At 43.5% G+C, this 576,716-nt stretch overlaps 1 protein-coding gene across 1 annotated transcript; it reads left to right on the top strand.

The window, feature by feature from the left end:
* The first annotated feature begins 302,953 nt into the window (after nt 1–302,953).
* LOC127568523 (uncharacterized) lies at nt 302,954–554,772 on the top strand. The gene is made up of 7 exons (XM_052012382.1): nt 302,954–302,996; nt 304,013–304,105; nt 304,500–305,294; nt 339,164–339,288; nt 355,941–355,988; nt 503,985–504,190; nt 554,463–554,772. Exons 3-7 carry the CDS (start codon nt 305,231–305,233, stop codon nt 554,650–554,652), a joined length of 633 nt encoding a protein of 210 aa, XP_051868342.1. The 5' UTR covers nt 302,954–302,996; nt 304,013–304,105; nt 304,500–305,230; the 3' UTR covers nt 554,653–554,772.
* The last annotated feature ends 21,944 nt before the right edge of the window (nt 554,773–576,716 follow it).

Genomic DNA, 576,716 nt, shown 5'->3' with positions numbered 1-576,716 from the left:
ACCATTTGATTTAATTTTTATAACTACTGTCACTTTATTACAGAACTTACAGGTGCTCGGCAACAACAAAAAAAATAAAAGGAGAAGCCGCTTTTACTTTCAAAGGATTGTTACCAAAACTGGGACCAATAAGAGAAAACATCTGCATGGAGGAACCATAAAGGCAGAAGATCATGACTGACAGATGCCAATCATTGCAGTCCATAGCTTTGGTACTTCAGGAAGGATATTCAGTCAAGTCAACACACCCATCACAGCAGTGACCTTAACTCCGTCAGAGCTCCCAAGTGAAGCTGTATGTTAACTATCCCACCATAGTTTGTTCCAATAGCGACTCCTTTGATAATGAAGCTCTTCATGCCAGCCTACACAGGGTTTAGGCAACAATATAAATGTGGACTGATAAGGGATACTTATGTCACGTAGGTGCCATGCAATGACGTTCCCTTGTGTGAAAAGATCAGTCGCATCATCCAGACACTCAACTGCATCCCCATTGTTGTCCACACTAACAACAACTGGTTGGGAGTCTCCACTGATCTGCTGTGAGCATTGCAAAGATTGGGTGCTTATTGTTGAGTGGCTGATTAACCGATCCAATAAATCACCTGGCCACTTATTAGGTTGGAGTCAGAAGTGCTCAGTGGTCAACACTCATTGGATACTGCACAATCAACAACATCAAGAAGGTTGCCAGAATCCAGGTCTGAGGAGTTCACTAGATCGAGCCTCTGGGATGGCTTCTTCACTTTGGCTGAATTATTTAAGATAAGATATCTTCATTAGTCACATGTACATTGAAACACCCAGTGAAATGCATCTTTTGCGTAGAGTGTTGGGGGCAACCCTTAAGTGTTGCCACGCTTCCGGCACCAACATAGCATGCCCACAACTTCCTAACCCGTATTTCTTTGGAATGTGGGAGGAAACTGGAGCACCCAGAGGAAACCCACGTAGTCACGGGGAGTACGTACAAAATCCTGCCTTCTATTGGTGAAAAACAGAAGAGAAACAATGGAAGACCATTTTACCCAAGTTCCTCTTTAAGTCCATTCTAAATGGGTCAGATATTGGTTCCCACAGTGTTACTGGCTGGCTTGGAATCTGTGGTGCTACTCATTCTTTAGTGCTTTAATATCAAAGACCTCTTGATTCTCCTCTCTTTATTGGTTGAGAAAAATTTGCAAGGCTCCAGAGAAAGGACGGAACTCACGGGTTGCTCTATAGAGAACTGGCAAGGGGATTCAGCACTTAATGGCTTCTTTCTATGTTGTGATCACTCTATAATCGCTTCAGTGGCTGTAAAACACTTAAAGGCAAGCTGACGGCATTGAGGTTGCTATATAAATGCAAGTCTTTCTTTCGTCAGAACTCACACAGACAATATATTCCTTTTATAACTTCAATTGTATTTGTTGAAGAAAAACAAAGGAGCTGCAAAGCTGCTCCATGTCAGCCTAGTGAGTCATAAGCACTAGATGTCTCAGCAGAGGTATAACCTCAACTACTTTTGATTAGGTGCAGTCCAGTAATACTGACACAGGAAGGCATCCAATTTCAATCTTTCCCATCACTTTCTTCTGTTTGTACCTCAACTTGACAGCATAGTTGCTACTCAAATGAAGAAGTTTAATGTATCCATGCAAATCCATTGATGGGAACTCATGGTACTTCACAGATGGGAACAGTGGAACAAAGGAATTACTAGATGATAAATGATTAAGAACTATCTAGTTAGCCTTCCTGTGGGATGAGGACTATTGTGAGGAATGCTCAAATTTAATTTATACTCCTCCACCACCAATCTGCTAATGATGATGCTCTAAAGGTGCATTTTTAAATGGATGTGAAAGTTTTCTATTTGGAACGTTAATTATGTAATATTGTGTAGGCAGAGACCAATCCACTTGGACCCAATAGTTCCACTTTACAGTATTTATTTCACTAGTTACATGTGATGAAGGAAGCTGGGACACAATGGTTTGTCAGCCCTGTTAGTACAGTTAATTTCCTTTAAATAAAAGAATAAGAGGTTTGGAATTGATTTATTTTTTTTTACAATCAAAGGGATAATTTTTTCACAAGTGAAAAAAGAATATTGAACACTACCCATTGCATTCAGGGGCACAATGTCATGGACAATTGTTTTATATTTCAGTGGTAGTTAATTATTCCTGAATAAATTTTTAATCTTGCAATTATGTCAGAGCCTGAAATGGTATAAAATGATGGGAAGCTAAAAAGGATATTGAATGAAATCTCTAATCAATGTAGCGCTACGTCTTACTGATGTGGAGAAGACAATTCAAAAATCTTTTGTTATTTTAGACGGAAAGTTAATTTCAATTTTGCCATTTAAATAAGTTCACTCGCAAGCTTTTATCATTATAGAAGTCATATTTATTTCTTTCGGAGTTAAAGCAGCTCCCGCAGGAAGTGCACATAGCTAATGGAGTGGAAATTATTTTACTAATTATTCTGTGGGATGTGATAAATTTGAATCCTTTTTGCAATGGCCATTCAAGAGTTTAAAAGGGAGATGCTGTATTGGTAAGTTATCATTTCCGTTAAGCACAAGTGACCCTCAGCACATTACAGTTTTTCAGCACCCATTTACACAGTACAGTTGAGAGTTATATCCCCGATTATTATACTTTGGGTGGGAGGCAGTCTATTCCTCTTACATATGTTCAGGCCAAGTCTCCGTGCCAGCACTGTTGCACTGAAAATGACCTTGACTTGCAATAAAATTGATCCAAATATCCACAGAGCAAGTCCAGTGGCCAATGAAGGTCTTGACTTCCATCAGTTGGTTTGTCCAAGTTTTTCTTCCACTTGTCTTCTGTTTCTATGGTTAATGATACAGCTGAGTTCCAAGTACAAATGAACTCTGGATTGTAATGTATTTTACCCTGATTCTAATGGATGGGCAATACATCTATATTAATACACTTACAGACCGGCAACTGTAATATTAACAAAGTGTCAGTTTGAGAAATGGATAAGAAAGATAAGATAAGATATCTTTATTAGTCACATGTACATCGAAACACACAGTGAAATACATCTTTTACGTAGAGTGTCCTGGGGGCAGCCCGCAAGTGTCGCCACGCTTCCGGCACCAACATAGCGTGCCCACAACTTCTTAACCTGTACGTCCTTGGAGTGTGGGAGGAAACTGGATCACCCAGAGGAAACCCACGCAGATACGATGAGAACGTACAAACTCCGTACAGACAGTGGCCGGAATTGAACCCGGGTCGCTGGCGCTGTAATAGCATTATGCTAACCGCTACACTACTGTGCCTGCCAAGAAATTTCTCGAACGTCCCTGGGTGGGCTCGAACCATCAACCTTTCAGTTAACAGCCTTATAAACTTCCATCAGATGCCCCATCAGCCTCTAACGCTCCAGACCAAACAGTCCAAGTTTGTCCAACTTTTCATTATAGCCAATACCCTCTAATCCACAGCATCCTGGTAAACCTATACTGCACTCTCTCCAAAGTCTCCACATCCTTCCTGTAAAGGGGTGACCAGAACTGCACACAATATTCTAACCAAAATTTTAAACAACTGCAACATGACTTCCTGACTCTATATCCCTCGCGATGAAGGCAAGCAGGCATTACCTAAGGGATCCAACCCTCCTCAGCTTCTGTAACCAATTTACCTCCTGAGGGATCCCAGCCTCTACACATTAACCATTAAAACTGAATTTGGATAGATGCATGCACCCTTCTTAAAATAATCCCTCCTGAGAGCTGATTGGTTGACTTCATGTAATAATAGTTCTGTGATGAGGCTTGGAGTTTTTAACTTGGGTGGATTAGTGGAAGCACAAGCTCCCATCACATTAAAAACACAGCCAGACTAACATGAGGAACTGTGGCCCACAAGACCTATGGACTGCAGTCAGGTAGGAAGGGGTAACCTAAATAATTCATTGTTGTCTGGCATGGTAACTGTGTGCAAGAGTCCCAAATTGGGGAAACACAGAGATATCAGAGGATTGTAAGGTGCCAGGCGACAGGTGCTATATAAATGCAAGTTGTTGTTGCTGATTTCCCAAATGTGATCTTACTGGTGAGTTTACAAGGGTTAAGTTGGCCTGGTTCATCTTCAGACAGCCTCCAGACAGGTCCAACTGTTCAACGAGCCCACTGCTAACACCCAACTATCTACCTGACAGTTTCAGAGACTGATTATTAATCACCACTGCCCCCATCACTTCCACTCCCCCAACACTGTGCAACTTTTGCAATGAAATGAAACTTGCCAGAGATAAGCAAGGATAAGATATTTCCCGACAGTTTACAAGATGATTTCACTCAATGTGGAGGTTAATTTAGCAGGTATTTCACCATCCATTTCTAAATTGTTTTGAAAAAGGTCAATCCCGATATATTTAGGCATATATATTTCTTATACTTAATTTCCTCCATTTGTGGGAGCCATTTCAATGCAAACTCTAATATTTCATATTTCAAGTAAATTACATTCAAAAATATCATTCTTGTACAGAAGCAAAAGCAATTTTAAATCTCATCAAAACAACATTTTGCTCTTTATTTCATTTAAAATTTTACCAAATTCATTTTAGGAGAACACATTTTCATCTTTCAATATTGTCTTCTTCTCTGTCTGTTCTTTGCTTGTGTTCCCTCCACTCCCAGCAGGCAGCCTGTTAAACTGGGAGAATGGGTTATTACCGCCCACACCAAGGCACCCTTCTCCCTGCCGTACGCATGGCTGACTTAGTAACCAAGGAGTTTGCTAAGGTGGGGGGAGTGTGGGGAGAAGGCTGCCTCTGCCAGATTTTGTAGCCCATGGAGCCACTTAACGGAACATGGATACTCCACACCCTCTTGCTTTCCTGGAGAGAGAACCAGAATTCCAAAGTCGTCCTTGAACATTTGTCAGTTTACCAGGACGTCCCATGTCATGTCTTTTCCAAGCCCATATGTTCAAGAACATTCACGTTTGACACATGAGTTAGGACTTACAGATGACACAGTGTGGCTGGTAGAGCTGCTGCAAAGCTCCAGTGAGCTGGTTCAATCCTGACTTCGGGTGCTGTTTGTGTGGAGTTTGCTCATCCTCCCTGTGACGGCATTGCACCTCCTAGGTGCTCCAGTTTCCTCCCACATCCCAAAGTCATGTGGACTGGTAGGTTAATTGATTGCTTGGAAAATTACTCCAAGTGTAATTAACAGTCCAAGTACAGTGGGTGGAGTTGATGGGCATGGGAAAGAGAATGGGTTGTAACAGGTGGGGAAATGGGATTGATGGGATTGCTCTGTGAACCAGCATATACTCACGGGCTGAATAGCCCACTTCTATTTTGTGAGGAAATCTGAGAAAATAAGAAGTTGAGAAAAAATGAATATTATGTTCTCATTTGAGACAGAAGTTCATGGGTTCAAATACCACTCCAGAAACTCAAACACAAAATAATTTAATGGGAACCCGAGGGGCAACTTTTTCACCCAGAGAGTGAAATGAATATGGAATGAACAGCTGAAAAAAATGGTTGAGATGGGCACATTAATGACATTTAGGAGGTATTTGGACAGGTATGTAAATAGGAAAGGTTTAAGGAATATTGGCCAAACATGGGCAGATGGGACTAGCTTAGATTTGAATCTTGGTCGGTATGGACCAGTTGGGCCGAAGGGCCTGTTTCCATGCTGTAGGACTACATGACTCTACGATTCTAAATCCAGGCTGCCTATCCCTTGCTGTACAGAAGGGTTCCCATATCATTAGTGCTGCCACACTTCAGATCAGATGCTAAACATGGCCCCACCGGACCACACTTCAAAGGAACTTTATCGTCAGTACTGTACTTTGGGACATCATGAAGTTTTGTGGAAGACATTATATCAATACATGTTTTTCTATTGCTTTCATAGTCTTTCCCTGGACAATTCATCATTCCCCAGCTCCTGACTGTTCAGTGCAGGCATACTTCAGGATAGCCAAGCAATTCACGTGTGTTTATTGTTGGCTGTGTTGGTATTGGTATTGGTATTGGTTTATTGTCATTTGTACCGAGGTACAGTGAAAAGCTTGTCTTGCATACTGATCGTATAGGTCAATTCATTACAAAGTGCAGTTACATTGAGTTAGTACAGAGTGCGTTGATGTAGTACAGGTAAAAACAATAACAGTATAGAATAAAGTGTCACAGCTACAGAGGAAGTGCAGTGCAGATAGACAATAAGTTGCAAGGTTACAAGGTAGATCATGAGGTCAGAGACTTAATTGTGAGTCCCTTGGCCTAATATCAAGGAGACAATTATGCCATATGCTGGCTCACAACCAGCCAGCTCCTTCTAAACAATTTTTACAATGGGATTCTTGGTGGCCCACTCCATTCAGATGGGAGGGAGACAAGAAGGGTGCAACAAGCCCATTTTAAAGTCAAATTTGGTACACTGTGATATACTGCATGCAATCTGAACAGCACCATATCGGGAACTAGCTGACTGTGTGTTACAGGCTGAAAGTGAAGTGGGCTTGAGAGCAATTGGTGAAATGTGCCTTGGATCATTGTTGGAAATGTCCACTTCTTGTGGCAACAGCTGGAATGAATCGATGATAGAAGGTTACCGACCAAGAGGAAGCTGTTCGGCCAGTTCTGTTGGTGCTAGCCAAATCTAAGGTCATTGGGCTAATCCCCTGACCCAGCTCTCCATCTGTAACCTTGGAGTTGATGGTACTTCAAGAACTCCTTTAGGTCGTTGCTACTTCCATTGCCCTTTCAGGGAATTAAGTTCAGACCCCACCACTCTAATGTTCCCCAACTCCTCTCTATTCCTTCCACCACAGACCCAACCCCAACCCCAACACTGGTTATTGTCCACTAAGGGAAGTAATTCCTTCCCGTTCACCCCTCTTGGCCTCTTGTAAGTTTAAATACTTAACTAAATCTCCCCATAGTCTCCTTTGTTCCAAACAAAACCAACTCCTGCCAATTGTAATGAAACTTCTTCATTCCTGGCAAGATCCTCGTAAATCTCCTCCACACACTCTCGAGTGTTATCACATCCTTCTTGTAGCATGGAGACACAGCACATGAGGACACATAAATAGAAGCAGGAGTAGACCATTCAGCCCTGTAGCTGTGACACTTTACTCTGTATTCTGTTATTGTTTTACCCTGTACTACCTCAATGCACTGTTGTAATGAATTGATCTGTACGAACAGGATGCCAGACAAGTTTTTCACTGTACCTCGGTACAAGTGACAATAATAAACCAATACCAACACCCTTTGTACCTGCTCCACCATTGAATAAAATCATGGCTGATCTGTTACTTCAGTGTCACTCATCTTTACTAACTGCATATCACTTGATTCCCTCAAAATATATCAATGTCTGTCTTGAGTATACTCAGTGACTAACCCCTCCACATCGCTCTTGGGTAGAGAATTACAAAGATTTTCTGGATGAAAAAAACTTCTTCTCATCTCAGTCCTGAATGGCCGACATGTTATTTTGAGATTTTGACCCCAGGTTCAAGACAGCCCAGCCAAGGCAAATGTCCTGCATCTACCCGTCAAGCCCTGTAAGACTTTTGTGCTCTAGCTGTGGCCTAACTGGTGCTTTGGAGTATTGTGTTCAGTTCTGGTCACCGGTCATTCTCTCTTCTCTCCTCTTCCATCGGGTAGAAGATACAGGAGCCTGAAGGCACGTACCTCCAGACTTAAGGACAGCTTCTACCCCACTGTGATAAGACTATTGAACAGTTCCCTTATACGATAAGGAGGACTCTGACCTCATGACCTACCTTGTTGTGACCTTGCACCTTATTGTACTGCACTTTCTCTGTAGCTGTGACACTTTACTCTGTGCTGTTATTGTTTTTACCAGTACTACATCAATGGACTCTGTACTAACCCAATGTAACTGCACTGTGTAATGAATTGATCTGTACGATCGGTATGCAAGACAAGTTTTTCACTGCACCTTGGTACAAGTGACAATAATAAACCAATACCGATACCAACGTGGAAGCTTTAGAGAGGGTGCAGAGGAGATTTACCAGGATGTTGCCTGGATTAGAGAGCATGACTTACGAGGATAGGTTGAGCAAGCTAGGGATTTTCCCTTTGCAGAGGAGGATAAGAAGTGACTTGATAGAGGTGTACAAGATGAGAAGAGGCATAGATTGAGTGGACAGTTAGAGACTTTTTCCCAGGGCGACAATGGCTAACATGAGGGGACATAATTTTAAGATGATTGGAGGAAGGTATAAGGGGGATGTCAGGGGTAAGTTTTTTACACAGAGAGTGGTGGGTGCGTGGAACGCACTGCTGGTAGAGGTTGTGGGGAAGATACATTAGGGACATTTAAGAGACTCTTAGACAGGCACATGAATGATAGAAAAATAGGGGGCTATGTGGGAGGGAAGGGTTAGATAGATCTTAGAGCAGGATAAAATGTCGGTACAACATTGTGGGCCGAAGGGCCTGTACTGTGCTGTAGTGTTCTATGTTCTATGTTCTATGTTTAGACAGCATTAACATGGCCTGTCTCTCTTATGTCTTGGTTGATAAAGGAAAATGTCCCAGGTGTCTTATAGGTGTTCTGTTGCAACACCAACTCTTCATGGAATGGAGAGCACTGAATCTGGCCCAGCTACTGAGACTGTAACAGGGCCAGGGAGGTTGGTGATGACCAATTTCCAACATCCTTAAAAAGACTCTTAGCACAATTTCACATAGGAGCAATGAAAAGCGTAAAAACAAAATTATGAGAGCTTTCCATTAACAAACGCTTTTAAAAACAAATCACCTTTGCCTTTTAAATACATTGCTCATGAGCTATCAGTGTCTGGTCTTCATATTTTACCAGCCCCCTTCTCTAATATGTTTATCAATTATCACCTTGTCAGCAGTCAACCAAGACAACTTTCCTTTAACCTTGAACTATCGATTGCCAGAGAATGAATAAAGATAGAAAACAATTGAATTCATTTCTTATTGAGGTGAAGTATGAAGAGAGGGGCCTTCCTCCCCAACAGTGCGAATGAAAGAAGAAAATGAAGACTTTTGTTGTTACTTACAAGATATGGAAGTTGTGGCAGGGTCAGCATTTATTGCCCATCCCTACTTGCCCTAAAGAAGGTGGTGGTCAAGTTGTTGACTCATCACGCGTTGCCCAACCCAAGGCACTGAGGTAGCTTTGGAAAAGTTTCCTCTGTCCAGGATGATTACAGCTCCAAGAATGAGGAATGAGTCAGCACTGTGTCTGCTTGAATCACGCCCTGATCATTTGCTCCCTCCACCGTAAACATGCCCATTCTGTGCAGAAAACAGATTGTTACAGTTCACCTAGGATTCCTCAACAGCATTGCCCAAACCCACAAACTCTACTGCCTAGAGGAAGAAGGGCAGCAGGTGGATAGGAACACTAGTGGGTTCCCCACTGATCTGACATACACATATTCTTTTACTGTAACTGGGTCGAACTCCCGGAATATCCTACCTCACAACACTGTGGGAGCACCTTCATCATACAGACTGCCATGGGTCAAGAAGGCGGGCATGCACCTCCTTCTGGGATGAGCATCAAATGCTAGCCTTGCCAACACCTACTCCCCATGAATGAATAATAAAGCTATAGCCTTCGAGCCTTTACCTGGAGAGTTGCCAACTCTATGTCCAGGACTGCAAACCAGTAGGACACTAGTTGAAGAGTCACCCTTGGCCCTCTGTGAATCCCTGCCAGCTGTGGCCATTGGGAGCCTGTGTGTCTTATCCTGACTTTCACCCTTCACCACTTAACCAAATCCTTTCTAGATAATGTTGTCTGCTTGCTTTTGTACAATTGGAATTGGAATTGGTTACACTGTCTGTAAGGAGTTTGTACGTTCTCCCCGTGTCTGCGTGGGTTTCCTCCGGGTGCTCTGGTTTCCTCTCACATTCCAATGTAGATGTGACTAATAAAGATATTTTATTACTGTCACATAGACCAAGATACATGAATGATCCATATAGATGGCATGAAAAACATAGTTTTGCATGCCATCCATATAGATCATTTCAAAACATAAGTACATTGAGGTAGTACAAGGGAAAACAATAACAGAATGCAGAATATAGTGTTATAGTTACAGAGAAAGTGCGGTGCAGTTTACAGACAATAAGGTGCAAGGATCAAGATGAGGTAAATTGTGAGGGCAAGAGCTCACCTTTAATGAACCAGAGGTCCATTCAAGAGTCTTATAAAAGTGGGATAGAAGCTGTCCTTGAACCTGGTGGTGTGTGTTTTCAAGCTTTTGTATCTTCTGCTCGATGGGAGGGAGGAGAAGAGGGAATTCTGGGGGTGGGAGGGGTCTTTGATTATGTTGGCTGCTTTCTTGAGGCAGCAAGAAGTGTAGACTGGGTCCATAAACCCCTCTCAACATTTCAGACTTATAATCAGTGGAGAAGTTGAACCATCCATAATTTGTAGGTAACCCAAGTCTCTTCCCTATCTGTTGAAAAATCCATCACAGTTTGATCATTCAGGAAAAAAATAACCCATGAATGATTCAAGGTTTCAGGCTCATTAGTACACGCGCCAATATATTTTTATAATCCACTTTTATTTTGTGGCTGGTATTAATGTAATAAATACAGCCCATAATCTTTCTCAATAAACACTTCAAAGTATTTTAATAAAGGCTTGTCGGCAAAATGAAATGATACCATTTTCTTCCCATTATCTCCGAGAGACGGTTGATTAGAAGGTGTGTCTGGCTGCTATTTGACTATTAGTGCCCCTCTCTGATTGCACTAATTGACGCTTGATTTTTTTTTCGTGGATTCTGCTCCTTGCTTGCATCAGCTGTCACTTTCACAGCTTGATGACTCAATTATGTTGGTAAGCAACTTATTCGGAACATGAGCGTGACTCCTACACTTGGGCGGCTGAGGAAACAGTTCAGCAGAACAAATGCTCTCAGAACTCTGGAGTGCTTGGCTTCTCGGACATTTAGAATGATGAGTATTTGCAAATCGGGAGCCATCCAGTCCATACACATGAAAATGCATCTTACATACAATTTTAGATCTAATAAGCATGAGTCCAGATGAATAGGTTTTTGACAGTTATGAATGAAGCCCTGGCTACGTTTAGGCAACAAGGGAACAAACAGGAGGCCTAAAGCTTGTCTTGAATAAATCATCGGCAAACATATTGTGGCTTCACAACTGGTTCAGGCATGAACCCTGCAAACATGTGACCCCAGTTGCTGAGCAACCACATCTTGGCCATTCTAAAGAATATTAAAACAATTCTTGCTGCTGCAAGTTTATTGGAGTTCAATGAGCTGCAACTTTCCTGAGGTGGCTTTCTCGATGAGGACAGCTTGCTTTGTCCGTCATATCTATATGCTGTGGAAAGGAGGCCCTTGAAGGTGGAAGGGAAACGGAATCGGTACCACAAATGATGCCCAGTAACTGGCAGTGGCCAGCAGGGACTTGGTCTATGCACTAGAGACTTGAATTCTGTTGCATACCTTAATTAAAATGAGAAGTTCCTTTTCATTCCTACAATCTACTTTTAATGGCGTTACAGGTCAGAAGTAACATGTGCAAAGGAAGGGTCTAAATTACTGCACTTAATCCCTGTAGAAGTGACCCCACTAAAAGCATTGCTGGAACCTCAACCCCTTCTAATGAAGGGAACTGCATTCTGCACAAAAGTTCCTTTGTTTTGATTTAACAAACACGACTAGCAGATGGATGGTGCAAATGATTAGAAGGAAGAAGTCTGAGATTTCTAGTGAGACTTTTAAATCAAATCTTCTAAAAGTCATTAATGGCTCAGCAAAGTAATATTAGCTTTTACTCAACTGCTGCTGCTTTATGGGGTACAATAAGATATTTAATTGACAGCTGAAGCTTAATAAAGTCGACGGACCTTTGTTTTAACTCTTCTGTCGAACGAGGTGAGGATTATCCAAGATTTCCTTTTCCTGCTGTCCTCGGGAACAGAAGTCTTTCTCAACCATGCACAACCTTCTCTTATTAAACAAAAACAACTCAGAAAGTGCAAAATTAAACGAGAGCACAGAGATTTTCCATGAAGCAAGGAGTTTGCTGAGAAGGCAGTTTAACAAGAGTCAAGCAGGAGGTCACGCCCACCAATCTTAGACCGCCATCTTGTCATGGACTTCTGTGCTTGTCCATGCGTGGACTAGATTCCAAGATGTGCCATGCCTTAAACTGGAGAGGGCTGGCAATTCTTTGCACGAAAAGTTTTGAGAGAGAGAGAGAGAGAAATGGGCCAAATGGGGGCAAATGGGACTAGTTTAGAAAGGAATCTTGGTGAGCATGGACCAGTTGGGCTGAAGGGCCTGTTTCCATGCTGTATGACCCTATGACCCTAACTACCCGCTAATGCTGGGGTCAATTCAGTTGTTTCAAGGTTTGCTACATCACATCATCTATCAAACCACCATCAGATAGGTTTAAGCAGTGGGGGGGGGGTGGTGTGGGGGGGATTGGGGAGGCGAGGGGGATGGTGTGGATTGGTTGGGGCAGTGGGAGAGGCTAAAGCAGACAGGGATGTCCTGGGCTTCTGCCTCACAACATTTAGAGTGTCTGGGTGAGTACTTGAATTGTCGATGCTTAGAAGGATATGGACCAAGGGCTGGGAAGTTGTGTCAGTATAGATGGGTACTTATAGCCAAAGGGTCATATAGCATGAAAACAGGCCCTTCAGCCCAACTTGTCCATGCCATCCATGGCAAGCTAGTCCCACTTGCCCACATTTGGCCCATATCCCTCTAAACCCCTCCTATCTATGTACTTATCCAAATGTCTTTTAAATGTTGTTATTGTACTTGCCTCAACCACTTTCTCTGGCAGCTCATTATGTATACGCACCACCCTCTGCGTGAAGAAGTTGCCCCTTTTAAATCTTTCACTTCTCACCTTAAATCTATGCCCTCTGGTTTTCAGTTCCCCTTCCCTGGGAAAAAGAGTTAATGGTCGGCGTGGAGATGGTGGCTTGTTTCCATGTTGTATGACTCTAAGTTTTACAGAGTCTTTAGGAGAATTCCTGTTTCTCCTGATCCTAAGGTTTTGAAGAAATTTTAAAAAAAATGTCTTTTAAGGAGCTGCCGGCCAACAGCTGGGTATATGTGCAATGTTTATATGTTGCTTCAACCACAAGGTCTTTACAATTGCAAATCACCTTCCAGATTTCCCTGCGTTAGAACAGTGATTACCCTTCAAAGCTTCTTCATTGGCTGGAAAAGTGAGGTCAAGAAAGGCACTATATAAATGGAAGTGCTTCCTTATTGTTGTAGATTGAAATCAACTCTTCTGACATCTCCAGTACGTCAGTATTTCATGATTTACACACCCTGTGGTAAAAAACATCCTACTCCTGACTGCAATCTCATAGTCACCAAAAGGAACCTTTCATTTTAATTGAGGAGTATAGTGGAACACAAATCACCAGGTCAAAACTCTGGTGACCATTGCCATTTACTGAACACCATTTTTTGGTACAGTTCCTGCATTAATTGGTACTTTCCATTTTACAGGATATACATGTTGCACACACAAAGCAGCCTGTCCTCATTGCTAAAGTAGGTTTGAAACAAGACCGAGTGTAACATCAAGGTACTTTATATAACCTTTAGGGTGGGGAACTGAACAGACTCACAAAGCGGATGAACAGCACATCACATCTCTTTATTCCAAATCCTCTCCTGACAGGCGAGACAAGACTCTGCAGACAATTGTTACTAGCCTGAAAGCAGTCAATCACATGACCCTGTGCTTAATGAGGTAACCTTAAAGCAACACCAAATACAACACACTTAGGTTTAAGTACCATTTCTCATGAAAAAAAGAAGGCAAAAGACATCTAATTGTTAGGATTTTGGAGGTCCTGTTATTTCCCTATTACAGGCCTGTAATTACTTGGCTTACCCCTGCTGCCCTTCTTAAATAATTGGTAATCGGTCATTGGTTTATTATTGTGACATGCACTGAGGTACAGTGAAAACCTTTGCTTTGCACACCACCCATACAGATCATTTCAAAACATAAGTATATCGAGGTAGTACTAAGGAAAAGCAATAACAGAATGCAGAATATAGTGTTACAGGTACAGTTACAGAGAAGGTGCCGTGCAGGTAGACAATAAGGTGCAAGGGCCATGATGAGTTCAAAGGAGATGTGCGAGGTGGGTTCTTCACACAGAGCGTGATGGGTGCCTGAAATGCACTGCTAGGGATGGTGGTGGAAGTAGATACAACAGTGACACTTAAGAGGCATTTAGACAGGCACATGAACACACAGGGAATGGAGAAACATGGACTGTGTGCAGACAGATGGGATGAGTTTAATTTGGCCTCATGGTCGGCACAGTTATCGTGGGCTGAAGATCCTGTTCCTTTGCTGGACTGTTCCATGTTTTAGGTTTTATAAGAAGACTTACTGTAGTTACCTTAGGCCCCAATAAAACCACACCTGGAGTACTGTGTGCTTATCCAACTCCACTAACAAATGAAGAGTGTACTCCTTCTGCATCGAGCGACACAAAGGTTGATTGAAGTGATGTTTGGGAAGAGCAGATTGTCCAATGAGGGGAGATAGAGTAGACCAGGCCAATATCTCCTAATATTTTAAAGTATTAGAGATGATCTCACTATAAAATCCACAAGGAAATTGACAAGGCTTCAGGTATCTATCTCCTGACTTAAGAGTCTAGAATTAGAGTCATAGGTGTTATGTACAGAGCTGGCCATCAGGACAGGAATTAGGAGCAATTTCTTCTCTCAGAGTTACGTGATTTCTTGGACTCAACCACTGCATTCCCTGTGATGGAGATAATCTCAGCCTCTTGGGAAGGGAGTTCTATGATTTCGATCCAGTGGTGATGGAAATGAGGATACATTTCCAAGTCAGGATGGTGTACAACTTGGAGAGAAATCTAAAAGGTTTATAGCGGCCTCAATAAGTAACTGCTGTAAAATTTGTAGATGATACGCACTGCAACCTCAATACCTAGTCCTGAGGGAATGAATGGTGGATGGGGTACGACTGTAGCCATTGCTTTGTTCTGGATGATGTCAAGCTGTTTGAAGCTACACTCAGGCAATTGGGGTGAAATCTATCACAGTTCTGACTTGTGTCTTGTAGATGGTAGAAAGCTTATGGAGGTCAAGGATTGAGTCATTTACTGCAGGATATACTATTGCAATCCAGATATTTATGTGGTTGCTACAGCTGAGTTTTTGGTCAATTCCCCCACCCCCAGGATATTGATAGTGGGGGAACTTGGCCTTAGAAAGTTGGCCTGTAAAAGGCAGGTGGGATTGGAATTGGAACTGGTCTATTATTGTCACTTGTACCAAGGTACAGTGAAAAGCTTGTCTTACATACCATTCATACAGATCAATTCATTACACATTGCATTGAGGTAGTATAGGGTAAAACAATATAGAATGCAAAGTAAAGTGTAACAGCTACAGAGAAAGTGCAGTGCAAGTAGACAACAAGACGAGGTAGATTGTGAGGTCAAGAGTCATCTCATTGTACTAAGGAACCATTCAATAGTCTTATAACAGTGGTATAGAAGCTGTCCTTGAGCCTGGTGGTACGTGCTTTCAGGCTTTTGTATCTTGTGCCTGATGGGAGGGGTAGAAGAGAGAATGTCTGGGGTGGGTGGGGTCTTTGATTATGCTGGCTGCTTTACCAAAGCAGCAAGAAGTGTGGAGCATCCATGAAGGGGAGGCTGGTTTCCGTGATGCGCTGGGCTGTGTCCGCAACTCTGTGCAGTTTCTTGCAGTCCCAGGCAGAGCAGTTGCCGTACCAAGCCATGATGCATCCAGATACGATGCTGTCTGTGGTGCATCAATAAAAGATGGTGAGTATCAAATGGGACATGCCAAATGTTTTTAGCCTCCTGAGGAAGTAGAGGCGCTGGTGAGCTTTCTTGACCATGACATCTACGTGGTTGGACCAGGACAGGATATTGGTCATGTTCACTTCTAGGAACTTGAAGGTCTCAACCCTCTCGACCTCAGTAACATTGATGTAGACAGGTGCATGTGCACCACCCCCCTTCCTGAAGTCAACGACCATCTCTTTTGTTTTGCTGACATTGAGGTAAAGGTTGATGTCATGACACCATGTCACTAAGCTCTCTATCTCCTTCCTGTACTCCAAATCATTGTTATTTGAGATATTGCTCACTATGGTGGTATCATCTGCAAACCTCTAGATGGATTTAGAGCAAAATCTGGCCACACAGTCATGAGTGTATGGGGAGTAGAGTAGGGGGCTGAGGACGCAGCCTTGTGGGGCACCAGTGTTGAGAATAATCATGCTGGAGGTGTTGCTGCCTATCCTCACTGATTGTGGTCTGTTGGTCAAGAAATCAAGGATCCAGTTGCAGAGGGAGGTGTTGAATCCCAGGTCTCGGAGTTTGGTGATGAGTTTGCTTGGAATTATTGTATTGAAGGCTGAGATGTAGATAATAAACAATAGTCTAACGTAGATGCATAGGTGTCTTTAATGTCCAGATGCTCCAGAGATGAGTGTAGGGCGAGGGAGATGGTAGACCTGTAGACCTGTTTCAGCAAAAGGCCAATTGCAGTGGGTCAAGGTTTTAAGGGAAGCTGGAGTTAATGTGTGTCATGACCAGCCTCTCAAAGCACTTCATGATGGTGGATATCAGAGCCACCGGGTGGTAGTCATTAAGGCACGTTACATTGTTTTTCTCAGGTACCGGGATGATAGTGGTCTTCTTAAAACAGGTGGGAACCTTAGATTGAAGCAGGGAGAGGTTAAACATGTCTGCAAATATCCCCGCAAGCTGATCTGCACAGGATCTGAGGACACGGACAGGGACACCATTATGGCCAGGTGCTTTCTGCGGATTCACTCTCCAATGGACTGATCTTACATCCTCAATGGTGCCCATGGGTCAGTAGTTACATTCTCTTTTGTTGGACATGCTCATTGTCTGGCACTTTTATGGCATGAATATTCCCTGACACTTATCAGCCCAGGAAAGAATTTTGCTCAGGTCTTGCAGCATGAAGACATGAGCTGCTTCATCTGCTGGATGCCTGAACATTGTGCAGTCATTAGAGAAAATCCCTGTTTTTAACATGATGGGAGGAAGGTCTTTGTTGAAAGTTCTGCTTTGATGTCAAGGACCTTCACATCCTCTGGAATTCAGTTCTTTGGTTCACAAGGCTGTGGTGAGGTCTGGACTCCTGCTGAAATCCATTCCGGGTTTGGTAAGGAGGTTATGGGTGATTAAATGTGGCTTGATAACTCTGTTGACAACAAATTACATCACTTTGCTGATGACTATGTGAAGACTGATTGGACGCTAATTAGCTAGGTTACATTTGTCCTGCTTTTTACGAAGAGGACATGCCTGTTGGGAGTTTTCCATATTGATGGGTAGATGCTAGTTTTGTAGCTGACTGGAAAAGCTTGGCTGGAGTCATGGCAATGTAGGAGCAATACACATCTTCAGCATTATAGCCATGGTGTTGTCTGGTCTTTTACCCTCTAGTGTATCCAGTTCTCTCAGATATTTCTTTACGTCAGGGGGAGTAAAATTGGCTGAAGACTGCCTTTTGCGATGGGGCAAATATCAGGAGGGAGTTGAGGAGACTGAACATGGTGACAAATGCTTCAGCCTTCTCAATCTGGGCCCTGCCATCATGCCTTGGAACCTTCTCATCAGGTTAGCTGTTCAATTGTCTATCTGTGACTGGTTGTGACAGGATTACAGAGCTCTGGTATGATCTAGTCGAACCGCTGCCTCACAGGGCCAGAGACCCCTGTTCGATTCTGACCTCGGGTGCTGCCTGCGTGGAGTTTGCACGTTCTCCCTGTGACTGTGTGGGTTTCCTCTGGGTGATTCAGTTTCCTCCCCCATCCCAAAGACCGTGCAGGTTAATTAGCCACTGTAAGAATTCCTCCCCCCCCCCCCCCAGTGTGTAGGCGAGTGGTAGAATCTGGGGGGGGGGATTGATGAGAATGTGGGGAGAATAAAAACTGGGATTACTGTTGGATTAGTGTAAATGGTTGGTTAATGGTCGATGTGGCTAAAGATCTGTTCTCTACCTCTCTAAAACTTAATGACTGATCCATTGGCTTCAGGTTCACTTGGAGCTCTGCCCATTGCTGTTTCAGCTGTTTGGGTCACACGTTTCATGTGTAACACATTTCCAGGTTGGCATCTCACTTTATGGTATGTCTGGTATTGCCCTTGACATGCTTTCCTGTTCTCCTCAGTGAAACAGGGACTGGACCCCCTGCCTTGATTGTAATGACAGAGTGAAAGATATGCCCGGCCGTGAGGCTACAGATTGAGGCTGAGGCAGGAGGTTGACACACTAGCATAAACAAGTCAGACCAAATGGCCTGCTACTGCACAGTAAGTTCTCTATCTGTGCCAAATAAAGTCAGTTCGACATACCCGATTCTTTGCAGATTTAGTGCACCATACTCTTTCATTAAAATATAATTAGAAATATTAAAACTCCCTCACAGAATAATCTATTTGACTGATTGCCATCAATGGGATATGGTTTTGACCGTGATGGCTGGCCCAGGGATCTATCACATTGTATGAGCTCAAGGAGTGAAGGGCATTTACTGGTGTCCTGCAGCAAGTACAAGCAGAGAGAGGCCTTGTCAGATCGTGTATCAGCATCGTTAAAAGGCCAGGCTCCTGTGTAGTTGCTTTGGGGTAACTGTGGTCATAGAAAGTTTGACTTGGCTTAGAGCAGAGGACAAGTTTACAATGGGGGAAAGCACATGTGGGTGCTCACTCAGCCTTGGATATAACTATTTTTGCAAAATTTGCGATTTATTGCATATGAAGTTTTTCTTGTCAATGTGGATGAATGTGCTAACTGCAGGAGCTTTACAGCCACTGGGCCACAGCTGTCAGTCCATGGGAACTTACTGTCACTCCAACTCAACTCTGTCATCCTTCAACCCAGTTTAAATTAGCAGGTAATTTGTAAATGTCACTTCAACTTAGGTCAGTCATTTTGTTTTTATCCCACCAATGCAAAGCTATAGACTAATTTTTCTTGTCCAGTTTTAATAAGATTTTCATTATAAATAGAATTATGTTCTGAAAATAAATTAAGCCAAGTTAGGCACTGAACTAGCTGTAGCGTTGCACATTCTTGGAATTTAAAGAACCCACATATCAGAGAAGATTAATAAAAATACTTCAAAGGCCAAAGTCTATTTTATTGGAAGACAGCCTACAGTGAATATTTAATTTGAGTGCTCACATTTATTTTGTGAAACTAATAACTGAGGTTTGCATTGAAATTTAATTTTAATATCTAAATTAATTCATAAAACAAAGCCGTTTAATTCGGCAAGAGAGGGTGTTGCAAGCCAAGCAATTTACTCATTAACTCTTAGGTTTTTTTAAATCAAATGTATTACTAAATTATTTTTATGTGCAGCTGAGCAGAGCTAATGAATCTGGCAATTTTGAGCTATGTGTGTTTTGAACTTCAGCAGAGCTTTAAAGTATCAGAGAGAGAGAGAGAGAGAGAGAAAGAAAGAGAGAGAGAGAGAGAGAGAGAGAGAGAGAGAGAGTTAGAAATAGAGAGAGAGAGAGTGTGTTTGTGTGCCTGTATGTCTGTGTGTGGTGGAAGAGGTGGAGAATTATTATTGTTTACTGCAGACAATACATACTACTTCGATAGGTTTGCACTCCATGACGTGTACGGCCTGTAGAGTGAGGGAAATTGGGGGTAAGGGGAAGGTGTGTGTATTGAACAGATGGAACTGCACTGACTCTGGTTGTTGGCCCTTCTTCTACAATGTTGCCCATGGATGTGCGGCCCAGGTGGAGTCCATCAGCACACTGAGGTCTTGCTGCAACCGTTGGGGGAATTATTTGCGTTACCGCTCAATCTGGAAATCAGTTTGATTATATTTGACTGGATTACCTCTAGCTGTGCCTTCATAGAAGGGGATGCATATAGTACTGATTCATTGCCTGATAACTCTATGGGAAGACTGCATCACCTTTTAACCAGTCTGAATGTGCAAGGGAAAGGAAAGATGGGTCAGTGCTACGGCTGTCTGGAGCTGGTGAGAGTTCTGATGAATAAGCAGAGGTGAAGTTCATCAAATAATCTATTCTGTTTATGGTTCTGACTTACCTGCAATGGTTTATTATTGATTTTGTTTTATACAATGACACCTCCTTTATCTTTACCTTTTGTACTATTTCCTTCCCTCCTTGGACTGCATTTGGTCACTCACGGAATTCAAGGAAGGGCTGGATAGGTGAAAATCCACAAAAAACTGCAGATGCTGGAAATCTGAAACAAAAACACAAAACGATGGAAACATTCAGCGTGTCTGTGGTAAGAGAAACAGCGTTAACATTTCAGGTCGGAGACCCTTCAATAGAACTGAACAGAACTTTGTCAGAAGATGAGCAAGGGGTATGTTGATAGGCTGGGAAATTGGCCTTGATATTGGGAGGCAGAGCAGGCTCGAGGGGCCAAATGGCCTACTTCTCCTTCTGAGTCTTATGTAATTCAAGTCCACTTCTTCAGCCTGGAGAGTATAGATAGCTTGGGCTGCTGTATTCTCGAACATTTCTGTCACTAAGCCAACTGCATTATATTGCTTAGAACTATTGCAAATATTTATTGAAAGGAATTAAGAGAAGGAGAGAGCTATTGAAAAAAGTGCCAGCTCAGCTATACACGGCGAGGCTTCACAATGACCTGCAAAGAGAGAAAGCCCAGATAATCTGTTTATGGGTGATGTTTGGTGAGGGATCATATCTAGAACATAGAACATAGAACACAACAGCACAGGAACAGGCTCTTTGGTTCATGATGTTGTGCTGAACTAATTAGGTTAGGATATAAGGAAATCTTCCTTTCTTCACAATGATTCTCTGGAAAACTTTATCCGAGGGGGGCAGGTGGGCCCAAGTTTATGATCTCCTTCAAAAGGTAGCACAACTGACAACGCAAAATCACTTTTGCCTCAGCTCATCAGCTGCTGAAGCCCTCATCCAGGGTTTTCCAAATTCTGGACCTGTCTATTCCAGCATACCCTCATCTGGTGTTCCTCGGTCCGACCCCGTAAACAGGTGGTCATTAAAAAATACTCGGCCTGCCTGTGTCCTAATGTGCACCGTCCCATTCACTGATCCTCCACATGCTCGCTGACCCGCAGTGACTCTGAGTTGAGCAAAGCCTTGATTTTAAGCTACCCACCCTTGTTTTTGTGTCCCTTTGTGGTCTTGCCTCTCCTTATCTCTGTAACATTCTCCAGTCAAGTCGAGTTTATTGTCATATGCACAAGTACGCAAGGTACAGCTTGAAAAACTAGCTCGCAGCAACATCACAAGCACATAGACTCAGACAACAACACACAGAACATAAATTACACATAAATTGTACATAAATTAGACGAGACAGCAAAGAAAAAGACTGTGTAATGGTTAGTGTGATGCTATTACAGCGCCAGTGACCCTGGTTCAATTCTGGCCTCTGTCTGTAAGAAGTTTGTATGTTCTCCCTGTGTCTGCGTGGGTTTCCTCCGGGTGCTCCGGTTTCCTCCCACATTCCAAAGACGTACGGATTAGGAAGTTGTGGGCATGCTATGTTGGCACCGGAAGTGTGGCGACACTTGCGGGCTGCCCCCAGAAAACTCTACGCAAAAGATGCATTTCACTGTGTGTTTCGATGTACATGTGACTAATAAAGATATCTTATCTTATCTTTAAAAACAAGCCAATGGTAGTGCAAGAGGTGGCTTGTAGTGTTCTGTTGCTGAGCTAAGATTAGGGTTGTGCAGGTCAGTTCAAGAACCTGATAGTTGTAGGAAAGTAGCTGTTCCTGAACCTGGTGGTGTGGGACTTTAGGCTTCTGTACCTCCTGCTTGATGGTAGCAGCGAGAAGAGGGCATGGCCCGGATGGTGGGGATCCTCAACAATAGATTTTGTCTTCTTGAGGCAGTGCCTCATGTAGCCATACAACCCTCTGATATCTCTGTGTTCCCTGCCCCTTGCCACCCCCAAATTTAATCCATCCACCTTCTACACTGGTGCCTTCAATTGGCTTTCTTTCATTATTTGAGATTCTCCTTAAAAAAACACTTTGACCAAGTTTTGCTTGTCTGTCCTGATATTTAGCCGGGTATCAATTTTTATTCGATAGTGCTCATCAGCTTTGAACATTTCTGCCACGATTAAGGCAAGGGTGAAATTAACTTAAATTTCTTATGGGTACAGTCATATCGCCAACATTGCTGATTCACCCCAATGATATTATTTGTGTCGGTCACTTTTTTACTGCTAGATTGCACCAGCTGTCCTGTTTTACGATCTACTGTAGTTAAATGAGCTACATAAATGCAAGTTGTTATTGTCCCCTTCCTGGTCTGAAGTATCAGCCGAGGTTATGTGTCTTGAAGAAGGGTCCTGACCCGAAACGTTGACCGCCTACTTTTCTCCATGGATGCAGCTGGCCTGCTGAGTTCCTCCAGCATCATTGTATTTTTCATTGAGGTTATGTGGAGTTTGGGCCTTATGTTAAAGTTCATTCACAAGATGTGGACGTTACTGTCAATACCGTCATTTATTTAAGGTAGCTAGTGGAGCCACTGCCTCCATACGACAGAGGTCTGGGTTCAATCCTGACCTCGGGTGCTGTCTGTGTGGAGTTTGCATGTTTTTCTGTGACCATGCAATTTTCCTCTGGGTGCACCGGTTTCCTCTCACGTTCCAAATATGTGCAGGTTGGTTGGTTAATCGGTCATTGTTAATTGCCCCTAATTTGCAGGAGAGTGGTAGAATCTAAGGGGAGTTGATGAGAATGTGAGGAGAATGCTTGGGCGGCACGATAGTGTAGGGCTTAGCTTGATGCTATTACAGCGCCAGCGATTGGGGTTCAATTCCTGCCACTGACTGTAAGGAGTTTGTATGTTCTCCCCATGTCTGCGTGGGTTTCATCTGGGTGCTCCGGTTTCCTCCCACATTCTAAAGATGTACGGGTAGGTTTACATGGGTTTAGAATGGATGGTTTGGACTCATTGGGCTGGAAGGGCCTATTACCATGCTGTACAAATAATCTTTAAAAAAAAATTAAAAAATATTGCTGTTGGATTAAAGTGTATAGTTAATGGCTGGTACAGATATGATGGGATGTTTCCATGCCATATCTTGTTATGATTTATGACTCTTATTGTCTATCTCTGATCACCCTAAACATTTCAGAGTCAACCACATTGGGAGGTCTGGAGTCACATAGATGCCAGACCAGATAAGATTGGCAGATTTCCTACTCTTAGTACCAAAGAGTACTTCCTCTTAAAGTACTCCTACTTTAGAAGGACCCCCACCATCCGGGCAATGCCCTCTTCTCGATGCTGCCATCAGGCAGGGGGTTCAGGAGCCTGAAGACCCACACCTCAAGGTTCAACAACAGCTTCTTCCCCACTGCCATCAGGTTTCTGAACTGTCCTGAAAAACCCTAACACTACCTCAGACTACATTTCTTTTCTCTCTCTCTCAACTTGCACTAATATTGTTATATTTATTTTGTGGTGTAAGTTATGATAATTTATGTTAATTTAAGTTTATGTTATGTTTGTCATGCTTGTAATGTACTGTGCTGCTGCTGTAAAATGCTAATTTTCATGGCATTTTTACCTGGGTATGTAGGCTTGTGACAATAAACCTGAACTTAAACTTGAACTCTGAAGGGCATTAATGAACCAGATGGATTTTTAGTGACAACCCAAAGATTTCAGGCTTACTCTTACTGAGCCTCGGATTTTTTTTGTTGAAATCCAGATTTATTTAGTTATTTGAATTTAAACTCCCCAGCTGCACGGTGGGATTTGAACTCTTGACTCTGGAGCAGTGGTCTTGAACTCTGGCTACTTTGCAGCAACTCTCCACGCAACCTCGTACCAAAGTCTGTCTGACTCAAAGGTAAAAAAGTTGGTGAAGAGTGCTTTTGGCACGCTGGCCTTCATCAGTCAGGACATTGAGTATAGAAGTCGGGATGTTATGTTGCAGTTGTACAAGATGTTGGTGCGACTGCACTTGGAATATTGTGTTCAGTTTAGGTCGCCCTGTTATAGAAAAGATGCCATTAAGTTGGAAAGGGTGCAGAGGAGATTTACGAGAATGGTGCTGGGACTTGAGAAAGTGAGTTATAGAGAAAGGCTGAACAGCCTCATTGGAGTGTAGGGGATGAGGAGTGATCTTCCAGTGGTGCATAAAATCATTGGTATTGGTATTGGTTTATTATTGTCACTTGTACCGAAGTACAGTGAAAAACTTGTCTTGCATACCATTCGTACAGGTCAATTCATTGCACAGTGCAGATACATTGAGTTAGTACAGAGTGCATTGAGGTAGTACAGGTAAAAAAAACAATAGAGTACAGACCTACAGGGAAGTGCATTGCAGGTAGACAATAAGGTGCAAGGTCACCACAAGGTAGATTGTGAACTCAAGAGTCCATCTCAGCGTAATAAGGGAGCCGTTCAATAGTCTTATCACAGTGGGATAGAAGCTGTCCTTGAGCCTGGTGGTATGTGCCCTTGGGCTCCTGTCTCTTTTGCCTTATGGGAGAGGAGAGAAGAGAGAATGTCCCGGGTGGGTGGGGTCTTTGATTATGCTGGCTGCTTCACCAAGGCAGCGAGAGGTATAGACAGAGTCCATGGAGGGCAGGCTGGAGGCATATTTGCACAGTCTTTATCCCACGGTTGGGGAAATCAAGAACTAGAGGGCCTAGGGTTAAGCTGAGAGGGGAAAGATTTAATAGGACCTGAGGGACAACTTTTACATCGAGAGCGTGGTCCATATATGGAATGAGCTGTCAGAGAAAGTGGCTGAGAAAGGTACATTAACATTTAATAGGCACTTGGACAAGTATATGGATGGGAAACGTTTAGAGGGATATGGGCCAAAGGCAGGCAAATGGGATTAGTTTAGGTGGGTGTCTTGGTTGACATGGACCATTTGGGCTGAAGGGCCTGTTTCCGTGCTCTATAACTCTATGCTGACTTATCAAATATCTTAATCCTGTTTTTCCTCAAATAAAATAATAAATAGAACTTAAAAAAAACTTAAAGCCATGTTCCATGTTGAGGCTGAGAATGGGGCAATGGATATTTGTTGGGAGCAGAAGTATTTTGCTCATTGATGGGTTTCTTGGCAATCAGCAGAGAACCACTTTTGAGATAATGAAATTATTTAGAGCTCCTGTACTGCGATTGCGGACACACAGTAAAATTTATGGCATTAGCACTTTAAATAACATAAACAGCATTAAGAAAATGCGACGTGATGATTGGGTATTGATGTTAACTGCATTTCTCTCTCAGCCGATGTTGGCTAAAGATAGTTACCAGCACTTCCCACCTTGTGTTAAAACTTGGAACTAAAAAAAAATACAGTGATGTGGGGAAATGTAAAATTGTCCATTTTGGCATGAGACTGCAAACTCTGGAATCTGGAGCAAACAAACAACACGCTGGAGGAACTCAGCGAGTCAAGCAGCATCTGTGGAGGGTCAAGGATAGTTGATGCTTCGAGTCGAGACCCTGCATCAGGACCAATAATAAGCTTATTGTCTGAACAATGAGGAGCTGCAGAGCTCGGAGACAGAGGGGGATCTGGGTGTCCTTGTGCAACGTTTGCAGGAGGTCAGTGTGCAGGTACACTAAATAATTAAGGTAGTCAATAGAATGCTACCATATACCGGGGAATTGAATACAAAAACGGGGAGGTTATCCTTCATTTGTATGGGACACTGGTGAGACCACATCTGCAGTCCTGTGGACAGGAATAGCCTCCTTGGAAGCAGTTCAGAGAAGATTTACTAGACTGATACCTTTAATAATAACAGGTTGTCTTATGACGAAAAGTTGGATGGGTGAGAATTGTATCTGCTGGAGTTCAGAAGAGTGAAATGGTACTTAAAACATATAAGATCCTGCGAGGTATTGACAGGGTTAGTTTGAAGAGGATGTTTCCTCTTAGAATATAGAATGAGTGGCCATTGTTTTTTAAATAAGAAGTTGCTTGGTTAAGACAAATATGAGGCAATTTTTTTTTCTCAGAGGGCAATGAGTCTTTGGAACTATTTCCTCCTAAGATGGTGGAGGTAGATTCTTTGAATTTTTTAAGGCAGAGCTAGATAGATTCTTGAGAAGCAAGGGGATCAAAGGTTACTGGGGATTGGTGGGAAAGTACCACTGAGGTTACAATTGATCAGCCATAATCTTATTAAGTGGTGGGACATGCTTCAGAGGATGGGTACATTTGCTGCAATTCATATGTTTATATGTTATTTTATTACAAAATGTTTTTACAGTTTTGGCGGGATTTTCATGTTCAAAGCGAACATGCTTGAACTAGCAATAAGCATCAGAGCCACCAAGTGTGTAGAGCTGGAACACTTGCTGAGAAATTAGCCTTCACACTTTTAAGGTGCACTTTTCAGGCACTACAATGTAGCGCGAGCCCCCTTTGACTCACCAGCTGTGTAATTGGTGAAAGGTCAGGTGCAAAAAATCATTAGGGCAGATTTCACCCTGGATCATGTGGTAAAACCCTACCATTTCCATTTCAACACCGAGCTCACAGCTGCCCCATCATTGCCGTGCTGACTGCTGGGGAGGTGAGGCTGCTTTTAAAGAACTCTCCATGTTAGAGCAGTATAAAAGGCTGCAGTGGATATGAGGGTGAGTGGGTGGTGAGGGCAGGCACGGTAGTGTAGCAGTTAGCATAACGCTGTTACAGCGCCATCGACCCAGCTCAATTCCAGCCGCTCTCTGTAAGGAGTTTTGTACGTTCTCCCTGTGTCTGTGTGGATTTCTTCTGGGTGCTCCAGTTTCCCACATTCCAAAGACGTACGAATTAGGAAGTTGTGGACATGCTATGTTGGCGCTGGAAGCGTGGCGACACTTGTGGGCTGCCCCCAGAACACCCTACGCAAGGATTCATTTCACTGTGTGTTTCGATGTACATGTGACTAATAAAGATATCTTATCTCATCTTATCACTGTTTAGAATAGCATATCATTATCATTCCTTTGCCTCTTTAAACTGGTGGAGTTAAAGGCAAAGGCCATCCTTTAGAGTTGAGGTCAATGTGAAATCAGAGGTTACTAGTTACTTTTAAAAGAGCTCTTGTTCTGATGTGCTGAACTGTGTTCAGGTCCCATAATGTTTCATAGAATTGTTCCAATCAAGAGCTAATTCATTGAGTCAGGCAGCATCTATGGAGGGAAATGGACAGTCGACATTTCAGGTTGAGACCTTTTGTCTGGACTGGACAGATGAACCTGCCTGACTTGCTGAGTTGTTCCAGCAGTTTGTTTTTTGCTCCAGATTCCAGCATCTACAGTCTCTTGTGTCTCCAAGAGCTGAATCATATTGAATCAGAACACAGGGATATGCATTGGACTCAATTATAAGATAAGATAAGATTTCTTTATTAGTCACATGTACATCGAAACACACAGTGAAATGCATCTTTTGCGTAGAGTGTTCTGGGGGCAGCCCACAAGTGTCGCCACACTTCCGGCGCCAACATAGCGTGCCCACAACTTCCTAACCCATACATCTTTGGAATGTGGGAGGAAACTGGATCACCCGGAGGAAACCCACACAGACACAGGGAGAACATACAAACTCCTTACAGACAGTGGCCGGAATTGAACCCAGGTCGCTGGCGCTGTAAAGTGTTACGCTAACCACTACACTACCGTGCCTGCCCACCATGTTCAATTATGTCCATGTTAAGGCCCACTGCAAATGATCTTGGAGTTAAAGTCAGACAGGCCACACTTCTGATTGGCATCTAGCTCTCCTTGCAGGAGATGTATGTGTGCAAACGTTAAATGAATGCCCTGTTGGGCACATCTCTTCTAATTTTGTGCCTGATGTGTTTTCTAAAGCTCATGTTGAAACTCCACTCATTATAGATAGGGGAGCAGAGTTTCTTGAGCTGCTACAGTGCAAAAGTAATAACACTTAATTGACTGTAAAGCATTATGGGGATGTCCTGAGGTCAAGTTCAAGTTTATTATCATGGGCATGCTCACCCAGGGTGTAAATGCCATGAAAATTAGCTTTTTGCAGCAGCATGATAAATATAAATTACATAAACTTAAATTAACATAAATTATACAAGGTACTCTGTGAAACTCCAGTCATCTGGCATGGCCAATTTACTAGTGCTGGATTAGCAGATTTTCCAGATTGGATGTATTCCTATGAATACGCTAACACACTTATAAGTCACTTTTTTAGAAGTTATGCAAAGATTAATAATATTTCCAGTAAAACCGATAAGTTTGAAGTGATCGTGGGGAAACAAGGTCCCTGAGAAGTTTAAAGGGACTTTGGAAACAGAACCAGGTGAGTTTTGAGGGGTGCAGCAAACACAATCAGGTTCTGAACCAACTAGAAACCAGCTCTTCAGCACATTCACATTTTCATGCTCGTTAACACGGTGTGAACAAGTATATTAGTGCAGCTGCTTTTGCCTGAAGTAAACAGACCACTTATAACATTATAACAGGCAGCTATGAAATGTGCCATTACATATGGTTAATGGTTACCATTTTCTGGCTGAAACTAGTAACTGTTCATTTTAAATAGGACTTTTTGTACTCTGTGTTCTGTCACTCCTGCCCACACCAATCATCTCCCCATCCTACCAGGTGACTTGCTCAAGGATGACTCAGTAGCACAGAGAGTAGGGCCAGAGACACGGGTTCAATCCTGAACTCAGGTGCTGTCTGTGTGGAGTTTGCACATTCTTCCTGTGTCTGTGTGGATTTCCTCCAGGTGACCTGGCTTCGGCGTGAAGGGGCAAGGAGGGTAAGTAGCTGGTAAGTAGGTAAAGGCAAGGTTTAGCTTTTGGTCATTATAGATTTGTAGGTGGGACTAACTAGGGAAAAAAAAGGTAGTCAGATGGAGGACATGGTGGTGTGCTGCAGCTGTTTGATGTGGGAACTTGTGGACCTTGCTGCGGTCCAAGATGGCCACATCTGCAGTAAGTGCTTGAGGCTGGACGGACTTCGGCTCAGAGTTGATGAGCTGGAGTTGCAGTTACAAACACTGCGCAGCATAAGGGAGGGAGAGAGTTATGTAGACACGGTGCATCAGGTGACAGTCACCCCCCTTAGGGTAGGTACATCTGAGGCTCAGGAGGCAGATAGAATGGTGACAGTCAGGGGAGGGAAGAGGAAGAAGAAGTCAGGCAGGCAGACAGGACAGAGAGCCCCGGAGGCTGTTCCCCTCAGTAACAAGTTTTCTGCCTTGGAAGCCATTGAGGGGGATGACCTGCAGTGCCCTAGCTGCAGTTACCAGGTCTCTGGCACTGGGACTGGTACTGCTGCTCAGAAGGGAAGGGTGGGAAAGAGACATGCGGTAGTGATAGGGGACTCGATAGTCAGGGAAACAAACAGGAGGTTCTGTGGCAGTGAGCATGAATCCCGGATGGTATGTTGCCTCCCAGGTGCCAGGGTCCAGGATGTCACTGATCGGGTCCACAGAATTCTTGAGTGGGAGGGAGAGCAGCCAGAAGTTGTGGTCCATATTGGCACCAATGACATAGGTAGGAAGGGAGATGAGGTCCTGAAGAGTGAGTTCAGGGAGCTAGGCAGAAAATTGAGGAACAGGACCTCAAGGGTAGCAATCTCGGGATTGCTGCCAGTGCCACGTGATAGTGAAGGTAGGAATAGGAGGAGGTGGCAGATAAATGTATGGCTGAGAAGTTGGTGCAGGAGGGAGGGTTTTAGATTTCTGGATCATTGGGATCTCTTCTCGGGAAGGTGGGACCTGTACAGAGAGGACGGGTTACACCCGAACCAGAAGGGGGCCAATATCCTTGCGGCGAGATTTGCTAGGGTGGTACAGGAGGGTTTAAACTAGTTTGTGAGGGGGAAGGGAACCGGAGGAGTAGGTCAGAGGAAGAAGGGAATGGGGAAAAGTTAGATCAAACAGGTAGAGAGGCTTTGGGGAAGGAGAAGCAGAATACAGGCTGTAAAAGTAGTAAGGTAGATGGACTGAAGTGTGTTTACTTAAATGCAAGAAGTGTCAGGAATAAGGGGGATGAATTGAGGGCTTGGATAAGTATGGGGGACTATGATATCGTGGCTATTACTGAGACGTGGCTGACGTCAGGAGAGGAGTGGATATTGAATATTCCTGGTTTTCGGTGTTTTAAGAGGGATAGGGAAGGGGGGAGAAGAGGTGGAGGGGTGGCGATACTCGTCAGGGACACTGTTACGGCTGTGGAAAAGATGGATGTTGTAGAAGGATCATCTCTAGAGTCCGTATGGGTGGAGTTAAGGAACAAGAAAGGAGCAGTTACTCTACTAGGAGTATTCTATAGGCCCCCCGGTAGCAGTAGAGATATTGGCAGGCAGTGTTTGGAGAGAAGCAAATATAACAGGGTTGTTATAATGGGAGACTTCAACTTCCCAAATATAGACTGGAACCTGCTTAGTGCCAAAGGTTTAGATGGGACAGAATTTGTTAAGTGTGTCCAGGAGGGATTCCTGACGCAGTATGTCGACAGGCCGACTAGAGGGAATGCCATGTTAGATCTAGTTTTAGGAAATGAACCAGGACAGGTGAAGGATCTATTGGTGGCTGAGCATTTGGGGGACAGTGAGCCATTGCTCCATAACCTTTAAAATTGTCATGGACAGGGACAGGTGCAGAGAGGACAAGCGGTTTTTTCAATTGGGGAAGGGCTAACTACGAGGCTATAAGGAGAGAACTTGGGAGTGTAAATTGGGACGTCCTTTTGAAGGAAAATGTACTATGGGGATGTGGTCGATATTCAGGGATATTATGCAGGATGTTAGGGATAAATATGTCCCGGTGAGGCTGAGAATGAATGGCAGGGTGAAGAACCGTGGGTGACGAGAGAGGTGGAAATGATTTGGTTAGGGAGAAGGACGGTAGCGTACGTGAGGTATAAGCAGCAAGGTTCAGACAGGGCCCGTGAGGAATATAGGGTAGCAGGAAGGAACTTAAGAAAGGGCTGAGGAGAGCTAGAAGGGGACATGAAAAGGCTTTGGCTAGTAGGGTTAAGGAAAATCCCAAGGCCTTTTTCAAGTACGTGAAGGGTAGGAGGATGGCTAGGGTGAAGGTAAGTCCGATTAAGGACAAAGGTGGGAGAATTTGCCTGGAGGCGGCAGAAGTGGGAGAAGTTCTGAATGAGTACTTCTCTTCGGTATTCACCAGGGAGAGGGGTCTTGATAATGCGGAAGGGTAGGTGCTGGTAGGGGTAATGTTCTCGAGGTTGTTGATATCAGAGAGAGGATGTGTTGAAGTTGGTTAAATAATATTAAGACAGATAAATCTCCGGGGCCTGACGGGATTTTCCCCAGGCTGCTTCGAGAGGCTAGGGAGGAGATTGCTGAACCGCTGGTAAGGATCTTTGAGTCCTTGTTGCCTACGGGGGTGGTGCCGGAGGATTGGAGGGTTGCGAATGTGTCCCCTTGTTCAAAAAGGTAATAGGGATAGGCCAGGGAATTATAGACCGATGAGTCTCATGTCTGTGGTGGGTAAGCTGTTAGAAAGGATTCTAAGGGATAGGATTTATGAACACCTTGAGAATCATGGACTGATTAGGGACAGCCAGCATGGCTTTGTGAAGGGAAGATCTTGCCTCACAAGCCTGATAGAGTTCTTTGAGGAGGTGACCAGGAAGATTGATGAGGGCAGTGTGGTGGATGTGGTTTACATGGATTTTAGTAAGGCGTTTGATAAGGTTCCTCATGGTAGGCTTCTTCAGAAGGTCAGAGGCCAAGGGATCCAAGGAAGCTTGGCTGTGTGGATTAGGAATTGGCTTGCATGTAGAAGCAGAGGGTTGTGGTGGAAGGAGTGCCCTCGGATTGGAAGGCAGTGACTAGTGGTGTCCCGCAGGGATCGGTTCTGGGACCTCTACTTTTTGTGATATTTATAGATGACTTAGATGAGGGGGTGGAGGGCTGGGTTAGTAAGTTTGCAGACGACACTAAGATAGGCTGTGTTGTGGATAGTGTGGAGGGCTGTCGGAGCTTACAGAGGGATATTGATAGGATGCAGAGCTGGGCTGACAAGTGGCAGATGGAGTTTCAATCCGGAGAAATGTGAGGTGGTACCTTTGGAAGGACAAACTCCAGGGCAGAGTACAGGGTAAACGGCAAGGTACTTGGCAGTGTGGAGGAGCAGAGTGATCTGGGGGTTCATATTCACAGTTCATTGAAAGTTGCCTCACAGGTGGAAAGAGCAGTTAAGAAGGCCAATGGGATGTTGGCTTTCATAAATCGCGGGATTGAGTTTAAGAGCCGCGAGGTTATGATGCAGTTCTACAAAACTCTAGTTAGGCCACACTTAGAGTACTGTGTTCAGTTCTGGTTGCCTCATTATAGGAAGGATGTGGAGGCATTGGAGAGGGTGCAGAGGAGATTTACCAGGATGCTGCCTGGATTGGAGAGTATTGAATATGAGGAGAGGCTTAAGGTGCTAGGGCTTTATTCACTGGAAAGGAGGAGGATGAGAGGAGACATGATAGAGGTATATAAAATATTGAGAGGAATAGATGGAGTAGACAGTCAGCGCCTCCTTCCCAGGGCACCGATGCTCAAGACGAGAGGTCATGGCTTTAAGGTTATGGGTGGGAGGTTCAGGGGAGATGTCAGAGGGAGGTTTTTCACCCAAAGAGTGGTTGGTGCATGGAATGCACTGCCTGGGGTGGTGGTGGAGGCAGATACATTGAACAGGTTCAAGAACTTGTTGGATAGGTATATGGAGGAATGTGAGATAGCGGGATATGCGGGAGGAAGGGGTTAGGTAGTGTGAGGGTGGTCTGATGGACGGCACAACACGGTGGGCCGAAGGGCCTGTTTTGTGCTGTATGGTTCTATGGCTCTATGGTTCTATGGTTCCTCCCCATGCCTCAAAAATGCATGGGTTGGTGGGTTAATTGGCCATTGAAAAATTACCTATAGCATGTAGATAGACGGTAGATGAAAAACACGATGATGCTGGAGGAACTCAGCAGGCAGGCAGCATCTGTGGAGAAAAGCAGGTGGTCAACGTTTCAGGTCTGGACCCTTCTTCAGGAATGAAGATAGGAAAAGGGGAAGCCCAATATATAAGAGGGAAAAGCAGAGCAGTGACAGGTGGACAAAAGACGGGAGGTGGGGTGGGCACAGGGTGGTGATAGGTAGATGCAGGTAAGAGATAGTGATTGTCAGGTGTGGGGGAGGAGGGGAGAGCAGATCCACCAAGGGATGCGTCAAAGGTAAGAAGAGAGAGAAAATGTGGTAGAATCTCAGTGGAGTTGATGAGAAAATGGGAGAATAAATATGGGATCAATGAGTGAATGTCTTGGAGTTCCCTGTCTGTTACCCTTGTGGAATACCAACACCTTGAGGGAGCCCCTGTTTCAAACGTTTGGTCTGGAAGGCAGATTTGATGTCAACTAAGGATAGGCAATAAATATGGCTGTGCAAGTGTCACCATATCTCAAGGGCAGATAGAAAGATTCTACTCTGTAAAAAACCTAATCCCGGTCCATCCTGCACAATATTGAATGTGGCACCACAATGTGCTTCATATTTCAGTCCTTTGAGGTAACACACTCTAATGCTCTACAGCAGCTAAAGTGAAATGAAACATTTTACTCTGCATTTATTGCTGGATAAGTCAATGAGAACTCAAGTCAAGCTTGAGTTAAGTGTCTGCCTATTAAAAATATATGAGGCAGAATGTAAAACTTGAGAGGTGGTGCGGAGTAGGTGCAAAAGTGACATACAGTGACACACTTTGGCTGGCCACTCTGCCGTGGGTGTCCAAATTCAGTCTTAAACCTTTGCTTTCAAAATGCCAGTTAAGTATAGCAGAGAACAGATGGGTAGGAATCACCCATCAATTGGTGCTACGGAACAGCTATTGCCATTATGTCTAAGTGGTAGAACTATGATAATGTCTTACAAGGTTGTGAGCAGTTAGTTCTTTCACAAGGTTTTGAATTAGCAGGAAAGGTGCTGAGGCAAAGATGCCAGCATGCTTCTGACAGGAAGATGCTTTTATTGTATCTTCAAAGCCTAGAAGGCTGCAGATCAAATGCAGGTTAATAGAAGTATTATAGATAAGTACAATGGTTAGTATGGACATGATGGCCCGAACAGCCTGTGTCTGTGCAGTATGAGTCTGTGCTCATAATCAAAGACCCCACCCATCCGGTCATTCTCTCCTCTTCCATGAGGTAGAAGATACAGGAGCCTGAGGGCACATACCACCAGGCTCAAGGACAGCTTCTATTCCATGGATAAGACTACTGAACGGTTCCCTTATACGATGAGATGGACTATGACCTCACGATCTAACTTGTTGTGACCTTGCACCTTATTGACTGCACTTTCTCTGTAGCTGTGACATTTTACTCTGTAGTTATTATTTTCAACTGTACTACATCAATGCACTCTGTACTAACCCAATTTAACTGCACTGTGTAATGAATTGACCTTTATGATCGGTATGCAAGACAAGCTTTTCACTGTACCTCGGTACAAGTGACAATAATAAACCAATACCAATACCAATGACTCTATGAAAATGACTCAGATGATGCCTTCTGTTAGTATGATTAACAAATGGTGATATGGTTCCAAAGAAAGATAATGTCTGACCTGGAGAAGAATCTGGAAATGGTAGGTGTCTGGTGGTAGTTGTGTCATCATTGCCTTTGCTCTTCCAAGCTATAGACGTTGCTGTGTGGGAGGCTCTGTTGAAGAAGCAGTGAGTGGTTGTTGTAATATATCTTGTATGTGATGGAGGAAGTGGATGTTTACAGTGGTGGGTAAGGGGCCAACTGAGCAGGTTGCTTTGCTCTGGACGGTGTCAGTTACTGGAGTGGCACTTGTTCACTCAAGTGGAGAGTATTCTATCACACTCCTGACTTGAATATTGAACATAGTAGAAAGGTCTGAGGAGGAAATCGGGGTTCTGACCTGCTCTTGTGGTATCCATGGGGCTGATCTAGTTAAGTTTCTGATGAAGTGTCATCCCTCGGATGTTGATGTTAGGGATTTCACAAATGTAACACCGTTGCATGGAAGGGGGATAATATTACACTCGTTTTGGAGATGGTTTTTGTCTGGAAAATGTATAAACTTATGAACCCAAACCTGTATGTTTAATAGGTTTGGGCTGGATCAAAGTGCAGGTTGCTTTATTATCTGATAAAATCAGAATGAAACTGTGCAACTTGCAACCAGGATCAAATGCCCCAACTTCTGACCTTCTGTTGGAAGGAAGGTCATTGATGAAGCAGTTGAAGATGGTTGGGCTTGGGACACTGCCCTGAGGAACTCCAGCGATGATGTCCTTGGGTTGTGATGATTGACGTCTAACAGTCATCCAGCTGCTGGAGATCGTTCACTTTGTTTCCTATTGATTGCTTGATATTAAGAGTAGTTGCTTGCACAGAATCCCTGGAATTTAGCTCTTTTGTCCATGTTCGCATTCTTCTTCCCTTCTACTTCAGCAGTTCCTTGCCTCCACTCCAGTTCTGTGGATTTTAAAGTGGCCAATGGGGTCGACAGATTCAGAGGTATTGTATGTAGTGGGGGAGTAGTTTAGGAGGTAGTGTGCTCCATCCGCCACTTTACAATGGTTTTCAATTCGGCACATTGACCCTATATACAAGATTTTTGATTGGATGGAATAAAATATACTAACATGTATGTTCCAACTCCATGATTAAGTTGACATCAATTCTCCTTGGCCATCTTTTCATCCAACATTTTTACTTTACTTGTCCTGGTACAATTGATTAGTCACTCTGCCCACCTTTAAAATGGAAAAGGAAGCAAGTCCAACAAGCAGGGGTTTTCTGTGGATAATCACAAACAGAGGATGACGGAGGATGACAATGATATTTAGCCATTAACATCTGTGTTAGAACTTCAGCTTCTGAGTTAATGGAGACTGGAATTAACTTACTTTGCATCTGAAGTGAGGATGAAGTCCCAAGAATTGAGTCAATTTGGCCCTCATGTAAGTTATCACAGCAATCTTAAGTTATCACGAGGATGTTACCGGGACTGGAGGGCTTGAGCTGTAAGGAGAGACTGGATAGGCGAGGCCTATTTTTCCCTGGAGCGAAGGAGGCTGAGGGGTGACCTTACAGAGGTTTATAAAGTCATGAGAGGCACAGATAAGGTGAATAGTCACAGTCTCCCAAGATAGGGGAGTCTAAAACTTAGAAGGCATAGGTTTAAGGTGAGAAGGGAAAGATTTAAAGTGCAGACTGGAGGAACAGCACCTCATTTTCCGTCTTGGAAATTTGCAGCCTAATGGCATGAACGTTGAATTCTCCCACTTTAGGTAATTCCCACCCCCACCCAACAGCCCCCATCATGCTTCTTCGCTCCTTCCCTTTCCTAGCCTCTTTTTTCCCTTTATCTCCTTACCTTTGACCCATCCCCCCGGTGGATCTGCTCTCCCCTCCTCCCCTGCACCTGCCTATCACTATCTCTTACCTGCATCTACCTATCACCACCTTGTGCCCACCCCGCCTCCCCTCTTTTGTCCACCTATCCCTGCTCTGCTTTTCCCTCCTATATATTGGGCTTCCCCTTTTCCTATCTTCAGTCCTGAGGAAGGGTCCCGACCTGAAACGTTGACTGTCTGCTTTTCTCCATGGATGCTGCCTGGCCTGCTGAGTTCCTCCAGTACCATTGTGTTTTTCATCTAGATTCCAGCATCTACAGTCCCTTGTTTCTCCAAGATTTAAAGAGGACCTGGGTGACAACTTTTTCACACAGAGGGTGGTGGGTATATGGAACGAGCTGCCAGAGGAAGTGGTGGAAGCGTTTAAAAGATGTTTAGACATGTACAGTGATGGGAAAGTTTTAGAAAGATATAGGCCAAATGCGGGGAAATGGGACTAGCTCAAGTAGACAACTGGGTCGGAAGGGATGAGTTGGGCCAAAAGGCCTGTTTATGTCTTTTTCACAGGGAGGGGTTGCTAAAAACAAGAGGCCATAGGTTTAAGACCAGAGGCAAGACATTTAAGTGGGACATCACGGGCAGTGTCTTCATGGAAAGGGAGATGCGTATTTGGAATGAGCTGCCAGAAATAGTGGTTGAGGCAGGCACATTAGCTACATTTAAAAGCCATCTAGATAAGTACATGGATAAGAGGGGTTTAGAGAGCTATGGGCCAATCACGGGCAGATGGACTAGCTTGCTGGGCAACACAGTCGGCATGGATGAGTTGGGCCAAAGGGCCTGTTTCCATGCTGTGTGGCTCTATGACTCTGACTCTATCTGAAGTGGCCCTGTGCCTGAGGATGAAGTCTCAGGAACTGAGTCAATTTGGTCCTCAATTTCAAGTTGTCGTGGCAATCTATCAGTGATTCTGCAGGCATTATGCTTGACTGAAGTTCCACAGGAAGCAACTCCCAAGCCAGCCCAGGAAGTGACTGTGGGCCTGAAGACAGCAAGGGGGCACCAAATATGCTCTTCAGCAAGAATCCCTAAAAGATTTCCAATTTCTTACCCTTTGCCCAGACTCAACATACAATGTAATTGAACAAAATTCCTCATACTACCTCTGTCAGTGTGCTGGGATGAGGAAAACTGTCAAAATGGCAGCCAGAAGGTCAATAAATTGTAAACCCATCAAGATTCATTTAATAATTGTTCAGAAGAATGATCCCAAGGATGTGTGAGGAGCATTTGGTGTCTCAGTTCAGAAGGATGAGGGGGGAATCTCATTGAAACCTACCGGATACTGAAAAGTCTGGATAGAGTGGATGTGGAGAGGATGCTACCATGAGTGGGAGAGTCTAGGATCCGAGGGCACAGCCTCAGAATAAAGGAATGTCCCTTTAAAATTGAGATGAGGAGGAATTTCTTCAGCCAGAGGGTGGTGAATCTGTGGAATTCGTTGCCACAGAGGGCTGTGGAGGCCAAGTCATTGGGTATATTTAAGGCAGAGGTTGATAGGTTCTTGATTGGTAAGGGGGTTAAGGGTTGTGGGGAGATGGCGGGAGAATGGGGTTGAAAAAAATATCAGTCATGATTGAATGGCAGAGAAACTTGATGGGCTGAATGGCCTAATTCTATACCTTATGGTCTAATAAAAAAGTGAAAATCTCTTACTGAAACAAACTATCTAATTTAATCTATTCTATACTCAGTTATACAGAAGTGTAATAATTATGTTACTAGGCTACTAATCTTGGAGTATTAGTTCATAGAAATATGAGCTGGATTGGATATCTTTATTAGTCACATGTACATCGAAACACACAGTGAAATGCACCTTTTGCATAGAGTATTCTGGAGGCAGCCCGCAAGTGTTGCCACGCTTCTGGCGCCAACATAGCATGCACACAACTTCCTAACCCATACGTCTTTGGAACGTGGGTGGAAACCAGAGCACCCAGAGAAAACCCATGCAGACACAGGGAGAACGTACAAGCTCCTTACAGACAGCAGCCAGAATTGAAGCCGGGTCGCTGGCACTGTAATAGCGTTACGCTAACTGCTACACTACTGTGCCTGCCCACCAAGAGTTCAAGAGCCACCAAAGCAGTTTGAGAATTTGAATGCAGTATTTAAAATATCTATAAATGAGTGTCATTAAGTGTTCATGATGCTGCCTGACTGTTGTTAAAAGCCAACCTGTTTGCTCTTAATTGGTTTAGCAAGGCATTCAGTTGTATCGAACTGCTATTTGGAGCAACTTGGGCTAAACATCAAGTGCCCAGCTTTGCCAGCGATGCCCACATATTGTATGCCACTCATAACACAGCCTTCCATATTCATTCTGAAATTAGTTCAAAATAAATGGTGAGAAATGTGGAGAGAAACCTTAAAATTTCCAAAGGTGATCAGCAAAAAGTGCGAATGAGATGGCTTCTTTTTACAGAGAAGAACACAGGACCTTCTCTTCACTCAGTGATGTCGTTCTAAATCAGAACACTCACAGAAGGGCAGCTTTTGAAGCATTGGATTGTCGGAGGAGTTTCAACATCTGCCTTTAAGATTTTCTGTGGCCAACACTTAGAATTGGTGAAAGGTCGCAGGTAAGCACCAGCAATTTTTTGAGTGTGTTATTCCACTAGACGCCCTGCGAAACCATCAATAATTTTGTCTCTGTGTTTATTTTAGTGAGACAGATGCCCAGAAAGTGGTCTGTCAGCACTAACAGTGCCTAAGGATAGAGTGGGATTGAGCTCCAGAATCCATGAATCATAACAAAACCATATGGCATTCTTGGGAGAGCAAATGATGTGCTGGCGACTCTCAATCTCCACCACATGGCCAGGGATCACTGATGCAGGAACAAAAAAAGGCCATGGTGGGACTTTATAACATTAAACAGCTACTCTTGGAATATTTGGTCGGAAAAAAATATTAAAACCTTGCCATTGCAGGAGGTTGGCAAAATTTCTAACAAATGGAAATATTGATGAATATTAACTGCCATCTGTCACCATGAGTACTGGCAGGGGATAATTCTTATATTGATATTGCGCAATGAACTTTTTGCTGCAAGCTAAACTATTGTGTAGAAGAGTGGAACTATCAAATGTAGGTTTGAATGTCCCCTTATGCAAGTGGTGTGGAGCTACTATGAAGAACACAGCAGTCTAATGCAATACTGCAGCACTTCTTCTTCTTGCATTTGTCAAGAAATGCCATGAAGTGAATTGGAGTTTAATTCGGATAAGTGTGAGGTATTGCATTTTGGGAAGACAAATCAGGGTAGGATTTTCACAGTGAACGGTAGGGTCCTGGGGAGTGTTGTAGAACAGAGAGACCAAGGAGTACAAGTACGTGGCTCCCTGAAAGTGGCGTTGCATGGAGACAGGATGGTGAACAAGGCTTTTGGCATGCTGGACATCAGTCAGGGCATTGAGTATAGAAGTTGAGATGTTATGTTGCAGTTGTACAAGATGTTGGTGAGGTTGCATTTGGAATATTGTGTTCAGTTATAGGAAAGGTGACATCAAGCTTGAAAGAGTGCAGAGGAGATTTATGAGGATGTGGCCGGGACTTGAGGGACTGAGTTATGGAGAGAGGTCGAGCAGGCTGGGACCTTATTCATTGGAGCATAGGAGAATGAAGGGTGATCTTATAAAGGTGTATAATATCAGGAAGGGTGTAGATAGGGTGAATGCACACATCATTTTCCTAGGGTTGGGGAATTAAGAGCTAGAGGACATAGGTTTAGGGTGAGAGGGGAGAGGTTTAATAAGGACCTGAGGGGCAACTTTTCACCCAGAGAGAGGTCAGAATGAGCTGCCAGGGAAAGTGGTTGAGGCAGGTTTATTAACAACATTTAAGAAGCACTTGGACAGGTACATGGATAGCAAAGGTTTAGAGGGATATGGGCCAAACACAGGCAAATGGTACTAGCTTAGATGGGAATCTTGGTCGGCATGGACCAGTTGGGACGAAGGGCCTGGTTCCGTGCTGCATGACACTATGACTCATCAAGTGGTGGAGCAGGCATGAGGGGCCGAATGGCTTTGCTTTTATTTCTTCGTTCTGATATTCCATGATGTAGCTTCTAGCAATTAATCCTGCAGAGTACAGTGAGTACAGAAAACCGACAAAAAGGCTTTGATGTCCAGTTCATTTGACAGTAGGTACTCATTGCTAGAATAATTCATAAGAACATATAAAAGAGAAGCATGAGTAGACAATAAGGTCCCTCAAGCCTACTCCACCATTCAATAAAATTATGGCTTATCCTAAGCTTCAAGTCCTGTCAAGGACCCATTTATTACTCCAGCAAAAGCAAAATGCTGTAGATGCTTGAAAGAGGAAATAGAAAGTGATCTGATGAATGGTCTTTGATCTGAAATGTTAACACTATTTCTTTCTCCACATTTATTCCTACTCTTTTTGGTTTTCCTTTAACCAGTCTTCTATCTGATCACCCAACCTGTATATTTTCTTTTAAAGAGACAACCATTTCCATGATACGTCACCAAACGCCCTTTGAAAATCATGATATACCACATCCAGTGATTCCCACCTTTGTAATGTGCTGGCTAAGACCTCACTCTGTTAGATTCGTCAAACATAATTTTCCTTTCATAAAACTGCCATAACACTGCTTTGTCAGATTATGATTTCCTAAGCATATAGTTATCATACCCCTCTTAATATACTAGAGCATTTTCCTAACAGGTGTATATTTCCCTAATTTCGAGTCATAGAGCCATACAGCATAGAAACAGGCCCTTTGGCCCAATTCACCCCTGCCAATCGAGATGCCCATCTAAGTTAGTCCCATTTGCCCACATTTGACCCATATCCCTCTGAACCTTTTCTTTCCATGTACCTGTCAAAGTGTCTTCAAAATATTGTTGTTAATTCTTCTCACAATGTTTTATTTGTTACCTTACAATCTGCTCCAGAACTCAGAGAAATTTGAAAAATTAGCACTTATCATCCTCCTCTTTATAAAAATCTAGTAGTTTATCATCACTATTATCAAAAGAATTTTATTCCAAATTGCTTGAATTTAAGTTCCCCAGCCACCCAGGGTGGGACTTGAATTCATCCTCCAAGTCAATGGTCTTGGTGCTGGGTACTAATCCAGTACTAATACTAATCCACCGGGCTACAAGCCAGCTAGTCAATTTGCTAACCAATTCCTTCTTAAAGGTTGGTATTTAATCTCTGCCACCAATTTTTCATGAGGTGTATTTTAGCTCATGACAACTCTCTAGATTAAATTATTCCCATCCTCTTAGTCAATTATCTTTGATGTATTATAGTCCCAACTGCCAGCGGAAAGAGTTTCACCTTATTTAGGTTCTCCATTTTCACTCTTGCAAAGTCCTTTATGATTTTGTATCCATCTATTAAATCTCTCCTGAGTCATCTCTGTTTGAGATGAATAATTTCAGTTTCGTATCATCCGTGGTACCAGTCCAATGAATCTCCTCGATGTCTTCTCCAATGCTTTGATATTCTTTGTCTACGCTGATGGGGATCAGACAGGTACTGACATACATAATGCTCAGGTAGTAAACTGTAGGACTTATAAATCAATTCAACATATTCACATCAGAATAAAACTGCCTCTCTACAGAACCATAGAAAGCATCCTATCCAGATGCATCACAGCTATGGCAACTGCTCTGCCCAAGACCGCAAGAAATTGCAGAGAGTGGTGGACACAGCTCAGTCCATCATGAAAACCAGCCTCCCCTCCATGGACTCTGTCTACACTTTCTGCTGCCTCAGGAAAGCAGTCAACATAATCTAAGACCCCTCCTACCGTGGTCATCCTCTCTTCTTACCCCCTTTCATCGGGCAGAAGATACAAAAGCTTGAAAACACGCACCACCAGGCTAAAGGTCAGCTTCTATCCCACTGTTATAAGACTCTTGATCAGACCTATTGTACAATAAAGATGATCTCTTGATCTCACAATCTACCTTGTCATGGCCCTTGCACCTTATTGTCTACCTGCACTGCACTTTGTAACTGCAGCTGTGATACTATATTCTGCTTTTCTCTTGTATTACCTCAATGTACTTATGTTGTGAAATGATCTGTGCGGATGGCATGCAATACTAAGTTTTTCACTGTATCTCAGTATGTGTGGTAATAATAAACCAATTACCAATTACCAAACACACACCCTTGGAAGGATATTTCAAAAGGAACAAAGCAGATCAAAATTTATACTGTCCAATTTAGTGCATTTTTCAAAGTCCTGAATGGGGCCATTTTAACATACTTCAATTCAGGGTCTACATTGGGTAATCGGCGGAGGAGAGAGTCAGTAGCTTTCAATTCCTGGCCCAGCACATAGATACAATCATAAGGAAAGCGCTCCAGCATCTTTACTTTTTTTAGCAGTTTAAGGAGGTTCGTTTTATCTCTGAACACTCTAACAAACTTCTACAGATGTACTGTTGAAAGTATCTTGACTGGTTGCATCATGGTCTGGTATGATAATTTGAATGTGCAGGAACGTAAGAAGCTGCAGAGAGTAGTGGACTCAGCCCAATACATCATGGGCACATCCTTCCCCACTGTTGATAGTGTTTAAAGGAGGCGCTGCCTCAAGAAGGCAACATCTATCATCAAAATACACACCATCCGGGCCATGCCATCTTCTTGCAGCTACCATCCTACCATCAGGCAGGAGGTACAGAAACCTGAAGTCCCACACCATCAGGTTCAGGAACAGATACTTCCCTTCAACCATTTGGTTCTTGAACCAACCTGCACAACGCTAATTACTATAGTTTAGCAACACTATGAACACTTTGACCACTTGGCATTAAGATAGACTTTGTTTTTGTTTGTTTTAATTGTGTTTTCTTCTAAAAGTTGTGTACAATTTATGTTTAATTTATGGTTTTCTTGTGAATGCTGCTTACATGATGCTATGTGCTGAAAGTAAGTTTTTCATTGCACCTGTGTACTTGTGCTTATGGCAATAAACTCAACTTTGAATTTAGTTTTGTGCCCATCTCCACTGTAAAAAAGAGACCTAGGGATACAACTATGGATAGGAAAGATTTAGAGGGATATGGGCCAAATGCGGGCACATGGGACTAGCATAGTTGGGCATCTTGGTTGGCGTGGATAAATTGGGCTGAAGGGCCTGTTTGCACACTGTATAACACTAATACATATTTCCCTGATAGTGGTGACACAGGTAGACAGAGTGAAGAAGGTGTATGGCATGCTTACCTTCATGGGTTGGCATATTTAGTACAAGAGTTGGGATGTCATGTTACAGCTGTACAAGATGTTGGTGAGATTGCACCTGTAGTATTGTGTGCAATTCTGGTCACCATACTATAGGAAGGATGCGTTTAAACTGGAGAAAAGATTCATGACGATGTCGCCAGGACGGAAGGGCTTTTGAGTTATAAGAAGAGACTGGATAGGCTGGGACTGTTTTCCATGGGTGAAGGAGGCTCAGCAGTAACCTTACAGAGATTTATAAAATCATGAGGGGCATAGATAAGGTGGATGGTCATTGTCTTTTTCCCAGGGTAGGGGAGTCTAAAACTAGAGGGCATAGGTTTAAGGTGAGAGGGGAAAGATTTAAAAGGGATATGAGGAGAAAAGTTTTTAACACAGAGGGTGGTGGGTATATGGAACAAGCTGCCAGAGGAAGTGGTAGAGGCGGGTACAATTGCAATGTTTAAAAGACATTTGGACAGGTTCATGGATAGGGAAGGTTTAGAGGGATGTGGGCCAAATGGGACTAGCTTGGGTTGGCTTGGACTAGTTGGGCTGAAGGACCTGTTTCCATGCTGTATCTCTATGACTCTATAAATGCCTCCAAATTCACCCTATACAAATAGAAAGAGTAAACGCAGTAGTTCTCTTTGTTTCAGTGAGGTCATTCAATCCCTGCTAGAAACAATGAGCAAACAGCCCTTCTGTTTGGAAGTACCGAGGAACATTGGAAGGATGACACACTCTGCTAACCCATACTTTGTGCGATCAATACAATAATAACTTATATGTGTACAACATTTTTCCAATAAAAGAATGACTCAAAGCACTTGGCAAGAGGTGATGAGGTTGAGAATTATAGCAGCAGAAGGCTAAAGTTGAGATATAAGCAGGCAATGGAAATGAGAAAATGACTATCTTGATGATAGCCATCTGGTTAATGGGCAATATATAGATTAGGAATTGGGTGACTTATTGTGCTCAAAACCCACCTCATGTCATAGACAGGACATGCCAGCCCATTTATTTCTGGCAAGTAAAAGACAGAACATTTTCAAAATGGTTGCCTTACACTTTGCCATCAATGAGGAAGAGAATCAGGTTGATTGTGGATGTACACCAATGCGCTTTGTTATAAAGCACAACTGAACTAGAAAAATAGGAACAGGTGAAGATCTGCCATTCAATAAGATCTGAATTTGGTCTCACTTTATTTTCCCCAAAAGCCCCGCAGATCAGCTGAGGAAGTTATTGAGGTCAAAAAACAGAAAATGCTGGAAAAACTCAGCTAGTGGAAAGAGAAACGAGTAAATGTTTCAAGTTAGGGACTCTTCCTCAGAACTGGCTGGGTAGGGGGAGTGGAGGGGTTACAGTTTTCAAAGCAGAGCTGAGGTGAGGAGTGAGGTGTTAAACAAAAGACATAGGTATGTCTTTTGATATATTTCACATAGACTTTTGCTTTACAGATTCTCCCCAGTTCTGAGGAGTCCTGATGCAGGTTTTCGACCCGAAACATCGACAATTCCTTTCCTCTCCACAGATGCTGCTCGACCCGTTGAGTTCCTCCAGCAGATTGTCTGTTGCTCCAGATTCCAGCATCTGCGGTCTCCTCTGACAAAGGGTCTCTGACTTGAAATGTTAACTAGTTTCTCTTTCCTCAGATGCTGCTTGACTGGCTGAGTCCTTCCACCATTTCTGTTTTTGTTTCAGATCCCAGCATTTGCAGTTTTATTTGATGTCCAAGCAGCTGAGGTGAGTTGGATACCAACAGTCCTGATACCAGTGACAGGGTAGTAGTGCCAGTCCAACTTGGCTGTGGAAGATCTGCCCATTTTCAGAACCAGGCCTTGTTAACATTCTCCAATGAGCTGTGGGAGCCAAGCAAACCCTTCTGTAGCTCATTTGTTTCCTGCATCTAAAGCTTAGGTATAACGTATGTGGACTTATGTAAGTATGTTTAATGAACTGCCAGAGGAAGTTAGGCAGGTACAATAACAACTTGTAAAAGACACTTGGACAGGTACATGGATTTAGGAGGTTATGGGCCAAGCGCTGGCAAGTGGGAAGCTTGGATGGGCATCTTGATCGGCATGGACCATTTGGACCAAAGGGCCTGTTTCTGTGCTGTATGTCTCCATGACTCTGTATGTCAGACAGGCCCCATCTGGGGCTGGAGAGGGTAGGGTGGGGCTTTGTTGTGGGGACAGGTGCTGTGGTTGGTGAAAATGGTGGAAGAGATATTGATTGAGTTGGTTGGATGGAAGGGGTAATTAGGATGGCAGAGGACAGAAAGAACTCCCTGGTGTTTGAATTCAGAGTCATAGAGTTACAGAGAGATATACAGCATGGAGAGTGGCCCTTCCACCCACTGAGTCCACACCAAAAATCAACCTGTCATTTACACTAATCCCACACTAATCCCATTATTTTATTCTCCTCACATTCCCATCAACTCCCCACAGATTCTAACACTTGCCTACACACTAGAGGCAATTTACAACATATAATTAATCTACCAGCCTGCAGATCTCTGCGATGTGGAAGGAAATGTGAGCACCCAGTTTCAGGGAGAATGCAGTCACAGGGAGGATGTTCAAACTCTAGACAGACAGCAGCTGAGTTCAGGATTGAACACTGGTCCCAGGCATTGAGAAGCAGCAGCTGCTCTTCAATAGGATCTCAAACTAGTTGTATAAGTAAAAGTCAACATAAAGAGAGACACAAGAGACTGCAGATGCTGGAATCTGCAGCAAAAAACTACCTGCTGGAGGTATGGCAGGCATGGTAGTGTAGTGTAACGCTTTACAGTGCCAGCAACCCGGGTTCAAATCTGGCCGCTGTCAGTAAGGAGTTTGTACGTTCTCCCCGTGTCTGCGTGGGTTTCCTCCGGGTGCTCCGGTTTCCTTCCACATTCCAAAGACGTACAGGTTAGGAAGTTGTGGGCATGCTATGTTGGCGCTGGAAACGAAGCAACACTTGCAGGAGGCCCCCAGAACACTCTACGCAAAAAGACGTTCTTCACTGCGTGTTTCGATGTACATGTGACTAGTAAAGATATTTTATCTTATCTTATTCAGCAGGTCGAGCAGCATCTGTGGAGGGAAAGAGATTGTTGATATTTTAGGTTGAGACCCTGCATCAGAACAGAGAGTGGAGAAAGGAGATAGCCAATATAAAGAGGAGAGGGGAAGGGGTGAGATAGGGGTCGGTAGGTGATAGGTGGACAGAGGAGGGGTGAAATATGATGGGCAGAAGGAGCTGGGTGGCGGAGAGGGAGGGTGAAGTTTGGAGACTGAGGCAGGTGGATGATAGATGGAGGCAGAAATGAAAAGCGACAGGGAGGTGAGGGTGAAGGCAGGAACACAAAGGCTACAAATGCTGGAATCTGATAAGTAAGGAAGGTGATAATAGGAACCATTAGGGGAACATATAGAGCGCTGACGGACATAAGTTACAATGAGAACAAAGAAATAGGGAGGCAGAAAATACTAATTGAGTGAGGAAGGACAGAGTGATTGGAATAGGAGTAATTAAAACATTTTCATTTTAAAGAGTTAAACATTTCCAAGTGTTATGCATTCCAATTGCGTGCACCATTCAGTAGCCCCTACTTGTGGTTATACATTGCTCTTGCCTCTAAATAACAAACTATACAATGACTTAATGAAAGAGAAATACAGGACTGCAGATGCTGGAAACTAGATGAAAAACACAATAATGCTGGAAGAACTCAGCAGGCCAGGCAGCGTCCGTGGAGAAAAGCAGCCAGTCAACGTCTGCAAGCGCAAGCTAGAGGAACAGCACCTCATTTTCCGTCTTGGAAGCTTGCAGTTTAACAGCATGAACTTTGAATTCTCCCACTTTAGGTAATTTCCCCCCCTCCCCCACCACGCTTCTTCTCTTCTTCCCTTTTTTAGCCTCTTTTTTTCCTCTCTCTCCTTACCTTTGACCCATCCCCCCGGTGGATCTGCTCTCCCCTCCTCCCCCACACCTGCCTATCACTATCTCTTTCCTGCATTTACCTATCACCACTTTGTGCCCACCCCACCTCCCCTCTTTTGACCACTTATCACTGCTCTGCTTTTCCCTCCTATATATTGGGCTTCCCCTTTTCCTAACTTCAATCCTGAAGAAGGGTCCTGATCCGAAACATTGACCACCTGCTTTTCTCCACAGATGCTGCCTGGCCTGCTGAGCCTCCAGCATCGTGTTTTTCATCATTGACTTAATGAAATTTAAGACACTTTATTTTAATTGCATGAGGTTAATTTAAAGTAGTGAAGACCCTTCTGATGTGGACAGTGAAACATATATAAGCATCCTTGCCTGGAAGTACTAATGCACCCTATTGGGTCACGTTGGCATAGAAGCCAGCCTTGGGTTCAACCGACTGGGTGTGGTACATTTTTGGAACCAAGGAGTGAGTAATCGTAGATCTAAATGGTCCAGAGTTGGAGGAAGGGTTCTGAAGCCAAGCAGTTTTAATGGTGAGCTAGGGGATAGTGGCAGGAGTTAGCCAGTGAATGGCAGTTTATTTGGCTGAGACCCAACAGGAAAGGGTGGGGAATGGTGTTTGGCAAATCAGGGACTTTGGTCTGGGAGCAGGGTGATGGTGGAGAAAGGGAGTAGATATGAGCTTGGGTTTTGGGGATGTGGGGTGTGGGTGAGTGTTATAGTTTAGTGGAATAGAGAATCATAGAATGATACAGCATGGAAAATGGCCCTCCAGCCCAACTGGTCCCTGCCGACCAAGATGCCCCATCCAAGCTAGTCCCATTTGCCAGTGTTTGGCCTATAACCTTCTGAACCTTTCCAATCCATGTACCTGTCCAACTGTCTTTTAAAAGTTGCTATTGTACCTGCCTCAACCACTTCCTCTGGCAGGTTGTTCCACATACATACCACCCTTTGTGCAAAAAAGTTGCCCCTCAAGTTACTGTTAAATCTTTCCCCTCTCACCTTAAACCTATGTTCTTGATTCCCCAACTGTGGGAAAAAGACTGAATGCATTCACCCTATCTATGCCCCTCATGACTTTATACACCTCTGTAATATCATCTTTCATTCTCCTATGCTCCAATAATAAAGTCATAGCCTGTCCAACCTCTCCCTGTAACTCAGTCCCTCAACATCCTTGTAAATCTTTTCTGCACTCTTTCAAGTTTAGTAGCATCCTTCCTTTAGCAGGGTGATCAAAACTGAACACAATACTCCAGGTGCGGCCTCACTAGCGTCCTGTACAACCGCACCATGACCTCTCAACTTTTGTACTCACTGCCCCGACTGATGAAGTCCAGCTTGCTAAAAGCCTTCTTCACCACCCTGTCTGCCAGTGACTCCACTTTCACGGAATTATGTACTTGTACTCCAAGGTCCCTCTGTTCTACCACAGTCTCCAGAGCCTAATTGTTCACTGTGAAAGTCCTACCATGATTTGACTTTCCAAAGTGCAATACCTCGCACTTATCTGAGGTTGATTACACTGCAGACAGGCCCCCAATCTGGGACGGCAGGTGTGAAACCCAAGGAGACTCAAGAAACTGCAGATGCTGGAATATGGAGCAATAAACAACTGCTGGAGGAACTCAGCAGATCAGGTAGCACCTGTGGAGGGAAATAGATGGTCAATGTTTCAAGTCGAGACCCTTCATCTGGACTACCAGCAGTCCAGATGAAGGGGCTTGACCCAAAATGCCAACTGCCCATTTCCCACCACAGAAGTGAAGTCCAACTGTCTGGAAGTATCCAACAAAAGTATCTCCTGGGATGATGTGGCCAAACCTCCTGTGTAACATTTGCATGGGGAATGACATTATCCTGGCCATAGTCTTAGGCTAAGTGTGACTCACAGCTGGAAGGACCCAGCTGAATTTTGAATTACATGAAACTACCCAGAAACTGACAAGAAGAGTGATTCAGGGGAGACACAAGACACTGCAGATGCTGGAATCTGGAGCAACACACAATCTGCTGGAGGAACTCAGCGGGTTGAGCAGCATCTGTGGGAGGAAAAAAATTGTTGATGTTTTGCATCGTAACCCTACATCAGGACTGAAGTGTGACTCAGTTGAATTTCCAGGAACCTGATCTGTAAGGTGAAGGTGTTGGGAAAAGCATGGAATGTGATTTGACCAGCTGACAACGAAAGAGTTAAGTTGCAACTTCTGGACATGTAGATTTCCAAAGCAATGCAACCTGGTGTAAAATTCTCAAAGTACAGTAGGAGATAAACACATTTTCAAAGTGTTGCATCAAAAGATCAAGTGAAACAATAAAACAGTGTCCTCTATTATTTGGGGTTAAATTATGATGATAAAGAATTCACAAGAGTTCATTTTTTTACAATGGAAAACGTTGTAAAAGTTTATAAATAGAACTTATCACGGGCAGTAGTACAGTATGATAAATGTCTCCACTCATGAGGCCAGTCATCTCATTATCTGGTCAGCCACACTGGAGATATTTATCAAATCTCAGTGTTGGTCATGAAATATTGTCTATTAATCATCAAATGATGTGTTTTATTAGTACATATTCTTCTGTAACCTTAAGATATAAGTACCCAGATTAGAGCAGAGGGATAATTTATTTTGCTGATTCAAAACAAATCAGAATGCAGAAAACAAGGGGAAAAAATCTGGCATATAAATTACTAGTTGCTCCAGTTAATCACACATGCTTCAACTCCTTACTACAGTTATCAGTGTAACAAGTTGGCATCTACTATGCATGACCACATGGATATCACAGCAGCTGAGTAATGCAAATGACTTTTCACAGAATTCACCATTTTTTTGATCACGTGTTGACCTTGTGCTGATTCACAGGTAACTAAAGAACTCTTGTATCCGCATAGTGCCTCTCAACCATTCTACAGAAGGCCACTCAACAAAATAAGTGCTGAGCTTAAGATGGAGATGTTCGTAGTGATGGGGGGGGGGGGTGTCTAAAGTTTGCTTCATGAGCTTGTTAATAATGATTTTAAGGAAGGAGAATGATATGGAAGGAGTTCAATCATGTGTGACTTAAGCTGCCAAAGGCATAGAATATGATGGTGGGGCATTGGTGCCAACAGTTCTATATGACCTCACTTGTGTACTGGAAGGTCAAGAATTGCTAAACACTGCCAAAACGCCAATATATGGCCCCTTTGCAAATTAATGCCGTCAGTAACAATATCAACATCAGGCGGGATGTTAAGAAAATTGCCCCTTAATAAATTGTTGGCAGCCCTGGAGACCAGGAACAGAGGAACAAAGGAGTCCTGATGCAGGGTTTTGACCCGAAACATCGACAAATCCTTTCCTCCCACAGATGCTGCTCGACCCGCTGAGTTCCTCCAGCAGGTTGTTTGTTGCTCCAGGTTCCAGCACCTGCAGTCTCTTGTGTTTCCTGAGGAACAAAAGTGCCTGGGGATAGGGACTTGGTTGTTGTAGAGCTAAATGAGGCAATAGAGAGAGGGAATGGAGGGGCCATAAAGGGAATTAAGCCAAAAACCAATCATGTTAAATTTGAGGTGTTGAATTAGGTGCAACTTTAATTCAGGAAGGTCAGGGTTAGAACCATAGAACCATAGAAAACTACAGCACAGAAAAACAGGCCATTTGGCCCTTCTAGTCTGTGCCAAAACATTATTCTGCTAGTCCCATCTACCTGCCCCCAGCCCATACCCCTCCAGACCTCTCTCATCCATGTATCTGTCCAATTTACTCTTAAAAGTTAAAAGTGAGCCCGCATTTACCACATCAGATGGCAGCCCATTCCACACTCCCACCACTCTTTGAGTGAAGAAGTTCCCTCTAATGTTCCCTCTAAACTTTTCCCCTTTCACCCTAAAGCCATGTCCTCTTGTACTTATCTCTCCTAATCTAGGTGGAAAGAGCCTACTTGCATTAACTCTGTCTAATCCCCTCATCATTTTGTAAACCTCTATCATATCTCCCCTCATTCTTCTCCGCTCCAAGGAATAAAGTCCTAACATGCTCAATCTTTCCCTGTAACTCAACTCCTGAAGACCTGGCAACATTCTTGTAAATCTCCTCTGCACTCTTTCAATCTTACTGACATCCTTCCTGTAGTTCGGCGACCAGAACTGCACACAATATTCTAAATTTGGTCTCACCAATGACCTATACAACCTCACCAAAACATTCCAACTCCTATACTCAATACTTTGATTTATAAATGCCAGGATGCCAAAAGCCTTTTTTACAACCCTGTCTACCTGTGACTCTACTTTCAAGGAATTATGTATCTGAACTCCCAGATCCCTTTGTTCCTCCGCACTCCTCAGTGCCCTACCATTTACTGTGTATGTCCTCCCTTGATTTGTCCTTCCAAAATGCAACACCTCACACTTGTCTGCATTAAATTCCATCTGCCATTTTCTGGACCATTTTTCCATTTGGTCCAGATCCCTCTGCAAGCTTTGAAAGCCTTCCTCACTGTCCACCACACCTCCAATCTTAGTGTCATCCGCAAACCTACTAATCCAATTTACCACATTATCTTCTAGATCATTGATATATACAACAAACGACAATGGCCCCAACACAGATCCCTGAGGCACACCACTAGTCACAGGCCTCCAATCTGAGAAACAACCATCCACAACCACTCTGTCTTCGCCCACTCAGCCAATTTCGAATCCAGTTTACAACCTTTCCATGGATACCCATTGACTGAATCTTCTGAACTAATCTCCCATGTGGGACCTTGTCAAAGGCCTTACTAAAGTCCATGTAGACAACATCCACAGCCTTACCTTCATCTACTTTCTCAGTGACCTCCTCAAAAAACTCCACAAGATTTGTTAAACACGATCTACCATGCACAAAGCCATGCTAGCTATCCTTAATCAACCCTTGGCTGTCCAAATACTTATATGTCCTATCTCTCAGAACACCTTCCAATAATTTACCCACTAGTGACGTCAGGCTCACTGGCCTGTAATTACCTGGTTTACTCTTCGAGCTTTTCTTAAACAATGGAACAACATGAGCTATCCTCATGTTTGTTGATGGGTGAGTAATAGATGGAGTGGGATACAATATTGGTAGTACAGTCAGATCATTATTATCCAGATCATTGTTACCCAGCTTTTTAACCAAACTTTAGACACCCCCACCCCACCCCCACCCCCCCCCCCACCACTACTAACATCTCCGTCTTTTGTTCAACACTTATTTTGTTGATTGGCCTTCTTTGTTGGATAGGATATTGGTAGCAGAGTCTGGTTGGGCTGAACACCTGGGAGTGTGAATGTCTATAAATGGGTAGACAATGGAAGGGTTGAGACTGGAGGCATCAAAGCTGCATGTGGGAGTGTCAGCATATTGGGTAGAGTTAAGTGTGGAGTAGAAAATGGGTCAGGACCTCGGAGCAAGGTTCAATGGGTCTGGTTCAGCCTAAGGCAGTAGCTGGGAGGAGGAGGGAATCAGCAGCAAGAGTGGAGAGTCTGTAGTGAGGAACGAAGACAAAGACCGAAGCTTTCCTCAACAAACAGCTGCAGTGTGTAGATGAAGAAAAGGAGATAGAGAAGGAGCTGTGCAGATGTTGGACTGAACTGCAATTGGATAGACAGGAGTGGAAGGAAGTAAGATCAGATATCTTTACTAGTCACATGTATATCGAAGCACACAGTGAAATGCACCTTTTGTGTGGAGTGTTCTGGGGGGCAGCCCTTAAGTGTCGCCACGCTTCCTGCGGCAACATAGCATGCCCACAACTTCCTAACCTGTATGTCCTTTTGGAACGTGGGAGGAAACCGGAGCACCCAGAGGAAACCCACGCAAACACGGGGAGAACGTACAAACTCCTTACAGACAGCGGCCAGAACTGAACCTGGGTTGCTGGCACTGTAATAGCATTACGCTAACTACTACACTATTGTGCCTGTCCACATTTTCACCAAGAGCATTTTCACCAAGCTGGATAAGAAGAGGAAAGCACTGAGGGTTGTCAATGTCCAGCAACAGGGCTCTTCCACTCTGTTGCAATGAAGGCTCCTTGTAACTTTGACTAATGTGTTTTGTCATTGTGTAAGTTGGTATCCTGATCAAAGAGAATTGCAGAAAAAAGTGGGCACATATTTGGGAGGTAGCGACATGTTGGAGGGCTGGAGATAAGAGGATGAGAGCAGGAATCTTTTAGTGAGGCTGGGGTTGTGATAATGGGGCATTTGAAAGGGAGAGTGAGTGTGATTTGGTTTTGTTTGCTTTAGGCATTTCTGTGGGCAGCCAAGATTCACGTCCATCTTACGTACGCTTCGTGATGACATGCAAGCTGTGATCTTAACTAGCAGGTCCACAACAGAAACAAACTCTGTGCAGACCAGTGTTAAGTTAGGTTGCATCTTCACCCAATGTTTTTCACCACAATACTAAACCTCATCTCCAACAAGCTCCCTGCTAGTATGGAACACATGTACAGGATAAATGGGAAACTGTTCAAACTACAGTGCCTACAGTCCAGAACCAAGGTTGCCCCAACATTAGTCATTAAGCTGCAGTATGCACATAAGGCTTGGATATGCAAACTTTTGGAGACTGCAATCGAAGTCATTATCGACTTGTTCATTGAAGCTTACTCAACATCCACACACAAAGCCTCCTTACCAACCTGCTTCCACTGTATGACCTTGCTTACTAACAATAAAGGTTCATGGTGAAATCCTGGAATACATAGATCACTTCCCACTTCTCGGGAGCCACAGCTCAGTGAGACCAAATACAACGACAAAATTCATTGTCACCTCCAAAGTGCCAGCACAGCCTCTGGCCATCTGAGGGAAAGAGTATTTGAAGATCAAGACCTCAAAGCTGACAGGAAGCTCATGGAGACACAAGAAATTCTGCAGATGCTGGAATCTGGAGCAATGCACAAAAAGTGCCAGAGGAACTCAGCAGGTCAGGCAGCATCCAGGGAGGGAAATAAACAGTCGACGTTTTGGGCCAAGACCCTTCATCAGGACTGGAAAGGAAGAGGGCAGAAGCCAGAATAAGAAGGTGGGGGGAGGGGGAGGAGCACACGCAGGCAGGGGATAGGTGAGTTCAGGTGATTGGTGAGTTCAGGTGACAGGGGGAAGGTAAATGGGTGGGGGAGGAGGAGAAGATGTAATAAGCTGAGAGGTAGAAGAGGCAAAGGGCTGAAGAAGAAGGAATCCGGTAGGAGAGGGCAGTGGACCATGGAATAAAGGATGGGGGAGGGGAAGGGAGGAGATGGGCAGGTCATTAAGGCAGGGGAATGGAGCCACAGGAATAAGGGAAGACAAAGGAGTGGGGGGGGGGAAGAAGGGGTGAAGCTCATGGACAACAGGCAGTAGGGATCCCTCCTCTTCTGTACGTCTGAGTCCTGTGATATCTACAACAGGCACTGAAAATATACCACCAGTAGTATCTTTGCAAAATTCTCCAAATCCACTGGGAGGGTGTGAATCATTATCAGCATGTTGTCCCAGGGCAACATCCCCAGAAATGAGGATCCAGTTACACTCAGCTGGCCCTGTTGGGCAGACCACATTGCTCTTATGCTCTACATTAAAGTTACAGGCAGGCCCTGGCTTACGTGAAGGTTCAGTTCCTGAGAACTGCCCGTAAACTGACTTTTCCGTAAGTCAGAAACATCCGTTTTTTATAGCTAACCATATCATGTCGCTCTACATACAATCCTTATAATTCTTTCATTTCATCGAATATTCACCCTAACACTACCCAGAATTAAACTAATGGAATATGTACTGCATCCAGTTGTTAATGAGTAACACAAAAAATTATTATTATTATTATTATTATTATTATTATTATTATCATTGGCAGGAAAAATACTTGAAAAATTTATGGGGGAATTTGTGTAAAGTCAGATTCAGGTCTTCCATAACCCTTGGAGCACATGTACTTGACTCTAAGCTTTACAAAAGATTACCAGATGGACAAAGAAAATGTCTGAGAAGGACTCAGATCCTCCTTTAGAAAGTGCGACACCCCCACTGACCCTTGAGGATCTCTGGCCCCTGTGTACACAAAGTGAAGAGACAGTTGTGATCATACTGAGAACCTCGAGTCCATGTGCTGGGAGAACAAGGAAACCCAACGTAAATGGGCGAAGGAGAGCAGCACCTCACAAACTACCCGCCTGCCCATCCTGTCAGGTAGCTCGGCCCCATCTGAGGAAGAATCTGTGGTTCCCACATTGGCCCCATCAATGGAGCATCGGGAGCTGAAGGGAGACCTGACAGAGGCATGGACAGGGTAGATACATCAAGTGCTATGTAAAAGTTTAAAGGAGATGTGCAGGATAAGTTTTTTTTACACAGAGGGTGGTAGGAGCCTGGAACACGCTGGCCGAGGTGGTCGTGAAAATAAACACAATTGTGATGTTAAGGGGCATTTACACAGGCAGATGAACATGCAGGGAATGGGGGGATATGGATCATGAGCACGGAGACAGGTTTAGTTTAATCTGGTACGGACATAATGGGCCGAAGGGCCTTTTCCTGTGCTGTACTGTTCTATATTCTATGTAACCGCCTCAAAAACCACAGAAGTGGAGTGGAAGTAATCCTTCCTTGGTCCTAAGGGACTGCTTGAGAAGGAGAAAAATGTGATCATTCTGGACGTTGATGGAACAATTTGGTGGAGCAGCTTGGGGATCCAGTGTTGTGCAGCAGAGTGGGTTAAGGGACACTATGGTCAGGCATTAATGTAGGGACAGAAAGTAATTTGGTGGACTGGAGTCTGGACCTGAGGTTAGGCTTCCTAATGGGTTCCTGGTGTCTGTCAACATTGAGAGGAGGCTGGAGAACAGTTGTTGGGGATGGGAGTGTGGCGTCGATGGGCATTCATTTACATCAATGCTAGTTTACGACTTCCGAAGGGTGTTGTGTAAACGTGTAATCTATCTTCTGTGATTCATTGCTAGACTTAGATTTTTGTGCCTGTGTCTTTCAGACTCTGTGTCACTGCTTCCATGTCCCTGTTAACTCTCTCACTCTCTCATATACACACAGAAAAAAATGTAAACAACTTCAGCACCAGGACTAAACAATAGGTGGTAATCTCAGCTTTCAAAATTCAATATGTTAGTCTTTAACCTGTAAAAACAAATTAAATTGAGTTGAGACATTAGGTATGTTTCTCTGTCAGCTTTCAGTGTGTTTACATTAACTGACTGTAAATATAACAGTTATAATAATTATAAGCTGTTTGCTTCAGTCTTGAACTCAGATACTTTGAAAGAATGAATTCAGCTACAATAAAGAGGTCTTGTCTCCCTGAGCTTGGATGCTCAGACTTCTGAAACACAAAGGAGGAAAAAGAGCTGAGGAGAGGAGGGGATGAATAGACTGGGTTTATTTCCCATGGAGCAGAGGAGAATGAGGGGGGATCTGCTGGAGGGATACAAAATTATGACGGGCATATATAAATAGAAGTAGGCAGTTAGTAGGTAGATAGTAGGAAACTTTTCCTTATAGCAGAGGTGTCTAAAACTAGAGGGCACAGGTTTAAGCTGAGGGATAAAAGATTTAAACAGAACGCGAGGAGAAAACTTTTCAGCCAGAGAGTGGTTGGAATCTGGAACGCACTGCCTGAGGGGGTGGTGGAGGCAGCTGTTCTCGCTTATTTAAGAAGTACCCAGATATGCACTTGAATCACCAACACATCGAAGACTGTGGGATGAGTGCTGGTAAATGGGGTTGGTGTAGATAGGATCTTGATGGCTGGGATGGACTTGGTAGGTCAAAGGTCTTGTTACCATTAAAGACTGAGATTAAGGTATCTTTATTAGTCACATGTACATCGAAACACACAGTGAAATACATCTTTTGCGTAGAGTGTTCTGGGGGCAGCCTGCAAGTGTCGCCACGCTTCCGGCGCCAACATAGCATGCCCACAACTTCCTAACCCGTACGTCTTTGGAATGTGGGAGGAAACCGGAGCACCAGGAGGAAACCCGCGCAGACACATGGGGAGAACGTACAAACTCTTTACAGACAGTGGCGGGAATCGAACCCGGCTGGCTGGCACTGTAATAGCATTATGCTAACTGCTACACTACCGTATAACCATGAGTTTCAACAGGTATGGCTCAAGTCCTACTGACTTCAGAAGATGGCCTCTTGGGTCCCAGCATATCATGGGATCCTGCATACCTGCAGTGCAAAGCAGGAGTCCAGTGTTGGAAGCTTTGGCTGTTGGCAATTCAAGTGCTCATCCAGATTCCTCTCAAAATTTGTAAGCCTCTGTCTCCACTTTCCTCTCAGGCACCACATTCCAGACTCTGGGTGAAAAAACTCTTCCTTATGTTGCCTCTAAACCTGTTATTCTTTACCTTAAACCCATGCCTTCTGGTTACAGACATCTCCGTGGGGATATGTTTACTATTGCTTACCCTATGGCCCTATATTACCCTATATTACCCCTCATAACTTTTCACACCTCTATCAGCAACCCCTCCCCCCCTCACCCCACTTCTCAGTGTCTTCTGCTCAAAGGATAACAAACCAAGCCTATCTAGTCTCTGCTTATAACTGAGACTCTCCAACCCAGGCAACACCTTATAGCTTCTCTTGATAAATATCACAATGAAACAAAGGAACCAGGAGATGTTTGATCAACTTTGGGACTTAAAGAAGAATTTCCTCAGGTTTCATTGTCATAATTGAGCCAAGGATTTTTCTGTTTTTTTCCCCCAGGTGTCTGTTTAGGGTGTGAGAGGGATGGACTACATTAGAAAGGGGGTCATGATGTGTACAGTGCGGCAGGGGTGGGTGGGTATGTGGTGGGCTGAGTTCATTGATAAATCAGCAGGAGTGGGCCTTGGGATGTTTGGAGGGTGGTCATAGAAGGGAGAAAAGTGCCTATGGGTAGGTGGGACACATGTGGTTGGTGTGGATCATGGTATTTTTGGATTAGTGCGTGTGAGTAGGTGGGATGGTGTTGGGGAATGCATAGATAGGAGGCGAGAGATTTATATTGTACTGTAATGCCACATTAGGAATGAAGGGGAATTGCTCCCAAACAGACATGAATGGAAAAGTTTGAATCTTCCTTCTCCCTTGAGAGGAAATTGGATTCATTCTGGATGTGAGTCTAGCAATTCCATGTAACATCTTCCCCAGTGCTTTCAGATACAGAGTACAATGTGTCCATGCATATTGAAGTGTTACAATATGCTGACATAGAATTACCTCAGATTGTCTGTGCCTGCTTATACTCCACACAAGCCTCCTCCATTCATACTTCATGTAATTCCTGACGGCGTTTTCCTTTATTCACTTGTTTGTCCATCTTCCCTTAAACTTGTCTACACCAAGCGCCTCAGTGGAGCCTTGTGGTAGTGTGCTCTGTATTCTGAACTTCCTTTGGTAAAGACATCTCCCTGAATTATTATTATTTGAATTAATAAGGACTGTTTCGTATTTAAGACCCCAAATTTCAGACTCCCCAACAAATGGAAGCATCTACCCCATGTCCACCTATCAAAACCCTTTCATAATTTTAGGGACCTCTGTGATGTCTCTGACTAGCATTTCTTTTTGGAGAGAGAAAAGCCCTGGCCTAATCAATCTTTCCCAACAGGCATCACCCTTCAGTTCTGGTATCCTTAACTATGGCACCAGCTTTCTTTTGATTGGAAAGTTAAAATTGTTTATATTGTAAATCAACACAACTTTAAATCTCAAGCCAAGAATGGCAATCCAGTCCTCAAGGGCCTTTTCCCTTGTGTTCATCTCCATTAAGCCCACATTTGAATATCACTTAATTAATTTTGTAAATTTGGTATAAATAGAAGACGTTGTGAAGTCCCACAGGATATGTTGTAAATCCCCTGAGTAGATTGAACTTGGGAAACCACAAGCAACTGCTTACAAGCAAGTTGCAGCCAACTTTGAGACTGTGTTACAAATCAAATCATGTGGGTATTCAGAATGTATGTATCTATAAAAATATTATTTAGACTCTGTACACAAAAATTTTGATCCTTTTGCATGACCTCAGCAATGAGGATGTTTTTGTAAATGTACACTGCAGGCTTATCTACAAATATCATATTATAAATTGAATGTATTTGATTCAGATCAGCATACAAGTCTGTGCACATGCAGTAGGATGTTCTTTGGGCAGTTTTGGTTCAACCAGTGCAGCTGTGCCACATTCAGATCCAAACCCCTGGGATAGGAACCAGTGACATTGTCTGCCTTGCCCAATAACAACACATCTGTTGGCTGATTAAAGGCTGCATTATGGATAAGTTAGTGGCTCACACCATACTGTGCTCTTGGCTAAAAACAAACCTGACAGAAGGAACGCTTGTTAAAATATTGTGGAGCAATGGACGCAATTTAGTTAATAGTTAATAGAGTGGAGGAAGTAAAATTGTGAATGGCCATGCAAGTCATAAGGTTGTAACAATTTTGATTTTGGATGTAAATTGTAGGAATTTAGGACAAGTTTCCTCGTATGATTGAGGTAAGTTTTAGTCATAGAATCACTTTATACCAGGGGTGTCCATCTCCTGGTTGCCACGTTACAGGGAGGATAAGTTCTGGTCTCCACACGATCAGAAGGATGTGATTGTACTGGAGAGAGTGCAGTGGAGATTAACCAGTTTGCTGCCTGGATTGGAGGACTTTGGTCATGTGGGGAGATTGGATAGGCAAGTCTTCTTTTCTGGAGCTAAGGAGACTCTATGACCCTGTGTGAATCAGCTGCTGGTAATGTGTCCCTATTCCTGCTTATATTTCACTCTTTGGCCTTTGCTGCATTAATTTTGTGGGACAAGAAGTTTGGAAATGGCTGACACCTTCTTCAGTCATAGAAGATATTTTTGCAAAAAACAGCATATTTCCTTTGACCCTCCCCAATAGATCCAGATCCTGCCATGGATTTGGCCTCATTTTCCATCAGCTACTCTGGGCTGGTACAACACACAGAGGGAAACCCTAAAGATAAAATAAGATCTTTACTAGTCACGTGTACATCGAAACACACAGTGAAGTACATCTTTGTGTAGAATGTTCTGGGGGCAGCCCTCAAGTGTCGTCACGCTTCCAGCGCCAACATAGCATGCCCACAACTTTCTAACCCGTATGTCTTTGGAATGTGGGAGGAAACCGGAGCACCCAGAGGAAACCTACGCAGACACGGGGAGAATGTACAAACTCCTTACAGACAGTGGCAGGAATTGAACCCTGGTCGCTGGCACTGTAATAGCGTTATGCTAACCGCTACACTACCTGTGCCTCAGAGGACGTATTGCCTCGAGTCTCAGGTACTATTGAGCTTTCATGCGCGGGCCCACAACCCCAATGGTTGTTGGCCTATTGTATAGTGACAGATTGACGTGCCTGAATGGGAAATGATGAATTACTTGGCCACGATAAAAGCAACGTCGTGCGCATATTTTCAAATGAATGGAACTGAAATGCTGGATGTAATCATTGTAACTCTGCCTTGAGTAGCTCTGCAGTGTAGGTACATCAGCTCTCCTTTGCACATTAGTTGTAGTACATGCAACAAGTCAGACAAGTAATGTGTAAGTCTTTACTGAAGAGCTGAGTCACAAAGAAGCATTTGTTCTCTCTGGGTCAGCTCGACCCTCCACCCTCATTGTTTAGATGGAATGGCATTTTTGAAGAGAAGAGAGTTTGTTGTTCTGCTATTTGGGAGATAAAAATTTTGGCTTTTGAGCAATGTTTTGTCGGTTCCTCAACTGGCTGGAGAGAAGACGGGATTTGGAATTGGAATTTGGAATTGGAATTGGTTTATTATTTTCACAAGCACCGAAGTACAGTGAAAAACTTGTCTTGCGTACCGATCATACAGATCTATTCAATACACAGTGCATTGAGGTAGGACAGGGTAAAGCAATAATAGAATGCAGAATAAAGCGTAACAGCTACAGAGGAAGTGCAGTGCAGGTAGACAATAAGGGATATCAGGTAGAGATATAATTGATTGGTAAGAGTCATGGGGTATGGAGATGATTGTGAGATCATGAGTGGAAGGGTAGGGTGGCTTTTGAGAAGATGAACAGGGTAGGCCTGAGGACCAGCTATGAGGTTGAGAGACTGGAGAAAGCTATGGGAGTGATGACCGACAAAGAATATTGAAAGGTGTCACCTATCAGTCGATAGGTTGATCCTTGTGGAATAACACTGGTCAGAGACCTTCAGTCAGGAAAACACCCCTCTATCACTGCCTTTGTTTTCTGTGACCAAGCCAAGTTTGTATCCAGCTTCCCAACTTGCCTAGACACCTATGTGACTTAATCTTATGGACCAGCTTACCATGAGGGACCACTCCTTTACTAAAGTCCATGTAGATAGCCCTACACTCATCAATCGTCTTCGTCACCTCCTCAAAAAACTCAGTCAAATTTGAGAGATGACATCCTCTGCACAAAGCCATGCTGACTATCCCTTAATAAAACCATACTTTTCCAAATGCAAGTAAATTCTAAGATTCTTCTCCAATAAGATTCTCACTGGCCTATAATTTCTTGGATTATCCCTGTTGCCATTCTTAAACAAAGGAACAACATTGGCTATTCTCCAGTATTCTGGGATCTTGCCAGTGGCTAAGGAGGACACAATGACCTCTGTCAAGGCCTCAGCAATCTCCTCCCTTACCACCCTCAGTATCCTGGGATAGATTCCATCAGGCCCTGGGTACTTATCCTTTTTAATGTTTTTCAAGTCACCCAACCCCTCCCCTTAATATCGACATGCCCTAGAATATCAACACCATCACTGACGTCCTTCTCCTGGGTGAATACCGATGCAAAGTATTCATTTAGGACCTTCACTCACTTCCTCTGACTCCAGGCATAATTTCCCTCCTTTGTCCTTGAGTGGTCCTACCCTTTCCCTAGCTACCCTCTTGCTTTGAATATATGTATTAAATGCCTTGAGATACTCCTTAGTCTTACTTGCCAAGAGCATTTTATGGTCCCCTTTTAGTCCTCCTAATTCCTTGTTTAAATTCTTTCCTGCTTGCTTTATACTCCTCAAGGACTTTGTCTGATTTCAGCTTCCTAAATATTACAGAGAGACAAAGGGACTGAAGATGCTGGAATCTAGATGAAAAACATGATGATGCTAGAGGAACTCAGCAGGCCAGGCAGCATCCGTGGAGAAAAGCAGGCGGTCAACTTTTCAGGTCAGGAACCTTCTTCAGGACTGAAGGTAGGAAAAGGGGAAGCCCAATATATAGGAGGGAAAAGCAGAACAGTGATAGGTGGACAAAAGAGGGGGAGGCGGGGTGGGCACAGGGAGGTGATAGGTAGATGCAGGGTAGTGATAGGCAGGTGCGGGGGAGGAGGGGAGAGCAGATCCACCGGGGGATGGGTCAAAGGTAAGGAGAGAAAGGAAAAAAAGAGGCTAGGAAAGGGAAGAAGAGAAGAAGCATGGTTTAGGGGGGTGCGTGGATTGGGGAAGGGGGGTGGGGATTACTTAAAGTGGGAGAATTCAATGTTCACGCCGTTAGGCTGCAAGGTTCCAAGATGGAAAATGAGGTCCTGTTCCTCCAGTTTGTGCTTGGATTTTCCCTCCTTACCTTTGACCCATCCCCCGGTGGATCTGCTCTCCCCTCCTCCCCCGCACCTGCCTATCACTATCTCTTACCTGCATCTACCTATCACCAACTTGTGCCCACCCCGCCTCCCCTCTTTTGTCCACCTATCACTGCTCTGCTTTCCCCCACTATATATTGGGCTTCCCCTTTTCCTACCTTCAGTCCAGAAGAAGGGTCCTGACCCGAAATGTTGACTGCCTGCTTTTCTCTACGGATGCTGCCTGGCCTGCTGAGTTCCTCCAGCATCATCGTATTTTTCATCCTAAATATTACATACGCTTCCTTTTTATTCTTGACTAAATTTACAATATCCCTTGCCTTCCGAAGTTCCCGAATCTTGCCATCCTTATCTTTCACGCTGCTCCTGAACTCTAAGCAGCTGGCCTTTAAAATATTCCGATGCGGATTACTCTGAAAGCAGCCGCTTGCGATCTGTTTGTATTTGTTCCGATGGATAAATATTCATCAGGGCACTAAAGAATATCTCAGCAGATTACGGGTGGTGTCTTGTTTAAAATCTCTTCTCAAAGGCAGCCCTGCCAACAGAGCAGCTCTTCTTCATTTCCGCACAGGAGTACCACCTTGGGTAACATAAGAACTAGGGCACACAGTCCCTCAAGCCACCTCTGTCATTCAATAAGAACGTGGCAGATCTGATTAACCTCATCTTCATTTCCTTGCCTGATCCCGATAACCCTTGATTTCATCATAGACAAAAATATCTGCTGCAGCCCTAATTCATGACCCTTTGAGAGAAGAAATTCCTCCTCATCTCCGTCTAAGGTGACCAATTTTTTAATTGCCCCCTTGTTCCACACTCTCCCACCAGTGGAAACATCGTCCCAGCATCCACCTTGTCAAACCCTCTCAGAATCTTATATTCTTCATAGAGTCACAGAGTCATATAGCATAGAAATAGGCTCTTCAGTCCACCCTTTCAATGATGACCATCAAGTACCCAAGCAGACTAAAGTTGGTAAACTGGTAAATTGGTTTATTATTGTCACATGTACTGAGGTACAGTGAAAAACGTTGTTTTGCATGCCATCCATACAGATCACTTCATCACATCAGTGCATTGAGGTAGTACAAGGGAAAACAATAACAGAGTGCAGAATAAGGTGTTACAGTTACAGAGAAATGAGGCAGATAATAAGGTGCAAGGCCATAACTATGTAGATTGTCAGGTCAAGAGTCCATCTTGTCATACAAAAGGTCCATTCAATAGTCTCACAACAGCGGAATAGAAGCTGTCCTTGAGCGTGGTGGTACGTGCTTACAGTCTTCTGAATCTTCTGCCCGATGGGAGGGGGGGCGGGGAGAAGAGGGTATGTACAGGGTGGGTGGGGTCTTTGATTATTTTGGCTGCTTTACCAAGGCAGCAAGAAGTGTAGACAGAGTCCATGAAGTGGAGGCTGGTTTTTGTGATGTGCTGAGCTGTGTCCTCAACTCTCTGCAGTGTCTTGCGGTCCCGGGCAGAGCAATTGCCATACCAAGCTGTGATGCATCTGGATAAGATGCTTTCTACTGTGTGTCTATAAAAATTGTCGAGTGTCAACTGGGACATGCAGAATTTCTTTAGCCTCCTGAGGAAGTAGAGGTGCTGGTGAGCTTCCTTTGTAAGTTCCATTTATCAGCACTTGGTCCAGAGTTCTATGCCTTTTTCAAGTGCGCATCTAGGTACTTATCAAATATTGCGAGAGCTTTTGCCTGCGCCACTCACTCAGGCAGTGCGTTCCAGATTCCAATCACCTACTGGATGAAAAAAATTTTTTCCTCATATCCTCTCTAAATCTCCTACTCCTTACCTTAGGCCTATGCCTTCTGGTTATTGATACCTCTGCTATGGGGAAAAGTTTACTACTGATAACCCTATCTATGTCCTTATAATTTTGTACACCTCTATTAGATCCTCCCTCAGCCTTCTCTACTCCAAGGGAAACAAACCCAGCTTATACGGTCTCTCCTCATAACTGAGACACTCTAACGAGGCACCATCCTGGTGAATCTCCTCTGCACCCTCTCCAGAGCAATCATGTCCTTTCTATACTCTGGGGACCAAAACTGCACACAATATTCGGGATGTGGTTTAACCAATGTTTTATAAAGCCAAACCATAACCTCCCTGATCTTATAATCTATGCCTTGGCTAATGAAGGTGAGTATCCCCTATATCTTTTTTACTACCTTCTCCAATGCCGCTGCCACCTTTAGAGATCTTTGGACCTGTTCGCCAAGGTCCCTCTGTTTCTCAATGCTCTCCAGGACTTTACTATTCATTGTGCATGGCCCCTTATTTGACCTCACAAAATGCATATTTCGATGCAGTCAATTCTCATTCTTCTAAATATTCAGGAGCATGGGCACAATCTTTCCTTGCAAGGCAACATTCTCACCTCAGGAATCAACCTAGTGAATCTCCACACCACTGCCTCCAAGGTGTTGTTATCCTTTTTTTTAAAAAAAATGCACTCCTGGTACAGTCTCAACAAAAAGCCAGAACAGGACTTGAACCCACAAACTTCTGCCTCAAGAGGCAAAAATGTTACCAACTGAGCCACACCTGACAATGGCAGCAATGCTCAATTTACAGGTGTAATGATCAGGCCCAAAAGCTTTTGAACTACAATATTCAAGTTCAACCTTGGCACATGCTATGAAGGTTGTCAATAGTCTGCCTCATGATATAGGTGAGGCCACAGGGAAATAATGTGATTTGCCTCTGTTTATATCAGCAAGTTGGCCTGAATCAACACCAGATGGGTAAAGTCTACTTCCAGGAGCCTACTGTAGTGATAATTGTGAAGAGTGAGGCAACAGAATGTTCTTGTGGAGCTTTTGTTAAGACATTGCCTTGGAAGTGACCTGCATAGTATCACACCTGTACTCCTGGATGCTGTTATTACTGTCGACTGGAAATAAATAAATCGTTCGTGTAGCTGACATTGTCATCCCACCCCTTGACAGGAACAGCTATTAAAATTAATAATAAGAAAGTCCAACATGATTCACTTTGTCAAACCAAAGTCTTCTGTCCTAGTTAGGTGTGGTTCTGTGGCATTTTCAATAAGAGAGTTGCAATGCCAGTAAACTTATTGCCTTTCTCTCTTTCCCCAGATACTGTATGAGGATGCAAAATTGATTCTCAGGGGAGAACAGGAGCTACAATCCAGCTGCACATCCTCCTGATTAAGGGTAGGGTCATATTTTTTCAACACATTGAACTTTTATCTGGTCAGACTGCATTATTAGCCACATAAATTAAATCCCTGTGGTCTAATTTGATTGCAAAGGTTACCAAAACGGGCCTCTGGCTGAAGATGGTAGTTATTCAGATTTCTGCGATAGATTCCTTTCTTTAAACTTCACTTCTTGAAAAATATTCAGTTTGGTTTTAAGTGTCTTAAAAGCAGTTAAATCATGCTTCATTGAAAGCCAGCCAGAGTTAATGAAAGCACTCCATTATTGTTGTCAAGTTGGGTTCTTGGGTTCAGGAGGTTTTTCCCTTTTCTTTAACCAACATTTGTAGTTTAATGTCTTTACGCGTTTCTTGCAGAAACCATGTTTGAGACTCTGGATCCTATTATGGAACTGAGCCTAAAGAAGCTTGGCCACATCTTTCCATTGTATGATTTGGATCTTTGCTAATGGACTTACCAAATGGAACTTCCTTTAACCAACCAGCAATTCAACAACTTGACCCTAACCAAGTGAATGAAGAAAACAAATTATCATGCTGTAATTTAATATAATAGAGGAGATAAGAAGTAACAACTTTACCTACTGCTGGGAATTTAGAAAAAATGGGCCAACCTTAATATTAGGGTTAGGTAGTTCAGGGGTGACTTGTGAAAGAACTTCTTTTAGGAAAGGAACATGGAATGTTTTGTACATGGGATATAGATATTGCTAGATATACCTGCATATATTGTCCATTTCTAATTGCCTCTGCATTGATGAGACAGTCAAGAGTAACCGATGATAACTTTTTATTCCAGATTTATTTGAATTTACATTTACCAGCTGTTGTGGTGGGATTTGGATTCATGTTTCCACAGCGATAGTCCAGGCCTCTGGAGCTTAATCATTGTTTCACCATCAATAAATAATTGAAGCTGAGAGTCAGTAGATCATCATTGAAGGATATGAAATGGAGGTGAGCAAATGGAGTTAAAATGTAGATCAGCCATGTCCTAACTGAACAGTAGAGCTGCTAGAAGGGCTGAATGGCCTGCTCCTCGCTCTGTGCCTGAAATAGTATAATTATTTGCATTAGACCAGCAATTCTTGAGTACTGTTCCTAGGCTTGAGGTTTACTCAGGGAAGGATGAAGGAGTCACAAATAAACTCAGGCAGGTGTGCAGAAAAATAGTGAGATTTAACCAATATTATTGTGCCTGGTATTGAGTTGGAAGGGAAGGGGGAGTTGTGGGATCAGTTTGCTGTTGGCAAGGCCAGCAGGAAGGGTCTTCTGCAGATCCTAATGGACTTACCAATAGGTCCTGATTAGTTTTCTCAGAATGGGGTTGTAGCCAAACCGATTGGCAGTTGGATAGTTAGCCATTGGCATGAGGCTGTAACAAGGAAGGCATAAGGAGGGAGGGACAGATCGGGGGAAGGGGGGTTGGGTTGTACAAGCGGCCAGGAGGGCTTGGTGAAGGGAATACATCAATGGAAGTGTGGTGGGCTGGAGGGATCAGTGGTTGGAGGAGAATATTATTGGGAAGGAGGAGAGATGGACAGAATCTGGGAGATAATCGGGCTGGGGTGGGGGTGACATTGATGAGGAAGGATCCAATTTTGGGGATGTAGATGAGCTTGGCCCAGTAAGGAGAAGATGCTGGTTGAGAATTAATTGGAAAGGGGAGGGAATTGAGGTGGGAAGATTGTGGGAAGCACAGTCTAGTAAAATCACTGATTGCCATTCTCATTAGTGATACTCTCCTGACATAATCAGGACAAGCCAATTAAGAAAATGTATACCTGACAATAATAGTGCCTTAACACCCACTGATGTCATTGTTCTTGAGTTTCCTGGGGGTTGGTAACATGGGCAGTCCTTCACTGTTCCCCCTGCTATTCTAGTTAGTGCAAGACCTGTGCAGAATGCTTACGGGCTTACAGCTGTGTAGAATGGTGTACCACCGCAGTTCAGTGATTTCATTAATAATGGACTGATGTAAAAGGAAAAGATGAAATAAAAGAATATCAAGGATGTTGGATATAAACATGGAGAATATGACTCAATAGATAGTTCTTCCAAGAGCTCATACAAATCCTCCAATGGTGATTTTAGGATATTGATTTTACACTTTTTTTTAACATAGATGGTTGAGCAGGGTTAGAGAGTGCTCCCGGGGATTGTAAAGTAGAGGTAGAAGACTTATGTGTCACTCTCCTTTTCTATTACAACACCAACACTAACTTGCACCTACATGATAAAACAAATCAAGGCACTGCAAGAGAATGTTGCCAAACAAAATTTGCACCAAGTCACTCAAGGAGAACTTTTCAGGTAGTTTGTTGATGCTGAGATGAAATTTGAACTCCATATTTGAGGTAAAACAAAAAAAAGATTAAAATTGGGAAGTATACTTGATTAAAAATATAAACTTGATCAGTGATTCTGAAATAGCATAGATCACCAGTCTTGAGAAAAAATTATTTTGCCTTTAAACAACCCAGGAACTGTTTGTGTTGAGTTAATATCCTCAGTGCCTGTGTTTCGAGTAACTATGGAATTTATTGGAGAAGTGATGATTGAATTCTAAAATAAATTGTTCAGGAAAATGGGCATTCTGATTATTTTTTAACTTCAAAGAAATTGTTTAAGTTTTGGTTGATCATAAAATTCCTCAGTAGCAAATCCAGAACATCTCCCAGTTTGTCTCAATAAAAATAACTTTAGATTATTCCATCTTTAGTCTGTGGTCCTTAAATTACATTCAGTGCCAGCACACACTTAATTCCATATTTCATAAGAACATAAGTAACAGAAGCAGGAGTGGGCTATCCTGCTCCTCAAGGCTGCTCCATCACTCACCAAGGTCATGACTGATCTTTTACCGCAGTGCCATTTTCCTGCATGATCCCCATTTTCCTTGATTCCTTTAATATCCAGAAATCTCTGTTTTGAGTGAACACAATGACTAAGCCTCCACTGCTCTCCAGGGTAGGGAATTCCAACAATTCTTTGGGTGAAGTAATTTTTCATCATCTTGGTTATAAATGGCCTAGCCTTATTCTCAAACTGTGTCCCCTGGTTCTTGGCTCTCTTCAGTTAGGGGAAACATCCTTTCTGCATCTAATCTGCCACGTCCTTTAAGAAATTTGAAATTTTTGGTGTGCTCTCCTCTCATTCTTCTGAAGTCGAGAGAATATAGGCTTTGTCTACTGGACCTCGTACAACCAACCTGTCGTTCCTGGAACAAGTTTAGTGAATCTTTGCTGCACTCCCTCTATGGCAAGTAGGTAAAAAGACTACAACTGTGTACAGTGCTCCAGGTGTGGTGTCACCAAAGGCCCTACACAATTGCAATAAGATTTCCCTACCACTGTAATCCAATTTTCTCATTATAAAGGCTAACATACCATCTGCCCTCCTAATCACCCGCTGCTCCTGGATTTCAGAATGGCTCCTTTAAGGGAACACCACCCTTGAAAGCTGATGTGTATCCTTCAGCTGAATAGTTACACCAAAGCCATGTCGATATCAAGGAAGTACCTGGATTAGCAATCCAGAGGCCTGAACCAGTGAATCCCATCATGGCAGCTGGGGAACATACACTTATGTAACTAAATAAAACTGGTATCAGTAATGGTAAACATGAAATTCAGGAGATTACTAGATAAACATATGGAGGAATTTAAAATAGAGGGATATGTGGGAGGAAGGGGTTAGATAGTCTTAGGTGAGGTTTAAAGGTCGGCACAACATAGTGGGCTGAAGGGCCTGTGTTGTGCTGCACTGTTCTATGTTCTATGCTCTGTGAAACTGCTGGATTGTTGTAAAATTCCATTGTTCACTACTGTCCTTCAAAGAAGGAAGTCTGCCATCCTCACGTGGTAGTGTAATGGTTAGTGTAACGCTTTACAGCGCCAGCGACCCAGGTTCAATTCCGGCCATTGTCTGTAAGGAGTTTGTGCGTTCTCCCTCTGTCTGCGTGGGTTTCCTCGGGGTGCTCCAGTTGCCTCCCACATTCCAAAGGCATACAGGTTAGGAAGTTGTTGGCATGCTATGTTGGTGCCGGAAGCGTGGCGACACTTGCGGGCTGCCCCCAGAATGCTCTACGTAAAAAGATGCATTTCAATGTACATTGTTTCAATGTTTCAATGTACATGTGACTAATATCTTATCTTATACTCAGTCCAGAGTAAACAAGGAGCCTTGTTATTAAGGCTAATAAACAAATTAGCCTTAGTAAAAAAAAGTGCTGAAGGAAATTAATGGGACTGAAAAGTGATAAATCACCCGAACCTAATGATTTTCATTCCAGGATTTTTAACGGAGGTGGCAATGGAGATAGTGGATATACTGGTTGACATCTTCCAAAATTCCAGATTCTAGAATGGTTCCCAGAAACTGGAAAGTAGCAAATGAAATCACACTATTTAAAAAAGGAGGGAGAGTGAAAATAAGGAATCACAGACCAGTTCGCTGATGTTAGTAGTAGAGAAAATGTTGGAATCTATTATTAAAGTAGTGGTAACAAAGTACTCAGTAATAATCAGACTGGGCAGAGTTACTGTGGATTTATGAAAGGGAAATCATGTTGGACAGATGTTGGGATTTTTGTGAGGCTGTAGGTGGCATAAAAGAGAAAGGCTGGAATGGTTGATTCAAGTGCCAGGTTTTAGATGTTTCAGGAAGGACAGGGAGGGAGGCAAGAGAGTTGGGGGAGTGGCACTGTTGATCAGAGATAGTGTCACGGCTGTGGAAAAGGTGGATGTTGTGGAGGGATTGTCTACGGAGTCTCTGTGGGTGGAGGTTAGGAACAGGAAGGGGTCGATAACGGTGCTGGGTGTTTTTTATAGGCCACCCAGTGGTGACAGGGATATTGAGGAGCAGATAGGGAAGCAGATCCTAGAAAGGTGTGAGAATAACAGAGTTGTTGTGATGGGGGATTTTAATTTCCCAAACATCGATTGGCATCTCCAGACAGTTAGGGGTTTAGATGGGGTGGAGTTTGTTAGGTGTGTTCAGGAAGAGTTCTTGACACAGTATGTAGATAGACCTACAAGAGGAGAGGCTGTGCTTGATTTGATGTTGGGTAGTGAACCTGGTCAGGTGTCAGATCTCTCAGTGGGTGAACATTTTGGTGATAGTGATCATAATTCTATCTCCTTTACGTTGGCACCGGAGAGGGATAGGAACAGACAGACTAGAAAGGCATTCACTTGGAGTAAAGGGAATTATGAGACTCTCAGGCAGGAAATTGGAAGATTAAATTGGGAACAGATGTTCTCTGGGAAAAGTACGGAAGATATGTGGCAAATATTCAGGGGATATTTGTGTGGAGCTCTGCACGGACATGTTCCAATGAGACAGGGGAGTCATGATAGGATACAGGAACCGTGGTGTAGGAAGGCTATAATAAATCTAGTCAAAAGGAAAAGAAAAGCTTACAAAAGGTACAGAGAGCTAGGTAATGTTAGAGATCTGGAGGAGTACAAGGCTAAAAGGAAGGAACTTAAGAAAGAGATTAGGAGAGCCAGAAGGGGATATGAGAAGGCCTTGGCGGGCAGGATTAAGGAAAACACCAAGGCATTCTACAAGTATGTGAAGAGTAAGAGGATGAAATGCAAAAGGATAGGGCCTATCAAGTGCAGCAGTGGGAAAGTGTGTATGGATCCGGAAGAAATAGCAGAGGTACTTAATGAATACCTTACGTCAGTATTCACCACGGAAAAAGATCTGGGGGATTGTAGTGGGGACTTGCAGTGGCCTGAAAAGCTCGAGCATGTAGATATTAGAAAAGAGGTGGTGCTGAAACTTTTGGAAAGCATCAAGTTAGATAAGTCACCAGGACCGGATGAGATGTACCCCAGGCTGCTGTGGGAGGTGAGGGAGGAGATTGCAGAACCTCTGACGATGATCTTTGTGTCGTCCATGGAGACGGGAGAGGTTCCGGAAGACTGGAGGGTTGCGGATGTTGTTCCCTTATTGAAGAAGGGGAGTAGGGATAGCCCAGGAAATTATAGACCGGTGAGTCTTACCTCAGTGGTTGGTAAGCTGATGGAGAAGATCCTGAGAGGCAGGATTTATGAACATTTGGAGAGGTATAATATGATTAGGAATAGTCAGCATGGCTTTGTTAAGGGCAGGTCCTGCCTTATGAGCCTGATTGAATGTTTTGAGGATGTGACTAAACACATCGATGAAGGGAGAGCAGTAGATGTAGTGTACATGGATTTCAGCAAGGCGTTTGATAAGGTACCCCATGCGAGGCTTATGGAGAAAGTGAGGAGACATGGGATCCAAGGGGATATTGCAGTGTGGATCCAGAACTGGCTGGCCCACAGAAGGAAAAGAGTAGTTGTTGAAGGGTCATATTCTGAGTGGAGGTCGGTGACCAGTGGTGTACCTCAGTGACCTGTACTGGGACCCTTACTATTTGTGATTTTTATAAATGACCTGGATGAGGGAGTGGAGGGGTGGGTTAGTAAGTTTGCGGATGACACGAAGGTTGGGGGTGTTGTGGATAGTTTGGAGGGCTGTCAGAGGTTACAGAGGGATATAGATAGGATGCAGAGTTGGGCTGAGAAGTGGCAGATGCAGTTCAACCCAGATAAGTGTGAAGTGGTTCATTTCGGTAGGTCAAATATGTTGGCGGAATATAGTCTTAATGATAGGACTCTTGGCAGTGTGGAGGATCAGAGGGATCTTGGGGTCCGAGTCCATAGGATGCTCAAAGCGGCTGCTCAGGTTGACTCTGTGGTTGAGAAGGCATATAGTGTATTGTCCTTCATCAATCGTGGAATTGAATTTAGGAGCCGAGAGGTATTGTTGCAGCTATATAGGTCCCTGGTCAGACCCCACTTGGAGTATTATGCTCAGTTCTGGTCGCCTCACTACAGGAAAGATGTGGAAGCCATAAAGAGGGTGCAGAGGAGATTTCCAAGGATGCTGCCTGGAATGCGGAGCATGCCTTATGAAAGCAGGTTGAGGGAACTCGGCCTTTTCTCTTTGGAGAGACGGAGGATGAGGGGGGACCTGATAAGAGGTGTATAAGATGATGAGAGGTATTGATAGGGTAGATAGTCAGAGGGTTTTTCCCAGGGATGAATTAGTGGCCACAAGAGGACATAGGGTTAAGGTGCTGGGGAGTAGGTATAGAGGAGATGTCAGGGGTAAGTTTTTTACTCAGAGAGTGGTGAGTGCGTGGAATGGGCTGCCGGAAACAGTGGTGGAGGCTGATACAATAAGGTCTTTCAAGAGACTGTTAGATAGGTACATAGAGCTGAATAAAATAGAGGGCTATGGGTAAGCCTAGTAATTTCTAGGGTAGGGACATGTTCGGCACGGCTTTGTGGGCTGAAGGGCCTGAATTGTGCTGTAATTGTACTATGTTATGTTCTAAAACAGTTGGTGTGGTGTATTTTGAATTTCGGAAGGCCCTTGATAAGGTGCCATACAAGAAGTTATTAAATGAAATTATAGCAATTGTTATTAAGGGTTTTACAATGATTGAAGATTGATTAATAAATGGAAAATAGAGAATAGGAATAAAAGGGTCGACAGAATCAAGTTTATTATTACTGTCTAATATGACATGAAATTTGCTGTTTTGCGGCAGCAGTACAGTGCAAAGACATAAAATTACTATAAATTACAAAATAAATAGAGTGCAAAAAAAGAAGGAATAACAAGGTAGTGTTCACGGGTTCATGGACCGTTCATACGGATTGGGAGTTGGGGCCCCAGCTGTTCACAATCTATATTAATGATTTCACCGAGGGGATCAAATACAATATATCTAAATCTGTTAATGATCCTAAGCCGGATGGTAGTATGGACTGTGAGGAGGATGCAGAGAAACTTCCGTTAAGTTAGGTGAAAGGGCAAGAGCATGGCCGATGGAACAGGATGTTGGAAAATGTGGGATCATTCACTTTAGTGGAAAAAAATGGTAAAGCAGAGTATATTTTAAAAGGTGATATTAAAAGGTGTTGGTGTTTAGAGAGACCTTGTATGGGAATCACTGAAGTTTAACATAAAGGTACAGCAAGTGATGAAGAAGGCGAATGGTATGCTAGCTTTATTATCAGACCATTTGGATATAAGAATAGAGATGTCTTCCTCTTGTTACATCTGGCCCAAGTGTGACTGCATCTGGAATATTGTGTGCAGGTCTGGTCACTCAACTTAATGAAGGATATTCTTGCAATAAAGGGAATGAAACAAAGGTTCACCAGGCTGATATCTAAGATGAAGAGTTGTCACCTGAGAAGACACTATGCAGACTGAGCCTATACTCCCCTGAGTACAGAAGAATGAGAAGACATGGTAGTGTAGGGGTTAGCATAACGCTATTACAGCGCCAGTGACCCAGGTTCAATTCCGGCCCCTGTCTGTAAGGAGTTTGTACGTTCTCCCCGTGTCTGCATGGGTTTCCTCCGGGTGCTCCGGTTTCCTCTCACATTCCAAAGACGTACGGGTTAAGAAGTTGTGGGCATGCTATGTTGGTGCCAGAAGCGTGGTGACACTTGTGGGCTGCTTTCAGAACACTCTACGCAAAAAGATGCATTTCACTGTGTGTTTCGATGTACATGTGACTGATAAATATCTTATCTTAACTTATCTTAGATCTCATTGGAATATACTTAATTCTTATGAGGTTTTACAGGGTAGACGTAGGGTTGAACTTTCCCCCGGTTGAATCAGAAGTCACAGTCTCAAAATAAGGGGTTGGCTGTGAGAAAAAAAGTTTCTTCACCTAATGGATGGTGAATCTTTGGAATCCTTTACTGATGAGGGCTATTGAGGCTCCATCACTACATTCAAAATAGAGCTTAAGGTAATTAAGGGATATGGAGTGAGTGCAAGAAAATGGTATTGATACAGTGAAAAACTTGTCTTGCATACTGATCGTACAGGTCAACTCATTACACAGTGCAGTTACATTGAGTCAGTACAGAGTGCATTGATGTAATACAGGTAAAAACAATAACAGTACAGAGTAAAGTGTCACAGCTACAGAATAAGTGCAGTGCAATAAGGTGCAAGGTCACAACAAATGGTGTGGTAATAAAATATCAGCTATTATTTTATAGAATGGCTGACCAGGCATGATGGGCCAAATGGCCTACACCTACTTCAATTTCTTACATTCTTATGTAGTCCATGGTAGTGCAGAAGGTGATCAATAGTGTTCCATTGCTGAGGGAGGGTTAGAGTTGTGCAGGTTGGTTCAAGATGGTTGTAGGAAAGTAACTGTTCCTGAACCCTATGGAGTGGGTCTTCTGGCTTCTGCACCTCCTGTCCAACGGTATCAATGAGAAGAAGGCATGACCCGAATGGAGAAGATCCATGATAATAGATGCCACCTTGGGAGATCAAATGTAAAGGGATAGTACACTGTTAATGGCAAGACTCTTAACAGTGTATTGATGAGCAGAGGGATCTTGGGGTCCAAGTTCATAGCTCCCTGAAAGTGGCTACACAGGTTGATAGGGTGGTAAAGAAGGCATATGGCATTCTTGCCTTCATTAGTCAAGGCACTGAGTTCAAGAGTCAGGGAGTTATGCTGCAGCTTTATAAAACTTTAGTTAGGCCGTATCTGGAGTATTGCATTCAGTTCTGGTCACCCCATTATAGGCAGGATGTCAAGGTTTTGGAGAGGGTGCAGAAGAGGTTTACCAAGATGCTGCTGGATTAGAGGGCATGTGCTATGAGGATAGTTTGGACAAACTTGGGTTGTTCTCTCTGGAGTGCCGGAGGCTGAGGGGATATCTGATAGAGGTCTATAAGATTATGAGAGGCATAGATGGAATAGACAGCCAGTATCTTTTCCTCAGGGTTGAAATGTCTGATACCAAAGGGCATACATTTAAGGTGATGGGGGTATATTCAAAGGAGATGTGTGGGGCAAGCTTTTTACACGGAGAGTGGTGGGTGCCTGGAATGCACTGCCTGGGGGGGTGGTGGAGGCAACTATGATAGGAGTGTTCAAGAAGCTCTTAGATAGGCACATGAATGTGAGGGAAATGGTAGGATATGAACATTGGGTAGGCAGAAGGGACTAGTTTAGTTGGGCATTTTATTACTGATGTAATTGGTTCGGCACAACATTGTGTTACATTGTTCTATGTTCTATGTTCTTGAGACAATGCCTTATATAGATGCTTTCAAGGGAGGGCTATGCCCATGATAGACCGGGCTGTGTCCACTACTCCCTGTGCCTTGGAATTGCCATACCAGGCAATGATGCAACCAGTCAGGATACTTTCAACAGTGAATCTGTAGAGGTTTGCTAGATTATTTGGTGACATGCTAAATCTCCTTGAGCTTCCAAGAAAGTAGAGGATACAGAGTCTCAGGATAAGGGGCTGGGCATTTAGGACTAAGATGAGGATAAAGTTCTTCACTCAGATGATTGCATATCTTTGGAATTCTCAATTGCGGATGGCTTTGGATGCTCAGTTAATGAGTGTATTCAACGCACAGAGTGATAGCTTTTGTACACTGAAGGAATTGAGGGAAATGGAGATCAGTAGCACAGTGGGAAAGCTATTGGACCAGCTGCCAGAGTCTGGATCTTTCATTGAGAGACGCAAGTTTGAATCCCATTGGATTTAAATTCAATTAATTAGATAAATTTGGAATAAAAAGCTGGTATCAGTGATGGTAACAATGAGACTACAGGATTGTTGTAAAGAAAATCCGTTGCAGTAATGTCCTTCAGGGAGGGAGATCTGCTATCTGTACCCGGTCTGGTCTAAATGTGGCTCCAGACCCATTAACATGGTTGACTCTTAACAGCCTCCTCTGTTCAGGGGCAATACAGGATGGACAATAATGCCAATGTTATCAGTAACATCAACATCCTTGGTGCCTGGGAACTGGGATTGCGGCCGCATTTCCAGTACTGGTCGTCCCCAGGTTACAAACAGTTCACAGGAACGGAAAGCTGCCATAACCTGGGGACAATCTGTACTGGAAATGCTGAGTCTGACGTCAGTGCTCTTGTGAACATAATACAATGTAGAGTCCCAAGTGATGATAGGAGATGTCTACAGTGCATATCAAGGAATCAAATTGTTAGCACAGGGAAGTGGTACTGAGGTGAAAGATGATTTTCATTGAATGGTGGAGCATGCATGCTGGGCTAAATTCCCCACTCCACCTTCGTTGTATTAGGATATGTGTTGGCTGCTGTTTGGAGTAGTATAAAGGTGGTATGTCCCTGCAGTTGGATGTCCTGGGTGAAAGCCCGACAAGGGCATCTACTGTACAGCCAAGGGAAAACTATTGATGAATAGATCGTTGTGTAAGATGGGAAACATGGTGAACAATTTGCACACAGTGAGCTCCCACAAACAGCTTTGTGAAATTGATTAGATAACCTGTTTTTTGAGTGCAGAAAGCTTGAAGTTGTTCTTAACTGCATTTTTTACCAGACCATTGTCCTTCTGGAGTTCAACAGGACTACATGAACTTGCAGAGATTCCCACCACTTCTGTGGGATATCTGCCTGAACATGCTATGCCAGTTGGGTCTTCTTCTGCCTTGAGGGGAACAATTACAAGACACCTAGATACCTATTGATAACATAAAGAAATTTGGCATTTCCCCTTTGACCCTCACCAACTTTTTTTGATGCACCATAGAAAGCATCCTATCTGGATGCATCACGGCTTGGTATGGCAACTGCTCTGTCTGTGACCACAAGAAATTTCAGAGAGCTGTGGACACAGCTCAGCATATCAGGGAAACCAGCCTCCCCTCCACGGACTCTGTCTACACTTTTTGCTGTCTCGGTAAAGCAGCCAACATAATCAAAGACCCCACCCACCCTGGACATTCTCTCTTCTCCCCCTCTCATTGGACAGAAGATACAAAAGCATGAAAACATGTACCCCCAGGCTCAAGGACAGCTTCTATCCTGCTGTTATAAGACTATTGAATGAGCCCCTAGTACAATAAAATGGACTCTTGACCTCACAATCTACCTTGTTATGGCCTTGCACCTTATTGTCTGCCTGCACTGCACTTTCTCTGTAACTGTAACACTTTATTCTGCATTTTATCATTGTTTTCCTCGATGCACTATTGTAATGAAATGATCTGTATTGACGGCATGCAAAACAAAGTTTTTCACTGTACTTGGTACAATTGACAATAATAAACCAATTTACCAACTTACATTAGATTTTTTTGTAAGTTTGAGTTTTATTCAAGTGTATCTTTTAAATGTTTTAGTTATTTTACTTTTTAATTTTTTTAAAGTTTCTTAAACCTTCTGCAGTACTGTGCACAATATTGATTTCCTTATTTAAGGAAGGATGTAAATGCATTGGAAGCGGTTCCGAGAAGGTTCACTGGACTGAAACCTGGAATGCATGAGTTGTCTTATGAGGAAAGGTTGGACAAGATAGGTTTGTATCTGTTGGAGTTTAGAAGCACAAGATGGGACTTAATTGAAACATGTACAGTAAGATCCTGAGAGGTCTCGAATAGGTGAGTGTGGAGAGGATGATTCCCTTTGGAGGAGAATCAAGAACAAGGAGTCACTGTTTAAAAAATAAGGGGTTGCCCATTTAAGGCAGAGATGAGGTATCTTTTTCTCTCAGATGGTCATAAGTCTTTGGAAATCTCTTCCTCAAAGAATGATGAGAGCAAAGTCTTTGATTTTCTTTAAAGACAAGGTAGATAGGCCCTTGACAAGCAAGGGAGTGAAAGATTACTCAGGGTAGGCAGGGTTGCAGAGTTGAGGTTACCATCAGATCAGCCATGATGTTATGAAATGGTGGACTATACTCGAGGGGAATATGCTCCTCATTCCTATGTTCATGTGTGTGTTTTTAAGTATTTTGAATATCCATTAACAGTTTTAATAGCTTTTTAATAGGTTTGAGTCTGGGATAGGAGGAACGTATCCAGAGCCTTGTCCGTCAGCAGGCATTTCCCCTAGGAAAATGAAAGAAGCGCGAGTCTACAACCAAACCTTGGTGCACAGTACAACAGACTCTTGACACAGCAGTTCCATGACCCTGCACAGTCTGGGTGTTGAGATGTTGGACAGCCCTGAGAAGTGCTTGGTGCCTGCTCTGCAATGAGTATATTCTACACATGTAGGAATGGGAATGTCTATCTGCACTGCACTTTCTCTGTAACTGTAACACTATCTTCTGCATTATTTTTCCCTTCTATACCACCTCAATGTGCTTATGTATGGAATTATCCATCTGGATGGCACGCAAACAAAAACTTTTCCCTGTAAAGAAACAAAGGACTGCAGATGCTGGAATCTAGATGAAAAACACGATGATGCTGGAGGAACTCAGCAGGCCAGGCAGCATCCGTGGAGAAAAGCAGGCAGTCAACATTTCAGGTCAGGACCCTTCTTCAGGACTAAAGACTGGATAAGGGGAAGCCCAATATATAGGAGGGAAAAGCAGAGCAGTGATAGGTGGACAAAAGAGGGGAGGCAGGATGGGTACAGGTTGGTGATAGGTAAATGCAGGTAAGAGATAGTGATAGGCAGGCGTGGGGGAGGAGGGGAGAGCAGATCCACTGGGGGATGGGTCAAAGGTAAGAAGAGAGAGAAAAAAAAGAGGCAAGGAAAGGGAAGAAGAAGCATGGTGGGGGAGTTGGGGTTTGTGGGGAAGGGGCGAAGGAACAGCACCTCATTTTCTGTCTTGGAACCTTGCAGCCTAACGGCATGAATATTGAATTCTCCCACATTTGGTAATCCCCACCCCCACTCCCCACAAAATGAAAGGCTTAACCCATGAGGAGTGTTCGATGTCTCTGGGCCTGTATTCGACGGAGTTCAGAAGAATGGGGGGAGATCGTTGAAACCTACTGGATACTGAAAGGCCTGGATTGAGTGGACGTGGAGAGGATGCTTCCAATAGTAGAAGAGCCTAGGATCTGAAGGGAACAGCCTCAGAATAAAAGGACGTCCCTTTAGAACAGAGATGAGGAGGAATTTCTTCAGCCAGAGGGTGTTGAATCTGTGGAACTTGTTGCCACAGAGGGCTGTGGAGGCCAAGTCATTGAGTGTATTTAAGGCAGAGATTAATAGGTTTTTGATTGGTAAGGGGGTTAAGGATTATGGGGAGAAGACTGAAGAATAGAGTTGAAAAAAATCGGCCATGATTGAGAGGTGGAGCAGACTTGATGCGCCGAATGGCCTAATTCTGCTCCAGTATCTTATGATCTAATGATCTTATGACTTCGAACTATATCGTCAGTCCTTCACTGATGCTGGGCCTAAATCCTGGAACTCCCTTTCTAATACCACATGATCTGCAGCAGTTCAAGTAGACAGCTTGCCACCATCTCAAAGACAAATAGGGATAGGAAATAAATGTTGACCTTGCCAATTGTGCCCATGTGGCATAAAGGATAAAACTTACTTATTGAACACAAACAATGTTCTTCAAAATTATTCCTTTTGGGGGGGATATCTAGCACAATAGCCGATCTCACACCCAATAAGACTTTGCAGTTTCTCTACTGCCTCATTATCTTGTTGAGGGATAAGCAAGAATTTCAATGGCTAAATTGTGTTGCTTGTTTGCTTCACATTTCATTGACATATTAATCCACATCCTGAAACAATATGGGTGCTTATAAGGAGCTAGGTGGCTGTACTGAGCCTGAAGGTTTCTATGGGAACCATGCAGGGTATTGTCTTTCACCCAGGATAACTTTTCCTGTCAGGGAACTTTGTGCTACATTCTGCCAATCCCAAATACCTGCCATCAACAAGGTTGTTTTCTCACTTTTGTAAATGGACATCAAACTGATCAAAGGATTCCAAGGATGGTGGTGTCATCTGAACATGGCTCTGTATTAGCGAGGTGACAGCTTTTGTAATAAACAACTTTGGAGATGGAGCAGACTCTCAGTGAAACTCTTCATCTAAAGTCCCTGTTGGATCTACTTATCTTTTCTGGCCGTCCCAGGACAACCACAAGACACCTGGTGCACTGGTAGAGAGACCACAGTGCCAGAGGGAATAAGAACGCATTTTTTCTTACAACAATCTAATCCCAGTTTCCACTTGAGTCCTGTGCTGGTTTGCCAAAGTAGAGTCCTGGGTGATGAATTCCTCTTTGCTTTTGTGGCTGGAACCTTCCAGTATCCTTAATTCTACCTCGTTCAGTTATTCCATTGTCACATTTGCATTTCTTTTGGCAATACTTCAGTTTGCACGACAATCTTTGCACCGTTCTGCTGTTTTACATAGAACATAGAACATAGAACAGCACAGCACAGAACAGGCCCTTCGGCCCACAATGTTGTGCCGACATAGCTATTCCCTTCTACCTACAGAATGCCCATATCCCTCTATTTTCCTCTCATTCATGTGCCCCTCCAAGCCCTTCTTGAAAGCCCCCCATGAATTTGCCTCCACACCCTATCAGGCAATGCATTCCAGGCATCCACCACTCTCTCAGTAAAAAACGTACCCCTCACATCTGTTCTGAACCTACCCCCCCTCACCTTAAATGCATGTCCTCTGGTATTGGATCACTCAATAATGGGAAAAAGATATTGCTTGTCCACCCTATCTGTGCCCCTCATAATTTTATATACCTCCAACAGATCACCACTCAGCCTCCGCTGCTCCAGAGAAAAGAGCTCAAATTTGTCCAGCCTCTGTAGTGGCACCTTTGTAGGTACCCTGGCTACTCTGTACCTTTTGTACTGGTTGCTGTATTTATTGTTGTATTTTGTATACACTTGGAGAATTGTGTACAGTTTTAGTCACCCTGTTACAGGAAAGATGTTATTAACTTAGAAGGAATGCAGGAAAGCTTTACCAGGATGTTGCCTTGACTTGGGGGCCTGGAACGTAGGAGATTGAGGGGTGACCTGATAGAGGTATATAAGATCGTGAGGGGCATAGACAGGGTGAAAGCACAGTCTTTTTCCCAGGGAGGGGGTGCTAAAAACAAGAGGGCATAGGTTTAAGGTCAGAGGGAAGAAATTTAATGCAAAGGGTGGTGCGTATTTGGAATGAGATGCCAGAAATAGTGGTTGAGGCGGGCATTTAAAAGTCATCTAGATAAGTCTATGGATAGGAGATGTTTAGAGGGCTGTGGACCAAATGCAGACAGATGGGACTAGCTCACTGGGCAACACAGTCAGCATGGACGAGTTGGGCCGAAGGGCCTGTTTCCATGCTGTAAGACTCTATGAATCTATTTATTAATAGCATGTACACTGTTTACTCTGTGAGTTTCGCACGAGCAGGAATTTCATTGCACCCTGGTGTATATGACAATAAACTAATCAGAAAACCAGGTTTGGGTTTCTGCATCTGCATCTTTGTCACCAGGAAGCTCCAGCCCCTCAATTCTGTGGAACTGACTGGAGTATTGTGTACTGTTTTGGTTCCCCTGTTATCGGAAAGATGTCATTAAACTGGAAAAAGTGCAAAGAAGATTTACGATAAAGTTGCCAGAACTCGAGGGCCTGAGTTATTGGGAAAGGTTGGGCAGGCTAGGACTTTAATCCTTGAAGCGTGGGAGACTGAGGGGTGACCTTATAGAGGTGTATAAAATCATGAGAGACATAGATAGGGTTGATGCACACAGTCTTTTTCCCAGAGAAAGGGAATCAAAATATTTAACCATTAACATAATAAAATCTGTGTTAGAACTTCAGCTTCTGAGTTAATGGAGACTGGAATTAATTTACTTTGCATCTGAAGTGAGGATGAAGTCCCAAGAATTGAGTCAATTTGGCCCTCATGTGTAAATTATCACAGCAATCTTAAGTTATCATGAGGATGTAACCGGGATTGGAGGGCTTGAGCTGTAAGGAGAGACTGGAAAGGCAGGGTTTTTTTTCCCTGGAGTGTAGGAAGCAGAGTGGTGACCTTATAGAGGTGTATAAGATCATGAGGGGCACAGATAGAGTGAATGCACTCCATTTTTTCCTAAGGGCTGGGGAATCAAGACCTGGAGGGCATAGGTTTGTGAGAGGGGAAAGACTTAAAAGGGAGTTGAGGGGCAACTTCTGAATGCAGAAGGTGGTGTCTAAATGGAATGAGCTGTCAGAGGAAGTGGTTGAGGCAGGTAAGATAACAATATTTAAAAGACACTTGTTAGGTACATGGATAGGAAAGGCTTGGAGGAACATGGGCCAAACATGGGAAAATGGGACTAGCTTCGATGGGCACCTTGGTTAGCTTGGATGAGTTGGGCTGAAGAGCCTGTTTCCTCGCTGACTCTCTGACTGTACGCTGACAGAGTATCCCAATTCCAGTTGCAGCCTGCAGGACCATTGAAATGTAACCCAGCTCGGGCACACATCCTTGCCTGCTAGATGCTCAGATGGCACTCCAGAGCAAAGCACCACCCACCCAAACCCACTTCTCCATCCCCATACCTTTCTGGCCTACCTAACCGCTTACCAGCAACATACAAGAGCCTGACCAGCCCAGTAATGGGTTAATTGTGACCTCTTTCCTCTGCTCTGTACCTTGTAGGGCTGAGAAACATTTTTTAAGCTCCGTTGACTGTGCTGAAATATTTAACAGCGCACAATAAGATTTTCCCCTCCTCTCTAATTGCTTGGCATTGTTCAGCCCAAGGATGTGAATGGATCAGAAGCAGAGCCTTCTAATCAGAGAATTCAGAAATTCAGAATGGATATTTATAGTGATGACACATCACTATGCCTTTTTAATGAAAACTGCATGTACTACTTTCAACAAACATGAATACACATAGGCATAGACCTATTCCCCACACAAGAGCACTAATTAGCTCATACAATGCAACATTTGTTCACCTTGTGATTCAAGTGATCCATTGATAACACCAAACTGACCACTCGTCCACTTACATGAGTGTGAATACATTAGAATGGTCTTAAACAAACAGCCTTATATTAAACTGCCAGGTTTCTAATCAACGTGGTTAAGTAGCTTTCATTAATCTTTCATTGGGATGTCATTTGTCTGCAGCTCGTACAGAGTGCTAATGTTAACAAGACCACTTAACAAACATGACCAGTTAATCAATGAGAATTTAACACTACCAACAAGAAAGATTAGTTGTCAAGCCCTGGTTGTCATAATTACAATGGATGTAACTTAGTTAAAAATTAAAAGATATCCATTAGTGCTGTCATTATAGATTATTCTCCGCAGTCCAGTTATTGCTTTTAAATAAAGCACAGTTTCTAAAAGGCTTTCAAGAATTGTAATAAAAAGTACATTATTGCATTTTTGCTAATACATCTTCCAACTAGAGGTCTGTGGATTAATCAGCGTACTGAAAAGTAAATTGTACATGTCAGGAGAACTTATGTTAAACGTAGTCATACATGCACTAAAAATGGAACTGCTCATAGCTGGAGAAAATACTGCTAATAACTAAGTGCAATGCACAATTCCTGCTTTGCAACATGTCAGTTCATATCGAGTCTTTGTTCCAGATTTCCTACATTACTTTGTCAATGGGACTGAGAGTCGTGATGGATGATGCTACAGTTTGTGAAACCAAACTTTCTGCGAGTTACTTAGGCTGAAACTAAGTGCTTTTACGTTCAAGGGCTTATTGATAACAGTGAGTTTATATTTATCACTGTCGCTTCAGTTGACTGTGTCAGCCTCTTCGCTGTTAGAGTATGGACACTAATGGAGGTGTGTCCTTATTCCTCTGAAGGGGGTCATGAATTCATTCAGTCAACACTTCTGTGGAGTAACAGCTAGCACACAAACTTTGTTTACAACACTTGATCAAGAAAGAACTACCAGCAGGTCTTGTTGCTAGGCCGTAAGGATTCAATCTCCGATTGGCTTCCACAATTCTGTGACCTTTGCGACCCCTAGCTCACAGCTCTCAGCAAAAACTAATATACTGCTCCCATCTAGCAGTCTTGCCATTAGTTAGTGTATCAGACTCAGAGAAGTCTGTGTTTTGATTGCAAGCCTTTGGTTATGAGAAATTCTGTCCAAGATCAATACCGGTCTTCCTGCTTTAATAATAGTTTGATATGATTTGTCACAGGCTGGCCCATCGAATCTTCCAGTTTTTATTGTCTGGTTTGCCTGGCTGTACCTCTTCCTTGAGATATGAGCTCAACAAGGGAAAGCTTTTTAAAAGCCATATTTTGTACGGCTTTGTTATTGCACAAACTTGCTGCCTCGATTGTATTTCTCAAAGGGTGTACTCTCATGGTCACACACAGTCATTTAACCCTGCTGTGTAAAAAGGCGAAGTTACACACTGGATGGCTGTTTTTCACAGCGCTAACATTGGTTTATGGCCAGTCCTGAGACTTTAACGTGCTGCTCAGTAGGAGAGATTCCCAAGTCCATTTCATAGAATGGTAGAATGAAACAACACTGAAGCAATGACATTCCCTGGACATGTCCGTCACTGGTAGAGATGCCCATTAATGCCACGTTCCTGTTCTTTCTCCATACCCTGGAAATATTTTCCTTCCAGGCAATTATCCCATTCCCTTTTGGAAAGAAACATTGGGGAATTATTGAATTACTTCTGCATGGAAGCAGGACATTTGGCCTATCAGATCATTGGACATGTACATGGATAGGAGGGATATGGGTCAAACACAGGCAAATGGGACTAGCTTAGATGAGCATCTTCGTCGGCATGGATGAGTTGGGCTGAAGGGCCTGTTTCCATGCTGTATGACTCCATGACTCTATAACTGAAGAGGATTTGGGAGAATTCTAAAAACAACTGAGAGAGAGAATGGGGACACAAATAAAGTGTAAGGTGTGTATTGCTGATGCCAGTTCTGCTACTGTGTAAACAAAGCAGATCGTGAAAAAATGAGGAGAATCTTACTTGAACCCAGTCCCACTACCTAGTTTAAACTAGTTTGGCAGGGGGATGGGAACCAGAGCACCAGGTCAGAAAGTGGAGGGGTTGGGAGGAAGGTAGATGTCAGGGCCAGTGTAAACAGGCAGGAGAAAAGTAATAGACACGATGGGACAGACAGTTTGAAGTGTGGGTACTTGAATGCTGGGAGTATTATGGGTAAGGGCGATGAACTCAGAGCATGGATTAGTACATGGAACTATGATGTTGTGGCCATAACAGACGGTTGAGAGAGGGACAGGAATGGGTGCTTAATGTTCCAGGGTTTCGATGTTTTAGAAAAGATAGAGAGGGAGGTAAAGGGGGGGGGGGGGAGTTGCACTACTAGTTAGGGACAATATCACAGCTGCACTCAGAGGGGACATAATGGGGTTCGTCCACTGAGTCTATATGGGTAGAACTCAAAAATAAGAAAGGTGAAATCACTCTGATGGGATTATATTACAGACCTCCCAATAGCCACCGGGACATTGAGGAACATATATGCAGGCAGATTAGGGAAAGGTGTAAAACTGATAGGGTTGTTATCATGAGGGACTTCAACTTCCCTGATATAAACTGGGACCTCCTTAGTGTAAGAAATTTAGACAGGGCAGAATTTGTTAGGTGCATCCAGGAGGGTTTCTTAAATCAATATTTCGATAGTCCAACAAAAGGAGGGGTCGTACAGGACCTGGTGTTGCGTAATGAACCTGGCCAGATGACCGACCTTTCAGTGGGAGAACAGTCAGGGAACAGTGACCACAACTCCTTAAGTTTTAAGATAGTTATAGATAAGGATATGTATGGACCCTGTGGGAGAGTATTAAATTGGAGCAGGGCAAATTACGAGAGTATTAGGCAGGAACTAGGGAGAGTTAATTGGGAACAGCTGTTTTTGGGCAAGTCCACATCTGACATGTGGAGGATGCTTAAAGCCCAACTGCACAGAGTGCAGGACAGGTCTGTTCCAGTAAGAAGGAAAGGCAAGGATGGCAAGGTAAGAGAACCTTGGATGCCGAGAGAGGTGGTGAATTTAGTCAAGAAGAAAAAGGAAAAGTATGTAAAACTTAGCAAGCTAGAATCAAACAGAACACTTGAGGATTATAAAGAAGCCAGAAAGGAACTCAAGAAGGGAATTAGGAAAGCCAGGAGGGGCCGTGAAAAGTCCTTGGCAAGTAGGATTAAAGAGAATCTCCCAAGGCATTCTATACATACATCAAGAGCAAGAGGATAACTAGGGAGAGGGTAGGACCACTCAAGGATAAAGGAGGGAACAGGAAGGAAGGACTCATTAAGGACCTCACCCACATCCTCCGCTTGGAAGCAGTACTTTGCATCAAGGAGAGGACATGGAGGATGGGGAGATCAGTGTGGAGCTGGCTAATATGCCAGGGCATTTTGAGATAAAGGAGAAGGTGGTGTTGGGTTTCTGAAAAAACGTTAAGGTAGCTAAGTCCTCAGGGCCTGATGGGATATACCCCAGGTTATTGAGAGAGGCAAGAGATGAGATTGCTGGGGCCTTGACCAATATCTTCATGTCCTCTCTAGCCACTGGCGAAGTCCTGGAGGAATGGCGAGTAGCTAATGCTATTCCATTATTCAAGAAGGGGAACAGGGATAATCCTGGTAACTATAGACCAGCGAGTCTCACGTCAGTGATAGGGAAGTTACTGGAGAGGATTCTTAGGGATAGGGTTTATGAGCATTTGGAAAACCATAGCCTAATTAGGGACAGTCAACATAGGTTTGTTTGATTGAGTTTTTTGAGGAGGTGATTGATGAAGGTAGAGCTGTGGATCTTGTCTACATGGATTTTAGTAAGGCATTTGACAAGGTCCCTCATGGGAGGCTCATCCAGAAGATTAAGATGCATGGAATCCACGGTGAATTGTCTGTTTGGATTCAGAAGTGTCTTGCCCGTAGAAGACAGAGGGTAGTGGTCGATGGGACTTATTCTAGCTGGAGGTCTGTGACTAGTGGTGTTTCTCAGGGATCAGTACTGGGACCTCTGCTGTTTGTGATGTATATAAATGACCTGGATGAAAATGTACATGGGTGGGTTAGTAAGTTTGCAGATGATATGAAGGTTGGTGGTGTTGTGGATAGTGTAGAAGACTGGCAAAGGATACAGCGGAATATAGATCAGTTGCAGATACAGGCAGAGAAATGGCAGATGGAGTTCAACCCGGCCAAGTTTGAAGTGTTGTACCTTGGGAGATCAAATGTAAAGAGACAGTACCCTGTTAACAGCAAGACCCTTAACAGTGTTGATGAGCAGAGGGATCATGGGGTCCAAGTTCATAGCTCCCTGAAAGTGCCTACACAGGTTGATAGGGTGGTAAAGAAGGCATATGGCATGCTTGCCTTTATTAGTCGAGGCACTGAGTTCAAGTGTCAGAAAGTTATGCTGCAGCTTTATAAGACTTTAGTTAGGCCACATCTGGAGTATTGCATTCAGTTCTGGTCACCCCATTATAGGAAGGATGTCAAGGCTTTGGAGAGGGTACAGAAGAGGTTTACCAAGATTCTGCCTGGATTAGAGGGCATGTGCTATGAGGATAGGTTGGACAAACTTGGGTTGTTCTCTCTGGAGTGGCGGAGGTCGAGATCTGACAGAGGTTTATAAGATTATGAGAGGCATAGATAGAGTAGACAGCCAGTATCTTTTCCCCAAGGTTGAAATGTCCAATACCAGAGGGCATGCATTTAAGGTGATGGGGGTAAGTTCAAAGGAGATGTGCGGGGCAAGTTTTTTTTTACACAGAGAGTGGTGTGTGCCTGGAATGTGCTGCCTGGGATGGTGATGGAGGTAAATACTATAGGGGTGTTCAAGAAGCTCTTAGACAGGCACATGGATGTGAGGGAAATGGTGGGATACGGACATTGTGTTGGCAGAATGGATCAGTTTAGTTGGACATTTTATTACTAATGTAATTGGTTCAGCACAACATTGTGGGCTGAAGGGCCTGTTCCTGTGCTGTACTGTTCTATGTTCTATGTTCTACCCATCTCTTCTAAGTGAGTGTCAGCTCTTCATGGAGGAATCCATTTAGTTCCATTCTCCCAAAATCACACCTGAGCCCTGGAATTATTTTAACTTCAAATTTTTATCCTATTGCTTTTGAAAATTGCAATTAGATTTGTGTGAACCACAATTCCAGGCCATGCATTCTAGATATAACCACTCGTGGTTTAAATATGGTTTGCTTCACATTCCTATTGGATCTCTTCCCAGTAACTTGGTCTTCGTCCCCTCCATTCATGGGAGCACTCACATTTCTACTCCTAAGTTTGTCCTGATTCAGCATCCAATCTCTCTCAACCTTCTCTGCTCGAAGAAGAATAGCACAGATTCTCCAGATAATCCTTGCAACCAAAACCCCTCAACCTTGGAGCCGTTCCAGTGAACCTTTTCTGCACTGAACTTTGGGCCCATGCATCCCTTCTGGGTGGTGCTGTTGATCATTTTCCACTATCCTTACTGATCGTACATTCCAAATCTCTGCAGCTGACTGTGGAAGAAGAAATCTCCCCAACCACCACCATCAACCATGTTATACTTCTGTGCTCTGCTCACTACTCCTATGACGCTGGGAACAGTTTATCTTTAATTACTCAAATAAAACACCTTGTATACTTGAGCATTCCAATCAAATTCCCTCTTAACCTCCTCTTTTTCAGGGACAGATGCACCGAAGACCCCCATTCCCGGTGTTAATCATGTAAAAAGAGCAGGCACGGTAGTGTAGTGATTAGTGTAACACTATTACAGCACTAGCGACCTGGGTTCCATTCTGGCCACTGTCTGTGAGGAGTTTGTACGTACTCCCCGTGTCTGCGTGGGTTTTCTCCGGGTGCTCCAGTTTCCTCCCACATTCCAAAGACGTACGGGTTAGGAAGTTGTGGGCATGCTATGTTGGCGCCAGAAGCGTGACGACACTTGCGGGCTGCCCCCAGAGCATTCTACGCAAAGATGCATTTCACTGTGTGTTTCGATGCACACGTGACCAATAAAGAAATCTAATCTATTTCTGAGGGCAGACAAATCAACTATCTCATAGCATTTTGTGGGATCTTTTTGTGTGCAATTGGTGGTCTGGTTTTGCTGCTTTGCTACCATGTCTTGACCTTTTTCTGTGTGTCAGCTCATAAACATGAAACTTTGTTTCTTTTAAGAGTAAATTTTAAAGGCAGTAAAGTCATGTTCCATTATAATATTACTTCATTTCAGTTCAGAAGGAAAATGTCTGTGATATTATTAAACTATGTTGAGTTCTCTCATCTTTAACAAGGCTAATCACTGTCACTGTTTTCATAGAGTGTCTTGTAGTTTTCTGCTGTTATCAAATATCGCCTTCAGTGTATTTTGGTTCTGTCTCGATGAAAAAATTCTCAGATGGAGCAGTCAGTTGTTTATACAACTTTATTCAAGACTCAAGCTGAGAGACAGCCTGAATTTACACCAAAGTGGATATAAAGTTGTGATCAGTCAGAGAGGATCCCAGGACGATACCACTAGCGTTTGAAAATTTTGGTTTTATAAACGGTAAGAAAAATTCCCAAATGCCTCCCTGAGAAATTGTCTTTTAAAAATCATTTTTGTTCTGTGTTGCCAATAAATATCAACCATGCAGAGTTTAAAATTTCATTCATTTTGCTTTAAAAATGCTGCACTTGGCTTTCAAACTGCTTGCATAAACTCCTGACCAATCCCATTCATTAGTGGGATGCATTGGTCAGTTTCGTGAGAAAAGCTGGAAGCGTAAAAGCCTGGGCCAAAATGGGGTGCAATGCAAAGGGGTCTTGCAATTACACGAGAAAGAAGGAAGGTCTTTATCAAAAGAGTAACTAAAGGAAAGCCAAAGCCAGTCTGTAATTGTGACCATTACAGTTTTAGATTAGTTGTGCTTTATTGAGATTAGTAATTGTATTTCTTGAATGTTTAGTAACCAAGAATATCCCATCTTGCCAAACATCAATAGAAGAATGAATTAAACATCCTGAAAAGCCAAAACTGAAAAATGCAAGCAGTATTTGTACCACAGAGGGTGGTCAATTGTCCTTTAGTGAAACTCTCTGAAAGAACGACACAACTGGTCACTCCTGCCTTTTCTCATTGCCAGGATTATTTACCGAATTACTTTTAAAAGTTGTGGTCAAATCTTAATAACTCACTGCATAGAACCAACTTACTTTATCCTTGATACGTTCACTGGCCCAAGTGCCCGAAGTACATGTTTATTAGTTACCAACCCTTCTGGAAACAGACTTCCCCCAAATACTCCATCAAGGCCCCTGATTATTTTAAAACAATGGTGCTTCATAAACTGTGAGCGAACTTTATTACTTAGATGCCATGAGGCATCAGGGTTCCACTGAGCAGAAATAATTGCAGAGAATACTCATTAAATCTGTGGGGAGACAAACCAAGTTAATGTTTCAGATCAATGATCTTTCTTCTTATCACCTCTTGTTCTGGGTTTCCAGAATCTGCAGCACTTTGCTTTTCAACTTCTGCTAATAAAGTAAAATGTTGAGCTTCTGATAGTACACGTAATCAATTGCAAGTTGAGATGGGTGAGCCAGCAATCAATTGAAATCAGCAGGAAGGGTAAACGAGGCAGGAAGATATAGAAGAAAAAGAGGACTCTGCCCATTGGAAGCTTCCTTAGAGATTTACAGACTGTTCTCCATCTCCTGAGAGAGGCTAAAAAGAGTGGTTCAGGTCTGGAATGTGCTGCCACAGGAGGTGTTAGAATCAGGTACAGTTACGTCATTTAAGAGGCATTTAGTCAGACACTTAAATAGGCAAGGCATAGTAGGATGTAGTCTTAATGTGGGCGAATGGGATTAGTGTCCTTGCACCTTATTGCACTGCAATTTCTCTGTAGCTGTGACACTTTTCTCTGCACTGTTATTGTTTTTACCTGTACTACCTCAATGCACTCTGTACTAACTCTATGTAACTGCGCTGTGTAATGAATTGACCTGTATGGTCGGTATGCAAGACAAGTTTTTCACTGTGCCTCGGTACAAGTGACAATAATAAACCAATACCGAGAAGGTTAGCATTGATGTGGTGGGTCAAAGGGCCCGCTTCTGTGCTGCACGACTCTATGACCACACTGAAACTCCAGTCCCGGCATTCCTTACTCTCCTTGTGCACAGGAAAACTGAAGGAAAGGAAAGGGGACACAACACATTATGTGAGACAGATAATCAGAGAAGGTTAAAGTGAGGGGAGTGAAGAAGAGAGGACTGAAGGTGGTGAGCTGAAGGGAACTAGGCGGAGGACCAGAGCGAGGTGACTGAAATGATGGAGGGGGAAGCTCGATGATGAGGTGGAGTGGGAAGCTCAACCCTCCAGGAGGAGCTGCGTGTGGGCTGAAGAGACTGCAAGACACCATTGACGGCCAGAAGGGGCCACACCGTGGATCTCCGTCCAAGGATTTTGAAGGAATAGGGGCGGCACAGGGTTGCAGCTGTTAGCACTGCTGCCTCACAGCTGCAGGGACCTTAGGTGCTGTCTGTGTGAAGTTTGCACGTTCTCTCTGTGACTGCCTGGGTTTCTGCTGGGTTCTCCAGTTTGCAAAGGCATACTGGTCGGTTAATTGGCAACTGAAAATTACCCCTCGGTGTACATAGTGGCAAAAAGAATCAAATGGTAGTTGACAGGTGTTTGAGAGAATAACGTGAGAGGACTGTATGAAGAACATAGAACAGTACAACACAGAACAGGCCCTTCAGCCCACAATGTTGTGCTGACATAGCTAATCCCTCCTACCTACAGAATGCCCATATCCCTCCATTTTCCTCTCATTCATGTGCCCATCCAAGCCCCTTTTAAAAGCCCCCAATGAATTTGCCTCCACCACCCTATCAGGCAACGTATGGGAATGGGGATGAGGCTGACGGTGTTGTTCTGCTGGGAGCCAACTTGCTCCCAATGGGCCAAGTGGCTGCCTTCTGTGTCAAAATAAGAATTGAGGGTGTGTTTAACAAAACGTGTGGCTTTGTGCTGGTGGAGACATAGACCATGGTGGAGACATAGACTATGACATTTCAGAATTAACTTAAAGTAACGAAGCTTCAGTTCAGCCAGAAGAGCATTAGGGAAGCCAAGCTTCGAGACACATGGATCCCAGACGGGTTTCAACAATGGGCGAGAGGTGGGGTAACAGTGGACGGCACGGCAGAGGAGGATGAAAGTCTTGGCAACGGGGGATGTGCGAAGGAAGCAGAGACCGATGTGAGGAACTGCACCAAGTCTGCATCCCAGATTCTAAGTGAGCATGCAACTCCATAGCAGAACCCCACAATTAACACTTAGGTTTAGTCAGCACAAACCCAGTGGAAGGAGAAAGAGTGCCCTTCATGATCAAGATGACGAGAGGCGTGGCAACACCCCCATCTTCATACCATTCTGTTCTGGTCCTTCATCACTGGATCTAAATCCTGGAACTCCACGTCCAACAGCATCTTCACAAGAAGGACTGCAGTGGTTCCAGAAAGTGGCTCACCACCACCATCTCAAGGGCAGTTAGCGATGGTGATAAATAGTGGCTTAGCCAGCATGCCCTGATGTGAAGAATAAATAAATGACATCTCAGGTTAGCTTGGTGCAAATACTAATTAAATAATTAGGATTGGAGTTGGTTTATTATTGCCACATGTACCGAGGTACAGGGAAAAACTTGTCTTGCATGCCGTTCATACAGATCAATTCATTACACAGTGCATTGAGGTAGTACAAGATAAAACAATAACAGAATGCAGAATAAAGTGTCATAGCTACAGAGAAAGTGCAGTGCAGGCAGACAATAAAGTGCAAGGTCATAACGAGGTAGATTGTGTGGCCAGAAATCCATTTTATCATACTAAGGAACCGTTCAATAGAGATTAAATTAGAGATTTGGGTGAGAAACAAAGGACTACAGATGCTGGAATCTAGATGAAAAACACTATGATGCCAATTTGGGTGACTTTGTTCTATCACATTTCTGAAGTATACGTGGCTGGACCATATTTCTGATCCATGCTTCCTCTGCTTTCTATTTTCATATCTGTCTTGTCTAGAAAAACTGAAGGACTAGAACACAATGGCATATCATTGACAATGCAATTAGTATTGGTGCTGGCTTGGTGCTAATAGCTGCGTTCACTGTGTCCTTGAGTGGAAAGTTGTTATTTTATAGCCATTGGGCAACGATGGCAATTGCACTGAATTATTGTCTAAATAAACACCTATTGCAATCTCTGATTCAGTGGTGACTCACACTGAAGCTCAGAGATTAGCAGCATGGGGAAGGAAACTCAATGATTTCCTGATTACAAAGTTATTTCAAAACCCACAGAACTGGAGCTACCCAAGTTATCCTTGATCCAAATGATGGCCTGAGAAGGAATAGTTTGCTTTGGATAAACAGAAGGAGCCAGCATTAACCCGATGGACCAAATGGCTTCCTTCAGTGCCATAAGAATCTATCATTCCAATGGTACGTGTCTCATCTTGCCTGCTCTACAAGAAATATCTTGCATTGTACATTGGAGATTTATGACTTGAAAAAATTAGTAATGATTAATGAGCTCTGGAGAACACAATGTGCCCAAACTTTCAATTCATGCACCAGGGTTTTTGGCAGATCCATTCAAATCTCTGATTTCACAAGGTGATTATTTTGACATGAAATATTTCTTGTGGTATTCAGTCTGAGGTCAGTAAAACTTGTAATAAGTGGCTTTGTCAGCTTGCAGTTAAGTTGTAAGAAAAGCCCATGTTTCTTCATAAGTCACCAACACATGTGGAGCTGTATCAGGAAGGGTGGCCAAAAGTGCATTCAAGGACGTTTTAGAACGTCAAACATAGAACAGTACAGCACAGAACAGGCCCTTCAGCCCACAATGTTGTGCCAACATAGCTAATCCCTCCTACCTGCACAATGCCCATATCTCTGTATTTTCCTCTCATTCATGTGCACATCCAAGCCCCTCTTAAACGCCCCCAATGAATTTGCCTCCACCGCCCTATCAGGCAACGCATTCCAGACATAGAGATCTTGGATGGTTGTGGGTCTGTAAGAGGTTAAGCAGATAAGGAGGTGCATGTGGAAGGATTTGCACACAGGATTTTAATATAGTGCCAGGGTCAGACCTTTAGCCAATGTAGGCGGTTCTTGGTATGAGTTAGCATAGAGCCAACAGAGTGGTAGTTGAGGTCAATTTTACAAAGGAAAGAAAGAGGGAGGCAGGTGTGGTGCAAAGACCCTCAAGACTTTCAAGGGAAGATGTTTTCCTTGAAACATTCACTCCTTCCACCATGGGCACACCAACACACCACTGAGGCTGTTCCAAAAGCAGCTCCACCATCTACAAGTTCAAGTTATAGAGAGAGGCTGGGCAGGCTAGGACTTTATTCCTTGGAAGGGTGCAGAGGGATATGGGCCAAATGCAGGCAAATGGCACTAGCTTGGTGGGCACCATGGTTGGCATGGACGAGTTGGGCCGAAGGGCCTGTTTCCATGCTGTAAACTCCATGACGCAGTAGGTTCATGGTTGCCATTACTGATGAGAACTTTTAGTTTAACCACTGTTTCACCATCAATAAATAATTAAAGTTGAGGACCAGTAGATAATAATTAGGCCTCCAGTAGCAGCTGGCACAGGGGAACTTCCATGGGGGAACATCACCCTTGCATGTCCCCGAAATTGTACAGCACCCTGACTTGAAAGCAAATTGGCTGTCCTTCATCATCACTGGGTTTAATTCCTGGAACTACTTCTCCAACAGCACTGTAGGACTACTTTCACCAGGAGGGCTTAGCAGTTCAAGAAGGAACTCACCACCCCCATCCTCAAGGCCTATTAGGGGACAGACAATAAATGCTGGCCTTGTTGGTGAAGCACACATCCTAAAACTAAGACAGAGACAGATCAAGGGACTGGGTAGATTGATCCTGTGGCAAGCAGAACAACTCCAACATGACAATGGTGGTGCTCTGGAAGCAGTAAAAGTGAAACCTCTCAGCAAACATCAATTGAGGTGGATGAGTGAAAGAAATTAAATGTAAATAATAATTTTGTACAAAATAAATAATAGAGCAGAGAATAAACAGGAATAAACAGGAGGTTGATCTTTGTGTTGGAGAGGGATTGTGACAGGGAAGTAAGTACTGGTGATGCTTACTTAGCTGGGCAAAAACACCAAAGTCAGCAGTACTGAACTGTCACTGGGCTTCCCATCAGCTGCAGTGTGGTTCTCTAACTCTCTGTCACAATAATCATGGAAAAAAATTAATAGGCACTTGGAGAAGTTTGAGTTAATAAGGAAGAGTCAGCAAGGATTTGTTAAAGGCAAATCGTGTTTGACTAACCTGATTGAATTTTTTGATGAGGTATCAGGGGTTGATGAAGAGAATGCTGTAGATGTCACTTATGTGGATTTTCGGAAGATATTTGACAATGTCCCACATCAAAGGTTGATTAGCAGCATTGAACCCATGGATTAAGGGGACCAATGAGAGCATGGATAAAACATTGGCCAAAACCATTGGCTGAAAACAACGTGGCTGTTTTCTCATAGAAGAGGATGGTAGTCAATGCTGGGACCTCTTTATTTCTCTCTATATATACGTTAATGATATGGGTGTGCAGGGTAAAACTTCAAAATTTACAGATGACACCAAACTTGAGACATAATAAGTGGTGCAGAGGATATTAAAGAGTGCATGAAGACATTGATAGGCTATTACATGGGCAGACACACGACAGGCAAATATGAACTGATTTATTTTGACAAAAAGAACAAGCTTAAAAAGGCACAGTTCTAAGGGATGTGTGAGAACATAGAGGTCTGGGTATATGTATGTAAATCTTTGAAAGTGGCAGAACACATTGAGACAGTGGTTAGTAAAACATGTGAGACCCTGGGTTTCATTAATAAGAGACACAGAGTACAAAAACAGGGAGGTTATGTTACACTGGATCGGTGATAGGAGTATTGTGTTCAATTCTGATCACCACACTTTGGGAAGGATGTGAAAGTCCTTGAGAGGATGCAGAAAAGATCTACTAGCCTGGATCCAGGGATCAGGAGTAGCATTGTGGGCACAGCTAGTAGAGCTGCTGCCTCATAGCTCCTGTAAGTCTGGTTTGGTCCTGACCTCTGATGCTGTCCATGTGGATTCTTCATGTTCTCCTGCTGATTGTGTGGGTTGTGGGTTTCCTCCTGGTGCTTTGGTTTCCTCCAACAGTGGAATTGAAATTGGTTTATTATTGTCACCTGTACTGAGATACAGTGAAAGACTTAGTTTTGCATGCCATCCAGACAGATCATTTCAAAACACAAGTACATTGAGGTAGCACAAAGGCAAAAGCAATAACAGAACGAAGTTGCAGAGAAAGTGCAGTGCAGGTAGATAATAAGGTGCAAGGCCATGACGAGATAGATTGTGATGTCAAGAGTTCATCATTAACATACAAGAGGTCTGTTCAAAAGTCTTATAACAGAAGTTGTCCTTGAGCCTGCTGGTGTGTGTTTTCAAGCATTTGTATCTTCTGCCCAAAGGAAGGGGGGGGGGGGAAGAGAGAATGACTGGGGTGGGAAGGGTCTTTGATTATGCTGGCTGCTTTCTCAAGGCTGTGAGAAGTGTAAACAGAGTCCATGGAGGGGAAGCTGGTTTCCATGATGAACCTTAGCTTCTCTGCTCTACCTAGAGACCCATCTCCACACACTCTTTGCACCATTGAGCTTCTCTCTGTCTCAGCTTCATTGCCTGCCTCAGCTCCTACCCCAAATCAACTGTCATCTGACTGAAAGGTAGTGCAGGTTTGGAGGGCTGAATGGCCTCCTTCTGGTCAAAAGCCCCTGATGCTCATTGGCTGGATTTCACTGTGAGGCTGATACCAACCTCCTGCCCTCCGACCACCCCCAGCACCATCAACTCAGTGAGATGAAGTCCTTCTCCCACCTTGCCTTCACCTTCTCCAGGTGACTCTTCCCTGCCAACCTCACTTGGGTCCACCCTCATTTGGGGACCTCTCTCAGATTTACCCCCCTGCTCACTTGCTCAATCCCACCATCACTCAACTTGTCCTTGATGCCCACCCCAATTCCCTGACTCCTCGCAGCCCTCTCCTGAAGCCTCTCACTCAGCCTCCAAACTTTTGCCCTCTGAAACACCCTTCTCTTTCACCATACCTTTTATCCTCATCTTTTAGAACATAGAAACATAGAACACTACAGTACAGTACAGGCCCTTCAGCCCACAATGTTGTGCTGACATTTTATCCTGCTCTGAGATCTATCTAACCCTTCCCTCCCACATAGCTCCCCATTTCTCTATCATTGATGTGTCTATCTAAGAGTCTCTTAAATGTCCCTAATGTATCTGCCCCCACAACCTCTGCAGGCAATGTTCCACACACCCACCGCTCCTGACACCCCCCCTTATACCTTCCTCCAATCACCTTAAAATTATGTCCTCTCATGTTAGCCATTGTCACCCTGGGAAAAAGTCTCTGACTGTCCACTTGATCTATGCCTGTTATCATCTTGTACACGTCTATCAAGTCACCTCTCATCCTCCTTTTCTCCAAAGAGAAAAGCCCCAGCTCACTCAACCTATCCTCATAAGACATGCTCTCCAATCCAGGCAGCATCCTGGTAAATCTCCTCTGCACCCTCTCTAAAGCTTCCACATCCTTCCTATAATGAGGCGACCAGAACTGAACACAATTTCCCTCCTCCCGTTCAGAATCCACTATTTCTATCTTTTTATTTTAGCAATTTGGGATGTATCCTTATATCCGAAAGGAACTCCAAGTAGTGGAACATGTTTCCTGTGCCTCTAATATCATTCCAATTTTCCCTTTCCCAAGCCCACCGAGTGCCCTGCCTGCTTCCCTCTTCCTCTCTCCCAACACAGCTTGATGCTCCACCTCACCTGCCATGCTGTGAAGGAGACTGGATGTCTCGCATTGTCACTTCTCTGACATATTCTGATAATTCAGTCGCGTCTTCCTTTCCGAGGGTCTTTACTTCTTTATTGCACAACTCCAGAAAGAGCCTTGCTTCATGCCTGCTAAATGATTAAACAGTTGGATGGAATGCAATTTATGCCGCATTTGTCACTGTGCCTTTAAGTAAACTATGCAATATAATGCAATCATAAAATCAAACATTGCTTAAGTGTTGTAAATCTCCCCTCTGACTGCATTTTAATCAAAGATAATGAATCCCGATGGTTCTATAAATCACTGTGGGTTCAGATGCAGTAAGACATATATTACAGATGTTGAGATGTAGCATTTGTCTCACAGAGAGGACATATTGGTGGTAATGTACTTCTCCAAGGGCTCAGTGCTTCAATGCACCATTCATTGTGGTTCAGCCAATGAAAGATCTAGGTGTGATATCCATGGCCACATACCAGCTGGACGTTTGGGGGAGTAACAGCACTGGCTTCAGATGAGATGTAGACACTGATTAATGTCATTGTCCTCCTACTCTGAATGATTCCAGCGGGGATTCAATTCGTTCAGATTAAGCCCCTCACAATTAGAGTGCCCAGCATGATTCACATTATGTGTGTGCAGATAATCTGAAAATACCATTTGGTCAGCTAAAATGCCCAAACTACAGTTGTCCTACCCACAGTTTTTTCCAAGTATAGACTCTCCGGTTGTGATTCCTTAGATCTCCTCAGTTGTTTGAGCCTTCTTTACCCAAGGACTTCAGTAAGTCAGGTTGTCAAGCCCTGTGAAAACTGAAGCCAACGAGCTTCAGGGGGAAATCACTGCAGTGGTTGGAGTCATACCTTGCACAAAGGCAGGTGATTGCGGTTGTCAGAGGTCAATCATCCCAGCCCCAGGACATTAGTGCTGGAATTCCACAGGGCAGGGAGCCTCTTCAGCTGCTTCATCAGTGACCTTCCTTCCATCATGAGATTGGGGCAGGGCTTGTTTGCTGATGTTTTGCACAATGTTCAATTCCATTCACAAAACCTCAGAAAATGAAGCAGCTCGTTCATGTCACAGAAGTACCAAGCAACGAATATCTCCACCGAAAGAGAGCTGAACCACATTTTCTTAACAATCAATGATATCATTGTCAAGTCCCCCACCATCAACTTCCTGACCAAAAACTCATCAGGACCAGCTATATAAATACTGTGGCTTCAAGAGCAGGTCAGAGACCTTGTCCTGCAGAGATTGGCTCAATTCCTGACATCCCATAGACTTTCCACCATTTTGCAAGGCACAACCCAGGTATGCACTGTAGACAGGTGTAGCTCACCGCCATCCAGGACAAAGTCGTTGATTGGACCACACTAACCATCCTAAACTTACACCCCTTCTGCCAACAGTGGATTGTGGATACATTGTGTACCATCTAGGCTACTCTGACTGCACCTGTGACCAATGACCAGAAAGGACCAAGGCAGCAGGTGGGAGGGTGTACCACCATATGCAGGTTCCCCTCCAAGTCAACGTCATTTCAGCTTAAATCCGGGAACCCCCCACACAATAGCCCTGTGAGAGCACTTTCACCAGAAGGACAAACTCATCAGCATGTTCTCAAGGGTAATTAGGAAAAGGGTAATACAACTTGGCCTTGCCAGTGATGTCAAGGTCCTATGAATGAACACAACACAAAACAGCAAATATGATAGGTCATTGACTTGCTGAAACAAAACTTCACTTCTGGAGAGGTGTAGATGAGGCCTACAGTCTTTGGACAAGAGTACATCCTAATTTAGTTATAGAGTCATAAGGTCAGAGTCACAGAGGAATACAGCACAGATACAGGCCTTTCAGCCCAACCAGTCCATGCCAACCACGGTGCCCACCCAGCTAGTCCCAATTTCCTGCGTTTGGCCCATATCGCTCCGAGTCCCTCCCCTCCATAGAACATAGAACAATTACAGCACAATTCAGGCCCTTGGGCCCACAAAGCAGAGCCAAACATGTCCCTACCCTAGAAATTACTAGGCTAATGTACTTATTATAATGTACTAGGCCATGTACATATCCAAGTGCTTCTTAAATGCTGCTATTGTACCTGCCTCAACCACTTCCTCTGGCAGCTCATTCCGTATATTCACCACCCTCTGTGTGGAAAAAGTTGCCCCTCAGGTCCCTTTTAAAGCTTTCCCCTCTCACCGTAAATCTATGCCCTCTAGTTTTGGACTCCTCTACCCTGGGGAAAAGACTGTTACTATCCACCTTGTCTATGCCTCTCATAATGTTAAACATTTCTATAAGGTCAGCCCTCATTCTTCTCTGTTCTAAAGAATAAAGACCCAGCCTGGCCAACCACCTATAACTCAGGCCTTATAGTCCTGGCAACATCTTCATAAATCTTCTCTGCACTCTTTCCAGTTTAACCACTTCTTTCCTATAACAAGGTGACCAAAACTGTACACAGTATTCCAAGTGAGGCCTCACCAACGACTTATGTACCTGCAACGTAATGTCCCAACTCCTATACTCAGTGTCCTGACTGATGAAGGCCAGCGTGGTAAATGCCTTTTTCACCACCTTGTCTACCTGTGGTGCAATTTTCAACTAAATATACACTTATACTCCTAGGTCCTTCTGTTGCATTACACGCCCCAGTGCCCTACCATTCATAGTACAAGTCCCACGCTGGTTTTACTTTTCAAAATGCATCACCTCACATTTATCTGTATCGAATCCATTTGCCACTGCTCAGCCCACTTCCCTAGCTGATCAAGTTCCCCCTGTAATCTACGATAATTTTCTTCATTATCAACAACACCTTCTAATTTCATATCATCTGCAAACTTGCTGATCAAGCCTTGTGCATTCACATCCAAATCATTTATATAAATAATGAATAACAAGGATCCCAACACTGACCCCTGCGTCACACCACTACTTGCTGGCCACCATTCCGAGAAACAACCTTCAACCACCACCCTCAGCTTCCTACCTCCGAGCCAATTTTGAATCCACCTAACTAGCTCTTCCCTGATTCCATGGGACCTAACCTTCCAGACAAGCCTGCCATGCGGGACCTTGTTGAAGGCCTTGCTAAAGTCCAAACAGAAAACATCCACTGCCCTACCCTTACCTACCCTTTTGGTTACCTCTTCAAAAGAACTCTAAAAGATTCATCAAACACAACTTCCCATGCACAAAGCCATGCTGACTCCTCCTAATCAGACTCTGTCTATCCAAATGCTGGTAGATCTTGTCCCTCAGAATTCCCTCCAGTAACCTCCCCACCACTGATGTCAGGCTGACCAGCCTGAAGTTCCCTGGCTTGTCCTTGCTACCCTTCTTAAACAGCGGAACGACGATAGCCACCTTCCTCTCTTCAGGAACTTCACCAGTGGCTAACGATGAAGCAAATATCTCCACAATTTCTTCTCTAGCCTCCCACAAAGTCCGAGGTTGTACTCGGTCAGGCCCTGGGGATTTATTTGTGAGGATCTGCTGCCTGGTGCGGCAGCCATTGTTACTTGTGACATGCCAAGCAGCTGAGGGACAGGAAGAGGGGCAGGAGGAAGAGGGAAGGACGTACCCTAGACAGCTACATTCTCCCTTCTGTTGCTGACCCTGATTGACCAAATTAAATGAAAATAAAATTCACCCTGACTTATAAATTATATCATTTCATATACCATCCCAGGGTTACCTAATCACCCTGGAGTTTCCCATTAGTGCTGGTCTTCCATACGCATTTGCTTGTTCAGGTGCTCCTGCTATGGGTGTAGCTTAGCTGCAGAAAGACTGCTGACTTACCATGGAGCCATTCTGTGCCCTAGGGCCTGACTTTAGGCTGCAACATTCAGTCAAGTGCAGCAGTAGAGGAGTAACCAGCCAGGACCCTGGAGTGGCTGGTGAGGAGCATTAATGGTATCTTCCTGAGGGACACACACAAGGTTGGTGCTGCATGGAGCCACCCCCCCTCACTGGGATGTCACCTCACTGATCCCAGTGACCTACTGGGAGACTGTGAAAATCCCTTTGTACATTGTGATTACCACAGGCTCAGCTTCTGCTGTGGAAACCGTGACTACAGCCATCAGATGTGGCTCCAGAGTGTGGGAATGGAGTTGCCCTCCCCTCTTAAACTGGCAAGGATGGGCACCAAGCCTCATTATACATGCTGCTGAGTCTTCCACATTCCTCGACGATGGTAGGTATCTCCATCAGAGCCAAGCATGCCAGTGGACTTCAGGAAAGGGAAGTCAGGAGAACACACTCCAGTCCTCATTGAGGGGTCAGCGGTGGAAAGGGTGAGCAGTTCCTGGGCATCAACATCTCAGAGAATCTGTCTTGGGCCCAACACATTAATGCAATTATGAAGAAGGCATGCCAGCAGCTCTACTTCATTAGGAGTTTGAGGAGATTTGGTATGTCACCAAAGATTCTTGCAAATTTCTACAGATGTACAGTAGAGAGCATCCTGACTGGTTGCATCACAGCCTGGTATGGAGGCTCCAATGTGCAGAATTGAAAGAGGCTGCAGAGGGTTATAGACTCAGCCAGCTCCATCATGGGCGCAACCCTCCCCGCTACTGAGGACATCTTCAAGAGGTGGCACCTCAAGAAGGCGGCATCCATCATTAAGGACTGTCACCATCTGGGACGTGCCCTCTTCACGTTACTACCATCGGCGAGTATGTACCGGAGCCTGAAGACCCACACTCAACACTTCAGGAACAGCTTCTTCCCCTCTGCCATCAGATTTCTGAACAGACCATGACACATGATTCTGAGCTTTTGGAAAGGAAATCGTACCAGGGAAATGCAGTGGTGTGGGGGGGGGGGGGGGGGGGGGGTAGTAACCTACACCATATAAATCGGAAGTGTGGGCTGAGGGGGAGCTGGGAAGGGAAGGAGAACAAGTTGCAAGGACTGGAGTGGGGAGGTGGGATATGAAATGTTCTGATGTTCCTATGAAGCATCAGAGATAAAATATCAGACATGCCATTAGGTGCTAGAAGGAACTGAAGTCATGAGGATGCCACTATCTGCAAGCATCAACAGTTGTCTTTAACTAGCATTAAACTTTCACCATATTGGTTCCCTGATGAAGACAAGGAGGGTGGAAAACTGCATTTGTTATAAGTGGGTAACATGATGTTGAACATATGCAGACTAATCAGTATTCGAGACCCTTTCCTTATTTTTAGGCCGGATTGAATTTAGGTCACTGTTTTCTGGGAGAAGGAAAGAGGCCAGTTCAAAAAACCTGTAAGTCCACACTTCTACGATTTAAAATAAAAATTGCACTTAATTACTACTGGCTTCAGTTCGGCTGATCTGTTTTCAATAACTGGTTTAGCAAATACTTTGGTTACCACTTAGTAATAGTATATCTCAGCGATCGATCACGAAATGTGTGGACTGGCAATGCTGCTCAGGGTGGTAGAGAGCCCGTTAAAATCACCCGGCTACAACCGTACATAAGGCACTCACACGCTGCCCGATAATGAGCTGATGAACCTGCCTTTTATTGAGAGGTTGCCCATTCACTTTGTCCTGAGCTGAAAACAATAGAGCTGTAGGAGCAAGCTCCTGGATAATTGAAGAGGAAAGTATTCCAGAGTAAATGAGCACAGACAGCAATTTCAGACCAATGTACTCACGAGTTGTACCTTTACATTCAAGGCTGCTGTAAATCTCCCCATTAGCTAATTCCTTGTGCAATCAGTGTTTTGAGTTTTATGCGTGAATAGATGGCGGAATATCCTGGACTGTTTTCCAGTAGGAACTAATAATTTCCGTATGGGTACTTTGGCTAGAAGTTCACTTGTTGGATTGCTTTCTTTGCACATGCACATTGTACTTCCTCAGATTCCTCTGTGCGCGTGATGTCCATAGACAGAGGCTTCCCTGCATGATGTCAGGCAACGTGCAACACTGTTTTTAATGTCACTTACCCAAAGTTCATTTGTCCGACCAAGCCCCACAAATGATTCAAGCACTCAGGCCGAACGAGGCCTTGAGTGAACAGCTGAGGTTTGCCTCACATTAATTAAAGAGAACTGACTTTTCCCACTCTATCGATTAAGGGCAGATTGTTCCTTTGAGTAGTTCTTTGTTGCAGATTCCCAATTCCCCTCAATTCGTTCCTCAGGACCCCACACTCATGGTGACCCAGCCTTTCCTCGGAACACTTCACCTGATCACATCTAGCCCCTTGCCCCATGATCTTTCTGACAACCCCAACGTTATAGAGTCAGGGTTATACTGGAAATCGGCCCTGCGACCCAACTCCTTCATGTGGACCAAGATGTTTTCTTGCGCTAATCCCATTTGCCCACATTTAGCCATATCCCGCTAAACCTTTCCCATCCATATTCCGGTCCAAATGTCTTTCAAACATTGTAATTGTACACACCTTTCCCACTTCCTCTGGTTCCATATACCCATCACTTTCTGTGCGAAAAATTTGCCTCTCAGGTCAACTTTTAAATCTTTCCCCTTCCACCTTAAACCTAATATTTCATAAGAACATGAGAAAATAGAACAAAGTTTGGGGAAGATACAACATGGTGCACAGAGGCACAACAGGTAGTGCAGCTGCCTCACAGTTCCAGGAAATTCTGTTCGACCTTGACCTTGGGTGCCGTGTGTGGAATTTGCTCATTCTGCCTGTGACCAGCTGTGCTTCCCCTGGGTGACTCAGTTCCTTCTCACATCCCAAAGACATGCTGGTGTGTTAATTGGCCATTGCGATTTGCCCCTTGGTGTAGGGAAGTGGCCAAAGTATCAAAGTGCTCGTAAGAAAGCTTGCCTGGCTATTGGGAAATATGGAGAGGGTGAATGGGACTCATGGGAGCCGCCTCCTGTATCAAGGTAAGTAATATGTGCAGACTGCAGAATTATATATTCAGCTTGAGAACAGAGCCAAGTCCAACCGAGATTGCAGTTGTTTCTAAAGTTTGCCAGACATGGAACAGATAATGTGATTGATAATGAAGCTTAGATTGGTTGCTATTTCAAGAACATGCATTATAAAGTGCAGCAGTTACTGAAGAAAATAGATGAGGGTCAGAACAAAGCTGTGGACAGTGAGAAACAACTGTAAGGATTTACTGAGGCACAAAAGGGTGGAGAAACGAAAGCGGACTTAAAATCCTGCTGGTTTGCAATACCTGGTAAATTGATTTGTGTTCAAATTCTTCCACCTTATCCCTTATCCTCTACCCTTTTCTCCCTGCCAGGTCAGTGCTATAGCGAATAGTCACCCCTTTAATGATGCAAGGTAAGAATGACTTGCAATTATATAGCCACTGAGGGCATTCCAAAGTGTTTTACAACCAACGATGTTTATCCAGGAGGAACAGCTTTGATGGGAAAGACTGTCCACTTTAGACTTTGTTGACTTTCTGGGATGAAGGAAAATATTTCAACTGAAACGTGGCAGGATAACAGCTAAGTTTCTTCATTGTAGAACAACCGTAGAAAGCAAGTTGAATGAGATGGTGGTGAACAGGGGTCTACAGCAAGGAACCATGATGGTAAATGAGCTACTTAAGTATATATTTAACAGGATTTGCCTTCTCTGCTAGTATCTCTAATTTGAAATTCAGAAACCATAATACATTTATATAGGAGCTCACTATTTTATATTGTTCCATTTTGCAATGTTATAGAGAGCAATCTATCATAATTTGTGATGAGGAAGTTATTTTGTGGGAGTATTGATTAAAGGCATAAAAAATGCCTTTTTAAGACAAAACAACACACTAAAGTTGCACTCACACACTAACAGTAACATTTTAAAAGAATAATTCATGCAAAATATGGGTGATGTTCCATGGCAGGACTTGGACCATTGCAGGACCCCCACAACGGGATTGTACAGGGAATTCCATGATGTTGAGCCAGTGGTTGAGGTTGGACAGACTAGCTTAGGAGAGCGAGAGGTGACCCCATTGAAACACAATATCCTGAGGGGTCTCAATAAGGTAGATGCAGGAGAATCTGAAAGTAGGGGGTCACTGATTAAAAATAAGAGGGTGATCATTTAAGATGAGGTGCAATTCTTTTCTTCAGAAGTAGCTTGGGCTAACAACAGTGTCCTGCTCTTGCCGCTGTGATGTTGATGCATTTTCCTGGATCAATGATGAGCCTGCTGTGGGGAAATTTAGCAAATGATCTAATGTTAAAGGTCATGGGGAGATGATTGTCCTGTCTCTCATTCTTAATGGGTCCTGAAGTTCTCCTCTTGCAATATTTCCACACTATCATCCTGCTGTAAAAGCAGCTTTAATCCATAGTTATGGTCCTGCAGTTTACTTCAGAACCAGCTTGCCTCTGAAAAGTGTTGGGAAATGGATTCAACACCAGTCTATCAGCTCCATTTATACAGGCCAAAATTCGCAGAGCTGAGTCACAGAGAGAGAGTTGTACAGTACAGAAACAGGTGCTTTGGCCCACTCTCTCCTGGTCAACCGTCGCTGACTTTCCATACTAATCCCACTTGCCTGCATTCATTCCATATCCTGCTATGCCCTGCTCATTTAAGTACCTGTCCAAGTGCCTCGTGTTGTTGTTCCTGCCCCCACCACCTCACTCCAGATATTAACTACCCTGTGTGAAAAATTTACCCCTCAGATTCCCTTTAAACCTTCTCCCACTCTTAAACATCCCCTCTAGTTTTAGATACCCCTACCATGGTAGCTTATATATGCGTCTCATAATTTTATATACCTCTATCATATCACCTCTCAGCCTCTTTTGCTCCAGGGAAAACAGACCCAGCCATTGCAATCTCTGCTTATAACTCAGGCACTTCAATCCAGGCAATATCTTTGTGAATTTAGCTTAAACACATCGTTCCCGTAGTGTGGCAACCAGAACTGTACCCAATACTCCGAATGCGGCCTAACCAAAGTTTAGTACACCTAACATTACAACCCAACTCTTGTACTCAATACCTTGGCCAATGAAGGCAAGCATGTTGTACGTCTTCTTCACCACCCTCTTAAGAAAAAAAACTCTTTTTTGAGACCTGATTTCCCATGCACAAAGCCATGCTGACTATCCCTAATAAGTCCTTGCCTTTTAAAAATGCAAGTAAATCCTGTCTCTCAAAATCCCCTTCCAATAACTTTCCCACCACTGATACTCACCGATCTGTAGTTCACTGCCTTATCCCTGTTGCCCTTCTTAAATAAAGGTACAAGATTGGCTATCCTTCCGTCTTCTTGGTACCTCACTGGTGGCTAATGAAGACACAAAAATCTTGGCCAGGCTGTCGGCAATCTCCCCCTTTTCTTTCTACAACATGCTCAGATACAGTAGATTAGGACCCAGGGATTTATCCACCTTTATGCATTTCAAAACCTCCAACATCCCCTTCGTGATAGAACATAGAATACTACAGCACAGTACAGGCCATTCGGCCCACAATGTTGTACTGACATTTTATCCTTTTCTAAGATCTATCTAACCCTTCCCTCCCACATAGCCCCCTATTTTTCTATCATTCATGTGTCTAAGAGTCTCCTAAATGTCCCTAATGTATCTGCCCCCACAACTTCTGCAGGCAGTGCATTCCACGCACCCACCACTCTGTTAAAAAAAAACTTACCCCTGACATCCCCCTTATACCTTCCTCCAATCACCTTAAAATTATGTGATGTCAATATGTTTCAGGATATTCCCTCCCCTCTCACAAGTTCCCATGTCTTTCTCTACAGTAAGAACAGACGAGAAGTATTCATTTAAGACCTCGCCCTTTTCCCGTGGCTCCATCCATAGATTACCACATTGATTCTTAAGGGGATGTCTCCCTGGCTACCCTTCTACTCTTAATAGACATAGAATCTCTCAGAATTCTCCTTTATGTTATCTGCCAAGGCTATCTCTTGACCCCTTTTTACCCTCCTAACATTTGCACCACACCACAGCCTCATGCCTGTGACATCCCTCACTTTTCCACTGTCATCAAGAGACCAATTCTGATTTGATGAAGAATACCAACTCAGTGAAGCTATCACACATACACAGTAGGCCTTGGAAGCAGCAAGCTGCAGACAGACCTAGGGGACCCACAGTCAAAACTCTGTACCTCAACCACACGCAATCACTTCAATTAAGCTGTTGACGGGATTTGGGCTAAACCTCTAGACTGCTAATGTTAGCAGAGCTCAGCACCCAAGTTCTTGGTAGGTTAATTGAACATAGAACACTACAGCGCAGTACAGGCCCTTCAGCCCACAATGTTGTGCTGACATTTTATCCTGCTCTAAGATCTATCTGACCCTTCCCTCCCACATAGCCCTATCATTCATATCAATATCATTCATGTGTCTATCTACGAGTCTCTTAAATGTCCCTAATGTATCTACCCCCACCACTTCTGCTGGCAGTGCGTTCCACGCACCCACCACTCTCTGTGTAAAAACTTACCCTTGGCATTCCCCTTATGTCTTCCTCCAATCACCTTAAAATTATGTCCCCTCATGTTAGCCATTGTCACCCTGGGAAAAAGTCTCTGACTGTCCACTCGATCTATGCCTGTTATCATCTTGTACACCTCTATCAAGTCACAAGATCACAAGACAAGGGAGCAGAAGCAGGCCATTCGGCCCATCGAGTCTGCTCCAAGGAAAAGGGAAAAAGAAATGGGGTGGGAAAAAAACTATTCTAATCCCATTTTCCAGCCTTATCCCCATATCCCTTGATACCCTGACTATTTAGATATCTGTCTATCTCCTCCTTGAACACCCCCACTGATCTGGCCTCCACTGCTGTGCGTGGCAAGGAGTTCCACAATTTCACCACCCTCTGGGTAAAGAAATTTCTCCTCATCTCTGTCTTGAAACTGTACCCTCTAATTCTAAGATTGTGCCCTCTAGTCCTGGACTCGCCCACCAAGGGAAACAGCCTAGCCACATCTACTCTATCCTTTCCTGTCAACATTTTAAATGTCGCTACGAGGTCCCCTCTCATCCTTCTGTACTCCAGCGAGTACAGTCCAAGAACCGACAAACGCTCATCATACGTAAGCCCTTTCATTCCCGGAATCATTCTTGTAAGTCTCCTCTGAACCCTCTCCAACGTCAACACATCCTTCCTAAGATGTGGGGCCCAAAACTGTGCACAGTATTCCAAATGAGGCCTCACTAGTGCCCCGTAGAGCCTCATCAACACTTCCTTACTTTTATACACTATACCTCTCAAGACGAATGCCAACATAGCATTCGCTTTCTTAACCACCGATCCAACCTGGTGGTTAACTTTTAAGGTATCTTGTACGAGTACCCCCAAGTCCCTTTGTACTACCGTACTTTCAATCTTCTCTCCTAGATAATAATCTACCCGCTTATTTCTGCTTCCAAAGTGTACAACTGCACATTTCTCAACATTGAATCTCATCTGCTATTTCCTTGCCCATTCTCCTAAACTGTCTAGGTCCCTCTGCATCCTTTCTATTTCCTCTATGCTCCCTACACCTCCACTTATCTTGGTGTCATCCGCAAACTTAGCCACACAACCATTTATTCCATCATCCAAATCATTGATGTACAAGGTAAAAAGGAGCGGCCCCAACGCCGACCTCTGCGGCACACCACTAGTAACCGGTAACCAACCAGAACGAGATCCTTTTATTTCCACCCTTTGCTTCCTGCCAACCAGCCAATGCTCCACCCATTCTGCTACCCTACCCATAATTCCATGACCTCTCATCTTATTAATCAGTCTCTTGTGAGGCACCTTATCCAAGGCCTTTTGAAAGTCTAAATACACAACGTCTACCGCCTCTCCCTTATCCACCCTACCTGTGATTTCTTCAAAAAACTCCAATAGGTTGGTCAGACAGGACCTCCCCTTCACAAAACCATGTTGACTAGGTCCAATCTTGCCTTGCGCCTCTAGGTACTCGGTAACCTCCTCCTTGAGGATAGATTCCAATAATTTTCCCACCACTGACGTCAGACTAATAGGTCTGTAATTTCCTTTGTGCTGCCTCCCACCTTTCTTATACAACGGAACTACATTCGCTACCCTCCAGTCCTCCGGAACCATGCCAGAATCTATCGATTCCTGGAAAATAATCGCCAATGCCTCCGCTATCTCTACAGCCACCTCCTTCAGAACCCGGGGATGCACCTCATCCGGTCCGGGAGACTTATCAGTCTTAAGCCCCTTTAGTTTTCCTAGCACCTTCTCCCTAGTAATCTCAACTCAACTCAGTTCCAATTCGTGAGACTCCTGACTAACCGGCACATTGCTTATGTCCTCCACGGTGAAGACCGATGCAAAATATTCATTCAATTCCCTTGCCATCTCACTATCATCCATTATAATACCTCCTGCACCGTTATCAATTGGTCCTATGTCAACCCGTGTCTCTCTTTTATTCCTTATGTATTTAAAAAAGCTCTTAGAATCCTTCCGAATGTTGTCCGCCAGCTTCCTTTCATAACTCATCTTTGCTTTCCTAATGACCTTCTTAGTTTCTCTCTGCAGATTTTTAAAATCTTTCCAATCTTCTGTTTTCCCACTAATTTTTGCTACTTTGTACGCCGCCCCTTTTGCTTTTATTTTATCCTTCACCTCCCTCGTTATCCACATCTGTGCCTTTTTTCCATTCAAAACCTTCTTTTTTCTTGGAATCTATCTATCCTGAATTTTCCTTATTTCCTGTAGAAATTTCTTCCATTTCTCCTCCGCCGTCCCTCCAGCTAACTTACTCCTCCAATCAATTTGGGCCAACTCTTCTCTCATACCTTTGTAATTTCCCTTATTCCACTGAAATATCGATACACCAGTTATCAGCTTCTCCTTCTCAAACTTGAAACTAAACTCAATCATATTGTGATCACTGGTTCCCAGTGGTTCCTTTACCTTTAGTTCCCTAATCACCTCGGGTTCACTACACAGCACCCAATCCAAAACAGCCGATCCCCTGGTGGGCTCCTCAATAAGTTGCTCCAGAAAAACATCCCTTAGACATTCCACAAACTCACTCTCCTGAGTTCTACCGCCTGGCTGGATTTCCCAGTCCACCTTCATGTTAAAATCCCCCATAATTATCTTCACATTGTCACTCTGGCACGCTTTTTCTATCTCAATCTGCAACTTATGGTCCACTTCCTGACTGCTGTTAGGGGGCCTATATATGACTGCTACTATTGTCCTTTTACCCTTGCTATTTCTTAGCTCCACCCATAAGGATTCCACCTCCTCTGACCCAATGTCCTTCCTTTCTATTGATTTTATACACTACTAACCATCATGGCCACACCTCCCCCTCTGCCTACCCGCCTACCCTTCCTATACACTGTGTACCCCTGGACATTCAGTTCCCAATCACATCCATCATGAAGCCACGACTCAGTGATTGCAACGATGTCATATTTATTAACCTGTAGTTGTGCCACTAGGTCACCTACTTTATTCCTGATGCTACATGCATTTAAATATAGTACGTTTAGACTAGTATCTGCTATTGATTTTATTGTACTTCTATTGTTCAGCAGATTATCCTGACTTTCTAACTGTCCATCCTTCTTACTATCTTCGCTACCTACTATCTTAGACATGTTCCTGTAGACCTCATCCCCTATCCTAACATTCGGTATCCTAACATCCTCATCCCCGATCCTAACATTCTGTATCCTAACATCCTGATTTGTTGTACTTTTATTATTCAGTAAATTATCCTGACCTATCACCTGCCTGTCCTTCTTGCCATCCTCATTGGATTCATTTCTATACACTTCCTCCCTCACTTTAGCATCTTGTAACCTAGCATCCTGGTTACCATCCCCCTGCCAGATCAGTTTAAACCCTCCTCTACAACTAAATTAAACATTCCCGCCAGGATATTGGACCCTTTGGAGTTTAGGTGCAACCCATCCTTAGCAAATAGGTCTTGCCTCCCCCAAAAAAGGTCCCAGGTATCCAAGAATCTGAAGCCCTGCCCCTTGCACCAGTCACTCAGCCACGCATTCAACTGCCAGAGCTTTCTATTCTTCCTGTCATTGACACGTGGCATGGGCAGCAGTCCTGAGATTACTACCCTTGAGGTCCTACTTCTCAACCTTCTCCCTAATGCCTTGTATTCCTCCTTCAGGACCTCTTCTCTTTTTCTACCTACATCATTGGTACCTACATGTACCAAGACTTCTGGCTGCTCACCCTCCCCTCTCAGAATATTCTCGACACGGTCCGTGATATCCCGTACCCTGGCACCAGGGAGGCAACACACCATCCGAGACTCATTGTCGGTATCGCAGAATCTGCTATCCGTACCCCTTACCATCGAATCCCCAATAACCACTGCATTTGGCTTCCTCTGCTGGACCACAGTACCAGACACGGTGCCAAGGTCCTGGCTGCTGAGGTCTTCCTCTATGAAGTCATCCTCTCCAACCGAATCTAAAATGAGATATCGGTTTTTGAGGGGGACCGCCACTGAGGTGTTGTCTACATATTCTTTATAACTCCTGTCTATCTCCTGCTCGCTCTCCCTAACCAACCGAAGGTCATCCAGCTGCTGCTCCAGACTCTCAATCCGTTCCTTAGGAGCCGCATCTCGGTGCACTTTGCGCAGATGTAGTTATCAGGGAGTCTGGTCGTCTCCCAGGGGCCCCACATCTGACACTCCAAACACAACACTAATCCCAGATGCATACTGCTGAATATCACTGAGCTCAACAACTAAACTAAACTAATAACTTACCCCCCCTCTATAATCTCGCTTCTTTCCCGCTCTCGCCGAAGCCCGTGGAGCCAAAGCCTAACCCACTCTGTTCCCTCTCACTCAGCTGCCCGCTCCGACGCTGCCCGCTGGATATGCTCGTCTGCTTTTTAAATTGCCCGCGCGCTTCCGAGTGACGTCACGCACCTGCGCAGTCACTCGCCGCTGTCCCGAACGCTAGAAAGAGAAAAAAAAACTCGCTCGTTATTTTCCGGCACTCTCCGCTCTCTCGTCGCTGGAAAGAAAAGTCACCTCTCATCTTCTCTCCAAAGAGAAAAGCCCTAGCTCGCTCAACCTATCCTCATAAGACATGGTCTCCAATCCAGACAGCATCCTGATAAATCTCCTCTGCACCCTCTCTGAAGGTTACTGTAAATCCCCACTAGTGTAGGTGGGTGGCAGGAGAACAAGGGGACATTGATGGACATATAAGAGTGGAGAGATTACAGGAAAATAAGTGGTGGAATTAGACTGATGGGAATGCTCTTGAAAGCTGACAGACTTGATGGGCCAAATGGCCTCCTTGTATCACACAAGAAAATATGAAATATGAAAGTGCAAAAGACAAGGCTGAACGCAAATACTGGAAATCTGAAATATAAACAGAAAATGTGGAATTGCAGAGAGATGTGTTCCGATAAAAGCCCATTTCTCTCCCCACAGATGCTGCCTGACCTGCTGAGTAGTTACAGGATATTCTGTTTTCATTTCTGATTTCCAATATCTATCATAGTTTGTTTTCACACTAGTCTTCAAGACCAGGCTGCAGCATTTCCAGTCACCTTTGGGCAGAAGTACCAACCAAATGATCCACCTTGGCCTCCTCTCGAGATCGCCACCGTGACAAAAGCTGGGCTTCACTCAATTCAACTCACATCACATCAAGAAGTAATTGAGTGCACGGAACCATCACTGGGTCCTGACAACATTTCGGCTATGGTGCTAAAGACTTATGCTCCAGAACTAACTAGCCTCCAGCCAAGCTGTTCCAGTATGTTTACAACACTGACGCCTACCCATCAATATGGAAAATTGCCCAGTTATGTTGAAATTGGATCTAGAAATCATAAAATCATTCCCATTCAGTGATACAATGGTGTCATTTATTGCCTTTATTCTTACATAAAGAATATTGAGACAATGCATCACAAACTAGCTTCAGAGATATCAAATCAATGGTTTAACATGCACTGGAATTCTAATTAAATGATGAAACTAATGAAACGATCTGTATGGATGACATGCAAAACAAAGTTTTTCACTGTACCTCAGTACATGTGAGGATAATAAACCAATTTACCAATTTAATTAGGAAATCCACATTTGCTTGAAACTCACCTTGAGAAATTCCTGTCATCCAAGTGGAAATGGGAGACTTGAATGTGCATTACCAGAACTCATCAATAGGTTGTTAAAAATCACTTCTACTTGAATAAAGTTACACAAAGGACGGCAGAGGTTTTCACATCTGGAGATCACGGAGCAGACGATGCTTATCCGCAACCCATGGATCAAAAAATCGCAGGAGTAGGTAGTTTTCTCTCAACCCTTCAAGCCAAGTACGCTATCACTAGTCAAAGCTCAGAGCAGCACAACTCAGGACTCTTAAAAGTTTATTAAAAATGAGTAAATGCCAGAAATAGAATAACAAACTTGACAAATAATGCCATCACATTTTAAATGAAGTTACAGATTATATGATGCAAGGTAGTACAAACTGTCAGACACTAATATACAACTTCTGTACTCCACATCATACACAGCTTTAACTGTAACCAACAATGCATTCTCTGTCTTTGTAAATGCAATCCAATCTGCCTGCAAATACCTTACAAGCTATTTGTTTACTTAAATCCCTCCACCTCCACTCCCACCCCATTCTCTAAACTCTAGTCAATTAGCGTTGTCCTCAGCTTTCTGCAAGAAGTTTAATATTACTCATTATCTCTAGATGACTTTGGACATAATTTACCCTCATGTTTGCTCAGAAAATGTACAGTTCTATCCACAGCTCTGTACAAGTTGCCAAAGTCTTCCCTGATCCTTCCTCATCTAATAATACAACAATCACACCCGTAGCAATTTGATTGACACATACCCTTTGATTTTTACAATCTTTGTCCCAATTATATACTGCAAGACAATGAAATGTCTGACATAGGAATGTTTGATGTCAACAAAAATATTTTGACGTTGTAAAAGTTTGAGCTCATCAGTATTCAAGGGTTGGTGAATGGCTCTCACTCTGGTGATGACTCTGATATTCACCAAAGGCAGAACTAGACTTATTTTGACTTTTAGATTTCTGGTGATGATCACAAGTACTTTGAGTTTCCTTGTAAAGACCACTGTCTCTTGCAAGTGTAAATGACTCATTGGGAAGATGCTGGCCAAGCATTATGGATCTTGGAATAGAAGATGCTCCCTGACATTTAAACATCAGGAAATCCAAGATGTAGAATGTCTGGAGTTTAGAAGAGCGAGAGAGGACTCATTTGAAACATGCAAGATCCTGAAGGTGTTGGCGGGGTGGATGTGGAGAGAATGTTTTATCTTGTGAGTGAATCTAGAACTGGGATCACTGTTTAGAAATAAGGGCTCAGCGACTTAAGACAGATGAGACCATTTCTTTCCCCCATCTCAGAGCTTTCTCATAGGGTGATGGAAACAGACTTTTAAACTTTATTTAAAGGTGGAATTAGAGGAGGAGGTGAAAGGTTATTGCAGGTAGGTGGAGTAGAAGTTACAATCAGATTTTATTGAATGGCAGAGTATATTTGAGGAGCTGAATAGCTTTGTCCTGCATCTATTTTGTATGTTCGCATGTAAATTGGTTTATTATTGGCACATATACTGAGGTACAGAGGAAAATCTAGTCTTGCATACCATTCATACAGATCAATCCATTACAACAGTGCATTGAGGTAGTACAAGGTAAAACAATAGCAGAATGAAGTGTTACAGTTATAGAGAAACTGCAGTGCAGGCAGACAATAAGGTGCAAGGTCATAACAAGGTAGATTGTGAGGTCAAGAGTCCATCTTATCGTACAATAGTCCTAATAATAGCAGGACAGGGGCTGTCCTTGAGACTGGTAGTTTGTGCTTTTAGGCTTTTGTATCTTCTGCCTGATGGGAGGGGGGAGAAGAGAAATTGTCCAGGGTGGGGGGGGGGCGTCTTTGATTATGCTAACTACTTTACTGAGACAGCAAGAAGTATAGACAGAGACTATGGAGGGGAGGCTGGTTTCCATGATGTGATGAACTGTGTCCATGTCACATGAACCCTAACAACTGGTAATGCAAATGTTTTCAATGCAAACAAGGAGAAAGAAGAACAGAGCCTGGATTAGATTCAGTCACATGCTAAACCAGCATCATGGCCATGCTATAAGAGCTCACTAGAATATTCCAACCTCCCCCTTGCTCGGGAGACAGAAATAAACAAGAGGCTGCTACAGCGAGTCATAGCTCTGTAATGGCTCGCACTCCACAAGGGTTCCTGATGGCGACTGTAGCTTTGTAATTAAAATACTTGGCTCTCATCCATGCCTGGCAGAGAGATCCAGGACACACTGAGACAGCTGCACCTCCCTCTAATCCCAACTCCAATATTCCATCTCACCAACCACAATAATATCTGGAATACGTCCAGCTTTGACCTTATCAAGGCAGTCACTGAATACCACTTCCCTACTACACAGGATTTTGTCTGTGGGTCCAAGCCAAAAGGAGTAAGAAGATGTAAACTTCACTTTAAAACACAAATGGAAATGTTATTAGCAGGTAGTGATTGGGTTATTCAGTGTGATTGGGTATTATCTGGTTAAAGTCTCTGAGTGAAATCAGTAAATAATGCATCAGAACGAAGAAAATGAACACATTGTAAATGTAAATATTGTCGATCAGAGAACAAAATTAATAAGATCACATTGTCAGGATAGGATGAACTGGTAACGTTATACATAAAGGAACACAACAACCTTACCAGGATGCTGCCTGGATTGGAGAGCATGTCTTATGAAGATAAGTTGAGTGAGCTAGGGCTTTTCTCTTTGCAGAGGAGGAGGATGAGAGGTGACTTGATAGAGGTGTACTAGATGATAAGAGGCATAGACTTAGTGGACAGTCAGAGACTTTTTCCCAGGGCGACAATGGCTAACACGAGGGGGCATCATTTTAAGGTGATTGGAGGAAGATATAAGGGGGACGTCAGGAGTAATTTGTTGTTTTTTTTTTACACACAGAGAGTGGTGGGTGCATGGAACGCACTGCTGGCAGAGGTTGTGGGGGTAGATACATTACGGACATTTAAGAAACTCTTCGATAGCCACATGAATGATAGAGAAATGGAGGGCTATGTGGGAGGGAAGGGTTAGATAGATCTTAGAGCAGGATAAGATGTCGGCACAACATCATGCGCCAAAGGGCCTGTACTATGCTGTAATGTTCTATGTTCTAACCTAAAATTAGTGGTGAACCACTTAAGACTAGAAATAGACTTGCTCAATGCCAAAAAAGAAGTGTTTGATAATAAACAGACGTGGGTTTGGTGAAAGTTTTTGGGTACCTTTGTGCCAATGTTGCATGGTTATTTCTGTAAGGTCCTCCAAATCCACAGGAAGGATGAGCAAACCACTGTCAGCACCTACTACCAAGCCAATGTCCCAAAGCAGGGCTCTAATTACACTCAGTCAGCTCTGATGAGCAGGCCAGCTCTCACACATACCCTTCACTACTTTCCCAAAACACACAGTCTATTTCATGCTCGTCATGGAAAGAGATTACCAGGCAGACAGAGGAAAGGGTTCGAGGATGTTATAAAATTCTCCTCAGAAAAATGCAACATCCCCACTGACTCCAGTAAATCAATGACCTGCAACTCAAAGTGGAGAAGGAGCATCTGGGCTGCAATCAGACCTTTGAATCCATGCTTCAGGAGCACACAGATGTCCTGCACAAGGAAGGAGGCCACCACTTCAGAGGGAAGTGGCCAAACGTGGGCAAATGGGACTAGCTTAGATGGGCATCTTGGTCAGCATGAATGAGTTGGACTGAAGGGCCTGTTTACATGCTGTATGACTATGACACAAGATCTCTGTCATGTCAGATACCTCCTACCCATTCTGTAGCTTCCACATCGGCCTCAGCAATTAATTCAGAATTCACAAAACTGGAGCAAAAACAAGTCATCCTTGATCCCAAAGGACTGCTTAAGAAGATAGTGGATTGAATGGAAAAGCAAATTGCGCAGAGGATACAGAGAGTCTGCAGAGAGATAGAGATAGGTTAGGTGAGTTGGCAAGGGTCTGGCAGATGGAGTACAATGTTGGTAAATGAGAGATCATCACTTTGGAAAGAAAAATACAAGGTCAGATTATTATTTAAATGGTGAAATATTGCAGCATGCTGTTGTGCAGAGGGACTTGGGAGTGCTTGTGCATGATTTGCAAAAGCTTGGTTTGTAGGTGCAACAGGTTATCAAGGAGGCAAATGGAATGTTGGCCTTCATCGCTGGAGGGATTGTATTTAAGAACAGAGAGGTTATACTGCAACTGTACAGGGTACTGGTGAGGCTGCACCTGGAGTACTGCATGCAGTTCTGGTCTCCTTACTTGAGGAAAGATATACTGGCTTTGGAGGTGGTGCAGACGATGTTCACCAGGTTGATTCCGGAGATGAGGGGGTTAACCTCTAAAGAGAGATTGACTTGCCTGGGACTATTCTCACTGGAATTCAGAAGAATGAGAGGGGATCTTATAGAAACACATAAAATTATGAAAGGGATAGATGAGACAGAGGCAGGAAGGTTGTTTCCACTGATAGGTGAGACTAGAATTAGGGGACATAACCTCAAGGTTTGAGGGAATCGATTTAGGACGGAGAAGAGGAGAAACTGCTTTTCTCAGAGAATAGTGAGTCTGTGGAATTCTCTGCCCAGGGAAGCAGTAGAGGCTACCTCATTAAATATATTTAAGAGACCATTGGATAGATTTTTGCATAGTAGGGGAATTAAGGGTTATGGGGAAAAGGCAGGTAGGTGGATCTAAGTCCATGGCCAGATCAGCCACGATCTTATTGAATGGCAGAGCAGGCTCGACGGGTCAGATGGCCAGCTCCTGTTCCTTTTTCCTATGCTGTTATGTAAGATAATGATTTTAGTCAAGATTTATTTTCACTAGTGTTATTTTTCCATTGCCAAGTTTGCTCACAGTCAACAGTGGTGCAACGCTTAATGTTTGTCGCTGCTGAGATTCTTTTCCTCTCCCCCTTTTCCAAAGGAGGTTTATTCAGTGATTACAGCATCACATTATTACAATACTACAGTATTCCACAATTCACACCAGTTACAGTCAATAGTTTCAAATCGTAACACTGTCATCTCTATCCAGAACGCACTCAAGCCCCTGTGGCATCCACCAGTCCCTGAAATCCCCTGTTGTACCTGTGGATACCGTGTGCTCCTTCTCCAGGGACACACGGGCACGGACATAACCCCGGAAAAGGGGCAGGAAATTGGCTCAGCCTTGACTGCCTGCCATCTGGACCCACGAATGGCCGCCTTGGCCAGGTCCAGGAGCAAACCAACCAGGAGGCCCCCTGACCGACCCACCACCCTGCACACCGGGGTGGGGCGGGGTCCAAAGATCAGGAGCATGGGGCTGAAGTGCAGCCAAAACTTGAGGAGCAGCCTCTTAAGATACTGAAATAGAGGCTGCAACCTCTCACACTCCATACATACATGATACACTGACTCCTCCTGGCTGCAGAAGTGTCAGGTGGTTGGGGAGTCCGTAAACCAACTGAAGAATCTGTGGCACGGTACTGCTCTGTTCAACACTGTCCACCCAGGTCCTAAATGTAAAGAGACATTCTCCCACTGCTCCACTGGGGATGTCCCGACTGTTGAGATTCCAAACCACTGGGCAGGCACAGTAGTGTAGCGGTTAGCATAACGCTTTACAGCGCTAGTGACCCGGGTTCAATTCCCGCCGCCGTCTGTAAGGAGTTTGTACATCCTCCCCGTGTCTGCGTGGGTTTCCTCCGGGTGCTCCGGTTTCCTCCCACATTCCAAAGACGTACGGGTTAGGAAGTTGTGGGCATGTTACGTTGGTGCCAGAAGCGTGGCGACACTTGCAGGCTGCCCCCAGAACACTCTACGCAAAAGATGCATTTCACTGTGTGTTTCGGTGTACATGTGACTAATAGATATGTTATCTTACCTTATCTGAATAATGACAATCACTGTTAACTCACAGGGGAACCAGCTTTTACTGATGCTGAAGGCTCACAAGCAACTTTACTTAAAAAGGCAATCACATTAAATGTGTACTCACAGTCAAACAGCAACACATCAATCTGCATGCTCACAGTTCACTCCGTACACTGCTCATACTAAACACTAACCAGCCCTTGCAACCTCAAACACTTTGGTGTGATCAACCAGACTTCTTGTGTCCATTTGTCTCAATCCAACCCTGCTCTCATTAAACAATAAGACTATTGAATGGTTTCCTTATACGATGAGATAGGTTCTGACCTCACAATCTACCTTGTTGTGACCTTGCACCTTATCGTCTACCTGCACTGCACTTTCTCTGTAGCTGTGACACTTTACTCTGTACTGTTATTGTTTTTACCTGTACTACATCAATGCACTCTGTACTAACTCAATGTAACTGCACTGTGTAATGAATTGACCTGTACAATCAGTAGGCAAGACAAGTTTTTCACTGTACCTCGGTACAAGCGACAATAATAAACCAATACCAAAAAAAAACAAGCTTACTGCAACACAGGTGTCCTGTGGACAAATATCTGGGCCTTAACTTCCCATTGCAACATTACTTTGTTGTCTGAATTTAGGCTAAAACACACGTTCAACCTGAAGGAGGATTGTGGAGCTTACGAGTGATTGGGTCATACATTGCCTTACAAATGTTGTCACGTTGGAAAGGCTAATGAAGAGATTCTTGGGGATAATATGAAGATGAAATGGGTTAAGGACAGAAACCGTGGGAGATAATTAACAGATGGGGAGGAACGCAGATTCAGCAACCTTTCATTGAGGAGCCTAAGGATGTTACAGTCCATGCTGTGAATGGTCTAGTTTAAAGATGAGGTGGCATTGATTGTGCTTGCACTGGGCTTAGTTTGAAGAGTGCAAAAGGACAAAGGCAAAGACATGGATGATGAATTGAAGTAACACCAAGGGATGGGTGTAACGGGACCACTGGGAGTGGAGGAGGTGTGGGCTGCTGTGTGGACTAGGGTCCCTCTCACCACACAGCTGACGGGGTCCAGCTGCTTCTTTGAGCTCCATGGCAACCATCTCCATTGCTCCCTTCTCCTCTAATGATTCGCACCTCCCATAGACCCTTCTGTTGTCTCCATACTTGTCCCATTATCTCTGCTTCTTGCCTTGGATCATCATTATCACCTCCCTACATGCCACACCCATCTTTTACATTCCCAAACAGTGCCAACATCTTTTAAAATTCTGCTGGAAGGTCATCTGCTTCTAAACGAACAAGGCCAAGGGTCTGCTGAAAACCTTCCATTTCAGTTGTCCTTTGTGGTCAAAGTCAGCACAAGTGAAAGGCAGGTAATGTCAACAGACCATTAACTTTGCTTTCAGCATACAGAGCAGTGAATGGGCACAATCCACCTCGACAGCCAGCTGACTCCAAACTTCCACCGCAATAAGTCTCTTTTCAGTGAGGAAAACGTGCGGTGTGAATGTCACTGCTTACATCAGCCCGTGACTGAACATTGCCAAAATGGCATGCAGAAGAATTTGACAGGGAGCTTGACATGGTTCATACTGCACCATGGCACAGCAGGAGTCCAAGGCTAGAGGATCAAGAGATTGGTGGAGTTCAGAGTGAACACTAATAAAAAGCTGAAGCGTTCACTACAATGAGGTCCTCTCAGAATTTTGAGATGGACCAGGCTGTGACTGGCAGAGCAGGTGAACCCAAGCCCTGCCCCAGCACTGCCCTGCTTGCCTTTGACAGTGGGATGCCATCAGTTCTCAGTTGTACAAGTTTGATAGTTGGAGACACTTGTATCAGTTTAAATGGATTTACATGTTTTTAAAAATTGGAAAATAGTGAAATACATTAATCTACTATGTGTTAATTAAAAACATAATATAAAGTGGGCAGGCACGGTAGTGTAGCAGTTAGCATAACGTTTTACAGTGCCAGCAACCTGGGTTCAATTCCCACTGCTGTCTGTAAGGAGTTTGCACCTTCTCCCTGTGTCTGCGTGGGTTTCCTCCGGGTGCTCCGGTTTCCTCCCATATTCCAAAGACGTACGGGTTAGGAAGTTGTGGGCATGCTACGGTGGCGCTGGAAGCGTGGCGACACTTGCGGGCTGCCCCCAGAGCACTACGCAAAAAGGTGTATTTCACTGTGTGTTTCGATGTACACGTGACTAATAAAGAAATCTTAAAAATATAAAAAGAAATACAAAAAACTTAACCTCAACTTACCTTTTTAATGCAGACTGATCCTCTTCAAGTGAGTCAGCACTTGTACACTGGACACGGCTGGTGTAAAGCTGAAGGGCTGTACACAAAGTCTATTCAGCCTCTCAGCTCAGTACAATCTGAAACTATCAGTCAACTCAGCACTGAACACAAGGCCTTGACCCTTCCGTGTTGAAGCTGCTAAAGAGCATTTGATTATGAGCAAAGACCATCAAGACTATGAAGGGTTTTGTTGCTTCAACAAACGTCATGTAGCATTCTGAATGTATTGAATGGTCAGGCTTAAGGGGGTGTTCCCTGCACCTGTTATGTATTCACTAGCAGAGGACATGGATTCACTGCTGGAGTCCTGGGAATCAGAGGATGTCCCAGCTCTGGACAGCTTAGGGCAAGAGGATGAAGTTACTCTAGATGTTGCCCAGTTGAGGACATCCACTTACCACAGCTGTGGATTGAATCCGTCCTCCCTCCTCCTCTCCCACACACCCTCCTTCCCTTGTGGGAGGCAGCTTGAGTCTTTTTTCTCCTCCCCTCATGATAGAGAAGCATGAAGACAACTTAGGAGATACTGGTGTTTACTCAACAGGGTAGTGCTGCAGTGGAGTCCCTCATCGATAGTCAAACGTTCACTTCCCCTTTCAGCTCAATTTGCTTTTGCTCTGTAAATGAGTGCAAGCTGCTTTTGGGACCTCTGTGAAGAGTCTCGGTCCATGACCGATATAGATGAAGGACTGAGGAGGAAACTGTGGAATGATAGACAGGTAAATAAGATGGACTAGTGTTTAATGGGATGTAGAAGTTAAAGATTTTGCGTTACTGAGAATGTGCTGGGGGCAGCCCTCAAGTGTTGCCACTCTTCCGGCGCCAACATAGCATACCCACAGCTCCTAACCCGTACGTCTTTCTGGAATGTGGGAGGAAACCGGAGCACCCAGAGGAAACCCACACAGACACAGGGAGAACGTACAAACTTCTTACAGACAGCAGCAGGAATTGAACCCGGGTCGCTGGCGCTGTAATAGCTTTATGCTAACCACTACAGTCATAAAGTCAGAGTCATACAGTACAGAAACAGCCCAGAGTCCATGCCAAGTATCCATTTACACTAATCCTACGCTATTCCCATTATTTTCTCCCCACATTCCCATCAAATCTCTCCAGATTCCGACACTCACCTACATACTGGAAGCAATTTGCAGTGGAGAATTAACCTACCAACCTACATATCCTTGGGATGTGAGAGGAAACCCAGAGTCACAGGAGAATGTGCAAACCCCACACAGACAGCAGAGGTTGGATTCAAACCCTGGTTACTGAAGCCATGAGGCAGCAGCTCCACCAGTTCCTCCTTAAAAAGAATGTGAAGCGATGATTGGATCTAGACCAAAAAAGGCATTATAAAAACATAAAAAGAAATTAAATTTCAGGGTAAAAATTCGTTCCATCGTGTACAATAAATACACATCGTAGCAGTCCTCATGTATTCAAAGGCAAGATCCAACGAAGTTATCACAATAGAGTTGCACAATTCAATGAACTTAAGCTATTACGTTAGATTTTTAACATGTACAGAGGATTAATTTGGACTTTTTTTTTGACATAAATCACCTAGAGTAACTTACCGCTCTCAGGGATAAGAGTCAAAAATTGCTCTCTTCCCGAGATAGGAAGTTGTTTGGCAAATGATCACATGGTTCAGTATAAGGCCTAAGTTTCTGCGATGGATTTAATTTGAAGTCTAGTCCTTAAAAATTGGTAATTGGTTTATTATGTCACATGTACCAAGATACAGTGAAAAAGTGTGCTTTGCAAGCCATCCATACAGATCATTTCATCACATCGGTACGTCGAGGTAGTATAAAAGAAGGCCAATAACAAAATGTAGAATAATGTGTTACAGTTACAGAGAAAGTGCAGTGCAGGTAGACGATAAGGTGCAATAAAATGACAAGGAAGCCAAGAGACAAGTTGCCATCTTTATGAAGCTGACAAAAGCAAGGCACAAATCAACAGAAACCGTGGCAGTTCACAACGTCCAGGGGTAGTTCTTCCTCAACATGTCACTGGATGACTCATGCATCAGTATCAGTGGGTGCCATTAAAACCGCAGTTAGTTTGCCAGCAAATTCTGGGCTATTAATTCATGCAAGCATGGGCCACCATTAAAACAGTGGGACATTGGAGTTCATTAAGAATTAACAGAATTTAAACCTGCAAATTCAGCATGGCTATAATGCATACAATTGCTTTCTCCACCAGAGAAAAAAAAGGTGGATGATATTTATTCAGAAGAAGCACTACTCACTTAAGTGAACCCTGAAAGTAGGAGGATGATAAGCAAACAGTTAAAAGGAACTCGATTGTATTCAGGGCACCAAGGAGGAAAGAAAGGACAACAGAGGCAGAGAAACAGCACACAGCCTACACTTCTTGTTACTGCATGCATAGCAGGTTTCTGCTTCTGAAAATTACCCATTACAATTGTATCAATATTTTTATATTTTGAGAGACAGGATGTGGAGATGCCATCAGAAAATTAGATTTGGTTCTGACATTAGGGGGTCCGGTCAACAATCCAATTCCATGTTTTTCTATTGAGACGCAAAGATTTGATATAATTTTGGTCAGAGAACATATTAAAATTAAACAATTGAATTTCTAGCTGGTCTCGAGGAGCACTTAGCTTAAAAGAATACACTCCCAAATCAAAGCTTTTCAATCATCTTAAATATTATTTTGATGTTATGTGCTTTAAGTATAGAAACTACTTGAAGTGTATTGAACATCTGACTGACTCATAGGTGATGTATAAAGGTATTATATTTATATTTTAGCAATATTTGGATTGTGAGTGGCATCTGGCTGACAGGACTTGGAAAGATTTATGATACGAATTGAATCCCACAGCAGTGGTGAACAAGATTGTTTGTATTTATCAAGATGTATTAGACTGATCTATTTTTCAAAATTATGTATGCTGGACAAAAAGGCAAAGAAGAGTATACTGTCCATAAAAAATAGATGGATAATGGTTTCAGTCTTTAGCTCATGACTCATTGATGGTAAGCAAATTATCTTGTTCTAAAGTCTCCTACTTGAGAGACACAGACCAGTTAAAAGTTTTCCATTTACATCACTTTAAATATTTGCTCCTCTGCAGCTAAATGCTAAGTGACTGTGACCCTGGTACCAGTGTATAAAGTCTAGTCACCTGGCCTTTATGATTATATGTAACTCCCTCCATGTTGCTAATAGGTGGTAATTTTTTTCCTTTTAAGTGCACAGTGTTTATTATCTTTTAGGTCCTCTTACTGTCTCTTCAAGCAATTGTCATTGATGAATCCACTGTTCAGATCCTGAAGTTCAATGCTTTCAGACATTGCCCATACACTAACAACTATAATAGCTCCTTATCTTTTAAAATTATTAGTTTTGTTTCAAATCTCTACAATCCTTTGTCCCTCCCTTTGTAAATTCCTCCAGCCCTCCAAGACCTGTGGACTCCTATGGTTCCAGTCTGCCGTGGATTTTCATTGCTCCAGTATTGGTAAACAACTTATCAAGAACCACCACACAAAGCACTGGAGCACATTTTCTCTTCTCTTTTCCCACTTCCACGACGGTCTGTCACTCCTGTGAAACACCCTGGGACTTAGCCATTTTAACTGCACTGCATAAAATGCACAAGTTTGTTGGTTGGCACTGCTCAACACTGGTTCATTTCCACACCACACTGCAGCAATGTTAAAACACAGCTCAGAATTAGCAGGATAACAACCACTGGTCATCAGAGTCACAAACAATGGCATTCCTCCCCCCCCCCACCCTTCCCCCAAGAGGTTCCCAGTTGACGGTCTGCTCTCCCCATGTTTTAAAATTTTAAACAGATGGCTTGTGACCTAAGCAAGGTTGATACCAAGTATCAAGTAGACAAATCAAATTACTGCTGGAATAAAAACAGAAACAGAATTATTTCCCTGTATAAATTGGTTTATTATTGTCGCAGGTACCGAGGTACAATGAAAAACTTGTCTTGCATACTGTTCATACTGAACAATTCATTACACCAGTGCATTGAGGTAGTACAGGGTAATACAATAACAGAATGCAGAATAAAGTGTTACAGTGCCTACAAACACTATATAATGCTTATCTAGCTCCATTTTGAAAGTTGTATTGAATTTCCCCCTCATACGTAGAGAGAATCTGTTCCCATTGGCAGATAGGACTGACTTATTAATATCACATCACATAGTTCACATTGTTTTAAAGGTGTCCATACACAGATGAAGGGTCTTTGGCATTGGTTTATTATTGCCACATGTACAGAGAATCAGTGGAAGAAAAGCTGTTTTGCATTATATTCAAACAGATCATTCCACAACATAAACATCTCAAGGTAGTACAAAGGGAAAAAACAATAACTGACTTGAAATGCTAACCGTTTCTCTTTCCACAGATACTGCCTAACCTGCTGAGTGATTTAAGCATTTTCTGATTTTATTTCCAGCAACTGCATATTTTTTTGATTTTTCAAAATATTACTGATCTTGCAAATCTGAAATAAAAACAGAAAACACAGGTGTTCCCCAAGGATTGGGACGAGGACTGCTGCTTCCCTTAATGCATATTAATGGATGCACAGGGCAGAAATTTATAGACAACTGCACACTTGGAGGCATGTGAATTGCAATATCCTTCAAGAGCTTATAGAAACGCTGGTGGAATCAATGGACGTAAGAATAGGGAGAGTCAGAGTAAACCAGACAGCATGATTCTAAATGTGATGCAGGATTAGATGGATTTTGGATGTATCTACATAGTTTGTTGACAGTCACAGGTCAAGTTGTGAAGATAGTTAAAAAGCATTCAGGACCCTGGGCTTTATGAATAGAACTGTAGAGTACAAGGGCAAGGAAGTCGTGATGAAACACTGACTTGTTCACAACTGGAGTACTCCTCTATAAGGGTGACCTTTTAGAAGTATATAAAATCATGACAGGCATAGACAGGGTGAATGCACACACAGTCTTTCTCCCTCAGGGAAAGGGAATTAAAAACTTGAGGGCATAGGTTTAAGGTGAGAAGGGAAAGATTTAAAAAGGGACCAGAGGTGCAACTTCTTTATGCAGAGAGTGGTGTGTATATGGAACACGCTGCCAGAGGAAGTGATTGAGAGGCAGGTACAATAACAACATTTAAAAGACATTTGGACAGGTATATGGATAGGAAAGGTTTAGAGGGATATGGGCCAAAGGTAAGCAAATGGGACTGGCTAAGATGGGCATCTTGGTCGGCATGGATGAGTTGGGTCAAAGGGCCTGTTTCTGTGAACTACACTTTAGCAAAGACAAGAGTGCCTTAGAGAGGTTTCAGAAGAGATTTACAGAGTGATTTCAGGGAACTTTATTATATGGATAGACTGGGGTTGTTTACGTGGTATCAGAGCAGGTGGAGAGGGGATGAGAAAGATATGCAGAGCAGGATAAACAGAAGGAAACTGATTCCATTGGTCCAGAACCGGATGACATTTAGAGTGATTGGCAAAAGAATTTTTTAAAAAGTGACATAGGAAAAACATTTTACAGCAATGATTGGTTAACATTCAAGGTTACTGGGGAAAGGAGAGGCTTTCTAAAGGGAGTTGGATGAATATTTAATGGTATCTAGTCAGAGTTATACAGCATAGAAACAGGCCCTTTGGCCCAACTGGTCCATGCTGACCAAGATGCCCCATTTGCCAGTGTTTGTCCCATAACCTTCTGAACCTTTCCAATCCATGCACCTGAATTGCAGTCCCTTTAGTATTATTTTTTTAAGCAAGGCAAATAATTCTCAGTATCACTAGTAGCCATGACAATATATTGAAGTGATATCACATGGCACACCCTGTTCTTCAAGGTGCCAAACACTATAACCTAGGTACCTGAAAAGGTGGGGGGAAAAACCATGTAGGGCTATGGGAAAGGGTGGGGAGTAGGACAAGTTTGATTTCTCTTGCAGAGAGATAGTTTGGAGTTGACAGGCTGAATGGCTGCAAGAACATAAAACAGGAACAGGAGCAGGTCACACAGTCTCTCATACCTGCCCCATATGATCATGGCTGATCTGCCCCAGGTCTCAACTCCTCTTCTGTGCCAGTTTCCCATTGCACTTAGTTCCCTGAAGTTTCAAAAATGTGTCTACTTCCTCTAAGTACCCCCACTGATCCAACCTCCACAATCCTGTGGGACAGGACATTCCAGAGTTTTACCATTTCCTTCAAGAAGTTCCAATATGCCTGAGGTTTCAATGACATTGTTCGCTTTTTCATGCATATATAATTTACAACTCACATAAGCTTAAATTAGCATATTTATCATGGTTGTAATGTACTGTGCTACTGCTGCAAAAAGATAATTTTCATGGCATCTGTACCCTGGGTATGTATGGCTATGACAGTAAACTTGAACTTGAAATGACTACCCCTCATTCAAGATTCTTACACTAGTGAAAACATCTACCCTCTCATGACTCCAAGGATCTTCGACGTTTCAATAAGATCACCGCTCATTCTTCTAAACTCCAAAAAGAGTACAGGTTTAATTTCTTTGGTCGCTTGTGATAGGACAACCCTCTCATCTCAGGTATTAGTTTAATGAATCTCTTTCAGACTGCATCCAATGCTAGTGTATCCTTTCTTAAACAAGGGGATCAGAACGGTGCACAGTACTCCAGGTGTGGCCTCACCAGTACCCTGAACAACACTTCTTTATTTCTAAACTCCAACTCTCCTGCAAACAAAAGCCACTGAGCCACCTGCCTTCCTAACCTCTTGCTGCACCTGCCTGCTAACATTTTGTGATTCATACACAAGATCACCTAGATCCCTCTCTAATCTTTCTGAAATTCTACAAAATATTCAAGAAACATCTGTGCAGAGAGAAGAAGTTAACCTTTCAATGGAACTTCAGCAAGTGGAGCTGTTCCAGGGCACGGATGGAAATGTGAACCCTCTGCAGGACTAACCCTGTATGGTGTGGGAAAGCAGCAACACAATGGAGCAAGTCAAGGTGGTTTAGGTGAGGTGCAACTAAAGCATCGGTTTCTCCAATGAATGGGGAGTTTTGGGAAACAGAGGGACATTGGTGAACAAATCCATAGATCCCTAGAGTGGTAATGCTTGTAGATAAGTTGGTAAAGATGGCATACAAGATGCAAGCTTTCAGTAGCCAGGGCACAGAATACTAGATAAGATTTCTTTACTAGTCACATGTACAACAAAACACAGTGAAATACATCTTTTGTGTAGAGTGTTCTGGGGGCAGCCCACAAACGTCGCCACGTTTCTGGCGCCAACATTGCATGCCCACAACTTCTTAACCTGTACGTCTTTGGAATGTGGGAGGAAGCTGGGGCACCCGGAAGAAACCCACACAATCACAGGGAGAACGTACAAACTCCTTACAGACAGCAGCCAGAATTGAACACAGGTCACTGGCGCTGTAATAGCATTATGCTAACCACTACACTACCGTGCCTGTATACTAAAGAGCAGGTAAGATATGGTACCAGACTGCAAAACACTGATGAGACCAGATCTAGCGTATTGTGTGGAGCTTTTGTCAGAGTATAGAAAAGATGCAATTGCTCTGGAGTGTGAAGAGGAGATTCATCAGGATGGTGCCGGAGTTGAAGCATCTCAGCTATTGAGTTATATAGTGTAGAAACAGGCCCTTCAGCCCAACTTGTCCATGCTGACCAAGATGTCTATCTGGGCTAGTCCTATTTGCCTATGTTTGGCCCATATCCTTCTCAACCTTTTCTATGTATGTACCCATCTAAATGTCTTTTAGACATTGTAATTGTACCTGCTTCTATAGCTTCCTCTAGCAGCTCGTTTCATATACCCACCACCCTGTGTGTGGAAAATGTTTCCCCTCAGGTCCCCTTTAAGTCTCCCCCCCCACCTCACCTCACCTTAAATCTATGCCCTCTAGATTCCCTTACCCTGGGAAAAATACAGTGACCATCCACCTTATCAAAGCCTCATGATTTTATATACCTCTACAAGATCACCCTTCAGCCTCCAACGTTCCAGGGAAAAAGTCCCAGCCTATGCAACCTCTCCTTATAACTCAAGCCCTCCAATCCTGGTAACATCCCTGTGAATCTTTTCTGCGCCCTTTCCAGCTTAATGACATCATTCCTATTGCTGGACATCCAGAACTGCACACAATACTCCAAGTGTGGTTTTACTAACATCTTGTACAGTTGCAACATGGCACCTCAGTTCCTGTACTCAATGCCCCATCCAATGAAGGCAAATGTGCCAAATGCCTCCTTCACCACTGTCTGTGTTGTCACTTTCAAGGAACAATGTACCTGTACCCCTTGCTCTTTCCCTCCAGAGCCCTGCCATTTACTGTGCAAGTCCCACCCTGGTTTAACGTACCAAAATGCAACATTTCACACTTGTCAGAGCTAAATTCCATCTGCCATTAGGAGTGACTGGATAGGCTGGGTTGGACTTCCTTGGAGCAGAGGAGGCTAAGGAGGCTGGGGGTAGAAACCTGAGAGAAGTGTACAAAATTACGAGGGGCACAGGTAAGGCAGAATGTAGTAAACATTTCCTTAAAGGAGAGGTCCGAGAGATGCAGCATGGAAAAAGGCCCTTTGGCTCTTCTAGTCCACACTGAGCATTTACACTGATCCCATTTCTTATTCACTCTGCCTTCTCATCAACTCCTTCCAGATTCTACCACTCACCTACACACTAGGGGCAATCTTAAAAAGCCAATTAACCCATCAACGTGCACATCCTTGGGGTGTGGGAGAAAACCACAACACCGGAGAAAACCCATGCAGTCACAGGGAGAATGTGCAGACTCGACACAGACAGCGTCCTCAGTGAGAAATTACCCTGGATCACTGACGCTGTGAAGCAGCAGGTCCATCAGCTGCACCACTAAGCTGACTATACCTTTGTAAACCCATGCCTCCTGGTTAGTGAGCAAGAGGTTGAGAGGGGACAAGAAAGATTTTCTTCCACCCAGAGGGTGCTTGGAATGCATCACCCAAGATGGTGGTGGAGGCGCAGACCCTCAGAACATTTAACAAGTACCTAAAGAAGCATCTGAATTGCCAAGGCATAGAAGGCTATGGACCAAGTACTAGAAAATGGGATTAGTACAGATGGGTGTTGTTAGTTGGTATGAACAGTATGGGCTGAACACACTGCTTCTGCACTGTATGGCTCCACATTTTAAACACCAGCTGTGGACTCTACACAAAGTATAACAGTCAGCCGGTAAATTGGTTTATTATTGTCATGTGTACTGAGGTACGTAAAACATAACAGCACAGTACAGGCCCTTCGGCCCACAACGTTGAGCCGACATCTCTGAAAACTATCTAACCCTTCCTTCCCTCCATTTGTCTATTATTCATGTGGCTAAACAAAAGTGAAAAATTTGTCCTGCAAACCATTCATACAGATTAATTCATTACAACAATACATTGAGGTTGTACAAGGTAAAAAAACAATAACAGGATGCAGAATAAAGTGTTGCAATTACAAAGGTTGCATTTCCCAAATAATATTAAAGTGTTCATCACTACCTTTTTCCAATCTTTTTACAGCATTGAACGGAATAAAAGCACTATCCCATTGGCACCGATAGTCCTCGTTAGCATTCCAGGCATCTTAAAAGCCTTCCAAAGACTTCCTCAGAATGGATATATTCAACAATCACAAGTTTCCTCTTTCTAGGAATCGGGATTCTGGGATTTCCTGCAAGAATTTATTGGTTCTTAATTTTCCATTAATTGCTGGCTGTTTGAGAATGACTTTCTCCCACAGTACATTTCTGTTGCAAATACCTGATACAGGTGGCAAATGCCTTTCTGTAGTTCCCAATCACCCAACTTTTACGGCCTATGGCTACAACTTGCAAATCCAGTGAAACAATCAATCAAATCTTAACAGACGAAAAATATTTTGAAGTAATCTCATGGCTCGTTCTTGGATGCACCATTTGAAATTCTAAAGATATATCTTTCTATTAGAAGTGCCATAATTGAAGTCAAAGAAATCTCACTGCAAGGTCTTAATAGAGGCAGCATGAAGAACATTGGCCACTTAGCCTTGTCCAATAAGATCATGATCCCCTGCCTCATTCATTTTATCCACCTGATCCCCAAATCTTCTGATCCCCTTCATCTCAAAAACACTAACGATCTCAGTTTTGAATTTACTCAATAACTGTGCAATCATGTTCCTCAGGAGGTATAGAATTTTAAAATTTTTCATTCTGCAAAGAAAGTTCTCCTCAAACAGGCTCTTTGGCCCACTATGTCAATCAACTGCCCACCCACACTAATCCCATTTACTAGGACTTGGTCTACAGCTTTCTATGCTTTAACAAATCCACTGATCATTCAGATACTCTGTAAATGTTATGAGAAAACTTGCTTCCACCTCTACTTCCTCAGGAGGCTAAAGAAATTTGGCATGACCCATTTGACACTCACCAACTTTTATCGATGCACCATAGAAAGCATCCCATCTGGATGCATCACGGCTTGGTACGGCAACTGCTCTGTCCGGGACTGCAAGGAGCTGCAGAGGGTCGTGGACACAGCCCAGCACATCACGGAAACCAGCCTCCCCTCCATGGACTCTGCCTATACCTCTCACTACCTTGGTGAAGCAGCCAGCATAATCAAAGACCCCACCCACACAGGTTGTTTTCTCTTCTCTCCCATCAGGCAGAAGATACAGGAGCCTGAGGGCACATATCACCAGGCTCAAGGACAGCTTCTATCCCACTGTGATAAGACTATCGAACGGTTCCTGGATACGATGACATGGACTCTTGACCTCACAACCTACTTCATTAAGACCTTTCACTTTATTGTCTACATGCAATGCACTTCCCTGTAGCTGTGACACTTTACTCTGTATTCTGTTATTGTTTTACCCTGTACTACCTCAATGCACGGTGTAATGAATTGATCTGTACGAACGGTATGTGAGACAAGTTTTTCACTGTACCTCGGTACATGTGACAATAATAAACCAGTACAATCTTCCCAGGCAGTGTGTTCCAGATTGCATGTTTTTCCTCAGATCCCCTCATCTTCGTAGTCCTCTCCTTGAATTTATGGTCTCCAGTTTTGGATATCTGCCACATTATAAGTGGGGACACATCAAATACATATTGTTAACACAATGGGATATCCCAAGGAACTCTGTAAATACAAGTCTTTCATTTTAATTGCCATTAGAAGAGCCAAGATGTGTGTCACATACCATCTGAAGCCCCAACTAGGTTACTACCCTTGACATTCTTTCAATGTTGGTTAAACAAAGGTCAAATCATCTGCTAAAGCCAAAGTGTTAATATTCTTTTGCAATTCACATCTTGTACCAATGAGCTGCCCAGCTTTATAAACTGGCAAAACATCCCAAATAGAACAGAGAATGCTGAAAACACCCAGCAGCTCAGACGACATCTGCAGAGAGAGAAAGCAAGTTAATGGGCCAGATCATTGCTGAAGCAGCAGTCTAACACATCAAATGATGTGATTGGTCACAGGACAGCTAATTTAAGAACATAGAACAGTACAAAACAGGCCCTTCAGCCCACAGTGTTGTGCTGACATAGCTAATCTCTCCTACCTACAGGATGCCCATCTCCCTCCATTTTCCTCTCATTCATGTGCCCATCCAAGCCCCTCTTAAAAGCCCCCAATGAATTTGCCTCCACTACCCTATCAGGCAACGCATTCCAGGCATCCACCACTCTCTGAATAAAAAAAAAACTTACCCCTCACGTCTGTTCGGAACCTGCCCCCTCTCACCTTAAATTCATGCATTTGAGGTGGTTATTCATACTAGGACCCCATGGCTGTTGTGTGAACATCATTGGTTCAAGAGATATTAGAGATAAAACATGTTTAAGACAGGGAATAAATGGAATTAAAGAGGGAACCCAAAGGTAAAACATTGGTAGATTAAATGATAGTTAACAAGGGTGGTAGAGGTTTCAGTGAACAACTCTGACAGAGGAGTAAATAGAAGATAAATAACATTGGAGATTACCAGATAAAAGGTGATTTACATCCAGAACTGCCACAACTTCAGTGAATGACACAGGATGAGCCCTTTGCAAGTAGAACACATTACCTTTGAGCATCGGCTTGCAAGCAGTAGGATGCAGAAAGCATTCAGTGTGAAGATACAACGTGACACATGTCAGTCAATGAAGCACAATGCAATCTGTATCAAAATACTTCACACAAAGCAAACTGCCTCTACTTATAATAGAATTTGGCATTTTGTACAAACTACATGGTTTAATCAATACCTGGGAGATTGTCAGAGATAATACAGTCTGAGGCTTCAGATTACATTTACAACCTTCTTCAGCCTCCCTTGTGGATGATAACACTGTTTAAAGCTGGATATAGTGACAATGCAACATTTAGGCAGGGTGGAGTCAGTCAGGTAATTCCCCTGTCAATTAAACCTGATGACCACACTGCTGTGATTGATTTAGATTGACTTCATGTGCGTAATTTGCATGTGACTGTCTTCCACTCACTGCCTTTTTCTGGGAAAATTCCCTTGTTTTTATAGGAAAGGATTGGTATAGTTTCTGCTTTCCTTCAAATAGACTTTCTGTGTAAATTGGCTTTTTTTGGTGTGCAGTAGACAGTTTGCTGTTTGACAATAAACCCTACTCCACCTTCCACTCATTGGCTGACTCATCCCAGAGTTATTTAAGTACCCATGTGGCTTTGCAGTCAGCTAGCTCTCTCCCAGTTATCAGTGGTTTGTACCAAGAACTGAGGAGTAAATGGAATGGTATTTTAATGGCCAATTTGTGATGCACATCATATTTTTTTTGAGATAATATGTTATCACCATTAGGCCTAGCAGATAGAGTACTGACTTTTTAGCTTCATCGAATCATAATGATTCATTGAGAGGTACAGCATGGAAACAGACCCATTGGTCTTTTGAGTCCAAGCAGACAAAAAAAAAGCCACACACTTAGATTAATCCCCATTTTTTAAGATTTTCCCCACATTTTCATCAACTTCCCCATATTCTATTTCTCTGTTTACACTTCTTGCTGCCTTGGTGAAGCAGCTAATGTAATCAAAGACCCCACCCACCTTCCCCACCCCCACCCCCCCCCCCCCCCCCCCCACCATTGGGCAGGAGATACAAAAGTATGAACGTGTGTACCACCAGGCTCAAGGGCAGCTTCTATCCTGCTGTTATAAGACTATTGAATGGTTCCCTAGTACAATGAGATGGACTTCTGAGCCCACAATCACCTCATTATGGCCTTGCACCTTATTGTCTGCCTGTACTGCTCTTTCTCTGCAACTGTAACACTCTATTCTGCATTCTGTTATGGTTTTCTCTTATACTACCTGAATGTACTGATGTGATGAAATGGATGGCATGCAAAACAATGTTTTTCACTGTACCTTGATACATGTGACAACAACAAACCAATTTAGTACAAATTTCATCACAGTTACCCTACCAACCTGTATGTCTTTGGGACATGGGAGGGAACAAGAGCACTTGGAAGAATCCCACATGGTCACAGAGTGAGTGTGCAAACTCCACCCAGACAGCAACCAAGGTCAGGATTGAACCTGGGTCTCTGGCACTGTGAGGTGGTGGTTTTACCAGCTGTGCCACCCGAGGCTTGTTGTTAATTCCAATACTCAACTATTTTTGATTAATTCCTGTCCAACTTTGAGATTCAAATCCCTTAGTACATTGAATATTATGCACAGCTATCATGTAACTGAATGGTAACAGCGAACAACCACGTTCCTTACAGTGCCTATTTTTCACTGAGCTCAAGAACAATGCCCCAAACCAATAAAAATGCAGCTTTGTTTAAGTATCCACATTTATTTTTGAAAAATAGCTGCTGATGAATGGGGATTTTATCCAAATTCTTTTCACTTACTCTCAGCGCTCAAATAATGGATGAAGATTAGCATATGACATGACAGATTACATTAAGTCGTGTCATTCCAGTACTTTATGCTGGCAGAGTAACATGAGCTTCTTACCACTGGCACACTATGACATGCAAATCACAGTCTCTGTTATTTTAAATTACCAGCTGACATGGCAGCCTGATATGATTATTTGTCATCCTACAAGCTTCCCAGTTATCAGATAGAATATCCTTCTGAAAGGTTAGTAAGAAATATTGGTGGGCTTCAGCATGACACCTCAAAGGTTGAGAAAATCTTCAAAAGAAGGTTCTCATGACTCATAAAATGATCAGAAACAGGGAACAGATTTAAGCCATTTGTCTCTTTGTACCTGCCTTGACCTTCATCAAGATCCTGGCCAATCTTTTACCTCAGTGCTATTTTCCTGTACTACACCCAAACTCTTGATTCCTTCAATATCTTCACTTCAGAATCCACACAGCCAAGTTACCCTGGATCCCATGCCTCCTGACTTTCTGAATGAGCCTTCCATGAAGAAACTTATCAAACGCCTTACTAAAATCCATGTACACTACAGCCGCTGCTCTACCTTCAATGTGCTTTGTCACATCCTCAAAGAATTTAGTCAGGCTTATCAGGCTCATGAGGCCCCTCACAAAGCCATGTTGACTGTCCCTAATCAGCCTTTCCTTCTCCAAATGCCCAAATGCTTCAAATTCTTGATTCCTTCAACCTCTGCTGGCAGTGTATTCCACGCACCCACCACTCTCTGTATAAGAAGCTTACCTCTGAGATTCCCCTTATATCTTCCACCAATCACCTTAAAATTATGCCTCCTCGTGTTAGCCATTGTCACCCTGGGAAAAAGTCTCTGACTGTCCACTCGATCTATGCCTCTTATCATCTTGTACACCTCTATCAAGTCACCTCTCATCCTCCTCCTGTCCAAAGAGAAAAGCCCTAGCTCATTCAACCTATCCTCATAAGACATCCAATCAAGGCAGCATCCTGATAAATCTCTGCACCTTTTCTAAAGCTTCCACATCCTTCCTATAATGAGGCAACCAGAACTGAATACAATACTCCAAATGTGGTCTAACCAGAGTTCTATAGAGCTGCAACATTACCTTGAACTCAATACCCCGACTAATGAAGGCCAACGCACCATACAATTTCATAACAACCCTATCGACCTGCGTGGCAACCTTGAGGGATCTGTGGACGTGGACCCCAAGATCACAAGACAAGGGAGCAGAAGCAGGCCATTCGGCCCATCGAGTCTGCTCCAAGGAAAGGGAAATAGAAATGAGAAATGGGGAATGGGGGAAGAAGAAGAAGAAAAAAAAACTATTCTAATCCCAATTACCGGCCTTATCCCCATATCTCTTGATATCCTGACTATTTAGATATCTATCTATCTCCTCCTTGAACGCCCCCACTGATCTGGCCTCCACTGCTGTACGTGGCAAGGAGTTCCACAAATTCACCACCCTCTGGCTAAAGAAATTTTTCCTCATCTCTGTTTTGAAACTGTACCCTCTAATTCTAAGATTGTGCCCTCTGGTCCTGGACTCACCCACCAAGGGAAACAGCCTAGCCACATTTACTCTGTCCTTTCCTATCAATATTTTAAATGTCGCTATGAGGTCCCCTCTCATTCTTCCGTACTCCAGCAAGTACAGTCCAAGAGCCGACAAACGCTCCTCATACATAAGCCCTTTCATTCCTGGAATCATCCTCGTAAATCTCCTCTGAACCCTCTCCAACGTCAACACATCCTTCCTAAGATGTGGGGCCCAAAACGACGCACAATATTCCAAATGAGGCCTCACTAGTGCCCCGTAGAGCCTCATCAACACTTCCTTACTTTTATACACTATACCTCTCAAAATGAATGCCAACATAGCATTCGCTTTCTTTACCACCGATCCGACCTGGTGGTTAACCTTTAAGGTATCCTGCACCAGTACCCCCAAGTCCCTTTGTACTTCCGTGCTTTGGATTTTCTCTCCTCCTAGATAATAATCTGCCCACTTATTTCTGCTTCCAAAGTGTACAACTGCACATTTCCCTACATTGAATCTCATCTGCCATTTCCTTGCCCATTCTCCTAAACTGTCTAGGTCCCTCTGCAACCTTCCAATCTCTTCAATACTCCCTACTCCTCCCCCTATCTTGGTGTCATCCGCAAACTTAGCCACGAAACCATTTATTCCATCATCCAAATCGTTAATGTACAATGTAAAAAGGAGTGGTCCCAACACTGACTCCTGCGGCACACCACTAGTAACCGGTAACCAGCCAGAACAAGATCCTTTTATTTCCACTCTTTGCTTCCTGTCAACCAGCCAATGCTCCACCCATTCTGTTGTCCTACCCGTAATTCCATGACCTCTCATCTTATTAATCAGTCTCTTGTGAGGCACCTTATCAAAGGCCTTTTGAAAGTCTAAATACACAACATCTACCGCCTCTCCCTTATCCACCTTACCTGTGATTTCTTCAAAAAACTCCAATAGGTTGGTCAGGCAGGATCTTCCCTTCACAAAACCATGTTGGCTAGGACCTATCCTGCCCTGCGCCTCTAGATATTCAGTAACCCCGTCTTTGAGGATAGATTCCAATAACTTTCCCACCACTGACGTCAGACTAATAGGTCTGTAATTTCCTTTATGCTGCCTCCCACCTTTCTTATACAACGGAATTACATTTGCGACCCTCCAGTCCTCCGGAACCATGCCGGAATCTATCGATTTCTGGAAAATTATCACCAATGCCTCCACTATCTCTAAAGCCACCTCCTTCAGAACCCGGGGATGCACCTCATCCGGTCCGGGAGACTTATCAGTCTTTAGTCCATTTAGTTTTCCTAGCACCTTCTCCCTAGTAATCTTAACTGAACTCAATTCCATTTCGTGAGACTCCTGACTAACCGGCACATTGCTGATGTCCTCCACGGTGAAGACCGATGCAAAATATTCATTCAATTCCTCTGCCATCTCTCTATCATCCATTATAATAGCTCCTGCACCATTATCAATTGGTCCTATATCAATCCGTGTCTCTCTTTTACACCTTATGTATTTAAAAAAACTCTTAGTATCCTTTTGAATGTTATCCGCCAACTTCCTTTCATACAAGATCTCTGTGTTCCTCCACACTGCTAAGAGTCCTGCCATTAACCTTGTATTCCGCCTTCAAATTCGATCTCCCAAAGTGTATCATTTCACACTTTTCCGGGTTGAACTCCATCTGCCACTTCTCAGCCCAGCTCTGCATTCTATCAATATCCTGTTGGAATCTACACTATCCACAACACCACCAACCTTTGTATTATCAGCAAACTTACTAACCCACCGTTCCACATCCTCATCCAAGTCACTTATAAAAATCACAAAGAACAGGGATCCCAGAACAGATCCTTGCAGAACACTACTGGTCACCGACCTCCAGGCAGAATATGCTCCATCTACCACCACCCTCTGTCTTCTATGAGCGAGCCACTTCAGAATCCACACAGCCAAGTTACCCTGAATCCCATGCCTCCTGACTTTCTGAATGAGCCTTCCATGAGGAAACATCAATTGCCTTACTAAAATCCATGTACACTACAGCCACTGCTCTACCTTCAATGTGCTTCATCACATCCTCAAAGAATTCAGTCAGGCTCACCAGGCTCATGAGGCCCCTCACAAAGCCATGCTGACTGTCCCTAATCAGCCTTTGCTTCTCCAAATGCCCATAAATCCTGTCTTTAAGAATCTTCTCCAGTAATTTGCCCACCACTGAAGTAAGACTCGCTGGTCTATAATTCCCAGGGTTATCCCTACTCCCTTTCTTAAACAAAGGAACAACATTTGCCACCCTCCAATCATCTGGTACTACTCCTGTGGCCATTTGATTCAAGGAAGAACAGTTTTTCTGGTTAGTAAGGCACAGTGACATTTTATATGCATTGCTGTATATAATGATCTCACACAATGTGTTGAACTGAGCTCAAGACCTATAAAAATACAGCTAGTGCATCCTCACATGCACACATATGTGCACCCTTATAAGCCATACATATGCGCGCACTCTCACCCACACCCATGCATACAGACACATAGAAAAAATGCATAAACATGCACAGACACACATACACACACATGCAACTGCACATGCACACACACATGCAAATTTGTACATAAAATTTTAATCACGCAGAGATAAGTGACACTGATATGGCTACTGCTGGCTTTGCTGCAGACCCTGCCTTGCTTCGTATACAAAGGTTTCTATTGAAGTGTTGCTGGCAGTGTCAATTGAATAAGTGTCTCAGCAGCTGAATTCAGAATCATCCCTTCCTTGATTAAGCAGATTCCGTGGACTTCAAAAAGTGTTTCAGCAACTTGCGGTGAGCTGTGAAGCAGCTCTTTCATGTCTCCTGATGCTAGCAGAGTGTCCTTTTGGTAGACACAAATGCAACAAAGTAATATGTTGTGCTCCTAGTTATACTGTGAGTGTCAAGGACCATAGGTTACATCCAAAAGCTCTAATTTATACCAAAATGTGAGGAAACGTGTCCTGTACTGGTTGTGAAGTGATTTATGTGCACAACTCAACTCAGAAAATCATTGGTCGCTGTAAAGGGGATTGTGCACAGAAACACCTTGGCCAATTTTCTGATGGATGCAACTTCATCCGTGTATGATTGGTAATGTGGTACTGCTTGGATTAAATTGCTTTTGTGCTTTGAACATCAAAAATGACCATCAATTAATCCAATTTTCCAGGCTATATTTTCGTAGGGGAAAGAATGTGAAACGATAAAGTTTTAAAGGGCGTGCTGGAAGATGAGACTTGAGGGTTTATGGATGCAAACCTTTGAAGAGGGGCAGGACAAGTTAGCAGGGCTGTTTAAAAATTGAATCCTTTATTGGTAAAACTATAGAACAAAACAGCAAGGAAGTTAGGCTAAATCTTTATCAAACACAGGTTATGCTTAAATTGGAGTATTGGATTAAATTTTGCTTGGAAATGCAAGTGGTCCCAGGTGGATCTGTTGGCATTTCCTTGCAAAAGTGCAAACAAGTTAAAGACTCCAGCACAAATGTGGAAGTCTCAAAACTGCTGGCTGCTTTATGTTATGAATTCCCAACTGCATTCCAGTGCTGGGCTCTGATGTTGAGTCCAGTGATGGAGCATAAAGTTAATGCATTTCCCTGGTGTAAGTGCTGGAGGATCTGTCCAATAACCCTCTGCTGGCTTAGACCTAACAAAACAATGGTGTTTTCAATTATGTGAATTGCTTGGGAGTGTTTTTATTTTGGTATATTCTTTGAAATATATAAGAATTCTTATAAAGTTGTTGCATTGTTTAAATTTATTAATTTTTAGGTATTTTCAATGTCAGGGGCATTCAGAAACAATTAAAGTATTGGGAAGTTTGACAGCCAACTAAGCTGGAGATGTGGCTTAGCACTCTCTTCAGAATTTTCTCAGCTGCTCCACGGGCAGGGCTGGTTCTGCATTCTTCTTTCACCCCACGCTCAACAGTCACCCTCCACATGGTATTTACTCAGAGCACCAGCACTGGGAATCGTTGCAGAACCTCATCATTCCTAATTGGGTTGACACTTAACAGCAAGCTGGCACTATAGCGGTTCTGTTGAAGGTAAGTTTGGAGTATTCTTTTTAGTTGTTGGTGACTATGGTGATTATTGTGACTATGGGCAGCTTGTTGTTGACTGAAAATTTCAGCCCAATGTGTTCATTCTTGGGAAAGAATATTAAGAGTTCAGAGTGGGTAAAGATGTCACTTATCCCAGGAATGTTGCCAGGAATAGGAACTTCGGTTAAGTTGAGACACTGGAAAAGCTGAGGTTGTGCCTGGAGCACAAAAGGGGACTGAGAAAGTTTTCAAAGTTGTGAAATGTTCTGACAGAATAAATAAGGAGAAACAGTTCCCAGTGGCAGAAGGATTGCAGAGGACATATGTTTAAGCTGGTAGGCAAAAGAACCAGAAGAACACGTTTTGGAATATGCACATTGAGTGTTGAAAGTAGGTTCAAATGCAACTTTCAAAAAGGAATTGGAGAAATACTCGAAGGGAAAGGAAATTTCAAGGCAATGGTGAAAAAGCACAAGAACTCTTGCTCCAGGCACAATGGGCTGAAGACCCTCCTTCTACATTATGTTATCCTGTGAGTCTAATGTCAAGTAAAGATCTTAGATACTCAATGCAGTCACTAAGCCAACACTCTGAGTTAATGAACCATGTCACTGTGGTTTATTGGTTAAATCAATCAAACATTGTATTTCTGTTATACCACATACATAGCAGAGAGATCAAAATTGTGTTCCGTATGGTTTCAGTGTTTGTCTTGGGCTAAATTAAAGGAAAGTTTTGTCATTGTGATAGAATATCATTGCTGTATCTGTTCTGCAGCTGTCTCTGACTGAGCACAGCATCTTCTGGCTGGCAGTTTACCAGTTGCTGTAAAAACTGAATGTTGAGGGCCACATATATCGGAGTCTAGTAATTATGATGTTCTGTGATTATCTTGGAGTACTGTGAGTAATGGGCAATTAATATTATCAGAAAAACAGATGTCTAGGTGCTTTGTAATAATAACAGCCGGCACAAAAAGACTTGCTAGGCTGCCCCTCCTCCTGATGTAACACTCTCAAACGGTCCCCAAAGATTGCAGTTTCTCGATGTTATTTGCCCTCAGTGTTTGCCATTGTTGAGAATTAATTAGTATTTTTTTGTATTGCCCGCTCCCTCCCTACGCCATTGTGAGCTTTATTAATGCACAGGCGATGTAGCAACATCTTGCAATTCCACAGAACGGTCTGTCGAAATGCCGCCAGTTGCTGTAGCATATGGCTCTGCTCCAGTGGTGGTTATGTAGGATTTACCGCATCAAACTGCCCTGAATGGCACATTCAAAGCCAGCCAGGTATAATAGTCTGACTGTATTGTCAATTAAAGCTGAGTGTTACAGCAATCTGATAAACGTATGAAAATTGTGTATAAAAATTCCTGGTTGATGTGGCAATGGATAAAGAAACCCATGGGAATCTTGTTTTCCTCCGTGTGGAGATATATTTCCCCCCTTTCCCATCAGCACAAGATACAGCAGCTAATGTAATAATAATGTGGACGTTAAAAAACAATGTTGATTAGTCACAGAGCTTAAGCATGGCTTCAATAAAGCCACATGGACCGAATTAGTATGGAAAGTGACATGAAATCAGGCCAAGGATTGGTTGAATAAATGACGTTGAGCCCTTGTCCAACATTAGTTGGCAGTATCTGTCATTTTTATATTACCTGCTCAACAATCAGAAACCAAACCAGAGCTTTTCAATGATTCCAGCTCAAAGTCTAATGAGGATCATAAAACAAATGGTCATAAACCACGCAGGAGTGATCCGTGCGTGTGGTACAAAGATGGAAAGTCCTGACAATGTTCCAGAAAGAAAACATTGTATTGACTCAAATTTTGGCAGTAGATGTTTAGTCTTGTAATCTTTCAGGAATCGTAAAGGCTGATGATATGGCCCTGCTCAATACAGTACATATTTCTAAGGTGATGTATATAGTATACAGTCATTTGTAATCTTCGTCTTAACTGCTTTAGCATTAGGTACAGATAGTGTGATGTGTTCAGGCGTTTGGAACTTTTGTGGAGTTTAACAACCCTTTGATGTTTTTTCAGTGGTATGTTTTCTCTCAGCAGGGTTTCATGGTTCACAAGTTATTTTCAAAGGTCACCACTCCATTGTACTGTTACGGCTCTGTTGCCCTTTACCAAGCCTGGGATATTTTCCACAGAATCCGAATCCCAGCAGCAGATTCCTCCTTCCTTCCTCACTGATCATCGCAGAACTTGTTCCAGTCTGCCTTGCAGTGCCAGTCTCCATCAGCCTTCTGACCACCTTCCCCAGTCACCCACAGAATTTCCAGAGGATGCTAAGTTACATTTCTCAGCATCTTGACAACTGAGCATCTCTATCTGGGCCCTCTGCAAGCTTCAGATTATAGTTCCCTGGGACCCTGTAATTCTGTGTTCACTTGATGTGCCAACTCCGACCAAACCTTGACCTTACAAACCAACCTTCTCCTGAGTGACGGGTCAGCAGGACTTAATGCTTCCACATTTGCTGCTGTGCCTTGCCAACTTATTCCAAGAATTTTATGCGGGCATCTGAAATGAAAGCTGTTTAGTCTTTAAGTATGCTGCTTATGAGTTATCCATGCTTCCAAGCCATGTAAAAGAGTGGATAAAACACATGTCCCATAAATTTGGAATTTTGCTTTAGCCAAGAGTTTGTTATTGTTCCAGGTTCTGTGTTGCAGTGTCTCTTCTAACTCAGCACCTTCCTCCTTCCCATAATTCACTTCATGTTCAGCATTACCGAAAATACAGAACTATCTGGTGGGGGGGATTTGTTTCCCCCCCCCCATCAACACACAAAGTTGTGCACCCCCAAACATACAATGCTCCACTTCTGCCAATTGCTCCACCTAAATATCCAAAGGAGAACTGGCATCACTTCCCCCAAAGTAAAGTTCAATAGAGCAACACACAAAGGAGATGGAGGAACTCAGTGGGTCAGGCAGCATCTGTGGAGGGAAATGGACGGTTGGCGTTCCTGGTCGAGACCCTGCATCTGGACTCCAAGTTCAATGGAAATGGCAGTCAGGCTCAATGTTGGGAATACAGTGCACTGATTAGACAATCTCAAAGCCAAAAAGCTCTGCAACAACAGAAAAATTGAGGGACCATAGAAAGGAAAACCACTGACTCCTTGTAGAGGGAGGATTACTGTAAAAATGTATAGATTGCACCAGAGTATAAGCTGCACCCTCCATTAAGGGACTTAAATTTCAGGAAATGCCTTTCTTGAGTTTAAACTATATTTAACTCTCTCTCTATAAGGTTTTAGCCAATAATGAAAAAGAAATGAAATCAACCTTGAAAATGTTATTTATTCAATTAATAATTTACTGTATAACATTTTAGTTTTGTTCAAGTATGTTTTGGAAAATTCAAACAAATGTGAAAATATTGGTATCAATTAGTAGTGTTTGAATTCTAATTTAATTAGCATAGCGGTTAGCGTAACGCTATTACAGCGCCAGCGACCCAGGTTCAATTCCCGCCGCTGTCTGTAAGGAGTTTGTACGTTCTCCCTGTGTCTAATTGGGTTTCCTCCGGGTGCTCCGGCTTCCTCCCACATTCCAAAGACACTCGGGTTAGGAAGTTGTGGGTATGCTGTGTTGGCGCCGGAAGAGTGGCGACACTTACGGGCTGCCCCCAGCACATTCTTAGCAAGACAAAAAGATGCATTTCACTGTGTGTTTCAATGTACATGTGACCAATAAATAAATATCTTAATATCTTAGATGAACCCACCACTGTACAAGTCGGACCAGTGTACAAATACCTCCCCACCCTTTACGGCCCCTTCCAAAAGTAGCCAGGAAGTAGACTGATACACCAAGTTTTACAGTATAGTGAGAAAGCAATAGCTTTGAGAGGCAATCTGCACTAACTCAGGAGTTAAACATCTCTCCTAATATTGACACAAAGTCTATAGAGCTGAAGTCTTTCATTTAGTTAAATGGCAGTTCAAAGGTTTCTACAGCCATTTTAATATTGAGAAAAAATTCTATGACCATTTACCCTAGATAAATTATGACTAAGTGAATGCCATAGAACCCATTAGATTCTTGCTTTTAAGGTGGATCGGATCCAAATAGACAATAAAAGGCTTTTATTTGGATCATCTTAGATTACTGAAACTGAGACAGAGTTGAAGTGATGACAAGGTCAAAAATATATAAGAGAAAAATTAGAAGTTACATACCACAGTGAGCACTTAAAAAGCTAACCTGGCACATTTAACATCATAAAGCACATTCCGGGTGTATTAACTCCAGCACTCAAAATGAAGGAAGCACTGTATTGAATGAAATCAGTTCAGGCCCAAGGTGTTTGGTTAGCATGTCTTTAACATCACTTTCCCACTTGATCTAAATATAAACAAACACTGTCCTTTTTTCCATTTACATTGAATGATGGCTGTTTAGGGAGACTTATTTGATAAAATCTTCCTGAATCACTTCACACCTCCTCCGAACCTAATGTCTTGCCACAGGATTCAAATTTCAGTCCTGACTGACGTGAGCAAACACCTACACATTCTGAGTTGGAGAGTGTGGGGCGATTTTTCTGAGCGATTTTTTTTTCTCTCTCTTGCTCTGTGCGAGGTTTTTCTGCTAGTTCTACTTCACAGCCCTGTTTGCATCTAACTGAAGACTGGCTTTACTATGCCTCGCACTGTCAGCTTGTGCATGTGCCTGCAATGCTGTTGGCACACTTTGGCTGAGCACTTAAAATGACCTGTGCTGGGTTAACATGCCAGATCCAGGTTCGAGGTGCTTATTAACTTGATCAGGTGGCTATAATAAGTTCATGTTTTTTTTCTCTTGTGTGGTGTTGATGAGGCGAAAAGCTTATAAAATGCAGCTGCACAGGAAACAACAAGCAGCAATGTGGCACGGCACTTAAGCTATAATTGATACTGCAATAATTCGACACTAATCCGCAGCAACTAAGCTGAATTCATTGTAAAAACATTCTCATTAATGCAGGGATTTAGAATTAATATCCATTTGTGAGTCAGTGCTCAAAATGATTGATTTACTCTGCTGGCATTGAAATTGTTTTTAGTAATTATTTTTCATTTAGAAATAAAACACATACATGTATTTTCTGGAGTCCAAATGCTCAGACTTTTGTGGCACTGCGCTCATATGGGCAAGGTTCTTGACGCGTCCATCTCATCCGGGTCTCTAAAGTACAGCTCGTGAATGGTGCTAAAAACCCCAGTGGGATTTATGTGGTCTATTTCTGGAAGTTGCTGGTTGGTAGACCTATTCTGGGAACGGGTGGGACCTCTGTCTTCCTGAGTGGTACCTTGGTCATGTTGGATCCCAAGAAGGGCTTCCTTCCAGGCTGAGTGCGTGCATCCCTTACAACTAGCAGGTGTCCCACAGATGTTTGACCCAACTATTTAATCCCTGCCCCATCACAGAAGGAGACTCTGTCTGACTCTAGCTGGATGCACTGGCCACACAATGCAGGAAGGTCCTCTCACTAGTAGACAGCCTCTGCTCTAATGGAATCTGTGTTGGCCTCAGCACACACTGGAGGATTCCAGGTTACTGCCCAGAATGAATGTCCATGACCGGAACACTTTTAGCAGTGTATACTGGTGGCTATAGACCAAAGACTAGCAAAAATGTTGTACCACCAGGTTCTATCCTGCTGTTATGAGACTATTGAACAGTTCTCTTGTATGATAAAATGGACTCCTGACCTCACAATCTACCTTGTTATGGCCTTGCACCTTATTGTCTGCCTGCACTGCACTTTCTCTGTAACAGTAACACTTTAATCTGCATTCTATATTGTTTTCCCTTGTACGATCTCAATACACTGATGTGATGAAATTAGCTGTATGGATGGCGTGCAAAAAAATGGCTTTTTAACCGCACCTTAGTACATGTGACAACAATAAACCAATTCACCAAAGATTCCTCCCCGTTGAAAACCAGAACTAAGGTGCACTCCCTGTTTGATCTTGGCCTTCCCATTGGCCTTTTATCTGTCAGCTGTGACTCAGTCAGATGGACTTTGACCTCTGAGTTAGAAGATTGTAGGTCCCACCCCAAGCAGAAAGTTCAGGCTGACACTCCAGTACAGTACAGAGGGAGTGCAGCGCTGTTGAAGGAGCTCACTCTGAATGAGATGTTAAACCATGGTGTTGTTTGCTCTCTTGCCTGGAAGGCAAAGATCCCACTGCACTAGTTTGAAGAAATTATTCTCATTCTCCAAGCCAACACAATGACTCTCTCAAATTTACAAAAGGACAGATTTATTTGATCATTACCAGACTGCTGTTTGTGGGATCTTGCTGTGCATAAAATGGCTACAGCATTTTCCAGATCAGTTTAAAAGTAGTCATTTGGCTATAAAACACTTAGTGGAGAGGAATGTGAAAGGTGCCACAGAAATGCAAGTCCTTATTTGGACTGTGCTTGTGAAACTGCTTCCATGTTGTTGTCCATTCCTTTCCTGCTGTTTGGTAGCCTGGTTCTGTACCCAAGTCCTCATAGAGTCATACAGCATGGAATCAGGCCCTTCGGCCCAACCGGTCCATGCTGACCAAAGTGCACATATCCATCTAAACTTTTCCTATCCATGTACCTGTCCAAGTGGCTTTTAAATGTTGTCAATGGACCTGCCTCAACCACTTCCACTCATTCTTCTAAACTCCAGTGAGAGTTGGCCCCTTGTGTTCAGTCCCTATATTCAAGGAATCAACCCAGGGAACCTTCTTTACACTGGCCCCAATGCAATATACCCTTCAATAAACATGGAGACCAAAACAATATGCAACACTTTAGGTGTGGTCTCACCAGCACTCTGTGGAATTGCAGCAAGACTCTCCTAATTTTACACTCCCTACCTCTTGCTATAAAGGCCAACATTCCATCATTCTGAATCACTTGCCATACCTGCATGCTAAGTTTTTTTCTCGTGAGGTAGAACCTCCAGAACTTTGTACTGCAACACTTGAGGGAACTCAAAAGTGGGAGAAGGTGAAGGGGCTGCAAAAGAGGAGAACCCCCTGCTTCATCAAAGGTTGTTTGGATTGCAGAGGCCAGAATTGTCAGATTGTCAGAGTCCAGAAACACTATTCACTACACTTGAACTCTGTCGACAGCAAGTTGAACATTTAATCTTTTTTCTGGCTATAATCTCCATTATATGTCTTAAAGAGGTTCTTCCTTTGCTGGTTGAATCACCCCAGCAGTTTTATTAGTCCTGGAGTAATACAGCATGGAAACAGGCTCTTTGGCCCAACTCGTCCATGGTGACCATCAAGTCAGTCCTATTTGGTCCAATCCCTCTAACCCCCTTCTGTCCATGTACTTATCCAAATGTCTTTTGAATGTTGTTATTTACTTGTGCTCCCTTGATTGTTATGCTCTGTGCAATTGTTGCCATGAATCCAGTCTCTCAACTTACACCTTGTTAAGGCAAAGTTCACTTTAACATTTCTCCATTGTCCTGATCACACTGCCGACTTGAAGCCTCTGTCCGCGCAAACCTGATTCATGATTAGTTGGTTCTGTTTGATTATGAACCGATAACAGTTGTTCATACAATGTCAAATGCCCTTTTGCGTTTAGTTTCTTTGTGAAGCAGTGTTGACCTCAGCCTGCCCCAACACATAACATGGCACCAGTTTTGTTTCCAGAGCTCAGTTAGCTGGATCCCGGAGGTGACGTTTAATTCCAAAACAGGGCAGACAGAGTGAGGCAAAACTTCTTTGCCAGATGTTGGAAGAACATAACCTGGTTTCCGTTGCTGAGCAACCTTCGGCTGCTGACTTCTTTCGGATAGTGGGTTCAAATCTCTCACAGCAATTACAAACAATTTCCTAATTGTGCCTAATTTGGTTTTGGCTGACAGGCCCTGGGTTTTTTTCCAAGAAATCTGGAAATACTTCCAGGTGGCTGGGACCTTTTATTATTACTGAGCAGCTTTGTGCCTTTATTAGACTTCACAGGGTTTTACACTTAATGTAAACTAAACTTTTGCCTATTATTAATATTATTGCAGCAAATCTTATCAGTAAACTTTTATGTAACATATTTCTGAACCTGTAGTTAGATATTGCCAGCTTAAGCCCACATTGTTAAACCTGATTTTCAACAAGACTTAGAAATAAATGACAGGGAGCACATTGAATATCAAGAATACTTTATAGTCTCGGAACTACTGTGTTCTCCTGGGTTCTGAATCTATCTGGGTTGGAAGGCCAGTGGAATTGTCAGGCACATGGGCTGAATGGTCATTCTCAGTTGTTGACACCACCTTCTTGGGATTGGGGTAGGTAATTGCTGAACATCAGTGGGAGTTACAATAGGAGACTAGCCTGGTCGTGCTGTGCAGAGGTGGGGATGATATCTGTCTTCCAAAGTTTATCTCCACTCTGTCTTGGTAAGAAGGCCTGCAGAATGCGTAAGAAATCTTGTAAAGATACCTTGAAATTATACTACCAAGAAGAATAAGAAAGAGCTGGCTGGCAACAAATCAAATAGCTACTTCAAGCTTCAGTCTGTTTCAAGTATAACCTTATTTTGTGTACAGTATTGGTCTCCTTATTGAATGAAGGATGTTACTGTGTTGCAAGCAGTTCAGAGAAGGTTTGCCAGACTGATACCTGGAATGGGCAGGTTGTCTTTTAAGGAAAGGTTTGGCTTGTATCCAGCTGGAGTTCACAAGAGTAAGAGGGGACTTCACTGAAACATATTAGATCCTGAGGGGACTTGACAGGATGAATGTGAAGAGGATGTCTCTTCTTGTGGGAGAATCTAGAACAAGGTAGTCACTGTTTAAAAATAAGGGTCACCTACTAAGAGATAAGGCAATTTTTTTTCTCTTGGAGGGTTGTGAATGTTTCGAAGTCTCTTCCTTAATGTGTGGTGGAAGCAGAATCTTTTTGAATATTTTGAAGCATCCTTGATGAACAAGGTTACGGTGGGTAGATGAGGCATGCAGAGTTGAAGTTACAATTAGATCAGCGTTATCTTATTAAGTGGTGGGGTAAGGTTGATGGGCTGAGTGGCCTACCCTTGCTCCAATTCATGTGTATGTTTTTGTTCACAAAACAAAGGAATGAACAAGGAGGGAGGAGAACTGTGGCTAAACATCGTGCCCTCCCCAGAGAGCACATCTGTGGGACTCAGCAGCCATCTCAAGTCGCATCAATGATCTACATCCTCTGTGCCAACCCACACTGGCAGGCATCATCCGTAGTAGCCGATGGTCGGTGATTGTGTGTGGTGTGATACCACAAGTTCCGGTGCGCTGTACAACTGGAGAATACCAATGCATGGTCCAGCATCTGCAAAGAATGCACAGGGGATAACTGCATGAGCAGACCTTGGCAATTCTCCATTGTCTTTGAAAGTAATGGAGTGGAACAGTATTGTTTTCTGTATGAGAGCATTGACCTGTTAATCTCACCCCCTCTGTAAATTGGGCAAATGTTTGCAACGTTACTAGTTGGTGTCACCCCCTCCTCCACCCCCCAACCCATCTCCTAAAAGGAGGAGCTTTCACTAACTCCATGCCAATGTCCAAACTGCTTCAGAAGGCTTCATTATGTTTGCTGACACGTTTATATAATGTCTTCCATTAGAAAATAACTCTGCTAATAATGTCAACGCTATACTTAATAAGGCCACCATATCACTGTAGTTAACTTTCATGTACAGCCTTGGTATACACATTGAAGACATTATTATACTTATTAAAGAGACATCACCTACTGACATCGATACTTGCGAGGAGTTCCTGGGAATGTATTGATATTTGCGGGGAGTTCCTGGGAATGTATTGACATTTGCAGGGAGTACATCTATAGTTGCAGGGAGTCCCCAGAGGTGTGTTAATATTTGCAGGGAGCCTCTGGGAGACAATTGATAAATGCAGGGAGTCTCCAGGTCCAAATTGATATTTGCAGGAAGTTCTCAGGAGTTTGTCATTATTTAATCCCAGGGAGTCGACTGATATTTGCAGAAAGCTCCTGGGAACATATCAATATATACAGGAAACCCTGAGAGGCTATCAATATTTATGGAGATATTACAGGGAGTATGTAGCTATTTACAGGGATTCCCCAGTAGTATATTGAGGATTGTAAATGTCTTCGATAGGAATAGGAGTAACTAATTAATCTCTGCAAGTTTTTTATATATTTAGTTAAGTGCCTCAACTCTCTTTACTTGCCTTGATCCCAGAAATTTTAATACATTGCCTGATGACATTTTATAAACTGGACTTCTCAAATTCTCCACTGATATCCAGCTTTAACAGCACTTTGAGATCCCACGTTCCAAATTTCATCTGTGAGGAGTAGTGTTTCCTGTCACCACACTTGAACAGTCTCGAGGCCAGGCCCTCTTAATCTGCCTTCCCCAATTTGAGAAACCATTTTCTCCTCACCTACTCTGTAAAATTCCTTAAGCTTCTTAAACACATGAACTGGACCACTCTCTAATTTTCAGCATTATACTGGCATTCACACCCAGGAATGTCATCAAAGTGCTGATCGATAGATAAATGCAGGACAAAAGAGGTGAAGAGGAAATAAAGAGATCAGTAAGATTCAGTTAGTAAACTGTTAAAAGCAATTCCCCAACTGTAGCTTCCTCACATGTCTATCGATCTGTTCAGTAATTTCTCAGATCATTGTCAGTTCACTTATTCTTATTTTTATTGCTTCAAAGTGATTATTTCGTGTTGCCAGATCTATAGTCTCCCCTTGATAAAGCTCAGTTATTCTTGCAACTCTTTTTATTTGCATTGTGATCAGCTTTCTTTTGAGAAACTTTTAAGTCTGTTTAATGAATGTTCAGTGACCACTTTTAAAAGCATCACTTACCTTAGCTCAGTGCTTGTCCTGCTCAATGTTTATGAGCTGGAAAATGGCTTGACTGCTACAGGCAGTCCAGCCCACAAGCTAAAGTGAATACTTTCACTGATGGGTGAGCTAATTCACCTTAAGATCTAGCATAGAAAATGCTCCTGACGATAAAGTGGAGATAAATTGGTATATTGGTTTATTATTGTCATGTGTACCAAGGTACAGTGAAAAGCTTTGTTTTGCATGCCATCCATACAGATCATTTCATTACAACAGTCCATTGAGGGAGTTCAATAACAGAATAAACAGTTACAGAGGAAGTGCAGTGCAGGCAGACAATAAGGGGCAAGGCCATAACGAGGTAGATTGAGGTCAAGAGTCCATTTTATCGTACTAGGGGACCATTCGATAAGATAAGATGTCTTTATTCGTCACATGTACATCGAAACACACAGTGAAATGCACCTTTTGCGTAGAGTGTTCTGGGGGCAGCCCACAGGTGTTGTCACACTTCCGGCGCCAACATAGCATGCCCACAACTTCCTAACCCGTACATCTTTGGAATGTGGGAGGAAACCAGAGCACTAGGAGGAAACCCACGCAGACACGGGGAGAACATACAAACTCCTTACAGACAGCGGTGGGAATTGAACCCGGGTTGCTGTCGCTGTAATAACGTCACACCAACCACTACGCTACCATGCTGCCTTACAATAGTCTTATAACAATGTTATAATAGTCTCATAACAAAGGGGTAGAAGTTGTCCTTGAGCCAGAGGAGCATTCTGTGTAACTTTACTTCAGATTCAGATTAGTTTATTGTCATATACACCAGGGTGCAATGAAATTCCTTGCTTGCATGAAGCTCACAGAATAAACAGCGTACATGGTAATAATGAATACAACAATGAGCACAGAACAGCAGAATGGTGCAAAGATTGTAGTCTGAGGTAGTGCAGAAAGAAATGCTGAATAACAAAATAATCGAGAGAGATAGAGTTAAAAGTCCGAGGACATGGCAGCGCCACCGGAAATGGGATGTGAAAGAGGTGATTGGTTCAGAAGTCTGAAAGTGGTAAGGAAGGAGCTGTTTTTAATTCTGAATGTCCGGGCTTTCAAGGTCCTGTATCTTCTCCCAGAAGGTAGGAGAGGGAAAGGGGAATGGCCAGTGGGGCAGGCATCCTTGATGATACTGTTAGCCTTCCTGAACCAATGCACGGTGAAGGTTGTCTGGATGGAAGGAGGTGACGAGCCTGTGACAGACTGGGCAGTGTTTACAACTCACTATTCTGGACCGACAGGACCTGCAGAGCAGTTGCCACATTCCCATGTTATCTCTCCATATACACCTCCAGCGTTTGCTCTGGTGAATTCAGCAGGGGCCAATGTACTGGCGGAGTGGCTGTAACATGGTGTGGTTCACAGAATACTCACACTAGTCTTGTTTGCTATTTATTATTCACAGGGAACTTACTATTCACAGCTGGCATTTATTGTCCATCCCTAATCGCCCCTGAACTATGGAGGCAGTAAGAGTCAGCCACAGCTTGGAGCATTCAGGACAGCCGCCTGATCCCATTGCATTATTACATTGGCAGCTGGTTGCATTTTGGAACAAGCTGAGGAGAAGTGGTCGTTCTCACTGCCCACATGCGCAATAAATCAAGCAGAACTTTTCAAGTGTGATTTCGTGGGTAGCTTCCTCACTTCTGAGTCTGAAGGTCGTCAGCTCAAGGCACAATCCAGAGGTCTGAGCACAACATCCAGGCTGACTCACCAACACTGGGGATCACAGGCAATGAGCCTGGAATTCATTCACTTGGCACAACCTCTATCCCAGCACTAAATACAACCAAATCCCTTGTACACCAGCTGTGCTGATTCTAGAGTTGCCTCTGGGCTCTACGTGTGTGTGTGTGTGTGTGTGTGTGTGTGTGTGTGTGTGTGTGTGTGCGTGCACACATGTATGCTTGTAGGCTGCCAGACATGTGAAATTAAATCTAATAGCATCTTACTTGTGCAAATTTTACATGTCCACCCAAGGCCCACAAATGGTGTGGGTGCCCCACAGAGGAAGAAGCAGTCTGTAATTAAGGAGAGTTAAAACCTGCTTTCCTAATATTTAAACTGACCATACTGACATAAAATTGTTATGGCCTCATTGAGCTGGCTCCAGTGGAGTAACTCGTTAAGTCCTGCTCATTCCCCATGGCCGTGCGTGTTATTCTCTCTTTCTTGTGCCCGTCTATATCCCTTTAGAAAACCATGCTTTATGTTGTTTCACCATCCATACAGGCAGTGAATTCCAGATCCTAACTACCCTCAGAGTAAAAGCTTTTTTCCTTGAGTCCCCTTTCTATCCTTTTCCCTTCAATTTAGATCTGTTCTCTGGTCCTTGAACAAGCTATGAATGAAGGCAGCTTCCCTCTCTCCCCTAATCCAGACATTGTATCAAGAAGCTGCAGACGCTGGAATTCTGAAATAAATACAGAAAATGGAGGGAACACTCAACAGGTCAGTCAGCACCTGTGGAAGGAGAAACGTTAACTCTGCTTCTCCTTCCACTGATGCTGCCTGACCCACTGGGTGCCCCCAACATTTTCTGTTTTTATTTATGAACTTGTCCACCTCCATCAAATCTTCTTGCAACCCCTTTGCTTCAAGGAAAACAACTTCAGCTTCTCCAATTTAAGCTTAAGGGTGGCTGTGTTCACTACAGCTCCACAGAGACTGCACTTCAAAAGTACATCACTGGATAATAACAGCTTGGGGTGTTCTGAAAGGCACATATAAATGGAAATCTTTCACAATCTTTTAAATGTGTTCACTTCTGGTCGCCTCATTACAGGAAGGATGTGGAAGCTTTAGAGAAGGTGCAGAGGAGATTTACCAGGATGTTTCCTGGATTGGAGAGCATGACTTAGGATAGGTTGAGTGACCTCTGGCTTTTCTCTTTGGAGAGAAGGAAGATGAGAGGTGACTTGATAGAGATCATACAAGATGATAAGATGCATAGATCAAGTGGACAGTCGGAGACTTTTTCCCAGTATGACAATGGCTAACACGGGGAGATAATTTTAAGGTGATTGGAGGAAGGTATAAGGGGGATGTCAAGGGTAAGTTTTTTACACAGAGGGAGGTGGGTATGTGGAATGCACTGCCTGCATAGGTTGTGGGGGCAGATACATTGGGGACATTTAAGAGACTCTTAGATAGCACCCCCCCCCCCATTTCTCTATCTTTCATGTGCCTATGTGGGAGGGAAGAGTTAGATAGATCTTAAAGCAGGATAAAATGTCGGCACAACATTGTGGGCCGAAGGGCCTGTACTGTGCTGTAGTGTTCTATGTTCTATCCTTAACTACGATCATGTTTGGTGCTCTGTATAGGATGGGGGAAGTGACCCTACTTCACAAGAGACTGCTAACATTTGAACCTGCTTCTGACTAAAATGTATAAGCTTAATTTTTCTAAAGTTCCTTTGCAACTTATCCAAGATGTAATAAATTTGAAGTCTCTGTAGGTTTCTTTGTTTTGTTGCGAGAAGAGCAAATAAACAGAAGGGGAGTTATAAACAGAACATCCTTTTTTTGAAGGCGGTGACTCTTATATAAACAGCAGTGCCTGGGCACAACAATATATCTAGAGTTGTACCATGTTCCTCAAAGTAAACTACACATATACAGAAACCAGGGACCTGCACTTTTCCTTCTAGTGGGTCAGTGAAATTATAATTCGATATAGTGAAACAAATTTGTCACATGTCACAGGCATGAAGGTCCCTCTTCAAAATAATTAATTAATAACTGGACAAAAGGGCCAATGACTTATAAACCACACAGGAAGTTCTGTAGCAATAGGAAACAGCTTCTAACTGATCCCATGAGCCAAACTTACAGACAAAAGATTTTTTTTCAGATTTCTAATTAACCATGGAATTTGACCCTGATAAATGAGTTTTAAAAGGAAGTCAGCAGAGATGGCAACTGGCCTATTAGATGTGATTACACACTTGTTTACGTTCTGGAATAATGTGAATGCTGGTAAAACTCGTCATGTGCAGTGGTGTTAAATGGCCAATTGGTATTGGGCAGCTGATTCACTCTCATCCATTTGATTTAAGCTGAAGTTGAGCCCGTGTCCCAATGCAAGAGCCTTGCTTTCCTTAGAGAGTGGGTCCTCTTCTGGCAGAGTTTTTTTCCAGCATTTTCTGTTTTTATTTCAGATTTCCAGCATGTGCAGTTCTTTTTTGATTTTCACTTCCTCTCACTTATTGTGACTAACATCTTTGTTCGGTTAGCTGGCCAAATGTGGGCACTTGCATATTTTACAGTGAATATCACAAAAGCACTCCTGCAGCCCAGATGATAAGATATCTTTATTAGTCACATGTACATTGAAACACAGTGAAATGCATCTTTTGCATAGTGTTCTGGGGGCAGCAAGCAAGTGTCGCCATGCTTCCGGTGCCAACATAGCATGCCCACAACTTCCTAACCCGTACGTCTTTGGAATGTGGGAACAAACCAGAGCACCCGGAGGGAACCTTTGCAGACACAGGGAGAACGTACAAACTCCTTACAGACAGCGGCTGGCATTGAACCCGGGTTGCTGGCGCTGTAATAACGTTACGCTAACCGCTACACTACCGTGCATGCCCTTGATGAGCTTTGATGTGTAGCGAGTATTATACAGGCATAGAAACTGTGGAGCAATCACTTCATGAAAAAATAGGCGACTGCACGTGAGATGGAATGTGGCAGGAGCATGTACAGATTCTACCCAAAGACATGATGTACTGTGGGAATTTCGGTGGTGCGCTAGACTTTCATCTTAGTGAAAGAGTCAAACCTGCCAGTGTCTAATTGTGATGGGTGCCGAACTTGCACCATGACCCCACTCTATGCCTTAAACCAGAGACTCTACTCTAGTTCCTTGGGATAACCTTCCTTATGTCACCATGCCAATTGCATTTCTTTGGTGAAGAAGCCACAGCGGTGTTTAGCCCGATCCATCTGCTGGAAACTGTGGGGCTTAAAAACGTGTCCCTGCCTGGAAGGCTTCTTGGCCTCCTGGTGAATGAAGGAGAAGCAAATTAGAAGTGCCTTGAGCTCAACTCACCCACCAGGGACCAGGGATTATTTCTTGCAGAAACAGAGTTGTACGGCATGGAAACAAGTCCTCCAGCCTGGCTCGTCCATGCTGACTGGGTTGTCTGCCTGAGCTAGTCCCATTTATCTGCATTTGGCCCAGATCTCTCCAAATTTTTCCTATCTATCTACCTGTCTAAATGGCTTTTAAACATTGTAATTGTACCTGCCTCTACCACTTCTTCTGGTAGCTTGTTCCAAATACCTACCACCCTCGTTTTAAAAAAAACATTGCCCCTCAGTTCCCCTTTAAATTTTTCCCTCTCATCTTAAATCTACGCCCTCCAGTTTTGGACCCCCCTCTACCCTGTAAAACAGACTGTGACCATTTACCTTACCTGTGCCCCTCATGATTTTATAAACCTCTGTAAGGTCACCCCTCAGCTTCCTACACTCCAGGGAAAACAGTTCGAACCTATCCAGTGGCTCATTACAACTCAAACTTCTTATCCCTTGTTAACTTCTGGGACTTTTTATAGAATTTATTCATGAATTTCCGGTTGTGATTAAGCTTTCTCATTACAGTTTAGGATTGCCAAAGTTATCAGGCTGATGTGGTCAATCTAGTATTCGACAGCTTTGGTCACCAGGTAGTCAAGGGTGTGAATTAAGAGCTGGCAGAGTGCATTGTGGGAAGGGCTTGTTGTGGGCTGGGCTTGTCTTAGCTTCCCGTGAAGGATTCCACCCTGCAGTCTCTTGGGAGATAAACAGTGCAGCAATGGTACTGACCACCGACCACAGAATCCTAGGCCACTTGTCTGTTGAGTGTCTTTGAGTTATTGAGTCCAGCTGTGGCCCAGGACTCGGTCTTTGTATCTACAGTGCTCAGGTTGGAAAAATCACACAGGAGTTTTCTTGATTTGATATTGAAAGAGGCAGCCAACTTCCCATTGAAATTATAAGATGAGATGAGATATTTATATTTATTAGTCACATGTACGTCAAAATACACAGTGAAATATGTCTTTTTGCATTACCAAGAATGTGCTGGGGGTAGCCTGCAAGTGTCGTCTCTCTTCCAGTGCCAACATAATGTGTCCACAACTCCTAAACTGTATGCCTTTTGGAATGTGGGAGGAAACTGGATTACCTGGAGGACACCCACGCAGACACTCGGGGAGAACGTGCAAACTCCTTACAGACAGCAGCGGGAATTGAACCTCCTGAATTTGGGCTAGAGGAGGCCACAGCAATAGCAAGAAAGGAAATACAACTGGGTAGAACACTCAATATGGTACAAAAGCTTCTTAGGCTGAGGTTTCACCACCATATCTAGGAACAAGGTAGGTTAACTCCATACAGAGGAATAAATTGGGTTAAATCCTTACCCAGGAATAAGGTAGATTCAACTGCAACAACAATAACAACCTCTAATTATCTGGCACCGTTAATGGAACAGGGAAAAAAGAACCAAATGTGATTCACAGGTTTGTTGTCAGACATAAATTTTTCAGGAAAGCAAAGCTAAATAGAGAGGCAACAACACAATGTTTGCAGCTGAAAGTAGCCATCTATTTCCATGGCGTAGGCTCTTTCTTGGGCACCTGGAAGAGACAACGGGCACATTGTTCAAGGCATCATGTCTGTCTGTAGTCAAGATGTGACAGATGCACTGCTCAAATACACTGGCAGGTTCATTCATTTTTTTCCAGAAGTGCTGAGAAATAGCATGCCACATTGGCAACATTTCACGCCACTGATCTTTCCCAGAGCTCTGGCTATGTAGCCAAATGTTATTGCCCATCCCCGATTTTCCCTTGAGAAGGTGGCGGTGACCTATCATCTCGAGCCACTGCTGTCCCTGTGGTAAAGCTTATTCCACAGTGGTGCTGGGAAGGGAGTTCCAGGATTTAGACTCAGTGATGATGAAGGAGCAGTGACATACTTCCCAGTCAGGATGGTGTATGATTTGGAGGAGAACCTGTAGGCAGTGGTGTTCCCATGAGCCTGCTACATTTGCCATAGACACTTACGGCATGGAAACAGGCCCTTTGGCCCAACTGGTCCATGCTGACCAAGACGCCATCAGAGCTAGTCCCATTTGCCAGCATTTGGCCCACATCCATAGAGTCATACAGCATGGAAACAGGCTACTAACTCAATGTAACTGCACTGTGTAGTGAATTGACCTGTACGATCGGTATGCAAGACAAGTTTTTCACTGTACCTCAGTACAATTGACAATAATAAACCAATACCAATATGTCCATGCTGACCAGGTTGCCCAGTGAGCAAGTCCCATCTGCCTGCATTTGGTTATGGCCCTCAAAACCTTTCCTATTCATGTACCTGTCTAACTGTCTTTTAAAAATTATTTTATCTGCCTCAACCACTTCCACTGAAGCTCATTCCACATTCATACCACCCTTTGTGTGTAAAAAAAATGTTGCTCCTTGAGTTCCTATCAAATCTTTCTCTTCAAACCTATGCCCTTTAGTTCTTGATTCCCCAACCTTAGGAAAAAGACTGAGCGCTTTCACCCTATCTTTGCCCTTCATGATTTTATACACCTCTGTGTCCTACGTTCCAAGTAATAAATAAGTTTGTCCAACCTCTTCCTATAACTCAGTCCCTCAAATCCTGGTAACATCCTAGACTTTCTTGAACGTAGAGCTCTCTGGTTTGACAATGACCTAGGCGAGTAACTGCAGTTCATTTTTTAGACAGTACACACTGCAGCCACTGCGTGTTGGTGATGGAAATGAATGCTTAAGGTGGTGGACGGGGTACCAATTAAACAATTGCTTTGTCCTGGATGGTGTTGCTGGAACTGCACTCATCAGGCAAATGGAGAGTTTCCCACCAGGTTCCTGACATGTGCCTTGCAGATGGTGGAAAGTCTGGGAGTCTCCGAAGGTGAGTTGCACTGCCTCTGAGCTGCTCCTGTAGCTACAGCATTTATGTGAATGGTCTAGTTGTGTTTCTGTTCAATGGAACTCCTTCACACCCCTCCAGTCCCTTAATGGGAGATTTGGCAATGGGACTGCCACTGAATGTCAAGAGTAGGTGGTTGCACTCTCTCATGTTGGAGATAGTCATGTGGCAGAAATGTTATTTGCTGTGATCAGCCCATGCCTGAATATTGTTTGGGTCTTGCTGCACACAGGCATGGCTTGCTTCATTTGCTGAAGAGTTACAAATGCAATTCAACATTGAGCAATTATCAGAACACAGGCCCACTTCTGAACTGATGATTAAAGGAAGGTCGCCAATGAAGCATAGAACGTAGAACATTACAGCATAGTACAGTCCCTTTGGCCCACAATGTTGTGCCGACATTTTATCCTGCTCTAAGATCTATCTAACCCTTCCCTCCCACATAGCCCTCCATTTCTCTATCATGTATGTGCCTATCTAAGAGTCTCTTAAATGTCCCTAATGTATCTGCCCCCACAACCTCTGCCGGCAGTGCGTTCCACGCACTCACCACTCCGTAAAAAAAAACATTTATCTCTGACATCCCCCTTACACCTTCCTCCAACCACCTTAAAATTATGCCCCCCAGTGTTAGCCATTGTCGCCCTGGAAAAAAGTCTCTGACTGTCCACTTGATCTATGCCTCTTATCATCTTGTACACCTCTATCAAGTCACCTCTCATCCTCCTTCTCTCCAAAGAGAAAAGCTCTAGCTCACTCAACCTATCCTCATAAGACATGCTCTCCAATCCAGGCAACATCCTTGTAAATCTCCTCTGCACCTTCTCTAAAGCTTCCACATACTTCCTATAATGAGGCGACCAGAACTAAACACAATATTCTAAGTGTGGTCTAACCAGGGTTTTATAGAGCTGCAACATTACCTTGTGGCTCTTGAACACAATCCCCCGACTAATGAAGGCCAACACTCCATATGCCTTCTTAACAACCTTATCGAGCTGCATGGCAATCTTGAGGGATCTATGGACGTGGACCCTAAGATCCCTGTGTTCCTCCACACCGCTAAGAGTCCTGCCATTGACCTTGTACTCTGCCTTCATATTTAATCTCCTGAAGTGTATCACTTCACACTTATCTGGGTTGAAAGTCATCTGCCACTTCTCAGCCCAGGTCTGCATTCTATCAATATCCTATTGTAATCTACAGCAACCTTCTACACTATCCACAACACCACCACCACCTTTCATGTCATCTGCAAATTTAGTAACCCACCCTTCCACATCCTCATCCAAGTCATTTATGAAAATCACAAAGAGCAGGGGTCCCTGCGGAACACCACTGGTCACTGACCTCCAGGCAGAATACGCTCCATCTACCACCACCCTCTGTTTTCTATGAGTGAGCCAATTCTGAATCCACACAGCCAACTTTCCCTGGATCCCATATCTCCTGACCTGAATGAGCCTTCCACGAGGAACCTTAACAAATGCCTTACTAAAGTCCATGTACACCACATCCACTGCTCTACCTTCACCAATGTGCTTTGTCACATCCTCAAAGAATTCAATCAGGCTCATGAGGCATGACCTGCCCCTCACAAAGCCATGCTGACTGTCCCTAATCAGCCCATGCTTCTCCAAATGCCCATAAATCCTGTCTCTAAGAATCTTCTCCAGTAATTTGCCCACCAGTGAAGTAAGACTCACTGGTCTGTAATTCCCAGGGTTATCCCTATTCCCTTTCTTAAACAAAGGATCAACATTTGACACCCTCCAATCATCTGGCACTACTCCTGTGGTCAGTGAGGATGCAAAGATCTTCGCCAAAGGCACAGCAATCTCTTCCCTCGCTTCCTGTAATAACCTTGGATATATCCTGTCCGGCCCTGGTGACTTATCTATCCTAATGTTTTCCAGCACATCCTTTTTTCTCACATTGACATGAACTCACGTATCAGCCTGTCGTATGCCATCCTCACAAATGTCAAGGTCTTTATCTCCGGTGAATACTGAAGCAAAGTATTCATTAGGGACCTCCCCTATCTCTTCCGACTCCAGGTACATGTTTTCCTCTTTTATCCCTGATCGGTCCTACCCTCACCTAGCCATCCTCCTTCATATATGTGTAGAACGCCTTGGGGTTTCCTTGATCCTACTCACCAAGGGCTTCTCATGCCCCCTTCTAGCTCTCCTAAGTCCATTCTTAAGCTGCCTCCTGGCTACCTTGTAACTCTCCAGAGCCCTGCCTGATCCATGCTTTCTAAACCTCAGGTAAATTTCTTTCTTCCTCTTGACAAGATATTCTACATCTCTTGTCAACCACAGTTCCTTCACTCTACCATCCTTACCCTGCCTTAATGGGACAAACCTATCCAGAACCCCATGCAAGTACTCCCTAAACAACCTCCATATCTCCGCTGTGCACTTCCCCAAGAACATCTGTTCCCAATTTCTGCTCCCAAGTTCCTGCCTAATAGCATCATAATTCCCACTCCCCCAGTTAAATACTTTCCAATATCGTCTGCTCCTATCCCGCTCCAAGGCTATGGTAAAGGTCAAGAAGTTATGGTCATCATCTCCAAAATGCTCTCCCACCAAGAGATCTGAAACCTGATCAGGCTCAATGCCTAGTACCAGGTCCAGAATGGCCTATCCTCCAGTCGGCCTGTCCACATACTGTGTCAGGAATCCTTCCTGGACACACCTAACAAACTCCGCCCCATCTATCCCCTTTACACTAAGGAGATGCCAATCAATATTAGAGAAGTTGAAATCACCCATGACAACAACACTGTTATTGTTGCACCTCTCCGATCTGCTCCTCAGTATCTCTGCTGCTATTGGGGGCGGGGGTGTCTGTAGAATACTCCCAATAGAGTGTTTGCTCCCTTCCTGTTTCTGACTTCCACCCACACTGACTCCGTGGATGATCCCTCCAGGACATCCTCACTTTCTACAACTGTGACACTGTCCCTGAGCAGCAAAGCCACTCCCCCACCTCTTTTACCTCCGTCCCTGTCCCTTTTGAAACTTCTAAACCCCAGAATATCCAGCAGCCATTCCTGCCCTTGCCACAGCCAAGTCTCTGTAATGGCCACCACGTCATAGTTCCACGTACTTACCCATGCTCTAAGTTCATCAGCCTTGTTCCTGATATTTCTCGCATTGCATACTTCTCCCACCTATTTTTATATCACTGGTAAATTTGGAAACCTTACATACTGTCTCTTCCTCCAGGTTATTAATGTAAATAATGAGCATTTGTGGGCCAAGAGTTGATCCCTGCTGTACTCAACTACTTTCCAACTTGCAGTCTGAAAAGGACCCATTTTTCTATGAGGCAGCCAGTTTTCAATCCATTCTAACACACTTCCTCCAATATCATGAGCTCTTAATTTATGCACCAGTCTCTTATGTGGCACCTTGTCAAATGCCTTTTGGAAATCTAAATACACTTCATCTTCAGCAGCTGAATATGGTTGGACCTAGGACACTGCCCTGAGGAACTCCTGTCATGATGTCCTGGGCTGGGATGATTAACTTCCAACAATCACAATTATCTCACTTTGTGTGAGGAATGAGTTAAGCTTTCGGAGTGTTTTCCTCTTGATGTCCATTGACTTTACTTTTACCAAGGATTTTTGATGCCAAATTTGGTCAAAGATGGTATGGGTTGCAGCTTTGTCAGGTTGATATTCTCATCATACATGTAGGGCTGTTCACTGCATAACCTTCCATGCTCCTCACTGAACCAGGGTGGACCCTCTAGCTTGATAGTATTGGTAGAGCGAGGGATATGCTGGGCCATGAACACAAGAAAATAGGAGCAAGAGTTAGCTATCAGGCCCCTCAAGCCTGCCCCACCATTCAATATCATCATGACGAATCTATGCTGGCCTCAACTCCTCTTCTGTGCCATTTCTCCATATCCCTTTCTTCCTCGATCCGTCAAATATTTATCCACCTCCACTTTAAATACTTTTCATGATCCTGCTTCAACCTTCCGCAGAGGCAGAGAATTTCACCTCTGCAAGAAGAAATTTTTATGTACCTCAGTACCTCAAGATCATGACCCATGATTTTGTAGTTATGTCCCCTTGTTCAAGACTCTCCCAAGAGTATAAACATGCCAACACCTGCCCTGTCAAGCCCCTTTAGGATTTTGTATGTTTGAATAACGTCACCCCTCATTCTTCTAAACAAGGAATACAGGATTAAACCATTTGGTCTCTCCTGGTAGGACAACTTTCTCATCCCAGGAAGTTGCATGGTGAATCTCCTTTGTACTGCCTCCAACATTACTACATTTTTGTTTAGGTAAGGGGACCAAAACTATATGCGGTATTCCAGGTGAGGTCTCATCAACGCCCTGTACAAGTTCAACAAAATCTCCCTATTTTTAAACTCCAACCTCTTTACAATGAAGGCCAAAGCGCCGGTTTCTGTCTTAACTACTTGTTGGACTTGCCTGCTAACTTTTCGTGACCCATGCACTAGAACACATAGATCCCTCTGTACTTCACTCATTTTGCTGCCTCTTTCCATTTGGATAATAATCCACCTTTTGATTTAGAAACATAGAAAACCTAAGCAAAATACAGGCCCTTCGGCCCACAAAGTTGTGCCGAACATGTCCCTACCTTAGAAATTACTAGGGATACCCATAGCCCTCTATTTTTTTATTTCTCTTACCAAAGTGCATGAACTCACACTTCCATTATATTCCCAAAGCAGAATCACAGTATCCTTATCACAACATCCCCTTCCACCTATTTTTTATATCATTGGTAAATTTGGAAACCTTACATACTGTCTCTTCCTCCAGGTTATTAATGTAAATAGTGAGCATTTGTGAGTCAGGAGCTGATTCCTGCTGTACTCAACTACGTACATTTTTCTATGAGGCAGCCAATTTTCAATCCATTTCTAACACACTTCCTCCAATACCATGAGCTTTTAGTTTATGCACCAGTCTCTTATGTGGCACCTTGTCAAATGCCTTTTGGAAATCTAAATGCACTCCATCTACATTTTGTCTTCTACCAACTCTCCCTGTCACAACCTCAAAGAATTCGTACAAGTTTGTCAAACATGATTTACCTTTCAGAATCAGGTTTATTATCACAGACTTGTATGTCATGACTAGGTATAATTATTTTCAGCTTTCCTAAGGTGATAAGTTATTTTTGATTATTCACTCGAGCATCTTGATAGTAATAGCTGTTAAACTAACTGGTCAGTAGTTCCCCGCCTTTTGCCTTTCTCCTTTTTTGAAAAAGGGAATCACACTGGCTATCTTCCAATCTTCTGGTACCCTTCTAGAGTTCAGCGAGTTATGAAAAATTTCAACCAATGGGTCCACTATCTCTGCAGGCACTTCCTTTAAAATCCAAGTGTGCAGTCCATTGGGTCCTGGTGACTTATCTGCCTTTAGCCACTTGAATATCTCCAATACTTTTTCCCTTGTAATTGGGATTTTTGTGAGGTCTACTGTTTTTTTAAATTAGCCCATCTGATATCTGAGATATCAGCAATGTATTCCATGGTGAAGAATGATGCAAAAAATGTATTCAACATATCTGCCACTTCTTTGCTTACTATTAATTCACTAGCCTCATTTTCCAGAGGCTCCACATTTAACTCTGCCACCCTCTTGGTTATATATTCAAAGAAACATTTACTGGTTGTTTTTGTACTACATTCAAGTTTTATATTACAAAATTCATTTTCTCTCTTCTTATGTTTCTCTCTTCTTACCTTTTTAGTTTTCTGCTGCTGGATTCTAAAGAAAGTTCTCAGTCCTCTGGTCTACCACTATCCCTTGCCACTTTGTACACCTTTGTTTTCAATTTAACATTATTTCTTACCCCCTTTTACAGGTTATGGTGGTGTATTTTTCTGTGGCTGCTGATGGTCATGGGCACTCAGTTTGGAGCTGCCAGACCTGCTCTGAGTCCATCCCACTTAGCACAACTGTAGTACCACACAACACGATGACCTGAAGATAGTGGTGACTCTAATTTTGTCCTTCAGCATCCGATCTCAAGTGGAAAACAGCTTCTTGGTCTTCCAAAATTGTAGGCAGAAGAGCAAGGTCACACAAAGCATTATACTTGCCATCTTGGTAAAACCAAAATAAAAATCGGTGTGTCTTGCCCATGCTTGAAGCAGATGTTAGACCCTTTCCACATATGACTAATGATCCCAATGCCTGCTGAGAACCTCCAGAGACAGGCTAAGCCCACAGGCAAGTTTAAGCCCACAGCCGATCAAATAGGCTGTTCTTAAAGGGATCATTCCAGGTTGCTTTGATCTTAGGATATGATTCTATGCAAGCAAAACCAATGAGGATCAGCTGGCACTTACTTTATTTCTGCAATGAATTGATATAATTTGCACATTATGAGAATACTTAAGGCATCCAATTAACATTCCCTCTGCAATATGTTCCATTGTACAGTTTCCAGACTTTTGTACAATAAGTTTCACATAGAGGACTTCTGCTCAATTCGTTCCGACGCACACTCTGAGATAATATAGAAATGGAAGTATTATTTATTTAAGCACATTTACTTTTTAGCAATGTTTATATTGAGTTACTTCCAACTTTAACTGCGACTGCTTTGTGTCATCATGTCCAATCTGTTTAAACCAGTGACCTGACTGTATTACAACAAAAAGCAGAGATTGAAAGGAAGCAAGGACATGATGTACAAATATGACATTCATTATGGTGAGTGCAATTCTGTCAGCTTAACTAGCACACCCAGGGCAGGAGTTCGGTGTCTATACGGAAAAAATAGCTAAATCCAGAAAAATGCTCAATTAATTTTTGACACAAACTTGACATTTAAGAGTCTTCCATAATAAGAATAACTTTAACTAACGTTGACAGGTTGTTACAAGTTACACTAATTTGATGATATACATTGGTGTAGTTACGTTTATGAGGCAATAAACGATTCCCACTCATTTATATAAATTATGAGTTTCCGGCCCTACTAGTTTTGCCAAGCGATATGACAGATCCATTACACATACCTGGAGAGCTTCACAAGAAGGAAAGTTTTGGGAGCTTTTTTCCTATTTTGGAACTGTGTGGATTTTAAAATCAAGTTGTTTCTCAGCTGGGAGGCTTCAGGGCTTGGTGTGAGACAGGACCTGGGTACCTGAGTCTTGGGAGACATGTTTACAAAGGATAGGACAATAGTGGGGTATTAAGAGTGGGTTAGTATGGTCAAGTCTGGAGGTAGAAAAGGCATGGATGAAGGTTTTAGTAGCAGATCAGCTAAAATTTTACTAAAAAAATTGGAAATGGGAATTAATTGCAGAGAGTTGTGAACGCAGCCCAGTCCATCATGCAAACCAGCCTCCTCTCCCTAGACTCGGTTTACACTTCCCGCTGCCTCAAGAAAGCAGCTAACATTATCGAGGACCCCTCCCACCCCAGTCATTCTCTCTTCTCCCCTCTTCCTTCGGGCAGATGATACAAAAGCCTGAGAGCATGAACCACTAGCCTCAGGGACATTTTCTTTTCTACTGCTATCAGCCTCTTGAATGGACCTCTCATTTGCTAAAAGATGAACTCTTGATTTCCCAGTCTAGTTTGTCTGGCCCTTGCACATGACTTGTCTACCTGAGCTGCACTTTCTCTGCAACTGCAATATGATGCTCTGCATTCTGTTTTCTTTTTACTACCTTGATGTAATTATGTGTGGCATGATCTGTGTGGATGGCACACAAAACAAAAGTTTTTCTCTGTATCTTGGTACATGTGATAATGATAAACCAATATCAAAATTATCTATTGGGCTTGTTGCAAGAGATCTTGTTACAGGATACGTGCCTTTTACCTAGAGAGGGATGGCTTGTAGAGCTCACAATTACATGGAATATACTGTAGGTGTATTCAAAAGCTAGATAAATCCATGAAGCATATGTAGATGCTGATAGGGTTCAAATGAGAGGTGGTAGGAGACGTGTGGAGCATGGATATCAGCTTTGACTATAGAACAGTTGGCTCCGTGATATAAATTCCATGTTCTTCAGTATACTGTTAGTAATAGTGTTCTGTCATTGGCCAGCAGATTGCCTTTTTGTCAGGAGGCTGTGGATTCAAGTTTCACTTTTGAGATTTGAGCTCATTTCTAGGCTGATGCTCTAAGAACATAATAAGAAAGTGCTGCACCATCAGAGGTGCTGACTTTCAGATGAGTCATTAAACCGAGGCACCATCTTGCCAGTTACGAAAGATGCCTTGAAGGACAAGTTCTGTCCATTGTCCTGGCTAAAGCAGAGGATTAGGTAGTTATCTCACTGCCCTCCAAGGGAACTCATGCGCATATACAGTTATAGAGCATGGAAACAGGCCCTTCGGCCCAACCGGTCCATGCTGACCAAGATACCCATCTAATCTAGTACCATTTATAACATAAGATATTTATTTATTAGTCACATGTATATCGAAACACACAGTGAAATGCGTCTTTTGGTGTTACTGAGAATGTTCTGGGGGGGTGTGGTGGATGGGGGCACTCTTCTGGCACCAATATAGCATATCCCTCTAAACTTTAATTACCTGTGTACCTAACCAACTGTCTTTTAAATGTTGTTAATGTACCTGCCTCAATCACTTGCTCCAGCAGCTCATTCCATATGTGAACCATCCTGTGGGTGAAAAAGTTGCCCCTAGGGTTCCTATTAAATCTTTCCCCTCACCTTCAATCTATCACCTCTAGTTCTTGATTGCTCAACCCTGGGAAAAAGGCTGTGCATATTGACTGCTGTGATTCCTACAATAACCAACAGAGTGGGAGAAGTACACCCACCTTACAATGGCTGTAAGGGACATTGGCATGTCCTGTAGTCATGAAAGGCATAATACAAACAGAAGTTTCCTTTTTCTTAATTCTTCTCCTCAGATTCATTTCTCCCCTTTTTTTTAAAAAACTTCTTCAAACAATGGCCATTTGTTGCACCTTAAATCACCTGCTCAGTATTCCAGTTTCCTTTTGTTGATTACTCTGGATGCATGACCCCATCAAAGACACCATACGAGTTAGAAGGTATGATTGCGATAATCTAGTTCACACAGCAAAGGAGGACTTTGCTTTGTGAACTCGGTACCTGCCTTGCATCACTTGGCCTCGCCCGCAACTATGAAAGTAGCCCGGTGTTATGTCAGAACTGAAGAGGTTGTCTCTGGTGTCCTCCAGCAATGTCAACTGGTGCAGGATTGCAACATAAACAAGGTAAAGCAGAGAAGGATTGCTGGCCAGTTTAAAAAGTGAAACCACAGCGACAACATCCTCCAGTGTCCTGGGTTTGATCCTGACCTCTGGTTCTATCCATATGGAGTTTGCACATTCACCCTGTCGCTGCGTGGGGTTTCCTTCAGGTGCTCTGGTTTCCCAGAGATGGGTAGGTTGGGAGATTTAGTGGTCAGTGTGAAGTGAGGGTATGACTACCAGTTTTAGCCACTTCAGCCAGGTGAAACATCATCCATATATCTACCTTGTCAAGCCCCAGAAGAATGTTTTATATTTCATGGAGATCAAGAGTCAAGCCCCAAGGACTGGATGCACTGCAACAAGAAATTCATTGACCCCATGCAAGTAATCAATGTCCGTGAGAAGATCTTTAAATGCCATTTTCCATCAACTGCACCCTAACCCACTGGCGACTCCGCCACACCCTCATCACTCACATACCGACAAACCAGACTCGGTTGTACCAATTATTTGCTTCGTCTCTCTGTTACAAGCAACACCACTGCAAGGCTCCAGGTGTGGTTGCAGGAATTCCTTACTCTTGTAGTCCAATGAAACACAGCATGCAAGTTCACCTTCATTCTGCTTCTGTGGAGAAGCAAGTTCCCGTTTCGTAGAGTCATAGAACAATACGGCACGGATACAGGCCCTTCGGCCCAACCATGGTGCCCACGGCCCATATCCCTCTAAGCCCCGCCCCTCCATGTACCCATCCAAGTGCTTCTTAAATGATACTATTGTACCTGCCTCAACCACTTCCTCTGGCAGCTCGTTCCATATACTCACCACCCTCTGCGTGATAAAGTTGCCCCTCAGGTCCCTTTTAAATCTTTCCCCTCTCACCCTAAATCTATGCCCCCTAGTTTAGGACTCCCCTACCCTGGGGAAAAGACTGTTACCGTCCACCTTATCTATGGCCCTCATAATTTTAAACATTTCTATAAGGTCGCCCCTCATTCTCCTATGTTCTAAGGAATAAAGACCTAGCCTGCCCAATATTTCTCTATAACTCAAGCCCTCTAGTCCTGGCAACATCCTCGTAAATCTTTTCTGCACTCTTTCCAGTTTAACCACGTCTTTCCTATAACAAGGTGACCAAAACTATACACAGTACTCCAAAGTGCGGCCTCACCAACGACTTATACAACAGCAACATAATGTCCCAACTCCTATACTCAGTGTTCTGGCTGATGAAGGCCAGTGTGCTAAATGCCTTTTTCACCACCCTGTGACACTGCTTTCAATGAACTATGCACTTGTACTCCTAGGTTCCTTTGTTCTACTACACTCCCTGGTGCCCTACCATTCATAGTACAAGTCCTATGCTGGTTTGATTATTTCAACAGAACACTTAGAATAATGAAGGTTGGATGTTGGTTTGGAAACACAGTGGAAGAGCACACCTAAAAAGAAACTATTTACCCTCCAATCTCTTCCTGATCTTTAAAATAGTCATCAAAGGGATTTTGCACAAATTATGCCATTTTATAGGTTTCCCTGTTAAGCCAGCAATGTTCACTTTTCTTGGTTATTTATGTTCTTCTGTTAAAATAAAAGCATATTATTTCCCTGTGAATTTGCATAATTATTTATTCACATTCCTTTCTTCCCTGTTAAAATGTATTTAAGTTTTATTGCCATAATCTGTAAGGCAAAGAGTTTGTGCTTCTAAGCATTCCCAAGCAGAGAGAGGCCCCTGGTTGGCTGACTTTGAATTTATGAAATTGACTCGAAATTGACAAGTAGATAATTGGAAAAAGGATATTGCAATTGAAGAGAACGAAAGATTTACAAATAAGAGTTGGTGGTATATTGCAGAAACATGTAGCCTATAAAAGGATCCCTAATAAATGTAGTTCTAATGCAGCAGTAAATGTTATAACACAAAGCACTTTAAAATGGATAAAGTATAACAAAATTATTCATAAAAGGAAATGGGGAGAGATGTCATGCTGAGTGGCTACATGCAGTTATATGGAGCGCTAACAAGGTTATCATTGAAAGCTGAGTGCTGCTGTTCACTTATAGCTCTTTTACTTACTACCTTTATAAGCAGGCTGAAAAATTGATGTTTAAATTGTTGATTTTTCCCAAGAGCAATGTTCCGTCCCCACCCCACCCCCCTCTCCAAGTGCAAAGGGAGCAGGTCAGCGTTCCCATTACCTCGAAAGGCATTCATCAGGAAACATCAGCCTTCCTTGCGATGTAATGTACCCAGGTGCAGTGGCTGTCAGTCCAGGAAGTATCCGTTTTAAACTGTGGAAGTTTTGAGAGATTGCTGTTCACAATAAACAGAACCAAAAATCTATAAGGCTATTAACTATCAGTCTCCTTAATCAGGAATTCATTGACTTGAGCCAGCCTTGCTCCTGCAGTTGGGAATGATCTGCATGGTTGCTTCTCCAATTAATTCAAAAGAATTGGATTTTTTTATATTTCTGTGTTTAAAAAAATTCACTTGCCACGTCGAAACTTAAATAAGCCAACATAACCAATATAGCAAAATTACCTGTCCAAATGATTATTCATCTGAACCTGTCATTACTTTTTAATTTCAATCCACTTCAAGGATGATGTAGATTTTGGGGATTTTCAGGGTTCTTGAGGGACAGGTAGGTAAGTGTAGAGGCCATGAGCAGGTCAATTATAAACAGACATCATGGGCTGAAGGGTCTGTTAATGTACAGTTCTGTTATAGAGTCATACAGCATGGAAACTGGCCCTTCAGCCCAACTCGTTCACTGTTCTATGTTATTGAGTAGCAGAGTCACATGGCCTACTCTTGTCCCTATTTCTTACATCCTTGCGTTCTCAGTACCTGTAACAAAGTGATCGGCCTCTGTCAAGGACAAACTGATGGTGCTACCATGCATTGGAGGCTTAGAAACATAGCGAACAGAAATAGAAATACGACGGTTAGCCCTTTGAGCCTTCTTCGCTCTTCAGTACAATCATGGCTGCTCCTCGATCTCAACACCATGTCCCTGGTCTGCCCACAACTCTAGAAATCTCTCCATCTCCTCCTTAAATAAGTTTAGTTACTCAGCCTCTGCCACCTTCAAGCTTGGAGAATTCCACAAGCTCACCACCCCACGAGTGAAGAATTTTCTCCTTTGATTACCACATGTCTCACCCTTATCCTGAGACTGGTTGTGGGGGATGGGGGTCAGGTATAGGAGGTGGGTGCAGGGGAGGCTCAAGAAATTCCAAGGTGGCTCAAAAATGATCATATGAAAGAATGAGGGCCACTTCCCTGGTGGTGAGTTGTACAAGCTGCACCCCTGGTAACCCCTTTTTGCCCTCTCAGTGTAAAAGATCCACAGCAGATCAAGAACATTTTCCCTGTAAATCCGAGCTAAAGTTTATATCTAATCAATGTACCTAAAAAGTGAATTATTTTGTCTTTTACCTTAGAACATAGAACAGCACAGGACAGGAAAAGGCCCTTCAGCCCACAAATTTTGTGCTGACCATGATGCCAAGTTAAACTAATCCCATCTATCTGCACCTGATCTGTATCCCTCCCTTCCCTGCATGTTCATGTATCTGTCTAAATGCCTCTTAAACTCCACTATTGTGTCTGCTTCCACCACCCAGCTTGCTGTAAACAAATTGGCTGCTGTGTTTCTTCAGAATGATTGACTGTAAAGTGCTTTGGAATATCCTTTCTTTGTGAAAGGCACCAAATAAATGCAAGTTAATTCATAGATGAAGCCCAGAGAACTGCAGCTTGACTTGTGGGACAGATGAAGTTGTAGAGTTCTGAACAGTCCAGCAAGCTTGGCATGCCCAAATATCACAGGTTTACCTTCCAAGATCTCCTAACAGTTCAACAAACCCAAGCTGAACCTCTTACTCTTTGCCCAAACTGCCAGGTGTTAAGTCTGAGAGTACAAGACCTTATATCCCAGTTGTACAAGATGTTGGGGAGGTCGCATTTGGAGTATTGTGTCCAATTTTGGTCACCCTGCTGTAGGAAAGATGCCATTAAGCTGGAAAGAGCAGAGGAGATTTCTGAGGATGTTGTCAGGACTCGAGGGACTGAGTTATGGAGAGAGGTTGAGCAGGTTGGGACTTTATTCATTGGACCGTAGGAGAATGAGTGGTGATCTTATAGAGGTGTATAAAATCATGAGGGGCATAGGTACAGTGAATGCACACAGTTTTTTCCCGGGGTTGGGTATTGGTTTATTATTGTCACTTGTACTGAGGTACAGTGAAAAACTTGTCTTGTCTACCGATCGTACAGGTCAATTCATTACACAGTGCAGTCACATTGGGTTAGTACAGAGTGCATTGAGGTAGTACCGTAAAAACAATAACAGTACAGAGTAAAGTGTCGTAGAAGTGCAGTGCAATAAGGTGCAAGGTCACAACAAGGTAGATCGTGAGGTCAGAGTCCATCTCGTTGTATATCAAGAACTAGAGGGCAAAGGTTTAGGGTGAGAGGAGATAGACTTAATAGAAGCCTGAGATGTAATTTTTTATGTCATGATGTGAAAATGATGTAATTTTTTCACCCAGAGGGTGGTCAGTATATGGAATGAGCTGCTAGAGGAAGTGGTTGAAGCAGGTACATTAACAACATTTAAAAGGCACTTGGACAGGTACATGGATGGGAAAGGTTTAGAGGGATATGGGCTAAACATGGGCAGTTGGGACTAGCTTAGATGGGAATCTTGGTCTGCATGGACCAGTTGCACTAAAGGACCTGTTTCCGTGCTGTATGTCTTTGTTTCTTCACACATTCATTCATGCCATCCGCATTTGTGTGGGGTGGAGTAGGAGTGTATATATTACTATATACAATTGTGTTGAACATGCTGAGTGGACCAGAGATCTTGGTTTCAACGTCACTGTTTGCATGTTTATTACTGAAGTTATAAAGCACATTCTTTAAATATCTGTTTTGAATTGGTATTGAATAATGTTTTACTCTCAAAATGTCATGGAACCTTAAAGCCTCACCTAATTCGAGAATAATTTGATATCCAACATGTATAAAACCCCTGCGTCTTTATTCATCTGCAAACCAGCTAACATCCATTTTGTTGTCTCCTGGGGCCATCACTTGCATACCCATACTTTATCTATGTCACTTTACGGGTCTTTATTCTTTGTGATATTTTTTACCACTCGTGAAAGCAGACAGATTACTCACAGTCTGGATATTAAGAACATCAACAACGTGACATACGATAAGAGTACTTCATGGACTGTAAAACACTTGGGGACCTCCTGAGGTTGTGAAAGGCACAACCTAAGGACAATCACAGCTAAACTACTGGGGCCCTTCATTATCAAGTGACTTTACAAAACAAGACCCTCGTCTCCAGGTGATTCTTGCAGTGATTGTATTGAATCGAAGTGCAGGTGATTCCAACAATGCTCCCTCTCACATTTTACAAAGCGGTTATGCTGCCTGTGTCCCGTGAAGTTGATGCCAATACTTGTTTTGCTGTAACATTGCAATGATGTAATTTGTGCAACTGAGGCTCCAGAAACATTGCAATTTTATAGGCAGGGAAGGGAGGGGAAACGCAACACACATTAGTGAAAATACCAGACTAGTATCCAGACTAGTATTTGGGCTATTGATCTGGAAGAATGGATTTGAATCCCACAGTGTGACAGCTGGGGAATTTAAATCCAAGTAATTAAATAAACCTGGAATAAGTGTAATGGAAAATATGAAAACCCATCTGGCTCATTAAAGTCCTTGGCCAAACATGCAGAGGAAATTTGCTATCCTTACCTGATCTGTCCTTCATGTGACCCCAGACTCAACCATGTGCTTCACTCAACTATCTCCTGATTAAGGCCTGGTCATGAGTAATAGAAGCCTGGCCAATGATGGCCACATTCTGGAAATGAACACGTTTTTAAAAGACATGAACTATTTGTTTGACTTTTCACAGCAGTTTGTTTGCATAGCCATTAACCATTTCTTAACGCAGAAACCAGCCTGGACTGGTTAAACTCCAATCTATAATAAACCACCAAGAAGCCAAAAGGTTAATTTTGGGTTATTGGCATTAATTTGCAATCCAAATTTGGAGTTGATCATGAAGTTGGTTCTGAAGAGAAATGGACTGTCCTTGATAGACTGTCTCACGACTTGAATTTGACGGAGATTCTGTCAAAGAGATATAGACTCTGGCACAGTGAATGCAACTTATAACACAGACATTATGACCTAGAAGTGTAAGCATGGAGTGTTTGTTTCTTAAGTGCTTCCTGATTGATTTCAAGTGTAAAATTGATAGCAAAATGTGAATGCGACCATATAGTGTGCACTGCGAGATGTCCGTAGGGGAACGCTGCCGGCTGGCATATTCCAGGCTGCAGGGGTACGTGCTGAGGGTCGCACTGACGCTGGGCGCAGCCAATGCAAAGGCTCGGTAGGGAAGGACTACAGTTTAGGGTTCTTATGCCACTGGAGAGGGAGGGGTGGGGACAGGAGAGAAAGCCCCTAAATATTGTAAATACGGGACCGGGTAGCTTCCAGGGAGCCACACCTGTGGCATCGGTGCTGTTTTCTATATAAAAAGGTAACACTAATGAATGATCTGTACAAGAATGTAAAGGTTTGCACTGTTTTGTAATTGTATATATTTTGTCATTTATTATGAATAAAGTTTATTTTGTATATAAAAAAAGACCATATAGTGTGCACATTGCTTAGTGCAACTTTAGATTGTGTGCTTCTCTGCATGTGACATGCATGGAGGATGTGGAGGGAATAGGGGTGATGTCAATCCATATGTAATGTTCAACTGATGCTCCCCTGTGAAACTGAATGATGGATATGTAATCAACACCTAATGTAAACCATGTGCAGGAAATCAAGTCTGAAGTCTAACACTGAAGGTTCAAAGCCGGAATCCAATTCCAGTAGGGGGAGTCCAATTCTAGTGCAGAGAGTGTAAGCTCAGGGCAGAGACTGTACCTTGAGCTGAAGGAGTTCCAAAACAGTGAGGATAACTCTGGCAGAGAAAGGTTAACTCCAGTGGAGATAGTGTAACTCCAGCATAAAGAGGTGGTCTCCAGCAAAGGAAGTGTAAATCCATTAGAGTGAGAGTAACTCCAGCTGAGAGAGGTTAACTCCAGTAGGGACACAGGAGACTGCAGATGCCGGAATCTGGAGCAACTGACAATCTGCTGGAGGAGCTCAGCAGGTCGAGTAGCATTTATGGGGGGGGAAGGAATTGTCGATGTTTCAGATCAAAACGTTGACAATTTCTCTCCCCCCCTCCCCCCACCCCCCCACAGATGTTGCTCCACCCGTTGAGTTCCTCCAGAAGATTGTTGCTCCAGTGGAGGGAGTCCAACTCTCGTAGGGAGGATAACTCCAGCAGAGGTGGTCTAAATCCAATAGAGTGAGGGTATCTCCAGCAGAAAAGTCCAACTCTAACACATAGAGAGGATACCTCCAGCACAGGTAGTCTAACTCTAGTAGGATGGGGGGGGGGGTATCTCCAGCAGAGGAAATCTACCTCTAGCACAGAGAGGAGATCCCCAGAAGAGCAAGACAAACCCAAGCAAAAAGAGGGCAACTCCAGTAGAATGAGGGTAAATCCAGCAGAGGGAGTCTAATTCCAGCAGAGGTAGGCCAGCTTCAGCATGAAAAATCTAAATCCAGCAGAGAGAAGCTAAGGTCAACAGAGAGAGTGTAACTGGCTCTGAGCTGCCCTCTGATTGAGGCGTCTAACACCATACAGCAAGTCAGCTTTCAGCCTACAGAGGTAACTCCAACGTAGGGTCTGGTCCCAGCAAACAGAGGGTAACTCCATTACAGGGAGTATAATGTTGGTTTAGAGACTCTAACTATAACACAAAGAATGCAACTCTAGCGAAGTGCAGATCTGAGAGAGAGAGGGTAACTCGTGCAGAGATACTATTGCCAGCACAGGGGCACTAAATCCAGGTTGTCCCATTACAGGAAGGATGTGGATGGAGGCTTTGGAGAGGATGCAGAAGAGCTTCACCAGGATGCTGCCTGGATTAGAGAGTATTAGCAATATGGAGAGGCTAGACAAACTTGGATTATTCACCCTGGAACATCAGAGGCTAAGGGGAGACCATACAGAAGATTATAAAATTATGAGAGGCAGAGTTAGGGCAGATGGTCAGGATCTTTTTTTTCTCAGGATTGAAATGTCAAATAGTAGAGGACGTAGCTTTAAGGTGAGGGGAGGAAAATTTAAATTGGATGTGAGGGGTAAGATTTTTTACACAGAGTGGTGGGTGCCTGGAACGCACTGCCAGGGGTGGTGGTGGAAGCAGACACAATAGTGACAGTTAAGAGGATTTAGACAGGCACATGGACGTGCTGGGAGTGGAGGGATATGGAGGCAGATAGATTTAGTTTAATTTGGCATCACAGCTGGGACAAACATTATGGGCCAAAGGGCCTGTTCCTGTGCTGCACAGTTCTATCTTAAGTGTGAAATTCCAGTATAAAGGGTCTAATAAGCACAATTAGGGTATCTCCAGGCCAGAGAGTCTAAATCCAGTAGTAGGCATTCAAGATGGGCAAAGACAATGTAACCCCAGCACAGGGAGTCAAGACCAGCAGAGGGAATGTGAGGACACAGGAAATCTTAAGATCTTCTTTATCTTTATTAGTCACATGTACATCGAAACACACAGTGAAATGCACCTTTTGTGTAGAGTGTTCTGGGGGCAGCCCACAGGTGTTGTCACACTTCCGGCGCCAACATAGCATGCCCACAACTTCCTAACCCGTACGTCTTTGGAATGTGGGAGGAAACTGGAGCACCCGGAGGAAACCCATGCAGTCACGGGAAGAACGTACAGACTCCTTACAGACAGTGGCGGGAATTGAACCCGGGTTGCTGGCGCAGTAATAGTGTTACGCTAACCACTACACAGCAGGAGTAGGCTACCATGACTGATCTACCTCATCACCATTTTCCAGCACTATTCCCATATCCCCTGTTAGCAACACATTACACAGAAGAAGTGTTTCTAACTGTTACTCTAACTGCTGTATGAACCTATTTGGTCTAACCCCATCAGAATTATTCACGTTGTTATTCACGTTGCAGAATTATTCCTTCCCCACATTCTCTGCAACTGAAAACTAAATTGCCTTCTCTCTTTCCCAGTTCACTGAGGGGTCTCAGATCTGAAATATTAACTGTTTCTCTTTCCACGGATGCTGGAGTTTAACGCTGGGTGAGAGAACGTAATTCCAGCAGGGAAGTCAAACACCAGCAGAAACTGTGTAATTCCAATAGGGGGAGTGATAGACCAGCAGAGAGAGTATAAATCCAGCAGGGAAGTCGCACACCAGCAGAGGGTGTGAAACCCCAGCAGAGAGTATAGCTCCAGTACAGAGAGTGCAAGTCCAGTACAGAGTTTCTAAGTGCAGGGAGGGACTGTAAACCTGTGGAGTGGAAGTCTAATGGCCTAACTCAGTACTATATCAAACTTGACTCGAGATATGCCCAACAGGTTTGCTGTGACTTTTGAATGTAATTTGGAGTTTAACCTGAATGTGTGGACTCCTTCAGTAAGTCTGTTTGAACATTATGACAGTAACCGCTGAATGAAGGATATTTCCTCCCCCAGTAACAGAGCTCTCTCCTGGGCAGACTTGGAGTTTGGCTGAATCACAATAACAACTATACTTCAAGAATAATTAATTGTCTGTAAAGTGCTTTGGGACATTCTGCGTGTGTGTAAAAAGGCACTCACAAGTACACACAAGATGAGTTCATCCAGTAAGTCAGCTCTCCCCAGTGTGCAGAGCCAAGCAGCCAGCGAGACCATCACCTCGGTCTAAAATGGTTATGTTGATTTATTAACCAAAATCACTCTGAGAAAGAATAGTTGCAGATGTTGCTAAAAATCTGAAGCAATAACTGAAAGCACCCAAGACCCTTAATGGGTCGGTCACCAATCAACTGAAGTTTCAGGTATGAAGTCTTTAGAGTGATGCTTGGTGGTTTCTTGCCGACCTTCAATGACTTTTAGTCTGGCATGATCATTTCCATCCAATTTTCAAAGCCTTCCATAGTTTGCCCCTCCCTATCTCTGTAACCTGCAGTTCTGTCACTTTAACATCACTGATCTTACTGCTGGCTCTGCCTCCAGTCACCCAAACTTCTGTTTATAGAGTCATAAAGTTACACGGCATGAAAGCAGGCCTTTCAGCCCAACTGGTCCATGCTGACCAAGATGCCCGATTCAAGCTAGTCCCATTTGCCGGCGTTTGGCCCATAACCTTCTAAACCTTTCCGATCCATGTACCTGTCCAACTGTCTTTTAAAAGTTGTTATTTTACCTGCCTCAACCACTTCCTCTGGCAGCTTATTCCACATAGATACCAACCTTCGTGTAAAAAAAAGTTGCCCACAAGTTCGAATTAAATCTTTCCCCTCTCACCTTAAACCTATGCCCTCTAGTTCTTGATTCCCCAACCCTGGGAAGAAGACTGAGTGCGCTCACCCTATCTCTGTCCCTCATGTTCTGAAACTCCCTCTAGTGCACTCCCCACACCTACCCTTTTCCCTTAAGATTTTCATTAAAAAACCCACATTTTGATCAAGCTATTGATCACCTTCCCTTTTTTCTCTTTATTTGGTTCTGTGTTTAATTTCAATAAATACTCCCATGAAGAACGTTGAGCTGGTTAACAATGTTCAAGTCACTCTATAAATGTGAAAGAGTCATAGATTTATACAGGCCAGAAACAGGCCTTTTGGCCCAGCTCATGCATGCCGACCAAGTTGTCTACCTGAGCTAGTCCCATTTGCCTGCATGTGGCCCATATTCCTCTAAACCTTAGAGTAGTGTAGTGGTTAGCTTAACACTATTACAGCGCCAGTGACCTGGGTTCATTTCATTGTGTGTTTCGATGTACGTGTGACTAATAAATAAATATCTTATATCTATCAATGTACTGTCTAAATGTCTTTTAAACTTTGTAATTGTACCAGCCTCTACAAGTTCCTCTGGCAGCTCATTCCATGTACCAACCACCCTCTGTGTGAAGTTGCCCCTCAGATCCATTCTAAATCTTCCCCCTCTCACCTTAAACCCATGTCCTCTAGTTTTAGACTTTCCTACCCTGGTAAAACAACTGTGACCATTCACCTTATCTATGCCCCTCTTGATTTTATATAACTCTGTAGATCACCCTCAACCTTCTACGCTCCAGGGAAAGAAGTATCGGCCTATCCAACCCCTCCTTATAACACAAGCCCTCCAGTCCCAGTGAAATCCTGGTGAGTCTTTCCTGCACCCTTTCCAGCTTAATGGCATCCTTCTTATAGCTAGGCAACCAGAACTGTGCACACAGTCAACCAGAACTACACTCAATGTTGTTTACATATGAGTGTGGCAATGAAGTTCGATTGGGTTGATCACATTGACATAACCACTCAATCTCTACTTCTTAGAGATAGACTTTTAGTGAAGGTTTCATAAAGTTCTGTTCTCTCAAGTCAGAATAGAGAATAAAGTAAATGGATGTACATATATGAATGAAAATTTTGAAAAAATAGCTTTCAAAACTGTGAACTGTACAGAAATTGTGGATATATTTAGATTGCTTAACTTGGGCAATAAGGTTAGGACTTGAGGTTATTAACATGGAACGTGCCTTGATGCCCCATAATATCATGAATATAGGAGAAAAGGAAACCCTTTTGTTGTCTTGTGACCCTTTTGGAAAGGATCTGAATTAGTATTTGTTGGTGAGATATGTAGAAATTGATTGACTCTCCAGATTATCTTGAGAAATACAGGATAAGGAGATTAGTCTTCCCTGAGATAGGAAATCTGTAATAGTCCAATCATGGACACTGAGTGAATCAGGCTCAGTGGTCTGAATGGCTCTGGACGTTCTTATAATCACTGTTTGACAAAACCCATCTCAGTGGAACTTCCAATTGCACAAGCTCAGTGCAGTTCCTTATATTCACAACCGCAATGAGTAAGTGGTTCTACATCTGGAGATTTTGTCACAAGCAGTGAGCAGCAGATTCACTGGGGATTTCCCTGGTTTTCTGTTGACTTCAGCTGTAGAAACAGTGGTAGAAACCCCAGACAGGCACATAGCCAGGTGTCTGCTGATCTTAAACTGAGGAAGCAGAACAGGAGAACCCATCACATCCTGTGCAAGGTTTGATACTTGCTTTCTCCACAGGATACATGGCTTTGTGAATAGAGGCACAGAGTACAAATGAAAGGAAGCTACAGTAAGCCTTTATTAAATCACTGGCCAGACCTTAGACGTAATACTGGGCACCAAAGCTTAGGTCCTAGAATGTAGCAGGAGGGTCATATGTGGAGAATATAGAACATTACAGCACAGTTCAGGCCCTTAGGCCCATGATATTGTGCCAACATTTTATCCTGCTCTAATATCTATCCAACCTTTCCCTCCCACATAGCCCTCCATTTCTCTATCATTTAGGTGGCTATCTAAGAGTCTCTTAAATGTCCCCACAACTTCTGCTGGAAGTGCATTCCACGCACCCACCACTCTGTGTAAAAAGAACTTACCTCTGACATCCCCCTTATATCTTCCTCCAGTCACTGAAATTATGCCCCCTCGTGTTAGCCATTGTCACCCTGGGAAAAAGTCTCTGACTGTCCACTCGATCTATGCCTCTTATACACCTCTATCAAGACACCTCTCATCCTCCATCTCTCCAAAGAGAAAAGCTCTAGCTCAGTCAACTTATTCAACCTATCCTCATAAGACAAAACCGAGTCCTGATGAAGGGTCTCAACCTAAAATGTCGACTGTTTATTTCCTTCCATAGGTGCTGCCTGACCTGCTGAGTGCCTCCAGCATTTTGTGTGTGTTGTTCCAGATTCCAGCATCTGCAGAATCTCTTGTGTCTTAGAAGTAGGATATCCTCAGGACAAAGCCCTACGCTCAACCATCTTCATCAAAGAACTTAGTGAGTCCGCGTTTGGAGTGTTGTGTTCAGTTTTGGCCACCCTGCTTATAGATAAGATGCCATTAAGCTGGAAAGAGTGCAGAGGAGATTTACAAGGATGTTGCCAGTACTTGAGGGACTGATTATGGAGAGAGGCTGAGCAGGCTGGGAATTTATTTCAATGGAGCATAGGAGAATGAGGGGTTATATTATAGAGGTGTATAAAATCATAAGGAGCATAGATAGGCACACAATCTTTTTTCCCAGGGTAGGGGAATCAAGAACTAGAGGGCATAGGTTTAAGGTTCCCTCCACCACCAATGCACAGTGGCTGCAGTGTAAAACCACCTACAAAATGTCCTGCAGTTACTTACCCAGCACCGCTCAAACCTGTCACCTCTACCTCCACAAAATTCAAAAGCAGCAGGTGCTTAGGAACATGTCCTGCAGGTTCCCCTCCAAGTGGCACACAGTCCTGATGTGGAAATATATCACCTACTATCACTGGTTCTATGTCTTAGGACTCCCTCCCCATTCCACTGCAACAGAGGACTCACCATTGCCTTGGCAAGGGAAATTAGAGATGGACAATAAATGTCAGCCATGTTAGTGATACCCAGAACCCAAAAAGTGAATAAATTAACGACCCCACCCCCCTCAGTTCCTAAAGCGTGCTTCACTGTACAACAAAATGATGTGTGATCCAATTGTTCACCTCAACTCAAGCCTGATTCTCAAGTCTTGATTCTTAAATAGCACAAAAGAATTCTATCTCAGTCTTGAACATATTCGAGGACTTGGCATCCATAGTTCTTCAGGGTAGGGATTTTTAAGCATTTACAACTTTGGAAAATAAGCTTTTCCTCATCACTGTCTTGAGTGTTCTTTTACCTTGAATGAAAAGCTTCTGATTCTAATAGATAGATAGATTTCTTTATTAGTCACATGTACATCGAAGCAAACAGTGAAATGTGTCTTTTGCGTAGAGTGTTCTGGGGGCAGCCCGCAAGTGTCGCCACGCTTCCGGCGCCAACACAGCATGCCCACAACTTCCTAATCTGTACATCATTGGAATGTGGGAGGAAAACTGGAGCACCCGGAGGAAACCCGCGCAGACACGGGGCAAATGTACAAACTCCTTACAGACAGCAGCCAGAATTGAACCCAGGTCGCTGGCGTTGTCATACTGTTATGCTAACAGCTACGCTACCATGCCTGCCACTTCCCCACTAGGATATACGTCTTTTTAGTTTCTGTCCGACTGCCTCAGAATCTTGTACGTCTGAATGAATTCACCTCTCATTCTTCTAAACTTGAGAGACAATAGATACATTCACTGAATGGTTACAGCATGGAAGGAGGGTGATAAAGTCACAGAGTCCTGAGCAACTCTATGTAAGAGCAATCCAACCAGTCCTTCTGCCCTGGTCTCTCCCCAGCTCTCTTTGATCAGCTCCAATTGAATCTGCCTCCACTCCCGCCATAGTATATTCCAGGCCCTCACCACACAGTGCTTAAAAAAAATTGTCCTGTTGGTTTTGGTTTTTTAGCCAATCACCTTCATCCCATGTCTCTGAGTCCTTGATCCCTCCACCAATGGGAACTGTTTCTCTTCATCTACTCTGCCTGGACTCTGATTTTAAGTACCTCTTGCACCCTTCTCTGTCTGAGGAAATAGCTCAGCTTCACCAGTGTATTTGCATCTTTCATCACTAGAATGATTTCATACAATCTTCTGTACCCTGTTTAAAACCTCTATATTTTTCCTAAAGTGTAGTGCCAGAACTGTACACAATACTCCAATTGTGATTGAACTGGTGTCTGAAAAAAATTAATCACAATTTCCTCACTCGTGCATCTGTGCCTCTATTTATAAAGCACAACATCCCATATGCTTTTTATACCAACTTTTGCAATCCACCCAGCCACCTAGATGCCACAGCCAAGAAAGTGCACCAGCACCTCTACTTCCTCAGGAGGCTAAAGAAATTCAGCATGTCGCCGTTGACCCCCACCAATTTTTATAGATGCACCATAGAAAGCATCCTATCCGGATGCATCACAGCTTGGTATGGCAACTGCTCTGCCTGGGACTGCAAGAAACTGCAGAGAGTTGTGGACACAGCCCAGCACATCACAAAATCCAGCCTCCCCTCCTTTGCCTTGGTAAAGCAGCCAACATAATCAAAGACTTCTCCCACCCTGGACATTCTCTCTTCTCCCCCCCTCCCATTGAGTAGAAGATACAAAAGCCTGAAAGCACATATCACCAGGCTCAAGGACTGCTTCTATCCCACTGTTATAAGACTATTGAATGGACTTCTTGTATGTTAAGATGGACTCTTGACCTCACATTTCGCTCGTCATGGCCTTGCACCTTATTGTCTTCCTGCAGTGCACTTCCTCCACAACTGCAACATTTCATTCTGTTGTTGTTTTCCCTTGTACTACCTCGATGTACTGATGTGGGGAAATGATCTGTATGGATGGTATGCAAAACAAAGTTTTTCACTGTACCTTGGTACATGTGACAAGAATAAACCAATGTACAATTTACTCTCAAAAATCTATACACAGTTTCCTCCTGTCCTCTCTGTTCTTGTGCCCATGGGTTTATTCCTGGCTTTCAGCCTTACATGCACCCAACTGCATTTTCCTCATCAACTCTACCTGTTACTTTATCAATAAAACTCCAAGTTAACTGACACAATTTACCTTGAACAAATCTCTGTTGGGTTTTTCTGACCAATCCACACTTGTCGAAGTGACTGCTAATTCTCTCCTTGACTTTGGTTGCTGGAGCTTTATCAAGCACTGAGGTTATTTCAGATTTCAAGCATCTGCAGTCTTTTTGATTTTCACTGACTAGCCTCATTCAACTCAATATTTCCTCATGCAGTAAGAACTATAACTAGTGAACCTTCTATGCACTTTCCAGTTGAAGCATCTCACCAGAGGAAGTAATTTCTCTTTATCAACTCCATGAGATTCTATTATCATTTTAAACACCCAATTATCACACCTCCCAATCATCTCAACTCAAAATGTAATTTCACACAACCTGTTCTGATGAAAAGTCAGATTTGTAATGTACATTAACAACTTAGATGTGAATGTAGGAGGTACGATTAGTAAGTTTGCAGATGACATGAAAATTGGTGGTGTTGTTGATGGTGAGGAGGCTAGTCAGTAAATTAGGCAAAGCATTGACAGATGGAATGTAATCCTGATAATGAGCAGTAATGCATTTTGAGGGAATCTAATAATAGTGGGACATATACCATGAATAGTAGGACCCTAGAGTGTATTGAGAAGCAAAGAGACCTTGGTATAAAATCTAAGTATCTCTGAAAGTGACAGGACAGGTAGATAAGGTGGTGAAGAAGGCAAAAATGCTGCTTGCCTTCATTATCCAGGCCATAGAGTACATGATGCAACTTTAGACATTGGTTAGGCTGCAAATAGAATATCATGTGGTGTTCTGGTTGCCACTCTAAAGGAAAGGTGTGATTGCACTGGAAAGGGAGCAGAGCAGATTCACCAGGATGTTGCCTGGGATGGAACGTTTCAGTAATGCGGAGAGACTGGATGGGCCGGGTTTGTCTTTCTTGGAGTGGGAGATGCTGAGGGGTGACCTGAGAGAATTGGACACAATTATGGGAAGTGTAGATAGAATGGATGTTGAGAAAACCTTCCCCATGGCAGAGGTGTTTAAAACCAGAGGGCATAGGTTTAAGGTGGTCTAGAGGAGATCTGAGGAAGAATTATTTCACCCAGAGGGTGGACAAAGTCCAGAACTCTCAACTTGAGTGGGTGGTCATCTCGGGTACTCTCACAACATTTAAGAAGCGTCTGGGTGAGCACTTGAACTGCCGAGGCATTGTAATCTACAGACCAAGTGGTGGTAAACGGGATTAGTACAGATAGATGCTTGATGGATAGCATGGAAATGATGGGCTTTGAGGCCTGTTTCTCTGCAGTATGTCTATGACACAGAACATTAATTCTGCTTCCCTCTCCATAGACGCTGTCTGATCTGTTTAGCATTTCCAGCACTCCCTAATCTTACTTTGTATTGATCTACCCTCATAATTAAAACCTCTAAGTCCCTGTAAAAATGCCTCTCCAAGACTAATGTAAAACACTGGGAGTGGTGGTTTGTTGAGTAGGTTAGTTTGCCCATGGAAATACTGGAATGTAGTACAGAGAAAAGAAATGTGTTGTAGACAACTGACACAGCTTTTTGGGAGGTTGTAGTTCCATATGACTAACTTAATTTTACTTTAAGGATGAAACTGTGGATGAAAAAGCTCCAGTGAACATTGTAGATTTAGTCTTCAGGAAAAATTTGCAGGCAATTCTGTGAACACAACTATCAGTTAAAGTGAGATGTCTTGGTTTTACTGGACCCTCCTTTGCAGTGCTAAAGTTAAGGAGGTGAATGTCAGAGGCTTTGAAAGTAGATTGGAATTTAGAAGAATGAAGGGTGATTTCAGTGAAGCATATAAAATTCTGAGACGGCTAGGTAGATGCAGCGAAGTTGTTTCCTCAAGTTTGAAGATCCACAACCTGAGGGCACAGACAGCTCCATCGACTAGATGGTAAAAGTTTTTTAAATTATGTAAAGTGGAAAAGGGTGGCTAAAGTGAATGTAAGTCCCTTGGAAGATGAGAAGGGGGAATTAATATTGGGTAATGTGGAAATGGCCGAGGCCTTGAATGACTATTTTGTGTCGGTCTTCACGGTGGAGGACACGTCTAACGTGCCAAAGAGAGATGTTATGGATGCGATGGGAGGTGAGGACCTCATTACAATCACTGTCACTAAAGAGGTAGTGATGAGCAAACTAGTGGGCCTAAAGGTACACAAGTCCCCTGGTCCTGATGGGATGCATCCCAGGGTACTGAAAGAAATGGTGGAAGTTATAGTAGAGGTGTTTGTGATAATTTACCAAAATTCTCTGGATTCTAGGCAGGTCCCAGTGGATTGGAAGACAGCGAATGTCACACCACTGTATAAAAAAGGATGTTGGCAAAAGGCAGGTAACTATAGGCCAGTTAGCTTAACATCTGTAGTTGGCAAACTGCTTGAAGCTATCATAGCAAGACATCTGGTTAGATGTGGTTCCATCAGGCAGATGCAGCATGGATTCAGGAAGGGCAGGTCCTGTTTGACAAACTTACTGGAGTTCTTTGAGGATATAATGAGCACAGTGGATAGAGGGGAACAGGGTAATGTTGTATATTTGGATTGCCAGAAGGCGTTTGATAAGGTGCCTCATAAAAGACATCCATAAGATAAGGATGCATGGAGTCAGGGGTAAGGATAGAGGATTGGTTAACCAATAGAAGGCAGAGAGTTGGGATACATGGGCGTTTCTCTGGTTGGCAATCAGTGGTGAGTGGGGTGCTGCAGGGGTCGGTGCTGGGCCCACAACTGTTCACGATATATATTAACGATTTGGAAGAGGGGACTGAGTGTAGCGTATCTAAGTTTGCTGATGACACTAAATTGGGTGGTAAAGCAAATTATGCAGAGGATGCAGAGAGTCTGCAGTGAGATATAGATAGGTTAAGTGAGTGGGCAAGGGTCTGGCAGATGAATACAATGTTGGTAAATGTGAGGTCATCCACTTGGAAAGAAAAATAGAAGATCAGATTATTATTTAAATGGTAAAAGACTGCAGCATGCTGTTGTGCAGAGGGACTTGGGAGTGCTTGTGCATGAATTGCAAAAGGTTGGTTTGCAGGTGCAACAGGTTATCAAGAAGGTAAATGGAGCGTTGGCCTTCATTGTTAGAGGGATTGAATTTAAGAGAAAGGATGTTATGATGCAATTGTAGAGGCTACTGGTGAGTCCGCACCTGGAGTACTGCGTGCAGTTCTGGTCTCCTTACTTGAGGAAAGATATACTGGCTTTGGAGGTGGTGCAGAGGAAGTTCACCAGGTTGATTCCGGAGATGAGGGGTTAGCCTATGAGGAGAGATTAAGTCACCTGGGACTATACTCACTGGAATTCAGAAGAATGAGAGGGGATCTTATAGAAACATATAAAATTATGAAAGGGATAGATGAGATAGAGGCAGGAAGGTTGTTTCCACTGGTAGGTGAGACTAGAACTAGGGGACATGGCCTCAAGATTCAGGGGAATAGATTTAGGATGGAGATGAGGAGAAACTGCTTTTCCCAGGAAGGAGTGAATCTGTGGAATTCTCTGCCCAGGAAAGCAGTAGAGGCTACCTCATTAAACATATTTAAGACACAATTTGATAGATTTTTGCATAGTAGGGGAATTAAGGGTTATGGGAAAAAGGCAGGTAGGATGGAGCTGAGTCTATGGACAGATCAGCCATGATCTTATAGAATGGTGGAGCTGGCTCGATGGGCCAGATGGCCTACTCCTGCTCCTATTTCTTATGGATTCAGTGCTGACCTCCAGTGCTGTCTCTCTGTGGCAGCATGAGTTTCCTCTGGGCACTCCGGTTTCCTCCTACATCCTAAAGACATGAGGGTCAGTAGGTTAATTGGCTACTAAATTACCCCTAGTGTAGGTGGGTGGCAGGCGAATCAGGGGTAGTTTATGGGTATGTAAAGAATAGGGTTTAGGGAGGTAAGCGGGGGGGTGGGACTCTGAGAACCGCATAGACTCAACTAGGAATGGCCTCCTGTGTTGTGAAGAGATTGGGTGCAACCTCTTTGCCTACAACAGGACATATCTTTGGAATTCTGAACCTTCAGGAGCTGTAGATATTTGGTAAATTGAAAAGCTTTTGGGCACCAAAGTGATCAAGGGACATGGATGACAGTAGAAACAAAAACAATGAATGCTGGAAATATTTAGCAGATCAGGCACTTCCTCTCTCCACAAATGCTGCCTGACCTGCTGAACATCCCCAGCATTTTGGTTTTGATGTTGGATTCCCAGCAACTACAATATTCTGGTTTTGAATCAAGGTCCGGAATAAGCTCTGGGTACTTGAATGAAGGAGTATAGTCAGCGGGCCTATGGCTTCTTGCTGCTTTTAACTACCGGGCCAATTCACGCTGAGCCATGGAAGAACGAGCTATCGGTTGCTAGCCACTGCTCAGAACAGCTCTGTGCACACATGGTCAAATGGGGTAGTCAAAGCTGAGCTGGAAGTCTTATGCCAAGGCCCTAGATTCCAGACTTCCCTCCCTAAACCTCAACCCTGTCCTTCCACCTTCTCCTCTCTCTCCTCATTTAAAACATTCCTTAAAACCACCTCTTTGATCAGGCTTCTGGTCATTCACCCTAATATCTCAATTTGTGTCAGATTTTGTTTGATTACGTGCCATTGAAGCATCTTGAGATGTTATCCTTCATTAAAAGTGCTGTACCAATGGAAGTTGTTGCTGTATACAATGTTATTACTCAGTTTATATATAAGATTTTTTTATTAGTCACATGTACATCGAAACACACAGTGAAATACATCTTTTTGCGTAGAGTGTTCTGGCGGCAGCCCACAAGTGTCGCCACGATCCAGCGCCAACATAGCATGCCCACAACTTCCTAACCTGTACGTCTTTAGAATGTGGGAGGAAACTGGAGCACCCGGAGGAACCCCACGCAGACACGGGGAGAACGTACAAAGTCCTTACAGACAGCGGCCAGAATTGAACCCGGGTCGCTGGCATTGTAGTAGTGTTATGCTAACTGCTACACTACTGTGTAGGATAATGCACCCAACAGTTGGAATTGGGAGATGATCAGGAGGTTGCAACCTGATTTGGATGTTAAGTGAACTGGCATGAATGGAGGGATCTCACTCAAATGTTTTGTTAGACACTTGGAACAAAGCAATTGCAAATGCATCTAACCCTGGTGTGGACACCCTTTAGAGGTAAGTGGACTGGGAAAGATGGTTGGGGCTCACCATTGACCATTAAAGGGAAATCTGTGGCAAGTGTTGGGAAGAGTAAAACTAAGCTCTCACTGACTTCTTGAAGTAGATCATTGACAGCTGTGCCTTCAATTGTCCAGGTTAGAAATTCTGGAGTTCTCACCCGGAACATCATTTTAATCACTCCCTGTCTCCTTCACTGAGACATTCCTAAGCATCTAACACCTGAGTAAAGATTTTTCTTGCCCGGTCCAACACTTCGTTCTTGGGTGCCAATTTGTATCAGATTGCCCAGATTATGCTTTGTGTCTTTTTTCAAGGTAAATTGGTATTGAACATACAAACATATGAATGAGAAACTGCTCCACCTTTCAATGATTATTGCTAACCTGATTGAATATCAACCCTACATTCCTGTAAATCCATGTTAAACTTTCAATACCTTGCTTGTCAAGTGTCTATCTCCCTGTCTTAAGAACATTCCAGGACTTCACTTCCACTGCCCTTGGAGGAAGGGGAAGTGATTGAGGCAGGTACATTAACAACATTTAAAAGGTACTTGGACAGGTACATGGATAGGAAAGGTTTAGAAGGATATGGGCCAAACATGGGCAGATGGGACTAGCCTAGATGAGAATCTTGGTAGGCATGGACCAATTGGGTCAAAGGGCCCATTTCTGTTCTGTGTGACTCTGAGAGAGTTCCTAAGACTCGGGGTCCTCTGAGAGAAAAATCTCACCTCAGTTCTATCCTAAGTTGCTTTACACTTATCATTGTAGTTTTAAATCCTCTCACGAGGAGAAATATTCTGTCCAGATCCACCCCGCCAAGACTCTTCAGGAATTTATTTGTATCAATCGGAACCCCTCTCACTTTTCTAAACTCCAGCAGATACAAGCCTGTACAACCTAGGATAACCAATCTATTTCAGTCTAGTCGATCTTCTTTACTGCTTCTAATGTAATAACATCCCTTGTTAAATAAGTGGGGAGCAATACTGTACACAATACTTCAGATGCGGTCTCACCAATCCCTTATATAACTGATGATAACTTACCTATTTTTGTATTCAGTTGCTCTCACAATAAATGATAACAACATAATAATTAATGCAAAATGCTGGAAGAAACCCCTAAGCCAAGAGTATTACACCTTGTTTCTCTAAGACTTTGGTGCATCTTACTGTGCTGAGCCTGCAGTCCTCATCTGCTGAAGGATAATGATGCTGTCGAGGGAGAACAACGTGGCTTTAACTAAACTGAGGCCACAGAGAGTTAAAGTTAATTAACTGCAAACAATATAGCCCAGCAGGAGAATTGATTATCTCTTGAAAATGATAAATACATTGAATAATTTTAAAGAATATAGTTTAACTTGATTTCAATAAAAAAGCATACCTCTTAAATAAGTAATTACATGATATTTTAGAACATTTTCCTTTTCTTAGATTATTGTCACCTTCTGGAACGTGATGTTACTGAAAGTATCAAACATAATCCCTCTACCTCAGCCCCAGCCCCAATCTCAGCACATCAAGTGAACCTCGCCCGAACCTTTTCCAGAAGACCTTGGGGAAAGTCTTAGCTGCCTACACGATGCTGACGCTCATTGGCAGGTGTCCTGATGTTCTGAAGGCTCATTGCCTGTGTTGGCTCTTGGATGGGACAATTCAATTTGTCCCACGTCTTTGATGTTTTCCAATGGCCCTGTATTTTTTTCCCCTTTCAAGTGATTATCCAATTACCTACTGAAAGCTCCCATTATATCAGCTTCCACCAGTCATCCTGGCAATTCAGTGCAGGTCACAACAACATGACACACAAAAAAATCCTCACCTTACCGCTTGTTCTTTTGCCTCATACAAATAGGGTCTCTTGTTTCTTTTGAATAAGGCATTACTGCCGGCAGACAATAGCTCTCCTGCCTTGTAAAGACAATGGGGAATTAGTAAAGCTTTTCCCAAAATAATGTTTTTTTATTGCTTCTTTCACTCTGAATGTGGTTAACAGTGCTGGGATGAATATGTACAAGTTCAGTATCTCGGTGGCTAAGCTGAGCAATGTCCTTTTTCTCCATGTTCTTTCACAATAATTTCACTTACACTTACACACATCACTTTTTTTTACAGTAGCGAATACTTTATCTCTTAGAATAAATAATACAACAGAAAAATATGTTCATATGAACAACAGCAACATTTTACATCTTCATAGTCAATGTATTCATACATAATATATGTTGGAAAACTATGTCTTGCTTTATTATTGTCACATGTACCGAGGTACAGTGAAAAACTTTGCATGTCATCCATACAGATCATTTCATCACATCAGTAAATCGAGGTAGTACCAGGGAAAACAAGAACAGAATGCAGAATACAGCTACAGAGAAAGTGCAGTGCAGGCAGACAATAAGGTGCAAGGCCATGACGAGTTAGATTGTGAGGTCAAGAGTCCACCTTATCGTACAAAAGGTCCATTCTATAATCTTATTACAGCAGGATAGAAGCTGTTCTTGAGCATAGTGGTATGTGCTTTCAGGTTTATATACCTTCTGCCTGATGGGAGGAGGAAGGAGAGAGAATGTCCGGGGTGGGAGGGGTCTTTGATTATGTAGGCTGCTTTACCGAGGCAGTGAGAAGTGTAGATAGAGTCCCTGGAGGGGAGGCTGGTTTTCATGATGCGCTGAGCTGTTTCCACAACTCTCTGCAGATTCTTTCCTTTTCGGGCAGAACGGTTCCCATACAAGCCGTGATACATCCAAATAGAACTTGGGTTTCCCTCTCCACAGAAGCCCTCTTGAACACTGCACACAAACACTTCTCCTCCTTTTCTACTTCTGTGAGATTAATTGAAATAAAATTCCTGAGGACCACCAGCTCACTCTCACCTGCTTTGTACAGCCTCATCATGTCAAAATGAACCCTTGGTTCAGACCGAGCCCCATCTGTGCCCCTGTATTCAGGGAGGAAGTTTCAATCTCACAGTTGATTGCATCTAACACAAAACTTGGAAAAGAACAGAATAAATTTAAGGTGAGATGTAAGAGATTTAAAAGGAATCTTAGGGGTAATTTTTTCTTCCACAAAATAATGGTTCGTATCTGAAACGCACTGCCAGAGGTAGCGGTGGAAGGGGATACAATCACTTTTAAAGAAGCATTTAGACAGACACTTAAATAGGCAAGGCATAGAAGGATACGGTCCTCGCATGATTCCTTGAATCAGGTTTATTATCGCTGACTTATGATGTGAAATTTTTTTTTGCAACAGCAGTACGGTACAAAGACATAAAATTATTATGAATTACAAAAATAAATTTTGAAAAAAATGAATAATGAGATTGTGTTCATGGACTGTTCAGAAATCTGATGGCAGAGGGGAAGAAGCTGTCCTTGAATCATTGAGTGTGGGTCTTCAGGCTCCTTTACCTCCTCCCCGATGGTATCTGTTTGGGTTTGTGATTAATAAGGAGGTGAAACCACAAATTTGAGGGAGCAGCTAATTAGCAATGGAATGTGGACTTACAGGAACATTTCTGATCTTCATCCTGAGATTGCATAGTGTGGCTGACAGGAAAAAATGAATCTATGTGCTGTCTTTTACTTCCTTAACTTAAGAAAGGAATTAGGAAAGCCAGGAGGAGCCATGAAAAGTCCTTAGCAAGTAGGATTAAAGAGAATCCAAAGGCAATCTATACCTATGTCAGGAATGAGAAGATAACGAGGGAAAAGGTAGGACCACAAGGATAAAGAAGGGAATCTATCTTTGGATGCAGAGGATGTGGGTGCGGTTCTGAATGAGTATTTCTCCGGTATTTACCCAGGAAAGGGATATGCAGGACGCAGAAATTGGAACTGAGGACATAAACGTGTTAGGGCATTTAGAAGTCAAGGAGGAGGTCGTGTTAGGTCTCCTAAACAGTATTAAGGTGGATAAGTCCCCGGGGCCCAATGGGATATACCCCAAGTCACTGAGGGAAGTGAGAAAGGAAATTACTGGGGCCTTGACCAGTATCTTTGTGTCCTCTTTGACCACGGGTGAGGTCCCAGATGACTGGTGATTGGCTAATGTTGTTCCTCTATTTAATAAAGGGAAAATCTGGGGAACTATAGACCAGTGAGTACCACGTCACTTGCAGGGAAATTGCTGTAGAAAATTTTTTGAGATAGGATAGACAAGCATCTGGAATCCAACGGATTGATTAGGGAAACCCAGCATAGTTTTGCGCAGGGCAAGTCGTGTCTTACTAAGCTGGTTGAGTTTTTTGACAGGGTGATGAGAGAGATTGATGAAGGTAGAGCTGTGGATGTCATCTACATGGACTTTAGTAAGGCATTTGACAAGGTCTCACATAATCAGTTAATCAAGAAAGTTCGGATGCATGGGGTCAGTAGAGAATTGGCTGTGTGGATCCAGAACTGGCTTGCCCATAGAAGACAAAGGGTGGTGGTTGAAGGGACTTATTTGGGCTGGAGGCCTGTGAGTAGTGGTGTTCCACAGGGATCTGTGCTGGGACATCTGCTGTTTGTGATGTACACAACTGACCTGGATGAGCATCTTGATGGATGGGTTAGTAAGTTTGCAGACGATACCAAGATTGGTGGAGTTGTGAATAGTGTAGAAGACTGGCGATGGATACAGTGTGATACAGATCAGCTGCAGATGTGGGCAGAGAAATGGCAGATGGAGTTTAACCCAGATAAGTATGAATTGTTGTCCCTTGGTAGGACTAATGTCAAGAGGCAGTACACTCTTAGGGGCAAGACTCTTAACAGTGTTGAAGAGCAGAGAGATCTTGGGGTGCAAGTCCATGACTCATTGAAAGTGGCTACACAGGTAGAGAGGGTGGTTAAGAAGGCTTATGGGATGCTTGTATTTATTAATCGGGGTATTGAGTATAGGAGTCAAGAGGTTATAGAACTCTGGTCAAGCCGCATTTAGAGTATTGCGTGTAATTCTGGTCACCTCACTACAGGAAGGATATCGAGGCTTTAGAGAGGGTGCAGAGGAGATTTACTAGGATGCTGCCTGGATTAGAGAGCATGTGCTATCAGGAGAGGCTGGACAAACTTGGGCTCTTTTCTCTGGAGCAAGCTGAGGAGTGATCTGTTGGAAGTGTATAAAATTATGAGGGGCATAGATAGGGTGGACATGCAATATCTTTTTCCCATTATTGAGTGATCCAATACCAGAGGGCATGCATTTAAGGTGAGAGGGGCTAGGTTCAGAATGTCAGTGGTACATTTTTTACTGAGAGAGTGGTGGATGGCTGGAATGCATCGCCTAATAGGGCGGTGGAGGCAAATTCATTGGGGCCTTTTAAGAGGGGCTTGGATGGGCACATGAATGAGAGGAAAATAGAGGGATATGGGCGATCTGTAGGTAGGGAATAGCTATGTCGGCACAACATTGTGGGCTGAAGGGTCTGTTCTATGCCGTATTGTTCTATGTTCTTAGAAGTTCCATTATACTTCAGAACCATTTGCTTACTTGGGACAATACAATCATCATTGTGATTTGTTATATGCACTCACTTATACACAGCAAAGTCCCACAAGAAGAAAATGAGTTAAATTCCCATTTAACTTGCTTTGCTTCTATTCATTGAGGGATGAGTTTTGGGCAGCACGTCAAGAGAACTCTCTGCTCCTAATGTAATGCAAGGAAATCATTAACATCCAGGCAATTTGGCCTTCTTAGATAAAGTCTTATCCAAAATATTTGGACAAATACAGCCCTATCTTAGTACTGCTATCTGACTCATTAATGTCTCACTAGCATTCGAGATGAAACTTGAACTCAAGATATCCAGAGTACTGAACTACCCACTAAGTCAAGCTAATATTTAAAAGTATGATTGCGGCAGTCAAGATGAACATATTACAGCAAGTTAAAAGAACTTAAATATATATTGGAGGGTTCAATGTCAAGGTTAGCAATCCATTCAAAGGCTTCCGCTGAGGCAACGTAAATGTGAGCAACAAACAATCTGCTGGAGGAACTCAGTGGGTCAAACAGCATCTGTGGGAGGAAAGGATTTGTTGACGTTTCGGGTGGAAACCCTGCACCAGGATATTAGGACTGTCCTTTCAGCATCTGCAGTCTCTTGTGTCTCGTAAATGTCTGTGATGCCACCAGAAATGATTCTTGGGACAGGACTTCAGTGTGTATAGAAAAAGGTCTTATTTGGGTATGGTCTCTTAAACAAGGAGCACAATGAAGTCAATGCAATGAGCTGTATTGCAGTTTTCTATCCTCTATTCCCATACATAAACAATGCATTAGAACTTCAGTGATCCTGTTAAAATATACAAAATTATTTGGGGCTTAACATGCAGGGATAGTGTTTCCCCTAGCTGGGGTGCCTAGCACCAGGGTTTAAAATCTTGAAAAAAGGGGCTGAGTTGGGAAGGAACATCTTCATTCAGAGAATTGTGAATCTTTGGAATCTTCTGCCTGAGAAGGTTGTGGAGGCTCAGTCACTAAAAATATTCAGGGCAGCTTCATAGTTTATGGATATTAAAGGGATAGGGAGTTAGCACAGGAATGCGGCACTGATCATTGAATAGCAGAGCAGGTATGAGGGGCTAAATGGGCTATTTCTGCTTCTGTTTGAAGACCGAAAAAAAACTGCGGATGCTGGAAATCTGCAATCAAACCAGAAACTACTGGAGATACTCAGCAGGTCAGGCAGCGTTGTTGGAGAGACAGAGGCACAGAATTAATGCTTCAAGTTGATAATCTATCTGGCAAGATAAAAGGTATTTGTGGATGATGACTTAGTCCTTGTTCCCATCAGAGAGTTGCTTTACCTTACATTTTGTCAAGGATGTAGGCCTTTGACATTGAGTTGGTATTTTGGTATTGGTTTATTATTGTCACTTGTACCGAGGTACAGTGAAAAACTTGCCTTGCATACTGATTGTACAGATCAATTCATTACACAGTGCACTTACATTGAGTTAGTACAGAGTGCATTGATGTCGTACAGGTAAAAACAATAACAGTACAGAGTAAAGTGTTAGAGTTACAGAGAAAGTGCAGTGCAGGTTGACAATAAGGTGCAAGGTCACAACAAGGTAGATCGTGAGGTCAGAGTCCATCTCATTGTATAAGGGAACCGTTCAATAGTCTTATCACTGTGGGATAGAAGCTGTCCTTGAGCCTGGTGGTATGTGCCCTCAGGCTCCTGTATCTTCTACCTAATGAAAGAGGAGAGAAGAGAGAATGACCAAGGCAGCGAGAGGTAAAGACAGAGTCCAAGGAGGGGAGGCTGGTTTCCGTGACGTGCTGGGCTGTGTCCGCAACTCTCTGCAGTTTCTTGCAGTCCTGGGCAGAGCAGTTGGTTTCCGTGATGCGCTGGGCTGTCTCCCATTGTTGTTAGTCCCATTTCTTGAATTTGTTATCCACAATCATATTAATTTTCAAGTGATTGTTTCTGCTTTGACCAGGAGTCTGCCAGCCAGAGTTTGGTTGCCTTCCTAACAGGTCCCGAGGCTTTAAACTTAAAAGTTCCCTTTAATTGGTAAATTGGTTTATTACTGTTACATGTACCAAGGTACGGTGAAAAACTTTGTTTCGCACGCCATCCATACAGATCACTTCATTACATCAGTGCAGTGAGGTAGTACAGGCGAAAGCAATAACAGAATGCAGAATTGAGTGTCACAGTTTTTAACAGAGAAAGTACAGTGCTGGCAGACAATATGGTGCAAGGGCCATAACGAGCTAGCTTGTGAAGTCAAGAGTCCATGTTATCGTACTAGTGGACAGTTCAATACAACAGTGGGATAGAAGTTGTCCTTGAGCCTGGTGGTACATGCTTTCAAGCTTTTGTATCTTCTGCCTAATGGGAGGGGGAAGAAGATAGAATATCCAGGGTGGGTGGGGTCTTTGATTATGCTGGCTGCTTTACCGAAGCAGCGAGAAGTGTAGACAGAGTCCATGGAGGGGAGGCTGGTTTCTGTGATGTGCTGAGCTGTGTCCACAACTCTGCAGTTTCTTGTGGTCTCGGCCAGAGCAGTTGCCGTACCAAGCCGCGATGCCTAGCTATGGATACCCGGCCTGGCTTCACCAAAGCCCTGGCAATCTTAGCAACACTTTTTTACTTCCATACTCCAACATTGTTGCCATAAAGCTCAGTGTCACTCTGTACTAACCCAATGTAACTGCACTGTGTAATGAATTGACCTGTATGAACTGTATGCAAGACAAGTTTTTCACTGTACCTCAGTACAAGTGACAATAATAAACCAATACCAATACTTGTCTAAAAATGTTTACTTTCTGCTTCTAATGAAGTACAATACCCTATGAAGGGTCTCGACCTGAAACATTGACTGTTTTTTTTCCCTCCATAGATGCTGTCTGACCTGCTGAGTTCCTCCAGCATTTTGTGTGCGTTACCCTATTTTGTTTAATCAGTTTATTGGCATTATGAGGATGCATCAACCTAAGGATATCATAAGATATTATAAGATAAGATAAGATGTACATTGAAACATACAGTGAAATGCATCTTTTGCGTAGAGTGTTCTGGGGGCAGCTCGCAAGTGTCGCCACACTTCTGGTGCCAACATAGCATGCCCACAACTTCCTAACCCCTATGTCTTTGGAAGGTGGGAGCAAACCAGAGCACCTGGAGGAGACCCACACAGTCACGGGGAGAACGTACAAACTCCTTACAGACAGTGGCCGGAATTGAACCTGGGTCCGTAATAGTGTAACACTAACCATTACACTACCGTGCCTGTTGATAAGAAAAGGGAAAGTAGAGATAAAATTAATCTTGCCAGAAACCTAAAAACAGACTAAAAAAGCTTCAGTACATTTGCTAAAGTTTGTGTGGGTCCTTACAGACCAAATCAGGAGAAATTATATTGGAAATAGGAAGACTCAATATCCGGACAAGTCAACTACTTAACTTATGGTGCATACCTTACTTTGCTCTGGTTGAACTAGTTGTAGAGACTACTTAGTTAGCTCCATATTGAGGTGACTAAGGCACTAGTGAAGTAGAGCTGATGCATCCCATTTTGTGATTCAGAACTGAAGGAGCTTTGAATAATAAATTGTGTTGGGGGGGACCTTCTATGTTGAATGTGATAGAATATAGAGCGCTACAGTTCGGTGCAGGCCTTTGGGTCCACAATGTTGTGCTGATATTTTATCCTGCTCTAAGATCTATCTAACCCTTCCCTCCCACGTAGCTCCCCATTTCTCTATCATTCATGTGTCTATCTAAGAGTGTCTTAAATGTCCCTAATGGATCTGCCCCCACTACCTCTGCCGGCAGAGCGTTCCACACACCCACCACTCTCTGTTTAAAAGAAAACTTACCCCTGACATCCCCCTTATACCTTCCTCCAATCACCTTAAAGTTATGTCCCCTCGTGTTAGCTATTGTTGCCCTGGGAAAAGTCTCTGACTGTCCACTCGATCTATGCCTCTTATCATCTTGTACACAATCTTGATGGTAATGTGTTTTGCAACAACATACCAAAAATTTGTCTGGTCCTGCAGAAAAATTGGGTGTGAGCATGGGTGAGGGGCACTAATTGTAGAAAAGGTGTGGTGGGGTTGAAACTTAAGATTGCAGATTGGTTTTCATTGCCACCTCCATTGATTGCTCAAACTCCAGTCAATAGTTTCATTGAGTTCTACTTCTGCTATGTTTTGCAAAGGAGAAGGTGCAGAATGAGCGTAACTGTCCAGGTTAATTCACATACAGTGCAGGGGAATTTAACAATGACAGTGCTAACCAGAGGAGAAAGTGGTTTCAGCCTAAAGCTATTCTTGTGATCTATTTCCTTAATTCACAATTAACTTTTCTTTGATAGAAATAATTAGCTGAAGTATTTCTCCAAAGAATTTTCATTGAGTGACATTTCAATCAAGAGAAAGTGAAGCAGACATGTTGCACTGACATTCGGCAGGGAAATCCATGAGGAGCACCTGCACCAGTTGTCACTGACTTCAACAAAGTCAGACTTTTCTGAAGCTGTTGGGAGCTGCTGTTCAAGAATTTTATCAAACTTCACTGTAGTCACAACATAATCCGTCTAACTGCAAACCATTTATAACTCCGAATCCTGCCGTGTTGAGATCATTGATTATGATGGGCATTTAGAACACTCTCAACATCAGTGATGTATACACCAAGCAGAAGGCTGATGATTTACTCCTAGGCGCTCTAATAGTCATAGCAACCCAATAGACCTACTCCTATTGACCACTGGCCTTTGTTCTTTACTATAGAACTGGTTATCCAATTTACTGCTATTCCCATGTCCAAAGGGAGTTTCCTTTCATATCACGATCACTTACTAAATGTCTTCTAAAAGGAAACATCCTAACACACCTGCAATTAACGTTTTCTGCCACTTTTATACAAATTTAAAGAATTCCAATAAATCTGTAAGGATAATTTTACCTGCATTTGGAGTTAATTCATTTGTTTATTGCCTGCCCACATTATCACCTTATGGCGGTGATGCCGGGGATAAATTCAGTAATCCAGAAGCCTGGGCTAACATTCCTGAGACCCAGGTTCAAATCCCACCTAGGTGTTATGATTCAAGATATTAAACTGGCAGGGTTGTGATTGGCATTAACTTATCCTTCGAAAACACCATATTAGCAGTTCTGTTTCTTTGCCAGGGCAGCAATTATGCCACATGGATGCTAAGTGGGTTATCAGTAGGCACACACTTGATCAATATGATCTCATGCAGTGGTTTTGATCATTTGTAGGGTTTGGAGTGGAAAGTTCCCAGGTTACCTTTTATTGCCTATTTATATCTATCTATCTATCTATCTATATATTTATATATATATATATATATCTATTTATATATCTCTCTCTCTCTCTCTCTCTCTCTCTCTCTCTCTCTCTCTCTCTCTCTCTCTCTCTCTCTCTCTCTCTCTCTCTCTATATATATATATATATATATATATGTGTGTTTGTGTGTATATATGTGTTTGGGAGGAGGAGGGAGGAAGGGTTAAGAGGGCGATAAGAAGTCTATGAATCATCATGCTACAGGTCTCACAAATGTGGAGCTGGCTTGGACCAGTTTGTCCTTTCCAGCTTGTCATTTCAATATGCTTGTGAATATTAAAATCTTTTGGCACTACCTTCCTGTCTTATTTATAGGATTGCATAGCCAGGTCAGGGAACCCATATGCAAGGATACATTTCTTTCTCATTTATTCTATCTCAGGATACAGTCATAAATGGTAATGCCAGCATGTATTGTCCATCTCTAATTGTTCCTGAACTGAGGAGGCAGTTAAGACTCAACCACATTTTTCACCAGAGATAAAATAAGGTGCCAAACATATAGTCCTGCAGACTACAATGGTCAGAAAACAGCAACCTAGCAGATCAAGGCTGACAGGCTAAAAGTGCAAATTTATATTAAGGTTAAAAAGCAGTAGTAATATTTAGATGAGATCAGATTATCATATACACCAGGGTGCAATGAAATTCTGTGCTCATGTGAAGCTCACAGAGTAAACAGTATACATGGTACTAATGAACACAGCGAGTGCAAGAACAATGGAATGGTGCAAAGTACAGCAGTGCCAACTGAAGTAGTGCAAAGAGAAATGGTAAAGTGACAAAACAGAAGAGGTAGAATTAAAGGTTCGAGAACATGGCAGCACCATCGGGAAGGAGTGAAAGAGGTGATTGGTTCAGAAATCTGATAGCAGAGGGGAAGAAACTGTTCTTGAGTCTGGTCGTCTGGGCTTTCGAGCTCCTGGATCTTCCTCTAGATGGTAGGAGAAAAGGGAATGTCTGGGGTGGCAGGCATCCTTGACGATACTGTTAGCCTTACTGAAGCAACGTACCGTGAAGATGGACCGGATGGAAGGATGTGATGAGCCTGTGACAGACTGGGCTGTGTTAACCACCCTCTGCAGTTTCCGTCAGTCCAGAGCAGAGCAGTTACTGTACCAGGCTGAGATATAACCTGTCGTGATACTTTCTATCTGTAGAAGTTCAAGAGAATCCTTGTGGATATGCTGAATCTTCTCAGCTAAGAAAGTAAGTACACTGATGTACTTTCTTGATCACCGCATCAACGTAAAGGGACCAGGAGAGATGACTGTTCAGGAGGAAGCAGCAGTAGCCAGGGCTGTGGAACCAGGACTGGCTCTGAAGCTCAGCGGGGAAGGGTGAAGACAGACAGGACTATAGTGATAGGGGACTCTATAGTTAGGGGGGCAAATCCAAAGAGATTTTACAAGTATATTAAGGGAAAAAGAGTAACAAGAGACAGAATAGGGCCCCTCAAAGACCAAAGGGACACCTTTGTGTGGAGCTGCTGGAGATGGGCAAGGTCCTTAATGAATACAGTATTTCTCCTCTGTTTTTACCATGGAGAAAGACATGAAGACTGGAACTAGGAAAAGTAAATGGGATGGTCCGCATTACAGTAGAGGAGGTGCTGGATGTCTTAAAAGGTATGGAAGTAGACGAATCTCCAGGGCCTGACCAGGTTTATCCAAGAACACTGTGGGAAGTGAGAGAAGAAATTGCGGGAGCCCTGGCTTAGATATTTGCATCATTGTTAGCCACGGGTGAGGTGCCGGTAGACTGGAGGATGGCGAATGTTGTGCCTTTATTTAAGAAGGATGGCAAAGAAAAACCTGGGAACTCTCGGCCGGTAAGTCTAACGCCTGTGGTAGGTAAGTTACTGGAGAGGATTCTGCGGGGTAAGATATACTGTACGTACATCTGGAAAGACAGGGTTTGATTAGGGGAAGGCAACATAGCTTTGTGCATGAAGATCACTTCTTACAAACATTATTGAATTTTTTGACAAGGTGACCAAGAAAGTTGATGAGGGCAGGGCAGTTGATGTGGTTTATATGGACTTCACTAAGGCCTTTGATAAGGTTCCACATGGTAGGCTGCTACGGAAGGTTAGATCGCAAATCCAGGGAGAGCTGGCTAATTGGATACACAATTGCCTTGATGGTAGAAAGCAGAGAGTGATGGTGGAAGGTTGTTTCTTGGACTGGAGGCCCGTGACTAGTGGTGTGCCTCTGGTCAGTCCTGGGCCCATTGTTGTTTGTTATCTATATCAACAATTTGGATAAGAATGTACAAGGCACAGTTAGTAAGTTTGCAGATGGCATTAAAATAGTTGGTATAGTACGCAATGAAGGTTATCAAAAATCACAGGGGGATCTTGTTCAGCTGAGGAAGTGAGCCGAGGAATGGCAAATGGAGTTTAATTCAGATAAATGTGAGGTATTGCATTTTAGAAAGTCAAATCATGGTTGGACTTTCACAGTGAATGGCAGGTCCCTGGGGAGTGTTGCAGACAGGGGGACCGTGGAGTACAAGTACATGGTTCCCTGAAAGTGGAGTCACAGGTAGACAGGGTGATGAAGAAGGCTTTTGGCACACTGGCCTTCGTAAGTCAGGGCATTGAGTATAGAAGTTGGGAGGTCATGGTGCAGTTGTACAGGATGCTGGTGAGGCCGCACTTGGAGTAATGTGTTCAGTTTTCTTCGCCCTGCTATAGGGAAGATGTTACTAAACTGGAGGGAGTGCAGAAAAGATTTACAGGATGTTGCCAGGACTCAAGGGACTGTGTTATAGGGAGAGGTTGGACAGGTCTTGAAGCACAGGAGACTGAGAGATGATCTTACAGAGGTGCACAAAACCATGGGGGGCATAGATAAGGTAAATGCACTCAGTCTTTTTCCCACGGTTGCGCTTTTAAGAACTAGAGGGCATAGGTTTAAGGTGAGAGGGGAAAGATTTAATAGGAACATGAGGGGCAACGTTTTTACACAAAGGGTGGTATCCATGTGGAATCAGCTGCCAGAGGAAGTGGTTGAGGCAGGAACAATAATAACTTTTAAAAGACAGTTGGACAGGTACATGGATAGGAAGGTTTAGAAGGTTATGGGCCAAATGCTGGTAAATGGGGCTAGCTTGGATGGGCACCTTGGTTGGCATAAACTAGATGGGCCGAAGGGCCTGTTTCTGTGTTGTATGACTATGATTATATGGACGCCTAGGAACCTGAAGCTGTCGAACTTCTCCACAGCAGCTTCGTTGATGAGGACAGGGTTGTGTTCCCATGCCTCACCCCCTCCCCACCCCCCCCTCCCGCTTCCTTAGGTCAACAACACTTTTGTCTTGGGTCGTTGTTCTGACACTCTGATACAAGGTTCATGATCTCTTTACTGTACACAAGAGACTGCAGATGCTGCAATCTGGAGCAAAAAGCAGGAACTCTGCTGGTTGACCAGCATCTGTGAGGTGAAAGGAATTGTCGACATTTGATGCCGAAATCCTGCATCGGGATTTAAATCAAATAAAGCAGCATCCCCTCTCGCATCAAGATACAAAAGGTTGAGAGCACGTACCTCCTGGACAGCGTCCATCCTGCTGTTATCAGACTCTTGAATGGACCTCTCATACGCTGGAGATGAACTCTTGATCTCCTAGTCTACCTCATCATGGCCCTTGTGCTTCAGTTGTCTACCTGCACTGCACTTTCTTTGTGACTGCATCACTATATTCTGCATTCTGTTTCTCTTTGTACTACCTCAATGTACTTATGTATGGTATGATCTGTCTGGGTGGCACGCAAACCTTCCTGCTATATTTTTCACTGTACCTTGTACATGTGATTATAATAAACCAGTAAACCAATTCTCATGCCATCCATTTACATAATTTAGAGTAGCCTATTTACCAATGAACTAGCATGTCTTTGGGCTGTGGGAGGACACCAGAGCACCCAGGGGAAACTTATACTGTGAGAAGGAGAACAAGTAAACTCCACACAGAGAGCAGCCGCCAGTCAGGATTGAATCTGGGCTTTGAGAGGTCGTCGCAGTAAGCACTGCGCCACTCAAATCCTGCCTCTTCCCAGGATCGAATTGTGGGACTTCTTGTGTGTGGAGTGAGTGTGATAGCTTCTACAATACAGAAACAGTGACAGAGTTAACATTTCAGGACCATAATCTTAGAGTTGTAGTGTAATACAGCATGGAAACAGGCCCTTCAGCCCAACTCATCCATGCTGACCATGGTGCCCACCAAGCTAGTCCCATTTGCCTGCGTTTGGCCCATATCCCTCTAAACTCCTCCTATCCATGTACTTATCCAAATGTCTTTTAAGTCTTTCATCAGACTGGGCAATTTATAGTTCCATAACCAACTTAAATTCATATTTATTGTCTTTATTCATCCATAGTACTTATTTTCTGTCCCATTCAGAGTTAAAATGGAAAAATTCTCATCAATTTGAAAAGTAATTGAAAAGCAAAATACTGCAGTTAGCGGAAATCTGAAATAAAGCAGAAAACATTGGCAACACTCAGCAGGTCAGGCAGCATCTGTGGAGAGAGAGACTTAACACTTCAGGTCACTGGCTGTCTCGTTATTTGAGAGGTAGAGCAGACCGGATGAGAGAAGCTTCTCCCCAGTTCACGGAGAGTGGTCGTTACAGCATCATGAGCTTGCACCGATGACTCCCATTGTTAAGTATTGGATATAGAAAGGAAACACTGACAGGAACTGTATACCGATGCAGGATTAGCTTCTGCTGCCACCACCTGCCTCTCCCTCCATTCCAAACTCCGCCCCCACCTCCATTTCAGTCCACTCCAGGCTCCTCCCTCCATCCCAGGCTCCCCCCACCATTCCCATCCATTTCGGGCTCCCCCTTCCATTCCAGTCTCACCCACCCTCCATTCCAGGCTCACCCCCTCCATTCTAGTCCATTTCAGTCCACTCCAGGCTCCTCCCCCTTCCTTTCCAGTCCATTCCTGGCTCCCCTTCCATTCCAGGCTCCCCTCCTCCATTCCAGGCTCCCCCCTTCATTCTAGTCCATTCCAGGTTCCCTCCTCCATTCCGGGCTCCCCCCTCCATTCCAGGTTCCCCCCTCCAACCATCCCCAGTAAATGATCTGACTTTGCTCGAGAGTTGGACTCATATAATAGATTGCCAACAACCCCTCCTTCCCCCACCCCTCACCACCCCACCATTCCCTATCATTAACCATTGTCAAGCCCTGACGGTGGACAGCTGTCCATCATTTATTATTCCTTCTTGCCTGCTACAGCAATCTTCTGGGTTAACCCTGGCTCCCTGCATTGACTATCGCTGATCATGTTGACAGATAATACTCTGTCACCTAAAAACTGCTGGGTCTGGGGGTCGACTAAAAATATCAAACTTTTGAAATTGATATCCTTACTTATCAAATTTCTTTATCTAAGGGTATGGAACTAAACTGGGTAAGTGGAGTTCATATGGGCCAGCCATATTCTCATTGATTGGCAGAATGGTCTTGATGGGCTGAATGGCTCCTTCTATTGCTAGGTCCCAAGGCTCTGCTTGGTTAATTGCTGGCCACACTTGTTGACCCAAGTCCTGTTTCTGTGAACAAGATTCAGGTCCAGTACCACACCTTTGTAGCTTGAGGTTGTTGTACAATCCTTTGCCATCCAGTCAATCTTCTCAGCCACCCAGTGCTCTCAGTTTTACTGGCTGCCCAATCCCCTGCAAGAAGCCGATAAAACCTCGAGATACGTAAGGAGAAAAGGAGAATTTCCTAACCAACCCTGGTTAGGGTAATCAAGCAAGCAGTGTCTCCAATACCCCTCAGAAACCCTATAACTGGAAATACCTTTCATCTTCACACACTAAAAGGATGCAGGTTTAAAATCCATCGCAAAAGAATTGAGGTGAGATTGGGAGAGTGGGAGGAGAAATGTTTACCCTCAGATCTGAGAAACATACTTTAGCAAAGGTGGAAACTGCCTGACTATCTTTGGCAAGGATGTGACCAGTATTTGAGGGATACTGAGGTAAAGCAGGAAGGTGGGACTGTGCACAACTACTCTCAAAAAGCCAGCACAGTCTCGACTGATGCAATGTTCTTCTTCTGAACTGCAAGTTTTGACCATTTTGATCTAAAATCATTCTAATTAGAGTCATAGAGACAGTAATACAGCACAGAAACACCCCTCAGTCCACCTTAGCCATATCGACCAAGATGCCCATCTAAGCTAGTCCCATTTGCCCATATTTGGCCAATATCCCTTTCAACCTTTCCTGTCCCTGTACTGTCCAAGTGACTTTTAAATGTTGCCATTGTACTTGCCTCGACCACTTCCTCTGGCAGCTTGTTCAGTGAAAGATTTAAGCGGGTCCAAACTCAACAACCATGTTTGTAATCCAGAGGATCTCGACTCTCTGTGAAAGGAAATATTCACATCCATGGCTTGTTTAACACGCTACACAGGGGAAGAGATTTCCATTTTGATTCCCTTCGCAAACAAAAGTACATTTGTGTTGCATTTGCACTAGGAACCACACACTGGCGCCAATTAAAAGAAAAATTCTGCCCTGCTTGGTCCCCAAGAAGAATTTAATTAATCAAGCCAACTCCCTTACTGATTTGAACTGTCAGTGGGAAAAAATTTTAATAATTGACTGGTCTTTGGAGCTTAATCAATGTACTTTTTTCCCCTTGAACCTGCACCGTGTGCACAGTGAACTGTGTGGAAAAAATAGCTGCAAGTAAAGACTAATATTGTAAAAGTAATTAAAAAGCAACAGGGTGAAGCTGTAATGAGAATGTTATATTTACAGGTTAATTAACCAACAAAATCTGATCAAAAAAAAATAACATGATTTATAGGAAATATATGAGCTGGAAATGAAAAGCATTGTTTGTGATTAGTTTGATTTTAATTTACAATGCTTGTAATTATTTATTCAGGTTTTATAATATCCCTGTGTTTCCTTCAAGCACTGTGCTAATTTTCCCTTTTTGAAACATACTTCATGATCATCGTGATTGTATTAACAATAACCATGATGAATGCAACCAAGGTTGTCAACAACAACTTCAGTTTCTATAGAGCTTATCGTGCACACATAAATAACTCGAAGCACTTTGTGTTAGGGAGAAAAAAGCTGTGGGCATCCCATTTTGGAATGGGGACCAAGTCATAGATTCTTCAACAGAGTAGTTATCATTTTTTAGTTTGTTTTTCAGGGTGCGATTGTCACTAGCGTTGATTGCCCATCTCTATTTGCGCCTCAGAAGGCAGTGATAAGCAGCTTTCTTGATCTGTTGCAGACTTTACTGCAGAGTGCATTTGGGTAGGGAGTTCCAGGATTTAGACCAGAAGCTTTTAAAAACTTTTTAAATTTTTAAAACATTATTTATACAGCACGGTAACAGGGCCTTCTGGACCAACGAGTCCGTGCCGCCCATTTTAAACACATGTTAACCTACCGGTACGTTTTTAGACATCTCTGCCTGCTGATTTTGGAGGGTAGGTGAGGGTCAACCACAATGAACATCAAATGCAGACAGCATAGTTTTATGGTGAAAGGAAGGAGTTTTAAAGGGAATCTGAGGGGTGATTTTTCACGGAGAGAGTGGTTGATATCTGGAGAACATTTAGACAAACACTTTTAAATAGGCAAGGCACGGAAGGATATGGACATGAAGTGGGCAAATGGGATTAGAGAAGATGGAGGAGGAAGGTTGGCATGAACATTGTGGGTCGAAGGGCATGTTTCTGTGCTGTACAACTTGATGGTTCTATGCTGGAAATCTGAAACAAAACCAGAAAATGCTGGAATTACTTAGCAGATCAAACAGAATCTGTGGAAAGAGAAACAAAGTTAAAGGTCCTTCATCCGAGTCAGCCATTTTCCTCTGGGTCTGGAGTCACACGCATCTTGCCGTGAAAGATATTAATAAACCAAATGAGATTTTACCTCAATCAAGTAGTTTCTTGTCGCAATCACTGTGATGTTTATTTTAAATTCTAAATTATTTAATTAATTGCCTTTTAAATTTCCCACCGCTATGATGGAATTTGAACTCATTTCTCTGGATTGATCACATAGATCTCAGGACTACAAGCCAGGAACTTTCCTGCACAGTTGTCAGAGCTCGTTGACGGGTAGGGGAAAGCTGGCGGGAGGTAAAGGGGCAGGGAATGTGGCGATGGAACAGAATGCTCGTATAGTGGAGCAGCGTGAATGGTGAGCAAGTACCTGAGGGCAAGGCTAGCACATGGGGCAAGTGAAGCGGTGAGACAGAACGGGGTAACTCGGGTGAAAAGGGGACAGGATATGGAGCAGGCAAAGAGGAGAACTGGCTGGGCGTGGAAAATGAACAGAGGTTGTACTGACCTGGATTGTTACATAGAAACATAGAAAACCTACAGCACAATTCAGGCCTTTCGGCCCACAAAGCTGTGCCGAGTATGTCCCTACCTTAGAAATTACTAGGTTTACCCATAGCCCTCTATTTCTCTAAGCTCCATGTATCTATCCAAAAGTTTCTTAAAAGACCCTATCGTTTCCGCTTCAACTACCGTTGCTGGTAGCCCATTGGGAGTAATCAATTTATAATACCTGAAGTATTGTTCCAGGAGTTATACCTGCTGCTTCCTTTCTCTTGCCTGGTGCTAAACTTATTCTCATTGATAACACAACAAAAGTCAAGTTCAATTTATACTTTATTGTTATTCACCCATATGCTATAAAAACACACGGAGGAACAAAATGTCGTTTCTCCCAGACTCACACAACAGAGGACATACATAGAACAGAGGACATACATAGAACAGAGGACATATAATAAATGCAGACAAAAAAATTGTGCAAATTCAAATAGTGCAAAAAAAGGTATATACAGAATACAAAATTAGTGCAGGGTTAGTGCAAAACCGAGCTGGACGAAGAAAATACAGAACTCAGTGTGTTGCACTAATTGTATAAACATGTTCAGCAGCAGCCAAAGTTCTTATACGCCGTTGTGCAAACCAGGGCTTTTGACACGGCATTTGTCTGAAACTGCCTCCAGGGTATTCAGGAGCCTGACAGCCTGGGGTAAAAACTGTAGTACAGTCTAGTAGTTCTGGCCCAGATGTTCTGGTACCGCTTGCCAGACGGCAGTGGGACAAATAGGTCGTGGGAGGGATGAAAAGGGTCATCTATGATTCTGCAGACCTTGCGTGTGCATTGTGTGTTATAGATATCCAGGATGGAGGGAATAGGTACTCCAATGATCTTTCCAGCTGTACTTGCAATTTCTGCAAAGAATTACAGTCTGAGATGTTACAGTTACCATACCAGGCAGAGATGTAGCTGTTCAGGACACTCTCAATGGTACCCCCTGTAGAATGTGGTGAGGGTGGGGGAGGGCAGGTTTGCTCTCTTCAGCTGCCGTAAAAAGTGGAATATTGTGGAAATTCTGTGTAATATTGTCCATCATAGACTCTTGAATGGACCTCTTATACCACAAAGATGAACTCTTGATCTCTCAGTCTGCCTCGTCATGGCCCTTGCCCCTTATTGTCTGCCTGCACTGCACTTTCTCTGTAACTGTAACACTTTATTCTACATTCTGTTATTGTTTTTGTACTAGCTTGATGTACTTGTGTCTGGAATGATCTGTCCGGATGGCATGCAAACAAAAGTTTTTCGGGTCTCTCGGTACATGTGACTATAATAAACCAATCAACATAGCTATGATGCGAAGAAACAGGAGCAGGAATAAGGCATTTTGCCCCATCAAACCTGCTCCACCATTCATCAAGATTATGGCTGATTGCCGACCTCAATGCCCTGTTCCTGCACTGTCCCCATATCCCTGGATTCCCTTAAAATCCAGTTGATGGACGCCAGCTCACTCATCTGACAGTACTCTTGCCACTGAGAGAGTTGAAAACACATCCAAAGGCTGTTAAAAGAAGCAAGGGAGGAAACAGCAAAGGGTTTGATCATCTTCCATTTCCCTTTGAATGTAGACACGATGCTGTAGAACTGGAAGATGGATACTGTGGTCACATTGCTTAATAAAAGGATAGACCTTGTAACTATGGATCTGTTACCTTAATATCAGTGGTGGGCAAGTCATTAGAAACAATTCCGATGCACATCATAGAACAGCATTTAAAGAAGCGCAGGTAAATCGAGGATAGTCAGCACTGATTTGTTAAGGGAAGGTTATGCTTGACAAACTTGATTGGATTTTTTGAGGCATTAACATGGGGGATTGAAAAGGATAGCAAATTTTATGTAGTTCACATGGATTTTAGTAAGGCATTTGACACAATTCCATGATGGCAAATCAAGAAGTTATAGGCCCACAAGATCAAAGGGAAAGTAGCAAGTTGAATGTATGGGAAAAGCGAAGTGTAATAGTCAACAGGTGTTTTCATGACCAGAAGGCTGTATGGATATAGAAGGGCTGAATATCAAGAACTTAGCTACACTGATCCCATTTTCCAGCACTCACCCTGCAGCCTATTATGCCTTGATATTTCAAGTGCTCATCTAGATTGCTGAATGGCCTACTCCTGCCTCTGTTACTTGTATTTCACATGTGGCATGCGTGCCTTTAATTGTGTATGGCATGCTTGCCTTTACTAGTCGAGGCATCGGGTTCAAGAGTTAGGACGTTGTATTGCACCTTTATAAAACTCTCCTTAGACCACACCTGGAGTACTGTATTCAATTTTGATCACCCCATTATAAGGATGTGGAGGCTCTGGAGAGGGTGCAGAAGAAATTTACCAGGATGCTGCCAGGATTAGAGGGCATGTGCTATAAGGAAAGCTTGGATAAACTTGGGTTGATTTCTACAGAGCCGTGGAGGCTGAAGGGAGACCTGATAAAAGTTTATAAGATTATGAGAGGCATAGATAGAATAGTCAGCCGGTACCTTTTTCCCAGGGTTGAAATGTCCAGTACTGGAGCGCATGCATTTAAGGTGAGAGGGGGTAGGATCAAAGGAAATGAGTGGGGAAGTTTTTTACACAGAGTGGTGGGTGCCTGGAGTGCATTGTCAGGGGTGGTGGTGGAGGCAGATATGATAGAGGCATTTAAGAGGTTCTTGGATAGGTACATGAATATGTAGAGAATGGAGGGATATGGACCTTGTGTAGGCAGGAGGGACCAGCTTAATTAGAAGTTTAATTAATAGTTTAATTAGTTTGGCACAACATGGTGGGCTGAAGTTCCTGTGCTGTAATGTTCTATGTTTTATTCTTGTATTTTTTTAATAAGATTAAGAATGCATACGGGATAGTTGTGTTTATTCGCCTAGGCATAGGGTACAAGAGCAGGGAGGTCATGTACGAAGTATGAAACTCTGGTTAGACTGCAGACAGAACATTGCTTGCGGTTTTGGTCTCCACTCTACAGGAGGAATGTAATCCTGAGAGGGAATAGAGGAGATTTATGAAGATGTTGCTTGGGCTGGAGAATTATAGTTATGAGGAGAGTTTGACTTGGGTGGGGTTATTTTCTTTGGAACATGGGAGACTCTGGGGTACAACATTATGAAAGGCCTTGGAAGGGTTGACAGGAAGGACACATTTCCCTTGGCAGAAAGGTCGATAAATAAGGAACATGGTTTTAAATTAACTGCTGGTAAATGGGGAGATGAGAAAAAGTTTTTTTTCACCTAAAGAGTAATGGGGGTTTGGAACTCTCTGGAATGCAGATAGAAACTCTCATCATTTTACAAGGAACCGAGTTAGGTACGTGATAAGCCACAATATACAAGAGTACTGAATGACAACAGGGAACTGGGAGCAACCAACCTTTCTGTTTTAAATGTTATAGGCTCTACGGTTAGGAAATCTCATGCCAATATTCCTCTGTGTCCATTAAAAACAAAATTAACTGGTTATTGAGGACTCTGCTGTTTGCAAAATCAAGCTGTGTACAAATTAATTGCTGCATTTGCTTACAAAACAGCTATCTTATTTTACTGTCATTAATTGCAAGCTCAGATGTATTTCTAAGCATGGTGATAAAGCAGTGCCTAATTACATTTCACCAAAAAGAATCTGGCCCAAAAATTTGCACCTCATGGTACATTAGGATTGTGCAGAGCAACACTCAGCAGACAGGGGCCCTGGTAACCAAATTCTCAGACTGCAGTTATTCGCATTCCCAGATGTGGACAACAACACCAGGATGATAGGGTCTGGAGCTTCTACTGATCCCAATTCTTCTAAATTTTACCACCAGTTTTGGCTTGGAGGTCGGTGTAATTGTTGGACTCCAACACACCAGTGGGAAAGAGAACCAGATGGCCGTCATCGGTGGTAGAGTAGAGGAGTATCACAAATCTGGTTTTTTCAAGTCCATGGTTTGGCGCCTGGGTGTTGAGGTTGGTAGATCCATGTTCAATGGGGGTATCTCTGACACTAGCCTTTAATGTTGCCAAGAAACCTGACACCCTTACTTCATTGGTCAGAAGATATAAGTGACCTCTTAGTGAAACCAGATTCTTGTCCATTTCCCTTTCTAAGATGTTTAACACAAATCTTTTCTAATGGTGGACTTCTGAATGATAAAACCCCAGAGGCTCACCGTAATATCTCTCATAATATTCAGTGCAAAGAAATTCAGCTCATCACCATCTGTTCTGACGAAAATTTGCTGACATAAAACTTTGACTGTTTCTCTCTCTGCAGCTGCTGCCTGACCTGCTGAGTTTTTCCAGCATTCTGTGTTTTTGTTTCAGATTTCCAGCATCTGTGGTTATTTTTGATCTTCACACTATCACTAGTCATGTTAACCAGTGAATACTTGTGGGCATACAGAACTTAACTTAAAGGCAACTCAGTCGCTGCCACCCCAAACATTTATTTATGGTTTAAACAGAAGAAGTACTTCCAAGAGAAAAATAAGATAAGATATCTTTATTTGTCACATGTACATCGAAACACACAGTGAAATACATCTTTTGTGTAGACTGTTCTGGGGGCAGCCCGCAAGTGTCGCCACGCTTCCGACACCAACATAGCATGCCCACAACTTCCTAGCCCGTATGTCTTTGGAATGTGGGAGGAAACTGGAGCACCCGGAGAAGACCCACACAGACACGGGGAGAACGTACAAACTCCTTACAGACAGTGGCGGGAATTGAACCTGGGTGACTGGAGCTGTAATAGTGTTTTGCGAACTGCCACACTACTGTGCCTGCCAAAATACCAACTCTGGTGGGACACAAACCCACAATCTTTGAATTACTTTGTCACACATTATTAGAAGTCCAACACGCTGTCCATTGCGCTACAGAGCCCGCAGTCGAGGAACTTGTCCTATCTGAAAGAAAGTTAAGCTAGAAAAAAAAGTCAGAAGTTTGAGCTCATCAGAAGAAATCAGAAGTTTGGTGGCTTGTATCCAGGTCTGAGCACTTTGCTTATGGTCCCCAAACCCAACGTTGGTATAACATACACGGAAAATGCTGGGAACATTCAGCAGGTCAGGCAGCATCTGTGGAAAGAGAAATAAAGTTAACCTTTCAGGAGGAGATCCCTTGTCAAAATCATTCTGATGAAGGGTTTTCCACTTGAAATGTTAACTTTGTTTCTCCCTCCACAGATGCTGAGTGACCCGCTGAGTGCTTCCAGTATTTTCTGTTTTTGTTTCAGATTTCCAGCATCTACAATTTTTTGACTTTGTCTGGCTGTACTACAAGCTGTTTAAAATCTTGGGCTGTGAGCATTAACACATGGGAGTTCGTGATGGCCCTGAGTTAGTCCACTTATTGTGGGCACTCAGTTGCCTGTGAATAAAGGAAGTCCACAAATTTCCTCCTCATCTTCCGTAAATTCACATTTGGCGCTGATTACATCTGAGAGTTATTTTATCACATTCTTTCAGAAAAGAAACAAGAGAAGGTGGAAAGTTAAGAAATTAGGAACAAGAAAACTTTATTTCCCCAAGGAGTTAAATGAAGTCTTCGGCCTCTGTATGCTCTGACACAGTCTGCTATTCCTGTCTACCTCTGGGAATGTGATTGACTGCGGCCTGGAATCTCCTGATTACAGGTGCCTGCAGGCGATAGCTTCCTAGTCATGCTGGTAAGGATCATTACCTGATATTATTAGAACATTAAAGGCAATCAATAGGTTTTTAATTTTTTTTTTCTGTGACACAATTCCCTCGGCAGAATTATAGCAACGTATTCACGAGACTGCAATAATGAGTATATCGACTCTGGTTTTGCATAAATCACTGAACACAGTATCTAGTTAGAACAAACCATACTGATATGCTGACCTGAATATGCACTCAGTTAAAATATGCTGAATGGGTCCATAATCCTTCCAATATTAAAACACCATTATATTTTCTTATACAGCAAGGTTTGTCTTTATCACACGTTGTGAACTGTAAAAAGGAATTTCCCTTGTGCTTGCTACAATCCTTCAAGCCTTTGTTACCTCAAGACTTGACCAGTCCAGTGCAGTCTCGGCTGGTCTCCCTTGTTCAGCCCTTTATCAACTTGAGGCCTACTGCAGACCCCGTTGCCTAACTTCCAACATGCAGCAAGTCCCATTCACCTCTCTATAGTCCTGTAAGCCCTCCAAATCATTCACAGTCATCCAGTTACAGCCTCTTGCTTCTCGTCAAAGGTAATAACTACACCCTTGGTGGACGTGTCTTCATTTTCCAAGGCCCCAAGCTCGCAATAGCCCTCAGCCTCTCCCAACCTTCAATTCAAACCCTCCATCTTGGACGGAGTTTTTGATTCCCTGCCATATTATATTTTCATATGACTACAAGCAATATCTTTTTCCCATTATTGAGCCATCCAATACCAGAGGGAATGCATTGAAGGTGAGAGGGGGTGGGTTCGGAAGAGACATGAGAGGTATGTTTTTTACTCAGAGAGTGGTGGATGCCTGGAATGTGTTGCCTGATAGGGTGGTGGAGGCAAATTCATTGAGGGTTTTTAAGAGGAGCTTGGATGGACACATGAATGGGAGGAAAATGAAGGGATATGGGTATTCTGTTGGTAGGAGGGATTAGCTATGTTGGCACAACATTGTGGGTCGAAGGGCCTGTTCTGTGCTGTGCTCTTCTATGTTCTATGTTCTATGACTTGGTCACGTTTGCTTGTTATTGGAAGTTTATAAAATTATGAGAGGCATAGACAGGGTAGACAGCCAGAATCTTTTTCCCAGAGTAGAAATGTCGAATACTAGAGGGCAAAGCTTTAAGGTGAAAGGGGGAAAGTTTAAAGGAGATGTGCAGGGCAAGTTTCCTTTTTCACAGAGGGTGGTAGGTGCCTGGAATGGCCTGTCAGGCATGGTAGAGGAAGCAGATATGTTAGTGGCATTCAAGAGGCTTTCAGATAGGCACACAAATATGCAGGGAATGGAGGGGTATGAATCATATGCAGACAGAAAAGATTAGTTTAATTTGGCATCATGGTCAACACAGACATTGTGGGCCGAAGGGCCTTTTCCTGTGCTGTGCTGTTCTGTGTTCTATGTGATTCACCTTAACAACATAGTGGCATTAGTGCTGCTATATTAAACACTGGCTGTTGTTGTTTAAAGTTGTTGTGTTGCATGTGTATGCAGAACAGCACCAGACTCTTCTGTCTCTGAAGCAACGCACAAAGGAGCTGGAGGGCCTCAGCAGGTCAGGCAGCTTCTGTGGAGGGAAACGGACAGTCGATGTTTTGGGCCGGGACCCTCCATCAGGACACAAAGAAAGAGGGGAGATAGCCAACAGATGCTGCCTGATCCGCTGAGTTCCTCCAGCTCCTTTGTGTGTTGCTCCAGATTTCCAGCATCTGCAGTCTCTGTGTGTGACATCACTAATATTTCCATTATTCGGATTAATTCTGTCATGGACTTCATGAGTGGTGCTGGGTCATGCTACTGGACGTGTGCCTCTATGGTTCTGGTCTGTTTTACACATCAGTTGGGAAAGAAAAGGTAGCATGTACAGGAATGTAATGCTACAGATTTAGAACACACATTCCTTCAGGATTTCATTCTATTTTCAATCTTTCTTTCATTACATCTGTCCCCTATTATTTTAAAAATGAGTTTTCTGCCAAGTTGCCACATCGTTATTTTAAATACAATCAACATAAAAAAGAAATCAATTAAAATACAATCACATGTGAACTTTTTTATCTCCCTTGGCTGTTTTAATTTAAAAGGTTCTGCTCTTACAAGGTCACTGACTTTAAATTTAATTTCTTTTTTTCACAGATGTGTTATCAAGCACACAGCAGGGAATAATTATCTTACAACATCATTAGAGACTGCAAAGAATCACCCATCCAGAATGATGAAGACCAAGGCAAATGCCTTTAAATACACCTAATATATAGCCCCATTTAGACTGGAGCACGTCTGATAAAGTGTATAGCAAAGATCAGGATCTGAATAGCTTCATTTAAAACAACACTCACCACCACACTTTTTGACAAGGAGTTCTAAACAGTGCTGCAGAATGTAGCAAAATGTGTTCATCACGGCAGGTAGTTGGTTTCTAAGTAGCTCTGATTTGGCGGCGCTGATGTCAGTTTGATGAGATGAAGCCCACTGAGGCTGAGTTGGCAACACCCAGCTTGTTGAGGGGCTGAGGAAGGATCCTGGATTCTCCTTCCACAGATGCTGCCTGACTCTTATTTTTATTTGCTCCTGTTTTTATTTCAGATTTTGAGCATCTGCGGGTTTTGGATTTTCTTCCCAGGTTAATGGGATTGGTCTCTTGGTGCTAAATTGGCAGAGCTAACACTAGCTCTGATGGGATTGATCTAGGCCCTACTGCCTATTGGAAGGGATAAAGATTCATGACACTATTCAAAGTGGGGGTCTACACAGTGTCCCTGTCCATGTTTATTCCCCAACCACAGCAACAAGATGCCTTTATCTGTTCACTGTCCCAGTTATGGATAGGAAAGGTTTAGCGGGATATTGGCCAAACGTGGGCAAATTGACCTGGCTTAGATTGGCATCTTGGTCGGCATGGATGAGTTGGGCTGAAGGGCCAGTCTCTGTGCTGTATGACTCTTTGACTCTATGTTGTTGAGAGACATAGTTGTGTGCAAAGTTGTTCTGTCCTTACAGCCATTGACTACACTTCAAAAGCATCATTTGTGAAGCACTTTTCAGAGTGCTGGGCTGATAAAATTGCAAACAATTGTGTTTCTTGCTTTTCGTAGCAGAATGACACAACTTCAAAAACAGTTCATGGCATGGGGAAAATGTAATTGTCTTCATTAGAATGGAGACTTTTGACATTGGGGGTCTGGTGGAGGTGGGGAGCTGGTTCAGAAAGACTTCTCAGAAGCTGCAGAAAACCCAGCTCTTTGTATCGTTTAACATAAGCTCTGATGCAGCTGTTGGGAGTGTGACAATTTCCCCAGGATATTAAATTTGATTAGGTTCTCTGAATTGCTCCCGAATTTAAATCGAACCTTTCTTGCATAACGATAATGAGATTTCTCTGCTCATAAGGAAGAGAGGCACATTGTTTAAAAGTTCTGGGCAATTCCTGACTTTGGAGCTGTTGAAGCAAAACAATGCCTTGATCCAACTTAGAAAACCTGAAACCCTAACATCAATTGCAGTAAAAACTGCCATTAAATCTATTCTAGGCACAGCTGTGGACCACATTACATCCCACTGGAAATGTCAAGTCTTTACTACTGCACTGCTGCACAGCATTTGGGTGGGTTGAGAAAGATTGTGGAGCAAAGGGATAAACATATTGGTCTCAACTACTTTATCTGACTCTGATGTGGATGCATTAATGGAACTTGGATTTAGATAGCACCCTCGTGTCTCTGGCTGAAATCATCCTTTGGTGAAAGCATCCCAAAGTGCTTTACAATCAATGACGTGCTTTTAGTGTGGGCACTGCCATAGTTAGAGAACCACAGCAAACTATATACAGAAAGCAAGATCCCACAAACAGGAATGTGATCAGGGCGAGATAACCTGTTAATGTTGATTGAGGAATAAATATCAGTCAAGACGTAAACAAGAAGTCCCTCTTCACAGAACCACAGAATAGTTATAACATGTAAAGAAGCCATTTGCTCACTGAGACAATAGTGGCTCCATTCAAGAGCAATCTGGCTGGTTCCACGTCCCTGCCTGTTCCCCGTAGCCCTACAATGACTCTCCTTTGATGTACATATCCCTTTAGGCACTGTGATTGTGCCCCACTGGCTGCTTATTCCAGATTCCAACAACTTTATGTGTGTAAAATAAAAAGTTTATGCTCTTGTCATTTTTGGTTCCATTGCCATTCACCTTGTCCTCTGTTTCTTGGCCCTTCCACCAATGGGAACAGATCTGTCTGTCTACTCTGTTAAGGTCTTCCATGCTTTGGAATACTTCGATCAGATCCTGTCTCTTTGAATTACTGTCACTGGATCTTTCACATCCACCTGAGGTAGCAGATGGGTCCTTGGGTTAGCATCTTATCCAAAGGGCAGTGCCACTGACAGTGTAGCCCTCTTTCAGTGCTGCACTGGAATGTTAGCATTAGATGTTTTTCATGTTAAGGCAATTGGGCCAGAAATAATTTGATGTCAAGGTGAGTGTGAAGCCACTGGGCCAAGGCTGACACCATATCATTAATGTCTATTTCCACTGGGAGAGGTTGGCCAGGCTCGGATTTTATTCCTTGGAGCATAGGAGACTGAGGGTGTATAAAATCATGAGGGGCATAGGTAGGGTGAATGAACACTGTCTTTTTCCCAGGGAAACGGAATCAAAAACTAGAGGGTGCAGGTTAAAGGTGAGAGGGAAAGATTTAAAAGGGACCTGAAAGGGCAAGTTTTTCACATCGAGTGTCATGGATATATTGAAAGAGGTGTCAAAGGAAGTGGTTGAGGCAGGTACAATAACAACAGTTAAAAGACATTTGGGCAAGTACATAGATAGGAAAGGTTTTTAGGGATATTGTCGATAATGGACAAATGGGTCTAGTTTAGATGGGCATTATTGTTGGCATGGAATAGTTGGGCTGAAGGGCCTGTTTCCGTGCTGTTTCACTCTGAGTGCTGGTAAATTGGTTTATTATTATCACATGTACCGAGGTACGTGAAAAACTTTGTTTTGCATGTGATCCATACTGATCATTTCATTACATTAGTACATTGAGGTAGTACAAGAGAAAAGCAATAACAGAATGCAGAATAAAGTGTTACAGTTACAGAGAAAGTGCAGTGCAGGCAGACAATAAGGTACAAGGCCATGACGAGGTAGATTGTGAGGACAAGAGTCCATCTTATCATACTAGGGGACCATTCAATAGTCTTATAACAGCAGGATAGAAGCTGTCCTTGAGACTGGTGGGACGTACTTTCAGGCTTTTGTATCTTCTGCCTGATGGGAGGGGGGAGAAGAGAGAATGTCTGGGATGGGAGGGGTTTTTGATTATGCTGGCTGCTTTCCCAAGGCAGCAAAGTGTAGACGGAGTCCATGGAGGGGAGGCTGGTTTTTGTGATTGGCTGAGCAGTGTCCACAACTCTCTGCAGCTTCTGGCTGTCCAATCGTAGGTCATCAGATCCACCTATCTCCACGTGGCCCCCAGCTCATCTCCCCACCAACATTTAAGCATTAATGGAGTAGCAGCGAGATGGAAGTCGACCCTTCTAACTCCTGTATAGTGATGAAACTTGCATATGATTTGATTTCCCTCCGTCAGATCTCAACTTATTCTCAACAAAGTCAGACACATCCACAAAAATTATTTTAAAAAAAGCAGGACTGTTCGATTCCCCATTTCCCACCCCAGCCCACCCCAGCCCCCATCACCCTGTTTCATTCACCTCTTCAACCCACTCAATGTGCCCATCACTCACACTCCTCCTCCCACTGGGTGCTCTCCCCCCACTGTTCCCATCTGCTTGGTTCCATGCTCCAGCTTCCTCTCCTATCAGATTCCACCACCCGCAGCCCTTTGTTGCCTCCACCTGTCACCTCCCAGCCTCTGTCGCTCTCTCCACTCTTCCTCCTCCGTCTTCCTATCACCCTTCTCACCTGGATCCACCTATCACTTGCCTGCTCTTGCTCCAGCCCTTCCCCTCACCTCTTTGTACCAGCTTATCTCCCCTTTAACTTTCTATCCAGATGAAGGGTCCCAACCCAAATCGTCGACTGTCCATTTTTCCTCCACAGATGCTGTCTATCCTCCAGCTTCTGTTTTATTGCAGCTGCAGTCTCCTGAGTCTCCAGGACTGTTTGAGGTCAAGCCTTGAACTAAATTGCAGACACAGATTCCAGCGGGTGAGGAGATTTTGCAAAATTGTCATACATTATGGGGAAAAAAATAGTAGGAAGGGATGTGATAGTTCAAAACGTCGGTTGCCTGCATTGAGCAGTGGAAATCTTTTACGGTTTGCATGCATTCAAATAAGTGATGGATGGGATAGCTTCAACTGGGATCTTATGACAACAGGAATGTGGAGTTGCATCCCCAATGGCTCACACTGCTTTCTATACCCGATGTGAATGTGCACCAGTGGGAATTAGGAAGTTAACTGACTGACCGTGTTAGGAGCTTGAGAGAACCTCTCAGAGTGTGGGTTCTATGTTAGAGTGGGTGGGCTTTTGGCTATGTTTAAAATTAAACCATAACACGCCTGACCCCAAGTTAAATTAATCAGGGGCCTCACTAATACTGAGTATGTCTCCAAATAGGATTAGGTTAATTGGTTTTCTAGTTTGGTTTGGCAAAACAATTTATCATTTAAACTGGGAAAAGCCAGTAATAACAATCATTTCCGCGGGCTGAATGAACATATTAAACCAGAATCAGTTAGAGTGCAGGTCGTACCAGTACTAGTCTGACCTGGAATACTTGGCAACATCCCAGAGCCTTTATCCCCTTGTGGCAGCTTCTAATGCAACCTTGACTGATAAGCTGCAAGTTTCGATAGGAACAGGACAGTTCTTTCAGCCTTTTGAGATGTTTTGCTATTACATTTTCCGGTTACATCGTGGCTAATCCGTACCTTAACTCCACTACCTTGCTGTTATTCCATATTCCTTAATACCAATCATCTAACATTTTCAGCAACAGACAATCTTCTGGAGAAACTCAGTGGATCAATGGGAGGAAAGGAATTGTCAACGTTTTGGGTCAAAACCCTGCATCAGTCCTGATGGATTGCTCTGCTGAGAAATGACATGGGATGAATGGCCTCTTTGGGTGCTGTAACGTGTAAAAAGGATTGTGACAGCATTTGGATTGTGCAGAGAAGGTGTATAAAGATATTGCCAGGGTTGGTAAACTTATAAAGACACAAGAGACAACAGATGCTGGAAATGGTAAATTGGTTTATTACTGTCACATGTACCGAAGTAAAGTGAAAGGACTGTTTTGCATGACATCCGTACAGATCATTTCATCACATCAGTGCACTGAGGTAGGACAACAATAACAGAATGCAGAATAAAGTGTTACAGTTACAGAGAAAGTGCAGTGCAGGCAGACAATAAGGTGCAAGGCCATAACGAGGTAGATTGTGAGGTCAAGAGTCCATTTTATTGTATAGAGGTCCATTCAGTAGTCTTATAACAGTGGGATAGAAGCTTGTCCTTGAGACTGGTGGTATGTGCCTTCAGGCTTTTGTATCTTCTGCCCAATGGGAGGGGGAGAAGAGAGAATATCTGGGGTGGGTGGGGTCTTTCATTATTTTGGCTGCTTTACTAAGGCAGCGAGAAGTGTAGATAGAGTCCATGGAGGGGAGGCTAGTTTCTGTGATGTGCTGAACTGTTTCCACAACTCCCTGCAATTTCTTGCGGTCCCAGGCAGAGCAGTTGCCATACCAAGCCGTGATGCATCCAGTTTGGATGCTTTCTAAGGTGCATCTATAAAAATTGGAGAGTGTCAAGTGGAACATGCCAAATTTCTTTCACTTCTTGAGGAAGTAGAGGTTTCTTGGCCATGGCATTTACGTGGTTGGACCAAGGTATTGCTGATTTTCACTCCTGGGAACTTGAAGCTCTCAACCGTCTCGACCTCAGCACTGTTGATGTAAACAGGAGCATGTGCACTGTCCCCTTTCCTGAAGTCTATGACCAGCTCTTTTGTTTTGCTGACACTGAGGGAAAGGTTGTTGTCATGATACCATGTTACTAAGCTCTCCATCTCCTTCCTGTAAATGACTCATCATTATTTGAGATTTGGCCCACTACGGTGGTGTCATCTGCAATCTTGCAGATGAAGTTAGAGCAGAATCTGGCCATGCAGTTGTGAGTGTACAGGGAGTAGAGTAGGGGGCCGAGGATGCAGAATCTGGAGTAACAATCTGTTGGAGGAACTCAGTGGGTCGAGCAGCATCTGTGGAAGGTGGGGAAGAAAATGTTGATGTTTCGGATTGAATCCCTGCATCAGGACTGCACCATGCGTCACACATTTGGAGTGTGGGAGGAGACCAGAGCACCCAGCAGATACCCACATTGTTTGGGGAAATGTACAAATTCCACACAGACATGAGGTCAAGATTGAACCAGAGTTGCAGCAGCTATGCGGTAGTATAAAATTCAAAGGACTCTCCAAAAGAAGTCATAAAGTTGGAGAGATACAATACTGTCTTGATGCAAGGTCTTGACCTGAAACGTCAACAATTCCTTTCTCCCTCCAGACGCTGCTCAACCCGCTGAGTTCCTCCAGCAGATTGTTTATTGCTAAATTTATAGTCATGAGGCCATACTGGCTAAACTGAGGTTATGTTCTTTGCAATAAAAGGGACTGAAGGGAGATTGGACTGAGGTGTATAAAATTCTGATAGACCCAGACAGGATGAATAGACAGTACCTTTTTTCCTTCAGTGCGAGATCACTAGTAACAGTATTTGAAGTTAATTGATAAAAAGACTAAAGAAAATGTTTTCACTCAAGTAGTGCTAGGGGTCTAGAACTCAGTGCTGGAGTCAGAAATCCTCAATACCATTAAAATATGTCTTGACAGGCAATTGAGGAGCTTTACCTACTGTGGACTGAGAAATGGGAAGTAGGATTAACCTCACTGGAAGTTCTGGACACAATGGGCTGAATGGTCTCTTTCTGTACAGTAGATGCCCATCATCCTAATGATTAACAGATGCTTGATGTGAAATTGCTTAAGTCCCTTCTCTTACATAGAGGTAATGCAGATATTTTATTTTCTTTTCCTAGCTTCACCACATATCTTTTGCTGTTGCTGATTTTCTCTGTGTATTCTGTGCATGTGAGAATACATTATGTAAAGTTCAACTGTGCTTAAAAACTGCTAATGGACAACACTGATAATTGTTGGGACAGTGGCGCAGCTGGTCGGGCTGCAGCATCACAGTTATAGAGACCCGGGTTCAATCCTGCCCTCCGGTGCTGTCTGTGTGGAGTTTGCACGCTCTGTGACTGTGTGCGTTTCTCCCAGGTTCTCCGGTTTCCTCCGAAATCCCAAGGACGTGTGGGTTGATGGGTTAATGGCCACCATAAATTGTCCCAAGTGTGTGCGTGCGTGGCAGAATCTGGGAGGGAGGTGATGAGAATGTGGGGTAAATAGAAAAAGGGATTAATGTCAGATTAGTGTGAATGGGCAGTTTGATAGTCGGCACAGATTTCATTGGGCTAGATGGCCTGTTTCTGTGCTGTGTCACTATGACTGTATGGCCAAGGATTGGACAACACAGGCTTTCCAGTCTTCACTAGCCACATAGGATGGGAGCATAAAGCAACCTAACATTGGCAGGCAATCCGTCAGGAAACCCTGCTTATAGCAGAGAAATTCAAAGGCATCATTGGGGTGTCAGTTTGAAGTGGAGGCCCCTTAATCAACCATCCAGCCTCCAATCACAGAAATTGATCTTCACCTTGTGCACCAAAAGCCCATAGTTACCACTGCAGAGTTTTCATTTCTATTTTTAATGGGAGTAAAAACTGAGCAGTTTCTATGAGGGGGCCGGGGGGGGGGGGGGGGGTGGGTGCAACCCATAACACCAGTTTAAATCTGGCAGCCAGGTAACAGGATGAAAATCCTTCCCCATTCTCCACCCCTCCCCCTCTAAACAATGTTGCCATTCAGCTCATTATGTTGGGAGCTCCCAGATGGAATTTTGTTTTGCTATTCTGAACTTTTCTCCTGCATTTTGTTTAGTTTCAATAGCTAATAGTAATACTGCACGTTGTACACTTGTAATCCTATTTCCAAACTCTCTCCCTTCACACTTTTATCATCCAAATTCAATTTATGCTGGTTCACTCACCAATCATCTTTCACTATCAACCCTTTCAAACATTTTGTAATTCTGCCTCATTGGTGGAAAATTTGAACTGGTTAGATCCGCCGTGATCACAAAGTTTAAGATAAGATATCTTTATTAGTCACATGTACACCATAAACACACAGTGAAATGAATCTTTTGTGTAGTGTTCTGGAGGCAGCCCGCAAGTGTTGCCACGCTTCTGGCGCCAACATAGCATGCTCACAACTTCCTAACTCGTACGTCTTTGGAATGTGGGAGGAAACCGGAGCACCCAGAGGAAACCCACGCAGAACAGGGAGAATGTACAAACTCCTTAGAGACAGGTGGCTGGAATTGAACCCGGGTCACTGGCGCTGCAAAGCATTACGCTAACCGCTACACTACAGTGCCTGCCCTTTTAGTTTGCTGCTCTTTTACGATCAGGGTGAGAATTTGGTATTGGTATGCAGTATATTCATTGATAGCAAGTCGAAATTAATGCCAGTGTGGATGAGCATTGTGGTGGGGGAGAAGAAGACGTTGGTTGTATGGGAATTGGTCCTTAGCAGTGGAGCAAAGTGTGTCACAACACTTCATTCAGTAGAAATGGGAGCCAGGTATGTAAGATCTGGCTGCTGAATCATGAGTACCATGTTTGTGTTGTCACCCAAGGTCAATCTCATCTTCCACTTTGTTAAAGACCTACAGGTTCATTGGTATTGCTCAAGCCAAAAACCATCTTCCCCTAGTTTAACCTCTAACTGGCCTGTTGGTTGTGTCTTGTAATGTCTATCTAACTAACTGGCACGGACATGATGGTTTACTAACTCCACTGCCAACCCAAATGCTCAATTATTTGTTTGTAGATAGGAGGTCTTTACACAGAACAGTACAGCACAGGAACAGGCCCTTCAGCCCACGGTGTCTGTGCTGACCATAGCAGTTTGAACTAATCCCACCTGTTGGTCTGCATCTCTCCACTCCCTGCCTGTTCATGTGCCTGCCTAAATGCCTCTGAAACATTACTATCACATCTGCCTTCCCTGGCAGCGTGTTCCAGGGACCTACCACTCTCTGTGTTTAAAAAAAACTCGCCCTCACACATCTCCTTTAACCTTGCTCACCTGAAAACCATGCCCTCTAGTATCTGATGTTCCCACCTGGGGAAGAAGAATCAAAGACCACTTCCCACCCGGGTCATTCTCTCTTCTCCCCTCTCCCATCAAGCAGAAGATACAGGAGTCTGATGGCACATACCTCCAGACTCAAGGACAGCTTCTATCCCATGGTGATAAGACTATTGAACAGTTCCCTTATACGATGGGATGGACTCTTGACCTCACAATCTGCCTTGTTTGACCTAGCACCTTATTGCCTACCTGCAATGCACTTCCCTGTAGCTGTGACATTTTACTCTATATTCTGTTATTGTTTTTACTGGCAAGCATGGTAGTGTAGAGGTTAGCGTAATGCTATGACAGCGCCAGTGACCTGGGTTCAATTCTGGCCACTGTCGGTAAGGAGTTTGTACATTCTCCCCGTGACTGTGTGGGTTTCCTCCGGGTGCTCCGGTTTCCTCCCACATTCCAAAGACGTATGGGTTAGGAAGTTGTGGGCGTGCTATGTTGGCACCGGAAGCATGGCGACACTTGTGGGCTGCCCCCAGAACACTACACAAAAGATGAATTTCACTTCGATGTACATGTGACTAATAAAGATATCTAATCTTATCTTACTACCTCAATGCACTCTAGACTACCTGAATGCACTGTGTAATGAATTAATCTGTACAATCGGTAGGCAAGACAAGCTTTTCACTGTACCTCGGTACAAGTGACAATAATAAACCAACACCAATACGAGGACCAAAGACTATCCACCCTTTCTAGGTTTTGGCCAACATTGCTAATGAGCATAGTGTGGGGAATGGACTTTGGGAAGAAATATCCTGGAAATGCAAACTTTTGCAAACACAATAAATTTTTTGAATATTAAAAGCAGTTCCAACATCAAGTACAGTTAATAAGCTGTGACCATAATATCTGTAATTGTGAAAAGCACTTTATAAATTCAGAACTTTCTTTCTTCGGATATTTGGCAAATAACTTTTGAATACCGCCTCAGAATAAAGGGATGTCCCTTTAGTACTGAGATGAGGAGGAATTTCTTCAGCTAGAGGGTGGTGAATCTGTGGAGTTTACTGCCACAGGGACTAGGTGTATTTAACGCAGAGATTGGTAGGTTCTTGATTGGTCAGGGGTTTAGGGTTACGGGGAGAAGACGGGAGAATGAGGTTGAGAAAGAAATCAGCCATGATTGAATTGCGGAGCAGACTTGATAGACTGAATGGCCTAATTCTGCTCCTATATTTTATGGTCTTAGGGAATAGTCTTTTTTTTTCATCATGCAGACAATGATGTACAGGACTCACATTGAATAGAGTGCTCAGCTAATTGGTTTTGAGTGTTATTAGTGAGCTGGGCTGGGTACTCAGGGTAGGGATACTTCTTTTTTGAAGAGTTGGTGATCTTACAGAGTGAGCAACATAAAGGCCTAATGTATCTCTCTATGGCTCTGTGACATGGTTTTTGTTTAGCATCACATCCAAGATGCTGAACCCCTAACAATGCACATACAAGGATATACACAATGAAGCAGAAACAGGAGTAGGCTACTTGGTCACTCAACCCTGCTCTGCCATTCAATGTGATCATGGTTGATTTGGCCCAGGCCTCAACTCTTTATTAGTTCCACGTGGCCCTCAGTTCCTCAATCTGTCTAAAATGTATCTACATTTTCTTTAAAAACCCTCTGGTATTCTGGCCACCATAACCCTTCAGGGCAGAGAATTCCAGAGATTCACTATCCCTCTATGAGAAGAAATGTCTATGGACCTCAGTTTTAAATAACCAATCCCTTGTCTGTAACTATATCCTCTACTTCGAGACTCTCCCACTGGAGGAAACATCTCAACATTTACATTTATCATGCCGCCCTTTAGGGTCTTATACATTTCCAGAAGATCACCCTTCATTCCTCTAGACTCTAAAGAATACAAATCTAAATTTTTTTAGCTGTTGATGATAGGACAACATTCTTATCTGAGGAATTAGCCGGATGAATCTTTCTGGACCGCTTCCAAAGATAGCATGTACTTTCTTAATTAAGGGAACCAAAACTGTGGACAGTACTCCAGGTGCAGCCTCAACAACACCTTGTGACAAACTTTTCTATGTCTAAACTCTAATCCCCCAGCAAGAAAGGCCAATGTATCATTTGTCTTCTATTATGTTCTGTACCTGTATGCTAACTGCTTGCAAGCTTCTTTTTTGAAAGCTTTATTTATACAGCACAGTAACAGGCCCTCCTGGCCCAACAAGTCCATGTTACTCATTTAAACCCATGTTAACCTACCCGTGCGATTTATTCATGCACCTAGATTGCTTTTCACTCATTTGAAGCCACTCGCCATTTAGATAATAGTCCATCAGCTGCGTCCTCAGCCCCTTCCTGTACACTCATGTCTGTGTGGCCAGATTCTGCTCTAACTCCATCTGCAAGTCTGAAGATGATACCACCATAGTGGCCATATCTCAAATAACAATGTCGGAGTATAGGAAGGAGATAGAGGACCTAGTGATGTGGTGTCATGACAACAACCTTTCCCTCAATATCAGCGAAGCAAAATGCATGATCGCATTAAACTCCAGTTGCTCACTCACTCAATCTCTACCCTATTGCCAAGTCCAAATGTCCTCATTGCACTATTCCCTCCCACTGATTTTCATCATCAGCAAACTTGGATACTTTACGCTCTGACCTGTCCTCCAAGTTATGAATGTGTTTTGTAAATAATTGAGGGTCAAGGACTGGTCCTTGGAGCATTCCACTAATTATTGCTTTGTGAGAACTAGTATTCCATCCATGCTATCACACTTTCTCCAATACCATGAGCTCTTATCATGTGCACTAGCTTTTTATGTGGCACCTTATCGAATGCCTTTCGTGTATCCAAATACACTACATCTACACCAGCCCCTCTATCGAGTCTGTTTGTTGTATCCTTGAAGAACTCCAGCATAAGTATTAAATATAGTTTCAATGCCGCACTCTCTGTGCTAACCCACAAGTGTTTTATGGTTTAACATTTGATTTGCTTTCATGTTCTTAGACTAATCACAACGTAACTGTAAGATTATATTTCAGTACGAGTTTCCTGCACAGCCTCCTTTTGAAAGCACAAGAAACATTTATCTTGGAGTTCCTAGTTTCCTGCAATAACAGAACTCATTTCCTGGTTTGTCTTTAATGCTATCAGGAGAGACATATGTTTACATTTGTCATGCTAATGCATAGAGTGGGAAGACAGTGGCTGATACTGTAATCAACAGGAAGAAAATAACCGTGTTGGAGAGAGAGAGGACTCATTGTCCCTCTGCCTACGCACATGTCTTCAAACCAAGTCGCCGGTGTGTCTGTCAGCTCCCATCAGGTCATTTCCCCACTTACTGGTCTGACCAACAACAATGATTAGTTTTATCTTGAAACTTTCCACCACAAATTGCTGCTCAATGTTTGCTTTCATTAGAGTGCCTGTTGCTGAGGTTATATGGTGAAGTAGTGAACCTGATGTCCCGAGTGCATTATCCCAAGGAGTGCCGATTATTCATACAGGGTAGTGACGGCAATGAGGTAATTCCCTTTAGCCCTCCTGAGATAGGGGGGATTGAAAACTGTCATAAGACTATCCCTGCCATATGACCAAGTGTGGGGCATGGTTGAAAATGGGACTTGATTTTGGTTTCTATCCATCCCTCCTCTTCCAGGGACTTTCTGGGATTGAAAGGTTAATTAACGGTTAATGTCAAAAAACATGAGAAATCTCACTTAGTCAAGGAAGCATCTCTTGTACCAATTCAATTAAAACAGAGGACGATATAATATCCTATAAACATGCTAATTACTTGTACCCTACTTCTAAAGCAGTAATGTATGGGCTTAACTCTTTACAGATAACCTTGCAGTTGAAAAGAGGAGGAACTTCTTCTCTCAGAAGGTTGTGAATCTTTGCAACTCTTTATTCTAGAAAACTATGAAGAAGGAGTTGTTAATAATCACGGCAGAGAGAGAGAGACATTTTTGGAATACAAGGGAATCAAGAGATATTGGGATTAGGCAGAAAATTGGAGTTGAGGCCAAAGGTCAGTTCAGTTGAGATTGTAATGAATAGTAGAGCAGGCTCAAGCAGGGCCCGTACTGTGCTGTACTGTTCTATGTTCTATGTTATTTCTTAGCTCCTTGTTATATTACCATTTGAGGTGAGGTAGGGTCGTCTTGCTGGGCAATTTCCCAACTACCATTGAAGATAGCATTGACACAGGAATAATCAGTATAGCACCAAAATAAAGGCCAGAATTACTTAATTTGAAAAGAGTCTCGGGCAGAACCCTTTAGCCAGCCTTGTTTGACATAATCAGAGTCCTGTTATGCAGAGTTCAAGGAAACAGACATCTATAACATTTCTCTGTGGCTGTTACACTTTATTCTGCATTTTGTTATTGTTTTACCTTATACTATCTCAGATGCACTGTGTAATGAATTGATCTGTATGAATAGTATGCAAGACAAGTTTTTCACTGTTCCTCATTACATGTGACAATAATAAACCAATTCCAATTTAGAAAATTAGAACTAAATCATTCCACCACCTCTATGGGCAGTTTCAGTCACAGAACCAGGGTCCATTAAACTTGCTTATGCATGCACTTTGGAAAGGCCTACATTTGTTATCACACCAGCACAACATGGAGGAGAAGGAAAGTGAGACTTTCCATTTATATCGTACTTTTCACTTCCTTAGAATATCCCCAGTTGCATACTATTGAAATATAGTCACTAATGTAACGTAGAAAATGGAATCACCAAATTGTTCAGAACCAGCTCCCAAAAGCACAACCAGAGCAATTGTGGATTAAAGGGAACCAGGAACATCTCCCCACCTTTTCCGCAACTTAAAACTAACTTTTCTCTCTTTCCCAGTTCTGACAAAGGGTTAATGACCTGAAACTTTAACTCTATTTCTCTTTCCTCAGGTGTTGCCTGCCCTGCTGTGTTTCCTGAATTCTATGTTTTCAGACTGCGAACACCTTCCCTGCTCTTCTGCAAATCTCCAGGGCACTTTTACATTCATATGAAGGAGTAGAAGTTTCAGTTTAATATCTCATCAAAATAATGGCACTCATGACAATGTAGCACTTCCACAGTGTGGTGCACTGTCACTATGGTGTCCACATGGATAGTCTGCTGCAGTTTCTGGAGTGTTACTCAACTCCAAATCTTTCTGGAAGAAAATGCAAGGTTGCTATCAACAGAACCACAACTTGCATTAAGCCACACTGCTTTCCAAGATTAGACCTTGATGAGCTGGCCAACATAAAGTATAAACCCATAAATAATTGCAACATCCCGAAGACTCCAACAGTTGTTTTGACCTATTGTTCAACCGCCTATTGGTGAATGGCAGGATACAGTAAAACAGAATTGGGAATTGCACACACAAGCCCACGGTAAAAAAGATGCTGAACCTTGAGTGAAGTTTACTTGACGGTTGTAAACATTGAATGGTGTCATTATGATAAGAAGTATATTAAAAAATGCAAATGCTGGAAATAGGCCACACAAACAAAATCTACACCTGCAAAAGGTCATATAAGTGAATGCCTTGAACACAAATGAAATTAAGCTCCAAATTCCCTTTTTATCTCCAGAATAAATTAAATACTTTTTTTCTCTTGCTTTTGATATCACTCGTATTCTTTTTATGGCTCTTACCATCTGTTTAGTCACTATTTATTGCCCTTTATAACTGTCAAAATTGTTAAGGTCTGCTTGATGTTGGCCTCTTTGTATTCAGTTTCTTCTAACTTTTGCTTTTCCTTACCTCTTTAGTCATTCATCCCTGTTTTTTTTGTAAAGTGAACCTCTTGTCCATTTAAACTTCTACATGACACGAAGTTCTTTCTGAACACTTGACTTTGTGATTTTACCCATTAGAAGGTTTATTCAGTTCACGATGGACTCAATGCATAGCAGTCAGCCTTAGCCTAATCTACGATCTTTGCATAATATAGTCGTAGCAAAAAAACTGCAGATGCTGGAAATCTGAGATTAAAGCGGAGAATACTGAAAGGCACAAGAAATTCTGCAGTTGCTGGAATCTGGAGCAATACACAAAACTCAGCAGGTCAGGCAGCATCTGTGGAGGGACATGAACAGTTGGTGTTTCGGGCTGAGACCCTTCATCAGGACTGGAAAGGAAGAGGGCAGAAGCCAGAATAAGAAGGTGGGGGGAAGAGGAGGAGCACAAGCTGGCAGGGGATAGGCAAGTACAGGTGAGAGGGGGAAGGTAGGTGGGTGGGGGAGGGGGATAAGATGTAGAAGCTGAGAGGTGAGAGGTAGAAGAGGCAAATGGCTGAAGAAGAAGGAATCCGGTAGGAGAGGGCAGTGGACCATGGAATAAGGATGGGGGAGGGGAGAGAGGAGATGGGCAGGTCATCAAGGCGGGGAAGGAAGCCACAGGATAAGGGAAGACAAAGGAGTTGGGGGGGGGGGAGAAAAAGAAGTGGTGGGGTTACCGGAAGTTAGAGAAATCGATGTTGAGGCCATCAGGTTGGAGACTTCCAAGGCGGAATATGAGGTGTTGTTCCTCCAACCTGCGCCTGGCCTCAACATGGCAGCAGAGGAGGCCATGGATAGACATGTCGGTATGGGAGTGTGATGTGGAATTGAAGTGGGTGGCCACCGGGAGGTTCTGGCTGTTGCAGCCGACAGAGCGAAGGTGCTTGACGAAGCAGTTGCCCAATCTGCGTCGGAAGGCCTCAGCAAGTAGGGCAGCTTCTGTGAAGACATCTTGATTCTCACTTTTCCAGTTTTGTGAAGGATTCTTGAGCAGACAACATCTTCTGTTCCTCTCCCAACTGATGTTGCCTGACCTGTGAATGCTTTCAGCACTCTAGAATGTTTGAAGCTGTTTTGTACTCCTTAACATTGAACATGATCATATTGTGATCGCTATTAGAAAAATGTTCAAACATTGTCAATTAAACCCTGGCTCATTAGTCATAATAGGAATAAATGATGGATTAGGATACCTTGGAGAACTTTCTACTCAATTTCCAAACCATGCTATAGCACCTTATGTCCACCTGAGAGATCCTTGATTTAACTTATCTAAAAGACGGCACCCCGATAATGGAACACTCCTTTAACACAGCAATGAGATTTTAACCCAAGTCATTGCAATGGAACTTAAATCAACTGTAAGATGGATAGCTAAAAGTGTTACTCACCAGCAGAGATGTTAAATGTGTATCTCCACCAATCGTATCTACATTTACATGAAGTATTTGTGCTTTGGTGACTGATATACATTATACATGGCCATGAATGAGAAAACCCTGGGGAAATTAGCATTTCAAAGAGAATTTTTTAACAATGCCAAATAAATTGCAGCAACTTCTCTTTTAAAATGAAATTTATATTACACCAAAATAAATCACAGCAAATGTGCAGCCAGTTAAAACATATGAAGCTGCCCTTCAACAGCCCAGCCAGAGTCCCAAAACTCTGCACATTCATAATTCAAAACAGGAATGCAGGTTGGAATGTTCCCTGCTACCTGCTCTTGTTGGGCACAGGTTCAGACTTGTATTCTAAGAATCACGAGATCCTTGTCTTTCTTGTCCCTATGATACAACACTGGCCTTTTGCTATAACAGTGGAAACAGAGGCCATAATTATAAAGGAAGTCTTGGAGATTTGGCTGTTTTCACAGGAACAGATAAAGTTATCTATGGGAATGCTTGGATTGGTGAATACAAGTACAAGGACTTGTTACTACAGCAGTGACGAGAAGAAATGGAGGAAGAATGGGGAGGAAAAGAATAGAAATCTTTTACCTTGAATACCTTGAATAGGTATAGAACATTTTACTGTGACTTTACTGCTACAAAGGCAGAGCATACAGCCTTTGGATGACTGCAAAAAAAAAGACATCAAGTTGGAAGAGCAGGGAATTCGACCAGAACAGATACTTTGAATTCCAGTTGATGTATTAATTTACCACTGGAAATTGCCCTTAGTTGAGGGGGGTAAATCAGAGAGACCCACTTTCCTCCATATTATTAAATATTGTAATGGACATCCTGTTATGTTCATTAGATAGGGCTGAGTCCGGATTCCATACTGGAACAGAAAATATTTTCTGTACCACCCTATCTTTTGCCAGTGATGTGGCCCTTATGAATAATTTTCACAAAGGCATATCTTAAGACTAAGATATCTTTATTAGTTACATGTACATTGAAACACACAGTGAAATGCATCTTTTGTGTAGAGTGTTCTGGGAGCAGCCCGCAAGTGCCGCCACACTTCAAGCGCCAACATAGCATGCCCACAACTTCGAACCCGTACGTCTTTGGAACATGGGAGGAAACCGGAGCACCCGGAGGAAACCCACACAGACACAGGGAGAACGTACAAACTCCTTACAGACAGCGGCCGGAATTGAACCCGGGTCGCTAGCGCTGTAATAGCTTTACGCTAACCGCTACCTCAAGGTCCTAAAGAGTTTTTGTAAGAAAACAGTCCTTGAAGTCAATCTCAATATGACTGCCAGATTTCTTATGACTTTTAAAAACAAAAGTTACATTTTTAACTCATCAATAATTGGCTCTACAATAAGGGTAAGATGAATATTATTAGTGCCAGCGAATAGGAAAAATTCCTTGGTGCCATTAGATCCTTGGGGTGGGGTAGGGTGTGATTTGATGGGAATGTGGGGAGAATAAAATGGGATGAGTGTAAGATTAGTGGAGATACAAGAGACTGCAGATGCTGGAATCTGGAGCAACACACAAAACGCTGGAGGAACTCAGCAGGTCAGGCAGCAACTATGGAGGGAAATAGACAGTCGACGTTATGGGTCGAGACCCTTCATCTGGACTGATGCAGGGTTTGGCCCGAAACATCGACAATTCCTTCCCCCCCCACAGATACTGCTCGACCCTTTGAACTCCACCAGCAGGTTGTTTCTAGCTCCAGATTTCGGCTTCTGCAGTCTCTTGTCTCTCAACAATGACTGAGTTGACAGTTTTTGTAGCAAATGCTGTTGATCATGAGTTCTTACTCGACTGTGATTGTAGCCTACATATGTAAACCTTAGCAGATTTGGTGTGAAGAGACCAAAGCTTTCAGGCTTGATTTTGTATGCCACTTACTTGATTTGATATGCCCTGACCATAGCAATACACACCTTTGGTGTAGTCTGCTGATTTCGTAATGCTGCTCATTATTCAGTTTGGTTGGTTATATGTTGCTCTGAGATGTGATGCCAATACTCACTTCAGCAATTGAGAACAAACTTCCTGAGCTTGAGAGGAAGATTCACTGAGCATCAAAAGGTCATCAGTTCCAAGGGTGAGACCTCTGGATCTGTCACCCGAGGCCTAAGTCGCCACGAACAACCTGGTCTGCCTTGCAGAATAGCAGTGGCAGCTTTTTTTTGGTTCTGCTGACCTGCCAAATGTCAGGGAGAAGCATAAGTGCCAGTGGGCCTGATCAAACGCTCTCTGTCTTATTGAATAGAGTCAATATTGAGGTTACAATCGTCCCCCAGATCTCTCTCAGCTTCTCTGCTGTCTTGTTCATCATTGTTCACCAAGTTTGTTTCCCATTTTTCCTTCCAGTGAGTAAGGCCTTCATGTGTGTTTAATCTGTGGTTGAAAATTTCAGCTAGGGTCTTTGTAATTCTTTCAATACTGCCCATCCCTACATTGACATTGGCACAATCTGCCTAGAAAAATAATACCAAGTTCACAATATCCGCTTTTGTGTTTTCCCATAAGAAATATTAAGTTAGCATGCAAATACAGCAAGTAGATAAAAAGGGAAATGGAAAGCTAGCCTTTATTGTAAGAAGAATAGAGCACAAAGGGAAGTTTTGTTCTAATTGTACAGGGTTTTTAGTAAAAGACCATTCCTAAAGCAGAGCATACAACTGGAATTGGAATTGATTTATTATTGTTATATTTACTGAGTAGTGAAAAGTTTTGTTGCATGCCATCCAGACTGATCATTCCATACATAAGGACATCAAAGTAGTAAAAAGGAAAACAGAATGCAGAATACAGTTTTACATTTACAGAGAAACTGTGTGCAGGCAGACAAATAAAGTGCAAGGGCTCGTCTTGGTCTCCGTATTTTAAGAAAGGACATCTTTGACTAATACAACAAAAGTTCACCAGATTGATTTCTGGGTTGCGTGGGTTGTCCTGTCAGGATAGGTTGAGTACATTGGACTGTACTGTCTGGAGTTGAGAAGAATGAGATGATGTGCTTTTATTGAAACATATGAAGTTCCAAATTGTCTTGACTGTGAAGACGCTTTAAGGCCTTTTCCCTTGTGGAGGGGTTTAGAGCCAGGGTAAGGCATTGCCCTTTTAAAACTGAGTCGAGGAGGCATTTCTTTTCTGAAGAGTTGTGGATGCAGAGACGTTGAGACTATTGAAGTCTGAGATAGCTATTTGTACTGTGGGGAAAATCAAGGTCTATGTGGGCCAGGCAGGAAAGTAGAGTTGAGGCCAAGATCACATCAGCCATTGAACAGAGAGCAGGTTCAAGGGGTTGTATGGACAAACCTCTTCATGTTTCTTATATTCTTAAGTTGTTTTGCTCTCTGCACTAATCAAGTTCGGGTATAGAATTGCAAACTGCCAAAATCTCTTTTTAATTTGTCTCTTTTCCCTCCTCCTCTTAATCCAAACTTTGTTTCCCTTTACTATTTAGGGACCAGGAGCATAGAGTATGAACATCTTCAGAACAACCAGCATTTATTACCCATTCTCAATTGCTGTTGACGCCAGCACCTTGAATTGCAGAACTTCTCGTATTTAAAGGACTATTAAACTACGTTATTAAACATAGCAATTCCAGGATTTTAACCCAGTGCTGATGGAAAAAAGCAGCAATGTAATTCCATCTCACAATGGTTTGAGAATTGTGGAGCAATTTTCAGGTGGTGACAGTTACATATTTCTGCTGCTTCAAAGGCTAGATGGTAAAGTCCATGAGCTTGGGCACCACTGTCGAAAGAAGCTTTGGGGAAGTCCATCATGGAGATAGTATGTGGTGGTGGTGGAGGGACTGAACATTAATGCAAATGTTCTCTCTTAAAGGGCTAATTCAGCCAAAATCTTCATAAATATCAACCAGCTGTTCCTATTGGCAGATGCATCAAGGACTGGAAGAGCAGGCTTCAAATTTGGACAAAAGGTTAGAAGGGGAAGTGAGGCAGTGAGGAACAGAGTGGGCAATGATCTAGAACTCAGTGCGTGTATTGGAGGTGAGACCAGAACGAATGTTTTCAAAAACAATTGACTAGGTACTCAAGACTGAATAATTTACAGGAATACGGTGAAGGAGTGGGGAAATGGGAGTGATGTGATTGCTCTGGTAGAGGCTGATGAAGGCAGACTGAATGGTTTCACTCTGTCCTGTAACAGTTGTATGATTCCAGCATCCTTTTTGGTCCTTAATACTGTTACTTTCTCAAATCCATGATCAGTGGCACACAGAAACAGGCCCTTCGGCCCAACTCGTCCATGCTGACCAAGGTTCCCATTTAAGCTAGTCCCATTTGCCCGCGTTTGGCCTATATCCCTCTAACTGTTTCCTATCCAATATACTTATCCAAATGCATTTTAAATGTCATTACTGTATCCACCTCAACTATTTTCTCTGGCAGCTTGTTCCATGTACGCACCACCCTCTGCGTGAAGAAATTGCCCCTCAAGTCCCATTTAAATCTTTCCACTCTCACCTTCAACTTATGCTGTCTAGTTTTTGATTCTCTTTCCCTGGGAAAAGGACTGCATTTTACCTTATCCATCCCCCTCATGATTTTATACACTTTTATAAGGTCACCTCTCAGCCCCCTACACTCCAAGGAATAAAGTCCTAGCCTGCCCAACCTCTCCCCATAACTCAGGCTCTCGGGTCCTGGCAACATTCTCGTAAATCTTCTTTGCACTCTTTCCGGCTTAATAACGGTGACCAAAACTGTACACAGTACTCCAAGTGCGGCCTCACGTATAACTGCAATATAATGTCTCAACTCTTGTACCTGATGTCCTGACTGATGAAGGCCAGCATGCCAAATGCCTTCTTCACACTAATAACCAACACCAATTCTCACTAATAAAGAAGGTGCACATTGTTGCCTGAGTTCCGAGGTTCCTATTGCTCTTGCTGCACTATTATCTATACACAACACCAAAGCAGAAGTATGCAGGGACATATTGAACTGAAAGTCCACATCAGAAGATACCTCACTGCTTGTACTTAGTAAACACTGCTTTCTATTCTTCAGTTAATTCTTTATCTACCTTTTAATGCTGCATTCGATACACATTGAGTTAAATTGGTGCAGTAGTCTTTCTAACGGAATATCTCTTCTCTACACTGTGGTATCTGTTTTTTTCTGATCACTATGTTTCCATTCTTTTCGGCCTGGCTTACTTGCTCTTTTTTTTGAGAGAAGGCAACCAATTGCCCTGAAACAATCCACTTTACAGATTCCCACAGATTGGCCCAATTTCCGTTCTGCCTAACAACCACCCCCACGGTGCAGAGTTTCCAGCCTTTTAAATGGGAAAATTGGATTCCACAGTCCTGTGGCTAGCCCTAAATAGGCCAGTGGACAATCAATCAGCCCCCCTGTTGGTCGTTATCAACAGGTAACTAAAGGGCCACAGCTTAACGACACCACACAAGCACATATTTTATCTCTTCGCTTGCTCCAAACAATCATCCTTAACTGTGCTGTGTGAAAGCAAAGACCATGGAACCAAGTTTCATTTCTAGTTTAACTCCATTAAGGATGAATCGTAGACAGGCCTAGGAAGCAACAGATGGGTTTAATATGGATGTCCAAAGTAATTAACATTGAACTGATAAAAGCATAAAATATACACAATGAAAAATGACCACAAGCACAGCTTGATTAGGAAAAGCATTCAGTATGATTAGCAGTCACTCTCTGTAACAAGCTAGCTCATTTGAAGAGGGGGGAAGACAATGGCTTCAGTCTTCTCAACAGAAAAAATTGCAGATTATTCTGGCTGACTCTCAGCATTAAAGCAGCGGAAGAGGTTGAGGGAGTAGGAGAGAGGTGAGGCCGGGCAATGTCAGTGGGGGCAAGGAAACATTGGGGGGGGGGATCCTTCTTTATGGAGTCCAAAGTGGCAGGGTAGACTGGGCGCAACCCTACAGGAACTGGACTCTCTTCCACATTCCTGCCTCCATCCAGGTAAAAGTGCTCTTTTCCATCCATTCCAAGCAAAAGTAATTACTTCAGATCAACTACTTTTCAAATCGAACTCTATAATTATCTAGCTGAAATGGGAGCAAATGTGTTCGAGGTCAAGTCTAACCGAACTCATCTGGTGGGAAAATGATGGCACATGCCTCCACTGCCTGTCATTGGCAGATAAGAACAGTGTAGGATGCCTATAATCAGTTAGATAGGACATTGATGAAACCACCTTTGGAGTACTGTATGCAGTATTGGTCTTCCTATCTAAAGAAGGGATATTAATGTGGTGGAGATAGTTTGGACAAGGTTTACTAGACTTGACGGTCTCACCAACATCCAATACAGCTGTAACATGATGTCACCACTCCTGTACTCAGTGTCCTGTCTGATGAGGTCAAGCATGCCATACATCTTCTTCGCAACTTTGTCTACTTATGCTGCCACTTACAGGCAACTATGTACAAGTACCCCTAGGTTTCTTTGATCTACAACACTCGCCGGGGCCCCGCCATTTGCTGTGTAAGTCCTGCCTTGGTTTAGGTTCCCAAAATTGCATCGCCCACGCATCCAGTGCAGTTAAAGAGAAAAATATGTCCAGAAGGACAACCGAGTTGCTGAGCATTTCCAGAATGTGTGTCTTTTACAATACAGCACTGGCCAGCCAACTTGTATCACACACTTGTCTTTGACACTTGTCTCCAGACAGAAAATTGAACTCAAAAGTCTTTTGATTCATGATTTTGCAGGTTAGATACAGAGAGGCTACTTTCCCTTTTGGACAGTCTAGAACACAACGTCACAATCTCATGTAAAGAGATTGGCTATCTAATCTAGCGTAGAAGGTGTGGAGCATGAGGACGTTCAACATGGGGACTAATGGATCTTTCAAACAAAGAAATTTCAATGATTGGGGCTAGCATGGGCACTTGGAGGATCAGATGTGACCTCAATAAGCAAGAAATGGGCTCGAAGATCTGGGTGGCCAATGTCTGCCACTATATTTCTTATGTTCTTACCACACTGACTCGTTGGTGACTCCATAACAACCAAGGAAATGTTATTCTCCATAAAAAGGTTAAGTAAGCTGGTGAAATCCTTGATATTGCATGCTGCTCTTCAGAAAGAAGCACAATTAGGTTTCAGCATTCAAAAACCGGATGTGGCTTTGTAAGAAAGGCTGTTGGTTAGTGGAGCAATGTCTCCTGGAAGTCCTTAATGTTGATGAAAAATCAGCATGACTCTGAACCCCCATCTCCAACCTTCCCCCATCCTCACCCTCCACCAGCATGTACACTCTATACTGAAACTGCCTTCTTAAGGTGACAGAAATAACACCCCTTCTACTCTACTAACTCCATGAAAAAAAAGTGACCTTGACCTAGACCTGTACCAAAAGCTAATCTTTTGCTTTTAATCATCAGTTTTGATTGGGAGATGGACCTTGAAAGTATATCTGATAAATCAGAAATAGATCAGAATGGAAAGCACTTAATGGACAAGATATCAGTGGTAAGAGGGAGTGAAACAACCTTCCCTTCTAATTATATCTGTGAAAGCTGACATTCAGAAATAATTAAATGAATGAATCTACTGGTGAACATATGTCGTTCCAAATTGGTCTTATCAGATTGCCCTGTAATATTTAGCAAGATGGCAAACATAATACTGGACTATGAAACTTCATTTGAGTGCACTTGGTGACTTGTGACAGAAAAGTACTGGGGAAAGGGTTGCAGAGTTACTCAGAGAGGCCCAGAAGAATGCTATCTCAACAAAATATCTTCCCAGTTTCAGGAAACTCTGGTTTTCCTTCAGAATTCCTTGTAGATGGCAACAGGGAAACCTATAGGAGTTTCTACATTACAACATAATGATCTATTCCAGTTGATGTCAAGAGCCCCATATAAATTCTTGACTGGTCACATGTACATCGAAACACACAGTGAAACGCATCTTCTTGCATGGAGTGTTCTGGGTTCAGCCTGCAAGTGTCGCCACGCTTCCGGCGCCAACATAGCAATGCCCACAACTTCCTAACTCATTCGTCTTTGGAATGTGGGAAGAAACTGGAACACCCCGGAGGAAAACCCATGCAGAGATGGGGAGAACGTACAAACTCCTTACAGACAGCAGTCGGAATTGAACCCGGGTCGCTGGCGCTGTAATAACGTTACGCTAACTGCTACACTGCTGCATGGAGATGTAATATCAGAAAGATTCTGCGCTTCAGCAGAAAACGCACTATATGATCTACTATACTAAACGAGGGCCAAAGAACTGGATTACAGTAGTAACGTGGGAGTGAATGCATCTCCCAAGCCATGACCTCTAGCACTGAAAAGGAAGGACAAGGGCAGTAGACTCATAGGAACACCATCAGCAGCAAGTTCCCGTCCACCTCACACACCATCCTGATTTGGAAATGTGTTCAAAAACAATTAAAAATATAATGAAGTGAAACTCCATCTTAGGTCACTTGCAGTAAAATAATTGGTAATTGGTTTATTATTAGAGAAACAAAGGACTGCAGATGCTGGAATCTAGAATGAAAAACATAATGATGCTGGAAGGACTTAGAAGGGTCCTGACCCAAAATGTTGACCACCTGCTTTTCTCCACGGATGCTGCCTGGGCTGCTGAGTTCCTCCAGCATCATCGTGTTTTTCCTTGGTTTATTATTGTCACATGTACCGAGATATAGCGAAAAGCTTTTGTTTGCATGCCATCCAGACAGATCATTCCACACATATGTACGTTGAGGTAATACAAAAGGTAAAAAAAAACAGAATGCAGAATATAGTATTGCAGTTACAGAGAAAGTGCACGTAGACAAATAAAGTGCAAGGGCCATGACAAGGTAGATTGAGAGATCAAGAGTTCATCTTTGTCGTATAAGAGATCCATTCAAGAGTCTGATATCAGGATATCAGCCATCCTTGAGACTGATGGTACATATTCTCAAGCTTTTGCATCTCTGCCGGATGGAAGGGAGAAGAAGAGAGAATGTCTGGGGTGGAGAAGTTCTCAATTATGTTGGCTGCTTTCCCGAGGCAGTGGGAAGTGTCGACGGAGTCATGCAGGGGAGACTGGTTTTCAAGATAGACTGGGCTAGGTCCACGACTCTCTGCAATTTCTTGTAGTCATGGGCAGAGCAGTTGCCACACCAGGCTGTGAGGTATGCAGATGGGATGCTTTCTGTGGTGAATCTTGGCAGTAGTTGTTCCTGTACTGTACTTCCAAAATGGGCTTAATTGATTCAGAAATGGAGCACAACGTTCACTGGCTATTGTTACTGTATGCCTACCATAAGAGAGGGAGAATGCTTCACTCATTTTCTTCAGAGTAGTTCCAGAGAACGTACAGGATGGGAACAGGAGCTGTGCAGTTGGGCCGGAAAGCCACAGCACAAAACTTGCCCAAAGCACCTTGCCACCCACACCCACCTGAATCACACCTGGAAAGTTAACTTTCCTGGATAGAGCACCCACTGAGGGTCCAGTGTGGCCTAACTCTGTCACGTGGATGGGCCATTGCAAGTCCTGCCCACCACTCAAAAAGATTTACAAGTGGCAAGTCAGGCTCCCAGTTGATCGGTCATTCATAGGGTAATACAGCATGGAAAGAGGCCCTTTGGCCCAACTTTGTTTTGTTTGAAAGTAGTATATTTACAAATCGGTTCAGTTTACTACTGAGAAAATTCATAATGTTGGTTCATTTCAATCATTGACAATTTAGATAAATACATGTGCCAAATTCAGGAGCACAAAACCACTAAACTTATTGCAAAACTATAGTCTCAAATCAATATTTCATGAGGTTGAATTCTATATTCTTAATAGAACAGTAATCAACAGTCCAGTTTTAATTTTAAATTAAACAAAATCCACAGGATAATAGGGCATCCCTATGCCATCATTAACAAGAACCAAACCCAACTTTTTGAATGCTTTACTACAGAATAGACGAAGGCAAAACCAGAATTTTTAGAGTATTTTGGCATCACCATTATGAAGAAGATGGCAGCATCATTTCTTTAAGAAATTCAGTTTGCCAATCACTATCAACATCAAGTTTCACCAACTGTGCACCGACAAGGCCCTTTGCAATCACATGGACATCTCAGACTTGCTGTAGACTACATTGCCAGCAATTCAGAAGCATTCATTAAAAAAAATTGTTATCACAGACACAAACATAAAATAAGTCTTAAATCATTAAAAAATTGCAGAACAAGTAATCACTCCATCTTTAAGACACACTTAAACAATTAGACTAAGTTAGAACAAGCACAAATAATAAAAGTAACACTGTCCCTTTTGATTCTTGTAGCGGGAGTTTTTGTCCAATGAACGGGCTTGTAGATTTCAGCAGGAGGGATTCCCAGATTTCCCAATTTCTCTCTGTCACACTCCGTGCAAAGTCCAGCAGAGGAGCACAGCCGGGAAGTTACCCATTGGCCCTTTGCATCTCGGACTTGCTGCGGAACATGTGCGAGCAATTGGCCTTGTGATTCCAAGCTTTTCCAGCCCTATGAGTTGGAAAAAGATCAATTAAGGTCCACAGAGAAAATGAATAAAGGATATGCAGCTGGGAGAAAAGATAGGATAGAATCTGGACTGCCTGTATCCAGTATTATGCCACCCAACACCTGCATAGACCATGCCCACCTGACTGGCAATGTGAAGGAACGTTGACTACATTGGCTTGGGAGACCAATTGGACAGCAAGGAGCCTGCAACCTTTTTCAGTAGATGGATGGCATTACTGATGGCCATGAAGGTCAGCTCTTCCCTTAGCATTAGCTCTCTCCTTCCTTCCAGCCTAGCTTAGAGAACGTATTCAGTGCCAACCAATTTGCTTGCACAAGATGGATTGAACAGATGTCTCGGTATTATGCAGGGCCAGCACTTGCTCTTTATGCCTTGAAAAGCAGTAGCTGTATGATGAAGCTGTCCAACTCTCTCACACTGCTGGACCGTTCAAACTAAAAGGTGTTGTTGGTGGCACAGGTTGGACCATCTGGGTAGCATTTTGCTGCTGCTCCATTGACAGTCCCATTTGGTTCTGGATACTGCACACATTGACACCTCTACAACTGCCTCCTCACATTTATTGTGTGCATCTCCAGTATATATCTGTTGACAGCACAAGGTTCTGCAAGGAGCTAGTCTGCTCAAGAACCACCTGTGACCACTGGAACACTGTTGTTTCAGGCCACAAGAAACAAATGGGCAACATTGCACTATTGCACATGAAATGACTTTGTAGTCACAGGCCATCCGCAGGTTAAGAATGCCTGATTTATGGACACTTCCACATACGAATGAGCTCCCATATATTATGAAATTCTGAAGTCGGACGTATATACACACATTCGTTCCTACAAACGGCAGAACTAGTTTTCCTCTCTCTTTCCACTTTTAGTCATTGTTCTTTCTTATCAGTCTTCTGTGTTTTTGAATACTGTGGAGGTTGGTAAGCACAGCGAGTAATTTATGTGTATTTTCTGACCTGTGGACAAAATTGGCTTATGGATGTCTGTAAAAATGGAAGCCATTCATTGCCCGAGGACAGTCTGTACACTTGTGTTCAAAAAGGAGCAGGACAGGATCATCTCCAGCCCTTCAGTAAGCTTTCACCTCTACAATCCCTGCTGCCTTGATCCTCTCAAAGTCAAAGTGAGCAGGATGGTCACCTCAAAAGGAGTCACAGGTTGGACATTCTTGGATCCTTCAGTTCAACCTTATAATGATCTATCATCTTGGCTTGTGAGCAATGAAGTAGCTTTGACACTTACAAGGTTAAGAAGACAGACTTAAATGGGCATCTTGGTCAGCATAGACAAGATGGGCTGAAGGGCCAGTTTCCATGCTGTATGATTCTATGACTCTAAGACCCACATGGACTTACTTATCTTTAGTAAGTGAAGCTGCACCATACGACAAAGGCTCCTTGGACTGGTTTTGCCTTGTGAAGTCTTATTGAAATTGACTGTGACAACACCTGCCATAGTAAAACATCCTAAGGTACTTGAAAAGCAAATAAATTAGAAGTCCAACTAAAAGCTTAAAGTGCTGGAAACACTCAACAAATCAGGCAGCATCTGCGAAGAGAAACAGAATTAAGTTTTCATGTCCATCACCTTTCATCTGAATAAAGCCAAAATGTTTCAATCTATTTCCTGCCATTATATCTGCCACCTAATGCATTTATGGCCAAGTGATGCAGAGGCTAATTGTCTTTTCAATTATCTTGTGCAAAAGGTTTCAGCAAATTCTAAGCAGAGACTTTGCATCAGATGGCAGAACCTCAGGGGCTCTGTGTACAATAGTGCAAAGCTGCAATTTTCCGTTTCAAATAGAAACATTTGAATTAACTGAACTAGTTGTTTTAAAACTATCTATCCAGGGTTTAGGAGCTCCCAGAGGCAGATTCCAGCAATAGGAAGGATCAAAACATTAGTTCATGTCATGAACTTTTGCCAGAAAGAACAGTACCCACAGTCAATGGAATCTCATCCAACACACTGTTATTGCCAGAGCAATGCACAGCTAGATGCATCTTTTAGTTATTTCTTTCTTTCCAGTCTGAAGTACTAATCAATCCCAACCTGGTCAACAATGGTGCTTCTGAGGAGATCAGAACTGATCCACTTCAGATCCGTACAGCTTAAAGAATGGCTTTGGGGCCTCCTCTTTAAGGCTTAGTTTCCTCTGAGGTAATTTATTATTTGAAATCTCTTACGGAAAGTTATTTGGTGCTTGTTGATATAGCTGCTTATTAAAGTCTGCTCAACTTAACGGAGCCATTCTGGAATGATATCAAAGAACTCGGCTGAGCATCGTGTGGAGGTAGAAGGTCTCTAGATAGCTACATGCAGCCAAAAGCAACAGACCAAGTGGAGGTAAGACATAAGTATGGGCATGAGGAGAGAAAAGCAAAAATCTGGCAGAAATGTTAAAAAGCAGAACAACAAATAAAGAAACACAATGGAAAGAAAGATATCAATAAGCACTCTGTAACCAAGCCATCCTGAATGGAAAGTTTTTTTGTGCTGAGATCTTCAATTTTCAGAATGGCAAATTACAGAATATTATTTGGCCTGAGTCAATGTTTTACTTTGAGCTATCCAGCTTAATCCCTGACCTTTCCCCATATCCTTTCCTATTCTTCCTTTGAAAACACTTGCCCAATTCCTCTGTCATCAATGGTTTTAATATTTAATATGTGTGTACTACGGTACAAAGCTGCCTGTAGCATGGAAATGACTTGAAATATCTTAAGATGACTTTTATACAGTTATAGGCCACTCAGTGTAGAACAGACTGCAGTAAAGTCTTGCAAGATATGTTGACCCATGAGATTGGCATCATATTACTGCATTGAACACAGGAATTTATTTATATAAATATTGTGCCAAATGTTGACACTTTTAAAGTTAGTTCTCATTTCATCAACTCCACCTGGAACTTAAAAAAAGACCTCAAGGTGCTTGTAATATTGTTTTGGAAAATAAACATATACCAGTGCCATAAAAATACTCAAAGGAGCTCAAAGGTTATGATTGAGTGTTACACCTTCAGACAGCTGGTGCATTATATATTGAAGCAAGCTATATATTTAATCTCAGTGATTCGATATTGAATCCTGAATCAATGTCCTTGAATTACTGACTTATCTATGCATGAACTAGTCTAAGGAATAGAAGGAGGCCATTCATCCCTCGAGGTCCTCTTCTTTTATTACAATGGAATCATTGAGGCTAGAGTTAGTTTGAAGGCCATTGAGTGTATTTTGATTTTTGACAGCATTATTAAGCATGGAGATGGGATGTCGCAATAGTTAAGCGATCGAAAGGATATCATTCAAACCAAATCCTATACTGCAGTGCAGAATTTTATTTCAGTAATCAAAATGATTTATTTTGGTGGAGTATTAATTGGAATCATTTAAATAACTCTGATAATCTTAAGTGTTTTACAGAATTGTCTTTCTCTCTGTCATTTCCTTGAAGTGAATGTTATTTCATACAGTCCCTGAGCCCCACTGTTCCAGAGTTGCGTGACTTGTAAGATTAACAATAAACGTCAGTCAGTAACTATGTCCTCCAATTCATTAAAAGAAAATGATTGTTCTGTGGTTAGATAACCACAGGTCAACAAATCAATGTGATGAGGAGTTTTGATGCAGTTGTTCAGGGAAAATGACCAGGTGAATCAGATCAAAGATTTAAGATCATTCCCAAAAAGTAAGCTGTCTAAGCTTGAAGACATTGGACGGAGATTGTGTAGTATCTTCCAAATCGATATTGGATAGCATTGAGTCCAAGAAATTTGGGAAATTGTTTATTATTGTTACATGTATACTGTGGTACAGTGAGACACTTTGTTTGCATGCCATCCATACAGATCATATCATTGCAACAGTGCATCGAGGTAGTACAAGGGAAAACAATAACAGAATGCGGAATAAAGTGTTACAGTTACAGAGAAAGTGCAGTGCAGGCAGGCAGTAAGGTGCACGGTCATAACAAGGTAGATTGTGAGGTCAAAGGTCCATCTTAATGTTCTAGGGGAAAGTTCAATAGTCTTCGATTTCAGAGCTTTTGAGGGAAGAAAAATAGGACTAAATGGATGGCTTTTCCAAAGAACCAGCACAAGGGCCAATGTGCTGAATGTTCTGCTATGTTGCATAATGCAATGGAATGTGCTTACTTGATTCAGCATTGTGCTACCAACCTATTAATTTAGGAGCAATTTAAAGTTCAGATCAAAGAGGCATTTATGTAGTAATGACTGGACTGAACAACAGCTATAACTTTCATTTACGTACTCTTTCATCATAATGAAAACTTACCAAGTTGCTTCACCAGCACCATTGACAAACAAAGTTTGATATCTCCTCACAATTAACAGAGTGGAAGGAGATGGAGAGCTTTATTGAGAAGATTGCTGAGCACTGAGATTGCACAGCTGAAGGTATAGGCACTAATGACAGAGCAAAGGGATGCACGAGAGGTTAGAATTGAAGAATGTCAAAGGATTATAGAGGTTACAGAGATCACAAGAGGCAAGGCCATCCAGGGAACTTGCATCTAAATGCAGAGTTTAGGTTACAATCACATCAATTACTATTGAACAACAGAGCAAGCTTGAGGGTTTGAATTCATATGCTTGCATATTCATAGGTTTGTATGTGTATCACTATTACCTCTAGATTTAACCACTCCATTCGCCAGCCTTCAATCGGTGTCTGTAAACCTGGCCACAATCTCTGCTGTCTGGATTCTAACCCCACCCCTCTTCCTTTATTCCCTTTATTTGGTTGATGTCCAGAAATCTATTGCTCTCTGTTTAGAATGAGCACAACATCTGAGTCTCCACAGGTCTCTGAGGCAGAGAATTCCAAAGGTTTACCACATTCTAAGTGAAGAAATTTCTCCTCATCTCAGTCCTAAACAGGTTACCCCTTATCCTGAGATAGCAATGCCCTTATCTCCAACCAAGACCTACCCTTCCGTCACCCCTGTGTAAACGGACTGAAATTGGCTTAATCCTCAATTTACCTTGTACTCAAACCATCAGTATATTGGAACAGCAGCTGGCTGTTTTGCCTCTCAACCCTGCTCTGCTGTTCAGTGGCTGATCTGCGACTGAGCTCCATATTACTGGCCTTTCCCCACATCCCAGAGGAATGAACACAAGGATGAGAGTTTAAAATAATTCCTGCTGCAGTGAGCAAAGTCTTGCTGCCCTCCTCAGCAGAATCTGACTAGACTGGGCATCTCGTTATTATTGCTCAATGTCAGGCAGCTGATTGTCCTTTGGAGTTTCAACCTTGTCTGATGATGTTAGTCGGCTTGATGTTATTTAAACGTGCAGCTTGCAGAGGTGATGAACTTCAGTTGCCTTGAAATTAGTTGCCACATTTGCCCCAGCACTGCTCTCAGAGAGGCAACACCTCAGTTCTATCAAACAAAAGGCCTAATTAATTCTTCTATCTTAGCACCTCACCCACGATGTGTAAAACTCCACAAGTTTATGTTAAGAGCAAAAAGTCCAGTGGGTGCATTGGCTTAATGGTCACATGGTCTCCAAAGATTGAGGGTTCGTTCTCACTTGAGGGACCTGATAACCTGGGCTCTTGAGCTCATTACCTAGGCTGACTAGCTTGAAACTGAGGGAGTGCTGTATTGTTGCACATACTGTTCTTTGAAACAATATATAAAATAAAGTCCCATCAGCTCCCTCAAGTGGATATAAAAGATCCCGTGGTACAATTCCAAACAGCAATGGAGTTTTTCCCGTTGTAATTGTCACTTGCTGTTTGTGGGACCTTGTGTGTAAATATCTTACATTTTAACAGTGACAATGCTTCAAGTAGAACATCACTCAGTTTAAATCACTTCCATTGCCCTGAACTTATGAGCTACAGAGTAATATAGCACAGAAACAGGCCCTTTGGCCCAACTCATCCATGCCTACCAAGGTGCCCACCTAAACTTTTGCCCACATTTGGCCCATATCCCTTTAAACATAGAACAGTACAGTATAGTATGAGCCCTTCAGCCTAGGATGTTGCGCTGATCTATTTAAACCTTATCCAAATTCAATCTATCCCCCTCTCTCCTTCAGCTCCCATAATCCTCTACTTTTCTTTCGTCCATGTCCCTACCTAATAGTCGCTTAGATGACCCTATCATATTGGCCCCTACCACCGTCCCCGGCAGTACATTCCAGGCGCTCACTATTGTCCTGTGTAAAAAAAAAACCTACCTCTGACAAATCCCCTGAACTTTCCTGCACGCACCTTAAACAGGTGATCTCCAGTATTGGCTATTGCCACCCTGGGGAAAAGGTGCTGGCTGTCCACTCTGTCTATGCCTCTCATAACCTTATATACTTCTATTAAGTCTCCTCTCATCCTCCGTTGCTCCAAAGAGAAAAACCCTAACTTCCTCAACCTATCCTCATAAGACAGGCTTCCAATCAGGCAGCATCCTTGTAAATCTCCTCTGCACCTCTCCAAAGTTTCCACATCCTTCCGATAATGTGGTGACCAGAACTAAACACAATATTCCGAGTGTGGTCTAACCAGAGTTTTATAGAGCTGCAACATTACCTCTTGGCTCCTGAACTCAGTCCCCACAGCTAATGAAGGCCAGCACACCATATGCCTCTTTATCCACCCTATCAACTTGTGCGGCAACTTTGGAGGGATTGATGTACTTGGACCCCAAGATCTCTCCACACTGCTAAGAATCCTGCCATTAACCATGTACTCTCCCTTCAAGCTTCTTCTTCCAAAGTGTATCACTTCACACTTCTCCGGATTGAACTCCATCTGCCACTTCTCTGCCAGCTCTGCATCCTGTCTAAATGCTGTTGCAACCTACAACAACCTTCTTCACTATCTGCTTTGTATCATCTGCAAACTTACCAACCCACCCTTCCACTTCCTCATCCAAGTCGTTTATAAAAATCACAAAGAACAGGGGTCCCAGAACAGATCCCTGCGGAACACCACAAGTCACCAACCTCCAGGTCGAATACTCCCCTTCTACAACCACCTTCTGCCTTCTGTGGGCAAGCCAATTTCAAATCCATGCAGCCAATTTTCCATGGATCCCATATCTCATGACTTTCTGAATGAGCCATGGGGAACCTTGTCAAACGCCATAGTAAAATCCACATATACCACATCCACCACACTACCTTCATCAATTTGTCTTCTCACTTCCTCAAAAAACTCTGTTAGGCTCGTGAGGCACAACCTGCCCTTCACAAAGCCATGTTGACTGTCCCTAATAAGTCTATGCTTCTCCAAATGCTCATAAATCCTGTCCCTAAGAATCCTTTCCAATAGTTTGCCCACCACTGGTGTAAGACTCACTGGTCTAAAATTTCCGGGATTATCCCTTTTACCTTTCTTGAATCATGGAACAACGTTTGCCATCCTCCAATTGTCCGGTACCAATCCTGTGGCCAGGGAGGGCATCGTTAATGCTCCAGCAATCTCTTCCCTCGCTTCCCATAGTAACCTAGCATATATCCTGTCTGACTCCGGGGACATATATCCTAATGCTTTTTAGTAGCTCCATCACTGCTTCTTTCTTAACCTTGACGTGCTCCAAAACATTTGCCTGTTCTACGCTAACCTCACATTCATCGAAGTCTCTCTCCCTGATGAACACTGAAGCAAAGTATTCATTTAGGACCTCACCAACCTCCTTCGCCTCCAGACAAATTTCCCCCCTCCCCATCCCTGAACTCCCTAGTCCTGTCCCTTGTCTATCCTTCCTCACTTTCTCTGTACATGTCGCATTTACTTCTACACCAACTGATCCTTCCTCTAATCTAACACTCCAGCTCCCATCCCCCTGCCAACCTGGTTTAAACCCTCTGCAACAGCTCTAGCAAACCTGCCCGCAAGGACATAGGTCCCTCTCCAGTTCAGGTGTAACCCTGTCCCTTTTGTACAGGTCATACCTACCCCAGAAGAGATCCCAATGATTAACAAATCTGAATCCCTGCCCCCTGCACCAAATCTTCAGCCACTCATTAGTCTGCCATATCTTCCTATTCATTCCCTCGCTGGTGTGTGGACAGGCAGCAATCCAGAGATTACCATCCTTCCTGCTTCTTAGCTTTCTTCCTAACTCCCTATATTCACTCTTCAGGACCTCATCTCTTATCCTACCTATGTCGTTGGTACCACTGTGTACCATGAGTTCTGTTTGTTCTCCCTCCCCCTTAAGAATGCTGTGCACTCAATCTGAGACATCACTGACCTCGGCACCTGGGAGGCAACATACCAGCTGGGAGTCTTGTTCTTGTCCACAGAGTCTCCCGTCTGTCCCCTTAACCAATGAATCCCCTATCACTATTGCACTCCTCTTCCCATCCCCCCCCTTCCTTCTGAGCCACAGAGCCAGACTCTGCACCAGAGAACTGGCTGCTGTGGCTCTCCACCCGTGGTTCATCCCCCCAACAGCATCCAAAATGATATACAGGGGTATCTCTGGGTATGTACCAGGAAACGGTCACCGGGGTATCCTGTAACGACTGCCTATTCTTTTTCCCTCCCCAAACGGTCACCCAACTACCTATATCCTGCACCCTGGATGTAACTGCTTCCTGGTAACTCCTATTTATCATCTGCTCAGCTTCCCGAATGATCCGAATGATCTGGAGTTCATCCAGCTCCAGCTCCCTAACACGGTTTGCACTTCCTGCAGGTGCAGTCATCAGGGACACCGGAGGTCTCCCTGATTTTCCACGTCCTACAGGAGGAGCATACTTCTGCATTCCCACTGTTCTATACAAAGAAAACTACAAATAACAGAGAAAGAAAGAGAAGCTACCAGAAACCTCCGTTCACCTACTCTGCCTCTTCACACTGAAGTCTCTTTAGCCAAAGCCTCAGCTCCCCACTCCAACAATGGCCGCTCTACAATGGCCACTCCGCTTGACCCTAACTCTTTATTGGTAACTGTTGCCTAATTATCCAATTAGCTAATCAGCAGACATATCATCTCACCACAGCGACAAGAACAACGGGCCTACCTTTTCAAACTGCTTCCCGCTCTAGTTCTCGCTCTAGTTCTTGTGGTACTTACCACGGCAACGAGACTTCCCGCTCCCGTACTCGTACTATACAGCACAGTAACCAGAACAACAACCTTTCCTATCAATGTACTTATCCAAATGTCTTTTAAAACGTCATTATTTTACCTGCCTCAGCTACTTCCTCTGACAGTTTATTACATATACGCACCACCCTCTGTGTGAAGAAGTTGCCCCTCAGGCCCCTTTTAGATTTTTCCCCTCTCACCTACGCCCTCTAGTTTTTGGTTCCCTTTCCCTGGGAAAAAGACTGTGTGCCTTCACCCTAGCTATGCTCCTCATGATTTTATACGCCTCTATAAAGTCGCCCCTCAGTCTCCAAGGAATAAAGTCCTAGCCTACCCAAATTCTCCCTATAAACTCAGGCCCTCGAGTCCTGGGAACATTCTCATAAATACTCTTTGCTTCTTGTAATCTTCAAAATAATTCTCACAACCTAGTCATAAACGTCTGGGATGGATTATCATTTTATGGGAAAGTCCCTGAAATAGTCAAGTATGTAAGTGGTGCTGTGAATGGGAATTTTTTTCAATATTATCTCTGAGGCACAGGAAATGTAAGTTCAGAAGGAACAGGAGAGGCAGCAGCTTGTATAGGGGTGCAACCTCTTGCTGATATGTTGCAAATTATATTGTGTCCTGGCAAGGGATGTATGCCTGAACCAAACCCATTCTGGCAGAATGGAGAAGTAAGCATCACAGTACACTCAGAGAGTTGAAGCAGAGAAGTAATGTGTTCATCTTTAATTTATAGGAGGTCTGAGGGGTAAGCTTTTCACACAAAGTGGTGATTGTCTGGAATGAGAGGAGGTGGTAGACACAGATACAAGGTTTGGAAGGCATTTGGATAGTTACTTGGATAGGAAAAGAGTAGGGAGTTATGGGCCTAATGCAGGCAAATGGGATTAGCATGGAAAGGCATGGACAAAATCGGCTGAAACTGTAAATTGGTTCATTATTGTGGCATGTACCAAGGTACATTGAAAAAACTTTGCATGCCGTCCATACAGATCATTTCATTACAACAGTGCACTGAGGTAGTACAAGGGAAAACAATAGCACAATAAAGTATTACAGTTATAGAGAGAGTGCAGTGCAGGCAGACAATAAGGTGCAAAGCCATACGAGGTAGATTGTAAGGTTAAGGATCAGAATCAGGTTTATTATCGCTGACATATGGCATGAAATTTGTTGTTTTGCGGCAGCAGTACAGTGCAAAGACATGAAAATCTATGATTTACAAAATAAAAAAATAGTGCAGAAAAAAAAGAATAATGGGTTCATGGTTCATTCACAAATCTGACGGTGGAGGGAAAGAAATTGTTCTGAATCATTGAGTGTGGGTCTTCAGGCTCCTGTACCTCCTCCTCGATGGTAGTAATGAGAAGAGGACATGTCCCCGATGTTGAGGGTCCTTAATGATGAATGCCGCCCACTTGAGGCACCACCTCTTGAAGATGCCTTCGATGGCAGGGAGGGTTGTGCCTGTGATGGAGCTGGCTGAGTCTACAACCCTCTGCAGCCTCTTGCGATCCTGTGCATTCGAGCCTCCATACCTGGCGGTGATGTAAACAATCAGAATGCTCTCCACTGTACGTCTGTAGAAATTTGTAAGAGTCTTTGGTGATGTACCAAATCTCCTCAAATTCCTAATGAAGTAGAGCCGCTGGCATGCCTTCTTCATGATTGCATCAATGTGTTGGGCCCAGGTTAAATCCTCTGAGATGTTGATACCCAGGAACTTGAAGCGGCTCACCCTTTCCATCCCTGACCCCTCAATGAGGACCGGTGTGTGTTCTCCTGACTTCCCCGTCCTGAAGTCCACAATCAGTTCCTTGGTCTTGCTGACGTTGAGTACGAGGTTGTTGTTGCGACACCACTCAACCAGCCGATCTAACTCACTCCTGTAAGACTCTTCATCGCCATCTGAGATTCTACCAACAACAGTGGTATCATTAGTGACTTTATAGATGGTGTTTGAGCTGTGCTTAGCCACACAGTCATGAGCGTAGAGAGAGTAGAGCAGTGGGCTAAGCACACATCCTTGAGGTGAGCCTGTGTTGATAGTCAGAGAGGTGAAGTTATTGCCGATCCGCGCTGACTGTGATCTCCCGACAAGGAGGTTGAGGATTCAGTTGATCCTCTTATCCAGGATCCATGTTACCATACTAGGGGACCATTCAATAGTCTTATAACGGTGGTATAGAAGTTGTCCTTGAGCCTGGTGATATATGCTTTCAGTCTTCTGTATCTTCTGCCTGATGGGAGAGGGGAGAAGAGAGAATGTCTGGGGTGGGTGGGGTCTTTGATTTATTTGGCTGAATTACTGAGGCAGCAAGAAGTGTAGACAGAGTCCATGGAGGGGAGGCTGGTTTCCGTCAAATGTTGAGTTGTGTCCATAACTCTCTGCAGTTTCTTGCGGTAACGGGCAGAGCAATTGCCATACCAAGCCGTGATGCATCCGGGTAGGATGCTTTTGATGGTGCGTCTATAAAAATTGGTAAATGTCAAAGAGGACATGCCACATTTCTTCAGCCTCCTGAGGAAGTAGAGGTGCATGTGAGCTTTCTTGGCCATGATGCCTACATGGTTGGCCCAGGACAGGGCCTGTTTCTGTGCTGTACAGCACTATAATTTTATGACTCTACCTTCTTTGGAATAATTTCTGTAGTGCAATTGGGTCTCAGTCACAGGAAGTGTACATTGATGTATGGGTTGTGCCCTCCATTCATTGTAGGGTCAGATCATGGTGATGTTATGAAAACTTATCCATCAGTACCAGGAGACATCATAGTCCCAGAGTCATACAGCACACAACCAGGCCATTCAGCCCATCATGTCCATGCCAACCATCAAGTAGCCATCTATACTAATCCCATTTACCAGCACTTGGTCTGTAGCCTTCCATGCCTTGCCGATTCAGGTGCTCATCCAGATACTTAAATGTCATCAGAAACAGGCAAAGGCAAGAGGAATGACAGTCGTGAGTAGGCAGAAAGTTCTCCTTATGAAAGCAGTGGAATTGCCTCATTCAGCTTAGAACAGAATTACATGGAAGTTATAGCACAGAAACAGACCATTCAGCCAACTGGCCCACACAAGGTTTACACAATCCACCTAGATCCCACGTTCTTGCACTCTTGCAGCATATCCTCAAAGAAAAGGGCTAGATTTCTATTATGTCCAAGGCAGCCAAAATGGACTTCAGGTTAATCCCACTTCTTGCTCTCATCCTGCAGCCCAGCAGGTCGTGGTTCTTTGAGCGGTCATCCAGGTATATTTTAAATGTAGATAGAGCTTCTGCCTCCACCATCCTTTCGGGCAGTGGGTTCCAGACCCACATCACTTGCTGGAGAAATATTTTTCTCTTAATACCTCTCTAATCCTTCTACCAAATAACTTAATGCTATGCCCCCTGGTTACTGATCTATCTGATAAAAGAGACCATTTCTGTTGGCCCTGTCCAAATATCTCATCATTTTATACACCTCATTTTAGTATCCTTTGTTCCAAACAAAACTGACTCTAACCTATTCTTTCCTCACTCACAGATTTATCCAGTTTTCCCTGAAATGTAACTTTGCCATTTGTTTTGCCTATTCCATGAAGAAGCAAGTTTCATGTCTTTAATCATTATCTGGCTAAAGAGGCTTCTCCTTAATTCCATGCTTTATTCTTTTACTGATTATCTTAAATTTATGACTGGTTTGGACTTCCCTACGACTGGAAAAGTCTTCTCTACATCTGCGGTTTCAAACCCTGTAATAATTTTAAAGATTTCTGTTAGGTGACTCGTCTGTCTTCTCTTTTGTGGATAGAAATTCGGTCAATGGATGATTGATGGTGCATTCTCTCAGCTTGAAGACTTAACTATTTTGGTCTCCACATTTTCATCCTGCTTCTGCCCTGCCAAGGCAGCTGGCTTGCACTCCATGGTGCTCTGGCTGAAGGGTTTCCTGCCTTTGAATCGCAGTGCTATGCAACAGACAGCAGATGATTGATGATTGTTAAGGCATGATTCAGTCTATGCAATGCTGCTCCATCTGCTCTATCCATGTTGTGGGACGTCTGCCTGATTTATACCTTCCAGCAGAATTCTACCTTCTCCTTTTGGGCTTGGGTAGTGGAGGGGGCTGTGCAGGGGGGTCCTCAATCGGAGTCCTTGTATCATAGAGCACAAAAACAGGTCCACTACATCCAAGTACCCATCTACACTAATTCCATTTCCCAGCACTTGGTACACAGAGTTCTGTGCCTTGGCTCATCTAGATACTACTTACATGTTGTTAGAGTCTCTGCCTCCACTACGTACTCGGACAGAGCGTTCCTGATTCCAAACACCCTCTGGGCGAGAAAAATTCTTCCTCAGATCCCCGCCAAATCTCTTATTCCTCCTTTAGGTCTCTAGTTTTAGATGCTACTGCTACAGAGGGAAGTTTCTCACGATTTACGCTCTCTGTGTCCCTCATACCTCCATTAGTGCCACCCCTCCCCCAGCTTCCTCTGCTTCCAATCTATCCAGTCTCTTCTCATAACTAAAATACAGACAACGTTCTGGTAAATCTCTTCTGCACCCCCTCCAGTGCAAACATATCCTTCCTATGTAGTGACAACCGGAACAGTACACGGTATTCCAAATGTGGCCCAACCAATGTTTCTTAAAGTTGTACTATAACCTCCCTGCTCTCTGTGCTCTGGTTAATGAAGGCCAGTGTATTCTTGACCACCTTATCTACCTGTATTCCCACCTGCAGGGATTCTTGGACTTGTACACTGTGGTCCCCGTCTTCCTCGGTACATCCCAGGGCCCTACTATTCATTGTGTGCCCAACCCTTATTAGTCTTCCCAAAGTGCATCATTTCCCTCTCATCAGGATTAAATTCCACCTCCCATTCCTTTCCCTGTCGTACCAGCTGATCAATGTCATCCTGTAGCCTATGATTAAAACTTCATTTATACAGCACGGCAACAGGCCCTTCCGGCCCAACGAGCCCGTGCCGCCAAATTACACCCATGTTAACCTACTAACCCGTACGTCTTTGGAATGTGGGAGGAAACCGGAGCACTGGGAGGACACCCACACAGACACGGGGAGAACGTACAAACTCCTTACAGACGGTGGTGGGAATTAAACCCCAGTCGCTGGCGCTGTATTAGCATTACGCTACCATGCCGCCCACTTCTATCCTCACTATCAACACCCCCACCACCTTTCATGTCATCTGCAAACTGACTAATCATACTTCCTGCATCATATACAAATCCTTTATGAATATAACAGCAAGGGTCCCAGTACAGATCCCTGTGGAACATCCCTGGACATTGCCTTTCAAACACAAAAAAAACACTCCACCATCATTCTCTGCCTCCTGTTATCAAGCCAAATTTGCCAACTTGCCCTGGATCCCATAGGCTATAATCTTTTGGATCAGTTTCCCATATGGGACCTTGTCAAAGGCCGTACTGAAATCCATGTAGACTACATCAAATAAATTGCCCTCATCAATACATGTTGTGAGATTTTCAAAAAATTCATTCCAATTGGCCAGACAAGATCTCCCCCAAATAGAGACGTGCTGACTATTGTTGACTACAGATAACCTTTTTCTGAATAAGGGTATCATATTTGTTGTCTTCCAGTCATCTGCCACCTCATCTGTGACCAGCGAAGGTTTAAAAATCTCTATCAAGGCCCCCAGTAATCTCTTTTCTTGCCTTCCTTAGCAGCTTGGAATACAGGCTCTGGGGATTTATCTACTGAGACACATACGATTCCTCCCTTTTAATGATAACATGATTTAAAATTTCACCGTTCCTCCTCCCCGAATTCTCCAATTACGATGTCATTCTCCTTAGTGAACACTGTTGAGAAGAGTTGAGAACACTTAAGACCTCACCTATATCCTCTAGCTCCACACATGGCTTGCCTCTTTAGTCCCCAATGTGTCATACTCTTTCTCTGGTTACCTTATTGCTCTTAATATGCTTATAAAATGCTTTGGGATTTTCCTTAGCCCTGCCCACTAATATCTTGTGTCCCCTGTTCGCCCTCCTAACTACCCCCATACACTTCTTATACACCTGAAGGGGCTCTCCTGTTTTCAGTTCTCTATATTTACCAGATATATTCTTATATTTTTCTTTATCCAGCCTTCACCACCCTTTGACATCCAGGGTTCCTTGGACTTGCTGTCCATACGTTTCATCCTCATGGAAACAAGTTGGTCCTGAACTCTCATTTCACTTTGATATGCCTCGCGCTTGTTGGTTGTAAACCCCCCTTCAAGTCACTGCTCCCAGTCTACTTTTGCCAGGTCCTGTCTTTTACTATTAAAATTGGGCTTCCCATAATTTGAGATCTTAGATTCCAGACCATCCTTATCTCTTTCTATAACCACCTTGAAAGTTACAGAATTATGGGTGACTATCTTCAAAATGGTCTTCCACTGATATTTCAACCACTTGCCCTGGCTGCATTCCCTAAGATTCGGTACAGTGCTGCCCTATCTCCAGTAGGACATTCTGGCTCAAACAAATCTCCTGGACGCACTTTAAAAATTCCACCTCCTATAAGCCTTTCACATTAAAGTGATCGCAGGTAATGTTTGGGAAGTTGAAATCCCCTACTGCTCTAACCCTATAACCCTTACTCTCTGTTGACTTTCTCTGCATATCTACTCCTCTATTTCCTACTCACTGTTAGTGCTGGGCAAGGCTGCTGGGATCCAAAGCAATCCCGAGCAATGTGTGGGTCAGTCCAAAAATTAATGTTGGTGCAGCTGGATTGCTGGATATTTGGTTGCATGGTTTTGGTCTCATGATCCAACATTATTACTCACCTGAAACATTATCCCTGTTTCTCTCTCCACAGATGTTACTGGATCTGGTATCTTCAGCATGTTTTGCTTTTGCTTTTATTTTTTTAGGTTTCTGGCATCTGTAGTACTTTACTTTTCATGAGACATTCTCTCCACTTGTAAGTAGCCTTCCACCCCTCCACTCCTCACTTTGAGGACATCAATTCTGGGCAAATATCTTTCTTGGGTTTACATTGCACTTTTTTTTCCCCTTTTAAAGTTTAAGTCAATACTGAAAAAAAATCAGTTCCAGTTGGAAACACTATTTATCCCATTAAGATACTGTCTTGTATTTTAGATAAGATGAGATATCTTTATCAGTCACATGTACATCAAAACACACAGTGAAATACATCTTTGCATAGAGTGTTCTGGGGGCAGCCCGCAAGTGTTGCCACGCTTCCGGCGCCAATATGACATGCCCACAACTTCCTAACCCGTACATCTTTGGAATGTGAGAGGAAACCTGAGCACCTGGGGGAAACCCACGCTGACACGGGAAGAACGTATAAACTTTTTACAGACAGTGGCAGGAATTGAACCCAGGTCCCTGGCATTGTAATAGCGTCATGCTAACCGCTACACTAACGTGCCTGCACTACAGTCTCTTTGTTTCAACAAAATATAGACAAACACGATATAGGCTTGAGAAGAAACATTGAATTCTGCTAAGCCTAATATTATTAAATGAACAGGCAAATTGATACAATCACAAAGAAGGCACGCCAGTGGCTCTACTTCATTGGGAGTTTGAGGAGATTTGGTACGTCACTAAAGACTCTTACAAATTTCTGTAGATGTCCGATGGAGAGCTACCTGACTGGTTGCATCACAGCATGGTATGGAGGCTCCAATGCACAGGATTGCAAGAGGCTGCAGAGGGTTGTAAACTCAGCCAGCTCCATCACGGACAAAACCCTTTGAACAGTCCATGAACCCATGAACACTACCTCATTATTCCTTTTTGTTTTGCACTATTTATTTATTTTTGTAATTTATAGATTTGCATGTCTTTGTGCTGTACTGCTGCTGTAAAACAACAAATTTCACATCCTATGTCAGTGATAATAAATCTGATTCTGATTCCAAGGTGCATAAGTCACCCCTTAACAACTCTTTCCAAGTACAACTACTTTAAAATGTACGGAGTTATGGTCACTAGTATTGGTGTTAGTTTATTATTGTCATGTACCGAGGTACAGTGAAAAACCTGTCTTAAACTTAAACTCGTAGTCTTAAACACTAGTTTTCTGGTATCCATCATGAATATGAGCACTTTTTCTGTTACATATGCCATCCAGGTTGTTTTTAAGACCTTGACTCAATGTGTGGTGTTAGTGAGACACCATGCATAAGGAAACTGCCATCTAATAAAATTGGAGCAACACACAAGATGCTGGAGGAACTCAGCGGATCAGGCAGTATCTATGGAGGGAAATGGGCAGTCAATAATTCAGGTTGAGACCCTTCATCTGGATCCATAGATGCTGCCTGACTCACTGAGTTCCTCCAGCACCTTGTGTGTTGTCCAGATCCCGGCATCTGCAGTCTCTTGTATGTCCACCAGATAAAATTGCTTTGCACTCCCACTGTTGGCTTCCCTCCATGAGTAAATGGAGGCTGTCTGATAGCAATGGCCATGCCATCCGCCTGATGCACCAATTCACTGAAGTCAGTCCAAACAGATGGAGATCACCTAGGAATGGCCAACCAGGACCTGGCAATAGAAAACACAATGTTGTGGTGACTGTGCCTTTGCTTGCCTGCAGTCTAGGCTCCAGAGATGGTTCAAATTATCGTCAGGCACTCTCTCAAAGTCCAAGCAGGGGAGCACATCACCTCTAATGTAGCCAGGAAAGATCACCTTCAGAACAACCAAGGAAGATTACCAACATAACTGAAACAGATCACCTATGATGTAAACAAAACACACCTCCTCCAGTGTAGCCAATAAAGATCACATCCAATATAATCAAAGCAGGTCACCTTCAACATGATTAAAACAGATCACCTCCAACATACTTGAAACATCATCTCCAACATAGTGGCAGGGTGGTACAACAAGAAATATATGGTGGTGACCATCCAGACCTTGGGTGCTGTCTGTGTGGAGTTTGTATGTTGTCCCTCTGATCATGTGGGGTCCACCAGGTGCTCCGACTAACTCCCATATCCCAAAGGCATGCTGGTAGGTTAATTGACCACTGTAAACTATCCTCAGGCAGACAAGTAGCAAACAAATCAAAGAGGAGGTCATGGTCACGTGAAAGAAAATAAGTTTCAGGGCTACAGGGAAGGAAGGAGAGGAACGGGACTGATGAGGTAGCTCTGTTGGACGTTGGCATGGACCCAATTGTTCAAATGGCCCCCTTCTGTGGTGCAGTAAGTAACACAACCAAAACACGTCACTTCCAACATAACCAGGGCAGATCACCAACAATATGACCTAAGTATTTGTGTTTGGATCCAAATTATTTGGCCCCGTGACAAATCCAAGTGAAGTCATAGAGGTCTAATAAGCCAATACGCGGTCTTAGTATTTTCATATGACATAGAAGGAAGCCATTTTGTCTATGTAGTCCAGGCCAGTTTCCAGAGCAATCCCCTTGATCCCATTTCCCTCATTTAATTCCCTGTAACATTCTCTCTCATTTCGCCATCCCCCATCAACTCTCCCTCTCCATCCCCATTCTCCTGTCAAGCACCAAGCACCTAGGGGCAATTCAGCATGACCAATTAATCAGCACTTTTGGGATGTGGGAGGAATCCGGGGCACCTAGATGAAACCCAATTGGTCACTGGGAGAACATGCAAAAAACTACATAGAGAACACTCAAGGTCAGGATCGAGCCTGGGTCACAGGAGCTGTGCAGCAGCAGTTCTAAATGCTAATGCTTTCTGATAAATTAAAGGAGCATATGTTTTCAATTTACCAGTATTCAATATGAAAGGATTAATTTGGAACTGAGGGAGATATCTCTAGTGAATGTGGTTCCATATACTAAATATCGAATTCGTTAAATGTATCATGGATTCTGTTAAGACTGGTTAGTTTACACGACACTGAGTACTGCAGTTATGAGTCATAGAGCATGGAAATAGGGTCTTCATCCTATCATGCCTGTGCTGGCTGCAAAGTACCAATCTATATTGATCCCATTTTCCAGCTCTCAGCCTGTAGCCTTCTATGCACAGTGCTTCAAGTGCTCATCTCAATATTTCTTCAATGTTGTGAGAGTACCTACCTCACCAGGCAGTGTGTTCCAAATTCCAACCAACCTCTGGGTAGAAAAAAATACCTCTTCCTCAAATCCCTTCTAAATCACCTACCTCTTACTTTAAATCTATGCTCTCTGGTTATAAACACCTCTGCTAAGGGGAAAGGTTTCTATGTTGTGTATATGCTGCTCATAAGTTTGTGTACCTTCTGCCTCTGCTTCAAGGAAAGAAGCCTATCCAGTATCCAACATCCTCTGCAACTTCTCCAGTGCAATCTATCCTTCTTATGTTGTGGTGACCAAAACTGCACACCGTAGTCCAGCTATGGCCCAGCCAAAGGTTTATAAAGGTGTAACATAACCTGCCTGCTCTTATATTCTACAGTATGCCCTGGTAAATGAAGTTAAGTATCAGTTGGTTGGAGTCATATTTGCTTTCTATGCCACAGCATTTCAAGTGCCATGGCATAGGATTATATAGTAGGTTTATAAAAGATTGGTACAACATCGTGGGCCGACGGGCCTGTACTGTGCTGTACTGCTCTAGGTTCTATCCTGTATGCTTTCTTTGTTATCTTATCTACCTGCCTACTGTTTTCAGGGATTCTTGGACTTGTACACCAAGGTCCCAAAATGGATGTGCCAATCTATTATATACTTCAGCTAAGATTGTCGAAAAATTGGGGTTCAATTATTTTTGAGGACCTTGACTTGCTTTGCTCAATTTTAGCTGTTCATTGCTGCTCAGTTGCTGCCACACTCAACTCTGTGTTGAGAAAATTTAGTGCTCAAGTGCAACTCCAGAGGCTTGAGCACAAAAGTCTAGGCTGACACTAATGTGCAGTGCTGATAGAGTGCTGCAGTGTCAGAGGTGCTGCTTTTCGCGTGAACTTTTGTCTCCACTCTCAGGAGGAAGCAAGAGTTCCCATACCACTGTTTCGAAAGAAAAGGGGCTTATGTCTCGGATTCTGACATGTCACATTGCAGTTTCTGAGAGCTTGCTCTATCGAATTGGTGCTTCTTCTGTTACAACAGTGTTTAAGTACCTCACTGGCTGTAAAGCACTTTACAGTCTTAGGAGAGACACTTGATAGATACTACATAAATGCAAATCTTTCTCTCCTTAGTGCTAGCAGCTGTAGCCCAACCAGCAGAGTTGAACCTGGGTCTACATCAAGTTGTCTAATCATAGTTAGCCCAGGGTATATGAAATAGCAGACCGATTAGCTGAAAGTCACAAGGTTGAAATCACAAGAACTGCACTGGTAAATACGTCACAGTTTCTGTTTAGTATTGAGCGCATCAAAATAGACCCAATTCCTCCTTCACAGACCTCCTCAATCAAATTTGTTACAATACATTTAACAGATGCTCATTTTATATGAAAAATCCTTGTAACTGTCGTCTCTTAAGTTAAATGAAGAACTACCTGTTCAGAAATGATTGATTCAACTGTAATTTCCAATGATTTCCCGAACTAAATGCTAAACAAAAATCATTTAAATATCTCTCACTAATGCATCTAAAAAGCATTGCATGTTGCGCTTCAGTGAGGCACTTTAAATGCCAGCTGGTCTCATTCTGAACAATATATTGCAGCATGGTGTCACATTGTCTGGTGAACATAAACAGACTCACAATTAATTACAGCAAATGTTAATATTGCAAAAAACAAGAACAGAATAGCTCATCCTAATCACACCGCACTTGCTCTTCTTCCGACGGATTCAATTATGTCCACTCCGGTCCCAGTCCTGCCCTTCCCATTCCATTTTCAAAATGAATAACTCTGATTTTCCCTTTAATGCTTACTTGGATTCTGAAGCAATGCGGTATATTTAGGATATAGTGATCAATAACGAGAACAGCTCGCCCACAGAGTAACTCTCTTCATCAAGTACATGTCAGTATACTTACTGTGCATCACATCAAAGTCCTGGACACAGGGTAAACAAGGACTCAGCCATGACCACCCATCTCACTGAAAGCTGGTGACGATGCCATGCTGTACTAAGTTCCTTTTTGAGAGACAATTGGTGTCTGAATCAGTGCTGGCAGATATTGATAGAACTGGACAAATGGGATGTTATCCTTGGCCCTGAGAAGACCAAGTCAATACGTGTCGAGAAAGATTGATTATAATATCACCAGAATACTTCCACTACATGAGGATGCCAGTGCCTTTCAGTTGCAGACATTCAGCACCTTGACTCGATATAGATGTTCAGATCTATACAGGTTGGATGGGGGAGAGGAGGTGGATGCCGTAGGTAAATATATCAGTTACCATGTCCCTTGATCAGTAACATTAAGCTTGCGCTAATTTTATAGATAATCTTGGGCAACAGAGAACTGACGTTGCTTGTTCTTTGTAGCCTGGTTCAGCTTGCTTCTGAGGCGATGGTTTGTGAGTTCGCGGTCCACTCCAGAAGTGATGCCTCAGCACAGTACTGAGGACATCCTACACTGCTCCATCTCCGATGGAATATTAGTTAGCGTGATCAACTTGTTAAGATGGTTTAAAGGATCCCACAGTGTGAAGCAGCAGAGGGAGCTCTCCCATAGTCCTGGTCACTATTCAGTCAGCACCACCACCACCACCACCAAGTCAATTTGTGTGTCATGCAGTTTGTGGGTTCTTTCTGTAACAAAACAAATAAACGTGGCTGCAACTCATTGATAGTGATGCTTACTTAAGTATCTAATGGACGTGACAAGGTCCTCTTCCAGCTCCACAGTCTTGCAGATGAGAAGGATTGTGAAGGGTGACAAAGCCCACCCATTGGAGACATCAGGCCCTATTTTCTCTACTCCACTCACTGTAGTGCTATTAAGATAAAAGCCAGGATTGGGCAAGTGGGTGAATCTCAGCACCTTGTATGAACTTAAACAGTGGACGTGAACATCAGCATTATATAGATGTCAGACTTACAGACTGCTTCTCCTACTACTGAATCTGACCAGACTCTGTCCTCTAGTTAACTCTGACCCAAGACTGCAGAAGTTCAACTGGTGTGTTCACCACCCACTTCTACATTCAGAATGAGGGAAGTATCATATGAGATCTGAAGTGTCCCAGTCTGATTTCTTTAAAGTCTTCCTTGCTCCCAAGAGTGTAATTCATGAACCATTGGTCCTGAGAGTCATAGTGTGGTGGTTAGCATAACGCTATTACAGCGCCAGCTATGCGCGTTCAATTCCGCTGCTGTCTGTAAGGAGTTTGTATGTTCTCCCCGTGTCTGCATGGGTTTCCACCGGGTGCTCCAGTTTCCTCCCACATTCCAAAGACGTACGGGTCAGGAAGTTGTGGGCGTGCTATGTTGGTGCCAGAAACGTGACGACACTTGCGGGCTGCCCCCAGAACACTCTACCCAAAGGTGCATTTCACTGTGTGTTTTGATGTACGTGTGGCTAATAAAGATATCTTATCTTATCTAGAGAGAAACAGGCCCTGTAACCCACCAAGTCCGCACTGACCATCAAATGCCATTTACACAGATCCTACATTAATTCTATTTCTTTTTCTCCCCATGGTCACAGGGAGAACATACAAACTCCACTGAAGCTGCACCCAAACTCAGGATTGAACCCGGGTCTCTGGCGCTGTCAGACAGTCACTCTACCTGCTGTGCCATGCTTGTTGATAGCTGGTTTCCTTTGCACCTTCTTGTTTGACATTGTACATTGATGCCCATTGTATAGTCGTGTATAAAGACCATTGTAGCATACACCAGAAAGAAAGGAAAAGGCAGACGTGAATACTTGGCACTGATCATTGTTCCCTGGGAGACTCCAAAGTGTTTCATAAACTAGGGGATATGAGTTGAATTCCATTGTGTCCAGTTTATGGGTATTAAATGCATCTGCTGTAATACACCAGTGTGACAAACAACATCACAAAAATAGTGAAGAACTGAGCAACATCCAACTTCTAATAGGGACTTCCCTGAAATTGCACATTATTTTATTGTTTAAGTGTCAGTAAGGAAAGTTAACCCCGAGATTGCAAGGAGTATTTGGAAGGAACAATGGAATTGTTACTGGGCGGAAGGAGCCCATTCAAGCCATCAAGTCTGTAACATCAATAATCCCACCTGTCCCCATCCCTCACTCCTTTCCCACAGTCCTGCAAAGAAGTTAAGTTCACATCCAATTCTCTTTCGAAGGCCCTGATTGATTCAGTTTCTAACCGAGCAAATTAGGCAAGCTGTCTGATGAGGGAAGGTTTGGCAGGCCAGGGTTAGTAGAGAGAGAAGGGGACTCCATTGAAATATTCTAGAGTCTGAGAGCTCTGAATGTGGTGAGTATGTTTTCTCTCGCGTAGACACAGCCCAGTGCCTCACGGAAACCAGCCTCCCCTCCATGGACTCTGTCTATACCTCTCGTTGTCTTGGCAAAGCTGCCAGCATAATCAGAGGCCCCACCCACCCGGGACATTCTCTCTTCTCTCCTCTTCCATCGGGTAGAAGATACAGGAGCCTGAGGGCACGTACCACCCGGCTCAAGGACAGCTTCTATCCCACGGTGATAAGATGATTGAATGGTTCCCTTATACGATGAGACGGACTCTTGACCTCATTATCTACCTTGTTTGACCTTCACCTTATTGTCTACCTGCAATGTACTTCCCTGTAGCTGTGACACTTTACTCTGTATTCTGTTATTGTTTTTACCCTGTGCTACCTCAATGCACTGTGTAATGAATTAATCTGTATGAACGGTATGTAAGACAAGTTTTTCACTGGACCTCAATACAAGTGACAATAATAAACCAATCCCAGTACCAATACCTGGAACAGCAGTCAGTTTGAAACTAAAGGAGTTTCCCACTTGAGATAAGATGAGACTTTTTTTTCTCTCTGGGTTTTGTGAGTCTTTGGAACTTTCTTTGTCAAAGGCCAGTGGAAGCAGAATGTTTGAATATTTTCAAGGCAGAGATTGATAGATACCGTATGTGGTGAAAAGTTGAGGGTTAGGGTTAGGCAGGAATACCGTTGAGGGTTGGGCAGGAATACAGAGCTGAGGTTACAGTCAGGGCAATCTTGATCTTATGGGACAGCAGAGCAGGCTCGAGGGGCCAAGTGGCCTCTAATTTGTATGTGCGGATGTTTGGAAGTATCCCTAGAGGCAGCAAATTCCAGGTCATAACCTTGTTCTGTGTAAAGGTGGTATTCCTCAGGTCACTCTCTAGCCTGGCCTCACCCTTGCCCAAGGTTCGTTGTCATAAATTCCAAGTGGCGTTGTCCAAATGCTAGACGTTTGTTCGTGGGATGTGGATATCGCTAGAAATGAGGACATACATTGCCCATCCTTAATGGGCAGGCATGGTAGTGTAACAGTTAGGGTAACGCTATTACAGCGCCAGCGACCCGAGTTCAATTCCTGCCACTGTCTGTAAGGAGTTTGTATATTCTCCCCGTGTCTGTGTGAGTTTCCTCCGGGTGCTCTGGTTTCCTCCCACATTCCAAAAGACGTACGGGTTAGGAAGTTGTGGGTATGCTATGTTGGCACCAGAAGCGTGGCGACACTTGCGAGCTGCCCCCAGAACGCTCTACGCAAAAGATGTATTTCACTGTGTGTTTCGATGTATATGTGACTAATAAAGACATTTTATCTTATCGTAACCTCTGATCTGAGGAAGAGCCCACCACATCTGTAGGTCTGAATCATACATGGGCACAGGGTAACATTGACTAATTTCCTTCACTGAACCATGTTGTTTTTTTAATGAGAGTCTTGCACAGCCCACCTGTACTGATGCTAGCTTTATACTTCAGATTCATTTAATTGAATTTTCCCCAACTCCAAGAATTTGAACTCTTAGAAGCACAAGAGACTGCAGATGCTGGAACCTGGAGCAACGCACGAAACGCTGGAGGAACTCTGTGGGTCAGGCAGCATCTGTGGAGGGAAATGGACAGTCAACGTTTCATGTCGAGACTCTTCATCCGGACTGAAGACAGTCGACTGTCTATTTCCCTCCACAGGTGCTGCTTAACCCACTGAGTTCCTCCAGCGTTTTTTGTGTTGAATTTGAACTCTTGCCTTTGGATCAATGGTCCAGGCTACTGAATGCTAGAAAGATGACCACTCTCCTACCTTACAGCCAGGTAGGCCGTGACTTTTCCTGCAGGAGCCATTGTACCAAAAGAATGTTTTACTCTCGAACTTTAGATGGACGGTTCTTACCAGAGTAGACCAGCTGAGAGCCTACTTTAACCTGACTTTCTCTCTCCATCACAGCTAAAATGTAGTCAGGTCTATTTTAATCTGAGATCATTCACAAGGTACGTCTGCTGCCCCATCCCAACCTGCTCTGGATGGACGTCCCACGCACCGATGGAACTCCTGCAGGATTTTGGCAGTACAGTGGGTGAGTCCAGCTCCTCCCCAGGTAACAACAGGGTTCCATCCCTGAAGACTGTTCGTAACCCGAACAGTTTGCAAGTCGGAAATGGAGCCGCCTGGTAATATATTTGAATAAAAACATAGGCCAATCAGGGGCGATGTGTAATTAAAGCAGGACGTTTAACTCATCCATTCAGATTTCTCTGCAAGATACAATGCTATTGCCGCAAACCAAGTTCCCACGTGGCAGAAGATGTCTGCAGCCCCACTGCGGCTGGCAAATCCATCCTGCTGGTCTCCCAAATGCTCGTTCATGTGTATGGATTGTACATAAATTGGGCATTGCAATCAAGGGGAGGATCTGTAACGGCCTGGTTCTAAGATAAGATAAGATATCTTGATTAGTCACATGTACATCGAAACACACAGCAAAATGCATCTTTTGCATAGAGTGTTCTGGGGGCAGCCCACAAGAGTCGCCACGTTTCTGGCGCCAACATAGCATGCCCACAACTTCCTAACCCATATGTTTTTGGAATGTGGGAGGAAACTGGAGTACCCGGAGGAAACCCACGCAGACACAGGGAGAACGTACAAACTCCTTACAGACAGCGGCTGGAACTGATCCTGGGTCTCTGGCGCTGTAATAGCGTTACGCTATCCACTTCACTACCGTGCCTGCCTCCCCTGCTGTAGGTGTGGCTAAAATAGAGCCTGTATCTCATCCAACAATGGTTCTAGTCTTTAGGGGAAAAAGTGTCTGTCCACCTTTACATGCCAGAAAGTTAAAACAAACACTCAAGAGACTGCAGGTGCTGGAATCTGTAGCAACAAACAATCTGCTAGAGTAGCTCAGCGGGTCGAGCAGCGTGTGTAGTGGGGAAAACCTGAATCAGGAGTCCGAAGCGTTGACAGTTCCTCTTCCCCCAGAAATGCTGCTTGACTCGCTGAGTTCCTCCAGCAGATTGCCAGAAAGTTCATTGTCAGTTCCTTCATCAAAAGGAGTCATTTACTTCACAGGTCAAGTAGGTGCATCTGTCATTTTGGGAGAGATTGATTGAAGTACCCGGTCTGCAGAGTGGATTCCCCTCCGAGGTGTGGCATCACCCATGCATGCTGATGTTGCTGCTTCATCACAAAGGGTCTCCTGTGCTCCCCAGCCCCACTGATCTTCTGAATGAAGTGCAAGTTGGTATTGGTATTTGTTTATTATTGTCACTTGTACTGAGGTACAGTGAAAAGCTTGTCTTACAAACCGATCGTACAGGTCAATTCATTACATAGTGCAGTTACATCGAGTCAGTACAGAGTGCATTGATGTGGTACAGGTAAAAACAGTAACTGTACAGAGTAAAGTGTCACAACTACAGAGAAAGTGCAGTGCAATAAGATGCGAAGGTCACAACAAGGTAGATCATGAGGTCAAAGTCCATCTCATTGTATAAGGGAACCATTCAATAGTCTTACCACAGTGGGGTAGAAGCTGTCCTGAAGTCTGGTGGTACGTGCCCTCAGGCTCCTGTATCTTCTACACAATGGAAGAGGAGAGAAGAGAGAATGTCCCGGGTGGGTGGGGTCTTTGATTATGCTGGCTGCTTCACCAAGACAGCGAGAGGTAAAGACAAAGTCCAAGGAGGGGAAGCTGGTGTCCGTGATGCGCTGTGCTGTGTCCACAACTCTCTGCAGTTTCTTGCAGTCCTGGACAGAACAGTTGCCATACCAAGCCATGATACATCCAGATAGGATGCTTTCTATGGTGCATCTGTAAAAGTCGGTGAGAGTCAAAGGGTACAAACCAAATTTCTTTAGCCTCCTGAGGAAGTAGAGGCACTGGTGAGCTTTCTTGGCCGTGGCTTCTACGTGATTTGACCAGGACAGGCTGTTGGTGATGTTCACTCCCAGGAACTTGAAGCTCTCAACCCTCTCGACCTCAGCACCATTGATGTAGACAGGTGCATGTACATTGTCCCCTTTCCTGAAGTCAATGACCAGCTCTTTTGTTTTGTTGACATTAAGGGCAAGGTTGTTGTCATGACACTATTTCACTAAGCTCTCTATCTCCTTCCTGTACTCCAACTCATTGTTGTTTGAGATATGGCCTACAACGGTGGTATCATCTGCAAACTTACAGATGGAGTTAGAGCAGAATCTGGCCACACAGAAATGAGTGTTTTGGGAGTAAAGTAGAGGGCTGAGGATGCAGCCTTGTGGGGCACCAGTGTTGAGAATAATCGTGCCGGAGGTATTGCTGCCTATCCTCACTGATTGCGGTCTGTTTGTTAGAAAGTCAAGGATCCAGTTACAGAGGGAGGTGTTGAGTCCTAGGTCTCGGAGTTTGGTGACAAGCTTACTTGGGATTATTGTATTGAAGGCAGAGCTGTAGTCAATAGCACGCCAGCTACTAGAGGGAATAGTAAGTACTCTAAGAGCGGCCACTCTTTCTGAGAATGTACCAGGATTTATCATGTACACTGCCATCTGTGTGAGCTCACTGCCCTTGTGATGATTCAGATTACAGGAGTGTTGTTCGATGAAATTGTTGGCCCTAAGACTCTTCCACATAAAGCAAAGTGTTTGAGTGCTGTGTGGCTGAATTTGATCTAAAATCTGATTGCTGGATGTTAGTTAGATGCTTTCTGCACCTGTAGGGCCCTTTCGTCTAGTTTTCCATGAAGAAGGTGCACACTAGAACAGGGAGATTGGACAAGTGCTGTGAAGTTAAAAAGCTGGCAAATCAGTTGTGTAAATTTCTTCAGTGGACTTGACCATACATTCCCAGACTCTTGAGGTCTGCTTCAGTGTTGGTTATTGGGCAGCACCATTATGTGGTCCATTACTGTGGAGTCTGACATGTTCATCATCTCGCACAGAGGTCCTCCTTCAAGCATGTTTCTTGGTCTTTTCTCCCAGCCCACCTTGGCTACCTCCATTAATGATGTACCTTGCGTTCCCCTTATCGGTCCTCCGCACCATTGAACTCTGGTCAGATCTCATGCCTGTCCCTTTCTACTGCGACCTAATCATGCAGCCAACTCCCAGGGCAACATTTTCCAAATTTCCCATCTTCACCCATTCCTGATCTCTTAACGTTGATACATCCCTCAGTTCCATTACATCCCTGATGCTGCCCCTTCCTGGTTTTGGAAGGTCAACCCATTTGTGGGTCACATCTGTTTAAAGTCGCCATCCCTTATACACTTGGGACTTGGCTCCAGTCTGTGCTCTCTTAGATACTAAAGGATTCAAGGATTAGTGCAGGAGAATGGCTCTGAGGTAAAACATCAGCCATGATCTGACTGAATAGTAAGGCAGCTACTAAAGGTTAAACCACCTACTCCCTCTTCGATGTCTTGTTTAGTTATGTTCAGCCACATGTCTATTTGAGCAAAGTCTATTTCACTTCAGCCAATGTAACAGCACGGTAACAAGAATGCATTAGTCTGAAAATAATCAGCTTACCATTTATCATTCCTTATAATGCATACCAGCACACCATATCACTGCCTGATATCAGATTGTGAGCCTAGTCTCGAGGAAACAACTGCTGAATTTAACCTTACAGATATATATCATTACATTTTAGGAAAGTGACGTGATAGAGGTCTTTAACATTATGAAACAGAAATGCAGAGAGAGCATCTCCAGTCATAGTTTGACCAAGCCAGGCAAGACTATTAAGTCCAACAGGGAATTCAAAGAAACTTCTTTAATGTTATAGAGTCATGCAGGACAGAAACAAGCCCTTGGCCCACAATGTACTGCTGACCACCAAGTACCTAACTAAACTAATCTCATTTACTAGTGCTTGGTCCAGAACCTGCAACATCTGTACAAGATGTTGGTGAGGCTGCATTTGGAGTATTGTGTTCGGTTTTGTTTACCCTGCTCTAGGAAAGATGCCATTAAGCTGGAAAGAATTTAGAAAAGAATGTTGCCAGGACTCGAAGGACTGAGTTATAGAGAGAGGTTGAGCAGGCTAGGACTTTATTCAGTGGAACATAGGAGAAAGAGGGGTGACCTTATAGAGGTATATAAAATCATCAGGGCATACATAGTGTGGATGCACACAGTCTTTTTCTCAGGGTCGGGGAATGAAGAACTAGAGGGCAAAGGTTTAAGGTGAGAGGGGAGAGATTTAATAGGAAATCAAGGGGCAACCTTTTCACCCAGAGGGCAGTCCATATATGGAATGAGCTGAGGAAGTGGTTGAGGCAGGTACATTTACAACATTTAAAAGACACTTGGACAGGTACATGGATAGGAAAGGTTTCGAGGCATATGGGCCAGACATGGACGAGCTTAGATGGGAGTCTTGGTTGGCATTGACCAGTTGGGCTGAAGGTCCTGTTTCTGTGCTGTATGACTCCATGACAATTAAAATTGTTTTCACATTCCTCCATAGCTTCCCCACCACACCCCCCACTACCTGTCACCTCACAACTTCTTTCAGCTCATCAATCCTTCAACAGTATGTGTTCCCTCAATTCTCATCTCTCGTGTGTCCCTGATATTGAGCACTGAAACTCCCTCATTAAATCTCTCCACCCTCTGATTTCACTCTAAGACCTTAAAATCTAACCCATCTCACTAAGCTTTCGGTCATCTGTCCAAATATGCAGCTTCCATTTGATTATGCTCTCTTGAAGCCTTTGTGATACTTTATTAGACCATAGATATAGGAGCAGAATTAGGCCATTCAGCCCATTGAGTCTGCTCTGCCATTCAATCATGTCTGATTTTTGTTTTCAACCCCATTCTCCTACCTTCTCCCCTTAACCCCCTTACCAATCAAGAACCTCTCAATCTCTGAGACACAAGAAATTCTGCAGATGCTGGAATCTGGAGCAACACACACAAAGTGCTGGAGGAACTCAGCAGGTCAGGCAGCATCTATGGAGGGAAATAAACAGTCGACGTTTCGGGCCGAGACCCTTCGTCAGGACTGGAAAGGAAGAGGGCAGAAGGCAGAATAAGAAGGTTGGGGGAGGGGGAGGAGCACACGCAAGCAGGTAATAGGTGAGTTCAGGCGATAGGTGAGTCCAGGTGAGGGGGGAAGGTAGTGGGAGGGGCAGAAGATGTAATAAGCTGAGAGGTGATAGGTAGAAGAGGCAAAGGGCTGAAGAAGAAGGAATCCGGTAGGAGAGGGCAGTGGACGGGGGAGGAGAGGAGATGGGCAGGTCATCAAGGCGGGGGAAGGGAGCCACAGGAATAAGGGAAGACAAAGGAATGGGGGGGAGGGGAAGAAAAAGGAGGGGAGGGGTTACCGTAAGGTGGAGAAATTGATGTTGAGGCCATCGGGTTGGAGACTCCCAAGGCGGAATATGAGGTGTTGCTCCTCCAACCTGCACCTGGCCTCAACATGGCAGTAGAGGAGGCCATGGATAGACACGTCAGTATGGGAGTGGGATGTGGAATTGAAGTGGGTGGCCACCTTGTGGTCCTGGCTGTTGTGGCGGACGGAGTGAAGGTGCTCAACGAAGCGGTCGCTCAATCTGCGTCGGGTCTCACTGTTGTACAGGTAGCCGCACCGGATGCAATAAGTGACACCCTCGGACTTGTAGGTAAAGCGCTGCCTCACCTGGAAGGATTGTCTGCGGCCCTGAGTGGTGGTGAGGGGAGAGGTGTAGGGACAGGAGTGGCACTTGGTGTGGTTGCAGGCTTACGTGATCAATCTCTGCCTTAAATACACCCAATGACTTGGCCTCCACAGCCCTCTGTGGCAATGAATTCCACAGATTCCCCACCCTCTGGCTGAAGATGTTATTGTTATAGATGGTATTTAATGTAAGTTGTTCATGTTATTTGATGTAATAGTATGTTCCACGTTCTCTCTCAGAAGAAGCCAAGGAGGGACCTGGTAAAGCTGTACAAAACCATGAGTGGCTTAGGTAGGGTACATAGTAAGAAACATTCCCCATCATGGAGATTTTTAAAATCAGAGAGTGGAGGTTGAAGATGCGAAGTAATTGGGTTAGAGGAGATGTGAGGGCTTTTTTTTTTCACCCAGAGGTTTGGTTGCAATCTGGAATGCACTGCCTGAGAAGATGAAGAAATCAGGGACTCTCATGGCATTTAAGAAGTATCTGGATGAGCACTTGAACTGATAAGGCGTAGAGTCACACATCATGGAAACAGGCCCTTCAGCCCAACCAGTCCATTCTGACCAAGATGCCCTTTAAGCTAGTTCCATTTGCTTGCATTTGGCCCATATCCCTTTAAGCCTTTCCTATCCATGAACCTGTCCAAGTGTCTTTTAAATGTTGTTAATATACCAGCCTCAACCACTTACTCTGGCAGCTCATTCCGTATACTGACCACTCTCTGGGTGAAAATGTTGCCACTTGGGTTCCCATTAAATGTCTCCCCTCTCACCTTAAAAACTATGCCCTCTAGTCCTTCATTCTCCAACCGTGGGAAAAAGACATTGACCCTATCTCTGCCTCTCATAAATTTATACACCTCTATAAAATCACCTTTCATTCTCCTACATTCCAATGAAAAATGTCCCAACCTGCTCAACCTCTCTCCATAACTCAGTCCCTCAAGGCCCAACAGCATCCTTGTAAATCTCCCTGCACTCTTTCCAGCTTAATGGCATCTTTCCTACAGCAGGGTGACCAAATCAAAACACAATATTCCAAATGTGGCCTCACCAACATTTTGTGCAACTGCAACACAAGATCCCAACTTTAAGGTATTAAGATATTTATTTATTAATACATGTACATCGAAACACACAGTGAAATGCATCTTTTTGCATTACTGAGAATGTGCTGGGGGCAGCCTGCAAGTGTCACTACTCTTCCGGCACCAACGTAGCACGCCCACAACCTCTAACCCATACATCTTTGGAATGTGGGAGGAAACTGGAGCACCCAGAGGAAACCCACGCAGACACGGGGAGAACGTACAAACTCCTTACAGACAGCGGCAGGAATTGAACCCAGGTCGCTGGCGCTGTAATATCATCATGCTAACCGCATTGTAAGCCACTGTCATATCCTGAGACAATGCTGGTTCAGGAGTTAGACGGATAATATGGAGGCTGGTCAGGAAGGCATTGGGATAGTCTGGTCTGGAGGGAACAAAGAGCCAGATTCCAGCAGTGGGTAAGCCGAGACAGATCCAGAGTCCAGTGATTTTACCAAAGTCTAGGGGATAAAGCACATCTAAGTGGACGCAGGTTGCTAAGTAGGCAGGAGAAAGGGTTGTGTGGTTATACTGATAGGGTTACTTGTTATAAGGAAGCTTGTGTGGCATATAAAGGCTGGCTGGGAATATTTGGGTGGGAAAGGCTGGCTCTTTGCTGTACGTGATATGCAGTGCCATAGGGAACAGTGGGGGAAGAGTCAAGGTCTCACTGAGAATTATGGCATCAGAGGTGGAGCTTGGATGGTGAAGCAGATGGATGGATGAAGAGCTTTTGTTACAAGGACCAAACACCGGATGGCTGGGAGTTTGAAGGTGATGTTAAACTGTGTGCGCTGGAGTCTTCTTTCCCAAGAGTAGAGGTGGAAGGAAGTGGGATTGGAAGAGGGATGCGAACAGTAAGTGGGAGGAGGTTGTGGTCAGCAATGACGTCAGTGATGGACACAACAGGAACAGAGCTGTCAATCAATGGCCTTGCCCTCTGCTGCCCTCTTGCCAAGGCTCCAAGATATTTGGAACAATGTGGAACTTGTTCAGCCTTTCAGGAGCTGGGAACTTTCACAATGAGGCAAAATGCTTCAGCATTAAAATAGCCAGCCTACATTTTAGCAGTGCTTTTCTTAGTGATTAACACTCCCTGTCACTGCAATAAGCAGCCAGCTTTCTGTCAGCTGTTCTCAAAAGGAAAATTGCTGGATTTGACTGTGCAGGAACATTGAATCATATTTTACCAAATTCAGATCAGCCAAGCTTGAGAGACATCTCATTTGATCACGTGACCTTGCCTAATAACAGCAAGTGGAACTAAGTCATTATGTTGGGGCTCATTATTTAATTAGTCGACTGAGGAGTGAAGTTTAAGATTAAATCTGGGTTAATGGCAGTTGCTGGTTTGCTTATAAAGCACCTGCATTTGGGACTTTTTTTAAAGCAACAAATGTTGGTGTGCAAGCTCTATATAAGCTCAGTGAGAGTGTGGGAGAACTGCAATAACTGAATGTAGATTGTAAGGAGGAGGTAACATTGGGGTTTAAAGTTTGGATTAAGGTGAATATTTTAAACAAGCCTGTGTTGTAAAAGAATACATTTTATGTAGCATTAATCACCATATACCACAGCAAGAAGGAAATATTTACATTAAATTCAAATAATGGAATGGTTAGTTATCAGCTTTTGCTCTTCAATTAATAACATGTCAGTCTGTCTGTTACGGTAAGGGATTGCCTGATTCACACCTCCAATTTTTCCCACAACCATGTACAATTTTCCCCTTCATGTACTAATCCAATTCCATTTTATAAGCTCCTATTGAATCTGATTCCACTGCCCTCAGGCAACACATTCCAGATCATAAAACTTGCTGCATAAAAAAAACTCACCTCATTTTCCTTCTGGTTTTACTACCAATTATCTTACATCTATGCTGACAGTAGTTTCTGCCAGTGGAAACAGCATCTCTTTATTTTCACCACAGCTTAAACATCATCACTATCTCCTTCCAATTGCAATGGGCTCCATGCAAAGCTCCCCACCCCACAAATTTGAATTGAGAGCTAATGTCTTTACTGGGATCCATTTCTTTTTAATTATTCATTCATTCAGAGGATGTGGAAGTCGCTGGCATTGGTTGGCTATCTCCAAGTGACCTTGAACTGGAGGCAGGGGTCAACCTTACTGCTGGGTCTGGAGTTACATATAGGTCAGACTGGGTAAGGTTCTCATGTTTCTTCTTCCTAATGCACTTCAGGGAACCAAAAATCTTTTTATGATAATGCAGTGGTCATAATGGCTGATTTATTTAACTATTTAAATAAGAGTTCTCCAAATGCCCCGGTAGGACTTGAACACATGTCTCTGAAATAATGGATCCAGGCTCCCAGATGTTAGTCCACCAACTTGACCATTATACTGCTGTAGCCCATGCGGAGACTCAGAGAGTGGGCACAAGGGGCCAGCCGCAAGGTACTTACAAAACTATCATCCCAAAGCCTCAATAGATTGGGAGATCAAGAGTTCATCTTTTAGTGTATGAAAGGTTCATGCGAGAGTCTTGTAACAGCGGCATAGAAGCTGTCCTTGAGCCTGGTGGTACATGCTCTCAAGCTTTAGTATCTTCTGCCTGATGGGACAAGGAAGAAGAGAGAATGTCTGGGTTGAGAAGGGTCTTTGATTATGTTGGCTGCTTTCTGGAGGCAGTGGGAAATGTAGACAGAGTGGCCCTTGCACTTTATTTGCCTACCTGCACTCCACTTTCTCTGTAACTGTAACATTATATTCTGCATTCTGTTTTTTTTTACTACATTGATGTACTTATGTATAGAATGACCTGTCTGAATGGCACACAAACAAAAGCTTTTCACTGTATCTCGGTACATGTGACAATAATAAACCAATACCTATTCCAATTATAGACTCTACTCCCTTGGATCTGACCTTGTTCTTTCTATGAAGAGCAAAGAAGAAAGGATGATAAACTTCTCAAACACTGTATCACAACACTACCAGCATCAATATCCACTCTTAAATGCCACAAGTCTCCAGGATTTACCATACAGTTGAAAATACCTTCACTGTATAAGTCCTACCCTGGTTTGACTTCACAAAAGACAACACCTCACACTTACCAGAATTAAACTCCATTTGCCATTATACTGTCCACTTACCCAGATGATCAAAATCCCGCTGCAGTTCCTAGTAACTTTCTTCACTGTCCATGATACCACTTATGTTAGTGTCATTTGCAAACTTAGTATTTATGCATTTTTATCCTGTGCCATACAGCCTGTGAACGCTGCTCTTGCAGATGATATAGCAGCTAAGTCTGCAGCCACTGTTACAAACAGGAAGCTGAGGGTTTGATGCAATGAAGTACATTAAGCCATGCATCTTGGGTGTAAAGGTGATAAAAAACCTATGTGTGCATTCAGGGAGCTTGAATCAATTCACCTGGCAGCCAACAACATTGCCTCAAAGTTAACGCCAGGCCTCTCAGGAGTGTACTTAGGAAGCACTTTTTACATATAGAGCGAAGTTGTTTCAAACAGTCTTCTGCAAGCAGCAGTCTACACTAGCTCAATGGTCAATTTTAATTCTGTAATTGATAGTTTTCTTAACCCAAGATATTCTGGAATCAAGTCATAGGTCATCCACCATCCCAGTGAATTAACAGAACAGGCTTAAATTTAGCCTGCTCACATTCTTGTGCTGTGATATTTACCCCTTCCATCCTCCTCCTATTTGTGTTGGATTTAAAAAGTCAATACTGTATGAAATTTTGCACAGCCAATCTATCAAGGACATTAGGTTAAATGCCTGCAGTGTCATAATCGGTATGGATTTGCTGTGGGGTTTCAAAGTTTCAAAATATAGTTGATCACAAAAACTTAACAACTGTACATTTTTAATTTTCTATTGGTTCAGAATTTACAGTCACTGCTGAGCTAAAAGAAGACCTGCAACACCTTGTGGTGATCTCCTGAGGGCAAATTGCCAAAAAATGTCCGTTCCAACTGCAAAGGTGAGGCTTTGTGCCGCAGCAGTATGATGTACCCGTAAACAGTATCACGTGGGGATAGGCAAGTAGGAGGCAGAACAAGACCTGCCTGCAAAAGTACTGGGTGGTCTTAGAATGGCAATTAAAGCACATTCCTGAGCTTAGCTAGCTGTTAAAACTGGGAAATACCCATGAATGTTTCTGAATAGTTCTAACATTCTAGCATTTCAAAACTTAAAACAAATAATCGAACTGTTAATAACAATTATTTAAATATTTAAGAATATTTAAGTAAGTGTATAAAATATATGATATAAATATGTAAAAAAGTTAAAAATAGATACAGAAACAAGGTTCAAATAGTTAAGAAAAATCTAAAAATAACAATACTTAGTCCCTCACAAACCTACTCCTTAACTAAAGGCTTTGTGCAACCTGGTGTTGGTGCTTTGATCTGGTTCCCCAGTATAAATGCTGGAATTTCTGACTGAGGAGATCAGTGCCAAGAGGTGCCAGTATGTTTGGGACTCCTGCATTCAATGTACAGATGCAGAGAAATCCTAAACTTGCTGGCACATGACAGTTCTACATGGGATAGCACAAGTTTTCCCCCAAAATCAGTCTTATTAACACTAAGTGGCAATGATTATAATTTTGGATAACACACCTTCTTGAGATGAAAATGAAAACAGGATGAAGTTTGGACAGTTCATGGAATTGTTCTTGCCTACATTGCGTGAAGTCAGGATCAACTCCACTTTTGACTGTGCATCAGTTTCAAGACAGCTGATGGATGGAAAATTGTGCTTTATCTTCTGCTCCCACATCTTTCGTTCATTTTGGAAAACTGCCAAAGAATTCTTAAAGTTAATAGGGGTATTTATCTTGCTGTTCTTAAATTCCACTTTCTACTGTCATGTTGAATGTCTTTTTTTTTGACCTGCCAGCACTCTCTGTTCTGAGTATGGTTGTGGGTTTGAGCCCCACAACAGGATTTGAATGCACTGATGCTCCTGTGTAATATTGAGGGGGTGCTACACTGTCTGAGGTATTACTCTTGACAACAGGCATTGAATCATGATCCCCTATATCTGCACTGTTAGTTCATGTGGACAAGTTAGGAACTTTTGAAAGTAGGCAGGTATTCTGATGTCTAAGCCGATATTCTTCCCTGACAACCATGACTGGCCTTTCATCTCACTGCTCTTTCTGGAATTGTCATGTATGAATGACTTGCATGCTCAATAACTATCATAAGAACACAAGAAAATAGGAGCAGGAGTAGGCCAACAGCCCCTGGTGCCTGCCCCACTGCTCAATATGATCATCGTTGATCAATGCTGCCTCAACTCCTCTTGTGTGTCATTTCTCCATATTCTTCTGTTCATTGATTTATCAAACATTTCTGCACCTCCACTACTTCTAATAATCCAGCTTCTGCCACCCTTGGAGGCAGAGAATTCTAGAGACTCATACCCTCTGCGAGAAGAAATTTCGATGTACCTCAGTTTTAAATGACTGGCCCCTTATCTTGTAGTTATGTCCCCTTGTTCAAGAATCTACCTCAAGTGAAAACATCTACCTCATCAAGCTCTCTTACGACCTTAGATATTTGAATAAGGTCATCCCTAATTCTTCTAAATTCCAGGAATACAGGAACAAACTATTTAGTGTCTCCTGGTAGGACAACTCTCTCACCCCTGGACTTAGTCTGGTGAATCTCCTTTAGAGCATAAACCAGCACAGCACAGGAACAGGCTCTTCAGCCCATGGCATTGTGCTGAACTAATTAAACTAATAATTAAAGGAGGAAACCCACGCAGACACAGGGAGAACGTACAAACGTTCTCCCTATGTCTGTGTGGGTTTCCTCCGGGTGTGTGGGTTTCCTCCGGGTGCTCCGGTTTCCTCCCACATTCCAAAGACGTACGGGTTAGGAAGCTGTGGGCATGCTATGTTGGCACCGGAAGCGTGGCGACACTTGTGGGCTGCCCTCAGAACGCTATGCAAAAAGATGCATTTCACTGTGTGTTTCAATGTACATGTGACTAATAAAGATATCTTATCTTATCTTAAATGCCTAACTAAACCAATCCCTTCTACCTACAAAACGTCCATATCCCTCCATTCTCTGTACATTCATGTGCCTATCTGAGAGCCTCTTGATTGCCTCTATTGAATTTTCCTGCACCACCATCCCTTTATACTGTTCCCAGTGTTCCTATATCTGTTTTTTAGGTAACGGGACCAAAATTAAAGGCAGTGTTCCAGGTGAGACCTCACCAACACCCTGTACAATTTCAACAAGACCTCTTTGTTTTATCAACCACAACCCCTTGGCAATGAAGGCCAAAATGCCATTTGCCACCCTAACCACTAGTTGGACCTGCTCAAAAGAGGTCATTTTGGCCAGCTGATCCCTGCTGGAGTTTATGGTCCTTCGGCATGTCTTTGTCTAACCTTACCAGGTTGGATCCTTCTGTTTTGAGTTATCTTTACCAGATTATCTGTCCTTTAACCTGAAAATCTTAGCAGGTTTTCTATCCTTCAGTATTCCCTCATTCTTGTGGCTACCTCACCCTTTCTTTTTCCCCTTCCCCCGCCCTCATGACCCGTCCATCTATCCCCCACCTCCTTCCCCTTATTCCATGGTCTACTGTCCTTTCCTATCGGATTCCTTCTTCCTCAGCCCTTTGCCTCTTCTACCTATCGCCTCTCAGCTTCTTACATCACTCCTTTTCATCCCCCCCTCCCCCACCCACCTACCTTCCCCCTCTCACCTGGACTAGCCTATCAGCTGCCAACCTGTGTTTCTCCCTCTCTCCTGACCCTCTTATTCCGGCTTCTTCCTTTCCGGTCCTGACGAAGGGTCTCAACCCAAAACGTTGACTGTTTATTTCCCTCCATAGATGCTGCCTGACCCGCTGAGTTCCTCCAGCATTTTGTGTGCGTTGCTCCAGATTCCAGCATCTGCAGAATCTCTTGTGTCTCTATCTTTCTGTTTGTCACTCCCTCGTGCTCATCCAGTTTCTCATTGAATGTACTCACATGATTCATTCCAACTATTCCTGGGTTATTTTATTTACTTTGAGAGTAGAGGCATTACCATCAAGAACATTGTTTTATTGCCCAACCCAGAAGAAGATCTTGGTGGGTTGCTTTCCTTTTGTTTAATAGTAGTACATATACTTTAATACGTTGGCCTTCACTGGAGGTCTGTTGAAGACAATGGTTGAAAACATTCCTTGTCTCACTGTGAATGAGTATGATCTGTTCAATGTTACAACAAAAATTTCTGCTCTTCTACTGAGAAAATGAATGACTGCTTCCATGATTAATGTTCTACCAAAACAATATTTCAAAATTTGCACCACCACCACAAAACAAACTGATTCTCTGGTCATGTCCCTTATTCCTGCTTGGAGACCTGGTTCGCACAATCTGGCCACCATGAGTAACGTATAACATCAGCAGTTTACATTTCCAAGTGAGTCACGTGAATTGCTTTGAGACTTTGCCTCTCATAAATATTTCCTCAGCTTAGAGTAAAATGGGAGAGTAGAAGTCAAGAGAGCTTTTCCTACAGTGAAGAAAAGAAGAAATAGGAGCTGGTGTGGGCCTCTGGAGTCTGCTCTGATGTTCAATATGATCATGTTTGATTTGATATTAGCCTCAGCTCCACTTTCCTGTCTGTTGCCCCTTGATTCCCCTAACATTTAAAAATCTATCTACCTGGGCCTTGAATATATTCAATGGCTCAACCATCACAGTTCCCTGGGTATGGAAGATTCCAAAAATTAACAACCTTTTCCCAGTACGACAATGGCAAACACAAGGGGACATAATTTTAAGGTGATTGGAGGAAGGTATAAGGGGGGTGTCAGGGGTAAGTTTTTTTACACAGAGAACACACTGCCTGCAGAGGTTGTGGGGGCAGATACATTAGGGACATTTAAGAGACTCTTAGATAGACACATGAATGTTAGAAAAATAGGGGGCTATGTGGGAGGGAAGGGTTAGATAGATCTTAGAGAAGGATAAAATGACTGCACAACATTGTGGGCTGAAGGGCCTGTACTGTGCTGTAGTGTTCTATGTTCTATGTTCATCTGACAGGAAAAAAGTGCTCTTCATACCATCTCAAGTGGGCAACCCTTTATCCTGACGCTATGCCCCCAGCTCTAAGCTCCATCATCAAAGGATTGCTGCGTTGGTCATTAATTTTCCATAATTCTTAAAAAAAGCTTTATTTTTGCATGGAGAGCTGCTAATCTGGAACATGCTAGCTGTAGTGGTTATGGAAACAAAGTCAATCAAGGCTCTCAAAAAGGGAGTAGGACAGGTGCCTCGATGTAGGGCTATGGGGAAGGAGCAGCGGAATGGAACTGAAGAGGTTGCTCCATGAGGAGCCAGCATGGGCTCATTGGATTGAATTGCCTTCCTCTGTGCCTGCTGGTACAATAATTTTCATTTCAGACTTGGCAGCAGTCCTCCTCAATGCCTTCTCTCTGGCAGTAGTGAATTCATCTACCTGGGTATGAACCTCTGGAACTTCTGCCCTCAAACTCTCCATCCCTCACCTTCCCTGTCTTACGGATATCTCTGTGCGACCCCTCCCCCCCCCTCCCCATCCCCAACCCCATCCATCACTCACACTAGAAACTAGTTTCAGTGGTTGAGATTTTAATCACTCTAATTCCTCTTTGTTGGATTTCTATTCAGCTTATAGCAAACTTCTGACAAAAGCAAGCCGCAGTAAAGTCTCAGCCGGTGTCAATGGGTTCAGGGGCTGAGGGTGAGGGTGGCATTGGGAAAATAAAGAAGAGGCCAGACCATTAGCTCCAGTATTTAAGAGATAAGATATTTATTTATTAGTCACATGTACATCAAAACACACAGTGAAATGCATCTTTTGCATAGAGTGTTCTGGGGGCAGCCTGCAAGTGTCGCCATGCTTCTGGCGCCAACATAGCATGCCCACAACTTCCTAACCCATATGTCTTTGGAATGTGGGAGGAAACCGGAGCACCCGGGGGAAACCCACGCAGACACATGGAGAACGTACAAACTCCTTACAGGCAGCAGCGGGAATTGAACCCAGGTTGCTGGCGCTGTAATAACGTTATGCTAACTGTTATGCTACCATGCTGCCCTAACATTATTTACAGTGATGAGGCTTATTAAGCCAGCTATGCAAAACACTGTCACCCTATTTGAAAAGTGGCATCTCATTTAAGAATTTGGAGGTAAAATAGAAATCAGTGATTGGCTGCCTATATCCATGGACAGACCTATCATGGGTGTCTTTGTCGAGGAGGGTTGCGGTGTGTTTGTTGAGGGGGGTCTTGGTTTTGCTACTGAAAGCCAATGGAACAGCACCTGAAGAGAGAGGCTCCATTCCAAGTCAGTGATCAAAGAGGTTCGAAGAGACTTGGACAAAAAAAAATGCAGATACTGGGAATCTGAAACGAAAACAGAAGACGTTGGAAGTGCAAAGGAGTTGGGCAGCCTCTGTAAGATATGTAAGCTAAGAAAAGATTTCTTTTTTAGTCACATGTACATCGAAACACACAGTGAAATACATCTTTTGCGTAGAGTGTTCTGGGGGCAGCCTGCAAGTGTTGCCACGCTTCCGGTGCCAACATAGCACGCCCACAACTTCCTAACCCCTACGTTTTTGGAATGTGGGAGGAAACCGGAGCACCCTGAGGAAACCCACGAAGACACAGGGAGAACGTACAAACTCCTTACAGACAGTGATCTGAATTGAACCCGGGTCGCTGCCGCTGTAATAACATTGTGCTAACTGCTACACTACCATGCCACCTCTGTCAACTCTACATCTGCCCCACTGATGCTGTGTGACTTGCTGAGCACTTCCAGCATTCTTGGTTTTGCTTTCGGCTTGGTAGAGATGTTGGGAAGCCCTGTACTTCAGTGTGAATTGAGTCATAGGGAACAGGAGACACGTGATGGGAACAAGGCAAGGATGTGACCAGAGTTATGGAAAAAAGTAAGAGGAAGGTGTGGACTGCAAGATATTCCATTGCTAATGGAGTTGGGGATGATAGGGACAGAAGAGAGGGGACTTAAGGAGAAAGTTGGTCGTTGATATAAAAACGTATGATTGCCTCTATTTTCCAGAGTATAACAATAATAATTTGAGAGGGAGAAATGGACAGTAAAGAAGAGCAGGCAATCCTTTCTGGTTCTTATTCTACGTCATGGATACATACAGGAGAGTTTTGAACAAGGGGACAAAGCTGAGGTGCAGAGAAATTTCTTCCTGCAGAGAGTGGTGAACCTCTATAATTCTCTACCTCAGAAGGTTGTGGAGGCCAGATCACTGGAAGGTGGACACATTTTTAAACGATGAGGAAATTGAGTGCTGTGAAGAACTGGAACAAGAGAGGAGTTGAGGCATTGGTCAGGTCGGTCATGAATATAATGAGGCAGCCTTGAGAAGCCAGGTAGCATATTCCTCCTCGTACTTCCTGTTTTCTTCTTGTGTGTTCTTGCATACTGTCAAAACTGTTGTACAGCAGTCTTGCCTAAAAGGCGTCACAAGATGGAATAAAGTTGAAAAGAAGCATGCCAAATGGTACAGAGAAATTTATGTCAGCCACATGCAAAGAGTTAACGACACCAAACCAATTAGCCATAATTAGTTGAGGAAAACCACAAAAGGTCACAGCAACCTTTTGTTTAAATTATGAAAAATTTGCCCTTAATGAAAGATAATGAGCTTAACTTATTTTCTAATAGTCACATTACTTGAGGTCTTGGGGGGGGTGTTATGCTTGTAGTTTCAAGTGGGTTAGGTGACATTTAATGAGTCCTGATGCTCAAAAACTAAGACTGAATTTGTCTGGATTTTTATGAGAGTTGGAAAATTCCATGCTTGTATCGCTGGCATTTATTATCCATCCTGAATTGGCCCCGAACCAAGTGGCTAGTTGGGGGTTGCATTCCAGAAGGCAGTTAAGAGTCAGTTGCATGGGTGGTTCTGGAGCCACATGCGGGCCAAAGCAGTCAAGGAAGGCAGATTTCCTTCCCTGAAGGATATTAGTAAATTGATGGGTTTTTAAGATGATCAGTAATTTTATGGATACAATTACTGACACTGGCCTTTTATTTCAGAGTTATTTAATTACATTAAGTTTTAAATTCCCAAGTGGACGTGGTGGGAATCGAACTCTGAATCAACAGGCCTTCAGATGCAAGTCCAGTAACTTAACTCCTATAACAATACTACTTTTATTTCACGTATTTTAATACACTGGTCTTCACTTAACATAGGACATAGAACAGTACAGTACAATACAGGCCCTTCGGCCCACAATATTTGCCGACCTTTAAACCCCGCCTAATACTATCTAACCTCTTCCTCCCACATAGCCCTCTATTTTAAATTCCTCCAAGTGCTTATCTAGTAATCTCTTGAATTTGACTAATGTACCTGCCTCCACCATCGCCCCAGGTAGTGCATTCCATGCCTCAACCACTCTCTGGGTAAAAAACGTCTCTCTGATATCTACCTTGAACTTCTCACCCATTACTTTAAAGCTATGCCCTCTTGTATTGAGCATTGGTGCCCTGGGAGAGAGGCGCTGGCTGTCCACTCTATCTATTCCTCTTATTATTTTGTACACCTCTATCATGTCTCCTCTCACTTGAAGGTCTTCAGAAGACAATGGTTGAAAACAGTCCTTGTCTCACTGTGAATGAGTGTGATCTGTTCAGCAATGTGACATAAATTCTGCTATTCTATTGGGAAAATGAGTGAACGCTTCCACGATTAATGTTCTATCAAAACAATATTTCAACTTTTGCAGCATCATCACAAAACAAAACTGATTTCTAGTCATTTCCCTTGTTGCTGTTTGGAGACCTGGTTTGCACAACATCATCAGCTTGCATATCAAGACGAGTCAAGTGAATTGCTTTGAGACTTTTCCTCTCAAAAACATTTCCTCAGAATAAAATGGAAGAGTAGAAGAAGTCAAGAGAGAGCTTTTACTACAGTGAAGAAAAGAAGAAATAGGAGCTGATGTGATCCTTTTTAATCTGCTCTGATGTTCAATATGATCATGGTTGATTTGATATTGACCTTGGCTCCACTTTTCTGTCTGTTACCCCTTGATTCCCCTAACATTTAAAAATCTGTCTACCTGGGCCTTAAGGTTATTCAATGACTCAGTCACCGAATAGAAAATTCCAAATATTCACGACGTTCTTCATTCCATCTCAAGTGAACAGCCCCTATCCTGACACTATTCCCCCCTCTAATTCTTTCTGAAGAAGGGGTCATTAAGAGTCAACCACATTTGTGTGTATCTGGAGTCCAGAAAGGCCAGATCAAGGATTCCTGAATGCTGTGGATCTTCTAGATAACCCCATTGTTTCACAATCCCGTTACTGAGGCTAGTTCATTTTAGTCCTCAGTTCCACAATTATTTAATTTTGTGACTTTCCCATGGTAGGATTTGAACTACAGATCAACAGACCAGGCTTCTGGATACTAATTCAGTTACTTGACCATGAAGCTACCTTCATAACAAGGTGCACAGACTGCTAAAAGAAAGTAAGAGGGAGATAGCAGAGACACTATTTTTCATGTATAAAAGTCAAATGAGAAGGGAGTAGTGCCTGAGGACTGTAGAAGACTGTGATTACATTTCCCATCTTTAAACAGGGAGATAGATCTAATCCAGGGAACAATGACCATTTATTTTCATGTTAATGGTAGAGAAAGGTATTAGAACCTTTGATAAAAAGCTGAGATGACAGAGCATCAAGAGATGAAGAATATAATTAAAAAAAAGTGATCAACAGAGTTTCTGAAAGGGAGATGTGTTTTAATCAAGTGCAAAATCACACTTTGCATTAGCCACATGAAGAGGAGACAAGGGCATATACAGAGAGAGGTGAGATGTGTAAACCTACTGCACAAAGTGGTTGTGTTTGATAATGCTGGATCATTATATGGGAAGTGAGATGTATTTGCAGATGGTCAGTCAGCCATTCTTAAAGACCTGCTTAAATTCTGACAGTAATAATCTCCAAGAGACACCAGGAGCTTCAGAAGAAGATTATGTAATTTATTACAGACTATCAACAAATAATAGGCATGCTTATATCACAAACATTGTCGTGATGTGACTGGCAGGATGTACAGAAGCCTGAAGTCCCACACCACCAGGTTTAAGAACAGCTACTTCCCTTCAACCATTCGGTTCTTGAACCAACCTGCACAACCCTAATCACTACCTCAGTATAGCAACACCATGACCACTTTACACCACTTTGACTTTTTTTTGTTCTAATTGTGTTCTTGTGTAAAAAAAAGTGTATAATTTAGGTTTATGTTTTTCTTCTGAATACTGATTATCTGATGCTATGAGCCTATGAAATTGCTGCAAGTAATTCTTGTGGTGCTTGTGCATATGACAATAAACTCAACTTTGACTTATTTTCATATTCACTTGCAGATAAGCTACACTGCTGTCCCTTTGTAAAAAAAAAACTTTGGGGAGCTCTTTTCACATATATTCAGCAAGTCACAAACACTTGAATCTTAACTGCGTTTGGCTTCCTGGCCTATAGTCCATGATCTGAAGAATGTGTGACATCTTGAAAACTCACTGCTAACTTGTGCCTGCTCTTCAGTTGTTGGTTCTAAGTCTACTTCTGATATAAATTTGACATCACATATTTCTTTGGCATGTTCAGAGACTGTGTATTTCTAGCTGCAATCATTTGGTCAATATGGACACCTCTCAATTTTCCTCTGATTTGTACCAAGTATTGCTTCGAGCTGTAGATCTCACCAATATCCCTCTGAGGTCTATCATACTTGCTCATTGATCATCGTGCTCTCACTGCTAACTCTCCACACTCCCCTCTCTAAGTTAGGCCACACCAAAGTGAAACACATTTGAAATCTGTGGCTCATTAATAGCTCCCCTGGGGTGAATCCAGTGGTAGAACATGGTATTATTCGATCCTTGAATATGAAGTGAGCTAACTAATAACTTACCATCAAATTGGAAGAATGTAAGAGGAAAGTATATGGTAAATGGCGTTGATGTACAGAGGGATCTTGGGGTGCAAATCTATAACTCCCTGAAAGTAACAACACAAGTAGATTGATAACGAAGGTGTATGGCATGCTTGCCTTCATTGGCTGGGGTGTTGAGTATAAAAAGGAAATCATGTTGCAGCTGTATAAAATTTTGGTTCGGCCACATCTGGAGAATTGTGTGCATTTCTGATCTCCACGTGACAGGAAGGACATGGAGGCTTTGGAAAACGTTCAGAAGAGGTTCACCAGGATGTTGTCTGGATTAGAGAGCAGTAGCTATAAGGAGAAGCTGGACAAACTTGGATTGTTTTCTCCAGAGAGTCAAAGGCTGAAGGACGACCTGATAGAGATAAGTAAGGTTATGAGAGGCATAGATAGGATTGGTAGTCAGAGTCCTTTTCCCAGGGCGGAAACGTTCAAATACTTGAGGGCATAGCTTTAAGGTGAGAGTGGGAGAAAGTTTAAAGGAGATGTGCGGGTTAAGTTTATTTTACACAGAGAGTAGTGGGTGCCTGGAACATGCTACCAGGGGAAGTGGTGGAAGCAGACCCTATAGTAATGTTTAAGAGGCTGTTAGATGGGCACATGAAGAGGCAGAGAAGGGAGGGATATAGACTATGTGCAGGCAGGTGGGAATAGTTAAAATTGGAATGGTTGGCTCAGGCAAGGTGGGTTGAAGGACCTGTTGCTGTGCTGTACTGTTCCATGTTCTATCTAGTCTTGGACAGCTTGCAACAACAATTCTTCTTTCAGAATATGCGCAGAACTTTGAGCTGCACTGCCAGGGATCAGATGGTATGAACATTTGATACTGTTGGTCCTCGTGTAACATTCAAACAAAGAAGATGTGAACCGTGGTCCATCCTGTGACACTAACTCCTCAGGAATACTACTTATTGTAAAGACCCAACCCAGTTGTTTAAAATATGATAAAATAAGATAAAATAAGATAAAATAAGATAAAATTTCATTATTAGTCACAGGTACATCGAAACACACAGTGAAATGCATCTTTGCATAGGTTGTTCTGGGGGCAGCCCACAAGTGTCGCCGCACTTCCGGCGCCGATATAGCATGCCCACAACTTCCTAACCCATACGTCTTTGAATGTGGGAGGAAACCGGAGCACCCGCACTTCCGGCGCCGATATAGCATGCCCACAACTTCCTAACCCATACGTCTTTGAATGTGGGAGGAAACCGGAGCACCCGCAGGAAACCCACACAGACAGCGGGAGAATGCAGAAACTCCTTACAGACAGCGGCGGGAATTGAACTCGGGTCGCTGGCGTTGTAATAGCATTATGCTAACCGTTACACTACCATGGATCTTCCACTGCAGCACAAGGTCCCACATATAGAACTAATCCATTTTGAGTGTGCATCAATAAAGACTTGAAAGTTGTTGTCTTTCTGATTCAAATCATTGTGGATTCTGAAATGGTTCTCTGCTCTCTCTTCCTTTTAGCAGCCTGTGGACCTTGCATGAGAGTAGCTTAGTGGTCAGGTTACTGAATAAGTATCCAGAAGCCTCGTGTATTGATCTGTAGTTCAAATCCTACCAAGGTAAAGCCAGCTAAATAAATAATTGTGGAGCTGAGGGGAAAGAAGAGCTAGCCTCAGTAATGGGGAGCATGAAACTACAGGTTTGTCTTAAATATCCAGAGAGTTTACTAATGGTCTTTGGAAATTTATCTGGCCTTTATGTGACTCCAGATCCATACGGACATGGCTGAATCCATAATAATGTTTTTGGTGGTGTCATTCTACACTTCTGACAATGTGGACACTGGTTCTTCTAATTCATTATCAACACTTGGCCCAGGTATCTTCTGGCAACAAGTTTCATACTTTCGATAGAAATATGTGAAAATCCAAAAAAAACCATAGATGCTGGAAATCTAAAATAAACTTGGAAAATGCTGGAAATACTCAGCAGATCAGGCCACATCTGTGGGAAGAGAAATAAATTTGGAAACAGACCATTTGGCCCATCATTTCCATGCTGATCAGTGGGCACCCATCCATATTTATCCAACTGCCAGCATTTGGCCAAGGGCCCTCTGCCTAGGCAATTGAAATGCTTATCTAGACACTTCTTAAATGTTGTCAGCTTCCACCACTCTCTCAGGCAGTGTATTCCAGGTACTCACCAAAGTTTGGGTGAAGAAAAGATTCTTTCATCCCACCAGATCCCCTCTAAATCTCTTCCCTCTTACCCTAAATCTATGTCCTCTAGTTTTATCTACCTCTGATATGGGGAAAAGTTTCCTGCAGTCTACCCTATCTATAGCCCTTATAATCTTACACACCTCAATCATGTCCCCTCTTAATCTGCTCCGCTCCAGGGAAAACAGACCAAGCCTCTCCAGTCTCTCCTCATAACTGAAATGTCCAACCTAGGGAACATCACGGTCAATCTCCTCTGCGCGTTCTCCAGTTCTAACACATCTTTCTTATTGTGTGATGACCCGAAATCTGTCTTATAGTGTGGTGACCAGAACTCTGGCCGTCCTAGCCAACCATTGTCAAGTGGCTCAATGTAAATAGCTACAACTATTGGCAGTTTTAACCCTGACCACTATAACATGACTGTATTTGTCCCAATGCCTTTTGTCCTTCACTGAGTAGGTCTTGAGACTTAATGTGCTTTCTGCGAAGGGTAGATATGATCCTGCTGCAGGTATCTGCCCATTGAAGGAACCATCCACCATTATGTCCATCTGTATTTCTACCTGCTGACCATTGATCAACAACAAGACTTGTTGTTCCCTAACACTGTCATTTATGATGCAGATGCTGTACAAATTAAATGCTGCATTCTCTGTAACAGACTCGATGTTATGCAGTTTCCCCCACTTCAGTAACACTGCTCTGATTTGTTGCTCTGGGTTTGGATTTGCACACTGTTGCTCTGTGCTCTTTCTTCTAGCACATATAGTGCTTTGTCTCCTTCAATGAGCAAGTGCACAGTGAATGGCTCCCATTCATTATAACTGCAACAAGAGTTCAACCCACCAGCACATACATGGTGCTCATTGTGTTTCTGAAGTGGAGGCTCCTCTGCTGCACTTTAACCACAGTTAGACTCCGTCTTTACCTCTTCCTGCCTTGGTGAAGCAGCCAGCATAATCAAAGACCCCACCCACCCGACACATTCTCTCTTCTCTCCTCTCCCATCGGGTAGAAGATACAGGAGCCTGAGGGCATGTACCACCAGACTTAAGGACAGCTTCTACCCCACTGTCACTGTGATAAGACTATTGAATGGCTCCCTTATACAATAAGATGGACTCTGACCTCACAAACTACCTTGTTGTGACCTTGCACCTTATTGCACTGCACTTTCTCTGTAGCTGTGACACTTTACTCTGTGCTGTTATTGTTTTTACCTATACTACATCAATGCACTCTGTACTAACACAATGTAACTGCACTGTGTAATGAATTGACCTGTACGATCGGTATGCAAGACAAGTTTTTCACTGTACCTCAGTACGTGACAATAATAAACCAATACCAACACCAATACAAGCTACCATTATCTTTGTGTTTGGCAATAGACGGGATTCTTTGCAGAGCTCAATCAATGCCACGACATAGTTGTTAGTTGTTTGTCCTGTTCTTTGACTCCTTGTTCTCAATTTATAGCTCTCTGCTATCGCAACTGATTATGGGCTGAGACAATCCTCCAGTTTCTGCGTTACCTCTGTGAAGGGAAGACCTTTGGCTTTTTGTGGGGCTATTAGATTAATAAGCATGATGAAGGTCTCCATGAATAAGGCAGCTTTCCTTCACTTCCTTACATGACCATTCAGTGCCTGCGTGTTCTCTATGTGATCCTCCACCTCAAGAATATAACTGGCCAGAAAGAACCTTTCCATCCTTGCCATGTAAGCTGTGAATGACTCATGTGCTCAATTGCACTCCCATTGGGTATCTAAGTAGCTTATCTGTACCTGAGCAAACATGTTGATAAGTTCCCTGCATAAATGGTGACTATGCTACAAATAAGAATCCTGTGTGCTTAACTCTCTTGTAATCAGCATCTCCTTCCATGTTACAGATGAAGTAATAGTCCATTCTTAGTTTAATTGTGACTGCCCGCACATTTTATCCACCCACCATTTACCTTTGAAGAAATTTAATACCCATGTTGATTTTTCTCTCTGATTGAGAGGACTTAAGATCCTGTGCTGATGATGTGGATCAGATATGCACAGTGGTTGGATCAAAGAGTTTCTTTAACTCACCATTTTTTACTTTGGTGTATATGCATTGGCAGCCATTATCTACCCTGTCGACAACTGTCTGGCAGTTGGTATTGAAATGCTGGTAAATTCTAATCCCAATGAGACAACCGGGGCTTCAGAACAAGGGCGTGCATTCTATTGAAAAGCGAATAAACTGCAGATGCTGGACATCATAGATAAAAACAGAAAATACTGGAAACACTCAGCAACTCTTCTGGCTGGACACATTACAACCTGCCAGACTACATAAATTCTGCAACTTCAAGTAACCTGCATACTCTGTTTGTACCAGAACTTATTACTTCTACTTCATATCATCCATCTGTAATATTTACTCACCTGTAATATCTGCGCCTCTACTTCCTCAGGAGGCTAAAGAAATTTGATTTGTCCCCTTTCACTCTCACCAACTTTTACCAATGCACCATAGAAAGCATCCTATCTGGATGTATCATGGCTTGGTACGGCAACTGCTCTGCCCAGGACCACAAGAAACTGCAGAGAGTTGTGGACACAGCCCAGCGCATCACGGATACCAGAGTCCCCTCCTTGGACTCTGTCTTTACTTCTCGTTGTCTTGGTGAAGCAGCCAGCATAATCAAAGGCCCCACCCACCTGGGACATTCTCTCTTCTCTCCTCTTCCATCGGGTAGAAAATATAGGAGCCTGAGGGCACGTACCACCAGACTTAAGGACAGCTTCTACCCCACTGTGATAAGCCTATTGAATGGTTCCTTTATACAATGAGATGGACTATGACCTCATGATCTACCTTGTTGTGACCTTGCACCTTATTGCACTGCACTTTCTCTGTAGCTGTGACACTTTACTCTGTACTGTTACTGTTAATACCTGTACTACATCAATGGACTCTGTACTAACTCAATGTAACTGCACTGTGTAATGAATTGACCTGTACGATCGGTTTGTAAGACAAGCTTTTCACTGTACCTTGGTATGTGACATAATAAACCAATACCAATAATAAACCAATACTAATCAGCTCACTTCTTCCCTCTTCGTTAGCAGAGCCTGCCTTCTGATCTGTTACACAGACCTGCATTGTGCATCTGTTGTGCTCCTCTGCTTTTACTCTCCCTCTCTAACTGCCCTCATTCTATAGCTTCTGTTCATTTTTGCTGTCTATAGATACCCCCATTAACCCATTGACCTCTATGACTTATACCCGTGGTAACCCTGGCCTCATCCTATCAGAGATATTCCCTTCCTCCTATCCACTCCCACTCTCCCTGCAACTAAAAACTAACTTGTTTTCTCTCCATCCCAGTTCTGCTAAAAGAGCTTTTGTACTGAAATGTTAACTGTTTCCCTTTCCACAGATGCTGCCTGGTCTGCTGAGTGTTTCCAGCATTTTCTGTGTTGATTTGTACATTGTATTGCAGACTAACAAAAAACTAACACATATGCTAACATCACACGTGTATTGAAATCATTATGTTACACACTTATGTGACTTATATAACTAATTAAAGGATTATAAAGTTGCAGGAAAAGATAGTAAGCCTGCAGATTCTCAAATTTATCAAAGAATCATTTGGAAATTGATAAGAAAGAGAAAATAGAGTAAGACACTAAACTAGCAAGAATAACAAAAACAGATTTTAAGATTGTTATAGTCCGTAAAAAGCTAAAGATTAGCACAGACAAATGTGCGACCCTTATACACACAGAAGGAAGAGTTTATGATGGGGATTAAAGATATGGTGTGGGGAATTAAAGGAAAAAAGCTTCGTGTCTGCCTTCATGGAAGAAGACACAAAAAAAACTCCTAGAAACACTGGAGAACCAAGATTCCACTACAAATGAGCAAGTAATTAGTGAAGAAATACTACTAGAGAAACTAATGAGATTGACTATGAGCAAAAACAAAGACAGTTGCTGGAAAATCCGAATCAAAACCTAAAAATGAGCTCAGGCAGCTTCCCTAGACAGGGAAACAGTGTCAATGTTTCAGATCAATTGCCATCCCTCTGAACATGAAGCAAGTGTGTTTTAAACTGCAGAGGGGAAATGGATGAAGACCACAAAGAGAATATCTGTGATTTCCCTGAAAGTGGCATCACAGGTAGACAGGGTGGTGAAGAAGGCTTTTAGCATGCTGGCCTTCATGGGTAAGGGCACTGAGTATAGAAGTCGAGATGTTTTGTTGCAAGACGTTGGTGATGCTGCATTTGGAATGTTGTGTTCAATTTTGGTCACCTTGCTATAGGGAAGATGTCGTTAAGCTGGAAAGGATGCAGAGGAGATTTACAAGGCTGTTGCCAGGACTCGAGGGGTTGAGTTATGGAGAGAGTTTGAGCAGGTTGGGACTGTTTTCAATGGAGTGTAGGAGAATGAGGGGTGATCCTATAGAGGTGTACATAATCATGAGGGGCATAGATAGGGTCAATGTGCACAGTCTTTTTCCCAGGGTCGGGGAATTAAGAACCAGCAGGCATGGTAATGTAGTGGTTAGTGTAATGCTACTACAACGCCAATGACCCAGGTCAATTCCGGCCACTGTCTGTAAGGAGTTTATATGTTCTCCCCGTGACCGCATGGGATTCCTCCGGGTGCTCCAGTTTCCTCCCACATTCCAAAGACGTACGTTCGGAAGTTGTGGGCATGCTATGTTGGTGCCAGAAGCATGGCGACACTTACGGGCTCCCCCAGAACACTCTATACAAAAAGATGCATTTCACTGTGTGTTTTGATGTACATCTGACTAATAAAGATATCTTATCTTGTCATTTAAAAGGTACTTAGGCGGGTACACGGATAGGAAAGCTACAAGAATAGGAAAGGTTTAGAAGGATATGGGCCAAACGTGGGTAAATGGGACTGGCTTGTATGAGCATCTTGGTCGACATGAACTGGATAGGCGGAAGAGCCTGTTTCTGTGCTGTATATTAAGTTCTGTTCTATGTTAAGGAGTAGATCAACGTTGTCACTTACTTTAAACACTAGCAGTCAGAGATAAAAGAGAAAGGAAAAAATGAGAAAAATAAATCAAGACTTACATTGAGTTCATCAATTTCAGAAAAACAGCTTTTATTTTTCTCTCTCTCTTGCTGGATGTTTCAGTTTCAATTTGTTCCTTTTATTTCTTTTCTGTGTTGCGATGTAATATTTACCTGGACGTCTCTGTCCTCCTCTCTGTCACAGACATTCCCTCTGTTTGCTCCAACCTTCCCTCTCTGCAACTTACACCATGATTCAGTTCTCACTTTCTCAGTTTTAATGAAGGGTCACTGACCTACAATGCTGAGTCTGTTTCCCTTCCTCATGGATGCTGCCTGACCTGCTGAGTGTTCCTGGCTTCTTCTGACTATTTTGTTATTGAAATTAAAATCTGATAAATCGCAAGGACCTGATGATTTACATCCCAGTGTTTTGAACGAGGAGGAGATATTGGCAAACATCTTCTAATATTCTAAATTCTGGAATGTTTCTTGCAAATTGGAGGGTAGGAAGTGTAATCCAGCTAATTAAAAAAGGAGGGAAAAAGTAGAGACTCAAAACGTCTTAGCCTGACATTGACAGCTGGGAAAATGCTGGACTCTATATAAAGGCTGTAATATCAGGACACTGACAAAAGAATAATTTGACTGAGTCCAGTCAACATGGATTTATGAAGGGGAAATCATGTTTGACTAATCGATTCAAGCTTTTTGAAGACATCCAGTAGAGGAGACAATATGTGGTGTATTTGGATTTTCAGGATGGTTTTGATAAGGTCCCACACAGAAGGTTGGTGAACAAAGTGAGGGTACGTAGAACTGGGGTAATATACTCATCTGGATTTAGAATTTGAAAGCAGATTGAATACAAAGTGTATGAATGAATGGGCCCCTCAGGTTGGCAGGCTGTGACTAATGGGGTACTGCAGGGATTGCAAGGATTAGTCGCATCACCGCCTGGTGTGGAGGCTCCAATGCACAGGACCGCAAGAAACTGCAGACTGCGGTTTGTAAGACAAGCTTTTCACTGTACCCTGGTACAAGTGACAATAATAAACCAATACCAGTACCTAAGTCAGTGATAATAAATCAGATTCTGATTAGTACTTGGTCCCCAGTTATTCACAAACTCTATCAATGATTTAGCTGAATGGATCAAAGGTAACACTGCCAAGTTTGATAATGAAATGAAATTAAGTGGGAATGTGAGACATGATGAAGATGTAAAGGGGCTTTAGGAGGATATACACAAGCTGAGTGAGTGGGCAACCACATGGCAGATGGAGAACAATGTGGAAAAATGTAAGGTTATCCACATTGGTGCAGAGAAATAGAAATGCTGAATTATTTTTAAATAGTGAGAGATTGGCAAGTGTTGGTGTTCAAAAGGACCCGGATATCCTGCTACATAAGAATATAGAATATAGAAGAGTACAGCACGGAACAGGCCATTCGGCCCACAATGTTGTGCTGACGTAGCTAATCCCTCCTACCTACAGAATGCCCATATCCCTCCAGTTTCCTCTCATTCATGTGCCCATCCAAGCCCCTCAAAAGCCCCAATGAATTTGCCTCCACCACCCTATCAGGCAACACATTCCAGGCAGCCACCACTCTCTGAGTAAAAAAACTTACCCCTCATGTGTCTTCTGAACCTACCCCCTCTCACCTTAAATGCATGCCCTCTGGTATTGGATCACTCAATAATGGGAAAAGGATATTGCTCGTCCACCCTATCTGTACCCCTCATAATAAAATGTTACTGAAAGCTAACGTGCAGTGCAGCAGGTAGTTGGGAAGGCATCTATAAGATAAGATTTATACGATAAGATAAGATAGGCTTGGTATGGCAACTGCTCTGCCCAGGACCGCAAGAAACTGCAGAGAGTTGTGGACACAGCACAGTGCATCACGGACACCAGCCTCCCCTCCTTGGACTCTTGTCTTTACCTCTCGCTGTCTTGGTGAAGCAGCCAGCATAATCAAAGACCCCAACCACCTGGGTCATTCTCTCTTCTCTCCTCCCCCATCAGGTAGGAGATACAGGAGCATGAGGGCACATACTACTGGGCTTAAGGACAGCTTCTACCTCACTGTGATAAGACTATTGAATGGTTCCTTTATACGACGAGATGGACTATGACCTCACGACCTACCTTGTTGTGACCTTGCACCTTATTGCACTGCACTTTCTCTGTAGCTGTGACACTTTACTCTGTACTGTTGTTGTTTTTACCTGTACTACATCAATGCACTCTGTACTAACTCAATGTAACTGCACTGTGACCTGTACGATCAGTATGCAAGACAAGTTTTTCACTGTACCTCGGTACAAGTAACAATAATAAACCAACACCAATAAGATTTCTTTATTCTTCACATGTACATCAAAACATGCATCTTTTGAGTAGAGTGTTCTGGGGGCAGCCCGCAAGTGTCGCCACGCTTCCGGTGCCAACATAGCGTGCCCACATCTTCCTAACCCATACGTCTTTCGAATGTGGGAGGAAACTGGAGCACCCGGAGGAAACCCACGCAGACACGGGGAGAACGTACAAACTTCTTACAGACAGCAGCCAGAATTGAACCCGGGTCGCTGGCGCTGTAATAGCGTTATGCTAACCACTACATGCTGGCCTTTGTTGCAGGAGGACGTAAGAGCAAGACTGGGCCTTATTGAGAACATACCTGGAGTACTGTGTACAATTGTGGTCCTTCTTGGTGGAAAAGGTCACAGATTTGGGAAGTGCTGTTGGAGCCTTGACAAATAGTTGCAGTGCATCTTATAAGCAGCACATGCTGCAGTCATGATGCACCAGGAATGAATGTTTAGGCTGGTGAATGAAGTGCCAACCAAGTGGGCTGCTTTATTCTAGAGACTGTTGAGAGTTCTGAGGGTTGTTGGCACTGTGCTCATGCAGGCAAAGGAGAGCTCCATCTGACTCTTCAGCTGTGCCTCATAGTTGGTGGAAAAATGAATGGGAATAAGCTTGACCATAGTTTAAACAGTAGACCTGTACCTGTGCTGTAGATTCTGTATAATTATCCGCAGATGATAAATGTATTATTTGAATTCCTTTTTCAGGACCTGAGTGTCACCGTCAAGGCCAGCATTTATTGCACACCTTTATTTCCTTTGAGCTGAGTTGCCTGAAAAAAACAATTAAAAATCAACCACGTGTGGTGGGTCTGGAGTTACCTGTAGGTCAGACTGCTTAAAGGTGGCAGATTTCCTCCCCTGAAAGACATCTTTGAATCAGATAGGTTTTTGACATTAAAGTAAAAGCTGCAGCAGTGACAAAATAAGTTAAAGGAACTCCGCATGGCTGTATTTATTCGTCCAGGGCAGCTGTTGGAGTTTTCAATCTGTCAGGCATTCCTGTAGACCACTCAAATGGGTCCTGTTTGTCAAGCCTACAGTTTCAAACTACAGTCAATCTGGGAGTGTTTGTGGTTCTCATTACTAGCAACAGAGAATTTCCCCCAAGTTAATTTAAATTCCACAGCCACTCTGGTAAGATTTAAAGGATTATTAGTCTTGTAACTTAACTGTCATGCCAGCACTGTGCCTGCCACCCATGGAACTCAGTCCCATCAGGTGGAGTCCTCAACGATCTGGTGTATCTATCCTTGTGAGTGTTTGAACGGATAGGGCAGTTAAGAAAGCTTATGGGATGTTAGCTTTCATAAGTCGAGGGATCGAGTTTAAGAGCTGCGAGGTAATGATGCAGCTCTATAAAACTCTGGTTAGACCACACTTAGAGTACTGTGTCCAGTTCTGGTCGCCTCATTATAGGAAGGATGTGGAAGCATTGGAAAGGGTGCAGAGGAAACTTACCAGGATGCTGCCTGGTTTAGAGAGTATGGATTATGAGGAGAGACTAAGGGAGCTAGGGCTTTACTCTTTGGAGAGAAGGAGGATGAGGGGAGACATGATAGAGGTGTACAAGATATTAAGAGGAATAGATAGTGTGGACAGCAAGCGCCTCTTTCCCAGGGCACCAATGCTCAATACAAGAGGGCATGGCTTTAAAGTAATGGGTGGGAAGTTCAAGGGAGATATCAGAGGAAGGTTTTTTACCCAGAGAGTGGTTGGTGCATGGAATGCGCTCTCTGGGGCGGTGGTGGAGGCAGGTACATTGGTCAAATTCAAGAAATTACTACATAAGCATATAGAGAAATTTAAAATAGAGGGATATGTGGGAGGAAGGAGTTAGATAGCCTTAGGTGAGGTTTAAAGGTAGCCACAACTTTGTGGGCCAAAGGGTCTGTATTGAGCTGTACTGTTCTATGTTCTATATTCCTGACTTGCCAATCAGGAGATGTGCTGGTCTCCTGCTCAGCCCTCTGCCCTCAAACAGCAAACAAACCATTCATTCGTTTGACTGGAATTGTGGGATCTTGCTGTGCGAAAAAATGACCACTGTAATTGTATCGCGAGGTCAATTGGAAAGCAAATTGTACTGAAGAGTTCCAAGACCTTTCTGAGGGACAAAGGTGTAAACTGCTAGCTTGGTCTTTCTTTAATAGGTCATTAATTATGCTAAAAAAAGCTTTCTGGCATTTTCTGCTCAGAAAGGGATTTCCAGCATCCATTTCTTCACAAGAATGGATTGTTCTGAGGTAAGCTGAGTGCACATCTTTCTCTTCCAATTAAGAAATGTAATTAATTTATACCTTTTCCACTATTTTCTTACCAGCTATTTTTGGAGAAGAGTGATTGCAAAACAGTAGTTCAAATTGTCACAAGATTGGTTTAAAGCTTTGTTGGGAACTCGTTCAAATATCTAAACTTCCCTAAATTTGCTCTCCTTTGCACATTGCATGAATGTCAATGCAAAAATGCTCTTAGCTTGCTGCAGTCCCATGTAAATTTTACCCAAATAAACTTTCTGTTTTATGATCTTCCAACGTTATTAAATGAAAGTGATCACTCAACATCCTTGACAGATAAAAAACAGGATGTCGTCACTGCCAGTGTGATAACTTATTTTTGTTGTTATTGTTTTCTTGAGAGGCTGAAGTTTTGCAAACATCGTGGTTTGTCTTGCCAAGAATGTCGGAGGGAATGACTTCCAGATGTACAGCCCACTCTGGATTGGCACAGAGCGAAAGCCAAAAGGGGACAAACAACAGCATAAAGAGAAAAGCCCCAGCAGTGACAAAACAAGTTAAAGGAACTCAGCATGGCTGCATTCATTCATCCAGGACAGCTGTTGGAGTTTTTAGTCCGTCAGGCATTCCTGTAGACCCCTCGAATGGGCCCTGCTTCTGAAGCCTACAGTTTAAAACTACAGAATATCCTGGTTTTTTCTCGCTCTGATCAGCTGATTGGCTAGCATGCTCGAACTTCCTGTCAAAACAAATAAACGTCTTGTGGATTTCCCCTTTTCATAAGTGTTTGCAAGTCAGTATTTCTGGTAGCTTTAAGTGACAATGTTAACACTGTTTGTCGTCTAAACTTGCCATAGTCCATTCTCCCTGCTCCCCCTCCCACCAACCCACACACACACACACACACACACACACACACACCCACCACTGTCACCTCCCCTCCTCCCTTTATTTTTGAAAGCACTGCTGATTTACAGGAATTGTGACTTCAGCTTCTGTCTGTGGGGTGAGATCTGGTTCAAGTCAGTTCACAACGGAGAAGGTGGGGAGGAGTGCAAACAAAACATTCCTCTGCCTTTTGATTAACGTCAAGTCTGTCAAGACCCTGAGAAGAAAAGTGACTGGCGTTAAAGAATGGAGAAGAGTGGACAAGAGACAGCCAGTGGGAGCAGCACTGAGGCACCATCGGTGATCCCAGGTAATCTGGCATTGTTAACAATTAACATACTTGCTCCTTCTGTTTTACTCTCAAGGAGTGGCTGTTTGAATCTCAAAGCAGGCAAGCAGTGGTTCCCTGACAACTCAGGAAGGTCAAGTTGTTCAGTGCAAGGGACGAGCTTGGGATCAGTTCCTGGGAGGTGCTAAATTAGTGGTTCAAGCAGCAGCGGGAACCACAGCGGAGCTCCCGTGCCAGGGAGGAGGGAGAATCAGCTGCTAATTACCACCCGGTGCTTTCGACTTGTAGATTCCAATGTGTAGAAAACTTCTGAAAGGGCAGAGCAGCCTGTCACTCCAGTCTGCCCATGCTACATGGCACTACGCATGGCACCAAAGCTTTGGAACCCACACCCCACACCTTTCCGCCTCTTGGACTCTCCTCTATGTCTTTGACTGGGCCTTCTGCCTACCATCGTCAAGTCTCCTTTACGTGGCTGGCTGGCATTTATCTGCCGGACCAGATGCTTCTGAATCACATCAGGATATTTAGCTGGGATATAAATGCAAGTTGTTGTTGTTGTACCAGCTTACACCACTGAACTATACTCCAACAAAAAGCCAGCTACGAGAAGTGGAGGAGGGAACGGGCAATGGGAGCAAATGGAATAAACAGGGAATAGACTTTAAACTGTGAAAGTTATGGTTAACTCAAAATGACACAACAGCTCAATGTGAGTAGTCATGTCAGGAAACCAAGTATGTTCTCCATGAGGAGTTTTAAAAATAAATGGTTATCATCCGGCAGCGTGGGAGCCAGAGTGGTCCTATCACAGTTAATGTGCCCACAGAACGTTTTACAAAGGAGTCTTCCTCAACTATTATTGCCAAGTGCAGGATGTTGAACTGGCACCCTGAATTAATAGTGAATCTTTCCACTGGCCTCACCCCCATCTCCCACACTTGTAAAAGGTTCTTTTACAGCCTCTTTTTTAATCTGTGTATTTTCATTTTACTATTCAGTTTGTGAGAATGTTTTGTATGTTATTTAGAATGCATAGCTATTGGTTCTTGTAAAAAAATTGTGCATAATTTATGTTTAATCTATGTTTTTTTTGTGAATGCTGGTTATATGATGCTTTGTGCCTGTGATGCTGCTGCAAGTAAGTTTTTCATTGCACCTGTGCATACATGGACTTGTGCATATGACAATAAACTCGAATTTGACTTTGGGTCTACGTTGACTGTGCCAGAGATTATGATCCATGCCTGCTGCCTCTCTCCCTCCTCGTCTTTTTAATCCTTTCTTTCTCCTGTTTACCCATCTTCTCCTTAAATGCAGCAATTTTCTCTGCTTAACCATTCCCTGTGATAATAATTTCCTCTGGTTAGTAAGGTGGCTCCCAAAATCTCCTTAATTGTCAATGACAGTCTTGTATCAGTCGCACCTAGTTCTGGTATCACTTTGCAAGTAGAATTGTACACCTATCCCATCAAGACCCTTTATAATCTATCCTTCATCCTTAGGCCCAGCCTGTTCAATCTTTGCCGACGGTGTGAGTGTTCAGTTCTGGAGTCAAAGTCGAAAGAGTACATGTAGGCACAGGTGCAATGAAAATGCTATTTACAGCAGCACCACAGGCACAAAGCATTAGAGACACAACATTCACAAGAAAAACATAAATTATACAAGAAAGAACACAATTAGAATGTAAAAAAGATCAAGTCATCCTTCGGTTGGATTTGGTCATTCCGGAAACAGAATTATGTATGGCTTATAGAGTCATACACCATCAAAGTGGGCCCGTCAGCCCAACCTGTCCATGACAATCAGGATTCCCATCTAAGCTAGTCCCATTTGCCCATATCGCTCTAAACCTTTCCCATCCATGTACCTGTCCAAGTACCTTTAGGGAATTGAAAGGAATGGTTGAGTGAATCTGACTACCTCTGGAACCTGGCAGTGTCCTTCTATTCATAAAACCTTCCTCAGGCCTGAACCTCTCCCACGGTACAAGATGATGGAATCAAGCTGTGTATGTAGTGCAGTGCTGAGGGCCGCTCTCAAGTGACCCATCCAATCAAGGCCTGATTGGGTGGGTTTAGAAGGATCACCTTCCACCCTTCCTGCAGCTTCCTGATCAACATTCCTCCCTTGAATGGTATTCAGTATAATATGCCAGCTTGGTGATCTGGGAGGTGCACTCTCTGGGATGTGATTAAGCTAAAGAGGAGGCAGAAAATATTCATCAGCATGTTGCCTGGATTGTAGGCCTTGTGATATCAGGAGATATGGGACAGGCTGAATCTGAAATTAAAAACACAAAATGTCTCCCAGCCCTGATATTCTCTCTTCCCCCCTCTCCTGTCGGACAGAAGCTACAAAAGCCTGAGAACATCTACCACCAGGCTCAAGGACAGCTTCTGTCCCACTGTTATCAAACTCTTGAACGAACCTCTCATACACTGAAAGATGAACTCTTGATCTCCCAATCTACCTCATCGTGGCCCTTGCACTTTATTCGTCTACCAGCACTGCACTTTCTCTTTAAATGCAACACTACATTCTGCATTCTGTTTTCCTTTTACCACTTCAGTGTACTTCTGTACAGCATGATCTGTCTGGATGGCACGCAAAACAAAGGTTTTTCACTGTATCTCGGTACCCATGACAACAATAATAAACCTAATTCAGCAGGTCAGGTGACAGAGTCACAAATCGGAGAAGCTGGCTGTTCCTTTTTCCACAGCTGCTGCTTGACCTGCTAAGTTTTTCCAGCACTGAACATTAACCCACTCCATTCACTTTGTTTACATTTAGTGCTAGAATGAACTCTGGGAACTTTCTGCTTATCTACAGCTGAGGCCTTTCAAATTGCCCAGTCATGGTCCCAGAGAGTGACACGGCAGACGAGCAGAGACGAGCTCTAACTCTGTACAGAGGGCATGGCTATTATCGCCAGATAACTGCTGCTACTTTACAAATTGCCTGACTGATTTTAGCTCCTTGAATTCAGGGGTAGATGGCGAAGAAATACAGGTAGGGTTACCGCTCCAAAAGCTGGTCAACAGCTGGTGGTTTTGTGATGAGGGCATAACAGCAATGCTGTCCATTGTTGAATAGCCTGGCACATGCACAGTCAAGTTGAGTTTAATGTCATGTGCACAAGTTTGGTGAGGAGCAGGTGCAAAGAAAAACTTCCAGCAGTGTCACAGGCACGGAGGTCCGGACTACACACAGAATGTAAGTTATACGTAAAAGAAGAGTTTAAGAGGCTCTTAGATAGGCACATGAATGTGCAAAGAATGGAAGGATATGGACATCATGTGAGCAGAAGGGATGGGGGTTTAATTAGTTTAATTAGTTCGGCATAACATCAGGCTGAAGGGCCTGTTCCTTTGCTGTATTGTTCTATGTTCTACAGTGAAGGGAGAGTGGAGAAAACAAAACTGTGCACAAACAAGAAAGTGCAACACCAAAAGACACAATCAGAGACAAGTCCATGGTCGTACAAGAGGTGGTCTGTTGTTTTCTGTTGCTGAGGTTGGGTTAGGGTTGTGCAGGTCAGTTCAAGAACCTGATGGTTGTAGGAAAGTAGCTGTTCCTGAACCTGGTGGTGTGGGACTTCAGGCTTCTGTACCTCCTGCCTCATGGTAGCAGTGAGAAGAGGACATGACCCGGCTGGTGGGGATCCTTGATGATAGACACCTCCTTCTTGAATCAGCCACTCCTCCGGATGCTGTCAATAGTGGGGAGCACTGTGCCTGTGATGGATTGGGCTGTGTCCACTACTCTGCAGCCTCATGCATTCCTGTGCGTTGATATAAGATATTGAGGACTGTGTGTTTAAGGCAATGGAGAGCACTAGGTGCTGTGGCTCTGGATTCAGATAAGGACTTAAAGGAGGGACGAGAAGATGGTTAAAATAGGAAGGAAAGTATAGGATAGTTAACCACAAACAGGACAGGAAGGCTCGGTCACCTGGGTACTGAATAGAACCACTTATGGGCTGCACTGTTTATAAGAGATTACTTGGCAGAGTCTCAGCTCTTTCGTTGCTTCATTCCCTCCAGACATGACTTAGCATCTCAGAAAGTGAGTCACTTCACAGCACTACATTCATCAACGTGTGCGCAATGCTACTGTGGCAGCACACACCCTCTTCTGAGATAAAAGCAGAAAATGGAATTACCAAGTCAAGCAGCATCTGTGGCCAGGAAGTCAGAGCATTAGAGACACAATGTTCACAAGAAAAACATATATTATACAAAATTATACAAGAAAGAACACAATTAGAATGTAAAACAAAAACAAGTCATCCTTTGGTTGGATTTGATCATTCCTGAAACAGAATTAGGAATGGTTTATAGAGTCATACAGCACTAAAGTGGGCCTGTCAGCCCAACCTCTCTATGACAATCAGGATTCCCATCTAAGCTAGTCCCATTTGCCCATATCGCTCTAAACCTTTCCCATCCAGGTACCTGTCCAAGTACCTTTAGGGAATTGAAAGGAATGGTTGAGTGAATCTGACTACCTCTGGAACCTGGCAGTGTCCTTCTATTCATAAAACCTTCCTCAAGCCTGAACCTCTCCCAGGGTACAAGATGATGGAATCAAGCTGTGTATGTAGTGCGGTGCTGAGGACCGCTCTCAAATGACCCATCCAATCAAGGCCTGATTGGGTGGGTTTAGAAGGATCACCTTCCACCCTTCCTGCAGCTTCCTGATCAACATTCCTCGCTTGAATGGTATTCAGGATAATATGCCAGCTTTCTGGTCTGGGAGGCGCACTCTCTGGGATGTGATTAAGGATGTGATTAAGGATGTGATTAAGCTAAAGAGGAGGCAGAAAATATTCCCCAGCACGTTGCCTGGATTGTAGGCCTTGTGTTATCAGGAAAGATTGGACAGGCTGAGTCTGGTTACCCCTTAGTGAAGAAGACTGAGAGGTGATGTGACGGCAGTATATAAATTTATGAGAGACATGGATACATAGCCAGTATTTGTTTCCCATGCTAGGGGTGTCGAAAACAAGAGGGCATAGGTTTATGATGAGAGAGAGGAGGTTTAAAGGGGATCTGATTGTAAATTTATTTACACAAAGTGTAGTTGGTGTCTGGAATGAGCTGCCAGTGGAGTTGGTGGGGGCAGGAACAGTAACAACATTTAAGAGGCAGCTGACAGGTACTTGAATGAGCAGGGCATTGCGGGATATGGAATTAATGCAGGCAAGTGGGATTAGTATAGGCAGGCATGATGGCTGGCATGAGTGTGGTGGGCCAAAGGGCCTGCTTCTATGCTGTACCACTTTATGACTCTATGTATCTTTCAGATGAGGTAATCGATCGACTTCTCATTAATGCTGCCAGTTCTGTTGGAGGCTGCCACTCTGTTAGACAGAGCTGGTGAACTACAGGCTCACCAAGTTGAGACTGGCACAGCCTCTGTTTAAAGTCAGTTGAGGGAGGAGGTCACGCGTTGGTGTTCCAGGGTGGTCCACTTGTCTTTGTGAGCCTCTTACAGTTCTAGGACCCTACGTTGGGATGGGCAGATTTGGACCATCCCTGCTAAAGAATGGCAGTCAGCATAGCGCTTGCATCAAGGAATCTTGAATTCCTGGTTGGAAAGGGCTTATTGTCCAAACCGGCTGGCATCCTGGATACATTCAGAGGCATAGGCTGCTGAGAAAGAATGTGAAGCCTTTTAATGACAGCCAAAGGTAGTGAACATTAAATAAAAATCAAAAATACTGCAGATGCTGGAAATCTGAAATTAAAAACAGAAGGTATCTCCCACCCCGGCCATTCTCTCTTCCTCTCTCTCCCGTCGGACAGAAGATACAAAAGCCTGAGAACATCTACCACCAGGCTCAAGGACAGCTTCTGTCCCACTGTTATCAAACTCTTGAATGAACCTCTTATACACTGCAAGGTGAACTCTTGATCTCCCAATCTACCTCATCGTGGCCCTTGCACTTTATTCGTCTACCAGCACTGCACTTTCTCTGTAACTGCAACACTACATTTTGCATTCTGTTTTCTTTTTACCGCTTCATTGTACTTATGTATGGCATGATCTGTCTGGATGGCACGCAAAACAAAGGTTTTTCACTGTGTCTCAGTACCGTGACAATAATAGTAAACCTAATTCAGCAGGTCAGGTGACAGAGTCACAAATCGGAGAAGCTGGCTGTTCCCTTTTCCACAGCTGCTGCTTGACACACACAAGACAAAGGAGCAGAAGCAGACCGTTCGGCCCATCGAGTCTGCTCCAAGGAAAAGGGAAAAAATGATAAATGAAAAATGGGGGGGAGGAAGAAGAAAAAAATAACTATTCTAATCCCAATTTCCAGCCTTATCCCCATATCCCTTGATACCCCAACTATTTAGATATCTATCTATCTCTTCCTTGAATGCCCCCAATGATCTGGCCTCCACTGCTATACCTGGCAAGGAATTCCACAATTTAACCACCCTCTGGCTAAAGAAATTTCTCCTCATCTCTATTTTAAACCTGTACCCTCTAATTCTAAGATTGTGCCCTCTTGTCCTGGACTCACCCACCAAGGGAAACAGCCGAGCCACATCTATTCTGTCCATTCCTTTCAGCATTTTAAATGTTTCTATGAGGTCCCCTCTCATTCTTCTGTACTCCAGTGAGTACAGTCCAAGAGCCGACAAATGCTCATCATACGTAAGCCCTTTCATTCCGGGAATCATCCTCGTAAATCTCCTCTGAACCCCCTCCAACATCAGCACATCCTTCCTAAGATATGGGGCCCAAAACTGCGCACAGTATTCCAAATGAGGCTTCACTAGTGCTCTATAGAGCCTCATCAACACTTCCTTACTTTTATATACTATCCCTTTTGAAATGAATGCCAATATAGCATTCGCTTTCTTTACCACCGATCCGACCTGGTGGTTAACCTTTAAGGTATCCTGCATGAGTACCCGCAAGTCCCTTGTACTTCTGTACTTTGAATTTTCTCTCCCTCTAGATAATAATCTGCCTGTTTATTTCTGAGTTTTTCTGACCTGCTGAGTTTTTCCAGCACTGAACATTAACCCACTCCATTCACTTTATTTACATTTAGTGCTAGACTGAACTCTGGGAACTTTCTGCTTATCTACAGCTGAGGCCTTTCGAATTGCCCAGTCATGGTCCCAGAGAGTGACACAGCAGACGAGCAGAGACGAACTTTAACTCTGTACAGAGGGCATGGCTATTATCGCCAGATAACTGCTGCTATTTTACAAATTGCCTGACCGATTTTAGCTCCATGAATTCAGGGGTAGATGGTGCAGAAATACAGATGGGGTCACCGGTCCAAATGCTGGTCAACAGCTGGTGGTTTTGTGATGAGGGCATAACAGCAATGCTGTCCATTGTTGAATAGCCTGGCACATGCACAGTCAAGCTGAGTTTATCGTCATGTGCACAGGTGAAGGAGCTTGACCATCGCAACAGCCAGGACCTCCTGGTGGCCACCCACTTCAATTCCACATCCCACTCCCATACTGACATGTCTATCCATGGCCTCCTCTACTGCCACGTTGAGGCCAGGTGGTGGTTGGAGGAGCAACACCTCATATTCCACCTTGGGAGTCTTCAACCTGATGACCTCAACATCGATTTCTCTAACTTCTGGTAACCCCACCCCTTCTTTTTCTCCCCCCCGCAAACTCCTTTGTCTTCCCTTATTCCTGTGGCTCCCTTCCCCGCCTTGATGACCTGCCCATCTCCTCTCCTCCCCTCCCCCATCCTTTATTCCATGGTCCACTGCCCTCTCCTACCGGATTCCTTCTTCTTCAGCCCTTTGCCTCTTCTACCTATCACCTCTCACCTCTCAGCTTATTACATCTTCTCCCCCTCCCCCACCCACCTACCTTCCCCCTCTCACCTGGACTCACCTATCACCTGAACTCACCTATCCCCTGCCTGCCTTTGCTCCTCCCCCTCCCCCCACCTTCTTATTCTGGCTTCTGCCCTCTTCCTTTCCAGTCTTGATGAAGGGTCTCGGCCTGAAACGTCGACTGTTTATTTCCCTCCATGGATGCTGCCTGACCCGCTGAGTTCCTTCAGCACTTTTTGTGTATTGCCTGGGAATTGCAAGCCAGTGAGTCTTACTTCAGTGGTGGGCAAATTACTGGAGAAGATTCTTAGAGACAGGAAAATGGGCATTTGGAGAAGCATAGGCGATTAGGGACAGTCAACATGGCTTTGTGAGGGGCAGGTCGTGCCTCACGAGCCTGATTGAATTCTTTGAGGATGTGACAAAGCACATTGATGAGGGTAGAGCAGTGGATGTGGTGTACATGGATTTTAGTAAAGTGTTTGATAAGGTTCCTCAAGGAAGGCTCATTCAGAAAGTCAGGAGGCATGGGATCCAGGGAAACTTGGCTGTTTGGATTCAGAATCGACTCGCCCATAGAAGACGGAGTGGTTGTAGATGGAGCATATTCTGACTGGAGGTTGGTGACCAGTGGTGTTCCGCAGGGATCTGTTCTGGGACCCTTGCCCTTTGTGATTTTCATAAATGACTTGGATGAGGATGTGGAAGGGTGGGTTAGTAAGTTTGCAGATGACACGAAGATTGATGGTGTTGTGGATAGTGTAGAAGGTTGCTATAGGTTACAACAGGATATTGATAGGATCCAGAGCTGGGCTGAGAAGTGGCAGATGGAGTTCAACCCAGAAAAGTGTGTGAAGTGATACTCTGTGGAAGATCGAATTTGAAGGCAGAATGCTAGGTTAATGGCAGGACTCTTAGCAGTGTGATCTTGGGGACCACGTCCATAGATCCCTCAAGGTTCCCGCGCAGGTTGATAGGGTTGTTAAGAAGGCGTATGGAGTGCTGGCCTTCATTAATCGGGGCATTGAGTTCAAGAGCTGCCAGGTAATGTTGCAGCTCTATAAATTTCTGGTTAGACCACACTTGGAGTATTGTGTTCAGTTCTGGTCACTTCATTATAGGAAAGACATGGAAGCTTTAGAGAGGGTGCAGAGGAGATTTACCAGGATGCTGCCTGGATTGGAGAGCATGTCTTAAGAGGACAAGTTGAGTGAGCTGGGGCTTTTCTCTTTGGAGCGAAGGAGGATGAGAGGTGGCTTGATCGAGGTGTACAAGATGATAAGAGGCGTAGGTCAAGTGGACAGTCAGAGACTTTTTCCCAGGGTGAAAATGGCTCACATGAGGGGGCATAATTTTAAGGTTGGAGGAAGGTATAGGGGGGATGTCAGAGGCAAGCAGTTTTACATAGAGAGTGGTGGGTGCGTGGAACGCACTGCCGGCAGAGATGGTGGAGGCAGATACATTAGGGACATTTAAGAGACTCTTAGATAGGCACATGAATGATAGAAAAACGGAGGGCTATGTGGGAGGGAAGGGTTAGATAGATCGTAGAGCAGGATCAAATGTCGGCACAACATCGTGGGCCGAAGGGCCTGTACTATGCTGTAATGTTCTATATATGGTATTGAGGACTGTGGGTTTAAAGCAGTTGAGAGCACTAGGTGCTGTGGCTCTGGATTCGGATAAGGATTCAGTGGCTTAAAGAAGGGACGTAAAGATGGGTAAAAATAGGTGGGAAAATATAGGATAGTTAAACAAAAACAGGACAAGGAGGCTTGGTCACCTGGGTAGTGAATAGAGCCATTTATGGGCTGCACTGTTTACAAGATATTACTTGGCAGAGAGTCCCAGCTGCTACGTTGTTTCATTCCCTCCACGCATGACCTAGCATTTCAGAAAGTAAGTCATTTCACAGCATTACATCTGTCAACATGTGTGCAATGCTACTGTAGCAGCACACACCCTCATCTGAAAAAAGCAGAAAATGGCATTACTAACTTAAGCAGCATCTGTGGTCAGGAAGTCAGTTACCATTTCAGTTCAATGACCTTTCATCAGTCCTGCTTTAAGTTGTAGCTCAAATGATACAAAAACTGTGGAACGAAAAGTCTGAGTGAAGTGCTGCTGTAGTGAGTCATTGCCAGGGCTTTGTGGTGTATTGTGAGCTCTTGCGAGCTGGTCTCTGCAGTACACTATTATTGTCAGTCATTTACTCATTTAGACATGAAGCTTTAAGTAAACACAACGTTTATTGAGGCAGTTAGTCTTCATTCTGAACTGCCAGCATGGTATAAACAATATTACAAGATATGTCCGTGTGAAACAGTCCCTTAAAGTAACAAGAATCCTAAACACATTCCTACTTTTTCTCAGGGGGTTCCTCAGGACTGAGGATGAGGCATACAGTGCAGAAACAGGCTCTTCGGCCCACTACGTTATGCCAACTATTGCACCACCTATTCTAATCCCATTTACCCGCATTAGGTCCACAGACTTCTGTGCCTTGGTAATTCAAGTGCTTGTCTAAATACATTGTAATTTTGTGACAGTATCTGACTCCACCACCTCCTCAGGCAGTGGATTGTGTAGAAAGTTGCTGAAGGTTACAACAGGACATTGATAGGATCCAGAGCTGGGTTGAGAAGTGCAGATGGAGTTCAACCCGGATAAGTGCGAAGTGATACACTTTGGAAGATCGAATTTGAAGGCAGAATACAAGGGAAATGGCAGGACTCTTAGCAGTGTGGAGGAACTGAGGGATCTTGGGGACCACGTCCATAGATCCCTCAAGGTTGCCACGCAGGTTGATAAGGTTGTTGAGAAGGTGTATATTGTGCTGGCCTTCCTTAGTTGGGGTATTGAGTTCAAGAGGCACGATGTAATGTTGCAGCTCTATAAATCTCTGGTTAAACCACACTTTGAGTACTGTGTTCAGCTCCGGTTGCCTCATTATAGGAAGGATATGGAAGCTTTAGAGAGGGTGCAGAGGAGATTTACCAAGATGCTGCCTGGATGGGAGAGCATGTCTTATGAGGATAGTTTGAGTGAGCTAGGGCTTTTCCCTTTGGAGCGAAGGAGGATGAGAGGTGATTTGATAGAGGTGTATAAGATGATAAGAGGCATAGATTGAGTGGACAGTCAGAGACCTTTTCCCAGGGCAAAAATGGCTCACACGAGGAAGCATAATTTTAAGGTGATTAGAGGAAGGTATAGGGGGGATGTCAGAGGCATCTCAGGCAGTGCATTCCAGGTCCCAACCACTCTTGGTGTGAAAAGATTCCCCCTCAAATCTCCTTAAACCTTATTTCAGCTTTCCAGCTATCTGTCTGCCCTTCAAGAACCTCACACCCTCTCTCACCAAGAGAGACAAGGGCAGCTGGCACAGGGGAACCTCACCATCCGCAGCTTCCCATCCAAATCCCACACCATCCAGACCTAGTCCTGGGCCTAATTCCTGGAACTCTGGGAGCACCTTCACTGGATGGGTTACAGTGGTTCAAGGAGGTGGCCTCATCACTCACTCAAGGGCAAATAAGAATGCCAGTGGAAATTGACCCTGCCTTGCCAGCAAGACCTACATCCCATAACGGTTAACAAAAACACACTCCGCTGATAGTTATCGGCAATATTGTTTTTTTGTCACACCTAGGTTTGAAATAATCTTACAGGGTTAAGGTAGTCATAACACTGAAGCAACTTTGAGGGATTTTTACTGTGTTGCGTGGTAATCTGAAGGAATTTCCAGCTAAGGCCATGAGTAGTACCTAAAGGAATGTCCATTCCACTTGTGGAGCTGAATCCTGTTCATTAGTCAATTTTTCTGAAATCACTGCTGTTTTTTTTCCCCAAAAGCTCCCTTGCAGTTTACTTTTATTGTTCCATTTTCACTTTTTTGTTTGTTCATGATATCAACAAATATGCATAAAAATGGAAGTGATTGAGGTCAAAACATTGCAGGAATTCCTCAGATTTCTTTTCTTCCAAGAACATAAGTTATTTGTAATGTATACAGTTATAAAACAGAGGACACGGCATTGTCTTCATTTACTCTGCCAAGCATGTTATTATATTCACTTGCAATATGTACTTGCAGTATGTAAATACAATATGTTATCAATTTTTCAGTCCCAAACATCCTGTCAGTGATGTTGAGAGGCTGTTACACAGGACCTAGCCCCTCAGCATCCAGTAGCAGGACCCTATAATGTGGTCTTTCCCCACACAGGTTTTGCTTGGCAGGTACGGTGGTGTAGCGGTTATCGTAACACTATTACAGCGCCAGCAACCCGGGTTCAATTCCAGCCGCTGTCTGTAAGGCGTCTGTACGTTCTCCCTGTTTCTGCGTGGGTTTCCTCCTGGTGCTCCGGTTTCCTCCCACATTCCAAAGACGTATGGGTTAGGAAGTTGTGGGCATGCTATGTTGGCGCTGGAAGCGTGGCGACACTTGCGGGCTGCCCCTAGAACACTCTACACAAAGACTGTGTGTTTCTATGTACATGTGACTAGTAAAGATATCTTATCTTATCTGTTGCTACACTGAGCTTCAGTGTGTCCCTCAGCATGCTATCCTACACCTTGGAGTGGACTTCTCTCCCACGTTCGGTTATATTGGAAGAACAACAAGTTGCAGGAAGACCAAATTCCTCACAAATTTTTAGTTAGCTTATTTCATTCTTCCTCACTTTAGTTCCCAGAATTCTGACCTCCAGGATGTGTGATGTTCCTACTGAGTCAAGGCATCGTGCTCCTTATGAGCACATTCTTTGCTCTAGTGGGATTCTTTGCTCTTTTCTCAGTGAATGCAATGTTGTGATTGGGGAATAATGTAGGCAGATGGGGAACTTGGAAAGAATGGAAAGATTGTGTATACATGGTTTTGCTCTCAGAACATTGCATCCAATACTAGAACCAATTAATTGTGAATTGTAGGGCTGGTTGTAATATAGGAACTGTAGCAGGCATTATACACACAGCACCCTTCCACAGAGATTAATGTGATGATCTGTTTTGATCGAATTGTGAGAGTGAAATATTGACCAGATATTCGGGGGTGGCTCCCCTATTCTTCTCTGAATTAATGCACGGAATCTTTTACATCCAGCTGAGAATGCAAGGAAAGACCTCAATTTAATGTTTCATCCAAAAGGCATTTAGTTGGGACTCTGTGTGTGGTTATAAAAGTTCACGGTTGCTATTTGGAGAAAAGCCAGGGGAAATTCTCCACAACTTTTCTCCATTGATCCACATCTGCAGAGGATTGCTTTCCTGGCAGCCAGCATGGATGAAATGGGTTGATTGGCCTCCTTCTGTGTCAGTATGCAGGTGAAAACAGGTTGCCTGGTCATTGCATCACTGGCCTCTGTGGGATCTTGCAGTGTGTTAATTGGCTGCCATATTTCCCACCTCACGGTGACTTCATTGGCCATAGAGGGTTTTGGACTTTCCCAAGGACGTAAAATGTTGCAATCTTACTTTATAAAAGCAGGATTTATGAGGACAGCAAAATTTTAAACTAATATCAAATTAATTCTGCCGGCTTATAGCCACAGCAAGGATCCATTTTCAAAGGGAGTGCGGCCTGGTACCGAAGCTTTGTTTCTCCTCATCTTGTAAAGTACTGTGCTGCTGCTGCTAAAAGCTCATTTTCATGGCATTTATACACTGGGTACGTATGCCTATGTCAACAATAAACTTGAACTTGAATTTGAGCTTGAACTTGAATCCAACTTCCCTTCCACGGACTCTGTCCACACTTTTCCCTGCCTCAGTAAAGCAGACGAACCAAAAACATAATCAAAGATCCCATCCACCCCGGACATTTTGTCTTCTTCCCCCAACCGTCCAGCAGAAGATACAAAGGCCTGAAAGCACATACCACCAGGCTCAAGGACAACTTCTCTCCAGCTGTTATAAGACTATTGAACGGTCCCCTAGTACAATAAGATGGACTCTTGAGCTTACAATCTACCTCACTTATGGCTTTGCACCTTATTGTCTGCCTGCACTGCACTTTCTCTGTAACTATAACTCTTTATTCTGCATTCTGTTATTGTTTACTCTTGAACTACCTCAATGCACTGATGTGATGAAATGGTCTGTGCAGATGGCACGCAAAACAAAGTTTTTCTCTGTACCTCAGTACATGTGACAAACATAACATGATATCCCTATTTATCCTGTAGGCCTACTTCCAATCCATGATCCATTGAATCCCAGCTTGCCGCTCGGAAAGCAAAACTCAGTCTTATGAACAATCCTGGTATTCGACACAGAGTTGATTCTTATACATGCTGGACCTTTCTGTACCTACTCAGGACTTACTGAAGCATTTTACGTCTAAAGTGTGGTCACTCTGACAATGCAGAGATTGTGGAAGTAAAAGCCAAATGCTGCAAATGTTGGAAATAAAACACCTGAAATAAAATAGAAAATGCTGGAAATTCTCAGCACCTCAGGCAGCTTCCGTGGAGAACAACAGGGTTAAAGTCTCAGGTCAATCACCTTACATCAGAACTGTTAGGAGGTTATTGAATTGAAACGCCAAACCTGTTTCCAATCAACTTGTGTACTGCAAGCTCCCACGAGTGGTTAAAAGATGCAATCAACTATTGTAGTGATGTTATAGACTTATCGAGAGATCCATCATGGAAACAGGCCATTCCACCCCACACCAAGCATGGGGTGGGACCCAGCTATCTACCTCTACTTATGGACTCATGAGACCAATCGGAGGTTAATTGTATCTGCTTATAAATTTCAGGCTCTATGCTGATGGTTGACTTTCTTTCTTTCTTTCAAGACTGCTTTGGATTTGCAAAAAGGTATGACATCGAAATGTGACGTCTAATGTGGGAGGTACATTGTAGGTGCAAAGCTTTAATATCTGCCTTGGTGTATTTGTTTCCTGATCACGTTGTTGGAAGGGACAGGGGTAGCAAAAGTGTGATTGCAAATGAGTTTTGACCACTACAGTATACATGTGAGAGGAATATATATACAATGTACATGTGGACAGTGGGAGGAAGTGAGTTTTTGCTGAGCTTCACAAACAATTTCTTTCCCCAACATATTTACCTCTTCTGAAGTCCAGTTTATCCTCTAGTGGCTTAGCTACACTTTACGTAGGGTACACTTTATGTAGGGTACGTAGGGTGCCAAACACCTAGCACCCAATTACATTAATCCCACGCTAATCCTATACTATTCTCCCACACGTTCCCATCAAGCCCCCAGATTCTAACACTCACCCTGACATGTCTATACCTCTCACTGTCTTGGTGAAACAGCCAGCACAATCAAAGACCCCACCAGCCTGGGTCATTCTCTCTTCTCCCCTCTCCCATCAGGCAGAAGATACAGGAGCCTGAAGGCACATGCCACCAGGCTCAAGGACAGCTTCTATCCCACAGTGATAAGACTATTGAACGGTTCCCTTATACGATGAGATGGACTCTTGACCTCACAATCTACCTTGTTTGACCTCGCACCTTATTGTCTACCTGTAGCTGTGACACTTTACTCTGTATTCTGTTATTGGTTTTACCCTGTACTACCTCAATGCACTGTGTAACGAATTGATCTGTACGAACGGTACGCAAGACAAGTTTTTCACTGAACCTCAGTACATGTGACAATAATAAACTAATACCAATACCTAAACACATTGGTAACCCATAAATCTTTGGCACATGGGAGGAAACCGGAGCACCCAGAAGAAACTCATGCAGTCACAGGGAGAATGTACAAACTTCACACAGACAGCACCCGAGGTCAGGATTGAACCGGGGCTCAGGTGCTGGGAGGTGGCAGCTCTACACCTTTATTGGGGATAATATAATCCGGGGACACAAAGTTGATTCTGCTGCCCCTCTTCGCTTAGAGTCGTAGAGAAATACAGGACAGAAGTAGGCCCTTCGGTCCATCGAGTCTTTACCGACCATCAACCACCCATTTACACCAATCCCATTTTATGCTCCCCATGTTCCCATCGACTTCGCCCAGTTTGTACCACTCACCTTCACACTAGTGACAGTTTACAGCAGACAATTAATGTACCAACCAGGACATTTTTGGAAATAAACTAGACAACCCAGAGGAAACCCCTGCAGTCTCAGGGAGAAAGTGCAAACTCTGCACAGACCGCAAACAGAGGTCAGGGTTGAACCTGGGTCACTGGAGCTGTGAAGCAGCAGCTCTACCAGTTGCACTGCTGTGAGTCCACGTAGAGCTTTGGGACCAATTGCCACCCTACTGCTTGGGCAGAGGAGTCCTCTGTTTAACATGCCGTCAGAAAGTCAACACCTCCAGCTTGTACAGCACTCCCTCAACTTGCACCAGGGTGTCTTCCTTGGTTTATTCCCCTCTGCACTGGAGTGGGACTTGTCCCCACAGCTATCTGTTGCAGAAGTATGAGAGTTGGACTAAAGCCAGGTGTAAGTTCGGTTTCATTTCTGGAAGATCATCCAACAGTTGTCAAGGAAACTCTTCTGGAGTGGGTCTGCAAATAATTAGATTTATTAAAGTCATTTAACATCTCACCATGTTGGGATTTAAAGCCCAATTGTCCAATATCATAAGCACTGTAGAACCAATCAATACCTTACTCACTAAACCCAGCTAACTACCTCTGCTTGTGAACTTGTGAGATCAATCAGAGGTTAATTGTATCTGCTTATAAACTTCAGGCTCTATGCTGATGACTGATTTTCTTTCTTTGAAGACTGTTTTGGATTTACGACAACGTATGACTGTTTGAAATGCTTTGGGAAGTATGTTGCAGGCACAAAGCTTTTATATCTGCCTTGGTGTATTTCTGTTTCCTCATCAGGCTGTTGGAAGGGACAGGGGTAGCAATAGTGTGACTGCAAATGAGTTTTGACCATCACAACCTAGATGCAAGATGGTGGACAGTGGGAGGAAGCAAGTTTTTGCTGGGCTTCACCATCCATTTCTCTTGCAAGCGCATATACCTTTTCCACAGCCCAGTTTATCCTCCTGTGCCTTGGCCACTCTTTACGTAGGGGATCATAGAGTCATAGAGTTGTACAGTGCAGAAACAGTCCCTTCAGCACATCACATCCCTGACGACAATTTTGCCAATCTACACTAATCCCATTTGTCCACATTAGGACTGTATCCTTCTATACCTTCCTTATTTAAGTGCCTGTCTAAATGCCTCTTCAGTGTAGTGATTGTATGTGATTCCATCATCTCCTCTGGCAATGCATTCCAGATATCAACTGCTCTCTGTGTTAACAAAACTTACCCCTCAGATCCTCTTTAAAACTCCTTCCTCTTATCTTAAAACAATGCACTCATGTTTTTTGTACCTCTACCATGGGACAAAGATTTTCACTGTCTACCCTATGTCTCTCATGATCTTATACGCTTCTATCAAGTCATCCCTCGGCCTCCTTTGCTCCAGGGAAAACAAGCCCAGCCTATCCAACCTCTCCCCATAACCAAAGGCCTCCAATCCAGGCAACATCCTGGTGAATCTCCTCTGCACTCTCTTCAGCGCAACCATATCCTTCTGATAGTGTGCTGACCAGAACTGCATACAATACTCCAACTGTGGGCTAACTCAGAGTGAGCTATTTAACCACGTATTAATACATTAAGTTCCATTCTGTACTGTACTGCATGGGTCACTGGGTAGAATATACAGCTTGATAACCTGGTAGCATTGAGGTCTGTTGTACCTTTACCAATGAACTGGTTTTGACCAGGCATTTCAAAGGGACTTGGTAACATTGACTTTCTGCTCTGAATTAAAAACACAAAATGTCTCATCTGTGGCGAGAAAAACAGAATTATAGAATTAACATTTCAGGTATCTGAACCAGGAAAGGAGAAAGAAACAGGTTTATGGTGCAGAGGAAGAGAAGAGTAGAGGAGAGAACAAACAGGGAAATCTATGTTGGAATAGAAGGAGGAGAGATTACTTGCATTTAATAGGAATCAAGGGGAAATTGTTCGACTCGTATCATGGCTGTTTGGCGTTTCCATGTCAATCATCTGTGATACGAAGGGAACGATTTCATCAGTGCAGGTTAGGATGGGTCACTCCTGGGTCAACCTGCTAACTCAGCCAGGAGTATGCAGGCTTGTCAAACACTCATTATAGCTGCAATTTACCAGCAAGTGTCAAGTAGTCCTTAGTTGAGCAATCTGGCCCAATGTACATCACTCCTTCTCAAAGCAATAAATGCTGGTTTGTCAGTGACATTTATCTGCAAAAACATTGATGTTTTGAATGCCAGAAGGCATTCGATAAGGTGCCACATAAAAGACTTGTCCATAAGATAAGGATGCATGGAGTTGGGGGTAATGTATTAGCATGGATAGAGGATTGGTTATCCAATAGAAGGCAGATAGTTGGGATAAATGGGTATTTCTCTGGGTGGCAATGTGGAGAGCGGGGTGCCTTTGGGATCGGTGCTGGGCCTGCAACTGTTCACGATATACATTAACGATTTGGAAGAGTGAAATTGAGTGGAAAAGCAAATTGTGCAGAGGATGCGGAGAGTCTGCAGAGAGAGATAGATAGGTTAAGTGAGTGAGCAAGAACCTGGCAGATGGAGTACAATGTTGGTAAACGTGAGGTCATCCACTTTGGAAGGAAAAATAGAAGATCAGATTATCATTTAAATGGTGAAAGATTGCAGCATGCTGTTGTGCAGAGGGACTTGGGAGTGCTTGTGCATGAATCGCAAAAGATTGGGTTGCAGGTGCAACAGGTTATCGAGAAGGCAAATGGAGTGTTGGCCTTCATTGCTAGAGGGATTGAATTTAAGAGCAAGGAGGTTATGCTGCAACTGCACAGGGTACTGGTGAAGCCACACCTGGAGTACTGTGTGCAGTTCTGGTCTTCTTACTTGATGAAAGATATACTGGCTTTGGAGGCGGTGCAGAGGAGATTCACCAGGTTGATTCTGGAGATGAGGGGGTTAGCCTATCAGGAGAGATTGAGTCGCCTGGGACTATACACACTGGAATTCAGAAGAGGGGATCTTATAGAAACGTATAAAATTATGAAAGGAGAAAACAGAGGACTGCAGATGCTGGAATCTAGATGAAAAACATGATGATGCTGGAGGAACTCAGCAGGCCAGGCAGCATCCGTGGAGAAAAGCAGGCGGTCAACGTTTCGGGTCAGGACCCTTCTTCAGGACTGAAGATAGGAAAAGGGGAAGTCCAATATATTGGAGAGAAAAGCTGAACAGTGATTGGTGGACAAAAGAGGGGAGGTGGAGTGTGCACAAGGTGGTGATGGGTAGATGCAGGTAAGAGATAGTGATGGGCAGGTGCGGGGGAGGAGGGGAGAGCAGATCCACTGGGGGATGGGTCAAAGGTAAGGAGAGAAAGGGAAATAAAATGCAGGAAAGAGAGAGGGAGGCTAAGAAAGAGAAGAAAAGAAACGTGGTTGGGGGTGGGGGTTGTTGGGAAGGGGGTGGGGATCACTTAAAGTGGGAGAATTCAATGTTCATGCCATTGGGCTGCAAAGTTCCGAGATGGAAAATGAGGTGCTGTTCCTCCAGCTTGCGCTTGGCGGGCCTCCTCTACATCGGTGAGACCAAATGCAGACTAGGTGACCGTTTTGCAGAACACCTGCGCTCTGTCTATAACCGCGATCTGCATCTCCCCGTTGCCAGTCACTTCAACTCCCCCTCCCGCACTATCACTGATATGACAGTCCTCGGCCTCCTCCACTGCCAGGAGAATTCCAAGCGCAAACTGAAGGAACAGCAGGGGAATTCAGAGTCATGGGGAAAAGGCAGGTCAGTGAATCTGAGTCCACGGCCAGATCAGCCATGATCTTATTGAACGGCGGAGAAAGCTCAACGGACCAGATGGTCCAGTCCTGCTCCTATTTCTTATGTTCTTATGAGATCATGTAAAGTAGTAAAAACTCAGAGGTGGTGAAAATGCATCATGATTGTATGGAAATCTGGGATAAAAATGCTGCAGTGCTGATTATCTGAAACTGTTGAACTCAATGTTGAGTGTAGAAGGCTGTAACTTGTCTAATCAGAAGACTGGTCTGTTTAGTTCAGTTACATACTCACTTCATCAATTGAGCAGTTGAGGTTTAGAGACTGACCTGTGCCAGAAGGTACTAGAGGAACATGTAAACTTGGTGAATGAGATGTTAGAAAAACGATGGTTCACAAAAACAGGAGCTGACCACGGCCATGTAGGTGCACTTCATTAGATTATGGCTGATCTGCAGCTGTTTTATTTGGCTGCTTTGCTTAACTAAGAAAGTTGTGAGGATCTTAGGTAGTTTTATAGAGAGCTTGAATGCCAGAAACAACAACAATTTCAAACAGGAATGATGTTAGATAAATTCAACATTTCACAGTAATTGATATATTTAAATTTTTTATTATTGTGGTGGAAATAAGGTACTGGAGCCAGTCAATAGATGTAATTTCATTGTAGTGTGATCTTGCAGAATCTATCTCTAATCTGGCTTTAGGAAGAAGGAAAAAGCTGATTGAAGATTATGTGAAACATTTACAATAATTTCTTTGTTTTTTTAAAATTTTAACTGACAGTATATTTTGTTAACCATGCTTACCTTCAACCTAATTCTGCTGTTATACTCTCAAGTACCCTCTAAGAGAAAACAAGTATGTCTTCACTTTGAAAATACCCTGGCACGATTTGAAGGTGGATTTTCACAGACTCAGGCCAACAGTTATCCTCAGATAATAAGACCCAAAGATAGAGAGTAACTGGTGACTCAGGCCATCACTGCTCAAGGGAAAATTACCTCCTGCTTTCTCCTACATAATATGTACAGGAGCAGCTTTGGGAAATTTCAAAGTTACTATGAGGTCCTTTAACTATTGCAAGTTTAACTATGGCAGGCACGGTAGTGTAGCGGTTAGCGTAATGCTATTACAGTGCTAGTGACCCGGGTTCAATTCTGGCTGCTGTCTGTAAGGAATTTGTACGTTCTCCCTGTGTCTGTGAGGGTTTCCTTCGAGTGCTCCGGTTTCCTCCCACATTCCAAAGACATACAGGTTAGGAAGTTGTGGGCATGCTATGTTGGCGCCGGAAACGTGGTGACACTTTGTGGTTGCCCCCAGAACACACAATGCAAAAAGATGCATTTCACTGTGTATTTCGATGTACATGTGACTAATAAAGAAACATTATCTTAAGTTCTTTCTAACATTGCAAGTTCCATGGAGGATTAACGTGAATCCTTCTTGGGCAATGCTTTGGGGTTGAGGATGACTTGCTGCCACACTGGCTCTGTGGGTGTTGAAGTAACTAATGGTCCCAATGTGGAAGCCACAGTTGGGATAGGTGGAGTTTGATGCTTCGGGTAGGTGGGTTGTTGGAGTGTTGTATGCTTTCTCCAGTGTTCCCCCTTCAACAGTTCAACACCTGGACCTCCCATAAAACTAGAAGGTGCTGGAAATACTTGGCAGGTCAGGCAGCCTCCATGGAAAGAGAGACAGAGTTAACTTCTCAGGTCAATGACCTTTCTGTGTACTGGTAGCTCCACGACCTTGCAGTAGATCATTACAACAGCGCGCTCTGAAACTGATAAAGTATGGTATTACCCAAGGAACGTCAATAGCACTGCTCTGAGAACCTTCCATTAGAAGATTACAATCTTAATGGGGATTTTAAAAAGATTGTTACTATTTTAGCACCATTTAGAAAGTAGGAAAGGAACTGCCAGGCTATGGAGTGTCCACTCCCCAAGCTTACATTTCCAATGGTATCTCTAGTTTAGGTCTAGGGTAGTAGAGTCTCACTCTGCACATTGTTACCAGTACAACAACACTGCCCATAGGGTCCTGGGACCCCAGTATCTGAGATCATGTCTGAATGATGGCAACTTCCAAAAGGAATCAGAAGGATGGTATCTCTCACAAGAATCAGCTTCCAACAGAAAAGATTTCAGTGGATTTTAATCACATTATCTTGAATGCGTGCAAAATTAATTACAAAATAAGCGGGTGGATCAATATACATTTCTTTTAAAACCACATATTGAAGACCAGTCTTTCACTCAATCGATTCACCTTCTGAAAGGAAAGACACAGATCTAGAGGATCATATGGCAGACAAGGAGACCATTTAGACTATCATACTTGTGACTATCCATTGACGTAGCTGTATAATTAATCCCTCTCCCCTATCCTTTTTCCCCACAGTCCTGTGGATTTCTCTGTTTTTATTCAGCTCACTGTATTATTGAGCCTGCTTCAACCACTTGTTCAGGAAAGTGCATTCCCAATCACAGCAACCCCTGTAGAAAAATCAATTCTCTTCTGACTCTTTGGAAATGATCTTAAATCTCAATCCTTTGGTTACTGGCACTCCAGCAAAGGGGAACAGTTTCTCGCAACCTCCTCTGTCTAAACCTCTCATTGGATCATTCAGCTCCAGTTGTTTGTGTCACAGTGAGACATGCATGCATTCTAACATGAGTTCCTTTCCAACAAGTCATGTGTTGATGATACATTGGGCAGCTCCCAATGGCTCATGTCTTGTTTATTGTGCATTGTGGCACCCTGATGGTTTTGGCTCATTCTCCAGAGTATAATGTTAAATTGAGACTGATATCATACCACAGGCAGAAAGAAATCATTGTGTTATTGCTATCAGTTTACAATGTCGAGTAACAAATGGCATGTATTCTGAACTATATTCATTTTATGTTAAAAGTTCACAAGAATGTAAATGTGATCCAGGTCTCAATTGGTAGGTTAGTCAGCTTGACTTAGTGTGAAGTTGTAGTGCAAGAGAAGTACACCTTGTTGACAAAAAAATGGAAAACCCAAATGCAATGCTTCTGTGATGGTTAAATTACTGGCCAGTGTCCAAAGTCCTAAATTAATGATGTTGGGGCATGAGTTTGAATCCCACCACTGATGTAGAATTTAAAGTTATTTAGTACAGTAAGTGTAGGATGAAAGCCCAATATCAGTTAGTGCTGCTGCCTGTGCAGAGTCTGCATGATCACATGGATATCCCCCGGCTGCTCCATTTTCCTCCCAATTAACCTACCAGGCGTGCTGGTGGATTAACTGGCTGCTGCAAATTACCCCCTCGTGTAGACATAAGAGGTTGCAGATGCTGAAATCTGGAGCAGCAAACAATCTGCTGGAGGAACTCGGCAGTTCGAGCAGCGTTGATGGGAGGAAAGGAATAGATAGAACATAGAGCATGAGGATCATGTGTCTAATGCAAAAGAAATGCAAAGAATCACAATTAATCACTGAAGGATAACCTTCCTTCTGGCTTCTGCATCTGAAATACTGGCTTCAATTTTATAAACGCACCCCCACCCCAGCTCCCAACCTTCTCCAACACTTCTGAATCCCCCACTGTCATCCGCGGAAGGGGCTCACTGGAGGATCATCACAATTGGGAGCTGAGGGGAGGCATGGCCACCGGCTTGGCTGGGGATTGGCTCAGATGCCGTATGGGAATTGGAAGGGATGTCGCAGTTTAGCACGTAAGTTGCCTACGCCCAAAACTCTTGCAGTTGTTGAGGTGCTTAATTGGTTTGCCTGCAGGTCACGGGTCTCTCTGGGCAGCTGATGCAGGAGAAGCTCCAGGCCCTGCACTCAGGCAGAACATAGAAGCAAAGGAGTAGGCCATTCGGCCCTTGAAGCTGATATCACCATTCAGTTCAACCATGGCTGAACTCTCTTTAGAGTCATAGAGTAGAACATAGAACATGGAACATTACAGCACAGTACAGGCCCTTCAGCCCTCCCATGTTGTGCCGACAGTTTATCCTGTTCTAATATCTATCTAACCTTTCCCTCCCACATTGCCCTCCATTTCTCTATCATTCACGTGTCTAAGAGTCTCTTAAATGTCCCTAATGTATCTGCCCCCACAACCTCAGCCAGCAGTGCGTTCCACGCCCCCACCACTCTCTGTGTGGAAAAAAAATACCTCTTACATCCCCCTTATACCTTCCTCCAATCACCTTAAGATTATGTCCCCTCATGTGAGCCATTTTTGCCCTGGGGAATAGTCTCTGACTGTCCACTATATCTATGCCTCTTACCTTGTAGACCTCTATCAAGTCACCTCTCATCCTTTTCTTCTCCAAAGAGGAAAGCCTTATGCAGAGTTTCGACAATTCGACATCGACAATTCCTTTCCTCTCACAGATGCTGCTCGACCTGCTGAGTTCCTCCAGCAGATTGTTTGTTACCCACTGGTGTAGGTTAACTGTGAAAGGATTGAAAGGGAGTTAATGGGCACGTGAGAGAGAATGAATACCGGGGATAATGTTGACACATGGATGTAAAGAAAATGGAGGGTTATGGGCTGTGTCGGAGGGAAGGGTTAGATTGATCATGGAGTAGGTTTATATAGGTTGCACAACATCGTGGGCCAAAAGGCCTGTACTGTGCTATACTGTTCTATGTTCTATGATAAGGTGAAATAAAAAGAGGATGAATGGGTTGATGGGATTACTCTTTGGAGAGCTGGCATTGACCCAAAGGGATGAATGGCCTCTTTGTGTGTTGTAATAAATAAGCATGTGCACCTGGTTCTCCAATGTCCATTATGGAATGAAGTGTACCATCTTGATCGGGCCTACATGTGACTGACTCTCAGCAAAAGGAATGTAAATAAATATACTTTAGTTCACCTAACTCAAAGTGACTTTGGATTATCTTCCCAGTGCACTGTTGAGTTACTTTTACTTATCCTTGCACCATGATGTTGTTAAGTATGCCCTTTCTCATAATGTTGCTCTATAACATTGTTGGACAACACCCATTACAATTTTTGACAAGGGGTAATAGTAGAAGCAGGAAGCCATATCCAGTTCCATTTCTCTGGAATTTAACCAGATATTCAACATTGGGGATGGGTGAAATTGGCCCCTAATGTGCTGAACTCAATCACAAAAGCCTGAAGGCTATTTTGGCTATTATGATGCATCCATGAATGTATCCTGCTCAACATCTTTCCTGACATGTCTGTGGCCCCTGCTTGGTGTTAGTGCACATTCCCCACCACTGGCACTACCAGGGAGCTATACATCGGCACCGACAGGCAACTACAGCGAAGAAAATGCTGCATTCAGCCCGTCTGAAGCTGATTGTTTGTCAAGTTAGAGTTCTGGCACAGTTGCAACACTCTTGACAATGTGGCCCTTAAATTTCACTCATAAATACCTCAAGAACAAAACAGAAATACTGAGACTTTGTAAGTGTTTTCTTTTCCATATAAGTGAAAATCATTGAAATTTAATATGTGCCTTTATAACAGCAGTCTGCAGGGTCAGTGCAAATCAATCTCAGTGCTGTAGGGATAACATGGCAAATCCTGTATCAATCTCGAAACATTTGCTTCATATTTCATTACATTTTTGCACCAATTAAGTGGTTTCAGCTACATATTTTCGTACAGTTTGAAGCAAATGAATATGGAGGGATATGGACCACGTGCAAGTAGAAGGGATTAGGTGTCATTAGCTTAATTAGTTTGGCACAACATCGAGGGCCGAAGGGCCTTTTCCTGTAGTGTACTGTTCTATGTTCTGCGTTCAAATGTGAGCAGTGGCATGGCTAATTGATAAAGCACGTCATGGTTTCGGATGTAGTTTTGTGACTGGCACTCTGAGCTCTGAATCTGAAGGTTCTGAGTTCACGTCTTGCTGCAGGGATCTGACTGCAGAAATCTGCCCTTCACTGCATTGCTGAGGGAGCGTTTGCTCTGTTGGAGGCATTGTCCTTCGGATGAGATGGTAATTCATGACCTAGTCTTATGTTAATGATTCCATGACACCATTCTAAGGAAGAGCAAGGAATTCTCGCTGATGTAGTGTATGTGCAGCTTTCTTACCTATGACTGTGAATAATGGAGGCAATATTGAACCGAAAGAGATAAAGAGAACTGCTCAAGCATATGAAACTGAGTCATTCGACACTCAATCTGCATTGTGCATGTATACGTACACAACACTGCTTTTCCCTTTTTGAAACAGGAATAATTCATACTATTCACAGACCATTCTCCTCTTCAATCTTCTTGAAGGCACTTGCGCTTTTGGCATTATATCCATTCCTCGACTCACTACAGTTGAAGCTTGTATTTTTTCTTCTGTAATCTCCACTGGATCAACATCTGGAACACTCCCATAATCACTTAACTCTTTGCTATTGACTCGTACACACCTTGCAGGAATTAAGTGACGTATGTGCACACCTCTAAATTTATCTTTTACTTCCATGAGCTATCTCTTTGTACTGCACACTCCAACCATCTCTCCTGCATCCATTTGCAATTGTCAGATTTGCACAATGGTGTTAACATGTGAGCCCTAGAGTGCGGTCATACCATTTCTCTCCATGGCCTGCGTCAGAATTTCCATTCTGTCTCAACTGCATCTGCAAGCACGTTCTCTTTTGAAGTGTGTGATCATATTGAGATAAGGGAATGGGTTACCTTGGCATCATTTTTTATTAGTATTGTTGACTGAGGCCCAATAATTCCTAATCAGAATCAGTTTCAGAATCGGGTTTATTATCACTGACATATGTCGTGAAATGTGTTATTTTGCAGCAGCAGTATAGTACAAGACATAAAAATTACTATAAGTTACAAAAATAAACAGGGCAAAAGAGGAATAACGAGGTAGTGTTCATGGGTTCATGGACCATTCAGAAATCTGATGGCGGAGGGGAAGAAGCTGTTCCTGAAACAGTGTGGGTCTTCAGGCTCCTGTACCTCCTCTCTGATGGTAGTAACGAGAAGTTCCTAATAAAGATTTATGGTCTGTGACCAAGTTACAAGTCTGCCACTAGGATCTAATGGAAGTTTTTTTGAGTCTGAAGAGAAATCCTAATGCTTCTTTCTCAATTTAAGCTTTGTTTCACTTGCTCTTTGTCAATGAATGTGACCCAAATGCAATACTTTTATTCTTGACCATCTTCCGTCTTCAATGCATGTGTTGTCTGGACTGGGGGGTCTGAGTTACAAAGAGGGATTGCGTAGACTAGGACTTTATACCCTGGAACATAGAAGGTTGAAGGGTGACCTGACAGGTATATAAGCATAGACAGGGTGAAAGCACATAGTCTATTTCCCAGGGAGGGGGTGCTAAAAACAATAAGGCATAGGTTTAGGATCAGAGATGAGAGATTTAAAAGGGACATCATAGGCAGCAGCTTCACGCAAAGGGTGGTGTGTATTTGGAATGAGCTGCCAGGACTAGTGGTTGAGGCGGGCACATTAGCAACATTTAAAAGTCATTGAGAGAAGTCCATGGATAGGAGAGATTTTAGAGGGCTATGGACTAAATGCAGACAGATGGGACTAGCTCGCTGGGCAACACAGTCGGCATGGACGAGTTGGGCCAAAGGGTCTGTTTCCATGCTGTATGACTCTGTGACTGTCAAGGTTAACTAAAAGTTTCATGTCCCAAACTTTATGTAAATCATTTGTTATTTTGTAGTTTTTACCATATCCCATCTTCCACCTTTATTCAGTAACTATTATACAGTTACTAGATCAGGCAAGACTTTAGCATAGCATTCATTAAATCTTGCCAGTCAGAAAAATGGGATTTAAATGGGAGCTAGGAACAGAACTGAGATCCTATAACCAACAGGGATAGTTGGTCCTCTTTTATTAATCAAGGCAAGTGCAAGGTGATGCACTTTGGGAGGACAAACTAGGGTAAGACTTACACGGTGAATGGTAGGGCTCTGAGGTGTGCGGTTGAACAAAGGGACCTGGGAATACAGATCCATAATTCCTTGAAAGTGGCATCACAGGTAGATAGGATCGTAAAGAGAGCTTTTGGCACATTGACCTTCATAAATCAGGGCATTGAGTACAGGAGTTGGGATGTTATGTTGAAGTTGTATAAGACATTGGTGAGGCCAAATTTGGAGTATTGTGTGCAGTTCTGGTCACCTACCTATACGAAAGATATCAATAAGCTTGAAAGATTGCAGAGGAAATGTATATGGATGTTGCCGGGACTTGAGGACCTGAGTTATAGGGAAAGGTTGAATAGGTTAGGACTTTATTCCCTGGAAAGCAGGAGAATGAGGGGAGATCTTATGGAGGTATACAAAATTATTAGGGGTATAGATAAGGTGAATGCATGCAGGCTTTTTCCCCTCAGGTTGGGTGAGACTAGAGCTAGAGGTCATAGGTTTAGGGTGAAAGGTGAAATATTTAAGGGAACCTGAGGGGGAACTACTTCACTCAGAGGGTGGTGTGAGTGTGGAATGAGCTGCCAGTGGAAGTGATGGATGTGGGTTCAATTATAACATTGAAGAGAAGTTTGAATAGGTACATAAATGAGAGACATATGGATGGCTGTGGACCAGGTGGAGGTAGGCAGAAAACCAGGCCAGCATGGACTAGATAGGCCGAAGGGCCTGTTTATGTGCTGTAGTGCTCTATGACTATGACTTAAAGGACTACTTTGGAAAAATTGTCTTCTATGTTTTTTTTTAACCAATAAAACTCTGACTCGTTATATACCGTATCAGCAAATGTATACTTTCATGTTGTTTTAAGAATGCCACAAATTGTTCACAAAATGCACTGACCAGTCTCATTTGGGAGATGTGCTTGTTAGTGAGCTCTGGGAATGGTGATCTGGTAGACTGTGGTATGTTTCAATGTTAACATGAATTTGCTTGTTCTCCAGTTAATATTTACCAATTACAATTTAGTTGCTCTTTATAGAGACTGAAACTTGACGTATCCCTCATATACAATAGAACCAATTTTGCTGAAAGCTGATTTAAAACCAGTAAAACACCTCCAAACTGAACCGAAAATATATAACAAAGAATTCAAGGCTTATTTATGGTGCATAGTATTCCATAGTAAAGCACCTGCCACGGGCTCAACAAGAGACCGGTGCCACATCCATATTTTTTGGCTATGTCCATTTTATTTGTTCCTGTTGGTTTTCTTTCAAAATTAAAATTCTCCGTTATGTGAAAATATTTTGTCTGGTTGGTTGGGTTTGCAGCCCTTAATTATACTCAATCACATTCTGAATGTTATCCTACTTGACTGCTGTGATATTTTGTTTTTATAAATGCAGATTCCTGTAAAGTGTACAATCCTGGCAGATTAATCATATTCTGCAACAGTCATGTTGCTTAATAAATGGGAAATGGCTTTGAGCAATGATGGGTTTTTTCTTGCTGGGAAACAGGAACTGATGTTTCACTGTCAGACGAACTGAAGCTCTTTCTTTCCAATGTCGCAATACTTGATCTAACATCAGCAACTTACCAGTTGCGTAGCAGCTGAGGCATTCTGAGGTATCCTTGTGTCACTCTATTTTCCAACACCACTGGCCTCGTGACTCAGCATGACGCAGTAGAGCTGCTGCCTTGTAGCTCCAATGACTCTGGTTCGATCCTGACCACTGTCGATGTGGAGTCCGCACGTTCTCCCCGTGACTGCATAGGTTTCCTCAAGGCACTCCAGTTTCCTCCCACATCCTAAAGGTGCGCAGGTCGATATGTGTTTCAGCGTGCAGTTCCGGTCACCCCTGTTATGGGAAGGATGTAGAGGCTTTGGTAAGAGTGCAGGAGAGGTTTACCAGGATGCTGCCTGGATTAAAGTTATAGTACTGGAACATCAAAGACTGAGGGGAGTCCTGATAGAAATTTATCAAGTTACGAGAGGCATAGATAGGGTAGAGAGGCAGAATCTTTTTCCCAGGGCAGCAATATCAAATACTAGAAGACATGTATTTTAAGCTGAGGGGGGAATGTTTAAGGAGATGTGTGGGGTAATATTTTTACATTAAGAGTGATAGGTGCCTGGAACAGGCTGCCAGGGGTAGTAGTGGAAGCACATACGATCGTGGTATTTAAGAGGTTTTTAGATAGACACAGGAATCTGCAGGAAATGGAAAGGTATGGATCATGTGCAGGCAGAAGAGATTGTTTACTTCGGCATCGTGTTCGGCACAGATGCCGTTCATCGAAGAACCTGTCCCTGTGCGGTACTGTCCTTTTTTCTATGTATGTCAACTGACCACTGTAAATTTCCCCTAGTGTGTAGGTGAGTGCTGGAATCCAGTAGGAGTTGATAGGAATGTAAGGAGAATAAAACAGAATTAGTGTAGGACTGGTGTGAAGGGGCACTTGATTGTCAGCATGGACTCGATGGGCTGAAGGGGCTGTTTCCATGCCAGTCGACTCTATGACTCCGTGTAGTGAATGTAGCTGCTTGGGTCATTCACAGTCTAGCCTGATCCTGACTGTTGAGAAGTCATGGATCTGTGATTAAACTACAGAAAGTGCAGGAAAGATTCCAGAGGATGTTGCCAGGACTGGAGGTTTTGAGTTATGAAGAGGGACTGGACAGGCTGGGACTGTTATCCTTGGAGCAAAGGGGCTGAGAAGTGAACTTGGAGCGGTTTATAAAATCATAAGAGGCAGAAATAAAGTGGAAGGTCACAGTCTTTTTCCCAGGGTAGAGGAGTCTAAAACTAGAGGGCAGAGATATAAGGTGAGTGGGGAAAGTTTTAAAGGGGACCTGCAGGGCAAATGTATCACACAGAGGGTGATGAGTATATGGAACAAGCTACCAGAGGAAGTGGTAGAGTTGGGAACAATTACAACGCTTAAAAGATATTTGGACAGATACATGAACAGGAAAGGTTTGGAGGGATTTGGGCCAAATGCAGGCAAATGGGACTAGCTCAGGATGGCACCTTGGTCGGCATGGACCGGTTGGGCCGAAGGGCCTGTTTCCATTGTTGTAAAACTCTATGGGCAGGGTAGTCAAGTGGTTGGAGTTATCAGCCCAGCACAGGGACTCTGTACCACACATCTGCGGGATGAAATCTGCTAACTCGGACAGATCAGTGAGCAGAAGGCATGGGAAGAAAAGAAAGCCTTGAATTTACCTTTGTAGGAACTGCAGCGGCCAAATTTCACACAGCAAGCTCCCAAAAATAACACGATGATGCTGACTAGATAATTGCTCTTTTCTGGATGTGTTGAGTGAAGGGTAAATAGTGGCCGGGATTATTGGGGATAATTCCTCAGATTGCCTTTGGAATGGACCCTTGGATTCTTTTACATGTACCTGAAATGTGCCCGTTCTCTCACTGTCTGACTTTTGGCATTGCACAACTCCCTTATTCAGCACTAACCCAGCTTTGTGTCGGGGACTGAGTTAAGGAGAGATGTCGAGCAGGTTGGGACTGTTTACATTGGAGTGGAGGACACCGAGGGTGTGATCTTATAAAGGTGTATAAAAGGTCATAGAAAGGGTCAGTGTGCACAATCTTTTTCCTAGGGTTGGGGAATCAAGAACTAGAGGGCATAGCTTTTAGGTGAGAAGGGAGCAACATATTATGAACCCGGGGGGAGGGGGGGGGGTACGGGGAGGGGGAGGTAGGGGTGCATGGTAGTGTAGCGGTTAGCGTAATGCTTATTACAGCGCCAGCCACCCAGGTTCAATTCCCGCCGCTTTCTGTAAGGAGTTTGTACATTCTCCCCGTGTCTGCGTGGGTTTCCTCCGGGTGCTCCGGTTTCCTCCCACATTCTAAAGACGTATGGGTTAGGAAGTTGTGGGCATGCTATGTTGGCGCCAGAAGCGTGGTGACACTTGCGGGCTGCCCCCAGAACACTCTATGCAAAAGATACATTTCACTGTGTGTTTCGATGTACATGTGACTAATAAAGAGATCTTATCTTATTTTACCTTCACCCAGAGGGTGGTCAGTATATGGAATGAGCTGCCAGAGGAAGTGGTTGAGGCAGGTACATTAATAACATTTAACAGGCACTTGGACAGGTACATGGATAGGAAAGGTTTAGAGGGATATGGGCTAAATGAGGGCAAATGAAACTAGCTTAGATGGGAATCCTGGTTGGCATGGAGCAGTTGGGCCGAAGGGCCTCTTTCCATGCTGTCCTGCTCAATCGTCTGTGTGGGACTTGACCCCTTCCTGTGTGAGGGTTCTACTCAGGGAGCCATGGCTGAGATTATGGAGGTTTATAGTATATGGTAGAAGTGATTGAGTGTGGCAGGACAAGAGTTTTGAGAAATTGGACTCAACTGAGCAGATTGAGGCTGGCACATCTGGGGAAAACCACCAGCGTTTAGCTGCTCCCTTGGAAGTACACCCCAGATATACGTGGACTGCTACAAGTCCAGGGTGTGGCGAGTGACAGGTGCCAATGCTGTCTCCTACATCTCAATGGTATGAACATTGAATTAACCCACATCCCCTGTGTTCCTTTCCCACCTGGATTCTCTCTCCCTTTGTTTACCTTTCTCATCTCCACCTGCTCATTGCCCACATATCTATCTACCTGGGCTGCTTCTCCCCGGCCAAATCTTCTACTCCCCTCCCTCATCTGTTTCCATCTGCCCATCATCCTCCATCTCATCTGGTTCCACCTATCACCTACCAGCCCTTGTCTCCCTCTCACCTCTTTATACTGGCTGATAAGATAAGATATCTTTATTAGTCACATGTACATCGAAACACAAAGTGAAATACATCTTTTTGCATAATGTTCTGGGGGCAGCGCACAAGTGTCGCCACGCTTCCTGGGCCAACATAGCTTGCCCAGAACTTCCTAACCTGTACGCCTTTGGAATGTGGGAGGAAACCGGAGAACCCGGAGGACACCTGCGCAGACACAAGGAGAACGTACAAGCTCCTTATAAACAGTGGCTAAATTTGAATCTGGGTCGCTGGCGCTGTAAAGTGTTATCCTAACCGCTACACTACCGTGCCTGCTTGCACTCTCAGTCCTGATGCAGGGTCTCAACCCAAAACCTCAACCGTCCCTCTGCCTCCGCAGATGCTGCCTGACCTGCTGGAGTTCCTCTGGCAGTTTGCTTTCTTTTGCTCCAGACACCAGCATCTGCATTCTCTTGTGTCTATGTCTCTAACGATGCTGTCTGACCTTCTGCAAGTTTCCAGCAGGTGTCGACAATCTTCCAGCACAGCAGTTCTGATGAAAAGTCATTAACCTGAAACATTAACATTCCTCTTTCCACAGATACTGCCTGACCTGCTGAGTATTTCCAACATTTTGTTTTATTTTATTTCAGATTTCCAACATTTGCGGTTGCTTATTTTTGATCACATGTTTTAATTTCTTAGTTAATTTTTTTAACTTTGAGAATTGTTTAATTTAAAATAAAGTATGTAAAAGCTAAGTACCTGAAATTCCTTTACTTACCTTTTCCCAATCGGGTTGTCTGATGCCGTTCCAAATCTGGTTGGCACATGACCAGGGAGGAGGTAACCTAAAGTAATGCTGGGGACCCCGGCAAGATCAGGGTCTGCACGGAGTCCAGGATGGAGTGACAGCTGCCTCCTGTCAAAGCCGTCAAACGGCTCTGTTACAATTTTTATACGTCCGGTGAGAAGGGGAGTGGTACAGCTCGGTTTGGTCCACATGCTCACATTTCCCAGCTTGTTATAGTGGGTCACTTCAAATCCAGAGAAATCCCTCCCCAGTTCAGAACATGAGCTGATTTTTTCTCCCCCTCTAGTTGAAAGCGGTTGCTGGTTCAGAATGTGTCTGTGCCACCGAGCGATAGATGGGGATATCTCTTCCATGAGTGAGCAGCTAGGATAGAAATCTGTCGTCTCTGCCACTCGGCCACTCCAAGAGAATTGGCCTGCCCACAGTCACTGAGTTGTTGAACAGAGTGCAGATTGCTGCACCTTTTTTTAAACTTCAGGTACATTATGACAGTGAAATGAAAGTTACTGTTGCATATAACTAGCTTCCAGGGTGAGCCAGCCTGTTTTCAATTAATGAGGTTATGCACGTGATGAGCATCCAATTAGACATGCAATATACCTGTGTGACATAAATGTGGTTATACATCTGATTATCATGCAATACACATGCAACAAGCACATGATACATGTGTCCTTGGTTAACATATCTCAGACATATTTCTATTTAAGCATCTCTATTGTTTTGAAGATATAAATACCTAATTATTTGGCTAGTTTGATTCCGACTAATCCGTGAAGCTGTTTCATTATAGCCTTCACTTTAATTTATTTTTAAAATTTCAGACGACCACCTCGAGTGCTTCATCTGTCGAGAACTGGAGGTGACAGACCGAGATGCCTTGCTGCAGTATTGCGATTGCAAGAGTTTAGTTGCTCATCACAAGTGTTTGCTGACCTGGATACAAAAGGTAATAAAACCTCATCATAGCCCACAACAAGCTATCGATTAGTTTGCCGAAACAAAGCCCTGAGTTGCATTGAAGATTCCAGCTGTGAGAAAATACCCATTCTCCTGAAGACTACTGTTTGAAACTAAAAAGCCCCTCTTCCTCTGGAAAGTTAGTACTTTGCAGCATTCATTGGTGACGTTACAGGAGCGTCCCACCAGTCTGGTTTTTTGAAATGCAATGAATTTTGTATGTTGCAAATCTCACTTCCCAACCCCAAGCAATCATTTTTGCTGATTTTAATTCAAGTATTTTGTTCAGCAAGTTTTTTTTATTTCTGGGCTACTCTGAATTCTGGACACTTGACCATACTCATTGCCGATTGGGCCTTCAGCCGCCAGTCTCTAAGTTTTGGGGTTTCACCCCCCCTCAATCACTATTCCTCGCTGCCTCTTCTCCTTGGAGGTGTTTTCTATCTGCTCTCTGACCCAGCTTGCTGAGCTGGTCTTAACATCTGCTCATTTGCCTCTGCCACAGTTTGATTTTTCAAGTGGAGCACTTGAGACGTACATCAACGTTACTATATAAGCACAAGTAATGTTTGAGCACAATAGAGGTGCTGTTTCACATTACAAATCTTTATTCGTTCTCGGATTTAACTTGAGTCATAGAACATGAAACTAGGCCCTTCAGCCCAGCGTGTGCATGCTGACCATCAGGAACTCATCTATACTAATCCCATTTACCAGGATTTTGTCTATAGCCTTCTATGCCTTTTTAAATGTGGTGGCAGTACCTGCCTTCACCACCACCTCAGGTAGACTGGGTAGTGTTGTAGACAGTCCAAGGATAACCTCCACACTATGATATTCTAGGCCACGTTAGAAGAAGGACAGCATCCCATAATATGTGGAGATGGTGGTGGTGAGCCACTCTTGTGAACTTCCACCGTGCTATTGGCATTGGTTTATTATAGTCACTTATACCGAGATACAGTGAAAAACTTGTCTTGCATGCCGTTCGTACAGATCAATTCATTACAACAGTGCATTGAGGTAGTACAAGGTAAAACAATACAGAATGCAGAATAAAGTGTTACAGCTACAGAGAAAGTGCAGTGCAGGGAGACAGTAAAGTGCAAGGTTATAACAAGGTAGATTGTGAGGTCAACAGTCCAGTTTAACATACAAGAAGTCCATTCAATAGTCTTATAACAGTGGGATAGAAGCTGTCCTTGAGCCTGGTGGTACGTGCTTTCAGGCTTTTGTATCTTCTGCCCGTAGACCCAGTAATGATGAAGCTTCGGCAATACACTTGCATGTCAGGATGATGATCTTTCCTACTTACCCCACCTCCAACTCCTTGGCATTGTGTCATTATTACTACAGAGATTGTATCAAGGAAAGACAATGGAAATGCTCACATTAATCAATCTTTACCAAGTTTCACTGTCACCTCTCACTTAATCTTTGTTTTGTATGTATGATGCTTTATAATCGAGCCAGAAACTTTCAATGCTGCTCCAATTCTCCTGTTTGTCTGGTGCCAAGTTTAATGTTTAATTGAAGTCATAGTCATATAGTCATACAGCATGGAAACAGGCCCAACCTGTCCTTGCCGACCAAGTTGCCCATTGAAGCTAGTACCTATTGCCCACATTTGGCCCATATCCCTCTAAATCTAATTCTAAAACAGCGAATGCAGGAAACACTCAAGCAGAATCTGTGGAAAGTGCAATGGTTAAATGTTGCAGGTCAAAGAACCTTAATCAACTCCATTTCCCTTTCCACAGATGCTGCCTGACCTGCTAAGTGTTTCTAGCATTTTCTGTTTTTATTTCAGATTTCCAGCATCTGCAGTTTTTTTTTGATTTTTCAACCAACCATTCTACTCCTCTCACATCAAAATCTGATCCTGAAGAAGGTATCTACCATAGCGCTGGGGTCTGATTTAATGTTATTTAAAGGAGCCGACCTCATCTGCGTGAATATGTAAATGTCTTGTGTGTGTCTGGGATAATAACTTGTTTGGACATGTTTGTGAGCAACCAATAGTTGTCGATAATAAAGGAGTTGGGCACATATTCTGAAGAGCATTAAGTCTCCTCGAGTTACTTAAAACAATTCCATTAGTTTGATTATTGTGCTATCAGCTCCATCTCTCAATACACTACAACTTGCAATGAGGATATTTGAAATAAAACAATGTGGAGCAGGCAAGGCTCTGAGCTCCACTACGAGTAGACCTGTGGGAGACAGGATGATGCTGATAACTGGAGAATTCTGCACAGGAAATTCAGACAATGTGCAAAGAAGTCTTCAGTGCTGCAGCGTCCGTGTTTGAAGGGAAACAGGATGAGAATGGCAGCTGAATTGCAGACAGGATAACAGATAGCTGAGGAATAAACAATCAAAAAGATCAGTCCTCATGGCATATGTGGAGAGGGTGGGAGTGATATATATGGCAAACAATATTCTCAAAGTTGGAGCCAGTGTGGAAAATACAAAGGCAAAGAATACTGCTGATAGAGAAGACAAGAAGGGTAATTTAGTAGTGGAGATTGGCTCGGAGATCTATCACACGTTTGCTAATCTGCTAGCGCCACAGAGAGTCAAAGAAGCTTCATTCATAGAGGCATGGAGTCACAGAGGGACACAGCATAGGAATAGGCCCTTCAGCCCACCGAGTCCATGACAACCATCAACCACCCATTTTCACTAACCCACCGTTAATCTCATTCTTTTATTCTCCCCACATTCTCATCAACTTCTCAGATTCTACCACTCACCTACACAATTTACAGTGGCCAATTATTCATTGAAGTTGCACAGAACTTTAAGTAATACCTGAACCCACCAACATTTGAAATGGCTGAGAATTACAAGTCCGGCATGAGGAATCAAAGAACAGGAGAAACAATCAGTGAATATGTTGTTGCTCGGAAGTGTTTATCAAGGCTTTGCAACTCTTGGAACTCTTAAACTGCATGCTGTGGGGCAGATTTATGTGTGGCTTAAATGACGAGCTGATACAGTCTGAGTTGTTAAGCATATGTTTGACCTGGCTTGCAAAAATTCAATGGAAGAGACACTGAAAAATGCCGAGGAACTTTGCTCCGCACCAGGCACATATATGACTTAAGATAAAAGTCAGCAGCAGCAGAGAAAATGTCAGCAGTGGAGAAAGCTCCACTCCCTAACATGAGTATATGGCACAAATAATTGCTATTGATGTAATACCAGTCATTCATCACATGCCACTTCCTTTATGGTGATTACTTTAAGTAAATTTAAAATTCATTTTACTTTCAATGAGAAGTTGCCAGAAGAAAGGGCACATAGTAATAGCATGTAAACCCAAGCCTACAACATTCAGGAAGAGTACAGTAAGTTTTTCCAACAGGAAAATATGGAGAGGAAATGTGCATGGCTTTGCAAAGGAACCAGACAGGGAAGAGCTGATTTGTACAACATCTACAGCACAAGTGCAAGTGATAGGAGCAATGTGAAGTTAAAGTCACAGTGCACAACAACAATCATTTGGTAGAAATGCAGAACTTCCACAGCAGCACATTGTTCTATTGTGGGTACAGACACAAAACTTCAGCCGTCTAACTTTGTAGCTAAGGGCACAGCTAGTCTCAAGACAAATTCTGTACTAACAGTCCCAAGTCAAATACTACCAAGACAGTTCTTCAGGGTCAAGATACACAAAATGCTGGAGGAACTAAGAAGGTCAGGCAGCATCTATGGAGGGAAATAAACAGTCAACAGTTCGGGTTGAGACCCTTCAACTGTACTTGACTCAAAACGTCAACTGTTTATTTCCCTCTATGGATGCTGCCTGATCTGCTGAGTTCCTCCAGCATCTTGTGTGTGTTGGTCCAGATTCCAGCATCTGCAGAATTTCTTGTGTCTCCCTCAGGGTCAAGGATGACTTGCTTCCACTCAGACTTTAAGGGTTCTGAGGTGACAGTTGAAGCCAATGTAGGAACTACAGTCTTTTCCACTAATGGGGCAGGAAGTGTTTGATGAGTTGGGTGGATGGGTAGTTTGTGAAGTGGTCTTCTCCTGGTGTTTATGCAGGGCTCCTGTGTACGCACCTAACATATAATCAATGTTTTCAACACCATCACAAAGGCTCCTCCTTCACCAGGGATTCACAGGAGTCAGTGTACCATTACAGTCAACAGTTAATACATATAATAGTACTACCCAGCTACCTACCGACACAGAATGGTCAACATTATTAGACAAGCAAGGGTTCAGGGAACTCAACTGGAGAAGTATGTTTACTGTTCATGTACTTGTACCAAAATCAAACTTGGAGATGTTATTCCACAAATATAAACAAATCTTATGTTGATTTTACTGGAGACAAGGCACAAATCTGCACTGAACATGATGCCATGCCTGTCCGTCATAAAGCTGGGCTGGTGCCATATTTACTAAAAAGTCAAGTAGGTAGAAGAATAGAATTTTGCAAAGGCTGAAAGAAAGGATCGAGGCATTATTTTTCAAATGAAGTTTCACCATTTTCTATTGTTAAGATCTTTCATTTCAGTGGTGGATCACAAACCCCTACTGGACATACTGGTCTAAAATCAGTCATTCTAACCACAGCAGCTTCCAGAGTGCAGAGATGGGCACTTTATAAACATAGAAATGTGTCATTTTCATAATGGCATCCAGTATCTTGGAGAGTTCTTGTTTACATTGCAATGTACCAACATCACTGAAAATCTAAAAGTCTGCAGATGCTGGAAATAACAACAGAAAATGCTAGAAACACTCAGTAAGTCGGGCAGCATCTGTGGAGAGAAACGGTTAATGTTTCAGGTCTAGGACTCTTCATTAGAACCAATGCTTTATATTCAGGAACTATACCATGAGTTGGTGCCTTCGAGAGAGGCAAAAAAACATTGGGCCCTCTATTTTTCATAAAACAAATCTGAATAACCCACATAGTACAAGTTGAATCTGGATCATTGAGGAAGTAGGCCATTCAGCCCAACACATCCATGCCAACCATCAGGCAACCATCTGCATGTGATGGGGTAATGCTAGAGGTTATCATGTAGAAATTTACAGCATGTATTTTTGGATGATGTTACTGAGGGGAAGTTTGTAGATGGGATAAAGAGGCAGCCATGGATGCATCACTGGGAAGAACCATGGGAAGAGATACCATTGCAGCCAATTCTGGCTACAACTTAGTAGATGAAAATGGGACCAGGCAAATGGTGTCCATCTCCCTCATCCAAATGCTTAAAGATATTCTGCTATTGCCTTCAACCTCATGGACTTGTCTACCTTCTGCATTGATGCATCTTTGCCACCACTCCACATCAAAGGCCAATCAGCTTTAAAATTGGGAAGCTGCTTCATGCAACAAGTTTTGGAGAGCAGGAAACCTTTTCGGGCCATGCTAACTAAAATTTTCAAAATTAGGAATGACAGTTGTCACGAACCAGCAACAAAAGAAACACACTGAGCATGATTCAGTGTTAAAAACTATTTTATTAATCACTACTTATGATAATACGTAAAATAAAAGTTAAAAAAAATGTTAGTATGTTAGAATTCAAGAATGTTAAACCTCGAACGTTAACCCCAAAACTAAACTCTTTGTGTGTGTGTGTGACAAAGTCCAAAACTCCCAGTTCCGGAATGGTTCTTAAAGTTCAGTTCGGCAAGCCATAAGGTGAAACATGAGCAAGGGCTTCTTCAACAACCACCGTTGTCTGAAGGTAAGATGTAGATGTAGAAAAACATAGAGAGAGTACATACGAAATCCAAATGTTCCACGATGGACCCCAAACGACACTTCAGTGTTTACTCGGTAGTGACTTCCTCACCCCGAAAAGCATCCGAACCGTGGTCGTCCACACACAAATACCTGTTTCCTTCTACAGGTCAGCAACAAAGTGAACTCCACCGGATTACTTCCAACTTCCATACATGGATTTCAGTGGCAAACACAGTTATTGTTTCTCATCCATCGATAGAGAAAACAAGCAGGCTCGTGTCTCTCTCCCTTCTCTCTCTCTCTTTCTTCTTCTTCTTCCTTCTTCAACAACATCATTACGTCCTTTATCTTCTATTGACGTAAGCACGCCCCACACACACATACACACACACTCTCTATCTTAAAGGGACTTTCACTGAGTCCGTAACCAATCAGCTTTAAAATTGGGAAGCTGCTTCATGCAACAAGTTTTGGAGAGCAGGAAACCTTTTCGGGCCATGCTAACTAAAATTTTCAAAATTAGGAATGACAGTTTAGAGTGAGACAAAGTATTTAAGAGTTTCAGAACAAGTGTGTTTACAGAGGGTTAATGATCTAATGGTGAAACAGGCTCAAGGGGCTGAACAACCTCCTCAACTCCTGTGCTTTGGTGTTCTGAGTAATATTCTCAGCAATGAGTTATGGCTGGGATACTTACAATGATGACAGCTCTCTGGCAGTATTTATGACTCTTTCTGTGAGTATCAACATATTAATATCAGATATTCAAACATGGAAATTGATCTGACCTTGAATAACACCATGTGTCTGCTACCTGTCCCTATAGTAGAGGACAAAAACACACATATCGCCATCCTCCATGAGTGCCTATTCAACAAAAGGTGATCTGTTCACGTGTACTTACCAGACATGTACATAATACACGCTTGAATAGTTCAAGCTATGTACAATATTACATCTGAAATAGCTGACAGATAATTTATTTTAAACAGTAAATCATTTGAATGTTTTTTAAATCAATATGTTTAATTTTAAATATGTTTCCTATGCAAACAATGCAGCCTTCAATGTCACCTGTTTCTGAATATGTGTTTTCTGTCACATAACTGGTGCTAAAATTCCCTTGGTCTGAACTGTTGTGGACCTTGCTGATATCCCATGCAAGGCTTATTGGGAAAGTAAGGAGGCATGGGATCCAAGGAGACATTGCTTTGTGGATCCAGAACTGGCTGGCCCACAGAAGGCAAAGAGTGGTTGTTGATGGGTCTATTCTGCATGGAGGTTGATGACCAGTGGTGTGCCTCAGGGATCTGCTGTGGGACCCTACTCTTCATGATTTTTATAAATGACCTGGATGAGGAAGTGGAGGGATGGGTTAGTAAGTTTGCTGATGACACAAAAGTTGGAGGTGTTGTGGATAGTGTGGAGGGCTGTCAGAGGTTACAGCGGGACATAGATAGGGTGCAAAACTGGGCTGAGAAGCAGCAGATGGAGTTCAACCCAGATAAGTGTGAAGTGGTTCATTTTGGTAGGTCAAATATGATGGCAGAATATAGTATTAATGGTAAGACTTGGGGTCCAAGTCCATAGGATGCTCAAAGCAGCTGCACAGGTAGACTCTGTGGTGAAGAAGGCATACGGTGTATTGTCCTTCATCAATCGTGGAGTTGAATTTAGGAGCCGTGAGGTAATGTTGCAGCTATATAGGACCCTGGTCAGACCCCACTTGGAGTACTGTGCTCAGTTCTGGTCACCTCACTACAGGAAGGATGTGGAAGCCATAGAAAGGGTGCAGAAGAGATTTACAAGGATGTTGCCTGGATTAGGGAGCATGCCTTATGAAAACAGGTTGAGTGAACTTGGCCTTTTCTCCTTGGAGTGACGGAGGATGAGAGGTGACCTGATAGAGGTATATAAGATGATAAAAGGTATTGATCGGGTAGATAGTCAGAGGCTGAAATGGTTGCCACAAGAGGACATAAGTTTAAGGTGCTGGGGAGTAGGTACAGAGGAGATGTCAGGGGTAAGTTTTTTACTCAGAGAGTGGTGAGTGTGTGGAATGGGCTGCCGGCAATGGTGGTGGAGGTGGATACGATAGGGTCTTTTAAGAGACTTTTGGATAGGTACATGGAGCTTAGAAAAATACAGGGCTTTGGGTAAGCCTAGTAATTTCTAAGGTAGGGACATGTTCAGCACAACTTTGTGGGCCGAAGGGCCTGTATTGTGCTGTAGGTTTTCTATGTTTCTATGATGCAATATTAGACAAATGCAAACATCAGGGCATTTCATGGGAAGCTCTAAACAAACTTGAGATATTGGTGGTCAACCATTGCACAAAGCATGGCCTTTTCATTACAGAAACCTTTCCAGCCCAGGTATCCTACAGATGGTGCATCTTTTCCAAAACCTCACTCTGGACATTTTCAACCTAATCCCTAGTGGGCTGGAGCCCAGCACAAAACTGCCCTCCAATTTAGTGCAATTGCTGCTAAAGTGACAAGTTCACTCCCAGAGCTTATAAGGTTGGTTATTTTGAGAAATGGTCATACCATGCACTTGGTCCACCCTGCCTGTGTTGGCTCTTTGAAAGAGCTATCAAATTAGTCCAACTCCCCTTGCAGTTTCCCAGGAGTCCTGAAAATATTTCCTATTCAATTATATGTCCAATTCCCTTTTTACAGTTACTGTTGAAGCTCTTTCCACTGCCCTTTAAGGCAGTTCATTCCAGATCATAACAATCTGCTATGGAAAAAAAAATCTTGCCTCCCCTCAGGTTATTTTGCCAATCATCTTAAATCAGGTACAGCAAGCAATTTGAAAGGCCAGTGGTCTGTTAGCCATTGAAGGAAGTGGATTGCATTGCAAGAAAGTCCTGCTGCATTGAAAAAAACAGGAGCTTTGGTTGGACAACATCTGGAGCATGGCCTAATCATGTACTAACATGCGACTTATGCAGTTCCCATTGAGAACTGAATGAACAACTCATTACTGCCAGGTCACTGCCATTAATAAGGGCATCACCATGCAACTGAGAAAAAATGTTTGAGTGGGGGTGACCTAGCCAACTCCTGAGTGTGCGTGTGTGTGTGTGTGTGGGGGGGAGGGGGGGGGAGGATGGAGGATGGAGCGAGAGAGAGAGAGAGAGAGAGAGAGAGACATCTGCCACATGATCTCCTGACCCGATCAAGTCCTGTGCTCTGATTGCCCCACATCTGATCCAGAAGGCAGAGATTGCTGTGGGCAGTGCTGAGGTGATCTGCGTGAAAAGATTGCAAGCAATGAAAGGGCTGCACTGATGCAGATTCCATTATCCTGAACATTGAAAATTGCGGCTGGCAGATCCTGTGTGCAAGACATCACTGTCACAGTGCAGATTCTTCAATTGATACCTCATTGCTCATCCTGTCTGATGTCCTCCTGGTTTCCCTGTTGAGCATTCAGCTCAAAAGATTGCACCCTAATGCTCCAGTTTATGCCAGTAATGAAGGAAATGCATGGTGTATGCCTTGTGACATCACTGGATGCATGACTGACAGCTCACCGAATGCCTCATCCAATTTCCCAACAAGCACCATTTCACCCAGAAATGATCATTCAAGCAACCTAACCCAGGTAAAATCACTTATATGTGCAATTTATGAATGAAAAATGAGCACAAATAGATCCAATTCCTTGGCAATAAAATTCTCATGGGGCTTAAATGACCAGGAATTATTTTTCCCTACCTGGAGTGTCTTGTGTTAAGGGTAATAATGTCAAGATGTGTTCCACAGCATTCTAAAGGGGGAAAAAAAAGTATTTCATCTGGAATAATTTTCTCAAGACAATCCAGAATAATCCTTTAGAATGAAGCAATTAGACTTGAATTAACTTTTTAAAGAATAAGTACAGAGGTCCAAATAAGATGTATTAAGTAATGTGCTTTTCAACTTTATCACATTTATTATGAATGCCATTAAAATAATTATTGAGAAGTATCTCAAGGTACGTCCTTATCTCGCTTGAGGTGAAAATACCTTTTTAATTGTGTTTTGTTTTCATCAGCTTTAGTCATAAAGTTGTACAACCACCTTTCAGCCAACCACATCCATGCTGACCTTTCTGTCCATCCACACGAATCCTATTTACCCGCATTAGGTCTGTATCGTTCTCTGCCTTGCCTATTCAAGTGCCTGTATAAATGTCTCTTAAACATAGCGATTGTGTCTGATTCCACCACCTCCTCTGGCATCGAGTTCCAGATGTCAATCACTCTCTGTATGAAAAAAAACTTTCCCCTTTAAAACTCACTCCTCCCACCTTTACACTTGTGCCTTCTTGATATGTTGGCGCCGGAAGCGTGGGGACACTTGCAGGCTGCCCCCAGGACACTCTACGCAAAAGATGCATTTCACTGTGTGTTTCGATGTACATGTGACTAATAAAGAAATCTTATCTTATCTTATCTGTTTTATGTATACCCCTACAATGGGAAAAGATTCTATCTACCCTATTTTATATACTCTTTAAGATGAACCTTTTGGTACTTTTGTACAGTGACCAGTGATGTGATTATATGACTGATCTAGGAAATCTACATTGCCTTAAAAGGTGAACAGCAGCCCACAATACCCTCCTGCAGTATTGTTAAGATAAGATTTCTTTATTCATCACATGTACATCAAAATGCACAGTGAAATGCATATTTTGCATAAGGTGTTCTGGGGGCAGCCCGCAAGTGTCGCCACGCTTCCGGCGCCAACGTAGCATGCCCACAACTTCCTAACCTGGAGCACCCAGAGGAAACCCACGCAGACACAGGGAAAACGTACAAACTCCTCACAGACAGTGGCCGGAATTGAACCCAGGTCGCTGGCGCTGTAATAGCATGATGCTAACTGCTACACTACCGTAACTTTGTCTACACTACCGTGACTTTTTCTACTGCTACAAGATCCAATGGTTGCAAATACATATCAAGGGCTAATCACTGAGTGGCACATTGGTAAGGGTGGAGCTGGGTGTGGCTAGTAGGGGAGTTACAGGCAGACCCTCGATGCGCAATGATGGCAGCTGAGGTTCGAGACTTCCAGGACTGGATTGGGTCATCAACTGGGTTGGGGCACAGGGAGGTGGTACTGGGAATTTGAGGGTCGGTTGCAACATTGTGGGGTTGGAGACACAAGTAGGAGGAGGGAGGGAATGTAGGGAGGTGAAGTCGGAGAGGCGACTGGGTAAGGGTACAGAAATCCAAGAGAGATGTCACCCTAATGAAGTACGTTTACAAATACAAGTATAGGGCAGGCTATTATCTTTAGAAGGTTGGCTGACCCAGGAAATTGCATTACAACATCCTTATTGCTCATCTCACACAGCCTTCACTGCCACCATTCTAGCTGATTTAATCCAATTGAACACCAATCTTGAGCACTCTGGGTGTGCTGCTCAAAGGCAGTTTATAGTCTTTTGCTGAAAACCAGGGAATTAATTGAGTGCTTTTGAATGCTTCACATCACAAACCAGTCGACAGACAGTTGCTTCATTTTGCTTTGGTGTGGAGGAAGCTTTAATAATGTTATTTCCTACTTATATCTTTCAGCCTTGCAGCATTTGCAGAAAGTGACTACATGCAAACACATTCAGGCAATGGCTTAAATAGACAGTTGAGAACACTCGATTCCACTAGGTTTTCATTGTAAATTGATCAGCTCTTGACTTTATCCATAACTTGGGTCATTTGTCTTTGATGACGGTCTTCAAAGTGGGTCATGCATGCAAATTCATAATGGTTTGTAACCATGATTTTATAGAGTGCTCCAATAAAAATTGTTAAATGATTTGGAACTGGCACCAGGGGACAGTCCAGATGTACTGCTGCAAATTAGTTTACTATAACATAACATCAGCTCCATAACTGATATCAGCATAACAGTGTTCAAAATAAACAGAAGCATTTGGAAGTGACTGCTGTTTGAAGAGTGCCATTGCTGAGTAGCTTTAACTCTTCAATCACTCTGCATCTTCTGCAGTTCCCGAAAGCCTAAATCCACGTTACTGTTACCTATGGTAATGGGTTTACTTAAGAACATTAAACATAGAAGCTGGAGTTAGCCTCATAGAACATTGAACAGTCCAGCAGAGGAACAGGCCCTTCGGCCCATGATGTCTGTTCTGAACACAATGCCAAATTAAACTAGACCTCTTCTGCCTGCACATGATCCATGTCCCTCCGTATCTGACTAAAAGCCTCTTAAACGCCATTATCTTATCTGCTTCCAATACTACCCCTGGCAGCCCGTTTCTGGCACAGGAAAAAAAAACTTGCCTCGCACATCTCCTTTTAAACTTTCCCCCTCTCATCTTAAATGCATGTCCTCTAGTACTTGACATTTCAACCGTGGAATAAAGATTCTGACTGTCTGCTCTATGTATGCCTCTCATAATTTTATAAACCTCTATCAAGTCTCCTCTCAGCCTCTGATGCTCCAGAGAAAACAACTTAAGTTTGTCCAACCTCCCCTCTAATCCAGGCAGCATCCTGGCAAACCTCTTCTGTACCCTTTCCAAAATCTCTGCATCCTTCCTGTAATGGGGCAACCTGAACTGCACACAATATTCCAAGTATGGCCTAACCAGAGTTTTAAACAGCTGCTACTTGTTACAGCACTCATTTAGGATCATAGCTGGTCTTTAACTTAGCGCCACTCTGCTTACTAACCCTATATCCCTTGATTCCCTTAATATCCAAAAGTCTTTCAATCTCCATCTTGACTACTCTCAGTGTCTGAGAATCAATAGCCCTCTTGGCAAGAGAATGCCAAAGATTAACTACTCTTATGTCTCCTGTCAGTACTGAATAACCAAGTCCTTATTTTGAGGCTATGACATCTGGTTCTACACACCTCAACCAGGAGAAACATACTCCCTGCCTAGACCCTGTCAAACCCTGCAAAGAATTTTATAGATTTCAATGGGATCACCTCTCATTCTTCTAACCACTAGAGATTAGGGAAATTAGTGAGATTATAGGCTGACAAATCACCAGGCCTGATAATCTACCTCTCAGAGTACTAGAGACCCTCCCCATTTTATGAACGACCAATTTATGTGCAGCCCATACGTACGAACGAGCGTTTAGGAGACTGAGGAGATAGATTCGCCAGCTGTTACAGGGCTCCAGGCACCTTCTGCCGGGTAGGAACTGAGCTCATGAGTTCTCCCCGTGACTGCGTGGGTTTCCTCCAGGTGCTCTGGTTTCCTCCCACATTCCAAAGATGTACGGGTTAGGAAATTGTGGGCATGCTTTGTTGGCACCAGAAGCATGGCGACACTTGCGGGCTGCCCCCAGAACACTCTACGCAATAGATGCATTTCACTGTGTGTTTCGATGTACATGTGACTAATAAAGAAATCTTATCTTATCTATTTCCGACTTGTGAACTGATTGGATTATGGACAGTTCTCAGCAACGGATCCCTGTCATAACCTGGGGAGGAGCTGTATCGGAAGTGGCCCTGGAAATGATGAATACATTGGTGGTCATCTTCCAAAATTTTTTGAGACTCTGGAACAGTTCTTGTAGATTGGAGGATGGCAAATGTAACCCCACCATTTAAAAACAAAGAGAGAATTAACAGGGAATTATAGCCCATCGTTAGCAATGGAGAAAATAGTAGACGCTATTATAAAAGAAACAATAACAAGACATTGGGAAAGCATTAAAACAAGATTGGACAAAGTTGGCATGGATTTTTGAAAGGGAAATCATGCTTAAAAAATCTTCAGAAGTTTTTGAAGATGTAACCGGTAGAATAACGGAGAAACAATCAATGTGTGTATTTGGACTTTTAGAAGACTTTTGATAAAGTGTGCAAAGTCAGTGTGCAAAATGAAAGCACATGAAATTGGGATTATAAACGGATTAAGAACTAGTTGATAGACAAGAAATAGAGAATAAGTAGAAAGAGGCCTTTTTCCAGGTGACAACTGGTGATTAGTGGGGTGCTGCAGGGATCAGTGCTTGGGCCTCAGCTGTTCATGATATATTCACGATGATTTGGATGAGGGAACTGTGGGAAGGATACATGGAGGCTCCGCTATGATTTATACAACTCAAGGTGAATAGGTAAATGCATGGCAGATGCAGTTCAACATGGATAAATGTGAGGTTTTCCATTTTGATTCCAATTACAGATTTTTATCTGAAAGGTTGCAAAATTGGGAAAAGGGAGGGTGTAACGAGAGTTGGGTGTCCTTGTACACCAGTTGCTGAAAGCAAGTGTCAGGTGTAGCAAGCGGTTAGGAAGGCAAATGATATGCTGGCCTTCGTTGCAAGAGGATTTGAGTTCAGGCTTATTGCAGCCGTGAAGGGCTTTGGTGAGACCTATCTGGTGCTTCATGTGCAATTCCAATCTCCTTATCTGAAGGAGAGAATTCACGGAAGGTTTACCAGAAGGATTCCTGAGATGGTAGGGCTAGCATATGGGGAGTAATTATATTGATACATTTATATTGGCTGGAGGTTAGAAAAATAAAAATTGGAAAATTGTTTTACTATTGTCACATGTACCAAGGTACAGCGAAAAACTTCGGTTTTGCATGCCCTCCATACACATCATTTCATCACAACAGTACATTGAGGTAGTACAAAGAAAAAGCAATAAAAGAGTGCAGAATAAAGTGTTACAGTTACAGAGAAAGTGCAGTGCAAACAGACAATAAGGTGCAAGACCATAATGAGGTAGATTGTGACGTCAAGAGTCCATCTCATCACACAAAGGGACTGTTCAATAGTGGGATAGAAGCTGTCCTTGAGCCTCGTGGTACGTGCTTTCAGGCTTTTGTATCTTCTGCCCAATGGGAGGGGGCGTGACAAGAGAATGTCCAGGGTGGGTGGGGCATTTGATCATATTGGCTTCTTTCATAGAAACCTATAAATTTTCAAAAGGATTGGACAGATTAGTTGCAGAAAGGTTGTTGCTGGTGGTTAGCATATCTAGAACCAGGGGTCAGAGCCACAGGAACCTGCTTGCCATTTAGAACTGAGATCAGGAGAAATCTCTTCAGCCAGGGGAAGGTGAACCTGTGAAACTCTCTGCCACAGAAGTTAGTCATTAAATATATTCAAGAAGAGAGCTACACTGGCTGAATCTGTAGGCACATTCAAGGTTAAAATGGATTTTTTGGTGACAGTGGAACCAAGGGCTATGGGGGAGCAGGTAGGAGGGTAGAGTGAGATTGATCGGCTGGTTGAGTGGTGTCGTAACAACAACCTTGCACTCAACATCAGCAAGACCGAGGAATTAATTGTAGACTTCAGGAAGGGGGAGTCAGGAGAATACACACCAATCCACATTGAGGGGTCAGTAGTGGAAAAGGTGAGCAGCTTCAAGTTCCTGGGCATCAACATCTCAGAGGATCTATCTTGGGCCCAACATATTGAAGCAATTATGAAGAAGAAATGCCAGCAGCTCTACTTCATTAGGAGTTTGAAGAGATTTGGTATGTCACCAAAGACTCTTGCAAATTTCTACAGATGTACAGTGGAGAGCATTCTGACTGGTTGCATCACCGCCTGGTGTGGAGTCTCCAATGTGCAGCATCGCAAGAGGCTGCAGAGGGTTGTAGACTCAGCCAGCTCCATCATGGGCACAACCCTCCCCACCATCGAGGACATCTTCAAGAGGTGGTGCCTCAAGGAGTCAGCATCCATCATTAAGGACCCTCACCATCTGGGACATGCCCTCTTCTCATTGCTACCATCGGGGAGGAGGTACACTTAATGTTTTGGGAACAGCTTCTTTCCCTCCACCATCAGATTTCTGCACGGTCCATGAACCCATGAACACTACATCATTATTCCTCTTTTGCACTTTTTTTTTGTAACTTAAAGTAATTTTTACATCTTGCACTGTACTGCTGCCGCAGAACAACAAGTATCATGACATATGTCAGTGATAATAAACTTGATTCTGATTCTGAGCCCAATTGTCAGATCGGCCATGATCTTACATACTTCTGGAGCAGCCTCAATTGCCCATACTGTTTCCTCCCATTCCCATTGCTCGTTCTAGTGGTGTAGGTATCCAGAGTAAGAAGGAAAACCCAAAAATTAGAACAAGGCTATGTGGGAGCGAAATCAAGAAATGCTTCCTTTCACACAAAAGGTAGTGGATATATATAAGGTTCTTTCTCCAAAGGTTAGGGATGCTGGGAGGAGATGGATGTTAAAGCTGTCATGCAATAAGGATCAAGGGCATGTAAATGGGTTCAAACCATGTTGGGCTATCAGAACAGGCTTGAGGGGCTGAATGGCCTGTACAGGGCAGGCACAGTAGTGTGGCAGTTAGCATAATGCTCTACAGTGCCAGTGACCCGGGTTCAAATCCGGCCACTGTCTGTAAGGAGTTTGTACGTTCTCCCTGTGTCTGCGTGGGTTTCCTCCGGGTGCTCCGGTTTCCTCTCACATTCCAAAGGCGTACGGGTTAGGAAGTTGTAGGCATGCTATGTTGGCGCCAGAAGCATGGCGACACTTGCAGGCTGCCCCCAGAATACTCTACGCAAAAAAAGATGTATTTCGCTGTGCGTTTCGATGTGCATGTGACTAATAAAGAGATCTTATCTTATCATTCTTACATAAATTGGAGTTTGAGGTTGAAATCTGTCTTGCATGTTCACTGGGCCACTAATGCTAGGGACACAGCAATCATTTTCTCCGCAGGATTACAGAAAAAAAGCACAGAGCACGTCCAAGTTCGGCATTCCTCGCTCAGCCATAACCTCGTCGGATACCTTGTGTCGGTTGTGCCGCCCGTCTGCTTTCTCAGATGCTTGTGTCAGCCCCTGGACTTGGGTCCGAAGTGTGGATTAATATTATCACATCCAGGTACAGATTTCCTTTTCCCATTTCCCATGTATGGGTCTAATGGAGTTTTCTTGTCCTGCAGGGCCACAGGGATGAAGAGAAGCCGAGCTGTAAAGTGTGCATGGTTGAGGTAAGTCTCTGGATATGAAGGTGACAGTGGGTGAAGCACATGTGGTGGTGGGGTGTCAGATTAAATGCAGGTGCATGTATTTATTTTTGCAATTAAACTATTTTTATGGTGAAAACAAATAATTGTATTAAAAGCCAAAATAAATATTGCCAATGATACTTAAGAGCCAGTATTGAAAAGTGTCTAAATCTCATTATCCTATGGGACCACTTGCAATTAAAGTGATGTAATGGGCTTTTGAGTCATATCAGCATTTGCGAGATGTGAGTGCTGTCTGCCATTGCATTAAAATTGACATTGTGTCTAACATTTAAATAATGTGCACTCCAGTGTGAGCTTTACTGTGCCATATCTACATATGAATACATCTAAGTGCTGGAGTGGTTCCTTTCCAACAAGCTAAGATACGTAATATTTAGCTGTAGAGAAACATCAATATTCCTCATTATGTGTAGCCTGTATAATGAGTAATAGAGTCTGTAAAATTTCATTCAATATAATGTTAAAATTTTAATTGCCTTTAAAATACAGTACTTTCGTTGTGATCTGGGGATAGGGCTTGGACACGTAAATTGACAAATACCTTGAACAGTTTAACCTGCTGGTTTCAAATCAGCTTATAGCAGAGATATAGAAAGGTTTTAAAATTGATCTATGAACATAAGAATGTTATATTATTCATTAAGTTGACTTAATTGTTATACTACAGCACTATCTTTATGTAAGTACACTAGCTACATAAAAATTAATAAAATATTGATAATGATGGTATGAACATCCAACATTCAAGGTTATTTTCAATCGTCTATTTGGTTACCGAAGTGATTGGATCTGTTTTTATTCTGCTTGGTTTCACCCGATGCATGCTATTTTAAGTACTTGCTGGCAGGCTCCAATGCCAGTAATGTGGACTCCATTTATTGCCATTTCCTTCCATCTTCCAGTTCTTTTCAATCGATCACTATTCATTTTATCTAATAAAATCACTTCTGATTGTCAGTTCTTATCTAGTGTTGCCCTATTTGCACAGTGTTCTACATATATTCACCTTATTGAACTTGCATTCTGCTGAATTTTTTCTGTGCTGAATTAGTGACTTCATTAGTGGCAATGGTGCAGGAAGTACGACAATTGTTCCTTGTATACTTCATGGGTTGCACAGTGGTCCAGCGGCTCAGCAGTTAGAACCGCCAGCTCACAGCTCCAGCATCATGGGTTCGATCCTGACCTTGGGTGCTATCTGTGTCTGTCCATGTGTAGATTGCACGTCCTCTCTGTGACTGCTTTGGTTTCCATCTGGTGCTCTGGTTCCCTTCCACTTTCCAAAGATGCGCGAGTCGGTTAATTGTCTTCTGTAAGTTACCTCTTGTGTAGGCAAGTGGCAAAAAAATCAAAAGGGAGCTGGTGCATATGTGAATGAAAATTAGTTGCAAGGCTTGAAGGGAAAGTAAGGAGAGGGGAACATGAGATAAAGAATTGCTCTGCTATTGGTATGGATTTATTTTTGTCACATGTACCGAGCTTTTGTTTGCATGACTTCCAAACAGATTGTGCCATATATAAGTACTTAGAGGTAATAAAAATGAAACAGAATGCAGAATATAGTGTTGCAGCTACCAAGAAAGTACAGTGCAGGAAGACAAATAAAATGCAAGGGCCATGACGAAGTAGATTGGAAGATTTAGTGTATGAGAGTCTGGTAATGGCGGGTTAGAAGGTGTCCTTGAGTCCGGTGGTACATGCTTGTATGGATCTAATGGGCTGAATGGCTTCATTCTGTGTTGTTGTAAGTAAAGGTGAGTGGGGGAATAAGTGACCTATGATTCTGTTCTGTATACAATGACCTACCTACCGAGAAGGACTACAACAAGGCACAATTATAATGGGGCAGATCCGATATTGCTCCAACATCGCTTGTCCCCGGAATGTTGCTTGTTCCAGCAGGTCCTGGATGCTGCCTCCGGCTACAAGTGCAGCAGGGGGATTGTTTCAGTGCAGACAGCTGGCTATGCTCATAGGATGGCTTTGACAGCCACCAAGACCCTGCCTCCCAGGCTCATGGGCTGTCATAGGTGTCTTTGACATTCATGAACATTCCATGACCTTTGAAACTTGCTAAAAAAAATTACTAAAGGTATTAAGCTTGGTTTTAACATTCAATATAAAATAGCTTTAAGAAATATTTAAGTAACCTTACTTTCCTTATGCCTGGAAGGAGTGTTCTCGCATTCCTTTGAATAAGCACTAGAGTGGTTGTAACCAGGTTTAAGGTGTTGCAGGGCTAGAACCTCACAGCCCAAGAGTGACAGAAACTGTTGCAACATCGTAGGAGGGAACTGTAAGGTGAATAAAACAGGAGTAGTGTATGATTAGTGTGAATAGGGTGCTTGATGGTCAGCACGGACTCGGGCCGAACGGCCTATTTTCATGCTGTACTTCTCAATGAGTACTGTAGCAGCTGCTATCAATAATGCAGGGCAGAAGATGTTGCTTCCAAACAAGGCCAACAGCAATGTCGGAAGCCAGGACTTTCATGGACAAACCTAGGTACATCCCAATATAAACATCGGCATTGGGCAGGAAGATCTGCATCAAGGCCTTCCTATCCTCCAGTCACATAGACAATCAAATCAAAAGAGAGCTGGCCACTTGGGATAGATCCAACGGAACTAACGTCTGGATCAAATAACCACTGTGAGGAAAAGAAGTGGGATAACTGAGTGATTGAACAATAAGACCAAATCCAATAATATCAGGGCAGTGTACACAGCTCTCTCAATGTGGGCGGTCAAATCATGTGGCCATAATGCTATGCAAAAAGTGGCTGATCAATTCGATGTTTGTTTTTATTATTGCACTGTATCTTGGATGATTCTCTGAAGAGACAAACTCTTATTGGTCTGAGCCCCTGTTGGTTCACACTCAGTCACCTTGGGAAGCTGCCAATCTCAATCAAAATACTTTGGAATTCCACCAAGTATCCTAAGACTGGGACAAACAACGAGGAATGCCGGTAACGTTAGCAAACAACGCGTGGAGCAGTAAATTTTAATTCAAGAATATAAGAATGTAGGAAGAAAGGAGAAGGAATCAGGGGCAGGCCACTCAGGCTCTCATGCTTTGACGACCATTCAATATGATCACAGCTGATCTTTTATTTCAGCATCACGGTCCTGTCAAAACCCCATATCTGACTCCCTTGAAATCTAAAATTGATCATACTCTGTCAGAAACATACTCCACAGTGCTCTGGGCTAGAGAATTCCAAAGATACACTAGGGTGAAGAAGTTCCCTTTCACCTCTTTGTTGAATGGCTAAACCCTTATTTTGAGGTGACAGACCCTGGCTATGGAAACATCAACTCTATATCTGGTCTATCAAGCCCTGGAAGAATTTAGAATGTTTCAACAAGATCACCTTTCAGTGTTCTTAATTCAGAAGTATAGGCCCAGTCTCCATAACCTCTACTTGCAAGAAAAAAAACCCATCCCAGGAATCTATCTGTGAACCCTCATTGCATTGTAAATACATCCTCCCCATGGTACAGAGACCAGACCTGTACACCATTTCTCTGATGCAGTCTCACCAATGGCATCTGTAATTGCAGTAAGACATCCTTACCTTTGTACACAAATAGTCTTGCAATAATGAACAGAGTAAGTTGTTTTCCTAATTGCTTGCTGTATCTGAGCATTAACTTTTCAGTGATTCATGTACAAGAACACCCTCGCCCCTCTGCATGCCATACTTTTCAATCTCTCGCCATTTAAAAACTGTTTCTGTGTTTCTATATTTTTCTACCAAAGTGTTGACCTCACATTTTTCCATTTACCACATCCTGATCCATTCACTTAGCCTGTTTCTATCCCTCTGAAGCCTCTCTGCATCCTCCTCACAACCCAAGTTGTCATCCAGCTTTGTATCATCAACAAACCTGGATATATTATATTTTACTTATTGTACCACAGCATCAATCACTGCAACACATCACTATCCCAGCCTCCCAACTCAAAGATGCCCTGTTTTTTCCTACTCTTTGTTTTTTGTCCATTACCCACTCCTCAGTCCACACCTGTACGTCACCGACCCCAGTCCCCTGTGCTCTAATTTTGTTCAATAACCTTTTTTGTTGCATCTTAATGAAGATCTTCTGAAGATCCAAATACACCATACCCACTAGTTTCCTTTATTGGTTATAAGCCCAAAACATATTGGTGTTTGGTTTATTATTATTGTCACATGTACCGAGATACAGTGTAAAACTTTGTTTTGCGTGCCATCCAGACAAATCATGCCATACGTAATTACATCGAGGTAGTATAAAGAAAACAGAATGCAGAATATAGTGTTGTAGTTATGGAGAAAGTGTAGTGCAGATAGACAAATAAAATGCGAGGGCCATGATGAGGTGGATTGGGAGATCAAGAATTCATCTTCAGCGTATGAGAGTTCCATTCAAGAGTCTGATAACAGTGGGACAGAAGCTAGTCTGGTGGTTCATGCTCTCAGGCTTTTATACCTTCTGCCCAATGGAAGAGGGGAGAAGAGAGAATGACCGGGGTGGGAGGGGTCCCTTGATTATGTCGGCTGCTTTCCCGAGGCAGCGGGAAATGTAGACGGAGTCAATGGAGGGGAGGCTGGATTTCATGATGGACTGAGCTGCGTTCACAACTCTCTACAATTTCTTGGGTAGGGCAGCTGCCAGACCAAACTGTGATGCATCCAGATAGGATGTTTTCTATGGTCATATTTGTCTAAAGTTATTTTGCTTTCATAAGTCCCTGTGCAGTCCATTATATTTTTACAAGTGCCACATTACCACTTCCTTCATAATAAATTTTATTTCTTTCCTCTACTCCTGACATCAGGCTAACAGATCGGTAGATTTTGGTTGTTCCCCCCTCCCTTCTTTCTTAAAATGTGGGGTAATATTTGCAACCTTCCAGCTGATGGCTACCATTCTATAATATATGACATTTTGCAATGATGACAACCAGTGTATCTATTACCTCCATAGCCACCTCTTTCAAAATGTGTATCTACAGATTTTCAAATTGTCCGTCACATACTCTGCTCTGAGCATGAATTCATGAAATATATCCTAAAAAGGAATCCAATGTTCTTTCTTGTTGATGAATAAGGTTCAAAGTTAATGGCTTTCATTCCAATGCATGTACAGGACATGAATAATAAGCAAACAATAATATACAGTCCCATTGAAAAGAGGGACTGAAGATTAAATCTCTCTTTGATAGATATTTTTTCGAGGAGATAAGGAAAATAAAATTGGAATCACCAGATTGTGGGAAAATGGGATAATCATTTGTGGGGCATAATTTTAACACTGGGTGGATAAAAATCAGCACAGATCTAAAACAGAGATACAAGAGGCTGCAGATGCTGGAATCTGAAGCAAAATAACAAACTGCTGGAGGAGCTCAGTGGGTCAGGTAACATTGCTGTGGGGAAAAGAATTTCGGATTGAGACCCTGCATCAGAACCCCTCTATCCCTAATTCTAACCCTCTGGAAATAAACCTTTGTGCTTGATTTGCCATTTTTGTGGCCTTGTTAACGTTGAGCAATTTGTGTGTCTGTACTCATTTTGTTCCTCTATCCCAGATAAGTGACCTCTCTGCTCTTCCTACTAAAATGTGCAACTTCGCACTTATCCATGTTAAACTTTATCTGCCAATAACCCACCCTTGCTCTCAGTTTATTCCTGTCCTGTAATTTGTGGCCCTTTCCCTCACCACTCTCCTACCCCTCTACAAATTTAGAAATTGTATTTTTGATTCCAAAGTCTAAGTCTCAAATGGGTTAATACAAGGCAAGCAACAGTTGCACCATAAACGTACCAGACAACTACCATCTCCAGCTAGAGAGGGTTTAACCTTCTGCCTTTGCTATTCAATGGCAGCTCCACCATCCCCACCATCTACTACCATCTCCAGCTAGAGAGGGTCTAACCATCTGCCTTTGCTATTCAATGGCAGCTCCACCATCCCCACCATCTACTACCATCTCCAGCTAGAGAGGGTTTAACCATCTGCCTTTGCTATTCAATGGCAGCTCCACCATCCCCACCATCTACTACCATCTCCAGCTAGAGAGGGTTTAACCTTCTACCTTTGCTATCCAACATCCCCACCATCAATTAGATATTCAACTAATATTCAACCGCACAGGTACCAGGCTGTGAGAGCAGTCTGCAGCTGGGTCTCCCGCAGTGAGTGACTCATCTCATGACATCTTTAAGGCCCTACAACCATTTGGGTACAAATGAGGGGTATACTGGAATACTTTCCACCTGCCTAGGTGAGTGGACTTCCAACTCTCAAGAAACTTGACACCATTAATCTCCTTAAACACTGATGCCATCTACCACAAGAGCACATTGGCTGCAGTGTTTTCCATCTACAAAATGCATTGTATTCCCTCACCCAGGCTACTGCCGCAGCATATCCCAAACCCACGACCACTACCACCAAGAAGAACAAGTGCTGCAGGTTAATAAGCACAGCACCACCTTCAGATTCCCTTCCAAGTCACACACCATCCTAATTGGATCTACATTGCTGGATCTAAATCCTGGAACACACTGCCCAATAGTGCTCAGGGATACCTCCAGCTAAAGGACAGCATCAGTTGAAGAAGGTGGCTCACCACCAACTTCTCAAGGGCAGTTAGGGAAGGGAAATAAATGCTGACCTTGCCAGTTGTCACCCAGGTTCCAAAAGTGAACAGAAGGGAAAAGCATTACTCCCATTCTCTGCTTTCTATCTGGAAACCAGCTAGCAATCCATTGTGATCTTTGTTCTCTGACGGTAAGGCAGGAATGTGACGCAGGGCAGAATCCCACTTTTAGGGTTTACTGTGATCCCCATTGTTGGATCGCTACGTTCAATGTTAGTGCAATGCTGAGGTGTCGTGGGGGTTGGTTCGTATGAACAACAAACGGGAGAGTGAGGAAAAACTGAACAGATATACACAAATAAATTCTCCACTTGCACCTTGAAATGTGTAGCTTAGTTTAGAAGAAATATAAAAGATATCTCAAAAGTATTTGTTCTTAACTACACTCAGTTGACGACAGAGTGTAAAATGGTTTGTCCAATTTTGTGTGGATGCACTTGGCCTCTCTACATTCGGAATCTGGCATCTTATCCCCAACAGACACAGCAACAGTGGTGTAATGAATGCCGTGTATAATAGTCTGATCGAGTCGAGCCGAAATGCTGTGGGATTCTTTATCACTTTCCTTCCCAAGAGACGCATTATTGGAAAACAAACACTAACACCTTGTAAAAATAAGTGCCTGATGTTCTGAGAGTACGTGAGACCTGTGAAAATGCAATTTGCAATAAGGTTTAGACATTTCACTTAGCTTTTTAGTTGAACTCTCCCCAACACAGATTGTTGTTCAGAATCAGATGTTTGTTTTTAACTTGTTATTGGGAAGAGGCAATAACCAAAAAAATCACACAGAAGGAATGACTTTGTAGACGGGGAGCTTGGCTGGGGTACCATTATTTTAAACACACGGGGGCAGATCTTCTGTTGCTCTGAAGTAGCTAGTCACCCCTACAATCCAGAGCATCCCAGCTCACGATCTCTCTCTGGGAGACCGTCTCCCAGCTCATCAGCAGCCTCTGGTGCAGGGTAATGTAGGGCCTCAACAGAATGGCATTGATCACTGTTACAGTCTCAATCTCGGGCACACTGGCTAGCAAGCTTGCCACTTAAGTTGATTTTATAATTCACAAAATCACTTAGGCCCTGTTTAAGAAATAAAAATAAAATATAGAAAACAAAAATATAAAGACATTTATAAAAATATCTATAAATAAGTATAAAACTTATTTATAGATATTTTTAAATAAAACAAATAAATATAAAACTTTTTAAAACACATTTTAAAACACTTATATTAACTGAATGAATGAATTGACTAATTAATCAGGGCATTGAATATAAGAGTAATGAAGTCATGTTGCAACTATATGAAACTTTGGTTTGGTCGCACTTGGAGTGTGCAGCTCTGGTCGCCCCTTTACAGGAAGGATGTGAAGGCTTTGGAAAGGGTGCTGAAGAGGTTTACCGGGATATTATCTGGAATAGAGTGTATGAGCTATAAGGAGAAGTTAGACAAACTTGTTTTCTCTGGAGCATCAGAGGCTGAGGGGGAAACTTAGAAACATAAAAAACATAGAAAAACTACAGCACAATTCAGGCCCTTCGGCCCACAAAGCTGTGCCGAACATGTCCCTACCTTAGAAATTACTAGGCTTACCCATAGCCCTCTATTTTTCTCAGCTCCATGTACCTATCCAAAAGTCTCTTAAAAGACCCTATTATATCCGCCTCCACCACCGTTGCTGGCAGCCCATTCCATGCACTCACCACTCTCTGAGTAAAAAACTTACCCCTGACATCTCCTCTATACTTACTCCCCAGCACTTTAAACCTATGTCCTCTTGATAAAAGTTCATAAAATTCTGAGAGGCATAGATAGGGTAGGCAGTCGGAATATCTCTCCCAGGGTAGAAATGTCAAGTACTAGAGGAGATGGATTTAAGGTGACAGGGGAAAAGTTTAAAGGAGATATGCAGGGCAATTTTTTACCCAGTGGTAGGTAGGTACCTGGAATGGGCTGCCAGGTGTAGTAGTGAAAGCAGATATGATAGTGGTGTTTAAGAGGCTGTTAGATAGACCCACGAATATGCAGAGAACGGAGGGATATGGATAAGATAAGATAAGATAAGATAAGATAAGATATCTTTATTAGTCACATTGGTATTGGTTGGTATTGGTTTATTATTGTCACTTGTACCAAGGTACAGTGAAAAGCTTGTCTTACAAACCGATTGTACAGGTCAATTCATTACACAGTGCAGTTACATTGAGTTAGTACAAAGTGCATTGATGTAGTACACGTAAAATCAGAGTAAAGTGTCACAGCTACAGAGAAAGTGCAGTGCAATAAGGTGCAAGGTCACAACAAGGTAGATCGTGAGGTATATTGAAACACACAGTAAAATGCATCTTTTGCGTAGAGTGTTCTGGGGGCAGCCCGCAAGTGTCACCATGCTTCCAGTGCCAACATAGCACGCCCACAACTTCCTAACCCGTACGTCTTTGGAATGTGGGAGGAAACCGGAGCACCCAGAGGAAACCCACGCAGACACGGGGAGAACGTACAAACTCCTTACAGACAGCGGCCGGAATTGAACCCGGGTCACTGGTGCTGTAATAGCTTCAAGCTAACCGCTACGCTACAGGAGATATTTAGTTTAATTTGGTATTGTGTTCAGCATACACAATGTGGGCCAAAGGGCCTGTTCCTGTGCTGTACTGTTCTATGTTCTATGACGCTAAAGGTTTTATGTAAGCTCATTACCATAGATAAGAGTAATATGGATTTGGCCTTTTGGGAACAGCAGAGGACACAAAATGATTGAAGAGTTAAAGCTCCTCAGCAATGGCTCTCTTTATTGTTCTATGTTCCAATTCCACGGACCTCTGTAACGGCGGCTGATTTCTCCCATTGCAATGGTTGCAGTTGAGCGAGTGGATTTCCCAGCCTGAGGGTAAGGAAAGCTGTGCAGATTCATGCTGCAATCTTGGGTTTCCTGAGGAGTCCATTTAGACCGGAGCAGGTGCCCCAGGACCTCCACTAGCTCCAGTTCATATTCCGCTTGGCAATTTCCCAGTTATGGCCATGTCTGCCAACAGATCCATGTGGATCTTGGTGGAGAATTTGCCACTCATGATTGAAACATACAAAATCCTGAGGGAGATCTTGACAGGGTGAATGTTGAAAGGATGTTTCCTCTTGTGGGAGAGTCTAGGACAAGGGGTAACCATTTAAATATTAGGGGTCATCCATTTAAAGTAGATGAGTTGAAAAATTTTCTCTCTGTGTATTGTGAGTATTTGGAGCTCTCCTTGGCAAAGGATGGTGGAAGCAGATTTTTAAAAGTATTTTGAAAGTAGAGACTTGAAAAGGAAAAGAGTTGGAACAAACAACAAAGAACAGTACAACACGGGACCAGGCCCTTCAGCCCACCATGTCTGTGCTGACCATGATTGGTATTGGCATTGGTATTAATTTATTATTGTCACTTGTACCGAGGTACAGTGAAAAACTTGTCCATACCGATCGTACAGGTCAATTCATTACACAGTGCAGTTACATTGAGTTAGTACAGAGTGCATTGATGTAGTACAGGTAAAAACAATAGCAGTACAGAGTAAAGTGTCACAGCTACAGAGAAAGTGCAGTGCAATAAGGTGCAAGGTCACAACAAGGTAGATTGTGAGGTCAGAGTCCATCTTATTGTAAAAGAGAACTGTTCATTAGTCTTATCACAGTGGGTCTAACTAATCCCATCTGCCTGCACATGGTCTGCCTCCCTCCATTCCCTGCCTGTTCGTGAGTGTGTCGTAATGCCTCTTAAATGTTGCCATTCCCTCTGCCGCCACCTCCCCTGGCAGTGTGCTCCAGAAACCTATCATTCATTGGGTAAAAACTAATAGCTTGTTGGGAGAATGGAGACAATCAGATCAACTATGTTCTTATTGAACAGCAGAGCAGTTTTGAAGAGCTGAGCAGTTTACTCCTGGTCAAAATTTGCATGTTCATAAGATTTTGATTTTGATGGGGGATGGTCCCGTGACATTGCTATTCACGTTAGTTCCTCCAGAGAGGGAAGAAAAACAGCCAGAGAGTGTGGCATTGGACAGACACAGCACAAACCAGGCAATAACAAATGAGCAGCCCAATTCACAACCGGCTGGTTTCTTTGTCCCTAGCATTCTGTTGCCGCTGGAGCTCCTTAACCTCGCTGTCCCTCAGTGGCCTGTGTAGACACTGGGTGAAGGTAGCACATAGCTCATGGTAACCAGTCATGGTTCAACACTCACTCCCTACCATCACACAAGGGCTATAGCCTTGCGAGTGATGCAGATAAAATTTAGCTGCAATGAGAAGGCCATGCTTGTCAGAAGATAAAGGAAGTGCAAGTTATCATTTTTGTCTGTTTGTTGTTAAAAGACCAGGAGAATGAAATCATTGTTGTATTAAGAAATTTGGTATATGGAGGATCAGATGGAACAAAATATATTAATGAACCTTGTAAACGCTGTGAAAATAGTCCTTTGTGTACATACCTGATCAATTATGGTATAGATTTTAATTTCTGTTTGTATCATTTACTATTCATTCTAAATACTAATCCTATCCTAGATTAATATCAAACCGTAATGCATGCCGTGTAATTGACTAAAGGGGCAAAGTCCTTTATTCCCATAAAATCAATTTCCATAATATTAGTTACATTAATTGTCAACACAGATGGATACCTAGCAATGCACTTGCAATCAAATAGTGTCATTAGTCCACAAAACCAAGGTTTTATTAATTAGGGATTCACTTATTAGGCCATCAGATATTCACATTTTGAACGTGAATATTCTTTGTGGTTAGATGCATACAGCACTCTAGTGAATACAACCTCTATTTAATGCTCTTGCCATTTAATTCTGGTGATATTTAGGGAACCTCTAACTGCAAGGTCACAAATGCAGGGCATTATGTACGAGTTATACTAATTTGTTAGGGCAATGAATACATTAATTTCATTAGCAAATGGCCTTAAAGCAATAATTACCAGTGTGGGTGTGTCAGAAGAAATCATGTTAAACTGTGGCTGTTAATTATTAAGATTTTGTACGGAGATACCCAGCTTCGACTAATAGTTGACGGGTGTTTTTGCGACTGGAAGACTGTTACCAGTGGGATTCCACAGGACTCAGTATTCCATCCTTTTCTTTGTGTGTACATATTAATGATTTATACTTAAAAGTAGAGGATATTATAAAATGTGCAGATGATGTAAAAATTGGCTGTGTAGTTGACAGTGGGGAGGAAAGCTTTCGTCTACAGGAAGATATAGATGTTCTGGTCGGTTGGATAGAAAAGTAGCAAATGGAACGTAATCCAGAGAAGGGTGAGGTAATACAAATGAGGAGGTGCACCAAACCTAGAGAATGCACAGAGGGGCCTTGGATTGTATTCCACAGATTCTTAAATCTAGTAAGAAGGGCATTTAAGGTTGTTAAAATGACATAAAAGATACTTTCCTTTATTAGCCAAAACATAAAATATAACAGAAAAGTGGCCATGCTGCATCTACATTCAGTGCGAGCTAGACTACACCTTGAGTACTCCATACAGTTCTGGTCACTACATTATGCAAAAAATGTGATTGCTCTGGAGAGGGTGCAGGTAAGATTTACGAGAAATGTAGCTGCAAAGAATGATTTGAACAGAGGAAGCTGAAGGGAGATTTAATTGAGGACTGTAAACTGATGAAGGGCAGAAACAGAGTAAATGGGAAGGACCTTTTCCCCTTTCCAGACCTGATCAAAAGCCGTGGCACATAGATTTAAAATAATCAGTAGAGTTGAAAAAGGATGGCGAAAAACTTGTTTCATCCGTGAGTGCTAAGTTTTGAAACTCACTGCCTGAGAGGAGGGAGAATCCCTCATCACATTTTCAACTTAGATGTGTATTTAAGAACTGTGATCTGTAGTGCGATGGTCGCAGCACCAGAATCCAACTGTGTGGCTCTTTTTCAATCAGTACAATGGGCTGAATGTCCTCTATCTAGTTCACACACTTTCTATGACTCCATTTGGACATCAGTTACATACTCTGATGTGCACTGTATTTAAACCCAGTTCCATTTACTTGATTTTTGCACAGTAGTTTGGCAGCCCTGAAAATCAAATGAAGATGATTGACATCAAGGTTTTAAAAGGAAACCAATGTAAAGCCTTTTAACAGAACTATATATTCTATTGTTGGTTAGTTCATCAGTTTGCCTAACACATTGGTCATTGGCATTGCAGCTTCTTCCTGCGTTACACTTCAGATGAAGTCAAATGAGTTTGTGTAAGAAAGCCGTGTCTGTAAGTGCTAATAATTGCTGGTCACTGTTGGCTTTTGAAACCCATGCATTTATGTCCATCTGCAGTAAGAGTAATCCCTCTAACAATTCTTGGCAAGGTGCTTGAGTGTAGAAGCTGCTGCCAAGTGCCACGATTTTTGCCTTATCCAATGACGAACATATAAATGATGTCAGGCCGGAAAGGAAGCACAAAGTTCCTGAATAACTATGGTCCCTGTGCATCTCAAAATACACACTCCAACCCAACACATACAGAAGCCTGAGGGATACTTAATCTCTCTCTTTCTCTCTCTCCCTCTCTCCCTCTCCTTCTCCCTCTCCCTCCCTCTCCCTCTCTCTCCCTCTTCCTCTCTCTTTCGTGCTCTCCTTTCTTTTCCTCTGTTTCCCTCTCTCACCTCTCTCTCTCCCTCTCTTTCTCCTTACTCTCCTCTCTCGCTCTCCTGTTGTTTCTCTCTTCTCATCCTTTAATGTACTCCATCTGTTCTCTCTCTTTTTCTGTTGCTTTATGTTTTTAACAGGCTTATATTCTCACTTATCTATCAGGTTCCTCTGAAATATTTATAAAATCCTGAATTTGCTGGCCTTCATATTTGCTCACAATCCTTTTCTGGACCATTTTTTAAAACTCTGTTTTATTTTTATGATCCGCTGGATTTTTGCCCCATGCTTCTTTCAGCACAATGCATGCCTGCTTAACTGTACAAGTTGCCTTTTACGAGTATGCACTGGTTTTGTATTGAACCACACTTCTTTGAACACACCCCATTCTTTCTCTGTAGATTTACTGATTAACAGCCCTCTCCGTTTACAGTGACTGATTTACTCTTCAACACTTTGAAGTTTGCCCTACTTAAATTTAAAATCTTGGTTTGTGACTCTCTGTCTGAAGCCTAATATGAAATTCCATCATTATTATGGTCACTAATCACACGGTGTTCCTTTGCAACCAGATTGTTAACAATTTCTGGTTTGTTAGTCATCTTTAAATGTAGACATTTTCTAAGTTGATTTCAAAACATACTGTTCCAGAAATCTGTAAGTAAATCACAGAGATCCACTGCACTTACAGTTTCATCTATTCTTCCAGCTTTCAAAGCTCCCATTAGAACCGTGTTGTTTCTGCATCAAGATTTCCATTGTTACTCAGCCTGGGAAGAACCAACCTGCACAATCCTAATGCTCAGCAATGGAACACTACAGACCACCTCTTGCACTACTGTGGACTTGTCTCTGATTGTGTTTGCTTTTTGCACCAATGTCTTGCTTTGCACAGTCTTTTTCTTCACTGTTTTGTATAATTTACGTATAATTTATGCTCTGTGTGTTGTCTGAATCTACTTGCCTGTGATGCTGCTGCAAGCAAGTTTTCCACTGTACCTGTACCACACGGTACTTGAGGATATGACAAAAAACTGGACTCGGCTTGACTTGACTTGAACCTCTGCCAGAACCCTTGCTATTCCTCAGTTCGACCTATAGTCTTTCCACTACCTGCTCACCCTTACTTCAGGCAATCAGATTGAAACTTTGTTTCTCTCTCCATGGATGCTTCCTGAACTGCTAAGTATTTTGAGTATTCTCTGCTTTTAATGAAAATAAAAAAAACTGCAGATCAGATGCTGGAAATGAGAAATTAAAATAGAAAATTAATTTTCATTTTTATTCTCTGTTTTCATTTCATCCTTAAAAAAATCACTTTTTTCTTCAGCTCTAATTATGCATTTGACAAGCAGGTAGGTGGGTATGATGAGGATACTTGGACTCTGCAACAGAATATGGAAAAGCAAGAAACAATGTTGGAGAAACTCAGCGGGTCGAGCAGCATCTGTGGGGGGAGCATTGGGTCGAAACCCTGCATCAGGACTACGGATAAGTTGAGTGGGTGAAAACTTGACAAATGGAGCTTAATGTAGGAAAGTGTGAGGTCACATATTTTGTTATGAGGAATCAAAAAGCTGACTATTATCTCTATGGAAAGAAATCGTAAGTGAGTGGAGCACAGGGGGATCTAGGTGTTCTTGTGCCTGAAACACAAAAGGTTAGCAAAAAGGTGCAGCAAATAGTTAAGAGGGTGTATTGCTTTTACTGCAAGTGGGCGGAAGTTTAGCAATAGAAAAATATTGTTACAGCTACACTAGTGAAGCCACACATGGAGTGCTGTATACACTTTCAGCTCCCTTCCTTAAGAAAGGATTTACTAATAATAGAGGCAGTTCAAAAGACATTCACTGAGTTAATTGAGAGGGTGTCCTATCACAAATGGCTAAATAAAGTTAGATCTGATTCCTTTGGAGTCTAGAAGAATGACGGGTGACTATATTAACACATATAAGATCCGAAGGGGACGTGACAGGTACATTTTGAGATGTTTCCACTAGAGGGCAAATCTCAAACTAGAGGACACGGGTGCAAAATAAGGGACCAATCATTTAAAACTGATTTGCATAAGGATTTCTTCTTGCAAGGGGTAGTGAATCATTTGGATTCTCTACCCCAGAGGGTTATGGAGACCAGGTCATCGGAGGTATTTAAAGAAGAGGTAGATCACTTTTTGAAAAATCAGCCAATTGAAGGCTATTTGGAACTGGCAATGGGGGGAGATCTGGAGATCATGGCCAGCTGGTGGGAGGTGGGGGAGATGCTTTGTAGGTTGGGGAGCTAGCATAGAGGGAGTGTGGCAAAGATCTAGTAGGTTAATTTGCCACGGTAAATTGCCTGTGGCGTGTATGTGAATGGTAGATTCTGGGCAGAGTTGATGGGAACGTGGAGAGGATAAAATGAGGTTGTTGTAGGCTCCATACAAATGGGTATTTGATGGCTGGTGTGGGCTTGGTGGATCAAAGATCCTGTTTCCGTGCTCCATGACACTGCATGAACAGTATTTTTTCTCCAGGAAATAATTAGCTTCAATTGTAAACTCACTGCAAGAACATAGAGAAGGGACATGGGAACAGGGGAAAGGAAGTCTGTGGTGGGCAGAAGGTGATGAGAACAAAGGAGGTCTACAGGGAATGGAGGAGAAACTTGGAGTTCCACATGGGTTCAGGTTGGGGGTTTGTGCATTGGTAATGGTCTAGTTTTTACTGCAATGGTGCATTGAGGGGAAATGCAATCAACACAAATGAGTTTAATGTTGGAGGTTAAGAGAGGATGGTTGTGGGTATATCTTGGAGAGGCAGTAGTTAATGGAGGAAGAGGCAGAGGGTTATCTTTACTCACCAGGAGAGAGGAGAAGAAGGGTCTTCTGTAGTTGGGTGGTGACGAACAAGATGCATCCAATTCTGCTCCCTTGCAATTAGCAGAGAGAAAATGAGGTCAATAGCTGGGAGGGCAACCAGGCTGGAAAGAGTTTTAGAGGGCCAAGGGGCATCAGTGATTGAGGTAAGGGTGAGACAGAGGAGATCATCACTTGTAGAAAAACTGGTGATTGGACATTCACAGCCCAAGAACTTAGCAACCTGGAGTGGTGTTATAACTATCAGTGGGAAATATTGAGTTTGAGGCTTTGGGAAGCTGGAGCACCCAGAGAAAACTCACGCAGTCATGGTGGGAATAAGTAAATTCCACACAGACACCGCTGGAGATCAGGATCTGTGAGACAATAGCACTACCTGCTGCACCGCCATGCCACCAAAAGGAAGTAATATTATAGCATTGTATGGTAAAGATATTTATCATCCATGATTGCAGTCATTCATAACTATTCAATATTATGTTTCCAATGAGTGAAGTGTAGAATCACAGGGAAAATGAAAAATGAGCAAGTGTTGTAAGTTCAGTAACCTCTAAGTGTGAGAGTGTTAAAGGACAGTTTGTTATAAGCTCTCTGTCATGACTCATTTCCCTGTTTGTAACTGATTATATGAAAGTGAAATCTTAGAATTTCTGGCTTTCAGTTTAAATTCTAATAATACAACTGCAGGACTGAAGTCTTTGTTAAGAAATAAGTGGTGGGAAAATGGAAAATACTTATGTTGACCACAAAGTCTTTTAAAATATTGCTCCACGTTGCTTGAAGAGAATTTCAGCTATTTGGTTGGACTTTGGTTAGAAGGAAAATAAAGGAAAATGATTTGAAAAACATAAGGGTTCCAAGTGGTTGAAAAAATATAAGGGTATTAAGGAGAGGTCTGAATTCCATCCTGCCAGTGAAGCAAGCAGGCCAGTAAGCCACACCCGACCACTAGGCCTCGTTGCCATAGCACCAGGCACTTGAGTGTCCCAAACAGGCATCGTCTGCAGCTTGCCAGCTCAGGACTTTTGGAATATTGGACATTCCCCCCCCTGCCGAAATATAATTTATTCATAAAATGTGCAAGTATGTAGTGCAGCATCTTTATAAATCTCCACTTTCAGTGTAAGTCATACCTCTTACTTTTTTTCACTTGTCCTCTCGAGGCCTTTCTATTTGACACCCATTGTTTTTATTTCATTCATTCACAGGATGTGGATGTTACTGGCAAGGGCAGAATTCAATGGTCATCACTGCCCATTGATTGGTTAACTGGTCACTGTAAATTGCACTTAGTATGTAAGTGAGTGGCAGAATCTGTGGGGAAAATATGAAGAGAATAAAATAGGATTAGTGTAGAATTAGAGTAGAACATAGAACAGAGAGCAGTACAGTACAGGAACAGGCCCTTCAGCCCACGATGCTGTGCCAAACTAATTAAACTAGTTAAACTAATCCCTTCTGCCTATACAATGTCCATATACTTCTATTTTCTGCATATTCATGTGACTATCTAAGACCCTCTTAAATGCCTCCAGTACCACCTCTGGCAGCGTATTCCAGGCACCCACACACTCTGTGTAAAAAATACTTGACCTGCACATCCCCTCAGCTTAAATGCATGCCCGTTGACCCTCACCAATTTTTATCGATGCACCAAAGAAAGCATCCTATCCAGATGCATTGCAACTTGTTATGGCAATTGTTCTGCCCATGACTGCAAGAAACTGCAGAGAGTTGTGGACACAGCTCAGCACATTGCAACTGCTCTGCCTGTGACTGCAAGAAACTGCAGAGAGTTGTGGGTACAGCTCAGCACATCACGGAAACCAGCTTCCCCTCCATGGACTCTGTCTATACCTCTCGCTGCCTTGGTGAAGCAGCCAGCATAATCAAAGACCCCATCCACCTAGGTCATTCTCTCTTCTCCCCTCTTCCATCGGGCAGAAGATACAAAAGCCTGAACGCACGTACCACCAGGCTCAAGGACAGCTTCTATCCCTCTGTTATAAGACTACTGAATGGTTTCCGAATACTATAAGATGGATTATTGACCTCAAAATCTACCTTGTTATGACCTTGCACCTTCTTGTCTACCTGCACTATACTTTCTCTGTAGCTGTGACACTTCATTCTGCATTCTGTTATTGTTTTCCCTTGTACTACCTCAATGCACTGCGTAATGAATTGATCTGTATGAATGATATGCAAAACAAGTTTTTCACTGTACTTCGGTACTAGTGACAAAATAAACCAATTCCAATCCTTTGGATTCCTTCTTCTTCAGCTTTTTGCCTGCTCTACCTATCATATCTCAGCTTATTACATCTTATCCCTCCCCCACCCACCTACCTTCCCCCTCTCACCTGGATTTCCCTATCACCTGAACTCACCTATCCCCTGTCTGCTTGTACTCTTCCCCCTCCCCCCACCTTCTTTTTCTGGCACCTGCCCTCTTCCTTTCCAGTCTTGATGAAGGGTCTCGGCCCAAAACGTCAACTGTTTGTTTCCCTCCATAGATGCTGCCTGACCTGCCGAGTTCCTCCAGCACTTTTTGTGTATTGCTCCAGATTCCAGCAACTGCGGAATTCTTTGTGTCTCCAATTCTCTAGTATGAGACATTTAGAGTAGTAGACTAAATGGGTGCTTGTGCTCAGTGTGGATTCGATGGGCCAAAGGGCCTGTTTCTGTGCTGTATGAATACGTGACGCTATGAGTAATTGCCATTAAACTGAGAGGCTACTTCACCAGTTGAGGTGGGTGAGACACACACTGTGCTTGCTCTGCCAGATTGACCTGGTTTACCCTGGCTTGCCCCTCTAACTGGCAGTACACAATGGCAGGGCTGGGAGGACAAGCGGGTTCCCCTGTCACCACCCTCAGGCCTCCAAGTAATCATCTGAAAGAAGCCGTGAGCTAATATTTGCGCACACACCCCGTTCTCCCTATAACATAACACGTCCGCTCCTCCAGTAGTTGCAAAGGTGGATTCCCCCATTCACCTCAGAGTACAGAGGTGACTATTGCCCTTCCTAATTGCCCCTGAGAAGCTGGTGGTGAGCCATCTTCTGAACCTACTGCAGTACCCTGGATGAAGTGGAGGGGAGGTTTTAGACCTGGTGATGATGAAGGATGGTGAAATCAGGATGTGGTGCAACTTGGAGGTAAACCCACAGGTGGTGGTGTTCCAAAGCACCTATTGCCTCTGTTCTTCTTGGTAGAAGAGCTCATGGGTCTGGAGATGCTGTTGGAGTAGTCTGGTTGAGTAACGGCAGTGTGTTTGGTAAATTGTGCCCACTGCAGTCACTGTGAAATGATGACAGACTGGACAGGGCGCTATGTTTTAGGATCCAAGCTTTAATGAGGTAATGAGAACCCCCTGGATCAGGGTGCACCTGGACTACCCTGCAGAAGGTCTCAGTTAACACAAGGATGAGTGGCAACGGGCCACTGCCTCGATTTCTAGCACCTCGCCACCTCCCTGCTTATACCAGGTGGAGGGAGATAAAACTATCTGTCTGCATTCAATCCCAGTGTTATCCCACAGGCTGAGTTTCAAGTGAGAGAATTCCACAGACTTCCACCTGTCCATTCAGTCATTTTTTTAAACCACAGAAAATTTGATTTTGCAAACACAAACACCAAAAAAGGGAAAGAAGAAAGCTGGAATCTATATGTAAAGGATCATTAAAACTGAACCAGAGCTCCACTTGATCCATTTGGGTATTCACTGCCAACTGGAGGCCAACAGTGTTTCATCATCAATGCAGATGTGATTACCAAACTACAAACATCTTAAAATCATCTTACAATGATCATCACTGGAAGCTAAATAAGATAAAATATCTTTGTTAGTCACATGTACATTGAAACACACAGTGAAATGCATCTATTGCGTAGAGTGTTCTGGGGGCCGCCCGCAAGTGTCGCCATGCTTCTGACGCCAACATAGCATGCCCACAACTTCCTAACCCGTACGTCTTTGGAATGTGGGAGGAAACCGGAGCACCCAGAGGAAGCCCACACAGACACGGGAACAACATACAAACTCCTTACAGACAGCGGCCAGAATTGAACCCGGGTTGCTGGCACTGTAATAGCGTTACACTAACCACTACACTACCGTGCCTGCCCAGAAACTCTCTGTATGTACACAGTTAAGCAGCAAAATCTTCTTCCTTCTCTTGCTACATCTTTCTCCCTGTGACTGCGTGGGTTTCCTCCGGGTGCTCCGGTTTCCTCCCACAATCCAAAGACGTACAGGTTAGGAAGTTGTGGGCATGCTATGTTGGTGCCGGAAGCGTGGTGACACTTGCGGGCTGCCCCCAGAACACTCTACATGAAAGATGTATTTCACTGTGTGTTTCAATGTACATGTGAGTAATGAAGATATCTTATCTCATCTTGTTATCACTCCAGTGGTTGTTGTGCAAGACACTGGCAAAGCCGCACTTGGAGTATTGTGTAGATGACACTAAAATAGGTGATATCATAGACAGTGAAGAAAGTTATCAAAATTTACAAGGGGGATCTTGGTCAGCTGGGTACGTGGGCCGAGGATTGACAAACGGCTTTCAATTCAGAGAAGTGCAAGGTGTTGAATTTTGGAAAGTCAAACCAGGGTAGGACTTTCTCAGTGAATGGTAGAGCCCTGGGGAGTGTTGTAGAACAGAGGGACCTAGGAGTAGAAGTACCTAGTTCGTTAGAAAGGCAGCGTGGTAGCGTAGCGTTTAGCGCGACGCTGTTACAGCGCCAGCGATCAGGGTTCGATTCCCGTCGCTGTCTGTAAGGAGTTTGTACATTCTCTCGTGTCTGCGCGGGTTTCCACCGGGTGCTCCAGTTTCCTCCCACATTCTAAAGATGTACGGGTAGGTTAATTTGGGGTTTAAAATGGGCAGCGCGGACTCATTGGGCTGGAAGGGCCTGTTACCACGCTGTAAATAAAATTATAAATCACATGTAAACAGGGTGGTGAAGAAGGTGTTTGGCACACTGGTCTTCATCATTTGGGGCATTGAGTACAGGAGTTGGGATGTATACTGCAGTTGTACCAGACTTTGGTGAGGCCGCACTTGGAGTATTGTGTATAGTTTTGGTTACCCTGTTATAGGAAACATGTCATTAAGCTGGTAAGCGTGCAAAGGAGATTTGCCAGGTCTCGATGGCCTGAGTTATATGGAGAGGTTGGGCAGGCTGGGACTTTATTCCTTGGAGTGTAGGAGACTGAGAGATGTCCTTATAGAGGTATATAAAATCATAAGGGGCATAGATAGGGTGAATGCATATAGTCTTTTTCCCACAGTAGGGGAACTAAAAAGTAGAGTGCATAGGATTAAGGTGAGAGAGGAAAGATTTAAAAGGGACCTGAGGGGCAACTTCTTCACGCAGAGGGTGGTGAGTATATGGAATGAACTGCCAGAGGAAGTGGTTGAGGCAGGACAATAACAACGTTTAAAAGACTTTTGCGCAGGTGCATGGATAGGAGAGGTTTAGAGGGCCAAATGCGAGCAAATGGGACAAGATTAGATGGACATCTTGGCCGGCATGGACCAGTTGGGCTACAGGGCCCGTTTCCATGCTGTATTACTCTATGACTCTATGACTCTTGTCCCTTGTAAAACCTACCACACTAAGCAAGTTCCTACCATAATATCTACGTGCACGGCTTAGTATCAAACTTTATATTAACTCTTTGTTTTGTGAAGGGCCTTGGGATATTTTGCCATAAACACAACTTGTTGTTGCTGGCAGTATCTGGAGATTACATTTCTGGGGAATATTAGACTAGAATCCAGTTCTATAGAAAACATAGAAAACATAGATGCGTGTATTCATTCCTTATTTATTTTGTTTTAAATGTGACTCTCAAAAATGTGATTAAGCCATTGATTTAATTTCAAGCCACTTTTTTTTTCCCAGAGCAGGCTTAAGATGTCAATGATGTTGCCTGCAAAATTGTTATGTGTACAGCGACCCATGACTTGTTGGAGGTATCAGGCTCCATTCTATGTACTTTGATACGGTCACTTATCGAATATTTGTGTATGAAACAGATATAGAATAACGATAGGGGTGATAGGAAATGCATCTCACTCTTCGAAATACAAAAGACACCAAGCACTGGGAGAGTCCTGATGTGACACATGTGCATGGTATTGTTTTTAATGAATAGGGCTTAGTTGCGCAGGAGTAGTTTACATTGATTCCATTAATGAATGCCTCCAGTAATTAGTTTGAGGGACATACTTCACTGCAGCTTGCTGCTACTTGCATGCATCAGAGTAGATTAGAACTAAAAGAAATATATTAAAGAGCTTGCTAAAATGTAATAGTTACTGGGGTTTTGCTATTGATTTTTGTGAGAAGGAAACTGTGTGTATCGGTAATCATTGACCTCAGTGGCTGCGATCACAATAAATTCATATTGTGGCACTGCAGGCACAGTTTCCACATTGATCAGACACTTCAGCCCGGGAACAGTGTTGATCAAAGACTTTTGAGCACTATTACCGTCCGTCTTTTCCTGTGTGGGCCGAGCTTTTGGTCGAATGGTTTCAAATCCGTCCCTGCATTCTTTTCACATTACCTGGAATGTTTTCCAACACGTACAGAGGAATCAGTGACACGCCATTCATTCTGAATGTGACTCCTAAAGCAAAACTCTGAGAGTGATAAGTGCCAGGAATGCAATGTCAGGGGAGATGGTGGAAGCAGATACAATAGCAACATTCAAGAGGAATTTAGACAGACACATGAACAGGCAGGGAATAGAGGGATATGGACTATGTGTAGGCAGCTGGGATTAGTTAGATTGGCATCATGGTCAGCACGGACTTGGTGGGCCGAAGGGCCTGTTCCTGTTCTGTACTGTTCAATATTCTATACAGATGTTAGACATCTGAAATAAAACCAAAACATGCTGGAAACACTCAGCAGCTTGGACAATGTCTCAATGAAGGAAGTTGAATTGACATTTCAGGTTGATCACTCAGGAAGGTGATGTGCCTTGCCACTGGTGCCCAATCACTGGTTCTGATTGTGCCTCAAAGACTTGCCTGTTTTTGATATTAGCAGCCAGTTAGACAAGATAAGAGAAGGTATCTTTATTAGTCACATGTACATCAAAACACACAGTGAAATGCATCTTCTGCGTAGAGTGTTCTGCGGGCAGCCCGCAAGTGTGGCCACGCTTCCAGCGCCAACATAGCATGCCCACAACTTCCTAACCTGTACATCTTTGGAATGTGGGAGGAAACCGGAGCACCCGGAGGAAACCCACGCAGACATGGGGAGAAGGTACAAACTCCTTACAGACAGCAGTCGGAATTGAACCCTGGTCGCTGGCGCTGTAAAGCATTACGCTAACCACTACACTACCATGTGGGCTTGACTGATTTAAGCTGCCCCTTTGTTCCACAATGTGGCTTCCGTCCATGCCTGGGTGCCAATTTACAAGCTTCTGCAAGAAGTGTGGGCAAATTTCCTCTGTTCACACGTTGCAAATTTCCCATTCACGCAAGGTAGGCTGATAGTCATAGAGAAATTATGGAAGAAATCCAGCACAGAAGTAGATCCTTCAGCTTATCAAGTCCACACCCACTACCAATCACCCATTTTCCACCAATCGTAGCCAAGCCCATTTTATTCTCCCCACATTCACCCCAGACTCCACCTATAGGCTCGGGGCAATTTACAGTTCAATTAACCTACCAACCTGCAAATTTTTGGGATGTGACAGGAGTCCGGAGCACCCGGAGGAAACCCATGTGGTCACAGGGAAAACTTGCAAACTCCACACAGACAGCACCGGAGGAAGGGGTTGAACCTGGGTCACTGGAACTGTGAGGCTGCAGCTTTACCAGTTGCACCACAATGCTGCTCATAGTGCTTGGATCCCTGCCCACCTTTGTAACAGGTCAGACTGTGGGACAAGCCTTTAACAGAATTAGCCTTTGACAGGGTAAGCAATTGGATTTGCACAGTACGTGAGGCTTCACCCATCAAAGCACAAAATAGTTTTGCCTTTGCTTCATCTGTGCTCCTGAATCAGTTGGTGCTACTGTCTTGGTTCCTCTGTCCAGTCACCCATCCACCTGTAATCCCATTTGTGGGTTGCTCCTGTAAGTCTAACAGTTTACACAAACTGATCTACTACCTGTGCTGTATGTGGTATTGCATTGCTTCGAAACAAATTCCTACTGATAGAATGAGGATCAAGTAAGGATTCAGATTAGAGAAGAGTTAAAATAGCAGTCAGTTCACCTTGTAATGTCAGCAGCTTAAAGGTAACCCAGCAAATGGGTGTAAAATTCAAGGGGGTCACTTACACTGCAGACAGTGGGGGTACAGTGGTAAAAGATTATGAGAGGCATGGATAGAGTAGTCAGCCGGTATCTTTTCCAGGGTTGAAATGTCTAATACTAGAGGGCATGCATTTAAGCTGAGAGGGAGTAAGTTCAAAGATGTGCAGGCAAGTTTTTTTACACAAGGAGTGGTGGGTGCCTGAAATGTGCTGCTGGGGGTGGTGGTGGTGGTGGCAAGTACAACACAGGTGTTTAAGAGGCTCTTAGATAGGTACATGAATATAAGATAAGATAAGGTATCTTTATTAGTCACATGTACATTGAAACACACAGTGAAATACACCTTTTGCGCAGAATGTTCTGGGGGCAGCCGGCAAGTGTCGCCATGCCTCTGACGCCAACATAGCATGCCCACAACTCCTAACCCGTACGTCTTTGGAATGTGGGAAGAAACCGGAGCACCCGGAGGAAACCCACGCAGACACGGGGAGAACGTACAAACTCCTCACAGACAGCGGCTGGAATTGAACCCGGGTCGCTGGCGCTGTAATAGCATTACGCTAACTGCTACACTACCATGCAGAGAATGAAGGGTTGTGGACCTTGTGTAGGCAGAAGGGATTAGTTAGGCGTTTAATTACTAGTTTAATTAGTTCAGCACAACAGCATGGGCCGGAGGACTGTTCGTGTGCCGTTCAGTAGTATGGGGTTCAGTAATGTAATAGTTAAATTACAGGATTGGCAACCAGAATTCTGGACCATTGATCTAAAGGCAAATCCAACCATGGCAGCTGGGAAGTTTAAATTGAAGTAATTAGATAAAGTATGTAATATTTAAAAAAAAGGGTTTCTCACTGCTGTTAACCATGATTGTCACACAGACTCATTTGCTTTAGTAATACCCTTCAGGCAAGGAAGTCTTTCACCCTTTCTCAGTCTCCCAAGGGACTTCCAATGTGGTTGACTCTTGATTGCCCTCTCAGTTCAGGGGCAATTAGGGATGGAAGATTAAATGTCCATTGCCAGTGATGGCCACACTCTGTGAACCAATAAATAAAACAAAGCTGGCAGTTGATGGTCTCCACCAGGAGGTACTCCATTAGATCAAATCCCAACCCAGCTTTAATTATAAGGGCAACGCCTTTTGGTACCACTCAAAGCGTAACAATTCTGGAACTTGATATCAAATTCTCCACTTCTAGTTAACTCACTCTTTCTGTCTGTATCAGAATTGGTCATTTCTGCCTGTCATTGTATTGACTTTCTAGAGGACGAGACTAGAACATAAAAGCAAGGATGTAATGCTGAAGCTTTATAAGGCATTGATCAGACCATATCTGGAGTATTGTGAACAGTTTTGGGTCCCATATCTAAGGAAGGATATGCTGGCATTGGAGAGGGTCCAGGGGAGGTTTACGAGAATTATCCCAGGGGTGAAAGGGTTAATGTATGAGGAACGTTTGATGGCTCTGGGCCTGTGCTCATGAGTTTAGAAGGATGAGGGGGGATCCCATTGAAACCTACCGAATATTGAAAGGCCTGGATAGAGTGGACGTGGAGAGGATGTTTCCAGTAGTGGGAGAGTCTAGGACCAGAGGGCACGGCCTCAGAATAGAAGGACGTCCCTTTAGAACAGAGGTGAGGAGGAATTTCTTCAGCCAGAGGGTGGTGAATCTGTGGAGTTCATTGCCACAGACAGCTGTGAAGGCCAAGTCATTAGATATATTTAAAGCGGAGGTTGATAGGTTCTTGATTAGTAAGGTCGCCAAAGTTTACGGGGAGAAGGCAGGAGAATGGTGTTGCGAGGGAAAATTAAATCAGCCATGATCGAATGGTGGAGCAGACTCGATAGGCTGAATGGCCTAATTCTGCTCTTAATTCTTCCAGTCTTTTGGACTCAAGTTTTTCTTATTCTCTTTGTTTATTCTGGCCTGCTGAACATGTCCTATTTACGCCATGTTACGCCGATAAAGAAGCTTAATGTGCTTGCAAATGCCCACATTCACCCATTTGGTCTCACCCTGTCATAGATATTCCCTTTATTCTTACCAATCCATCCCCCACTGTCTCTCCTCCTGAAAACTAACTACTAACTTACTCTTCTCTCTTCCCCAGTTCTGATGTAGGGGCTCATAGAACATAGAACAGTACAGCACAGAATAGGCCCTTCGGTCCACAATGTTGTGCCGACATAGCTATTCCCTCCTGCCTACAGAATGCCCATATCCCTCTATTTTCCTCTCATTCATGTGCCCATCCAATGTATCATTCAGGAACCTTTGTAAAATTGATGTTGATCTAAAGGGGGAAGTCTCTACTGGCTGGTGTTGTACCTCTCACAGAGGAAGGTGTTGTAACTGTGGGAGGTTAATCATTTCAACGCCAGGACATCACTCATGCAGTCTCCTGGCTTCTATCATCTTCATCTGCTTCATCAGTGATGTCAGTAGTGGTGATGTTTGCTGATGATTGTACAGTGTCCAGAACCATTCACAAATACTCAGATAATGTTGCAGTTGTATCAAACTTTGGTTAGGCCGCACTTGGAGTATTGCGTGCAGTTCTAGTCGCCCCATTACAGGAAGGATGTGGAGGCTTTGGAGAGGGTACAGAAGAGGTTCACCAGCATGCTGCCTGGATTAGAGGGTATGAGCTAGAAGGGGAGGGTGGACAAACTTGGGTTGTTTTCTCTGGAGCAGTGGAGGCTGAGGGAGACCTGATACATAAAACATATAAAATTATGAGAGGTATAGATAAGGTAGACAGTCAGAGTCTTTTTTCCAGGGTATAAATGTCGAATACCAGAGGGCATGGCTTTAAGGCGGGAGGGGGGAAGTGCAAAGGAAATGTGCGGGGCGAGTTTTAACACAGAGAGTGGTCGGTGCCTGGAATGCACTGCCTGGGACAGTGGTGGAGGCAGGTATGATGGTGGCTTTTAGATATACACACGAATATGCAGGGAATGGAGGGATATGATTTGTGTGCAGGCAGAAGGGATTAGTTTAAACTGGCATCGTGCTCGGCACAGACATCTTGGGCCGAAGGGCCTGTTCCTGTGCTGTACTGTTCTATGTTCTATATTCTTTGTAATGTGGTGATCCATGTTCACATCAGCAAACCCAAACAATATTCAGGCATGGGTGGGTAAGTAGCAAGTAATACACACACCGCACAAGTGTCAGGCTGTGATCATCTCCAACAAGGAAATGTCTAATGCCACCTCTTAAGGTGGAACAGTTCAGAAGTTATGTAGTATTCTCTAATTCTATAAAAATCTTGCAGACAATCTTCCAAAAGTCCTATTTGCTTTTCTCTATTAATAACAAAGGGATTAATACAGGAAAGGGGCATCAAAAGATCAGCCGCAATCTCATTGAACGTTGAAGAAAGCAGGATCGGACAAGTGGCCTGCTCCTGACTCCGTTTCTCAGTGTTTTTATGTTCCTGTTATCAACAGCTGAGAGATTTCAGATCACACTTTAATCCCACTTATTTTACTGTTTCTTGAACAAAAGCTTTTTTTGTGATCATTGGATAGGTTGGCATGGATTGTTCATGAATCAAATTGGTTTATTATTGTCACATGTACTGAGATACAGTGAAAAAATTTGTTTTGCATGCCATCCATACAGATCATATCATTGCAACAGTGCATTGAGGCAGTACAAGGGAAAACAATAACAGAATGCTGAATAAAGTGTTACAGTTACAGAGAAAGTGCAGTGCAGGGAGACAGTAAAGTGCAAGGTCATAACAAGGTAGATTGTGAGGTCAAGAGTCCATTTTATCATACTCGGCAACCGTTCAATCATCTTCTAACAGCAGAATAGAAACTGTCCATAAGCCTGGTGGTACGTGCTTTCAGGCTTTTGTATCTTCTACCCGATGTGAGAGGGGAGAAGAGAGAATGTCCAGGGTGTGTGGCATCTTTGATTATGCTGGTTGCTTTACCAAGGCAGCGAGAAGTGTAGACAGAGTCCATGGAGGGGAGGCTGGTTTCTGTGATGTGCTGAGCTGTGTCCACAACTCTCTGCAGTTTCTTGTGGTCACGGGCAGAGCAGTTGCCATACCAAACCATGATGCATCCAGATAGGATGCTTTCTATGGTGCACTGATAAAAAATTGGTAAGGGTCGACGGGGGACATGCCAAATTTCTTTAGCCTCCTGAGGAAGAGGAGGTGCTGGGGAGCTTTCTTGACCGTTGCATCTACATGGTTGAACCAGGACAGGCTATTGGTGATGTTCACTCCTAGGAACTTGAAACTCTCGACCATCTCAACCTCAGCACTGTTGATGTAGACAGGAGCATGTGCACCGCCCCCTGACATTGTCATTGTCATGAGAGGAAAATAGCAGCCCTTCTTAAACCACAGTAGCCCATGTGGTCAAGATTGTGACGTGAGGTAGAAGGTTCCAGAATTTTGGGCCAATGACATCTAATTCACCATGGTGTGCATGACTTGTAGGAAACGTCAGGACAATGACATTCCCAAGCTCCCAGAGTCCTGGTCCTTCCAGGAGATGGTGGAGAGGTTTCCTGCCCACACGTAGTGTGCCCATGGAGGGGGTGAAGGTTTAATTGGTTGGGTGCCAACTTACCAGACTGTTTAAAGGTGGATGGTTTCAAATGTGTTGAGTGTTGCTGGAGTTGGTCTTGTTCAGTCAATTATAAAATCTTCCATCATACTCCAAATATGTGCTTTGTAAGTACTTGATTGTGTGACATCCACTGCAAAATGTTTATCTTGCAACCATCTCTTTTTTTAATTCATTTTTCAGCATATAGGTTTCACTGGCCCAATTGCCCCTGAAAAGTGGTGATCAGCCACTTTATTGAAGCACTGCAGTCCTTCTGGTGAAACCACTCCCACAGTGCTGATGGGTAGGGAGTACCATGATTTACACCAAGCAGTGGTGACGGAACTGCAATGTATTTCCAATTCAGAGTGGGGTGTGACTCGATAGGATCGGTGATGTTCCTGTGCTTCTGCTGCCCTTGTCCTTATGGTGGTAGGGTTCATGGATTTAGGCAGTAGTCTGAATGAGGAACTGCAGTGCATTTTTGTGAATGGTGAACACTGCAGCCACTGTGTATCAGTGGTACAGGGAATGGATGTTTACGGAGGTGAGAGGGACACTGATCAAATGGGTTGCGTTTTCCAGGACAGTAGCCACAATGTGAGCGTGGCTAGTCCAGTTCAGCTTATGGTCACTGGTGATTCTTCCTTACCTGAGAGGACATAACTGAGGCTGAGCTCAGTGCAATCACCACGACAAAATGTCTCTCAATCTTCCACTAAAACTTGAACGCTTCAAGAGCAGGAGCATCAGCTGCTTGTAAAAATTATTGCCAGGTTTGAAGTTCAAAAACATCTCTGGAAGCCTCTGGGGTGTATCATAATGAGGGTAGTGATGAATATTATATTGCTATATGCAAACCATCTAATGTCCATACTTACCCTGTTTGCACAAGTGATCTGCCAATTCTTATTTCACCATACGATGAATAAACTGACAGGCATCGGGTAAGCTAATGGTGACTGACAGCTTTGCATTGTTTTGCAGGAAGTTCTTCGAGTAAAATGCTTGGGGGTGGCCCTGTTGTAATGTCACTTTGTGATGCAGCTACAACCAAGGAACATTGTTATTGACAGCGTTTGTCTGCGTGCATTTACTTGTGTATCTACAAATTGGAAGAATATTACAAATGAAGCTGTGGGCTTCAAACTCAGAATTACTGAGGATATAAATATGATTTTATCATGTTCCTTTGGCTTTTGAATAGTTTTCTCATTTTTTAATAGAAACTTACTGACTACCATCTGTGACATTAGTGTTCTGACATGCTATGGAATGGAGGTTCTTTCTGAAATGTATCTGCCTAAATGTTAATGGCAGGGCCCTTATCAGCATTGGTGTACAGGGGGATCTTGGGATCCAAGTCCATAGCTCCCTGAAAGTGATAACACAAGTAGATAGGGTGATAAAGAAGGTGTACAGCATACTTGCCTTCATTGGTAAGGGCATTGAGTATAAGAATAAGGAAGTCATCTTGAAGCTTTATAAAACTTTGGTTAGGCCCCACTGGAAGTATTGTATGCAATTCTGGTCGCCCCATTACAGGAAGGACGTGGAGGTTTTGGAAAGGGTGCAGAAAAGGCTTACCAGGATGACGCCTCGATTAAAGGGTATCAGCTACAAGGTGAGGTTGGACAAACTTGAGTTGGTTTCTAGGGAGCATTGAAGGCTGAGGGGATTCCTAATGGAGGTTTGTAAAATTATGAAAGGCATAGATCGGGTAGACAGTTTCTTTTACCCAGGGTGGAAAATTCAAATACTAGAGGACATGCATTTGTGGTAAGAGGGGAAAGTTTGAAGGAGATGTGCGGGGCAAGTTTTTTACACAGAGAGTGGTAGGTGCCTGGAACAGGCTGCCAGGGGTAGGGTTAGGCTGCAAGGTTCCAAGACAGAAAATGAGGTGCTGTTCCTTCAGTTTGCACTTGGAATTCTCCTATTTTCTATTTCTCCTATCTCCTATTTTCTCCCATTGGAATTCCAAGCGCAAACTGGAGGAACAGGGCCTCATTTTCCATCTTAGAACCTTGCAGCTCCACAGCATGAACATTGAATTCTCCCACTTTAGGTAATTTCCGCACCCCTTCCCCACACACCCCCCCCCCGCCCCCACCACGCTTCTTCTCTTCTTCCCTTTCCTAGTCTCTTTTTTTTCTCCTTTTTTTTTCCTTTCTCTCCTTACCTTTGACCCATCCCCAGTGGATCTGCTCTCCCCTCCTCCCCCACACCTGCCTATCACTATCTCTTACCTGCATCTACCTATCACCACCTTGTGCCCACCCCGCATCCCATCTTTTGTCCACCTATCACTGCTCCGCTTTTCCCCCCTATATATTGGGCTTCCCCCTTTCCCATCTTCAGTCCTGAAGAAGGGTCCTGACCTAAAACGTTGACCGCCTGCTTTTCTCCACGGATGCTGCCTGGGCTGCTGAGTTCCTCCAGCATCATCGTGTTTTTCATCTAGATTCCAGCATCTGCGGTCCTTTGTGCGTAAAGAAACTTGCTCCACACATATTCTTTGGACTTTCCCTCTCTCACGTTAAATGTGCGGGTTGGTTGGTTAATTGGCTACTCTAAGTTGCCCCTTTTGTGTAGGTGAGTGGTAGAGTCAGATGGGAATGTGGGAGAATAAAAAATAAGATTAATCTAGGATGTGTTAAATGGGTGGTTGTGAAGCAGTGCGGACTCAGAGGGCCCTGTTTCCCTACTGCATCTGCCTGTGGCTCTAACTCCGACTTGTGAGGGCAGACAGGATCTCAGTTTAACATCTCATCCAAAAGACGACATTTCCAACAAAGAGCGCTCGCTAGCAATTGCACTGAAACGCCAGGCTGGGTTTTTCTGTTCAGGTTTCCGGAGTGGGGATTTCAGTCTCAGAATGTGCTCATCCCAATTCCATGCACTCAGCACAATAAATGTCCACGCTTTGGATTATAAATCAGTTCTTAACATCTAATCTTCTTTGTATCTGCACTGAAAAGGAGCATGTCTGATCACTGCCTCTCAACCTTGACTAATTATCCACCTGAGGCCTTAATTTATTGCCCCCATCAGGCCTCTTATGCACAGGACACTATTGTTTCAATTAAGGAAAGTTGGTGTTCTTGGGCCTTGTAAAATTGAATATTGCAGCATCCTTTTTTATTGCACACCGCTTATTTCTTTGCTAATGGAGCAAAAGGTTCAGGAACCAAAGGATGTTAGTTTAAGATATTGGCAAAAGAATTGTGAGCGAGGTGGGAAGAATTTTCTTTATGCTACAAATTCTGACTTATAATTCACTGAATGAAAGGTGGTGGAAGCAGATTTAATATTAACTTTCAAAAGGGGGCTTGGAGACACAAGAGACTACAGATGCTGGAATTTGGAGCAAACGTACAGCATTTTATTTTTTTCCCTGCTCCAAAAGAGGCCTGGATATTTTGCTGAGATGGAAGTGTGTTGTATCTAGAGAAAGCATGAATTTGCTCCTCCTGTGACAGCTCCCTCCAACGCTATCCAGATCGATAGCATATCTAAAGAAACTTGCAAGGGAAAAATTTTGCAGGAGAGCAGAGGACTGGAATTAATTGGCTAGCTGTTTCAAAATGCTGGCATAGAGAGTGCGGACTAAACAGCCTTCTTCAGCAGTTTATGTTTTCAGGCACTGAAGTTCCTTTGGACAGCACAGTGATCTGCTCTAGTTCTCAGTGACCTGAGTCCGATCCTGACCTCCAGTGTGATCAGTGTGGAGTTTGCACGTTTTCCCTGTAACCGTGTGGGTTCCCCTCAAGTGCTCTGGTTTCCTGCCACATCCCAGAGATGTGCAGATTGGCAGGATAATTGGCCACTATAAATTGGCAGAAAGGAGACTCCGGGAGAGTTGATGGGCATGTGAGAGAGTATAGATTTCAGGGCATTAGTGGGAGAATGGGATTGATGGGAATGCTCTGAGAAACTTGATGGAGCAAATGGCCTCCTACTATGTCACAAGGAAATATGATATTATGGGAATCAAGAGATATGGGCTAGTGTTGGGAAATGGAGCTGAGGTAGAAGATCAACCATGATCTTCATGAATGATGGAGCAAGCTCCAATGGCAACCTCCTGCTCCTATCTCGCATGTTCTTGTGGGCTGGGTACTTGCTCTCAGAGTCATTTGGTCCATTGGTCTGGAGCCACCTGACCTGTATCCCAATGGTTCTTGATCGTTCAGATATGAGGTCATGACAGTAATACAGCATGGAAAACAGGCCCTTCGGCCCAACTCATTCATGCCAACCAAGGTGTCCATCTAAGCGAGTCCCATTTGTCCCATATTCCTCTATACCTTTCCTATCCATGTACTTATCCAAACTTATTTTAAAGTGTTGTTGTACCCACCTCAATACTTTCTCTGGCAGCTTCGTTCCATGTACTCACCACCTTCAATGTGAAGAAGTCGTCCCTCAGGTTCCCTTTAATCTTTCCCACTCACCTTATACCGATGCCCTCTGGTTTTTGTTCCCTTTTCCTGGGAAAAAAGACTGTGTGCATCCACCCTATCTATGCCCCTCATGATTTTATACACCTCTATATAAAACGGTAGTGTAGCAGTTAGCGTAACACCATTACAGCGCCCACGACCCGGGTTCAATTCTGGTCGCTGTCTGTAAGGAGTTTGTACGTTCTCCCCATGTCTGCGTGGATTTCCTCTGGGTGCTCCAGTTTCCTCCCACATTCCAAAGACGTACAGGTTAGGAAGTTGTGGGCATGCTTTGTTGACGCCGGAAGTGTGGCGACACTTGCGGGCTGCCCCCAGAACACTGTGCGCAAAAGATGCATTTCACTGTCTGTTTTGATGTACATGTGACTAATAGAGATATCTCTAAAGTCACCCCTCAGTCTCCTATGGTCCAAGGAATAAATTCCTAGCCTGCCCAACCTCTCCCTATAATTCTGGCCCTCGAGTCCTAGTGATCCCAGACTAATCCATCTATCTCTGAAGTGGGAGCATGCACTTAGCAGTCTGCACCTTATATGAATTGTCAGACTTGAAGAAGTCAGAGCGCCCACAAACGCCCATAATATGAATCCCAAACGTTAGAAGAACCTACTTCAAATTCTGCACCTTATTTGTATTTCATGACCCTCAAGAAGTCGAATAAATGAAGCTTGTTTCGCAAACTGATCACACTTTGTTCCTAAGTTGTAAATTACGAAACAGCGACCTGACATGTCGTAATTAGAGAGGGCAATCCTTTAGATGTTTGGTTGCCTGATCAGATTCCACAGCCTCTGCCAAATGAGCTTTATTCTGTGCATGCTCTCAATTAAGAAAAAGTCTTTGTAACCAAAATCTGCCTTATTTTAAGTGCTATAGGCACATTTCTATTATTTAACTGAATTGGATTACCAATGTAAATACACATCAATTACTAATTGTCCGGGGCTGTTCATTAACTGGATATTGAATTACCAATTGATTGGCACAGTAAACGAAGAGGCTGGAAAGCTTGTGTAAAACAAGTTGCAAGTGCGTCACATTCCTTTGCTAGGTTGCAATATGTCCTACAAACATGATTTAAATTGAACGGTTTTTAAAATCGTACGTGTAATCGCCTGCCTTGTATTTTTTTAAAAGTGAGCTGATAAATGGGTAAAAATGAACACTTCCATCACAAATTTTGAACCAATAAAATAATAAAGACCTGTGTGTAATTAATTGTGAAATAATTCTAATGATAGATTTCAAAAAAAAGCCTGGATTGTCTTGGTTGCTGCCTGCCAGGACAACTGGGAATTCATCAGGAATATTAAAGTGCATTGGCATATGCAATCACGAAAAAGCTGACTGAATCAGATGAACAATGCCAGGAAGCCTTCTTCCGGTGTTTATTTAAATAAATAATGGTCAGCCTGTCACTGCCTGATTAGCCACTGCTGTCCAATAACATGGTAGCTGCTGGGAAATTAGTTCAAACAGCATGCAAAGTCATAACTCATGACCCCTGTAACAGGACTGAATCAAGGAGCCTTCAGACAAAATTCCCTACAAGTACCAGGGAGCCACAAAAGGTCACTTGCTTAAAAGTGAATCAGCCCTTGTGGCTAGACGTATTTAGTGCAGGTCAGGGCTTGACACTGTGTTACTTGTACCACATATGCTGCTGTGAGGGCAAACTTCACTTATACTGAGCTTCAGTGATGCAGCAATATTGCTGAGAGAGCCTCTCACATTGTTCTTTTTTTACACAGCCCTGTTGCCCACTTATTGGCTTAAATTTATTGAATTTGAAAAGAATGTCTTATAGATTTATGTATTTGGGATTTGGAAATCTATGGTATTAGAGCGGTTCCAGGGATAAGGGATTTCAGTGATCGGAGAAGTTGTTCTCCTTGAAGCAACGAGGTTGAGATATGCAGGCAGGGTATAGTGGATGATTCAGGAACCAGGAGCACGTTTAAAACTTTGACCGAATGCTACGAGGTGGATACAAGGAAGATTTTTTTTAACGCAGAGAGTAATTATAATCTGGAATTCACTGCCTGTAGGGATAGTGGAGACAGAATCAATCAGTGTCCGCAAAAGGGAATTGAAGGGGAACTTGAAAGAGAATAATTTGCAAGGCTGTGAAGGAAAGAGTACAGGAGAGGGACTAATGGGATTGCTCCACTCAGATCCAACACATTCTCAATGGGCTGAATGACATCCCGGCGTGCTGTAGCAAGTCTGTGTGCACAGCAAGCATGGATCTGCTCCCTTCAATTTCACAATGACCCCTCCCACACTAGACATTCTCTCTTCTCCTCCCACCCCACCCCCTTCCATCAGGCAGAAGATACAAAAGGCCACCAGGCTCAAGGACAGCTTCTATCCCACTGCTATAAGAGTCTTGAATGGACCTCTTATATGATAAAGATGAACTCTTGACCTCACAATCTACCTCACCATGACCTTGCACCTTATTGTCTGCCTGCACTGCACTTTTTCTGCAACTGTAACACTACATTCTGCATTCTGTTATTGCTTTTCCCCTGTACTACCTCGATGTATTCATGCGGTGAAATTATCTGCATGGATCGCAAAGTTTGTTACTGTATCTCAGTACATGTGACAATAATAAACCAATTACCAATTTAGTAGATATGTTCTTTGGGATGAAGGGAATGTGGGATCAAGTTACTAATGAAAATCACATTGGGACATTTTCAATTCACCATCCCCCTCGACTTACAGCTTCACAAAAAACTGCACACAAGTTGAACTATTAATGATCTGCCGGTTGGTATTTTTGGCAGAAGCTGTTTAGCACTTATTATTATAACTTTACAGTGGAGCTGTAAAGCTGAAATAAAAACTGTGCTGGAACATGCCCAGCAACTTTCAAAAAGGAGAAAAGCTGGGTTCATGTTCTGCACATTAGAGCCACAGGGAGGTTTATATCTACATCAATTGGTCCACTTTATGAATCCTGATATGAATCCGATGTACACGTGACTAATAAAGATATCTTATCTTTTCTTATTCGTTGTGCATTTAAAGCATTTTGTTTTCATTTCAATCTAATTTAGAATCAAAGTATCACACAGTGTGGATATTCAGCCCATCGCTCCTGCCAGCCCCACTTCTTTCCCTTCAGCTCTCCAATATTTTTCTTTTCTGAGGGAGCTTTTATTCCACTGCAGGAAGCCATGAGGACTTCCACTAGGTTACATTCTTGCAGATCTGCATGAAACCTGTATAAAATGTCGGCACAACATTGTGGGCCGAAGGTCCTGTACTGTGCTGTAGTGTTCTATGTTCTATGTTCTAACCAGGTCAAGAACCTCACTGATACTTTTGATTCTAAAGCACAACAAGGGGCCACATAGAGCAACTCAACTGCCAGAAGATGAACAATCATTACTAGTCTCATTTAAAGTCGTTGGGTCTTGATCCATGTACGGCATGGTAGTGTGGCAGTTAGCGTAACACTATTACAGTGCCAGTGACCTGGGTTCAATTCCCGTCGCTGTCTGTATGAAGTTTGTACGTTCTCCCCCTGTCTGCGTGGGTTTCCTCTGGGTGCTCCGGTTTCCTCCCACATTCCAAGGATGCACGGGTTAGGAGCTGTGGGCATGCTATTTTGGAGCCGGAAGAGTGGCGACACTTGCGGGCTGCCCCCAGCACATTCTCAGTAACGCAAAAAGACACATTTCACTGTGTGTTTCGATGTACATGTGACCAATAAATAAATATCTTAAAAATATCTTAAAAACTGGCATAGACTGAACCTATCAGGCTCAGGAGGCTGCTGGCAAACTCTCTACAAATGGCCTGTGTACGACTGTGCTCATCAAGTAACAACTAACAATGGTCAGATCACCTCTGGTATCCCCCTCACTTCTTAAAGAGCATCTGCTAGAACTTGTTGGCTATCTAACCTGGAAATTACTGAGTAAAAGTTTCTACAGGCCATAGGTGTAATGTGAAATGATGGTCTTTATGTTTCGATATGAAGTAATCATTTGCCCAGCTTTAAGACAAGATCACTTCCCAAATGTCCAGATTTTTATCTAAGGCCCCAGTAGGGTGGAAAGATTTCCTGGCTTTTTAGATCCTGCTTTGCAAACTTACAATAAATAAATACATTTGAAATTTTTAAGAAAGCTGGAATTAATAATGGTACCATGAAACTATCAGATTGTTTTTTTCTTAGATCAATAGGACTTTAATAATTAAGGAAATTGAGGGATGTGGGGTTAGTACAGGAATGTGGCACCAAAGTGAAAGGTCAGCTGTGATCTTATTGAATGGTAGAGCAGGATAAAAGGGGCCAAATGGCCTACTCCTGCTCCATTATCCTATATCCTTATCTGCTTCTTTTCAGCAACTGAAAAGGGTATCAGCAACGATTTACTTTTATACCAAGAGTCCCTAATATTAAAGTACAGGGCTTCTCAATTGACCATTAATAGCTAAAGATTTCAGCAAACCAGACTTGAATCTGTTTCCAGCAAACTTTCTGGTGTGTAATTCAGATCACAACAGCTTGATCCCTGAATTTATCTTCTTGTTCATTTCTCAATTATTTTAAATCTGTATCCTTTGGTAACCAATCCTGCAATCAGTTTCTAGTTATCTCAACCATCAGGACACTTCATAAGATTGAAAATCTCTATGCAATCTTCTCTTAGCTTTCTATTTTCTGGAGGAAACTGTTCCCTGTCATCTAATCTCTGCACATGTGGTAGCACAGTGGTACAGCCTCACAGTGCCAGAGATCTAGGTTGAGTGAGCTAGGTCTTTTCTCTTTGGACAGAAGGAGGATGAGAGGTGACTTGATAGAGGTGTGCAAGATAATAAGAAGCATGGATCACGTGGACAGTCAGACTTTTTCCCAGTGCAACAATGGCTAACAGGAGGGGATATAATTTTAAGGTGATTGGACGAAGGTATAAGGGGGATGTCAGGGGTAAGTTTTTTTTTACACAGAGAGTGGTGGGTGCGTGGAATGCACTGCCAGCAGAGGTTGTGGGGGCAGATACATTAGGGACATTTAAGAGACTCTTAGATGGACGCGTGAATGATGGAGAAATGGGGGGCTATGTGGGAGGGAAGGGTTAGATAGATCTTAGAGCAGGATAAAATGTTGGCACAACATTGTGGGCCGAAGGGCCTGTACTGTGCTGTAATGTTCCATGTTCTATGTTCTATAATGATCCCGGGTCCAGTCTGTGCAGTTTGTACATCCTCCCTGTGACCGCATAGGTTTCCTCCAGGTGCTCCGGTTCCCTCCGACATCCCAAAGATGTGTGTTGGTAGGTTATTTGGCTAATGTAAATTGCCCCTAGTATGTAGATGAGTGGTAGAATCTGGGGGGAGTTGATGAGAATGTGGGGAGAATGAAAAGTAGGGTTGATGTAGGATTAGTGTAAATGGGTGGTTGATCATCAAAGCAGACTCAGTGGTACGAACTGTCAGTCTCTATGCTGAATCCCTCCGTAACTCTGTGACATATCTGAACTCCTTCAACCTTGGAACCTTTCTCAAAATGTATCAGTTTTACAATATTAAGAAGTAAATTATTAAGTTTAAGCAGGATATATTTTTCAGATGGATCATAAACTATCCCTTGTTTCATTATCCCTACAGAATTTCCTACTTTGACAGATTATAAACAAAGAATAGCATTTTGAATTACTCCAGGCCCACTCAAGTTTTCAAACTGGAAATGTCCCAAGTAAGAGCTGTTCACGGGACATAGATCAGATTAGTAAAGTTACTTTACTCAGTTACATACACTCTATTAAAAATTGTTTTCCAAGTAAAAAATAGAATCTGCCTTGTCTGCATTTCTTCATTGCTTTGGCTCGCTGTCTCTTGAATGTAAATTCCATCTGCATTCTTCGTTATTTTTCAGGAGGCCAATTCCTTAATATTAGGGACTCCCTGAATGAAAGTAAATTGTTGCTGATTTCCTTTTTGGTTCCTGTTCAGAGGCACCATCATGCAAAGTAGGATCTAGAGAAAAACCAGAAAACCTTCCTGAAGCCTTAGATAAAATTGGGATTGTTGGAAAGTAGTCTTGACTTCAAGCAATAATTGCTTGAACAAAGACCATCGTTTTACATTACATGTCATTCCAGCTGCAGATATTATCGTAAAGATTCTTTGGGCTTAATTAAAACCTGTTGTTAATATATTGAGGAGATGTTCATAGGATCAAAGAATTAGTGGCACAGTGGATCAACAGTTAGTACTGCTGCCTAACAGCACCGGAGACGTGGGTTTGGTCCTAGAATCTTCTCTGTGTCGAGTTTCCATCTTTTCTGCTGCTTGACCCCTCTGAGTTCCTCCAGTGGATTGTTTGTTGCTCCAGATTCCAGCGTGTGCAGTCTCATGTGTGTCCACATTCTCAACGATAGGTTTCTGCTGGGTGCTCTACTTTTCACCCACGTCCCAAGGATGTGCTGTTAGCTACTGTAAATGACCCCCTAGTGTCGGTATGTACCAAAGCAATCAAGAGGGAGTTCATGGTCATATGAGAGAGAATAAGTTGTACGTGGAAATAAGCAGAGAGGAATGGGACTGATGGAATTACTCTGCTCTGAGCTAGTATAAGCTCGATGGGCCAAACGTCTTCCTTCTATATCATAACAATTACAGTACAGAGAGAAGCCCAACAAATCTGCATCAGAATTTTGTGGAGCAATCCTATCAATTGCATTTTCCCTGCAACCCTGCGGTTTTGTTTCCTACATTCAAATATTTATCCAATTCCTTTTTGAAAGTCAGAGTTGAATCGACACCCATTGCACTTCCAGGCAGTATCTTAGAGATCCTCATATCACCCCAGGACTGTTGTCATTCACTTCAAGTCAGCATCCTCTGGCCTTTGATGGAGAAGGAACAGTTTCTGAAGCAGATTTCGAAAAGAATAAATTACATTGCACACTTTGCATTGGAATAGCTGCATTTAGTATCTATCATTGTCTCGATATAGTCTTATATATAGTCAGTGTACCTGCAATACAGACTCGTTACTGGCTGCAATTGGTACGTTGCCAATCCATCTGAACCCTTGGCACTTTAATGAAGGAACAGCACAAGTGAATATTTTAGATGCACATAAAGAGGAGTTATGTAGAGGGTATGCAACAGAGGTTTGTGCTGATTGGGTTGGGGAAGAAGAGACTTTAGAGGGCTTGAGTGGAGCATGAAAAACAGCACTGACATTTTGGGTCAAATGGCCTTTTCCTGAGGGTAAATTCAAAGCAATTCCCGAGGTTATTTTACATTCTTATTTATTAACTTTGGATCCTCACATTTCTGTAATTGCATTCTGTATTCTGATTTGTGTTATTATTGTACTTTCCCCTTCACTTCAAAGAGTGCAGCCAGCTCTCTGAGCACCTGAATGTAGCCTCTGAAGTTCCGCTGCACAAATTGCACCCTTTTTAGTGGTTGATTAATAGTTTCGCAATTACTAATTGATTGTGCTGTGAACAAGCGAAGGCTGGAAGTAACAGAGCAAGCCTGTCATTGCAGATCACTGCCTCCTCTCTCCTTAAATCCCCAAGCTCAGCGAAGAAAAGGAAACAATTAAAAATCCTGGCCTAAAAACCCATGCAATGATACGCATAAAATATGAGGATATTTGGATGACACTCCCACCAAAAACGCTTCCCAAGATCTCTTGAGAGGTAAAGGACTTCTTATGCACAAGATAGGCTGGTTGCAGTCATTGTGTATGTGGGTTTCCTTGAAGCTGATGTAATGAAACATTCAGGCTGAACTAAGGCTGAACTAGTACTTTCTTTATTCAAGGTGTCAGCAAGCACCCAACTACTGGTGCCTGATACAATATATCAGAGTTGTACTATGTGATACAGTTCTTAAAGGCATGCTACATACACATACACGCAAGTGTTGCCACGCTTCTGGCGCCAACAACTTTCTAACCTGTACGTCTTTGGAATGTGGGAGGAAACCGGAGCACCCGGAGGAAACCCGTGCAGACATGGGTTTCAAACTCCTTACAGGCAGCAGCGGGAATTGAACCCAGGTCGTTGGCTCTGTAACGCGTTACCCTAACCACTACACTATCGTGCCTGTGGGAGAACATATGCTGCCTCTCATGGCTTCGGGGTTTAGAACCATTGCAATGACCCAGGTTCAATCCTGATCTCTGCTTCTGTCTGTGTGGACTTTGCATGTTCTCCCTGTGACTGCATGGGTTGCCTCCAAGGGTTCTGGTTTCCTCCAACGTCCCAAAGGTGTGCAGATTGGTAGGTTAATTGATCACTGTAAATTATCCTTAGTGTTGGTGGTTAGCAGGAGAATTGGGGAGCTTTTATAGGCAATAGAGAGAGAATTGTTTGCAGGGAAAATGGTTGGGAATGGTCTGAGTGCTGGCATTGAGTTGAAAACTGGATGGCCTTCTCTTAAGTTAGAAACAAAATAGGAGTGTGGTCACTGTTTCCTCTTAGGTAGTCCTTTGTGATTGAGGATGACTTGCTTCCCTTCTGGTTCTATGGCTTCTGAGGTGACTGATGAGGCCAATTTTGGAACCACAAACAGGAGGTGCCTGACAGGCCAGGAGGAAGATAGCCAGAAGGTGGTCCATTCATCCAACTGCTTACACAGGGCTTCTGCATGTTCTTGACACATGGACTCAAGGTTCTCAGTACCTTTCCAAATGTACCTTCTCCACTTTGAGTGCTCATAGGCCAAAGATTGCCAGGAGTCAGTGGGGATGTCACACATTTTCAAGAAGGTCATCTTTGAACCTTTTCCTCTTCCCATAGCAGAGCTCAGATGTGTCTTTTTCATGGATCTGGCACTTGAATGATGTGGCCTGTCCAATAGAACTGAGTGTAACTAGGGCCTTAATGTTGGGGATGTTGGTTTGGGAGAGGACACCGATGTTGGTTGCTTACCCATCCAATGTATTTGAAGGAAATTTGCTGCTACGTTATTGGTTTTAACTTTCCACTGCCTTGCGTATCTGCTATAGGTAGTCCAGATCTTGGAAACATATCGGAGAGCAAGGCTCACTGCTACCTGATAGACCATGAGTTTTGTGCGTGGTACAATGTCTTGACCTTTAAACACCCTCTTCCTCCATCTGCCAAAGGTTGTACTGGCACATTGGAGGTGATGGTGAATTTCACCATTGACATCTGCCTTTGCTGAGATGGGACTCCCGAGATAGGAGAAGCGGTTCATATTTCCCGGGGTCATAATGCAAAACTTTATTATTGACAGGTGGCGTTGGCAATTGGCCTCATCTTGCAGATGTTGAGTGTAAGCCCCATTGTCTCGAAGGTTTCAGCAACAGAGTTGACGATGGTTTGGATCTTACCTCTGAACAGATTTAAACACAAGCATCATCTGCGTGCTATTGCTCACCTATAACTTTTGATATGAATATAGGAACATAACCTAAGAAATAGAAGCCAGAGTAGGTCATGCAGACCCTCAAGGTTGCTCTGCTATTCGATGAGATCATGGGTGATTCTGTTGACCTATTGATCTCAGCTTCAATTATTGGGCATGCACTGTCCTTCAGGATGGAGAATTGCAAGGATTACAACCTACCAAGTCAAGGTGTTTGTCCTCATCTCAGTCCGAAAAGGGCTGAGATTTTATTGTGAAACTCTGCTTGCAGTTCAAAACTCTCCAGCCAGAGGAAACGGCTTTTCAGAATCTCATACATGTCGATGTGAGATTGCGTTTCTTTCTTCAAAATGCCGGTAGGAATATGCAAACCCTTGCATTTTATTGCAGAATGGAAGATGCATCAAAAATGGGTTTGCAACCTTTCGCGTGCTTCACAAATTGGGCTATTTTGCAGAGACAACATTCACAATCAGAGAATGCACACAAACTATGCAACTGATACACTTGCTATGCTAGAATCTGAATCTCTTTTTAATAGCTATTCATTCCTCAATACATATTTTATCTTTATCTTATTTGCCAGAAAGTCCATAAATCACAGAAGTGCAGAGTATAAAGGATGTTATAAAATGTTAACTGGAGGCTTTGAATGTGCACAACAAAAGACTCCTCTGTGCTGTAGCAGCTATTAAGCACCATACTGTTATCAAATACCATAGCCGGTAATCTGTAACATTATCATCAAAAGTGATGTGCCAATTTTGAATACATCCACGTCTTTTGCGACATCAACCTGGATGTACAATGTCAAATGTAATAACTGGCAATGAATTATAAAATGGTGCTTCATAAATGACGCCACGCTGGCCCCAGTGTGATAGCATATTTATATGGCAAATGGACCTAATTACATAACATATGAATGATGAAGTCTGTTTGGATTGATGAGTTGAATGATTAGTGTATTACACTGCGACTTCTTCTTTGTGTCTTTCTTTATAATAACACGTTAATTTTTAAACATTGTTTTCTTTTGAGGGGCATTTTTCAGGTTTGGTTACTATGGTCTGCTTCAAATGTTTTGCAGTGAGGGTATATGTTGTCACGGAAATGGGACTGATGGACATGGGGATAAGAATAAGCTATTCAGCCCTTCAGGTTTGTTCCACCATTGAATGGGAAAGGTGATCGATAACTGAACTCCATTTCACCACCTTGGTTCAACTTTCCTTAGCCAGCAAGTTCAATGAAGTTGGCATCCTCTGCTTTTTGTGTAATGGAGTTTAACAATTGGTGATTGGTTTATTATTGTCACATGTACCAAAATACAGTGAAAAGCTTTTGTTTCCATGCCATCCTGACAGATTATTCCATACATAAGTACATCGAGATACCACAAAAGGAAGGAAAAGAATGCAGTGTTATAGTTACAGGGAAAGTACAATGTACCTGGACAAATAAAGTGCAAAGGCCATGACGAAATAGATTGAGAGATCAAGAGTTCATCTTTAGCGTATAAAAGGTCCATTCAAGAGTCTGATAACAGCAGAATAGAAGCTGCCCTTGAACCTGGTGGTACGTGTTGTCAAGCTTTTGTATCTTCTGCCTGATAGGAGGGTGGAGAAGAGAGAATGACCAGGGTGGGAGGGGGTCCTTGATTTTGTTGGCTGCTTTCCCAAGGCAATGGGAAGTATAATCAGAGCCAATGGAGGGGAGGCTGCTTTTCGTGATGGATTGGGCTGCGTTAACAACTCTCTGTAATTTCTTGTGGTCTTGGGCAGAGCAGTTGCCATACTAAGCTGTGAAGCACCCAGATAGGATGCTTACTATGTTGCATCTATAAAAATTGGTGAGCGTCATCGGGGACATGCCAAATTTCCTTAGCCTTCTAAGGAGGCAGAGGCTTTGGTGTGCTTTCTTGGCCATAGCATCCACATGGCTAGACCAGGACAAATTGTTGGTGATATTTCCACCAAGGAATTTGAAGCTATCAAGCGTATCCACCTCAGCACCATTGATACAGACAGGGGCATGCACTCCCTGGTTCCTGAAGTCAATGACCAGCTTTTTTGCTTTGCTGACATTGAGGGAAAGGTTGTTGTCTTGACATTATGTGGTTAGGTTCGCTATTTCCTTCCTGTACTCTGCCTCATCGTTGTTTGAGATCCAGCCCCCTACATCTGTCATCTGTCCCGAATGGTCTAGAATCTGATTTAAAGGCTATGATCCTTTACAGTCATAGAGCCATAGCATCCTACAGTATGGAGCCATACAGGGCATTTGGCCCACACTGACCAGTAGGAACCCATCCCTATTAATCCCATCTCCCAGCACTTGGCTCATTGCCTTCTATGTTTAGGCAATTCAAGTTCTCGTCCAGATACATTTAAATGATGTTGCCCACTCTGCTTCCACTATTCTTGCAAGCAGTGTATTCCAGGTACTCACCACACTCTGGGTGAAGAAGGTCCCCGTCAGATCTCCTTTAAATCTCTTCCCCTTTACCCTCAATCTATGTCTTCTGGTTTTATCTACCTCTGATGTGGGGAAAAGTTTCCTGCCGTCTAGCCTATCCATACCCTTCATAATCTTATATACCTCAACCATGTCTCTTCTTACCCTCTTTGGCTCCTCATAACTTTGTCCTGGAGTGTTCTGCCAGTGGGAAAAGTTATCCTCTGCCCTCTGTCTACTCTATCAAATTTGGAAAACCTCAGTCAAATCACCCTTGACTTTTTATGTTCAAGGGAATAGAGGTTGAGTTTATGTCATCTCTTATAGCCTAACTTTGGCCTCCTAATGACATGCTGCTGAAACTTTCCAAGGCCAATGTATGCTGTCTAACATGTAGCACCTAGAACTATACACAATCCTCCTGATGTATCCCAACCAGGGCTTTGTGTAGCTTCCCTTTTCTTCATATTCAGGCTCTGAAGATATAATGGATAGTATAATGGATCAGGGCATCATGGTAGCATAGCGGTTAGCGTAATGCTATTACAGCACCAGCGATCGGGGTTCAATTCCCACCGTTGTCTGTAAGGAGTTTGTACGTTCTCCCCGTGACTGCGTGGGTTTCCTCTGGGTGCTCCAGTTTCCCCCCACATTCCAAAGACGTACGGGTTAGTAGGTGAACATGGGTGTAATTGGGCGGCACGAGCTCATTGGGCCGGAAGGGCCTGTTACCGTGCTGTATAAATAAAGTTTAAAGTTTAATATTTTGTTCACCTCCTCGATTACGTTTGGTACTTGACCATTCGATCATTTGGTTCTTGAACCAACTGGCAAAACCCTAATCACTACAGTTTAGCAGCATGACCACTTTGATCACTTTGCACTAAAATGGACTTTGTGGTTTTTTTTTGTTCTGATTGTGTTCTTTCTTGTAAAATTTGTGTATAATTTATGTTTAATTTATGTGCCTGGCTGAATTGCAGTAACTGATACTGTGGCATCGTGGCACAGAGTTAATGCTACTGCCTCACAGTTCCTCCAACCCGGGTCCCAGACCTCAGGTGTTTTCTGTGTGGAGTTTGCATGTTCTTCTTTGACCATGTGGGTTTCCTATGGGTGCTCCAGTTTCTTCCCACATCCCAAAGAATTGCTGGTATGAAAAACTTACTTGCAACAGCATCACAGGCACATAGCATCAGATATACAACATTCACAAGAAAAACATAAATTAAGCAAAATTATACAAGAAAGAACAGAAATTCGAACCAAAAAAACTCAAGTCCATTGTAGTGCAAGGTGGTCAAGTGGTCATACTGTTGCTGTACTGAGGCAGTGATTAGGGTTGTGCAGGTTGGTTCAAGAACCGAATGGTTGAAGGGAAGTAGCTGTTCCTGAACCTGGTGGTGTGGGACTTCAGGCTTCTGTACCTCCTGCCCGATGGTAGCTGTGAGAAGATGGCATGCCACAGATGGTGGGGATCTTTGATAAGATAAGATAAAATTTCTTTATTAGTCACATGTACATTGAAACACACAGTGAAATACATCTTTTGTGTAGTGTCCTGGGGACAGCCCACAAGTGTCACCACACTTCCGGCGCCAACATAACATGCCCACAACTTCCTAACCCATACATCTTTGGAATGTGGGAGGAAACTGAAGCACCAGGAGGAAAACCAAGCAGACACGGGGAGAATGTACAAACTCCTTACAGACCATTGAACCATAGAACACTATAGCAGAGAAAACAGGCTATTCGGCCCTTCTAGTCCATACCAAAACTTTATTCTGTTAGTCCCATTGACCTGACCCAGTCCATAACCCTCCAGACCTCTCCTATCCATGTATCTATCCCATTTATTCTTAAAACTTAAGAGTGAGCTGGCATTTACCACATCAGATGGCAGCTCGTTCCACACTCCCACCACTCTCTGAGTGAAGAAGTTCCTCCTAATGTTCCCCCTAAATCTTTCCCCTTTCACCCCAAAGCCATGTCCTCTTGTACTTATCTCTCCTAGGAAAGAGCCTACTCGCATTTACTCTGTCTATACCCCTCATAATTTTGTAAACCTCTATCAAATCTCCCCTCATTCTTCTAAGCGGCCGGAATTGAACTTGGATCACTGGCACAGTAATAGTGTTATGCTACACTACCGTGATGGATGTTGCCTTCTTTAGGCAGTGCCTCATATAGATACTACCGATGGCAGGGAGGGATGTGCCAGTGATGTATTGGGCAGAGTCCACTACCCTCTGCAGCTTCTTACGCATTCAAATTGTCGTACCAGACCATGATGTGACTGGTCAGGATACTTTCAACGGTACATCTGTAGAACTTTGGTTGAGTGTTCGGTGATGTGCTCAACCTCCTTAACCTTCAAAGAAAATAAAGGCACTGCCGTGCCTTCCTTGTGATTGTATCTATGTGCTGGGCCCAAGTGAGAGGATGTAAGTGAGAGAGAAGATGCAGGGAAAGTAGGAAGAGTGGGAGTGGGATTGGTCAGATTTCTCTGTTGGGAGCCAGGATGTGCTGGGTGGCTTGCTTCTGTCAGTGAGTCAGGGAGCCCCGAGAAAGTGAGGGCTATTGAAGGAGTGCTGTGGTTCTAAGGAAGGAGGAAAACGTACAAGATACCTAAATAAATTTGAGGCCTCAACAGTTAAGATCGCTGAGGGAATTTCCCTCATAAACAAAGGCAGATTCGAGGGAGAAAGTTGGTGTGTAACCCACTGCACAGTGCTGGACTGCTTTGTAGCAGAACTCCATGGCCACTGTTCACTCCATGGGGTAGAACAGTTGGGAGGGCTCATCGAAAACAAAAAAGGTCAGCTCCTGACAGAAGCTGTGCTTGTAAAGAAGAACAAGCCGCTATAAAATGAAAATTCTGGTTAATTTGAAAAACTTGTCCAAATGGTAACAAAGTGGGGAAAGGTTTTGCATAATACTCTTCAAGTCGTCTTGCTGCCAGTGGGGGACATCAAAGTGCAGCCACCGTTGTTGTATCTTCACACAGCAATGTAATCCATACTTCATCGGTCTCAGTGACAACTCCCAGTACACTGGGCATTGGAGTAACAAACACACAGAAAACAGGACACCTCCTATGTTGGAGAACTTCCTCCACACTGCACTGATCTGCCACCTTAGATTAAATACACAGGTCAAGAGGACACGAGGAAGTCTCTGAGTTCTTCCAGCCAGTTCCACCATACCAATGGATCACAGCCAATCTGGTTCTTAACTCTATCTCCCTCCTCAGTTCCACATTCCTTGATTCCACAACCCCCTCCAAACTCCCACATTACTTCAGGAGCTGTTTTTTTGGGGTGGGGATTTCTAGACTTCCCCTCATCTCCATATTGCTCCTGATTAGCCCAGGTCTGATTGATCATATTGTCAACCTGTTCTAGACTCCCCCATCTGCAATATCCACCTGATCTACTCCTTTAACCATCAGTTAGATCCCCCACAATCTTCTTTCCTGAAGGGGCTATAAACTTAATCTGTCTTGAAGAAGGGTCCTGACCTGAAACATTGACCACCTGCTTTTCTCCACGGATGCTGCCTGGCCTGCTGAGTTCCTCCAGCATCATCGTGTTTTTCATCTGCCTCTGAAGTATCCTTGCTAAGGTACAATACAACCTGTGATGGTAGGACACGTTTAACTTGGGGAAGTTAAACAACCTTTCACCAAATTGGGTTCAGTACCTCCCAAAGACGAATTCAGGGCCAGATAGGAGCTAACCAGAGGTTTATCGAGGTGGGAGGGGCTTCAAGTCAAATTTTTCTACTGAGAGGGGAGACCATAACCATCGATCCAAGTTGGCACTTAGCAAGAATGCAAACTACAGACTCACAAAGATTGAAATATACTTCAGCTAAATAAATCCTCCTTTTCACAGGTGAAATTGCCTCCAGGCTAAATTTGTCTCAACTGGCCTTTTGAATTTTTTCATTCACGACTGAAAGAGAGGATCAACAATAAAACTGCCCTAAAGCACCTATTCGACCCTTCCCTACAAGTGTAACAGTGCTTCTCACTTGTTCCAGCTTGGTTTTAATGTAACAATGAGTGTTGTCACGGCAAGCTGTTCGAGGAAAGGTTGTTGCTATCAGTTAGCATGCATCCATGATTAAATGAGTCTACGATATCACTTATTAAATGATATTCCTTTGAGCAGAACCTGTCAGTTCACTGGTTTAGGCACACTGGGAGCCAACTAAGATAGTGGAAGTGCTTCTTCAAAATTGACACCCCCAATAGCTCTATTTTCAGTTCTCTCATGTCTTTGCTCTGAAGGAGGTGGTCCTTCATCCTGGGAGCCTGCACTTGTACAGCACTACTTAAATAGAAAAAAAGATCTGAGGTGCACCCCAGGAACAATTTGCACACTATATAAAGTGATATTAGAACATCAAAGGACTGCAGATGCTGGGAATCTGAAATAAAACAGAAAAGACTGAAGAGAGTTATCAGGTCAGGTAGCACATGTGGAGAGAGAAACAGAATGAATGTTTCAGGTTGAAAACATTTTGTCAGAATGGGGTGGGACTTCTGGTGAGGCAATTGTGGAAAGCTACAGAGATAGATCAAGATGACAGCAAGGAAAGTGAAATAGGTAATGATACCCAGAAAGAGGAGGAAGTGACGAAGAAGTGAGGCGGAGGGAAGACCTGACAGAGAGGCATAAATAAGGTAGACAGTCAGAATCTCTGTCCTAGAATAGAAATGTCAAGTGCTAGAGGACGTGCATTGAAGGTGAGAGGGGGAAAGTTTAAAGGAGATGTGCGGGGCAAGTTTTTTTACACAGAGAGTTGTGGGTGCCTGGAACGGGCTGCCCAGGGAAGTGGTGAAAGCTGATATGATATGATAGTGGTGTTTCAGAGGTTGTTAGACAGACACATGAATATGCAGGAAATGGAGGGATATGGATCACGTACGGGCAGAAGAGATTTAGTTTAATTCAACATCGTGTTCGGTGCAGACATTGTGGGGCAAAGGGCCTGTTCCTCTGCTGTACGGTGCTATGTTCAAGGATATAAATGTACATCTCCAAGCAGAGTCAGAGCAGAGAAAAGTAGTTGAGAGTCAAAATTGAAAGCTCGTTTTCTGAATGCATACAGCATTTGTAACAAGAGAGAAGAAATGATGAGCCAAAGATAAATAAATGTGTATGATCTAACGGCCATTATGGAGATGTGGTTACAAGTGACTGCGACTGGGAATTTCCAGTTCCAAGATTTTGGAAGAGATAGGCACCAGGAGAAGGAGGCCCTGGTAATGAAGAATGGGATTGAGATGGTATAGAGGAAGAATCACGGCACAAGATATGGAATCAGATTGTGTGGAATTAAGAAACATCAAGGGGCAGAAAACATTGGGGGAGGTTTACATCGACTCTCAAACTCTAGTGGTAATAGAGTCATAGTAAAAATGAGGAAATTAGAGGTGCATGTAATAGGTGTAATACAATAATCATGGGGGACTTTAATCTACATTTAGATTGAGCAAACCAGATTAACAGTATCTGTGTAGAGGATGAATTCATGTAGTGTATAAGAAATGGTTTCCTCGATCAGTATGTAGAGGAACCAACGAGGGAACAGGCTATTTTAGATCTGGTACTGTGTGATGAGAAAGTGTTAATTAATAATCTGTTAGTTAATTGGCCTTCAAAGAAGATGGATTATAATAAGGTAGAATTTTATATAAAGGTTGAAAGGAATTAGTGCAAGCTGAAACCAGGGTCTTAAATCTAAACAAAGCAAAGTACAAAGGTTTGGATTGTGAGATGGTTGTTGTAGATTGGAAAACTACGCTTGAAGTTTTCCAAGCAGTGGCTAATATTTAAAGATTTAATACTTGCAACAATCATATATCACTTTAAAGCACAAAACCACAAAAGGAAGAGGTCAAGTGGTGCCTTAACTTAAAGGTAGTGTTTGGCCAATGGAAAAAGCCTGTAACATTGCCAAAAAGAGCAGTGAAGCTAAGGATTGGGAAACTTTCAGAATTCAGCAAAGTTGGTACAAGAGGTTTCTAAGGAAAGGAAGGGCAGTGTATGAGAGTAATCTAGAGAGAAATATAAAAACAGATTGTAAAAGCTTCAGTAAATACGTAAAAGAGAAAAGATTTGCAATAGTTAATCTATTTAATCGGAGGTCATCCACTTTATTCAAAAAAATAGAAACAAAGTATTTTTAAATAATTTGAGATTGAAATGTATTGGTGTTCGGAGGACTGCAAGAGAAATTAAACTATAAAGAAATGACAGAAAAAATAAATATTTTTTTTCTATCTTCATGGAAAATGACAAAGGAAATCTCCCTGAAATACTCTAGAGAAATGGGTCAAAATTGAATGAGGGACCCAAAGAAATTAGCATCAGGACAAAAATTGTATTGGAGAAAGAAATGAGACTGAGAAGTGATAACATGCCAGAATTTTGAAGGGGTGGCTATGAAGATAGTGGATACACAAGTTATCAGCTTCCAAAATTCCATAGATTCTAAAATGGTTCCCACAAACTGAAAGGTAGCAAATGTGACCCCATTACTTAAGAAAGGAGGGAGAGAGAAAACGGGAACTGCGGAACAATTGGACTTTTGTTAGGATGTAGGAGACATACTGCTATAAATGTATATGTTATTAAGGAAGCGGTAACAGTGTATTTAGAAAATAGTAATAGAACTGAGCAGCATCAACATGGATTAATGAAAGGGTGTCATATTTGACAAATCTGTTTTTTGACATTGTAACTGGCAAAATAGATATGGGAAAAAGAGTGGATTCAGCGTATTTGAACTTTCAATAAGATGCCACACATTTAACAAAGTTACAGCACATTGGATAAAGGGTATGAGGATTAATTAACAGACTGAAAACAGAAAGCAGGAATTAACAGTTCATTTTTGAGTTGGAAGGCTGTGACTTGTGGGGTGCCACAGGGATCTGTGTTGGGGTTCCAGCTTTTCACAATCTATGTTAATAACGGGACTAAGTATAAAATATCTAAGTTTGGTGGTGATACAACTTTGCTGCTGAGGGTGTCAAGTTTGGGTTGTGAGGAGGTTTTGGGGGATGTGGAGAGGTTAAACGAATGGGCAAGGACGTGATAGATAGGTTACAATGAGGAAAAATATGAGGCCGTCCCGTTTGGTGGAAAAAAATAGAAACTCAAGAGTATTTTTAAATGGTTTGAGATTGAAAAGTATTGGTATTCAGAGGGACCGGGATGTCCTTGTAAATGAATCACCAGAAATCCATTTGCAGGTGCAGCAAGCAATTAGGAAGGCAAATAGTGTGTTGGCCTTTATTGCAGTGGGACTTGAATGCAAGAGTAGCGATGTCCTGTTCCAATTATATAGGGCTCTGATGAGATTGCGTCAGGAATACTGTGTACAAGTCTGGTCTCCGTGTTTAAGGAACAATCTACTTGCAATAGAGGGAGTGCAATGAAGGTTCATTGGAATGATTCCTGGGATGGTGGGCATTGTTCCATGAAGTGAGATTAAACAAATTGAGCCTATGCTCCCTAGAGTTTAGAAAATGACAGGTCATCTCTTTGAAATGCATAGAATTCGTCCCAGGCTTGACCCCATTGACAATCTGTATTTCTAGATGCTGCATTTTACTTTAGCCCATTCCTAGATTTTGAGCAGTGTCAGCAAAGCCAGAATCTGCTGGCTATCCCAAGATCCCCTTGGGAAGGTGGAAATGAGCTGCTGCCACGAACTGCACAGTGCGGGCAAGTCCACGGTGTTCACAGAACCTCCAGGGCGGTGACCCAACCACAACGCAGGAGCGACAAGTTACAACAGCTTGTTCACTCAAGTTAGAACAGCGTTGGAAGTTTCCTGTCCCCTGAAAACTGGGTTGAACTCTTATCAAAGGTTACCCTACCAACCTATATTGGTCAATAAACTGTAGGCAACTATCCCCATGACCACTAGGTGGTGTTACCCACAAGGTACACTCTGTGTGGATAACACTGAGTGTCAATTCACCTCCTGCCTCTTGCAACATGGCATTGTTGGCCTGTGGCTTGATTGCTATGGGCAGTGGTTAAAATGCATTGAATTGCAGGAAATGGAAAACTGATGTTTAAAAAAAAGTCATTGGCATCACCAGCAAACAAAGAATTGGTTGACAAAAAGTTGCACCGCTGGCAAAGGAAATAGTTTGTAGCAATGATTGTGGTTTGAACTAATTGTCCCTATTAACCCTTTCGTTAATAATTCTGCCAACTTTCACCCCTCCCTACACTCCCATTGACACCTCTTCCCTTCCTTGAGCCAGGGTCTGGTGCCAAGGGTTCAGGATGCCTCCCATTGTCCTTCTCTGGCTGCCATTCTTCTCTTTCAAGCCCAAGCAGTGTGAGCTCACTGGATGTCCTTCTCATCTCTGAGTCAAAAGACCTGAATCCATCCCTCCTCCAGGCACCTGAGTGGGGATTCCAGGGCGACAATCCCTGTGCACTCCCAAGAGCCTGTCACACCATCCATGAAGCAACCTTTTGGATAAGCTGTTAAATCAAGGAGGACAGAGGAGACGTCCCCATCTTCTTTCCAATTGGTACCCTTCGACCAACACTTAAATAAGATGGACTGGTCACTTATTGCATTGCTGCTTGTGGGAGCTTGCTGTGCAGCTGATTTCTCAAGCAACTTCCCAAAGAAATCGTCTATCCTACATACAACACTGCAATCAGTTCATTTGGTTAGGGCATGCTGTGGTTGTCAAAGGGACATCAAAAATTCAAGATCTTCCTTTTGGCCAATATCAGTTAATGCAGCATATCCAAGCATGCCCTTGTCCCTATCTGCGAGCCCCATGTATCCAGTTCCAATATACTGATCAAGACCAAGTACCTCGGTCAGTATGTTCCTTGAGGACACAAAGACCAACTGAAATTTCTCCACCATTGTCCAAAGCTAACAACCAGTGACTCACCCAGATCAGCAATCGAAACCCGGCGCATTCCTGGACTTGATGCTGCTCACGCACACCCTCCCACAGAACCAGCGGGAGAGCCCTTGATTTTCCTTTACATTATTCCACTGCTCAGAAGGATACAGTTGCTAAAAACGTAAGGCTGTAGCAGGGTTGGCAATCCTCCAAGATTGCTCTGAAGCCTCCATGGATTGAAGATTAAATTCCTGGACATGGCCAGCCTCCCAGAAGAGAAACCACAGGAACTTTCAACACATTTATTATTTAGTTTTGGGAAGCATTGGAACTAGGGGGTAAGAAAAGGATGTTGGATTCACAGGGCTGTTGGGAGGTTATGGGTGATTCTCAGCCACAGTCGAATATCCCAGGACTGAATATTAGTAGAAGCAGTTTGATACAAATGTACATATGAACATACATATTAGGAGCCGGAGTACGCCTCAGTGCAGCTCCACCATTTATTAAGATCACAACTGACCTGATTGCTTATCTATGTGTTTCCATCTATATGCAGTAACCATTCAACCCCATGTTTATCAAGCATCTACATACCTTTGCCTTAAAAATACTCAAACACTCTACTTCCACTGTCCTCCAATTCCAAAGACTCTTGGAGAAAAAATTTCACCACACCTCTGAATTAAGCAGGTGGCCCCTTATTTTTAAACTGTAACCCTTAATTCTGGACTCTCCCACATGAGGAAACATTGTTTCCAGATTGATGCTGCCAAGACTCTTAAATGTTTGAATCAAGCATCAATCCGTCCAGATGTAAACTCCTGATCTTCAGATTCAGAGCTGTATCTTTGTGTGGGAAGAGGTCCTCGCCAGTTTCAATCAAAATGGCAGCTGACAGAGACAAAGCAAAAGAGACTTGCATTTATCTCGACCTTGAGACATCCCAAAATGCTTTACAGCCAATAAGGTCTTGACTCCAGGAAGGAAGGAATTAAATCATGGCTGGAAAGTGCTGGAAATATACAGCAGGTCAGGCAGTATCTGTGGAGAGAGAAATAGAGTTAACCTTTCAGATCTTTCATCACAACTGGTTTCTGATCTGAAGCATTAATTCTGTTTTTCTCTTTGTAGCATTTGCTGGTTTTATTTCAGATTTCCAGCACTGGAGAAACCAAATACACATTGGGAGACTGCTTTGCAGAGCACCTCATTCCATCCACACGGGCCACTCTGAGCTCCCATGTTGCCTGTCACTTTAATGCTCCATCCCTGACCTATCTGTGGCTTCCAGCACTTTTATAAGATGGCTCAACACAAGCTTGAGGAATAGCACCTCATCTTCCACCTGGTCGCCTTACAGCTTCTGGACTCAGTATCAAGTTCTCTACCTTTAGGTAACTCGCTTTCTCTGTCTGTATCAGAACTGGTCTTTTCTGCTGTAAGTCATCCTTCCATGATATTGGAACACAAATTGGAAACCAGACTCCCCTTCTTGGACTCTGTCTTTACCTCTCGCTGCCTGAGTGAAGCAGCCAGCATAATCAAAGACCCCACCCACCTGGGTCATTCTCTCTTCTCTCTTCTTCCATCAGGTAGAAGATACAGGAGCCTGAGGGCATGTACCAGCAGGCTTAAGGACAGCTTCTAACCTACTGTGATAAGACTATTGAATGGTTCCCTTATATGATGAGATGGACTCTGACCTCACAATCTGCCTTGTTGTGACCTTGGTACCTTATTGCACTACACTTTCCCTGTAGCTGTGACACTTTACTCTGTACTGTTATTGTTTTTACCTGTACTACGTCAATGCACTCTGTACTAACTCAATGTAACTGCACTGTGTAATGAATTGACCTGTACGATCGGTATGCAAGACAAGTTTTTCACTGTATCTCGGTACAAGTGACAATAATAAACCAATACCAAAATACACATTTCTTTCTCTCTGTCCATCAGTACAGTCAGACCTGCTGGCGATGTCCCACAGTCCTGCTATTTGCAATACGTTACATTTTCTTGTCTATATTACCACCCTCTAACTGCCCCCTTTAGCCCAGTTGACCAGAGAATACCTATCCCCGTGCAACTCTTACCTCGCTCTACCTGAGATATTCCCCTTGCCCTATCCATTTCCCTTCCACCCCCTTTACAACTTAAAAGTGACTTTCCCACCTCTGATGAAGCACCTTCAACCTGAAATGTTAACTTTGTTTCTCCTTCCACGGAGGCTGCCTGACAATAGGTGTTTCCAGTCGTTTTTTTATTATTTCGGATTTTCAGCATCTGCAGTTTTATCTTCTTCCTCCCCCAGCATCAGCAGCATTTTGATTTAATGTTAAACCATGGCTGTGGGATTGTGGGGAGAAGCAGTACATGATCATGTAGAAATGTTCTTGAAGCTTGAGGAACTTCTCTTGCATTGGAGAAGGGAGAGCAAGTTTGGTACCAGGAGAAGGGTGAGGAGGGAAGACTTAAAACTACATTTTCAGCATCAAAGCCCCAGCTGAATGAATGAAGCCTCGGGCCTTACAACTTCATTACCATCCTGAGCTCCAGTGTAACAGTTCTGGCTCACCCTGGGGAATGGTGTGCCTGGGGTGGAAGCCTTACAGCTTCCAAATTCCAGTCCGTGATAACTGAAGTAGACCACTCCGAAATGAAACACTATTTCTGTGCAATTCCCACATTCTTGTGACCCTATTCTTAAGCTTACAAACTGCATCTCTACTGTGCTGTCACATGCTGTCTCACCGATCATTAGTTGCCATCTTCCCATGGCAAAAAACACTACAAGGAAGCCTCCAAGTCGAGATATGAGAATCGATACGTTAATTCCTCAACACCACAGCTGTCAGGTTTAAACATTTTGTTTAACGTAGCCGGGAATGTTTAATCTGGTGGCTTGGCTGCGTGTGTTTCCTTTATCCTGGAGGCTCTTTTCTCTCTGCCATCGGAGCAAGGAGCCGCTGCTGTAAATTTATCAATGTTCTGTGCACTACTGGGCACAGTTTGGGTTTGCCATTAGGACAGGTACCTCAATCCATCACCGACGAGTCGGTCATTCCACACTGTCATAGGACTAAATGGAGCTTACAGATAAAGGTAAACAAATCTCACCAGAAATGTTAAAACTCACTGAATAAACGGTGTGGTGCTGCACCATCTGAAACGTATCCTTCTGCCGCCTGAGCTAATAAAGGTTTTGATTTGCACAAGAGTTTGTCTTGGGTTTATTTGACTTTTATGAGGAGAGGGAAGCGATAAGATTTTAAAATGTTTCACACCATCCTGAATGGAAATATATTGCCGTTCCTTCACCGTCACTGGGTCAGGATTCTGGAACTCTCTGCCTAACAGCATTGTGGGTATACCCACACCTCAAGGACTGCAGCAGTTCAAGAAGGCAGCTCACCACCACCTTCTCAAGGGCAACATTTCTAACCCTGCCCATCCCTAGTTTAACCTCTCCCTGCTTCAATCTGAGGTTCCCACCTGCTTTAAGAAGACCACTATCATCCCGGTACCTACGAAAAACACGGTAATGTGCCTTAATGACTCCCGCCCAGTGGCTCTGACATCCACCATCATGAAGTGCTTCGAGAGGCTGGTCATGGCATGCATTAAATCCAGCCTCCCAGAAAACCTCGACCCACTGCAATTTGCCGACCGCCGAAACAGGTCTAAGGTGGATGCCATCTCCCTAGCCCCACACTCATCTCTGGAACATGTGGACAGTAAAGGCACCTACATCAGACTATTGTTTATTGACTACACCTCCACCTTCAGTACTATAATTCCAAGCAAACTCATCACCAAACTCCAAGACCTGGGACTCAACACCTTCCTTTGCAACTGGATCCTTGACTTTCTGACCAACAGACCTCAATCAGTGAGGATAGGCAGCAATACCTCCAGCACAATTATTCTCAACACTGGTGCCCCACAAGGCAGTATTCTCAGCCTTTTACTCTATTCCTTATATACTCATGACTACATGGCCAGATTCTGCTCTAACTCCATCTACAAGTTGGCAGATGATACCACTGTAGAGGGCCGTATCTCAAATAATGATGAATCAGAGTACAGGAAGGAGATAGAGCTTAATGACATGGTGTCATGACAACAACCTTTCCCTCAATGTCAGCAAAACAAAAGAGCTGGTTATTGACTTCAGGAAGGTGGGGGGAGGCGGGGTGGAGGGTGTGCACATATTCCTGTCTACGCCAGCAGTGCTGAGGTCGAGAGGGTTGAGAGCTTCAAGTTCCTAGCAGTGAACATCACCAATAGCCTGTCCTGGTCCAACCACATAGACGCCACAGCCAAGAAAGCTCACCAGGGCTTCTACTTCCTCAGGAGGACAAAGAAATTTGGCATGTTCTCTTTGACCTTCACAAATTATTATCAATGCTCTGTAGATAGCATCCTAGACGGATGCATCACAGCTTGGTACGGTAACTGCTCTGCCCGTGATTGCAAGACACTGCAGAGAGATGTGAACACAGCCCAGCGCATCAGGGAAACCAGCCTGCCCTCCGTGGACTCTGTCTATACCTCTCCCTGCCTTGGTGAAGCAGCCAGCATAATCAAAGACCCCACCCACCCGGGAGACCCCTCTTCTCCCCTCTCCCATTAGGCAGAAGATATAAAAGCTTGAATGCACGTACTACCAGGCTCAAGGACAGCTTCTGTCCTACTGTCTTCAGACTATTGGACGGTTCCTTAGTATGATAGGATGGACTCTTGATCTCACAATCTTCCTCGTTATGACCTTGCACCTTATTGTCCATCTGCACTGCACTTTCTCTGTAACTGTAACACTTTATTCTGCATTCTGTTATTGTTTTCCCTTGTATTACCTCAATGCACTGTGTAATGAATTGATCTGTACGAACGGTTATGCAAGACAAGTTTTTCACTGTACCTTGGTACAAATGACAATAATAAACTAATTCCAATTCCAATTAAATGCTGGCTCAGCCTGCAAGGCCCACAGGATAGGGTGGAAAAGCAATAGTTTTTTCCCTTTATTGAGAGATCCAATACCAGAGGGCATGCATTTGAGGTGAGAGGGGATAGCTTCAGAAGAGACGTGAGGAGTATGTTTTTTGCTCAGAGAGTGGTGGGTGCCTGGGATGCGTTGCCTGATAGGGTGGTGGAGGCATACTCATTGGAGGCTTTTAAGAGGAGCTTGGATGGGCACATGAATGAGAGGAAAATAGAGAGATATGGGCATTCTGTAAGTAGGAGGGAATAGCTATGTCGGCACAATATTGTAGGCCAAAGGGCCTGTTCTGTGCTGCACTGTTCTATGTTCCATGTTCCATGTTCTATCCCTTGAGTGAATATAAAAGAGAAATTGACATACCAATGGAACATAGAACCTAGAACAGTATAGCACAGGAACAGGCCCTTTGCCCCACAATGTTGTGTCGAAATAATTAAGCTATTGCCACTTAAATGCTGGACAGAAGATGCTTTTATCCAGGGGTTGAGCTCTGGAAATACCAACCTAAATCTCTCTATATTTTACCTCAACTAAATCTCTTCTGCCTGCACATGATCCACATCCCTCTATTCCCTGCATATTCATGTGTTCATCTACCAACCTCAGAAATGCCACTGTAATATCTGCTTTCTCCACCACCCCCGGCAGCCCGTTCCAGGCTTTCTGGTAAAAAACCTGCCCCGTGCATTTCCTTTAAACTTTCCCCCTTCACCTTAAATGCATTGCCTCTGGTACCTGATGTTTCTACCCAAGGAGAAAGATTCTGACTATCTACTCTATCTAAGCCTCTCATAGCTTTATAAACTTCTCTCAGGTCTCCCCTCAACTTTTGCCTCTCCAGAGAAAGCAACCCAAATTTGTCCAACCTCTCCCTATAGTTTACCCTCTCAGCCAGGCAGCATCCTGGTAAATGTTTTCTGCACCCTCTCCAAAGCCACAGTAGTGCAGCGGTTAGCATAATGCTTTACAGCGCCAGTGACCCGGGTTCAATTCCAGACGCTGTCTGTAAGGAGTTTGTACATTTTCCCCCTGTCTGCGTGGGTTTCCTCTGGGTGCTCCGGTTTCCTCCCACATTCCAAAGATGTACGGGTTAGGAAGTTGTGGGCATGCTATGTTGGCGCCGGAAGAATGGCGACACTTGTGGGCTGCCCCCAGAATACTCGATGCAAAAGACGCATTTCACTGTGTGTTTTGATGTACATGTGACTAATAAAGGTATCTCATATCTCAACTCATCCTGTAATGGGGAGACCAGAACTGCATGCAATACTCCAAGTGTGGCCAGGAATCAAAATCAGAATCAGGTTTATTATCACTGGCATATGTTGTGAAATTTGTTGTTTTGCGGCAGCAGCACAGTGCAAGACATAAAAAATTACTGTGTTACAAAAATAAATAAATATTTCAAAAGAGGAATAATGAGGTAGTGTTCATGGACCGTTCAGAAATCTGATGGCAGAGTGGAAGAAGCTGTTCCTGAAATGTTGAGTGTGGGTCTTCTGGCTCCTGTACCTCCTCCCCGATGGCAATAATGAGAAGAGGGCATGTCCCGGATGATGAGGGTCCTTAATGATGGATGCCACCTTCTTGAGGCACAGCCTCTTGAAGATGTCCTCGATGATGGGGAGGGTTGTGACCGTGATGGAGCTGGCTAAGTCTACAACCCTCTGCAGCCTCTTTCAATCCTGCAGATTGGAGCCTCCATACCAGGCAGTGATGCAACTAGTCAGAATGTTCTCCACTGTACATCTGTAGAAATTTGCAAGAGTCTTTGGTGCCATACCAAATCTCCTCAAACTCCTAATGAAGTAGAGCCACTGGCATGCCTTTTGTGACTGCATCAATGTTTTGGGCCCATGATAGATCCTCTGAGATGTTGACATCCAGGAACAAGCATAACATATGCCTTCTTTACCACCCGATGTATTTCTGTGACCACTTTCAGGGAGCTATGGACTTGGACCTCAAGATCCCACTGTACATCAATGCTGCCATTAACTGTCTAATTTCCCCTTACATTTGACCTCCCAATGCCAAGCAATATACTATATATGAAGCTTTAAAGGTGAGTTTTGGTCACCTGCCTTTAAAGCTTCATATATGGCTTGGCATTGGAGCAGCTCGTGATGTTAAGGGCATTTTATAAATGGAAGCTTTTGTTGTTGACTATATTCAGTCTCACGTCAGCCACTTGCACATATTGGAGCCGGCTGCCAGTGCACTCAATTCCACCCCTGGTTTTACTCTCTCTGGAGTTTGAGTGCATCCTGTTAATTACTGCTAATTATTTTAGGATTTTGCTACAATTCCTGTCGAATGGCATCTGCTCCCTCGTGCATTTCATTATAAGCGTGTTAGGCAGGTGGGAAACTGAGCAAAATGGCAGAGATCAGCACAAACCGTAGCTTAGTGTCGGCAGGGGATGTACAGAGCTGAGTGTATGCCTGCTGCGACAGATAGCTGGAGTGGCAAGAGTGTGCAACGTATCCTTGAGGTTATAGTGCCTGTACACACATAGAAAATTCTCAGTCTTGTGTTCTGATCTCTCCTTTCCAACCTCTGTAACTTACTCCTGCTGTACTATCCTCAGAGAACATTGTGTCCATCCAACGCCAGTCTCCGATGCCAACCCCACCTCGTTCACCCTGTCATTGACCACCAGTCATTCTGGTCACCCGCTCCTCTGATTCTCTGAGCGACGGTGAACGTTTGTGAGAAAAAGAAAACACCAGCCCCACATTCATGCCTCTTGGGGCAACAGAGTGACGCAGCTGGTGGAGCCGCTGCCTCACAGCTCCAGTGACCTTGGTTTGATTCTGACCTCCGGTGCTGTCTGTGCGGAGTTTGCACATTCTCCATGTAGTCACATGACTTTCCTCTGGTTTTTCTCCCACATCCCAAAGATGTGTGGGTTGGTAGGTTAAGTGGCCACTGTAAAACGTCTCTAGTGTGTGGGTGAGTGGCAGAATCTGGGGTGGGGAGGGTTGGGGGAGTTGATGGGAATGTGAAGAAAATGAATTGGGATTAGTGTGGGATTACAGGGTGTCTCCAGGTAATGAATGGGTTCCGTATTTACTGATGTCCACAAGTTGATTTTGTGGCCAAAATTGTTGGAAATTGTGTTGGAAAATACACAAAACTTACTCAGCATGGTAACTTCACCTTCACAGTATTGCAGTGAATGGCATCAAAAGCACATAAGACTGATAAGAACAATTACTAAAACTGGAGAGAGAGAGGAAACTAGTTCTGCCATTCGTAGGAATGAACATATCTACATAGAGAAACAAAGGACTGCAGGTGCTGGAACCTAGATGCTGATGCTGGAGGAACTCAGCAGGCCAGGCAGCATCCGTGGAGAAAAGCAGGTGGTCAACGTTTCGGGTCAGGACCCTTCTTCAGGACTGAAGATAGGAAAAGGGGAAGCCCAATCTAGAGGAGGGAAAAGCAGAGGAGTGATAGGTGGACAAAAGAGGGGAGGCGGGGTGGGCACAGGGAGGTGATAGGTAGATGCAGGTAAGAGATAGTGATAGGCAGGTGTGGGGGAGGAGGGGAGAGCAGATCCACCGGGGGCTGGGTCAAAGGTAAGGAGGGAAAAAAGGGGGGTAGAAAATAGAGAGATAGGCTTGGAACGGGAAGAAAAGAAGAGGCGTGGTTGGGGGAGGGTGTGAGGGGTGATGGTGTTGGGATCATTTAAAGTGGGAGAACTCAATATTCGTGCCGTTAAGCTACAAGGTTCCAAGACGGAAAATGAGGTGCTGTTCCTCCAGTTTGCACTTGGAATTCTCCTGGCAATGGAGGAGGCCAAGGACCGACATATCAGTGATAGTGCGGGAGGGAGAGTCGAAGTGACTGGCAACAGGGAGATGCAAGTCACAGTTACGGATGGAGTGCAGATGTATCATAATGACCAGGATCACAGTGGTTTTCAACATATCTACGTACGTCGGACTTTTGAATTTAATAATATTATGGGAGCTCTTAATGTATAATTTATGTTAATTTATCTCATCTTGCAATGTACTGTGCTGCTGTGAAAAGCTCATTTTCATGGCATTTATACCCTGTGTATGTATGCTTATGACAACAATAAACTTGAACTTGAAATTGAACTTCATATGTAGGGGTGTCCAGAAGTCAGGTGTTTTTAACCTGAGGACGCCCTGTAGTTATGGTTGACACAGACTCAGCGGTCCGAATGCCCTTTCTCGGTGCTATAAGACCCTCAATGATTAGTATTAACTGACACATAAGTTTCAGTTACACTAGTCGGTTAATTTGTGGGTTAGCACAAGAGAAAAGGCCATTAGCCACTTCCTGATTGTCACAAAAATCCGGCATCACAAAAATTGTGGATTAGGGAGGGAAATCTGTCAACTCCCTGTGTATGTGGCCAGCCCAGGACTCTTGGGCTGCTCACATGGCTATGTCCAAATATTATAGAGTCATACAACACGGAAACAGCCCCTTCGGCCCAAATGGTCCATGCCGACCAAGATTCCAAGCCCTCGTTTGGCCCACATCCCTCTAAACCTTTCCTATCCACGTCCTTTGGGAGGGAGAAGAACTCCAGTCATTTTTTCTCATTACTGATTACCTCAACATTTTTACAATTCACAATTTGAAATCTAGTTACTCTTGGTGTAAAGTTAGGGACCATCAGTGGCAATGAGGTGCCTTGTATTGTAAAACTGACCTTTTATTTATTGAGCAACTGGAGAGACTGGCTGCTTCAAATACTGGCCGTGATTGCTTATATACCCTTGAGGTGGTAAACAGATCTTCAGCTTAATTTCTCATCTCCAACAGTGCAGTGTTCCCTCAGTAGTTTGTTTATGAACTCACAGGTTGTAGATGTCACTGGTAAGGCCTGCAACTGTGATCCATCTCTAACTGGCCTCTGAACAGAATAATGCGCTGGGCCTCTTCTTGAATAGGGTCATAGAGTAGTACAGCACAGAAACAGGCCCTTCGGCCCACCGTGTCCATGCCACCCATTGTACACTAACCCCATTTACCTGTATCAGGTGTGCATAGTCTATCCCTTGGTGGCTCAGGTGCCTGTCTAGCTGCTTCTTAAATGTTGTGAGAGTCTGGCCTCCACCACCGCCTCAGGCTCCAGACTCCAGCCACCTTCTGTGTGAAAAAAACTCCCCCTCAGATCTCCTTATTGTGTCATAAAGCTAGACAGCACAGAACCAGGTGCTTCGCCCAGCTCATCCATGCTTACCTGAGCTCATTCTATTTCCCTGCATTTGGCCCATATCTCTTTAAACCTTTCCGATCCATTTGAAAGGGCAATTACAACACATTGGTATGTTCAGAGCTGTATCTACATCAAGTTGGGTAAGGGTGGCAGATATGCTTCCCTGAAGGACATAGGTAGACTGATAGGTTTTCATTGTGGTTTCATGGTTATCTTTACTGAAACTGGCATTTTTTTTTCAGTGCCACACTTTTTAAAAATTTAATTAATTGCATTTGAACTTTGTGGTGAAATTCAAACTCAGATCTCTGGATCAATGCTCCAGGAGTCTGACTGGTAGTCCAATTACTGAACTACCATGCTACTGTACCCTCTAAGCATTAGATGTACCCACTAATTGTCTGCCTAGATTATACGCTCGTGTCTCAGAAGCGGAGGTTAAAAGCACTTCTGAGTCAGAGGCAAGTCCCACCACAGACTGACGCCTTTAACTCAGCTGGATGTGGTCTCTGATGATTTAGGTGCTGTTAGCAACCATGTACAAAACTGATTCCTATGGATTATTGGACACAGCAATTCTCTGCATGTGAACTCAGTGACAAAAGGAATCCATGCCAGTGTTCGCAAAGGGAGAGCAGTTAGATTATATTAAAGATTCTCAAGAGTGCTTTTGCAGCTGATGGAAGCCTTTTTACCTAACAAGTTGAATTGAATTAGAAATCCAGCATATACAAAAATCATGTTGAGAGCTCCTCTTTGATGTTTACTCTGGTTTCATTTCATAATTTAAGTGTCCGAGTATGCTTTTACAGTAAATGAAGCTTAGATGTTCTACATGTTATGAATTCCATTGATCAAAAAAACTATATGAAGCTCCATTAGTACTTAAGAGGGTGACAGAACACAAATGTAACCTGGTAAAATGCTTATTAAAGGCTCAGCTGACTAGATATTTTGTACTTCGATGAAAAATATACAGTAATCTCCCGGTAATTTATCTAGGGAATGTTATCTGAAAATCTATCCAGCTACCTTCTTGTATGGAGGAGATTTGAGACATGCCGATTACATTTCACTTGTCACATTGCCACACTTGCAAAATCCTGTGTAAACCATAAAAAGTGTTTAAAAAATGGGGAAAAGAAACCAACTATCTCCACTGTGCAGAGATACATTAGAACAGAATGTACAGAACATTGCTTCTAATTAAGTTCAGAAGCCAAACTCAAAAATAGTTTAAAAAGAGAAGGATTTGACTTCTAAATGACCTAATGTAATGCTCTGAAACACCACTTCCTGCTTGTCTCAAACAGACAAAAGTGATTTCTTTCTTCGCATTAAGGATCACACCACCTAAACACATAGCCATAAGCATACAGTGGCCTAATGCTACTGCAATAATCAAGAACATACCCTTAAAGGTAATGTCTAAAATGATATAAGCTTTGACCCAAGTATCTATCACGTGCCAGGCATCGAACACAAGGCATCAGGCTTCAGTATTCACACACCTGATGTAACATGCTAGGCATTGTATGTTGGCCATCACCCGCGAGACATTACCTTCCACGTATCACTCTCCAGACACCACTCTCCACGTATCACTCTCTAGATATTGCTCTCCAGACATCATCCTCTGACCAACAGTCTCTGGACATCATCCTCCAGATATCACCCTCCTGACATCATTCTCTGGACATCATTCACCAGACATCACTCTCCTGCATTATTCCTCAGGATCTCTCTCTCGATGTACTCTCTGAACATCACTCTCAGACATAATTCAATGAGCATCACTTCTTTGACATCATTCTCTGGACATTACTCTCAGGACATCACCTTCCAGGCATCACTCTTCAGACATCACCCTCCAGACATTACTCACCAGATGTCACCCTCCAGACATCATTCGCTGGACATCATTCTCCAGACATCACTCTCTGGGCATTATTCCTCAGGATCTCTCTCTGGATATTACTCTGCAAACATCACTCTCAGACATAGTTCTCTGAGCATCATTCTCTGGACATCGTTTGCCGGGCATCACTCTCTGGACATTAATCTCCGGACATCATTCTCCTGCCCCACTCCACTGTCATCTCTCCTTATCTCTACAATTTTTGTACTTTAATTACCTATCCAGTTCCTTTTTGACAGCTACTATTGTATCTACTTCCGCCCCTCCGTCTTTCAGTGCAGTGCCTTCCAAATCATGAAGGGTAATGCCATGGAACCTTTCGTATCCACTTGTGAAGGCACAAGGGGCCCTGATGTAAAGGAAGGGAACAGCTGGAAAGAGTTACCCGTCACGTCGGAGTGCTCACCCTTCACAGAGGAGTGGCATCTGTTCTGAAATCTGGAGTGGGACTTGACCCGTAACCTGCTAACTCAGCAACAAGGGTTTTACCAGCAGTGCCATAGCTAGCATAGAGTCTTGAGCCTGTTCAGACCAGTATTATCGGGCTGCATTTGGCACAGGGCTACGTGAGAAGGTGTTAGGAGTGGTGACTCAAAGCTTGGTCAAAGAGATGTGTTTCAAGGAGAAGAGTGAGACAATTAGAGAAGTTTCAGCAGTACTTTTCAGTTCCATAGTTCATTTTGAGGTCTCGACATTAAGCAAAAAAGAAGGAATTGAGAAAACAATTAACACATCCCTTCCAAACCTTCCAAACCAGGGGGAGGTGTCACGGGGCAGGTTGCTAATGAAGATATTGTCAGCTGGATTGACAGCAAAGGATCAGAAGTTTGTTTGCGAAATGATAATGAGCAGAAGTGTGGGATCATTGGGGAGGCCCGACCTTTTGCTGATGGTGAGGTAAAAGTGGTGAAGGATATTTGCCTTCTCTTTTCCAAGGGAGACAGTGGAAATGCCAGTTATAGTGGGGTCTCCGCAGTCTCAACCAACCCACCAGAGGAACTGAACAGCAACGGGCAAAGGAAAAGGAAAATGTTGCTCTTGCTTGACGGCTCTTTCCATGATGTTCCAGCGGCTCCAGCCTATAACCAGTTCCTCAGCAGCCAGACTTCTCATACACTAAAAGATGAACTCTTGATCTCCCAATCTACTTCACGTGGCCCTTGCATTTTATTGGTTTGCCTGCACTGCCCTTTCTCTGCAACACTATATTCTGCATTCTGTTTTTTCCTTTTTACTACCTGAATGTACTTGTTCATGGCACGATCTGTCTGGATGGCATGCAAAACAAGAGTTCTTCACTGTATCACGGTGCATGTGACAATAATAAACCAATACCAATAATCCTTATAATCACATAAACTTTAAACCTCTGCAGAAGCTTTACCAATGGCAAGATTCTGTCATCTCGTCAATTCTGTGGCAAATAACCTATGCTGGTTATGGCTTAGCGATAGCACTTTTGCCTCTGAATCTAATGCTTGTTGGTTCAAATTCATCTCTAGAGCCCCTTCACTGCAAATCTGGATCGACGTAAAAGATTGCCTAACACCACGACAATGAAGAATTGGGGAATGCTCTGAAGTGTCTTAAAAATATTTATCCTTCAACCACATTACTAAAGTAGATTGCCTAGGCACTACACATTGCTGCTTATGAAAGTTTGCTCAACACTGGTGACTAAATTTCAGAAGTACTTTATTGACTGGAAGGTACTTTAAAATGTACCAATGTACTGAAAGACATTACAGAAATCCTTTTTTTTGGTATCTATCTATCTGTCTGTTCATCCGTCTGTCTATCTATCTTTCCAGCTGTCTGTCTGTCTATCTGTCTAATCTATCTATCTGTCTGTGTACACTCGTATCTACGTATCTGTGTGTGTATGTTTGATACTAGACTTGCAGCCTGAGTTCTGAACTATTGATCCACCACAGCAGCTGGGGAATTTAAATTCAAGTAATGAAATAAATCTGGAATTAAAGCTGGTCCCAGTAACTGTAACTATGAAACCCAACCGGATCACTAATGTCTTTCCGGGAGGAAACTTAAAATCCTTACCCAATCTGGCCGACACATTACTCCAGACCCACCAATGTGCTGCCTGTAAGGACAATTGGAAGTGGACAGTAAAATGGTGACGGTGCCAGGGATGTTCTCACCAAATGAATGAGTAAACTCAAACTCTCCTTCCGCCTCCCCATCTATTTGTGTCACCTGTTTCATCTATCCACAAACTGTATACCCAAAAACCATTTACTGTATGACTCCATGTCTCTGCTATATTTACGTTGATTCTGGGAGCAGATACAAGAGTTTGAAAGCCCAGACGACCAGACTCAACAACAGCTTCTTCCCCACTGCTAACAGATTCCTGAACCGATCACCTCTTTCTTATGTCTTATGAGGATAGGTTGAGTGAGCTCGGGCTTTTCTCTTTGGAGAGAAGGAGGATGAGAGGTGACTTGATAGAGGTGTACAAGATGATAAGAGGCATAGATCGAGTGGACAGTCAGAGACTTTTTCCCAGTGCGACAATGGCTAACATGAGGGGACATAATTTTAAGGTGATTGGAGGAAGATATAAGGGAGATGTCAGGGGTAAGTTTTTTACACAGAGAGTGATGGGCGCATGGAACGCACTGCCAGCAGAGGTTGTGGGGGCAGATACATTAGGGACATTTAAGAGACTCTTAGATAGACACATGAATGATAGAGAAATGGAGGACTATGTGGGAGGGAAGGGTTAGATAGATCTTAGAGCAGGATAAAATGTCGGCACGACATTGTGGGCCAAAGGGCCTGCACTGTGCTGTAGTGTTCCATGTTCTATGTTCTCACCCCCTTCCCAGTGGTGCTGCCACGTTCTCGGACTCTACCTCTCTCGGTTGTACCGTTATTGTCACTTCAGTATTCCTTTTTGCACTGCTTCAGATTGCACTACAATCTTTGCACCATTCTATTGTTTGGAGTTTGTCACTGTATTTATTATTGTATTTATTATTACCATGTATCTTGGTCACTCTGTGAGCTTCACACAAGCAAGGAATTTCATTGCACCCTGGTATATATGACAGTAAACTGACTAACTATTGAAGAGAATTTGGACATGGTTTATTAAATCCCTGTGGTGTTTAATTTTATCCGTGGTAGATGTGAACTGGTAGCTTTTTACTGACTGCACTGTCTTTGCCCCAGATTTTGTTTGTATGTCACAGTATTGTAGTAGAGCACCATTGTCACCACATATTAAGTTGCGATGGGGGGAGGAATCCGGAGAGTGTTAAAGGGAATGTTTGTGATTGGATGAAGATCCAGCCTGTGATCTGGTCTGCCAGTCATTTTACTATCATAGCAGAAAGTCTCAGGTACTAGCGGCAGCACTGGTGACGGTATCTTCAGCTGCTTCATGTCCTCCAGGGCAACCATCCAGCCTCCAGAGAGCCTCTGCTCTCAAATGATGGAGATGTTTTAGTCTCCCATTGAACTTACATTATAAAGCACTGAAGGCATTTCACAGAAATATAATGGGTCGTTAGGACAAAAAGCATTGATGCACTTGAGATAATGATGGATAAACATGGGAGACGGAAAGGAATAAAAGCATATGTTGATTAGTTGAGGAAGAGTGGGTAGATAAAAAACACCACTGCTTAGTTAGGCCAAGAGGCCTGATTCAATCATTTCTGCACTGTAGAAAGTCTCCTGACTGGTTGTATCATGGTCTGGTATGGAAATTCAAATGTGCAGGAACGTAAGAAGCTGCAGAGTCGTGGACTCAGCCCAATACATCACGGGCACATCCCTCCCCACCATCCGTAGTATCTATAGGAGGCACTGCCTCAAGAAGGCAACATCCGTCATCAAAGATCTCCACATCTAGACCATGCCCTCTTCTCACTGCTACTGTCAGACAGGAGGTACAGAAGCCTGAAGTCCCACACCATCAGGTTCAGAAACAGCTACTTCCCTTCAACCATTTGGTTCTTGAACCAACCGGCACAACCCTAATCACTACAGTACATCAACACTCTGATCAGTTTGGTCACTTTGCACTCAAATGGATTTTGTTTTTATTGTTCTTATTGTGTTCTTTCTTCTAAAAAATTGTGTATAATTTATGCTTAATTTATGTTTTTTCTTGTGAATGCTGCTTATATGATGCTATGTGCTGAAAGTACGTTTTTCATTGTACCTGTGCGTACATGTACCCATGCATGTGACAATAAACTCGACTTCCAGTTTGACTTTGATCCTAAACACGAGTGGAATCAAGAGTAGTTGTAGAGTCATAGAGTCACACAGCAAGGAACCAGATCCTTAACCCCACCAAATCTGTGCCAATCATCAAGCACCCATTGACGTCAATCCCACACCAATCCCAATTTCTCTTTCCCACATCCTATCAGCTCCCCCAGATTCGACCATCACCTACACACGAGGGGCAATTTGGAGTGGCCAGTTAAGCTGCCAGTCCGCAAGTCTTTGGGATGTGGGTGAAAACCAGAGGACCCAGAGGAAGCCCACGCAGCCACAGGGAGAACAGGCAAACACCACACAGACAACAAATGAAGTCGGGATTGAACCCGGGTTGCTGGCGCCTCGAGGCAGGGGCTCTACTAGCTGCACCACAGTGCTGCTGGTCTTTTTGAAGGAAGAAATGAACAATGCCTGAAGAAAGGAAGAAGGGAACTGGTAACTTTCAGCCTGAGGATTCGGATGGGTGTTGGTTGAAAAGGGAAACGTGGATTTGAACAAGAACTGAGGAAATTCCAAAGTGTAGGCTGAGGTCAGAACAGGGCAGAGACTGAGCCAACTGCCTTACATTTAGGAACGTAGACTTTTCGTGTTTAATATCGGAGATGAGGATAGAAAGGTGGCGGCAGAGAGTTTTAGTGTTTCCACCAAACTATGGTGTCATTTGATTAATGGGCTGATAGAATAATAGACTGACAATCAAGCCAATTCAGCATTATGTTAGGACAATGGAAGAGAAAGTTGGAAAGCCGGTTGGGATGGGTGATTATCCGGGCTGGGAATATCCTGGGAAGAACATAAGTTACAGGGGACAGCCAGCACAAGGCAGACAAGCTATTTGCCATATTAAGACCAAACAATGATTATTATTTAACCTTTCCTCCCCAAAATGAATGATTGGAACTCTCCCAGGAAATTTCATCCTGCTCCTAATGTTTCCACTGTTGGTTCCCCTGTGTTAATTTTCCTGCAATATTTAACACTCTATATAACATTATTTTCATAATCCCTTTGCAACTGTTCCTGCTGCAACTAACACAACACAGAGCGACTCAACACCTTCTTGGCCCAGGTGGGTCCAAACCACAATTTGTTGCACTTTTTCTTTGAATCGCTCTTTGTTGTCCTCGGTCCAGGTGTGTCCACATTTCCCCTTAAGTTCAATGTCAGGACCAGGTGTGAAGGGGGCAGCAAGCAGCTGCTTTTGCTTTTCCTTGCCTGGTTGCCGTTGGTGATCATTGAAGCTGACACTCCCCACACCGATGTGACCCTGGATCTTGAAGGAAAGTCGGGGGTACCCCTGTCATATTCTGGGAGCCTTTAATACCATTGCACTGAGTAATTTATGTTCAGATGTTCAGATTAGTTTGTTGTCAAGCAATGAAATTCCTTGCTCACATGAAGCTCACAGAGTAAACAGTATACACAGTAATAATAAATACAGTGAATACAGCCACAATCATGTAAACCTGACACTTACCTCCCTAAATCAGAATGTAGGGCTTGGAATGATGCAAAATATAGTAGTGCAAACTGAGGTAGTGCAAGGGGAAATGCTAAAGCAACAATAATGGAAGAGGTAAAGTCAAGGGTCGTGAACCAGAACCAGAATCAGGTTTACTATCACTGACATATGACGTGAAATTTGTTTTTTTGCGGTAGCAGTACAGTGCAAAGACATGGCAGCCCCACCGGGAAGGGGATGTGAAGGAGGTGATTGGTTCAGAAGTCTGACAGCAGTGGGGAAGGAGCTGTTCTTGAGTCTGGATGTCTGGGCTTTTGAGCTCCTGGATCTTCTCCCAGAAGGTAGAAGAGAGAAAGGGGAACGGCCAGGGTGGCAGGCATCCTTGACGGTACTGTTATCCTTCCTGAAGCATCGCACCATGGAGATGGACTGGATAGAAGGAAGTGACGAGCCTGTGACAGACTGGGCTGTGTTTACTGCTCTCTGCAGGTTCCGTCAGTCCAGAGCAGAGCAGTTGCAGTCCCAGGCTGAGATGTAACCCATCGGGGGACTGTATACTGTTGGTCTGTAGCTGGGAGCTCTTGTAGCCCCGATGACACCACTCTCTTCAAGTGTTCCCACACATGGACACAATAAACTGAGGGAAATTGTGGAACAGCCAATAGCATTACCTGACACTGACCTCCCTAAATCAGAATGTAGGGCTTGGCCTCCAAGACATAGAGAAAGCTCGGGACAATTCAGGGTGGTGGGGCTCATGGAGACCCATGGTAAGCGATCTCTTCACTTAATGCAATGAGAGGAAAATGTCCTCTTCCTCCTGACAGTACTCCAAGTATCCACATGAAGATATTCAGGGGGAGAGTGGGGGCTGACTGTTTAAAAATAAGGGGTATTATTACAGAGATGAGGAATTTTTTACCTCTCACAGCATCACCAGTCTTTGGAACTCTTTCTAAGGCTGGATGCAGAGTCTTTGAATAGTTTTGAGGCAGAGGGTGAAAGATATCTTGATAAGAAGAGGGTGAAAGGTTACTGTGGGTAGACAAGAGTGCAGAGCTGAGGATAAAATCAGATCAGCCTTGATCTTACGAAATGACAGAGCAAGTGTGAGGAGCCAGGTGACCCCCTCCTGCTCCTAATTGTTCTATGTCGATCTACGTCAGTATGGTTGAAAATAAGCCCTCTCTCCTGACAACATGTCCCCTCTCTCCTCTCCCTCTGCCTTATTTATTGACCTCCCACTCCCCAGTACTGATGGCCTGGTTCGTCGACCAGCTGCAATGGCCCCTCTCTCCCTACTCTCCTGTTCAACCACCTTGTCTTCTCCATTCCTCCCTCTAGACCCTGACTATGGCCTCCTATCTCTACTTTTCCCTCCTCCCTGTCCACCAGTCCTGAAATTAAACCAAACAATCCTAACTAGGTCGGGACACCATATTCAGCAGACCCTTCACATCTGGGCTCTTGCCATCTTCAGCTCTTTCTGCAAATATATACATACCACGGCCTGTTAGTTTACACAACTCTCCTCTCTGACTGAAGAGTGGACGGGGAGAGGCTGTTTCCATTAGTAGGAGAGTCCAGGATCCGAGAGCACAGCCTCAGAATAAAGGGAATTCCCTTTAGAACTGAGATGAGGAGGAATTTCTTCAGCCAGAGGGTAGTGAATCTGCAGAATTCTTTGCCACAGAGGACTGTGGAGACAAAGTCATTGGGTGTATTTAAGGCAGGGATTGATAGGTTCTTGGCTGGTAATGGCAGGCTTGGTAGCGTAGTGGTTAGCGCAATGCTATTACAGCGCCAGTGCCCCGGGTTCAATTCCGGCCACTGTAAGAGGTTTGTACATTCTCGCCGTGTCTGCATGGGTTTCCTCTGGGTGCTCCGGTTTCATCCCATATTCCAAAGACGTACGGATTAGGAAGTTCTGGGCATGCTATGTTGGCGCCGGAAGGGTGGCAAAAAGATGCATTTCACTGTGTGTTTCGACGTACATGTGACCAATAAAGAAATCTTATCTTAATCTTAAAGGTTACAGGGAGAAGGCGGGAGAATGGGGTTGAGAAAAAAAATCAGCCATGATTGAATGACAGAGCAGACTCGATAGGCCAAATGGCCTAATTCTGCTCCTATAGCTTTATGGTCTAATGAATGGAAACTTCTATCCCACTAGATAAATTTCTGTATATTGGAGGAAGCAAGGAATATGGGATAAAGGAGGAAAAAAGGTGCCCAAGGAAGAAGAGGAAATGGAAGGCCTACTGCTGCCCATGCCTCATAACAAATAGCGGCAGGAGTAGGCCTTTCTACAGGAGTAGGCCTTTCATTCCCCCTTCTACCTTGAGGGCCTTTTTCCTCCTTTATCCCATATTCCTTGCTTCCTCCAATATCCAGAAATTTATGCAATCAAAGAGTCTTCACAGCCCGTAAGGCTAGAAAATTCCAAAGCTTTACTGTCCTTTAAATGAAAAATATCCCTTTAGTTTCAATCTTAAATGACTTACTCCATACATTGATACTGTAATTTCTGGTTCTAGACTCCTCTGCCTGGGGAAATATCCTCCCCGTATCTACCCTGTGGTCAGTGAACTCTAGAGGACATAACCCTCGCCCAAGGTTGCTCAAGGGAGTTGGAGAACAGTTAAGAATCTAGAGGTCCATAAGGAGCCTTGGCTAGGGGGCTGGGTGCGTTGATTGGAGAGGTGGGAGGATGCCCAGGACCAAGTCTTGGGTGTGAGGGAATTGGAGAGTTGGGCAGTTCAATTAGGGAGGCCAAGACTTGACAGGTCAGCACAGAAATAGGTTAGAGGTGGGATGGAGGAGAGGGTGGGTTCATTGTTGGGGTAATGCTGATAGTGGTGGTTCCATGGATGGAAGTAAAGACCTTACATGACAAAGATCTTAATCCAACATTTCTCAGCAACGTAGTCCAAATACCCCTGCATTGCACCAAAAAGTTGATGTCATGGAGAATGACATCATCCGCACACCTCTGATGCAGAAGTCACATCCAGGCACAAAGGTGACTCGTAACCGGAAGTGCCCAATTGAATTTTCAGAATGAAGCAAAATGTCTATCATCACATTTCACTCCAGAAGACAAAAAAATCGATTTTCTATCGCGTTGCACTGAAAAGTAACTGCGCTGTGCAATTGAATTTTGAGGCAATATTTTTATCCTTGCAGCATGACAAACATCCATTAACTGCAATTCTTTTCTCTGAGCTTTTAGCAGCATCTCTAGGGGTACCACAGCATAGTGCTTATGTTACCAAAGTAGCATCCTGAGGCCTGAACTGTTGATCTGGATTCATGTTAAAGTTTTGCCATGGCAACGAGGGAATTAAATTCTGTAATTAATTAAACTTGGAATGAAAAGCCAGCATCAGTAATGGTAACTGGATTATCTTAAAAAAACCCACTTGGTCACTAATGTTAGATCTATCATTTTCCACATCCATTAAGTTGCCAAATTCTGCCTGTACCATATCTCTTTCTTCTGTTGAAAATGTCCTTTGTACATTACTCAAGGCCATTTTCTGTCCTCACTTTAGACCATAAGACCATGAGATATAGGAGCAGAATTCGGACATTCAGCCCATTGAGTCTTCTCCGCCATTCAGTCATGGCAGACTTTTTTCAATTCCATTCTCCCACCTTCTCCCCATGACCCTTAACCCCATTACCAATCAAGAATCTATCAAACTCTGCCTAAAATACACCCAATGACTTGGCCTCCACTGCCCCCTCTGCCAATGAATTCCAATGAGTCACTACCCTCTGGCTGAAGTTCTAAAGGGAAGTCCCTTTATTCTGGGATTCTAGACTCTCCTACTGATGGAAGCGTCCTCTCCACATCCACTCTATCTAGGCCTTTCAGTATTCGGTAGGTTTCAATGAGATTCCCCCCTCATCCTTCTGAACTCCATTGAGTACAGGTCCAGAGATATCAAAGGCTCCTCATACGTTAAGCCTTTCATTCCCGGGATCATTCTTGTGAACCTTCTCTGGACCCTGTCCAGGGCCAACACATCCTTCCTTAGATATGGGGCCCCAAACTGTTCACAAACTCCAAATGCGGTCTGACCGATGCCTTATAAAGCCTCAGCAGTACCTTTGCTTCTCTTCGACATCCTCATACTACAGTGCCCAACTGACCCAAATCTCCCTGACCCTAATCCACCCAGAGACCTCTGCATTATTTCTTTGCACTGCCTAATCCACTTCAACGTCTTCATCCCTGCTTTATTAACCACCCTGTTAATCTGTGCTGTTTTATTCATCCCAACCTGTCTCCTCTGTTCCTTTCACTCCTTGAATCATTGCCTATCCCAAAGAAGCACTGTCATCCTGCTTCATAAAAATCCCTTTCAAAACCACTCCACCTTAAAATCTCAAATGAAAACCTATGTTTTTGAGCTCCCCTCCCATAACCCCAACCCCCACTCTTGAAATTCTCTCATTCCTGTTTTGCAGAAAGCAAGTGTTTTTTTATTTGAGTAGCACAGCAGAATTGTAGGTTCTCCCTGTAATAAATTCAGGAGAGTTAATGGCAGCTTGCTGGAAGTGAGGGAAAGCTGGAAGGTAGGCTTTTAGCGATGAGATACTACAAGAGGTCAGAGTTACCTTAATGTGCTGGCAGTCCAACTCAACTAAATAGCTGTTAAGTTCCTTACCTGGCTAGGGATTTGTTGTTCCATTACTGGAGGGCAAAATGGGAGGAATTGTCTGAACTAAGTTGCAATTAGCCAGCACTGACTGAAGCTGGCACCAGCTAACTTGGGATATTGAAGGGAAAGGCCTGTAATCAGCCATCGGTCATGTAGAACAATGCATAAAATTAAATTGACATTAATGAATAATTGTGTAATGAAAATGGAAGAGGAGAGTTAATTGCATGTTACAGCAAGTGTAATGCCCAGATAACCTTCCATTTAATGCTATTCTTAGTCCCGCTGCCAAGACTTTCACAGAGTCGCACTCAGCAGGAAGTCATTAAAGCTGTGAGTAGATAATGTAAGGGTTGGTGAAATCTAGCTGGCAACACTAAAACAAGAGACTCTTTCATACTTTCTTTGTACACTGAGTACACTGGTCTAATTTCTACAGTTAAGTGAAAAAAGAGGGAAGTGCATATTGCCAGTAATTCATTAGCTTTTGCAGCCTTCAAACTGGGATTGATGACGATTAATTTTCTTCTTTTTGAGACAGGAACTTTAAAACTTGCAGCGCCTTTGATTCTTGGGTCTTTTGCAAGTTTATATTCAAGAATTCTTAAAGCATGAGTGTGCTGTGTCCTGTTATAATTTCACTAATTATTTTAGTTTCTGCATGCATCTGTTAAAAGCTGTTCTCACCGTAGTGAAGCCCAATAAACTGTTTATTGGCAGCCTCAAGATTTGGATCTCTTGTTGGTTTATAGATGTACAGATACGTTATTGATCATTAGAAGCTTCATCCCATAGCTTTAACATCTCAAAGCTCCCGTACAGGTCAAACTACTGCTTAGGATAAGCTTTCCAATCCTCCACCATAGCCCTGGCTTCACCAGGAATTACAAAGTAAGCCCTAGGATGCTCCTGAGGAGAACCCAAGAGAAAAACAACCACGCAATTGAAAAAAAAACTCTGTTTACCAGCTGGACAAATTCCAAATCTGTGAGAGACCAACAGGCAAAACTGGGCCATAGAGAGGCACAGGGGTGCAGCTTGTAGAGGTACTGCCACACAGCTCCAAGGACCTGGGTTCGATTCTGACCTCAGGTACTGTGTGTGTGTGTGTGTGTGTGTGTGTGTGTGTGTGTGTGTGTGTGTGTGTGTGTGTGTGTGTGTGTGTGTGTGTGTGTGTGTGAGTGTGAGTGTGTGGAGTTTGCACATTCTCCCTGTGACTGAGTGGGTTTGGTTCAGGTGCCCTGGTTTCATCCCACATCCCAAAGACAAGAAACAAACAATCTGCTGGAGGAACTCAGCGGGTTGAGCAGCATCAGTGGGAGGAAAGGAACTGTGGACGTTTTGAGTCGAAACCCTGCAGCTGGATGAGTTGACAATTCCTTCCCCCCCCCCCCCCCCACAGACGCTGCTCGACCCGCTGAGTTCTCCAGCAGATTGTTTGTTGCTCCAGATTCCAGCTTCTGTGGTCTCTTGTGTCTCCAAAGACATGCAGTTTGGTGACATCATTGTCCATTGCAAAGTTCCTCTAGTTTGTAGGTGGGTGATAGAATCTGGGGGGAATTGATGGCAATGGGGGGTTGTGGGGGGAAGTTAAAGTTAGGGTACAAGAGAAACTAGGAAGGAAATGGGATTGCTCTGTGAGCCAGCATAGATGCGAGGCGCTGCAATGGCCTCCGTCTATGAAAGGCAAGCATTATTCATTCAGGTTTACTTGTGACTGACGTAAGGTTGCTGTGTACCACAATGATAAACTGGTCAGGCAGCACCTAGAGGCAGTGCAGAAGCAGTGTAATTGGACAGAGGATTTCTCCAGGAATACCTTCAGGCACAGCTGACAACCCTCAGAGACTACATGACATTGATTGATAATGGGGTTAAGGGTTACAGGGAGAAGGCGGGAGGATGGGGTTGAAAAAAAATCAACCACGATTGAATGGCGGAAAGGACTCAATGGGCCGAATGGCCTCATTCTCCTCCTATATCTTATGTGGTCTTACTTGTGGAAAATACTTCATGCAAAATACTGAATTATGAACAGCATTTAAGTTCTCAGCATTGAAATTTATTTTCCATATATTTTTATACGCAAGTGTTAATATTCAACATTGTGTCAGCAACACTTCTTTCTATTAGAGCAACCTTTCCCACTTTGAGTGTGATCATGTTGAATGCACTCTGTCAGTGAACCCATTTGCCGTCTCGCTCCCTCCTCCCTATGCCTTTGGCCGAGCGTTTGGTTACCAGCACTGATGTTGTTGTCATCTTGCCCCATTGCTGTATCCTCCTCCAGCACTATTGGACTCTCTATGGTCCTCCAACCCTTCCTCTCTCTACCACTGCCTTCAGCTGTCTAGGCCCTAAGCTCTGAAATTCCCTCCCTAAACCTCTCCAACTCTCTCTCTCTCTCCTCATTTAAAATGCTCCATGAACCAAACTGAGCTGTCGTAATGTTGCTTCACATGGGTCTTGTTTCACTGTGCCCATGTGAAATGCCTAGGGACCTTTTACCACTTTGAAGGTGCTATATTAATGCAGTTTTTTTTCTCTGGGAAATGCTATTCACTTTACTTCCTCCCCACTGTGCTTTATCTCACAGGGTGAATATAAAGGCGAGGTACTTTCAGCTAAGTGTAATAATTAAAGCTCTAACAGGATGTTGAGAAGGCATTTGATTGTCAGTGGCCATATAATCAGTTTTATAGCCACTGTAATCACAGGAGGAGGGAATGCTTGACTTGCTGTTGATTGTTTTTACTTTGGGTGCTGCTTTTGACTCTGAGGAGAGGATGGGAGGGGGGGTGGGGGGCCTCTTTTCCCCCTCATTGCCAGTGTAATTTTGGCCGTAAACAGAAATTTCTCTATCAGCCTGATTGAAGTAAAAGCACTTATTCTTTCAGTGCTGACACCTTCTCGCAGCTTTGCACAAAAGAGGCTGTTTGGAGTCAGGAAATTGCTGCTCATTCTGACAGCAAGCACCAGACTGTAATGTCCATTAGGGAGGGTATGACCGGCAATTACTGCCACAAATGAATAGACAGAGTCTGGCTGGGTCTAAACAGTAGCAGTGACATTAGTGCTGTATTCTAGCTAAATTAAAAGAATAGCTTTGCAAAGAACATTACAAGAATTAATTAGTTCAGAGCTAAAATGGACTCATTAATGACTTTATAGGTGAACTAGGGAGATGGTCCTTGGCGCAATTAGACATTGAGATGAGTTACGCCAGTGACTGAAAGCATGTTTCCACTTGCTCACGGAGCCAGACTGGGGTAATCCAAGCTACGAATTTGCACAGGGAGCCACAAACATGTCACTCCATTTACACTGCAGCTGGAGCAGATGCAAAGCAATTTTTGCTTCCGAGCAATGCTGAAGTATGGAGCTGGAGATCAGGCTGCCGAACCAAGCTGTAACTCTGGCAGGGCTGAAGAGTGGAAAGCACTTTTCAGGGTTAACGTGCCCTCCATGTATTTGTCATGCATCCCAATTCCACACTAATCTACTCACGCCCATGTAATGGGTGTCATGACTCAAAGGCAGCATTCATTCCATTCAATCCCCCATAACCTCGAACTGCATGGAAGAAGTCCATGAGAGAGCACTCTTTAAGGGTGGCACTTTAGTGGTGGAGCAGGTAGAGCTGCTGCCTCACAGTGACAGAGACCAGGGTTCAATCCTGACCTCAGGTCTTATCTGTGTGAAGTTTGCATTTTCTCGTTGTGACTGTGTGGGTTTCTTCTGGGTGTTCTGGTCTCCTTCCACATCCCAAAGATGTGCATGTAGGTTGATTAATTGACAGCTGTAAATTGCCCCTAGTGTGAATGGTAGAATCCTGGGCTGGGGGGTTGGGGGGGGTGAGGGGGGTGGTACTGAGAATTAAATGGGATAGGGCAGGATTAGTATAAAAATGGGTATTTAATGGTCGGTGCGGACTCGATGGGCCGAAGGGCCTGTTTACATGCTGTTTCTCTCTTTGACTCTATAAGCAAATCTTCTGCTAAATAGTGGCCTATCCGCTGACAGTGAGCCATATCATCCCACATCTTCATCACCTTCCCTACTCCAGTGGGACATGCTACCTAGGGGCAATCCATTTTATGCTTCACCCAGGGCTCCAGCATTAGACTATTGCGAACAGCCTTCTGCCTTGCCCCCATTCTACCATTTGCACTTCTCCTCTGAAGCAGTTTGAAACAGCTGGTCAGAAGATATTGAGGATCTTTTGCAGGCCTTAGTTTCAGAAGGCTCCTAGATTAAAGTCTTGTCATAACCTTCTGACCATGTACAAGTTAGTGAGAATCCTTGGCTGGAACCTCTGGTTGCTGATACTCAGTTACTGGGCCTCCCAATGTGTTTGGCCAATGCTCCTGTGCTGGCCTCCATATCCATTTTGTCGGAAGTCAATTTCCATATTTCTTTTCGACACTGAAGGAGGCCATTTTGGCCCATCAAGTCCATGTCAGCTCACAGTACAATCCTATTCCCCCTCCTCTCTTCCCCCCCCCAACAGGCAGAAGATACAAAAGCTTGAAAACATGCACCACCAGGCTCAAGTACAGCTTCTATCCCGCTGTTATAAGACTTTTGAACAGACCTCTTGTATGATAAAGATGAACTCTTGTATCACAATCTACCTCGTCATGGCCCTTGCACCTTATTGTCTACCTGCACTGCACTTTCTCTGTAACTGTAACACTATATTCTGCATTCTGTTATTGCTTTTCCCTTTGCACTACCTCAAGGTACTTATGCCTTGAAATGAACTGTATGGATGGCTTGCAAAACAAATTTTTCTCTGTATCTTGGCATGGTAGTGTAGTGCCAGTGACCCGGGTTCAGTTCCCGGCGCTGTCTGTAAAGAGTTTGTACGTTCTCCCTGTGTCTGCATGGGTTTCCTCCAGGTGCTCTGGTTTCCTCCCACATTCCAAAGGCATACAGATTAGGAAGTTGTGGGCATGCTATGTTGGTGCCAGAAGTGTGGCAACACTTGCGGGCTGCCCCCAGAACACTCTACGCAAAAAGATGCATTTCACTGTGTGTTTCGATGTACATGTGACTAATAAAGATATCTTACGTTATCTTATCTCTTATGTGACAATAATAAACCAATTACCAATTACCACTAATTTTCCTTGTAACCTAACCTTCCCAGATTCCCAGCAACTCTCCCCAGATTCTAGCACTCACCTACACACTAGAGGCAATTTTCAGTAGCCAATTCATCTGCAAACCCACAAGTCTTTGGGATGTGGGAGGAAACCAGAGTGCCCATGGGAAACCCACACAGTCACAATGAGAGCATGCAAACCCCACACAGACAGCACTGGAGGTCAGGGTGGAACTTAGGCTGCAGGAGCTGTGAGGTAGCAGCTTGATGAGCTGTATCACTCTGCTGCCCTGGTGCATTCCATTAAGCTGCACACGCCCAGGTAATGGAGATATGGTTACTTTCCTTTATTGTCTGAGACAAGGAATACAAGAGCTGACTGCCATATTCAGAATGTGTAGGACACCATCTGGGAAACATATAGAGTACTGTACGTAGTTCTAGTCACCACACTACATGAGGATGTTGTAACAGTAGAGGAGATTCATGGGGATCTTCCCAGGAATAGAACATTGTAGCCTTGAGGGAAAACTGAATGGACTAGAGATGTTTTCTTTAGAACAGAGGAAACTATGCAAAGACTTAATCAAGATGTACAAAATTACAAAGGGTCTAAATAGGGTCAATACGAAGAACCTGTTTCCCTCAGCAGAATAATCAATAACTACAGAACACAGATTGAAGGTAATTTGTGTAGGATTAGAATGAGAAGAGAAATCATTGTACCCACATAGCAGGGCTCTGGGATTCAGTCTCTGAAAAGGTGGAAAGTTCACTCACCAAGCAAGCTGTGAAGGCTCAGTTTCTGAGTATATTTCAAGAAAGAAGTCAATAGATTTTTAGATATTAGGGAATCAAGGGGTATGGGGTTGTGCAAGGAAGAGACGCTGAGGTGAAGGATTGGCTGTGGTCTTATTGAATGGCAGAGCAGTTATGGGGTTCTGAATGGTCAACTCCTGCTCCTATTTCTTCTGATCTTATATGTTCTTTGGCACAAACCATTAACTCATTTACAAATTACAAGAATGTCCATTGGAAGTGTCATAACTCACAAGTCTATGGACCAAGAGCTGGAAAGTGAGTTTGGGCTGGAGATCTCTTTTTCAGCTATCATGCAGATGATGGGTTGAATGGCCCCCATCAGTGTACTAAGTAGCTATGATTCTGTGGTTTCAGTGGTGTGGGTCAGATCAGTTGAACTTCCCATCCATTCTAGTTATTTGCTGGTTTTGCAGCTCTTGTTCTGCCGGTGTCACTCTTCTGTCTGAAGTGTGAGACGATTCCACACCAACACTCCCCTGATGGCAGCTTCATACTTTACCAGGACTCTGGTTTCAGTGGGATGGTTGCAAACTTGCTAATATATTAGAGTCAAAGCTTAAAATGTAGAGCAACTCTTTCTGTGAAAATCTGAAATTAAAGTGGGCTCCAGGAGTAAGTCCAGAGAATCAGAGCAGAGCTGCATTGAACTCTTCACCTGCTCTGTTAGGTCCCCATCAAGTGAAACTCCAGGCTGGGTCCCCAACCTTGCAGAATTTATTCTGTCACCCTTTCCAGTGCAGGCAGACTTCAAGACCCTGGTTTTTGACAAGAGTTACCTCCTGTAGTTTTTTTATTATTCGTTGATGGGATGTGAATGTTGCTGGCCATGCTGCCATTAATTGTCCACCCTTAACTTCCCCTGAGATGGTGAGACAGGTCAGAATCAACAGTTGAAGAGCTTCCCTGAGTTTCCAAACCTATAAGGTCCATGGATCCAAACAACCTGGAGGAAACTCAAGAACTTCTCAAGGAGTTTTTCGGGATCGGATGAAGGCATTCCTGAAGCATTAATATTAATTGACAGTAAGTCAATTAACATGATACAAATGGCTCTGTGCTGTTAAATTTATGGTTTTCAGAATCATAAACCTTAGAAGAAGGTCCTTTAGCCCATCATGCCCATGCCACAACCTTGAAATATCCCCACCCCCTTCACCCCCACCCCCACTGACCTGGATTCCTCTCCCTTCTAAGTACATATCCAATTCCCTTTTGAAAGTTGATGTGGAATCCCCACTAATTTCCACCAATCTTTCCAGCAGATCATAACAAGTCACTGAGTAGAAATATTCTCTTCATCTCCCTTCCTCACCCCTTTGATCTTTTTCTCCCCCGTTATCTTACATCTTAAAACTGTGCTTATGTTTGTCTACTGAATACAACAAATGTGACCGCACAAAACTGTCAGCCACACTAAATGCAGAGCATTGCTCTTCCAGAATTAAGACTTCTTGAATGGGTGGACTCAGTAATTGATCTAACTTTCAAAGCAATCAAGCAATTATATCATAAACATGGCTAATCCAAAATAAAGATTTGCAAAAGCAAACTGCTTATTATCAGGTTCCCTGATTTTTATAAGCAAAGAAACGCCACAATGAAGATATCATCTGTGTTATACCTTGAGCTCCTGAATTAATACCACAGAGTTTCCAAGTATTTGTTTAAGTATTTAGACAAATGTTTGGCCAGATCATGCTACAGAAAATATTGTTCAGCTTTCTAATGCTTTGTTATGTAAAAGCTAACCCAAGCTGCAAGAGGCACGACTGGATAATCTGATCATATTTTTCATTTCCATACTGTGATGAATAAACAGGAATACCAGATTAACAATTTAAATTAAAATACTTTATGTACTGTAACAGATTATTTCTGACCCTGGATGACTAAATGCAGCTATATGAACCGTGACTGTTAGATGTGGGGTAGGAAACTCTGCAAATCAGATCAAAGTAATGGGCAGGCATAACTTGCAGCAAAAGACATCATTAGGCTGTTATAGTGCGACTCCCCTAACAGAGAGGTTGGGCTTATCTTCTGCATAAACTAGGCAGAAAAAAACATGTAAGTCTATTTTATGTGAAAGTTTGTTTTAGTGCATTGGAGGTTGGTACTCCCATGCTGTGTAGAGGGAGGGCTGCACTCAGAGAATCATACAGCAAGGAAAGAGGCCCTTCGGCCCACTAAAACCATGCCGACCTTTTGCTCATCTATGCCAATCGCATCAGGACAGAATGTTTCCATGCCTTGCCTGTTTAAGTGAATGTTTAAATGCCTCTTCAATGCAGTAATTATAACTTTTCATTTATAACTAATTTATAACATTAAAGGAGGCGTAAACAGCGTAAGCAGTCAGAATCTTTTTCCCCAGGGTGTAAATGTCCAGTACCAGAAGACAAGCATTTAAGGTAAGAGGGGGAAAGGATGTGTGGCCAAGTCTTTTACATAGAGAGTTGTGGGTGCCTGGAACAGGCTGCCAGGGGCAGTGGTGGAAGCAGATAGGATAGTGGTGTTTAAGAGGCTTATAGGTAAGCACGTGCAGGGAATGGAGGGATATGGATCATGTGCAGGCAGAAGAGACTTAGTTTAATTCGGCATCGTGTGTGACACAGACATCGATGGTCGAAGGGCCTGTTCCTGTGCTGTACTGTTCCACGTTCGGTGTTCTATATCTTAACTACGTTAACTTTAACCACTGTTGGAGGTTCCACCTTCTGAAGTCACATCTACGCAAAATCCTGCATTACGTTTGCAGCAACATTCACTAAGATGCAAATAAGTAATATTGCTGAATCACAGACATATTGTAAATGGGAAAAATGATCACTCTTTTGTCATCATCCAACCCAATTACAATACATCCAGAGGTGCTGGAATACTGGGTCCAGGTGTAGGGAGCCAGGAGCCAGGCATTTGGAGTGGGAATTGGGAATGGAATTGGAATACGTTTATTATTGTCACCAAGATACAGTGAAAAACTTTTGCAAGCCATCCATACAGATCATTTCAAAACATAAGTACATCAAGGTAGTACAAGGGAAAAGCAATAACAGAATGCAGAATATAGTGTTACGTTTACAGAGAAAGTCCAGTGCAGGTAGACAATAAGGTGCATAGGCCACAATAAGGTAGATTGTTAGGTGAAGAATTCATCTCTAACGTACAAGAGTCCATTCAATAGTCTTATAACAGCGGGATAGAAGCTGTCCTTGAGCCCAGTGCTGTGTGTTTTCAAGCTTTTGTATCTTCTGCCTGATGGGAGGGGGGAGAAGAGAGAATATCCGGGGTGGGTGGGATCTTTGATTATGTTGGCTGCTTTCCCGAGGCAGCAGGAAATGTAGACAGACTCCATGGAGGGGAGGCTGCTGAAGATGAGTCAGGTGCTGAAGCGTGGAACTGGGGTTAAAGGACAGCCAAGTACTAGATGATTGGAGAGCTGGGTCCTGGGACAGGGAAGTGGGACTCACATTGGCCTAGACCTCTGGGTTGGAGCTCAGGATGAATGATGCCCCTAGCACGGACCATTCAACAATCTGTGGCTCTGGAATAGGAGTGCAGGCAGGCCAGTGTTCTAGGCCTGGGAGTGCCACTGAAAGTGAAGCAAGTGCCAGGCCTCTGAAATGGGGCTGAGGTCAAGCTGGGGCTGATGGGGAAGCAGGTACCAGGCCTCTGGAATGGGGCTGTTTGGGAGCTACACCTGAGGCTACTGAAGTGCAACAGACAGAGACCAGACTCCAGGCCCCAGGAGTGAGGCAGATGGTGAGCCAGGCCTCGGGCCACTGGCCTGGGTCTGTCTGGGGGAACAAAGCATCCTATCTGGATGTATCACGGCTTGGTAAGCAACTGTTCTGCCTGTGAAACTAGAGAGAGTTGTGGACACAGCTCTCCCCTCCATGGGCTCTGTCTATACTTCTCGCTGCCTTGGTGAAGCAGCCAGCATAATCAAAGACCCCACCCACCCCGGATATTCTTTCTTCTCCCCCCTCCCATCAGGCAGAAGATACAAAAGCTTGAAAACACACAGCACTGGGCTCAAGGACAGCTTCTATCCTGCTGTTATAAGACTATTGAATAGTCCTCTGGTACAATAAGATGGACTCGTGACCTCACAATCTACCTCGTTACACCTTATTGTCTTCCTGCACTGCACTTTCTCTGTAACTGTAACACTTTATTCTGCATTCTGTTATTGTTTTATCCTGTACTACCTCAATGCACTGTGTAATAAATTGATCTGTATGAACGGTATGCAAGGCAAGATTTTCACTGTACCTCAGTACATGCACTAATAATAAACCAATTTACCTTTCACCTTATTGTCTGCCTGCTCTGCACTTTCTCTGTATCTGTAACACTTTATTCTGCATTCTGTAGTTGTTTTCCCTTGTACTACCTCAATGCACTGATATGACGAAAGGATCTGTATGGATGGCATACAAAACAAAGTTTCTCACTGTACCTCGGTACACATGACAATAATAATAAACCAAACCAAAACAAAGCCCTCATAGAGCAGTTGATGGAGAGCTGGGTCCCAGGCTCATGGAGTGGGACTCTGTACACTGGGACCGACTGGGAATTGGGCTCCCACAAGTTTTGTGGGAGAGGTAATGATAGCTTTACTCTCTCATCGCTATGATGTCTGAATTGAAGCCGCAACCTTTATGCTAGAACAATAACTAACACTGTAACATTTAAGAACTCAGACTGTATGTCTGAAAGAGCAGATTTTCAGATGGCATGCTTATTAAAAATGCATCTTTTGGATTAGATGAGATTAGTTTATTGTCATATTCACCAGGATATAATGAAACTCCTTGTTCGCGTGAAGCTCACAGAGTAAATAGTGTACATGGTAATAATAAATACAACAATAAATATATCGACAAACGCAAAATGAGAATGTGGCAGCACCACCAGGAAGGGGGTGTGAAAGAGGAAATTGACTCAGAAGTCTGATAGCTGTGGGGAAGAAGCTGTTCTTAAGTCTGGACGTCCGGGCTTTCGAGCTCCTGGATCTTCTCCTAGATGGTAGAAGAGAGAAAAGGGAATGGCCGGGGTGGCAGGCATCCTTGATGATACTGTTAGCCTTCCTGAAACAACGCACCGTGAAGATGGACTGGAAATGACAAGCCTGTGATAGAGTGCGATGCACAACCTCTGGTCATTGCAGTTACTGTGGGGCCCCAGTCTGCGCTCTCAAGACCCCGTGGCACCACTTTTAAAAAAAAGACCAAGGAATCTTCTTCATCCCTGGTGACCTGGCTAATTCTAATTCCTCCACCAACATGACTAATGAAGACGATTGCCTTGTCTGTGTCACAATTTGGATGTTTTGTTTCATACATTTCCAGAGTGGCCATAAGACCATAAGGTATAGAAGCAGAATTATACCATTCGGCCCATCGAGTCTGCTACGCCATTCAATGATGGCTGATTTTTTTTAACGCCATTCTCCCACTTTCTCCCTGTAACCCTTAACCCCCTTACCAATCAAGAACCTATCAATCTCTGCCTTAAATACACCCAATGACTTGGGCCTCCACAGTCCTCTGTGGCAATGAATTCCACAGATTCACCAATCTCTGGCTGAAGAAATTCCTCCTCATCTCAGTTTTAAAGGGACATCCCTTTATTCTGAGGCTGTGCCCTCGGATCCTAGACTCTCCTACTAATGGAAATATCTTCCCTACATCCATTCTATCTAGGCCTTTCAACATCTGGTGGAGCTCAATTAGTTCCCCCCTCATCCTTCTGAACTCCATCGAGTACAGGCCCAGAGACATCAAACGTTGCTCATACATCAAACCTTTCATTCCTGGGATCATTCTTGTGAACCTCCTCTGGACCCTCTCCAGACCCAGCACATCGTTCCTTAGATAGAGGGCCCAAGCTTGCTCACAATATTCCAAATACCTTATAAAGCCTCAGAGTGGTTACATTTCAAAATACCACAGCACATTGGAATATCACGAAAGGACAAGAACAGCTCTATATAAATGTAGGTCTTTTTCTCTGCAGAGTCTTTAGATTTTCTATGTGACCATTCCTGAATTTTAACATTGGAGTCATGATCTTCATTGCAAACCTGTTTGAGATGCCTCTTGTGTCAGCGAGACAGGCCTAACAGTTGATATCCTTATCTCAGGCCCCAGTAAATGAAATTCCCCTGGTTTCGAAGCCTAACCCACTTTTTTTTTGAGCAGAATTTTTTTTTAAAATACATGAACTATTTTCTGGCCCCTTATTGTAAATATGATAAATTTTCCTGATGATGGCATCTCCTGGGATTAAAATGTCTGCTTCATCAGCCATTAACACTCGCTCTGACACACACTGTTTCATTACTAAAATATCCCTCAGGTAATGGCAGCTCATTTTTACCTTTATCAACTTGTTCTTAAATGGCGTTTGTACAGGGTCACACGTTCCCTTTGGGACTGCTCATGGTAAATCTACGGCTCCCTGTTATTGATGAGTATAATTAGACTTATTTTTAAGGTCATATGTGCAAGTGCTGGGAAACGGGACAACTGAGTGGCATTAAATGTTAATTTTTTGGGGGGAAAAAAGATCTCCTTTAATAAATTCTCATGTCGTTGAGAAGCAAGAGTTTTCTGGTGTTAAGTAGTGCTTTAGTAAATATTAAGCTGAGAAACATTTCTAAAAAAAAATTCTAATACCAATTTTCCCTATGAAGGTTAATAGATATTGGGTGGGGAGGAGAACTATTTAAATTTTTTGTTGTAGGTGAAACATCTTACCTCTAATTTCTTCATTTCCCTTAGAGATATTGTTCTGCAAGAGAAGGTTTGGCTCACTAATGGAGTTAAGTTCTCACAGGCAAAAAGCACAGAAGCAGGCCTTTTGGCCTTCAAAGCCTGTGCTGACCATTAAGCATCATTTTATACTAATCCCATGCGAGACCCATTTTATGCACCCCACTTCCATCAAATCCCCCCATCCCAAGATTCTACTACTCACTCTGCACAGTCGGGCCAATTTACAGTGATCAATTAGCCTTCCAAATGGTATGTGGGAGGAAACTGGAGCGTGAGGAGAAAGACCATTCTGTCACACAGAGAACATGCAAACTCCACACAGACATCACCTGAAGTCAGGATTGAATCCAGGTCACTGGAGCTATGAGGTAGCAGCTCTCCTAGCTGCACCAATGTGCCGTCCTGGAGTGGCTTGTGAATCCTTGGAGTTCTTTGCCCCAGAAGGCTTTGGATGCTCTGTTGCTGAGTATACTCAAGACTGTGATCAAAAGAGTTTTGTACAGTAGGGAAAGTGGTGGATACAGTAATTGGTCAGGGAAGTGAACTTGAGGTCCAAGATCAGCAATGATGTTGCTAAATGGCAGAACAAGCTCGAGGAGCTGAATGGCCTACACCTCAAAGTCAAAGTTGAGTTTATTGTCATGTGTACAAGTACACGTATGCACAGGTGCAATGAAAATCTTACTTGCAGCAGCATCACAGGTACATAGCATTAGAGACTCAACATTCACAAGAAAGACATCCATTATACAAAAAGAACACAATTAGAACAAAAAAAAGTCCATTGTAGTGCAAAGTGGTCAAAGTGGTCATAGAGTTGCTAAACTGAGGTAAAGATTAGAGTCAAGAACCGAATAGTTGAAGGGAAGTAGCTGTTCTTGAACCTGGTGGTGTGGGACTTCAGGCTTCTGTACCTCTTGCCCGATGGTAGCTGCAAAAAGATGGCATGCCCTGGATGGTGGGGATCTTCGATGATAGGTGTTGCCTTCTTGAGGCAGCGCCTCCTGTAGATACTTCTACTTCTACTTGTGAAATTCTGCCTTGAGCACTTCCACAAGGTAACCCACTGAAAGAATTTGTGCACCAGCCACTATTTCCCCTGTTAGAAATCTCTATGAGAATGTGAAGCAGCGCTGTGTTTATATTATACTGTGAATGTGATAACAGACACCTAGAAAGCAGAAATGAGAACCCTTGAGATCTCTGTGTTTCTTCAGTTCGGGCTCTGGCATGGCCCACATTTTTCAACCACACCACTGTTGGAGGCCCTGTCTTCAGTGGCCAAGATCCTAAAGTCCTGAGTGTCCTCCTGAAAATACGCCACCATTTCCTCTCTCTCTGTCCTTGAGGCCTCCCTGACTGTGATTCCGGTCACCCAATTAGACAGTCAGCGTCTTATTCCCAGGGTAGACGTGTCAAATACTAGAGGACATGCATTTAAGGTGAGACAGGGAAAGTTTAAAGGAGATGTGCGGGGCAAGTTTTTACACAGAAAATGGTGGGTGCCTGGAACGCTCTGCCAGGGGTAGTGGTGGAAGCAGATACGATAGTGCTGTTTAAGAGGATTTTAGATAGACACATGAATATGCAGGAACGGAGGGATATGGATCATGTGCAGGCAGAGAGATTTAGTTTAACTTGGCATTGTGTTCAGCACAGACATCACAGGCCAAATCTGTGCTGTACTGTTCTATGTTCTCTCTTCAAGCTGACTGCAGCTTTCTGTGCCTCAATGTCAAGGTCTGCCCTTGCTCCTGCAAAATGACTTTAGGGTTTTTCTATGTTAAAGGAAGCTATGTAAATGCACATTGTGTTTCAGAGGCTGTAGAAGCATTTGGAGAGGACACCGATAGTGCAGGACAGAAACTGGAATAAGGAGCAGGGGACGGGTTCAGACGGAGAGCAGGATGGTGAATGACAAAGGGCCTGAATGCTTTGTGTTAGGTGACCAGCTACAGGAAAGATGCCATTAAGCTGAAAAGGATGCAGAAAAGATTCACGAGGATGTTACCAGGACTGGAGGGCTCGAGTTATAAGAAGAGGCTGGAAAGCCTGCAGCTTTATTCCCCGGAGGTGAGAGGTTGAGGGGTGACTTTATACAGGTATATAAAGTCATGAGGGGCATAGATAAGGTGGATGGTCACAAGTCTTTTTCCCAGGATGGGAGAGTCTAGAACTAGAGAACATAGATTTAAAGTGAGAGGAGAAAGATTTAAAAGGGACCTGAAGGGAAAATTTGTCACACAGAGGTTGGTGGGTATATGGAACAAGCCGCCAGAGGAAGTGGTAGAGGCGGGTACAATTACAGCATTTAAAAGCACATTTACGCAGGTACATGAATGGGAGAGGTTTAGAGGGATGTGGGCCAAATACAGGCAAAATGAGGACATCTTCAAGAGACTGTGCCTCAAGAAGGTGGCATCCATCATTAAGGACCTCACCATCCGGGACATGCTCACTTCTCATTACTGCCATCAGGGAGGTGGTACAGGAGCCTGAAGACCCACACTCAATGATTCAGAAACAGCTTCTTGCCCTCAGCCATCATATTTCTGAACGGTTCATGATCCCATGAACACTACTTTATTATTCCTTTCTTTTGCACTATTTATTTATTTTGTAATTTGCAGTAATTTCATGTCTTTGTACTGTACTGCTGCAAGTAAAACAACAAACTTCACATTATATAAGACAGTGATAATAAACCCAGTTCTGATTCTGATTCTGATGTGGGCCAAGCTCAGATAGACATCTTGGTCGGCATGGATGAATTGGGACAATTTCTGTGCTGTATAACTCTATGACTTCATGACTCTATGTCTCTATGGACTTTGGGCTCGAGAGGATGCAAGTTGGAACTTTTAGGCACACTGGAAGAGGTGGGCAGTTTGTAGGTAGGGTGCCTGAGGGAAACAGAGGGTGAGGGTGGACGGTGACCTGAGAGTGTGGTTGCACAAGCTGAGAGCGTCAATGGTGTTGATGCATTTCAAAGGCTAAAAGGAAAGGGCTTTACAGGGTGAGTTGTGCTGGGAATGGGGTGGAAGTTTTCTCAGAGTATGCAGGGAGAATTTTGAGGAAGGAGAGAGGCAGGAAAATGTGGACCAACAGGGAAATGAAGCTGATGCTAACTTGGTAAATTGGTTTATTATTGTTGCATGTATTATTGTCAATTCATTACAATTGATCTCTATGGACGGATGGATGCAAGACAAAGTTTTTCACTGTACCTCGGTACACGTGACAATAATAAACCAATTTACCAATTTAACACCAGCCTCATTTCCCACTCAGTCCACATTTTCCTGCCGCTCTCTTTCCTCAAACCTCTTGAGCATCTCAGCAATGAAACCAAGTTGGTGGCAAAGAATCATTTTGTGGCAAGACACAGGAGTGGGTGTTGGGGGGGGGGGCACTTTATAGAACACAGAACAGTACAGCACAGTACGGACCCTTCAGCCCACGATGTTGTGCCGACCTATATAAACCTAATGGATGTTCAATCTAACCCTTCCCTCCTACACTTCCCTCCTACACAGCCCATAACTCTCCATTTTTCATACATCCATGTGCCTTTCTAAGAGTCTTTTAAATGTCTCTATTGTATCAGCCTCTACCACCACCCCCGGCAGTGTGTTCCAGGCACCCACCACTCTCTGTGTAAGAACCTATCTCTGACATCTCCCCTGAACATTCCTCTGGTATTGGCCATTGCTATTGGTATTGGTTGTCCACTCTGTCTATGCCCCTCATAATCTTATATACCTCTATCAAGTCGCCTCTCATCCTGCATAGCTCCAAGGAGAAAAGTCATAGCTCCCCTAACCTTTCCTTATAAGATATGTTCTCTACTCCAGACAGCACCCTGGTTTCCTCTGAACCATCTCTAAAGCTTCCATATCCTTCCTATTAATGAGGTGACCAGAACTGAACACAATACTCTCAGTGTGGTCTAACCAGAGTTTTATAGAGCTGCAACATTACCTCACGGCTCTGGAACTCCATCCCCCAACTAATGAAGGCCAACACACCGTACACCTTCTTAACCAGCCTATCAACTTGTGTGGCAGCTTTGATGGATCTATGGACTTGGACCCCAAGCTCCTTCTGTTCCTCCACACTATTAAGGATCCTGCCGTTAACCTCATACTTTGCCTTCAAGTTCGATCTTCCAAAGTGTATCACTTCACACTTGTCCAGATTGAACTCCATCTGCCACTTCTCCAACCAGCTCTGCATCCTGTCCACATGCCGATACAACCCACGACAACCTTCTACACTATCCACAACACCTCCAACCTTCGCGTCATCTGCAAACTTACTAACCCACCCCTCTGCTTCCTCATCCAAGTCATCTATAAAAATCACAAAGAGCAGGGGTCCCAGAACAGATCCCTGTGAAACACCACTAGTTTATGTACAAGGAGAGTTTGAATGAGGATGAAGGGCAGAGAACTCAGGGAGAGAAGACCTACAAGAGGTGGGGAGAACATCTGTTACATCTGTCTCAGCACCTTCTCCTCATGATCAGCCCTGATGCAGGGTTTCGACCTGAAACCTTGACAATTCCTTTCCCCCCACAGATGCTTCTCGTCCTGCTGAGTTCCTCCAGCAGACTGTTTGCTGGTCTTCCCCTCTTCACTTACTAAGACATTGGAGAATATCCAGCAATGTTGGCTCATAAACAAAAGTGCAGGGCCGGATAGACTTTCTAACAAGTTCAAAACAAAAAAAAACACATCAACAACTTGACGTGCTGCAGTTCTTAAAGCGACACATTTTCAGAGCTGGTGCAGATTATAAAATCTGTACAAGTTGTTAGCTGGTGCTGATGAAACCTGGAGTTCTAGTCCATGCAGGATTTTTGCACTAAATGAGCACTGAACTCTCACAGCACTGCATACTGCCTCATATCCTGTTGGAGTCAAAGGGCAGTAGGTAAACTACATGACCCCACTTTGGAGACCATTCTTAAAAATCCTTCCAGCATTTGGTTTTATTAGTAATGCCTGGAGACTTAAAAAAACCTTCATTCATTATTAAGAGAAAATGGAAGCAATGAACCCACTATAACAAAAGCAGCCCTTTTTTGGCTCTGTGCTTTGGGAGTTTTAACACATTCTCTTCCTTTTGTGAAAGCCTTGTGTAATAGCTCAGCAAATCAGTCATTCTCCAGTAAGAGCTGGCCACTGTTCTTTGATGATCCTGAACAGTGCCGCCTAACCATTGAACATGGAACGGTACAGCACAGGAACAGGCCCTTTGGCCCATGATATCTGTGCCGAACACAATGCCAAATTAAATTAAATCTCTTCTGCCTGCACACGATCCATATCCCTCCATTTCCTGCATGTGTCCAACAGCCTCCATTGTATCTGCTTTCACCACTATCCCTGGCAGCTCATTCCAGGGACCCACCACTCTCTGTGTAAAAAATTTGCCCTGTGCATCTCCTTTAAACTTTCTCCCTCTCACCTTAAATGCACGTCCTCTAGTACTTGACATTTCTACCCTGGGAAAAAGACCCTGACCGTCTACCCAATCTACACCTCTCAAAATTTTAGAAACTTCTATCAGGTCTCCCCTCAGCCTCTGATGCTCTGGAGAAAACACCCAAGTTTGTCCAACCTCTCCTTAAAGATCATCCTCTAATCCGGGCAGCATTTGGTATTGGTATTGGTATTCGTTTATTATTGTCGCTTGTACCAAGCTACCGTGAAAAACTTGTCTTGCATACCGATCGTTCAAGTCAATTCATTACACAGTGCAGTTACATTGAGTTAGTGCAGAGTGCATTGAGGTAGTACAGGTAAAAACAATAACAGTACAGAGTAAAGTGTCATAGCTACAGAGAAAGTGCAGTGCAATAAGATGCAAGGTCACATGGTAGATCGTGAGGTCAGAGTCCATCTCATCGTATAAGGAAACCGTTCAATAGTCTTATCACAGTGGGGTAGAAGCTGTCTTTAAGCCTGGTGGTATGTACCTCTTCTGCATCCTTTTCAAAGCTTATGTATCCCTCCTGTAATGGGGTGACCAGAAGGGCACACACTTGGTCGGTGCCATCTCCCTGGGTGACAACACTGGGCAATCAATCCCCTCCCAACCACACAATCACAAGCAACCACAATCCTCTCCCAACCTGTCATCCACAAGTACATAGTTACAGCTCAGGTCACTGGGCTGTTGTCAGAAGTGGGCATCCCAACTGATTCTTTCTTTCCACCTACCCTCTCCGTCTCCCCTCCCCCAAATTTTTAACCCAAAAGGTCGTCTAAAGCAATTGTTTAATTGCTGCAGTACAGATCTACAGTTTCCAGGGCCAACCAAGTCCACACCAATCATCAAACTCCCACTTACACTAATCCTACACTGATCCCATTTTATTCTCCCTCACTCCCACCAACTCCCTCCGATCGTACCACTCACCAAGCAGCAACTTACAGCAGCCAATGAACCGACCCATAAGACCACAGACATAGGAGCAGAATTAGGCCATTTGGCCCATCGAGCCTGCTCCACCATTCGATTATGGCTGATTTACTTTTCCCTCTCAACCCCATTCTGCTGCCTTCTCCCTGTAACCTTTGACGCCCTTACTAATCAACAACCTATCGACCTCTGCTTTAAATATACCCAATGACTTGGCTTCCACAGCCATCTGTGGCAATAAATTCCACAGATTCACCACCCTCTGGCTAAAGAAATTCCTCCTCAACTCTGTTCTAAAGAGACGTCCTTCTATTCTGAGGCTATGCTGTCTGGTCCTAGACTCCCCCACTACTGGAAACATCCTCTGCACGTCCACTCTATCCAGGCCTTTCAATATTTGGTAGGTTTCAATGAGATCCCCCCCTCGTCCTTCTAAATTCCAGTGAGTTCAGGCCCAGAGCCATCAAACACTCCTCATATGTTAACCCTTTCATTCCTGGGATCATTCTTGTAAACCTCTTCTGGACCCTCTCTAATGCCAACACATCCTTCCTTAGATATTCTTTCCTAGTTTTCAGTTTTTTTCTAGGGCAGGCACAGTAGATGGCAGGCACGGTAGTGTAGTGGTTAACATAATGCTATTACAGCGCAAGTGACCCGGGTTCAATTCTGGCCGCTGTCTATTAGGAGTTTGTACGTTCTCCCTGTGTCTGCGTGGGTTTCCTCCGGGTGCTCCAGTTTCCTCCCACATTCCAAAGGCATACGGGTTAGGAAGTTGTGGGCACGCTATGTTGGCGCTAGAAGCGTGACGACATTTGCAGGCTGCCCCCAGAACACTCTCCACAAAAGATGCATTTCACTGTGTGTTCTGATGTACATGTGACTAATAAAGATATCCTATCTTATATAGGGCCCAAAACTGCTCACAATATTCCAAATATGGACTGACCAACACCTAATAAAGCCTCGGCATTACACCCTTGTACATCAAAAGACCCGCACGTCTTTGGGATATGGGAGGAAACCAGAGCAGCTGGAGGAAACCCACACTGTCTCAGGGAGAACATGCAAACTCCACACAGACAGCACCCGAGGTCAGGATTGAACCCTGGCTGCGGGAGCTGTGTAGCAGTAGACCTCCCAGCTGCACCACTGCGCCCTCAACATTCCTCAGCAGTGGGACCTGTGACTTTGCCTGTTTGTACGGTTCAGCCAATCATTGTGAACAACTTGCCTCCACCATCTCACCCATTCTCCATTCACTCTCAAATTATCCCAACAGCCTCCTTGTCAAGTGCCTTGTGAAATCAAAACTCATCCCAGTTCTGTCGTCCATGTCCATGTTCTAAATCAGATTCGTGTCATTCATCCACCTTAGGCAGTCCCTTGGGATCGAGAGTTACTTCCTTCCACTCTGGCTTTGTGGGTTCTGAGGTAACTGATGAGGACAAAGTGGGAACAGTGGACTCCGCCGCCATTCAGGCGCCAACCCTTGTTCTTACTGGCAAGCATTAAAAACAGGAAAGTGTTGGGAATTCTCAGCAGGTCAGGCAGCATCTGTGGAGAGAGGAGCAGGGAAACGGAGATAACGTTTCAGGTCAATGATCTTTCACCAGAATTGGAAAGGTGAGAGAACAAGTATGCTCTAATTGGCCGGGGGCGGGGGGGGGGGCGCGGGGGGGTGGGAGGCGAAGAGAAGAGGGCAAATGTCCATAATGGAGTGGAGACCAGGGTTGTCCAGGTGATGCCCCTGCCTTCTGACAGAAACTGCCTCCCACTCCTGTACCACCCTGATTTTAAAAGGCTCATCTTGCAAGCCACTTTGTGGTCTCACTCTACATGACCTCAGTACATTCCTTCATGATCTCTGCACTCCATCGCCAGCCTCCTCTGTATCCTCCATTTCAGTTTCCCTTCCATGCTTTCAGCTGCCTGGACCACTTCCTCCCTAAACCCCTCCACCTTTCTTCCATTCTCTCCTCCATTAAAACCTACTTCATGGACCGAGCTCTTGGTCATTTGTCCCAATGCATTATTAGGTTACTTGGTCCCACTCTTTGTGTGATAGCAGCCCTGCATTTACTCCCTACACTAAAGATCCCATAAGGTGAGCCATTGACAGATTTTTCAACAGAAGGGTTTGGAAATCTTTTCTCTATCAGGTCCCTGGTTCATGTAGCTTCTCATGAGATCGATCCAGACTTACAGCAAAAGAATAGTTAAATCATATAAGCCCAGTAATATTATGAGGACCAGATGTTGTAATTTTAGCCAATCAATAATTTCCCACCTCCAGCTTTCAATATTATATTTGCACCGAGGAATGTATTCCCTGCCTTTATAAGCACAACTTTTACTGTTGTAACCTTTCTCGCACCTCTGCACAGTCTGTGTTCCCTGGCATGAAGTTCCCATCCATCTGTTCACACCTCAGTTCCACTTCTCTTTGAGTGAGTTTTAGTGGTTGCGATTCTTTCTGCTCTGAAAATCCGACATACAACTGGGACTCCAGTGTAGGGACTTCTGCACCTTAATTCATCGTATTTAGAGTTGTGCTAATAAACACCACTCTAAACCCATGGGAGAGATATTTTGCCACACCAATATCTCCACCCCTTTGAAGTTGCAAAGACTGAAGACGTTTGTGTTCATGAACCCATACTCTATGGTAACGTGTATTGAACTCCACCTCTGTGGTACTGAACTCCATAAGTTGAGCTCCATGTCCAACTACATTGTGGTGTCTTTGACTGATACAACGGAAGACAAATTTCTCGACCTCTCAGAGGGGTGACATTTACATCTCCTTTCCCATGCCCCTGTTGTAAAGATCCAAATTTTATATCTGTAAAACCTTGATTTCTGCCCTCTTGCTTCTCCATCACAGTGTAAATTTCTTGTTATAAAGAGAGCGAATGCCCACAAGTGACTATTAAAAGAATTGCTGGCCTTTTCAAGCCACGAGGTTTCAAATTCAGCCTGAGAGAGTGAAAAACTCCAGAAGGCTGATTGTGCAGACAAAATTGTATTTTCCAAGTGTCCTTGTGGAGTCATAAGTCTAGACACTAATATCTCTGAATAATTTAATCAAACAACAAAACCTTGTTCCCAGAACCTTTTCATTGAGATTATTTTTGGTTATTTGTATAACAAAGCTTCAGTGTATGTGGAAAGATGTTAACGTGCATGACATGCATAATAGGGTTATGAAAAAGTAGTGTTAAAGTCAAGTAAGAAAGCTAAGGCACCCAGTCTTGGATCCAATCCAGCTTATTTGCAAGTATCCAAACTTGGCCTGGTTGCTCTGTCAAAGGGTGCAGATGCATCCGTTGATCTTTTCTTCAGAAGAGCCTGGAAATAAAATGTTTCTTTGTGTTTGGACGTTTGATGTTCCACCAAGTGTTAGCATTTCTTATAGTGGGGAATGAAGTTACTGGCTCAGGGTGAAACTTGAGAGTTTAACTTTCCATTCAATAAGTGTTTCATTCTTTTTAATCTTTTTTGCTTTCATTACTGGTGACCCGTTGAGGTGGAGGAGGATCTGATGCATGGAGTTATTGGGCTCGAGCTTTACACCACAGTCCTTTCAGCACGGAGAGAAATATTGATACAGTTTTCTCTCTTCTGAGCTGGAATTTACCTGGCAGCTTTGCAGTGGGCCAATGGCCCTTGCAAAGCTGCCTAAAAGTCCCAGCCAATGGCATGCCACGATGCAATCTTTTCTTCTCCCTCCCACCAGAGCTACTGAGGTGTCAGGACATTGCTTTTAGCTGGTCATGGAATCTGAGCATCAGTCCTAACACCGGCATTTACTGCCTATCTCTATTTGCCCATTTGAATCTGGGTTTGAGCACCATCTTTAATCGTGCAGTTAAGCAAAGCTATATCTGTATCCCATAGCAGAAGCACAATGTCCTCATCACAACATGCCCTTCCACCTATTATCATCAGCAAACACGGAAACCTTACATTTTGTTCCCTCCTCCAGGTCATTTAATGTAAATAGTAAACAGTTGAGGGCGGAGAACCGATCTCTGGGTTACTCCACTCGTTACATCATCCCAACCTGAAAAGGACCCATTTATTCCAACTCTTTGTTTTCTACTTGGCATCCAGTTTTCAGTCCATGCCAACACGCTTCCTCCAATACCTAGGGCTCTTAATTTAAGATCCAGCCTCTTATGTGGCAAATGCCTTTGGGAAACCTAAAAACACTACATCTACAAGTTCCCATCGATCAACTTTCCCCATCACATTTTCAAGGAATTCAAGCAAGTTTGTCACATATGATTTACCTTTCATAAAACCATGTCAACTAGGTTTGATTATAACAAGGAACATAGAACAGTACAGCACAGAACAGGCCCTTCGGCCTACAATGTTGTGCCGACATAGCTATTCCCTCCTACCTACAGAATGCCCATATCCCTCTATTTTCCTCTCATTCATGTGCCCATCCAAGCCCCTCTTAAAAGCTCCCAATGAATTTGCCTCCACCACCCTATCAGGCAACGCATTCCAGGCATCCACCACTCTCTCAGTAAAAAATGTACCCCTCACATCTGTTCTGAAACTACCCCCTCTCACCTTAAATGCATGCCCTGTGGTATTGGATCACTCAATAATGGGAAAAAGATATTGCTTGTCCAACCTATCTATGCCCCTCATAATATTCAGCTTTCTGAAATGATTAGTTATTTCCTTATTGTTAGCATCTTGCCAACAATAAATGTTGAAGTAGCTGGCCTATAGTTCTCTGTCTTCTGTATTCCTCCCCTTTGAAACAAGCAAGTCACGTTGGCTGTTTTCCAGTCTTCTGGTACCCTCCCAGAATTTTGCAAGTTTTGAAAAACTTCAACCAAAAATTTCAACCGCTATCTCTACAGTCACTTCCTTTAAAAGCCTTGGGTGCAGGCAATTGGATCCCAGAGGTTAGTCTGCCTTCAGCCCAGTGACTATCTCTAATACCTTATCCCTTGTGACTGGGATCTTTATAAGCATCTCACTGTTATTTGAAATTAGCCCATCTGTTATCTTAGGGATATTTGTAGGGTCCTCCATGGCAAGACCGATGCAAAAAAAAATTAACATTAATATCTTTTCTTTGTTTCCTGTTATTAATTCACCTGCCTCATTCTCTAGAAGTTCCTACCTTTGCCATTATTTCTAGATAGAAACTCTTACTGTCTGTTTTGATCTTACATACAAGTTTTCTCTCAAAAAACAATTTTCTCTCATGCGCTTTTTAGTCTTTCACTGCCGGACCCTAAAACTTCCCAGCCCTCCAGCCTACCACCAGTCCTTGTCATGAGTATGCCCTACTTTTCAATTTAACGTTTTCCTTGACATCTTTGTTAACCACAGATTGTGCCCCTTTCTCACGGAATTCCTCTTCCTAATTGGGATAAGTTCCTGCTGAGTGTTATGGACCAGCTGTTTGAATATCTGCCACTGTTCATCAGCTGTCCTGTCTCTCAGCTTATTTTCCCAGTCCACCTCAGACAACTCCACCTCTGACCCATTATAAACGCCCTTACTTAAGTTGAAGACTGGGGTTTTGCTTCTGTGGTGTTCACCCTCAAGCTGCACCAGGAATTCTATCATATTGTGGTCACTATCTCCTAGGGGATCTTTAACCACAAGGTCACTTATTAATCCTTCATCTTTACCAACACTAAAATAGCCATGTAGGTTCCATAACACACGGCTCTAAGAAGCAATCCCTGATGGAACATACAAGTTCCTTTTCTGTGAAACCTTTGCCGGTTTGGTTTGTCCAATCAATATGTAGATTAAAATCTCCCGTGACAATTGCAGTTCCCTAGATATTTCCCCATTTATGCTCCGCCCTATCAAGGGGTCACACCTTGGGGGCCTATAGACTACTTCCACCTATGTCTTCTTTACCCTGCTATTCATGATTTCAAACCAAACCAATACTACATTTCTACTCACTGCCTCTATACCACAACTCAGTACTGCTCTGATACCTCAGAGTCAAAATCAAAGTTGAGTTTATTGTCAGATGCACAAGTACATGTATGCATGGGAGCAATGAAAAACTTACTTGCAGCAGCGTCACAGGCACATAGAATTAGAGACACAACATTCACAAGCAAAACATAAATTATACAAAATTATACAAGAACACACTTAGAACAAATAAAATGTCCATTGTAGTGCAAAGTGGTCAAAGTGGTCATGGTGTTGCTCTACTGAGGTAGTAATTAGGGTTGTGCAGGTTGGTTCAAGAACTGAATGGTTGAAGGGAAGTAGCTGTTCTTGAACCTGGTGGTGTGGGACTTCAGGCTTCTGTACCTCCTGCCCGATGGCAACTGCGAGAAGATGGCATGGCCCGGATGGTGGAGATCTTTGATGATGGATGTTGCCTCCTTGGGGCAGCACCTCCTGTAGATACTACCGATGGTGGGGAGGGATGTGCCCATGGTGTATTGGGCTGAAACCACTACTCTGCAACTTCTTACACTCCTGCGCATTTGAATTACATTAACAATGCTACCATACTTCCTTTCCCTTTTGACCTGTTCTTGGTGCCCTAAATAGTTGGTGGAAAGGCTTTCTTTTACAAAACACCCAGCTGCTGCATATAGAAGTGTATCTGTGAACAGGAGTTCTCACGAGGTTTATTTAAGTGAAAGAAAATTGCTGGCTATGTTCTTCCCACCTGGTCAGTATGTTCCGTGCCTGCATATTGCAGCACGGGAAGGCATACTCCAGTGTATCTAACTCTCACTCCACCGCTGGTCTCATCCCTGAGCTGAGGAGTGGGATGCACTTCACATCCCCCAGCTTTCCAGCAGCTTCACCAGCTTATCGAGCCCAGTCCCATTCATTTTAATTGGATGACTGATCTTCATTAATACGGGAGTGAGGGTGAAGTTTTATGTTCCTTTTTCTTCATTTCATTTTATAATTACATTTTTAATTAATTTTCAGTGGTTTATTGTAGTTATAACTAAATATTTTCTGTTCTAAATACTTGTAAATTTTTTTTATTATTTTATTAATTGTACTTCAACTGTTTCTAAATTTGACATCACCTAAAAGGCCACAAGTGTGATTCCATCACCTGAAGCCTAATAGTCTCTCCCAGACCACTCTGCCTCAGGACTCAGCTATAACAGCGAACCCTCAATGTCATTAGATAAGTGGAGACACAAAAGACCTCAGATGCTGGAATCTGGAGCAACACAAAAGGCGCTGAAAGAACTCAGCAGGGCAGGCAGCATCTGTGGAGGGAAATGGACAGTCGATGTTTCAGGTCAAGACCCTTCATCTGGACTCAAAGTCCATTTCCCTCCAGAGGTGCTGCCTGACCTGTTGTGTTCCTCTAGTGCCTTTTGTGTATGTGGTTCTGAGAGACTCATCCAGGAATTGAATCCAATACACAAGCTGTCTTGAGGACAATCGAGTCACAGTAGCAAGAAAGATGAAAGAAAAAGAGGCTTGCATTTCTAAGCACCATAGTAGCCTTATGGGTAATAACTCAACCTTTGCAGGCATGATGGGAAAAGATGTCAACATTAGGTGAATTGTGGGAAAAGGATTCACCTTTACATGAACTCTCTAGCCTGGTATGAAGAGGAAGTGAAACTAGACAGCCACCTCAGCTAACCAAGTTGATTGTGAAAGGCTGCTTAACCCCAATGAAGGTCCAGGTCACTAAATTAAGGATGGAAAAGGGAATAATGGAACAGATGCATCCTATTTACCCAACCCTCGAATGAATGACTTCAGAAACATGAGGGTCCTGGGCAGGGGTACGTCAACACATCTAGTAGATCAGTAAAAAACATATACAAGAGGGGCCATCAAGGACATTGGTGGCAATAATTCAGGAACAACCATCACAGAAGGAAGACTCTGAGTTTGGAACTCAGAGAAGATCACAACCCCCATTGGAGTGAGCCTGGCCAGTTCACCTTGCTTGGATAGAATTTAAGTCCAAGGCATGAGTCTAGTGATTTAGTGGATGATTCTAAAATAGGTGGTATCGTAAACAGTGAAGAAGGTTATCTAAAACTACAAGGGGATCTTGATCTGCTAGGTAAGTGGGCCGAGGATTGGCAAATTGCTTTCAATTCAGATAAGTGCAAAGTGTTGCATTTTTGGAAGTCAAACCAAGGTAGGACTTATCCAGTGATGGTCAAGCCCTGGAAAGTGTTGTGGAACAGAGGGACATAGGAGTACAGGTACATATTTCACTGAAAGTGGCATCACAGGTAGACAGGGTGGCGAAGAAGGAATTTGGCACACTGGCCTTCATCAGTCAGAGTATGGGAGTTGAGACGTTATGTCACATTTGTACAAGACGTTGGTGAGACTACACTTGGAGTATTGTGTACAGTTTTCATTGCCTTGTTATAGGAAGGAGATCATTAAGCTGGAGAGAGTGCAGAGAAGATTTATGAGGATGCTGCAGGATTCAATATCCTGAGTTATAGGGAGAGGTTGGGCAGGCCAAGACTTTATTCCTTGGAGCGTAGGAGATTGAGAGGTGATCTTATAGAGGTGTATAAAATCATGAGGGGCATAGATAAGCTGAACACACACAGTCTTTTTCCCAGGGAAGGGGAAGTTAAAACCAGAGGGCGTAGGTTTAAGATGAGAAGTGAAAGATTTAAAAGGGGCCTGAGGGGCAACTTCTTCATGCAGAGGGTGGTGTGTATATGGAACAAGCTGCCAGAGGAAGTGGTTGAGGCAGGTACAATAACAACATTCAAAAGACATTTGGATAAGTACATGGATAGGAGGGATTTAGAGGGATATAGGCCAAATGCAGGCAAATGAGTCCAGCTTGGTGGGCACCGTGGTCAGCATGGACAAGTTGGGCTGAAGGGCCTGCTTCCATGCTGTGAGTTGATGACTCTCTGACTTTACAATGAGTGACAAGTTGGAACAGTGAATCGAATGTTGAGTTATTGGAAATTAATTGTACACCATCATGGCTAAGAAACTTCAGTGCTAAACCTGAGTTGCACAAAACCCAAGTTTGAGAGCCTCTTTGTAATACGCATCAGTTGATACTCTAGAGGTAGTAGGGTCAACACCATTCACAACCTTAGATGCCAGGAAGTTCTTTACTTCCATTAAAATATTTTTCAAGCATTATTACAGTGGTAAATAAAGCTGCCAAGATGTGCATAGCAAGCTCCCAGAAAGAGTAATCTGATAATGACCATTGTTTAATATTAACAGAGTATGGTGGAAATGCGCAGTATGTTGTGCAGCATCTGTGGAAAGAGAAATGGAATCAGCAGTTCAGGTGAGACCTCCCAACACTAACTCCATTCCTCTTGCCTGCGTATTCTGCCTGGAGGTCGGTGACCAGTGGTGTTCCGCAGGGATCTGTCCTGGGACCCCTGCTCTTTGTGATATTTATAAATGACTTGGATGAGGATGTGGAAAGGTGGGTTAGTAAGTTTGCTGATGATACAAAGGTTGGTGGTGTAGTGGATAGTGTAGAAGGTTGCTGTAAATTACAACAGGATATTGATAGAATGCAGAGCTGGGCTGAGAAGTGGCAGATGGAGTTCAACCCGGATAAGAGAGAAGTGATACACTTCGGGAGACCGAATACAAAATACAAGGTGAATGGCAGGACTCTTAGCAGTGTGGAGGAACAGAGGGATCTTGGGGTCCACGTCCATAGATCCCTCAAGGTTGCCACACAGGTCAATAGGGTTGTTAAGAAGGCGTATGGACTGTTGGCTTTCATTAGTTGGGGTATTAAGTTCAAGGGCCGCGAGGTGATGTTGCAGTTCTATAGAACTCTGGTCAGACCACACTTGGAGTATTGTGTTCAGTTCTGGTCACCTCATTATAGAAAGGATGTGGAAGCTTTGGAGAGGGTGCAGAGGAGATTTACCAGGATGTTGCCTGGATTGGAGAGCATGTCTTATGAAGATAGGTTGAGTGAGCTAGGGCTTTTCTCTTTGGACAGAAGGAGGATGAGAGGTGACTTGATAGAGGTGTACAAGACGATAAGAGGCATAGATCAAGTGGACAGTCAGAGACTTTTTCCCAGGGCGACAATGGCTAACATGAGGGGACATAGTTTTAAGGTGATTGGAGGAAGGTATAAGGGGGATGTCAGGGGTAAGTTTTTTACACAGAGAGTGTTGGATGTGTGGAATGCACTGCCAGCAGAGGTTGTGGGGGCAGATACATTAGGGACATTTAAGAGACTCTTAGATAGACACATGAATGATAGAAAAGTAGGGGGCTATGTGGGAGGGAAGGGTTAGATAGATCTTAGAGCAAAACATTGTGGGCCGAAGGGCTGTACTGTGCTGTACTGTTCTATGTTCTATGTTCTATGTTCCATGTTTGCCACAGATGCTGTCTGGCCGGTTGAGTATCCCCAGTATTTTCTGTTTATGTCTCAGGTTTCCAGCATCTGCAGTTTTCTGTTTTGCATTAAGTGTTCGTGATGTTGGTTGATGAATAAATATTACCCAGGGATTTCTCCTCTAGTCTTACTCAAAATAGGGCCATGGGATCTTTTGTGTCCACATGAGGAGGCAGGCAGAGCCATGGTTCAGCATCCCTTACAAAGGATAACACCTCTATCAGGGCAGTGCTCCCTCAGTCCTGAATTAGAATATCAGCCCAAAGATTTGTCCTCAAATGTCTGAAGTGGGTCTTGAACCCATAAGGTGCTCCCTGATCAGTTACAGCTGATGCACAGCGAAGCAAATGGGTAAAGTATTTGGTGGCATGGCCCTTGCAGTCGAATAGCTTGCTGATGCTCTCTGATCAGATACGGCCGCAATTCTTGGTGTCTTGGACAAGAATTGTGGAAAGAATTGCGAAGAGAGGTGACCATCTATGGAACCATACACACCGCTTGTGAGTGATGTTATCAAGGGAGATGAGGAAGGAAGAAAAATCTGACAGAGACAACCAGGGAGGAGAAAGTGGCGATATTTTACCCAGGAGCATAAATTTCCTGAAATGGCAATCAGAGAAAGCAGGATTCCTACAATCCTTTCTGGCCATAAGAAAATGGTCAGGAGAGGGACTTTGGGTTTCATCCAATGCTCAACTGTTATGTATTGACTTCAAACTCTTTTTGTAATTATTATTGTGATTTAACAGTGGCATTCGTGAGGTTGTCACAATCAACATGTAAGCTTTAATGCAATTGCCAATGCAACATGTCTTTTCGTGAGTTTAGAGGTTTTCCTGAAATGTGCCTCTGGAGTGTGGTGACTATTGTGCACAATGCCTGCCTCCTTGCAGGGCTGATGGCCAACTAAACATCAGGAAGCCTCTTGTCAATTCATTTCTGAAAGACAATCCCATCCTTTTTAATTCCATCCCTTTAAGTGTTGACGTTGCTGTTAACACTCCCGACATTGATCTCTCTGCTTTTTCTGGCCATCTTTAATTCATGGAGCTGCTCCCAGATTCCCTGCTGAAAGCTTCCACTGAAATGACCGCTCTGCTGCCTGTTCTCCTCCCTTTGCCACTGTATCCCCTTTCCTGTTACTGTCTGCTTGTCAATTCCAGCCTTGTTTGTAAAGTTCAAGATCTGAAATTGCTATCTGGCTCTTTGCTAATGCACGGTATAATATCAGCCTGATTCACTGGCTTTTTCTATTCATTTTTGAGGATGAAGGCGTCACTGGCGAGGCCCATCCCTAATTACCATTGAGAAGTTGGTGGCAAGCTGCCTTTTCGAACCATTGCATTCCTTCCGGTGAAGGTTCTCCACAGAGCTGTTGGGGAGGGAGTTCCAGGATTTAGACCCAGCTATGATGAAAGAAAGACAACATATTTCCTAGTCAGAATGGTTTGCAACTTGGAGGGGAATCTGTAGGTGCTGTTGTTTCCATGTGACAGCTGCCTCTGCCCTTCTTGGTGGTAGAGGAGGTGGATTTGGGAAGTGCTGTCAGAGTAGCCTGGGCGAGTAAGTGCACTACAATTTGTAGATGATGTGCACTGCAGCCACCGTGCACCAGTGCTGGCTGTTTAGAATGGTGAATGGATGGAATGCCAATCAACTGGTCTGCTCTGTCCTGGATGGTTCTCTGAGGTGATTCTCCACTGAGTTTGCTGCTTTTGCTTTTGTGTGTGAAAGAAGGCCACAAAAAAAAGGCAGTTGTTAGAAAGGAGGAAAAATTGCAGAATCCAACTTGGAAGTACATTGCCAGTCTTTCACTGTTAGTGAGTGTAAATCCTGGAAGTTCCTCCCCAACAGAATTCAAAAGGATGGGATTGTCTTTCAGAAATGAATTGATAAGAGGCTTTAATTGGCCATTACCCCTGTAAAGAGGCAGGCATTGTACACAGCAGTCACTACATTCCAGAGGCACATTTCAGAAAAACCCCTGAACTCAAAAAAAGATATGTTGCATTGGCAATTGTCTTAAAACTTACATATTGATTGTGACAACTTCATTCCAGTTAAATCACAGAAGAAAACAATAATAATTACAAAAAGAGCTTGAGCTCAATAAATGATATGAAGGGCACAGTTAACACTGAATGAAACCCAAAGCCCCTTTCCTGACCATCTGCTGGCTGAAGGAATATAATGCTTCAAGACAGTAGATCACCCCCACCCTCTCAAGGACAATTGGGGATGGACAATACTGGATTTGCCAGAAATGCCCATATCTCAAAAATTTAATAAGTGTGGATGTGTTTGCCTTCAAAATCACACAGGGGCATGAGTTAAAAGAAAATCACCCTTATTGACTTGATGTCACTGAATGAAGATCTCACTGAAACCATCCAGTTAGGAGCATTATCAGCCCATGGTCACAGCAGTTTGAGGGGAAGGCTCTTTAACCGTTCTCTCAGAGCACCCAGAGAGGATCCTCCCAGTTCCCAGGAACAAATACTTCACACAAACTCTTTTCTGCAATGCTGCTTTTTGTGCCATTGGCAACAAATGTCCTGCTTTCAATGCTGTTATGTTTTAGAAACAGAAATGTTTAGATCCAGGTGTGATTAATGTAATGATTACATCATCATCATCATTATGTGCTCAATCACAGCACAATGCACTGTAAAGTACATTACCATAGTAACACCATGCTCCTAAGTAGCTAATATTTTTCTGAGTCACTTAATGAAAATTAAATAGGGCCTGCATTTGGATTGAACTTGCACATGTTAATTTTGCCATATTAACCACCACGAAATATGATATATTAACAGCATAAGGGGCGGAAATACTGTCTTGTCCAAGCAACATTATAATTTCGCTTTGGTTGAAAGCTTTTAAACACAACAAGTGTGGCTCTGTTTCAAAAGGGAATGTGTCATAAAAATTCAATGTGATTTATGTGCAAGGCCCATAATATTCTACATGTACAGGGAAATATTGAGCAGAATGGGTCTTTACTCACTGGAGTTTAAAAAAAAATGAAAGGTGATCCCTTGAAATATATAAAATTCTGAAGGAGAAAGATAAGGGTACATTCTGAGAGGATGTTTCTCCTCATGGGAAAAGGGTCTTGAGCTTGGAAGCATCGACTCAGAATAGAGTCGAATCTTTGGAATTCTTATGCCTAGAGTGCTGTGGACATAGAGTCATTAAAATGGACTTTTGGTTTATAGAGGAGGCAAGGGTCAAAGGGATCAGCCAACAGAGTGGAATTGAGGCCAAGATCAGATCGCCTATGCTTATTGAAAGGCTCAAGGGGCCAAATATCATTCATGCTCTTAATTTCTTCAGTTCTTACACCACAATGGCTCTAGTCTACAAAGCCAAAGTTAAAGTCAAGTTTATTGTCATACGCACAAGTACATGTATGCACAGGTGCAATGAAAAACTTACTTACAGCAGCATCACAGGCACATAGCACCGTATAAGCAACATTCACAAGAAACATAAATTAAACATAAACTATACACAATTTTTACAAGAAAGAACACAATTATAAACAAAAAAAGCAAAGTGCATTTTAGTGCAAAGTGATCAAAGTGGTCATAGTGTTTCTGTACTGAGGTAGTGATTAGGGTTGTGCCGGTTGGTTCAAGAAGCAAATGGTTGAAGGGAAGTAGCTGTTCCTAGACCTGGTGGTGTGAGCCAATGCAAACATCATGTCAGAACTCTCACGTCAACGCAGAAGATTAAGGGTTCAAGACCCACTCCAACTCTTGAGCATAGGAGAGACTGCTCCGCTGTCAAAAGCAGTGTTCCACAGTTACCAGTGGTTTGTGCACAAGCTGTGTTGAAGTAACTTGTGTTACGGATAAAGAGGTGCATAAAATCATGAGGGGCATAGATAGGGTGTATGCACACAGTGTTCTTCCCAGGGAAAGGGAATCAATTACGAGAGGGCATACATTTAAGGTAAGAGGGGAAAGATTTAAAAGGAACCTGAGGGGCAACTTCTTCATGCAGATGATGGTGTGTATATGGAACAAGCTTCCAGAAGTGGTTGAGGCAGTTACAATAACATTTAAAAGACATTTGGACAGGGTCATGGATAGGAAAGGTTTAGAGAGATATGGGCCAAACACAGGCAAATGGGACTGGCTCAGAAAGGCATCTTGGTTGGCATGGGCGAGTTGGGCCGAAGGGCCTATTTATGTGCTGTCTTACTCTATGATTCTGTGATGCTAGGAACTGGTGGATTACATTAGATTTCCAGAAGGCATTTGATAAGACACAGCATCAAATGCTATTGAGGAAAGTAAAACTCATAGTGTAGCAGGTAACATTGGAATAGATAAAAGATTGGACTAGTTAACTAGAAAAACAGAGTAGATATAAATGGATCATTTTCTGGTTAACAAGTAGCAAGTGGTGTGCCACAGGGACTAGCACTGGAACCTCAACTTTTTTTCACTGTTTGTATAAACGACTGGATTAAAGCACTAAAGTTCATGGTTGCTAATATTGCTGAAGGCACAAAGATAGGTAAGAAAGTAACTTCTACAGAGGACATAAGAGGGCTACAAAGGGATATAGATAGGTTAGGTGAATAGGCAAAGATATGGCAAATGGAGTATAATCGAGAAAAATGCGAAATTATCCATTTTGACAGAAAAAAATAAAAAAGAAGCATATTATATAAATGGTAAGATAGCTCTGAAATGTAGAGGGATCTAGATGTCCCAGTGCATGATTTGCAAAAGGCTAGTATACAGGAACAAAGAGTAACTAGGAAAGCTAACAGAATGTTACAGTTAATCACTAACGGAATGAAATACAAAAATATGGATATATGCTTCCATTAAATAGGGCAATGCTGAGATCATATCTGCAGTGCTGTGTAGAATATTGGTCCCCATATTTAATGAAAGATGCTAATGTGTTGGAAGTAGTTCAGAGAAGATAACTACACTAATACTAATGGAACAGGTGAGTTGTCTTATGAGGAAATGTTGAGAAGGCAAGGCCTGTATTCACTGGCATTTAGAAAAGTGAGAGGGGACTTGGTTGAAATATACAAGGTCTTTGCTGGGGTGGATCTGACTGCCTCTTCTTGTAGGAGAATCTGGAACTAGGGATCACAATTTAAAATGAAGGTTGCCCATTTAAGAGGTTCTTAGATAGGCAAATGAATATGCAAGAAATGGAGGGATATGCATCATGTGCAGGCAGAAGGGATTAGTTTAATTTGGCATCATGTTTGGCACAGACCGTGGGCCAAAGGGCCCTTTCCTGTGCTGTACAGTTCTGTGTTCTATGTTCTTTAGGCAAAGATAAGGATCATGAGCCTTTGGAACTCTCTTGCACAAGAATAGTCGTTGAATGCTTTTAAGGCAGTGAATAAGCAAGGACTGGAAGATGATCACTGACAGAAGGCAATACAGGGTTAAGATTTCAATCAGATCAGTCATGATATTGAATAGTGCAGTCAGCTTTAGAGGCCAACTGACCTTCTATTAATTTATATGTATGCTTAAAGTGTTTTTATGTGACTTGACTCTTCTGTTGTTATATTGCAATGTTTTAAAACATTTGTATTGCCTTTTTTAAATGCTGAACACGGGTCAATTCCTATGTGCCTTTGCCTCTCTTAGGCTTCCTATGTAATGTTGCCCAGAAACTGTAGTATTGCTGGTTAGAGGCCAATGAGGACATATGAATAGTGTTTATAATATTTCAGCTACAGGGTTATGGACCTCACTTGCCACTCCACAAATTGGATGACATTAATTAAATGTTGTGTTTTTAGTTCCTGGTATGCTTTAAGGTGATTGGCTGCTCAGCCAGCTTAGTGACATCAGAGCTACTGGATGCCGGGGATCCTTTTGAGCTGACACGTGACAGGGCCAGATGTCAAGAAAGGGGAAGTTCTTGCTACCCAAAGTGCTAGATCATTGCAGAAAGCTTTGCTCCCAGTCAGTGGTGAATGCTATTGTTTCACTGCTGAATTTAAAGTGTTCCCTTGATCCTTCTCAGTATCAGTGTGACAAGAACCAGCTGTGTGCTCTATTGATATCATACTCTGAGAGGGACTTAGTGCCCCAAAGATTAAACACACAGCCCAAAAGATTAAATGTGATACTGAAGAAGTCAGATGTCCAGGCCCTGGGAAGGCATGACAGGGACCAATCCCTGGGATTACTCCATCCCTGGCTCTCAGCCTATTCTTCTATTCATTTCTTCTATTCATGTAACCAGCAATGGAATTGAACCATCTGCCTCTGAGGCAAGAGTGCTAACCACTGAGCCACAACTGGTTCCACCAGGGTCAGGATGTGTTCCACTGTGATACCTTCATTGTGGACAAGCAGCTCGGCCTATACGCCCCATGTAAGATACATGAGCTCTGTAGCAGAATCTGACAGACAGCTGTGCAACCAAACTTCACCACAGACTCAACACCAACAGGAAGGAAAATACACTTTTGTACATGTGACACTTCTGTCCATATTGTTCAGTGGTGAGAGGTGGGAAGTGTTGATATTCAAAGAGACTTGTACAAAGGTTTTCTTGTACACAGGTCACATGTCAGTGACTTGTGTACAAGAATTAAAGGGACAAATGGTATTTTAGACCTTATTGCCAGATGCTTTGAATACCTGAGTGGGTAAGTCTTATTGCAATGGTATAAGCTCTTGGTGTGACTACACCTGTAGCATTGTGTACAGTTATGGTCTCCTTACCTAACAAAGGATGTATTGGTATTGGTTTACTATTGTCACTTGTACTGAGGTACAGTGAAAAACTTGTCTTGCATACCAATCGTACAGGTCAATTCATTATACATTGAGTTAGTACAGAGTGCATTGAGCATTGAGGTAGTACAGGTAAAACAATAACAATATAGAGTAGAGTGTCACAGCTACAGAGAAAGTGCAGTGCAGGTAGACAATAAGGTGCAAGGTCACAACAAGGTAGATCGTGGGGTCAGAGTCCATCTCATCGTATAAGGGAACCATTCAATAGTCTTATCACAGTGGGATAGAAGCTGTCCTTAAGCCTGGTGGTACATGCCCTCAGGCTCCTGTATCTTCTACCTGATGGAAGAGGAGAAAAGAGAGAATGACCCGGGTGGGTGCGGTCTTTGATTATGCTGGTTGCTTCACCAAGGCAGTGAGAGGTAAAGACAGAGTCCATGGAGGGGAGGCTGGTTTTCGTGACGCCCTGGGCTGTGTCCACAACTCTCAGCAATTTCTTGCGGTCCTGGGCAGAGCAATTGCCGTACCAAGCCGTGATGCATCCAGATAGGATGCTTTCTATGGTGCTGAGTTAGATGGGGCTCTGAACACTTTCTGACAATTTTTAATAATATTGGTTGATTATTCCCAATTATTTTAAAGTCAAAGCCTCAAGCTGCCATGATGGGAACTGGGCTTGGATTCCCTGAATAATTAGTCTAATTCTCTGAATTCCTCATTTAGTGACACAGATACCAAGCTGCCATACTGCAGTAACTCTACTTAGAATTTTAAGGTGTGTCCAGCTTGAAAAACCAAGGGAATAGACTGTAACATTGCAATTACTGACTACCAAACACGTTACACTCCACAGTATGAAAAATTCAGCCTCTGATGCATTGTCACCTCCAAGTCATCAAATAATCTTTTATACATTGAAATGACATCCTGGTCCCACGTACAGCCCATAAAGACCACTGTCTGAATGCTAATGTTTCCAGGATATTATTAACACATATATCCTACATGTAACTCTTGTAGGGTAGAAAAGAGAAATCAAAAACGAAAGAAAAATCAGTATTCTGAGTTGTAAACAGATGAAAACAACATCCTAAGCATTGATTTCTCACACTCTAGCTCGTCCCTTCACAAGAAGAAAGATGACATAAAGATAATGACAAATGAGGGAGGCCATTCGGCCCAAGTTTTTGTGTGGGACATTAAATCGTTAAAACTTCTCAGAAGGAAAGTTTTCCTTGTTGGTGGAAAAATTGGTAATTAGTTTACGATTGTCACAGGTACTGAGGTACAGTGAAAAACTTTGTTTTGCACGCCATCCATACAGATCATTTCAAAGCATAAGTACATCGAGGTAGCACAAAGGGAAAAGCAATAACAGAATGCAGAATAAAGTGTTACAGTTACAGAGAAAGTGCAGTGCAGGTAGATAATAAGGTGCAAGGCCATAACGAGGTAGATTGTGAGGTCAAGAGTTCATCTTTATCATACAAGAGGTCCATTCAAGAGTTTTATAATAGCAGGATAGAAGCTGTCCTTGAGCCTGGTGCTGCGTGTTTTCAAGCTTTTAATCTTCTGCCAGATGGAAGAGGGGGAAAAGAGAGAATGTCCAGGGTGGGTGGGGTCTTTGATTATGCTGGCTTCTTTAACCGAGGCAGTGAGAAGTGTAGACACAGTCTGTGGAGGGGAGGCTGGTTTTCATGATGGACTGAGCTGTGTCCACAACTCTCTGCAATTTCTTGTGGTCTCGGGCAGAGCAGTTGCCATAACAAGCCATGATGCATCTGGATAGGATGCTTTCTGTGGTGCATCATTAAAAATTGGTGAGGGTCAAAGGGGACATGCCAAATTTCCTTAGCCTTCTGGGGAAGTAGAGGCACTGGTGCACTGCCTTGACCATAGCATCTACATGGTTGGACCAGGACAGACTATTGGCGATGAGGGTAGTTAAACCCATTGTTATTCCCACTGAACTGAACAATATTTATCCCTCACAACATTACTAAAGATAGGTTATCAAGTAGTTACTTTGCTGTTCTGTGGGAACTGGTTCTGTAACGAGGTTGTAACAGTGATGACCCTTAGAGTCATAGAGCAAAACAGCATGGAAACAGGCCCTTTGGTCCAAGTGATCCATGCTGACCACAGCATCCTCCCTGCTAGTCCCAGTTGCCTGTGTTCGGCCCATAACCCTCCAAGCCCCTCCCCTCCCCTCCATTTACCTATCCAAATGCCTCTTAAATGTTGCATTTGTACCTGCCTCGACCACTTCCTCTGGCAGCTCATTCCAGGTACTCACTACCTTCTACGTAAAGAAGTTACCTCTCAGGACTCTTTTAAATCTCTCCCCTCTTATTTTGTATCTCATTATAGGAAGGGTGTGGAAGCTTTAGAGAGGGTGCAGAGGAGATTTACCAGGATGTTGCCTGGTTTGGAGAGCATGTCTTATGAGGATAAGTTGAGCAAGCTAGGGCTTTTCTCTTTGGAGAGAAGGAGGATGAGGGGTGACTTGATAGAGGTGTACAAGATGATAAGAGGCATAGATCAAGTGGACAGTCAGAGGCTTTTTCCCAGGGCAACAATCGCTAACATGAGGGGACATAATTTTAAGGTGATTGGAGGAAGATATAAGGGGGATGTCAGAGGTAAATTTTTCACAGAGAGTGGTGGGTGTGTGGAACGCAATGCCAGCAGAGGTTGTAGGAGCAGATACATTAGGGACATTTAAGAGACTCTTAGATAGACAAATGAATGATAGAGAAGTGGAGGGCTATGTGGGAGGGAAGGGTTAGATAGATATTAGAGCAGGATAAAATGTCGGCATAACATTGTGGGCCAAAGGGCCTGTACTGTGCTGTAATGTTCTATATTCTATGTTCTATCTGTATCCTCTAGTTATCAACTCCCCAACCCTGGGGAAAAGACTATGACCACCTTCTAAAGTCCTTTGCTGGCTGTAAAGAATGTTGTAACAGAAAGGGATGTGAAAGGACTATACTAGTGGAAGTCTTTCTCTTTGGTCCAATTAATTCACCTGCAGATGTCTAACTTCCTTCCATCACAGCTCCCAATGTTATTGCATTTCCCTCTCCAACCACCCTATGATTACACACCATTCTCTTAGTCCATTAGTCTTGAGGTTCATGGAGCTAGATCTACCTCCTTGTCAAGGCTCTCTAGGCTTTGAAGGGATGGTACACCTCTATCCCGTCTGCTCTTGGGCTGGTCCCAGGGGTACCTTCGGTGGCACTAGATCAAGCCCACCAAATGCAGGGGAATCACAGACAGTGCGCTCTCCATCTGACTTTCAGGCAAACAGGGATCCAAGCAAAAATACTGCGCACTCTACACTGACAGAACTCCACAGAATGTTAGGAAAGCCAAGCTTCCAGGAATTCAGCCCATTGCTCAGAAAATCCTTCAACATCAGGACCTGTCTTATAGTAATTGTACAGCATTTGATACAGGGATTGCATTGTGATAGAGTGTGTTTGGAGTGATGGCATGTGCGTTTGTACAAGGGCTCTCTCTCTCTCTCTCTCTCTCTCTCTCTCTCTCTCTCTCTCTCTCTCTCTCTCTCTCTCTCTCTACCTCTGTATGCACGAGTACGTCTGCGAATGCATGTACAGTGATAATGTACGTGTAGACATGTGTGTGTGTGAGTGTGCAGTTACACAAAGTGTATTTGTTGAATGGTTGCATTCATGGAACACCTGAGTATATTGTCGATTCATCACATGGTCATCAGAGATCAGCGACATTGAGAGAATCAATTCCTGACAAGCCCAATCCACAGATTTCTTATTCTGCCCAATCTACCTGTGGTATGTTAACACCCCAAACCCCCACTCCACCCCCTCCCCCCACACTGTGCCCTATTAAGTTCCTAATACCACCTTAACTCTGCCTGTACCATGTTAACTCTGCCAGTGCTCTGATTCCCTAGGCGACATGGTAGTGTAGCGACTAACGTAACGCTTTTACAGCGCCAGTGACCCGGGTTCAATTCCGGCTGCTGTCTGTAATGAGTTTGTACGTTCTCCCCGTGTCTGTGTGGATTTCCTCCGGGTGCTCTGGTTTCCTCCCACATTCCAAAGTTAGGAAGTTGTAGGCATGCTACATCGGAGCCGGAAACGTGGCAACACTTGCGGGCTGCCCCCAGAACACTCTACGCAAAATAAAGATGCATTTCACTGTGTGTTTTGATGTATATGTGACTAATAAAGAAAAACATCTTAGTCTCCTGTGAACAGCCGCTGGCTGCCTCTCACTCACAGTGATATTCCATATGTGGAATGTGATGCCTTGAGACTACCTTTCTATTGATCTTACAAACTTGTGATGTCCTTCTGATGGAGATACAAGAGACTGCGGATGCTGGAAATCTGGAGCAACACACAAAAAGCTGGAGGAACTCAGTGGGTCAGGCAGCATCTATGGAGGGAAATGGACAGTCGACGTTTTGGATCAGTCCTTCTGATGGTTGACCCAGCAGAAAATAAACTCCTACTAATTACTGAACACGAAGACAGTACATGTCCAAACAGAGACACTTCTTGAATTTGTTTCTCAGATTAAGTTCCTGATGACAACTTTAAATACTGGTCATTTTTCTTCAAATGATTTTGATTTTCCCATTGGTAATTTGATGGACAAGATTCAATGCTCCCAATGCAACCGATATTAGTAATGCTTAGATGGGTTGACATATACTTTACATGTTGGTAATAGCTTTCAGATGTCCCTTGCCGCTGCTCCTTTCCCATGTGTGTTCCATATTTTTTCACTAACTGATGCCCCTTTTGCAAACACTAATAATGAGAAATGCGTTACTAACCCTTTTGTTTCCTCCAGTTCCTGTCAAAACCCTCTCTGTAGGTGAATGAATGAGACAAGCAGATTCTTCAGAGACAATTTTGCAGAGAGTTACATCCATCTGATTCAATTATAAATTATATTGATTAACGAACCATGGCTAATTATGGGAATAAATTACTCAGAACTGTCTTTTGACCAAAAGTGTGTAAAATAAAGAGTACTGGGCATCCTTTAGTATATCAGCCTGTTAATGCCAAATGATGTTGTGTTTGTGCATATGATGTGTGACCATTTGTGTGCATGCCTGTATCTGTTTGTGTGTCTGTAGTTGTGTTTCTGAGGTACATGTCTGTGCATGCACATGTATGAGATAGAGAGAGTGCAAGCATACATAAGTATGTGTGTGCCTTCTCCTGCTCTGTCCAGTTGAAGCTGATGGTTAGTAAATGGTGTTTACAGTGCACACAGGTATTTATCTTGCTGTTATTTGTTGCTTACATTTGGAGACACGGGATGGTGACTGCTTTACTCTTTTTGGGCACTACATTTTGTCTTTTCCATATGACTAATCTGCAGTTGGGTAAATCTCAGAACAGTAATGCTTCAGATTCAGATTAGTTTATTGTCATATACACCAGGGTACAATGAAATTCCTCGCTCACATGAAGTTCACAGGGTAAACATGGTAGTAATAAATACAACAATAAATACAACGACAAGCACGAAACAGCAGAATGGCACAAGGATTGCAGTGCAGTCTGAGGTAGTGCAAAAAGAAATGCTAAAGTGACAATAAAGGAAGAGATAAGATAAGATATCTGTATTAGTCACATGTACATCGAAACACAGTGAAATACACCTTTTGCGTAGAATGTTCTGGGGGCAGCCCACAAGTGTCGCCACGCTTCTGGCGCCAACATAGCATGCCCACAACTTCCTAACCCCTACGTCTTTGGAATGCGGGAGGAAACCGGAGCACCTGGAGGAAACCCACGCAGACACGGGGAGAATGTACAAACTCCTTACAGACAGTGGCCGGAATTGAAACCGGGTCACTGGCGCTGTAGTAGCGTTACACTAACCGCTACACTACCGTGAGATAGAATTAAGAGTCTGAGAACGTGGCAGCACCACCGGGAAAGGGATGTAAAAGAGGTGATTGGTTCAGAAGTCTGATAACAGTGGCGAAGAAGCCGTTCTTAAGTCTGGATGTCCGGGCTTTCGAGCTCCTGTATCTTCTCCCAGAAGGTAGAAGAGGGAAAAGGGAATGTCTGGGGTGGCAGGCATCCTTGACGATACTGTTAGCCTTCCTGAAACAACGCACCGTGAAGCTGGACTGGATGGAAGGAAGTGACGAACCTGTGACAGACTGGGCTGTGTTTACCGCTCTCTGCAGGTTCCATCGGTCCAGAGCAGAGCAGTTGCCGTCCCAGGCTGAGATCAACCTGTCAGGGTACTTTCTATAGCGCATGTGTAGAAGTTTGAGAGAGTTGTCATGGACATGCCGAATCTTCTCAGACACCTAATAAAGTAAATATACTAATGCACTTTCTTGATCACCGCATCAGTCTGAGAGGACCAGGAGAGGTTGCTGGTGATATGGATGCCAAGGAACTTGAAGCTGTTGACCATCCAGCCAATAATAGTGGTATCATCGGCGAACTTAAAGATCGGTTTGTTGCTGTGTCCAGCCACACAGTTATGAGTGCACAGGGAGTAGAGCAGGGGACTGAGCACACAGCCCTGGGGAGCGCTAGCGTAGAGGGTCAGGGTGGATGTAGTGTTATGACTGATTCTAAATGACTGATGTCTGCCAGTCAGGAAGTGTAGAAGCCAGTTCAATATGTGGAAATGTGATGCTTTGGCCTCAATATTTTACCTTCGTGTTAAATTGAAGCCATGATTTTAGGGAAATTCTGCAAAGCCTTTGCTGATTCATTTACTCTCCAGAGCACTGGAACAACTTCTCAAATATTTTTACAGGACACGACAAAAAAACTGTCGATTAGGTGTATAGCCAAAGGCCTTATGCCAGAGAGGAATGTTCTTATGCAGTTCATACAAAGCAACTACAAAAACACTGCTAGCTGTGTTTTACTGAGCTCAGACTGAGGGCTCACAATAACTCAATGTGTAAACACACCGCAGTGTGAACCATAAAACATTGAGCATATTCCTAACCTACAACAAAGTTAAGTCACAGAATCACAGAGAAATCAGCAAGGAAAAGGCCCTTCGGCCCACCAGGTCTGCGTCAACCAGCAACCACCAACTTACATTAATCCAACACAAATCCTATTTTTTATTCTCCCACATTCTCATCAGCTTCCCCAGGTTCTACCACTCAACTACACACTAGGGGGGGATTCTGGTGGCCAATTAACCTTCCAATCTGCATGGCTTTGGGATGTGGGAGGAAACTGGAGCACCTGAGGGAAACCCATGTGGTCACAGGGAGAACGTGCAAACTTCACACACACAGCTGCTGAGATCAGGACTGAACCTGGGTCTCTGGTGCTGTGAGGCAGTGGTTCTGTGTGTGTGTGTGTGTGTGTGTGTGTGTGTGTGTGTGTGTGTGTGTGTGTGTGTGTGTGTGTGTGTGTGTGTGTGTGTGTGTGTGTGTGTGTGTGTCACAGGCACAGTACTGTAGCGGTTAGCGTAACGCTATTACAGCGTCAGCGACCCGGGTTCAATGCCGGCCACTGTCTGTAAGGAGTTTGTACGTTCTCCCCGTGTCTGCGTGGGTTTCCTCCGGGTGCTCTGGTTTCCTCCCACATTCCAAAGACGTACAGGTTAGGAAGTTGTGGGCATGTTATGTTGGTGCCGGAAGCGTGGTGACACTTGTGGGCTGCCCCCAGAACACTCTATGCAAAAAGTGCATTTCACTGTGTGTTTCAATGTACATGTGACTAATAAAGATACCTTACCTTATACGCATATAATTCAGTACACATGCGTATTTGTGCATGGGTGTATGTGTAAGAGTGCATGGGGGCATTCATGCAAACATATTTATGTGTGTATGTTTGTGTGTGTGTGTGTGTGTGTGTGTGCATCTGTGTTTTTGCATGTGTTTGTGTGTGGTCTGTGAGTGCAGTGTGTGTGTGTGTGTGCATGTGTGTGTGTGCATGTGCGTCTGTGTGTGTATGTGCGTGTGCGTGTGCGTGTGTGTGTGTGTGTTTGTGTGAAGAGTGCTTGTCTCAGTTATGATATAGAGCACGGGGCCCTATGAATACTGAGTATCTCAGTACACAGATGAGGAATGACCACTTAGTTGATGGGCCACGGAATGCTGATACTTGAAGCCTCAAACCTCAGCAAAGGGAATGGGAACCATCAGTTGCCAGCCATCAGGGAACAAAATTACCATTAGTGGAAGCACTGCTGCTTGATATCCTTTGCTTCCTACTTCTCAAAAGTAATCACTAATTTACAACTTCACTCCCATTCGTTCTGCTGCCACAGTTACTGTGGTGCTGAAACACAGATGAGAGAGGAAGTCACTCCCCCATTGGTTATCAGTCCAGGGACAATTCACCCGTGACAATGTACTGGGACGGCCCCCTCATCCTATCCTTTTTAGCTTCCACTGCACAGCACCCACAGTTTCAATGAACAGGAAGAAGCTGCACACACCACAAAGGATCGTGAATATCAATCTTCATTCTGTCAATTGTTAGAAGTACACCTGATATTGAGAGTCTCTTTAACATCATCACTGTTTACAGGCTGATTGAATTATTGGATTGCACTGTTCTGCTGAGGCTTCTGGAACTCATTTGAATTTTCAGCATGGTTATTTAGGTTTGTCTAGTTTGTAAATTTGGATTGGTTGTGTCAACTCACGCATGTTGCTTTGACAGAACTCATAAATAACTGACTCTGTTATCCCTCAGTGTGAGGCAAGATACATAACTTGTAAATATGCAGTTCAAGGTTGCTTAACAATCATTCAAAATGAGAAGCTGCACGTGATGAGAAGTTAATTCACAGTGTGGCTGGATACATTTTGTTAAATGAGCAGTATTGATTCAACTAAACTCCTCTCCCAATTGTCCTCTTATGGACACTACTGGGAGCTTATATTTTTCTATCTCCATCCAAAAGGATCAGTCTCCATTCATTTCTGCAAAGTACTGATTCTTACTCCCTCTCTTCTGTTCTGTCTCCATCACTCCCACCCCACCTTTCTCCTCTTCTCTCTCTCTCTCTCTCTTTCTCTCTCTCCTCTCTCTCTCTCTCTCTCTCTCTCTCTCTCTCTCTCTCTCTCTCTCTCTCTCTCTCTCGCTCTCTCTCTCTCTCGCTCTCTCTCTCTCTCTCTCTCCTCGGCTCCTTTCTTTTCTCCTCTCCCCTCCTCCCCTCTCAATCTTCCTTCTCTCTTCCCCTCCCTCCCCTCTCCCTTCTCTTGCCCTCTCTCTCCCTCTGTCTGCTCAATGGTATCATTGCTGGGCCTTTCTCAAACAAGGACTCTCTTCCTTTCCCTTAAGATTATTTGGCAGACAGTCCATAATCTCATTGGTATTTGTGGTGTCTCCCTGCGTGTTACTTGGCTGCTACATTTCCTCCTTCATGAGAGTGATTATCCATGATAAACAATCTTTACTTCACTTATGGGACAGGGGCGTCAATGGAAAAGACTATTTATTGCCTGTCCATAAATACCTTGAACTGCTGTAGACCTTTTAGTGCCTTTGGGTGGAGAGTTCCAGGATTTAGGCACAGGGGTAATTAAGTAAAGGTGATATATTTCTCACTCGGGATGGTCTGTGACTCAGAGGGGAACCTGCAAGATGGTGGTGTTCCCATGTCCTTTCTTTTCCTTTTCCAGAGGAGGTTTATTCGGTGATTACAGCATCACATCATTTCAATACTACAGTATTCCATGATTCATACTATTTACAGTTAATAGTTTCAAACTATAACGTAGTCATCTCTATCCAGAACATACTCGAACCAATGTACTGGTATTGGTATTGGTTTACTATTGTCACTTTTACCGAAGTACATGAAAAACTTGTCTTGCAAACCGATCGTACAGGTCAATTCATTACACAGTGCAGTTACATTGAGTTAGTGCAGAGTGCATTGAGGTAGTACAAGTAAAAACAATAACAGTACGGAATAAAGTGTCACAGCTACAGAGAAAGTGCAGTGCAGGTAGACGATAAGGTGCAAGGTCACAATAAGGGAGATTGTGAGGTCAGGGTCCATCTCATCGTATAAGGGAACCATTCAATAGTCTTATCACAGTGGGATAGAAGCTGTCCTTAAGCCTGGTGGTACGTGCCCTCAGGCTCCTGTATCTTCTGCCTGATGGAAGAAGAGGGAAGAGAGAATGAACGGGTGGGTGGGGTCTTTGATTCTGCTGGCTGCTTCGCCAAGGCAGCGAGAGGTAAAGACAGAGTCCAAGGAGGGGAGGCTGGTGTCCATGACACGCTGGGCTGTGTCCACAACTCTCTGCAGTTTCTTGCAGTCCTGGGCAGAGCAGTTGCCGTACCAAGCTGTTATGCATCCAGATAGGATGTTTTCTATGGTGCATCGATAAAAGTTGGTGAGTGTCAAAGGGGACATTCTGAATTTCTTTAGCCTCCCATGTGGCACTAACAGTCCTGGAAATCCCTCATTGTACCTCTGTCCTTCTTAACAGTGGACACTGATAGTGGGGACTGGTCTTGGTAGATTGTGGGTTTGGCAGGTGTTATTGAAGAAGCCCTGGCAAAGTAATGAAATGCATCTTGCAGATGATACACATGGGGGGAGCTGATGAGGTGTGAGGAGAATAAGAACTGGGATTAATGTAGGATTGGTGTAAATGGTGGTTGAAAGGCCAGCTCCATCACGGGCACAACCGTCCCCACCACTGAGGACATCTTCAAGAGACGATGCCTCAAGAAAGCTGAATCTGAAGCTAAGGACCCTCACCACCCGGGACATGCCCTTTTCTCGTTACTGCCATCGGGAAGGAGGTACAGGAACCCGAAGACCCACACTCAATGATTCAGAAACAACTTCTTTCCCTTGGCCATCAGACTTCTGAACGGTCCATGAACCCATGAACACTACCTCGTTATTCATTTTTTTGCACTATTTATATATTTTGTAACTTATAGTAATTTTATACCTTTGCACTGTACTGCTGCCACTAAACAACTAATTTCATATCATATAAGACAGTGATAATAAACCTGATTCTGATTCTAACTCTAACAGTCAGTACTCATGCTCGTTATCACCTGATTTGTCTTAACCCATCTCCATACAGTCATTAGTCTTCCACCTCACTCCTCCCCCCAGCTCTTCATTGAGGGCAGGGTGGTTGTTGTGACACCACTCAAGCAGCCGACAGAGTGAGAAAGATCATGGATTAACACAGCACGGAAACAGGCCCTTCGGCACCACCTGTCCATGCCCACCAAGATGTCCATCAAAGCTAGTCCCACTTGCCCGCGTTTGACCCATATCCCTCCAAAGCTTTCCCATCCATGTACCTGTCCAAGTGTCTTTTAAATGTGTTATTGCACCTGCCTCAACCACTTCCTCCAGCTCATACCATATACAAACCACCCTCTGCGTGAACAAGTTGCCCCTCAGATCCCCTTTAAATCTTTCCCCTCTTACCTTAAATCTGTAGCCTCTAGTTTTTGACTCCCTTTTCCTGGGAAAAAGACTTTGTGCATTCACCCTATCTATGCCCCTCGTGATTTTATACACCTCCATAAAGTCACCCCTCAGTCTCCTACGCTCTGAGGAATAAAGTCCCAGCCTGCCCAACCTCTCCCTCTAACTTAGGCCTTCGAATCCTGGCAATATTCTCGTAAATCTTTGCACTTATGTGCGTGGTAATGAAAAACAATGAGAGAGCAGTTTACCTGAAGCTGGAAGTTTCAATGATCATTCCAGAAGTGCACAAATGGAAGATGTTGTTCTTGTTTACCATGGCAGAGGACGAGGTTGCAGATGGACACGTCATTTTGGGAGTGGGATTGAGACTTCCCACTGACTGACAGTCTGTGGCATCGGGAGCAGAAACATTTTGATTTTTGGAATATTCTGCGGATGAGAACGGCATTGTACATTTTTTTTCTTTCCATTCACATTCCCATGACTGGTATGGTGCCGACAGTAGTTAACGTTAGTAGATAAGTCATGAAGGATGTCCTCTCATCCATATGGACAGTAGGACAAAGACTAGAGCCTAAAGCATGTTCCCATGATCTGGAGCCTTTTCAAGGCCAAATGAAAGAAGCATGCTTCTCTGTCTCAGCGGTTCTTGCCTCTTGCTGTTTCCCAGGTATCACAGCCATTTGACTGACTTCTGAAAATGTGTGCTCGGTATATTAAGGCAATTTCATCATGGTTCTGTGCGTGACAAAAGCGATCATAAACTACAAAGGGAGGGCATTCAGACATTCATTGGGATGCTTCATGACTTTTAGGGAGGAGGAAGGAAAGATTTATGGACAAGCCTTTGCTTCTTTTTGTGCAGTTGTTATACTTGTGTTGTGCTGAGTTTTATTTTTAGGGGGTTACAGTAAATCACATGAGAATATGTGGCTCTGAGACGTTCTGTTCATCTGGAACATGCTGAGCAGAATCTGTTTACTGGGAGCATTAGTGTTTCTGGAAAAGGTTTGCATATTAAGATTAATTTTAATTTCAGCCCAAGTGGAAGTGAGAGTAATACCGGAGTCAAGGAGTTATGACGCATCTCTATAGAACTCTGGTTAGGCCGCATTTAGAGTATTGCGCGCAGTTCTGGTCACCTCACTATAGGAAGGATGTCGAGGCTTTAGAGAGGGTGCGGAGGAGGTTTACTAGGACGCTGGCTGGATTACAGGGCATGTGCTATCAGGAGAGGCTGGACAAACATGGGCTCTTTTCTCTGGCGTGGTGGAAGCTGAGGGGTGATCTGTCGGAGGTGTATAAAATTCTGAGGGGCACAGATAGGGTGGACAAACCATATCTTTTTCCCATTATTGAGTGATCCAGCACCAGAGGGCATGCATTTAAGGTGAGAGGGGGTAGGTTCAGAAGAGACGTGAGGGGTATATTTTTTAATCAGAGAGTGGTGGATGCCTGGAATGCGTCGCCTGATAGAGTAGAGGAGGCAAATTCATGGGGGACTTTCAAGAGGGGCTTGGATGGGCACATGAATGAGAGGAAAATGAGGGAATATGGGCATTCTGTAGGTAGGAGGGATTAGCTATGTCAGCACAACATTGTGGGCCGAAGGGCCTGTTCTGTGCTGTACTCTTCTATGTTCTATGTAATGAGGAGCAGGTAAATCGGCATATAAATACAACAGAGCAGACCTAGATGCTAATCTAGATGACCTACAGAGCAATCACCAAAGATGTAATAATTGGGTTTCAGTCAGTTATTTCGAGTGGGTTTCAGTTGGGTCATAGAAAAAGTTAGAAACCCTAATCCAGCTCACTCTCAACAAGCTCACACCTCGTCTTACCAGAGATGGAATGGGAAACAGATGACCAGTTTACAGGAGATGGGTTGGTCAGTTAAGTACTACATGTTGTCACAGGAAGAGATTGTCAGACAGCAAGAGGAAGTCAAAGACTCCTTGAAGGAACGCAATATCGCCACAGACCTGTGGAAATCTCGGGCACTTAACCGTTCAAAGAGAGGGAGTATTTGGGATGCTATTGAAGAACCTGAAGGCCGTGCAGCAGGAGGGCACAGAAGGAATCCCACACGGTTACAGGGAGACTATGAAAACTCCACACAGACAGCACCAGAGGTCAGGATTGAACCTGGGTTGCTGGAGCTGTGAGGAAGCATCTCTGCTAGTTGTACCACTTCCTCTTCAAAGACCTCCCTTCCATTACAAGGTCAGAAGTGAGAATGTTTACTGAAGGTTGTGGAATATTTAATTTCATTTGCAATCTCTCACCAGAACGTCATAATTGAAACCTGATCAAAGCAAGTTGACTATTACCATAAACATATCCCGGGTTAAATCTACTTCTTAAAGACCAATTGAAATAAGCCACTCCATTGACACCAATGTGCACCCCCAGAAATTGTAGTTTCCTTCTCTCAAGGACCTGGAGTCAGCTGAGTCTTCTCCTGGCTTGCTAACATGTTAACAGTTCAGTCTGTTCGAGGGCCATCTTGTTGGTAACTATTGGGTCAGTCTGGATGAGGAATGTCTTCCAGAAGGTGAATGAGCTGCCAGTAAGCTAGTGGCCATCCAGACTTGGAGAGGAGAATGGCATCACCAGAGCATCCTGCCCCCAATATATCGCCTGTCATGCAAAGTCACCACACTGGATCATTCAAAGCCCCAGCCAATAGTACTAGCCAATCACAGGACAAAGAAGAGATGGGGAGTTGTAAGAAGGCTCATTGGCCTCGGGACTAACTCGACTTGAGTCAAGGACCATAACAGTGCAGAGCATATCTCAGATATCACAGTGTCATGAACAATAGTTCTCACCAGGGACTGAAGAACTTCTGCTTTGTCTGTAGGCCCTGCTAATGGGCTACCTAATACCTTCTTTTCTGGCAGATGTTGCATTAGAAGGATAGTAATCTGCATGGGAAAGCTGTTCATTCTTGTTTCCCTGAGAATAGTTTGAACACCTTTTGTTTTTTTTTCATTTTGAAGTCTCCTATAGTATAACATTAAGAGAATATTTCCCCCTAAGACACAAAGGAATCTCAAGTGGTCTCAGAAGTCATGGGGGTTTGGTAGTTTGCTTTGCTCATTCAGGGCTGTATTAGTACAGGACGACTGATTTATTTCAATGTCTCATACCATCTTCTGGAAATTATTTCAGGGACAAACAGAAAGGTTTGGTAACTATTCTCCTAAGTTCTCAAAGGGAATTTGTGGGGAAAGTTTTTTTTAACATAGAGAGTAGTTGATATTAGAAACTCGCTGCCAGAATAGTTGGTAGAATCAGATACAATCATCAAGTTTAACAGACACTTAGACTGGCACTTGAATAGTCAAGGCATAGAAGGATACAGACCTAATGTGGGTAAGTGGGATTGGTGTAGGTGGGCAAAAGAGTCAGCATTGATGTGATGGGCCAAAGGGCCCATTTCGGATCTGTAGGACTCTATAGTTTATTCTATTGCTCGTTCCTTTAATGTTCTGCGTTCTGGAAAATGCCTCTTCAGCAATTCAGACAGACACAGCATCAAATGATACGTTTTTTCCTTCATTTGCCTTGCCAACTCTGCCATTTTAGTTAAACAGTTTCATAAAACTCAGTTATTTATCTTTTCTCCTTTGTGAAGAAACTACTGCGAGATTCCTGCATAGGTAGGATTACTACATGGACGTTAATTGGCTTCAATCTGCACTTGTTACTGGAAATGTGAATTCATCTAAATGACAATGCAGGAGTGACAGAGGATTTACTTATCTATTGGTGAAGCAATTCAGCTCAAATGATAAAAGAGATCCAAAAGTTTTACCCATCCATCAAAAGAAACGTATTGTAAATTTATTATTAATGGATTGTCGAGGTAGAGGGAAGGGAGGTAAGGATGATGGAGCCATCAACAGGTGGAATGGTGGCATATTGACAGCAATATTTGTCAAGAGGTCCTCAAGACTTATTAAACCTCCAAATTGCACCACAAAGAGCAAGAACATTCAGTGCATAGGAACGCTTTCATCTTTCCATCCAAGTCTTTCACCAAAGAGATTTGCACATTTGCTCTATTTCCTCATTGACACCAGATGAAGATCATGCAATTCTTTACCTAACGGCCCATAACATGCGACCATCTGCCGACTTGACCTAGATGGCAGTCTACTGCCACTTTCCCCAGACCAAGACCAATTGGAGATGGACAAATGGAGATGCCAAGGGTGGCTATTCCAAGGATAAATTTCTAAAATATACCAGTCTCTGGGATAGTGCAAGTTTCTCGGATTGACCAAGATAAGCAGACCATGGGAGCACTGCATTCAAATCATTATGCCAATGTAAACATACTCCAATACTGGAGAGGATTCGGAGAAGAACGACAAGACTGATTGCAAGTGTGAAAGGAGTGAGCTATCAGACCAGAATAGCTCATGCTGAACATGGACTTGAAGGAAGAAAATTAAGGAGGTACTTCATCATGGCAAATGAAATATTAAATGCTACAGAATATTACTTCAGGTTGTACAACCTGAACATAAATTCAGATTAGTGAAAAGTACTTCTATGTCTTTATTCAAGGTGACAAATTTTTGTTCTAATCTGCTGGGTGGGGATGGAGGAGCAAGATACATCAGGAGCACTAGAATTGCTGGGTCCTATATGGGAGAGGTAAGATAGAAAGAAGATTGAATTTAATGAGAAGAGTGGCCTTATCTCATCCTTAAATATTCTGATATTTTAATGCATCAAACTATGAGGAGCATGAATCAGTATCACAATTCAATACCAGTATTAGCAGTGTGGAGGAACAGAGGGATCTTGGGGTCCACATCCATAGATCCCTCAATGTTGCCATGCAGATCGATAGGGGTGTTAAGAAGGTGTATGGTGTGTTGGCCTTCATTAGTCGGGGTATTGAGTTCAAGAGCCATGAGGTAATGTTGCAGCTCTATTAAACTCTGGCTAGACCACACTTGGAGTATTGTGTTCATTATTGTGTTCATTGTGTCGCCTCATTATAAGAAGGATGTGGAAGCTTTAGAGAGGGTGCAGAGGAGGTTTACCAGGATGCTGCCTGGATTGGAGAGCATGTCTTATACTGCAGTGAGCTAGGGCTTTTCCTTTTGGAGAGAAGGAGGATGAGAGGTGACTTGATAGGGGTGTACAAGATGGTAAGAGGCATAGAGTGAGTGGACAGTCAGAGACTTTTTCCTGGGGTGAAAATGGCTCACACAAGGGGGCATCATTTTAAGGTGATTGGAGGCAGGTATGGGGGGATGTCAGAGGTAAGTTTTTTACACAGAGAGAGGTGGGTGTGTGTAACACACCGCCTGCAGAGGTTGTGGGGGCAGATATATTAGGGACATGTGAGAGACTCTTAGATAGACACATGAATGATAGAAAAATAGGGTGCTATGTGGGAGGGAAGGGTTAGATAGATCTTAGAGCAGGATAAAATGTCAGCACAACATCGTGGGCCGAAGGGCCTGTACTGTGCTCTAATGTTCCATGTTCTTCAGTCTGATTCTAAGTCACTAAAACAAAATCAAAGCTTTTGCACAGACCTCTAAAAATGGTATAAAATATCGGAAAAGCACTTACATTTGCCATATTCTGGGTATTCAGGAAATTGTTGGTGTGGTTCTGTTTGCGACTGGATGAGCTGGTGGAAGGTCATGCGAAAATCGACTGTGATAGAAGTCCAATGCCTTGATCTCTTTGTTGTCGGTCATAATGGTATCCTGCTATAATTCGGCTTGTATATTTATATTGTTCTGAGTGTAATAAAGGGTCACAAAGTTCCTTGCAAAGGTATTATTAAACAAAAGTGGACGCCATGTTAAAAACCAGGATTCTTTCTCTGATTTTTTGACTGAAGGTTATTGGGGTTGAGGAGTGGGAGAACAGATATGCATGGACTGTAACAAGCTCAAACATCCAACAGAAATTAACTGCCGAGATCCTTTAAGTGGGATTCCTGCCTTCAGGTAGTCTGACTGCAGGCATGAGGCCTGTTTCACAGAGCTGAAGTCTACCGTGTACTGTATCTTTAAGAATAGGTGGCCCAACTTTTACTTCATTAAGTGCTGTAAGTTGAGAGTTACTGCCTTCAGTGAAGGGTATCCAGTTGATAGGCTTGCCTCTGTTTCCTCACTTAGAAAGCAGCAACACTAAGGAGCCTTTAGACTCTCCCAACCTACAAGAACCAGTGGATGCACTGGGCAAGCAGAGAAACTGTGGGGAAGTCAGTCATGTGAGTGCTCCCAATGGGTTGGGGATTGTGTAGCAAGTGTTTGCTGGTTGCTTTGCTGAGCCTGAAGGATTCACTCCTCTTCCCATTGGCCCACAATCAGAGGAGCAAGGGCAAGACCCTCATGAATTCAGCACCTCCTGCCTCCATTCAGGATGGAGTTCCATTCTGGAATTCCCAAATCCCAGGAAACCTGGCTGCCTGTGGTTAAGTATCAAAACGACAATTACATGGTAGTGTAGCATTTAGCGTAACACTATTACAGCGCCAGCAACCGGGTTCAATTCCTGCCACTGTCTGTAAGGAGTTTGTACATTCTCCCTGTGTCTGCACGGGTTTCCCCCAGGTGCTCCGGTTTCCTCCCACATTCCAAAGGCATAGGGGTTAGGAAGTTGTGGGCATGCTACATTGGCGCCGGAAGCGTGGCGACACTTGCAGGCTGCCCCCAGAACACTCTACGCAAAAGGTGCATTTCACTGTGTGTTTCAATGTACATGTGACTAATAAAGATATCTTATCTCTTATATAAAATGAAGGCGGGCAGCCTCACTAAAATATCTAAATCACAAATCTGCTGTCCATGAGGGAATTGGCTCCCCAACGTTTGTCCTGTTGAAATTTGCTGTCAAGTCAAGTTCAGCTCATGTTGCAGACTTTCTTGCACTTTAACCTTTCTGCACTTTTTAATTATGAAGGGAATCAAGGGACACAGAGTCAGTGAAGGAAAATGGCACTGGGTTAAGAGATCAGCCATGATCTTTCTGAATGGTAGAGTAGACACAAGGACTGAGTGGCCTACTCCTGCCCCTGCTTCTCACATTCTTATGCTTTGCTTTGATAAGACTGTGACCCAGCTATTGTTGGCAGTTAATGCTGAGGTCTTTGGTACACATGATGCAAAGCTTCAGAATCAGAATCAGAATCAGGTACGTTATCACTGACATAAGTCGTGAAATTTGTTGTTTTGCTGCAGCAGTACAGTGCAAGACATAAAAATTACTATGAGTTACAATAAATAAATAAATAGTGCAAGAGAGAAATAAAGAACTAGTGTTCATGGACCGTTCAGAAATCTGATGGCGGAGGGAAAGAAGCTGTTCCTGAATCATTGAGTGTGGGTCTTCAGGCTCCTGTACCTCCTCCCTGATGGTAGTAATGAGAAGAGGGCATGTTCCCGATGGTGAGATCCTTAATGATGGATGCCGCCTTCTTGAGGCACAGTCTCTTGAAGATGTCCTCGATGGTGGGGAGGGTTGTGCCCATGATGGAGCTGGCTGAGTCTACAACCCTCTGCAGTGTCTTTCGATCCTGCGCATTGGAGCCTCCATACCAGGCGGTGATGCAACCAGTCAGAATGCTCTCCACTGTACATCTGCAGAAATTTGCAAGAGTCTTTGGTAACTTACTAAATCTCCTCAAGCTCCAAATAAAGTAGAGCTTGGTCAAGGAGGTGGGCTTTAAGGCATGCTGGTAAAGAGAGAGGGTTAGGAAGCAAGCATCAGAGCTTAGGGGCCATACTGAAGGAAGAGTTTTCATTGATGGTGGGATGCTTGGATGGACACAGGACCAGAACTAGAGGAATGTTGAGGTCTCCTTTGGATACAGGGCTGAAGCAGGAACAAGTCTACAAAAATATGAATTTTAAAATCAAAGCATTGTTATACTGGAAGCCAGTCAGCAAGAAGGTTTGACAGGTGAGTGGATATTGGGGCGAGGTAGGATATAAATTAAAATGAAAAACAAGCAGTTGCTATATTGAGCAACTGATCTGAATCACAATGCACTATCCAAGCTGGAAGTTGACAACTTACCTTTCTCATCAATGTTAACATATTCTAGGATCATTAAATCAGCTTCCGCACAAAGCAGTGTCCAGATTCAAATAGAACACAGGCTAATAATAGTTAAACAAAAGAATTGATGTGGCATCACACTCAAAGGGCTGGAGGAACTCAGCAGGTCAGGCAGCAACTATGGAGAGAAATAAACATTCGACGTTTCAGGTCGAGACCCTTCATCAGGACTGGAAAGGAAGAGGGCAGAAGCCAGAATAAGAAGGTCAGGGGAGGGGAAGGAGTACACACAGACAGGTGATAGGTGTGTTCAGGTGATAAGTGAGTCCAGGTGAGAGGGGAAAGATAGGTGGGTGGGGGAGGGGAAAGAAGTAAGAAGCTGAGAGGTGATGGTAGAAGAGGCAAAGGGCTGAAGGAGAAGGAATCTGGTAGGAGAGGGCAATGGACCATGGAATAAAGGGAAGGAGGTGGGGAATAGATGGGCAAGTCGTGAGGGCGGAGGAGGGGAAAGAGAAGGGGGAAGGGGGTCACAGGAATGAGGGAAGACAAAACAGGAGAGAAAAAAAACAGAAGGGGGAGGGTGAGAAGAGGGCAGGGGTTACTGGAAGTTAGAGAAATCGATGTTGAGGCCATCAGGTTGGAGACTCCCAAGGCGAAATATGAGGTGTTGTTCCTCCAACCTACATCTGGCCTCAACGTGGCAGTAGAGGAGGCCATGGATAGACATGTCGGTATGGGAGTGGGATGTGGAATTGAAGTGGGTGGCCCCCGGGAGGTCCTGACTGTTGCGGCGGACAGAGCGAAGGTGCGCGACGAAGTGGTCACCCAACCTGTGTCGGGTCTCACCGATGTAGAGCAGGTTGCACCGGGAGCACCGGATGCAAATAATGACACCCTCGGACTCACAGGTGAAGCACTGCTTCACCTGGAAGGATTGTCTGGGACCCTGAATGGTGGTGAGGGAGGAGGTGTAGGGGCAGGTGTAGCACTTTGTGAGGTTGCAGGGATAACTGCCGGGAGTACTGCTTCATTGAGCACCTTCGTTCCGTCCGCCACACGACCAGGACCTCCTGGTGGCCACCCACTTCAATTCCACATCCCACTCCCATACTGACATGTCTATCCACGGCCTGCTCTACTGCCACTTTGAGGTCAGCCATAGGTTGGAGGAACAACACCTCGTATTCCATCTTGGGAGTCTCCAACCTGACAGCCTCAACATCGATTTCTCTAACTTCCGGTAACCCCTGTCCTCTTCTCCTCCCACTTCTTTTTGTTCTCCTTTGTCTTCTCTCATTCCTGTGGCCCCCTTCCCCCTTCTCTTTCCCCTTACCCTGCCGTCATGACCTGCCTGTCTATTCCCATCTCTTTCCCTTTATTCCATGGTCCTCTGCCCTCTCCTACCAGATTCCTTCTTCTTCAGCCCTTTGCCTCTTCTACCTATCACCTCTCAGCTTCTTACACCTCCCACTCCCCCACCCTCCTACCTTCCCCCTCTCACCTGAACTCACCTATCCCCTACCTGCATGTACTTCCCCCCCCCCCCACCCCCGACCATCTTATTCTGGCTTCTGCCCTCTTCCTTTCCAGTCCTGATGAAGGGTCTCGGCCCGAAACGTCGACTGTTTATTTCCCTCCATTAGATGCTGCCTGACCTGCTGAGTTCCTCCAGCATTTTGTGTGTGTTGCTCCAGATTCCAGCATCTGCAGAATCTCTGGTGTCTTTGACAACCTCAGGATAACTCAAAGTGCCTCATAGTGAAGAAAGTACTTTATGGAAATGTGATGGCTGTTGTACAACACAGAAACAGGCCCTTCAGCCTACAAAAGAGTGCTAGCAGTGAACTGGCACACAGCAGGGTACCCTGGGCAGAAATCTGCTCCATTGATTTTGCCTGAGGGGTAAAATTATGGCCAGTACACGTGCACTTCCCCTGCTCTTTTTCAACATACAGGCCACGTTTTACCTGAAAGTCGGCACCTCCAGCTCTGCAGTATTCCCTCAGTGACGAACTTAATTTGCAGCCTGGATTTTGGAATCAGACTTCTGAAGTAGGATGTTACCTAGAAGAGAGAGTGTGACCCACTAAGCCCAGGCCATCTATTCTAGTCACTTTCTCTTGACTCCTATTCAGGAATCAAGTCATTTTCAGAATTTGCTTTGACGCTGCATTTGACTCATTTTGACTTTTTCTGTTGATCGTCTCTTACTGGAGGTTGGCTTGCACTCTCCCAAGATTTTTTTGACTTTGGCTTTGGCCAAATGCTACCACTTTACAAAAGTCATTGAGGGAGACCAGAGGATATCAGTAGAACATTATATTCTTAATGCTGCACAAGAGATTTGGAAGAAAGCTACCTGAAACCCATTCTCCAGAAGGAACCTCTTGACGTTTGAAAGTTGCCCACTCTTGCGGAAATTAAACAAAGTCATCAGCAAAAAGAAAGATCCACTTTCTATCTGACAGAAAAAAAATCTACCCGAATGTTTCAGAAAAATAAAGGGGTAAACAGAAAGATTGTGACATGACATCACAGCAATCTTTCTGATATCTTTAAAGGAAATTATTTTGTTATTAACTGCTATCTCCGTCACATGTGGAACTTTGCTCAGAGTATTACATTTAACCAACTGCATTTTGGTGTGTGTCAGAGATTAAACGGGAAAGATGCTACCTGATGCCTAACTTGCACTTAGTTCCAAATTACCGAAACCACCTCTAATTTGTCTATGATCTCATGTTCCTCTCAGTCTCAGAGCTTTTACAGGTCAAAAAAGGTTTGCTTGACTTTCTTTCTCTGTCAAGAATTTAACAAAAATATAATTACATTCCTTCCGTGGATACTGTAGCTTGTTGGCGGAGTTTTTGACCTCTTAATAGTTGCCTTGACCTACTGGGCCATAAAGACAGTAATATATTAAAAAAGAATTATGGCTGAAGCCTGTTCATGTAAATGCATACATACCAGCCTGTTGAAATCTTGTTATTTATTTAATACTCTCTGACATACTGAATGTTGGTTTTCATAAAACTGCTCTCGTAACTTCTTACACATTTTGGCAGGTTGTCAACCCAGTTTGCAAAATGACTTTTTTTTGCATCCATATACTATTCTCAAATTACATATTTGAGAATGAGTTTATCCTGGGGCTATGTTTTAAATTAACTTTGAAGAGCTTTATCCTACACCTCCTATTCACCCAACCCACCAAACTCCCGTGAAGGATACATCCTCTTCAAAAGATATTTTCCTGATGTGACTTGGGTTAGAATGAAGGAGGGAAAGAACTTTCATTTGTTGAGCACTGCTTAACATCTCATCCATAAGGTAGTTCCTCCAAGGCTTATATGTGTACACATATTTTATTGAGGGTGAAGAATGGGTTTCCTCAGTCGAATGTCATCTCAGATTATGTTCTCAAGCTGCCCTAGAGTGGAGATAGAATACACAACCTTCTAACTCAGAAGCAATATTTTCCCTCAGCCATAGCCAATATCCATAGCCACTGAGAACTAACAGGTAGCACTGGGTTGGTTGGGCTATTGTAGCAAGGATTGCCTGTCAGTTAAATATCTGAACAAAAGCTTGATGTAACTTCAATTATTAATTTCCACTAGTTTAGATTTAGGAGGTTGGGTAGAAGACATTCTAAGATGCAACGAAGTGAAAGCACTATGGATTGAGAGGAAAGTTGTGGTGAAACTTTTAATGGCTTTAGATATTCGAAGACAGTGGTTCCCAAAGTAGGGTTAATGACCTCCTCAATGAAGTTGGGAGTGGCTGGTGGGGTCACAAAGATCAGGGTTCATGAGCACGTGATAATATTAAGGTAAATTAGCTAAAAAGTAAAAATAAGTAAAAATCTACTCAGCTGCTGGCACTCCCTGGGACAACATCAACCCCTTAAAAGACGTGACCCATGACATCATGAGGCATTTTTGAGGACAACAAATATGTTAGTGAGTGTGAAACAAAAGCCATTGTTTTAGGGCTAATCCCATCACATTAACTTACATTATCACCGCCTCCATACTTAATATGTGTTATCAGAAGATCTGGACTTAGTGACCTGCCATAACCCTTAAAACAGTTCCACGTCATTCCCTGTGGAAACATAGAACATAGAACAGTACAGCACAGAACAGGCCCTTCGGCCCACAATGTTGTGCCGATATAGCTAATCCCTCCTACCTACAGAATGCCCATATCCCTACATTTTCCTCTCATTCATGTGCCCATCCAAGCCCCTCTTAAAAGCCCCCAATGAATTTGCCTCCACCACCCTATCAGGCAACGCATTCCAGGCCACCCGCCACTCTCTGACTAAAACACTTACCCCTCACATCTGTTCTGAACCTATCCCCTCCCACCTTAAATGCATGCCCTCCGCTATTGGATCACTCAATAATGGGAAAAAGATATTGCTTGTTCACCTTATCTATGCCCCTCATAATTTTATACACTTCCAACAGATCACCCCTCAGCCTCTGCCACGCCAGAGAAAAGAGCCCAAGTTTGTCCAGCCGCTCCTGATAGCACATGCCCTCTAATCCAGCCAGCATCCTAGTAAACCTCCTCTGCACCCTCTCTAAAGCCTCGACATCCTTCCTATAGTGAGGCGACCAGAATTGCACAAAAGAAACAGTTGAGGTCTCAATGTGAAAATTGACAGTGCTGTCTGATTCAGTGTTAATAGAAACAGAAACTGTTGTTCAGATGTTCTTAGTATGATACTCATCAGAGGTGCTTGACATGTGATCTAGAATCCCATGAATATATGGCCCTTTAAGGCTGTAGTTAATCATAGCAGATCCTGAGCCTCAGGTTCACTTCCCATTCTATCCCTATATTCCTTGTTTCCATTAATATCTAAAAAAAACTATACTATCTGTAGGTACCAATGATGTTAAGAGAGTTTTATCTTCCATAGTGTATGTGTGTATATATAATATAAAAATATTCAGCCTTGGTGCACTATTTCATGCTGATAAGGTTCCACAGACAACCCAGAAATGAAGTGAATCTCTCCCTGTGAGCAACAACCCACTTCCCGGGAATATGTCATCATGAACGATTGCATTTTTAATAAAACTGTAATTAAGAGAAGTCAAGAATAAATGAGTGAAAGTTCTGAATCTGCTCGGGATGCTGGTTTGATCGTGCTGTTCAAACACACACATGTCCTTTACGAGCAGCAGAGCAAGCCGAAACAGCAATGACCAGGTAATGAAGATAGATGCATTCAGTTATCAGTGAGCCATTACAGGGGGCTGGCTAATACATTAAAGAATCACAGATAGCTTGACGGCACTTGCCACATAGAAACTAATTCATGGACAACAGCCTACCACGCGCAGTGTGCATTTCAAATGAATTTAGGGCACTAATTAAATGATGTTGAAACATCAGGAGGAATCCACACTTTTAATCTCTGTTGGAGGAAGCACATAAAGATTTTTTCTGAAGGGAATTCTTGTGTACAAACCAGGTGGAGGATGAAACAAAGGGAAAAACAGCCTTGTGCAGGTTAGCTCTGTGCTCAATGTTGTGCCAGTTAGAGAGCCATAGGAAATAGAACTAAATTCTAAGAATGGGTATAGCATAACAGCCACCCTTTAATTCCAGATTTAACTATATTAGTGTCATAATCTTGGAGGCACACAGCACAGAAATAGGCCCTCTGGCACACCACATCCAAATGTTAATCCAATTTACCAGCACTTGGTCCACAGCCTCCTATGACTTGGCAAAGTGGTCACATTGATACATGTTAAATGTTGTGAGAATACGTTCCACCATCATCCACTAAGGCAATGCATTCCTGTTAATGCATCTTGGTTTACAGTTGGATGCCAAAAGCCTACAACTGTTGAAGGTAAAAGCAGAAGCCATAATTAATGATCATTTGGAAAGGCAGGGACTGATCGGAGACCACCAAGTGCAGGTCCTGTCTGACGAACTTGATTGAATTCTTTGAAGAGCTAACAAAGGTGTAACGATGAGGGCAGGGCAGTAATGTGATTTACAATGGCTTTAATAAGGCATTTGACAAGGTCCCACATGGGAGACTGGTTCAAAAGGTTAGCACCCATGGGATCCAGGGCAAGCTGGCAAACTGGATCCAAAATTGGCACAGCAATAGGAGACTGAGGGTGACAGAATTGGAATTGAAATTGGTTTATTATTGTCACTTATACTGAGGTACAGTGAAAAACTTGTCTTGTGTACCGTTCATACAGATCGATTCATTACACAGTGCATTGAGGTACAAGGTAAAACAATACAGAATGCAGAGTAAAGTGTCACAGCTACAGAGGAAGTGCAGTGCAGGCAGACAATAAGGTAAAAGGTCGTAATGAAGCAGATTGTGAGGTCAAGAGTCCATCTTATCATACTAGGGAACCGTTCAATAGTCTTATAACAGCATGATAGAAGTTGTCCTTGAGCCTGGTGGTACGTGCTTTCAGGCTTTTGTATCTTCTGCCCGATGGGAGAGGGGAGAAGAGAGAATGTCCGGGGTGGGTGGCATCTTTGATTATGCTGGCTGCTTTACCGAAGAAGCAAAAAGTGTAGACAGAGTCCATGGAAGGGAGGCTGGTTTCTGTGATGTGCTGAGCTGTGTCCATAACTCTCTGCAGATTCTTGCGGTCCCGGGCAGAGCAGTTGCCATACCATGCCGTGATGCATCCAGATAGGATGCTTTCTATGGTGCATCGATAAAAGTTGGTGAGTGTCAAAGGGGACATGCCAAATTTCTTCAGCCTCCTGAGGAAGTAGAGGTGCTGGTGAGCTTTCTTGGCGGTGGCGTCTACATGGTTGGACCAGGACAGGCTATTGGTAATGTTCACTCCTAGGAACTTGAAGCTCTCAACCCTCTTGACCTCAGCATCATTGATGTAGATGGCAGGGGATTATCTTTGCAATTAGAATACCTGTAACTAGTAGTATCCACAATGAGTGGTTCTGGGACTCTTGCAGTTTGTAATATATGTTCACATATATTACAACAGAGGCACAGTAGTGTAGCAGTTAGCATAACTCTATTACAGCGCCAGTGGCCCAGGTTCAATTCCCACTGCTGTCTGTAAGGAGTTTGTACGTTCTTCCCATGTCTGCGTGGGTTTCCTCTGGGTGCTCTGGTTTCCCCCACATTCCAAAGACTTACAAGTTAGGAGCTGTGGGCATGCTATGTTGGCACCGGAAAGAATGGATACACTTGTGGGCTGCCCCCAGCACATTCTTAGTAATGCAAAAAGATGCATTTCACTGTGGGTTTCGATGTACATGTGACTAATAAATAAATATCTATCTAATATCTAACATCTTGGATGTGGATGTGGGAGGTATGGTCAGTAAGTCCATGGATGACTCAAAGATTGGTAGAGTTGTTGATAGTGTGGAAGGTAATCTTAAACTGCAGAGAGACATTGATGTTTTGGTGAATTGGGCTGAAAAATGGCAGATGCAGTTTAATCCAGTTAAATATGAGGCGATACATTTTGGGAGCACCAGTGAAGCTTGGACATATGTGACATAGGGTCTAAGGGAGTATTGAGGAACAGAGGGATCTTGGAGTACAAGTCCTTGAAGGTAACAACACAGATAGAAAACATGGTTAGGAGGGCATAAGGGATACTGGTCATTATTAGTTGGGGCATTGAATACAGAAGTAGGGAGGTTATGCTCCAACTATAGGTCTCACTGCCTTGGTGAAGCAGTCAGCATAATCAAAGACCCCACCCACCTGGGTCATTCTCTCTTCTTCCCTCTCCCATCAGGCAGAAGATACAGGAGCCTGAGGGCACGTACCACCAGGCTCAAGGACAGCTTCTACCCCACTGTGATAAGACTATTGAACAGTTCCCTTATACGATGAGATGGACTCTTGACCTCACAATCTACCTTGTTTGACCTTGCACCTTATTGTCTACCTGCACTGCACTTTCTCTGTAGCTGTGACACTTTACTCTGCATTCTGTTATTGTTTTTACCCTGTACTACCTCAATGCACTGTGTAATGAATTGACCTGTATGATCGGTATGCAAGACAAGTTTTTCACTGTACCTCAGTACAAGTGACAATAATAAACCATTACCAATACCAACTTTATAAAACCTTGGTCAGACTTCAACTGGAGTACTGTGTGGAGTTCCAGTCACCATGCTATAGGGAGGAAATGATTGCGCTGGAGAGGGTGCAGAGGAGATTCGCCAGGATGTTGCCTGGGATGCAGCGTTTTACTTAAGAGAAGAGACTAGGTCTATTCTTCCTGGAGTAAAAGAGGTCAGGGAGACACATGATTGAGGTATATAAAGTTATGAGGGGTGTAGATAGGGTAGACTTCAGGAAACTCTTCCCTATATCAGAGGTAGATATAAGTAGAGGACACAGATTTAGCAAGAGGGAAAAGACTTAAAGTGGACATGAGGGAGACCTTCTTCATCCAGAGAGGACCAAGTACTTGAAATGCATTGCTTGAGAGAGTGGTTGAAGCTGGGTTGCTGACAGCATTTAAGAAGAGTCTAGCTGAGAACTTGAATCACCCAGGCATAGAAGATTATGGACCAAGTGCCTGGAGATGGGACTAATATTGTGAAGAGTGGTCGGAGTTGGGCCGAATGGCCTGTTTCCATGTTGTATGATTAAATGCCTCTGTGACACTCTCCCCCCCTCCTGCTTAGGGCCTAATGACACCCCCACCTTACATTAAAGCAGTCATTATCATGCTTTGTCACAATACCTTAGCCTGGTATTTGCCGTGGTATTGGCTTTTGCCACCAATACTCAGTAAACATGACAGCAACCTCAGGATTCCCATGTAGACATAAATACTACGAATCTCAATGTCAGTGATTTGGCTCTCTCCTACAGCCTTTTCCACTGGAACCAAAATGTATCACTTGAATTGACGTGAAGTTCAGGTGCTGAGACCCGGTGAATTGTATTCTGACAACATTGAGAATTATTACACGAGTTTTAAGTTGAAATTTTCATGGCACTTAAAGCCATTATTGTTGTTTATCAAATTCTTTTCACGTCATTGCTAAGGTTATTTAATTCTCCCATAAAAATTTTCCAAATAAAATGGATTTTTAAAAAAAATTTAATTTTTTATAAAAGCATTTATACTTCAGCTGCTCCAATAAATCATAAACATATGCTCCAATCTTTAATCAGTGTTCTGTAAATCATTTAAGATCTTAATTAAAAATAGTACTTTCTCATTCCTGGGATGTTGTTCATTTGAATTTTTGGCCCTCTTGGCTAGAAGTTTTGAGTACAGAAGCAAGGAGGTCTTACTGCGATTATTCATGGCCTTGGTGAGACCACACTGGAGTATTGTCTGCAGTTTTGGTTACCAAAGAAAGTCGATACTTGTCATAAAGAGAGTGGCACAAAGGTTCCTCAGACGGTACGACTGTTGTATGAAGAGAGATTGGGTTGACTAGCCCTGTATTCTCTAGAGTTTAGAGAAATGAGACAAGATTACATTGAAAAGCACAAACCTCTGACAGGGTTTGGCAGTCAGGATGTAGGGAGGATGTTTCCACTAGCTGTGAGACAGGGGTGCAAAACCAGGCCTCACCGTCTCAGGGTATCAGGTAAGTCGTCTTGGAGTGAGATGAGGAAAATGTCTCCATTCAGGGAGTGGTGACCCTGAGGAATCCCCCCCCCATAAAAGTAGAAGGAAGCCAAGTTGCTGAATAGATTTAAGAAGGTGAATAGATTTCTAAATGCAAAAGGCATCAAGGGGAATGGAGATAGAACAGAAATATGGTTTTGAGATAGAGAATCAGCCGTAATCACTGAATGGAAAAACAGGCTCCTGGGGCTGAATGCCCTAGGCCTGCTCCCATTTTTTTCTGTTTCCATGATTCAATTGGTGTTCAGTCAAGGTTTCGTGGGTTTCACTTCGGCAGACGTCGGGACTTCAGGACAGATAAGTTTTTCTTCTATTTTTTGTATAGGGTTTTTATTATAAGGTTTAGTGTTATAAGGTTCTTTTTTATAAGTTTTTAGATAAGTTTTTATTGGGAATAGTGGGGACTGGACTGCGCAGGTGTGTGACATCAGCAGGTAAGGCGCGGGGAGTTTAAAAAGCAAACCGCCATATCCAGTGGGCAGCGTCGGAGCGGGCAGCTGAGTGAGAGGGAGCAGAGTGTTTCGGGCTTTGGCTCAAGGGGCTTCGGCGTAAAGGGGCGAGGAAAGGGAGGTGACTTGAGTTAAGGAAGGGGTATGAGTGCGGTTTCCTGTACTAGGTGTCAGATGTGGGAGTTCCCGGAGCCTCCCTGCCTCCGGGAGGGCTACATCTGCACCAGGTGTGTCGAGCTGCAGCTCCTGAGGGACCATGTTAGGGAACTAGAGATGCAGCTCGAATACCTTCATCTGGTCAGGGAGAATGAGGAGGTGATAGAAAGGAGTTATAGGCAGGTGGTCACACCGGGACCACGGGAGTCAGGCAAGTGGGTCACAGTCAGGAGGGGGAAGGGGAAGGGGAAGAGTCAGGTACCTGAGAGTACCCCTGTGGCTGTACCCCTTGACAATAAGTACTCCTGCTTGAGTGCTGTTGGGGGAGACAGCCTACCTGGGGGAAGCAACAATGGCAGTTTCCCTGGCACAGAGTCTGGCCCTGTGGCTCAGAAGGGTAGGGAAAGAGTGAGGAGGGCACTAGTGATGGAGAACTCTATGGTTAGGTGGGCAGACAAGCGATTCTGTGGACGCAGGAAAGAAACTCGGAAGGTAGTTTGCCTCCCAGGTGCCAGGTTCCGGGATGTTTCAGATCGCGTCCAAGATATCCTGAAGGAGGATGGAGAACAGCCAGAGGTTGTGGTACATATTGGTACCAACGACATAGGTAGGGAAAGGAATGAGGTCCTGAAAAAAGACTATAAAGAATTAGGAAGGAAGTTGAGAAGCAGGACCTCAAAGGTACTCATTTCCGGATTACTGCCTGTGCTAAGTGACAGTGGGTATAGGAACAGAATGAGGAGGAGGTTAAATGCGTGGTTGAGGGATTGGAGTAAGGATCAGGGATTCAGATTTCTGGATCATTGGGGCCTCTTTTGGGGCAGGTATGACCTGTTCAAAGAGGACGGGTTGCACTTGAATCCCAGGGGGACCAATATCCTGGCGGGGAGGTTTGCTAAAGCTACTGGGGAGAGTTTAAACTAGAATTGTTGGGGGGTGGGATCCGAACTGGAGAGACTGGGGAAGAGGTGTTTGGATCTCAAATAGAGAAAGCTAGTAGTAGGTACGATAGGCAGGTGATAGAGAAGGGACGTGTTCAGACAGGCTTGAGATGTGTCTATTTTAACGCAAGGAGTGTCGTGAACAAGGCGGATGAGTTTAGAGCTTGGATCGATACTTGGAGCTATGATGTGGTGGCCATTACAGAGACTTGGATGGCTCAGGGACTGGAATGGTTGCTTCAGGTGTCGGGTTTTAGATGTTTCAGGAAGGACAGGGAGGGAGGCAAGAGCGGTGGGGGAGTGGCACTGTTGATCAGAGATAGTGTCACGGCTGCGGAAAAAGTGGATGTCGTGGAGGGACTGTCTACGTTGTCTCTGTGGGTAGAGGTTAGTAACAGGAAGGGGTCAATAACCTTACTGGGTGTTATTTATAGGCCGCCCAATAGTAACAAGGATATTGAGGAGCAGATAGGGAAGCAGATCCTAGAAAGGTGTGAGAATAACAGAGTTGTTGTGATGGGGGATTTTAATTTCCTGAACATCGATTGGCATCTCCAGACAGTGAGGGGTTTAGATGGGGTGGAGTTTGTTAGGTGTGTTTAGGAAGGGTTCTTGACACAGTATGTAGATAGACCTACAAGAGGAGAGGCTGTGCTTGATTTGGTATCGGGAAATGAACCTGGTCAGGTGTCAGATCTCACAGTGGGTGAACATTTTGGTGACAGTGATCATAATTCTATCTCCTTTACATTAGCACTGGAGGGAGATAGGAACAGACAGACTAGAAAGACGTTTACTTGGAGTAAAGGGAATTATGAGGCTCTCAGGCAGGAAACTGGAAGATTAAATTGGGAACAGATGTTCTCAGGGAAAAGTATGGAAGAAATGTGGCAAATATTCAGGGATATTTGTGTGGAGTTCTGCATAGGTATGTTCCGATGAGACGGGGGGTCACGAGAGGATACAGGAACCATGGTGTACAAAGGTTATAATAAATCTAGTCAAATGGAAAAGAAAAGCTTACAAAAGGTACAGAGAGCTAGGTAATGTTAGAGATCTGGAAGAGTATAAAGCTAATTGGAAGGAGTTTAAGAAGGAGATTAGGAGAGACAGAAGGGGCATGAGAAGGCCTTGGTGGGCAGGATTAAGGAAAACCCCAAGGCTTTCTACAAGTATGTGAAGAGCAAGAGGATAAGATGCAAAAGGATAGGGCCTATCAAGTGCAGCAATGAGAAAGTGTGTATGGATCCGGAAGAAATGGCGGAGGTACTTAATGAATACTTTACGTCAGTATTCACTATGGAAAAAGATCTGGGGGATTGTAGTGGGGACTTGTAGTGGGGATTTGCAGCAGGCTGAAAAGCTTAAGCATGTAGATATTAGGAAAGAGGAGGTACTGAAACTTTTGGAAAGCATCAAGTTGGATAAGTCACCGGGACGGGATGAGATGTACCCCAGGCTGCTGTGGGAGGTGAGGGAAGAGATTGCAGAGCCTCTGACAATGATCTTTGCATCGTCGATGGAGATGGGAGAGGTTCCGGAAGATTGGGGTGTTGCGGATGTTGTTCCCTTATTCAAGAAGGGGAGTAGGGATAGCCCAGCGAATTATAGACTGGTGAGTCTTACCTCAGTGGTTGGTAAGCTGATGGAGAAGATCCTGAGAGGCAGGATTTATGAACATTTGGAGAGGTATAATATGATTAGGAATAGTCAGCATGGCTTTGTCAAAGGCAGGTCCTGCCTTACGAGCCTAATTGAATTTTTTGAGGATGTGACTAAACACATCGATGAAGGGAGAGCAGTAGATGTAGTGTATATGGATTTCAGCAAGGCGTTTGATAAGGTACCCCATGCAAGGCTTATTGGGAAAGTAAGGAGACACGGGATCCAAGGGGACATTGCAATGTGGATCCAGAACTGACTGGCCCACAAAGGCAAAGAGTAGTTGTTGAAGGGTCGTATTCTGAGTGGAGGTCGGTGACCAGTGGCGTATCTCAGGGATCTGTACTGGGACCCTTGCTCTTTGTGATTTTTATAAACGACCTGGATGAGGAAGTGGAGGGGTGGGTTAGTAAGTTTGCAGATGACATGAAGGTTGGGGGTGTTGTGGATAGTTTGGAGGGCTGTCAGAGGTTACAGCGGGACATAGATCGGATGCAAAGTTGGGCTGAGAAGTGGCAGATGCAGTTCAACCCAGATAAGTGTGAAGTGCTTCATTTCAGTAGGTCAAATATGATGGCAGATTATAGTCTTAATGGTAGGACTCTTGGCAGTGTGGAGGATCAGAGGGATCTTGGGGTCCGAGTCCATAGGACGCTCAAAGCGGCTGCGCAGGTTGACTCTGTGGTTAAGAAGGCATATGGTGTATTGTCCTTCATCAATCGGGGAATTGAATTTAGGAGCCGAGAGGTAATGTTGCAGCTGTATAGGTCCCTGGTCAGACCCCACTTGGAGTACTGTGCTCAGTTGTGGTCACCTCACGACAGGGAAGATGTGGAAGCCATAGAGAGGGTGCAGAGGAGATTTACAAGGATGCTGCCTAGAATGTGGAGCATGCCTTATGAAAGCAGGTTGAGGGAACTCGGCCTTTTCTCCTTGGAGCGACGGAGGATGAGGGGGGACCTGATAGAGGTATATAAGATGATGAGAGGTATTGATTGGGTAGATAGTCAGAGGGTTTTCCCCAGGGCTGAAATGGTAGCCACGAGAGGACATAGGTTTAAGGTGCTGGGGAGTAGGTATAGAGGAGATGTCAGGGGTAAGTTTTTTACTCAGAGAGTGGTGAGCGCGTGGAATGGGCTGTCGGCAATGGTGGTGGAGGCGGATACGATAGGGTCTTTTAAGCGACTGTTGGATAGGTACATGGAGCTGAGAAAAATAGAGGGCTATGGGTAAGCCTAGTAATTTCTAGGGTAGGGACATGTTCGGCACAGCTTTGTGGGCAGAAGGGCCTGAATTGTGCTGTAGTTTTTCCATGTTTCTAACAGCTGCTAGATGCCAAGGAACCATCTTAACTGATGCCAAACAGCAACTGGAGGTCCTTGCCACAGGGATCACCAGCACTGTTTTTTCACCGCTGCTTGTAAACGTTGGGTCTGCCTTGGCTGAATAGTCTTCAGGTGCTCTGTAGGCTTGCACGTGAAGGGTCGTGTGGCCATAGAAGCATGCTGGATGTCTTGCCACTCCACTCTCAGTCAATGTATTGGGCAGGTAAAGCATTCCATAGAGGCTCAGAGGAGCAATCTCAGAAACACTTGAGACCGAGACACATAAGGAAGCAATAGGTTAAAGAGATGAGTATTAGAGAGCTTTCAAAAGTGAAAGGTAGAAAGGTTTAGGGAAGGAATTCCAGAGCTTGGAACCATGGCAGCTGAGGACACATGCGATGGCAGGGAAGGAAATTAGGCACATAAAATTTGGAAGAAATCAGAGCTCAACAAGTGAGAAACTGGGCAAAAAATGTAAAAATGTTCTCTCTTTAAATAATTTCAGAATCAACGTGGGCAGAAATGAGAAAATGAACATCCACTATGTGTTGAGTTAAACTAAGTAATACATTGCTGCTGGCTTTTAGAAAATTATATTGGACAATTTAGTAAAAGTTGGATGGTGTTTATTGATCTGTACTTTGAATCATCCTCACCTTGTGAAGCAGAAGACAACAAACATAATTCCATTGTAAAATATGGATTAATATACAACAATATCTGCAGAAACAGATTGAAAGTCTTTGCTGGAGATGTGCATACTATGGAGTATAAATACAATATATAATAAAGACCATCCTTGCTGGTTTAATAATATATAAGGGTGCACACACAGTTGCATGTTTAATAGTTACCCTATTTTCTCATAAGATAGCATTTGGAAAGATTTATAGCCAGCAGAGTTGTTGAGTAAACCAATATGTACTTTCAGCTATAATTTTATTTGAACTTTGCAAAATGAATTGCAGTAATAATTACAAGTCATCAGATGTGAGTTATTGCCATGCTGTTTCTCTGCCTTGTTTTTTTCTGGCTGTAGGCTATTTATGTTCAAAGTAACCAACACATTAAGAGATTTGTTTTCGTAGAATGGTACACTGAGGCAACATGGAAGGAAGTGCTTGGGCCTCCTCTTTGAAGGAACTTTCGGGCTAGTCCCATTCCTGGGACCCTGTTGGTCTCTCCTCGTTTTATGAATTTTCTTTCATTGCTCTTCCTGGCAGTGCAACCCAAACTGTAACATTCTCTTTCTGTGTCCGCAGTACCACTTACAGAACGGCTCAGCATGGAAGCTGGTTGCAGTGTGTTGGCAGAACTGGATGATTCTCACGTTAATCTTGGGCCTGATGGCTGTCGTGCCATTCACCGTGTACAGGATGATGACTGCCTTCACTGACCCGCCACCTCACTTTCTCTTCAAAGCTGCTTCTGTTTGCTTCGGGCTGATATCAGAGAGCTTGCTGATCAAGTGAGTAGAAGCAGTAAATATCTTCTGTGTTTTTGAGGTTGCAAATTAACTCAAGCACCGAGCATCTGCCCTCCTGAAAGCCTTTCTAGCCAATGGCTTCATGAACCTTGCTGAACTGTTGGCTAGGATCTTTGAGTCCTCATTGTCCACGGGAATGGTACTGGAGGATTGGAGGGTGGCAAATGTTGTCCCCTTAGTCAAAAAAGGTAGTAAGGATAGTCCAGGGAATTACAGATCAGTGAGCCTTATGTCTGTGGTGGGCAACTGTTAGAAAGGATTCTAAGAGATAAGATCTATGAGCATTTAGAGAACCATGGACTGATTAGGGACAGCCAGCATGGCATTGTGAAGGGAAGATCTTGCCTCACAAGCCTGATAGGGTTCTTTGAGGAGGTGACCAGGAAGATTGATGAGGGTAGTGTAGTAGATGTGGTCTACATGGATTTTAGTAAGGCGTTTGACAAGGTTACACATGGTAGGCTTCTTCAGAAGGTCAGAGGGCAAGGGATCCAGGGAGGCTTGGCCATGTGGATTCAGAATTGGCTTGCCTGTAGAAAGCAGAGGGTAGTAGTGGAGGGAGTGCATTCAGATTGGAGGGCTGTGACTAGTGGTGTCCCACAAGGATCAGTTCTGGGACCTCTACTTTTCGTGATATTTATTAATGACTTAGTTGAGGGGGTGGAAGGGTGGGTTAGCAATTTTGCAGATGACACAAAGGTTGGTGGTGGTGTGGATAGTGTGGAGGGCTGTCGAAGCTTACAGAGGGATATTGGTAGGATGCAGAGCTGGGCTGAGAAGTGGCAGATGGAGTTCAGTCTGGAGAAGTGTGAGGTGGTACACTTTGGAAGAACAAACTCCAAGGCAGATTATAAGGTTACTGGCAAGATTCTGGGGAGTATGGAGGAGCAGAGGGATCTGGGGGTTCATATCCACATCACTGAAAGTTGCCTCACAGGTGGATAGGGTAGTTAAGAAAGGTTATGGGATGTTAGCTTACATAAGTCGTGGGATCGAGTTTAAGAGCCTTGAGGTAATGATGCAGCTCTACAAAACTCTGGTTAGACCACACTTAGAGTACTGTGTCCAGTTCTGGTCGCCTCATTATAGGAAGGATGTGGAAGCATTGGAAAGTGTGCAGAGGAGATTTACCAGGATGCTGCCTGGATTGGAGAGTATGGATTATGAGGAGAGACTAAGGGAGCTAGGGCTTTACTCTTTGGAGGGAAGGAGGATGAGGGGAGACATGATAGAGGTGTACAAGATATTAAGAGGAATAGAGAGGGTGGACAGCCAGTGCCTCTTTCCCAGGGCACCAATGCTCAATACAAGAGGGCATGGATTTAAAGTAATGGGTGGGAAGTTCAAGGGAGACATCAGAGGGAGGTTTTTCACCCAGTGAGTGGTTGATGCATAGAATGCCTGGGGCAGTGGTGGAGGCTGATACGTTGGTCAAGTTCAAGAGATTGTTAGATAAACATATGGAGGAATTTAAGATAGAGGGATATGTGGGAGGAAGGGGTTAGATAGTCTTAGGTGAGGTTTAAAGGTAGGCACGACATGATGGGCCGAAGGTCCTGTATTGTGCTGTACTGTTCTATGGTTCTAAAGCGCGCCACATTGTTGCTGAATTAGAATCTGCTTGAAAAGGTAATTCACTAATAGCTATCAGATTGTTCCAGACTGTTGAACATTACAAGTCTACACCTGCTTAATTTCCTACCTTCAGTGAACATCCAATGCAATGCACACGTCGGATTTGTTCACACTTGACTGCACACCAAAACAGGGACAATGTGCTCACCATTAGCACTCTTGTGACAGTGCACAAGCAGGTCACTGGAATGTGTGCAGTGCAAACATCCTACTCCTTCATTGCCATATTGTGTTTTTTTAGTGTAATTGAAGTGAGATTCCTTCTAACAAAGCAACAGCAGTTACTATCAACAGAGTTGACACTTAATGAAATTGACAAGGACGTATACACTTGATATCAAAATGACAAAGTGAATCCAATTCTCTAACACCTGGAACTTTAAAGCAGGGAAGAGAGGAAGGGAGAGATGCTGGGATTTGGGGGTAGGGAGGTGGATTGTTGTCCATAAGGGAGGAGTGGTAGGAGTAGTAATGGGTACCATTATAAAAACAAACACTTCGTATTCAATAGTTATAAGGTAGTAGAGTCATACAACACAGAAACACGGCCCTAGGCAACTATATCCATGTTGACCAGGAAGTACCTATCTACGTTCATCCCATTTTCCAACATTTGGTCTGTAGCTGACTATGGCATGGCATTTCAAATACTAATTTAAGTAATTACTACCCTGCAGGCACAGTAGTTTAGCGGTTAGCGTAACATCATTACAGCACCAGCGACCCGGGTTCAATTCCGGCCGCTGTCTGTAAGGAGTTTGTACGTTCTCCCCATGTCTGCGTGGGTTTCCTCCAGGTGCTCCAGTTTCCTCCCATATTCCAAAGACATACGGGTTAGGAAGTTGTGGGCATGCTATGTTGGCGCTGGAAGCATGGCGACACTTGCGGGCTACTCCCAGAACACTCTAAGCAAAAAGATACATTTCACTGTGTGTTTTGATGTACGTGTGACCAATAAAGATACCTTATCTTATCTTATCTCACACCCCTCCTCAGCCTACCAATCGCCTCAGAATTCTTTCTCGCTGCTCCCCCTCTCCTCCCTATACCAGCCATCTCGCCTCTCCACTCAGTCCTGATACAGGGTTTCAACCCGAAATGTTGACAATTCTTTTCCTCCCACAGATGCTGCTTGACCTACTGAGTTCCTCCAGCAGATTGTTTGTTACTCATTTAAGTACTTCCTGATTGTCGAGGGAAAACCTACCTCCATCACCCCATTAAGCAGTGCACTCCAGATGTTAACCACCCCTTGGAGAAAAAATTCTTCATTCACCCCTCTAAAAGCCCTCCCCTCATTGTAAATTTATGCACTCTGGTTGTGGACATCTCTACTAATAGGAACACTTTCTCACTATCAATCCTACAGAGAATTATCCAAATGTTTAGATCTGGAATGGTGAATGGCATTCCAGATAAAATAAAACTCACTGAAGAGGGCAAAGCAAAACAGTCAATTTTAGTGACCTTCACCATCTCAGCATCTTGATTGTTTTTTTTTATTTTGTTATGTGCCTTAGTGGCCTTAAAGGAATTTATATTGCAAGTTGATAAACCTTTCAGCACACATGTAACAGAATGCATGGTATTTCCTTATTACCCAACTTTAGTGTGGATATTTAACACACAGCCATCCCTGGGAATTACCAAGGATTTTCTCAAGCTTTTCATTCTGGGACTGGGAGCAGAGTCTTCTGATCAGCTTTGACTCAAAACACCAGCTGTAACAGGGAAACAGTCCATGATATCCTGGTGTTCTTCCTGTGGGAATTGTTCAGGATGAGCCACTTCCATATAAAATGAGACGCCCTCTGCAGTGAGTGCTGTGCAGATGGTGATTATTTTGCCCATTCAAAGAGAGCAGGGAAACTTTCATCTGAGTGGCTGCCCTACAGGAGAGCTGAGCAACCGAGGACATGTGAGTTTATATACAAATATGTTACATGCAAAAAGGAAGACCAGGAACTTGAGAAAATGAAAAAGCATTCTCTGTGAGACTGCTGTTGACTGTGCTCAGAGCACTATTGACCATCAATAGGAATCCAACCCAGCACAAAAGGCCTGAAGTCTCAAGGCATATGGAAGAGAGGGACATTCCCCTAGTATTCAGGCCAACATTCCACAAGCCAACACAATGATTCTGCCAGCAGTGTGCCACGGGATCTGCTGTATTCACCAATATAACACCAGTCATCGCACGGCAAAGTGATCTTTGATTTCACATGCTCTTTGACACAATCCGCTGAGACATGATTCAAAAAGCTATGCAGAGGTACCTTGGATCTGTTCCACTTTCAAAGCAGTGTTGCAGGGATCAAAATTCATCTTCAGATAGAGTCAAAGAGTCATAGAGAGATATGTCATTGAATCAGGCCCTTCAGCCCACTGAGTCCATGCCAACCATCAACCACCCATTTATACTAATGCTGCATTAATCCTATTTTATATTCTCCACACGTCCACATCGACTCCCCCCACATTCTACCACTCACCCAGGGGCAACTTACAGTGGCCAATTAACCTACCAACCTGCACGTCTTTGGGATGTGGGTAGAAACTGGATCACACAAAGGAAACCCATGTGGTCATAGAGAGAACATGCAAACCCCAAGGTCAAGATTGAACCTGGGTCTCTGGAACTGTGAGGCTGTGGCTCCAGCAGCTCTGCCAACGTGCCACATTAAATGGGTGATGTGCATTGAATCATGTTTCTGAAGTTCAGTTCCAAGGTCTTCAATGCACATCAAAAGCATATGTCACGCAATTAGCTCGTGAAGCAAGGCATGAATTCTAGTAGCATTTACAGCACCTGATATTTGGCCCTAAGGATCCTAGTGTCATTAGTATGCTCCATACAAGCCAAATAACAAATGCTTCAGTTGCAGCAAGGTAAACAATATAATCAGTTGCCTTTCAAAGCCCTGGAAATGGGACTCAAAAAAGTTGTGTCTGAATCTGAAGCGAAAGAAGGATCATTGCTGAGTTCTGAGCATCAAAGGAAGCTGCTGATACTAAAACTATGGCTGAATTGGCAAAAAATGTACCACAAAAAATTCAGCTTCTGTGATAGTGAGGTAGAACATTTTGATAAAGATACTAATGTTATGCTAGAATAAGATAAGATATTATATGAGATATTTATTTATTAGTCACATGTACATCGAAACACACAGTGAAAGGCATCTTTTGCGTAGAGTGTTCTGGGGGCAGCCCGCAAGTGTCGCCACTCTTCTGACGCCAACATAGCATGCCCACAGCATGCCCACAGCATGGAATGTTGGAGGAAACGGGAGCACCCGGAGGAAACCCACACAGACACATGGAGAACATACAAACTCCTTACAGACAGTGGTGGGAATTGAACCCAGGTCGCTGGAGCTGTAATAGCATTACGCTAACCGCTACACTACCGTGCCGCCCATAGTGGATGTGTTTGAAAGCAAGAGAATTGGTTGGGGGGGGGGGGCGGGGATGTTTCAGATTCTCAAAATTTTAAAAGCAACATCATAACTGAGTACAGTTGATGGGACAACACCTTTAAGGCAGAAGTTATGGAACATAAAAGATGAGATGTATCGGTAAATTTATAGAAACACTTCATAAAAGTGGAGTCAGAATGTTGTGTTTGGACTCAATTCAGTAAGTAAGAAGTTAAGGCAATAGAAAAGGTCCAACACAAATTTAGCAAGTGTGAAGAATGACGTGAAAAGACATTTTAGACAATTTTTGCAAGTGTGGATGAGAAGAGGGACTTTGGTATCCATAAACCCTTAAGAGAGGCTTAGCAAGTTGATTAGGAAGATAAAAAAGCAAATTGGTTGTGTGGATTGTAAACAGAGGAACAGAATATAAATAAAGTATCGTGGACAAGTCTGGGCACCCTACTTTGGAAAAGATGTGAAGCATTTAGTATATAGTACTGGGGGGGTTTACCAAGAATGAAGGCAATCAGGTTAGGTTGGAAATGTTAGAGCTGTTCTCTTTGAAGCAAAGAAAGTTAAGAGGTGATCAAAGACAAATTTAAACTGAGAGGTTTTGTCAGATTAGAGAGAGAAAAACTATTCCCTCTGGTGAGTGCATCATTAACTTGAAGTCAGCAATGATGCATATGAGGCATGAGTGAAACCTCCATATCAAAAAGAAAGTTAAGGACACACATTAGTGGGTATGTGTATGTACTCTTCCAAAGAGCATCACATTTAAATCTCTTTGTGTTCCCTCAGAAGAGACTAAGGGGAAGGTGAGGAGATACAGAGAGTTATTGGGAAATAGAGCAATCAACTGAACTGCTCTTTCTAAGAGCCAGCAGAGAAATGATGGGCTGAATGGTTGTGTTGTGGGTTGCTATGATTCTATGCTGTCTGGTATGAAGAATGATAATTACAGGGAAAGTGTTTTCTTTGGAATAGAGTGATTCTGCAGAGTAATTTTATCAAATCATTAAAGTGTGAGTGGATGAAAATGGATAGATATCTTTATCTACAGCAAGCAAACGTAAATATGACATTAAAAGGACAAATATTTAGTTCAGAGAACAGGAAAAATTACAATAATTGGAGAGATACCGGGCTTTGGAATGCACCACCATTGTTAGTGGGTGACATAGATACAGCAGGTGGAACTGCCAAAGCTGGTGGTGCATAGAATGGCCAATATTGAATTGAATTACGATTGTATATCCCATCAAAATTCCCTATCACTTAATTGCAATGTAAAAAAATTGGGTGAGGTTTATAATGGATGTCTGTATCAGCATTAAATAATAGGTTTCGTTGTTCATGGAAAAACATGGAAGGGTCAAGGTATACGGGAAAGAGAAGGAACTGGGATAAAGATTTCAACTCATGGTATGGAGCAAAGCTCACGTGGACTGGTTTGTTTTAGTCAAAGCAATTCCTATGCAATTCTGCATAAGCCCTTTTTCTGTTGAGCTGAAGTGGCAAGAAAACAAGAATACTTATTGAATAATTATCCCTCAACGTGTATCTGGAGGAAAACGAGCAGGAAAGGGGAAGAGCTGAAGTCAGGTTTACACAGAACACTGAGTGCTTGTGGCTGCACTAACAGACTTGATGCAGTGGTGAATCACGAAGTACATATGAGCTTATCGTCTGAATGGCAAGACTGCCTTACAGCTAGTTGTTCTGCTCTGTTAACTATCCCTTCTAACATCATCCATGCAGTTACAGCAATCCTATTACAATAATGCAGAAATATCACCAACACTCAACTTTAATGGACAGGATAAAGTCAACCAGTGCATCAAGCATGGAAGAATCAGGAGGAATAAGTCAGCCACTTATAACCACAAATAGCAATTCCAATGGAAGATGTTTCTGCATGCCCATTGCCTGAGTGACAGTTGTTTTCACAGCTATAATTCTAACTAAAGGTGTACTGATTAAGTTACCTCTCCTGTCCCTTTCAGATGATCCCAACATGCTTTATGGTGAATGTAATACCTCTTGAAGTACACTCACTGGTATAATATAGGAAAAGTGGCAACTTAAACAATCAGTAATGTGACATTGGCTAGGTAACCTGTGTTAGAGACTTTGGTTGAGGGATAGCTATTGTCCAGACAATAACTGCCCTTCAAAACTGTCTTCTTCAAAACAGTGTCTTGGATTCCTTGGATTATTTTAATGTTTTGTATCCAACACTAGAGCACTGGACCAATGGGGAATGTGATGGGGGGTAGTTTTGAACTCAGAACATTCTTCCTTAGAGGCAACAGTGTAACCTGCTGAGCAACAACTGACCCTTCTTTGTGGGCAGTCCCTTGGGATTGAGGATGATGCATCTCCACTCCATTTCTGAGGAATGGATGATGCCTGAGCATGAATTCTTTTAACGAGGAGTGAAGACAGCACACCAGCTACAATATGGAGGTGACAGAGCTAGGTCCAATGGCAAGGGGTCCTAGGCAAGTGGAAACCAGGGTCTACTGTACAGATTTAACATGTGTGGACAAACGCACACACACACACACACACACACACACACACACACACACACACACACACACACACACACACACACTTTCTCTCTTTCCTCTTCCTCCTTCAAATAACCCCTTCCTCAGTCTCCCTACCTAACCCCATCAGTCTCCCAGCTTCCTCCTCCCCTCTCCCATTCCACCATCACTCTAAGTTGTGCAGATCAATAAATCTCAACCCCTTACACTCCTGAAAGTGAATGCATCATTAGACTGACATGTTGTGCACTTGGATTTCCAGAAGGCATTTGATAAAGTGTCACATAAAGACTTATCCATAAGAGTTGGGGGTAATGTATTAGCATGGATAGAGGACTGGTTAACCAACGGAAGGCAGAGAGTTGGAATAAATGGGTGTTTCTCTGGTCAGCAATCAGAGGTGAACGAAGTGCTGCAGGGGTCGGTACTGAGTCCATAACTGTTCACGATGTACACTAATGATTCGGAAGAGGGGACGGAGTGCAGCATATCTAAGTTTGCTGATGACACTAAATCGAGTGGAAAAACAAATTGTGCAGAGGATGCAGAGAGTCTGCAGAGAGATATAGATAGGTTAAGTGAGTGGGCAAGGGTCTGGCAGATGGAGTACAATGTTGGTAAATGCAAGGTCATCCACTTTGGAAAGAAAAATAGAAGGTCAGATTATTATTCAAATGGTGAAAGATTGCAGTATGCTGCTGTACAGAGGGACTTGAGAGTGCTTGTGCATGAATCACAAAAGATTGGTTTGCAGGTGAAACAGGTTATCAAGAAGGCAAATGGAATGTTGGCCTCCATCGCTAGAGGGATTGAATTTAAGAGCAGGGAGGTTATACTGCAACTGTACAGGGTACTGGTGAGGCCGCACCTGGAGTACTGCATGCAGTTCTGGTCTCCTTACTTGAGGAAGGATATACTGGCTTTGGAGGTGGTGCAGAGGAGGTTCACCAGGTTGATTCTGGAGATGAGGGAGTTAGTCTATGAGGAGAGATTGAGTCGCCTGGGACTATACTCGCTGGAATTCTGAAGAATGAGAAGGAATCTTATAGAAATATATAAAATTTTGAAAGGGATAGATGAGATAGAGGCAGGAAGGTTGTTTCCACTGGTAGGTGAGACTAGAAGTAGGGTACATAGCCTCAAGATTCAGGGGAATAGATTTAGGGTGGAGATGAGGAGAAACTGCTTTTCCCAGAGAGCAGTGAATCTGTGGAATTCTTTGCCCAGGGAAGCAGCAGAGGCTCCCTCATTAAATATATTTAAGAGACAGTTAGATAGATTTTTACATAGTAGGGGAATTAAGGGTTATGGGGTAAAGGCAGGTAGGTGGATCTGAGTCCACGGCCAAATCAGCCATGATCTTATTGAATGGTGGAGCAGGCTTAACGGGCCAGATGGCCTACTCCTGCTCCTATTTCTTATGTTCTTATGTTCCCCCCATAGACTGAAGCAGATTCTGCTGCAGTTTAGCTGTTCATGTGGCAATTACTGAAATGAAGCAGGTTTTGTAAGTGGTCAGTCTTTATTCAGCATCACTTCAAGCCTGAGTTACAGAAACAAGGGAAAGAATTTTTTAAGCCAATCTCAAGGGGAAGTTCAATAATGTCGATGTCATGACCCATTATAATGTTATATTATTACCTGAAATGTCCACATTTATAGCAGGATTTGTTAATAATTTGTTAAGCAAGTAATGTCAAAGTCAAGTTTATTGTCATATACACAAGTACATGCATGCACAGATGCAATAAAAATCTTACTTGCAGCAGCATCACAGGCACATAGCGTCAGATAAGCAACATTCACAAGAAATACATAAATTAAACATAAATGAAGCACAATTTTTACAAGAAAGAACACAACTAAAACAAAAAACAAAGTCCATTTTAGTGCAAAGTGATCAAAGTGATCACGGTGTTGCTAAACTCTAGTGATTAGGGTTTTGCTGGTTGGTTCAAGAACTGAATGGTTGAAGGGAAGTAACTGTTCTTGAACCTGGTGGTGTGGGACTTCAGGCTTCTGTACCTCCTGCCTGATGGTAGCTGCGAGAAGATGGCATGGCCCGGATGGTGGAGATCTTTGATGATGGATGTTGCCTTCTTCTCCTGTAGATACTACCGATGGTGGGGAGGGATGTGACCATGATGTATTGGGCAGATAATAAACTTTGACAGCATCATTGTATTTACATCCATAGAGTAATACCTCATGGAAACAGCCCCACTTGTCCATGCTGACCAAGGTGCCCACCTGAGTTAGTCCTGTTTTGTCCATTTCCCTATAAACCTTTCCTTTCACTGTACTTATCCAAATGTCTCTTAAATGTTGTTATTGTACCAGCCTCAATCACTTTTTCTGGCAGCTCATTCCGTAAACGCACCACTCTCCGCACGAAGAAGTTGCCCCTCAGGTCCCTTTTAAATCTTTCACCTCTCACCTTGAACCTATGACCTTTTGTTTTTAGTTCCCCTTCCCTGGGAAACAGACTGTGCGTAACTCACCGGATCTATATCCCTCATGATTTTATACACCTCTGTCAGGTCACCCCTCAATCTCCTATGTTCCAAACAATATTCTTGTGCAATAAATAATTATTTCCCTGGTACTTTTGCTTCATTATCAAAACTGAGCAAGTTTGTCTCGTTGGCTTTGCCAACCATATCATGAGTTCTCATCCTAAAAGATTTGCTTAGCAGTGTCATTGCATCTGTTCACACACTCCCATTCATAACCTTGATTACAAATTTTTCAGCACATAGGTATAAGTAAGAAGAAGAGAAGCCTCTAATTTGCTGAAATGATGGTACATGGCATTAAATATTTGATGTAAATTTTAGTGTCAAGTATTTAAGTTGACGGGAAGCATTTTACAGGAATTCGGACAGTTTTAATGGACTGTAACAACTGATCCCTCATTCTGAACTTCATTCCTGATCTGTGCTTTGCTGTCTAGGAAACAACACTGGCACCATAACATGGGCTGATAGAGAGGGGCTAAAGCCAGGGCTGACTACAGAGACTTAGAATGTGCAGAATCTATGAATTATCCTGCTCCAATCTGGAATCTAATGACCGTATTCATTTTGTTTTACCACCCCAGGCCTGAGTGAAAGGGGCAGGCAAGAAACAGAAGATCAGACCTGGGCTAATATCTTGAAACATAAATGACACAGGCTTGTACTTCCTGATGGCTGAGTTGTTAACAAATATTCTGCAGTCCATTGCTGAGGATGTACTTACCTGCATGAGCTGGCACCTGGTGAAAGGCTAAGGGAGCGCTGCTTTGCCAGAGGTCATGTGGTGGGAGGGTGTCAACCATCTGAAGCACCTGTTCAGTTATAATCCCTGGCAGTACTTTCAATCTCAACCCCAAATCCCAATCCCAATCCCAAATCCTGTGGATGCTGATAGTGTCCAAGGAGATTCTCAAGGGTGAGCTTGATGGGGTTTTTTGGGCTATAGCATCGAGGTACGTGCACCAAAGCTGGAGAGATTGAATGAAGGACCTTCTTTGTCTAATTGAATGGTGAGGCAAGCTGAAGTATCTCCAAAGTCTCCTGCACCAAACCAAAGAAGGTCAGAGAATTTCCCAAGCCAAAAGCAGGTTAGCTGCTTCTTCCTCCCATTGTCTGAACTGGCTGGGGATGGGAGGGGCCAGAGTGGTACAGAGAGTTAGCTTACATTGCAACAAATTCTATTCATGTGGAGCACCTAGAGAGCTTTCTCAGAATTCCTGGAAGGCATTTGATGAGTCCAATCCTTCCTTTTCAATAAGGAAATTTGCAACTACACAAATTAAACTGCTATCGTCTTTGGGATCGGGATACAAGCCATCTTGCATGTTGAAGCTATGCTGCCTGGTGTTACTCTTCTTCTTAGGCAAGTCCTGGGGGTTGAGAATGGCTTGCCTCACTCCAGCTCTGAGGTGGCTGACAATGTGGGAACACTGCAGACTCTGCCACAGGTAGAGTGGGAGATGCTCGATGGGGGATGTGCAGGAAAAATGGGAGGTGGGGTGCTCTTTCCACCATTTTTGCTGGACTTCCACAATACATCACGGGCACCTTCCTCCCCACCATTGGAGGTATCTACAGGAGGTGCTGCCTCAAGAAGGCAACATCTATCATCAAAGATCTCTACCATCTGGGCCATCTCTTCTCAGTTGCCTTCAGGCAAGAGATGCAGAAGCCTGAAGTCCCACACCACCAGATTCAAGAACAACTACTTCCCTTCAACCATTCAGCTCTTGAACCAACCTGCACAACTCTAATCATTACCTCAGTATAGCAACACTATGATCACTTTGACTACTTTGCACTACAATAGACTTCTTTTGTTCTCCTTGTGTTTTTTTTCTTGTATAATTTTGTTTAATTTATGTTCTTCTTGTGCATGTTGTGTATCTGATGCTATGTGCCTGTGAGGCTGCTGCAAGTAAGATTTTCATTGCACCTCACATACTTGTACTTGTGCATCTGACAACAAACTCGACTTTAGATTTTAGACTTCAGACTTTCCTGATGAAGAGACTTGAGCCATCCCAGATGCCCCTTCATATTCTGATCAGCCCTGGGCCAGGGATTTTCATGTAGGCAGATGGGATTAGTTATGTCAGCTTGGTCGGCACAGACACTGTTCCTGTGCTGTACTGTTCTACGTTCTATGTGTTCCTGTGGCTATTATGTTTCTTCAAGGAGGGTTTAGGAACATACTTGATGCATTTCCTCTGCCCTCTCAGGAATCTTCTCTCGTGACAGGGTATGGAGTACTGCGTCTGTTTTGGGAAACCGGTGATGGGTTTCTGAATAATATCGCCTGCCGATCAGAGCTGGATGGGCGTTAACCTGGGAGAGGTCTCTGACAGTGGTTCACCTATCCTACCAGTGGATTTGGAATATTTTAGAGATGTAGCATTGGTGGTAGCTCTCTAGTGCTTTCAGGCGTCTGTTGACCTTGTTTCTGATGTACTATCTTGACACTCATAACAAAATATCGTGCACCACTACTTCATCTGCTGGTATTTTTGAGTCTCTGAACAATTTGATAGCTTTGCTCCTTTACATTGCGCACACACAGGACACAAACTTAGCTGCATGCCCCATTCCATCTGGGCATTAATCAATTTGCTTTACATTTAATGAGTGGGGAGACATTTTGTTTGTCGTCCTTTATCCCTTTCTCCTTGCCTCATGCGGAAGTGGTCCTGGCCAACTGAATGAGGATGGTAATTTGTCTGTGAAAGTCAATCAAGTTTCTAACAGGGTCATTGTCTGTTGTTCAGTACATTAAAGTATCTAAAGTGTGGAATGCGCTGGGATAGTGGGATTTAGCAATTGTGTTGGTGGGTTACTTTGCTGCTTTCAGTGATAATGGATATTCAGAGGAAGCTGTACTGGCAAATCTAAAGCCTTAAGTTTCAGCTCTAATTTCTTGCCAATGAGGTATTTTTGTACCACATAATTGTGTCGTGATTAGTGCCAAGCGAAAATGTCAAAATGACCTGCACTCGATCAATTCAATAAGGCTGCCCTTGGATTCCTTGCAAGTTGCCAGATTTCTCTGTTTACAAAGAAATCAAAACCTGAGCTGACAAAATAAAGACATGGACCAGAGCCAAATTATTGGCGTTGGAGCTATAATGGTACACCGTTGTCTTCGACTTCAATGAGCTGGGGTCAACTTAGATTAAATTGATCTCCAGATTCCAATGTACTGTTAATCTCTTCTACATGTGTGAGAACGGCAATCATAGAGTCATGGAATAACACAACATGGAAACAGGCCCTTCAGTCCAACGTCCATGCTGACCATGGTGCCCACCAATCTAGTCCCATTTGCCAGCATTTAGACCAATTTTCCCTCCTTTCCATGTACTTATCCAAATGTCTTTTAAATGTCGTTATTTAATGCAAGAAAGACCTTGTGAAGCACAGTTCAGAAGGAAACTTCACTTCCTCTTTGGAGATCTAAGTGTGAATGTTGCTAGGACAGCTAAGATACCTTAACTGATAAGACAATCTCAATCCATTCCTTACTGATCATAATTTGCAGGCTGTGATTCAGTTTTTATGGGTATCAGCAGTGACAATGAAGCCTTGGCTCGTGTCAGTGAGGAAGCACTTTGGCACCTGTCACCATAATTCTATTAGTTTCAAGATAGTCAAAGAAAAAGGACTTGTCCTCAAATTAAAGTCCTAAATTAGGGGAAAGCAAATTTTGATGGTCTCAGACTCCCAAAAGTTGATTGGGAGGGGCTGTTTGCAGGTAAAGCAACGTCTAGCAAGTGGGAGAGTTTTAAAAATGAGATGGGAAGAGTTCAGGGCCAGCATGTTCTTATGAGAGTGAAAGGTAAGGCTGGCAAAGTTAAGGAACCTCAGTTGATGAGCACTGTGTAATGAATTGATCTGTACGAACGGTATGCAAGACAAGTTTTTCACTGTACCTCGGTACAATTGACAATAATAAACCAATTCCATTACCAATGAGGGATATTGAGGGTTTGGTCAGGAAAAAGAAGGAAGGATATGTCAGGTATAGGCACCTGGGATCAAGCGAGTCCCTTGAGGAGTAAAAGGGACTTAGGAGTATACTTAAGAAGGAAATTAGGAGGGCAAAAAGGGGCCATGAGAGATCCCTGGCAGATAAGATAAAGGAGAATCTAAAAGATTCTATAAACATTTTAAGAGAAGAAGGTTAGCTAGGGAGAGAGTAGGTCCCCTTAAGGATCAGTGTGGTAAGTGCAAAGTGATGCATTTTGAGAAGTTAAAACAAGGCAAAAGTTCAACACAGTGAATGGCAGGGCCCTTGGGGAGTGTTGTTGAACAGAGAGACAGGATAGTGAAGAAGGCATATGGCATGCTTGCCTTCATCGACTAAGGCATTGAGTACAAGAGTTGGGACGTCACGTTGCAGTTGCACAAAATGTTGGTTAGGCCGCACTTTGTTACTGAAAGAACCCAAGCACGACATTGACCAACCCCATTTGTTTATGGGATGCACTGGTCAGAGACATTGGGGGGGAGGGGTGGGGTTGGGGGGGAGGGGGCCGGGGGGGGTGAAAAAGATCAGAAGAAGATCAAAATGGAGGGCCATGTGGGAAGGAAGGGTGAGATAGATCTTAGAGCAGGATAAAATGTCAGCACAACATTATGGGCCGAAGGGCCTGTACTGCGCTATAATGTTCTATAAGAATGAAAGTTGGGGTGAGAATGGGGCAAATAGTGAAAGGGATTCATGTCTGCATGAAAGGCAATGAAGATTTTGCCAAAGAAACAATTAAGGCAATGCCTGAACTAGTCTGTAATTGCTTTTGTTGTTAGAGATTGCTTTTATTGTACTTTACGGAGACTGGATGTGATTGCATTTCTCAAGATACTTATTAACTTAAAATGCTTAATTTTTCCAACATCAATGAAAATCAAAATGAAAACACGTGCCAAAGATGGAAACTGAAAAATTCAAGCCCTTGGCTTGCATTCCAGGAGATTTGATCATGTATAATCTGATCACTTTGATATCAAGCAGCATTTAATCAGCTAATGTTTGCCCACAAAATTTTTGTTTGTCTTGTTAATGTATGGTCCCCTATTGCTCACCATGACTTTGAATTAAAAAAATCTCCTCATTGGCAGGGTCAAAGTAGATATTGGGAAATAAAAATAAACATTGAACAATGAGCATTCGAGCCAGACAACATCAGGAATGAGGAAAGGGGACAATTGATAAGAGACAATAGAGTAAAACTAAGCCTTTCTTTGCCATTTGCTACACACATCTTGTTCTACCAAGGCAAATATTAATTACCAATTACACATATACACAAGTCACAGTCATACTATAGTTGTTCGTTCTTGAAACACTAATGTGGGCCAGATAAACAAGTGGACAGCACATAACATTGCCTTTATTTGTCAGTTGAGATGGCTAATTCAAAGACTTGTAGGAATCACATCCTATTCCTTTCAGTGTCTGCTGTTTTATATTTCAAACCTTGAAATCAGTGGAAGAGAAATTCATGTGCTCTACAAAGCAGGCCGGCAGTTCACAAACTGCTGAAAGCCACCTTTGGCAGAAGGTTATGGGTTTGAGTCCCATTTCATAGCATGAGAGCATAGAACAGTGCAGCATAGGAACAGGCCTTTCAGCCCATAAAGTCTGTGCCGAGCAACAGGCCAGATTAAACTAGTCCCTTCTGCTTGCACACGGTCCATATCCTTCCATTCCCTGCATATTCGTGTGCCTATCTAAAAGCCTCTTGAACGCCTCTATCATATCTGCTTACACTACCACCCCTGGCAGCGTGTTCCAGGCACCCACCACTCTCTGTAAATAAACCTTGTCCCGTACTTCTCTTTCAAACTTTCCTCCTCTCACCTTAAAGCTATACCTTGTAATTTTCGACATTTCTACCCTGGAAAAGAGATTGTGGCTGTCAACTCTATCTATGTCTCTCATAATTTCATAAACTTCTCATAATTTTTGAAACTTCTATCAGGTCTCCCCTTGGTGCACAAAGTAGTAAGGTACTGAGGGGTGTTCCATGGACAGAGATGTTTCAGATGAGAAGTTCCTCTGAGGCTCCTTCTGCCCTCTTAAGTGGAGATAAGGGATCGCATGCCTGTATTTCAAGGCAAAGAATGAAACTAATCTATCGTCACGCAGCCAATCTGTATCCTCCAAATCAACAGCAGAAAAGTAATTAGAGAAACAAAGGACTGCAGATGCTGGAATCTCGATGAAAAACACAATGATGCTGGAGGAACTCAGCAGGCCAGGCAGCATCCGTGGAGAAAAACAGGCGGTCAAAGTTTTGGGTCCTGAAGAAGGATCCTGACCTGAAATGTTGACCGTCTGCTTTTCTCCATGGATGCTGCCTGGCCTGCTGAGTTCCTCCAGCATCATAGTGCAGAAAACTAGGTTACCTGGTCATTATCAGATTGCTGACTACGGGTGTCTGCAGTGCATTAATTGGCTACCATGTTTCCTGTATTGCAACAGTGACCTCAGTTCTCAAGTGTTTTGTTTGCTGCAGAAAACTTTGTGATGAGCAGAAGCAATGAAAGGCAAGATGACAAGAGTTTCTCTTCCAATGTGTTTTGTGATGAATGGCAGTTTAGGGGTTAAATACAACTGTCATGGAAAGATATACAATAGATAAAGGATCTGTTGTAGCTGCTGGTATAATTGAATGAGTATCATGCCAATTTCTTCCATCTGCTTGAATTCATTGGGCATGTTTCCATGAGGACCATTCCCATGAGTGCATATTGGGAATATACTCCAAGCCAGAAATTCTTCATAAAGAAACATTCATTATGCACATTGTGAAATCTTACTCTGTAATGGCAGCCACTGCAGTCAAAACACAAGCAGATATCAATTAGGTCTTCAGCTGCCTTAGATGCTTGTACAAACTCCAGTACAGAAGCCCAACCTAGCCCCTTTCTGATTGGGCTCTGTACCCGTCTATCAAAGGTTTGCTTACTCTCATTGGTGTGCTGGCATAGTCTGTGGATTCGATTTCCACTTTACCTCCTGAGTTGCTTGCAGTAGTTTTAGCAGAGAATAATCATTCATTCCTTGAGACCCCAACTGAATCCAGGAGAGCTGTAACTCTACTGATGCCCGTAAGTCCTGCTTGTCCTGGTCAAATCACGTAGATGCCACAGCCAAGAAAGCTCACCAGCGCCTCTACTTCCTCAGGAGGCTAAAAAAATTTGGTTTGTCCACTTTGACTCTCACCAACTTTTACTGATGCACCATAGAAAGCATCCTATCTGGATGTATCACGGCTTGGTACGGCAACTGCTCTGCCCAGGACCGGAAGAAGCTGCAGAGAGTTGTGGACACAGCCCAGTGCATCACGGATACCAGCGTCCCCTCCTTGGACTCTGTCTTTACCTCTCGTTGTCTTGGTGAAGCAGCCAGCATAATCAAAGACCGCCCCCCCCCCCCCCCACATGGGTCATTCTCTCTTCTCTCCTCTTCCATCGGGTAGAAGATATAGGAGCCTGAGGGCACATACCACCAGACTTAAGGACAGCTTCTACCCCACTGTGATAAGACTATTGAATGGTTCCCTTATACAATGAGATGGACAATAACCTCATGATCTACCTTGTTGTGACCTTGCACCCTATTGCACTGCACTTTCTCTGTAGCTGTGACACTTTACTCTGTACTGTTATTGTTTTTACCTGTACTACCTCAATGCACTCTGTACTAACTCAATGTAACTGCACTGTGTAATGAATTGATCTGTACGATCGGTATGCAAGACAAGTTTTTCACTGTACCTCAGTACAAGTGACAATAATAAACCAATACCAATACCAATACCAATGTTGCAAACATATTCCATTGGCACCTTAGAAACTTTCCACAGAGGATGTTGCCACAGTTACACCCAAAGCCCAACATCATTCGGGATGGAGAAGTTTATTTGTCCATTCCTCCCATGACTGAATTTAATATGGTGCACTATGGCAGCAACATGTACCATCTACAGGATGCATGGCAACTACTCAGCAATGTTATTTAACAGCACTTCCCTCTTGCGTAGTATCTACCACCAAGATAAACAAGAATATCAATCTCGTGGGAATGCCATTGTCTCCGAGCTTGCTGCTAACTCTTACACCGCGCTGTCATGGACATGTATCATTGTCTCTTCCTCAGTGTTAGCTCTAAGTCTTGGAGTTCCTTAGCAAATACTATTCTCAGAGTATTGGCGAAAAGTGATTCAGGGAGGATACTCGCCCACATCACATACGGGCAACAGAGATGGGCAATAAATGCAGGTTTGCCAGCATTTTTCATTTACAGAGTCCAACCAGTAAAACAAGAAGGGCTTTCAAATTTAAATGTGAATTTTGAAAATATTTTGTCAGTATGCAAGGGATTGGTCAGTGAAGATTCTGTGACTGAGAGGTAGACAGACTCATTGCCTGCAAGAGTTGGTTATCTAAGGGCAAGCCAGCTCAGCCTAGTTTCTGCAACATCCATCATCAAAGATCCCCAGCATCTAGGCCATGCCATCTTCTTGCAGCTACCATCGGGCAGGAGGTACAGAAACCTGAAGTCCCAGACCACCAGGTTCAAGAACAGCTACTTCCCTTCAACCATTCGGTTCTTGAACCAACCTGCACAACCTCCGTATAACAACACTATGACAACTTTGATCACTTTGCACTACAATGGACTTTGTCATTTTTTGTTCTAATTATGTTCTTTCTTGTAAAAATTCTGTATAATTTATGTTTAGTTTATGTTTTATTCTTGTGAATGCTGCTTATCTGATACTATGTGCCTGTGTTGCTGCTGCAGGTAAGATTTTTATTGCACCTGTGCGCACATGTGCTTATGCATATGACAATAATCTCGACTTTGGCTTTGGCTTGTACTTCTTATTCATTTTGTGTGAATTTTGTGGGTCTGGAAGCACTGAACCTTTGACAAGGACCATACCTTTTAGTGTGTCCATTGTATTCAGTCACTCCTTGAGGTGAATTGGATAGGCAGAAGTGTCATGATGGCAAAGATCTCCAGTATGTTGCTAATGGGCTACACTATCTCCTGGGTGTTGTATCTGCCTTCACTCTGTCCTGTTCAGCACGATGTTGGAGGGCAGAGGTGAGACAGTGTACACAAACCGTGTGGAGAAATAGATCTCTGACAAAGGATGTGGTGAGGGTAAGTAAGTTGCCTTGCTGTGCTTGAACTGATGCAAACCAGAGCCCGTGTGTTTGTTTCCAAGCTCTGTCCAAGGGCTGTGTTGCTCAAAGGGTGGCAGATCATCAGTTAGAGGAGCTTTCCTCAATGCTTCACCTGGAGCCATGAGACCTCAAGTGGTTTGGAGAAAGCCAGATTAAGTTGGCATGAATTGAACTTCCAATGAAAATATCTGAAGTTAGTCCAGCATGGACCAATCAACTGGATCTGTTCATATAACACAAGCCAGATCACTGACTAATTGACACTGACTCCAAGTGGGGCTTATTTACTCCCCAATGCCCAATATCAATGTGCAATACCAAAAATATCTCTTCTGAGCTCAATCAGAACTAAAAAATGAAACATATACATCAAATAGAGTGCAAAAGCTGCACCCTTTCATAAATCCAAGCAGGCATCTGAGACTGTGAACAATTTCACTGTTTTTGTTTAATCCTATTTAACAAGCATTTTGCTTATCTTCCAGCCCCCTGGGTAAAATGATTGGGCAATTTTTAACTCAGATAATTTGTGAAATTGCAGATTTATTCCCCCCACCTCCGTAATTTGTACATTTCCCTCATTTCCCACACTCCACCTCCTTAGCATGTATTATTTTATGGCTGCATAATCAGGTAAAATGCCCACAATAGGAATATTTCCCACTGCATGCATAATTACTGCACAGTGAACGCAGTAGTGTGAATGTAACTGCATGCCTGAGAGCTGCCAAGCCAAAATGTTGTTACTAATTACATTGTCATAATGTGAACAGTTAAATTTACTAACATAGAAATTCAGAGAGTAAGTTTGATTTTAGCATATTGCGTCACTTTTGGCTACATACTTATTGGATGTGCAGCAAAGTCTGGGCAATACGAAGCCCGTTTCAGCCCAGCATCCAAAGAGAGATGCAGCAGTTCAAGGACCTTTCCTGATTCCAAACTTTTGAACTTTGCTGCCTACAAACGTAAACAATTTCTAAAGTCGTTTGAAAGTAATGTGACTTTGCCCAGTGGCACTGATGACAGTCTCGCCATCAGCCAGCCTCCTGCTGTCCACTGTCACTGTGTGTCACACTCACTAACTGGCCTGAGGTGAAGCTGTTGCTCACTGACTTCACTTACTTCCTAACTCTGAGACTACATGACAACATAACCTTTAAAGGAATGCTCTGAGACAGCATCTAAAGAACATCCAAATCCTTTCTGACCTTTGTTTTTTTTCTCCCAAGGAAGTGTTTGTTTCTTCTGCCCAATAAGCTGTGACAAATTATTCCCCTCTCGCTGTGTGTTTTTTGCAGTGGGTTTGAGATGAGCACCCCCCTTTTGTTGCACTCATCCCTTCCCCAGATGAGTCCGAATATGGATCCGTTGTGGTGTTCCTAAGTAGACAGAGTGGTGGAGGAGATGTTTGGCACGCTGGCCTTCATCATTCAGGGCACTGAGTATAGGAGCAACAAACTATCTGCTGAAAGAACTCTGTAGGTCAAGCAGCGACTGTGGGAGGAAAGGAATTGTTGACGTTTCAGGTTGAAACCCTGCATCGGGACCCAAAATGTTGACAATTCCTTTCCATCCACAAATGCTTTTCAACCCACTGAGTTCCTCCAGACAATTTTTCGTTGCTCTAGATTCTAGCATCTGCAGTCTCCATTGAGTTTTTGGACATTATGTTGCAGTTTGGTATTGGTATTGGTATTGGTTTATTATTGTCACTTGTACCGAGGTACAGTGAAAAACTTGTCTTGCATACTGATCGTACAGGTCAATTCATTACACAGTACAGTTACATTGAGGTAGTACAGAGTGCATTGAGGTAGTACAGGTAAAAACAATAACAGTACAGAGTAAAGTGTCACAGCTACAGAGAAAGTGCAGTGCAATAGGGTGCAAGGTCACAACAAGGTAGATCATGAGGTCATAGTCCATCTCATTGTATAAAGGAACCATCCAATAGTCTTATCACAGTGGGAAGCTGTCCTTGAGCCTGGTGGTACGTGCCCTCAGGCTCCTATATCTTCTACTTGATGGAAGAGGAGAGAAGGGAGAATGACCCGGGCACAAAAGAGTGCAAAGATTTGCAAGAATGTTGCCAGGACTCAAGGGCCTGAGCTATAGGCAGAGGTTGGGCAGGCAAGGTGTTTAATCCTTGAAGAGTAGGAGACAGAGGGGTGACCTTATAGAGGTGTATAAAATCATGAGAGACATAGATAGGGTGAATACACTCAGCCCTTTTCCCAGGGAAAGGGAATCAAAAACTAGAGGGCAGAGGCTTAAGGTGTGAGGGGAAAGATTTAAAAGGGACCTGAGGGGCAACTTCTTTACGCAGAGGGTGGTGTTTATATGGAATGAGCTGCCAGAGAAAGTTTTGGATGTATAAGATAGATAGATAGTCAGTTATTAGTCACATGTACATCAAAACACACAGTGAAATGCATCTTTTTGCGTTACTGAGAATGTGCTGGGGGCAGCCTGCAAGTGTAGCCATTCTTCCGGCACCAACATAGCATGTCCACAGCTCCTAACCCATACGTCTTTGGAATGTGGGAGGAAACCGGAGCACCCGGAGGAAACCTACGCAGACACGGGGAGAATGTACAAACTCCATACAGACAGCGGCGGGAATTGAACCCGGTTTGCTGGCGCTGTTATAGTGTTACGCTAACCGCTACACTACCGTGCCGCCCCTAGGCAGATACAATAAAAAAACATTTAAAAGACACTTGGATAAGTACATTGATAGGAAAGGTTTGGGGGCATTAGTGCCAAACACAAGCAAATGGGTGAGTTGGGCCTGTTTCTGTGCTGTATTACTTCCTGACTTTAAAAACAGAAAATTGTAGATGCTGGAAATCAGATATAAAAGCAGAAAATGCTGGGAATACTCTGCAGATCAGGCAGCATCTGAGGAGAGGGAAACAGGTCGATGAGTTTTCATCAGAACTCAGTCATTGACCTGAAGACTTAACCCTGATTCCCTCTCCGCAGATGTAGCCAGACGTGTTGGGTACCTCACCATTTAAAGTTGTTTCATCTGGTGTCCCATTGCAAATTGGGTGGATAGCAGTCCAAGTCCCTCTTCATTAAACTTTTTTTTAATTTCATTCATTATGGGATGTGAGCAGTGCAAGCATTTAATGCCCATCCATAATTGCCCCTGAGAAGGCACTGGGGAACAATGCCTTGAACTGTTATGGTCTTTAGATCATAGGACATTACAGCCCTTCAGCCCACAATGTTGTGCCCACATTTTATCCTGCTCTAAGATCTATCTAACCCTTCCTTCCCATATAGCCCCCCCCCCCATTTCTCTATCATTCATGTGTCTATCTAAGTGTGTCTTAAATGTCCCTAATGTATCTGAACCCACAACCTCTGCTGGCAGTACGTTCCACGCACCCACCACTCTCTCTGTCAAAAAGCTTACCCCTGACATCCCCCTTATACCTTCCTCCAATCACCTTAAAATTATGTCCCCTCGTGTGAGCCACGGCAGCCTGTAGGTGAAGGTCCTATTTCAGTGCTGTTGGGTAGGGGTATTGTTCCAGGATTTAGACTATGCGGCAGTGAAGGAACAGCACTTTATCTCCACCTTAGGTTTATGTGTGACAGGGAGGGGTGCTTCATGGTGATAATGACATTGTGAAACAGCAATCTGAAATACGTCCATTCATCGTATCCCAATAAAGCTGAGTGTTTATTTTTGTAAGCTTTGAAAGATTCAGTGGAGATATTCAAAGTTCTGAAATGTTGTGACAGAATAAATGAGAAGTTTTCACTGGCAGAGGAGTGTTGGTTAAAGCAGTTAGCTGAAGAACCAAAAGCAGAAGAAAATGAGTCAGCCTGAAAAGGAATCAGAGGAAATTCCAGAACACTTTCAAAAGGAAACTGGATATTAATAAGGGAAAGGTTTACACGGCTATGTTGATAGGACAAGGGAGTAAGACTAATTGTATAGTTCTTGAAAGAGCTGTCATGCCCACAGTGAGATGAATGGCCTTTCCACCATCTGTTTCATTCAGGTACAATAGACTGTTCCCACTGCCTTGTTCTTGTTTGAGGTTGAACTACTCGTGCTCTTGTCCAAGTGGATGAGAAGGTGTGACTTTAAAACGGCCTAGGGAATATTCATTTCTGTGTACTCCAGCTCCAACACTGCCTCCCTCTACCAAATCAGTTACACCTTTAGGTAAAATTCACTCAGTTCACCTTCTGTTTGTGACATGTGACCTATTGACCTGTGGATGGATTTAGTTCCATTGTAATCTTCTGTCTTGAATTGAATGGTAATAATTGTACAGATGCAACACAGTATTTCAAACATCATTGCTCTTTGCTGTGTTCGTTGCTCTGGTCTGGGTACGTCAGCTGTCAACATGTGCACAGCAAGATCCCACAAACAGCACCATGGTAACAAATAGGTAGTCAGAGTGCTGTACAGTGGAGACAGGCCCTTCAGCTCATTAAGTTTGCATCAACCTTTATCGATGCACCATAGAAAGCATTCTATCTGGATGAATCACGGCTTAGTACGGCAATTGCTTTGATCAGGACCGCAAGAAACTGCAGAGAGTTGTGGACACAGCCCAGCATGTTACGGAAACCAGCCTCCCCTCCTTGGACTCTGTCTTTACCTCTCGCTGCCTTGGTGAACCAGCCAGCATAATCAAAGACCCCACCCACCCGGGTCATTCTCTCTTCTCTCCTCTTCCATCAGGTAGAAGATACAGGAGCCTGAGGGCACGTACCACCCAGCTCAAAGACAGCTTCTACCCCACTGTGATAAGACTATTGAATGGTTCCCTTATACAATGAGATGGACTCTGACCTCACGATCTACCTTGTGACCTTGCACCTTATTGTCTACCTGCACTGTGCTTTCTCTGTAGCTGTGACACTTTACGCTGTACTGTTATTGTTTTTACCTGTACTACCTCAATGCACTTTGTACTAACTCAATGTAACTGCAATGTGTAATGAATTGATCTGTACGATCAGTATGTAAGAGAAGCTTTTCACTGTACCTCGGTACGAGTGACAATAATAAACCAATACCAATACCAATACTCATTTTACACTAATCTCTTTTTTTTTATTTTCCCCACATTATCATCAACTCCCACCAGATTCCACCACTCACCTATACCCCAGGGGCAATTAACCTACCAACTCACACATCTTTGGGATGTGGAAGGTCAGGATTGAACCCAGCTTGCTGGATCTATGAGGCAGCAGCTCCACTGGCTGTACCAATCTGCTACCCTCCATGTGGGTCATTTTGATTAAGATATAAATATTGGACAGACACTGCTTCGCTAGTATTGTAAGAACTCTCTGATCCACCATCCCCCAGTAGGTTTCTCCCTCAGCACTGATAGTTCAGATACCCAGATAACCTGATACGTTGGTGAGGCCACACCTCGAGTACTGTTTACAGTTTTGGTTCCCTTGTTATGGGAAAGACGTCATTAACCTGGTAAGAGTGCAAAGAAGGTTTACGAGAAAGTTGCCAGGACTCAAGGGCATGAGGAGTTGGGCAGGTTAGGACTTAATTCCTTGGAACGTAGGAGACTGAGGGGTGTCCTTAGAGAGGTGTATAAGATCATGAGGGGCATTGATAGGGTGGATGCACCCAGTCTTTTTCCCAGGGAAAGGGAGTCAAAAACAAGAGGGCATAGGTTTAAGGTGAGAGGGGAAAGATTTAAAAGGGACCTGAGGGGCAACTTCTTCACACAGATTGTGCTGCGTATGTGGAAAGAGCTGCCAGAGGAAGTGGTTGAGGCAGGTACAATAACAACATTTAAAAGACATTTGGACAGGTACATGGATAGGAAAGGTTCAGAATCAGAATCAGATTTATTGTCACCAACACGTTGTGAAATGTGTTGTTTTGCGGCAGCAGTACAGCGCAAGACATAAAAATTACGAGAAGTTACAAAAATAAATAAATAGTGCAAAAGAGGAATAGTGAGGCAGTGTTCATGGGTTCATGGACCGTTCAGAAATCTGGTGGTGGAGGGGAAGGAGCAGTTCCTAAATCATTGAGTGTGGTCTTCAGGCTCCTGTACCTCCTCCCTGATGGCAATAATGAGAAGAGGACATGTTCAGGATGATGAGGATCCTTAATGATGGATGCTGCCTTCTTGAGGCACCGACTCTTGAAGATGTCCTCGATGGTGAGGAGGGTTGTGCTGTGAAGGAGCTGGCTGAGCCTACAACCCTCTGCAGCCTCTTGCAATCCTGCAGATCGGAGCCTCCATACCAGGCGGTGATGCAACCAGTCAGGATGCTCTCCACCGTACATCTGCAGAAATTTGCAAGAGTTTTTGGTGACATACCAAATCTCCTCAAACTCCTAATGAAGTAGAGCCACTGGCATGCCTTCTTCCTGATTGCATCAATGTGTTGGGCCCAAGATAGATCCTCTGAGATGTTGTCGCCCAGGAACTTGAAGCTGCTCACCCTTTGGAACGCCGATCCCTCAATGAAGACTGGTGTGTGTGTCTGGTTTAGAGGGATATGGGCCAAACGCAGGCAACTGGGACTAGCTTCAATGGGCATCTTGGTTGGTATGGACGAGTTGGGCCAAAGGGCCAGTTTCCATGCTGTATGACTTTATGACTGATAGCCAGCTGGATATTAACTCATGTGACTAAAAACTTGGCCAGAGAGGGAAGTGTTAAGGAGCCTTTTAAATAGAGGAGAGAGAGAGGCAGAGAGATTTGGGGAGAGAATCCCAGAGTTTGGTCGTCATGTTTGGAGAGTTTCTTCTTCAGATGTGACAACCTGAGGGAAACAGGTGGTCCTCCACAGACCTGAAACCATCATACTTATAGCAGAAAAACTCATTAGGTCAAATCCCTGAGGCGGCAGGTGAACACTTTACTTATTTACAACTCCTGACAGAAAGTGTATGCTTTGAAGCAGAAGGAGGTTCCTGTCCCCAGGTGCTGAGTTGGGTTGTTGATCACTGTGGAGCTACCAGCTTACCGCCCTGTTTTCCCTACTGACTGGTGATGAGGCGCACATCCAATGGGTGCCAATGATGCATACTTCTGCCTCGGTGTTATCCCGCGCTGCACCAGTGTCCCTCTACCACCCCTCACAGTTCAGCACCGCACGGTTCTGTCCTGCTGTAAGTTCTGCTCAGTCACTCCAAAGGTAAGCCTGCTGGGCTCAAAATTACTATTAAAAATTAACCCTGGCAAGTTACCATACGGGATGGGGGAGGGAGTCAGGCAAACGCACGCGGTGTGAGGAGGGGTGTTGTTCACTCCAGCCCAAGCAGTCTCTTCTGGCAGTAGGCTTGACATAGCTCCTCCAGCAATATGTCACAAAACATTACAGCACAGTGCAGGCCCTTCGGCCTACAATGTTGTGCCGACATTTTATCCTGCTCTAATATCTATCTATCCCTTCCCTCCCACATAACCCTCCATTTCTCTATCATTCATGTGGTTATCTAAGAGTCTCTTAAGTGTTCCTAATGTATCTTCCCCCACAACCTCCACAGGCAGTGTGTTCCACACACCCACCACTCTCTGTGTAAAAAACTTACCCCTGACATCCCCCTTATACCCTCCTCCAATCACCTTAAAATTGTGCCCTCTCGTGTTAGCCATTTTCGCCCTGGGAAAAAATCTGTCCACTTGATCTATGCCTCTTGTACACCTCTATCAAGTCACCTCTTATCCTCCTTCTCTCCAAAGAGAAAAGCTCCAGCTCACTCAACCTGTCCTGGAGTTCCTGCCTAACAGCATCATAATTCCTCCTCCCCCAATTAAATACTTTCCCACATCGTCTGCTCCTATCCCTTTCCAAGGCTACGGTAAAGGTCGAGGAGTTATGGTCACTGTCTCCAAAATGCTCTCCGACCGAGAGATCTGATGACATATTTTGCACAAGCCATTAGACCAGAGCTCTGTCTGTCCTCCTGGGTATCTGGTCTCGCAGCACCGAAGAAAGGAAACTTTATCTGCTTATTGCTGCTTGTGGGATCTTTCTGTTCACAATCGAGACAAGCCCTTGAATTGCAAAGGGATAGAAACCAGCACACCTAATGTGGATAAATGAGATTAGGATGGATGATTGCAATCAACGTGGACCTGGTGTCCTGTTTCTGTACCGTGTAACTTTATGAATGTATGACTTGGTGACAATTTGCCGACCTTATTTCCTACTCTGCTGCAGTGACCACACTCCGGGCAGTCCTCTGTGGGACAACAAGTGCTTTGAGATACCCTGAGGTGGCAAAGTTGACCACCCAAGTCTGATATTTTGGAACTGTGTACCCATTCTTAATTAGTCCTGTGGTCTCAGACTGATAGACTAGGATTGACTACGTCCCTTCGTAGTGCTTTACTTTTTAATGTGGTTTAAATAACTTGAGCATTTTCCGTTCTCCGTTCAAACAGACCTTCTATTCAGCACAATGTTAGACCAATGCTGCAAGTGGTTTACAACACACAACGCATCCTCTCTAACAAAACAGCTGAAAGGGAACTCCCACTGTATCCGAGGGAGCAGCTTCTCCACCTCAGTTTTGATCTGCAATGCCTCCTCAAAATTAGAGTCTGCCTCTACTTAAAGATAAGAGTACACACACACACACCAGCACAAACACACACCAACAGATGTACACACACCAACACATGTACACACACCAACACACACACCAACACACATACACACACCAACACACATACACACACCAACGCACGTACACACACCAACACACATACACACACCAAAACACACACATCAACACACATATACATATCCACACATGTACATACACCAACACACACACCAGCACACATACACACACCAACACACATACACACACCAACGCACGTACACACACCAACACACATACACACACTAAAACACACACATCAACACACATATACATATCCACACATGTACATACACCAACACACACACCAGCACACATACACACACCAACACATGTACACACACCAAAACCCACACACACCAACACTCATACACACACCAACACACGTACACACACATGTACCTGCTCTCTCATTCACTCTCTCATATCCACCTCACTCTCTCACACCGATACACACACTCATTCAGTCATTCTCGTACACTCACACACACACACACAGGTTCTCTTTTATTCACACTCACACACACACACTCTCACACGCTCTCTCAAACACACTCACACATCATTCATAATTCTCACACACTCATTCACGCACACTCACATACACACACATACACACACACTCACCCACATACACAGTAATGCATACACGCATGCTCACCCACACACACACATGCACAGACACACACACACCTCAGACACACACACCACACACACACATGCACAGACACACACACACACCTCAGACACACGCACGCAGGTGCGCACACACACACCACACACACACATGCACAGACACACACACACCTCAGACACACGCACGCAGGTGCGCACACACACACACCACACACACACAGACGCACACATGCACGCTCGCGCATGCACACACGCGCGCGCACACACACACACACACACACACACACACACACACACACACACACACAGAATTTTGCAATTCAGAGGAAAACAGGAAGTTCAGAGCTGATGTTATTTTTGTACCCAGGCCAGAAAGGCAGCTCCAGTTCCCAGCGAACTGCTACACCTCTAATTGCTGCCTGTGTCCAATTAATACCAAGGCCGCAGTGACTCCACTCAGGTTTACTCTGGGTAATGGGGAGAGATTAGAATCTCCGTTTGGTAACAGAAGAGTGAAGACGATCAGCCTTCCTTGTGACTTTCCATCAGGTTGCCTTGGATATGTGTTCCCAGAGCACAGGCAAGTTCCACCCTGACTGGTGACTAACTTTAGTAGAATTCCAGAAGAAAAATTGGCTCTGCACCCATAGCAAAATTGGGAGGTTTTTTTTCTACAGGGCAATAGTTGTACCCTTCAGCAAGATTTACATTGCAAATGTTACGGCAGGCATGAATGTATACAGCGTTTACTCAGCAGCAAGTCTGGAGCTTAAACAAAGGCTTGTATTTCAGTTAAAAAGTTCACAGTCGAGGTCAAAAGGTTATTCTGCTCATGTTCAGTGGTCAATGCTTGCTTCAGCTCACCGTGAATATGGAAAATAATATTTTGAGCTTATGGTTTCCTTCCTCTTCCTTTCATGCTACAAGGTCCTACAGAAATTCTTACTCATGCTGCTGAACTGGGGCTGATCTTACTCAGTTTCTTAAAGGGAAAGGAGTCAGAGGGATCTTTTGTTTTAAGGAGTGCCTAAGTATTCAAATGGATGTACACACCTTACCACACAGGAGCAGGCTGTTCCACTGCATTTATGTCACACACAAGTCTCCTCCCAACATTGTTCATCGCAATCTGATGAAGTAACCTTCCACTCCTTTCTCATTGTGTTTTATCAAACATTTCCTTGAGTGGATCTGCAATAATTACCTCATCAAGTTTTATCCATTCCGTGGATGGTGACATTTCTATTGAATTTGTTACTGAACATATCAACGGTATTAAATATCTCTGTGAGTGGCATTCTCACCTAAGAAAGCTGTGGGTTCAAGACTCCCTCCAAAAACTTAAGGATCAAAATCCAGGCTGATACATCAGTGCAGTACCGAGGGTATGCTGAATTGCCCGAGGTACATCTTTTGGATGAGATGATAAAACTGAGGTTCTGTGTGCCCTCTTGGGTAGATGTAAAGTATCCCATGGCACTGTTTTAAGTAAACCCCGGTGTCCTGACTGATATTCATTCCTCAGCTAATATCACAAAATCTATTTACAATAAAAGATCGTCATGATTTTCGCATTGCTGTATATGGGAAATCTTCAAGCAAAAATTAGCAGCCATTACCTGTTACAACAATGTCTACATTTCAAAAGTACTTCCTTTGTCTGTAAAGAATATTGGGATGTCCAGAGGTCAGACATGGGGCTCCATCAACAAAAGCCACAGTATTAGAGTCCCCATGTGTAAATTCGTAAATTGGTTTCTTATTGTCACATGTACCAAGGTACAGTGAAAAACTTTGTTTTGTATGCCATCCATTTCATCACACCAGTGCATTGAGGTAGTACAAGGGAAAACAATAACAGAATGCAGAATAAAGTGTCACAGCTACAGAGGGAGTGCAGTGCAGGCAGACAATAAGGTGCAAGGGCCATGACGAGGGAGATTGTAAGGTCAAGAGTCCATCTTATCGTAATAGGGAACCGTTCAATAACAGCGGGATAGAAGCTGTCCTTGAGCCTGGTGGTATGTGCTTTCAGGCTTTTGTATCTTCTGCCCGATGGGAGGGGGGAGAAGAGAGAATGTCTGGGGTGGGTGGGGTCTTTGATTATGCTGGCTGCTTTACAGAGTGTAGACACTTCTCGTGGGGTCTGTAACACCCAATCAAACCCATTCTTAATCTAAAAGATTTCCAGATTAATCACTCAGCCTTTGCTTGTCGAGAGAAAAGATCTCCACTTCTTCAGCCTTTCCAACTTTGATTAACACAATGGAAATTATGAAATTTCCATTTACAAAGTTCGTTGCATGATTGTGCCATGTCTATCTGTTATTAATTTCTTTGTCCATGTTTACATTGAAAGCTGAATGCAGTCTAGGCTGGGTGGCTAATGGGCAAAGTGATGCCACTTAGAGTTCAATAGATGTTTAGATGTTAATGGAATCAAGAAATATAGGGTTAGTGCAGGGAAGTGGCGCTGAGGTAAAAGACGGTTTTGCTGAATGGTGGAACAAACACAAGAGGCCAACTGGCCTCCTCCTGCTTCTGTTTATTATGTTCTAATGACAATCTGGAGGAGGTGATAGTGATATGTGTGGTTATAAATTTAAAGCCAGACGTGACCACAGCCGAACAGAAGCCAGGACAAACCTGAGCAGTTACGATCTTTTCCATCACTTAAATATTATTGTCTGGAAGACCCTGTCCTGTCCCTGGCATAGAGCATCCATCTTCCCAGCACTGTGGGGAAAAATACTTGCTAAAATAGCCTGTGCAGTTCAGAGAGACAAAGTACAGAGTCAAACTGTGTTCAGTTCTGGTTGCATCATTATAGGAAGGATGTGGAAGCTTTTGAATGGGTGTAGAGGAGATTTACCAGGATGCTGCCTGGATTGGAGAGCATGTCTTTTAAGGATAGGTTGAGTGAGCTGGGGCTTTTCTCTTTGGAGAAAAGGAGGATGAAAGGTGACTTGATATAGGTGTACAAGATGATAAGAGGCATAGACCTAGTGGACAGTCAGAGACTTTTTCCCAGGGCGACAATGGCTAACACACGGGGGCATAATTTTCAGGGAATTAGAGGAAAATATAAGGGGGATGTCAGGGGTAAGTTTTTTACACAGAGTGGTGGGTGCGTGGAACACACTGCTGGCAGAGGTTGTGGGAGCAGATACATGAAGGACATTTAAGAGACTCTTAGACATGTGAATTTTAGAGAAATGGGGTGCTATGTGGGAGGGAAAGTTCAGATAGATCTCAGAGCAGGATAAAATGTCGGCACAACATTGTGGGCCAAAGGGCTTGTACTGTGCTGTAATGTTCTCTGTTCTATGTTCTAAACCAGATTGGCCTTTTTGCCTTCAAGCCCAACCAGAAGCCAGTGCACAGAGGTGGGTCCTGTCAGGCTTGAGACGGGCGGTCAGGTTCAATGAGGAGGGGACAAAAGCTGAGAAAGAATGAACGTGGTTTGTGAACCCATTGCTGACCCCTCAGAAATCCAGTGATTCTTTGGAGCGTAGATGACTGGTTTGCTGTGACCCCGGTGGCCAATATAATGACATTTTTTCACTCCAATGCCAGTGACAGTCACGTGACTTCAGATCACTCCAGCAGAGGTTCAGGTGGCTGATAACACCAATGTTTGGATTGAAATTGGAATTGGTTTATTATTGTCACATAGAGTCATGGAGTTATACAGCACGACAGTGAAAAGCTTAGTCTTGCAAGCCATCCATGCAGATCATTTCAAAACATACCTCCATTGAGGGAAAAGCAATAACAGAATGCAGAATGTAGTGTTACAGTTACAGAGAGAATGCAGTGTAACAGCCATGATGAGGTTGATTGTGAGGTCAAGAGTTCATCTTTAGCACATAAGAGGTCCATTCAAGAGTCTTACAACAGTGGGATAGAAGCTGTCCTTGAGCCTGGTGGTGCGTGTTTTCAAGCTTTTGTATCTTCTGCCCGATGGACGGGGCTGGGGTGGGGCTGGTATGGGGGAGAAGAAGAGAGAGTGTCTGACCCGACGCCTGCACTGCAACGGTCTGATGGCAACTGAATGCAGATGGTGTTGCAGTAAAAAATGTGGCATCGGCCATCAGCTGCACCGTAGATGTGTTGAGAAGTGTGCAAAAGGAGCCCAGGGTGAAAAAGAAGGACTTCAAGCCCTGTGCAAAGTTCGTGCTATCTTGTGTTCATTCACAGGGTGTGTGCCTGACTGACAAGACCAGCATTTATGGCCCCTGAGAAGCTGATCACACCACAGTCCTTTATCGAGGCAGCATTGTGACAGTCAACCACATTTCTGAGGGTCTGAAGTCACACTCAGACCGCTCTGGGGTAAGGATAGCAGATTTCCTTCCTTCCCTGAAGTGCATTAATGAGCCAGATGTTTTTTTTTCAAATAACAATCCAGAAATTTCATGGTCCTTGGTACTTTTTTTGTCAAAGTTCCAGATTATTTAATTAACAGAATTTAAATTCTGCATTTGCCTTTGTGGGATTTGAACTGTATTTTCACTCAAGGCTCTTGGATTGCCAATGCAGTAGTTTAACCATTGTGCTACCATTTCATACGGATTCCTCCAAGCCCCTTGAAATTGAATTTAAGTTTTCTGGCAGGCTTCGCCTGCAAGAAGCATTCTGTTGTACACTCTCATCAACCTCAACTCAATGGTGATGCGGTCATGTGCTGCTGACTCACTGCTCCAGGGACTTGCGTTCAATCCTGACTTTGGATGCTGTCTGTGCAGAGTCTGCAAATTCTCCCCGTCACTGCACGTGTTTCTTCCAAGTCTCCGATTTCCTCCCACATCCCAAAGACGTGCTGGTAGCTTAATTGTCTGTTGTAAATTGCCACTGAGTTTAGGTTAACAGAAAGATGAATGCAAGGGGAGTTGATGGGTATGTGTGAGAGAATGGAACATGTGAACACAAGAAAATAGGAGCAAGAGTAGGCCACTCAGCCCCTCAAACCTGCCCCACCACTCAATACGATTATAGCTGATATATGTTGGCCTCAACTAAGATAAGATAAGATATCTTTATTAGTCACATGTACATGGAAACGCACAGTAAAATGCGTCTTTTGCATAGAGTGTTCTGGGGGCAGCCCGCAAGTGTCGCCGCGCTTCCAGTGCCAATATAGCACGCCCACAACTTCCTAACCCGTACGTCTTTGGAATGTGGGAGGAAACCGGAGCACCCGGAGGAAAGCCATGCAGACACGGGGAGAACGTACAAACTCCTTACAGACAGGGGCCGGAATTGAACCCGGGTCGCTGGCACTGTAATAACGTTAAACTAACCGCTACACTATCGTGCCTGCCCATAAAATACTTAACTGCCAGGAGTGGGATTTGAACCCATGCCTCTGGTGGAGACTGTGACCTGAACGCAGCACCTTGGACCGCTCGGCCTGTGCCAGTTCCCCATCACCTTTCATTCCTCGATCTTTCAGATATTTATCTCCACCTTAAATATATCTCACGATCCGGCCTCCACCATCCTCGGGGCCAGAGAGTTCCAAAGATTCGCCACCCTCTGGAAGAAGAAGCTTCTATGCACTTCAGTTTGAAATGACCGGCCCTGTATTTTGTAGCTACATCACCTTGTTGCTGACTCTCCCACTTGTGAAAACTTCTCAACGCCTACTGTGTGAAGCCCCCTCAGGATCTTATATGTTTGAATAAAGTCACTGCTCATTCTTCTAGCCTTCAAGGGACAGAGACACAAACTGTCTAAACTCTCTTGATAGGACAACCCTCTTTTCCCAGGAATTAGCCCTGTGATTGTCCTCTGGAACTGCCTCCAGTGCTAATATAGTGTAGCAGTTAGCGTAACGCTATTACAGCACCAGCGACCTGGGTTCAATTCCGGCCGCTGTCTGAAGGAGTTTGTACGTTCTCCCCGTGTCTGCATGGCTTTCCTCCGGGTGCTCCGGTTTCCTCCCACATTCCAAAGACGTACGGGTTAGGAAGTTGTGGGCACGCTATGTTGGCACCGGAAGCGCGGTGACACTTGCGGGCTGTCCCCAGAACACTCTAAGCAAAAGGTGCATTTCACTGTGTGTTTCAATGTACATGTAACTAATAAAGATATCTTAATATATCTATTTTTAGGTAAGGGGACCAAGACTGTGCACAGTCTTCCAGATGTGGCCTCACCAACACCCTGCACAACTGTAATAAAACCTCAGTATTATTAAACCCCACCCCTTCACAATAGAGGCCAACCATGTTGTTTGCCTTCTTAACTACTTGTTGGACCTGCCTGCTAACTTCTTATAATTCATACACTAGAACACCTAGATCCCTCTGAACTACTCTCATTTGCGGTGTCTCTCCACTTAATCCGCCTTTTGGTTCTTCTTACAGAGGTGCACGACCTCAACACTCCCGCATTAAACTCCATTTGGCAGGTTTTTCACCTAATCACTCAATCGATACCCTGTCACAGATAATTTGCAGGGGTTCCGGGGGGAATGAAGAGGTGGGGAATGGGACTAATCATCTGGCAGTTGGCATAGACCCAAAGGTCTGAATGGCCTTCTATTACATTGTTATAAGCATTGGGTAAAAATTATTGAATGATTCTTTTTTCTGTATGGATGGCTTGCAAAACAATGCTTTCCACTGTACCTCAGTACACGTGACAATAATAAACCAATTTACCAATTTTTAAAATTTGATTTGATATCTTTATTTGTCATATGTACATCAAAACACACAGTGAAATACCCCACACAGACACGTGGAAAACATACAAACTCCTTACAGACAGTGGCCGGAATTGAACCCGGGTCGCTGGTGCTGTAATAGTGTTATGCTAACTGCTACACGACTGTGCCTGCCCTAATCTGTACATACAGCATTCTTACCAGCAGAACTCATATGGGACCTTGCCCCACAGACTTCTGGCACCATCACTTTCTCATCTCTCTCCTGGTTGCACAGATACTTTACCAATACAATCATAATGTGCAAGTGTTAGTGTTGGTATTGGTATTGGAATTGGTTTATTATTGTCGCTTGTACTGAGGTACAGTGAAAAACTTGTCTTGCATACCGATCATACAGATTGATTCATTACACAGTGCATTGAGGTAGTACAGGGTAAAAACAATAGCAGAATACAGAGTAAAGTGTCAAAGCTACAGGGAAGTGCATTGCAGGTAGACAATAATGTGCAAGGTCACAACAAGGTAGATTGTGAGGTCAAGAGTCATCTCATCGAATAAGGGAACCGTTCTATAGTCTTATCACAGTGGGATAGAAGCTGTCCTTGAGCCTGGTGGTACGTGCCCTCAGGCTCTTCTGCCTGATGGGAGAGGGGAGAAGAGAGAATGACCCAGGTGGGTGATTATGCTGGCTGCTTCACCAAGGCAGCGAGAGGTACAGACAGAGTCCATGGAGGGGAGGCTGGTTTCCGTGATGTGCTGGGCTGTGTCCACAACTCTCTGCTGTTTCTTGCGATCCCGGGCAGAGCAGTTGCCGTACCAAGCTGTGTTGCATCCAGATAGGATGCTTTCTATGGTGCATTGATTAAAGTTGGTGAGTGTCAAAGGGGGCATGCCAAATTTCTTTAGCTTCCTGAGGAAGTAGAGGCACTGGTGAGCTTTCTTGGCCATGGCATCTACGTGATTTGATCAGGACAGGCTATTGGTGATGTTCATTCCTAGTAACTTGAAGCTCTCAGTCCTCTCAACCTCAGCACCATTGATGTAGACAGGTGCATGTGCACCACCCCCTTTCCTGAAGTCAATGACCAGCTCTTTTGTTTTGTTGACATTGAGGGAAAGGTTGTTATCATGACATCACGTCACGAAGCTCTGTATCTCCTTCCTGTACTCCAGCTCATCGTTATTTGAGATACAGCCCACTATGGTGGTATCATCTGCAAACTTGTAAATAGAGTTAGAGAAGAATCTGTCCACGCACTGACACCCATATTAGTCAACCCTGTGTCCTTCAGTTCCACCAGATGTTAAAAGCCTTGTATTGGTATTGATATTGGTATTGGTTTATTATTGTCACTTGTACTGAGGTACAGTGAAAAACTTGTCTTGCTTACCGTTCAGACAGATCAATTCATTACACAGTGAAGATACGCTGAGTTAGTACAAAGTGCAATGAGGTAGTACAGGGTAAAAACAATAACAGAATAAAGTGTCACAGCTACAGGGAAGTGCAGTGCAGGTAGACAATAAGGTGCAAGGTCACAACAAGTTAGATTGTGTACTAGCTGCAGGTACTCTTCCTGCCGTGAACATCAGCCGTCCTCCACCAGCCATGTCGCATCTGACAGGCAAATGCACAAAGAAAACAGGCAATAAGGTAAAGTACAAGGGTGAGTAATGGACTTTAGTGTGCAGTGTCTCCCTGTGTGCAGACCTGGCACAGAATTTAAGAAGATAGCAGAGAGACCGACTCAGTATCTGAGCTTGTATTAAAGGACAAGGATGCGGATGTGTTTGAGGCAGGTTCCTAGGTCCCAAGTCTGACAAGTCCTCCATCCAGGCCTCCAATGCAAGATCAAAAATCCTTGGATCCCTCTCTTTTCTGTGTTCTTCAATTTCCCGGGTCAGATTCACTTCTTGCACAACTGTCAACACCTGCTACAAGCTGACTTTAAGCAGTACAGGGTACTTTTAATTGGTCACAGCCACTCACAATATTGGGCCTACCGCTGATGCTAATGAACAGTGCAGTTCTCAATGGCTGGACATTATAATGTACAGGCAACAGTAAGTTCAAATTGCAATCCACGGGTGCAGGTTAATGACACATTGAGATCATTTTCGGGGCTATTGAATTTGCTCCCCAGTGTATTTGGCCAGTAGTTAACAACGGTGAATTGTGGTACTCATTTCCTGCTCATTTTCTTAATGTTATTTGCATGGACTCATTTAATTTAGATTGAATTTGAATTAAATAACACTACCTAAATTATGCAGATGGGTTTTATTCAAATTCAAGCCAAATTTAGAACCTGCTGCTTTGCCAAGTTTGTCATTTCCCGGAATGAATCCCACATTTTTCTAACTGCCCTGATGGAAATTGGATTTGAAATTTTCCACTACAATCAGAGTGCATCCAAGAGAGTGAGAATCATGACTTCTGAACTTGCTGCCACTCCTCAAAAGCCTTGCCAGTGATGTCCGACCCATTAATAAATGAATTAAAAAACGTCTTGTCTTTTTAACCCCCTCCTCTCCCCTCCCCATGAAAGAGAATGAGCCACTTGATTTTCTAATTCCCACTGAAGGAGAAACGAAGTCCAGGCACTGTAAGCACTTGCCTCCCCCAGGTTACATAGTGGTGCTAATACAGCAACGCACGTACTGTTAATGAATTTCTCTAAAAGTTTCTTCTGAACCTTTACCCTCGACCTCTGCAAATCACAAGATCACAAGACAAAGAAGCAGAAGTAGGCCATTCAGCCCATCGAGTCTGCTCCACCACTTCACCATGAGCTAAACTATTCTCCCATCTAGCCCCAATTCCCAGCTGTTTCCCCATATCCCTTGATACCCTGACTAATTAGATACCTATCAATCTCCGCCTTAAACACCCCCAATGATCGGGCCTCCACAGCTGTACATGGCAACAAATTCCATAAATCCACGATCCTCTGGCTAAAGAAATTTCTCCACGTCTCTGTTCTAAATGGGTACCCTCTAATTCTAAGACTGTGCCCTCTTGTCCTGGACTCACCCACCATGGGAAACAACTTAGCCACATCTACTCTGTCCAGTCCTTTCAACGTTCGAAATGTTTTTATGAGGTCCCTTCTCATTCTTCTGAACTCCAATGAATTAAGCAAATTTTCAACACTTACACTGCCGGCTGGCTCCATAATTGCAGCATTAATTTGGGTCTTGAAAGAAAATCTGCAATGTTTATTAATTAGAGGCATGTGTCAAATAAGGACAACTTTGCAGGCATTTTGATTTGCACTGATCGGATAGAAGGCAGGAAGTGGTACCAGCAGGGAGGAACAAGATCTTTAAGACAACCTGGGCCCACGTTCTTCTGAATTGTCACCATGAGCTCAGTGCCACTACAGAGGTTGAGAGGTTGGGCTTCTTTCATGGGACATTGTGAAACTGATCTCTGGATATTTGTCAGATCAGATTAAGATCAGATCAGATTAGTTTATTGTCATATGCACCAGGGTGAAATGAAATTCCTTGCTCGTGTGAAGCTAACAGAGTAAACAATATATGTGGTAATAATACAGACAACAATTTAAACAGCCAAGTACACCAAACAACAGAATGATGCACAGAGCTGCATAACAGTGAAAAGATGGTGGTGCAATCTGAAGCAGTGCAAAAAAGAAATGCTAAAATGTCAACAACAGAATAACCACTCCTGGAAACAAGTGAGCACCAGTGACAATGAAGGACATTTCCAAGTCAGAATGGCTTGGAGGGGGACCTGTTGATGGTGGTGTTCCATGTGCCTGCTGCTCTTGTCCTTACTGGTTGTAAAGGTCCAGGACTGGGAGATGCTGTCAGAGTAGCTGAGACAAGTAACTGCGATGTATTGTCCCACATACTGAGGGACACAGTGCGCTGGCGATGTAGGGAGCATTAGCGAGGTGAATGGATAGCCAGTCAAGTGGCCAGCTTTATCCTTGATGGCGCTGAGCTTTTTAAGGGTTGATGAAGCTGCACTTATTCAGACCAGTGCAAGTGACCAAAGGTACATTGTCCCCCCATTCACAACCTACTTTGAAGAAAAGTAATTTGTAGCGTGGTCCCAGTGATTTCACCCCCCCCCCCCCCGATGTATTCCTAATTTCATGCACGGCATCAGGAGTGGAGTGTGCCTGTCAGAGAAAGGAGCTATGAGGAAACGGTGGAACATCCTTATCATCTTTTTCTGTCACCATTTGGTGTGGCTGATCAGATGCTGCTGGTGATGGTGTTAGCTGAAGGAGAAACGTTGCTCAGGAGGGCAGGCACGGTAGTGTAGTGGTTAGCGCAACACTATTACAGCGCCAGCGACCTGTATTCAATTCCCGCCGCTGTCTGTAAGGAGTTTGTATGTTCTCCTCGTGTCTGCGTGGGTTTCCTCTGGGTGCTCCGGTTGCCTCCCACGTTCCAAAGATGTACAGGTGAGGAAGTTGTGGGCATGCTATGTTGGCGCCTGAAGCATGGCGACACTTGCGGGCTGCCCCCAGAACACTCTACGCAAAAGATGCATTTCACTGTGTGTGACTAATAAAGATATCTTATCTTAATTTAACACAAGGGAGCTTCCCTGCCCTTTTGTGAGCAGACAAGATAAGATAAGATAAGATTTCTTTATTAGTCACATGTACATCGAAACATACAGTGAAATGCATCTTTTGCATAGAGTGCCCTGGGGGCAGCCCGCAAGTGTCATCACGCTTCCGGCGCCAACATAGCATGCCCACAACTTTCTAACCCATACGTCTTTGGAATGTGGGAGGAAACCGGAGCATCTGGAATATTCTGTCCGAAAGGGTAGTGGACGTAGATCTAACCTTCAAATTCAAAAGAGAATTAGATGGTGAAGAAATAAAACTGCATGGTTATTGGGAAGGAGGCAGCCAGTGGGACTGACTACACTCTTCACTTTCTTTTCTTATCAGGTTCCATAATCTACAGCCCTTTCACATCTCCACATCACCTCCCAGTCTCTGTCGGTATCTCCACCTTTCCCTCCCCCAGCTGACTCCATCTTCCTATCACCCCCTCCTCACCTGGATCCACCTATTGCTTGCCAGCCCTTGCCCCGCCCCTCCCCTCTTTACACTGGCTACCTCCCCTCTACTCTTTCAGTCCAGATGAAGGGGTTTAACCCGAAATGTCGGCTGTCCATTTCCCTCCATAGATGCTGCCTGACTCGCTGAGTTCCTCCAGCAGCTCATTTATTTTTTGCTCCAGATTCCAGCATCTGCATTCTTTTGTGTCTTCAATAGAATTGTTCTTGCAGAGGGATAGCATGGTCTGTATGGGCAGAATAACCTCCTTCCATGCTGCAACCATGCTGATTTATCGAACACTGCCTGGGGATCCTTAATGTCCAGCCAAACCTTTAGACTCAAGCTGAGCTCCATGTCTCATTTGGAGGGAGTGTTTCAGCATGGTATATAAATGACTGCCAGGATCAGAAGGCCTGGACTTCACTGAATTGATAATTAGTTGATTATTGTCACATGTACCAAGGTTTTGTATGCCATCGATACAGATCAGTTCAATACATCGAGGTAGTACAAGGGAAAACAATAACGAAATGCAGAATATAGTGTTACAGTTACAGAGACAGTGCAGTGCAGGCAGACAATAAGGTGCAAGGCCGTACGAGGTAGATTGTGAGGTCAAGAGTCCATCTTATCGTCCCAGAGTTCTGTTCAATAGTCTTATAACAGCGGGATACAAGCTGTCCTTGTATCTGGTGGTGTGAAGCCGCTGCTCTTGGGGTTCATACCTATCAGTATCACTTCAACTTCAGCAAATCATTTTGCAATAATCGTCATCAAAAATATGCAAAGGAATGTAGATGGCAACACAGAAGCAAGAAAACTGCAGACAACATCGAGGACTCAGGACTATTCAACGGGGAAATTCTCGCACTAACCAGGGCTCTCTGGAATTCCCTCCCTTGATATCTCTGTCTCTCTGGCTCCCTTTCTTTTTGGGGAATCTGCTACAATATCAAAATACACAATAACAACATTTAAACAATCTACAATAGGTTGGACAGGTACATGGATAAGAACAGATTAGAGGGACGGCATCAGCTCAGATGGGTGTCTTGGACAACATCCTTTTTTCTTGCACTATTTATTTATTTTTGTAATTTAGAGTAATTTTATGTCTTTGTACTGTACTGCTGCTGCAAAACAACAAATGTCACATCATATAAGTCAGTGATAATAAATCTGATTGTGATTGTGATTCTGAGTTGGGCCGAAGGGCCTGTTTCCATGATGTATGACTCTATGACTGATCACTGATGGCACAGTGGCCCATCAGTTTGTGCTGCTGCCTCACAGCTCCAGAGACCTGGGTTCGAGCCTAACCTCGGGTGCTGTCTGCGTGGAGTTTGCACGTTCTCTTCGTGACTGTCTGGGTTTCCTCCAGAGGCTCCAGTTTACTTAGACGTGCGGGTTAGCAGGTTAATTGGCCACTGTGAATTACCCCAAGGTGGGCAGCGAGGAGTTGACGGGCATTTGAGAGAGAATAGGTTACAGGGAAGTACATGAGGGAATGGGATTGATGGGATTGCTCTCAGATCCGACATACAATTGATGGGATGAATGGCCTCCTTCTATGAATGTGTTTGCTTAATGAACTACCGTGGATGCTGATGTTTGGCTGATTATACTTTCACATGGTACCCTGGGACATTTTTCCAGTGCCATATCAGTGTATAACATTAGTGTGTAAGTCTGTGTCTGTGATTCACTTTAAATAAACCAGAAATTGTCTTGTGATTGGGATAGAAAGCCCTGGACTAAACAGAAAGGTGAAAGTGGGCAATGTCATTTTGTATTTATGACTTGCATTAGCAATTAACCTCCACAACAGCAGATGCTCTTCACAAATTTATTTCCCACTATGCTTTGCTGAGTGACATTTGGACTGAACATATGGAGATGCATTTGGAAAGAGTCACCAAAGCAAGCACACAAGCTCTTCATAATAGATTGCAGAACCCAGTCCCAGAGAAATACCAGAACAGTATCATTGCAAGATAATGCCAGTACCGATTTGATGATTGCAGTTAATGTGAAAAGGCCCTGCTCCTTACAGAGCTATCATTGTGAAGAGGGTGGGGAATGGGCACACTGCATCAGGAATCAGTAACAGATTATTTAAATCGCTGAACCCGGCATCCAGAGACCTGAACTCATGATCCAGATTTGTGGGATCGAATCCCACGACAGCAGTTGGTAATTCAAATAAAAATAAATCTGGAGTTTAAAGCTAGTTTCAATTAAAAAAAGCTACTGGATTTCTGGAAATTTGCTGTCCTTAAAGTCAAAGTCAAGTTTATTGTCATATGCACAAGTACATGTATGCACAGGTACAATGAAAAACTTGCTTGCAGCACAGAGCATCATATAAACAGTGTTCACAAGAAAAACATAAATTAAACACAATTTTTATAAGGAAGAACACAATTAGAACAAAAGAATGTCCATTTTAATGCAAAGTGATCAAAGTGGTCATAATGTTGCTAAACTCTAACAATTAGCATTTGCCAGTTGGTTCAAGAACCGAATGGTTGAAGAGAAGTAGCTGTTCCTGAACCTGGTGGTGTGGGACTTCAGGCTTCTATACCTCCTGCCCGACGGTAGCTGTGAGAAGATGGCATGGCCCGGATGGTGGGGATCTTTGATGATGGATGTTGCCTTCTTGAGGAATTGGGGGCTGGGTGGGGGCCTGAATCTCACAGCCTGAAAGGGTGGTGGAGGCAGAGACCCTCATCTCAGTAAAAAATGGCTGGATTGGTACTTGAAGACCCATGACCTGCAGGGTTAGGGATCAAGTGCTGGAAGGTGGGATATCAACCAACAAATTACTCCATGACACTCTGATCCCTTAATCAGTTCAGCCAGTATGTTACTCCAGCCTCATCGACGTGGTTGTTTTTAATTGCAGTGTAAATGGGTGCTTGATGGTCAGCACGGATACGATGGGCCGAAGGGGCTGTTTCTGCGCCGTATGTCTTGGTGACTCCCTTGCCTCCTCAGCGCAGTGCAGTTAGAGGTGGACCATGAATGCTAACATTGCTGGTGACATCTACGTTCCATGAATGAACAAATATAAGCCATATGTTTCTGAAACTAACCTGATCCGCTGAGCACAAGGTCATCAATGGGACAACTGCCCCACCGCGTCAGGTTTGCATGAGATGACATCATTCCCCATGCAACGGTCCAAGGAGCTTTAGAACATAGAACATAGAACAGTACAGCACAGAACAGGACCTTCGGCCCACAATGTTGTACCGACATAGCTAATCCCTCCTACCTACAGAATGCCCATATTCCTCCATTTTCCTCTCATTCATGAGCCCATCCAAGCCCCTCTTAAAAGCCCCCAGTGAATTTGCCTCCACCACCCAATCAGACAACACATTCCAGGCATCCACCACTCTCTCAGTAAAAAAATGTACCCCTCATGTCTCTTCTGAACCTACCCCCCTCACCTTAAATGCATGCCCTCTGGTATTGGATGGTTCAATAATGGGAAAAAGATATTGCTTGTCCACCCTAGCTATGCCCCTCATAATTTTATACACTTCCAATAGATCACCCCTCAGCCTCCACCGCTCCAGAGAAAAGACCCCAAGTTTGTCCAGCCTCTCCTGATAGCACATGCCCTCTAATCCAGGCGGCAGCCTAGTAAACCTCCTCTGCACCCTCTCTAAAGCCTCAACATCCTTCTTATAGTGAGGTGACCAGAATTGCACACAATACTCTAAATGCGGCCTAACCAGAATTCTATAGAGATGCAATATCTTTGTAGACACAATATCCTAGCCATTACTAATGATGAGCAATCTGGGACAAATTGATCTTCCCAATACACTGCCAAATTGAAACCCCTAGCAAATGTCCCTTTCTTATCTTCCAACCTTTGGGCACCACACCCCAACCCCCAACACCCTTCCCCAATTTCTGACCTCGGAAATCGCTCTCCTGATCCTGCAGTCTGCCGAGGCCCCAGTTAGAGGCCTCAATCTCCAGTTCTCCCTGAACCCCAGCATCACAACGCGGGACTTATCTCCCTCTGTCCCCGCTCACATAGCCACAGGACACGGGTGATCGAGCCAATGGTCACCGGCTATCCTAACCCAGCACTCCAACTAAACCCAGCCTGGAATCAGACAACAGGTGGCAGATTTTGCATTACCAAATTTGGAATGTCCAGTCAGTCACTTCCCATAAAAACTGGAACTCTTTTTATTCATCACCCCATCAATAATACAAGGAGAGGCTGGACAAAATAGGGTTGTTTTCCCTGGAGCAACGGAGGCTGAGGGGAGACCTGATAGAAGTCGATAAACTATGAGAGGCATAGATAAGATAAGATAAGATAAGATAAGATAAGATAAGATAAGATAAGATAAGATAAGATAAGATAAGATAAGATAAGATAAGATAAGATTTCTTTATTAGTCACACGTACATCGAAACACACAGTGAAATACAGCTTTTTTGCATAGAGTGTTCTGGGGGCAGCCCGCAAGTGTTGCCATGCTTCTGGCGCCAACATAGCATGCCCACAACTTCCTAACCAGTACGTTTTTGGAATGTGGGAGGAAACTGGAGCACCCGGAGGAAACCCACGCAGACATGGGGAGAACATACAAACTCCTTACAGACAGCGGCTGGAATCGAAAACGGGTCGCTGGTGCTGTAATAGCGTTACGCTAACCGCTACACTACCATGCCTGTAGATAGGGTAGACAGCCAGTATCTTTCTTCCCAGGGTCAAAATGTCTAATACTAGAGGACATGCATTTACGGTGAGAGGGGGAAAGTTCAAAGGAGATGTGTGAGGCAGGTTTTCTTTTACACAGAGAATGGTGGGTGCCTTGAACGTGCTGCCAGGGGTGGTGGTGGAGGCAGATACAATAGAGGTGTTTAAGAGGCTCTTAGATAGGCACGTGAATGTGCAGAGAATGGAGAGATATGGACTGTGTGCAGGCAGAAGGGATTAGTTTAATTAGACATCATTAGCTTAATTAGTTCAACACAACATCGTGGGCCAAAGGGCCTGTTCCTGTGCTGTACTGTTCTATGCTCTATGTTCTAGGTTGGAACATCTTCTTATATCAGTTTCTGCACTGTGACAAAATTGTTAAAAGGTGGAGCATTTTGTCCCAGTGGTCTGTGAGTTTGATGAACTCCCAAGTAACTACAGTGGCCATTATAAGCAACCTTCTTTTATCAGTGACCTATGGCACACAAGTTCACTGAGCCTGAGTACCACTTGGACTTCCAAGTGGTGCAGACACCCCCCGTTCGAAGTCAAAAACTGGGAGGTTTCATCGTGATCCCGAAAAGTCTCATGTACAATCAATGGTGGTGGTTCCCTGTGTAAATGCCGGAATCTCCAGTCTGCAGCGTCTCAGGGCAATTGTACTTCAGGACTGGCTGTACTTAGCAAAGCACGTGGATAATCTGCTTTAGCAGGGAAGCAGTATATAATGATTGCAGAACACAGTGCTCTTTATTCTAATCATTGTGCAGTTATGTCACTGCTGCATCATTATATTACAGTCCTTGCTAAGTGCCTTTGATCAGAATGTTGGAAAGGTCAGAGAACAGGCACCTTCTGACCATCTTGCTTGCTGAATAGTTACTCCCTGCACAGGTGGAGGACTCAAAACAGGGCTGCCTTCCCTCCCAGCCAATGATATGCAAGGAGCGAAAGAAAAGTCATGTTAGGAGTTCTCTAGAAGGGCAGACCTCTCTGTGCACCGCAACAAATAGTAGCCCAAAGCTAATTGGTGGAAGGATTAGAGAGGAGCAGAGAAAATACAAGTAGCACAGGAGCGCAGCAAGGAGAGTCCCTGCCTCACAGCGCCAGAGACCGGGTTCGATCCTGACCTCGGGTACTGTCTGTGTGGAGTTTGCACTTTCTCCCTGTGACTGCATGGGTTTCCTCCAGGTGCTCCAATTTCTTCCCACATCCAAAAGATGCGCTGTTTAGATTGTATTAGATTAGACTAGATTTGTTTATTGTTGTAGGTTAGCAGGTTAAATGGCTACTGTAAATTGTCCCTGGTGTGTCGGTGAGTGGTAGAATTTGGAGGAGACTTGAAGAGAATGTGGAGAGATTGGGAAAAAAAGGATTAATTTAGGATTACCGTAAATGGGTGGTTGGTAGTCAGCATGGACTCAATGGGCTGAAGGGCCTGTTTCCACATTTTATCTCTCTGTGACTCTCTCTGTTATTTTTCTCAATGAATGGTGGTGATCAGGAAGAATTAGATGGAGGGCTAATTAAAATGGAGACAGTTAAAAAGTACCAGGGTGAGCATTCAAAGAGCCATAACCTGCAGGTCTATGGACCAAGATATGAGGAGTAGGATCAGCCTAAAATTCCTTTGGCTCACATGGACATGACAGATGGAATGGCTTCCTTCTGTGTTGTTAACTTCTATGAAAACTTTCCCCTGCTTCTGAATTCGATACAAGGTTCTTGTTCTCTGTCCTTGGGAGGTGTTGTCCCATGCAAGGTTCTGAGAGTCCATGACTGTAACCGTTCACTGATGCTAATCTACAGGTGGGATACCGAGGCCTCGTCTACTGACTGAGTAATGGTCCATTAGGGTGAAGAAACACTCCAAATCTGAACGGATGTTGAGTTGTAGTTTATCAATGTTTTTTAGAAACACCACTACCTGTCTCGAGATTGGGAGTTTGTTTTCTTGAATATGTTTCTTCTAAACTGAGCATTACTTAGAAAGATTTCAGTTCCATGGAAAAGTATATGTTCAACTCTTTAATGGTACCATAAAGTCTTAACTGTGATTACAAATTTTGGTGGCTCATAAACAGCCATAGGCTTAAATATTTTTTATTTATTCAAACCCTTTCCACCTTACTTAAAGATTATTCTTTTGATTTCCATTTATTTCAATTACTTTTTAAAAACTTCTCTCCTTATCATTCCCCCCTTTGAGTAAGCTTGTGTCATGTAGTGGTACTTTCATCTTATATCGAAAAGGTTGTAATATCGAGTCCCACTCTAGTGACAGAGGATCAAGGTTGACACTCCAGCTAGCCTAAGAATTGGAAGCATCATCTTCCAGATGTGAGAAAGAAAAAAAACTGCTGGAGGAATCAGAGGGTCGAGCAACATCTGATGTAGGGTCTCAATCCAAAACGTCAACTATCCCTTTACCTCCACAAATGCTGCTCGATCCACAGAGTTCCTCCGGCAGTTTGATTTTTGCTCCAGACTACAGCATCTGCAGTCTCTTGTATCTCCATCTTCCAGGTGTGGTTAAACTCAGAACCATACTATCTGCTTCAGTAGTTTAGATAAATGGTGAAGTTCCCTTGGGAAACAGAGCACATGTTAGTGTAGCAGTTAGCATAACACTATTACAGTGTCAGTGACCTGGGTTCAATTCCGGCTGCTGTCTGTAAAGAGTCTCCCTGTGTCTGCGTGGGTTTCCTCCGGGTGCTCCAGTTTCCTCCCACATTCTAAAGACGTACGGGTTAGGAAGTTGTGGGCATGCTATGTTGGCGCCGGAAGCGTGGTGACACTTGTGGGCTGCCCCCAGAATATTCTCCGCAAAAGATGCATTTCACTGTGTGTTTCAATGTACACGTGACTAATAAAGATATCTTATCTTATCTTAGTAAGCCCAGTACCCTGACTAACACCCCTCCCTCAAGCAAAAGCATGGCCATTCGTTTCTTTGCTCTTTGTGCCATGCTTCTGTGTGTGAAACGGCCTACTGTTATTGGCCAACGGAAGCTGTCATGAGGTGGCACGTTAAACATTTCTTCCTTCGTTCATCCCACTGCTGAAGGTGCTAATTCTTCCTGGGTTGCTGTGTAAGTGCCTGAGAGCTTCCTGCGCAGGCTCACCTTCTCATGGGAGCCCAGGCAGTGACCATTGTTGGCATTCATCATACCCAAGGTCTAACCTGATTCTAGTTTGACATCGACACACTGTGCGTCACTGCATGCCCGGCCTGTGATCCTTTCTGTAACTCTGCAGCTCACGCCCTGGTTCTGATGCTATGTGCCTGTGATCCTGCGCACATATGTACTTGTGCATGTGACAATAAACTCAACTTTGACTTTATGATCAGCCAGCTCAATGCAACCTAACTATCTGGCCAAGATCTTCCTCAACTGCATTGCACAGGGCAATACCGTTAAACTTTTGAAAATCCTTCTGTTTAATGTATATGGCATATTGTTCCCATAACAGTTGCAGGCAGTGTCTGCATCTCTCCAACAAAATGGCATCACATACTATTTACAGTAATGGCGACTGGCTATTTGGTCCATTAGATCTATGCCAATGTTTATGCTCCATGTGAGCCTCTTCCTACACTCCTGCATCTATTTATCCTTCCATTCCTTTCTCTCTTATACGTTAATCAAAAACACCAGCCTCCCCTCCTTGGACTCTGTCTTTACCTCTCGTTGTCTTGGTGAAGCAGCCAGCATAATCAAAGACCCCACCCACCCGGGTCATTCTCCCTTCTCTCCTCTCCCATCAGGTAGAAGATACAGGAGCCTGAGGGCACGTACCACCAGGCTCAAGGACAGCTTCCTACTGTGATAAGACTATTGGACGGTTCCTTTATACAATGAGATGGACTATGACCTCACGATCTACCTTGTTGTGACCTTGCACCTTATTGCACTGCACTTTCTCTGTAGCTGTGACACTTTACTCTGTACTGTTATTGTTTTTACCTGTACTACATCAATGCACTCTGTACTAACTCAATGTAACTGCACTGTGTAATGAATTGACCTGTACGATCAATTTGTAAGACAAGCTTTTCACTGTACCTCGGTACAAGTGACAATAATAAACCAATACCAATACCAATACTAATTAACCTTCCCTTCTATCTAGAATATTCATCTCATCTGGTCCGTGCAGTAGAGAGGTTCCACATTCTATTCACTCTCTGGCTAAGAGGGCTGTTCTGGATTCTCTGTCTGTGATGTGGGAAATTGTACAAAGCTAATTTATATGACTTTACAATTCAAGATGTGTGTGCAAATTGTGGACATATCTAAACAGCCAGAATTACTCCTCTAATTTTGGCTGGGTACTTCAACTTATAAGATAAGATATTTATTTATTAGTCACATGTACATTGAAACACAGAGTGAAATGCGTCTTCCTGCGTTATTGAGAATGTGCTGGGGGCAGCCCACAAGTGTCGCCACTCTTCCGGCACCAACATAGCACGCCCACGACTCCTAACCCGTACGTCTTTGGAATGTGGGAGGAAACCGGAGCACCCAAAGGAAACCCATGCAGTCACAAGGAGAATGTACAAACTTCTTACAGACAGCAGCAGGAGTTGAACCCGGGTCGCTGGCACTGTAATAGCGTTATACTAATCGCTTCACTCATCACCTTGCCTAAATCCTAAATTCTGGAATTCTTCCCTCATCCACTCCTTCCTCCTTCTAAAATACTCCTACCTCATTAACCAAGCTTTTTTGTCACCAGCTTTACCATATAAATCATGGTCAACTTGAGTTTGTAAAGGCCTTTTTGACCTGTTTTGGGGTGTTTCGCCACATTAGAGCACTATCTAAATGCAGGTTGTTATTATTCTCAGTTGCAACGTGTGCAAAATTATGCACGATCCCAACAGGAAGAGACACCACAAGGAAATGAGACTGGGAGAGTTGAATCACAGTCTGTCCACAAAGAGTTAATGAGCACCTGACTGTACATCCCTGCAGCTAACAGTAAACAGCAGTACAGCAGCAGAATTCTGTTAGTAGCCTAGCACTTTGTAAAATATGATAACTGCAAGTTAGTTAATTTTTATAGTGGTCGTAATTTTGTAGAACACATGTTTTATAATCTTTGTGTAATACGTAAACTGGTGTCTGCAACACATTGAATGGTTCCATGAAGTGAAGGCATGTGTGTGTGTTCTATTCCAGGTTCCTCCTCTACTGCTGCTCCAGCAGATACAGCAGAGCCAAGATGTCCTCGTTCTCCGTCAGGGGAAGGAGTCTGGAGAAAAGCGACGGAGGTGTGAACCTTCTCTGGCTGGCTGCTCAGAATCCAACAGCAGCTTCATCGAGCAGAATGGAGGCAAACAAGAGCCTGGGCCTGGACTTGTACGTCTGAGCAGAACTTCAGGGGCAAGGCCAAGAGCCAAGGACACCTGCCTCCCGACCCCTGCTGCAAACGGAAACAGACTGACTCTTGGTGACTCCATTCGCTTTTGGGTTGGGAAGAGAACTCTGCTACCAGCATCATGTTGGGGGGGGGGGGAGGGGGCGGCAGTGGTGGGGGGGGGGGCGGGGTTGGTGGAAGTAGTTGTGCAGAAGCTGACTGTACAGACAAGGCTTCAGTCCAGCCAGTTCAATAGCTGCAGTGTTTTCCAGGGGAAGCATACACCAGGGGGAGAAAAACATATTGGAGAACAAGAACACAGCAGCTGCGCAAGACTTGTTGGACAGCCACGGCTGCCACACTTATGAAAAATAGGGAACCTGCCCAAACTTGTTCATCTGTACTTGCAGGGTAATTATCACTGAAAGGGCCAAAGGAAATGCTGAAGGGCAAAATTGCAATAACACAAGAAAGCAGGAGGCTGCTGAACTCGAATTAAGTTGAACTGCACTTCTAGGCTTGGTGAGGTTTTGCAGTAAGTCTCTCAGTTAACTGTTTCTTCACTTCTGAAGAGTTCCAGTAGCACATTTGCACTCCAGTAGCCTGTGAACTGTACCAAGGCAGTGCGGCTGTGATTGAATCTAATGAATGCACTTTTTGTAAAATAAAATATATGTGACTTTGTAACTTTTAAATAGCATGAAAGAAGCACTTTTCAGGTGACGATGACTTCCTTCCTGTCAGCTCTGCGCTCACACTACATAAAGGGTTAAAAGGAAAATACATCCTGTGCTGTTTTGCTTTTCTTTCCTCATGTCTCAAAAGTGAGGCTGTGCATTTGAAGCAAGATAGCCCTGCATGCCAGATGGGCACTTTCATGTCTGTACGAGTGTTGGATTATTTCATTTCCTGCACAGGGGCCTCCAAATGCTAGCGCTGAATGCCACTGGAGAAACACAGAGAAGCAACGAGGGAAGCTTGCTAAAGCAGGGACTTGAGCTAATCGGGGTTAGACTGCAGGAAGAGGAGCCACAGGTGTCTTCCTAATGACTCTCACGGCAGTAGAAGGATATATTTCACCATCCCATATATCTCAGTAATTGGTATACACTTCAGTTAACCTTTACTGCTGGTTTAATACTTGCACATGATAAGGACTTTGTACCAAATGCTTGCATGATTCTTAATGAGAGTATTGGTAAATTTGTTTCTTTTCTCAAAGTAAAAGCAGCCCACTGTAAGGATTTTGGATGGACCTATGAACTTAACTGGGTTCTTGAGGAAGCTAGAGACAGCTATAGGAAGCTTTGCATAGTCAGAATCTTTTTCCCAAATGCTGGAGGACATGCATTTAAGGTGAGAGGGGGAAAGTTTGAAAGAGATGTATGGGGCAATTTTTCACACAGAGAGTGGTGGATGCCTGGAATGGACTGCCAGTGGTGGTGGTAGAAGCAGATACAATAGAGGCATTTAAGAGGCTTTTAGATTGACATATGAATATGCAGGGAATGGAGGGATATGGATTATATACAGGCAGAAGATACTTAATAGAACATAGAACAGTACAGCACAGAACAGGCCCTTCAACCCACAATGTTGTGCCGACATAGCTATTCCCTCCAGCCTACAGAATGCCCATATCTCTCTATTTTCCTCTCATTCATGTGCCCATCCAAGCCCTTCTTGAAAGCCCCCAATGAGTTTGCCTCCACCACCCTATCAGGTAACGCATTCCAGGCATCCACCACTCACTCAGTAAAAAACATACCCCTCATGTCTGTTCTGAACCTACCCCCTCACACCATAAATGCATAAATTTAGTTTAATTTGGCATCATATTTCTTGCAGACATTGTGGGCTGAAGGGCCCGTGCCTGTGTTGTACAGTTCTATGGAATGGAATCTCTTATAGATGTGATTCCAGTTGATCTACCATATGCATGTAGAAGTCCATGGTTTTGTTTTGTTTTGTTTTGTTGATCATGATATCAAAATAATATCAGTAGCATAGTGGTTATGTTACTGGGTTTGTAGGTAGAAGCATGAACTAACTGAGTTCAAATCCCATGATGGGAACTAGGAATTTAACTTAAAAGTGATTAAATAAAATGCTAACAGTGTAATGTTGACCTTTAAATGATTGAGTTGTGAAAACCATGTTCACTCCTAGACAATCTGACCTATATGTGACACTAGACCTACATCAATGGGGCTAATCCTTAACTGGTTAGTGGGACACTCAGTTCAAGGCAATTAGGGATGGGCCATAAATGCTGGCCTTGCCAGTGATGTGCCAATATCCCACAATTTTATTGAAGTAAAATTCTAACATGGTGTATTATTCTCATCGTACAATTACCAGTCCAAAACTGAGCTCTACTGCGGATTATGTGTTCACTTTACACCGAGGTGAGGCAGTCTCGGGGTTAAATGTTAGCTGGGCTTGAAGTTTTTTATCTTGAGTACAGGATCGACCTGAGGTTGCGCCCAATGTATTGAGTATTTTGTTAATGTCAAGATATTCCCCAAGACTCCTCCCAGTCTCATTAGAATGTGCCCGGATTTAAAATGACCCAAAATCAGCGTAAACAATTGGAGCCTGAGGGAAGTAGCAAACCCGGCAATGCACTTCTTTAAGTATGCAAATTTTTAAGTTTCAACTCATTTAACCGTCATTCATGCCCATTGGGCACAGCAGGGTTAAGAACAGACACAAGGGGAGGCTTCTCAGTTTTTAAGGTGACTTACACAAATGTCACGAGAATGCATTCAAAGAACCAGAAACTACTGAGTAGGTTGCACCGAGGATCATGTGTCTAATGCAAAAGAAATGCAAAGAATCACAATTAATCACTGAAGGATAACCTTTCCTTCTGGCTTCTGCATCTGAAATACTGGCTGCAATTTTATAAACACACCCCCACCCCGACTCCCAACCTTCTCCAACACCTCTGAATTCCCGCCCCCCCCCCCCCCCCCCACTGTCACCCACAGACGATAATCACAATTGGGAGCTGAGGGGAGGCGTGGCCATCGGCTTGGCTGGAGATTGGCTCAGATGACGTATGGGAATTGGAAGGGATGTCGCAGTTTAGCATGTAAGTTGCATACGCCCAAAGCTCGTGCAGTTGTTAAGGTGCTTTTAATTGGTTTGCCTGCAGGTCACGGGTCTCCCTGGGCAGCAGATGGAAGAGAAGCTCCAGGCCCTGCACTCAGGCAGAACATAGAAACAAAGGAGTAGGCCATTCGGCCCTTGAAGCTGATGTCACCATTCAGTTCAACCATGGCTGAACTCTCTTTAGAACATAGAACATTGTACGTTACAGCAAAGGACTTTTGAAGGGTACGGATAAGGTGGTCATAGTCTTTTCCTCAGGGTTGGCGAGTCCATAACTAGAGGGCACAGATAGAACATAGAACATGGAACATTACAGCACAGTACAGGTCCTTCGGCCCACAATGTTGTACCGACAGTTTACCCTGCTCTAATGTCTATCTAACCCTTCCCTCCCACATAGCCCTCCATTTCTCTATCATTCACGTGTCTATCTAAGAGTCTCTTAAATGTCCCTAATGTATCTGCCCCCCACAACCTCTGCCAGCAGTGCGTTCCACGCACCCACCAGTCTCTGTGTAAAAAACTTACTTCTGACATCCCCCTTAAAACTTTAAAATTATGCCCCCCAGTGTTAGCCATTTTCTCCCTGGGAAAAAGTCTCTGACTGTCCACTCGATCTCTGCCTCTTATCATCTTGTACACCTCTATCAAGTCACCTCTCATCCTCCTTCAAAGAGAAAAGCCCAAGCTCAGTAGTAATACAGAATGGAAACAGGCCCTTCAGCCCAACTCGTCCATGCTGACCAAGATGCAGAGCTAAGCTGGTCCCATTTTCCCACAGTTGTCCCATAAATTTTTCCTATCCATGTACCTGTCCAAGTATATTTTATATATCGTTATTATACCTGCCTCAACCACTTCTTCTGGCAACACATTCCATAAACACACCACCCTCACAGCTAGTAAAGCTGCTGCCTCACAACACCAGAGATCCTGACTTCGGGTGCCGTCTGTGTGGAGTTTGCATGTTCTCCCTGTGTGGGATTCCTTTGGGTGCACTGGTTTCCTCACATCCTAAAAATGTATGGATTGGTAGGTTGGTTGGCCAGTGTAAATTGCTCCTTGTGTGTAGGTGAGTGGTGAAATCTGGAGAGAGTTGATGAGAATGGAGAGAGAGTAAAACAGGTTAGGTTAGGGTTAATGTAAAAATGTGTGTTTGGTGGTTGGTATGGAAGGGTCTGTTCCCTCTCTATGACTATGATTCTGATGCTTTACTGACCTGGATTTGATTTTGAAAAGCTGCCCCAGAAAATGTCCTTCCGAGGACAGGGTAAGGTTCTCCTGTGAGCTCCTCCCGTCACACCCTCCATCCCTTGACCACGGCTAATAACCCCTAGCACTCTCTTCCCAGTCCTGCATGTTTTTGCCAAGATCCTGAACAGCTGCAGGGTCTTAAACGTCAAAAAAAGCACCATGGTTACCGTGCGTGAACAGTGGAGGACTGGAGCTATAAAGAAGACCAGATAGGCTGGGACTTTTTTCCCTGAACTGTAAGAGGCTAAGGGGTGACCTTATAGAGGGTTATAAAATCATGAGGGGCATAGGTAAGGTGAACATTCACAATCTTTTGTCCCAGGGTAGGGGAGTCAAAAACCAGAGGGCAGAAGTTGAAGATGAGAGGGGAAAGATTTAAAAGGGACCTGAGGGGTAACTTTTTCACACAGAGGGTGGTGGGCAAATGGGACGAGCTACCAGACGAGGTGGTAGAGGAGGGTACAATTGCAACATTTAAAAGACATTTAGACAGGTGTATGGATGGGAGAGGTTTAGATGGATATGATATATGATATGATATGATATGATATGATATGATATGATATGATATGATATGATATGATAAGGTAACTTTATTAGTCACATGTACATCAAAACACAGTGAAATGCATCTTTCTGTGTTACTGAGAATGTGCTGGGGGCAGCCCACAAGTGTTGCCACGCTTCCGGCGCCAACATAGCATGCCCACAACTTCCTAACCCGAGTGTCTTTGGAATGTGGGAGGAAACCAGAGCACCCGGAGGAAACCCATGCGGACACGGGGAGAATGTACAAACTCCTTACAGACAGCGGCGGGAATTGAACCCAGGTCACTGGCGCTGTAATAGTGTTACGATAACCACTACACTACCGTGCCTGCCCTCTACACTACCGTGCCTGCCCTGAGCAAGCATGGGGAAATGGGACTAACTCAAGAAGACAACTTGGTTGGCATGCATGAGTTGGGCCGACGGGCCTGTTTCCATGCTGCATGACTCTATGGCTCCATGCGTATCATGTACGGAATGTACAATTGTATGGCCAGGCTACTCTGACGGCACCTCACGAACCCACAACCTCTATCACCAAATAGGTCAAGGGCAGCTGGTGCATGGGAACACCACGACCTGCAGGTTTCCCTCCAACTTGGAAATATATCACTGGTCACTGGGTCTAAACACCCCAACTCCCTGCCCAGCAGGCTTGTGGGAGCACCTTCCCCAGAAACACCGCAGTGGTTCAAGGTGGCTGCTCAGCACTGCATTCTCATCCCACAAATAACTAAAAGAATTACCCAGGACAGACGGCCAAATGCTTGGACAAAGACGCGGGGTTTTTAAGGGAAGACAGAGAAGTGGGGGGTTTTGGGAAGAGAAATCTAGAGCTTAGGGCCCAGGCAGCAGAAAGCACAGCCACCACTGATGGGCAGACGAACAATGACATCCAAATAATGGAATCTTATTCTTCCTAGTTGACATTTAAATGAGCATTTCTGATGTTATTGAGAAAATGGTGCTGCAAAGCTCTCCCCACTTCCTCAACAGAACTGAGAAAAATACAGAACATACAGCAGAAGATCAAACTGCTGCACCTCCTCGACTGAGAAAATTCAACCTGTGTCTCCTGCGAACAAAACTGTGAACTTTTGCCCCGCCGAGGTCAGCAGTTTATAACGTGCTTAATGGGATTTGCACAGTTGACTTTTCAATCATCGGGTTAAACAGCAACAGGTAAACCTGGTGATATAGTCGTAAAAAAGGTCATCTTGCCTGCATAATGTGAAAGAGTTACATATGGAACACCTTTCAGATCTTGCACTGTACAAACTTTGTTCTTTCCCTATTGCTCCTTCTTCCTTGCAATGCCATCACTGCCAGCCAGTCTTATCATTAACACTAACAAGTAGCATTAAGCAAAAGAATGTTTAACTAGCTGCATTATAAACCAGCAGTGTTAAATAAGAGAGAAATAGAGAGAGAGGGGGGGAAGAGAGAGAGGGAGAGAGTGCTGCTGGCAAACACAGAACTACATGTTCATTTGGTTATTAAGGGAAGCACATAGCTGAAGACTGTTCATTGCTGTTGTAAATTCCTGCCCCAGGGCTTGTAGACTGGCTCTCAATTACATGAGGTCTATGTTCATGGACAGTGTTTGGCATCTGATTGAAGGTCCACTGCAGCTAATTAATTTCATTAGGAAGTGAAGTCATCTTCGAGCAGGAATTAATATTTGGAGCTTCATGTTGCTAATTCATTTCCAGATTTAATTAGCTCGGAGAAGAAATGTTGCTTGGGCAAGAGGACTTTTTAATTATCAGCTTGGATAAATTTGAGAATGTTGATGCCTAGGGGTTGAGTTAATTAAAACCTGCATTATTTTAAGTTTAATTAGCTCCCATCTTTGTTTTGCTTTACCATATGGCCATGTCCTGTAGTCAAATTTAGTTAATTAAGCTAATTAAGCTAATCATTTTAATTACTCAAGACAATGTGATTGGATACAGGATGACTACAAGTTTATGGCCAACTACTTACTTTTCATTAAGCTGAAGGGACAGAACGATTTCTGATTGCGACTGGCAAGCAATGCCACAGAGTTCAGAAAATGTGACAGCCTCAGAGATATTAAGGCTGAAGTCTAATTGCGTACTTTGATAAAACAAAATGTCAGTAACACAACTCTTTTAAACATGAGAATAATTTAGTCCAGTGGCTATTAACATTCCTGAAATAGCTGCAATGTCAGGGGACATTTGCACACCCTTTTACTAACTGGAAAAACTAGAGATGGCTTATTCAACTTGTGAAATTTCAGCTCATTAAGGTAGCCTGTGTGTATTAACAGCCGCCTTGTTTTGGTTTTGTTCTTTAAATACATTGACAACTCTATTTCCACATGTTCATGGGTATAATATATTCCCAGCTGAGGAAAGTTTTCAAATAAATTAATCCTTAAGGTCAGTGAAATGAAATGATTGGCTATTTCTTTTTACCCCTCTTTGGGGTATGTTTCACCTTGGGCAGATGCACAAATGAGCAGACCCTTTAATATCCTGCCTGATTTGCTTTCCCATTGAAGTCGATGCAAAGAGAAATTTAGGCAATGTGCCAAACAGTCTGGCGATTCACTCTGACCCATTTTCACACACAGGAAAGACAAATTCATACCCCTTTGTGTCCTTTAATTAGTCAGGCTTTTATTCTCTTGCATGGTAAATGGACATTTATTTTGTATGGAGACAAATCTAGTTTAGTTAATCTCTAGCTCACAACAAGGGGGGGGGAGGCGATTTCTATTGTTTCCTGACCCCTGTTGAAAATTGATCGGACAACTTACCTTGCCGTTGTTTGGTCTGGGTACACTATGACCAATAATGTGTGAAACACGGCTTTGGCTGCATGCTTCTAACGGCAGAAACACCTCAAAATTTGCATTATTAAAAACTTGGCTCCTCTCAAAGTCTGAGATGAGCACACAGTTTAATGATGCAAATTTAAATGTTTCTACTTTTAGAACCAAATCCAGGTACATGTACACCCGTGCACACATGTTCCCCCGCACATGAACACACATATAATCTGGAATTATATAAAAACAATCTTAGTAATAATAATCACAGAGCTACCATCCAGTTCACCAATGCCTACATGTGACCCCAGACAATCAGCAAATTGGTCAACTCTTAAATGTTTTCTAAACTGGTGGTGTAGGGTCCACATTGGGGTTCACAGTCTGGGGTACAAAGTCTACAATGGGGTTCACACTCTGATATACATTCTACACTGGGGTTCACTGTTCTCGGGTATAGGGTCTACCTTGTGGTTCACAGCCTGTGTATTGGATCTACACTTGGGTTCATATCTGAGGTACAGGGTCTACACTGGGGTTCACTGTTCTGGGGTACAGTCTAAACTGGGGTTCATTTCTAGGGTACAAGGTCTACACTGGGGTTCACACTCTGGTGTACTGGGTCTACAATGGGGTTTATTTCTGCGGTACAGTGTCTACATTGGGGTTCACTGTTCTGGGGTACAAGGTCTACATGGGTTCACTTTTCTGGGGTACAGGGTCTATACTGGGGTCCAGTTCTGGTGTACTAGGCCTGCACGGGGGTTCATTTCTGGGGTACAGGGTCTACCTGGGGTTCTCTTCTGGAATACAAGATCTGCACTCAGGTTCACCATTCTGGAGTACAGGAACGATACTGGGGTTAACTGTTCTGGGGTATGGGTATACGGTGGCTGGAGACTTCAGTGACTTCAATGCAAGAAAATGATTCTAATAGCAAAAAAAAATACCTTTTTTTAGAACTCCACTTTAGAAGAGAGTTCAAAGGATGGTGGCAGCAGAATGTTGGCACGTTTTAAGGCAGAAGTAGATAGGTTTTTGATTAGCAACTGGGTGAAAGGTTATTGGGGATGGTTACAAATCAGATCAGTCTTGATCTTATGGAACAGCAGAGCAGACGAGGGGTTGAATGGCCTACTCCTGCCCCTATTTTGTATGTCTGTATGTTCACATATTTGGTAGCATCACCACTGACCGATCATGCTGCGTCCTGAAGGACATAGCTCCCAGTGTGGCTCTGTGCAAACCAACAAAAGGAATAAACCTACTTGACATTGTTCTCGTGACAGATGTGTCCCCCAGTGACAGGAGTGACCACCACATGGTCCTTGTGGAGACAAAGTTCCATCTTCACACTGAGGACACCCTCCATCATTTAATGTGGCAGTACAATCGCCCTAAATGGGATTGACTCAGAGTAGATCTGGAAACTCAAAACTGGGAATCCAAAAGGCCATGTGGACCATCGACAACAGAAATATACACCATCGCGATCTGTGTCCCTCACTTATGCATTACTACCAAGTCAGAGAATCCACCCTGGTTCAATGCAGAGTATTGAAGTACTCAGTATAGTTAAAAATGTGGTACCAACCTGATGAAACTGCAATGCAGGTCTACACATGTGTTAAACAACAAAAAAAGGATGGAATAGATGGAGCTAGGCGATTCCACAATCAGCAATTCAAACTGAAGTTCCAGATCATATCTGGTCTTGAATGGTGCTGGACAAATAAACAGCCAATAGGAGAAGGAGACTGTAAGAATCCCATCCTCATTGATGCCAGAGCTCCACATATGGGAGCTAAAGACAAGGATGAAACATTCTCAAGCATGTTCAGCCAGAAATGTAGAGTGGATGATCCATCCCAGGTCCCTCCTGAGATTCCCACCATCACAGGAGCCAATTCAATTCACAAGACAATGACATCAAGAAACAACTGATTGCACTGGGCAGAGCAAAGTTTCTGGGGAAAGGACAACGTTTGTGTTACTGTAGGAAAGGAAAACCTGTGCTATAGAATGGTTTCATCTCTAACCAAGATGCCCCAATACTGGCACCTGCCCGACAATGTGGAAAATTACCCAAGAACATCCTGTTCACAAAATGTGGGACAAATCTAATCAGCTAATTACTGCCCAGTCAGTCAACTCTCAGTCCCAGCAAGGTGATGAAAGGTGTCATTAATGGTGTTATCAAGTGGCACTTAGTCACCAATAACCTGATAACTAATGCCCAGTTTGGGTTTCATCAGGACACCTGATTCCAGACCTCATCACAGACCCAGTTGTAATCTGGATCAAGGGATTGAATTCCACAGGTAAGGTGAGAGTCACTGTCCCTTGACATCAAGGTAGCACGTTACCAAATGTGGTAAAACAGGGGAAACCTCTCCAATAGTTGGATTCCCTTATGCAAAGGGAGATGGCTGTCATTATCTCAGCCAAAATGGTGTCCCAGGCCCAAACATCTGCAGCTGCTTCATCAATGGCTTTCCTTCCATCATGAGGTCAGAAATGAGGATTTTTCTGATGATTGCACAATATTTAATTCCATTCGCATTTCCTCAGGCAAATGAAACAGCCCATGCCCGTGTGTAGCAAGACCTAGACAACCTTCAAGCATGGGCTGTGTGGATTCACACCATAAAGGTGCTAGGTGATGATTATCCCCAACAGCAAAGGTTCTAACCACCTGCCCCTCAAGATTCAATGGTATCTCCATCACTGAGGAATGACCAGACACTCAGCAAGACCAGTCCCTGACTACCCAAGACCGGGTAACCCATGACATCTAATTCAGGTAACCAATGACAACTAACTCACCTGCCATTCAAAAGACTTTCAGCCAACTACAAGGAGCAAGTCAGGACCGTGATGGAATGCTCTCCACTTGCCTGGAAGCTCCACACCACCCAGGGCAAAGCACCAATTCATTGTGATTACATCCCCCACCCTAAGTATTAATACCCTCCCCCCAGGCCCCACCACCCCATGCAGTGGCTGTAGAGTGTACCACCACCAAACTGCACTATAGTGACATGCTCAGACTACTCTGACAGCACCAGTGCAAGGACTGTTGGTTTATAGGCACACCAGCATCTGCAGGTTACCCTCCAAGTCACACACCATCCCAGCTTGGAAACAGAACACAAAACGTAGAACATGGAACAGTACAGCAAAGGAACAGGCCCTTCAGCTCACAATGTTGTGCAGAGCTAATTAAAGGCCTAAATAAACCAAACCCTTCTGCCTACACAATGTCCGTCTCCCTCCATCCTCTGCACATTCATGTGCCTACCTAAGAGCCTTTTAAACACCTCTATCGTATCTGCCTCCACCACTACCCCTAGCAGCACATTCCAGGCACCCACCACTCTCTGTATAAAAGAACTTGCCCTGCACAGCTCCCTTGAACTTCTCTCACCTTAAAAATATGTCGTTGGTCCTTCATTGTCATTATGTTTAACTCCTGGAAGTTTTTATCCAGTAGCACAGTGGAGTGGGACCACCTTCACTCGTAGGACTGCAGACGTTCAAAAAGACAGCCCACCACCACCTTCTCAAGGGCAGTTAGGGATGGATGATAAACGTCAATCTTGCCAGCGATGTCCATACGCACACACAAACACAGCCATGCACATGCACACATGCACACACACACGCACGTCCGCACACACACAAACACAGGCCACATTCGCACACATATCCTCTTAGCACACATTTGCTCTTTGTGATTTTTATAAATGACTTGGATGAGGATGTGGAAGGGTGGGTTAGTGAGTTTGCTGATGATACAAAGGTTGGTGGTGTTGTGGATAGTGTCGAAGGTTGCTGCAGATTACAATAGGATATTGATAGAATGCAGACCTGGGCTGAGAAGTGGCAGATGGAGTTCAACCCAGATAAGTGTGAAGTGATACACGTTGGGAGATTGAATTTGAAGGCAGAATACAAGATTAAGGGCAGAACTCTTAGCAGTGTGGAGGAACACAGGGTCCACGTCCATAGATCTCTCAAGGTTGCTGCGCAGGTCGATAGTTGTTAAGAAGGCGTATGGAGTGTTGGCCTTCATTAGTCAGGGTATTGAGTTCAAGAACCGCAAGGTGATGTTGCAGTCTACAGAACTCTGGTTAGACCACACTTGGAGTATTGTGTTCAGTTCTGGTCGCCTCATTATAGGAAGGATGTGGAAGCTTTAGAGAGGGTGCAGAGGAGATTTACCAGGATGTTGCCTGGATTGGAGAGCATGTCTTATGCAGATAGGTTGAGTGAGCTAGGGCTTTTCTCTTTGGACAGAAGGAGGATGAGAGGTGACTTGATAGAGGTGTACAAGATGATGAGGCATAGATCGAGTGGACAGTCAGAGACTTTTTCCCAGTGCGACAATGGCTGACACGAGGGGACATAATTTTAAGATGATTGGAGGAAGGTATAAGGGGGATGTCAGGGGTAACTATTTTACACAGAGAGTGGTGGATGTGTGGAACGCACTGCCTGCAGAGATTGTGAGGGCAGATACATCAGGGACATTTAAGAGACTCTTAGATAGACATATGAATGATAGAGAAATGAGGGGCTACGTGGGAGGGAATGGTTAGCTAGATCTTAGAGCAGGATAAAATGTCGGCACAACATTGTGGGCCAAAGGGCCTGTACTGTGTTGGAGTGTTCTATGTTCTATGTTCTATATCCACACACGTGCGCGCACACACACATAAAAAACACGTACACATGACATTTCAATGTAAAAAATATGAAGCTCCAGAAACTAGAGAACACTATTCATTCCTCTCAAGCTGGTTCTGTGACAGTATTTGATGATGCCTCTCCTTCATCTTGCCTCAGCTTGCTTTAGTTTTGCACCCTCTCCCCTAACAGAAATCTCATTGATCTTTGTTTTAATTGTTTGGGGGTTGGTGGAGTGTCCAGACTGCTGGAAGGTTTACCAGCTCCACCATTGGCGGGCCTCAGACAAAGACTGATGCCAATAGCACTGGTGTGAGGGCCAGAGGGTGGTAGTTAGAGGCTGTATGTACAGCAGAGCAGGGGGTTAGGGGCAGGGTGGTATATAAACACGGGAGCAGTGAGGGGGGAGCAACCAAACGTAAAAAGTGGTCACTGTATCTGCATTCCATTTGTCACACTCTGTGGACAGAACTTAGATAGGATTACATACCACTTTGTCTCAATTTGTGCAAGATGATCTTATTGGGTTTATACTTTATTGTTCTGTTGGGCAAACAATTTGTTCCTGCAATCTGTTCCTATTACAAAGCATTTCCACTGCAAGCAGTTAAGCACTTTAATGACCCTTTAGCAATATTGTGCTGTTATAAGCTCTCTATATTGTTTTACTGTCTTTGCAGATGATTCTAGTTATGTTTTGACAGAACAAATCAAATGATGATCTTCCAATCATGGTCTGAATTGTTCCCAGATTACATAGATTGTTATTGCTAGTCTGTGAGGTGCAAATTTTCTTTCTCACCACTAAGTGCTTATTGAAGTAAAATCAGATTCTTGTTATTTGAACCTGTGGCCTTGATTGCCCTTTCACTCACCACCAAAGCGTGTCCAGCAATGTTTCTCATCTGCCAGATTCATGCTCCCGTGCATCCTTTAGAACAGTTTTTATGAACAATTACTCACATTTATTTTTTGCACATAATTTTCCTCCTTTTTTCACTGTTCTTACCTTGTTGTGACTTCAACTACCAGAGTCGTAAGCGTCCAATCCTATCTGTAATCATAGAATTATCAAATCATAGAAATTTATGGCACAGAAGGAGGCCATTTGGCCCGTTGTGTCCTTTCTAGCCAAAGAGTAATTCAGAGTAATTCCACTTCCCAGCTATGAGCGTAGAGCCTTGCAGGCTAACAAAACTTCAGGTACTTGTCCCGGTACTTTGTAAAGGTGGTGAGAATTTTGACTTCCACTACCTGGAACAACAGAGACTTCCAGACATCCACCTCTCATGTAGGGAAGAATAATTTTCCTCAATTCCCCACTAATCCATTCAAGACTTTCCTTAAATCTATGTCTCCAGTTGTTACCTACTCTGCTCCGGAAAACAAGTACCTCTTACCTATCAGGGCCTCAGATAACATTATACTCAACCATAAGGCCTCCCATGATTGGATAGAACAATTCACAGGTGGATAAAAGTGAGAAGATGAAGCTGGCATGTATCTCAGCAGTAACTTCAGACCTTTGGAAGGGTAAAGAAAGAAAATTACCAGATTCACACAGGGCTGAAAGAGTACATAGGCTGCATTATACAATTTGGGCATCTGAGGAAGAATTTTATGGGATCAGGAATTTTTTTTACTTTGAAGGTGGTTGAAATCAGGAACACACTGTCTGAGAAGGTGGGAGAGGCAAGTACTCTCACAACATTTAGAAGCATTTTGATTGTTGGCATCCAGACTTGATGCTGACCATCAGTGTCTACCAATATTGCTCCCTTTTGTCAGAAGCTGCTAAATGGGATTAGTATAGATCGGTGCTTGACAGTGGGCAAGGACATGGCAGACGTAGCTTCTGTGCTCTGTGACTCTACGACTCGATGAAATGCTAGCTCTTGGAAAGAGAGCTCCAATTTTGTGTTCATTTCTGGTCATCACACTTTAAGGAAGGATATGAAGGTCGTAGGAAGCATGCAGAAAAGAATGGTTTCAGGAATTAGGTCAGATTGGAGAAGTTGTTCTCCTTGGAACAAAGAAGGCTGAGAGGAGATTAAATAGAGGCAGATAAGGTCATGGTGGCTTTTGACAATATGCAGGGAAGCTGTTCCTATGAACTGATGGATTAAGAACCATGGTACAGATTTAAAGTCAAGGGCAAAGACGTGGAGGGGCTGTGAGGAGCAATTATTTTATGCAGAGATTGATCATGATATGAGACCCACTATTGGTGGTGAAAGCAGGCTGGTTCAGAGCGCTCAAAAGGAACTGGATGAGTACAGGGGAAAATAAGTTGCAGGACGCAAGGGAAAAGACAAGGAAATGGGACCAAAATGATTTTTCAACAGGGAGCTGGCAATATCTCAATGAGCTGAATGGCCACCATCTGTGCTACAACAATTCTATGATTCTAACTGTCTCCCATTTGTTTTATCGGCCCCCACAACCTAGCACGTTTTTCCTTTTCAGCCATATATGCAATTCCTTTAGCCATTGAAGCGCCTCCCAACACTTTTTCCAGCATTGCGTTACAGATAAGAACAACTCCCTGCACAGAAGAGACTTCCCTCCTCTCTCCACAAGCTCATTTCCAATTAACCCATGTCTTCTGCTCACTGACCCTCCTGTTGCTGGAGACACTTTGCTTCCCCTTTTACCTGTGTTCTAAAGAGAACAATCCCAGGCAGAATTAGAGAGATTATTGTCTTCAATTCTTAGGCAATAGTACACACTTGTCAGCAGTCTGTCCCAATGGACAACTTCGACTCCTGCCTCACCATTCCCCCACTCCTCTTTTCACAAGCTCTCTCCCCTCTTCACTCTCAGTCCTGATGCGGGGTCTCAACCCAAAACGTTGACAATTCCTTTCCCCCCCACAGATACTGCTCGACCTTCTGAGTATCTCCAGCAGATTGGTTGTTGTTCCAGATTTAGGCATCTCCAGTCTCTTGTGTCTACTCCAAAGGTTTTTTGCTTCATCTCCTCTCCTGTGCACAGTATAGATCATGCCTCTTCTAAGATCGTCACGAAGGACAAATCAGAGCAGACAGCAAATGTATGCAGTTTCGTGAAGCCCTGGACCGAGTTTGCATCTGTGTACAATTTGTAGGTAGATAAAAGCCAAAGATGGAGATCTGTATTGTTTTTTTTCCAACAGATGCTTCAGAGTGATATAATTTTTTCCAACAGATGCTATAGGAACTACTGTCAGTTAACTGCTAACTACTTGTGCTTTCCAATTTGGCTTTCTCTCTAAAGCTTATTTTTACTGCAAGTTAACATGAAGGCCATCCCCAGGACTGACTCAAACTTTCTCCTAGTCTCCGCCAACTTTTTACAATTGGTATATCAGTTTATTATTGTCACATGTACCGAGGTACAGTGAAAAACTTGTCTTGCGTACCATCAATACAGATTAATTCATTACAACAGTACATTGAGGAAGTACAAGGTAAAAACAATAACAGAGTGCAATATAAAGTGTTACTGTACAAAGAAAGTACAGTGCATGTGCAAGGTCACAACAAGGTAGATTGTGAGGTCAAGAGTCCATCTTATCGTACTAGGGAACCATTCAATAGTCTTATAACAGCGGGATAGAAGCTGTCCTTGAGCCTGGTGGTACGTGCTTTCAGGCTTTTGTATCTTCTGCCCAATGGGAGAGGGGAGAAGAGAGAATGTCCAAGCCGGGTGAGGTCTTTGATTATGTTGGCTGCTTTACCGAGGCAGCAAGAAGTGTAGACAGAGTCCATGGAAGGGAGGCTGGTGTCTGTGATGTGCTGAGCTGTGTCCACAACTCTCTGAAGTTTCTTGCAGTCCTGGGCAGAGTAGTTGCCATACCAAGCCATGATGCCTCCTGATAGGATGCTTTCTATGGTGCATTGATACAAATTGGTGAGGGTCGACGGGGACATGTCAAATTTCTTTATCCTTCTGAGGAAGTAGAGGCACTGGTGATGGTCATGGCATCTCCGTGGTTGGACCAGGGCAGGCTATTGGTGATGTTCACTCCTAGGAACTTGAAACTCTCAACCCCCTCAACCTCAGCACCGTTGATGTAAACAGGAGCATGTGCGCCATCCACCTTCCTGAAGTCAATGACCAGCTCTTTTGTTTTGCTGACATTGAGGGAAAGGTTATTGTCATGGCACCATGTCAACAGGCTCTCTATCTCCTTCCTGGACTCTGACTCTTATTTAAGATACGGCCTACTACAGTGGTATCATCTGCAAATTTATAGAGGGAGTTAGAGCAGAATCTGTCCACGCAGTGATGAGTGTATAGGGAGTAGAGTAGAGGGCTGAGGACACAGCCTTGTGGGGCACCAGTGTTCAGAATAATCATAGCGGATGTGTTAATGCCTATCCTTACTGATTGTGGTCCGTTGGTCAGGAAGTCAAGGATCCAGTTACAGAGGGAGGTGTTGAGTCCTAGGTTTAGGAGTTTGGAGATGAGTTTGCTTGGAATGATAGTATTGAAGGCAGAGCTGTAGTCAATAAATAATAGTGTAACATAGGTGTCTTTACTGTCCAGATGCTCCAGAGATGAGTGTAGGGCCAGGGAGATGGCATCCACTGTAGACCTGCTGTGCATCGAAGTTGTCTGGGAGGCCAGAGTAAATGCTTGCCATGACCAGCCTCTTGAAGCACTTCATGATGGTGGATGTCCATTGTAACCCATTGTCCTGAATTCCCTTCCTGTGACTTCAGTTACCCTCAAGACAGGGCAACTTCACAGATAGGAGCTGGCATGGATTTGATGGCCAAATGTAAGAAAGTGGCCTTGCTCTGCGTTGTAAATTTCTCTGTAGTTCTTGTCATTTTCAAATTCATGTCCAGGTATCCTGCATTTCATTGTTTGAACACAATAGCCTGTCAGATCTATGATGATTGGATAGTTCCTCTGTCAATCAATCTGGCAATCACACTGCTGTAAATGAATGACATTGATTTTATACACATCATTTATGCGTACCCATCCTCCACTCTCACTGTGGCCAGTTAAGGTACCAACAATCCCATTCTGTTAACTCTTCCCCTCTCAGTTATTCCGTTATTGTCACTTTAGCATTTCTTTTTGCACCACGATCTTTGCACCATTCCCTTGCTTTGCACTCTTCGTAGTATGTATTGTTATCATGTATTCTGTTTATTCTGTGAGCTTCATGCGAGCAAGGAATTTCATTACACCCTGGGGTCTATGACAATAAGCTTATCTGATCTGATCTGAGAAATAGAGGAGAAAATCTACCAAGAGTCTTTCCAAGAAGTTGGCAGGCATATCCAGAAAAGCATTTATATCGCACCTTCACTATCTTTTTCAGGATGTCCCAATAGATTAATATCCAGTTGAGTATTAACTGAGAAACATTCAATGTAGAAATAGCGGCAGCCAATTTGAACAGGCAAGCTCTCACAAAGAACAATGTGATATTGACTGGATCATTTATTTTCGTAAGGATGTTGAGTGAAAAATAATTATTGGCCACAATGTCAGGGGCAACTCCCCTGCTCGTCTCCAACAGAGACCTGGAAGAATCTGCCTGAGGGATTCAGATGGGGGCTGAGATTAACACCTCATCTAATGGTTTTGTTATTCATTCATGGGATGTGAGCTTCATTGATAAGGCCATCAATTTTGTCCATCAATAATTGTGCCCCAGTTGGGTGGCTTGCTGAGGCATTTCAGAGTGTGGTAAGGATGCAACTACATCGCTGGGTCTGGAGTCACATATAACATAGATCATAGAGCAGTACAGGACAAGAGCGGTACAGGACAGCCCACCATGTCTGCGCTGACCATGATGTCAATCTAAAAACTAATCCCATCTGCATGCATATGGTCCATATCCCTTGGTTCCCTGTCTATTCATGTGTCTGACTAAATGCCTCTTAAATATCACTACTGCATCTGCTTCTACCACGTTATTGCACTGCACTTTCTCTGTAGCTGTGACACTTTACTCTGTACTGTTAGTGCTTTTACCTGTACTACCTCAATGCACTCTGTACTGACTCAATGTAACTGCACTGTGTAATGAATTGACCTGTACGATCGGTATGCAAGACAAGTTTTTCACTGTACCTCAGTACAAGTGACAATAACAAACCAATACCAATACCAAGACCTCCCTGAAGTGCATTACAGGCACCTATCACTCTCTGCGTAAAAGACTTGCCTCATAAATCTCCTTTAAGCTTTGTCCCCTCACCATGGATAGATGCCCTCTGGTATTTGACCTTTCCACCCAGGGTAAAAGATTCTATCAACCCTATTTACACCTCTCATAATTTTATAATATCAGGTCTCCCCTCAGCTTCTGACGCTCCAGAGAAAATAATCTCAGTTTGTTCAACCTCTCCTTGTAGCTAGTACTCTCTAATCCAGGCAACACCCTGGTGAACCTCTTCCATATGCTCTCCAAAGCCTTCGCATCCTTCCGATGGTGTGGTGACCAGAACTGCACTCAACACTCCAGTTGTGGCCTAACCAAATCTTTGTACTAGTTTCATAGGCCAAACTGGGTAACAATAGCAGCCTGCCTGACAGGCATTTGTGAACCTGGTGTGTTTTTACATCTATTCAGTATTTTCAGGGTCTTATTTGCTAATATTAGCATTTGTTTTCATATTTCACATTTTATTTAATTAATTGACCTTTATTTCCACAGCTGCCATGGTGGAAATTATTATCACACCCACAACCTAGACACTATGCTGTCATACCCCATCCAAGTATGCATCACCACCTCAATATTCCACTGCAGGGTTAGCCTCGATTTTTTCTTCATGTCTCTGGGTGGGACTTGAATCTACATTCTTGTGACTCAGAGCAAAGATTCCACAACAATAGATACTGCAAACATGGAAGCAAGAGTGGACTGTACCTTGGAGATGATCTGTAAAACAATGTACAACAATGGCTCTGAGTACATCATGAGTATAAGAATGATAGCTGAACAGGACTTGGCATGGGGTAGGATGTGGCAGGGTAGTGTTCCAGGATCAGTGGGAGTGTCTGTGTCATCCAAACAGAGGCACCTTTCACAGCAAAAGCAGCAAATAAACAATGCTCTTCACAATAGGTGATGTGCTGTGTGTGCAAATCAAGCACAAGTTTCAGTTAAACCTTTGAAGGAGATTAGATTACAGGAAACTTTGCATTTCAATGCATTTATGGGTGTGTGTGAGTGTTTGTTTATGTGTAACTCTGTGTATGCATGTGTATTTGTGCATGTTTTGTGTGTTGGACAGGCATGGTAGTGTAGCGGTTAGTTTAATGCTATTTCAGCCACAGCGCTAGCGACCTGGGTTCAATTCCGGCCGCTGTCTCCCCGTGCGTTCTCCCCGTGTCTGCGTGGGTTTCCTCCGGGTGCTCCGGTTTCCTCCCACATTCCAAAGACGTACAGGTTAGGAAGTTGTGGGCATGTTATGTTGGCACCAGAAGCATGGCGACACTTGCGGGCTGCCCCCAGAACACTCTATGCAAAAGATGTATTTCACAAGATCACAAGACAAGGGAGCAGAAGTAGTCCATTCGGCCCATCGAGTCTGCTCCAAAGAAAAGGGAACAAAGAAAAAGAAATGAGAAATGGGGGGGGGGGCAAAAAAAACACACTATTCTAACCCCAATTTCTGGCCTTATCCCCATATCCCTTGATACTCCAACTATTTAGATATCTATCTATCTCTTCCTTAAACGTCTCCAATGATCTGGCCTCCACTGCTGTACATGGCAAGGAATTCCACAAATTCACCACATTCGATGTACATGTGACTAATAAAGATGTGTGTGTGTGTGTGTGTGTGTAGTCACACTACCTTGTTATTCCTTTTTTGCAGTATTTATTTATTTTGTAATTTATAGTAATTTTTATGTCTGTGTACTGTACTGCTGCCACAAAACAACAAGTTCTTACTCCATGGGTCCCAGTGTGGTATGAGATCATCCTGTGATTTTTACAGCCAGGCAGATTGGGGAATGACATCTCAAGCAGTAGGTGACCTTTATCAATCAGACCAAAGCCTTTGTCGATGGCGAAGCTCAGTGGAAAATCACTTCAAAATATGGTTGTCCAAACAACTTTCCCACTGTTGTAAAAATCCTTGACGATCAGGTGACTGCCTCCATCCTGGGAGTGGATCTACCTCTGAGAACTTTGCCATCCACATTGGTGTAAGGCAAGGTTGTAAACCGGCAGCCACTTTTTTCTCCATTTTTCTAGCAGCTATGAAATCTTTAACCCAAGTGTGTGCAATCAGCATCAAATATCAGGCTGATGGCAACTGCTTCAAGTTCCTTCACCCCTCTGCTGAGAGAAAGATCACCAGTGCCTCTACTTCCTCAGGAGGTTAAAGAAATTCAGTATGTCCCCTTTGACACTCAGCAACTTTTATCGACGCACCATAGAAAGCATCCTATCTGGATGCATCACGGCTTGGTATGGCAACTACTCTGTCCAGGACCACAAGAAATCACAGAGAGTTGTGGACACAGCCCAGCTTGTCACAGAAACCAGCCTCCCCTCCATGGACTCTGTCTGCCTTGGTGAAGCAGCCAGCATAGTCAAAGACCCCACCCACCCAGGTCATTCTCTCTTCTCTCCTCTCCCATCAGGTAGAAGATACAGGAGCCTGAGGGCACGTACCACCAGATTTAAGGATAACTTCTATCCCACTGTGATAAGACTATTGAACGGTTCCCTTATACGATGAGATGGGCTCTGACCTGACGATCTACCTTCCTGTGACCCTGCACCTTATTGCACTGCACTTTCTCTGTAGCTGTGACACTTTGTACTGTTATTGTTTTTACCTGTACTACCTCAATGCACTCTGTACTAACTCAATGTAACTGCACTGTGTAATGAATTGACCTGTACGATTGGTGTGCAAGACAAGTTTTTCACTGTACCTCGGTACAAGTGACAATAATAAACCAATACCAACGAATACCAATACTAGAACTAAAGTAACTGACAACAATAATCAAACTCCAGCATGCAGCTGACTACTGTAGTTGCACACTCAAATAACGTCCTACAAATATAGATGTTGAGATACAGCGCAGAATCATTGTGCCAGCCTTGACTTAAACAGACCAGCTCACTGGGTGGTCAATAACCATGGCATCGGAATACATAGCCAGCTTTTATCCACAAAGTGGTGGCCATCCTGACTCTACCTCATGACTGTGAGATTTGGGTGTCCTGCAGAAAACATCTGAAAAGCCTGGAATTTCAACACGAGTCCTTCATTCAGAAGATCCTCAACATAAAACTCTCTGATCTCCAGGCTGTTCGCAGAGGCACACACCGAGACAGACATCGATTGCTGCTGGAAGGTGAAAGATGGTCTTTGGTCTGCCCGAAACTTGTTGGTGTTCCACCACAGCGAGATGTCCGCAGGGGAAAGCTGCCGACTGGCATATTTTAGGCTACAGGAGTACGTGCTGAGGGACGCACTGAAGCTCGGCGCTGCCAAAGCAAAGACTCTGTGGGGAAGATCCACAGTCCAGGCTCCTTCTACTACCGCACATGGAGGGGCTGAGTCAGGTGGGGAAGCCCCCCAAACATTGAAGTAGTGTATGATCCCAGGGGGCCATATGAGTAGTGACAGTGCTGTGGTTTTAAAAGAAGTTGTTAACACTACTAAATGTATTGAGCATGAAT

This window comes from Pristis pectinata, chromosome 3 (genome assembly GCF_009764475.1).
Source record: "Pristis pectinata isolate sPriPec2 chromosome 3, sPriPec2.1.pri, whole genome shotgun sequence".
In the NCBI taxonomy this organism is placed as follows: Eukaryota; Metazoa; Chordata; class Chondrichthyes; order Rhinopristiformes; family Pristidae; genus Pristis; species Pristis pectinata.
Note: the sequence above shows the minus strand (reverse complement) of the source record. Positions and strands in the feature narration are given on the sequence as shown.

What these genes read in the sequence shown, in the direction of transcription:
- LOC127568523 (XM_052012382.1), top strand. Translation starts at nt 305,231, where the DNA reads ATGGAGAAGAGTGGACAAGAGACAGCCAGTGGGAGCAGCACTGAGGCA. An exon ending in GGCACCATCGGTGATCCCAG is followed by an intron (nt 305,295 to 339,163) that starts GTAATCTGGCAT and finishes TTAAAATTTCAG; the next exon opens with ACGACCACCTCGAGTGCTTC. An exon ending in TCAGAGAGCTTGCTGATCAA is followed by an intron (nt 504,191 to 554,462) that starts GTGAGTAGAAGC and finishes GTTCTATTCCAG; the next exon opens with GTTCCTCCTCTACTGCTGCT.